This window comes from Natator depressus, chromosome 8 (genome assembly GCF_965152275.1).
Source record: "Natator depressus isolate rNatDep1 chromosome 8, rNatDep2.hap1, whole genome shotgun sequence".
Classification (NCBI taxonomy): domain Eukaryota; kingdom Metazoa; phylum Chordata; order Testudines; family Cheloniidae; genus Natator; species Natator depressus.
Window position 1 is genome coordinate 82,842,353 of NC_134241.1, and position 565,282 is coordinate 83,407,634.

The following is a 565,282-nucleotide window of genomic DNA, read 5'->3' on the forward strand; positions in this document are numbered from 1 at the left end:
TCAGTTACAGCGTTCTGAGCAAGGATACATGCTAATGTCACAATATTATCTTCATTTTGACTTTGGAGGGGGACTAGTTAAGGATGCCCCCTTTCAGTGCTATTTGTGTAATTGTATGCAAGCCAATTCTTAAAAGAATAAGTGGGGGAGGCTACAGCAATATGTGTTAGAGCTGAGAGCTCATGTTCTCACAGTTGTCCTTACACAGTGTGAAATAATATTTTATTATATATTATTAATCCTTTGGAGTGTCTAAACCAAATCCTGGGGATAAGGGTTGCTTTGAGGCAATTCTCTAGATTTAAGATGAATTACTGCTCAAAGATCTTTGAGTGGGAAAGAAGAGACTGATGGAGCTATTCTGAGGCTTTCACTGACTCCTGCACAGTATAGCTCATGATTCTCAGCACCTCCAGCCTCCCCAACACACAATCTTGTTATTGTAACCCTTTTCTTTCTCACCCCATCCCTACCTATTTGTTGTTACTTGCCCAGACTGGGTAGGCAGGCTATGTTCTGGAGAGCTCCCTGGGGCTATGGGCAGGGATCCTTCTGTCCCGAGGTCACCCTCAGCAGCAAAGTACTCTGTGACTTCCGGCAGCTTCCATATTGAAATAGCCTCTCCAGGATTGGAAAGTTGGGAGTAGTCCCACCAGAAACAGATTAGAGGGCAGAGCACAGATAGAATGGTGAAGGGTTTATGATTAAATATAACCAGACCACCGAGTCCACAGTTTGTCACATGGGTCGACAATTTAGCATATTCATATCACCACAACATATACGGGAGATTGTCTATGTCATATGGCATTTTCACCACCACTGAAACACAGCCACTTTTGGGGTGAAACACAACAGCTCTTTAACAGTTACAATGCATACAATGCTATATGTCATTATTCTCTTTAATACATTGCAACTGAGTAGTGGTTTCCAAGACAAAAAGCCTCAACATTGGAATTTGGAGAGAAATTCAAGGGGAGATTTCCAAAGCCCAAAGGGCAGTTATATACCTCTCTTCTATTGAAAGTCAATGGGCTCCTAACGCCATTTGTGCCTTTAGAAACCTTACCCCTAATTAAACATTTCAGTGATATGATAAACTAAGGTGGGCATGGAGGAAAAACAAACATGCTAAAAAACAGCCCTTTTAAAGACCTGGGGTGGGATCCACAAAGGGACTTAGGCGTTGCAACACTGCACATCACAGCACCTAACTTGTCGATGGCTAGAAAAATCACAGGAACAAAACTGTGATCCACAAATCCAAGTTAGGCACCTAAACTCCACGTACAGTGAATGGGTAGAGAAAAGCTCCTAAGAATGCAAGCCACAAAAGCCAGCACACTAGGTGCGAAGCCACCTAAGTTAGCCAATGGGAGATGTCAACAAAAGGGGTGTGACCTAAGCCCTATCTCTCTCTCAGAGATAGATGCCTAAGTCCAGAATGTAGGAAGGCACCTATCTCTGCTAGAGATCCATGAATGCAAACCAGCCACTTGGAGACAGGTGGCTCAGGCACCTAAAGTGTTTCTTGAGACAATGAGATAGGCACCTGGTTCGCTCCACACAAAACCTCATTGACATCACTGGTAGTCCCCACCTTTATAACGTTTAGCCTAGTGGTTAGAGCACTCACCTGGGATGTGCGAGACTCAGGTTCAATTCCCCCCTCTCTGCCGGAGGGGGGGAAGGATTTCCATAGGGGGTCTCCCACCGCTGATGTGGGTTCCCTCCATCTCTCCTGTTGAAACTGGTCTACTGTAGATAGAGAAAATGTAATTGAAAAAGGGGGACAGGTCCTAGGGTTGTCCACCTCCCAGGTAGGTGCCCTAACCACTGAACTACATGGTCATTCCCATTCTCTCTCTCTCTGGCCCAATGACTATTCCACTATGGGTAAATATTAAAAATGGTCACTCCTGTTAATGTGTTGGCATTCATGGTCTCATAACAGGTTCTAGCTCTATTTTGATGTAATTTAAATGTATATTATTTGAAATGTTTGGAAATAAAGCCCTCTAGTTAGGAAAATCATGTTTTCACTAAGTGCTTGGACGTTCAATACAAAACCACTAAATAAAGTTTAACAAGGGTAAACTGAAAAGGCAAGATGAACTTACTCTGATGTGTTAATGTAATTCCCTTATGTAATGCTAGTTTCCTTGCAATAATTAATTTTAAACACTAAGTCAGTATGTCTGTTTTTTGATAATTATAAAAATGTATTCATCCATGTCACTGCAAATTATTAATATTTATTATAAGGAATATTCTGTAGACATTAAGAATCAAGGGAGATAGAGTTTGGAGTCATTTCAATCACAGGCTTACTAAAATAGTACTCAGGGTTTTTTATCTGAGTTTCTCTGACTCCAAATCAAATATAAATATTGGGCCAAATACTCATGCCCTTTCTTGGTTCTTCCTCACCTCCGTTCAAGCAAAACGCTCACTGACTTCAAAATCAAGTAAAGATTTGAGGATTGCAACAGTCTGTGATATTGCCAAGAATCCTGTGTGCTCACTCCATTACTGTTCCATTCCTGGAAGCCAAGAGTTCTGAGTGTTATAAAGTGATGATGCTATAATGATGTTATAAAAAGATTATGAGGGCCCCTGTAGTTCTGTGCCACTTCAGGGGTAACGCTAGTGATAAGGAGGCTGCATCGAGACACGTTTGAGTTACTTCTTTGACATTTCTCCAACGCTGATAATCAGCAGTTCTGTTCAAAGATATTTTTAAGCCTCTCAGCATTCTTGGACATAAAGATTCACACTTGTAGGAGCTGAAACTCATCATCCTATGCAGGAAAGCTTCCATTAAGTCGGTTGAAGCCAATGGGGGCGTTTGCTTGCATAGGGATTGTAGGCTCAGATGCATAGACTGTAGTTATACATACACTTTCTGGTTGTGATAAAATAAGAACCTGTGTGGAAAATTGGAGCCAAACCTGAAGCAAAGCATTTTTCTGGTTCAAAAAAAGTTTGGTTCCCTCTTGAAAACGTTTTAATTTTCATGCACCTCGGTGCTTGCCACACTAGAATTCGGCATGAAATAGTGTGACAGTGTTTTCAAAGTATTTCTGGCGCAATCAGAAGCAGGAAGCAGTAGCAATCGCATGGCAAAGCTGCTTCTTGCACACTATTGCTGCCTCAATGAGTTCAGATCCCATCTTTTGGGATGCTTATCTTCAGTGAGCAATGTAGACTCAGGTACAGTGGCAGGGGGAAATGCAACGGCCGTGCCCAACAGCAATCCAGCCACCCCCACCAAAATTATAGACATCAATTAATTTATGTTTTGGGGAGCTGGCAAAAAGTCAGTTCCAGTTTCCTAATTCTGAGCCCAGATGGGGAGATATGGGGTCTTTTCAGTGAACTGAAGAAAGCTTCAGGCATCCAGGAGAATAACTGACCAGAGTGTTTATTTTATTTCATTTTGCTGGTGCAGAGAAGGGACGTTCAGACGGAGACAGGTATGAGAAAAGAGCAAAGCAGCAGCAGAGACAGGTGAGGTAGGTAAAAAGGGGAGGAAGAGAGTGCACCACCTTCTACCCCAAATTAGTAGTAGACTTCTCTGAAACTACAGGGAGGCAGAGCCACAGTATGAGCAGATGCTCCATTATTTCCTCTATCCAGCGATGCAAGCAGCCACCTGAGGTCATACACCAGTTAAGGGCTTGACTCTGGGTGTGTCCTTAGGGTTTACCATTGTTCCATATAATGATCCAAGGATCTCAACCCTTCAGTTTACATCAAATGCTAAACATTGCTACAGACTGGGAAAACAATGACATACTGTAGGTATTTAAGATAACAGAGATTTGGTTCAAAAGAGAGAGCTGCTAGCAGGGACTTCAGGCCAAAGGGTCACTAACTCTGGAACCCACTTTCTCCTCTTGATCTGATAGAGTCTAGATCTGTTGACCTTTAGGGCATGCTGTTGATAAATGCAAAGTAATGCACATTGGAAAACATAATCCCAACTATAGATATAAAACGATGGGGTCTAAATTAGCTGTTACCACTCAAGAAAGAGATCTTGGAGTCATGGTGGATAGTTCTCTGAAAACATCCACTCAATGTGCAGCGGCAGTCAAAAAAGCAAACAGAATGTTGGGAGCCATTTAGAAAGGGATAGATAATAAGACCGAAGATATCATATTGCCTCTATATAAATCCATGGTACTCCCATCTTGAATACTGCGTGCAGATGTGGTTGCCCCATCTCAAAAAAGATATACTGGAATTGGAAAAGGTTCAGAAAAGGGCAACAAAAATTATTAAGGGTATGGAATGGCCGCCATAGTGGGGAGGGATTAATAAAACAGGGACTTTTCAGCTTGGAAAAAAGATGACTAAGGAGGGATATGATAGAGGTCTATAAAATCATTACTGGTGTGGAGAAAATAAATAAGGAAGTGTATTTTCATACACAAGAACTAGGGGGCACCAAATGAAATTAATAGGCAGCAGGTTTAAAACAAACAAAAGGAGTATTCTTCACACAATGCACAGTCAACCTGTGGAACTCTTTGCCAGGCGATGTTGTGAAGGCCAAGACTACAACAGGGTTCAAAAAAGAACAAGATAAATTCATGGAGGATAGGTCCATCAATGTTTGCTAGGAGCTGGGAATGAGCAACAGGGAATGGATCACTTGATGATTACCGGTTCATTCCCTCTGGGGCACCTGGCATTAGCCACTGTCGGAAGACAGGATACTGGACCTTTGGTCTGACCCAGTATGGCCATTCTTATGTTATCATGAATTTGTTCTGGGAGAGGAGGAGTGAAGGGTTTTGGAGTGAATGATTGAGAGTCACTATTTTTATGGGTTTCAGAGTAACAGCCGTGTTAGTCTGTATTCGCAAAAAGAAAAGGAGTACTTGTGGCACCTTAGAGACAACCAATTTATTTGAGCATAAGCTTTCGTGAGCTACAGCTCACTTCATTGGAGCTTCATCCGATGAAGTGAGCTGTAGCTCACGAAAGCTTATGCTCAAATAAATTGGTTAGTCTCTAAGGTGCCACAAGTACTCCTTTTCTTTTTACTATTTTTATGTCAACTTGTTTTTTTATGCTGCTGATGGTTTATGTTGTGAAGCAGATTAGGGTGGTAAAATCTGTTCTGCTAAGGGTATTATCTATCCTTTGTTGTACTTTTGATAATTTTACAGGCACTTGAGAACTTGGAAAGGTGCCTATGATAACCCAAAATAAAATAAACTCCAGTCGGGACTGCAGGGCTCATGCTGCTGTTGCAGAAGGACAGAGTGGGCTAATTAATAGTTATTGCATCAAGTTGAGGCTGCAGTTGCAGTAATGACACTGATGATATTGATGGCTTTGGAGACTGGGTTTAGTTTAGAATGGAAATGAGCAGAAGATTCATCTATCAACGGCATATTGCTGTAGGCAGTGGAAGACAGCACAGCTTTTTGTTCTGCTGTTCTCTTGTTCAGTTGGTTTGTTTCAGTGGTTCAGTTCTAAAAGATTAATACATCCATTTACACAAGACAAACCATGGTCATTTCAAAGGAGCTCCATGGCTGACACCGGACCATATCTCTGGAACAATCTATTATTTGTTTTTTCCCCTGCTGTTTGACTTTCAGTAACAGCGGCATGTGGGTGGGTGCATGGGTTGAACCCCCTTGGCAGACATCATCCTCTTATCGAGGGATAGCCGAAGAAGAAGAGAAGACTTTTTATAAAACGGTGTGTGTGTTGGCAGCAGGGGATGTCAACTCCTGGATCCTGAGATAAGATTTTGTTCCCATCAGTATCTGGTTTCAATTCAGCCATCTCTTTTGACATCTCTCTCCTCTCTTTTGTTCTATTAATATATTTATTTGGCTTATGTCATAGATATCAAATGAGCTCATCACAAAATCTTGCAATCACAAAGACGTCTCATATATGCTGGTGATGTCACCATCAAACTCCAGTATCAGGCAATCTACCAACTAACCACATTGTCCGTTCAGTGCCAGAATCACAGGGTTCATTGTCACACAAGTTCCACTTACTGTGAACTGACAGCACCTAGGATTGGAACAGAAGCAGTTGAACAGGATCCAAGACCAACGGGGGGTGGGGGGGGGAGAGGGTGTATAGCCTGGAATACAGGGGAGGGAAGGCAATAATGTAATTGCTACCGAGAATGTTGCTCCTTTGGACATGTCACTTCACTTCTGAAAGCATCATGTGATATAACTAAGATCATAAAAATGACTGAGAGGTAGAAGAAGACACCAGTGGGGGCTGTGGCTCACCCTTCTATACAATGGGTGAAATCCTGACCCCACTGAAGTCAATGACTTCAGCCGACGCATGACCTGTACTGTGTCCAAATGTGTTCTGGTTTGTGCTGTTCCTGTAGTACAAAGCAGCTGTAAAGCCGGCTTAGCAGGTTCCCTGCAGGTTCCTCCTATGTAACGGCAATCCTCAGGTGGCAGAGTCTAAGACCTGACATAACAGCACTGCACTACCCTCTCCAAACCCCCAGAAGACGGGGTATTTTCCAGAAAAAGGGGATGTGACCAGAACATTCCTGTCTGCAACAATGACCTTTGGGGCTGTGGATAGCAGGCTGTAACTTTGAAGACCCTGGCTTCTGCAAGTTATACCGGGAGCAGGCTAGTCCCTCTCCTACCACAGGAGCAGCAGAATGCTAATGCTGTTTATAGCTCATTTCCTTGCCGCCGACCCCCCCCCCCCCCGCAAGCTGCCCTGACCTATCTAATTATTGCTTCGGGGTGGGGACTTTGCTGTTTGCCTTCCTTCTGCTTTACTTTCCCGAAGTATCAACACAGTAAGCCAGTAATGAATGCTCTCTACGCTCCCATATTCCCCCATCTAAACACCTGCTCATCCACTTATAAAAATTGACTGTGTGTGTTTGAAGGTGGAAATACATACCTCCAGTTTTTGCTATTAATTTGCATTGTTCCCATTTACAAAATGACTGCAGGTGTCACTAATTCCTGTCCAACTCATGAAATCCAGTTATCCAAAGCTCTTATTATACATCTTCATTTTGCTTAATGCTACTCATCACACAACCTTCACAACCTTTTAGTCCAGAGCTCTCAATAACACAGCTAACTGCTCCATTTCACCAGGTGTACATGCAATAGACCCTGTAAATTCATATTTGCTAGGAAATTCCTCTGGATTTTATCATGAAGGATTTTTCATGGAATGCCCAATCGTTTATACAGGAGAGAAAAGCAGATAAGACTGCTGCAGAAAACACATCAAAGCAGTTAGAAGCAGAGACACTGATAAACCTATTGTGTTTTCTGTCATTTCCAAACCACCATGATTTCCATGGTCTCTTGGCTTGTAACCTTCAGCAAGCCTTCCAAATTACTGACTACAGAAGAACCTTTTGGCCAGACTCTCAGATGGCATAGCTTCACTGATTTCAGTAGGGCTACACTGATTTACACCAGCTGACAATCTCACTCTCCGGCTTCCAAGAAACAAAGAACACTTATTTTTTTTGTTAACTTTCCCTCTCAGCTCTTCACTGTAGTGCATAGTTTGTCATAAATTCGTACATCAGTCTGAGGTAGTTTGTAAACTCATTGGGTTAGGAATGACGGGCCAGGCTCAGGTCTGAATTCCATCAGTGCCAATCCTGAAATACTCACTGACTTTATTGTAGTTACCTTGGATTTGTACAGTTGCAGCTGAAAGCAGAAACTGGTTGCAGGTATGTTAATCATCTCTGTAAAGGGCCATAAACTAATTAATAGCAATGATAATAATATACCGTTGACACACTTTGGGCCCAATTTTCAAACACGGGCACCTAAACCAAGCTGGGAAGAAGGATAATTTAATGGAGAGGGAGCTGAACCGGGATTTGAGAAACTTTGGTTCAATTCCTAGCTCAGCTATAGACTTGCTGTATGATCTTGGGAAAGACACTTAATCTACCCTGTGTAAACCAGGGACAATACTTCCATTCGTCCCAGGGACCTTGGTGAGGATAAAATCCATTAATGACAGGGATGTTGGTAACAAGGGCCATATAAGTACCTAGGACAGATAAAGCTAGATCTTTTAGAGTCTTGTCCTACAGTGGACTGTGGCGCCTTTGCACACTCAGCTGCTCTCTGCATGGAGAAAATCCATTGAGATCTGGACTTGTTCTGTACAGAGGCACAAATCTTAGACCTCTGCGCTCCCATGAAGTGATGTGAGGGACTCTCATGAGTGCTCCTGCCCAGAACTGTCTCTTGTGGGTTCCTCTGCAGGAGGGTGACGTTCCCCCCCTCTTTTCACTATACAGCCCCACCATGCATCCAAACCCATTCTTTTAGTTGATTACCAACTGCTTTACCTTAAACCTTTATATAAAGTGCCTCTCTGCCCTCGCCTACAGCTATTTCTAATGTTTTATTCAGTATTTGCTTCCTATTACTATTCTTTTAAAGTACCTGTACCAACTCAGGCTATCTTGCTTTCTATTTAAATGGCCCTGCTTCACTGATTTTTTTTAACCTCTCCATGGACGATAGTATGTTTGTATTTAGAGAAAGCTTCATGGGTGAATTGTGGCCTTTAACAACATTTTTTTCTGTCTTGAGCTCTCCCATGGACGGTGGTTATCTTGGCCAGGCGAATTAAAGAGCCAAGATTGCCAGTTAGCAATGTGTGTTTCATTTGGCATCACTGCAAATGGTGAGATGGCAGGCAGTGTGTGTGTTAACTGGCCACGTTAAGAAGATCGAAAGGTTGCCTTTGAAAAGTGAGGAAGAGAAAGAATACCCCAAAGTCAAATGCTTCATAAACCGTATCAGCATTAATAAGAAATGGCAGCTCCAGGCTCCACACACATCTCTTTATGCTACTGTCAAGCACAAAAGCAGAGAAATGTGTAGTCTACGATTAGCAAGGGGGCAAACCAGATCTGCCAAGATATTTGAGCACCCTGCCAAACAAGTGCCAATCAGACAAGGGAGGCTACATAGACATTGACTTTGGCCTTGCAATCTTTGACAGTAGAGATCTACCTTGGTAACTATATGGCAAAGGACAACTATAATTTGCTTTAGCAAGGTCTAGTAAGGAGCATCCAATTCTTGTCAACGCTTGAAATCAAAGCTCTCTCTTCTTTCATCCACCCCCCTGCTCTCAGATTTTCAAAAAGTGATTTTGTGTTCTCCTTCCTACCAAACGAGTAGCACACTCCTCTGTTACCAGTCATCAGCAATATTCTGTGCACTGGAGTGCATGACCTGCTTTAATGAGCTTTGGCAGAACATCAGATTCATTTCGAACCCCCCCGCCCCCTTGTCTAATTATAGTGTGCTATTTGTGCCACTGTGGTTCAGGGCCTATCAGCAGCTCCATTAGAAACACCTATTTCTAGGGATTTATAACTAAGCATTAACAACATGCTTAAAAATGATTGAAGATGGCCCCGCAGATGCAGAATTTTTGTCAGTTTTTAATCTGTTGCCCAGTTTGTTTCAGATGCTCTTTGAGCTCCTACAGCTCTGTTTAAAACAGAAAAGTTTCCTGCAATTAGCAGATGCTGTGAGTTAATTGCTCTTGGTACTTAAAGGTGGATTGCAAAGTTCTTGTAAAACAATTACATAATAAATAAAACTCCTGATGCTCCAAAATTATTAATAGAATGTATGGGCAGACTTAGGACCTGCTCCTCTGCCTTGGACCTGGTGTAGCCATTTACACCTGTGTTCAGAGAGGAAAATGTTACCATTCTGATTGTCTAGTATTTTATCGGGTGACTGCATAAAGTGCAGGGGAGAGGGGATTCTTGTCTTTACAAAGCAAACATTAAAAAAAAAACCCTAGAAAACTGTGAACCTAATGTTGTATGCCCACACTTTTGCACATACAATTTTAGCAGCCAAGAACTTGGATGCCCAGAAGTTGTTTTGTGAAAATGTGCATGTACAACATCTTCAAAGTCATCTTCAAAATTTCATCCCTGGTTTGCAAGGTCAGGGACTTAAAGACTAATGTACACGCTTAACTTTACACATGTGACTAGTCCCATTTACATCAATGGAGCCACTTGTCTTTATAAAGTTACACACATGTAAGACTTTATAGGACTGGAATACTAGTGAATAGGTTGAATCCCCTTTTAATAATTTGGCCTAGAAATATAAATACATTTATAATAAATCAAAATATTTGAAAAATAAGTTTTTCTTTATTTCTTTGCCAAACCTTGAATTCTCAGGACACAAGTCTTGGCAAAGAAATAAAGGATAAATAATGGGTTTTGAACCTATTCTAGTTAAGGACATCATAAATAACTAACAATGCAGGCTGTATTATTTTAGGAGATTTAAGACAAAATCCTACTATCCTGACACAGTCAAGAAAACTGGATTTTTGTCAGAGTAAAATCTTTGTAAGGGCTGCAGATGTTAGCCCCTTAAAGACTTGACTTTGAACTTTCTTCAATTTTGTGAGTAAGGGTATGTCTACACTAGAACGACTACAGCAGCATGTGATGAGGCGTGACTTACCACAATAGTGCCTTCTGCTGGCTGTATTGGAGATTAGGTCCGCAGGACAGTATGCCCTCTGCCGATGGTGCCTTGCTCACAGTCACGTCTGCTCTCGGACACACATCACTCCAAGGACCATGGTGTCCTCTTCGTGACACAGCCCTCCGGCCATATCACCGTCAGTGCTCCCCCCTTCGAGGTGATAGTACTGCAGTCCAACTATCCAGCCACTTTCCCAATGGCGAGTGGGTGGGTGGGTGTGGGGGAACCCAGGCCCACCCAATGCTTGGGGTCCCGGCCCATGGACCCTCTGAACTGTAGTCACCTGCTGCGTTCCTTTACCTCGACTATCACCGCATTTCCCTGGGCCACTTCCCTGCAGTCTCAGCAGCCTGTCTGGAGTGTCTTCTCTACTCCCCAGGCCTCTGCCTGCACTACTTTGTCCAAGGTGCTAAAGGGTTGCAGCCTACTCAAGACACAGTCTTCTCTCCTCAAGCTTCCAGCAGCGACTGACTGACTCTGGCCCTGCAGCCCCGTCTATGTGTGCCCACTGGGCCCTGATTGGCTGCTCCTTGCAGCCACTCTCCTGTTGGCTGCTTCCTGTGCAGCCTCCCTAGGGCTCTATTAACCCCTTCCCTGTCAGGATGGTGTGAACGCCCCATCACACAACACAGCTATGACAGAGGAGCTGTGCTGCTCTAGTGTAGACCAATGGAAGGGGTTTTTTTCTGTCAATGTAGTTAATCCACCTCTCTGAGAGCTGGTAGCTAGGTTGATGGAAGAATTCTTCCGTTGACCTAGCTGCATCTACACCAGGGATTAGGTTGACCTAACGATTGTGCTTAGGGCTTGACCAATAGGGTGTGCGTGCCAATAAGTCATGATCGGAATGGAGCCAGAGGGATAAGAGACTAGGAGGCAGTGTGAAAGCACAGGGTCTCCGCATACTCATACTCATTTCCACGAGGATCTGCAGGTTTTAGCAGCCAAACCCCCGACACTTCCCCAGAGGTGGCAAACCACACACCAGGAGGAGGAGGGAGGAATTCCATGCAAACTCACTGAGTTTCCCAGCTCCTGGACTGAAGTAACCTGCATAGGGCCCTATGGCATCATTCATAAACTACATTCAGTGTTTGGAACTGGGTCACCTCATGTCTCTACATCCCACCACCATTCAAATGTGAAATGGAGTGCGCCCTTCAAGCAGGGACCCTGTATTACCATACAAAGTTAATATAACAAATACCATTACAATTATGAAATAACCTAACTAATATGCTTCAAGTTCAACCTTAACAACAATTCTGAATATACAATATACAAAGAATCACTTCCCATCTCCAGGCACATAATATGTCTGTGACTGAAAAGACATAACATGAGGTAGTGAAAAGCTGCTTCCTTATTGTACTATTATCAGTCTAGTATCAGAGGGGTAGCCATGTTAGTCTGGATCTGTAAAAGCGACAAAGAGTCCTGTGGCACCTTATAGACTAACAGATGTATTGGAGCATAAGCTTTCGTGGGTGAATATCCACTTCGTCGGATGCATGAGAAGTGGGTATTCACCCACGAAAGCTTATGCTTCAATATGTCTGTTAGTCTATAAGGTGCCACAGGACTCTTCGTGCTATTATCAGTCTACTTTCTAATGCCTAGCACAATGACATTCCAATCAATGACAGGGACTTCTACGTGCTACTGTAATACTAATAATAAATAAATTAATTTAATTAAATAATGTCAGAGCCTATTCTTTCCTTGCTGTGCCACCAAAAATATATAATACAGATATTTCTCTCTCTCTCTCTCTCTCTCTCTCTCACACACACACACACGGTTATCAGTTGCCTGCTAAAGTAACACAATGTGGGGAAGGAGGAGGTGATTTTATGGGATCACAAAGTCTCAGCACTATTCACTGTTGCAAATACACCTCCCCTCTCTGTCTAGTTCTTTAACGTGCTCTTTCCCTTTGTTGTCTTCCCCAGCTGTCTGATTGTATTTTCCATCCTCAGCTTTGTTCTCTGAACACTGGATGTCATGGCTTATGAACCGAATTTGTCAGCTTTTGCTCACTATCTTCCCATCTACATAGCCTCTCTGGCTGAATTATCTGCAACATGTTTCTCAAGAGGCTGGTTTAAAAAGGGGATGACAGGAGTACTACAATATCTGTTTCCCTCCCACATCCCAACCACATAGAGCACTATAAATCCTCCTTGGTATTTGTTCAGTCTTTCTTTCTTACATTTAAAAATCTTCAGCGTTCCCCCCACCCCTTATTTACATTTTTATCGCTTAGTGTGAAACTTTCATAAATCAAAGGGCGGAAGGGACATTTTCAAGGCTGACAGGCTCAAAAATTGGCTCCTCTCTTAAAAAGGACATTTCTGTTTGAAAACATTCCTTTGATAATAAAAACATTGCGACGCGAGGGCTGTGTCAGTGCTAAAATCCCAGCTCCAAGCAGCATTAGGTTTGCTGGGCCTGCAGACACACACCTGTGCATTTCACTTCTTTCTCTGCCCTCTGTCTTCTTCTGAGTCTCCAGGGCACTAAAACAAACAAGAACTTTGCTCTCTGAAGGGCTCAGTTGCGCACCCACGTGGCTACAGTCCCAAGAGACTCCCGAGATTAGCAGCTGGGATTGCTACACTGCTATAGCCCTTCTCGTGCAGAGCTGATAAATGTTCCTTTAGAGGGGCCATAAGGGAGGAATTTTTACAATAAAAGTGGGCAGAGGAGATGCACATTGAGCCTGTCAATTTGACAGTTGTCTTTCAATTTTCAGTTTGTTTGGACAGTTATAAGAAGAAGTGGGGGAGAAGCACGGGCTAGACCTGACACGCTCACTTCACAAGTGAGTCTGCCGTACACAATGGTAACAAATCCGATTCTGTCTCCATGGAGTTGGGACTCTCAGCAGTTTGAAAGTAAAGTCAGATGTGTTCATAAAAACGACAGTTGGAGAGGAAGGACAGTGGCTTAGGTGCTAGCCTAGGACTCAGAAGCCCCAGGTTCGATTCCCTATTCTGCCGTAGACTTCCTGTGTGACTTTGGGCGAGTCACTTAGTCTCTCTGTGCTCAATTCCCCATCTGTAAAATGCAGATAATAGCACTTCCCTACCTCACTGGGATAAATCCACTAAAGGTTGTGAGGAACTCAGATACTACACCACATAAATATGTAAGAAAGATAGGTAGAATTCACAACACCAGATGGACACCACATAAATATGTAAGAAAGATAGGTAGAATTCACAACACTGACGCAAGCTACAGTGACCAAAAGCATATGACACAATAGGAACTGTACATACAAGAGCTCTAACTAGCCCAAAATTTTGGGGAGTGACAGATACAAATATAAACATGAACCCCCAGTTCTCCATTCAAACCAAGTGCTGCTCATTGCAGAAACAGAGTGGGAGGTGTGACGGTGACTTTGCAGTTCCCCTACTCTAGGGCCAGCCAGAGACTATTTCCTCAGGTTGCTCTAACTTGAACCCAATTACCTATGTCCCAATAGGGCTGGGCAGCCAGGAATACCTGCAGTGCATTTAGGCACCTGTCACTGAGGGATTCCCTCTATGTAGAGGGGAATTCCCTTAGGGCTGGTTCCCCAGGGATTATGGGGCCTTCGTACTGGCACCATGGCACAAATGAGGAATTGAGCTCATGGAGCTTAACTCTGAATCAAAAAATTAAATTCTGTAGAGGAAAATTTAGTGAGCTAGGAAGTACGGATTTCAGTCAAAGAAAGGTCATCCCAGAGCTAATTTTCGTTACTTGTGAACAACTGATTAAGAATAATAGGGGTGCTCTCTGGTAGCAGCCTGGAGTTCTTTGAAGAATGCTACACCATGAGCTCATAAAACACCAGTATTAGAGTTCAACGATGCTAATCTGAGGGATTATGAAACTCAGATAGTTGGGTTCAATGGCAGGAAGTATTAAAATCCATGAGTTACGGAAGGTTGGAGAATTTTGAAAGACACCAGAATTAAGGTACAATCAACTGTAATTTTGCTGAAAATGAAAAAAAAGTGCCAAGGAAAGGAAGCAAACTATTTAGCTTCCCAAGTGATTGCTGAAAGACTGAAAGCAAAAATAATATGTTCTGGAAATGGAGAAGAGAGTACCAAATAGAAATGTGCAGAGTGCAGAAAAGATAAGGGCCACCAAAAAGTGAAATGCATTAATTCTAGTCAAAGAAATTAGGGGATAATAAGATTGATCACAAATATATTAAGAGAAAGAGATATACTAATGAGAAACTAGGCCTGCTAATAAATGAGAAAGGATATTAACTTACTAATGACTCGAAAATGGCTGAGTTACCTGCATTTTTAAAAATCTGGTTGTAACAAGAGAAATAAAGACAAGCGATATGGACAGTTAAATAGTAATGAAGACTGTCAAATATGTCTGCTGATAAAATAAAGAGAAGGGAAGTCTTTAAAACCTTATTAAATACCAATCAGTCAGTCCAGATGATATTCTTTTTAGGATCTTCTGGGAGAAAGCTGATGAACTGACTGAACCCTGACAATTATTTTTGAAAAGATACAGAGAACTGGAGAGCCTCCAGATGACAAAGAGCAAACAAATCTGACCAGTCATTTGTGTTTTGTTTTTGTTTTAAAACAGGAAAAGTCTTCGCAAATACCATCCAACTTCAGTCCCTCATGAAATATTGGGACAAATTTTAAGAAAAAAAATCTATGAACATATCAGGGATAAAAGAACTCTGAGTAACTAACATACACTTTGGATTTAAGAGAGGAAGGATGGGCTATGGATTAAAGCAACAGACTGGCACTTTGGATTAAGCTGGGTTCAATTCCCAGCTCTGAATTAAGTTGCTTGTGTGACCGTGGGCAAACCACTTCATCTAGCCCAGACCCGTGGAGATATTTAGGCATTTCACTCCCACATAAATCAGTGGGAGGTAGGCATATAAATACCTTTGAGAATCTGGGCCTCTGTGCTTCAGTTCTCCATCTGTGAAATGGAGGGGGTAATGATACTATCCTATGTAGGTTGTTAGCTCTTTAGGGTACATGTTTGTACAGCATAATGGGGCTCTGATGTCAGTGGGGGGGGTTCTAGGCATTAGTTTAATAGAGATAAAATAATAAGAGAGAAGGGTTAACATGTCAGACAAATTTAAGTTTTTATTGATTCAGTTCCAAAATTAGTGGCTGATGGGAATGCAGTACATCATAGATAAGCTACCTGGGCTTTAGCAAAGCATCTCTTCCAAGCAAGCCAAAAAAATCTTACTTGAAAAATTAATACAAATTAGCTTGCATACGAGCACGTCCACTGAAACTGGAAACTGGCTGAAGGACAACAAACAATAAATGGCAATGTATCATGTTGGGGGAGTTGTCCAGGCCCAGTTCTATCTAAAATTTTAATGATCTGAAAGAAGAACTAAACAGCACAACAACTGGTACTTATTTGGGAGGCGTTGCAAAAACCAGGGATGGACAGAGAAATCATACAAAGGACTCTACATTGAGGTTCAAAATAAAAGCAAACAGTAACAAAATGTGATTCTTCCTTGAAAATCAAATTAATAGGAATTTAGAGTCATAGAAATGTAGGGCTAGAAGGCAACTTGGGAGGTCATCTAGTCCAGCCCCTTATGCTGAGGCAGGATAAACTCTCCCTGACAGGTGTTTTTCTTATCTGTTCTAAAAACCTCCAATGTCAGGGATTCTACAACCTCCCTTGGAAGCCTATTCCAATGCATAACTTTCCTCATAGTTAGAAAGATATTCCCATTATCTGGTCTAAATCTCCCTTGCTACAGATTAAGCCCATTGTCTTTTTGTCCTACCTTCAGTGGACATGCAGAGCAGTTAATCACTGTCCTTTTTATAACAGCCCTTAACATATTTGAAAACTTGTCAGATCCCCCCTCAATCTTCTTCTCTCAAAGATTTGTCTCCTGTCCTCTTTGAATCTAGTGTAAAGCCCTCCTTATCGGATTGGCAAATTGGAGTCCAAAGATGCTCTTCCACGTCTTGGTCAGGTAGACCCCGTCTCTCCCCAGCATTCCTCCTTCCCAGAACAGCATCCCATTGTTGAGGAAGCCAAAGCCCTCCCATTAATACCATCTACATAGCCACGCATTCATCTCCATGTCCCCTTTCCTGGGCTCTTATCCTCAACAGGGAGAATGGATGAGAACACCACTTGTGCCCTGACTCCTTCATCCTCACTCCCAAAGCAGCTGATGATCTCTCTGCTCAGGGTCATATTTGGCAATATCATTAGTGTCCAGGAGGGTAACCAGCATGGGGTAATGGTCAGAGAGATGGAAGAGCCTCAGAAACCTTTCCGTGACTTTGGGATGTCTGCTCTGGCAGTCAGCACACCTCCTGGGATGTCACATCAAGTTGGCAGATGGATGCTTCCATCCCCCTCAAAAGGGAGGCCCTGACCACCACCACCCTCCATCTGTTTCTCTTGGGTGTGGTGGGCCTCATTTGCAGCATGTCAAGACAAGGACCTGAATAGATGAGTTCAGGGTCAGGATGCCTGTTGGGCCAGGGCTCCCACAGATGATTAGAGTTTACAGTAAAGAGCTATTGCAGTCAAAATAGCTTGTGTGATTTGGGGTTTCATACATGGAGACACTGACCACAGAGGTGTTAGCCCTTCTCCATTTGGCTCTGGTGATACTGCACCTAAAATACTGCATTCAGCTTTGGCCATTGAAATACCAGAAAGATATCGACAAACCAGAAGTAAATCAGAGAAAAGCATAAAAATAACAAATGGATTAGAGGGGTGATTTATGAGGAAGGATTAAAATAGCTAAACATGCCTAGATTGAGTAAGGAGGGATTTTATAACCATCTACAAATATTTGATTCATGGAAGAATCAAAATTGGTTAGAATTGTACAATGGTTTATAACTAGTGGTAATAGAACGAAAGTAAGAAAGAAAAGGAGTACTCGTGGCACCTTAGAGACTAACCAATTTATTTGAGCATAAGCTTTCGTGAGCTACAGCTCACTTGCATCCGATGAAGTGAGCTGTAGCTCACGAAAGCTTATGCTCAAATAAATTGGTTAGTCTCTAAGGTGCCACGAGTACTCCTTTTCTTTTTGCGAATACAGACTAACACGGCTGTTACTCTGAAACAGGATATCAGGGGAAGTTTCCTAGCTTTGCGGTCAAGGTTAGACTTTAGAAAATGTGTCTTGGGAACTAATGAAAGCCCTATTGTCAGCATCAGCTCTAGATACAAAATTGCTTGGGTACCCCTGTGGGAGCCAGGATGTGGAAGTGTTTCATGAACTTTTGGAAGGTGTCAGAAGTTTCTATATGGCTTTCAGCTAGTCCTGCCAATTGCTTATCGTATTTAAAACTAGGCACAGGACCGCAACTAGTGTCTGGTAGAATGGGGTCTCCCAGTAGATCTAAAGGAAGTCCAGGGAGGCAGTGAGAGGTGGCTATGTGTGACTTTAAGAGCACCCCGATGCCAGAGGGCAAGGGGCTCCCTGGTATGCTGCTGAGAGTCTCAGCAGGCCTGATCAACTCAGTGCCCCACCCCCATGCTGTTGTCATGATATTTATTTAAAAGGTGTCTTGCAAAGTAACATTGGAAAGTCATCGTGGAGAAACTAAATGAATTCTTTGCTTCAGTCTTCACGGATGACGATGTTAGGGAGATTCCCAAACCTGAGCTGTCTTTTGTAGGTGACAAATCTGAGGAATTGTCACAGATTGAAGTGACACTAGAGGAGGTTTTGGAATTAATTGAGAAACTTAACAGTAACAAGTCACCGGGACCAGATGGCATTCACCCAAGAGTTCTGAAAGAACTCAAATGTGAAATTGTGGAACTATTAACTATGGTTTGTAACCTGTCCTTTAAATCAGCTACTGTACCCAGTGACTGGAAGATAGCTAATGTAATGCCAATATTTAAGAAGGGCTCTAGAGGTGATCCTGGCAATTACAGACTGGTAAGTTTAACATCAGTACCGGGCAAATTAGTTGAAACAATAGTAAAGAATAAAATTGTCAGACACATAGAAGAACTTAAATTGTTGCACAAAGGTCAACATAGTTTCTGTAAAGGGAGATCATGTCTTACTAATCTATTAGAGTTCTTTGAGGGGGTCAACAAACATGTGGACAAGGGGGATCCAGTGGACATAGTGTACTTAGATTTCCAGAAAGCCTTTGACAAGGTCCCTCACCAGAGGCTCTTATGTAAATTAAGTTGTCATGGGATAAGAGGGAAGATCCTTTCATGGACTGAGAACTGGTTCAAAGATACGGAACAAAGGGTAGGAATAAATGGTAAACTTTCCGAATGGAGAGGGGTAACTAGTGGTATTCCCCAAGGGTCAGTCCTAGGACCAATCCTATTCAACCTATTCATAAATGATCTGGAGAAAGGGATAAACAGCAAGGTGGCAAAGTTTGCAGATGATACTAACCTGCTCAAGATAGTTAAGACCAAAGCAGACTGTGAAGAACTTCAAAAAGATCTCACAAAACTAAGCGTTTGGGCAACAAAATGGCAAATGAAATTTAATGTGGAAAAATGTAAAGTAATGCACATTGGAAAAAATAACCCCAATTATACATACAATATGATTAGGGCTAATTTAGCTACAACTAATCAGGAGAAAGATCTTGGAGTCATCGTGGATAGTTCTCTGAAGACATCCATGCAGCGTGCAGTGGCAGTCAAAAAGCAAACAGGATGTTAGGACTCATTAAAAAAGGGATAAAGAATAAAGAGGGAGAATATCTTATTGCCCTTATATAAATCCATAGTACGCCCATGTCAAGGTTCCTTCCCCACTCTGAACTCTAGGGTACAGATGTGGGGAGCTGCATGAAAAACCCCCTAAGCTTATTTTTACCAGCTTAGGTTAAAACTTCCCCAAAGTACAAACTATTTTACCTTTTGTCCCTGGACCTTGTTGCTGCCACCACCAAGCGTCTAACAAATATAACCGGGAAAGAACCCACTTGGAAACGTCTTTCCCTCCAAAATCCCCGCAAACCCTACACCCCCTTTCCTGGGGAAGGCTTGATAAAAATCCTCACCAATTTGCATAGGTGAACACAGACCCAAACCCTTGGATCTTAAGAACGAGGAAAAAGCAATCAGGTTCTTAAAAGAAGAATTTTAATTGAAGAAAAAGTAAAAGAATCCCCTCTGTAAAATCACGGTGGTAAATACCTTACAGGGTAATCAGATTCAAAACATAGAGAATCCCTCTAGGCAAAACCTTAAGTTACAAATAGACACAAAAACCGGAATATACATTCCATTCAGCACAAGTTATTTTATCAGCCATTTAAACAAAACAGAATCTAACGCATATCTAACTAGATTGCTTATTAACTCTTTACAGGAGTTCTGACCTGCATTCCTGCTCTGGTACCAGCAAAAAACAACACAGACAGAGAGAACCTTTTGTTCCCCCCACCCCCTCCAGCTTTGAAAGTATCTTGTCTTCTCATTGGTCATTTTGGTCAGGTGCCAGCGAGGTTGTCTTAGCTTCTTAACCCTTTACAGGTGAAAGGGTTTTTCCCCTGGCCAGGAAGGATTTAAAGGTGTTTACCTTCCCTTTATATTTATGACAGCCCACATCTTGATTACTGCCTACAGATGTGGTCCCCTCATCTCAAAAAAGATATACTGGCATTATAAAAGGTTCAGAAAAGGGCAACTAAAATGATTAGGGGTTTGGAACGGGTCCCATAGGAGGAGAGATTAAAGAGGCTAGGACTTTTCAGCTTGGAAAAGAGGAGACTAAGGGGGGATCTGATAAAGGTATATAACATCATGAGCGGTGTGGAGAAAGTGAATAAGGAAAAGTTATTTACTTGTTCCCATAATATAAGAACTAGGGGCCACCAAATGCAATTAATGGGTAGCAGGTTTAAAACAAATAAAAGGAAGTTCTTCTTCACTCGGCACACAGTCAGCCTGTGGAACTCCTTGCCTGAGGAGGTTGTGAAGGCTAGGACTATAACAGGGTTTAAAAGAGAACTGGATAAATTCATGGAGGTTAAGTCCATTAATGGCTATTAGCCAGGATGGGTAAGGAATGCGTCCCTAGCCTCTGTTTGTCAGAGGGTGGAGATGGATGGCAGGAGAGAGATCACTAGATCATTACCTGTTAGGTTCACTGCCTCTGGGGCACCTGGCATTGGCCACTGTTGGCAGACAGGATACTGGGCTGGATGGACCTTTGATCTGACCCAGTATGGCCATTCTTATGTTCTTATAAAAACTAGTAACTCTCTGATGATTAATAGCCCTGCGTGATGTATAAAAAGTTAACATGCAAAAAACAATACAGATGTGCTGAAAATACGGGACTAAAATGTGTTTAAGACAGGGAGGTCAGAAAAAGTTGATAAACAGGGTTTTTTTAGAAAAAATTTGTCTTGAGAGCCATGGACAATGGGGAATTTCTATCAGCAGTAAACAAAGCAATTAGCTCACAGGCAGGGGGGAAAGACTTCATTTGCATTGTAAAATTGCAGCAAGAAACATCACATGGGAACTCAGCAGGACGGGACACTTTGCTCAAGATAGAATCACCCCTCTTGAGGAGACAGGAAACTGAATCCCCCAGGCCCCAGGGGACCTTCCTGGCTCTTGACACAAAGACAATGAACTTGGGGAAATGTATGGAACTGGAAAAGTTTTTTGGGTTGTCCTTTATCCTTCACCTGAGGAGTCAAAGAAACCAAGCATTTTGGGCTCCATGTTGGATTCTCACTAAAGACTGGCCAGGCATGCTGCAAGAGTGACAGTGGTGAGAAAAGACACTAGCTGTGACATTAGATTTTAGTATTAGAAGTGCACATTTACTTTTTTCTGTAACCATTCCTATCCCTATTCCCTCTCTGTGATGTAACTTAAATCTAGGTTCTGTTAATAAACTTGTTTTACTTTACAAAACCATCTCAGGGCTGTCTATTAAACTAAAGGGGTAAAATCCTCAGCTAATCTTGCAGGCTGGTGTGTACCTGGTCTCTTTGGAGGCAGCAAACTTCACTCCTGTGAAAGAGGAACTAGACACTGCAGGGGAAGTGGTTTGGGGGAAACTCAGAACTGTAAGGGCTGTTGGTGTCACCTGGCAAGAAGTAAGCAGGCTGGTGGAAGCCAGGATGAGGTCATCATGCCAGAGAGCATGCTGCTAGTGTCAGGGCTCTGAGCCAAAGCTGCACAGCACAGAAGCACTCAGGGTTACAGGGCAGGTGGGAACAAAACCCCCTTACTGGTCTGGGTGAAATCCCAAAGTGTCACACTAGGGCTTTTGTAAAGGTGACTTCAGAGCTAAACAGGAGCAAGGAATTATAATACGGTAAGCAATAAATGAGACATTACTTTCACTCTTGGATGAACAGCTGATTGGCAAGGGAAGGAGCTACTAAGACACAGATGCATGGCTAGTGTCCTGAGCAGAAAGTAGGTAGGTAGATTAGACATATAATAGACTAGAGAACTGGGAATTCTGGGGACACCAATCTCCTTCACCTGATAGGTGCTACCTCAGGCTGGGTCCTGAGTATTGCTTAGTTCTCACTGACAGCAGTCCTGTTAGAGTGAACATATTACTAAAAAATAGACTGTAGAAAGCAACTCTGCACTGTCTGGAAGATCCCACAGAAGTTAGTGATGAAAAAGGTCAATCAGTCCATGGATCTACAATTTGTACCTCACTAAACAGCACCCCGTGTTAATAGAAATTAAAACCACAGGGACTTTCACATATAATATTATACAGTTTGCACATGAAACATTCACTTGAACTGAAAGCTGTGATTGGTACCTTTCAACTGAAGCAAAATAAACGAGAGGGTTCTCATTCCAGACAATCCCAGTGTGACTGTTGGCCATCCCAGGGCCATGCTGGTACCAAGGAAGTTTGCTACTGCTACAGCTTGAAATAAATAAAATGAAAACCTCACATAAATAAGCAAGCCAGTTTTGAGGCTGTGCCCTGCTTCCTTTCCCCAGCCTTAAAATGATTCTCTCTTATTATTACTGGGCTAGATCCTCAGCTGGAGGGTAAGGCTGCGCTGCTCCACTGATGTCCAGTATGCTTTAAATTATTTTCAGCATATAGTGCCCAAAGTGTGTTAAGGGCTTTACAAACAAGTAAGGAGACAAGCCCTGAAGAACTGACAATCCAAATAAGTTACAAGTGTTAACAAGATCCCTGGTGAAGCAGCCTGTGGTGCTAACACTAAGTTAATGGGAAGAGAAGTGATGCATCCAATGTAATACAGCAGAGCCAATTCAGCCCAGTTCCTGCTTCAATAACAGTGCAGGCAGGAGGAGATATGTTGTAAATGAACGTATTTGGCATTAGCATGTTTTTGCTAATGGTGGCACTGGTACAATTTCTACTCAGCAGGATCAGTCATAAAGCCAAATCCTAATGGACTGAGCATTTGTAGTTCCCACTGATATCATGGGACTTGCAGATGTTCAGCACCTCTGAAGATCTGGCCCATAACTAATGAATGAACCAATCACTGAAAAAACTGAGGGAGCACTCAGAAACTTAAGTTCAGAGAGCGTATCTGCAATGGAACACAAAGCATAAGACAAATTAGCAATGGAAGAAGGTCATCTAGCTCAACATCCCTGCCGGGTTTCAAATGCATCTTAACCCCACTTTCCTACTTTTTCCCGGTGCACCTGAATTCTCCCTTCTACAAAAATTCTAATAATTTTCTGTGGAAATTTTTCCATATCTTCTTTACCATGTTCCCTTTTTACTGTGCCATTTAGAGAAGGTAATTCTGCCTGAATCCACTTTTAGCCTCCACTTAGGAAAAGTACTAAACGGAGGCTATATTTAGTACTTTTTAGAAGAGATTCCCTAGATTTTTTTAAGCACCTTGTCCAACTCTAGTTCTATGGAAGTTGATATACGTGGTGATGGACAACTGTATAAAAACCTAGATAGAGAGAAAAAATAAATATATTTTAGTTCATGGACTTAGTCAATCACTGCAAAGATATAAAAGAGCTGAGAAGACCAGAGATACAGAATAGGAATTGTATATTTGGCAGACAGATTAGCTTTGCCTTGTATACTTATTACTATTATTTATATAGTGCCATTGGGATAGTCATAGAGAGCATCAAGAAATCTTTAAAAGATGTAATTTAAAAGACATTTAATCTGTTTTAAGAGATTTCATTCAGTTATACTACATCGGCAATGTCAAAAGCCAGACAATGCTACCTAGCTCTGACTACGCTATCAAAATCAGATGAAAGAATGGTGTGTAAACACTTGCTAGGCAGGAAACCTGGCCAGGTTTTCTGCCATACTTGCTGATATAGCTGGTAGAGAACAATGAATATTTTCCTGTGTTATGCCAATAATAGCTTTCCCTGTAGAGACGCGTCTATTGCTTCCAGCAAGCAGCAAAGCTAGATACTCAAAATCTGACAAATGGACTGTGCTCAAAGTTGGCTAATTGGAATCTCAGTTGTGTAGAGGTGACTGGTGTAGCTCAAACATGTGACAGTTCATCTGTTCTCAGCAGTAACTTAAATAGAAACCAGAGACTATTGTTTTGTCATCCACATACTAGACACACTATATTATCAATACTTTGGAAATTCAGTTATTGTGGACATAAGTTCTATTCTTTCCCAAAGACTGGAATTGTATTTAAAATGGTCCCTCAAACATATGCATTTATTACCTTACTGCAGACTTATAATAGGGTTCTTGAATCTTTAAAGAAAGTTTGGGCTGACTCCACTTCTTGAGGTTTCAAGGATATACTTCACTAGGGGGGCTTATCAGAAGTGTGCAATAATTGAAACCTATCTTGCACTCTTAAAATAAATATCAGCATGTGAACTTGAATACAGAGTCAGATCTAGAGGACCCCACAGTTAACTATTGAATTCAATAATATATTTCCCTCTAAAATACTCAACCAACTCTTGTCAGTAACTGATTAATAATTTATTTCAGGCACTAGTTTTAGAGATTGGATGTCCTTTCACTCCCTTATCTGGTCTCACATATAAACATTTAGAATTGGTAAGTGACTTAGCAGGCAAACATGCTGCTCACATATCTAGTGATAGCAATTACAAAATGACAAAGGACATTATTTAGCTTTTGGCAAACATATGCCCCCATTTTCTTCTGGAGCAAGACTCATGAACCCCGAAGAACCAGTGGGCTTTACATTCAGCAAGATACTTAAGCAGTGCCTATTTTAAGCATGTGAGTAATTCCATTGAAGTGAATGGGACTATTCAAGTGCTTTTGAATCTGGGTCTTACAGCAGTGTTTGGCCCCCATCCTCCAAACGCTTAGGCACACACTTAACTTTAAGCATGCAGGTAGCCCTAGTGACTTTAAGCACTTTACTGAACATCAGTGAACTGCTGGATTAGGGCCTATGTGCGTAAGTGATTTCAGTATCAGGATTAGCTCCATTGAGTTAAACCAATGTACCTGAAAATATAATCAGTTATTTTTGATCTGTAACTGACAAGTGATTTTTCTAACAAGACCTGGATACCAAGAGGAGCCATTAAAACTAGAGCTGATCAGAAAAGGGGGGGGGGGGGAATGTCTACACTTCATTTAACCTAAGTTTTCCAATGAGCTTTAGTTCATATTCTGATGATAAAGTTGTGATAAATGAAGGGTGGGGGTAGTTCCCTTTTATGGACTCCCAGCCAGTCAGTTAGCTATAAAATTCCTCTTAGTAGCTGTTCTCCACTTGCTTTACCTGTAAAGGGTTAAAAAAGTCCACGTAAAAGGAAGGGAGTGGGCACCTGACCAAAAGAGCCAATGGGGAGGCTAAAACTTTTTAAAATTGGGAAAAAAGCTTTCCCTTTGTGTGCTGTTGTTCTTCTCCAGGAAAGGGGGGAACAGGGAGCAGTTATGCTGTGAGAAGTTGAAGGCCAGATATGAAAACACTCAGATCATATCTAGAACTACTTATTTAACAACCCAGATATGTAAGTAGATCAGGAATGTTTAGAAAGACGCGATTAGGTTTATTTCTGTTTATGTCTTATTGGCTTGTGGACTCCTCTATGCTAACCCCAAATGCTTTTTTGTTTTCCTTGTAACCTTTAAGCTGGACCTCAAGAAGGTTATTCTTGATGTTTAATGTATGTAAGTGGGTTTTTTAAATCTAGCAAAATCCTAAATTCCAGATGTATTTTCTTTTTTGTTTTTAATAAAATTTACCTTTTTTAAGAACAGGATTGGATTTTTAGTGTCCTAAGCAGTTTGTGCATATGTTGTTTAATTAGGTGTGGGCAACAGCTAATTTCCTTTGTTTTCTTTCTCAGCTCTTCCCCGGAGGGAGAGTGAAAGGGCTTGAGGGTACCCCATAGGAAGGAATTCCCAAGTGGGCCTTCCTGGGTCTCAACATTTTTTGGGATTTTTTTTTGCACTTGGTGGCAGCATCTACCCATCTAAGGTCAGAGAGAAACTGTGACCTTGGGAGTTTAATACCAGCCTGGAGTGGCCAGGATTGATTTTTAGAATCTTTGCGGGCCCCCACCTTCTGCACTCAAAGTGCCAGAGTGGGGAATCAGCCCTGACAAAAGTCTAGCAATTTTACCAAACTTTTGGAAGAAAAATTAATGTAATCATGGCAAGAGACTTCCCTGTCTACCCGAATTGAATACCCACAGAACAGCAGTCCTTACAAAACCTCTCCATCAGTGACAAATCTAACCAACACTATGCAAGTCATTGCTGAGTGTAATTAACAATTCCAGCAACTACTTATGCACAGAAGTGCTTTTTCAAATGAGTCATCACCATCAAAACATCTTTAAAATGAAAGAGAATAAAAGACTGAGTCAACTTGTAATTCACAACATTCAGCTGGAAGTTTTAAAAAAGTGATCTACATGGTGAAATGGGTGAATTTGCCATCATCTCAAACAAAAACCCATCAGCAACTTCTACAAAGGGCTGCTCCAAAATGAAAAGAGGGAAAAAAAACCTGTCTAGGGAAGATGCTATTATTCTTATAACAGCTTTAAATGCTGTAAGATAACTTTTTGAAACAAAGACAAAAGTGAATGAGTTCCACTGAAACACTCCAACTAGCCACCCATTAGAGTTCTCATGTTCTCTGTAGTAAAGCAGATTAGAAATAAACTAATATTTACTTTACTTAGGTAAAATCTAAAAGTATTTTGACAAACAGATCACATTTTGTATTTCGTATAGTATTTATGAGTATTTTGGCAAACAGTGATTGGACAAAATAGCTCTATTCTATTCAATCTTTCCTGATTGATAGACAGCGCCCTCACCTATGCGGGGCATGGATCAGCGTTCATATTGCACTCCCCTTCAGTACCTGGCCCAAGCCGGGGAAGCAAGTGATCCAACCAGCGGCCCAAATTCAGTGATGAATCCTGATCATGTGCCACCTGAGGCACGTTGCGCATACGCTAAGAAGAAGACGACTTCAACTATATCATCAGCCATTTCTTATGTAGAAATAGTTAAAATAAATAAAACAGGTGGGATCACACCAATATTTTCTTGCTGTTTTCCTGGCTTGTAGTAGTCTGAAAATCCTAGCACAAGGCAAGGCAGATAAACATTGCCTGTGCAGGGCTCATTTCTTGATTAGTAAACCAAATGTTTGCTACACCTCCAGCTTAGACAATACCACAGTAAATTAAAACTAAGGGCTTGATCCAGCCCTAGGACAGGTTAGCTTCTATCAGCATCTCTCAGGGTACCTTCCTGGGGGATGGAAAGTCTACCTGGAGCGTGCTCTCCATCTAATGCTCTGGTGTGTGTGTGGGGGCAGAGGGGTGGTGGAGGGAGGAGCAAGAGTCAACCAGCATCACTCCAAAAGTAGTGCGTGGTGCTAGTTGTTGAATGGATCTGGCAAAGGTGGATATGCATCTGCTGTGCAGTCCCATAACCAGGATTCCTATAGAACCATGGCTATGGATTAAAGCTGCCCCCTTCATCGACCCATGGAAGGCAGTGTGTGGGGTATGCATATCATTCAAGTCCTTAGACCTATGTCCATAGAAAGTACAAGTTTTATATATATTCTCCACTGCCTTGCTGATCATGTAGTCATTTATACCCGCAGTGCTGCCAGCTCATGCTATTTAAGACCTAAAACTTCATATAACTTAGGAAGAAATGGGCCTGGTTCTCATTTACACTAAACCACTTTACACTGCTCTGACAGTGGGAATAAGTGGGTGTAAATTATATTTATACCCAGTTTAAAGTCTCTCTACCCTGCTAGACTGCTGTCAAGGGGCCTCAGTATAGATGAGAATCGGGCCCAATAATAATAATGGATGGAGATTTATATCAGATAATTTTAATTCAGAAACAGAATGCCACCACACATTTTGATGTAAGAATTCTGGTGTTTTGAATGCATGCAAACATGGGGGTTGGACTAGATGACCTTCTGAGGTCTCTTCCAACCCTGATATTCTATGATACAAAGAGGATACGTGTTTATAAAACAATGAAAACAGCCCAGAAACCCTTTAAAAATGCAAATGTTATAATATAGTTGCCATTTGGTACCACAGAAAGCCAAATCTGTAGGCTATTTTTGTAGTCTGATAGAAAACATTAAATGCAAAGATTTTGTTTTGCTATTCAAGAAGTACCTAGACAGGCAGATTTCTTATGAAATGAGGAAAATAACAGAAGAATAAAGGCTATTTATTATGACTTGAACGTGCAAACACTCACAAGTAGTTCTTACTTAGACAAGTTTCAGAGTAGCAGCCGTGTTAGTCTGTATCTGCAAAAAGAAAAGGAGGACTTGTGGCACCTTAGAGGCTAACAAATTTGTTTGAGCATAAGCTTTCATGAGCTACAGGGCTGTAGCTCACGAAAGCTTATGCTCAAATAAATTTATTGGTCTCTAAGGTGCCACAAGTACTCCTTTTCTTCTTAGTTACTTACTTAGTTCAATTGACCTCAGTGATAATATTCACATGCTCAGGACCATTCCATAATAGTGGCTCAAGCACTTAGTTAACATACTATCAACAAAAACTATTTATTTTCCTTAAGGAGAACACTGTGTAGCTTGAAAGCTTGTCTCTTTTACCAACAGAACATGGTCCAATAAAAGATACTACCTCACCTACCTTGTCTCTCTGTTGTCCTTCAGTCAGTGAAATTGTACTATGGTTGAATCTGGCAACTGGTTAATAAGCTATAAATATAATATAAATTAAAAGGAGCTAATTCTCCTTTCCGACTAGTTTTACATTGGAGTAACTCCTTGACTGCAAGGGATCTTCTCTTAATTTACACAGGGAGATGAAAATATAATGTTTTCATTAAATTAAAAACTGGTAATATGCAAAAACAATAAGAACTAGTAATGTTCATGTAACATGTAACTATAGTGATTTTATGAATCAGGTGAAAAACAAATGCTTGTATTGGGAAAGATAGGGGTGCTGCCAGTTTGTATTTAAAATTTTCCCATTCTTATTGGGAAGTTCACGATGCAAACAATTATTTCTTTTCTAAGGTCTTGTTTCCTAAAGTTGCATCTTTCCCTCAGAAGCACCATTGAAAAACACAGACCTATGTGCATAACTCACAGCACTTTGGTTGTTTTTTTGTTAACTAATATTAACAAAGAAACTTTTTAGCTTTCAGTGAAGAATCACATTTCAGTGCCTTCACCAAATGTCAAGATCTGTTAGGTTAACATGACTGATTTTTAGTTGCCTGCTTTTATTCTCCTATGTGTAGCTCTCACCACCCGTTTTCTTTCACTTGATCATAACACCAGTAATAAAACTTCATTTCACCTTAATAAAACAGAGTCAAGGCAGCTCATTCCATATTTTCCTCTATTGCTTTAAACAGACACTGATAACTGATCTGAAAACATGCCATCCTTTACTACTGTACTTTTCCGCTTCATTTTTTCATCTTTCGTTTACATCCATTGTTGATTGTGATGGAATTATACTAGCAAAACAATAAGATCCTAGCCTTGAAAAGAAATCTCTTCTGGGTCAAGCAATCTGCCGTAATGAAAATTGCAAAAAGAAAATAAGTGCACTCAGCAAACGTCAGCAACACTGGCCTTTCTCCTCTGTGCCTCACACTAACAGATTGGCCTTGCCAACTTCCATCACAAAAACATTTTCCTCTCTAGAAGATCTTATAATTCTTGTTTTGAATGATTGCTCTTAGATGACATGTAGCAATAAACATGAACTTGATTTTATTTAGTGACCACTGCTTCTGAAAGAGTGCATGCGAAGTAGAGCAGCTGAATATTGAATACATAAAACTGCTATTAAAGAAGGTTAAGGCTGTGTCATAAACCATCTAAAACCTTATTTCAAGCTTAAGCTGATACGTTGGTGCACTGTGGGGAGAAAAAAGATACAATAGCAGCAGAGAAAGCACATTCACAGTCAGAAAAGTCACTGCAGTGACAGAGGTGTGACTTCACTATGAACAGGCGCACACCCACAGTGGGGTTATATATTCTACTCCAATGATACCAGATCAAAGTCATTCGGTTTACAAGTCACAAGAGGATTTTTTTCCAGCTGGCAGACTTGAGAACACAGGGACCAATCTTGCTCCCACTGAACACAGTGGAAACAGGATCCATAAATAGTTAAGCTGTGTTCTTTCCATCTCTTCCATCATCCTCATCTCCACCACCACTAATGAAGATTTTCAACTGGAATGTAGTAGAGAGTGTTGCTGCATTTTCAGGACCGAATCTACCCTATTGTTCCATTGCTGGATTGGCTCTGCAGTGTTGACAAGCCAAAATGTATTTCTGACAGTGAACAAATAACTAACACTTACACAGGGAATGGAATATGTGTTGGAGGAAGTGAATGCAGGGAGAGCAAACCAGCTGCTACACCCTTCATCTTTCACACCTGGTCTTTCCTCATCCCTTTTAGATGGGCTATTGCATTAGCCAGGAACAGTCCATGCTCTCAGGAAAGCATAAAGATTGTCAGCCTCTCTGTAGGGGGCATGAAGGAAAAAGGCTTGTTGTATACACAGAAGTCCCCAGCCACCTACACAGAGACCAGCCACAATAAAACCCTTACATAGTCACTTTCCTAGCACACGTCAAGGGTACTGATATGTCAACCCATGTATTTAGGGCTTGATCCTGCAACATGCTGAGCACACTGACCCTGATCCAGCAAAGTGCTTAAGCTTGTGCTTAACTTTAAGCTTAGGAGTGGTGCCATTCCCTTCAGCAGAATGTGCTTAAGTGCTTTGCTGGATCAGGGTTAGAATGGTCAACACTCTACAGGAGTGAACCCTTCATTACGAACAGCACGTTAAAAAACACTGTAAAAGCCCATCTATGCTTTCTAGATTATGCTGGAAGTAAAAAATTAAAATAAAAAAAAATTGCCTTTTACCCAGAGCATCTTACAGTCTCTAGTAAAAGCATATAATTTAACATATTGCATAGAGATTTTTAATTAGGGACAACAAGTGTTAACCCCTTCAGGACTAGACAGTTTCTTGGAACTAGAGGAGGTCTGTAATAAGCACTATGCCAGGGAGGATGTTCAGCTAGAGGAAAGAGGGGCCAAGCTGTGACTTTTATGTAGAGAGACAAGGTGGGTGTGGTAATATCTTGTACTGGACCAACTTCTGTTAGTGAGAGAGACAAGCTTTCAAGACATGAAGACAACATCTTTTAAACTCATCTCTCTCACCAACAGAAGCTGGTCCAATACAACATATTTCCTCACCCACCTTGTCTCTCTAATATTCTGGGACCAATACAGCTACATTATTGCATACTTTAGAGACAGTTCTAGCTAGATCCACTTTCTTAATCAGGAACTGCCGTACCCTCACCTTTATTGTTTCCTGCTTTGTCCCAGCTTCTCCTGATTTCTGACCCATCCCTCACCTCTTGCAGGAAAGCAACCAGGGGTGGCTTAGAAAACTATTCTGTGGCTGGGACACGGTGGAACAAGCCTGTGGAAACAGTCTTCATGCTCAGAGGCCTGCTGTCAAGGTGGATGAAGAACAGGCTCTCTAACCACTTGATGACAGTTGCTTTTCAAGAGCTGTAAATCTTTGTAAGGATCTGGAGCTAATGATCATGTACTAGTGCTGAGTCCTACGCAGGTGAGGAGCACAGCATGGAAATCCTAATGTGGTGGGTGTTGGGAACAGGGGCACAAAAATGTGCTGTAGGCTTCAATCCTAAAGTAGGTACCTATATAAATAATGCAGGACACAGCTGGGTAGTGCCTTATGGCCAGGTGTTTGGGTTTCGACTGGAAAATCTGGTCAAAAAGGGGACCTGACAGTGTCCAGTCAGATCTCCTGACTGGACTCCCAAAGTCCAGTTACTACAATCAGGGGGCACCGGGCCGTCACTTGCACCAGTGCCTACTGAGCTGAGGCTGCCTCCTACCTGTGTCAGGTGGTTGCAGCTCCCAGCCTTGGCTCTGCAGGTGAGTCCCTCCTGACCTGGGCACAGGGGAATGGGGAGAGGGGAAAAGCACTGAGCGATGGGGGAAGGGGGAAAGAGGAGCAAACGGGGGAGCGGGGCCTCGGCGGAAGGGCAGAGTAGGAGCAGGGCCTCGAGGGGAACAGGCAAGGCAGGGACGGGGCCTTGGGGGGAAGGGGTGGGGCAGGGGAGGTTCCAGAACTCCTGCTGGAGCATCAGGTTTTTACACATTACAAAGTTGGCAACCCTAGTGAACAGCAAGATATTGTTTATGGGGAAATCAATGAAGCTCCCTCAAAACAGGATTGAGTCAAATAAGCAACTAGGGCAGGGGTTCTCATTCTTTTATGGCCCATCTTACAACATAAAAAAATTTTTGGGACCTCCTCTTCTTATCCCCTCCCATCTCGCCATAAAGGAAGACAGCATGGTTGCAACTCTCCCTGGACCTTCTTGTGACCCAGGTCTCATAAAAGACAGGGAGAACATGGAGAAAGCTGAAAACCTCTGTGTAAACTGCAGGAAAATCAGAGGGAGGTAACTCCAGTAATACAAATGAGAGGTAATGAACACAAGTGTGTGACAGAGCATAGGATGCAATCAAAGACACTTTTACAAGAGGAAAAAAGAAAAGGAGTACTTGTGGCACCTTAGAGACTAACAAATTTGCTAATAAACAATCTAGTTAGATATGCGTTAGATTCTGTTTTGTTTAAATGGCTGATAAAATAAGTTGTGCTGAATGGAATGTATAGTCCTGTTTTTGTGTCTTTTTGTAACTTAAGGTTTTGCCTAGAGGGATTCTCTATGTTTTGAATCTGATTACCCTGTAAGGTATTTACCACCGTGATTTTACAGAGGGGATTCTTTTACTTTTTCTTCAATTAAAATTCTTCTTTTAAGAACCTGATTGCTTTTTCCTTGTTCTTAAGATCCAAGGGTTTGGGTCTGTGTTCACCTATGCAAATTGGTGAGGATTTTTATCAAGCCTTCCCCAGGAAAGGGGGTGTAGGGTTTGGGAGGATTTTGGAGGGAAAGACTTTTCCAAGTGGGCTCTTTCCCGGTTATAATTGTTAGACGCTTGGTGGTGGCAGCAAAAGGTCCAGGGACAAAAGGTAAAATAGTTTGTACCTTGGGGAAGTTTTAACCTAAGCTGGTAAAAATAAGCTTAGGGGGGTTTTCATGCAGCTCCTCACATCTGTACCCTAGAGTTCAGAATGGGGAAGGAACCAAAGTGCCACAAGTACTCCTTTTCTTTTTGCGAATACAGACTAACACGGCTGCTACTCTAAAACCTTTTACAAGAGGAGTTTCACATACCAGGGGCTGGATAATAACATGAAAGGACTCCAGGGTTATAAAACTAACCTGGCTTTTTATCAAGAGAACTATTTACAGAGGGGCTGTAATTGTATTTGGCAGTCTTGCCATATGCATACACTACAGACTGACTTCCAGGTGCCACCTTCAAACTCTTCCCCCTGCTGCAACAAATGTGCTCTCCCCTCCAAGTTCCATGCTGGGTGCTACAATTGCAATGCAGTTAAACCTGCACTCCGGGCCACCTCCAGTATGCAGCCTCCAATTTTCAATGACAACTTGAGAGCGACACTAAGATTTCCAGAACAATTCTGTTTGACCTATAAAGACAGTCTTTTCTTGGCGAACAATATTTGTAGTCCTTTGGGTGGTCACTTATGAATATTTTATAATATATTGAAATCTATTTTATGTATTTTAGAAGAAAGAACTGGATCAAATACAAGTCTGCAGTTGTAAGTCCTAAGTACAAGTGGGACAGGAAGGGGACTGTTCCTAGCCACAACCGAGAAAGAAAATCTGAGTTATCTGAATTTCATACATTTCATTATTTGAAATTCATACATGTCCCCTGGATCTGACATGTATAAAAACAAATTTCATTTGTTCAAACCAACGTCACTTATCCAAATCCTGCCCTAAATGGTAAGATAATCAATGCATTTATTACTGCTGCATTCCCCTTGGAAAGAGACAGACATTTAATGTCTATACCTTGAAATGCTCTTACTTATGACAGCTTAATGGATAACTTGTCATCTGAATTAAGTGCCTGACCCTGAAGCCCTCATTCACATGGGCTACTTATCTGAGTAAAGGCTGCAAGATGAATACCCAAAATAAATAAAAGGCTGAAAACATGATATTCCCTGTACTTTAATTTTGCCTGATCTTTCTTTCTTCTGTTAATCCTTATTTGGCAAATTTTGTGTTAAAAAGGCAGAAGCATAAAATTTCACACCTGTTTACCACCTGGTTGAGCACCACTTAACCACTTGAAACTAACAAGATGTGTCCCCACTGCATGGAATTGGTGGTAATCGCCCCAGTTAAGCAGCAGTCACAACTCACTATCATTAGGTTAAACAGGTTCTGAGGGAGACTGCCCAATAAAACAAACATCTCAATTTAGTGGCATAAGCTATATTTGTATTTATGGGTATTGATGTGCCTTTTAAAATAACTCAGATACTTCATGTCCAGTCATTGGACATTTGTATATAGAAGGGTTTTTTTACATATAAAACAGCACAGAAAATTAGTAAAGTTATCTAAAGGATTACTGCCCCAGTGTGCAATTCTGTGATCTACCAAGTCAGCTATCCCACGTAGCTTACGGTACAGGTTTCCTACTGAATCTAATACTTGGCATTCTGCAGAGAAACAAACTTGTATAATTATCTTTGGAGAGGCTGCTTTTTGCAAGAAAACATTTGTTTCTGGAGCAGTTCAGAGCACTTCTGCTGTATCTCATCCAAAACCAGAGGAAGCTGATGGAAGATGAAAAGGCTTGCAAGTGGGTTAGACCTTCCTCTTTCTTTACAATCCAGATATAACCACCAAAAGTTAAACCATGAGTTTAATCTATAGGGTCAAAGTAAAATGTCTCTATCATGGGGGGGGGAGAGAAGGAATAAAGCACATTGTGATTGTGTGTGATTTGAATGTCTTCAGAGCAGTTACAAGATAGGTTTGACCTCCTAGAAACACTTCTTTCTTGGCTTTCAGCTGAGACAGTATGTTAACACCTGGATCTCCTTTCTTTTCTCCCCACTCAGCAGAGTCCTCCTTATATAAAGTTCTAAGATTTTCTTAATGTCTAAGCTCTTCTATATTTTATAGCACTTAGCAGTGCTGCGATTGGAGTCTAATAAAAATATTGCAGTAAGGAAGTAGGGGGAGCTTTAAGTAACACACCCTTTACTGAGGAGCAAAGGAAGGACATACTCTGTCCTCTAGGAAATCTTTCAGTAAGTAATGACATTCAAGAAGCTTGGTTTAAACAGCTTCCCAGAATGCATGTTACTGTAGCCAAAAATCAGGGATTTGACAAGGGCTTGCTGTCTTTTGTACGTATTAAATACATTATGGTGATGAATCTTGGACTATATATTTTTTATGTGGGCATGCCCTCACTTTCCTTCTCATTGGAACAGGAGCTGATTAGAAATGGAACTGCAAATGTATTGTTTCCATTAACTCATTCATTAAACTCTATCTCGAAGGCATACAACAGTGTTAGGCTCATGTTTATCATTCTTTCACTAAGTCCAAATAATAATAATCAGGGCTGAGTGAATGGGGAGGATGCGGAAGGAGAAATCATAGAATATTAGGGTTGGAAGGGACCTCAGGAGGTCATCTAGTCCAACCCCCTGCTCAAAGCAGGACCAACCCCAACTAAATCATCCCAGCTAGGGCTTTGTCAAGCTGGGCCTTAAAAACCTCTAAGGATGGAGATTCCACCACCTCCCTAGGTAACCAATTCCAGTGCTTCACCACCCTCCTAGTGAAAAAGTTTTTCCTAACATCCAACCTAAACCTCCCCCAGGTTCCATAAAAACTTGTTCCATATATACTTACATAAATAAAACTTAAATACATAAATAAATGTTCCATATATACTTGCTTGAATGGGGAAACAAATATTTTCTTTTAAAAACACGTTTTCCTTATTTTAAATTATTTATTAACAGTAATTCCCCCATTCCCCTTTACATATAACTCTATGTTAATATTATATAGGCAATGGTATTAATCAGGTAAGCAAAATACAATATGGTTCTGTTGAGGAATGTACAGCACAACTCAGGAGGGGGTTAGGTACAAAAGTGGCTTTAAACCAGCTTTGTGCTCCCCCAATCCTGAGCTGGCTTTGTGCCAGGCCAGTACCCTAGCATAACTTAGAGCAGCTTTATGACTGCTCTAAATAACACTTTTCAGTAATAGCCCCAAGGTAGGAGGAACTAACCTGACTTTATGCCACCAGAATATTCCCCCCAGACTAGGCTTACTATACTTGTTCAGGACTACTATAAAGCAGCAGGGTAGTGCAAAGCAGCTGGAATGCAGCCAAGGGTTGGGGCCACTATCTCTGAAGCATGTTGCATAAAGTCTTTGAATCTTAATATATGGGGCCTGGTAGGAATTTTATCACTGATTTCACTGAGCTTTGAATCAAGCATGGAACCACCTTCTCTCTTTTTTCTATACCGCTACATGAAACACATTTTCAGTCTTGTTCACCTAGCGCTGCAGGTGTCATCCTTGTAATTAACTTTATCCAAATATTATTTACACATTTAAATAATTTTAAAAAATTGTGCAAGTGCTTTGGTTTTGCTTCAGCAAAGTGTTTTCTCTATTATATACCCAAATTGAAACTACATCTAATATTGGTTTATCTTCTGTTGTCCTAGTCCCTTTATTTGGAAAGTCTTTTTTCCCATGACTACGCTCTCCCAGGTCTTCTTGTACCAAGCTGTTTTCCTATGAAGAGAAGTTTTTTTAGTTTAGCTTTGATTTTTAATGCCAATAGCAGACTAACAAAATTTTGGCCACCACGAGAAAGAAATTAATTACTGATGCTGAATTTTGATTCAGTCATGCTTGCCACAGAGCTGTGCAAATAACTGATTTTTTGTTTCACTGATAAGTTTTCAGTTGATCCAAAAATGAATTTTTTTTTTTCAATTTTCTGTGAATCAAAAATTATTTTGGGTCAAATGAAACAGTTTGTTCAACCCACAACTAAATTTTTGTTTCCTTTTAGAGCACTTTAATGTTTTTAATTTTTTTATAATAAATTTAAAGGATCTTTCAAAACAAAGTAATTTTGAATGAAAACTCAGAATGTTTCATTTGGAAAATGTCAAAACAAAAAGTTCCAATTTTTTCAGAGTATTTGGGTTTTGCTTTGTTTGTTTGGGTTTTTTTAAACAAAAATTTGGCAAAACCCACATGAATTCACAAAATATTTCACCGAATCTGCATTTTTTGATTTAAATAGTTTCAGCAGAAACATTTTGCTCAGTTCTAGTGTGCAAACATTTCCTGCTCACTTTCTGCAAATGTTCAGGTGCTCAATTTTTACTGGTGCAAATACTCCCCAAAATGAGACTTTTAGCTAAAACTAACAAATATTTGCTAAGGGTTTGATCCAAAGCCCAGTAGACGGGAAGACTTCCATTGACTGCAGTAAATTTAGACTGAAACCCTAAAGCATCTTTTGTTTTTTAAAAATTGTAAAATTAACAACTCTCCGTTAATGCTATATTGATTAATCACATAACTAGACTGGATGATTTCTGTAACCATGCACTGTGAAGTCCAAATGGCAGATATTACTACTGAGCTTCAAATCTGAGCTCTGTTTGTAGTTAAGTTAATTATTTGACTAATAGAATGACTCATGCATTGTATGTGAATAGTATATTTTATTGTGATATTTGCAATGCACAACTGGATTGATCTGCAGACTGACAATTATTTAGTGAAAAAATTTGGGACAGTTTTTGAATAAAGAATAATTCTGAGCATTTTGCAGTCTGTTCATGGCAAAACTTAAAAGAAGGTGAAATTCACTGTATGCGTTATTGCTAATTATTTTCTCGATACTAATAATAATCACTTTGTAAATGGGCAAGTCCTCTTCCAACTATATATTTACTGTGGGGGTTTTTTTCCCCCTCTGCATTTGTGTGTGTATGAATTTAGTAAATATGAAAGGTGCTGGATTAACAGAACTGCAAAACGTAAACCAGGCACTGGAAGTCTGCCCACACCATCCTATTTACATGTCTCTGTCTTGAACTGAAGGGACCACCTCTAGCAGGCAGTGGAACATGTAGTCCTTGAAATTATTCCTGAAACTACCATCAGGATACCAATTGAAGCCAAATGTTGCAGCCATTTCTGAGAGATAGACACCTGTGCTCTGGAAATGGAACTGAGACCAGCAAATTCAGTTTATACAGTTAACCAAAGGAAAAACAGTAATAACCGTCTGCTCTCTACTGACCAGTAATTGAACTTGTGACCTAGTGATGAAAAGCTACCTTGACACCTCTTGTCTTCTATAGAAAGACAATCAGCACAGCTAGACAACTAGGAAACCAATTTTTCCATACCTGAGCCTTCCTCTTTCCAGTTCTGTCTTTTCTTTGTGTTTTATATGTGAAGCAACTTGGACCTCAGAAAATAAATTCATTATAATTTCTTTAAAACATATTTTAACAAAAAAAGATTTATTTTCTGCAAATCAAATTGCGTCCGTACCACTAGATCATATACATTGTTGTCCCATTTTATTGTCTTTGTCATTATGCATGATGTAGAAAATATTAAATGCTGATTCATTATTTTTAAAGTGTGATCTACAAGGCTAGTTTAACTACTCAAATATTTATAGCGTAATGAGGACATGAATTTAACTGTTGCATATAAAATCTTAAGTGATATACATTTCAAATGTAATTTTAATCTAACATTTATAGTAAATTGGGGAACCTAAGTAATAGGAATTAAATCCTGTAAATCAGAATTTTAAACTGACAAGAACCTACATCCAAACTTATAAAAGGGTTAGATGACCTCCCAAGGAATGTTATTGAGCCTGAGGTTCCATCTACATTAGCAAAGAGCTCTGTGTTGACAATGCTTGATAGCAATGATTCTCTAGCGCTTTACCACAATCTCTTATCTGGTACTGAAACTGGTTTTAAGTGCTAGTGTAGATAGGCCAAACCCATTTTTAGTGTCATTACAACAAAAATAATTGAGACCAGGTAGTACAAGCAGACTGTAGATCTGGAGTCTCTTATGAAACAAGAAGATATGCTGACTGCAAACAGAGTGATAATCTTAAGGGCCTCTATATATTTTAATAAAAATATTTACATTATATTTATGTTCAAATATACCATTTTAAAATCTACAATCTTCAGTAGCACCAGAAGAGGTAAATCCTGGCATAGTTATTTAACTTTTCTAGAAATGTCAAATAGCAAGGTTAAGGGCATTAAATGGACAATTTTATTACCATCACTGTAACTAACACCTAGGGTAGGCTTCTTTTACAACAAGGAAAAAGCCCAACAAATTTAACACGACAAAAGATAAATCACAGTCCTCGAAAAGCCATTAAGCCATAAGTGTTAATTTCTGTAGTTAAATCTTTGCTCTATCACCTTGTTATTTATGAATCATTACATAAAAGTGAGAAAGTGGTGCTCTAGAAATATTAAAGTTATAGCTTTATGTCTTCCTGAATAAGTCAGGTTCTTAAACTTTCAGCAAAAGCTACCTAAATGCAGCAGCTATCTTTGGAGGGCTAAAAAAAGGAGACACATGCAGGGGGCTGGAGAGATTTTGTGGAAATCAAGAATACAGACATTTTTCAAATGAATCTCATTGACGTTTAGAAACACTTTGAACAACAGCCATGGCCACTGGGGTGCCATAATGATCTACCCCATTATATAGTGTAACACTAAGTAAATGTAGGAGTGGAAATATCACAATTGGACATTTAATGGCTGCAATTATGGCAAAAGAATAATGAACCTATTAGACAGGAGAACTGGCAATTACTCTAAGGCTTATTGCAATACAGCTGTGAGAAAGTAATACAGAAGCATACTTAAAAATGGTTATTAAAGGGGGATAATGCATTCTGTTTATCCTGACAGAAGTGATTTTTCTTCTGAAATAAAATGGGGCTTTCTGGTTATCAGACATGGGAGCTCAGATGTGATGGATCCTACTATTTAAAGGTAATGTATTTCAGATATGCCTTTCTAAGTATAAATGATGCCTACACTAAGACTATAAGAACTAGATTTACAAGCATACACACAGACAGCCAAAGATAATGTCTAAGCAGAGACATAAATGCAAAACAAATAGCATGAAGAAATTTAAGGTAACTTCCAAATGGTCCAAGTGGCTGCTCGTTGCAAATGGAAATAAGTGTTAGTTGTCTCAGATCAGGAAAGATTAGCTTCCATAACCATTACACAGCCTACAAAATCTCCTCAGTAGGAATCCAAATATGATTTATTTGGCCTACTAAATTTTTAAGATGTACAAATCCAAATGAGGTTTTAAGAGACTGGATGAAATGAAACACAAGACATCTACAGCAAGGACAGCTAGAAAAGAAAGCCACAGTGTACTCTAAAGAAAGTATCATACATGGCTACACTATTTCCCATGGATAAACAGTCAGTCCACCAGGGTGCAAAGTCTAGGAAGAAGTTAGTACATGATGAACAATGTGTTCATTGTCCACAGGGATGTACAGAATACAATTAGCAAATAAAGGGAATATGAAGAAAATCCATAGGTCTCAACCATGTTCAGCTCTAGGACCTGAATCTTTGCCTAGGTTAAACACCATGCCACAATATAATTGCAGTGTTTCTAAAATGTATTTCATTAGCCTTACCATGCTGTCTGGAGTGGCTCACGATCTTAGGGCAGACTGTCAAAAACAGGGGGGACACCCCAAACTGGTGGTAGGCTCTATAATTAGATTTCACCAACCCAGTCACAAATGTGAACTCCTGGATCACTGTAACAGTCTTACCATGGACAGTTCCCATAGGCTCTCCAGTCTATATTGCCACCTAGGCAAGCTGGACATAGTGATAATTGGTCACCTATAGCAAAGATCACAAAATACTCAGGATACTTCCAGTCCCAAGGGACCAGTCACCTACCTCAGATCAATTTATATCTCAGCTCTCACACCAAAGACAACATTTGTAGCCAATCCTGTAATAAACTACATAAAGGTTTATTAACTAGAAAAAAGAAACAAGAGAGAGTTATTTACAGGTTAAAGCAAGAAAGCATATACACAAAAATAAGTTACCATCTCTTGTTCTTAAAGATGTTAGAGATGTAGTGTCAATTCAAAATGTCTTTCAGGATGGACCCAGGGACAACCCCTGGGGATCTCTGCCTTAGTTTAGTGTGTCTGCCCTGTGAGAGTTCAAACAGAAAAACAGATGAAAAAGCTTTCTTGTGACCCCGTTTTATCTTTTACATTTAGCCTTCCAGTCCATGAGATGAACTCCCTTGCACACAGCATTTCCAAGGTGTGATAGGGCCATCCACCAACCCTTGGTATCATGATGTTCCTTAGTGGCCCTGAGTGGGTCAGGGGTGGGGGCAATGAATCCCATGCCTGGGTTCACAAGTTCAGAGCAAAAATTTTCAAAGTTATGAAGCAAAACTTACATATTTCCTTACAGCGTGGAATACAGACAGTACAAGTGAAATTAATGCATGTAGCAACTTATGGGCATTTCAAGGAGTCTAAACACTAAACACATTCTTATAAGACTAATACCTATTTTGAAAAAAACAACATGCATGTGAGCTGGTTTAGTTTCCAGCTATGAAGCTTGTCAGTCTTAGCTAATGCCTACGGCCTTGGCCAGCGCTGGCACCTGGTTTACCAGCATCACAAGGCTCACTAATAATCAACTTGCCTAGGCCTTACAGTTCAGTTACTGTTTCATAAGGGACATATTAAACATGTTGCAACTCATTTGTGCAAGAAAAAGAGGATTCAACCATTAACCCTGATCTCAATGTGGATGGCAGAGCAGCCAGTGGAGAGGGCCCTCAGACTGCATACCTCATTGATGCAATTCATCCTGGGGCAGATTCCCAGGAGGAACTGGATCCTTCCCCTAAAAAGAGAAAATCTCAGGGGTCACGGGAGATACCAAACAGAGCCAAGATTTACAGAGGCTAGGAACCAGAGTAATCAAGGGGTTGTTATGCAGCAGCAAACTCCTTAACCATCAAGGCCTGACTCTGATCTTACCTACACAGTAAAACCAATATGTCCTTCAATGGAGTCACTCCTGATTTACTTTGGCCTAAATAAGAGCAATATCGGGTGCATTAGGATCAGTCCTTGGCCTCAGTTTCAACTTTAGCTTCACAAAGCAGTCAGAAAACTGCAGTCAATGATTCCCCCTAACAGAGGAGACAGGTTGTAGGTTGCTCTAAGTTACCCTGTTGGCCAATTTGGCACTTGGCCCAGGAACAGGGGTGCAGAAAGGCTTACGGCTGCATTCTGCTCTCCTTAGCTGTGCTGAGTACACATTTTCTCCTGCTGAGGATTTGGCTCACTAACTTAGTTATTCCTGTTTCACACCAACATTAGATAAGAATCAGGCCCTCCATAATATTTAAGAGAGTGCCACTACACTTAAGTGTTTATTGCCACGTATCTACTTTGTTTGTGCTGTGTAAATACAATTGTAATAATTATGCCACAGAAAATGATAGACTTTTTTTCCCACTCACTACTTAATTTGGACACTGAGGTTATACCACCATTGCTTGAGTGTGACTGCCAGAAGGGGTGGACACAATACTTACTACAAAAGCTGCCTCTTTCTTTGCCTGTACTCCACCCCTCTGCCCTGACTACAGGGATCAGCTGTGGGGATTTAGACTATAGTTACACGAATGAAAAATTACACCAGCATGCAAATTGCACTTACAACTCACTTGCACTATTTTGCCTGCACCTAGATCATTATACCATTCTTTTCACTGCCAATGAATCAAGCTCCGTTGGTTTTTCTGGCTGGATACAGGACCTTTTTATACATTCAGCCCAGAGAGGACTGTTTAAAAATGTAGCCCTACGTGTTCTTTAGAGACATAACCTGTTTGATTAGTAATGATGCGTGCAATAGAAACTAGTAACAAACAGAAAATCCAAGAAGGTGAATAATAAGGCAATTTGAAAAGAAACTATGCCATGAAAAATTGCAGTTAAGGCAAGATGTTATCCTCAGTTGTCATCGTCTGGGAATATATTTGTTCTCAAAGCAGTAAATAAACATACCCTCAGGTTCTCTGCTTTGAAATGATATCGACGAAAAAGTGCATCACTACTATAATCAGATTTAGGCTATCTTCTGGTTTATGGCTAATAGAAGGTATTAGTTAAATATCACTTGAAGGAAGGATTCATAGCATTAGGGAGAAAGACACTATTTTGAAGACTTCCCTTCAAGCTCCCCGGCTTCTCTGAGTTGAAGCACATTACCTGAGACTGGAAAAGAATAGGCTGCATCTTTGAAGCAGAATTAGCATGCAGCACCATCTTTTAAATGTTTTAATTGCTGGGATTCAGCTTTTGTATGAGTAAAACACTCTGTTTATATCTAAATCTCCCTTCCTTGTTAACTTCCTTGTTCTTTAGCAATCTCTGAGGGGTCTGTAACTTTCTTTCTATAAACTGTGCAATATCATCAGGGTCTCTATGTTCTGGCTCTTTCAAATACACTGACAGAAATCACTTATGCTCTCCCTATGCTGGTAGAACATGTGTGCTTTGTACAGTGTTGGCATCTTTCACTGTTTGCTGAAAACTAATTTATAAGTACTTGTGTGGAATTAGTTACGGGGATGAGTGAAGCTGTCTTGGGTAATTCTGAACCTCCTTGATCACTATGATGTAATGGTAGATTTCCTGAACCCATGAATTTGCCAGTCAGGCAGAAAGTAGCTTAGTGTCACACTCCCAATTCAACTATCATCCAGTAAGAAAGGTTCCTTCTTTTGTTCAAGATTTTGTTTCAGGCCTATTTTTCATCAAACCTTTTCCAATGACCTCTAGGTTGTCATTTAACTGCATGTGCCTGCTTCAAATAAGGTTTTATGGCTTGTTAGGTTGCTTACAAAGTGTCTTCCCTCTACAGTAACCTGTTAAACTAAATATTTTAGCAGCACTTGCTAAGCAAGGATTTACTCTGGTTTCCTTTACAGTTTCCATTCAGGAGGAAAATATTCTCTTCCCCTTGACAAAAAAGTTCTGCTTTCCTCCTTTACAAAACCCCTGGGGGTGAAATCTAGGCCCCAATTAAGTCAACAGCAAAATTCCTATTAACTTCAATGAGGCCAGGATTGCTCCCTTAGCCAAGAACATATGAACCTACATCCAAAATATAGTTTTTCCCCCTATGACAGCAAAGAAACTATCTGCTTTCCAAAGCTCGCTGTGAATATGCTTCTTCAACTACAGTCCCTTCAGAATTTGCACTCAGGTCCTCACTCTTCCTCAGCCAATAACCAATAAGGGTACAGCTTATTATTAAGTTAATCAGTCAAATGATGATACCCTTGTGACATGACTTTTCTGAGAGGACATAAACTGAGTCTGGAAAGCCAGGGTACTCAATGCTTCCCCCTACTTAAATCCTAAACTCAAATGTAAACCATTATGGAAATTAACTTTGATCTCTAGTACATTCAAAAGTTTGACACAAGTTCCACTTAGGAAAGACTGAAATAAGGCGGATATAAGAAAAAAATACCATAACAAAATTAAGTGGAAAATGGAGGAGAGGGAAATAAAAAATCCTAATAAAATACAAATATATATACCAGCCTTGTTCAAAGCTGCTTGCCCAGTGTGAGTCTTTTGTTTTACATGCTGCTGGATGGGTGAGAAAAATATAATTCGTTTACTGCAAATGGCCAGTGGGTAGCCTGTGTCTGGGCTGGAAGATTTTCATTACAATGCTACAAGGCTGCTATATATTGCTATGTAACATCCATCTGTGCGAGCCTAGCTTTTCAGGAATGTTCTTCTATCCCCAGTAGCCAACACGGGCTTTCCTTGAGCTAGAAAAATCACGTTTTTAACAACCCCTCCCAAATAATTATTGGGGGAAACTAATCCCCCAAAGATTAATGAACTTGAACTAAATTTGCAAGTTTGCGTAGAAAGAGTTCAAGTTTGTATAAGATCAAATGTCATGAGATCTCTATTAGAAGGCATGAGTCACTCAATTGCTACTGAATGGTGAAAAATGGAGGCAGGTGTTGCAGACTTTATGTTCAGTTAAGAGTGGAGGGTCCGTCCCTGTTACAGGGTGTGACCGAGAATTGTTTTAGTGTAACAAGCTTGGAGAATACACTATGCTGATAGGTATAGTATGTATCTTCCCTTCCTTTACCTCAGTTTATTTCTCTGCTGTGGTGCAGACCAGTCTGTTCAGGATGTTGTGTACACACACACACACTTTATATTATATATACATACATATATATTACAGTTAAATCTCTGATAGGAGAGTGATACAAAATCTCTAAAGGAAAAACATTTACTCAATATCTGTGTATATATGAATATATTAGAGAGACAAGGTGGGTGAGGTAATATCTTTTATTGGAGCAACTTCTGCTGGTGAGAGAGACAAGCTTTTGAGCCACACAGAAGAAGTTGGTCCAGTAAAAGATATCACCTCATCCATCTTCTCTCTATATATTATCTGGGGACTGACATATCTACATCTCTACTGTATATGCATATAGTTTGCTTATAAACTTCTGAAACAATTGTGAATATTGTCAACAACTCTTATTTAAAGATGATACTTGTTACAGTTATAAATCCAGATACATACATTCCCCTATGGCTCTTCTCTGGGAGGAGTGACACTTCTCAGCCTCTGTGAAATGGCATCCAAACGCTCTATAGGGCATGTCAGATCCTTAAAGTGTGGGAAACAAGTGATAGTCCCACAATCTCAGACTCCCCTGAGGTCTTTGCAAAGACAGTCTGCAATGTGCATAGCCTGCAACAATTTCAGTCCTCTTCTTCTTCTACAGTGCCTTCTAATCCAACAAAACTGGCAAAGTCCCTGGAACACAATCCTTATAGCAGACCTTTCTGGTCCTTGCACTGCTGCTCTGCAGCTGAATTCTCCGCTGTCTGCCTCCCACTCCTATTTATAAACTCCTCCCCCTCCCCTGGAGTTTCCATTGGTTCCAATCTCAGAGAGTGACTTGGGATGAGTACTGCCAAGCTGCTTGCCTACAGCTGAAATCACCCAAGGAGCTTCAAATAGCTAATAAGCCTGGCTAGTGCCACTGCACCGAGTTTCTGGATGATTCTGGCCCATCCAACAGTCACCTCTTCAGGCTATGGCAAATATGCAGGTACACAGAGTCTCCCAAAACAAACACAAAAACTATATATCCTTCCACTGTTTCTTCCCTTATTTAGAAAACAAAATAGGGGGTCATGGATCAGCATTCACCTTACACTCCCTGTCAGTACTTGGCCCAGGCCGGGGAAGCTACATGATCCCACCAGTTGACCACATTCAGTGATGAATCCTGGTCGTGTGTCACCTGAGGCACGTTGCGCATACACTAAGACCACCACAAAACAGTACACTGCAAGCATGTGGGTTGCAGTAGCTTCTCCTGTTTGGGCAAGTGTGGATCTGAAACTGGAGTCTCTAGTGGTCAGGAGGGGAAATGCGTTAGCTGTGTTAGGCAGTACATTATGAGGGGAGAAGAAAGATGGTTTCTGGGATATAAAAAGTGAGCCAGCGCAAATAGCTGCTGCAAGCAGGAAGAATATGGGAAGATCAGAGAGAAAGTTTGCAGTGAGGAAGAAAAAATCACAGTTTTTTTTCATGCTGCCTGATGTCCTCATTTTAAGGATTCAACATGATCCTTGAAGTGATCTCCACTGTCATTATGTTCTTCCATCCTAGTGCAGGCTGTCATAATGCCTGACAGTTGCATATTTCTATCTAGTTTATACAGCTTGCAAATACCCTTTTAAGCACCGCTATGGTATAAAAAATTAATGCACTAAGTATCCAGCATTGCACCATCCCCTGAGTTAAAAGTAGAATTTTTAAAAATTTCTGTCTCCTTTAAATGGTCATTCTAGGAGGACTTTTTTATTGTATATCTTCAAGGTAATTAATTAATGTAATTAGAAATATAACTGGATATATTACTTCTTAACCATCATTTCCTATATTGTACACTTGCAGTTGCTAAAAGAGAGGATTGAAAAATCCACATCAGCCAACATATTTCCCAAACCCAGGTAAGAATTCAGCTCCATGCTTCTCTATCTCAATTCAGCTCAAGAGCAACTAAGAAATAAATAGCATGATGGTAGGCAGAGGTTTATACACACAATGTAGTTACAAGACATGTACTAAAAGTGTACTATATTTATTGTGTGTGGTTCTCCATCTATCGCCATATAAATGACCTGGTACCAATGGTCTTGCTGGCAGCTAGGCCAGGTTTTCACATTACAGCTTTCTGATAATGTGGCATCACTAATGAGAAAGTAATGTGGGAGAAGAGCTGTGAATTATAGAAAACAACATGACAATGCCTTGTACATTTGGAAGTGGCATGATATGAAGATACCTGTCTAGCTCAGACATTTCTGATGTACCCATTATGACAGATTGGCGGATATGTCTGTATTGGATGGTGAATTCCATTTTGTTTTGTCAACGTCATGTTGTACTGCAGCCTCCATTTTGGGATTAGAACACCCCTTTTGTGCTGGGAGTGGACAACTACGTAAATGACTGTAAATGAGAGAGCCATCAAGGCCCTCAACTCTGAATGGCTCTTCCCTACTGGAACAATGGGTTTGCTGCCCGTAGAGGCCATTGACTTTGAATGAACTCTCTATACAAAAACCCTTCTGGGAGGAGAGGGCTGGAATCCCCCAGCCTACACACACGGTTGGGAGAGTGGCAGTTTCTCCAACTGACCACCTGACTAAAGAGGAGAGACTTTATTTAAGGCGGTGACTGTCTGCGAGGGAGGGGCCATTCATTGTGACTGGCAAGCAGAACTTGTTGGGGAAAGTGATGGTAGCAGAGCCTCTACATCACAAGGATGCTGACCAGAGCCAGTACTCACAGGTGGGGTGAGATCTGGCAGATTCATTCAGGAGTTTGTTGTTTTCCTAAGTAATGCAACTCTCTAGTTCTTTCAAGAATAAAAGTATCTGTAGTTAAGAAATTCATTTACTAAGCCTGTGTTCCTGGCTTTACTGACACATTGCCTCTGAAGGATTTAACTAGACCAGAGCTCCCACAGCCAAGTGGTTTATGGGGGTACATATCTAAGCAACTGAGGCTCGGGGGGACTAAGGCTCTGGTTCTGAATCTAGGTGGCTGGACCGTGAGGCCAAGAAGGGGGTCTATACTTGGGAATGTGTCCGAGAGACCCAGAGCAAGGAGCAGTGACTGGTCACTGAGAAGCATGGAGGATTCAGCAGTTGGATCCACTCATAACAGACTGGAGTCTGTCCACAGAGCAGGACCAGGCCTGGCTGTAACACCCATCACCATAGTATCTCAATGTATTGTCTCTTCCCCATGTGGCTTCCATACCCTCCTGCACTTGGGGAATGTAATCATACTAATACTTATTGCAATCTGCTACATATTAAAACACAATCCACTGGATTATAATCATACTAAGATTTATTATATTTGTTACCAATCCTTAATAATTCATGCTGTGTTCAAAAACACAAGCAGTACCTCACAACAACCTGTTTTACAGATGGGGAAATGGAGGCAGATAGCCCAATTCTCTTCCCCCTTACACCATAGTTACACTGATGTAACTTCATTGACATAGATGGATTTGCTCCTTACATCAGTGGGAGACAAGAACAGCCCTTAAATGATGGTGGCCAAAACTGCAGATGGGGTTGCTGTCTGTACTATGTTTATGACTCAGAAGTCTGTGGCCCCCAGTCCTGGGCTCAGATCACTAAACAATGGACCAGATTCTCAGATGTGCTGAAGGAATGTTGCATGTAGCTGAGAAGAGGGGTGCAAAAGAACCCATTGTGACCCACTGATCCTGGAGCCATTTCTGCTGTGAAATAGTCTCTGGTGTAGTATAGACTTACTTCAGGGCTGCTCTAAGCTACACCAGCTGCCTATGGTTTCAAGAGCCATTTTATGCAGCTGGGGATTACCTTGATGTCATGCATCCTAGATGTCATACATTACCTGGATTTTGTACATCTTAGGTGTGACGTGTCATTCCAAATATTCTTTATGAAAATATGCTTATGATATGAATATGACATAATTGAGATATACTTTATGCAAGATGGCTCATGTGAGATATCATTGGAAAGGTTATGATTTACTGAATGCGATTATCCAATTTGTATGCCTGTATCTGGAGTTAGAAATATTGACTATGTATCTGTATTTCAACTGTGCTACTTTGGGTGATGCCCACTGCGAACATTTCAGGTACAACAATGGAAAAGCCAGAGAGGGCAGATGGCCCATCAGCAAGGACAATAGACTGTGAAAAGCTTGGCCTTCCTGTGGATACTCCATACTGCCACTGACTCATGGACGCTTTGATACTACAGGATCAGGTGGTCTTGTCACCTGATACTAAAACATTACCTGGGACTTCTTATAATTTTCCACTGTAAGGGAAGGAGGGTCAAGTTTGGGAAACAAAGGATCCTGCCTTATGTAATCCTATTTAAGGGTGGGGAAGAAGGCAAACAGGACTCCTCCTCTCCAGGCCTGTCTGCCCAAGGAGAAAGACTGCAAAAGGGAAGGCAAGGGGGGAGTCCAGACTGAGAGAGGGGTCCAGTCTGAAAAGGAATATAACTGAAACTCTGAACCACAGAAACTTTGCGAACTGCCTGCAACAAAATCTAGGGTGAGAAATACTATTTGTAACCAATTTCTTTAGTGAAACTAGTATAGTTTGCATGTTTGATTTCATTTGCTTAGTAATCTGATTTGTTCTGTTTGTTACCCCTTTTACCACTTAAAATCTGTCTTTTATAATTAATAAAATTTGTTTTGTTTATTATTAAACCCAGTTTCTGTCATTTGTAACTGTGTGTAAGAAGTGTGCACACATCTGTCCACACTGAGGGAGGGGGCGGATTTCATAATATATCTTTGGGTCTGCACTCCAAGGGAGGTGGACATCTGAGTGCTGGAGCAATCCCTTAAACTGAGTCTTCCCAGAGCTGAGCTGCAGCTGGGTGCGGCCCTGCCTATGTGTGTGTTAAAGGAGGTTTTAAGACCCTGGCTCAGCAAGACAGGTTAAAGGGGGCCCATGATGGGAGAACAGGTAGACTCAGTGGTATTTCAGCACATCAGGTGGCTTCCCAACGGGTCCAACCCATCACATCCAACCTCCTCCCTCTCTTATATACGCTTTCACCTCCTTTTTCAGCAACAAACTGGAAAAAGGACAAAAGGGAGGAGAAGAAAACTGAACCCCCTGCCCCAACTAAGAAAACCAAACATTTGAAAACGAATGAAAAAAAACCCCACATTCCTTTTCAAAACCCGCAGAAGGAAAATTACTTGAACATTTTCCATTTTTTCCCATCTAGCTCTGTGATGTAGGATTCTCCTACTCAGGGGGATCTACCACCAGCTGGATCTGCCAGGTTTAAATCTGCTTTCCACTGGGAGACTAGCACAAAATAGACTTAACAGGCCCATATGCCTCCTTGTACAGGCTCTTCTTGCTTCTCACAGTTTTCCAGTAGTAGTTAACATGCTAACAAAAGAAATTCAGCACCATTTAAGAGTAGCCTAGCAAATTACAGGAGACTACATGTGAAATAGCAGATAAGCTGTTGTGATCATGAAATCCAGAGCACGTGTCTAGACCCTGTGATGTTTTCCCAGTCCTGGAATGTGTTAAGTGGCATTGAAGCAGTTTCTCTGACCCATGCCAGTCTTTCAGACAAGCATGTGAGTGGCACTCCCCAAAGTTCACCAGTGGCACATTTGCCAAAGTAAATGGCAGCTGCTGCAGCAGCAGCATTGTTTGCAAAACAAACATCGCCGCAAATTAAGATCAGCCTACAAAATAATATGGATGGAATGAGAATTCGTATCAGACACCAAGTCCTATCCATCAGCATTCAGCTTGTCTGCTCCTTTTCTTTATTTTGAATTTTAATAATGGTCTCACCATGGCAAACACAGATAAGTGGAAGTTATTACACCCATCTCTAGAGGATCAGTGGCACTTAAGAAATAAACCACATAAGGAGACTTGACCTCAGGTCTCCAGTTGTGTGCTGTGCCACCTATCTGCTGTACAGGAATAGTTACTCCAGCCACAGTTGAACAGATTAATTCCACAACAAGAATCAATCCTGACACTTGTTGCTGGCTGATATAATATTTTGAAGGTTTCTAGTTTCGTGCTACTGAGATGCAGACTTCTTTACCTTGAATACGTTAAGCTAATGCACTACTACATGAATGTAATCGACTGGTTATAGCACTTCCCACTGTCTATAATTTGCTTTAACAATAATCATTGCAGAGACCATTGTTTTCCAGTTATGTTGTCCAGCATAATCACAAGCTTCTTGCCATGTAACTTCACATACATTCACTATTGCATTGCAATCACACTTTCCACAGCAAAAGAGAGTGGCTCTGAGAAAATTCTAACTTGCTGAGTCCAAAATAAATGTCAGTTTTGACAGAAAACGTTGTAAATGCCTCACATTCGTGTAGCACTTTACACCCCAAAAGATCCTATAGTGATTTAACCCTTTATGTACAGGGGTTGTTTCACCCACCATTGAACCTTAATGTATTCTAGGGTGGAAACGTGGATGTTTTCAATGCCAGATCCACTACACCAATGTCTGTATAAGGGGAAGTGAAGAATAATTTAACTTGTTAAAACTAGAGGAGGAGATTTAGGTTACTTACCCAGATCAGAATTTGACCAGGATATTAGGGTTAACATCCCTATATGTATTCTTCCAAAACTAGCCAAGGGATCACTTATGAACTTGGAGGTCAAGACCCCCATTTTGATATCTCACCTAGAAGACAGAATAACTACAACCGAGCTATTATCGTGGGTCATTGGTTCAATACTGCCACATGGGCAAGAGTGCCACCAACAGTATTTGGCCACCATCAGCACTTCTTCAAGCATTTGGACTTTGTTGGGACATCGCCTGTCCAGTAGATGCTACTACAATACAAATGGTAAATAAATAAATAGTCTGCTTAAATTCTGAAATCTGATGATCTTACCTTACAAGATGGTACTCTTGAGATCCCTCCCAGTCTTATGATTCTATGATACATTGGTATTTAAAAAATGATATGTATAAACTCATATCAGCCTCTGTCCTGTATTTTATGAAATTATACTATAGGGAAGGGAGAAGCTAATGAAACATTTCAATAGCTGATTTGCGTAGCCGAGAAACAACTACAAAGCCCTGGTGAATAATTAATATCATGGAAGAAAGGCACCTCCCAGCACTGAGGATACCACAGAACAAACTACTGCCTCCATCATCAATGGTTTTTTTCTTAAATAAAATAGTGTGACTGAAAAAGTTATTTGCAAATATCATGCTGTAAACAAATTTGAATATAAAAGCCACATAGAGTTTGTTATTCTTCAAATTTGTATAAAGAATTTGTCATTGTCTGAAATGACAATCCATTCAAAGTACAAAGGAAAATGTGCTGAATACACCAGTGCAATGTAGCTAATACTGGGAAATGGGGCCATACGGCTGAGTTTCATTTTTATAGACTCTTTCATACTCAAGGTATCCCAAAGTGCTTTATCACTAAGGAGTAAAATGGCAGTGCTACCACTGCATAGACATATGGAACAACCATTGTGCACTCATTAGTAGACAAAACACAGCACTAGACAGCAGACTTTTTTATGGAGAGAGGATTATTACCTCTCTTTTATATAAAAAGTGCAACTAGATATCTAACTTCTACTTGAATAGGCAGAGTGAGGAAGAAGGAATCTGGATTTATCATCTCCTGTACCTCTAACAATGCAGCACTAACAGTGAACATGAGCTTAACTTCAGGTCACGGTCTTGAATCCAGGCTCTGGTGTCCATTGGTTATAACACCATACCTGTATATACATAGTGCTTTTCAGTACATAAATGCCAAACAAAATATACCATCTTTGTCTTATAGAATTTAGGCTCCACAGTATAACCATAAAAGGGAACCAGCTACAACTTGGTAAAAAGCAGACAAGACTTATACCTGTCCTAGTGTCTGGCCTAACGCCTTGGACAATCCCGAATCAAGCCCACTTACAGAACTAAATCTCATTTACACGATAACTTTTAACCGAGTTGTAACTTAGTCTTTTGTCTCAGTTATAGTGTGGACTGCTCCAAAGGCACACCAATGGATCCAGGGAATTACAATGCCATATACAACAGATACAACACAAACACAGAGTGGCATGTAGTCCTAATAACAAGAAGTCTTCATGGAACAGGTAGGCTGACTTGAGCTTATGAGAATAGGAGAGTGAGGGAACTGGGTGTATGTTCATCTGGAGGCTGTTCCAGGCATAAGAAATGGAACAAAACTGGGAGTGAGCAAAGGGGACAATGGGAGAAATCAGTAGAGAGGTTCAAAGTAGCTGGACGATGAGTAGGATGCAGAGTGCTACTGAGTGAACTATACTGACACTAATTTAAATGTAGAAATGCTGCCTACATTTCTAAGAGGAGTACAAAATGTTTTAAGAGAGCTCAGGATTAATCAGAGGCATATTTATGCAATGCAGGGTTGTACATAGGATCTGGTATTTGTATTTGTGTGTCGTGTGTCTGTTTTTCACTGGCTTTTTTAATGCCTCAGAAAACCAATTAAAGAGCCAAAATAATGAGCAATCTGGACATGACCACCAGACTGTATGATTTTGGCCCACAAATGGCTCCCGGAGACATTCAAAAAGCTAGTGAAAACAAAAACACCAACTCCGAGAGCTTCAGTTTTATTTGAAATTACCTAAAGAAGAAAAGGATGGTTTAGAGATAATAAAACCTTCTCCTGTTAGGAGGTGGGGGAGGGACTACAAATCCTTGAAGGATTATTTTTAACTAGATGTAGTGAACAGTGGAAACATTTTTTCTGAGCCTGCCATTGAATTGGGTTCAGCTGTGTTCTTGCACGACTATTGGTTTTCTGCAAGCATGTGCAAGTGAGGTTTCATTCACACAGATGTTCAGGGAGGGAGCACTCCTGTTGGTAAGGATACATGTAAGTGCATCCATGCACTTGTGTCAGAAGGGCTCTCATATCTATCTGAGCTACTCTCTGTGGGTTTGGGAGTGAGGGAGTAGGAGGCTGTGCGAGGCTGAGAAGAGAAAGCGAGTGGTTATCTAAAAATTTTTAAATACAATGGTGCGATGCCATGCAGCAATGAGGGGGAGAGGATCTAGACCGGGTGCTCCAAATATTTTTATTTTATTTATTTTTATTTTATTTTCTAACATCTAGGCATGCATGGGCAGAATATAATGATCTTGTGGGAGCAAGGAAAGAAAGAGGTTTTACATTTCCTAACGTTCTTTAGGCCTGCACATCTCCTGCTACCACTCCCATAAGATGCCCTCACTCTCTCCTTGAGACAATCAAAGCCTTAGCAACTTAGTCAGGCACTTCTCCTGTTTATAAATATTATGGACATCCAGTCTATTAACAGAAACAATACCATGAGCCTTAGGCACCCACCCACTCACACAGCTCGAGTATGAAAGAGTCACAGCAAACAGTTCATGAGCAAACCACAGTCAAATTTGTTACATTAGTGATATATTTGTAGCTGATGTGTGAACCACCACCACCACCACCACCACCACCACCAAAAGGGTTAAATTCAACAAATCATTGTTCCCTATAAAGTATTTTCCCAGTTTCATGTCCCACCTAAATGACTTGATAAAATGATCAGTTCAAAACCCCGGCCCAGCAGAAGGTCAGCACAGACTTCGATGTGAACTATTAGCCGCTCAAAGCTGAGTTTACTGAAATCAAGAGAGAAAAACACACTGCCTGAAAATCCTGCCACTAACAGAGTCTCACAAATTAAAGCCCACAAGAAAACTATCAAACATAATAATCATAATAAAAGGATTCTAATCTTTTGTTCTTTCTCCCTCAGTTGCCGCCTAGCCTCCAGGCAGCTAACTAGAGCCAACTGACAGAGACATATTACTCATATACCACTCTTCTCCTGAAGTCCCCATCACCATATATGAACAAAAATGCTCCCCTTCTTTTATCAGTTTAATGATTTATGAAAGCGCCTTTTAAAATGGTTTGGAGTTTTCTGTCTAATATCATAGAGGCAGTGTCTATAGCCTCATAGACCCTTAGTCAAAGACAAAAGTTACAAAATGCTGGGAGTTCATGGAGAGCATAAGTAGCAGCTTCTATAATGAGATAACTTATTAAAGGTTCAATCCTGTTCCTACTGAAGGCAGTGGTCAGTAAGCATAGAAGGACCTGATTCTGATTTAAACTAAGGTCACATTTGAACCACTTTGTGTAAACGGGCCTTAGTTAAATGAGACTCAGGCCCCAGTGCCTACTAGGGTGACCAGATAGCAAGTATGAATAATTGGGACACTTTTTTTCCAGCAGTGGTGGGGGAGTGGGAGAGGGGCATATAGTTGCATATATAACACAAAGTCCCTAATATTGGGACAGTCCCGATAACCTCAGGACATCTGGTCACCCTAGTGCCTAAGGTGAAAGATCTCCTTATGACAAATCCACACCAAGCACTTTTGAAGCAGTTGGCCTCCCTAAAATGTACACTGGGATTCCCACTTCAGTTGGGAACATTTTAAAAATGTTTCTGGGGAGGGTTAAATAAGCCGAGTCTAGTAGGGCATTGCTGTTGGAGAGTAAATATAAGACTGACTCCTAGTACTAATGTCAATGACCAGAGCCTCATAAATGTTTATTTGAACCTAAGAAGGTGCCATGTCACAAGGCTCCATGATGCTCTGTCTCTAAACAACCCTTCTTCCTTGATAGGCTCCCTAGACCTGCAATTGTCTTGAAGATAGTCCCAGTGCCCACTGACCCTCTCCAGTATCTTCAGGAGAAGATGGCAGGTCTGTTTTGCCTTCCAGTGTCTTCAGGGAGATCAGGAGTAGGGGAAGTGGGGCTGCTTCTCTTTGTAACAGTGAGGTCTCGGAGCTTCTCCTATGGGCTTGCTCTGCAAGAAGAGATACCATAGTTCTAACTATAATCTTTTTGTTTCTCTCTCCCCACTACCGCCACCCAAAAAACCCTCTCATTCTGCAGTCCCTTCCAAAAAATACCTTTGTCTATCTAAGTCATGAAGCAAAATAGCATGGGATGCTCTTTCCCTGGGTATTTTCAGTATATTCATAACTATATGGGCTCATACTGTAGTTCTGTTGAATCCTATCTAGATATTACTTGTATTCAGACCCCAACATGACAATAGCCTATAATTATTTTCCATGAATATTTGTTGAAAAAAGGAGCCAGATTTGAGGTGATAATATTTAGACTCTAATGAGGGACAGAGGCCTAACAAGCAACCAACCAGCCTGTAGGCAGCAAGAAGGTTTAAGTCTGGGTAAGAAATTAGCCAGCATCCCTGCAGGACTTTGAACATTTTTGGCTAGATCCTCAGCTTCTACTTGACTGCAATGGAGCAATGGTGATTTACACCCACACAGCATCTGTCCTTCTGCTGTGCTGTGGAGCTACACCCAAATCTTTCTTTAATAGGTCTGTCTCCTCTCTAATTTAAAGTTCCTTTATATTTAAGCAAAGTTTTTCACTTGACAAATGTGTGTTTAAAAGCCATATAATTCAACACAATGGGCTCTGCCTCAGCCTCCAGGCTTAACAGTTTTTGTTTTAGTCTCCACAGACCATTGGAGTGTTCAAATTCGAGAACCTTCCCTACCCACTGCTTTTCCAGCGTGTCTCCCACACACAAATATTCCCTGGGTTCCCCTGTAGAGATGAAGATGCTGAAATTTCACAGGGTAAGGGAGCAATATCATACTCTATATTACTGAGTTTCAGTTTCATTGCAGAGCTTTTCCCCTAGAGATATAACTAGCACCCAAAAATGCAATTTCCTAACTTTTTTCTTCAGGTGTCAAGTATTTAATTGCTAGATAAATGCTCTGTCATTTGGATCTCTGTGGAGCACTGGTGATATTTTGTAGATGATTAGACAAATCGCAGAACTATATCCCTCTTGGATTTTCCTTGGGCATTATCCCAAGCTAGCCCTCTCCTCCCTAATGGCTGTAGTTCAAAATAAGAACAAGTATTTATATGCTACTTTCTCTTTTCACAACATCGCCATGTTCCCTCTGGTTTATTGTCTGATGTTTTGAAGTCATAGATACGAGTGGCAATAGAAAAATAGAAAAAATAGAATTCAGTACCGTATTTTAGTGTGTGTGTCTATAGGGAGCCTTCATTTACTTTAAAGAAGTATCTCTATTGGGACTTCTAGACGTGTTATGGCACTCCTTCTACCCCATTACTTATGGTATTTTATTAGCATCTACACTGAGCTGTTACATACATAATGCATAATAAGATTTTGACAGCAAAAGTATGTGTGAGAGGATTGCCTTTCATTAGAATCCACTTTCAGATCATATATTCTTCATTAACTTTTAAACATTTTAGTAATTACATTTAACTTTGTAAAATGGACACTAACTAGAATGACTTTTATCCTGGCTCCAACTCAATAACAAATTATTGGATTGTGGGGCAGCAAATTTTAATTGAATATTCTGCAGCAGCAGAATCCTGGTGGTCCCTTTTCTTCTGTAGCCTTTTCCAAGAGCAGGGAATACCATTATTGCCTCACTCCTCATGCCTACTGCCAGCAGGATGGGCAGCAAGGGAAGATTAGGCCACAGTCTTCTCACCTTCTCCAGGCCTTTGGCCTGTGTTATGCAGGAGGTCAGACAAGCTGATCACAATGTTCCCTTTGGCCTTGGAATCTATGATGGTCCAGCCTCGGCAGTCCAGTTCCAGCCCCTCCAATTTTCTCTGGTTGGCGTTTGTAACCGGGGTTCACTCACCACTCTGGTGCCTCCTGCTGGCTGTCTTGGGAATTAGCTCTGTGTATTAGTGCGCCCTCTTTGGGTGGTACCTTGCTGCCATCACTCCTGCTCTAGGACCCACATTTCTCCAGTGACCGCGACATCCTCTTCAGTGACACAGCCCTCCGGCCATACCACACACTGTGCCTGCCCCAACATTCCAGGCGACCTGCAGTCTGCTGTTCAGCCACTTCTCTTAGTGGCTACTGCAGCAAATTGTCTGGCTACTTCCTCCTGGCACCTGCATCCTCTTTGTCCTTGCCTCAGGGCCTCAGCCTGCAAAACCCAGCAGCCAGCCAGGAGCTCTCTCTCACTCCCCCGGTCCCTGCTAGCAGCACTACTCTGTCAAGAGTGCTGGCAGTTCTCTCAGCCCTCCAGAAACACAGTCCATCCTCCCTGGGCTTCTAGCAGAGAACTACCTGCCTCTGCCTTGCAGCTCCATTTTTATATGGGCCTGCTTGGCCTTGATTGGCTGCTCCCTTCAGCCCTTCTCTGATTGGCTGCCTCCTGTGCAGCCTCCCTAGGGCTCTATTAACCCTTTAGAGCCCACTATGGGGCATGTGCCCCATCCCAGCATTCCATCATTGATCTTCTTTTTGCTCCCATTCACACCTATTATTTATTTATGTTTCTGCTACTCTGCAGTAAAAGAGCTCCAGCCCAGACTGTGGGCACCCTAGTTAATCTGTTAAAGAAGACACTATTAAAATAAGATGACTCTGCCTGCTACTCCCAGATCAGATACCAAGACACCAACACCACAGAACAAAATTTAATGTAAGCCCCCAACAGACTCTCCCACAACTCTCCCTCACACTGCTTTCCAGCCCATCTTCTTACGGGCTCGGGAAAAAGAAAAGGTTAACAAACATGCGGTATTATGGAACGAGGGTAAGGTTGCCAACATTCTACTTCAAAAATAAGGAACTATTTTCTTAGAACCCCCAACCCACTTCCCCTCCCAATACTATTATCATTATCATTAATAATAAAAGAATAAAAATAAAATAATAACACTAAGCAGTACTCACCTACATTCACCAGGGGTATTTCTTGCTCCTTTTTGCAACACTCCCGATCTTATTATACAGAGATGAAAAAATAAGGAATGTTCCTTGTAATAAGGGACTGTTGGTAACCTTAGCCCAGGGGGAAGTGAATTCCAAAGGCACTGGGCCTAATGGTGAACACTCTGATAATAACCTTGCCCTTCCCACCATTTTTTCTTCAATACCAATGGAGCTCTAGCTCAGTTGCCTTCACAGCACAAGCCTGTGGCAGACTTATAGGGGGAAAAGAGAAAAGGGCTCTCTTAGGTAGGTAGGTCCCTGTGAGGCTTTGGGGTTCAACCCAGACCAGTAGGGGGTTGTGTCATCATCTGACCTGCAACTCTGGGTACCTTAAATGCTATGCTGCTGTGGCTCATAGACTTGACACCAACAGCCATCAGACAATCATGCAGGTCACACCCTGGCTTCCACCACACAGTTACTTTTTGCAGAGTGACTGCAACACCTCCCAGTGCCAATGTTTCCCCAAACTGTCTGCCTCTGCAGGGTTCAGCCCTCTCCTGGAACACTCACAGAAGTTATTAAGTTCATTGCTTCTTTAAAGAGTCAATACACTTCAGCTCATTTGTTTAACCGGTGTTTAGCAACCACCCATTTCAATCACAGCACTGTACTGGTTTATAGTGAAAGCAAACCAAGTTTATTAAACAAAAACTCATACATTTAAGTGACAACACTTAAATTATTTTCTATATAAAACACCACTTCATCCTGGGGTTCAGATGTGAACAGATCCATCTGTAACATAAGCTATAACAGTGTGGGTGCATTGCCATTATGTAATTTACTGTATGTATGCCAGGGCTTTGGGAAAACAAACTAAATGTCAAACTTATTCCGTGCTTGTTTGAATGAGGTTTGTGCACTTCAATTTCATGGAGACAGGAAGGAGTGTGATAAATGCAGGGAAAGATTTGGGATGCTCACATGTTAATCTACCTGTTGGAATGCATCTTTCTCCACGTTTTCAAAGAACAAGGATCAAAGGTGTGCAGGTACACTTTGGAGCATCAAAGTGACTAGTCAGTAAGACAAGCTTAATCTTTCTTGAAACTTCCCTTTGTGTTCCCACAAGATTAAGCCTTTAATGTCTTAAAAGAATGTATATTCAGCAAAATGCACAAGGGGGCTGCATGCCGTGTATTCAGTTGTCTTTTGAGCCTGTGCTGGTAATACTTTTATAAAACATGACTCTAGCCGGACATAGAGGTGTAGCACTGGATGGATTAAATGGTTACTTTCATGTCTTCATAGCTTTAGATAAAAGATATTAGCTATGGTACCCAGAATGAGAAAGTTTTATTATTGGGTGAGTTGTCACTCTGGAGCCTTCAACTGTTTGGAATAGGAATAGGCTATTTTTAGAGAGTTGCTGCTGTTTAATTATGGATTTTTGTTTTGTGATGCATATAATCAGTCACCATATTCACAAATTCAAGATTTCCCCATGGCAAAAGTCTTAAGATTGGACTTTTATTGCTTTCATCCCTTATCAAAATGGAAGCAAGCAGCACATGGAGTCAGCAACAAATATCCTGGGAAACATACATAGGGCCTGATCCTACTGGTTTCTTAAATCTTTGGATTTACTGTTGCATGTAGGAAATATTTCAAGCACTCTGTTTAGCCCAAGACTATTGTGCATCTTAGACAGGATGGAGGAGAGCTGTGGGGCTGCTCTAAATGTGCAGTCCTCCCAGGGGTGAAAGTAAGGTAAAATACTTACCAGTACAGGGTCCTGGCTCCGGGTCCCTGGAAGGGGTGAGGCCTCAGGCAGAAGGGGCGGGACTAGGGGTCAGCCTCCCCCAGCCAGCCTTTCCATGCTGCCTGACCTGTGCCACCCAGGGCTCCGGTGGCGATTTAAAGGGCCTGGAGCTCCGGCCGCTGCTGCAGGAGCAGCAGCTGGGAGCCCCAGACCCTTTTAAATTTACGGCCCCCAGGGAAGCTGCCCCTTCCCCACCCCATGTAGGTGGCCCTGGGGTGGGGGCAAAAGGAGCAGCGATGTTAAACGCTTTAATGTGGGCTGTGTACGGGCCGGTACCACCAGCCACTTCTTACCGGTACACACCGGCCTACTTTCATCTCTGAGTCCTACATATGGGATACTACAATCCCAAGGCTGAGCTAGTACCAAGGGTGTAGCACACGTGCAAAAGGTTTTACCCCAAAATCTGAGAGTTTTAGTTTATTTGGTTTAACTGATATAGTCAGGACATTTTCCTTAATATTTGATAAATAATTTTTACCAAATGCAGGAAAAGTGATCAGTAACCAGTGTGACAAAAACAGACCTCACAGCTATAAGAGAATAGTGGAACACAGGTATATCAGCCCTGGAATTGTGAAGGCCCTTTTCCCTCTAAACTGAAAAGAGGTTACCTCAAGTTAATTAGAGACACCTGAGCCCAATTAAGGACTGCTGATAACCTTTAAAAACCCCCTTTGCCGGTGAGAGTGAGTGAGGCGGGATGAGAAACAATTTGCAGCAGGGTTAGGGACAATAGGGAGAAAAGACTTCTCCTATATGGAAGGTTGCTCTCCTTGCTATAGGGGAAACATTCAAGTTCACTTCTGTTTGGGGAAGGGCTGGCAACCATATGCCAACATAAGTCAATGGCCCAGTGAGGGGACACTAAAATTTATTTCTTTTGTGTTGTGAGTTTGTTTTTGCTTAAGAGAACCACCAGGCCTACCTTGTAAATATTGAAAAAAATAAACCAAAGCAAAGAATTAAAAACCTCTGGAGTGGGACTGATTTTCTCCAGGCCTCCCACTGTCAGAGGGAGAAAGGCTGAGGCTGCTGAGGAGAAGGAGGTACCTTGCCACACCACTAGAACCAAAGAAAACTTTTTTCCAGTTGGCAGGTGCCTTCAGTTTTGCAGCTTGGCTTGTATCTGCATATACAATGTCTGTGTGTTTGTATTTGAAATCTGGATCCAAATCCTGTCTGGCCCCTGTGTAACAATGGCAAAACCAAACCTGAAATCCTTAAACTCACAAATTTGAGGGTGTATAGTTTCAAAATACAGATCCAGATTTGCAGCTTGTGTACATCTCCAATTAAAAATATATGAGGCATGCAAGATAAATCAGTTTTGTTTACGCACCAAATCAAAACTCAGGGTGTGGGTATGCGTGTGAAGTGACCATGTTAGATTTTGTTTAGTATTGACATTGTTATTTACCTGTATTCTAGTACTTCCCAGTCAAGATTAAACCTCATCATTCCAGGTGCTGAATGAACCCATAGCGAGGCCTGCTCCTGGCCTGAGGATTTGACAATGCTATCCAAGTTCGACAGAACTAACTTAGATTTCATGCAAGTCTTTTGAATCAGAACTGTATTCAGAAACCAGTCTATTAAAACTGAATGAAAGGTCAAGTCTCCATTTCGGCAATTATGTTGTTTTCAATCATGACCAGAGTAGCACTATGGTAACAGCTATTGTGGATTTCTATCTGCCACCATATGGTACTTCATATTAACAAATAGAAATTATATGTTAAAGAAGCAATTTGTAGATAAGCAATTCTAAAGACTCTTTTATGAGAAGTGTTTTCCTCAGTAGTTAGCATGGGAATCCTATGAGATGTTTTTGTTTATTTGCCCGCTACGTCTTTAAAATTGATATTTGTGAATGTAAAGAGTGCAAGGTCACCAGCTCCTGGAGACTGAACTCTTCCTTTTGCCTCTTATTATTGAAGCTCTTTATATCCATATTTGTCTGCAAAGTGCCTAGTACATTGTTGGCACTAAGGCCAAAATTGTCAAAATTGAATTGGCATAATTTAGACTTCCAAACCTATATTTATGCACCTAAATATAAGGGGTGAAATCCTGGCCTCATTGAAATCAAAAGCTAAACTCTCATTGACTTCAATCAGGATTTCACACCAGCAGTATTATCTCCCCTAAACATTTGGAAGTGATGAGTCAGGCTCCAAAAATCCATGAGATTGTCTTAAAAACATTTTGGAGCCTTTTTTTCTTCGCCTTCTGGCTTTTGAGTCTCTAGAGTACACTGAGATTACTTTATATAGTTTTTCTCTATAACCATAAGAGCTAGAAATGAACTTTTTAAAAAAAATGCAAGTTGTGATTGGCATATAATAATAGGAATCTAGGAACTGGGGCTTTGAGAAAGACACCAAGTATTACAAGACTTGCTCTGATATAATGAGAATTGGGAATGCTGCACAAGTAGCCTGTTTTCAAAGGTGCTGAGCACCCACAAGACCCATTGAAGCTTTGGAGATGTCATTCTTCAGCACCTTTGAAAATATGGATTTAAAATCTTAATTTAGGCCAGGGGTGGCCAACCTGAGCCTGCGAAGGAGCCAGAATTTACCAATGTACATTGCCAAAGAGCCATAGTAATACGTCAGCAGTCCCCCATCACATCCCGCACTACCAGCGCCTCGCACCCACCGGCCGCCCCACTGCCTCCTTCCCTCCCCGCACCTCCTGATCAGCTGTTTTGTGGTGTGCAGGAGGCTCAGGGGGAGGGAGGGGGAGGAGTGAGGATACTGCAGGCTCAGGGGAGGGGACGGGAAGGGGTGGAGTGGGGGCAGCGTCTGTGGAAGAGCCAAGGGTTGATTAGTGAGCACTCCCTGGCCCATTGGAAAGTTGGCGCCTGTAGCTCCAGCCCCGGAGTCGGTGCCTATCCAAGGAGCCGCATATTAACTTCTGAAGAGCTGCATGTGGCTCCGGAGCCACAGGTCAGCCACCCCTGATTAAGGCACTCAAGTTTGAAAATTGTGGCCTACAAACAGCAACATTTACAGAAGAGGTGTAGTGCCGGCTTCCCCACACAGTTCTTTTCAGGTCTGCCCAAAACTCTAATATGAAGAAAAACTGTCTCCAAGAGTAAAAATATTTTTTTGTTATGCCTGTTCAGACCGTGGCACGTCTCTTGAAACAGTCAACTAGGATGCCAGTGAGTGGCACTTGTGAGCGGGCATTCTCTTGGTTGTTGTTCAGAGGGGAACTCGGTGTCCTAAAACATAACACTTGATTCTTTAAATTGCATTAGATATTCTTGCCTCTGAGATACTTGTTTTAAAATAAGAACCAAGGTGAAACGGTTGAGAGAGATGGAAAGTTATAAAAATAAAACAAATACAGATGTTTAAAAGACAAAACTCTAAGAATAATTACAGTAAATAATGCTATATCTATCTCACCTTATCATTCCAATTACATTCTACTGAGCTACAAAATTGAAAGGTAATGAGCAGTATTTCCTTAAAACACATTAAACTGACAAAATGCAAATGTATTCATTAAGTATAAATGAATATGTTAAATATTCATGAATTGTTGCTCACATGTATAATTAATCCCATGGTCTGTGTGTCCAAAAGCATTTAGAAAATAAAGAGTAGAGAAAATGCTGCTGTAGAGTGATAACATTCTAAAACATGTTTTTAAAAGCAAAGGTCTTGAGCCCGTTGGATCCTAAACTATTACAAATGTTTATAATTTCATTATAACACTTCTTCGGTATAGACACACATTTTCAAGATCCAAGGTTGGCATCCTCAGTCCTTGCTGTCTAATAATCTGTTCAGGGAAAGAAACACTTCAGAGTGGAAAGAGCTATTAAAGCATCCTATTTGCTAGCTATAGACTCAAATTAAAGCTTTAGTATCCACATTTTTAAACTCCCAAGGATGTCTCTGATGCAGTTTGACATTCTTGCCCTCCTTCTTTTCTTAGAAGTGAAGGCTTACACTCACGTGGCCTGCTGGTGGGATAGTTTACCATTTCAAGCACCCTGAGAGGTAAAAAAAAATTCCCCTACATAGTCAATTGGGGGTCAGCACCATAGACAGTGGTTCGATTTTGTTTCTTGCTTCTTTTTGTGCTCCACTGCCATTAGCTCATATGAAGTTGCAAAACCCCATGTTCTATATTAAGCCACAAGTAGACAGCCCCACTGATTTCAGTGAGAAGTTCAACTTCTAACAGATGGCATGATATGGCCCAAAGTCCTTAACTTAAATATTTACTCTCTTTGCATTTCTCCAATTCCCATATCTCCCTCAGAATAAGTCAGACTTTGCTTTCAATATTTCTTATCTCAGTAGTGCTCACTGGTTTATGGTTGTTGGAATTAATCTTGGGGACAATTTATTCCTAGTAGCGAAAAAATACTGATTAAGATAAAAATAGGAATTACACATTAACCCCAAAAAACTCCCTGTAGTGCTCACTGTAATTCCCTCCAGTGTATTTTGATTGTCTAGTTTACTTACTGTATCTACTTCAACCTGTCATTAACTATGCACGTGTTAACTATACAATCTTATCCTCACCTCATAGTCCTCTATCAGAACGAAATGACAGCCAAGTGCTCTGATTATGGGACACACACTCACTAACAGAGAGTGGAATGTAGGGTTTGCCATATGGCCCTCATGAGTGTGCTGGTTTTGTGTGTATATTAATCTTCCAGACAACAGAACACACAAAATCATGATTCGCAATCCCAGATTTCTCCAGACCTATTGTCCTCAGTAGCTGCAGACCCTTAGAAATTAGAAACTTAAAAGATCTATCAATACTATATCATCTATTCTCTCCACCTGCCATTAAAGGGCTGTTCCATACCAATTATTTTCTAGAGTTTTGTCTAGTTTCAGTTTGAATACCACCAGGGATGCACTTTCCTCTTTTCCCTTGGAGACTACTAAAAAACACTGACTTAATCACAGCCCTATTTGCATCCAAAAATGCAATGTGTATGCACAAATCTGTTTTTTAATGCACAAAAGGGAGGCAAGCAAAATTGCATCTGCAGTTTTAGAAATGGGACTAGGCTTATTTATAACTTCTAAGATTCTCTGCTAAAGAGAAAGTGCTCAGTATCACCAGGCCTGGATAGGCAGCTGAGTGAAACTTATACGACTAGTCCATTCATTCAAGAAAACTTTTCATTGATTCATAGATTCCAAGGCCAGAAAGTATCACTGTGATCATTTAGCCTGACCTCCTGAATAGCACGGGCCCATACAACTTTCCCAAAATAATACTAACTAAAGTGTAGCTGTTAGAAAAACATCCAATCTTCATTTTAAAATGGTCATTGATAGAGACTCCACCACAATCCCAGGTAAATTGCTTCAATGGTTAATTACCCTCACTGTTAAAAAACTACACCTTATTTCCAGTCTGAATTTATCTAGTTTCAACATTCGGCCAGTCGACGGGGTTATACCTTTGTCTGCCAGATTGAAGAGCCCATCATTAAATAGTTGTTCCCCATGTAGATACTGTCAGGAGTTCAGATGCCTCTGGGCTGGGTTGCCTAGCAACTCAGTGAGCTTGTGGACCCAATAAACGCTCACTAAGTGACTGTGCTCCCTGGTCAGAAGAGCCAACAGATCACAATTTAAGCCCTGTAGCAATAGCAGCATAGTATCTGCTCAGTGCGTTCCAGGCCTGTAACTGTGTCAGACTTGCTTCCTGTCCAGTCCTTGCTTCATCCCTTGCCTGCTCTGCTCCAGCCCTAGTACCTGCCTACCTCTGAACTCCTGATTCCTAATTCTTGGCTCCAACCATTGACTTGTCTCCTGAGCATGACTCTGGTTTTTCCCTCTGCTTCTACTCCGACCACCAGGCCCCAGTCACCTACACCTCGGTGCATGACAGATACTCGTAGACTATAATCAAGTCCCTCCTTAACCTTTCCTTTGTTAAGCTAAATAGACTGAGCTACTGGAGGCTACCATAAGGCGTGTTTTCTAATCCTTTCATCATTCTCATGGCTCTTCTCTGAAACCTCTTCAATTTATCAACATCCTTCTTGAGCTGTGGACACCTGAACTAGACACAGTATTTCAGCAGGGATCGCACCAGTGCCAAATATAGAGGTCTACTCCTATTCAAAATTCCAGTTTATGCATCCAAGGATCGCATTAGCTCTGTTGACCACAGCATCACACTGGGAGTTCATGTGCAGCTGGTTATCTACCATGACCACAAATCTTTTTCAAAGTCACTGCTTCCCAGAATTGTTTGATCCTAGGTGCACACATTTACATTTTGCTCTTTTAAAATGCATATTATTTGCTTGCACCCAACTTGCTAAGAAATTCAGATCTCTCTGTTATTAGTTACTTTGGCCTCTTCATCATTTACTACTCCCTCAATTTTTGTTTCATCTGCAAACTTTATCAGCGTTGATTTTGTGTTTTCTTCCAGGTCATTGATAAAAATGTTAAATAGTGTAAGCCCAAAAATCTGTCCCTGTGAGACCCCACTAGAAACACACCCGCTCAATGCTGATTCCCTGTTTACAATTACATTTTGATATCTGCCAATTAGCCAGTTTTTAAATCTATTTAATGTTAATTTTATATTGTTCTAGTTTTTAATCAAAATATTGTCTGGTACCAAGTCAAAAGCTTTACAGCAGTCTAAATATCAGTGCTTAATTTCTGTCAGGTCTTGCCAGGCCGAAGCCTCTTCTCCGCTGGCTTGGCAATTCATAAACCCAGCACCTCTGGTCTTGCTGCATCAGTTATGAAAGAAAAAAAATTGTCTGAGTCCCGGCACCTCTTTCACTACAAATTAAACACTGCTAAGTATGTTACATCAACACTATTACCTTTATCAAGCAAATTTGTAATCTCATTAAAAAATCAAGTTAGTTTGGCAGAATCTATTTTTCATAATCCCATGTTGATATTACCTTCCTTTAATTCTTTATTCATTTTTTTTTACATCATAAGGTATGGCCCTAGCTATGGCTGGACACCATCAGGGTGGAGATTCCTTTTTAAGGCCTTTGGTAGTTTTTCATGCTAGGAAAGGAAAATATATCTGTCTAGGTACTTACAAGGCTCTCATCAGCAGACAATCTGAGCACCTCACTACCATTAATGGATTTTAGCTTCAACACCCCTGTGAGGTAGGGCAGTACTATCATCCCCATTTTACAGATGGGGATATAAGGCACAGGGTAGATTTAGTGACTTTCCCAATAACACAGTGGAAGTTTATTGCTGAGCTCAAATTTTTCAGGTCTCTAGAGTCCCAGGCAACTAGACTGCACTTTCTACACTAGGAAGAAATGGAATCAGAGAGATTTTTTTTTTTCAGTCTGGAAACCTAGGTTTTGCCATTGTTAATACCACAAATGCTACCACTGGCATACCACCTATTTTCATTTTCTGCAGGAGATGGGGATACATATTAACATAGTTCTGTTCCCAACTAAGCAGAGCTATGGTCAGGCAAGGAAACCACCAGGTTTCAGGACAGATGACACCACCATACATTACGTGCCTTTCACCAGTCAAAAATCACTGAGAAGATGGAGAAGTGCAACTTGTAGAGCATTGGAATAAGGCAGTGTCAACAATCGGGCATCTGTCTCTCAGTGTGATGATATATATAGAAAACAGTTGGGGGCCAAATGGATGCCTTAGCTGAAAGAAATAAACCTGAAGGGCCTGGGCTGATGAAATACAGACATTCAAGAGCAGACTGGCTAAATTTCAGTCACGGTCACTATGTCTACACAGCAGCTGGGAGGTGTGTTTCCCAGCTTGTGTAGACATACACATGCTATCTCTGCTCCAGGTAGCACACTGAAAGTATGAGGCTTCTGCCATATAGTGTAGTACACTACAGACCAAGCAGTAGTGATGGTGCTAATGGGTTCACAATGATGGCTTAAGACCTTTTCATTGTAACTAAAAAACTGGGGAAACCTACTATGATGTGTCATAAACAGATCCTTACTTCCTGTGCACTGAGGTGCACAGAACTCTCCTGGCAAGAGCCCTGGAGGTTAATAAAACTGGAGTGATTTTTTTCCAGAGGTGTGTGAGGGAGAATGTTGTTTCTCACAAGCCATACTATTAATGGGTTGGTAGGACTTTACAGCGGTCCTTTGTCTTTGACGTTCACTAGGGTTACTTTAAGGCATCCTCTTCCTCACCTTTATCCTTAGAGGTCACCTTGGCTTATGGAGGATCTGTGACAACTGATGTAGGAGATCAATGACTAGAGCCAAAGGGGTAGAAGTCTTGTACTGAAGACGATCAATCACTTTGTAGGCATTTCAACAACAGCTTGTTGGAGGATGTGGGCTTTGTGACATCCTTCTGGGAGTTCTGGCTGGCCTGGCGAGGGCAGCGGCATGCCTTTCCCTCGGCACGGCGGTGGTGGGACCTGGGGAAGGTGCGCGCCCAGCTCTTATGCCGTGACTACACCCGGGGCTCCAACAGAGAGATGCGGCGATAGAGCAGTTGGAACAGGAGGTCTTAGAGCTGGAGAGGCGTCTGGCCACCAACCCTGAGGATCCGCCCCTCTGTGGAGCATGCCGTGAGAAGCAGGAGGAGCTCCGGGCCCTCGAGGACCATCAGGCCCGGGGTGCCTTTGTTCGATCCCGCATCCGCCTCCTTTGGGAGATGGATCGCGGCTCTCGCTTCTTCTACGCCCTGGAGAAAAGGAGGGGGGCCAAGAAACACATCACCTGCCTTCTGGCAGAAGATGGCACCCCCCTTACGGATCCGGTGGAGATGTACGGGAGGGCGAGAGCCTTCTAGGCAAGCCTTTTCTCCCCGGATCCGACCGATCCTAACGCAGAGTGCTCTGGGAGGAGCGCCCTACGGTCAGCGTGGGCGACCGAGACCGGCTAGAGCTGCCTCTCACTCTGGCCGAGTTCTCGGAAGCCCTCCGTCGCATGCCCACCAATAGATCTCCGGGCATGGACGGGCTGACCGTGGAGTTCTACCGCCTGTTCTGGGACGTCCTCGGACCAGACCTAGTCACCATCCGGGCCGAGTCTTTGCAGAGTGGGGTCCTCCCTCTTTCGTGCAGGCAAGCTGTGCTCGCCTTATTGCCGAAGAAGGGGGACCTCTGCGATTTACGAAATTGGCGTCCTGTCTCGCTCCTCGGCACGGACTATAAAGTCGCGGCAAAAGCAATATCGCTGCGGCTAGGGTCTGTGCTGGCGGACGTGGTCCACCCAGACCAGACCTACACCGTCCTGGGCCGCAGCATCTTTGACAACCTATATCTGGTCCGGGACCTTTTGGAACTCGGGTGTAGGGATGGTCTGTCATTCACCCTCCTGTCCTTGGATCAGGAGAAGGCTTTCGACAGGGTGGACCACGGGTATCTCCTAAGCACTCTGCAAGCGTTTGGCTTCGGACCCCAGTTTGTGGGTTTTCTCCGGGCGCTGTACGCCTCTGCAGAGTGTCTGGTCAGGCTCAACTGGACCCTGACCGAACCAGTCAGCTTCGGGCGAGGAGTATGGCAGGGGTGCCCCCTCTCAGGCCAGCTGTACGCTCTGGCGATTGAGCCCTTCCTCTGTCTCCTCCGCAGGAGGTTGACGGGGTTGGTGCTGCGGGAGCCGGAGCTGTGGCTGGTCCTGTTTGCATACGCCGATGACGTGCTCCTAGTGGTCCAGGACCCAGGTGACTTGGCAAGGGTGGAGGCTTGCCAGGCCATCTATTTGGCAGCCTCCTCTGCCCGGGTCAACTGGGTCAAGAGCTCTGGCCTGGTGGTCGGGGACAGCTGGCAGGTGAGCTCCCTCCCACCCGCGCTTCAGGCCATCCAGTGGAGAGCGGGTCCGCTGCTCTAGCTCAGCATTTACTTTTCTGCCACGTATCCCTCTCCGCTGAAGAACTGGCACAGTTTAGAGGGCGGGGTGACAGAGCGGCTCTGGAAATGGACAGGACTACTCTGGTGCCTCTCCCTTCGAGGGAGAGCGCTGGTGCTTAATCAACTAGTCCTGTCCATGCTCTGGTACTGGCTCAACATCCTGGTCCCGGCCCTGGGTTTCCTGGCCAACCTCCGGACATCGATTCTGGAGTTCTTTTGGTCAGGACTGCACTGGGTCCCTTCAGGGATTCTCCATCTACCCCTGGAGGAGGAAGGGCAGGGCCTGAAGTGTCTGCACACTCAGGTCCATGTCTTCCGCCTCCAGGCCCTGCAGAGGCTCCTTTACAGTGCAGGTAGTCCGGCATGGAACATACTGGTGCACGCCTTCCTGCACCGCTTCCGAGGGCTCCGATACGACCGGCAGCTCCTTTATCTCCATCCGAGAGGTCTTCCGCGAGACCTCTCCGGGCTGCCGGTCTTCTACCAGGACCTCCTCCGGACCTGGAAACTGCTTTCAATGACCAGGTCTGTGGCGGCCATCGAGGGGGCAGATCTCCTCGTGGAGCCCCTGCTACACAACCCCCAGCTTCGCGTGCAGGTGGCGGAGTCCCCCTTGGTGCGCCAGAGGTTGGTCCTGACAGAAGTCACAAAAGTTGGAGACCTCCTAGACTACGACTGGGGAGACTGGCTGGATCCCCTGATGCTCACTCAGTGCATGGGGCTTTCCAGACCTCGTACTCCCCGGCGCGTACTTCAGGAGGTGAAGGCCGCTTTGCCACCCGCTGCTCGGGTTTACCTTGACCGGGTCCTGCACGAGGGTGCGCCCCGCCCACCCGCTACCCCAGGCCCATCGGACCTTTTAATTGGGCCTGCCCTGTGGACTCAACCGACCCCCCTCACCACTTCACCGTGAGATGGCTGCACGAGATGCAGCCGGTCTGCTTCCAAATTGCGCCAAGGAAACATCTATACACGCTTGTGCTCCACACCCTTCACGCCCTCACCCTCGTGTCCCGCCCTGATACCAAATGGAGGGACCTCCTGCCACCTTTGGAGGGTGAGGAGCCCCGGTGGGCCAGCCTATATTCCACCTTGGTCCCGAGGCCCACCGGTGATATCAGTTGGCGGCTCCTTCACGGAGCCGTGAGCACGGGCTTGTTCTTGGCACGGTTCACCTCTATCCCAGACACCTGCCCCTTTTGCGGCGTGAGGGATACCTTGGCACAGATATATCTGGAGTGTGCCAGGCTGCAGCCCCTATTCCGGCTCCTCACAAATATTTTATTACGTTTTTGGTTGCACTTTTCCCCTCACCTTCTTATTTATTCACTCCCTATCCATGGCCCCACAAAGTCATGGGATCTCCTGGTCAACCTCCTCCTGGCCCTAACTAAAATGGCCATCTATAAAACCAGGGTGAGGAGGTTGGCCGATGGAGTCTCCCGTGACTGTGGGGCCTATTTCCGATCCTCAGTCTGTTCACATATCTGGGCAGAGTTCCTCTGGGCGCCATCCACTGACTCCCTTGACGCCTTTGAGGAGCAGTGGACACTGTCCGGGGTTCTCTGCTCGGTGTCCCCGTCCAGCTCCTTTCATTTGACCCCTTGACCACACTCCTGTCCCTGTTATTTCATTAGTTGTCCCCCAGATTTATTTGGTGTCCAGGTCCTGTGGATCCCCCTCTTAGGCTGGGGGGGGATCCTTTAGCAGTGGACAGGCTTCGCCCGCCCACTTCCCGGATCCCAATAGGATCACTCTCCTGTAGCCCTCTGGCCTGGAGGGAGAAGGAAGAAAGCGGGCTGCTGCTCCCACTGCTGCTGTTAGGCCCTGGGCTCTCCCTGCTGCTCCAGCTGCTCCCCTGGCTGGGCCAGGGACCACCCACCTTCTCTGTTACCTGGTTGCTGGCTGGCTGCTGGACCCCCCACCCTTAGGTGCCGCTACTGCTCCAACTGCAGCCCCTTGTGGGGGGGCCTGCTGGCCCGCTCCCAAGAAGGGGGGAGTGAGGGACCCCAGCCCCAGCCGTTGCTACCACCACCACCACCACCTGAGTGGGGTCCTTTCAGCCTGCCTGAACCACCACCTGGAGTTCCTGGAGCTGCTGCTGCAGAGTTTGCTGCCTGCAGCTGCTGAAGCCCCAAGGAGGAGAAGGAGAAGGAGAGGACCATCTACCAGTGGGGGAGCACCTAGAGACTTTGCAGACCACCAGGGAGGAGTGGTCAACCTGCTTCCCTTTTCCCCTCCTCCTTTTGGTGTCTCCCCTTCCCTCCCTGTTCACGATGGTGGGAGACGAGATGGGTGGGGCTCCTCCAGAAAACCCCACTGCCCCTCCCCCACCTGCCGCCCCGTTGCCCCCCCGCCGCCCGAGCCTCTACCTCCGCTGCCGCAGCTGAACCACCTGCTACTGCCTCCGCTGGGGCACCGGCAGCGGTGGATACTGGAACGACCTCTGCTGCTGCCACGTCCCTCGCCCCCTCCGACCCTGGGGAAGCCCCCCAGCTGGCAGGAAGGGCCAGGGTAAAAAGAAGGGTAAGGGCCCTGCAAAAAAGACCAAGCCCTCCATGGCAGGGGCTGCCCCCACTGCTGCGGCCCCACCACCGGCCACGGTGTCCCTCCCCTCTGTTCCCTGCACCAGCTCCACAGGTGTCCCTCCCCCGGCCCCCAGGGCGTATACTCAGGTGGCGGCAGCCCCCCCGCCTCAGCTACATCATCTCTCCCGCCCACCGCCTCTGCTACCATATATAGTGGCCGGGGCCCCTTCCTGACCTTGACCAGGAAGCACAGCATCCGTGGAGATCTACGTGCGGGCATTGGTGAGACTGGTGGGGCCCATAGCCATTGTGGCTGCCTCCAAAATGTACGGGAAGGTTGTCATCATCTTAGCATCGGAGGCCGCCGCCCAGGAGGTGGTGGAGAAGGGCCTGGTAGTGGGGGGCGTGTTCGTCCCCGTGGAGCTGCTAGAGGACCTGGGCGTCCGTCTGGTCCTGATCTCTGTCCCTCACTTTCTTCCCAATGATGCCCTATTACCTGCCCTCTCTACCCTGGGGAAACCCGTCTCCGTGATCAGCCCTCTCCCACTGGGCTGCAAAGACCCCACCCTCCGTCACGTCCTCTCGTTCCGCCGGCAGGTGCAGCTTCAACTGCCGCTGGCGGCACGTGGTGGAGAGGCGCTTGAGGGGTCCTTCCTGGTCCCCTACCAGGGGGCCCATTACCGGGTGCACTACTCCACGGGGGAGGCCCGGTGCTACCTCTGCTGGGCGATGGGGCATGTCCGGAGGGACTGCCCCTTGGCCCGGCAAGGAGAGGCATCCGGGACCCCCAAGCCCTGGCAAGGCGCCAGCCCCGTCATCACCAGCGCCCCTAGCTGCCCGGCCCCCGAAGCCACCCCTCCTCCTTCCCAGCCCACCACTGCTCCCACTCCGGCCCAAGGGGCACCTCCCTCACTATGTCCAGATGAGCGGGAGAGCCCCGCCTCCGCTGCATGCAATCTGGCGGGACCTGTGGAGGAGGGTGTGGCAGGGACACCGCCGGGCATGGGAGAGGGCCCGCCTCAGGGGGAATCTTCCCTCCCTCGTGCTGCCCCACCATTACCCCCCCTCCGAATCCCTGAGCCATCGCCTCCGCCCCCTGACCTGACCCCTGCTAGCCAGCCTCCAGATGATGCCATGGAGGGCTGGGCCCTAATATAGGGGAAGCAGGGCAAGCGGAAGGCTCGAGCTCCGCTCCTCCCATCCAATGTGGAGGCCCCCCGGAAAACCAGAAAGGGGGCCACCAATGCCGAGCCTTCTGCCTTGCCCATGGGTGCTTTCCATCCACCAGTGCCGGCTGGGGAAGACGTGGCAGCACCGGAAGGTAGTATCTCCCCTCCACAGGAGTCCCTCCCCTCTGAGGCCCCCAAGGAAGCCCCTCCTACCCTGTTACCATCTGAAGCCCCTATGAGCCCCGAGGCGACCGTCGCTTCAGGTGCCGGCGGGGAGAACCCCGGGATGGCGGAAAGCGATCGCCCCTCCATTTACGAGGAAATTGAGGCCCTGGGTCTGACCCCGGTCACCCAGGTGGAGGACGACCCTTTGCCAGCGGGCCTCGATCTGGGCGACCTCACTCCGTCCCCCCTTTCCCCATGCTCCCGCCCCCTAACCATTGCTTCCGCTCCCACTTCTGAGGAGCCCCTGGACTCCTCAATGAACCTGGCCGCAGAAGGCACCCCGCTGACGGCCGCTGGGACCCGAGCTAGGTGCACCCCTCATTGGTTGGAGCAATCAACCTCCTTCCTGGGTGGGTCCCTACAGAAGACAGTCCACCTCCTGATGCCGTGGCTGCCAAACCCACCATAGAGCTTGTGCCCAGCATCGCTGAGAGCCCCCTTCTCACTCCCCCAACCCTTGAGCCTGACCGGGAGCTGCCACCACCCAGCTGCTTGGCTTCTGAAGCCCAGAATCTTGCCTCTGCCCCTACTCCTGATGCTGACCCTGTCCCTATTCCGTCCACCTCCCGCGATGTTATTGCCGCCCCTGGGGCTGTCTCCTTCCCATTTCTGGCAAATGGCCCCCCAGGGAGTGGCCTTTGTGTTTCCCTGTCCCGACCCACTAGGGGCTGCTATCTTCCTTCCGCCGCACCCTATTGCCCCAGGGTTCGAGGTGGGCCACGTGGCGCCAGCCCATCAAGCGCTACGTCGGAGGTCCGCACCTTGCCTGCCCGTCTTGGTGGGCCATGGGGCTGTACCAAGGGCCCCATCGGGGATGACCAGGAGACAGTAATCCCACCCCCATCCCATGCGCTGCGAGAGCAGCTGCGGGAGTTTTTAGAAGACGTCCGTGGCTCCCGCAACAAGGTACAGCTTGCTCTCCAACAATGGGGGGACTTTCATCAGATCCTCCGGGCCGCAAGGGCCCTTATGGGGGAGGGTAAAAGGACTGGGAAGCGGGCTGACCCTGTCACAGTATATAAACTGAGCTTTTCAAAGGAGCTGTAGGGAGTTGGGTGCCCAAATCTGACTGAGTGGAAATTGAGTATGTCACTTGACTCAGCTCCTCTGAAACTCTCAGAACGCAGTTTGAAGTTGGGAACTTTTATTCTCTTTTTAAAATGGAAGGTTAGATTGTGGAGCACTGAGAGAAGTATAGAGTCATACTCTGGATTGGCATTTGCAAGGTTTAGATGTTTTCAGATACCAGACACTTGTTGGTACTTCTGTAACTTAACACAAGATTAAAAAATCATACAGAAATCACAGAAATGTGGGATTGGGGGGAACCTCAAGAAGTGACCTCACTAAACTGAAGCAGGATTAAATATATCTAGACTGGCTCTGACAAGTGTTTGTCCAACCTATTCTTAAAAACCTCCAATGATGAGGATTCTACAACCAGCCTGGGTCACCTGAGCTGTTTAACTATCCTTTACAGTTAGAAATATTTTCATAACATCTACCATAAATCTCCCTTGCTGCAAACTAAGCCAAAATGACTAACTTGAACTAAATTAATCAGCATAAAAATAAAACATATAGATTTTTTTCTTCATCAAAGTACCTTCAAATATTAACAAGGTGGTCTAATGAGAGATTTGATTTTTTTAAAAAAATAGACCTTATTTCAGATAAATCAATATTTAAATCTCTTTGGCTTCAGTGCTTCAAAGCTGCAGGCACACTCCTGTCAATGGGGCTGTGTCAGAGTACAAGGGTCTGCTCGCATAAAGCTGCTTGTGGGATCAGGGCCTTAGGTCATAATATGATTGTGGGCTCAGATGTGCTCAAAAATGTAGAGCTCAGATGTGCTCAAAAATGGCCCAAAGTGTCTGTTTTAATATGTGAACCACTGTGCATGTATCAAGGCTCTTGTCTTTATCATTACATTAAAATATTTCAGTAATTAGATTTTATTACATAACCACACGCGGATCCACAATGTATAATTGAAAGAATTTGCATTCATACGCTATGCCACAGCAGTTGAGTGTGAACGCAGATCAAAAATAATCTACAAAACTAACAGAGCTGTATGGACAAAGGAGATTAAATGAATCCATATTTCATCATGTTATTAGTATGCATGTGCATCTCACGCTCTAATGGCTCTGAAGGGAACATTAATGTGTATCCAGTAAGTATGTTTGAAAAATAACACACAAATTCTTAACAAGTCCCTTGGCAGGATACACCAGTATCCAATTTGAAAGACCCTCAGAGCTCAGCCTGGGAATGCCATTTCTTTCCTTTATTTAATAGTCATTTTACCACAGAAATCCCACTCTTCCTTCTTCTTCTTGACACCACAGTCAGCATGCCACAGCAAGGGACAGGAAGCAAGTCCTTTTATCCAGCACTCCTGTTTTCCACAGGTCAGATCAGGTACCAGAATCTGGCCCTAAATTAGCTGATACAGAGGCTGTATTATTTATCACAGCCTTGACCTACACACCTGAAATCTGGAATCTTCTCACAAGCCCAGTTGGTCTATATGTGCTTAGCTAATAGACATGTCATGTCAAGTTAAATTGTGTATCCGGAAGCATGCTGGACATCGATGACTCTACTAGCTGGGCAATAAAAGAAGCAAATACTCACCCGTTATCATAAGACATGAGCTTTCAAACAACCCTCTGTGTTTGGAGTGCGCTCTCTCTTTCTAAATGCTGAACACACTCTCTTACCTCCTTCATATCCATTCACTTCCTAAGTGACTTCACGCTCTGGGAGAGTGGATGGGAGCTATGAACTCGTTACTGGAGAGAACTAATGTACTTATTTAGGCCGCAATACTGCAAACACTTACACAGCTGCTTAACTTTACTCCCAAAAGTAGACCCATTGAAGTGAATAGTACTGCCCACATACTTAAAGTTAAGCTCATGTGAGTGTTTGCAGGATCAGGGCCATATTTATGTAATGTCATCAGATACCAATGTCTTCTAATATCAATAAGAGTAACAATTCAAGCACAATTCATGTATCATTTCTCCGAAGCAGGTAGTAAACATTCTGTGGGGCAGGGACTCTGGGTTTTTTGTGTGTGTTTTGTGAGCTATCATGTACATTTGAAGCTGTGTATAAATAAATAATATTTGTCAGGCACAAAGATGTGCACAAATGATGTAACATAAAAATATTCTCTAACAGAGACTGGAAATGGTACACATTTATTGTTCAGACTTTAAAATAGGCCAGGCACAATTTTGCAAATACAGAGAAAGCACATAAAAATAATCCGAATGGGAGTGAAACGTAAGCAGCGCACAGTAGGAAACCTGACAAAACACAAAATATCTCAAATACATTTTAACAGTACAAAAGACTCTTAAATCTAGCACTGAAAAAAGCAAATAAAGAAATGTAATAATATTTGAAACTTCTAATTAACTTCATTTTAGTAATATGTAATAGCAACTTCATAAAAACAGGAGGACGCTTGTATATCATGTATACACACACACACACACACACAGATATATATAGGAACCTACTGGTATGCAAGGAGAAGAACAAAAATTGTTCCTGTAAAAAGATGAATGGGAAGATGTGTATTATATACTATATAAAAACAATGGATGCTTTAGCAGAGCAATATTAGTAACAAGTATGTACACAATAAAAATGCCTATTTTGAGTAAATGGAATGAAAATTAATCTGATCAAAACAGACACTTTCCATATTGTGCACATGTTGGATTATATTCTACTGCATCACATTTCTGACCTGTGGAGCAAATTTAGGGCACGGTCCGGTTAGGTGCTGAGACCCCCCCCCCAGCCCATATGAGCTGAGATGAAAGGGTTCAGATCTGAAAAGGGCAGAGCTATGAAAGGAATGAGCCGAGGCCAAGAAGTAGGGAGGAAAGACCCAACACTGGAGCTTCTGTTTAGCCAAAAGATTGTGTTGCTAAACGGGGTGAACAGAAGTTACTCTTCCTGGTATTGTAGAACATTCTAATAGGTCACTTTGAGAATGTACCAGGACTTTAGTGAACATAAAGCAACAAATAGTTCTGCACTTACTAGTTCCCTCTATAAGAAATATTGGTTTTCCTCATTCTTATTTGGTAATATCTGGAAAAATGCTTCTTGTGCTATCAACTGCATGTGCACATGCTGAGGAAGAGAGAGATGGGAGGCCCTGACAGCAGTCACCATAGGACATTTTTCCCCCAGCCTCAGAAATGTTAGTGTCAGGAATTTCAACATGAACAAACTGTGCAGCTACCACATTCATCCTGTCACATACAGAAATCATGCAAAAAATAAGGTACTTGCACAGGAGTCAAACATTTGTAAAATGCTGCCCTAACAACATAATGTATTTGACACCGCCTGTGTCAAGAAAGTCATTCCTGAGGTTATACCCAAATGAGGGCTTTCCTTATAGCAGGGCACAGAAATGATAGCTGAGCCCCAGGGTAGGTTCACAAAAACATGTTTATCTATGTCTGATATTCAAGTGAAAAATGTCAAGTTTAGTAAACGTTTCCTGACTGGCTTCACTAGTTTATATGCCACAGTCCGCTAATGGCACTGCTATAGATTTGAAGCAAACCACTACAACTCAACGTCATACAATATTAAAGAGAAAGAGCTACTATTGTTTACAACATGCACATAACTTCCATTATCTATTACAGTATGAGAATAAAATAATACATAACATGCTATCATGCATACTACATGGTAAGAACATGCATTAGTTCAAGTTACAATTTTTTTTAGGGCTGGTAAATCAGAATGGTACTAGATCATATTAACATACTAACACCCTCATTTCTACAGGACTTATTATAGTAGCAGCCAGTGATACATTCAAAATCAAATGTTGGAAGGGTCCATGAACTCATTGCCCTTTGCAAGTGAGTTAAGCTTAAAACATACTGACAGTACCATAGCTCAATGGCATTTCAGCTGAACTGCCCCGTCCTCTAAGACCTGGACACTCACACCACTCATACCTGGGGCTAGATTATGACACTATATCTCCGAGTGCTAAAGGGGATGAGGATTCCTCTTCCCAAGAGTCCTCAAATGATGCTCTGTGGGAACAGGTTGTGTGGGGGAGGGGAAGGGGAGAGAATTGGGCAGGCTACAAGCAGGTCATGAACAGCCCTGTGTGGGGTGGAGGATGCATATAATCTAATGGAGCTGTGGGACTAGGGCAGGTTTCGGGGCCAAAGTTGGAAGTGAAGCACTGGGACGCCAAACAGATGGCTCTGGCCTCCTGGGAATCCCTATTTTGGACAGATCTTATGGAGGAGGATTTCATTCCTCCCCCATTAGTCTCCTCTTGCAGATTTCACCATGGGAGCACCAATCCAGTCCATGGATATGAATATTCTGTGGGTTATGTAACATGGCGTAAACAAACAACATGTTGTTTCCTGAAGCTCTGAACAGAAACACATCAGTACTCAAGAAGGTACATTTGGATTTTGGCTATTTATTCACCAAGGCATCCTTCACCTCTGCATGTTTAAGTCACATTTCTCTGTATCCTCCAAAGAATAAAGGAACAGAAAGAGGCACATCTGCTGGAAATGAAACACTTTCTGCTCAAAAGAGCTAACCATGCCAAGCCAGGAAACAACAACAACAAAAAACACAAGAGTATTTGTTGTACTCGGTATGTACCATTGCCCAAGGACACCTCTAAGTTGATGCTTTGGAAACTGATATGGAATTTTACTCTTGTGGTTACTCTGGTTCATCAAAAACAAGTACTAGACTAGTTCCAGCACCACTAGAGGCATATGCTACTTCTGAAATACAGTCAGAGATGATTTGCAACCAAACACAAGCATGAATGTGTAAAGTGCCTCTGTTTTTCCATTGTCTCAGGGCAATAAACATTTATAATTCAAGGATCAATGTTCTTTGCTTTAATTGACATGTTTTCTGGGTGAGCATCTGTGCTCTGACCTCAGCTGTCCTGAGAAGGGTTCCAGCATTGTACATCTGGTGATAGAGCATTGGTTGGGACAGCCCCAACAGTGCTGAACTTGCTCTCCCTTGACATTACTATTACTATTTATACAATGCAATAGTGCACCTGGTGCTTGCTACACAAGACTGCTTACCTCAGTTAATGTGACTGCCAAGATTTTATAGTGTTGGGTGTTCTGTGCCTGATTCAAAGCCCATTGAAGTCATTGGAGATACCTCCACTGACTTCAATGGGCTTTGGATTGGGCCCTCAGTGACTACCCAGGGCCTATACCATAGCAATGAGCACTCTATGTATATTGAAGTGATAGCTAGATTGACCTCTCCTGAACACAGTCTGCTCCTGCTCAAACTCCTTCAGTCTGTTATGACCTTTCAGAGTTTCATAAGTTTCAAAGAGTTGAAGGCCAGAAGGGACTATTAGATCATCTAGTCTGACCTCCTGTATAACACAGACCATTACATTTCATGCAAATACCCTATGCTGAGTCCAATGGCTTCAGTTAAATTAAAGCATTTTAGTCCTCAGGAGAGTAAACTGTTTTGTGTCTCAGACAGGGAACATGAGAGACTGAGGTGTCACCGGTGCCCAAGGCCCCTGCAATGGCCGTGAACTCACTAGGTGAGACATGCCCAGATAATCCTAGTAGGTGATCTACATCGCACCTTGGGGAAAATTCCTTCCCAACCCCAAATCTAGAAATCAGTTAGATCCTGAACATGTGAACAAGACACACAAGCCAGGCATCTAAGACAAAGAACCTGGACCACCCCCTTTGGATCTGTCTGCATATGGAGCCCTCTGTGTGCATATCTCCTCATCCTGCATGGGAGAGGGGCTCAGCTGCCTTTACGGAACCATCTCCTCTCTCCTCTGTACCTTGCGCACTCCTCTGCAAGCAGCGGAGTTGGAGCCTTGGCAGGTGGGAGGGGAGGAGTGGGCAGGGCAGGGCCAATTTCCAGAGATTGACTGGAAAACATAATTCAGCTTGACATACAACTTCACATGCAATTGCAACATCATCTAAATGTATCACAGTTACATACCTGTAGCTATGTAACATGCAAAATGGAAAACATTTTGTGAAAATTTTTGCCCCAATTCTTTCCAAGACAACGTCAACATTTTTGAAAATGGTTAACCAGCTCTACAGGCCACATACAAAGTATGCAAAATAAATGTGTCCTATATTTTAACCTTTTATCTAGGTCAGGACTATACCTGGTCAGACAATGAATGCAAGTTTACCTATTTGACATGAATAAAAAATATTCACAAATAATACATTTGACAAATATTTAACTATCTAAGAGCTGACTGAATTAAGATACAAATATTTGTGTTTCACTTATTTGATGACAGATGGCAAAAACATTGCCAAATTATTTGTGAATATCAGTCTACCAAATATAACGAGGAGAACTATTTGAAGTCTACAGGTCAACTGCTTGCTTTCTTTACTCACACGAGCAGTTGATTAAAATAGGGGTCCTCAAATAAAGTAAGCAAATAGCATCTAATTGAGGTCAGTTAATTTGTAGTAGCCCTTATTTAAAAGAATAAATGTTTCTGAACTGCCCTCCTAACTGCTCTCAGAAGGTAACTGATCAAGGTCTCTTAACACAGTCACACAACAAAATTCTTTCTTCCATACTGCAGTGCTGATTTCTAACATAGTCATCTTTAACGCAGTGGTCACAGTTCCTTACCCATATAATAAAAATAATGGAAAATTGCATTTAGTTTATGCTAAAGATGGCTAATTTAAATAAAGGAAGTGATGTTCATTTACTCTGGTGTGCATGAAGCTTGATGCAATGTTTCTAATGTGGTTTCAATGTGGTTTTTCTCAACCTGCAAATGCAAGGATCCTACTACAAGCAGGTAGCAACACTTCCAAGTTTGCTTTGTGACAACTGCAGTCTAATGAGGTTTGCAATTCTGCTACACATTTAGCTGCTGCTAGAGATGTATTTATCTAACTGGGCATTGCACATGATGAAGTCTGATGAGCCATTCCATACAGCATGTAAGTATTCCATAAAGAGCTACAATAGATTGCATTAACTTTAAAATAATTTCCTATTTAGAAAAGTTTTTTTAAAAATACAGATTAAAAACATTTGTGGTGTATTTTCCAGTGATAGCAGAGAAAGTAGTAATAATTTTTAGGGAGAAACTGATTGGTAGCCTTAGGCTCTCCAAACTCCCCCATTTAGGCTCCAATTCAGCAGTTGATTCCTAATGAGCAAAGCACATGCATGACTTCAGTGGGACATAAGCCTGTTCTTAACTCCATCCCTATTCAGCAAGAACACACTGAAATGCTTTGCCTTAGTTCCCATTCGTACAGGGATAGGGGAATATCAGTGAACATTTACGTAGAAACTCTATAGTCCTTAAAGAAATAATAATACCACCTAGTTCTTACGTAGCACTTGTCATCAGTAGATCTCAAAGTGCTGTATAAAGGTCAGTATCTTGATCCTTCTTTTCCAGATGGGGAAACTGAGGCATAGAGTGGTGACTAGCCTAAGGTCACACATCCAGCCAATAGCACCGCAGTGATTAGACTCTCCTCTCCTGTGTCCCAATCCAGTGCCATATCCACTAAGCCATGCTGTACTTTTCCCCCATATAATATACTCTAAATGCTGAACAGAATGCAAAGTCAGAACTGAATACATACAAAAGATTGGCCTTCTTTAGCAGAATGTGTATTAACCACTATCTGTAAACACACATTGCAAATTTTAAACCAGTTTAGGTCTCCTGTTTTTTATATTAATGTAAAACACCATTTGTGGATTTGTGAGTGGGATGTCCTGATTACTCTTGGAGGATGTTGTATAATTGTATTAAATATTTGCATTGGCTCTGTTTATTTTTCAGAATAAGGCTTCACACACTTTACATCAGATCTATGTTGATCTGAACAAGTTCCAATTATCTTGAAACTATCTTGTCTTTATGCTGCAATGATATTGAAATATTGTCCTTTCAACATGTGGATAAAGGATCACCCAAGGTCTTTATTCTGTCCTTATTGTGGGAAAAAAATTGCTATTTTTGAGAGAGGGGATGGAGAGCATTTTGCCAAAGTGTATATTGTAGAATTGTAGGCTATAGATTTGAGGAATCATGCAAGATTTTCTCTCACATGAAGGCTCCTCTCACCCACATACACAATTTCTGCCCATATCTCATCACTAGTCACCCCTTCTTCCCCATTAACCCCTTTAATTCTGCCACCTTGTCTCTCCTGATGTTCACCCTTTGGGTTCCTTTCCCCACAATGACTTCATACAATTCCCCATGTTGCCCTTCACAGTATGCAGAGAACATCCCCCGTAGCGCAGTGTGCCCTACATCCTTTGTTCTTCCTTTAAATCCCTCATTGCAGCTCCTTTTATTAACTTTCTATCTATCCAATCAAATTGACAAGATATGTATGCACATAGCAAATTAGCTCATGGGCTCACAGCTGCAACCTTCATCCTTCCATTACCCTTTCCCCATCCTTGCTTTATTTCAGTCCTTGCTGATTTTAAACTCTTGGGGGAGGAGGCATTTTAAGAGTTATTTTTATTATTTGTATATTATGTAAGTGCCTACAGGCCCGAATTGAGATTGGGGCCCCATTGTGCAAGGCGCTGTACAGACACATTGTGCATGACAGTATCTGGCTTGACAAGCTTGCAGTCAAAGAAAAAGACAAAGGATGGGGTAAGGAAATGTGATAATTCTCATTCTGCAAATGGGGAACTAAGGCAGAGAGAGATCAAGTGACCTGCGACAGAACCAGGCATTGAACCTAAATCACCCACGGCTTAGTCCAGTGCCTTAACCCAAGCCCATCAGGGTTGTGCCTACTACGAACCAGGCACATCTATGGCACACAATAGGTAATAAGAGGAGAAAGCTCATGTATTTTAAAAACCATCAGGAAGATGCTTCAATGGAAAAAGCCAGTGGCATAGTCCAAGGGAAATGGAGAAGAAACACGGACATCACTCTCAACAACAAAGGGGAATGGTGTTTCCTCTTCATTATAGAAGAGTGGCACTTAATGATGATGAAAAAGAATATATATGCTCTGGACATATCAAATATAGATTTACATATACAAATATACATTAGGCAATTCAGTCAGTATACAAATATTTACATGTAAAAATAGAGAGACAAGAAAGGTGAGGTAATTGTCTCTCTCATATCCTGGGACCAGCACGGCTATAACAACACTGCAAACATGTAAAAATAGGTTTTTCCTTTCCCCTTTTCATGATTTACAAAAGCATACAAAGTTTCCTGTTTAATAGTGTGAGTGCACCTGTGTGCAACGTTCCACACACACTTCTTTCAAGTTTCACAGTATTGGCTTTTACAGTGTTGAAGCTGACATTCCAGGTGCTAAAACGTTCTTAGGAAATGTTTCGAACTGAAAGAGACTTAAACATTAATTTAAATACAGTAAAAAAGGTCACATGTTTAGCTGAATTATTTTCAAATCAAAAATGGTTCTGCTGCAGTTGAAATAAATGATGGTTTACTTTGAACAGTGTATTTGAATTAGAGATGGGCAAGTATTAAAACTCAAGAGCTGCCCCATTGATGCGATAATCCTGTGAGGCACTGAGAACCCTCAACTCCAACTGCAAGTGGAGGGAGCTCAGCATTAGGAAGAACACACAGTATAAAAGGAGGGGCACAGCATCATGCAGGATCAGACCCTGACATGGCTGCCACTTTCCTCAAACAGCCAACATACAAGAATGTATGCCAAGTGCCATAGGTGTTGCCATAATAATAAATGCTTATATACCATTTTTCACCTTCAAAACACTGGATGGACATTAATTAATCCTCACAAGACCTTTGTGAGGTAGATAAATATTATCCCCATTTTTAAAGGTGGAAAAACTGAGGCGGAAAGGTGAAACAAATTGTCCAAGGTTGCAAGGGATTCAGTGTTAAAACTGGGATCAGAACTCAGGAGTTTTGTGCTCCAAGTCCTGTCTTTGTATCCCTAAGCCTCCCCCACCAACATGTTTTTACACCATTTGTAGAGCTATTGTTTCAAAAAGCAGGTACAATTTAGGGTGATGTCATAAAAAAGTGAACTAATGTTGGTGGATGCTGGAATGTCATCCTCCAAAAATACTGCAATTTGAGACAGTGTCCAGATGAATTACATCATTCAAGATGATGGAGGCCAACCGATATGGAAGTAAGTAGGTAACCGGAGCTTCTGAGTTACCTAAGGGCCTTTGAGCTCTGAATATCTTTGCACAGGGGAGTTACCTTCAGTTCAGGAATCATTATTTACCCCATCTCTAATTTTAGCACACCCAGTGTGGATGCATGTGAAAGTATATACATACTGCCACATTGGTGGTCCTTAACATTTATCCAGTTGTATGTAAGATAAATAGATATAGTTACCTCAGAATCTACTATCTTTGTATTTGCCTGTAGGAAGTTACCTTTAGTACGGCAAATCTTGAGGTTAACTAACTGCAAATAGAAAAGGAGTACTTGTGGCACCTTAGAGACTAACAAATTTATTTGAGCATAAGCTTTCGTTTGCTACACGGATGCATGTAGCTCACGAAAGCTTATGCTCAAATAAATTAGTTAGTCTCTAAGGTGCCACAAGTACTCCTTTTCTTTTTGCGAATACCGACTAACATGGCTGCTACTCTGAAACCTGTCATAACTGCAAATAGTCATTTTAATTACCTAAGCAACTGGAAAGTTTCTAAGGGCCACCACTCTGTGGGCATGCTTGTATATAACATGAAATCACTACTATCTGGAAATGACTGTTGTCTTGAATTAAAATGCAGTCAAAATGTAAAGTGCATTATGTGGTATATAACCCTTAGTGATAAAATAAGCAACTCATCTGCCTTCCACAAACTGGTAAGTTTTGCTTAACAGCTGAACCATCAACTTCTCTATCATCGAGTTTTAGTTTAGTTTATCTAGTGTGTGAGAACGTCCATCAGATGTAAGCAAGATCATTGTAAACTGAGGCATTTTTGTAATAGTATGCTACTAAAGAACCAACATCAAGACAGTGTCCAGTTGGGGTGTGTAAATATTATTGTGTGCTTCTTGGCCCATTTAGCAAATACTTTCTTTTCTGTGATAAATCTATGACCTCCATAGGGAGCATTTTCATGCAGAAAGTACTCATCACATTCATCTCTTCCTGGCTCATAATAATGGTAAGGGACCTTTCGAAAGGCTTCTGACCTGGGAAAGAAAACAAAACACAGATACACGTTAATACATTTTCCAGGAAATCCATTATATACACTGACAGGTTTCAGAGTAGCAGCCGTGTTAGTCTGTATCCGCAAAAAGAAAAGGAGTACTTGTGGCACCTTAGAGACTAACAAATTTATTTGAGCATAAGCTTTCGTATGCATCTGATAAAGTGAGCTGTAGCTCACGAAAGCTTATGCTCAAATAAATTTGTTAGTCTCTAAGGTGCCACAAGTACTCCTTTTCTTTTTATTATATACACTGTAATTGTATTCATTGGAATCCCATCCATGTGTCTATCGTGTAAGAAATCTTTCCATTATAGTATATGCACAGTATGGTTTGTGTGCATTTTAATAGATCAAATAAATAAATACAGGTCCTTAAGCTTCACTGGCCTTACTAATTAGCATAGGATTATGGTCAGGGCCTAGAGGGCACTCCCCCTGGGTTGTCCTACTGCAAAAGTTAGCCAATGTGTCAGTATCTCTAAATGGAAGGCTCTCATTGGGTAGTCCTAGTCCCCGCAACAGGCCCTTGGTTGGCTGACTAGGGCACAGGGCAGTTATATTAGCAAGCAAAAGAGGAGGGGGATCTTTCTTGCTCTGTTGTTCCTAGCAAGTGATTAAGCTAAAACAAACAAAATATCTTCTAATCAGGCAATGCAGCCAGAACTGCACCTATCAGGGACACGGTGAAATGTTATTGTGTTGTTTACTGATTCTATGGCAGGGCTGTGTAGCGAGGAACACTGCCTGAGCTCTATGGGGACAACTTTATTTAGACAGGAAGTGAAGGCAGCTGTAAGAAATAATAAAAACATAATATACAACAAATAGAAGAAAGGGGAAGTTGATAGTAATGAATATAAATCAGAAGTTAGGATGTCTAGAAAATTGATAAGGGAAGTAAAGGGATACAAGGAGAACTCTATGGCCAGCAGAGTTAAAGACAATAAGAAGATTTTAAAATACATTAGGAACAAAAAGAATCCTGACAATAGTATTGGTTCATTACTAGATGGAAATGGTAGAATTACCAATAATAATGTAGAAAAGGCAGATGTGTTCAGTAAATATTTCTGTTCTCTATTTGGGGAAAAACAGATGATACAGTCTCACCATATGGTGATAACAACACTTTTTACATTCCACTAGTACCTTTGGAGGATATTAAACAGAAGCTACTAAAGTCAGATATTTTTAAATCAGCAGGTTCAGATAACTTGCATCCAAGAGTTTTAAAAGAGCTTGCTGAGGAGTTCACTGGACCATTAATGCTGATTTTCAATAAGTCTTGGAGCACTAGGGAAATTCCACAAGACTGGAAGAAAACTAATGTTGGGCCAATTTTTATAAAGGGCAAACAGGATGACCCTGGCAATTATAGGCCTGACATTGATCCAGTCACCCTGACATTGATCCCAGACAAGATAATAGAGTGGCTGATATGGGAATCGATTAATAAAGAATTAAAGGATTGTAGTGTAATTAATGCCAATCAACAGGGTTTAAGGAAAACTAATCCTGTCGAACTAACTTGATATCTTTCTTTAATGAGATTACAAGTTTGGTTGATAAAGAACATAAGAAGAACATAAGAACGGCCATACTGGGTTAGACCAAAGGTCCATCTAGCTCACTATCCTGTCCTCCAACAGTGGCCAATGCCAGGTGCCTCAGAGGGAATGAACAGAACAGGCAATCATCAAGTGATCCATTCTATCGCCCATTCCCAGCTTCTGGCTAACAGAGGCTAGGGACACCATCCCTGCCCACCCTGGCTAATAGCCATTGATGGACCTATCCTCCGTGGATTTATCTAGCTCTTTTTTGAACACTGTTATTGTCTTGGCCTACACAACATCCTCTGGCAAAGAGTTCCACAGGTTGACTGGCGTTGTATGAAGAAATACTTCCTTTTGTTTGTTTTAAACCTGCTGCCTATTAAAGGTAATAGTATTGATATAATATACGTCAGTATGTTGGCATTTGACATGGTACCACACAACATTCTGATTAAAAACTAGAACGATATAAAATTAACATGGCACACATTAAATGGACTAAAAACTGGCTAACATATGGGTCTCAAAATGTAACAGTAAATGGGGAATTGTTACTGAGTGGGTCTTTGTTCAATGGGGTGCTGCAGTGATCAGTTCTTGGCCTAATGCTCAAACATTTTTATCAATGAATCAATGACCTAGAAGAAAACAAAATCATCACTGATAAAGTTTTCAGATGATACAAAAATTGGTGGAGTGGTAAATAATGAGGAGGACAGGTCACAGATACAGGGCGATCTGGATCTCTTGGTAAACTGGGTGCAAACAAATAATATGCATTTTGTATGGCTAAATGTAAATGTATACAACTAGGAACAAAGAATGTAGGCCATACTTACAGAATGGGGGACTCTATCCTAGGAATCAATACTCTGAAAAAGATTTGGGGGTCCTGGTGAATATTTAGCTGAACATGAGCTCCCAATGTGACGCTGTGGCCAAAAGACCTAATGTGATCCTCAGATGCGTGAACAGGGGAGTCTTCAATAGGAGTACAGAGGTTATTTGACCTCTGTATTTGACACAGGTTTGACCACACTGGAATACTTTGTCCAGTTCTGGTGTCCACAATTGAAGAAGGATGTTGATAAACTGAAGAGGGTTCAGAGAAGAGCCACAAGAATGATTAAAGAATTAGAAAACATGGCTTATATTGCTAGACTCAAAGAGCTCAATCTATTTAGCTTAACAAAGAGAAGGTTAATAGGGTGACTTGATTACAGTCTATAAGTATCTACATGGGGAACAAATATTTAATAATGGGCTTTCTAATCTAGCAAAGAAAGGTATAACATGATCCAATGGCTGGAAGTTGAAGCTAGACAAATTCAGACTGGAACTAAGGTGGAAATGTGAGAGTAATGAACCATTGGAACAATTTACAAAGAGTTATGGTGGATTCCCCATCACTGACCATTTTAAAATCAAGACTGTAAGTTTTTCTAAATGATCTGCTCTCGGAATTATTTTGAGGAAGTCTATGGCCTGTGCTATACAGTAAGTCCAACTAGATGATCACAACGGTGCCTTCTGGCCTTGGAATCTATGAAAAACTTGAGCTATGTCTCTCCTTTTCTCATGGCCTTTGTAATGTTTTCCAAATAACAACACATCTCCTTTCAGTCTGGACGACCCTGTGATGGGGTGTCTACTACACAGCTGAATCAAAGGTTAACAGGAATCCGACAGCCAATTAGCCCACTTTGCTGCATCTGCATGGTGTGTCAGACTTGATTTGTTATTAGCTCCAGCTGGGAAGGAGCTGGGTCTTCTTCATAAAAGGAGGAAGTGAGGTCTTGTTGAGGGACCCAGGACAGAGAAACCCAGGAGAGAGGAGATAAGGAGTTTCCTATCTCTGGGAAGGGCCTGAGGCAGGCAGACAGAAGAAGGGCTTGGAGACAGCATCAATTGCTGTGGTGAGCCCTGGAAAGGGGGAAAGGTACAGAGAGGGAGTCCTGAGGGGTCAGTGTTCCAGTAGAAGAAAAAAGAAGCTGGAAGGACTTAGAGAGAAGCCAGAGGCCTGAGAGACTGCTTTAAGCACAGGCTACATGGAAGCAGCACAAGGGGCTCAGAGGTAGGAAGTGGTCCAGGAAAACGGCAGTATGTCTAAAGGAGCAGACCTAGTTGCTTAATACAGGGTCCTAGGGCTAGAACCCAGAGCAGAGGGTGAGCCTGCATTCCCCGCCAGCCCTGAGTAAGGGGTGTACAAGCCCAATGTAAGGACGACTAAGTCCAAGGTTGCTCTGAGGGCAAGACAGCTTCAAGGATGGACTGAGTAATAGCCCAAGAGGGGGCAGAAGTATTTGTGTTGGGATGTTTCTGGACTTTTAGTTGTACCTTCTGTTACTCTGGAAGGGGACAGACTTTAGAGTGATCTGGCCAGAGGGCTGAGTTGCAAGAAGCGGTGAACCACCGCAGGACCAGATCAACCTTTGGCAGGGGATGCTAGACAGGAAAGAGCTGCTAAGCTATGCCCAGTCCAGAGGGGGCTTGCTGGCTAAGAGTCCAACCTTCCACAAGGTTGTTTAGGTCATTTACCAGGAGCTGAGTTCTGAAAATCATCCTCTTATGTAGGTGCCTAACTTTAAAGAGCCAAGTTTGGAGCATTAACTCCTTTCTCCATGTCCTGGTGGCAATGAGCATTGAGCTGTCCAGTATGGAGGAGAGAGAATGGCAAGGGTGTGGGCAGAGGTAGAAGTTCTACACTTTACCCTGGGAGCTGAGGCGCGCAATCAAATGGTTACAGAGGCTCCAGATTTGCTTGAACTAGCCCTGCTAACATAAAATGTGGCTTGCTTTATTATTTTACATCACTTGACTAAATTTCCTGCTTTTGTGAATAAGCAACGTGTCTACTATATATTCCATTATCTTTATGCTATAGAGTAAAAATATCTGATTTGGATTTTTAAGATGGTGGTTGCACTTATGATAATAGGATATGATGTATGACAATGCTAGATCACCAACAGTTGTTGGTAGGAATTTATGTCACACTATGCTGATAAAGCTCAGAGGACTTGTTTTGTTTTCCAATGAGAAACCCCCCAGCTACTCGAAGCCGACCAAATATATATCTAGAAATAAAGTTCAGACAGGTTGCTCATTTAGTGATGAAATATAGTTTCGGATAACCATCCTGAGATAATCAGTTCCGCATTTCCAAGAGCATTTGGCATTCTGTGAGCTAATAGATTAATATTTCTTGTATAGACATTTTTGAGCGGTGAAAACAAGTACACTTTGTCAAAAGAGCAAAAATGTTCTCCGTTTCCCAGCGAACTCCAAGACTGCTGAAAGTCTTTGATTAAAAAAGTTCCTTATGACATTTGACATTCAAGTTTTATAAATGTTTTTTATTTTATCAACAAATACCATATCAGAACTAAATACACTGACAATATAGTATCACATCAATGCAAAACACTGGGAAAAGGATTCCTCAGATTTATTATATTAAAATGAATTGTGAATTTTTGGACAAGGTATCAGAATTGCAGATGCATGAAAATAATTTCCTGTTATCTTACTTGCAGTAGGTGTCATTTATCATCCCATAGACATGAATTCCATAGCAGGCGTCCATAGCCAGAATTAAGGTAAACCACCCAGTGCTGAGATATGAACCTGACTGGACTCTGTAAAAATACAGCATCAAACACAACAAATTGCAATGAGAAATTACTAACACTTTATCAAAGAAATATCACTGTTACCTGGGCAAAAAGGCATTAAGCAACTTGACAATCTGTCAAAAATATACAATTATTTTGAATTGTTATGGGTGTTCTCTCATTCTTTCCAGGTTGGGGCCTCAGGCTACAGCCCACAGAAGAAAAACCATATGCTAAATAAATATCTGAAGTCAAATAACTCATGTCCCGTAAGGTGGGGAATCATTTATTTGTACATTTGAAAGCCAAATTAATGTAGCATAATAGATGAAAGATAACAATCACTGCCAGAAGTCAAATTAAAAGGGATGTGTGTACCCACCTATATATACACACATCTTCATGTACACAAGAATTATTACTACAATGTCATGTATGTTACATGAATATTGTAAGTTTACACACAAAATGCAACTTTTAAGGTTGTGTTGACAATCACCTGGTAGAATTGAAGGCTGCTTTGAAAAATAAAACTCTGTGTCATTCACTGAGATGACATACTTGTATCAGGGAGGGAGGTGTAAGGGAATATGGTCTGGTTTGGGAACCTTTACTCATGCAACTAGTTCCATTGAAAGCAATAGGACCACTTGCATGAATGAGAACTAATCACATAAATAAGGATCTGGCCCACAGTTTCCAAATGGCTCCTATTTGAGAAAACATATATTCTTTAATAAAGGTCAAATCCTGATCATATTATTCACACAAGCAGCACTACTGGGAGTCAACAGAACTTCCCACGTGAACAGAGCAAGCAAGAGATGTTGCTTTAATATCTCTAATAAAAAGGAATATGCTAGGCACTAAAGGTGGGATTCACAAACATACTTAGGTGCCTAACTCCCATTTAAATACCTTTGTGAATCTTACCCTGCCTACAAACTGGTTAATGTCCAGCTTTTCTTAGAGAAAGTATGTGCCTTTCCATTCTAGTGAGATTAACTAAATATTAATAATAAAAATCCATGTGGTAAATGTTTACATCAAGTCACAAAGCTAGCTAAATGTAGCCCTAAGACTGAGCTCAGTTCAGGAAGATGTGGGGTGAGGGGAAGGAGAGGGGGCAAGATGGCTGTATGCCACCTTTGTAGCCCCCAGATTCTGGGCACAGCCAGCGACCTGTCTGTTCTCCATCACAAGCTAAAGCAGCCTAAGGGTTGCTCTAAATTAAGTTTGGGTGCAAAGGCCCTCCCAAAGGGACTTGCTGTGGCAAGAGGTGCTTTGGCTACACCGCCTCTTCTCCTGGAACTCCCCAAAATATCTGTGGGTTGGGGGCAGTGTAGAGCCATTCAGCTTTACACCACATAGAAAATTCTCTTTTACCAGGAGAAATGCCAGATATCTGATTCAGCTGCCTTTGTGCACCAAAGAGACCACCAGGGAAACCAGAATCAGTGTCATAATATTATAAATTAGTGCTGAAGAAAGTATCCATGTGCAAATAAGGGAGGGTGACAAGTGAAAGCTATCAATCTTTCACCAGACTGGCTCTGAATAGTGTTGTACTTTGGTAACTGATGTACTTATAATCAGAAACTGCTTAATTTTACTTGCTCTTCTCTCAGAGGAACGGTGCTATCAGTGCTGTGACGTTAAATAGGCATACAGACATATAATTTAAAATATGACCTTTCAGTCAGTTTATTAACAATGAAATGTAAGCTACGAGCCACTTATATGCCTTTTCAAAGCATATTATTCCTTCTGGTTTTCTACACTCCTATTTCTTTTTACACTTTGAAATGCTGCTACATGCTGCAACTGCCACAGGTAAATTGCTTCTAGTAGATTGTGCATTTTCTTAGTGCTCTTTATTACCTGCTTTGGATGTTGGCTCACTTTTTCCACTCTCTCTAAATCTCTTTATCTGTCTTCTCCTCCCCCCCCCCCCCAAGTTTCTCCAGTTATTCTAGGCAGAAGTTTTTCCTATTGCCTACTATAGAGAAATATGCAGGCTTTCCACAATTCCCAATCAAATCATGGGGAACTGAAGTGGGTATTCAAAAGCAGTTGATTCAGAGTACTGCACCGCTTCTAACAAGCTTCCTGCTCTAGCAGCAGAAGCACACTAACCTTGGGCTAACCATTTAAGATCATAAGAACCATTTATCAGAGCACTATGAAGATCAGGACCTTTCTGATAACATAGGCTTATTGGACAGTCCTATATTGACAGTAGCATCTGAAATCTGCTATGCTCAGGAGTAAAAAGGAATCTTAAAAAGAATTAATCAATATTTCATGTCTTGTTTTAACACCACTGGACTTTAGTCCTCTCATCAATATACTACACTGACAGGATAAATAAAAATAGCAGAGTAAGTTTCCAGATACCTTCCCTGGGAGATGGAGTACGTGACAGAATACAGAGTATGTTCTTTAAAACAAAACATTTCTTTTCTTTCTTCTTCCTGAAGATATGTGGCTAATGAAGGAAAACAATTAAAAATAAAGGGAGTTCTGGATGAAATGTAACACCTATTGATACTATAAACATAATTTTTGACATATTAATGAAAGCAATACAGAAAATGTGAAAACAAGGCAATGGTCAGCAAAAGTTATTTGGTCTATTTATCTTGTAAATTAAAAGCTTATTTTGCCTAAGCGCCTAGGATTAGGGCTTCAGAGAAATGTTAGTTATTGGGATTTAATTCACGTTCCTAACTAAGGCCCTGATTCAGCAAGGTATTTAAGTATGTGCTTAACTTTAAGCACAAGTAGTTCAAATGGAGCCAATAGGACTAACATGCTTAAAGCTGGGCACGTACTTAAGTATCTTGCTGAACTGGGGCCTTGGATGTGACTGTGTCTGTTTAAAATATCACTCACTTCAATTTTTTAAAAAATGAATGCGTTTAAAAGTTATTTGCAAATCTCAAGTTTCAAAACACTGCAGTTTTATATTTATGGGATTTTTCTATAACTGAGCTAGAAAAGATTGATGATAGTTCCGTACAAAATGTAGAGAACTAATAATTTGTTAAGAATTTGCACATCAAATGGCAAATTAGGTATCTGGGAAAAAGCTTAGATAACATATAAACAGAAATCTGGGTTGGCATTCAAGTAACACTAGAGAAAATACACATGTTCTTAACCACTGATTTCCATCTGGTTCCTTTTGCTCAAAGGGCTTTTTTCCTTTATTAAAAAATACTCTTTGCCTCAAAACCTTAACAAGAAACACTAATCTGAATGTTTAGCTCAAACTGAGCACAGATTCAAGTGGTATGCAATAATGGCTCAGCTTCCATAGACATCGATAGAGTAGCATCAGGTCTAGAGAGTGCTTTTCATGTGTAGATCTTAACATGCTTTTTACACAGGTGGGTAAATATTAGACGTGGTCAACACACAGAAAAACAATTTTGGAAAAAAATTAAAAATGTCTAAGTTTGTGTTTCTCAGGGTTCAAAATAGAACAATTTTTCATTTAAAAAGTTTTTGCAAATTACTTTTTTGGAAAACATCACATTTTCATTTTTCTCCCCTGGCCCTCTTTTTGCCACTGAGTCCGATAAAATGAAAAACAACCAGGGTTTCCCAAGCCCCCCTCACTCCCACTTTTTCCCTTTTCCCCAGTGTATCTTCTCCTACTTTGGGAAGCTTTGAAAAGTTACAGAATCCCAAAAGAAAAACCAGAAACTCTGCCCGTATGTAACTTTTCTAAAGTGAAGAAAAACTTTAAAGAGTTAATGGGAAAGGGAAAAGAAAAAAACCCTTTACATCATCTGTTTCATTGTATTCTGTGTCACAAAGAAAAAAGGAGATGGGGGAGAACTTTAAATTTAAAATTAAATTAAAACAAAATTAAAATTTCAATTTGAAATTAAACTTTTTTTTACTTTCCCGATCAATCTTTGAAAAGTTGAAAATGATATTTCCCATGGAAAATGTCACTTTTGATGAAACTCCATTTTTCAGTGGAAAAACTGTTCTGTCAAATATTTTGACCAGTTTTTGTAAATACCACTATATCCATTTTATGGAAAAACTGAGGCACAAAAAGATGAAATGACTTGGCCCAGGTCACACAAGTGTTAAAGGTATGAAAACAACCCAGCTATCTTGCTGACCAGCCCAGTGTTCTACCCACTGGATCATGCCAAATCCCATCTTTGCAGATTTTTTTTCTTTTAACATGTTCATATTTTAGCGCGCACACAGACACAAAAACACCTTACATTGTGCATGCTTTTACATATCCGTGAGCAAAATGAACCAGCACTTTAAGGCCTAATCCTGATGTGCTTAATAGTCTCCACTTCCACTGAAAATGGAATGAGTGGAAGGTGCCCAGAACCTCTCAGCATACAGACTTTAAATATTTTAGATTTGAAAATTAAAACCCTTGAAGTGATTTCATTCAGAAAACCAACTGTCTGCATGCTCAGTGTCTACTCCAAACAATACTCATATTTAGTTTGTAATCCACTATCCCAGATACTTTTCTGCAGTTCTCCTTTCTAGTCAGTCATTTCCCATTTTGTATTTGTACAATTGATTATTCCTTCCTTTGTATTTGTTCTTATTTAATTTCATCCTTTTTAATTCAAACCATTTCTCCAGTTTGTCAAGATCATTTCGAGTTTTAGTGCTGTCTGCCAAAGTTCTTGCCGCCCCTCCCAGCTTAGTATTGTCTACAACCTTTATAAGTGTACTCTCATGCCATTATCTAAATCATTTATGATAATATTTAATAGAACTGGACACAGGAGAGAACCCTGAGGGACTCCACTTGATATGCCCTTCCAGCTCGATTGTGAACCATTGAGAACTGTTCTGTGAGTACGGTTTCCCAGCCAGTTGTACACCCACTTTATAGTCGGTTCATCTAGGCCAGAGGTGGGCCAACTCCGGCAAACACATCGGGATCGTCCTGCCCAGTTCTTGAGCTCCCGGCCGGGGAGGTTAGCCCCGGTCCCTCCCCCATTGTCCCCCCTCACCTGCAGCCTCAGCTCGTTGCGCGGGCAACACTCCGGCGCTTCCAGTCCTGCCGCTCTGAGCAGCATGGTAAGGGGGCAGGGAGCAGGGGGAGGTTGGATAAGGGGCAGGCAGTCCCGGGGGGCAGTCAGGGGACAGGGAGCGGTTGGATGGGGTGGAGGTTTTTGGGGAGGCGGTCAGGGGACTGGGAACAGTGGGGGTTGGATTGGCGTGGGAGTCCCAGGGAGGCTGTCAGGGGGCGGGGGTGTGGACAGGGGATGGAGTAGTCAGGGGACAGGGAGCAGGGGGCGTTGGATAGGGGGTGGAGTCCCAGGGGGGCGGTTAGGAGTGGGGGAGTCCTGGGAGGGGGCAGTCAGGGGACAAGAAGCAGGGGGGGTTGGATGGGTCAGGAGTTCTGCGGGGTGGGGTGAGGGCAGCCTGTTTGGGGAGGCACAGCCTTCCCTACCCGGCCCTCTATACAGTTTGGCAACCAGATGTGGCCCTCAGGCCAAAAAGTTTGCCCACCCCTGATCTAGGCTATATTTCTCCAGTTTGATTATAAGAAGGTCACGTGAGACAGTATGAAAAGCCTTAGTAAAGTTGAGATATATCATATCTACTGCTTTCCCCCTATCCATGAGGCTTGTTACCTGTGATAGCATGCTACTGCAGCTTTGGGGAGGTGCTCTTTCTTTACAAAGCTGCCTTTTTAAAAAAATCACTCTCCAGTTCTTAAGAGTATGAAGTCATGGACTCCACTGCTGGGGCAGGTGTGGGATTTGGTTGCTTTGCAAGCAGTACATATCCCCCACTGAGGGGACAGTGTCTTGTTCAGGATCTGCTTAAGCCTGCGCAGACAGGGACAAGAGTTAGCCCTTAGACTTTCACTTTCCGGCAGTTTTATGAGCTGTTAAATATACCTTACCATATTTGGCTTTGTCCAATAATGGCATGTCTCTGCTACTACTGCAATATGTGATACGTAAAACCTTATATTTGATTATCTTAAAATATAAGACAATCAGACAGATGTCTTTTCCTCGAGCTTCATAGTATGCTACAAAGCTGTTTAAAAGGTGGGAAAACTTATGAAACTTGGTAAAGAAAAGAGTAGTATGTTTCATGCTGGGCTAGAAAACAAAAACCAATCTTTGACACCTATTAATATGTTCTGGTATAGGCTAAACAAAGAAAAAACTGGATTTCTCCCTAATCAGGGGAAAACAGACGGCATCAAATCTTTTTTTAAAGATTAAGGCTGCGTGCGTTCAAATTAGGTAAAAGTTCGAGCGTCATCAAAGTTCTGCTTCTAATAGAAAAATCCCAGGAAGCTCTTTTCTTTGTTCAAGCACAAATTCAATTGTTTCATAATTTTACAGGCACTTTTAAACCTAGCTTTTCAATTTTTAAATAAGTGGATAATCCCATGGTTGGGTGGATGATCCTTTCCAATGGGCAGTTCTGCAGTGAATATTTAACTTTTTTTTAAAACAGCCTTTGATGTGCCAGTTTCTGATTCCTGGATGAGATAACGAGCATGACAAATTAGGCTATCAATCTCAGTCAGGACGGCAATTTTTTCTCCCCTTGTTTTAATTCCTGATTTGGAGAAATCAATGGGTGGGGCATAGGTGCTGGAAGTAGGGGTGCTGCTGCACCCCCTGGCTTGAAGTGGATTCCATTATATGCAGGGTTTACAGTTTCGTTCAATAGCTCTCAGCACCCCCACTATACAAATTGTTCCAGCATTTAGGCTTGCACTGCATATTAGTACAGAGAGTATTTGGCCAGTATAACTAGCCATTTTTTGCTTCATTTAAAAATATATATTTTTAAAACAATTGAACAAACTCAACATTGACAGTTTAAAATACTAGACCTTCCTGGGGCCCAAGCAGGAGGGGCAGATGAAAAACGTAATACACTTGTTTTTGAAGGTGCTCTCTCTCATTTCATCCTGACACTGCAGCACTGAAATCAGCAGGCATTTTCCCATTGACTCCTGCTGGATCAGGATTGATCCCTTGATAAATTAAGTAGATGTACTTAAGTCTATTGGCTTAAATGAATTCCCAGCTATGATCCGTGAAGCAGGAGGTTTCATATCGTCTAGGGTCCTTCCAACATGATCAGAGTTTTCTGTGAGCTGTTCAATATCTGAGACCAAACTGTGCTTTTAAAGCTTGGGTCTGTGTTACAGCTAGCATGGAGCACACACGCCCTCCATGAGCTCTGAGAGGTATTTTGTCTTAAAGAGGCACAGTGCCCCTGGAACACCTCAGAACTCAGTGTCTGTGTCTATACTGCATCTTCTCCCAGGGAGGGTGCCACATGTTCTCATCAGGTGTTGGGCCAACTCTCCTGGACAGTGGGGAGGCCCTGCTTCTTCTCTTCCTCTCCCTCTTTGGGGTGACTTTTGCCCCAGCAGAAGAACTCTTGAGCTCCACTATCTTGCCCCCGAGCGGGACATGGAACCAGGGAAGAATCCTTGCGTCTTCCCCAAATACGTTTGCATAAGGACCAGGAAAATCTGGCCTGTAGAGCCTTGTTGAGCCTGCTGCTCAGCCCAGGCACGGAGAAGTCTTGGCTGCTGCAAAAAGACTTTCAAAGGCCAGATTTGCCCACATATGAAAAGCATATTTCATAAATTATATCCAGTTATTCTCATAAGGTATGTGAACGTTCCCTGGTTTGAGATAATGGATTTTTTTTTGTCCCAGACAAACCAGGCTTTGGTTTATTGTTAAATATCCATACGTTTCGTTTCTGTATCCTACCAAAAATACTTGCCACTTTCTCAAAACTCAGTTGCTCAGACAGATGTCCCAGTGGTTGTTTCTGCGCTCACCAGATTGTCCAGACAACCTGAGAATTATTGCATTAAAGAGCTCTCCCTTGCTGAGGTAGCATCTTCCAGTGATAGGTACATCAACTACACATCACCTTTGTCTTCCAGAGTAAACAACAAGGTTTGCTGCCAGGCAGCTATGGGCCAAATCCTTCTCTTCTTGTGGTAGGTAGAACCCCACCCTTTTGGACAGTGGAAAAATCCACTTTGTGTGCCTGTCTCATGGGAGGGGAGCATTTGGGTCTGAACTCAGCAAGTCGTTGGCTTGGCCGGAATTAGAGAAGGCTGTCTGGCTCAGGAGAAAGACTTCAAAGAGCTAAAGAGCATTAAGACTAGTTCAGGTTTGATTTTGTTCTCTGTAAATCAAAGGCAACTGTTGTTATTCATTATACTTCTAAGGTTTGTTGCTAATAGTTTTTATATTACTGCATGCTTTCTGCAGAGAAAGAAGTGGCATAAGAAGGGCCGTGAACAAGGCACAAACACAGAGAATTGATTTTGCTTGGTAAAAAAGATTTATATTTTTCTTTTGTACCGGGATACCTGTTAGGTAGTTGTTTACCATAATTATTCACTCATTTGTGTGTGCATGCATGTGCAGGCCCACTGTATGCTCTGTAACAATATAGGACATCTAATAATAACCAGCCCTTGCCCCTCAAGCAGCAAGCAGACTGTTTCCCACATTCAAAACCCCACATGGTGCTGCAGGTCATTCTGTAAAGTGAAACATTTATGTATTGACAGATGTTTTATTATCCATTGTGTATGGTTTCATGAAAAGATTAAGCAAGTGGAATGTGTTACGAGCAATGTGGACCAAATTCTGCATTCAGGCTGTGAGTATGCCTGAATAGATGTATCCAAGAGGGGAACAGTAAGGCATATTTTGTGCTCAAATGATGGATCCCCCCAAAACCACTGAGTTTTCATTAAACAGATTCGCCAAACACTGAACCATAAAGCCACATTCAAAACAACAGTGACATTGCACAAATCTACACATTTTTGCATATACCACCCAGTCTACCTGCAGAGCACCTGGGCATCCATTCTTATTATGACTCACTGTCCTGTTATAATATTTTTATTATTTACCATTTGTATGACAGTAGCACCTATAGGCCAGAATCAGGATTGGGCCTCATTTGTGTTGGGTGCTGTCCTAAAGACCACCTCATTGAAGACAAGAAGCAACAACTCTAAGGGGCTCTGAATAATGTGTGTGTGAGCAGCCTAGAGGAGACAGCGAGGATGCTCCTTGGCTGACCAAAAGAAAGGAGCAAAGAATGTTGATGTTGCATTAATTTGTGACTTTCTGCAGTTTCTTTACAATAAACACAAAGATCTGACCTAATATCTGTAATTTTTGGCAACAAATTTAAAAATAAAATTTAAAATAACTATGAACAAGTTATTGCATTTACTGGAATCGATAGCATGTCTTTGCATATATAATTCCAGGGCTTACATTTGTACAATCTTTTCTTCATGTGCTGTTACACATGGGAACCTGGAGGAGAGCGAGAGAGGGAAAAAAGGCATCTTAAAAGAACCAACTTCTGCTATCCATGGTTTTGTGGTTTCCTCATTTCTGGTTCCTTGATCTGACTTTGATGCATTCCTGCTCAGCTGTGAACTCAAGTGACAAGAGAAGGAAGTTATTTCATCCAAGCACAGTGGGCTGCTTTGAAGGACTGTGCTGCTGGGCTCAGAGAAGAAAAAGAGCAATCTTGCTTACCGAGAGTGATCATGCAGGCCTGGCTCACTGCAAAGCACAAGCAGGAGAACCAAACTAAAGGGATAATTACAATCGTAAACAGTGCCACAGACAATATTGTTTTAAGGTTGACTTTTGTATAGGAAAATTCATGGTACTTAATCTTTTCATGTCAGAGGGTAACCCCTTTAGAGATAGGGAGTTTCCAGCTTGACTTCTATAGCTTCTTACAGCTGCACGGCCTTTGCAGTTTACACTGCCTGTTCAGATATTAACAGTATCTCAGATATGCTCAGTATGGAAGATTATATTCCAAGATACAAAAGCATATTAGATTTTGGGCGAGAAAAAGAAAAGTTCCACATGGTTTATCTTGACTCCAATCCCATTTTTCCATTATTCATTGTAATTTTACCCTCCCCAGAAATACACATATTCTTTTGAATCCCTTGCTATCACTTCTGTGTCCCAGGTGCAAATGCTGGTCCCAGAGGACCCTGAGAACAATGTTTACGCAGTTCATACATACAACGATATTTTTTCCAAGCTCCCATCTTGCAAATTTCACCTGGGATCTAAAAGTCATGCTGCTTATGATTACCAATAACCCTGACCCAATGGAGATGTATTATACAGTAGATGAAATTGACATCTGCAGTTCTTTAGTGTATATACATTAGTAAAGATTTGGCATTTGGAACTTGCTTAACATTTCTGTGGATGCACTAATCAATAAAAAATCTCCCACAGCTGTCTTGACTCTGCAGTGCTAAGAGCGGTAAAAAAATTATAGATTGGGAACATTTTTTTCCTATTCTTTCTAGGTTGTTATACTACATCCGTGACAATCGCTACTGTCTCAGAACAGTTGAGGCAGAAGGGCCCCTAAATGCACACAGGGAATAGATTTGAGGGATAAGGCGGCACCATTTTTCGTGTAATTTTTTTCTGATCATAAAGCACCTGTGTGAGAGTCACTTCACGCACATAAAGGACCCTATTTTCAGCTGGTGGAACTCTGCTGATTTACACCAGTTTAGGATCCGGCCCAAAACATGAATAATTGGGCTCTAAGTAGTTGAAGTGAACAAAAGGTGGTGTCTGGTTTCAGAGTGTTAGCTGTGTTAGCCTGTACCAGCAAAAAGAACAAGGAGTACTTGTGGCACCTTAGAGACTAACAAATTTATTTGGGCATACGTTTTGTGGGCTAAAACCCACTTCATCGGATGCATGCAGTGGAAAATACAGTAGGAAGATATATATATATATATATATATATACACAGAGAACATGAAAAAATGGGTGTTGCAATACCAACTCTAACGAGACTAATCAGTTAGGATGGGCTGTTATCAGCAGGAGAAAAAAAACTTTTGTAGTGATAATCAGGATGGCCCATTTCAAACAGTTGACAAGAAGGTGCGAGTAACAGTAGGGGAAAAATTAGCATGGGGAAATAGTTTTTAGTTTGTGTAATGACTCATCCACTCCCAGTCTTTATTCAAGCCTAATTTAACGGTGTCTAGTTTGCAAATTAATTCCAATTCAGCAGTTTCTCACTGGAGTCTGTTTTTGAAGTTTTTTTTGTTGTAATATTGCGACTTTTAGATCTGTAATGGAGTGTCCAGGGAGGTTGTGTTCTATGCCTGGTTTTTTAATGTTATAATTCTTGATGTCTGATTTGTGTCCATTTATTCTTTTGCGTAGAGACTGCCCAGTTTGGCCAATGAGGGGCATTGCTGGCACATGACAGCATATATCACATTGGTAGATGTACAGGTGAATGAGCTCTTGATGGTGTGGCTGATGTGATTAGGTCCTATGATGGTCTCCCTTGAATAGATATGTGGACAGAGTTGGCAACGGGCTTTGTTGCAAGGATAGGTTCCTCAGTTAGTGGTTTTCTTGTGTGGTGTGTGGTTGCTGGTGAGTATTTGCTTCAGGTTGGGGGGCTGTCTGTAAGTGAGGACTGGCCTGTTTCCCAAGATTTGTGAGAGTGAGGGATCGTCCTTCAGGATAGGTTGTAGATCCTTGATGATGAGCTGGAGAGGTTTTAGTTGGGGGCTGAAAGTGACAGTTAGTGGCGTTCTGTTACTTTCTTTGTTGGGCCTGTCCTCTAGTAGGTGACTTCTGGGTACTCTTCTGGCTCTGTCAGTCTGTTTCTTCACTTCAGTAGGTGGGTACTGTAGTTTTAAGAACACTTGATAGAGATCTTGTAGGTGTTTGTCTCTGTCTGAGGGATTGGAGCAATTCGGTTGTATCTTAGAGCTTGGCTGTAGACAATGGATCAGGTGATGTAGTTTGGATGAAAACTGGAGGCATGTAGGTAAGTATAGTGGTCAGCAGGTTTCCGATATAGGGTGGTGTTTATGTGACCATCACTTATTAGCACTGTAGTGTCCAGGAAGTGGATCTGTTCTGTGGACTGGTCCAGGCTGAGATTGATGGTGGAATGGAAATTGTTGAAATCATGGTGGAATTCCTCAAGGTCTTCTTTTCCATGGGTCTAGATGATGAAGATGTCATCAATGTAGTGCAAGTAAAGTAGGGGCATTAGGGGATGAGAACTGAGGAAGCGTTGTGAAATTTGTGAAAGGTGGTGTGAAATTTGCTCCATCCCTCCCAGGATACTGCTCAAGCCTGAGAGTTGGCTGAAGCCCCATGTGTTAGGCCCACTCTGTGTTGGCTGGGTCAATGACCCACTCCAGGAGAACAAAGAACACACAACCCTGTTTCCCTGGTAGCACCTGCAGCTGTGTAGCAAGGCCTTCCACACTAGGGGCAAATCGCACCATTTAATAGATGCCACGTATTAATGTGATCTAAGAAAGAATATATCATTTATATCTTGAACAAATCCTATCAGTTTACGGACACCACTAACTATAAATGCTAATTTACGCTGTTGCATGTATAGCAACTTTCATTCAAGGATCTCACATCTGTCTATGTGCTTGTACCACACATTATCATACACTCTGAGTGCAGATCACTTATAAATTCTGCATGTGAGGCTCACTCATTATTTCAAAGTGCTTCACAAAGCTTCCCCGTTAAGTTGGTAAGTATTGTTTCCCCCATTTTACAGGGAGTAATTTGAAGCATCAGGAAGCTGTGACCCAGTTTACTCTAAAATAAGTGATTTAAGTGACTCAAATATATAGCAGCTGCAAATGGCCCCCAGGGTTGGAAGCCACCAATTTGGGGGTGTGAGGTGGTCACAAAAGGCCATGCCCTCTGTTTTGGCTATGTCCACTTTTCCCTGCTTTGCCAGCAGTGGGGAGGGAGAGTAATGTAAGAGGCTCTGCGCCAGCAAAGGATCCCCTTGCACATGGATTAACCTGGCTTTGCAGCTGCAGCACTGACTGTCTGGCTCAAAGCAGCTGCACTGAACGTGGCCTAAAGTTCACAACATAATGCTGGAGGGAATGGCATGTTCTAGGGAATCACCTTCACATCTTCTAGGATTGTTTCAAACTGAAAAGCTTCTGACCTGATGCAGGGAAAAACTAATAGAAGTTATTTCAGGGACAGATTTTGCCCTCCCTCTCATCACCTCCCCCCATGCCCAAAAAGAGAAAAAATTCTGGTAACAGCGGTAAAGGAAGGATCCTGATTTAGTGACATTAACAAAGAACTTGTTTAGAAATCTTGTGACTGGCTAAAGTGGTGTAAAATGATTGGAAAACCCCCACGGATTAATATTGGTATAATAAGAATAACCTCTACTGTCTCAACTCTGTACCATTCCCTTTTCTCGAATGTCTGACACCACCTCCTTTTACACTGTTGCAAGAAAATTACAGTTGTTGTACCCTCAACAACTGTTGTCATCACTGAAGATTTAGTTTGAAATTCTGTGCTGCATCTCTAAGACGTGCAGCCCTCGGGGGTGGTGGTGATAAGGTGACTTTAACTCACATTTGCACCCTCCCAATCCTGGGCTACTCAGGATGTTGAAGAGGTCCCTGGCATAACTTAGACAGTGTTTGTCATGTTCTTCTGTGCCAGATGTGGACTGGCTGCAGAGCTTGCTTATGCATACCAGATGTGTTCATCATGAGACCCTTTAATGCTCTGCCAGGTATGGCTGAGGTTTGTGTAAATATGGTGTTTTGTCCACAGTGCCAGATAGCGACTGAACAGTATAATACAATTTAGCTTTCCATTCCATCTCCCCCTTTAAGTTCTACATTCCTAACCTTTACAATACTTACACTATCATGCTGTCTTGAGGTTCAATACATATCAGTCTGTTAAGCATCTCTGAATCATACTGGTTTTCTAATTATACAACCTGAATGCATAGCAACTTGGTCATCAGGCTGTCCTTTAGTTGTAACAACTGGCTATGGCCAGTTTGGAATCCTTGAGTCTTCTTCTTGTTCTGCATCTGCCAAGTTTGCTCTGTTGATTGTTCTTTCTGAGGAACAAGTTGTAGATGTCGATGGTTTCTATTGAAATGTTTATTGTTGGTCGTGATCACATTCATATTCAGATCATTCTGGTTGCTGATTTTTTTTTCTTTACCACAATTTCTTTACCTGGCAGTTCTCTGAGTGACATCTGTTCACAAGCTCTTTTAGCCCTTTTACCTGATTTGACTAATCGCTTCAAGTCCGGCCTCTTTGGAAATAGGTTATTTTCCAAAGCTGGAACAGTAGGTCTGAGTTGTCTTCTCATAAGGAGTTGTGCTGAACTATACCCAGATGCTGCTATTGGTGTTGATCTGTAACTCAGAAGAGCAAGGAATGAATCTTTCTGCTGTAGGATTTTCTTGGCTATCTGAACAGCTCTCTCAGCCTCTCCATTTGCTTGTGGATAATGTGGACTGTTAGTAATATGATCAAAATCACATTTCATTCAGAATGATTTAAAGTCTGTGGCAGTGTTGTTCTGGAATACTGAAGTGAGCAAAAGTACATTTCAGTTTCTGAATAACACTGCAATATGTTATGTATTTTCAAGTACAATTTCTATATACATGGAAAAATAGTCCAGGACGATCAGGTAATGATGTCCTGTGAATCTGCATAAATCTGCAGCTAGTCTCTTCCAAGGTCCCTCTGGTTGGGATATTTGTACACTATATGGTTAGTGTTGTCTCTTAAGTTGATTCGTATTAAATCTCCTTTCTAAAGTCCAGTATCATCAAATCCTCCATTGAGTTCTTCCTCCCTTCTCACTACCCCCATCGTGGCTGCCAAACTGCAGCTGAGAGGGTTGTTGGTCTTTAATCCTTTGGTCACATACCTCCAGGGCTAGTCAGAGATGTGGCAGGTGACTTGAGCTCTGGAAGTGGTTGAATGTGATTGTAAATTCCTTTTGAGATGACTGTGACATCAGCTTCTGAGTCAATTTTAAAGTCAATAATAGTCTTGTCATGAATATTCAGTTTCACTCTCCAGGCAGGGTCTATTTCACCACAAGTGATAGATCCCAGAAACAATGGCTCTTGATTTTCTGTAATATGAGTCAACTCCTTGACTTTTTTTGGTATGGCATACAGCCGCAAAATGTCCATATTCCATGCATGTATTACACTATCTGCCTCTGACTGGACATGCATCGTCTCTTAGGATATGACTTTTTCCACACCTTGTGGATGATGTAGGCTGGAATTTGTCCCTCTTAGCCCCCTGGAAGTTCTCTCTCCTTGCATCAGGGGTTTTATGATAATGACTTTTAACACTCAAGTGTCTGTTCATCATTTCTCCACTTGTTTCAGGTTTTTCAAGCTTGTCAAGTTGTTATAGGTTTTGCTATCTCATCAGCTCAGATTGCTTTGCTCTCTGTGTAGCTGTGGCTAGGGTCAAATCCCTCTTCAATTTTAGCTGCTGTGAAAGGTTTTTATCTGTTAACCCAATAACCAGCTTGTCTCTAATATTTTCATATTTTGCATTCCCCAAATCAATTTCAGCCAATGTATGCAGAGCTCTTATAAGACATTCAGCATTTTCTCCTGGCTCTAGAATTCGCTGGTGAAAACATGCTTTTTAATAAATCACACTTCTCTGAGGTACAAAGTATGCAACAAGCATAACCAGAACCCTTTCATGATAATCTCTGTGATGGTCTTCAGTAAAATCAAAGGAGCTCTGCCTGCTTCCCCATAGCATAAATTAAAGAAGATACTTGTATATCAACAGTTTCCTTGTGGAGCTTGGCAACAATCTTGAAAAATACTGCTTGCAAAATATTGTTTCCTCTCTGTCCATTCCAAAGGTTTTGGCAAAGCTGAAGTTCTCTGAGGCATTGAAGAGTGGCATGTTGAGATCCTGCAATCCTTGGTGCTTTGTTTCTTCTGTTTCTTTTTGTAGTTTACTCCTGACACCACATCATGGTCCTGTACCAGATATGGACTAGCTACAGAGGTTTATACGCACGAGATGTGTTCATCATAAGATCCTTTAAAACTCTGGCAGGTATGGCTGAGGTTCGTTTCAATACCATATTTTATGCATAATATTCACCTAGTGGTTGAACAGACATTCGTGGCCTGTCTAAGGGTACGTCTACACGACAATCAGGTGTCACTGCAGCACATATAGACATACCTGACTCGCTTTGATCCAGCTAGCTAGAATACAGATAGGTGTTAAGTTGCGGTAGCACAGACTAGCCACTTGAGTACATCCCCAGGGTCCCATGTGAGGTTGTACCACCACTGCTGTGATGGCATTCACTGCTATTATTTGAGTTAGCTAGATCCAAGCTGGCTGAATGTATAGTTGCCAGGGTGGCTCGTTTTTAGCCAGCCTGACCAGTTTTTGTACTGCCTTGCCCGTTGCTGGCAAATATGTGCTGAACGCTGTTTTTTCCCCACTGGATAGTAAAGCGCAGTTAAGCTCCCTGCTTTGGAAGGAGTGATGGAGGCTCAGTAACCAGAAGTGGAAGAGGTAGAGGACTCGGGGAGGGGTCTTCTTGAGTTCAGGTTGGCTGACAGGCATTGGGCAACCTTGCTTGGGGAGGCACCAGTGCTTGATGCACCAGACAGGGGCACCATATTTGGAGGCATGGGATTGTCAGGAAGCAGCAGCGCAGAGAAGTCTCCTGGCTGCAAACAGTCTTCCATTGGGCTCAGCAGGAAAGAGGCAGAGGTGGCTGGCTGGTACCCTCTCCTGGTGTGCTTGGGGAAGGGGTGAGAGTTGCAGATGCCCCTGCCTTCCCACCACCTGCAGGCACCCAACACTTATTCCCTGCATTTCCCAGACACCCAGCACCCCCTGCCTTCTGCACAATCCACCTGCCTCTCATAGGCACACACTATCCTCGAACCCCACACACCCAGCACCCATCAGCTCTCCTCAGGCATTGATCACCCACAGCCCTTTACAGAGCTCCTGGCACCGCCCCCTTAGCACCCATAATTCCCTGGCTGGGCCTCTTGCATTAGATGCCTCAGCCTTTGCATTAGATGCAACCTCAAGTACTCATTGCTGGAATTCTGTGACATCGCCACTAAAAATAAGAATTTGCTGGCACCAGCAAAATCAAATACAAATTCAAAAAGACTTAAGAGGTGGTATGATGTGCAAAGTTTGCAAACATTTACCTTAGGACAAGGTAAGAAAAGTGACAAAATAATATAAAAATATACAGTTTCTTTCTTATTTTTGTGTAAAACGGATCTCTAAAACATATTAGTAATAATTAGCTATAGTCGATGCTGGGATTCTTTCAGTTGGTGGGGAGTGGTGGGAGTGGCCAGTGGCTAGTTTTTCTGACTCTTGAAGGTGGTAATCCTAAACTGCTCAGGTATGTCTATTTGTGTTGCAGACACATCTCTGATTGCAGTGTAGACATACCCTAAGTTATGGCAGCCTCCTTAGTCTGACCTATGGGCTGCAGCCTTGCCTGCAATCTCTTGCACTGCTCTGTCCTGTACCCTGTACTTACAATCACCCCCTACCATGCTTCTCTTGCCCCCAGCCCTGCCCCTGACATGTCCCCTTCACCAGGGCTTGTGCAAGCATCCTTGGAAGGCGCCTTATGGCTGTCATTTGCAGTTTCTGCCCCAGTGGATATGTGGGTTTCTTTACTTTGCTGGGGTCCTTTTACATGGCAGAAAGGGGCTGGAACAGGGTTGAGGCTCTCCCTTTTCATAACTAAAAAAGAACCTAAGCTCAAAAATGTGCAAAGTTGAAAAAGAATAGTGTATTGACACAAATAAAATACTTCTCTTAAAATACACTGAAACCACACACCTGACGTTTTTATGCTGCACATTCTTTCTCCAAGGAGGATGTAAAACAAACAGAGCTCCAGTTAATCCAGAGTCCCCAGAGTGAATTCATTTGATAGGTTTTCCCACCCTTTTCTTTCAGTATTACAATACTTAGTACTCCTAGCTGCGTGCTTTAGAGAAATCTACTGTTGGTGAACACAAGAGAAATTCCCCGGATTAGCTCTTACCTTGTCAAGACAAGATACTGAACAGCATTTATCTACCCTTGGCTGAAAGTAACGTGTATTTTTAATAATTCCCCACAAACCATTTTAATTAAAAACAAAACAAAAACAGAAAAAGTGAATAGGAGACAAATTCCAAAAGGGACGCAGCATGTGTCTGCGGCTTGGCAATGGAGACTACTAAAAATGTATTTTGTAATTTTCTACATTGAATATGGGAGAAAGGCCAGAGTGAAACTGTACTCCGATCTTGGTCGATCAAGTTAGGGGAAGGGAGACTAAAGCCTTTGGGTCAGATCCTCAGCTGATGGAGCTACACTGATTTACACCAGCTGAGGACATAGCTCTCTGTTTACTTTTTAGCTTTGTGGGTTCTGTATCAATTTAATTACTCCGCTCTGTATTGTCGGATGGGGATGGAAGGGCATTGTGTTTTTCTCTCCTTGTATAGTATTTAATTAAGCATGCTGCCTTTTCCAATGAGTGAAGTTCAGGCTCTCAAATCCAGAGCGGTGGGATGGGCTCGAAAGTCTGTCCACCTGGGCTGGGAGGCTCATTCCTAGCTGCAGCATAGATATAGCCTGAGATGCCCCAAGTTTGGGGCCCCTTTGGACTGTGCACTGTACATTCACAAAGAGCTTACAATCTAAATCATTGAGACAGACAAAGGGTTAGGAGAAAAGAAATAATAGCAGGATATTATTTCCTATACTTAGACTAGGAAGTAATGGAGTTGTGTGAGGGGCTATACAAATCCCACACTGACCACGAAAGGGTTAACAAGCTGCTATGGGCTCTGTTATGGCCAACCCTCTACCCCTGTAGTAGGTGTCAGGCTTGGAGGAAAAGGTTAAAAGGGGAAGAGCTCAGCTCGGTTGGGGCTGACTCCAGCTGCATCCTTCACTTCGTGAGAGAAGGCTGGCTAGCTAGGCCCTGACCAGAGACTCCTGCCTGCCAGAGCCTCCCTGAGGGAAGAGAGGCTTAACCCAGGACTGTGGTTTGACTTGCCTATTGTTGCTTAGTCAGACTACAGGCTGCTGCCCTGCCTGAAGGGGGAGACAGCCAAGAAAACCCCTTTGTCCATTTAGCACCTGACTGGGAACATAGGAGTGGGTTGTTGCGAGCCCAGGAGTGCCTGTCACATGATCTCAGATACATGGTATGGTAAGTATTAGTAAATAGGATTATTCTATACATAACATATATATATATATGCTCATGCAGAGATCCTATCAGAGAAGACATAATGGGGTGATATGCAGGAGTGAAAGTGGGCCGGTACGGGCTGGTATGGCGAACCAGTAAGAAGCCGGTACCAGCCCGTATGCAGCTGATGTTAAAGTGCTGCCCCTTTTTCCCCCCCATCGGCGGGGACCCTACCGGCAGGGGGGAGCAAAAGGGGCAACTTCCCCAGGGCTGGCAACTTAAAAGGGCCCAGGGCTCCCAGCCACTGGAGCCCCGGGCCCTTTGAAATCGCTGCCGGAGCCTGAGTGATGCGGGCAAGGCCAAGTGCGGATGGTTTGGCTGGGGGAGGCTGACCACCAGCCCCACCCCTTTCACCCAAGGCCCTGCCCCTTTCACCTAAGGCCCCGCCCCTTCCGGCAAGAATTTAATATTATTTTCACCCCTGGTGATATGGTATGAAGATTTTATTAGCATGCGTTGGGATGATGACACTACTCACAAATAGCAAGGCCATGAACAATGCAGGTCAACCTAAATGCGGGCCAATAAATCCTTCATACCTCCGCATACCATGATCTATTGCATCTATACTTACATATTCTCTATAGAGAGTTAAATATACATTGTAATGTGTCTGTATCGAAAAGGAGTATGCTTATATACTGACTAATGTCTGTGTTGAGTGTTTTTAATTTTCTGTACGAGGTAGTGCCTGTTTCTTCTTAACACTGTAACTCCTTATCACACACCTGCAGTCGTGCCACCTTGAATTATTATCTCATCAGCTCTTGCAAGCTAAGAAGTGTCAGTTCTGGTCAATACTTGGATAAGAGACCTTTAAGGAAAATCCAGGTTGCTTTAGGAAATGGTTCAGTAGGAGAATTCTCCTCTGTATGTTGGCACTGAATCAATGTCACCAAATGACGTTGGAGGTGCTCAACTAAGTACACTATTCTTCACTTCCCCTATGCTGCCGCACCTTGTTATTGTGCTGCCAAACAGCTTCCACATTCCCCCCTGAAGTGGCCACATCTCCATAGCATGTGAAAGGATTCATGCACCCGTGTAGTTTGTAAAGCAATTTGATGAAAGGTGCTACATAAACCAAGACATCTGGCCATGCTAATGCTGGGATTTACTGGATCTGCAACCTGCAACTCAGTGGGGTGTGGGCAAACGTGGTCTAAATTAGTGGCTCTCAACCTTTCCAGACTACTGTGCCCCTTTCAGGAGTCTGATTGTCTTGTGTAGCCCAAGTTTCATCTCACTTAACAACTACTTGCTTACAAAATCAGACATAAAAATACAGAAGTATCACAGCACACTGAAAAATTGCTTACTTTCTCATTTTTAACATGTAATTATAAAATAAATCAATTGGAATATAAATACTGTACTTACATTTCAGCGTAAAGTATATACAGCAGTATAAACAAGTCATTGTCTGTATGAAATTTTAGTTTGTACTGACTTTGCTAGTGTTTATGTAGCCTGTTGTAAAATTCAGCAAATATCTAGATGAACTGATGAACCCCTTGGAAGACCTCTCTGTACCCCGATTGAAAAACACCGGTCTAAATCACCTTTATGCATTCCTGATCCTGGCCTTTCTCAGCTTGGTGACTAGGTCAGTCACCAAGCACAATTTAGGGTAGCTTTTCTGGCAGCTGGGGACAGGGAGAATCCAGTCTAGCCACACTCTCTTTTCTTTGGCTACAGCCCTTCTTCCAGGGGCAGGAGAAGGGCCATCATAGAGCCACCAGGCTTGCTGTATACCACCCAAAGATCCTCTTACTCCAGGGGAATATTGATGGGGCCAGTTAAGCCAGTTTTCCAGCTGCTGAGTGCTGTGAGAACATAGGAAAGACCATAGCCATTTTGATTTTGTCTTAGGGTCTTAGCCAATCACAGTATTGCTATGACTTTAGTGAGGCATTTTATGGCTTCAGTTTATTAATTTGTCTGCTCAGAGTCAACTGGTGTAACATCTACTGTTCTGCACAAATAAGCAAAATGGCAAAATCCTATCACACTATGTGGACAGCTGCGTCTATTGTATTCCCTATGGCAACTGTGATACGTTTCTATTGGGAAAACCAGAAACCCACCACCTACCAGGACACAACGGCATTAGATAGGAATCAAAGGAGGGGCGGCAAGCTCCCAGATAAGCATAAATGTTACCACATAACATTAGTACGAAATGAACCCAGAGGCTGTCAAACCCACAGCCAAAGAAAAATAGGAAATTCAAAAGTCAAATGAAAGAGATGCTTTATACTTGCATGAAAATAGAAGGCTCACCAAATGAATAACTTTCACTCCTGTATAATGTCTCACTGCAATGAAAAAAATTGAGCTGGTCTACGAGGGAAAAATTACACTGAATAAATGAAAAAGAAGTGAAACACTTTCCCCAGCTGAATTGACAGAAATGAGTCTTAAGGCGACAGACAAAACCATATCTATTAGTGGGAATACAATATCTAATCACAATTAATTTTCCTCCCCTTGCTCAGTGAGAATCCTTTGCTATACTGAAAAGACAACCACACAATAGCCCCACACTTTGGATCAAAACACAATGTGGGAGAATTCTAGAGTAATATACACATATACTAGAAATGGGCATGAGCCACAAAATTTGGATGCAGATTTGAACGTGCCACAAATCTGGGGTTGCTTGTATGTGGGGTTTTGGATTAGGCCCATGTCTAATACATACATGAATGTATATATTCACCCATTTTTTTTTTGTTTTTTCTTTCTGTTCAAACCAATTGCGAAGTAGGTCCATTCACTATCAGTTTTGAGATTTGCTACATATGCTATGTCAAAATATGGATGTAAGTGTTTAGAAGTACTTCACATTAATACATTTCTTTGCAGCAAACAGTAACTTTACAGTTTCAGGTATCATGTTCATTCATAAATCTTTTGTCTTTATATATAAAGCTGGGTAGGCAGTCTGATTACTGATCAACATCTACACTTCTGTAATAAGGGAATGAAATTTCCCTTTATTACTGTTTTATCTTTCTGTTTAGAAAGGAAATTGTTTTCCTAAACATTCTGAACATTTTGCAATATGCAGTATCTCACTATGCCTATATAATTCCTCACCCTGGCAATAAATGAGGATGTTCGTTGCCAGAACCTCTAAAGCCTTGACAAGTTAGCAGTGTTTAATTTGTAATGAAAGAGGTGCCGGGGCTCAAGCAATATTTTTACATTCATAACAGATGCGACAAGCTCAGACATGCCCAGGCTATGAACTGCCAAGCCTGGAGTTGCCAGGGCTTAGCTTTGCAAGCCCTGGCAGAGATTAAGCACCACAAGTTAGCCTATGACTTTAAATTCAGGTTTACGTAAGGAATTCAGAATTATACAAGCTTGGAGTGGTTTTTATTAATACTAAACATATCTGAATTTCTCTGTCTTTGCACCCGAGCAGGATTTCACTTTTTCTTATATAACATTAGTCACAGTTTTAATTTTTCCTCAAAATGGATCTCTTTAATGTCTGCTATTTACTATCCTTGTCAGAGACATTGAGCACAAGATACACCGTATCTACAAGATGCAGAAACTACTTTCTTTTTGGACTCATGCAATAGGTAACCAGATGGTTTTAAGAAAGAATCTATATTCTGTGCTTTACCTATTCATGTGTAGGATTTTGATTTCATTTGAAAGGAAAGGCATAAACCCCAGGTCTGAAAACTAATGGAATTTCTGCATTTACCTGCTGATCCATAGCCTTTAGGTTAGATTGTATGTCAGCCAGCAGCCAGCTTGTTGAATGAAGCAATACTTTAAAACTAAAATGAAAAGATTTCTGTTATATGCAGACCAACACTAGATATGGAAGCAGATTTCTGGTGGATTATTATTAGAAATATTTTCCACTATGTCTGATAAGTGAGACTGAACAAGCCACAGGAAGTAGACCTAATTAGATAATGCTGACTTTGATAATTCCAAAAAGGAATACGGAAATGTGGTTTGCCTAAGTGCTGTGCCCCCTCTTGGAAAGACTGAAGATTATTTAAAAGCCAAGTGGTTAGCATAGTGGTAAATGGTATTATATAGATACACCAACTCAGTCTTGTAGATTCAGAAAGTTTATGCTGTGTCTAAACTGGCAGCTGCCATTGTTTGTCTGCATTACACGGATTTTCAGAAGGGTTGATATTCTGCACTGATGTTATGCTCAAAGGCAGTGGAGCTCCAGAGACTGGGGATATAACAAGGCCTGAGAGGGCACCACACAGTCGCTGCACCAGATAAGCTGTTTGTGCCTAACTACATCTAAATATTTCTTGGTGTCTTCCATGGGAACTTGAGCTGTGTAAGGACTTCAGGACTAGCCCATGTTGCTAGGAGCTTGGGACCCAATCTTGTACGGTACTGTGGGTTTCTGTAAAGTACTGGGTGCTGAATTCTGTTCCCTCAAGTTCCCTTAAGTTCTCATACCCATCACTGCTGACATCTATCTGAGCACCTATGGCACTCACAGGAGTTGAGGATGTTCAGTACCCTACAGGAGGCACTCGTCGCTGTGCACAATTGGGTGGTCCTCGGGGGAGGAGGGTATAAGAGAGGTGATTAGAATTAATTCAAAAGTAGCCAAACCAGGAAGATCCCTGAGTCATTTCTATCAGAGCTTAGATAATGTTATAAAATGAATCACTACACTGAATTGCTATGTGTGTCAAATGTTTAACTTATTGCTTTTCATTATTTCATCTCTTCAGAATGGATGTAGACTGTAGATTAGATAAAATGAGGACATGGTAAAGAGAACCTTAATACTGCAAGAAAAATAGCTATATGCAGACTTCTATTATAGTCTAGGTATATTTTATGAATTACTACTGGAAAAACCTCTTGGCTGCAAGACCTTATTGGGGAGAAGATCAGATCTTAGCTTTGGACCTCAGAAATGTCTGCTTGGGGGCAAATGAACTGAGTTGTACAAAAATATCTGTAATGGAACACACTTGCTCTGTATTTATTTTCCCAGAAAACCACTGTAATGTCTGTAGTTTAATTTGGATTTCTTGTGAATATATACACACAAATCTGGACTAAGCCTATAGTCTAGGTCTTCCACTTCTTTAGCTATATATTTGGGGCACAAAATGAAGGATTTTTTTTAAGGGGAAATCAATAGAACATTACAGTTGTCCAATGCTTTGTATAACTCATTGTAATTCATATAATGTCTTTGTTGGCAAGTGGTTATCAGACAAATAGCATTAAGAGGCAAAGAAAAAGCTTCATAAAGGATGGTGCCGTTTTATAAAGCTAATTGTGATGCTATCTCCAATATTCCATGCAATTGAATTGTTAATTTTTAATCTGGTATCCCTTATAGCAGTGTAGCTATTCATGCTTACCTGGGGTTCTCTGCAGCAAGAGGATAAATTTTTGGCACAGTTAGCACTTTTGAATTCTACAGTTTGCCTGAAAAGATATTTAAAAGATATTTCATAGTCTTGAGTGGTCTGCCTTATAACAAAGTGCCCACAAACAATTTTTTTAAATGCCTAAGTTTGTTAATATGCATAAAGGAATTTAAAACAAATCAAATAGAAATGAGTTATTGTAACTTTGATGTCCAGAAACAGCTCCGCATCCTTTGACAAGTGTACAATTGTGTATCAGGTATATGGGTCATGCCTTCTAAAGAGCTACTTACATAAGGACTTTCATGACAACAAATCCAAACCGTGTCTAGCTTAGTTTGAGAATTACTGAAGAGATAATGTCAGTGAAAGGAATATAACATGTAGAGGGGAAACTGGGGCATTTATTTTTGAAGTGAAAGACCATTCTCCTGTTAGAACAGAGTAATGTAATCACTTTGTTTCATTTGAAATGTCAAACCATTTAAACTAAATGAATCCATCACTATATTGGCTTACACTGACAGTGTACAGTCTAGATGATTAGACTGATAATTCTTGAATTTACTATTATCAAAAACACGGATTCTAACTGCCTCAGAAAATGCACTGATTCTGTACTTCAATCAATGGCAGTCACGCCATAAAAACTTACACTTATAGAAAACTTTACTACTGTTCTAATCAGCTGTTAAGAACTGTATCAAGATTTTCTCCAAGGTCCCAGTTGTAAGAGATTCTCCCCTGGGTTCCATACACCTCATACGAACAGGAAATAGCTCGATGTTGGCTATAATGGGAGGTATAGTTCTGTGCTCCTGTAGAGAAGCCATCAGTTCCTCCCTGGGATCACTATGTGCCTCTTGGTTGTTCGCTGCAGCACACCTTCCCTCAGTGTCTGCTCAATGAATTTTTGAAAGAAAAAGCTGTGTTTCCTTGCCATGTCCTTCTTAGTACCTCTTTCTGTCAAATAAGCAATAGGGTATGTCTACACTACGGAATTAGGTTGAATTTATAGAAGTCGGTTTTTTAGAAATCGGTTTTATATATTCGAGTGTGTGTGTCCCCACAGAAAATGCTCTAAGTGCATTAACTCAGCGGAGTGCTTCCACAGTACCGAGGCTAGAGTCGACTTCCAGAGCGTTGCACTGGCGGTGACTATCCCACAGTTCCCGCAGTCTCCGCTGCCCACTGGAATTCTGGGTTGAGATCCCAATGCCTGATGGGGCTAAAACATTGTCACGGGTGGTTCTGGGTACATATCGTCAGGCCCCCGTTCCCTCCCTCCCTCCATGAAAGCAAGGGCAGACAATCGTTTCGTGCCTTTTTTCCTGAGTTACCTGTGCAGACGCCATACCACGGCAAGCATGGAGCCCGCTCAGGTAACCGTCACCCTATGTCTCCTGGGTGCTGGCAGACGTGGTACTGCATTGCTACACAGCAGCATCAACCCCTTGCCTTGTGGCAGCAGATGGTACAGTACGACTGGTAGCCGTCATCGTCATGTCCGAGGTGCTCCTGGCCACGTCGGCCAGGAGCGCCTGGGCAGACATGGGCGCAGGGACTAAATTTGGAGTGACTTGACCAGGTCATTCTCTTTAGTCCTGCAGTCAGTCCTATTGAACCGTCTTATGGTGAGCAGGCAGGCGATACGGATTGCTAGCAGTCCTATTGCATCATCTTCTGCCGGGCAGCCATGAGATGTGGATGGCATGCAGTCCTTCTGCACCGTCTGCTGCCAGCCAAAGATGTAAAAGATAGATGGAGTGGATCAAAACAAGAAATAGACCAGATTTGTTTTGTACTCATTTGCTTCCCCTCCCTCCCCCGTCTAGGGGACTCATTCCTCTAGGTCACACTGCAGTCACTCACAGAGAAGGTGCAGCGAGGTAAATCTAGCCATGTATCAATCAGAGGCCAAACTAACCTCCTTGTTCCAATAAGAACAATAATTGAGGTGCAACATTTCTTATTGGAACCCTCCGTGACGTCCTGCCTGAAATACTCCTTGATGTAAAGCCACCCCCTTTGTTGATTTTAGCTCCCTGAAGCCAACTTGTAAGCCGTGTCGTCAGTTGCCCCTCCGTCTGTCAGAGCAACGGCAGACAATCGTTCCGCGCCTTTTTTCTGTGCGGACGCCATACCAAGGCAAGCATGGAGGCCGCTCAGCTCACTTTGGCAATTAGGAGCACATTAAACACCACACGCATTATCCAGCAGTATATGCAGCACCAGAGCCTGGCAGAGCGATACCGGGCGAGGAGGCGACGTCAGCGCGGTCAGGTGAGTGATCAGGACATGGACACAGATTTCTCTCAAAGCATGGGCCCTGCCAATGCATGCATCATGGTGCTAATGGGGCAGGTTCATGCTGTGGAACGCTGATTCTGGGCTTGGGAAACAAGCACAGACTGGTGGGACCGCATAGTGTTGCAGGTCTGGGACGATTCCCAGTGGCTGCGAAACTTTCGGATGCGTAAGGGCACTTTCATGGAACTTCGTGACTTGCTTTCCCCTGCCCTGAAGCGCATGAATACCAAGATGAGAGCAGCCCTCACAGTTGAGAAGCGAGTGGCGATAGCCCTGTGGAAGCTTGCAACGCCAGACAGCTACCGGTCAGTCGGGAATCAATTTGGAGTGGGCAAATCTACTGTGGGGGCTGCTGTGATGCAAGTAGCCCACGCAATCAAAGATCTGCTGATATCAAGGGTAGTGACCCTGGGAAATGTGCAGGTCATAGTGGATGGCTTTGCTGCAATGGGATTCCCTAACTGTGGTGGGGCCATAGACGGAACCCATATCCCTATCTTGGCACCGGAGCACCAAGCCGGCGAGTGCATAAACCGCAAGGGGTACTTTTCAATAGTGCTGCAAGCTCTGGTGGATCACAAGGGACGTTTCACCAACATCAAAGTGGGATGGCCGGGAAAGGTACATGACGCCCACATCTTCAGGAGCTCTGGTCTGTTTCAAAAGCTGCAGGAAGGGACTTTATTCCCAGACCAGAAAATAACTGTTGGGGACGTTGAAATGCCTATATGTATCCTTGGGGACCCAGCCTACCCCTTAATGCCATGTCTCATGAAGCCATACACAGGCAGCCTGGACAATAGTCAGGAGCTGTTCAACTACAGGCTGAGCAAGTGCAGAATGGTGGTAGAATGTGCATTTGGACGTTTAAAGGCGCGCTGGCGCAGTTTACTGACTCGCTTAGACCTCAGTGAAACCAATATTCCCACTGTTATTACTGCTTGCTGTGTGCTCCACAATATCTGTGAGAGTAAGGGGGAGACGTTTATGGCAGGGTGGGAGGTTGAGGCAAATCGCCTGGCTGCTGGTTACGCGCAGCCAGACACCAGGGCGGTTAGAAGAGCACAGGAGGGCATGGCACGCATCAGAGAAGCTTTGAAAACCAGTTTCATGACTGGCCAGGCTACGGTGTGAAAGTTCTGTTTGTTTCTCCTTGATGAAACCCCCCGTCCCTTGGTTCACTCTACTTCCCTGTAAGCTAACCACCCTCCCCTCCTCCCTTTGATCATTGCTTGCAGAGGCAATAAAGTCATTGTTGCTTCACATTCATGCATTCTTTATTCATTCATCACACAAACAGGGGGATGACTACCAAGGTAGCCCAGGAGGGGTGGTGGAGGAGGGAAGGAAAATGCCACACAGCACTTTAGAAGTTTACAACTTTAAAATTTATTGAATGCCAGCCTTCTTTTTTTTTGGGCAATCCTCTGTGGTGGAGTGGCTGGTTGGCCGGTGGCCCACGCACTGCGTTCTTGGGCGTCTGGGTGTGGAGGCTATGGAACTTGGGGAGGAGGGCGGTTGGTTACACAGGGGCTGTAGTGGCAGTCTGTGCTCCAGCTGCCTTTGCTGCAGCTCAACCATACACTGGAGCATACTGGTTTGGTCCTCCAGCAGCCTCAGCATTGAATCCTGCCTCCTCTCATCACGCTGCCGCTACATTTGAGCTTCAGCCCTGTCTTCAGCCCGCCACTTACTCTCTTCAGCCTGCCACTTACTCTCTTCAGCCCGCCACCTCTCCTCCCAGTCATTTTGTGCTTTCCTGCACTCTGACATTATTTGCCTCCACGCATTCGTCTGTGCTCTGTCAGTGTGGGAGGACAGCATGAGCTCAGAGAACATTTCATCACGAGTGCGTTTTTTTTCTTTCTAATCTTCACTAGCCTCTGGGAAGGAGAAGATCCTGTGATCATTGAAACACATGCAGCTGGTGGAGAAAAAAAAAGGGACAGCGGTATTTAAAAAGACACCTTTTATAAAACAGTGGCTACACTCTTTCAGGGTAAACCTTGCTGTTAACATTACATACATAGCACATGTGCTTTCGTTACAAGGTCGCATTTTGCCTCCCCGCACCGCGTGGCTACCCTCTCAACCCTCCCCCCTCCCCGTGGCTAACAGCGGGGAACATTTCTGTTCAGCCACAGGCAAACAGCCCAGCAGGAACGGGCTCCTCTGAGTGTCCCCTGAAGAAAAGCACCCTATTTAAACCAGGTGACCATGAATGATATCTCAATCTCCTGAGGATAACACAGAGAGATAAAGAACGGATGTTGTTTGAACGCCAGCAAACATACACTGCAATGCTTTGTTGTACAACGATTCCCGAGTACGTATTACTGGCCTGGAGTGGTAAAGTGTCCTACCATGAAGGACGCAATAAGGCTGCCCTCCCCAGAAACCTTTTGCAAAGGCTTTGGGAGTACATCCAGGAGAGCCGCGAATGCCAGGGCAAAGTAATCCTTTCACATGCTTGCTTTTAAACCATGTATAGTATTTTAAAAAGGTACACTCACCAGAGGTTCCTTCTCCGCCTGCCGGGTCCAGGAGGCAGCCTTGGGTGTGTTCGGGGGGTACTGGCTCCAGGTCCAGGGTGAGAAACAGTTCCTGGCTGTCGGGAAAACCGGTTTCTCCGCTTGCTTGCTGTGAGCTATCTACAACCTCATCATCATCATCATCTTCTTCGTCCCCAAAACCTGCTTCCGTGTTGCCTCCATCTCCGTTGAAGGAGTAAAACAACACGGCTGGGGTAGTGGTGGCTGAACCCCTTAAAATGGCATGCAGCTCATCATAGAAGCGGCAGGTTTGGGGCTCTGACCCGGAGCGGCCATTCGCCTCTCTGGTTTTCTGGTAGGCTTGCCTCAGCTCCTTAAGTTTCACGCGGCACTGCTTCGGGTCCCTGTTATGGCCTCTGTCCTTCATGCCCTGGGAGATTTTGACAAAGGTTTTGGCATTTCGAAAACTGGAACGGAGTTCTGATAGCACGGATTCCTCTCCCCATACAGCGATCAGATCCCGTACCTCCCGTTCAGTCCATGCTGGAGCTCTTTTGCGATTCTGGGACTCCATCATGGTCACCTCTGCTGATGAGCTCTGCATGGTCACCTGCAGCTTGCCACGCTGGCCAAACAGGAAATGAGATTCAAAAGTTCACAGTTCTTTTCCTGTCTACCTGGCCAGTGCATCTGAGTTGAGAGTGCTGTCCAGAGCGGTCACAATGGAGCATTCTGGGATAGCTCCCGAAGGCCAATACCGTCGAATTGGGTCCACAGTACCCCAAATTCGACCCGGCAAGGCCGATTTAAGCGCTAATCCACTTGTCAGGGGTGGAGTAAGGAAATCGATTTTAAGAGCCCTTTAAGTCGAAATAAAGGGCTTCATCGTGTGGACGGGTGTAGGTTTACATCGATTTAACGCTGCTAAATTCGACCTAAAGTCCTAGTGTAGACCAGGGCATAGAGTAGCCACCTCCAGGATAGATGCTTGCACACATGGCTGTAAGCACCTGGCATTCATCAGGAAACAGAAACTTAAGGCCCTGCTGTGTAACTGTGGCTGAAGATGAAAGCTAATGCCACCGGCCCCAACACTCTGAAAGACACCACTTATTCCAGAAATCCTTTAATGCAGAGCTCTACATCTTTCTTCCACAAAGAAAGACACCAACCAAAAGGCCAGTGTATCCCTCTAGGCCAGCTCATAACAGACAGGATTTGAGCATTCAGCTCCCTTTCCTGAAAGCAGAGGGTCCTATTTGGGAGCACTGTGCACAAACAGAAAAACCTCTGGGGCTTTAAAAGGTTACAAAGATATAGCCAGTAGTCAGCTTCTGCCCACCTTGGTTGGAGGATCTCTCTGTGGAAAGGAGACCAGCGCCCTTTTACCAGTGTTGACCCTGGTCACTTCAGAGGGTTATGGAATTCTGGTTTAGAGAAATGTCATGTTGCCCTCTTCCAGATGCTGTTGGACACTTGCACATTACTGAAGAGACACTACAGCAAATCCAATCTCTCCTGGATGCCAAAGAACACCATTGAACCTGCACTATCCGGTAAAAGGAGAAAGGATTTTTATTCTGGGTACAGCCCGAATCTTCAAAAGACAGGTGAGTTAAACTACCTTTTAAACTAATCTCCCCCATCTGTTGCTTCCTGTTGGTGAGAGTGGGCAGTCAATGAAAGGGGAGCAGGAGCTAAGTCAATGACTGGTAGGGCTATCCTCCCAAAAAGATGGAGTTGGGGGAGGCAAGGAGAAGTGGAACTAGTTCAGATGCTAAGGGTGTTTGCCTCCTATGTACAGAAAATCTGAGGGGAGCTGATATAGGGAGTAGTGGTGGTGTGGAGCTATTTGAGTGGAATGTGTCCTACTCAGTATTGCATAAGAGACCCACTGATGGTAACACTGAGAGCTAGCTTTGTGATCCCAGCAACGATCGTAAGTGTGGCTGGCTCATTAAAAATTATAAAGGTAGGCAGCAGAAATATTTTGTTTTTTATTTGATGGAGAAAGTTAATCTAGGGAAGTTACAATAGCAGGAAAGAAGGTGACTTCTAAGTTAATTGCATCAGACGTTCCTCCTGGAAGAGTGAATGATGGATTGCTTTACAGCCCTTTGTTTTCAAATAAAAATGCAGACTCACACAAACTGTAATTTAATCTCCTTTTTCATATCAGAATACTTTGTCCTGATTTAAGACTTCACTTTCCCTAAAAATATTGATGTTCCATGTGGTGGGGCGATGCCCCACCCCCTGTTCCCTCTAAGCTGTGTGCGTGTGCGCACGCACACAGATCTTAAACCCCGCGCACATGGCGAAACACTGGATGCACTCCGGCTTTGGCGGTGGCTTTTATTTATTTATTTTTTTGCTTTGGCGGCGGCACAGAAGAAATTTTTGCGCACATGGCCTGTTAAAAATTAGAGGGAACATTGGCCCAACCCCCAGGCCAGATTGGGCTACAGCAGGCCAGAGCGGCTGCGCAAACAGGCAACCAATCAGAGAGGGCCTGCAGGGAGCCAATCAGGGCTGAGCAAGAGGCAGCCAATCAGGGCCAGGCTAGGCCCTATATAAAGGCTGCCCAGGCAAGAGGCAGGCAGTTGCTCCCAGACTTTCAAAGGGGGAAGGTCTGTCTCCTGAGTGAGGAGACCAGCACCTGTGACAGTGCAGCAGAGGGGAGAAGAAGGGAACTCCAGTCTGGTACCTGCCAGGCTGCAGGCCCTGATAGAAGGGCCCACAAGATGCAAAGGGGCTGAAGGGGAAGTGGCCCAGAGAGGAGAGGCCGACAAGGGGAGTGAAGGAGGGTAGGGAAACTGCCACCAGAGGGTCCCTCTGCTGGGACCCAGAATAGAGGGCCGGCCTGAGTCTCCCCTTTCCCCCTTCCATTATACCTGGCCATTAGAAGTGGCCATAGCGGACTGCACCTGACCCCTGACAGAAGGGGTTAGACTTTGGGGGTGTGGTTGGCCATGGTGGCTGGGGTAAAGCAGAAGGACTGCTGTTAATCCCTGCCCCCTGCAAGGGGGTGAGTGTGGACTAGGGGGGCACTGCCGGAGGGCAGTGTCCTGAAGAGGATGCTGCGAGAAGGGAGCAACTCGGGTTCAAATGGCAACAGAGGGTGAGAGATGGATGGGACACCACCAGCGGAGGGCGCTCCACATGGACTGAGCTAATTCCCGGGAGGTACCAACAGGAGGTGCTGCGGTGGTGAGCCTCAACCCTGTCACATTCCATAATACCAAATGCACTTTGCAGCTTGTGTGTATAGGCAGTGTTGGGGAGGACACTAGTCAATCTCCTTAGGCCAGTGTTCGATTTCACTGAACATGTTTAAACCTGTGGGTTTATAACACAATAGGGTAGTTAGTGTGTATGTGTGTGGTGGGTGCACATGCGCACGTGGGCAAGGGTGGGAAAAGGTTAGGAAATAGTATTAAAATGGTTTCATATTGCTTTTCCACTGTAAATACTACCAATGCACTGCTTTGAAGAGCTATTAAATTAAAGCTTAAATACCAGGTTTTTAAAAAAAGGGAAAAATCTGTGCCTCAATTCCCCACCTGTTAAATGGAGCTAACAACTGATACTGGGATGTCACTTTGGGAAATGCTGAATTTTTAAATGGCAACATTGTAGTATTGTCTTGCTTCAGTTTGGTAGCTAAACAGATTTAAGAAATTTACCAAGGAGAAGATGAGATGCAAATGGAGCAATTTTAAGAGAATCATTGTTTAAAACGATAACTCAACAAATTCCAGCAATTGTTGGGAGCCTCAAAAGTAACTGATACCAGGTAAATTTAGAGGTGGCTTTTTCAATCAAGATAGTAAGACTGATGGTAAGATTCATCATCGACTTTTAATGTGAACAGCCAGATAGCTGCACTCTCCTCTAGGCCTTGCAATGAGGTTGTGAAAAAATAGCATACACAAAGGAATAATTTGAAATGTCACTTATTTTCACTCACTTGGGAATGACTTGCAGTTGTTGCAATGCACAAACTACTTATTCAAAGCCAATGGAGTTTTAAGTGGCTGCTGGAAGCTGGAGTAAAAGCATTTGGTACAGACCACTGGCTGAGACGATGCCAGAGGTCAACTCACTAGGTCCCCAACCACTGTGGAGAAGGATCAGGTAAGAGTCAGAAGATGTGTGTGAAGCTCTCCCCTTCTTCCCAAGAAACATTTTTACTTACCTTCCTAGGAAAAGACATCATAAATACAAAATGTTTCCACTTTCCTGTTAAACAGCTTATTTCACTAGTAAAAGCATCAGTTTGTGTTTGTGAAAATTCACAAAGTTAAAATGGGATCTTGCTCAGCATTCTATGGGCCAAAGTTGGGACATCCTTTGCTGAAATACTTCCTTCTCAGCAGCTTACAGACACTGACTTGAACAACCCTCCTAAGGCCACATAAAGATCTAAGGATGATTATTGCCAGTTAACGTATGGGTTACTATTTAACCTTCTCTGTCTGTTTTCCTAAGGCCGCACACGGAAATCAGTTGCAAAGCCGGGCTTACAGCTAATAAGCACTGGTTTCGGTTCCATTCTATCCCTGGCTCAGTGGGATAGGTGAATATAGTGCAGCTCAGATAGGATGCCTTTTAAGGCATCCTTTCTTCAAATGGCGGAAAACTCTTTTCAAGTGGCTGCTTCCTGCAATTTTCTTTCTATGAGTGAGTCTCGGAAAGGAAAGCGGAAAGTTGGCTATTTTAATTATTCTTGGGCAAATGGTTTCAAAAACAATCTGAGCCTGTCCTAATTGGTCCTCTCTGGTCCTTTTTGCAAATTTGGGTTCAGCACACTTGCTACCATGGTGCAATGTCACTGTAATCCACTTTACAATACCAGCATACTAGAAGTCTATCCCAGAAGCACGAGTAGCAGGTAGGGCATGATCAGCTGCATAAGGATGTTATACCATTCACCCATCCATAGTTTATATGGGTAACTGTATTCATCTTAAAAAGAACTGTCTCTATGATATCCCACGAGGCAAATACAATGGAACATAATAGCCAACGGAACATAATAGCCAATAGCCAACAACACAATGGAACATAATAGCCAACACGAGAGAGCTGCTAATAAGGAATCATTCCTCCCTAAGAAAATAATGGCGATAGCTTTTCAGTACTTTCCCTGAGACTTTTAACCTGGCTCAAAGTCAATAGTGGGATGAGGGAGGAAAGATAGCCGGCACAGCAGTTAATAGCTGGAGGTTAATATTACCATGGATGTCTACTCTGCTGCAAGAGGCTGATAATAGATGCACTCCTGGAGATGGTCTTTTAGAAAGTGAACCATTGTTTTCATTGAGTTCTACATTTTCCAAAATGCCAGACAAAATTAATGTCTGAGAAGATTTATTTTATATATCCTCCCAAGCAACCCAATTTGGGCTGGTATTAAATTAGTACCATTATATATACACGACTGTATGACCGCATGAATAGATGCCCACAGCCTCCGAAGTTTCAAGTGCTGTCTACTGTGAGTCAGGCTGAATTGTTTTAAGTTACTTTCATATTGTTTTGCAATACTCTAAAATGAGTAGTAATCTTTACATTTCTGTCACACTTTCCATCCAAACTTCTCAAAGTGCTTTCCGAACTCAAATGAATACACAACACAGGAGTGGTGGACGGTCCCTAAAAGTTTGTGGGAGGGGGGCCTGCTGGTACCCAAACTGTGGTCCACCCTCCGTGCCGCACCTTCCCTCAGGCCCAACCCTGCATCACCCCTTCCCCTGAGGCCCCACCCTTGTGCCGCCCCTTCTTCCTGAAGCCCTGCCCCCACACACCTCTTCCGCCCCCCCCCCCCCCAAGAATCCCCCCATTGCTGGCCCTTATGGCTGGTAAAAAGTGGAAGGGCATAGCCCCTTGGTTTCCCCCCCCCCCCCGTTCCAGAGCCCCTGACACAACACATCTGTCACTAATTAGGTATTGTTACCCAATTCACAGATGAGAAAACTGAAGCAAAGAGAAGCTTATCCATAAATCCTGTCCTGCTGCTGTTGAAATCAACAGCAATACTCTTATTGACTTTTGTGGTATAGAATCAGACCTAAAGTGGTTGGCAAAGCAGAAGTTATGTCTCCTGACTCAGGAGATCCATTGTATTAACAACAAGACAATCCATTTGCCAATGTACATCATATTAAAGTAGTTTGTCTGAAGTGTAAAATATAATAGCTACAGTATGAGAGTGAAATGCAGTTTGCAAATGCACTTTATCAAGTTCCACAGTTCAATAGGCAACACAGAGACCCCTGAAACATCAAAGTTGATATATGTGATGGTTCTCTAACGGGAAAAATATAGTTCATGGTTTGTCACAGATTTGCAGATTAACAGTTAAAATGGATATTAATCTTGCAAATTATTTACAGAATTTAAACAATGGTTAACACATTGTCTGAAGAGGAACAACTATGTTCAAACATATGAGATATGGATTGTTAATTCTTTGGGTGCAGTGAAAAACCTTCACCTTCTCCTGAATGTACTGTGAAGCTTTCAAAGTCAAGAATCAAACAAGATTAAATAAAAGTACATCCTCTTTCATTGTGCTTCACTGTGATCTATCCAGCTGGTTTCCCAAAGAGACCCAGCTCTCAGCTTCAACTGAATGAGGGTTTGAAACATGGGGGAAATGATCACTCAGAATAGTAAGCTTCATTGACACAATTCTATAGAGGTCTATTTTCTCAGCCAGGCACGTGTCTAGCTCTCACTGATGTCATGTGTGTGTCTATTAAAAAAACACATTTCAAAAGCCAGGGTTGTCAGATATCACAGAATCCTAGAACTAAGACATGGAAAAGACCTATTAGATCTTCCACTCCCTCCTCCAAGCCAATGAAACATTTACTACAATAAATCTATAGCACATTCCCCAGCGTGTTGTCCAGTCACAACTTCACGTCCTCTAACTTTTCTGAAATTTCACTTTCAATGAAGAATGAAATTCAGAGCTAGTCAAAGCAACTGCTGTAAGAAGGTAAAGTGATCACATTTCAAGGTCCAAAGGAAAATGAACATTTTTCACTATATGATTTATACATGGGATTATATCTATGAAATGTTAACCTTACAATTTTGGCCAACATGACTTGAATTAATGAGCCACGATTACCTCAAGCTTAGCTGTCATACATGAAGTTCCATTGAAAGAACTAGGTTCATATTCCGGCTCCACTAAAACATAAGACTGAGTGAGTGAAGAACTGGTTAATCTAACATTGCTAATATTACTTTGGCATCAAGCAGAAATTCTTTTACAGCTTCACTGTTAATACTTCTGAGAAAAAATTTTTTTAAACTAGAGCTATTTGTATAGGGCAGCACCACCCGGAGTGCTAGAACAGGCATGTCTGCTTCAGTTTTCCTCCTTCAGAGCCCCCCAGTAACACCATATCAGGTTCTCCTGCCTTGAGGCCAGTTTATTACAAAACATAGTGCAAAGCAGTCCATAACAAAAGTCCCCAAATATAGTCCATTTATCATGCTTGGTACATGTAACCCTCTAAAACTGCACAATGTCTAGTCCCCCTCAATGCCCCTGTGTTTAAATGTGGGAATATTGTTAATATTTTTAGGATTCATATGTGTGCCTCAATTTCCCTCTGGGCTTTGTGTTGCTAGGCACTGAGTGTAAAGGGAAGGGATGAGGTGTTTGACTCACGTAGCAGCCTGGATGGAGACTGGAGTCATTAACCAACTGAATAAAGTCTACTTATGAGAATGGAGGAGCTAGAAGAGACTATGGAAATCCCAATGGCTGGGATATTCATACCTAGCTACCAACAGGAAGGAGATTTCCCCCACTGCTCTGCAGGATGCACAGCATAGGCCCCAAGCTGGAGAACCAATGGGAGAGGTGTCTGGTGGCTGTCTTTAGCACTGAGCTCTCAGAGACATAAGGCTCTGAACTGGGACTAAGATAAAGGAAGAGAGACAGAGAAAGAGAGCCAAGATGGAATCTACAGCAGGTTGGCTGGGTGAAGCCCTGGCATTGGCTAGTCTGAATTCTGTCTTAAGCCTTGATTCTTTCTCTGCGCTAACTTAAGGATTTTTAGGTTCTGTATGCCAGGTGGCTAATAAAAGGTTACCTTGTTTTGGAAAGGCTGCTTGGTGTTGCTGCAATTACTTGGAGCACTGCACCCAGAAGGAGGAACAAGTTTCCTGAAGGAATCTGGCTTGGCTGGGCTGGCTGCAGAGAGACCTGGAGAGAGACAGGAATCTCTGGTGCCTGAAGGCCCAGTTTTTGGAGTCAAGGAGGCCACAGGCCTGCCCCTGTGGAACCCTGAGGATCCTTATGGACCGGCCTACTAATGGGGTCACTCCCAAAGGACTGGTTCCAGGCTGGGGCATAGCCCAGACCCTGTGAATCTACGACATCCCCACATACCACATTCTAGCATCTTCCATCCACCTGAGCTCTTCTTGAGTCCTCTCCTATCCTTTTACCAGGACAGCCCCAGCCATTCCAGCTGGAGTTGCAAGCTTACTCTTCCCAGCAGAAATCCCCACAGCCACTCTTCGGGGAGATTATTCTCACCAGTGGAGCATCGTTCAGTCCCCTGGCTGTCTCATTGTTTCTCTGTCTCCAGCTCTCCAGTGTGGAGATGCCCCTCTGCTATTCTCTGGCCGACAGCCCTGGCTCTCTAGCTTGGGGAAGTGACTCGGCAAACCCCTCTACTGATTTCCTGCCTTCAACCTTCCCCCAGGAACCACCCAGAGCTTCTCTCTGGGACTTTCTGGTTTCTGGCAGCCATCACCTGCTGATCGCTCATTCGCAGGCAGTGCTCACCTACCCTTCCGTGACTGACTCTCCCTTTTGTCGGGATCTTCCATGTCTGTAGCTCAGATGCTCTCTCTTAAAACCCAACTGAGAAGTCAGAGTCACAGCTGCACTGGCCTCCTTATCTCTTAACAGGCCAGTGGTACCACCCTGTGATACCATTACCCTATAGATGGGACAGAGGCAAACTGTACTAGGGCAAGCATTAAAAAAGAAAGCTAGGAAAAGTTTTTAAACATTGATATACTACAATATTACTCAATTGTTTATTGTTGGAATAGATTATACCAGAGTTACTGAGAGAAGAGAATGAAAAAAGGAATTAGTAGAGAAGAAGGAATGTAACAGCTAGATCTATCTCTGTGGAATTTGCTGAGTCATTTTACATCTTTTGTGACATCTGCCAAAAAAAGGTCAGTTGAACTAATCCTTGCATACACCTTGGCATCTCCCTTGTAACATATGATCTGCACGCTGGAGTTATTACCAGCTGCCTATGACTAAGTCTAAGAAATCAGCTGGAGGTGATTCTGAGTGGAGGCATGACTGATGTCTCTTTTATAAGCCAAAGAAATCTGTACATTGGGAGTCTCGGGAGACTAATATTTCAGTTTCTATTGGTGAATTCTCCATTTATGTCTGGCTCTCAGAGCCTTATGCTGTCAGATACTGTAACTGCAGAAAGGAAAGTAAACCATCAATTAGAGACTTGCATAAAAAATTAACTTTGCAGCACATAATTCAAAAGAAACTTAAACTTCCCTATCTCTAGTCAGTTGCCTGAGAACACAGGGTTCATGAGATGACAGCTATGACTTTATCCCCTTCTCTATGGTGTCTCACCAGGGTTTCAGTGATTGGTATGATGGACACCTCCCACAACTAATGCCAGGCTACCACTATGTGAATTGGGGATGCTAAAGTCTTACACTGAATGTCTGAAAGCAAAACCAAACCAAACGGACGCAACAAAATAAACCAACCGGCACGGATGTTTTTTTTCCAAAGCACATATGGAGACCGGTTGCCAAAAGCTGATAACTCCATTCTCTCTGTCCATGCTCGAAATACCTCAGAAAAGAATGTTCCATTTATCATTATTTACTGGTCCCGCTACCTCAGGTCTCCATGCTTGGCCTAACTAGCCACCCACTCCATATTTACTGAATCTATCCTTTTCTCATACCTTCTGTTCCTTGTCCCAGGCTAATGATGATGTATAGGCTGATAAGATTGTTTTGAATGCTGCTTCTAATATTTTACTCTCAATTTCATCAGAATTGAAGCTGTAAGGTTATGTATATTGCTTCTTGACAAATGCAGCAAGGAGCCAGCAGGAAGTTTTAGGCAGAAGCTCCACAGTGAAGCGGAGAGAGATAAACTTTAGGGACAATATTGCTTCCTGTTCTACTAAAATACCTTGTATAATGTTAGCAAAGAGTCACCTGACAAGCAACGCTCTTGTTGGGTGGGTGAAGTTCTGTGGCCTGCAATGTTCAAGAGGTCAGACTAGGTCAAATCATGATGGTCCCTTCAGGATTTGAAGTCTGAGTCTATTTGTTGAGAGCTTTTCCTGGTATTTCAGTCAGATATTAAAGGAAAATTTTTCTTCTGTATCTCACCCTCTTTTTATATGGGGGTAGGAGTAGGCTGATAACGTATACACTACAAGCTAGGAAAGATGAAAGTGAAAACTTATTTTTAAAAAACATTTTCCTGTTTTACTTCAGCTGAAACATGCAGATAATATGTTAAAGGCTGCTAACGGGAAAGTTTAGCAGTAGCATATTCTATATCATATGTAAGACGGCATCAGAAGAGAGCTGGTTACATAAAATATTAAAATCTGGGACAAACTTCAGACTTTGTAAAAAAAAGTTAACTATGAATCCCCCAAAAAGTGACCACAGTTTTTCAGCAATTGATGATATACCTGAGGAAACTCTGACTTACTGTCTGCCCAGCATGCAGAAAGGTAAGTAACTTTGGCAAATTATATGTAGCAAACTACATGAGACTTTCTACTTGCAAACAAAGTTTGACAGCATTTTTGCTCTCAGGAAAAAGCTGCTTGGTTTGCATTTATATGGTAAATAAATGTTTCCAGCCCTCCGCTGGTTTGGAATACAGGTTAATAGAGGTGAAGCATTCAAACCAGATGTCTAACAAAACACACTTTTGTTTCAGAGTTCTCTGGTTATTATCCTTAGTTCATGATTTTATCAGCATAGATGTAAGATCTGTACATTGCAAAAAAGAGCTGCCATATTTAAAACTGACTTTCAGAGCAAAACAGAATTGCACATTTATGATTTTGGTTAGAGAAAAAGGTGAATACAAACGTTTAATTGAATAGACAAAAACAAGTGTCATAACCTCTCTTTATTAGGGTCAAATTAGGCTTTGTAGGCCTCATCCACTGAGAGTTGGTATTTCAGACCTATCCAGGTTGGTAAGATTGAATCCAACCAATGATAACATTTAAGTGGCTTCTATTTCTGTTCTGTTTGAATTTGTGTAAAACACTCATGACTTATATTGTTCAAAGCTCTGAACAAATCTGTATTAACTTTGGTGGCTCATTTTTATAGAGCGGATGAAGTTTGTCTACAGTTTTTAACCAGAACGTTCAGTGATTTGAGCTGTTTTGATATGCATGGGACATTGATACTTGAAGAGAAAAGTAAGTGTTTTGAACCTGATTTCTCCAATTTTCCATACATCAAATCCAAGCATATATTCTTGTGGCTTAAAAATCGCTGATGCTAATAGTATGAGTGATAAAATGTGGGTCTAATCAAACAACTCAGTATTGAACATTAAATTCTGCAGTACTCAATTACTCAATGCTGTTTCTGGTGAGAAATGTGATATTCAAAGGTATAACCTAAACTGCAATAATTTTTATATAGTAAAAAGAACAGATTGATGGCAAGGCTCCTAAATGCTGTCCTTTTATTGTGATCTCAGGTCCAGATCCATCTAAAGAGTAGTTACTCGGTATAGTTTTATTTAAAAGTAATCAGGTCTGCAGACTCAGACAGCAGTATTCATAAAGTGGTTGTGCTTGTCAGAAGCAACATTAACGAAACTGGATTTGGTAAAGGGAAGGCATTTTTTTTTTAATTTTATTTTATTTTATTTTTTTACAAAAAAAGAAAGTTAACATGTTTTTGTTCTGAACTTGTCATTTTGATTTGCCTGGGAGCCTTCTCAATTTATCTTGAATAGTTTACGAGAGACAAACAGACTTTTTGGTATGTTTTGTCACATAAGAAGGTTTTATCTTACTGTCCACCCCGTTTGCTAAATAAGCGACCTGTCATATTTCTGTTAATTCACTCATACCAAGGTTGAAATTCTTTTTGAAATGCATATTTCAGCATTTTTCTCCTTGAATTTATTGAGCTTGTTGTGTACAAACACAACACAGTCCCTCATGGAAGAGGGAAACAACTCGAAAAATAAAGAGAAGAAAAACCGTCTCACACTTTGGGTTGTCATGTGCCCCCCCTCAGTTCAAACCAGTGTCTATTTTGTGCAGCAGAGATTAGTACCGCGCCTTATCCATTTCAAAAGACAGACTGCTTTATAAACTCATGGAAAACTTATTTTATACAGCAACTTGTAGATATGATCCTCTGACACGCAGTACTCATTAAAAGAGCATCAGTGGGCTCAAGCAGTAGTCTTGGTTGCTATTGAAGTCAGCCAGCCCCTTGGGGGGTTTTAACACCATTTGTTCTACAAACACTGTCTTGCTCTGTCCAGCTGTAAAACAAAATCCAATTTAAAAATAAATCTTTTGTAATGGGCTCAAGGAAATATTTGGTACAGGAGGATTGAGCAGTTATCTATTATACAGGCATTCTATTCACATCCAGGATGATTCTGCCTTGATAAACGAACAGTGACACAATTGGCAAACCTGGGATTTGAAGTAATGGTTCATTAATGCAACTGCACACTAAGTAATGTACTTCTGTGTCAGTGTTCTGCTGGGTTTCCTAACCTCATTGTAATGCTTTTTTCCCTCCTGTATATGTTTAAAAAATCCCAGCGCTCTTATTAATACATTATGTTGAAAAATCTCAGTGTGGGCCAGAACAGCTGCATGCATGTGTAGCTGTGCATTGATACATGCGTAGACATGATGCACTCTGGTGACGTGAGTTCGGTCTCCTGCAGAGATTCCAAATTATGATGCGATTGCAGTGAGTTTATGGACAACTCTCATGCTGGGATGGAGATAGTCTGAGGAACTAAATACACAAAATAGAGCAACAAACTTATACTACATGGTCTGAATAACTCTTCCAACTGCACACCATGCTCATCTTACTTTCCTTTAGAGGAAGGTGGAGAATTGCTTTGGCTGGGGTGAAGGAGTGGGTTATTCAGCCATCCCTCCTCCCCTCATTCTATCACGGGTCCTTGAGCTCCCATAAAAGCTCCCACCACTCTTACCACTTCCATCCTCCTCTTATTTTTTGGGAGGGGAAAAAAGGATTGTATTGTCACCATTCCCAGCACCTTATCTGCCAAGGACAAGAGGGTGTCACATTTAACTGTGTGTGTCATACAACCCTAGGACCAGTCTTGACTGTACATGCTTATAGGGATATGAACATATTTTAATGTCATTTAAATGGGTTTTAAAATCTTTTTTAAAAGTCCATTAAAAGAGTATACTGTAGTGGCTGTTAATCTGCGTGCACTTTACAACTTTGTCTTAAGAGGATATATATATACTATCTAAAGAAATTCTCTCCTAAAGAGAGAGCCTCAGTAATTCCTTTCCATCCACCCGTAGACAGCAAAAGGCACCAGGAGGACTTAATTTTGTTTGCTCAACATGGCTGATTAAGCAGTCTTTGTGGTATCAAAGGGGGGAAAATAGGTTTTCATGTAATTATGTAGCATCATATTTAAATTTTATCACGTGTCAGCAAGAATTGCTGCTAGGTGGACAGATTATATAAACTTATTGTGTAAAGACCTCAAAAATGTGTGTAATTGTTCCCAATGTGTGTTGTTAGATTTTAATTTGTAGGATAATGTGGCTGGTACAGTATAAGGTGATCTCTCACTTCCCGGCTCAGGACGTCTTTGGAAGTGAGATGTTTCATCTTGCTGGGACTCACACTAAAATATTTTTATTTTCTAAGGACTGGTTCTTCCCTCTGCTTTTGTCCATCTATCTTTGACCTCTCCTTAAATACATGTCAACAAACAGCATGCATGGATCCTTTATCTATGTAGTTTACTGTATCTTACCTGGAAAAATCACAAAGGCAATATGTTTGGGTTAAAAGCTGTAAAGAGTTGTCAGATGCATTCTGTCTAGAGCTGCATGAAATGTTTGCAGTAGAACTTGAAGTTATGTGAAAACTCACCACATTTGGGGTTTAGCTACAAACACAAACTTCAGTCAGATTCATTTAATACTTTGCAGAGGTTCCCACTCCTCCTCTCCCACCTATAGACATTCCCAGCATTCAGCAAAGCTACTGTGTGTGCTTCAGATTGGATTTCTCCCTGACACCTAGATAGCATGGTCAAGAAATATCTACTGCAGTCAATGGGCCAACTTCTCCCCTCAGTTATACCCAGACAGCTCCAAGCAATTCCCAATGGATGTAATGATTGTAACTAAGGCCAAAATTTGGTCCCATCCCTAATCTATCTCAATTGCTTAAGTATTTATAGGGCACGAATTACCATAGCATCTATGCATGAAAAGGAAAAGGAATGCTTTGAACCAGTGAATGCAGCATTCATGTAGCCATGATGGTTCCTAGATATTACAGAGACAAGGGAGGTGAGGTAATATATTTAATTTGATCAACTTTTGTTGAGAGACACGTTTTTCAAGTGCTTCTCTCTCACCAACAGAAGTTGGGACAATAAAACACAACACCTCACCCATCTTGTCTCTTGAACCAGTGAAGAATGGCTACTACCATAAAGCTTGTAAAAATCATTGGGTTAAAGTCTATATTTGACAATAAGCATAGCCTTCCCAGCCTACCCTGAAGAGCCTCTGCTACAGCAGGTTGGCTTTTTGATGTGCAATACTTACGGATTCAAAGTATTTACTGATTTGCAAACATGATGTGGAAGCTTGAGAACCTCTTGTTCCAAGCCCAGAGTTCTGTTATTGAACTTGCCTGTTGGCACATTCCAAGCAAGAGCAATTTAGAAACAAAACTGAACATACTATTATTGATCTGATTTTTATCTATTGTTCAAGGTGCAGTTTGTTCCCCCTTATATACACAGCTCACATGCCTGGCTTTAGATTGAAGGCTGCTGAACTAGAGAACAAATTGATTGATTTCCTCTTCATAGCCAACAGCACTGTTGGTCACAGTATATTATTTAGTGGCATTTGTTAAATATTTAATGAAATTCTCAAAAAAGCCTGTCTATAATGTAAACACACTGTGTGGTTGCATGGGAGGGTCACATCTTGATTAAGCAGAATGTCAGGAGTATTGACAGCATCTCCCCAGAATACTGAGAAGAAATTATCAATAAACCCCTAACACACACACACACAGGCAACCACTCTTTTTATTAATCTTGAAAATGTATTTGTTAGAACTGATGTGCATCACACAGAAGCATCAGCCCTTTCTTTTCACAACCGAGATACAGTCTCCTTTCATTTTGTAGGATTTGAAGTCTAAAATGGCAGTCAGTTCACATGAATCTTCCTGTTCGAAACAGTTATTGCTACCAGAAATCTTCAAGGAAAATCAAAACCAAGCTCCCAGGCAAATCAAACTGACAAGTTCAAAACAAAAGCACATTAATGCTTAAGGGGGGGGGGAGCTTTATTTCCTCTGCCAAATCCAACTTTATTAAGTTGCTTCTGACAAGCACAACCATGTTATGAATACTGCTGTCTGAATCCACATTCCTGATGGTTTTTTATTAAATTGTGCCACGTAGCTACCCATCAGATGGATCTAAATGGGAAACCTCTCCAATTTATTTCTGTTTTTAAAATCAAATGCAGAAAGGCAACACATTGGCTTATCCTCACTGAAGGCAAAATTCTCCTCTGATCTGCATTAGAGGTCATTGGTACATATTGTACTTGCAGACACTGAAGAATATGGAAGAGAGATGCTCTGTGGACAAAGTCTAGTTCTGCAGGGCAGGTCAGAGGGAACAAGTTTTCTCCTTGCAGCTCAGTATTCTGCCGTGCAGGTCAGATAGGAGGGTTTTGCCTGTAAAATTCTTCATCAAGACCTTTGAGATGCATAGACACAACACGAAGAAGAATACTTTCCCCCTCTATTAGGAGGAATGTTTTGACACTTCATCCCAGTCACAGGACTTGTTGACTATTCTATGAGTTGTTTTTCTGATCCCATAAGGTGCTGAGCCCGTGACATGTTGAGGGGCAGCCTCAACGCCCACTGACAGCACTCAGCTCCTCTTGGAAGACGTTCAGCACGTCTCAGAATCAGGACCTTACTGTCTGGAGGCAAAAGATGACCCAGAATATGAGACGGTCCTGTGCATAAAAGCAGGAAGAGTGCTCTGTAAAGAGTGAGCAACTAGTGAAAAACAAAGTCCCTCTCTAATGATGAAAAGAGTCACACAAACTCCCCTCTTTCCAACTCTGTTACCTGTGTAAATCCCAGGGCAAATATTTTTGCTTGCTTAATCCTCACACTTAATTAGCTTTTCTTTTTTTTGCAAGCAGAAGTCATAGGAAAATGCACATCTTTAAATCTGGTTTCATACCTTGGTGCTAACCAAAGAAGCTTAACGTTCAAAGAGGCACTTTATCTGGCAAATATGGAGACAGTTGGTAAATGTAGGCCACAAAGGTGGAGATTAATTACCAGCTATATGAACTGTTGCTGTTTTTGTGTGTTGGTTAGGTCCTGCTTAATCAGGAAGAGAACCCCGGAGAGGTTTCTTGTACCTTTTATCTCCGTGTTTTGCATGAAGAAAGAAACTAAAGGTGACTCTAAGCATTCTTTATCCACTTGCAGAATTAGGTTCTCAATTCATTACATGCCATTGAAAGAACAGAAGTTTTAATGTTAATTATTTTTTTTATTATATGATTTCAATCCAACAGACCAAGACATGTTGTTAATTATTAATGCCAATATTTATGCACAGGTACTTTTTGAAGTAATTTCTTGGTGCTTTATGTTTATATCCTTGCAAATCTTGCCTCAGATTTATTAAGACGGCTGCACAGTACCTGTCAAAAATGGGCTGTTTCAATAATATCAAGAATAAGTAATTTTTTTTATATTGTAGACTTCTCTTCCTGGCTACTATTACTGTGCAGAGTATTTGCCACTGTGTGTCTGTGTTGTACTTCATCTCCATCAAAAAGTATATAGGGCTGTGGGTGTATACATAAAGGCAGAATATCACAGAAAAGACAGAAAAATGGCTGCTATAAAACAGCACTATATCAGCCAGTGCTCTACAACCAGCAGCGTCTCACTACTACCGTTAGCACTGTAGGAATGACAAGATTTCCAGTTTGCTCCACCACATTTTGAAAACATTTGTCATTACAACTGAGCTCATTAAATAAACCCAGGTATTGTTGTTAGCCAACATCTGCATAGAATTTTCCACAGGAGACCAGATGAAGAAAAAATATGATGAATTCATGACTAAAAATTGCCATCAGGGTGCACAGATATATGAGAGAATGAAACATGGGTGTGGCGGAAATATTGACATAGCAAAGGGACAGATGGCAAGGTTACAGCTGTTTGTTTTGCACTCTAAGGAAGGCCTGATCCAAATCCCACTTACAGTCAAGGGGAGTTTTTCTACTGACATCAATGGGCACTGGATCAAGCCCTTAATAAGGACACAGACAAGGCAACTATCACCTGATACACATTAGAACTACACACTGAGCCAAGCAGCCGTCAGCTCTTTCTCCCTCTACAGACGTGCATGTTCACATTTCCTTTATGCTAAAAAATAAATACAAATAATTACCACAGATTTCATCAACAGCCCTGAAAGCACCTTGCAAAGGTGAGCCAGCTTTTTCATCCCCATTTTACAGATGTGGAAACTGAGTGCAGAGAGTTTAAGTGACTTGCCCAAGATTGTATAGTGAGGCAGCTAGCAGAGCCGGGAAGAGAACCAGTTTGATGTAGTATCCTAACTACTGCACCATACGTTTAAATATTTATTGATCATGTATGTTTATTATGGTAAGGCCTGAAGTACAAACAAAAGTGAATCCACACTGTGCTAGGTGCTGTGCGAACACAGTAGTTGATGGTCCCTGCCTGAAGAATTACAGTATCACTAGACAAGACTAAGTGAGGGTAAGGAAAGGGATCTAACAGACAGCATGAACCATGTGATGATGGAAGATGGCATGCTACTTCTGTGATTTTTTTTTTGTTTGGGTGGGTTTAGTTAAGAAGGGACAGGGGCCTACACAAGGGGGGGGGTAAGCAGGGGCACAGGTCCCCCTCCCCCCCCCAATAATCAGCAGGGGCACTGAACTCCTCTGGCCTGGGGCTGCAGCAGGGAGCACGAGTTGGGACATTCATAATTGTGATGTTACAATAAACTTAATGGAAGTGAAGCATAAAGCCACAAACACTGCACCTTGGTATCAGTCAAGGCCAGGTTTTCACTTAGGCATATGCAATTATTTTCATGCAAATACCAAATGTATGTGTGTAAGTCAGGTATTTCAGCACATACGTGGACAATAACATACCTGCCTGGCACGTGTATGTGCACATGCTGTTAAGGTATTTACACATTGGGTATTTTGGTATCTAGGCCAGCACAGTTATTTGAAAACCTGTGTCAGAAATGAGAAGGCAGATTCTTATGGCAAGAGGCTTCTATTTCTTGAACATATTTTGATCAGCAAAAAAAAAGTGACAATTTTATTGGGACTGCAATTTGAAAAGTTTGCTGAATTGTAACAGTGGGTTCCTGAAAGCTGTTAAGTGGGTCACTTTCTAGCTTTCCTTAGTACTACATTAATTAGCCAGCTGTGACTCCTGAGTATCTATTTTGAAATAATGACTTGCATAAACCTCCAAAGACAAGAATTTGCCACTGGTGTACCACACATTACTGCAGCTGCAAAGTTACTATTCCCAATGGAAATTAAAGTTGGCAGGAAAATCATGCAAGATCTTTTGAAAAACAGGACGCTAACCCTTGCCACAACACTGTATTTCTTGTAGTGCTCAGCCCCACGTCTGATATAAAGCTTCAAGAAATTACATCTCTGTGGTCTTGATACTTTAGCAGAATTAGTAACATTTAAAGTTCCAGTGAGCTGGCTATGCTGTAGCTAGAGCTACCACTCATGTATAGGCAAAAAGCTTTGGAAATACTGCTGTGAGCAATGGTTTGTAAATTTGTCCCAAGGCCCATAAAAATACATTACACACATCCATACATGGATACTTATAACTCAGTGAAGGTAAGCAGGACTGTTTTGTCATTTTTAGATTGTTTTTGTATTCTCATGCTTATATTACCATTGAGCTTGCAGCTCTCTCTCATTTTAAGCAAATGCACTGAAGTAGGTTTTACTACCTGCAGGTTTCAGATAAGAGTTTTTTCCTTTTTCCAGCTCAGGTTTGGATTCCCTGAATTCATGTAAAATTTCCATCTGCAGTCATGGTAAAGACAAAATGCAGGATGAAAGCAATAACTGCCCGCAATATAGTGCTAGATAACTGCATTCCAAAAGATATTCTGACTGGCTGGGACAGCATTTGGTATTCAGCTGTCATTCGTAAATGTGTATTTTAACAAAGTGGCAATGGATACAACTGCTATACCTCTAAGGGGGAGACATGCTGCAGTCCAGGGCTGACTTGTACTGCAATGGTAGCTGAATTACCGACGCTGTGCAGTGGGTTTGTTGCTAGGAATACAATTATTTATGAGCTTTAAAACATGCCAATAGTTATTTGATAGGCTCAAAGATCAACAGATAATTATGGTGGGCAATTATTTTGCAAGGGCAGTTAATGCATTTGTGGTTATTATTTATGATATTTTTAATTATTGCAGAGATCCTAGCATAAAAATAACTGGATTTATTACAATAGATAACTTATGCATTCAAGTAGCATGCACTTTAGGGATATTTGTAAGTTACTGTATATCTAGAGTAGAATAACGCCGTTCTATTTATTATATAAAATGCTATTGGACGGCCCCTGATCATTGTGCTATTGCAGCTGGCAAATGAACATTTATATTCCACGTTGTGCATATAATACCTGTACCAGAATCTGAAGAAACAGTCTAGTACTTTAGTTTAAATAGGTGACATCAAATGCTATCGTTTTAGCATTATTCTAGCCTCCTGTTAATGGATTCTCACATTATTGTAAGTGGGTCCATCTTCTCAATTATGCAGACTTCATTCTTTGATATAGAGGTCATTATGTGACACAAGAAAATGTGAATAACTTCATTATAATCCAATTTTTGTATGGTGCATAAGAATTGAAAACCAGAAGTTAAATTACCTTTTCAGTGGCCTTATTTGTTTTCATAGATTAGGCTAAAAAACACAGTTGTTTGGTTTGAATTAGAAATAGGATTGCTTTTGCCATACAGCATCCCTACTGATAGCATGTGAGCAAACATAGTAAGGAGGATTGCATTAGCACCTTGCCACTGAGCTCTGTGGATGAATTTCAGTGTGGTGTTCACCAACTCATTACAATGCCCTGGGTAGCTACTGGCTCAGAAAACAGCAACAACTAAAATGTCACACATATTTGCATTCAGGAGGTCACAGTGTATCATTTCACACTTGTCATGCTGTACTGTATAAACAAAAGACTGTTTTCTGCTGTCAGTCTAATGGCTCAGCTACTCATGCTAACCCAGTCAGGCTGTACAAGCTGTGTTTGGGAGGTATAATAGGACAATAGATAGTGGGAGTTTGGAGCATGAAGAAGCAGCATTTAGTCCCCAGCACAGGGATAAAAGGTGCTCAATGGGCTCAGTCTGTATCTCACAAGATCCCCTGCTAGAAGTTGTAGGATATGCATAACTGTGTAACTCTCTAAGCAAGGGGAGAAGACAAAGAGAAACAGGACTACAAGGCTGGAATTTGTGTGGATAAAGAGTGGGTTTGAACTGATGAAAGCAGAAATGATGATAAATCAGGGATCTGCTAGAGCTCAAACTCATCCAATATGTCTACAAAGATGGAAGATCATCTCTGGCTTGGACTGGAGAATAAAAACATTCCCGTTAGGAACTCACCCTGAAAAGAATGTTTCGTCCTGCTGCTTTGTTAATTACATTCAGTGTGGAAAGATTCGTACTACAACAGCTGCTATGTAGTGGAAAACCTGAGAGATCTATGAATTAAAATGAAAGCTGATTTTTTGCTATTTTAAATAACATGTAGATGTATTCAAAATTTGTGGAAACCTTCATAGCAAAACAAAGACCCTAACTCCATCCTAGAGTTACAGCCACAATTTGAACAGAACACACAAGACAGAAGTCTGATTTTCTAGGATATGGTCTATGCTATGTATCAAAAAAATAACACCTTGGCCACTAGAATGCTATAGCCAAGATTTTCAAAAGTAGGGGTCTCAAGTTCAGGCTCCTAAATACTTATCTAGGTGCCTATATAAGGGTATGTCTACACTGCATTAAAAACCCACAGCTGGCCTATGCCAGCTGTGTCGGGCTCATGGGACTTGGGCTAAGGAGAAGTTTAAGTGCAGTGTAGACTTACGAGTGCAAGCTGGCTCAAGCTCTAGGACCATGGAAGGTGGGAAAGTCCCAGAGCTCTGACTGCAGCCCAAGCCCAAATGTCTACCCAATTAAACAGCCCCGCAGCCCCAGCTCCGCCAGCCAGAGCCAGCTGGCAAGGGCCAGCTGTGGGTTTTTAATGGCAGTGTAGACATACCCTAAATGGCCTAATTTTCCATAAGTGATGAATACCCATTATCGTCCAATAGAAGCTCTTGGATCTTAGCACTTTTGAAAATCAGGCCATTTATTAAGGGGGAGCTTTTCAAAGGCACAATTAGCAGTTTGTCACCTAATTTGCCGAAATCCCATTGGAAGTGGCTGCATCTGTTAGTTGAACCTTTAAAAGTCTTCGTTTAAATGCCTAAATATGGCTTTAGGCGCTTAATTTTAGATACCCGTGTTTGTAAATCTTGGCCTACATTTCTAGTGAATAAGCTACACTGTTTATTTAGTAATATTTAATTTATGATGACATTTGGCAAAACTGTTGGGTAATATTTGAATCCAGAGCTTCTAATCCAAGATTTAGTATGTCTTCAATGTAGATGAGATCTCTGTGCCTTCCTATACGCGTTTGGTAGCCCTTCCTGAGGGTGTCACAGCCCATGACAAAATCTTTTAATAAAACGGACCTTTTTTAAAATAAAAACCCAATAAATTCATCTAAAATAATCTCTTTTGTGACTTCTCTGTAGAGCCATGTGTGGAAGAATACCATCATGTCTTAATGCACCCCGCTGAATTCCTCAGCTATTGGGAGATAACAGATGTTCTTAGAATTCTTTGTGTGAAATGCCAACATATTTATGTTGAAATGCAGGGTCTGAGGTTGAAGCATTACAATAGCAACAAAGTAACAAGTTTTAAATGCAATTGTCTGTGAAACAGAAATACATTCTGTTCCATGTTCATATCCAATGATCTTTATATGCTGAATGCAACGCCATTATCACATCTATTTGAATTCTTTCTCTGCCAAGGCACAAAAGAAACAGTTCTTAATCACAAGGCCAACTTAGACTTGCCAGCCACCAGGAGACCAACGTTTCCTTCCAAGCTGAAAGGGCTGCATTGTGAGAGATGAGGAGGTGAGCACCATTGGCGGAAGTATTGTTTAGGACAGATACTGTAGTCTGCACATTGCAGGTTGGCACATTGCCCAGTACTGGGCTGGTTTGCTTACACTATCAGTTCAATACAGCTTTAACCTGGGAGAATAATTCTCAGTTTCCAAAGAAACTCCTCATTAAGACTGCAGTCATTATTTAGCACATTGCCAACTGCATTATATATGTTAGTACAGCGTGGGTTCGGTTTGTGGCTATATCGAATGAATGACTGCATGACATTAAATGACTCACTTTATCAAATCCTTCAGACAAGTGAGGAGAAAGATTCCATCTGGTTTCAGTGGGGGCAGAACAAACCTTGTACAGGCATGTACTGCCAGCAAGAAATGGAGGCTCACATCACCACATCTGTTTATGCAAGTGGAGGTGCACATGTGAAAAACCACTCGGGAGTGCAGAAGAGGGAGAATGCAACCTGTTCATTGCTGTTCCCTTAACTTTGGGATCTGTAGAGGCTTCTCCATGGGGCTTAAAGGTGGGAAGGAGCACATAAGACAACCCTCTGCTCTCAGTGCTCTCCTCCTTGAAGATGTGTCTGGAAATCCAAGAGGGAGTTAGACTTTGTGTAGGTTTTGTCAACACATAGTGGAGCTGCACCAGGGCAAACTCCTGGTATAGATGGGGTGCACTGCTGTAAAAAGTGACTTGTGCCAGTGCAGCTTACTCCAATGTGAAACAAACACACAGCTGCAGCTAAGTTGTTTCAAAAAGCCCCAGGGTAGACAAGGTCTCAATGCCACTTGAAGCAGTATTAACCCTGGAGGGTTTGAGGCTCTTCTTTGAGGCTGTTGCTGGACTCGGGAGTGGGAGGGAGGGACAGCTGTCCATGCAGGATGGTTCTAGCCTCTGTAGATCTAGGAGCTCCTTTCTTCAAGATCCATGGGATTGGAAGGTGTCAATTTCTATTCAGGCTATCGTTCACCTTCAGCTCCTTAGAATCTGTGCTAAATGCTGCTCATTCTTTGGTCCTCTGCGGTGCTTTCTGTCCTCACCCCAGGAGTTACTCCATGGGAGGAGGTACTGTAGCCCAGTGTTTGCCTGAATCTTTTTTACTCTGTGGAATGGGCAATAAGTTTGGTAGTCTCTCAGTCTCTGGTGCAATGGTTCGCATCTGTGATTAAAACCTCTTTGATCAATCAATTCTTTGTTTTTGCTTTACACAAAGTTGTCTTCTGCAAACACTAGGATGGTGTTTCTAAAGTTAGCCTTACTGTTCATTACAAGTCAGGAAAGTTTTACTTCAGTTCAGCACTCCAGAGCACAAGGTTCTTTTGACTAATGGTGTTTCTTTCCAAACCTGCACCTGTTTTTCCAGATTATGAGTGAGGGGCAAATTCACTGCAGGAATCTAGGAGAGCAACCCCACAGTCTGTGGAAATGTACCCTCTTATATTAATGGTGAGTTCTGCCCCAAGGCTGGAATTAACATGCAGAGTTTCTGCTAGAACATACATTTTTTATCACTGCTATTAATGAAATGCATCATCATAAACAATACACTTTAATTAGTAACTAAAGTGTCTATAGCAATTAAATATGAAGGAAGTGTTCTGGAACACAGCAGGAGGGATTATACTTATGAGAAATTTAAATCGCAAATGAATTTTTAAGATGTTATTGATGGAACTTTGGGGGAAAGCAGCTTATTTTGAAAAGTAGGGATGCTTTTAAAAATGAAGTGGTGACTCTATGATACTTCCAGCCAAATGAATGGCTTGTAGAAACCTGAAACCGGTAACTGCTTCTGCTTGTAGAATCACAGATGGAACTAATGGGAGCTGCTACTAATTTCTACTGTGCTGAGCCAATGTAAGAAAATTCAACTTAAAAGAATCTAGAGTAATGACACGACTCATTAGCATTAGGCCAATATACCACTTCAAATTAGAGACTTCATCTTCAATTATATGTCAAGGAAAAAGTTATTAATGTATTTCATGCCTGAGTATTTGGAACTGAACACAGCTGCTCACTATCATGTTGCAACACTACCTGACATTGTAAGCACCTAAGATTCAGAGCCCAAGTCTTATTTCAAGACAATTCGTGCATAACTTAAGTGGACAAGTCCTGGAACATTGTCCACATGTTTCAGTTAATTGTTCATTCACCTGAATTATTCATCATAGAACAGGAAATGTGGATGGTCTACAAGAAGAGACTAGGCAAGACTGAAACAAAAAGAGAAAGAAAAATGCTTGGAGGATATGGCCTGAGGCCAAATGCTTCCCTTGGTAGGGAAAGGTGAAGAAAGTACTCAGATCCCCAAATGTTTATTACAGAATTGAGCTTTGTAAGTGAATGCATATCCTGCCAGTGAGTCACAAGAAATTGTTTTTGCAGTTGCCAGCAGAAGGTGTGGCTAGAGACAGAGTGTGAGGGCTGATGGGGAAAATGCATATTATTACAATAAATATGTATTAGGGGTCCTGGTGTACAGAAATGTGCAATGATCCTTTCAAAGGCCCACTCCATCCCTTCCTATGGTAAAGCCTATGGGAGACAGTTCTGAGGAGGGAATCTCAGCAAGGAGCCCCTTGTGGAGTTTGTTTCCCAACTTATTCAACAGGGAAGCAGGCTTTGTCTCTCTGTGAACAGGCTGTAGGGTCTGCCCCCAAAGCTGGTGACTCCAAGAATTTGAAGGCGGCTAGGGTCAGCTTCACAGAGACCTGTATCTATGCATCAATTTTAGACCCAGGTGCCTCAGGGACCTGCATGGTGGGGCTACTGAGGCTGCAGAAAGGTTTCTGAATAAGTTCCCCATGACTTGGGGGGGAGGGGAGGGAGGAGGGTGATATGCATCTCCTCCCCTAGATTGTCCACTCTTCCCCACCCCACCCCCACTTGCCCATCTCCTCCTCCTTCCATTAGCCCCCCTGCCCCCCAGGCTATAAACCCATAGAGTCTCCAAAACAGGATCTGGAGGAAGAATTGGAAAAGTGCTGCAGAGAAGAAGAATCTGCTTGTGACAGGTTTCCCCTCATGCAAAGATCTAGAAGGGACAATACAGGTTCATGCTGATTGCCTAAATACTTGGAGATGAAACCTGTATATGCCCTTCATTTGTCCTGGTCAAAGTACCACAGTCTCCAAAAGCAATGTAAAACCTTTTCCTTCTGCCAGACCTTCCTTCCCCAAATGTCAGAAATAGTGTATTGTTTGCTTATATAAAGGACAAGTTACTGCTCCATTTTTAATGTGTCTTTGAGATATTTCTCACATTTCCAGACCATCCATCTGTGCTATGGTGCATATACCAACAAACCAGAATAGCAGCATTGTACGTCCTCTTTGCACAGAGGTTTGTGACAACACAAGGCGCAAGGCAGCGGAGAAACAAACCCATTAGATTTCTTTTCATTCAGAGTCCTGCCTTCCATTGACTGGAAGACAGTGAAATTGCTATGGTATGCACTTTTTAACTTGGCAAGAAAAAGCTTTCTTATTTTCCACCCCATTTGGTCTTTCAGCATCTTCAGTTGATTTCTGTATTCTGTCTCATTTTAGGTCTGTTAGCCTCCAATAGAAATTACAATCCTCCCAAGACCCATATCACTTAACAGTGGAAAACTTAGCATGAGAGTGGACAGTTTCTGCCTACAGAATTTTTGTCTATAGACCTGTTTATATATCACTGAACTTACTATTTTATTCAATCTTTAAGAATTTTGCAGTTTCTCTGTTTCTCTTTCTTCTCATGAAAGATGTCTTCATAACCCTAAGAAAGGGAGCTGAGTATTGTAAATTCCTCTATCTTCTAGACCATTTGCTTAATCTTTGTGGTTCTCCTTAATTGACTATTGACCTTTTTGCTCCAGAGTCATTCATTAAATCTGTATGTTACTGTGACAGGATGACTTACTCGAAGACCCTATATAGCAGGGGTAGGCAACCTATGGCACGCATGCTGATTTTCTGTGGCACTCACACTGCCCGGGTCCTGGTCACCGGTCCGGGGAGCTCTGCATTTTAATTTAATTTTAAATGAAGCTTCTTAAACATTTTAAAAACCTTATTTACTTTACTTACAACAATAGTTTAGTTATATATTAAAGACTTATAGAAAGAGACCTTCTAAAAACGTTAAAATGTATTACCGGCATGCAAAACCATGAATTAGAGTGAATAAATGAAGACTCGGCACACCACTTCTGAAAGGTTGCCAACCCCTGCTACGTAGGAATACATGGCTCTTTTGTTCAGTCAACCAACCCCCGCAGAAAATTCAAGATAATTACTGCTGGGTCATGCTCACAGGTAGGTCCAATTAGCTTTGACTAAAGGCGGTGAGGAAGAGTCTCTTTGGGCCCAAAGACAGCATTGGTTCTAGAACCCTAGGAACAGCCAGGCTCAATTATTGTTTTTGAGTTACCAATAAGGGCAAACCTAGGAAGGATGAGGTAGGAAATTAAATTTTTTGTAATGCTCTCCTTTAGATAATACTAAACTTTTAAAATCCCTTGTAAAATATTGGTTTTTTAGTCTTTGGATTCTCATCTGAAAGACTTTCCACGAACTTAAGGTGTTCTACTTTTCATACATATCTAATCTTCCAGCACAACTGTTCTCAGTTAAAATTGTGCTCCATACTCAAGTTTTTTCCCCTGCTCATTCTGTCAACCTAAGTGAAATTTAACAGGCCAAATTCTGTTGGACACTACGTTAGAATTTTGCCTGGTTTGTTAGAAACTCTACAGTTGAGACAACTTGTCCCTTGATGTCACTGAAAGAGCTGGGCAAATACAGAAAAATACATTGCTGATTCCCTTCACTGCTATTCCCCTCCCTTTCTGTTTGCATAGTCAAACACATTCTGCTGACAAAGGATGAGATTTCCAGAAGCATTCTGTGTTGGCGTACTCTGCTCCCATCGTAGTTAATGGTAAAACTCCCTCTGACATCAGTAGGAGCAGATCTAGGCCTTTTGAAAATCCCAGCTTGAGTTTTCTTCACAAGAATGTTTTCAGAATGTTAAAGCATCACAAGAAGTCCTTATTTTAGCCATGGGATGATGTCTGCTGTGCAGGAATGGCATCTCCCTCAAGAAACTGCTACTGCCTGTGGAACCAGAGAACAGAGATTTCATCTCTACTGCACAACCTTCATTTCCGAGTTATTCAGAAAGGTACCGAATCATGGCCTTCCTTGCCCCTTGATCTTTGAAGAAAATGTTACCACTACTTAACTTCTGTTCTCAGGTACAGTAGGTAGAGTGAATACCCACATAGACTTCAGATAATGCATCTGGCTCTCTACGGCCTTGCACACTACTCATCTGCACCTGTTGCAATGTGAACAAGAGCAAACAAAAATCAAAAGCCATTATTCAAAGACTTGAGTTCTTTGTTTTATACTCTCCTATTGTCTCTGAAAAGACATGACAGTAGATCTTTTTAACTGTGTATGTACAGTCTGAGCTTGCAACGTGCTGAGTTCCTCCCTGCTGGGTGCTGAGAACCCCCGACTCCTATTGTTTTTGGATATGAGTGCATTTGGCAGCTCAGAGGAGGCACTCAGCTTGTTGCAGGATTGAACTCAATTTATACATATATTTATATATTTATTTTACTATCATTCCCTGAAGGAAAAGATAGTGGCTCACGATGAGATGAGAACAGACATTGAGACTGTATTGCTAACCTCTACAGTGGCCACAGAGTTGAGTTATGCAGCACTGCTAACCAAATTATATTGCATATGCAAATGTCTGCATGCTAAATGGCTGAGAGTTCAGTTTTATCTGAACTCAAGCGGCAGCCAAATCACATGTCATATGGAAATCGCTGCTTCTGGATTGGCTCATGGGAGGTCAATAATAGTTTCTCCTGGAGCTCTGACTTCATCTACCATTTTAAATGTGAGGGTTTTAAAAAGTTTAAGATGTTATATGATAAAAATTCATGGCCATAATAGACAGACTGTTCATTGTTACAGATATTCAGAATGCTTTCATTAGAAATAACTGACAATGTCATTATTTTTCTGTGAACATGAAAATGTAGTAGATACGGTGGTGGATTTTGATGATCACCATACCAGAAGTCAGTATGTGCTTATTTATTTTAGAGGTATAAATAATTTGAACCAGGAAACAGACTGAAACTTTTCAAAGAGCCCTTATCTTTAAAATGGACCAAATGTAAATCCGGGCTCTGAAAATCCTCAAATTTTGAGGTGTTTTGTTAAAACCTGGAATCAACTCAGAGTTTTGCTTCTTGAACCATACAGCTGGTTTTAATACTCCTGTTCTACTGTCCCTGTGGCAGCAATATGACCAGTCCACACAAGCGGTCCACTTCCTGGACACTACTGTGCTAATAAGCGATGGTCACATAAACACCACCCTATACCGGAAACCTGTTGACCGCTATACTTACCTCCATGGCTCCAGCTTTCATCCAGGACACACCACGCAATCCATTGTCTATAGCCAAGCTCTACGATATAACCGCATTTGCTCCAATCCCTCAGACAGAGACAAACCCCTACAAGATCTCTATCAAGCATTCTTACAACTACAATACCCACCTGCTGAAGAGGAAAAAACAGACTGACAGAGCCCGAAGAGTACCCAGAAATCACCTACTACAGGGCAGGCCCAACAAAGAAAGTAACAGAACGCCACTAGCTGTCACCTTCAGCCCCCAACTAAAACCTCTCCAGCGTATCATCAAAGATTTACAACCTATCCTGTAAATCTGGGGAGACTGACCAGTTCTCGCTTAGACAACCTGAAGCAAATACTCTCCAGCAACCACGCACCACACAACAAAAACACTAACCCAGGAACCTATCCTTGCAACAAAGCCCGATGCCAACTTTATCCACATTTATTCAAGTGACACCATCATAGGACCTAATCACATTAACCACATCAGGGGCTCATTCACCTGCACATCTACCAATGTGATATATGCCATCATGTGCCAGCAATTCCCCTCTGCCATGTACATTGGCCAAACCGGACAGTCTCTATGCAAAAGAATAAATGGACACAAATCAGACATCAGGAATAATAACATTCAAAAACCGGTCAGAGAACACTACAACCTCTCTGACCACTCAGTAAAAGATTTAAGGGTGGCAATTCTGCAACAGAAAAGCTTCAAAAACAGACTCCAACAAGAAACTGCTGAGCTTGAATTAATATGCAAACTAGATACCATTAACTTGGGTTTGAATAGAGACTGGGAGTGGCTGGGTCATTACATGTATTGAATCTATTTCCCTAAATTAAGTATCCTCACACCCTCTTGTCAACTGTCTAAGTGGGCCATCTTGATTATCACTACAAAAGTTTTTTTTCTCCTGCTGATAATAGCTCATCTTAACTAATTAGCCTACAATCACAGTTTGTATGGCAACTTCCAACTTATCTGTATGTATATATCTCTCTCCTTACTATATGTTCCATTCTATGCACCCGACGAAGTGGGCTGTAGCCCACGAAAGCTGATCCTCTAATAAAATTGTTAGTCTCTAAGATGCCACAAGTACTCCTGTTCTTTTAGCATTATGACAGTACAGCTAATAGGGAGGAAAGGTTGCCTTATAGTTAAACCACCAGATGCAGTGAGGAGACGGGTTCTGTTTCTCACTGTCATCAACTTTGTGTGAACTTGGACAAGTCAATGTCAGTGTCTCCATTCCTTCATCTACAAAGTGGGATAATACACCTCACAGGGGAATTGTGAGGCTAAAGGCATGAATGTTTATAAAGCACTGCAGCTGTCATTGAAGACACTACACAGTGCAATGTAAGAGGGGTGGGGATGGTTTATCATCACAAATGGTACCACTTTGCAAAAGACCCTATCCTGCTTCCAGTGAAGTCAATGGCAACATTCTCACAGTTAAGCTAAATAAAGGGAATGGTAAACTGCCATTCCTCAGCTGCTGTTTGTTGCATCACAGAATACGAAGAGAGGTGCTGACATCTGTGCTATGCATGATACTAAAAGGCAGCTTTCCACACAGTAATACTATCCTGTATGTAGCATACATAGTTTAAAATGTGTTTTATTATTTTTAAAGCATCATAAAGGTGAAAGTTTAATAACTGTAGCACATAATTCCCTCTACCTTCCAGCGTTATTAACTTTTCCACAGTCTAGACATAATATGCACTGCAGCAGTTTGAGCAGTGCTCTGCCAAGCTGACAGGATCAGCTTCTCAAGGGATGTAAGGGTAATTCTGCCTCCAAGTTGTATTGAATCCTCTCTAGAGCAAAACCTGCTAGTTGAGCCTAAGCTGCCACAATATATTGTGCTCTACAGTATATACAAGATTTGATGTCAAGGTTAACACTTATAATTTCATCTGCCTCGTTAGGGGCAAAAGGAGGCTATATTTCTGAAAATGAATGGGATAATTCCACACCATGTAAATAAATAACAGACTTAACTAATGTTACAATATTTGTAAAATTAAAGGGCCTAGTTCCTTCCTTGTGTTCTCTGAAGGCACTGGGAGTTTTGCCAGCATATTCAATGGGAGCAGGAGCAGACCCTTAATTGCTTGGTTGGGTATAGACCCCGACTGCTCAGGGAAGTAGAGCCTGCTCTCAAATCCCTTGTGCCCAGGAATGCACATCCTCAAAATAAACCATGCCATAGGGCGTGCCTGCCGTGCAGTACCCTCTGCTGGCCAAGCGTGACACTGCAGGCACTCCCTGTCTCAATTTCCCCTCCTCTCTTGCCCAGGGGTTCATGTGGCTCAGCTCTCTAGCTGGGTCACTCTCAGAGTTCAATCCCCTTCTGGGGTAACAAAAGCCCCAAACGAACAAAAATGTTCTTCTGCCCTGCTTGGGCGCCTCTGCAGCCCAGGCTTGGTTCCCAGTCCCTTTTGGGACAGAGCCCCGATTCCTGGGCTCCTTCCCTGCAGTCCCTCACAGTCTCAGCCTTTCTGGCTTACCTTTCAGTCTTCCCTGCTCTGGGATAGAGCACTGACACTCCTGGAACATCTACACAGCAGCTGGGAGTGTGCTTCCCAGTGCCTGTAGACAGACATCTGCTAACTCCGCTCAAGCTAGCATGCTAAAAATAGCAGCGTGGCCACAGCACCATGGAGGTGGCTCGGGCTAGCCACCGAACTGCGTATCCAAGGGGTTGGGCAAGTGAGGCGGAGCAGCTGCCCATGCTGCTGCAGCCACTCTGCTATTTTTAGCTTGCTAGTTCAAGCACAGCTAGTGCAGGTCTGTCTACCCAGGCTGGGAAGCACGCTTCGATCTGCAGGCAGACATATCGGCCTGACGACGAGGAACTCAATACCTTGCAAGCTCAGACTGTATACAAGCAGTTAAAAAGATCTACTGCTGAGTCTTTTCAGAGACAATAGGAGAGCATAAAACAAAGAGCTCAAGTCTTTGAATATCTTCAGGCTGCTTTCCCTGGAGTCCTTCCATTCTCTGCTTCAGGGTCCACCACAGGAGCCTAGCTCGCTTCCTGCAGTTCCTCTCCCAAACTGGGCTTTCTCAGTCCTTTTATGAAGTCCAGGTGTTTCAGGCTGTCACCTGACCCCACCTACCCCAATTAGTCCAGCCCCCTTAGGTGGTGAAGCAGGTTTTTATGGCTTAGGCAGGGCTGACTGAACAGGGATGGCTAACCCAGGTCTCCTGACTCTTAAATAGGCGGGCCACCATGTCACACACATTACAATTCACCTAGAAATTCACAATAAATAATTTATTCAAAAAATTTAGCCTTTTGTCTGCTTGTGGATTACCTCAAATATCTTTATTAGAGGCCTAATCCAACCCCCACTACAGTTAATGGAAAGAACTCTGACTTCTATGGTCTTTAGATAAGGTCATATTGGAGTTTATTGGATGAATAGCTTTCCTAGTTTTTCTGTTCTGTGGTCTGATCAGGGGTACTTGATCACCAAAATTTCAACTGTGCTGCTAGCTGTGATTAATCACATGGAATTGTGCATGTTCCACAACTGGATGAGCATTTCCACCATGACTACTTGCAGATTCAAATTTAAAACTCCGTTCCTGAGAATACTCATGCATCCAACTTTGACATTCACTTTTTGCAGATATTTGTACCCGATTTGATTGCCCAAATCTTTGCAGAGAATGGACACGGGATTCTGAAGCAAATTCATTTTAAATTGAAAAGTTATTATTAACGGGAGTATTTATTTTGCAAAGAATGAATGTGCATGGAGATGCCCCTCTAAAGATGGTCCCCTTAAATTAGTGTTGAGGCCCATTGTCCGGTTACCATGAGGAGCCTGCCCCACTGCTGCATATGATGTACCTGGTTCGTAGAAGAGTTACCTTTCCTGTGCCGACTGTTTTGCAACTTTCAATGATAGGAACATTTTAAAAAGAAACAAACAATATCGATTTCATTTTGCTCCTCCTAGGGTCGCAGTGTGGAAAGCAACATGGCACAGGCCGGATAGGAAAAAAAAAATGTAGGGTGGATAATCTCTCTTCTTTTGCTAGAGTCTGTCATCAGTATTAGCATTAATGCAGTGACACCATGAAACAGACATATGGAAGTGTTATTTGTTTCTCGTTTACCAACCAGATAAGAATATGGAAATAGTTTTCAGTCCATTTGTTTGATGAGCTTCCTAAGCCAGTAATAAACAAATCAATACAATTAGTTTTGGCTCATCATCATTTAGAAACCTTCATTACTGGGACACAATTTAATTATACCTCTTGTTCCACAGCAACAGAAAACCTTTGGAAATGGGCTACTTTGCCAACTATTGAACCAGAGGGGAGGAACAGAAGGAGGGATCAAAAATGGGTTATCGTCTAACCAAGATGTGCAAAATATAAAGCATATTGTGAGACACAATTTCCCTGATTGCAATTCTAAAATATTTCTGCCATTAAGTCCTTATGAGCAACCCAACGTGAGACTCAGCTGTACGACTGTGTATATGACATGCTTCATGTGACTGTTGCAATTAATATGGCATGAATCAATCACTCTTGGAATTGATTACAAAGTGCACTAATCTTAACTGATTAATTAAGCTGGGAAGTGACGTATTTTACTATAGGTAAAAAACCTCCTCACCATTTGTGTGCTAATGCCCTCTCCAAACACTCTTCATTCTCCGTTGTGCTAGCTTCTAACAAGTGGGGCTGCACAGAAGGTGGGTACCTCCAAAATTACAGGCTCTTTATCATGCACACAGTCAAGGTTCCTCCCCCACTCTGAACTCTAGGGTACAGATGTGGGGACCTGCATGAAAAACCTCCTAAGCTTATCTTTACCAGCTTAGGTCAAAACTTCCCCAAGGTACAAAATATCCCACCCTTTGTCCTTGGATTGGCCGCTACCACCACCAAACAAATACTGGTTACTGGGGAAGAGCTGTTTGGACACATCTTTCCCCCCAAAATACTTCCCAAAACCTTGCACCCCACTTTCTGGACAAGGTTTGGTAAAAAGCCTCACCAATTTGCCTAGGTGACTACAGACCCAGACCCTTGGATCCTAAGAACAATGAACAATCCTCCCAACACTTGCACCCCCCCTTTCCTGGGAAATGTTGGATAAAAAGCCTCACCAATTTGCATAGGTGACCACAGACCCAAACCCTTGGATCTGAGAACAATGAAAAAGCATTCAGTTTTCTTACAAGAAGACTTTTAATAAAAATAGAAGTAAATAGAGATAAAGAAATCCCCCCTGTAAAATCAGGATGGTAGATACCTTACAGGGTAATTAGATTCAAAACATAGAGAACCCCTCTAGGCAAAACCTTAAGTTACAAAAAAGATACACAGACAGAAATAGTTATTCTATTCAGCACAATTCTTTTCTCAGCCATTTAAAGAAATCATAATCTAACACGTACCTAGCTAGATTACTTACTAAAAGTTCTAAGACTCCATTCCTGGTCTATCCCCGGCAAAGACAGAATATAGACAGACACACAGACCCTTTGTTTCTCTCCCTCCTCCCAGCTTTTGAAAGTATCTTGTCTCCTCATTGGTCATTTTGGTCAGGTGCCAGCGAGGTTACCTTTAGCTTCTTAACCCTTTACAGGTGAGAGGAGATTTCCTCTGGCCAGGAGGGATTTTAAAGGGGTTTACCCTTCCCTTTATATTTATGACACACACAATAGAACAACTAATTGCAACAATTAAAGATAAGGCAGAACTCCAGATCCAAGCACTCCAGACATATTTTGGGGGAAGAGGAGAGTGAAATCTGACCCTGAATGTAGCACAATTCACTTTCAGTTGCAACTGTGTAAATTCCAGAGCAATCCCATTATCAGATTCACACCAGAGTAGCAGAAAATAGAATTTTGAACCTAAACTGGAGATGTAAACACACTCAAGTTTGGAAGTGTTCAAAATGCAGGTCTGATTTTAGGAGATGGGACATTGTGCTCATGCATGTCCAAAGAGAAACATGATTCTTGAAAGCTTGCAAACCTATTAAACTTTAAGAAAGTTAAGGGGCCAGATCTTTGAGGGCAGCCACTTTGTGCCACAAGCCCCAGTCCAGTTTAGTTATAAACCCTAACTGAGGGGGGATCACCCCAAGGCAAGAGTGAACTTGCCAAGGAGCAGAGTAAGTATATAGAAGGTACACCTAGCTAGCACTGGCAGGAAGAAGTCCCAGCACTGGTAGGGGAGAGGGAGTGCGGCTGTGCTTGACCCCTGCACAGAAGGTGGGAGAAGGCTATTAGTGCCTTCCACCCTTTCCACCTCACCCACCCATGTGAGAGCCAGGCACCTCAGATTTTTAGGTTTAAAATCGCAGACTTGCCATGGATTTACTCCTTGAGGCTAGCGCCTTTGAGATACTTGAAGTCATTTGATTTAGAAATAACAAACCTGTGAGTATCTGAAAAATCACATACTCTGCATATGCAGTGCAGGAGACTATTACATTTAAAACAATGTACCTAGTCCTGGCATTCAAATCAGTTTGCAGGAAGGTTCTGCACAAACAAAATGAGTTCTCAAAATTAATTGCCTTGATATTTTAAAGCGCATTTCTTTTAATTGTCTAGTGGGGAACTGGTGATCAGTATTTTCTATTGTATCATTAGCTTCATCATAGTTTAATTTTTGAATGGCATAAAAAGAAAAAAAATAGTGGCCAAGTTTAACAAGAACAAGGAGCTTCTAGTCTGGAAAAATCAGGCCACGTATTTAAGACCCTATATATGGATTTAGGAACCTAACTTAACAGGCATCCATTTTTATACCTTGGCCTTGATGTACAATGATACAAACACAAAGGTATTAATAGCATTACAGGTAGATGGCATGATTGGGGGGTTGGATTGCAGACATGGCAGGACCAGGTATGTTTGCTCCCTCTAAGAAGTTTGCTTTCAAATTATCTAAAGGTGGAGGCAGGCTGAGGATTAGACACCAATGTCACCGGTAAGGATTTTGAAATGCCCGTTTACATTGGCATCAGTGAGCAAGAGTTCCCTCAAGCTACGTTACTAATGCCAAAGTGACACTGCCAACTGAGTATCTCAGCAAGACCATCAGAAAGGGACCATCGGAAGATTGTCAGGAAATAATAGGATTTTTTAAAAGCCTCTTATACAGGCCTTTACATTTCACTCAGCAGAGTCTGTGAAAAATAATGAGGTGTGTTTCATGTTTGTTTATGGTTATTTTCCCTGGCAGGGTGTCAGTGCCATGTAGTGCAGTTTTGAATGTGTACACCTGCATATATATGGTGCTCTAAGGTTTAACACTCTTGTTTCTCTGTTGTCAGTTGTCGGGATGATAATCCAACAGAGACAGTCTAACAGCACTTAAATCATCATCATGAGGACAAAGCCATTAAATATGGCAGAATTGATAAAAGCAATAGGCTACTAGTGGTGAAATGTACTGTTGGCTGAACTCTGTTAATAAATTCATCAATTGCTATTGTCCCTGGTAACTGGTGTGGGCAGGGGAGAGAGAATGGTTCTGCTAGGGTTATTAAAAGAACATTTACGGAGGACATTCACACTGTTCAGACTGAAGTGCTTTGCTTTTCTATATTGCCTTTGAAACCCCTTCCTCAGACACACAGGAAGTGATGCTGGCTGCGTGCCACAAGAAAACAGTCCAAGAGGCTACCGTTGAAATGTGAGGAATGCCAGCTTTGGAGCATGAGGAGTTTTGTAGGAATCACAAGTTTATTAGCAAAATCACATCTAGAGGCTGAGGGGAGCTGAACATTTAACTGATCCCTGAATGACCAAACCCCTGACCTATTTCAGCTTCTCTGTTGGATATTCCTAGGACGGGCAAAAAGAAAACCTAACTCATCTGCCTCCTTTGACTTCCAACCCAAAATAGCATGAAAGCCAGATCAATACTGGGAGTTTGATGTGAAAAAACTGAGGTACATTTTCCAGGCTTTTCAATGCTGTATGGTATAGGAAAGCCCTCTATAATTCTACCGCAAAATGGTATGTGACAAAGTTCCTCCTCTACCTTGGTGGGTCTTGCACTTATTGGTGGATTTGCTCGCCTCGGAGAGTCACGGCAGCCCTCAATTTGGCCGCTTTCATGAACCCACAGTCCAGGTCAACTTCTCCTGTGTCTGACCAGAAGTTGGGAGGTTTGGGAGGAACCCGGGCCTGCCCTCTACTCCGAGTTCCAGCCCAGGGTCCTGTGGAATGCAGCGGTCTAGAGTGCTTCCTGGAACAGCTGTGCAACAGCTACAACTCCCTGGGCTACTTCCCCATGGCCTCCTCCCAACACCTTCTTTATCCTCACCATAGGACCTTCCTCCTGGTGTCTGATAATGCTTGTACTCCTCAGACCTCCAACAGTATGCATTCTCACTCTCAGCTCCTAGCGCCTCTTGCTCCCAGCTCCTTACACGCAGACCACAAACTGAAGTGAGCTTTTTAAACCCAGGTGTCCTGATTAGCCTGCCTTAATTGATTCTAGCAACTTCTTGATTGGCTGCAGGTGTTCTAATCAGCCTGCCTGTCTTGTTTCCAGAAGGTTCCTGATTGTTCTGGAACCTTCCCTGTTACCTTACCCAGGGAAAAGGGACCCACTTAACCTGGGGCTAATATATCTGCCTTCTATCACTCTCCTGTAGCCATCTGGCCCGACCCTGACACAGGTATGATAGCTCTACCTCCACAAAAACTCTATCTTTACTGCAGCATGACTTCACTTACTGCTTGATGGCCTCATCCAAAGTCCTTTGACGGCAACGGCAAGACTCCAGTGTTGTCAATGCTCATAATTTTATTGTGAGTCTTGCAATGTTTGGTGTTATTCTTAAAGCCCCAGCTCCTGGCGTCATCTGATTACCTTAGGATCTCAGCTTTCATTAAAACAAAAGGAATTTTCTGGCCCTCATGCTTTCACAGAAAAAGTGGAAAATATCAACCCTAAAGGCTCAAAAACCAGAAGGCAAATTAAAAGACCCCCAAATGTATTTTTTTAAATCTCATATTTAGTCCTATCTTATGAATTTGGGGTGGTGGTGCTGACTTGGTTTTTGAATGCTTGGGGTTGGCAATACCAACACCTTCCATTGACAGTTCAAAGGATTTTTGCATCAGGCCCGGAATGCATGTTTGGATTCTGAGTAACCACTCCCTGGTACGTATCAATGGAGACTTGATGATGAGGGCATGTGCCAGTTCTGAGTAGAGACTCTCCTGTAACATCTGATTTTGCTGACTGTACTATATCAAAAAGCCCACATCCAATCACCACCACCACACTTTGGGACTAGGTGAATTCATCTGGAGAATGGTGGGAGGAAGTAGAAGGCCTTTGGTTTTGGAACAAATTCTCCCACTTTAATGTAACAGGGGGTGAGTGTGCTATGTTCAGAGCACACTGCAAAGCCCATCTATTTATATAGGATTTTTTCCCAAGGGAATCGGTTGAGTGGGAGTGGGAGAGAGTGAGTGAGTGAGAGTGTGAGTGTGTGTGTGGAGGATGTGGCAGACATGAGTTCAGAAGTTGCAAGTTTCTGGATTCAGAGGGTTTTTTTGGTGACATGGGGTAAGATTGTATTTTTGTAAGTAAGTAACTGTGTATATGCCTAGTGCATTGGATTAGTGTACTTTTATAAACTGAAATAAATAATACTTGGAAATGAGCCATCTTTGGCATATGTACACTTGCTGTATGAGCTACAACTTTATAAGCAATTGAAGCCTCAACCATAATATTGCATCAACAGTTTCTTGCATTTAACAAAGGATTAATTCAGTTTGTCATTTGAAAATAATTTTAGATGATAAATTTAGATAAATTAAGCAATATGTAAGAATCCCACCTAATCTAAAAACCCAGTAAGAAGGGATAACACTGGCATTATAGTCTTGCTTCACAGAAGAAAGTCTTTCATATAATCACTCCAAAATCTAATTTCTCTGTATATAATAAAATTCCAAATGGTTAGCGAGAGAACTAACTCTTATGCAAACCTCTTTCAGTTCAGTTGCTGAGCATTAATTCATACAATAATGAAAAGCAAATCTTCAAAGTCTCTTGCTCCTTTGGGATTTAATACAAATTGATGACACAACATGACCGTATCACATCATCTTTCTTCACAGATTATTTTCTTAGTTAGTTTCACACATTTAATCAACGATATGAAGATACTGCTGCCTTTTTCAATTTCCGAAAACCGACAGTCTCCCCCTTATGTTTCAGTCAGTATATATGTTAGTACTGATTGAATGTGTATCGATTTTGTAACAATAGTTTATGTGAATTGACATATAATATTTAAGTTTAGTACCCTAACTCAAGCAAAGGGGGTTTTATGTGCGCATATCTCAGTGGGCACTATAATGAATGTGTCTACTGCTATCACTGATAAACCACTTGCTGAGCTTGATAGAACATTTCCTATTTTGTATACACTGTCTCCTAATTGTGTGGTTGACATTTGTAATAGAGCAGCTATCCCTTGGATATTTTTATTTTTTATTTTGGCAAAGTGATCTTTGCAATATTCCTCTCTCTCTCTCTCGATATATAAAAGGTTTAACTGGAGCTTTCAACTAATCTCCACACAGACAGAGCATTCATCAACGGCCAGCCAGCCTCTTTCTTACTTTTCCATTCCCAGAACTTACAAGAAATGGTGCTGATAATATTTCAGTAGGTGGCACTCTACCATCTGGGTCAGAATCCCAGCACTGGCACACTGTGCTATTAGACAGGTTTCAGAGTGGTAGCTGTGTTAGTCTGTATCAGCAGAAAGAACAAGGAGTACTTGTGGCACCTTAGAGATGAACAAATTTATTTGAGCATGAGCTTTTTTGGGCTAAAACCCACTTCACTGGATGCATGCAGTAGAAAATACAGTAGGAACATATATACACACACACACACAGAACATGAAAATATGCGTGTTGCCATACCCACTATAACGAGAATGATCAGTTAAGGTGGGCGATTATCAGCAGGAGGAAAAAAAACTTTTTTAGTGATAATCAGGATGGCCCATTTCCAACAGTTGACAAGAAGGTGTGAGTAACAGTAGGGGGAAAAATAAGCATGGGAAATAGTTTTACTTTGTGTAATGACTCATCCACTCCCAGTCTTTATTCAAGCCTAGTTTAATGGTGTCCAGTTTGCAGATTAATTCCAATTCAGCAGTTTCTCGTTGGAGTCTGTTTTTGAAGTTTTTTTGTTGTAGTATTGCCACTTTTAGGTCTGTAATTGAGTGACCAGGGAGATTGAAGTGTTCTCCAACTGGTTTTTGAATGTTATAATTCTTAACGTCTGATTTGTGTCCATTTATTCTTTTATGTAGAGACTGTCCAGTTTGGCCAATGTACATGGCAGAAGGGCACTGCTGGCACAGGATGGCATACATCACACAAAGATGGACTACAAGCCATCAGGAACAGTATCCCCGATTAATGTCACAGCAAACCTGGTGGCTTAACTTTGTGACTTTGTCATCACCCATAACTATTTCACATTTGGGGACAAGTAAGCGGCACTGCTGTGGGTACCCGCATGGCTCCACAGTATGTCAACATTTTTATGGCTGACTTAGAACAACGCTTCCTCAGCTCTTGTCCCCTAATCCCCCTACTCTACTTGTGCTACATTGATGACATCTTCATCATCTGGACCCATGAAAAAGAAGCCCTTAAGGAATTCCACCATGATTTCAACAATTTCCATCCCACCATCAACCTCAGCCTGGTCCAGTCCACACAAGAGATCCACTTCCTGGATACTACAGTGCTAATAAGCGATGGTCACATAAACACCAACCTATACCGGAAACCTACTGACTGCTACTCTTACTTACATACCTCCAGCTTTCATCCAGGACACACCACACCATCCATTGTCTACAGCCAAGCTCTTAGATACAACCGCATTTGCTCCAACCCCTCAGACAGAGACAAACACCTACAAGATCTCTATCAAGCATTCTTACAACTACAATACCCACATGCTGAAGTGAAGAAACAGATTGACAGAGCCAGAAGAGTACCCAGAAGTCACCTACTACAAGACAGACCCAACAAAGAAAGTAACAGAACGCCACTAGCCATCACCTTCAGCCCCCAACTAAAACCTCTCCAGTGCATCATCAAGGATCTACAACCTATCCTGAAGGACGATCCCTCACTCTCACAGAACTTGGGAGACAGGCCAGTCCTCACTTACAGACAGCCCCCCAACCTGAAGCAAATACTCACCAGCAACCACACACCACACAACAAAAACACTAATCCAGGAACCAATCCTTGCAACAAACCCGGTTGCCAACTCTGTCCACATATCTATTCAAGGGACACGATCATAGGACCTAATCACATCAGCCACACTATCAGAGGCTCGTTCACCTGCACATCTACCAATGTGATATATGCCATCATGTGCAAGCAATGCCCCTCTGCCATGTACATTGGCCAAACCGGACAGTCTCTATGTAAAAGAATAAATGGACACAAATCAGACATCAAGAGTTATAACGTTCAAAAACCAGACGGAGAACACTTCAATCTCCCTGGTCACTCAATTACAGACCTAAAAGTGGCAGTACTACAACAAAAAAACTTCAAAAACAGACTCCAACGAGAGACTGCTGAATTGGAATTAATTTGCAAACTGGACACCATTAAATTAGGCCTGAATAAAGACTGAGAGTGGATGGGTCATTACACAAAGTAAAACTATTTCCCCATGCTTATTTTTCCCCCTCGTTACTTGCACGTTTTTGTCAACGGTTGGAAACGGGCCAACGAGTATCGCTACAAAAGGTTTTTTTTCTCCTGTTGATAATAGCTCACCTTAACTGATCACTCTCGTTATAGTGGGTATGGCAACACCCATTTTTTCATATTCTCTGTGTGTGTATATATATCTTCCTACTGTATTTTCCACTGCATCCATCCGATGAAGAGGGTTTTAGCCCACGAAAGCTTATGCTCAAATAAATTTGTTAGTCTCTAAGGTGCCACAAGTACTCCTCATTCTTTGTGCTATTAGAGGTTCTGTGGCTGAGTCTACTCTCTCTTCATTAACCTGGTATAAGTCAGCAGTAACTCCAATGAAGTCAATCAGGTTACATCAGCATAACACTGGTGTAAGTTAAAGAAGAATTAGGCCTGCTGTCTTTTGGAGATATCTCCCATAAAATCAAGATTTTGCCATTCTGTGCCATTTGCACATTCTGGGGTGCAGTCCAGACCAGATAGTGGTTGTGTCACTGCCTGCCCCGCAACCTTGTGTGCCTCAAAATGCTTTGCTGTTTTAGTTCCCAACCAGAGCCATGTGCAAACAGCCTAACAGCATGTAGGTTAAACCCTGAGTGTCTCTGTATAGCTATAGCTCTGGTCCAGCAACTCTACCCCAGCAGCCTGTCAACAATACTCCAGTCGCACTCTGCCTTCCAGCAGCCTTGGTTACTACCTGAAGGGTGACCCCAATACACTCCCAGTCCCGAATTTTCCCCAAATGTCTGTTCTGCACTGTCCAGCCCTCTCCTGTTCAGTTCACATATTAAAAGGTCTGTTGCCCCTATAAAGGCTCAATATTCAACAGTCTTCTATTTTAACAGACGTTACCAAACAGTTCAGTTTAAATTCAACACTGGATCCATTTAGATTAAAAATAAAACAAATTTATTTAACTACAAGAGAGAGGTTTTAAATGAGTACAAGTTTAAGGTACTAAAGTCAGAAATAGCTACAAGAAAAATAAAGAAGGATAAAATGCTTCCTAGCAGCTAAAACTTTAAAAGCTAGTCTTGGTTTAAGGTTAAATCCTTACCACATGTTCCAAGCAACAGGGATGACCAAATTATCAGCTCAGAAACCCTCCCAAAGTCAAAAGCCTGGTTCCTTTGTCACCTTAAGTGAACGAGAGAGAGAGACAACCTGGGGTGTTTTTGTCCTTCAGTTTCATAGCAGTCATCCTTTGAAATGCATTTTCCTGAAGATTACCCCTATATAAAGTTCATTCCAGTGGTGAGGTTGGAGACATGAAATCTCATGGTGAAAGAAGTTCCATGTTGTTATTTGCTAAAATGCAGATCAACCTGCTTCTGCCTCCACTTTGTTGCCAAAGCATGGCCACTTGACAGATGATTGCTAAGGCTGCGAGTCTGTCATGGACGTCATGGATTCCGTGACTCGTGCAGCTGACCTGAAGACCATTCGAGCAGCTTGGACAGCCCCATGGCCAGCTGTACCGGCCGCTGCTGGGGCAGTCTCAGGCCACTATGTCACCCACAGCAGCAGCGGGGATCCCAGGCCATGCATGCTGCCCGGCCTCCCTCCACCCCAGAGCACCCCTTGGCGACCCTGGGCCACCCTCTGTCCCAGAGCACCAAAGATTTAGTCAGGGGTATACAGTACAAGTCATGGACAGGTGAATTTTTGTTTACTGCCCGTGACCTGTCCATGCCTTTTATTAAAAATACCCATGACATAAACGTAGCCTTAGTGATTGTGCATCATCTTTGATGACACCTGGCTAGAAGTGTCAGCTTGTCCTTTGTCTTTGGGAAACCTGTGTACCCCCTCCCCGGACTTGTCTGGTAAACACATATTGGTCATAATTTCAGCTTATGTTCATAATGCTTAATACTCATTTTGTACATACATTACACAAGAATATTAATGATCAGTGTGTTAGATATCTCGCAAGGTATATTTTGCACAGGGATTATAGCAATAGTGCATAGGGTGTGAATACAGGGGTGCTTTCCATCACACACCTACAATAAATACAGACATAAAAGTGACTTGGAGATGACAACATGTTATTCTGGGCCTGTTCAAAAGACATCTGGTGTCCCAGATCAATGAGAGCAATGCGGAAACATATTCCCTTCTCTCTGCTGTGTAAAAATGCATTCCCCATAGAATCAGGTTTACTGATAAAAGAAAAAAAGGACAGATGGACACAACTTTCTGGGTATCCTATATCAGCAGTTCTGGCCATGCATATAGTGTGCGTCTTTAAACAAAATAAAGTTGGACTTAATTTCTTTAGACAGCAGCCAGATCTATGAGACCATGACAGTCTCTGTGGAAAAGACCAATGAACACACAATTCCAAATCTCTGCATTTAGAATCTGCCTCTGACTGCAGCTATTCTACCATAAAGCAGCTTGGCAAGAAGGATATAATGTTTCAGAGAAATAAGAGAGAGACCCCATGCCTCATCCTCAAAGCCAGCTGGAACTAATTAATTATTATAAAGGTTAACTTAAAACAATGTTTCCTCCACTCAGAGAAGAACTAGCAAAATGTTCTGACCCAGATCCTGAGCTGCCACTGAGGAATGCTCAGTGCTGTGCAGGCGAGAAGGTGTACCTTTGTGCTCCTCAAATCCGGGGTGGATCTGAGCTCAGAGTCGCTCTGGCTTCCTGTGGACTCGAGGCCATTCTGGCAGCCTGAGAATGCCAAGGTGACCTAGCCACGTCCCCATTCTCTTGCACTCGCACCCTACACAGTCTTCACGCACCACGCCATAGTGGCTGTGGCACCCATGAATATCCATATGTTGGGATGATCCTCCAGGTGCCAGGTAAATCATCTTTAGAGCAGCTCTACAGAGCTGTAGCAGCACAAAGCTGCCTTATTGGATCGGAGTGTGTGATCCTATGGGTTCAGTGGTGGCACAATGCCACTGTGAGCTTCCACAAGTACAGGGGAAGTGCCCGTGAAGCTACGCTGTTGGCTGGTATGGAGGGGAGAGCAGGACCATGATTCAAGCACCCACTACACTTCTGAGGTACCTAGCACCCTCAAGGGTGCTAACAGAATGCCTCTACTTGGGGGACTGCAGGGTCTGTGCTCAGCTGCTGCATAAGGAGCCATTTAGTGAGCAGTTATTTCACCCTTTCCAGTGTTAGCTGCATTTAAACTACAGTCTGAATGTAAGACTAACACATCTCCAGCCAGACTCTTAACCTCAGGGGCATAATTTGCTATGGCATAAGGGGGCAGCTGACCTCCTAGACTTCAGTTTATGCCCCAACTATATGCTCCACTCCCCCCACACCACCAACTTTGAAGGATATCATATTATCACATATAATGCTCTATATAATGACACAACTTTGCTCACCCACCCACATTTTTCTGTATACTGATACTCTTACTTAACCTGCTGGGGTTCTGTAGGTTCAGTAGACAACATTTCCAAGAACAGAACCAACAGCACCGAGGGAAAGGTTCAGCCCAGTCTAGCTCCCCTCAGTTGCTGAACAGCTGATCTAATAGCATAACAAGAGTGAACATTAGTTTGATTTTTCAAGTGAGCAACACACATACCTGAGGGCACAGGAACATTAGTCAACACCACTAGCTGAAAAGAAAAAGACATTCCCGGAAGCAAACACACAGCACCACCACACCTCCAAGTAGCCCCGCCACTACCACAAGTGAGAGCTTAGTGAAAGAGCTGGGCCTTGCATCTGGTCCTAAGAAGCTGACCAAGTCAGGTGCTCTCAGACCAGCGTGGGAAAGTCAATTCTAGAGCTGAGAGTTGAATGCTCAGCCAGCAGTGGTTACATGTTTAAAAATCAGGGGTGTTAGCTAGAATGCCAGATGACCTCAGCTGCCACATAATTAGTGAAATGCAGTTTCATCCATTTCTCAACAAATTTCTTATACCATATCTGTCCCAACGTGCCCTCATATACAACAATAATCTCACTATTCCATGTCAAAAGCTTTTTCTAGATCCTGGTAACCAATTACTGAACTTTAGTAACCTTAGATACCACATTTGTGGGAATTTTGTATAAACATTAAAAAAAACCCTCTTGATATTACTCACTGTGATTAATTCCAGGGAGATTCACATGTAATCATCATCATAATGGGAACAAATTATCTAGCCATTTGGGCAAACTTCTACGGGATGATATTCCTATTTTGTACAGCACTTTCTTTGCAAAACTGATACATTATTTTCTCCCCTGGTGTAGTGTGCCATTCAGTTGAAAATCCAGGTTTATATCATGGCAATTCACCAAAAATTATTAATCCGCAAAAATCAATGGTTGACCAGACAAGGGCTAACATGGCATAATAGAAGAACGTACTCATGTTCTAATAGTGTGAAAAATAATGTCTCTCCGATACACCATTGGCAAAGAAACTTGGGTTATATACAAAAATATGCTAAACAATGACACACACACTTGTTAGAAACTATGTTTTGCAGTGACTAGCCAGTAGGTACTAAGTGGCCAATTTAAGTTGCTATGGCAGCCTAAATTGAGAATGGATTTGCACTGGTGGTTTTGTGTCTCAACCTTGATGTTATTTTAATGTAGTTTTCTCTTAGTGTATCTATATTTTATATTTTAAATAAGTACACTACCCTAGTCTCTTAACCACATTTAATACAAGCCCTGGGTACTCAGTGGGTTTGGAGCTCTTGCTTTCAAGAGCTAATGCATTTTGCATTAGTGCTCTGTGTCAAGAAACGTATGACATCAAGGGGCTAATATTTTTATGCCTGTAGCACTAATATCAAAGCAACTACACCAGTGCTACAGATAGGGTGACCAGAGGGCAAGTGTGAAAAATTGGGACAGGGGGTGGGGGGTAATAGGTGCCTATATAACAAAAAGCCCCCAAAATTGGGACTGTCCCTATAAAATTGGGACATCTGGTCACCCTAGCTACAGATCATACAATGTATCATTCAGAGTTGCTCACCATTAAAACCAGTCTTATGGTCTTATGGTCTATGTTGCATTTATACACTTTATCAGTGGTTTAAACATTGATGGCTATGAGTATGTAGTCATGGTAATAGCAATGGCCGTTCATTGAGACATTCCTGCCCAAATGTCTCTCCTGAGTAAAAGACGGTTTATAACAGTGAATCTAACAAAGCAGTTGTTATAGAACCAGCCAGTTCTTTAGTTTTAGCAGAAGTCTTACGTAGAGCTGAAACTTAATGTTCTGGACACTAAAAATGGGAAAAAGTTATTTCTCTGAGGCCAGTATTTTTATAATTCACAACCAGAAAAATATTTGATTGGTTACAATTTTTATATATCATCCTTTATACAAAGGATCATAAAAATGCTTTGCACTGATATATAAGCTAATGGTCCCTGTAGAATTCAGATTTTTTCAATGTTTACTTAAATGGCAATGAAAAAATAGGTTGTTCTATTTCCCATCAGATAACCGCTGATTTTCCATCAATCACATTAGAGAGCACAAACTTAGACTGCTCCAACAGATTTGTACCATTATGATTTGCCCTCTTCTGCTGTTTCAGAAACAAGTCAGGGAAATGGGACCATTTTATTCATTGCATGGAATACCTTAAGAAAGTCTACTGGCCAGGCAATTTTGTATGTATTCAGTGAGAAAGATGTTACTGAAAAAAGCCTAAACATTCGCTCTAAACCTGCAACCTCTCAGACCTGTTCAGTGCTAGACTGATATGACATTTTAAATTGTGAAGCTGTAAGACAATTTGAAGTTAAATTGTATTGAAAACAGCAAATGCTGCCCCAGGAATTAGAAGAAATCAATGACTGCATATTAAACACTTCAGATATTACTTTCATGTAAACCTTAAATTTGAAACCAATAGTACTGGCTCATTGGCTTCCCTCCCTGCTCTCTTCACTGCTTTTGCACATCACATTTTGTGGGTTATGTTTTGCAGTCTTTGCTTTTTAAAATATTTAGTGACTTGTACACATTGCTACTGTATGTTTTATCTGAAATGTTTAAATGTAGAAGCACTTAAGCTAGCCCTTTACCTGGGGAGACTTTCAGTCAAATCTAGACTAAATGAAATGCTGTAATTTGACAGTTTCAGCAATCCCTAGTGATGGTTCAGTCACATAATAAAAGTACTCTTTAATTTATTCTGCTCAGCAGTCTTTGCTCAGGAGAGAAGCCAAAGACCAGAACAGCAGCGTTATAGTAGATCAGGTCTAAAGGGTAGCTCACCCAACTCCTTTCCCAGAATATACCGGGAAAGGTATATACCTTAGTCAGTGCTATTAGGCCATCACTTTCATGACCACTAAAATGAATCAAGCTACTTTAAAATAAGATGTTTAAAGAGAGAGAAAGACATAGCTCTTCAAAGTTGATCAGGAATCTAACACAAAAGTCTACACTGACAGAAAGTTACCACCACTGGATGTCAGTTCTATAGTCCACGTGAGATAAATGGGTGGTTTATAGCAGACGGTGTGCCCTTATCACAAAACTATCATCCCACAGATAATACCCTTTTTGGTAGCCTAATCAGAGAAACCAAGGAAAGAATGGGCATGGAGATTGAGGACAGGATTCACAAAGGGACTTAGGAGCCTAACTGCCACTTTAGGCACCCAAGTCCAACAATTAGGTGCCACTGATATTCACAAAACCCCTGCACAGCTGCCACCGCAAATCCCGCAGTTAAAATCCCCGAGGTCCTTAGACATGTGCACAGCTGCGTAAGCCCTGAGACTGGCTTGAAGCCTAACTCCTGCATAAGCCTCCCCCATTCTGAACGAGTGCTCTAATTACGGGGCTAGTGATGGGCAGGGGAGAGGAGACGGATGCACCACCTCCACTGTTTTTCTTGCAAAAGGAATGACCTGCTTTAGGTGCCTAACTCCAGGAGAGTGTTCACAGCTGTGTAAGCAGAGTCAGGATGGGCTCCACCCTGACATCTGGTGGTGAGGTGTGGCAAGTAGTGGAAAAGAACTTCAGGGGCTGATCTCAATTTGCATAGGCACACCCACCCCGCCTAGAATGAGGCCATAACTGCCCAAATGGTCACTTTGGCTGTTGTGGGATCCCCAGTGTCTTTGTTATTGGGGCGGGAAGAGTAAATTGTTATTACCCTGATTATGGGAACTGTGCTTGGAACTGTACTTGGCCTTTGTTATGATGGAGGGACTCACCATCAACTGAGTAGCACTCGCTAGGCAGGGGACATGGGTTCCAAAACTCTGTGAAGAGAGAGAGACTTGAGACAGGTATTAGTACCTGGTGGTGTGGGCCCTTTTGTGAGGGCCTGAAGCACCAATTGCACCTCTGTCTCTCTCCACTGTGGAATGTCAGAGCTAATTTTGGGTCTATTAAGAGTCTTGCTACAGGTACTGTGCTGCATTCACTTTGGCCTTATGGTGCACCAGCACTAAGGCCCCCACTACTATGAGCTGAAATCACTAAGAGCTGAAATCACTGAGTACTATGTCAAGTAGTGGGGAGCCGGAAGATCTAGAGTGCAGTGGTGCTGTTCGTGGATAGGCTGGCAGAGCGGAGCAGAGCCGTTCGTGAGATGGCGAGCTGTGCAGAGCAGAGCCGGTTGTGGTGGAGCGGAGCCGTTCGTGAGACAGCGGTGTGTTCGTGAGACGGCGAGCTGAGCAGAGCTGTTCGTGAGACGGCGAGCTGTGCAGAGCGGAGCCGGTCGTGGTGGAGCAGAGCCCTGTGGGGCAGCCAGCTTCAGGACACGTAAGGTGCCCCTTACCCCTTTCCCCCACACACAGGCACATTTTAGCCAGACTGGGGAGTAACACTATGCAGATGAACTTTTGAACTCTGGGGCTGGACTTTTTGGACTTTGGGTGATTTGTGGATTGCTGGACTCAAGAGACGCTTGGGTGCTGGGACTCAAGAACCCGAGGGAAAGGGGCATGCCCCAATTTGCTTGGGGTGGGTTTTTTTTGCTCATGGGTTGTGTTATGAATCCTGTTGGTGGTGTCTCCCCAACATAATGCCACATTGTTTCTCTCTGTTATTAAAAGGCTTTTGCTACACTCAGACTATGTGCTTGCGAGAGGGGAAGTATTGCCTCTTGAAGGCGCCCAGCGGGGGTGGTATATATTTGTCCCAGGTCACTGGGTGGGGGCTCGAGCCGGTTTGCATTGTGTTATTGGAATGGATCCCCTAGATATGGAACCCGGCCCTTGTTGCTGCCAACTCTGATGGGCAGAAGGGTTACAGCTGTGAATTCCGAGTGGGGAAAGGCAGATCCCTTGGTCCCAGACTTAGGTTATGTCTTCACTATGGGCTCTACAACAGCATAGCTGCAGCTATGCCTCCACCGTGCTGCCACGTAGATGGTTCCCACACTGATAGAAGTGTTTTTTCCACTGCCGTAGATAATCTACCTCTCCAAGTGATGGCAGCTAAGTCAACAGAAGAAAATTCCACACTGCGAATTAGGTCAGCTTAACTGTGGTACTCGGGGGTATGAATTTTTCACACCTCTGAGAGATGTAGTCAGATTGATATAAATTTTAAGTGTAGACCAGGGCTGAAGCGCCTAATTCCCCTTGCGGGGTGGGGCTTAAGCCACACCTTTCTGCTCAGCATTTCTTATTGGTTAGGTTAGGCAGCTCCTTGCTTAGCACTCTGGCTTTGGAGTCCCATTCTTAGGCACCTAACTTTCTCCATGCATTGTATAGGGAGCTGAGGTGCCTAACTCAGGCTGTGAGTTCCTCTAGGCAGCAAGGTTAGTCACAGCAAAAGTCCCCCTTGTGAATCCCACCATGAGCTTCTTGAGGCAATGCCTTCTATGTTATGTATAGGATCTAGGTAATTTAGTACACCCATTACCATGATATGAGAATGCAACACTTCCAGCTGTGGTCAAGGGAAGGCACATTAGCAGGGCTTGCATTATCACTGTGTCCATGCTATATCCGTTTTATGTTTACCCACTGGAGTTTTACAAAACTGTCTTACCTGCAATATAGAGTGATACCATAATCACATTTATTAAAAACATTAGCAACAGTGTCAGGCAGACCCAATTGCTTTTGGTGGAAGTTCTCTGTACTTCCAAGCAAAGAAGCCATCGGAGATCAGCCTTATAATTACTACTAGCTAAATACACCATGGGGAAAAATTTCAGAAGTGCCTAAGCTTAAAGTCACTTAAGTCTCATTTTCAGAAATGACTTAAGCACTTCTGAAAATGTTACCCCTTATGTTTGTGCCTTTTCTACTGTCTATACTGTACTGCTGATAAACACAATGAAAAATAAAGAATTGGTAAAACCGAGAGACTACATTCAGTACCACACACAAACAACTGAATACCAACAATATATGGTGGTGCGGGGGGGAAGGAACTGGTCTAAATCCAAAAGTCCATCTAGCAACTCTATATAAATCGATGAATTTGGTGTGGTTGAGAACCAGTTCTAATAACCCCATTTTGCTACGGTTAGAATGCTGATTTAACAGAATAGATAGATGTTTGTTTTCATTGAGATCATTGTACATTGTGCCACAACAGAATAGCAACACAATTGTGAACCATCTTCATCAGGCTTTTTTTCAGCTACTTTCACTCATCTCATGCTATAGGATCACTTACAACAGCTTGTATTTTCTTGCCTCATCCATCAAAAATGCCTAATGAAAAGAGAAATATGGTATCTGATTCCAGTCATGTTATTCTAAAGGAATTAATCTGAATCATCATCACCTTAAATGCTTCCATTCAGAATGATTTTTATGATGAGCTCAAGAAAAGTAAGTGCAGTTTCACGTAGGTACTGCTGTATATTAAATCACATACCTGCATGATAAAATGCTTCCACTTTTTGGAGATAAATTTGTTATTGCTTAGAGCAATTTCTAATGCAAATGAGGAATGATGTAGCAGAGCTATTTAGCAATTTTCTTGGATAGGCAACACTGATGACTGGAAACTTGCAGAAATGCAACACCTGGGATACAGCCATGCTACTTTGACTTTTCTTTGTGAGTTTTCTCTGCAAATCCTAAGGTATACTTCTTCCCTGAAAAGCATGAGCCTGAAACAAGTAAATAGGCAAAAGGTGGAAATGATTATAAAAAGTCTATTTTGGCATTGAAATAGAGAAGCAAGAGCTGTTTAGAGTCACCAATTATTTAGAATATGTGCGATCTCCAACGAACTGGAAGAGAATTCCGCTGTTCACTGTTTATAAAAATGTACTTTTAATCGGTCTGATCCTCCATCCTTTGCCCTCCCAAAACTCCCGCTAAGTTCAATGTGAATTTGGGTGGGCAAGGAATGCAGTATTGGGCTTACTACATATTATGGAGTCTATAGAATATATTTCAGATTTTACAAATGTCGTCAATTTGGTATATTTAACAGGGGTTGTTGAATGTTCAGTACTTTTAAAATCTGTATACAGATGTCTAACTTTAAGCTCCTATATTTGCAAATCTTAGTTCTGGGATGCATTGCTGGCTCTGCCATTTGACTTGCTGTGTGACCTTGGATAACTTGGTTAATATCTCTGTGCTTAAGTTTTAATACCGGTAGGATGCGGAGGATAACTATGATCCACCTTTGCACGTGCTTTGAAGTCCATGGACGAAAAGCCTGGCAAAAGTCCTAAACAGTGTTAGAATCTAATTCGAGGAAGAATACTATGAAAGGAAAGACAGGACCTGGAAAGCGATCAACCTATTTTCCTGACTTCTTGCCCAAGTTAAACAAATGAACACACAGTAAGGCAATCTATTTCTGAAGATCTGGTATAGAGGAAAGCATTGCATAACAGCCAGCAGAGATTTGTCACCTTTTTGACATAACAATTGAGCCTGAAGACAAGGGGAATACAGTAGATGATAAATTTACTCTGTATTACAGGATAGCAAACTCCAGGAGAGACTGACGACATTGTTGGATAATACAAGAGATAAACATCTGAATTACAAATGGGAATTGATAATAAAAATAATATTGGGCCTCTTCAGGGGAGAAACCCCCCTGGAAATTCCAACATTCAATTGGCCAGGCCCATTGCTTTTTCAAGACAGGATGGAGAGGCTTTTAACCTTATACTGGGGAGGAAGGGTGTGGTCTGGAAAGTCCAGGGCAAGCTAGTCTCTTCAAGGCAATTAGGTTGCTTGCAACCCTACTGATTGCAAAGCTGAGCACAGCCTTCAATAGCAGATCACAGGAGCTGTTAGACGTCCTGTGGTGCAAATTATACCCAAGTGGGGCAGGGAGAAAGAGGGTCCATGACGGCACACCCAGCACTGCCCAGAATGGAGGACATGCTGCACTGTAGGAGTATGGTGAAGCAGGTATGCGCCCCTGTGCACCATGTGGCTCCAGGAGACATTGTACTTCAGGGAGATTCAACACCAGCTTGTGCTCTCATTGGGGTAGTATAGTGCTCGGCGACACCGCCCAAATGCAGGGCAAAACTTGACTACCTCTATGTGGCCCTTATGGTACATTATTAAATGCTTACAGGGTAAAACAGCTATTTGCACTAGATGGCAATAGTAAAAAGTGAGGCACAGTGGGTTTAAGTTAATAAGCGCATCAATAAGGTCATTATGAGTACCTGAGGAGATGCAGCCAAATTAAGGCTAGAGAATTTTAAGCAACTTACACAGTAGAGTCTTTTCTGGAGCTGGGTGAGATCATTGTCATAAAAAGAGTCCCTCAATCAAACTGGCTTGCTTTTGAGTTTCCTGAACTCCAACATTTTGGCAAAAATACTTCAACACATTTTTGCACAAACTATTTTCCACTATAGGGATGACTTTAAATGGAGACACCGGAGTGCTGAGATTCGTGGAGTGAGTGGGACAAGGGGGATGGAACACCTAGCTTTTTCCACAAGGATGTGCAGAGCAATCTGTCTTCCAAGGAAGAATTTAGAGGAAATTACATGATTTTAAATTTGCAGGTTCCACTTTCCTGTGCAGGGTGGATGAAGCTGTATGACTGTTATCTTGAGGTTTCCTGCTGTTTTCAATACATTGCACTTTAAACTGCCTTATAACTTAAGTTGGGTCTCTTTAAAGTAGTCTTACTTATTTAACTTGCAGCACTTTGAAGATGTAAAGCATGACAGATTTACTAATTTCTTAATGATCATTTGGATAAATGGATCCAGAAAATTGCATATTGATGGAAAGAGTTTATGGTCTTTGCAGTCAAATATTTTCCCATTGGCTTCATGCAAACTTGCTTGGCCAAACAGATTTTCCCGAGGCTCTTTCAGTAATGAATGCAGCTTTCTTTTGTTTCTGGCTCCTCTCCGAATGCATCAGAAAAGGGTAAAGCATAAGGATAAAGGTCCGTTCTGGGACTGTGTTCTGTAATATGATTGTTAGAATATCAGCAGTTTTCTGCCAGGAAGTAAAACAAACCATTTTCCCCCAAGTACCAGTGAAATATATGAATACTACAGAGCCCACTCACTCATGCTACATTAATTTTTAAAAGTATCAATTTTGTAATCTTTCAGTTATGGTGTATTATAATGATAATAATCACAAGGAAATCCTTTTCCCCCCATTGCTAGAGGCTGTGCCATCAGATCACTTTCACCTATGCCGAAGACACCTGATTAATAAAGCAGTCATCAATTATTTAGACTTTACTTAAACATTAATTCTCTTAGCAGTCGTGCGGTGTTGCAAAAATTAAAACCAAATAAATTATATCTATAGTTACATGAAGGGTAGCCTAAAAGCCACTGCCACAAACTGTTTGTCCTCAGAATGTCATAATTTAGAAGCATTAAAAAAAAGCCAAACAAACCCAATTTGACTTGCATCATGCCCTGAAGTGAAGACTCACTGCCAACATCAGGCTCTATGGAACACAAGAGAGTGCCCTCTACCGGAACTAGAAACTGACAGCAAAAGTGTTCCAGCTGAATGCCAACAACAGGTTCCCAGACGGTTCAGGTTTTAAGACTGGAACCAAAACTTGATCCGGCATCCAGTGTATCTGAGCAAAGGTGTGATGTACCCATGATAGCTCACCTCACTCAGATAGGGGTGATGTGCTTTGGATTGGCTGACGCATCTAGAATGCTTTGCAGTAAAGTACCCTGGGGGAGACAAACACATTGGAGGCAAAAATCATTGGATCAAACAGATGTTCATAGTCACACACACTAAACCATTTCAGTGACAGGAGATTATTTAATCTTAATTTTGGAGCTTTTCCTATTAGGCTTTATAATCTTTGACAGTCTGGAGTACTGCTCTTCCCAATCTGAAATTTAGGAATCATACAATCATAGGACTGGAAGGGACCTCAAGAAGTCATCTAGTCCAGTCCCCTGCATGCATGGCAGGACTAAGTATTATCTAGACCATCCCTGACAGGTGTTTGGAGATTTTTAAGAGCAAGTGAGTCAATGATGAGATTCCAAAATCTCCCTAGGCAATTTATTCCAGTTCTTAACCACCCTGACAGGAAGTTTTTCCTTATGTCCAACCTAAACCTCCCTTGCTGCAATTTAAGCCCATTGCTTCTTGTCCTATCCTGAGGTTAAAAAGAACAATTTTTCTCCCTCCTCCTTGTAACAACCTTTTATGTACTTGAAAACTGTTATCATGTCCCCTTTCAGTCTTCTCTTTTCCAGACTAAACAAACCCATTTTTTTCAATCTTCCCTCATAGGTCATGTTTTTTCTAGACCTTTAATCATTTTTTGTTGCTTTTCTCTGGACTTTCTCCAATTTGTCCACATCTTTCCTGAAACTTGCCCAAAACTGGACATAATACAGTTGAGGCCTAATCAGCACGGAGTAGAGCAGAAGAATTATTTCTTGTGTCTTGCTTACAACACTCCTGCTAATACATCCCAGAAGGATGGTTGCTTTTTTTGCAACAGTGTTACACTGTTGACTCATATGTAGCTTGTGGTCCACTATGACCTCCAGATCCTTTTCCGCACTACTCCTTCCTAGGCAGTCATTTCCCATTTTGTATGTGTACAACTGACTGTTCCTTCCTAAGTGGAGTATTTTGCATTTGTCCTTATTGAATTTCTTCCTATTTACTTCAGACCATTTCTCCAGTTTGTCCAGATCATTTTGAATTTTAATCCTATCCTCCAAAAGCACATGCAACCCCTCTCAGCTTGGTATTGTCCGTAAACTTGATAAGCGTACTCTCTGTGCCATTATCTAAATCATTGATGAAGATATTGAACAGAACCAGACCCAGAACTGATCCCTTCGGGACCCCACTCATTATGCCCTTCCAGCATGACTGTGAACCACTGATACCTACTCTCTGGGAACAGTTTTCCAACCAGTTATGCATCCACCTTATAGTGGCTCCCTCTAGGTTGTATTTCCCTTCCTGCCTTCTACATCTACCTTAGAACCTGCATGTTTGAGTTTAGGCTGTAAACGGTACACACAGCTTGCTGGGCAACGGGAATGAATAATGGGTCTCAGAGCCTTTGGTCCAGCCCAAGTGGGAATGTCTACACTGCTATTTTTAGCCCCATAGCGTAAGCCCTGTGAGCCTGAGTCATTTGACCCAGGCTCAGAGACCTGCTGCTGTGGGTTTTTGCTTTTGTATATGCTTTGCAGTTTAGACATACCCAAGTCTCAAATTGTATTTCAGTGACTGCATTTACAGTGCTACACACCAAAGACACAGAGTGTGAGAGGGCAATATTAGGTATACACATTTAGTACTTGAAATGCCTTGAAATGGCAGAGCTTAGGGCTTTGTAGCATGACCAAAATGAACTTAAATTTTGCTCAACTTTCATTTTTTTTTATTATAAAAATGAGCATGGACATACAGTTGCCTTCTGATCAACATTCAAGCTCCCTGCTCCTTTAATTCATCCTATCAACAACCACGATTAAATAATTTTAAATAATGTAAGTTGATCCACAGTGTCACAGCTTCCACATCCCACTACAAAATTCTCTCTCTTCCTCGCTTGTTCTCCACCCTGGCTCAAGTAACTATAGATGTCCAGTTCTAGATCAGGGCTCTCATGCCTGCTCTCTCTGACCAACCTGTGTAAGCCACTGAGAGGAATCCAGTTCCCTATGATTCAAGTGAAAAAGCTTGGATTGCACAGAGCAAGGCAGCTCCATCCCAATCACTCAGTCACTGTTATGTTCCTCATCAGCTGCCATGCAGCTCCACTCAGTGAGCCACTTTAGAGAGTGTGTGCTGAGAACTGTCAGTGAACCAGAGGCAACATGTATCAAAGAGAAAGGGGAGTGAGCAGACGTCAAGAAAGACATAAAGCAGGGCTAAAAACAAACAACGGCGAAGGAAATCAAAGGAAAAAATGTAGAAAATATCAATAAAGCAAAGGACTCCAAAAGGAAATAAAGATTAAAGAAAATCCCAAGAAACATGGCAAACCAAACAAGCACAATGGGCCCATGAAAATAGAAATATAAACAAGGAAGAGGCCATTACCAGGCAAAGAACACAGACAACATTACACACTGTGACTAGAGTCAACCAGCCCAAAAGGAACAGACAAGGTACAAAGAGGGAGAGGCACAAGAGTGGAAAAACTGTAGGCATTGCTGGAAGCCAGACCTCAAGGGTTCCTGGCAAACATGTCTTAGCTAGCTATTGAGCTCTCCAGACTCCCAAACAGCAACAAAAGACTCAGAGACAAAATAACTATGTTTTGATCTGGGATGTGCAACCCTGCATGGTTTGACTCACAAACCCTACGCTGTCGTTTGGTTCACAGTGCCACAACCATGCTTGGGTGGCCAGGCCTAGTGTTCAGAGCAGTCATGGTCAGAGGCCAGGAACAGTGTTGAAGGTCAGAGCCGGGCAAAGAACCAGGAGCCAGAGCTTGGGTCAGGAGTCCAAGAGCAAACCGTGCAGCACATCCATCACTATAACTGGCAGGGCAGTCCCACCTTGTTGCATCCAACGTTTCCTGGAACTCCTCCTGGGTTTAAATAGCCCGTGATTGGTCCAGGCAGACTCTGAGGGAAGCTGTAAGCCTACCTTCCACGGTGGAACTTCCTGTGGTGTTTGTCTCCACTGGGCTTATGTCTTCTTACCAGATGCGGAGCTTGTCAAGCCAATTTATGGCTGCCTCATCAGCAAAGTGCAGAGCCCTCAGACCATTATCAAACCTGGCCAGAGGGCAGTTGTCAGTGATGTGAGAAATTGTCTGTCTTTAGCCACAGCCACATGTGGGGTCATCTCGTTGGCCCCAGGTGTGAAGATTGGCTGTACATTGACTCTGGCCCATTCAAAATCTGTTCAGAAGGGCCCATGAACAGTGTCGCAAATCAAAGCCAGGTACACATGTGGTTGGGTCAGCTGTGTTCCCTGTAAGCTGCGAGCTTGGGTGGCTGCACAGGAGAGATTTAAGTGCCGCCCAGCTCATTAGCAGAGCACCCACAGCCGGCAGCATGTGTTCAGGTGCCCCTCCCACCACATTGGTCCATCCTGCAGCTGCTCCTGAGAGCTGGAACCCTCCAGCTGGCTGTGCAGGGGTGTGTACTAATGTCAGGGTGTCCCCCTCTCCCCACTCCTGTACCCCATCTCTGCAGGGCAGAGGGGACAGCCTGGCTGAGGAGGACTTGGAGCTGCTGCGGTCTGGTGTCTGAATGGTGAGTGGCTGAGTGCCTTTCTTAAAGAGACAGTGAATGCACTGTTTCTGAGATTTCCCCAACAGCCAGCTCACACAGTCTCTCTCTATTTCCCCTTCCCCCTGTACCCCATCTCCACAGAGCAGGGGAGGGGAGACAACAGGGCTCAGGACAGAGCAGGAGAGCTTTCAGTGAGTGTCTTAAAAGAGACAGTGCATGGCTTTCCCCAGCAGCCAGCACACACACAGTCTCTCTCTCTCTCTCTCACACCCACACACACCCACACAGAGTGTCTGTCCCTTTCACACACTTCCCAACACATACCTGTATTATTATTGTTATTATTTCTTGGTACTTCCTGCAATGCACATATAGTCTCTGTAATTTTATTCTTTCAAAGTGTCTTATTTTAGTGTTTTGACTGGTCTATGCATTTCTTAATTTTTATTTCTCTTACACTTAAATTTAATTCTTTGAGTAGTGAGTTCTAAAATGCCTAACCTGTCCTGGCTGAAGTAATTATCTCTGTGGTAACTTTTAAAAAATATATATTATATCTAGGTGTTTGTTTCTACTGGTCGTGCACATAGGCACATACCTTGGTACACATAACAAAATTTATTCCACACACGGATGGAAAAAATTAGAGGGAACATCGCGGGTCAGTTATAAGAAACTGGTTACTGACATCAGCTGCAGACCACTCTTCATGCCACAAACATCACAGAGAAATCTGGGCAAGGCAAATGTGCCCACAATGGGTGCTTAACCACAAGTGCGCTCCTGGATGGTCGAAGAGGAATGTGTATAGTGGTAGGCTCGGGCTTGCTCTGTTCTTCTCAACCATTTTGGCTGTAGCATCCTCATGACAGATATGTGGAGGAGTGATGTTGTTTAACGTGGGGAGCCACAGTACTGGTGTGGGTCAAATCATCCCACTTACAGGAGGCATGGTTGAATACAGTTGTGCTTCAACCAACTTGATGTGAGATGAACGGAGCCAGACTGGAGCACAATATTCTGCTGAAGAGTAACAGATGGCTAAACCAGATGACTGGAGAGTTTGCATGTTTGCTCGCCATGAAGTGCTGGCCAATTTGATTAGAAGGTTGTTATGCAATTGAGCCTTAGCTGCAGTTTTCCTTGGATGATAAAGATATGAGAGATCTATCTTGGGTTGCTCCGAAGTAGACTGGGTAGGATTTGTGTTTCAAGACAGGTCCATTGAGAAAGATATTCAGTTCTTGGTCTGCTCTGGCATTGTAAAGATGGAACACATTCAAATCTGATTTGGTCATATTTGGTTGCAAATGCCGCTGACTACAGGATTTGGCCATCTTAATCAAGTTGGCATTTAGGGCATCTTCAAGTTCTTGCAGTGACTATGTTTGCATGCCTAAGTAAATATCATTTGTGTGTGTGAACTTGCAGGACTGGATAAGCAGAAGGTCATTTGTGTGTAGGCTGAAAAGTGTCGGTGCCAGCACAGAACCTTGGGGTAGATTGATTTGTTGCCTTTTCCATGCGCTAACTTTGTCTCCCATGTGTACTTGGAAACATCTGTTGTGGAGGAGAAAGTCAGTGACATTGACTACCCACGATGGGAGTGCTCTTGAACGAGAGCCAGACCATGTGCCAGACTTAGTCATGCGTGGCTGCCAGGTCCAGAAATACTGCTCTTGTCTTTGGGTTTTTCAGAAAGCCATTTTTGATTAATGTTGTCAAAGCTAGCACTTCATCACAGATGCTCCATCCTCTCCGAAAGCCCGCTTGCTTGACTCTGTCTATTGACTCCATTTCTGGGGAGATGCATAGAAGAATGAGATGCGTCAGCACTTTGAATGACACAGACAACAGAGATATCAGTCGATAGCTTGCATCACTATGTGGGTCTTTCTGTGGTTTCAGGAGAGCAATGACTTTTGACATTCACCAGGTCTTCAAAAGTTGCTCTTCATTGACCAATCATGTCCAGAGCTGTGCCAGCTGCTTAAGAGCACAAGTCCTGAGATGTGTTAAGAACACAAACAATATATTGTCATAGCCAGCAGCAGTGCTGCTCCTAATATCACTCAGAATTTTGTCTAAGTCTGTGGCTGGGAACAGCTCCGTGAGTTGCCGAGTGTCATTTCTCCGATGGAGCTGACACCAATCATCATGGACTTGTCATCTGACATGTTCTCATTTGGGGTCTTTGACACATTCAGCAGATGGGTGGCAGGTTGGTTTGGTGTAACAGGTGGTTGGCTTAGGCCGATGGTTGCTGAGCTGTGCTGAGACAACGAATTAAATTCCAGCATTTCTGACTTGAGTGAGTGACATCTAGATTCCAAGTCGTCTCTTCCAATTGTGCCTTCTAGCAGCATCCAGTGACTCAGTCAGAGGATCAGCAAATCTGCATCATCAGAGAATTCATACTGACTGAGAAGTTTAGCACATTCAGCATCAAGGCATGGTGTGTAGACTGGACAGCGGTTGTGTGGTACAGATATGCAAACGGCTTTGAAGATGGCTCTTTGGAATTGAATGAAAGCTTGACTGGGATGATGTGCGGTAGTATGCAGATGACACTTTTTTCTAGAGCATCTGTGAACTTCTTCCTGAAGTTCCATCTTGGTTTGTTAAAGGTTCTAATGATGGGGAGTTATCAGCAGATGTGGGTAATAGAAGATTTGTGTTGGCTGTGTGGAAAGTCTTCCAAGACTTGATGTGATACAGGAGAGACACCAAGCACAAACCAGGAGAGTATTCACGAGACCACCTTGTGGAGTGGAAGGAGCACTCCTGCTTTGCATCATGGATGAGGGCAAGATCATTGTTAGATGATCCCAGTCAGGATAGTGGCTGTTGAAGTCACCTATGTATATAGCTGGATGACCTCGTCTCAGCAGAACTTGGTGGACCAGAACTTGCTTCAGGGTTTACATGATAATGCACATAGACCTATCATGGCTGCTGGGTAGGAGCATGAAGGTGTCAGCCATCCCGCACCTCACTGACTCAGATTCTATTTCTCACAGAACCACACCTACAGGAACTTAAAGTGGAAAACAACCCCTGCAAGTAAGCACGGCAATTTGAAACAAAGAACCCAAACCTCCATGGGGAACATCCCAGGAGCAGCCCCAAGCAGAAGCTGCTCTCCTCTGTCTCTATTTCCTTCCCAATCACCCTCAAGACTTCCTGCCAGTCTTATCTTTTGGAATGTCGTGAGATGTGATGTGGAGTGAAGCTGGTGGTTCTTGGTCCCCTTCCTCATTTTTCTTCTGGGTTGGAGAGGCTCCTCTATCTCTTTCTTTGGCCTTTGGAGGGGATGCCAGGTTGCTCTATAACTGCAGCAGAGAAGAGGCTACTTGGTTGGTAGTTTCCCCCAATTCTAAAGACTCTCCTGGGTGTGTATGTGCATTGGGGAGAGAAGGAGGCAGAAAGAATGACAAAAGATCACTAGTAAGAGGCTAAAATGAAAGAAAGAAAGGAAAGAAAGAAAGAAAGAACATCTGCCTCTCAAAGATGACAATAAGAGCGAATGGAATTTCCAGTGTTACACTGAAGACATTTTCCATTAGTATCAGTGGGGGAAAAACTACAAAAATCAGTAAAATAAAATGTTTAAACTCCTAGCTCAAATAGCTTCAATAATATGGACAAATTCTTCTTTTTTGAGAGGGAATAGATTAGGTGACCTAATATGCCATTTCCATCTCTAATTTATTCTGGAGGTGCCAGTCGCTGGTCCATAGTTAAGGCTGAGTTGAGCTTTGCACTTATAACAAGGTTTCAACCTCTTTGTTATGTATGAAACACAATATGTCACCTGTAGTGACACACGGGGAAGGGGAAGAGAAAAGGGAAGGGGAAATCTAATGCATCTAATAATCATTTTCTTCTAATTGGGATCACAAACCCAAAAATGTCTTATTCATAACCAGTGATTATTGCATGGGCACTATGGGGCAGAGTTAAGGTTGTTTGGGTGCCCAAACTGTGCATTTCCGTATTTTAACATGTTCAAATTTCTTTTAAATTTAACCTTAACTCTGAATTTCCTGAGTTATAATATTGGGGATAATTTAATATCCTTTTAATGATCTGACCCTAAATTACTGATATGTACTCTCTATCCTAACACAGCAGTTTTGTCTAGGAATATGATTCTGTGAATATAGAAGAAAAAATAAATTTCAAGTGCAGAACTTTTTTACAGATTTAGGGGTTTACAACTGAATAATAACTAGTTGTACCAATACTAAAACAAAGTCACTATAGTTCTGCAAATACGTGCATGTAACCCTTAAAATTTAATTCAATTAATTTTTCTCTCACCAACAGAAAGAGACCACAAATCCCACGAACTCACACATTGCTAGGCTATTTTCTCTATTCCTCTTGCATATCAGTGGTAATCTTCTAGACTAAGAAAAATTACTTGAATTTGTTTTGTTCACTGATTGATTCAGTACAATTGATTCTACAGGATTCTTGTTCTCCTTTATTCAGAACTTCACATCAATGTAATTTCAAGGACCCTTAATAAATTAAGGTTCATGAAGGTTACACATTTCCAGTTCATTTAACAGAAATAAAATCAGTTACAGTTTTGATTATAAAGTGGTCACATTTCTGAATATCTGAAAATGGACTTGAGATTCACTAGTATATATGAATCCACTGTTTCTGTGAAAGATCATCTCTTTGCAACTATTGCAGTAGATACTGCTAAATTTAATTAGATATAATCTTCACAGTTTTCATTAGCTATTAACATTATGTAAAGATAAACTAAAGCATAATGAGTCCTTTCATTATCACATAATTGTTATTTTAATGATTACATTATGAGTAATATAATACTGAATGTATTTCCACTTTTCACATTAGTGGGCAATTATTTATAATGCCTTTTATTATAATCCACCCATAGAGATCAAATTATTAATGCCTCCATTTTACTATAATGACGGCCACAGTTTCAAAATCAATATTACAGCCACAGGGAGAATTGTAAAATAACAATGAAGAAAACATATAAGCAATTGGCCAAACTCAGTCCTAATATGTGCAAGCGAGGAGCAACTCAGCTGAGATCTTTCGATCTACTGCTGCTCATACCACTCTGAATTTAGTCTAACATGGGTCAAGCCTATTGATGAAATGTCAAAAATGGAGACTAAAGACACACTCAAGTCTTAACTTTTGGAATTGGATCCAAACTTTCTCTTTGAGGATGTCTGGATCAAAGGGAAATGAACATTCCAATAGTTTGATGTATAATCCCAGTCCTGTCCACTCATTACACTCAATACATTAACAGTTAGTAAAAATAATAAGCAGCCTTACACTCTGCATTCTGTCCATCAGAAGTATAAGGGGGTGTGGGAAGTTCCTAACTCTTAAAATTATTCCTTTAACAAAAATGTTACCTAGTGATCAGAGTAAAGGGGGATTAGGAGCGAGACCTCCTGGGGATGTATTTCTTAATCTGCCATTAAGTAACTGAGTGATTTTGAACAAATCATTTGAACTCTTTGTGCGCCTAACACACCGACTATAATGTCTCACCTCTCAAATAACAGCACATAAATAATGCTTTCTTTCATCTCTGGTTGACTAGGACACTCTGTCCCACCCTGTGAACAATTATGTGTCCTCAGTTATACATGCCTTTGTCATCTCTTGTCTGGACTACAGCAATGCAATATATCTGGGCATGAAGCCATCAGCCCTTAGAACAGAAAGCTGTAGTGCCTCTCCTCACCAGCCCAGGACACTGCACACACATCAAACCTGTCCTCCGGTCTCTCCACTGTCTTTCCATAGAATATTAAATCAAGTTGAGAGTCTCAGTCCTTAACTTCAAGGTGCTGAATGGTCTGGACCCAGCAGGCCTACAATATCGCCTAAAGTACTGAGATGAAGACAGTGATCAACAACTCTGTTCCTCCGGCACAGTGGAACGATCCACCAAAAGGGTGGAGCTCATGTGGGCAGGAGACAAAGCTCTGTCAGTACCTCGTCTGAGACTATGGAATGAACTCCCCCAGGAACTAAGAACCCTCACATATGTCATCACCTTCTGCTCCAAATTCAAGGTGCACTTTCTCATCCCTGCCTTCTCTAATATATTCATAGAGTGTGTGGACAAAAACCAAAAAACCCAACCCCCAAAAACCCAAACAACCTCCCCAAAAACCCAGAACACACAATTGTCCCCCTGCAGAGAGGATGAGGGAATAAATCACACATGACAGATGTTAGTTATATTGCTTAATGCACTCCTGTTAGGTGCACAAAAGCTACAGTGATCAACACAGTACAGAAATCTACATAGAACAGAATAATAGAAGTGAACAAATTTGGTGACTATCCTTTATTGAACAAGAAAACCATTTTGCCAGTACTTTTCAGGTGATTTTGTTCCCCTGAAATTTTGATTGTTCATGAAATAGCAGAAGACTGAGAAGTTGTCATGGTGACACACGCAAAATTCAAAAAGGCTTTTTTGCATGAATTTCTAAGCAGTAGTAGCCACTGTTTTCCTGGAGTCCCTTTTCTCAGGGAAAATTGATTAATCTTTCTAAGCCTCAGTTTCTTTCTCTGTAAAAAGGGGATAAATACTTCCCTGACACACAGGGATGTTTTGAGGTTTAAATAACTAATGTCTGTAAAGTGCTTGGAAATACTCAAATGGAAGATTTGTGGAATACCTTTAGGAGACAGAAGCTTCAGAATATGTTGTGAATGTAAACTGCAGCCAATACCTCATGGAAACTCGTTGCCTGTGGAACCTGTTGCCAGGGGATGTTGTGAAGGCCAAAAGTAGAACTGGGTTCAAAAAAAAAATTAGATAATTTTATGGAGGATACGTCCATCAATGGCTATTACCCAAGACGGTCAGGGACACAGTCCCATGCTCTGGGTGTCCCTAAGCCTCTGACTGCCAGAAGCTGGGACTGGATAACTCAATAATTGCCCTGTTCTGTTCATTCCCTCTGATGTGTCTGGTACCGGTCACTGTTGGAAGACAGGATATTAAGCTATATGGACCATTAGGCTGACTCAGAGTAGCCATTTTTATGTTCTTATGAAAACTGTGAAACAATTTATGAAGAAACACTTCAGTACTTAGCATCTATTTTTGAAATTTATTTTTCCTTATTTTTTAAAGCTAAGAAGATTTCTGTAATTAGAGATAGACTCGTTGTTTCTAATGCATTCATCTACTCTTGCCGCTTATTTTCATCCTGATCTGATAATCCTCTAGTTGTGGCATCATGGTCATTTCTACAGCTATCTATGACTGTTTTGCATCAAGCATCACTTGATTATTTTTTATTTAAATGAATCATTTAGAGAAGGTTATTGGACAGGTAAATCATGTCTCTCTCTCTCTTTAACCTATGTATCAGTAGCATAAAGGAGATGTTTATAGGATGACTCTTCCATAACATAAAAATAAAGAAAAAGGAGTCTCCAAGGATCAGGCAGGATAACCAGAGTAACCTTACAAAAATAAAAAAATATGGGCATTTAGGAACATTTTCCTTGATTGCAGTTGTATTTTTACTTGATATTAATGCACCGTGTGGGGTTGTGTGTACTCTCTACAGTGCGGGGTGTGAATCATACTGAATGGTATTATAAACAAGAACTGCTTGGGATGAGTCCATGATATTTCACGTTCACATGCACTGTTACCCAGATCACCTGATATACTGATCAATATCTGAGACAGCACGCCAACAGTTTGTGGACATTTCTGAAGACTCATACTAGTGGCTTGTCTACATTCAAAAGGCTCCAGCAGTGCAGTTCACACTGATGCAACTGCACTGATACAGCTGTGCCACTGCAGCACTTCAGTGAAGACACTACCTATGCTGATGGGAAAGAGTTAGGTCAGTATAACTGCGTGGCTCAGGAGTGTAGATTTTCCACACCCCTGAGCAACATAGTTGTACTAACAGAAATTGCTAGTGCAGACCAAGTCCCTGCAGAAGAAGTCATATTTCTCAAACTGTTGCAACTTCCAAAATCTCCTGAAGACATTAATACCTGAGTAACTCTACACCTGGTACCTCTTGTGCACACTATCCATAACTATGCCCACCTTTACAAGCTTAGACAATTTCATTATCTAACCAGAAGAAACACTACTGTAATTCAGTTAAATTTGTCTCACTTCAAGTTGTATTATATCCCAAAAGAACATCAAGGGGAGAAGTGTAGTTGTATATCCCGGAAAGTTACTTTCTACCGTCTGCAGCATAAACATATGCACACATTAGTGTCACTGTTCTGAAACTGTATCATATATTCTTTGTATGGAATAGATATTTAACCCATGAAAGACTAATCTTTTTGCCTATATTAAGACAGAAATACATCACAGAGGTATACTGATAGCAGCTTCACAGTTAGGGCTGCATTCTAAAATGGAGCATAAATTCTTGTTTTTCTCCAGAAATAGGTGGACAATAAGTGTGAAGTTTCACACAGGATTAGTTTTTATGCCCATTGATTTTTCAGTGTAGTTTTGTTTAGTTTCTCTTCAGACATTTTTAAATTGAAAGTCTGAATTTAAAAGAAAGTCTGAATTGGGCTCTGGCTAACCTATTTCCTTGGCAGTTCTAGCTTTCGTTGTTGAACAATCTTTCTTCTCAACCATTGCCTGTCTACACAAAGATTGGTAGAGAGGTGGATCCTCTGTAGATTTGGTACAACAGGTACATCCCCCAAAAATGTTGGAGTTAGGTCACTTTTAGCCCTTATTCACATCATCACTGAAAGTTTCTGTGGTGTACACACAAGCCTGACTGGTTGTTGGGGGAATGAACCTGATTGATTAATGAGTGGTCAGATCAAACACAACCTTTTCCATCTAGAGCCTCACTTTTGTGTCAGTTTTTCCTGCTCCCAGGATGGGCTGCCTTCAAGGCCTGAATGGCATTTCTGTAACAAATATTCCCTCTGTGAGTCTCAGCAGTTTGTTTGATTGCAGTGAGTTTTCTTTTAACAAATCCTGCAGATGAATGAAGTTGTTGCTATAGAAGCATAAATGCTACATGTGACTCAGTGCACTTCAGGTGACTGCCATTAAGAAGCCCACAATAACCAACAGTTATCACACCAAGGTAATTGTGACACTGCATTTAACTTCTAGTCTAAGTAGTGTATCTCAGCTATTGTATTATGGTGTATTATGTATTACGATAAGCGAAGACTTTCAACAATGACTACGGTTTTAGGACACTTGCATTTCACCTGGCAACAAAGTTATGTTCTTGAGAAAGATCTGAATTTATCCCTTTTTTTTTAAACAACTCCTATGGCTCTAATTCAGGCACCTTAAAAAGGAAAATCATTTTAGCCATGGTGAGCTGCAAAGTCATGAAACATTATAGGAGTCGGTCCAGCGAAGTTTCAACAAATTATATCAAAAATTCCATATAAGCTGTGCCTATACTAATCTTTTTCCTCCCAAATTTCCTACAATTACTACTATCACTTAGCTCCACCAGTAGTAGCAATGGTGGGAAAGCTAGAGTACACACGGCTACTAGGGCTGCTGGCATATTTACCACTATATTGTCTAACCTTTCTCAGAGTCGGCAAAACTGCAGGCAGGACCTTCTCCATGCTAGCACTCCCAATGTTGCTATGACCAGCAGAGCTGAATTTATGGTATCAGTGATAGAAAATTTGGGTGCTGTGGGAGGAAGGCACATGTAGATAAGAGAATGAACCATACTGCAATAAGGATTTAATATTTGGCTTGCCAAAACCAAGACAGCAACCAGAAAAGTAGATTAAGTGGTATTTTGTTCTTCAGAAATCAACAGATACATTCAAAGGAAAGGGGAAAATGCACAGAGGAAGATCAAGTATCCACTTAAGATATAATGCTTGGCTTACATCATCAGGTAACAACAAATAATTTTATGGCTTGAGTCAACAATAATTACAAAATCAGTACGTTCCCTCACACACACACAAATCCGTTCCCTCACAGTTTTATCACAAAAATATTAGCTAATTCTGATCAACTTTTTGTTAGAAAATTTACCTTTACTACATAATTGGTATATGCAGTGATTGCTGTGTTTCTTAATGCAATTGCTATTGCTTTATGTAGTATTTACAGATTTACTGGCATGTTCATAAAAAATGAGCTCCTTCAATTGTGTTCCATCTGCCTAATAGAGAAAAATGTTCATCTTAATTAGGAAAATCTTCATAAAGAAACATAAATGCAGCTATTAATGGGCTACAGGGAATAAATCTAGCATATTCAGAAGCAAATGGCATCTTATCAGTTCATGGTGGAGTAAATACAGAGAGCATAAAACTCCTGAACAGTTGTTACCAGGCCTGTGATTGACCACAACCAGTGATATGGGTTGAGATTTAAGTGTTTTATAATGAACAATCCATTTATTTCATTAAGATTTCATGCTTTATAACCTTGCTTTTTTCAGGTAATAAAGGAGTCTTAACTGACAATGAAACTGTTAGTCACTATATGAATTAAGATGGACAAAGCCATTAATCTTTTTTGAAGAAATTCCTTTATAAAACAAAAGGATGGAGGGGCCAAGGAATGGTTCAGGACAGGCCCAGAGACATGTACCTGGAACATTGACACGGTAGTAAGGAACATGGTTAGAGGCTTGATTCTATGTTCATTGAAGTCAATGGCAAAGTTCCCATTGGCTTTAATGATACAGGCTCAGGGCCTAGGTCTGGAGGATATGAATATACTTGAACAAAAGCCACAAAAACTCCTCCCCCCCCCAAAAATGTTTACTCAAACATTTATATATTTTCTATTTAGTTATGAACTGTAGGCATCTTCCACTATCTAATAAAACGTCTACCTGGTTCTGTAAAAAAATAACATTCTCTTAAAACAATCCCCTCACATTCAAAACAGAAGAAGGAGGTCACTTAATTTTTCACCTTCCTTACAGTTTTTGTTATGAGGAGATGCACACAGAACACAAAAAAACCTTCTTTTAAAATCCATCTAGAATATTACTTCATACACATAGGTCACGAGTTATTGTTTGTACTCCCTGAGTCACAGACTCCAGCTCTTAGAACCAGGTTTCCAGTAGCAATATTCACAACTTTACATACAGAATATTCAGAAAGCGATTCTTGTAACTCTGGCCTAACATATTCTATTTCCACAAGTATTCCTGATGGTAAACTAGTGTATCTGTGGAAAGCAAATACAAAAGGGGCACAAACACGCTCCAAGCAATCCAGTATTTGATTCAAGCCAACATCCAGGGAAATTGTTTAAAGCACTGATATTTGCCCACTACTAGCTTAATTACTTTGGCGAGACTGTCATATGAAGTAAACAATATAAGTGGCAGCAACATGATGTACTTTTGTTGCTTAATTTCAGTGATATCCTCACTAGCTCAGGCTTTGTATAGATTAATCAGACACATGGAGAACCACATATTAGTTGAGGTGAGCTGTGATGACTGCAGTTATCTAACAGTGTCAATCTGAACAGTAAATGAATATAATTTGAGAGAGCTAAATGACAGCGTTATAATAAAAGGCTCATATATTGCCAAGGTGATAAATAATTAACGAGTAACTGCACAAAATAGCAGGTTGAACACCCCACCCAAATTCTGAATCTTGATTCAGAAGTAAGTGAGCAGAATGATCCGTCTCTCTGCCTCAAATGATAAAACAGCTTTCTCACAACCTAATATGCAGCACCATCTGGCACAAGCACAGAGGAGGCTGAGAACTTCTGAAAGTGAAGCACAAAAGCCATTTAGTTGCTTTAGGGGTTATCCAAGATATTTAAAAAAAACAAACGAACAACCAAACAATAAAACAACCCTTCAAACTAAGGAGCAGAGGGTTTGTTGGTTTTTTTGGCGGGGGTGGGGGGGGTGGAGTTGTTTTATTTGCATTCCCTGGCTGAAAACATGGACCATTGGATCTTTTTCAGGGACACTTGCATAGCTAATCATGCCAATAGAGTGTCACTGAACTAAATTGTGTGGGTATGAGTGTAATAGAGAGTTCAGGTGGTGTGTATGGGAAGTCAGTCGCATACAAAACAGGCCAGGTTTTAGAGTCCTCTTATTTTGTGACTTTTAATGAGAATTTCAGGACACTGGAATACATTTTCTATCTGAGATCATGGAACTTTTTATGTTGTTACATGTATAAACCATGAATAAAACCACCAGGTTAAGCTGTGATTAGTTTAGGTTTCTCTCTTAAAAAATTTCATACCAGTAGTAACCAATATCGCCACTGGTGTGCATCATTGACTGTGCAGCAGCTCCATTTGATGGTCCCATGGTTGTGTGTGTAATTGAACAGGAACTCTATTGCAGCATTGCTGGCCCCAGATTGCGGAACTCATCTTGCTGAAGGCACTATACAATACGCACCACACTGAGTTGTTAATCTGAGCTGTTTGCAGTATAGATAGAAATGGAGTTCACATTAGACTGATCTAGGTGATATTAGCAAACTCAGGATTCATTATATTATTGCTTTCTGAAAGTGACTTTCAGTGCAGACTGTTTTCTAAATGATCCTTAAAAGACACTCCCTTCCTCCTCATCACCTTCACCTAAGGCAATAACATCTGGTAACATTGATCTATTTGCTGCTAGTTTTCATTAATTGTACCCATCCCTGAGGGTGGTGCAGCTTTGGCAGCAGCTAATTAAAACCTATTTAGAGCTGCTCAGTGCACTTTATCAGACCAGAATTGGCTCTGTTGCTTTAATGGAGACTACAGTTTTCTCTATTATTACCAATTAAGTGAAGTTTATAAGGTTTTCCCTTACATTTCTAAAGTACAGGGAAAGTTATAACTGCCCTTATAACTACTCACCTGGATTCAAATGAATATAATGATGTAAAATTTAGTTATTGGCTGGCATTTCTTCAAACGTGCTTCAAATTCTCCTTTCATCTGACTCTATGTACATAATATAGGAAAGTGCAGTAAAGTATTGCGAGAAACTGTCAGATTTACAGCACTACAGAGGGCAGTGCCACTAAAATGCATTAATACAAAACTGTGAATGTCTGCCAATGTATATTATTTATATACAACAATTACTCAGAGTGGATGAACTCTCACACCACCCTGAATGACCAAGCCTCTGCCCAAATTCACAATACTGTGTGTCAAGACCAATCCCCAGATCCAGGAAGCCAATTTCAAGAAGATATTATGCTGTCCCTGTAGAACAAAAATTACTTCATTTTGAAAATAGGAAGGTTGTTTGCTATTAATCCATAATGGGTCTGGCCCCATTTCTTCCATTGACCAATAATTGAATTGTAAACAGACAAATTATGGGCTTGATCCCATGCCTATTGAAATCAATGGCAAAGCTCCACAGGAGCAGAGTCTATTTGCCTATAAGTGGCTACACCATGCCTGTTTGATACTTTTCATAACTCTGAGAATAGAATGCGAGCACTATTTTGGTGAGAAAATTTAAAGTCCCATTAATTTCCTAAAGAGACGTTACATCAACAGAATATAGAAACAGAAAGCTCATTAAAAGATTAACAAACTAGAAATCTGTTGTAATCTTACTATGCACTGGGAATGTACACCATACGTAAAGGCAGTACTTTAGGATTAAACCCAAAATAAATCCAGTTACAACTCACACTGTATATTTTTAAAGTTGAGCAGAACTTGGTTTCCCTCCAAATTTCTTGTTTGGAACATGGTAAAAACTGAGCACTGTTTAAACTAATATTGGAAGCAAGCGCTGATGTTTCTCCTAGGAACTGAAGGAATATTTGGCTGAGGTACCTGAAAGAGTCTGTATCATCATCATAATAGTTTGACATGATACATGAAGCCATTTTTTTCTCATCCAGGGAGCTCTGTTGCTCTTTGCTGCTTCAGTAAGCAGAACAGATCCCAAATAGCCTTCATTATCATACCCAGACCCCTGAATGAAGCAGCACAACAAAACACGTATTGAGGATTTAACTGATGATGCATGTCAGTAGTTCCCAAACTGTGGACCGCAGACCACCAGTGGTTTGTAGAGTGTTGTCTTGGGGTACAAGGAGTCCCAGCTGGTGACATGATGCTTGCTTTCCTTGTTTTCCCCCCGGCAAATCACATTAAATGAAGCTAACGATACATTTAATTAATAGTTTTACGTGGAAAAGTAATAATAGGAAACAATTTTTGTGGTGACATAGGATGTTACTTGATTGCTAATGTGTGTGTGGTTGGGGGATGCAGGAAGTGCAGGGTGAAGGACTAAAGAAGCCTTTCTCCCAGCACACAGTTCCATGGATGGGATAAGGATAGATCCTGGCAGATCCTCCAGCCCCAATCTTACCTCAGCCCTCTCTAGCCCTAGCCCCACATGCTGCTGTGCAGATGGCCTCTGTAGAGCTCACTCTCTACTGTGCACGGGGAATTCACTGACCTTCCATCATGCACACAGCACCCTCTTGAAGCAGCATAATCACACACATGGTTCTCCACAAGCCAGTGGTATATAACTTTGGTATAATTTTACTAGAAACACTAGCCATTTGGTGATATGCCTGATCATCTATTTTAACTGAAACAGAATTATTTGGATTTGAGGTAAAGCTTGACAGGGTATCTTGACAAGAAAGGTAAATATACGACCTCTTCTTCCCTTTGTCCTGAGGTTGTATGTGTAGGAATGATGTGTAGGCCTCCCCTCTTTGAATAACATGTCAATTTAATCAATATTAAATTGAGCTGAAAACAACACACACATCTCTGAAAAGGCTTTAGGAAGGTATCCAATATTTTTTGGGATCCAGGCCAACAAAAATGGAAATAACAGAAGGTAGCAAAGGTGGGATAAATGGGGCCTGTCTGCTGCCTCATCAAGTGCCCGGAACAGTCAAAAACATATATGAATCCATTAAAAACATATCTGGGGGCTCACTGAAGAGCTGGCATGCAAGATGGCCTTCTCTTGTCTATCTTTTGTCATTAACATCAGAGTACCTCTTCACAGGCAGGACTTACCGATCTTTTCCGGTCTCCTCCTTAAATACCCCATCACAGTAACTCATGCGCTTTTCTGTTGTCACATAGATTTTGGCATTGGGGTAGCTGTCAACAGCTTTCTTCAGCATGTTGTACACAATGCCATTGCCATCTTTCCTCATGTTTCGAAAAGGCCCCCAGATGACATAGACCGTGCTATTGGCTTCCTTGAAAAAGTACTCGGGATTCTTGAGCAGTAGGGGAACACTGGTGTGTGAGACCACTCGTATGGTCGTCTTCTTCCCAACATCCTCCTCATAACCCTTGGTGGGAGCATTGTTCATTCTCCATATACAGGAAGACTGGTCAATCTCAATTCCCACTTTCTGACCAGCCATCTGACCTGAGTTCGAAACAATGGCACAGACATCACAGTCTAGCTGGAGAGGCTGAAAGAGAGAGAGAACAAAACAGATGACAGGTCTTACACATTGAGATTGAAAATTTAGTTAAAAGAAGTAAATAGTCCAACAAACTGGGTGCAAGATTTCTCTCAAAGCACATCAATTCCTGTGTAGAGGAGCGGGCAGTAAAGTCTATAGCTACTTAGCCCTGAATGAGATCCTTTTCTACCAAACGAATTAGCACACACTAATCTTCTGCTTCTATTCTCCTCATTTCAAAATCAACTGGAAAGTAATCACGTGTCTTCCACTATATATTTTTTTCTTTCAATTAAAAAGAATTTGAAATAAGAAACATGTAAATAATAGTTAGATGGATGTTTTGTTCCCTTGTAAGAGATTGTTGTCAGTAGTAGATTTAAAAACAGAAAAAAGAATGCAGGAAATGTAGTTGTGCACGGATTGCATATTTCATCGATAGGTTTGGATGAATGGATATTTAATCTGTGATAAAAGTCAGCTCTGAAGTGGCTCTCCAGCAGGCATTCTACTGTAGCTTGAGCCTATGAATATATGGGAAAATGTGCCTGTGCCCTTATAAAACAGCTCCTTATGTCTGGAGCACATTATTATATGTATACAGGTTCTCTTCCGAGGACACTTATGTCCCATGAAAGAGCCAATGAGATACAAATGGACCATGGACCTGTGAGCTAGAGGGTTGATCTATGCCTACTGAAGTCAATGGCAAAATTTCCATTGAATTCAATAGTGCAGGTTCAGATCCCAAACCAACACCACCCGAGTCCTTCTAATGCTGGCTCTCACAGACTCTCTTTGTGGACCTGAGCACATTCTCTGACTCTGCTTCTCTGCATGAAATGGGAATAGCAATAGGTTCCTACCTCACAGGAGTATTGGGGGAATTAGCCTGTTTCACATACTGTTTGCCTGACTCATGTGAGACAACCCCCCGATGCCCAAGAAGAGTAGAATTGAGCCCTAAATATTTATAAACAGCTAGAAGACAAAAAGCACTATATGGAATTCAAGCATGTGACATGTGAATCTAGAATCTTAAATCCACCTGAATGCAGACCAGTTCTACAAGAATTGGCCAGGTCTACAGATGCTTAGTGAACCTGGGCTGATGTTGGTCCTTCATCCATCCCATAGCCCAGGTTATGGATCCTCTCCAACTTTATCTTTGATCAGTGACCTGATCTCTTCTTTTCCTCTCTGCTGGCAGTCAATGTCTCCATTGCCTTCTTACACCAGTGAGTGTTGAGCCATCAGCCTTATGGCATGCTACCTGCCCCTCTAAAGGACGGCTAGCAGCAGAGTGGGAGCCTTTCACTTCAGTGATGTGAATCCGTGTCCCAGCCACATTTGACAATTGCAGACTTGGAAAGAAACCAACTAAGACATCACAATCTGTTCTGTGACAACAAACTGTAATGCCATAGATGTGAAAATGGTGAGGTCAGAAGTTGACAAACAGGTTAGGAGAGGGCCAAATGATAACAATAACAGTGCCTCCTATTTGTAACAAATATGTAACTTAACAAAGGTTCTACCCCCCCCCCCCGGGCCCCTGAAGTAATCTTAAACACAGATGTAAAGGCTTGTGCTGGAGTGATTGGTGTGCTCTGGCTGTTTTTTAAAATGTCTTTTCTTCATTTCACTAGAAGCGAAGGATGCTTGACTGCACAGAAAAGTATCAACAATATTTTCTTTAGAGAATGCTGTACATTTTGTAGTCTTTGGGAGCTGTCCTGAATAGCTCTCTGGCAGCATGAATGAAATCCCAGGAGATGCAGCTGAACACAACCACCTTTCTGTTTACCACTTAGTTACAGAAATCGTCCCTAAAATGCTTTGAGAGTACATGGATGGATGAACTAAAGAAATCTATAAGCATAACCCATATACGAGCATGAAATGACTGTTGCAGTCTCGGTAGATTAATTTATATTTTTTAGGATGAAAGTTCAAACTAACAACTAATGAACAAGGAATTGCTGGAGGGGAAAAGATCACTTGGCTCAAGAATCTAGTCCCGTTTAAAACTGTCTCAGCCTCATGCTATTGCTTTCTCGCTGTGTCCTTCCTTCTTCATTAAAATGTATAGCTCTCTCAAACTCATTTAAATTGTTTGATTTGATGGTCTCACTTGGAAATTTATTCTATGTTTTCTATTCACTGTTCTGCCTCAATAAAAGTCATACACTTACACTTGCAATGGTGTCCCTCAGTTTTCTAACCTTTTTGTTGTGATCCATTTATCGTGTTCCATTTTATCAAATCCTTTCATAATTCGGAGTGCTTATCTAGTAGGTTACCTTGCAATCTGCTTTCTTTCAACAGGAAGAGGCTTAGTCTCTTTAGCCTTTCTCAGAATGAATATTTTTAAAAGATGGAATTGCCTGAGCTGTTCTAATTTGCATCTTTTCTAAAAGCAATCAGCTCCACGGAAAGCCAATGAAAACTTAACTCAGCACTCCATGTGGACCTGATCCAAATCAATGGACATCTTTCAATCAACTTCAATAGCTTGGAATCAGACCCTCTGTGGTCTAACTGCAGAATATGCATCAGTTTTCACTCATTGTATATTGTAGCCCTCTGTGGAAGTATCCCAGTAGCCTGTTGTCCTGATTTATAATGGTCACCTTTTAGAATGATGGTTTCAACAATTCTTGTACAGCTGCTCTATAACTCTTTTTCTGGTTCAATATGCTATATTACCATTCCTGTGTTTTACTAACCCTCCAAGTGCTATATGAAACCAATCCTCTTTCCATTAAACCCAGTAGCAAAACTCCAGGGTGTCATATGCACAAAGAGAAGAAAGAAGCAGGGACAGCATTTCTAGTTACAGGTGCATGAAAATGGGGAGGGAGAGTAGGGGGAGATGGAGATGAGAGAATTACAAAAACCTACCCCATTGATGACCTTTCTGCACTTAGCAGTGACTATGTATAGGTGTCTACATCCCAAAAAATAGTATCATGATTAAACACTAGCTTGTCGGCAACCTTAGCAGAGAAGATAAGAACTGAACTGAATGGAGAACAAAATGCCCTCTTCACCTTTAGAGCTGGTCATCCCATGTCAGGGCTGAGGTACATTGGCAGGACAGTGTGTAGAAGCCTGCACCGATACTGTATATATTCTTTAGTTAAAAGACTTAAATCAAAGGTATAATCTGGCAACTTCCACAAACCCTAAATACATTTACAGAATATCTAGATACTATATTACTTAAAGAAAACAAATGACCATAGACAACCACTCACCTTTTCTTCTCTCCCTCTCTATTTAGATACTTCTGTAGCCCCTAAACACTGTTGTCTCTCTGTCTTTCTGAGCTATTATCTTCAATAATTTGCTTTGCCTCTGTAAAAATGATTCATTGTGCTGTTTCCCAGAACTATATAAAACTCCTCAGCAATGTTAGCTGGGCATGATTCTGACAAATTGTCCCATCTTTTTTGAATGATACATTGTAACAGTTGAGGAGCACTTGCATTTTAATCAGTAAGGAAAATGAAATGTTTGACCTTTCAATTTTCTGTGCAAGCTTACAGACAATAGAAAAGATAATTAAAACTGTGAATTAAAACTTGCAAAACAGTGTTGTTTCTCTAGCAAAGAGAAATGTCTGTGTAATAAAGGTCACTTATCAGCCAGTTCTAGTTATTAAATCTTTGTACTTAGCACTGAAGTGGCTCCACAGAATCAAAGGTCAAGTCATTAAATAATGAAACAAGGAGAATTAGAAAAAAGGTCATGAGCAATCTTAACTACAGCTGACCAGATGCAGCCAAATTTACTCACGGATGGGACCAAATGTAGCCCTGGAGCTAAGCAGATGTAGTTCCCACTGGCATGAAGCTGAATTTGGCCCAAGATATGCAGAAACATTCCTGACTCTGAGTGTACCACAGTGCACTACTCTACCTCTCCTCTGTGCTTTACTCTGTCAGCCTCCTGACTCAATTACTAATGATGTTAAGGAAATGCAGATTTATTTTTTCCATTGTTATTTTAATAATGAGAAAGTAATTTTGTAATTTGGAGACAATACACATGTAAAATATAAAGGGGCAATTATTAGCAGTTCACCACATATTAATTTACTCCCCCAATGCTGAAACAAATGAGATCTTTTCTTGTAATCGTCCAATTTGAGTGAATTCTAACAAAGCCGGTTGAACAAAGCTCCAGAGATACATTTCTCATTTCAGAGCCATTTATTCCTCTACTCTTCATGGATGTCTTTAGAGTTTTAGTTTTAAAGGATACAACATGTATAATGATGCCAACAGGGAATAGATTTTGCCTTTATTCATCTTGATGTTCTTTTGAGGTCTTTCAAATGAAAGGTACAAAAGAGGCATTAACCGTCTGGCATTGTTTTTATTGCTTTTCTGTGCTTTACAAGCAAAAAATGTATTTTAATTTTTCCCATATTTCAATAATGATTAACCAAGCTGTTTTTAATCTACGCTGAGTCACTTTCTGCAGACTTCTGGGAGCAAAGAATTTCCAGGGTTCTCCTAGAGAATACTCAGCACATTTAAAGGAAAGAAAGAGAGGCAATGCTCAATTTGCTTGCGTGTTCACAAACCAGAATTTTCAATTTGATAGCTCTCAGGAGCACCATATAAAAATAATAATCTATAACTAACATCAAAAAATAATAAGCAGCCCCAGATCTGATTATATTGTGGTTGCGTGGTTGTTCCCCTTTTCCTCCTGCTTTTTTTTTTTTTTTTAAACTCCAGCAGTTGGTTTGGCTCCTAGCTCAGGGCATTGCTGTGTCTGTGTCTTCATAAAATATAATATTAAAATTCATAAACATTTTAACATTTGGACAGTATTTCGAAATAAGCCATGTGTCAACATGTGTCTCAGTTTCTAAATGATATAGAACATAATGTTCCCTTCGTTATAATGCTGTTCCTGAGACACAAGTGACTAGGGTGTTTTATTTAGGTGTGTGTCTCTGTCAATTGTACTTGCATAGTTACTACATGAGCGAGAGGAAGTTTTTATTTGAACTGTATGAGTTGGAGGCCAGAGTAAAACAGTTTCCTAATAGGAATAGTCTTTCAACAAAGGGCTGAATAAAGAAGGATCACAAGGTTCTTGTTCCAGACATGGATCTAGCTGCCACAGGACTATTATTCATGGATAACAGTTCTTTAAGGGTATGTCTACACTGCAATTAGACACCTGCAGCTGGCCCATGTCAGCTGCCTCGGGCTTGTGGGGCTCAGGCTAAGGGGCTGTTTAATTGCAGTGCAGATATTCGGGCTCAGGCAACCCTCCAACCTTGCAGGGTCCTAGAGCCCAGGCTCCAGCTCGAGCCTGAATGTCCACACAATGATTAAAAAGCCCCTGAGCCTGAGCCAGCTGGCAAGGGCCAACTGCAGGTTTTTAATTGCCGTGTAGACATACCCTAAAAGGGCCACATCATCCCCTTTACTTTGGCTAGAAGAGGGCACTGTTATTTTATGGATTGTTGCTGTGTTTTGTGGGCAAACCTGGCAGCATGACTTCATTACAGCTACGCTGCCATTGTATAGGGCAGGCAGCCTGAGCACTCGGAACACACTTGATGCTTTCCCCATGAATGCCATTATCTTCTGTAGAATATAAGACTTTTATTTGAAAAAATTACCATTTTTACCCTTGTGATTATGAAGAAAACCTTTCAAATGAAAACCACAGTGTAAACAGTAGCATCTTTCTGAGTCTGCACACAGACGGCTCCAGTTCCTCTGCGGCTGCTTACAGCTTTCCTAACAGCAGCTGACAGGAATGTCATCAGTGTCTGCCACTGCTGTTGGGAACAGCATGGATGGCTTTGAAACTGATAAGAATCAGGTAAATTTCACTCTGTTAGAGCTTGAGAAAGCTCTGAGCAGCAGCTGGGGTAGGCACTGGAACTATTAACTGGTTTTTTTCCCTGGTCAGTAGGATCATCTTCTTAGCTTGGTCCCCTGGTTGTTAGGTAGCTGATAACCCTTTCTAGCCCTATATCTGAGGGCAAGGTGGTGTTGGAATGACTATAGGTAAGTGTGTTGGTGGATGACTGATGGAAACAGGGTATATGTGAGAGAGAGAGAGAGAGAGAGTGACTTTTAGGCAAGAACTGGGAGAAAATATATAAAGGAGAATGTAGAGTATACAGTACAATGTAGGGCTAGAAAGACAAAGAGATATAAAGGGATGGAATATAAGGGAAGGGGAAAAATAGAGGGAGCAGAGACTTAAAATGAAACAGGCAAAGAAATAAATGTTCTATAGGAAAGTCAGAAAAAGTGGAGTGGAGCCAGGAAAAGGTAAAAGGGCCAACAAAAACCAGAGACACTTAGTAAGTTACAGCATTAAAATGACTATTGCATAGAAAGCTGAACTTTTCATCCAGCAAAATCCAACAAAGTACTTTTCTAGAACATGCCTAATTTCATTCAAATGTTCTAGCTTATGGCTGTAAATAACCAAAATGCTTGTCCAACTCCATCTATCACTCATTTGCAAATATACAACCTTTGGAATATCATAGGGCTGTGATATCAAAAGCCAGGAATTGTTCCAGACAAATGCTTGCTTGGTGCATGCTGAAGCCAATAACTCATTCATGTTAACACCCACTATGTTGCTTATTTGCCCTCTTTAGCATTGCAGGACTGGTTGGGTCTTGTGCTGAATAAAGGTAACAATACTACACAATTTAAGTAAGAAGTTGTTACAACAAATTGCATTAACAACTCTAAACATAAAATAATCAATTTTCAACATGAAATGGCATCTGTCAAAAAAGTGCTTAAAGCTCTTTTGCAACATTCTACAGTGTTTGCAACAATACTGTCCAAAGAATACATGGTACTGGTGAAACAGGTTGGAGCTAGAGCCGCCTTTCAATTAATGCCACAATTTTAGTTGTCTTATAAAGTTATCCTTTGCACTGTAACTCTTTGATTTTTTCATGAGATACTAGTGATAAAATTAAATATGTTTTACTTATCAGGCAGATATGAACATTTCTTTCTTCTTTATACAGGGATATTTGCTAGAAAAACAGTACAAAGCACCAGGAGGTAAAATGTCAGTTACAGCTCAAGGATACAGAGTGTGAAGGAACATACTGTTAGTGCATGGACTGAATTGTGAATGAATCACAATATCAGAGGACCAAAAATAATTTCTCACATCTGATATCTCACATTGTAGCCCAGTACAATTTAAAGTAACACATAGCACATAATCCTCCCTTACAGAGTGTACTATAGAATGAGGTTTTTGAAGACAACCAAGGCCAAGATGACTCTCCATAACGGCTCTTTGATTCCTCTGAAGACCAACCTCCTAGCAATAAATATCTGCACAAAGAATTCACTGTCACTCCGTGGAACGAAGTCAATTATCGGGGAGAAAAACCCGGAAATTTTATTTGACTATGTCTCAGAAAGACATTGACCCATATTTAAAATACTGGTGGAGAGTAGGGGAGATTATTTTGCAACTACTGGTTTTAATTTGTATTTACAGTAAATGCCCACAGATAGCACTAAAATATATAATATATGCAGAAGATCTGTTCTGATTTCGCTTTCCTCTAATAACTTCCTATTAGCAGTACTTGTCATTAATAATGGGCCATTATCTAGGAATTTAGTTTGCCAAATTACAGATGCAGGAGGGTGACTGGCTGTTATGTCTCCCATCTGAATAGGTCTGAAAATTTTCCACCAGCAAATTATACGACTCCTAAAATGAAGTTTTCACTTTATTTCAGGTCAATTTATTTGTGCCTTGAGCTGAGAAAGTGATATTAGACTGAGCAACAAAAACTCACGAAAGAACTAGATTGTATTCCCATTATTTTCAACAAGTGGAAATCCAGCTAACAGGCTAGAAGCCTCATCTCTAATTTATTTCAGTACCATGCTGTCTAGATCCATTATTTAATTTAGTCACTCTTGGTGGTCCATCTATCAAATTATTTGTATGCATGGAGAGAAAGTGATAAGCTAAAATGCTAATTATCCATTTTTCTGAAATTAAAAAAATCTATGCTAAGAATAACAATAAGGTTTATTACAACAGTTGTTAAACCAATACCATTTTTCATTTGACAAAATAAACCTTAACAAGCTTTCTGAGTCCAGAGTTTTAATTGCTGGACACCTTATCTAACAAGGAAATACATGCTTGCTGCTGGCCATAAACTTTTCTCTTACCCTCAATATTATACCGGGAATATTTGCAGTCCTATGTTGTGGCTGAGTCAGTTGTAAGAATCCTCCTTTTACATATCTGTTCTAAAATGTAGGCTACATTGTGGTTTACAAGGTCCAAGCCACAAAATCATTATTTTTTTTAAAGTTTTAACCGTGAAGCATTAAAAACTATGTTTAGTTACAGAAAGCAAGAAACTCAGCTTTAAGTTTCAATATGAAACACAAGCACTTAAACGCTATGGTTTGGATGCTATAGGAAAAATTTAAGACAGATTTGGGTTTTTTGCTCAGATCATTAGAAAGATGCCTTTTAAAACCTTTTAAGTTATTAATGGGAACTACCAGAGGTTAGCTGCATTTTTAAAAACCTTGAAACTAAAGGGATGTTTTAATTGAATGATTTACTGTGCACAGGCATTGCTGTAGTTTATTTGATTATGGTTCCTTTTACAAGGCTGATTCAGTGCATATGTTAATTAGCAACATTTTAATCAGCGCTATATACTTCATTGTGTGCTCTCCCTCCCCCTCTGAATTGAATATGGCACCCCAGAGAGCCTTATTCACCACTCCTTGACCCAGCCAAAGTTTTCCCAAAGGAAGGCCTCGATCCTGCAATGAGTGCCGCAGATGGACCCCTTAATCTGTGTGGAGCCCCGCTGATGTCAATGGGGCTCTATGCAGGTCTAAGGGTTCGCTCATGAGGACATCATGGGAGAATAAATAACTAAAGGAGTGTTGAATAGGACACAGGTATGAGACACTTACCTGGGAGGTTAAAAATGTTATACAGCAACGGGGAAATAGAATTTTATTTTTAAAAAGGGGTTTTATTAAAAAACAAACAAACAAACCACTTTTCTCCAGGTTCCACTATAAAGTCCCAATTGACTTGTCTGATATCAATAAGATTTCCATAGTATAAACAACCCCCCTTCAAAATCAGAAAGCTAGAACTTTATAGCCAGTTAAGCTATAGTTTATAATATTTTTGAGAGAGAAAATAATTTCCAGTGTGGTGTGTATTATGAGGGCAAGACACCCACTTGCTACCAGTGCATGTCCCCACACTCAAACTTTCAAGAAGAAATCTTTCCTAACAAGATCTGCTGGCCAGTCTGTGGGAGGGCAAGGGGATATCAGGTGAAATCCTGGCCCCACTGAAGTCAGTAGCAAAACTCCCACTGACTTCACTGGAGGCAGGATTTCCCCCATACTCTCAATTCCATCCTTGCTTTCAGACATTGGATTCTAAAGCACTGTAATTATGCCCAGCCCCTGAGATGGAGGAGGGCACCCATCAGCCTCCCACCATGGAGCGAGAACCCGCACAGAGCTCATCTCAAACAATCTAGACCTCAACAAGTAACGTACTCATACATGGGTCCATATTGAAATGTGTTACAGAACAGCTGTTCAGTGCCTGGACATTACAAATATTAATACCGTTGCCCCTTTGGCTTGACACTAGCTAAAATCAGAAGTCTTGCTGAGTGGTTTCCACATGGATGAAAAAATCAGTGACAGTCAGGATATTTTCTTAGTGTAACCTGTTTGTCAGTCCTCTTACCTTGCACACTAGCATCCCTCTTCTTCCAGAAGCCTTGGGTTGGAACCTCTGCCCTGAACCAAGAAATAATCCTATTCCTTTGTTTCTTTCCAATGCCCCACACAGACTCACTGCACACAACAGCCTCTCTCCACTGACTGTACATAGAAAATTTTGTCCCAGCACCCACCCCTATATTTGAAACCTAGGAGACTGTTCGCTCCTTACTTCTCTGAGCGTGGCCACCAGCATGATTTGGCTAGACGGTTCCATGTGTCAGCCTCCTCCTTTGTGTGTATTTGTTTTTAAACATCCATTTGCTTGAATAAGGTCTGGGCTCTTCTTTGCTTCCAGGGGAAGGTTATCAAGCTCTCTCTCATAACAATAGCATGACGAGAGAGAGAGAGAAAGCTTTTTTTACTGGACAGAATCTGGACATAGTACACATTTGTGTTATAGGTTCTGTAATTCTGTAATTGAATGGTGGAGACCTGTCCTTTTGGAGCAGGAAAAAGTGAGTTCTGACCCTCTGCCTTGGTGAAGTTCTGAGTGACATAATGTGTAGCTGAGTGCCAACCACAAAGTCCTGCATGGCCACAGATTAGTTATCAAATAATGAACCAAAAGAATACCCATACAGATTTCAGTCTGTATCCAGACAAAATTCCAGCTGAAATCAACGGGAGCTTGAATGGCATGGAAATTGGAAGAACAGACCCATAATTTCCACAATAGGTGATTGTTTCATGTTCTCTGTGTATATAAATCTCCCCACTGTATTTTCCACTGAATGCATCCCGATGAAGTGAGCTGTAGCTCACGAAAGCTTATGCTCAAATAAATTTGTTAGTCTCTAAGGCGCTACAAGTCCTCCTTTTCTTTTTGTGGATACAGACTTACATGGCTGCTACTCTGAAACATGAAAAGGAGTACTTGTGGCACCTTAGAGACTAACCAGTTTATTTGAGCATGAGCTTTCGTGAGCTACAGCTCACTTCATCGGATGCATAGCATATTGTGGAAACTGCAGAAGACATTATATACACACAGAGACCATGAAACAAAACTTCCTCCCACCCCACTGTCCTGCTTGTAACAGCTTATCTAAAGTGATCATCAAGGGAGGGCCATTTCCAGCACAAATCCAGGTTTTCTCACCCTTCCCCCCGCCCCCCCCACAGACACACATACAAACTCACTCTCCTGCTGGTAATAGCCCATCCCTCTTTGAAACCTCTCTTTATAATGTGCATGATAATCAAGGTGGGTCATTTCCAGCACTAATCCAGGTTTTCTCACCACCGCCACCCCCCCCACACACACACACACCCCCCTCCAAAAACCACACACACAAACTCACTCTCCTGCTGGCAATAGCTCATCTTACAATGTGCACAGCAATAATCCAAGTTTAACCAGAACGTCTTGGGGGGGGGGGGTTGTAGGAAAAAAACAAGGGGAGATAGGCTACCTTGCATAATGACTTAGCCACTCCCAGTCTCTATTCAAGCCCAAATTAATAGTATCCAATTTGCAAATGAATTCCAATTCAGCAGTTTCTCGCTGGAGTCTGGATTTGAAGTTTTTTTGCTTTAAGATAGCGACCCTCATGTCTGTGATTGCGTGACCAGAGAGATTGAAGTGTTCTCCGACTGGTTTATGAATGTTATAATTCTTAACATCTGATTTGTGTCCATTTATTCTTTTACGTAGAGACTGTCCAGTTTGACCAATGTACATGGCAGAGGGGCATTGCTGGCACATGATGGCATATATCACATTGGTGGATGTGCAGGTGAACGAGCCTCTGATAGTGTGGCTGATGTTGTTAGGCCCTGTGATGGTGTTCCCTGAATAGATATGTGGGCACAGTTGGCAACGGGCTTTGTTGCAAGGATAGGTTCCTGGGTTAGTGGTTCTGTTGTGTGGTATGTGGTTGTTGGTGAGTATTCGCTTCAGGTTGGGGGGCTGTCTGTAGGCAAGGACTGGCCTTTCTCCCAAGATTTGTGAGAGTGTTGGGTCATCCTTCAGGATAGGTTGTAGATCCTTAATAATGCGTTGGAGGGGTTTTAGTTGGGGGCTGAAGGTGACGGCTAGTGGCGTTCTGTTATTTTCTTTGTTAGGCCTGTCCTGTAGTAGGTGACTTCTGGGAACTCTTCTGGCTCTATCAATCTGTTTCTTCACTTCCGCAGGTGGGTATTGTAGTTGTAAGAATGCTTGATAGAGATCTTGTAGGTGTTTGTCTCTGTCTGAGGGGTTGGAGCAAATGCGGTTGTATCGCAGAGCTTGGCTGTAGACGATGGATCGTGTGGTGTGGTCAGGGTGAAAGCTGGAGGCATGTAGGTAGGAATAGCGGTCAGTAGGTTTCCGGTATAGGGTGGTGTTGATGTGACCATCGTTTATTAGCACTGTAGTGTCCAGGAAGTGGATCTCTTGTGTGGACTGGACCAGGCTGAGGTTGATGGTGGGATGGAAATTGTTGAAATCATGGTGGAATTCCTCAAGGGCTTCTTTTCCATGGGTCCAGATGATGAAGATGTCATCAATATAGCGCAAGTAAAGTAGGGGCGTTAGGGGACGAGAGCTGAGGAAGCGTTGTTCTAAATCAGCCATAAAAATGTTGGCATACTGTGGGGCCATGCGGGTACCCATAGCAGTGCCGCTGATCTGAAGGTATACATTGTCCCCAAATGTAAAATAGTTATGGGTAAGGACAAAGTCACAAAGTTCAGCCACCAGGTTAGCCGTGACATTATCGGGGATAGTGTTCTTGATGGCTTGTAGTCCATCTTTGTGTGGAATGTTGGTGTAGAGGGCTTCTACATCCATAGTGGCCAGGATGGTGTTATCAGGAAGATCACCAATGGATTGTAGTTTCCTCAGGAAGTCAGTGGTGTCTCGAAGGTAGCTGGGAGTGCTGGTAGCGTAGGGCCTGAGGAGTGAGTCTACATAGCCGGACAATCCTGCTGATTATTAAGGATCTACAACCTATCCTGAAGGATGACCCAACACTCTCACAAATCTTGGGAGAAAGGCCAGTCCTTGCCTACAGACAGCCCCCCAACCTGAAGCGAATACTCACCAACAACCACATACCACACAACAGAACCACTAACCCAGGAACCTATCCTTGCAACAAAGCCCGTTGCCAACTGTGCCCACATATCTATTCAGGGAACACCATCACAGGGCCTAACAACATCAGCCACACTATCAGAGGCTCGTTCACCTGCACATCCACCAATGTGATATATGCCATCATGTGCCAGCAATGCCCCTCTGCCATGTACATTGGTCAAACTGGACAGTCTCTACGTAAAAGAATAAATGGACACAAATCAGATGTTAAGAATTATAACATTCATAAACCAGTCGGAGAACACTTCAATCTCTCTGGTCACGCAATCACAGACATGAGGGTCGCTATCTTAAAGCAAAAAAACTTCAAATCCAGACTCCAGCGAGAAACTGCTGAATTGGAATTCATTTGCAAATTGGATACTATTAATTTGGGCTTGAATAGAGACTGGGAGTGGCTAAGTCATTATGCAAGGTAGCCTATCTCCCCTTGTTTTTTTCCTACAACCCCCCCCCCCCCCCAAGACGTTCTGGTTAAACTTGGATTATTGCTGTGCACATTGTAAGATGAGCTATTGCCAGCAGGAGAGTGAGTTTGTGTGTGTGGTTTTTGGAGGGGGGTGGCGGTGGTGAGAAAACCTGGATTAGTGCTGGAAATGACCCGCCTTGATTATCATGTGCATTATAAAGAGAGGTTTCAAAGAGGGATGGGCTATTACCAGCAGGAGAGTGAGTTTGTATGTGTGTCTGTGGGGGGGGCGGGGGGAAGGGTGAGAAAACCTGGATTTGTGCTGGAAATGGCCCTCCCTTGATGATCACTTTAGATAAGCTGTTACGAGCAGGACAGTGGGGTGGGAGGAAGTTTTGTTTCATGGTCTCTGTGTGTATATAATGTCTTCTGCAGTTTCCACAATATGCTATGCATCCGATGAAGTGAGCTGTAGCTCACGAAAGCTCATGCTCAAATAAACTGGTTAGTCTCTAAGGTGCCACAAGTACTCCTTTTCTTTTTTCTTTTTACGAATACAGACTAACACGGCTGTTACTCTGAAACATGTTCCTTACTGTTTCTCCTCATGCTTCTTCAGACCCAACAAGGCTGCATTGTTTGAGAGGTCTGGGTTTTTTGTAGGGTTTTTTTTTTTTGATGGTTGTCATCATCTCCTTCATCTGAGGCATGGCCCTGGCTGGAGACAGGACAGTGGACGGAGAGTTAGGTACCTGAGGTGGCTCCAAGAATACTCTCTCAGGAACTTGGCTGGCTGGTTCTTGCCTGCATGCTCAGGGTTTAACTGATCACCATATGTGTGGTTGGGAAGAAATTTTCCCCTAGTCAGGCTGGCAGTGACCTGGGGAGGCTATCGCCTTCTGTCAAGGTTCCTTCCCCACTCTGAACTCTAGGGTACAGATGTGGGGACCTGCATGAAAGACCCCCTAAGCTTATTCTTACCAGCTTGGGTTAAAAACTTCCCCAAGGTACAAACTTTTATCTTTTGTCCTTGGACCTTATGCTGCCACCACCACCAAAGTGTTAAACAAAGAACAGGGAAAGAGCCCACTTGGAGACGTCTTCCCCCCAAAATATCCTCCCAAGCCCTACACCCCCTTTCCTGGGGAAGGCTTGATAAAAATCCTCACCAATTTGCATAGGTGAACATAGACCCAAACCCTTGGATCTTAAGAACAAGGAAAAAGCAATCAGGTCCTTAAAAGAAGAATTTTAATTAAAGAAAAAGTAAAAGCATCCCCTCTCTAAAATCAGGATGGAAAATACCTTACAGGGTACTCAGATTCAAAACATAGAGAATCCCTCTAGGCAAAACCTTAAGTTACAAAAAGACAGAAAAACAGGAATATACATTCCATTCAGCACAGCTATTTTACCAGCCATTTAAACAAAACAGAAATCTAACACATATCTAGCTAGATTACTTACTAAGTTCTAAGACTCCCTTCCTTTTCCGTTCCTGACAAAAGCATCACACAGACAGACAGACCCTTTGTTCCCCTCCCTCCAGCTTTGAAAGTAACTTGTCTCCTCATTGGTCATTGTAGTCAGGTGCCAGCGAGGTTATCCTAGCTTCTTAACCCTTTACAGGTGAAAGGATTTTGCCTCTGGCCAGGAGGGATTTTATAGTTCTGCATACAGAAAAGTGGTTACCCTTTCCCTTTATATTTATGACACCTTCCTCTGCAGTGCATGGTGCAGGTTACTTGGCAGGATTACCTGGGTATATCTCACATAATCATTTCCCTGCCATGGCAGGGGCCTCAGGCACTGGTGCACCTCAGTACTGCCTGTTCTCTTTGGGTGGCACATAATAGTCTAGTCTCCTGTGGGCTGTAATACTTTTCTCTAATTTTGATGGTTAGGTTTAATGTGCAGGTGCCGTGTGGTGTTAGTGGCCAGATATACACAGTAGGTCAGATGAGATGATCAAGTGGTTCCTTCTGGCCTTTAACTCTGACTAAGCATGTGCTAGGGGTGAGGGAGGGGGCTGAGACAGACAGCGGGTTCTGACATGGGGAAAAGGAAGTTCCTGATCCTGGTAGTCGTAGAGGGAGTTGATGATGGGTGGTAGGTAGAAGAAGGAAGTGTTCTGCAGCTGGGTGTTGTGAGGGGGAGCGTGGAGAAGGTGTTCTGGGTTGGTGGGGGGGTGTCTCAGGTGGAAGAGGCTTAGAGCTGAAAACTGTGGTTCTGAGACATGGAGAGGTGAGGTAGAAAGAGTAGGGGTGCACAGCTGGGGAGAAAATACTGACTACCAAATGGCTATTTACTCTAGAGGGAAAGGCATAACAAGAGCCAATGGCAGGAAGCCGAAGCCAGACACAATTAAATTAGAAATATGGTACAATTTTTTTTAAACAGTGAGGGGGGATTAACCACTGGAACAAACTACCAAGAGAATTTGTGGATTCTCCATCTCTTGATGTCTTCATATCAAGACTGGATGTCATTCTGGAAGATGTGCTTTACTCAAATAAAGGGGTAACTGGATCACATGAAATGGGCTGTGACATCCAGGAGGTCAGACTAGATGCTCTAATCATCCCTTCTGGCCTTAAAATTGATGAATCTAGGAACTGGGACTGGAATGTGTGCACGCATGCGTGATCAGGAGCAGATGGAAGGTGGAGCTGGAGGAGCAGAAGCTGTTAGGAATATTCTGAGCCAGGAAATGGATGGGTTAGGCAGAGTTCAGTGTACAGGGATTGAGTCAATTAATGGTGTGTGGGTATGTGTGTAGCTATGTGTAGAAAGCCCACACACAGGAGAGAACAGAAGATTGGAGACGGAGATGTTGCAACTAGGAAAGTACAGTGAAGAGGTTACAGAGAGAAAACTGTTTTCTTCCACCCTGCCCTTTACTGCAAAGTGTCACTGTTTTTTATTTGAAAGGGGAGGGCGGGAGGGAGAGGGCATCCCTTTTTATTTCCACTTCCCCATAAGGATCCCTTATCCCCCAGTAAAATGCTTACCTGTAATACCCATGAACACAGTGCCCTAGTTTTTTCACTTTGAAAATATGAAGAGTGTGTGTGTGTGTGTTTGTGTGTGGAGAAAGGGATCTTTCTACCTTTAGCCTCACCAGCAACATTTCTGGAATCCAGCTGCAACTGTGAGCATGAGTGTGTACATAAACACACACACACTGCTTGAGTCTGGGAGAGGCATATTTTCATAAAGATATAAATCAAAATAAATATATAAACATATTACCCCAGATCAACATAAAAAAATATTACACCAAAGTAAGTCACAAAGACAACAATTTCTTAAAGGGGTTAACAAAACAAAAAACAAAACCACAAAAAAAATAAAGGAACGCTGAATTTTTAAAAAAAAACAAACAAACACTGAAAGTTTGGAAATGTTAAGTGATGACAAAAATTTAAAAACAACAAAATATTGGAAAATATGAAGTCATGATAACTTAAATAACCTTAACTCTGCCCAGCAATCACTAATCTGACTAATATAATGTTTAATTTTATACATTACTGATTAGAAGTGCTAAAATATAAACCTCTTTATCATCTTCAATATATTTCCAAGTCATTTAGCTGGCTTTAATACTTTTAAAATGTTCCCTTTCTTACTCAGAGTCCATTTTGAAATTGTGAATGAGAGTTGAATAGTTAATGAAACCTAAAGTGTGTCTTTCTCCTTGTGTGCTCCTTTTTACTTTTTCTGCCTGCCACAATCACACACACACAGGAGAGCATTACAGAGGAAAGTCAGTTAAACAAAAAGCACACCAGTGGATGATAAAATTTGGTAGCAAAGAAAAATATTGAGGGCCCCCGGTGGACATGAAAAATATGCCAGGGAACTCCATGAAGCAAATGAATCTCTACTTCAGATATCTGAAACCTTGCCAGACAGGCAAATAGTTTGCGCCTGTCCTAAACATTCTGAAAGTTGCTTGTTTAGACTGAACATCAGACTTCCAATCTTCCAAAGGGCCTACATTAAATAAATCATACTGTTAACTGAAACTCTGTTCTGTCCAGTCACAATGCTGGGTTCTACAGCTGGGGTTCAGTACCTGCCACAAAGTGTGCTCCACGCAGTAGTGTAGCATAGGGCCATATGGGAACTCTGGATGGGACTCATTCTTGTGATCCTTATTTCTAAGGCTGTTTCATACTGACTGCAGTGTGAAAATGAAGCGTTTATGTGATGGCCACCATCTCAGCCAACTCATCGGGGATTGATCCAGGGGCCTCCAGCACTGAAAGCAACCCATGTAGTGCCTGGGGAAAGAGGGCATGACTGTGCTGCTATTACATGCCATTTGGTAACCGCTGTGCTTGCACCAGTGTTGGCTGATGCATTTGTGGTTGCACACGTCAAGTCAATGGACATTGAATTTACGGTAGATGAGATAAAAAGCAGTTTGAAAAGAACTAGTCCAGCGTGATGAATTCTTTTCTAACTTATAACCCAAAGGCACTGCAACAAGCCAGGGGTCATTTAGCATAAACTGTAGCTCATTAGCTGGGGAGAACATAAAGTCATATCTATAGGGATGTGTAATAAGAAATCAGAATATAACATTCATTAAATTCTGGAAAAATAGGGGGACATCCTATGCAATCAGATCAGCAAATCTGGACCTATAACACAGTAGAAAGTTATGGAAGCTGCTAAATGGGGGATGAGAAAAATTGATTCTGAAAAGATATCTAGCAACTAAGTACTGTACTTATCCCCTGCCCTAGTAACAACTGCACTTTAGCAGCAGACACATTGCTAATTCTGTCACAAGATCCTTACAGAAATGCTGCATACCCCATTTTTTCATTATTGCTGTTTTGAAAAACAAAGTCCTGTGGTGCTCTTTCCTCGATCAACCCTGCTTATGAATTCTTAGCACAGCATGAAGGTTATTAAAATCCCATATGTGAGAACCACACATAGCACACAGAGATATGAATTGGCATTCTATGGAGATAATGCTATCTAATGGGCACAACAAGAAGTATGGTTTCATTCTCATTTGGAGTACATTTGAAAAGGGCATAGCATCTGGCTGCTGTTCATGGATAGCTGACCGTTTCTCCTTCTTACATATGGATTAATAAGTAAAAAGGAAATAGCATGGTAGTTATCTTGCCAAGACTGGATATTCCCATGACACCTTTTACTGGCAACCATTTGACATGAGGTGGATTAAATGCGGCTTGGGCTTCCTAGATATAGTGACAAACTATTAAACACATCATGGTTTACTCCCACTCATGTATTTTAAATCAAAATATAATTAAATGCCGAGATAGCCAATATACCTCACAAATTAATTCCAGACGCCCGCATGTCTGATAATTTCTTTATTTTTACACTTATTCATTTAGCACCAGTTTCACTGCTGAAACACAACAGTTTAATGCTTTGTTTTATTTCATTGCCAAAACAAATTTAGTTTCAAGCAGCAGCCAGTGCCATGGCGAATGCTCTCAGCAGCTGGGAGAGCTTCAAAAAAACCTGTCTGGGAGAGAAAGTTTGCTTGAGAACAAACAAACCATAAAAAGTTTTCCAAGCTCTCAGGATCCTAGGAAAGCTTCATTAAAGCTGACGATACTTCACAGCGAGGGAGAACCTCTCCACCCCAAGAGAATTAAGAAATAGTAACAGCACAGTTAAATTTGATGTCTGAAACATCCTCTATTTAAGGACTATGCCCTTCATGGGGACAAGCTCAAGGAATTATTAGGCCATTTCTCTAACTTGGCTGATCAAGCAGCAGTCTAGGTGAAACCACATGTGTCTGATGCTAGTCATCACTAATGGTAGGCATAAAATATCAAAGGCAAGGTCTGAAAACTGCAGTGAAGCAGCATGGGACCCAACCACCTTCTAGCAAAAGAATCTCTTTGGTCAATTGTTTGATATTACTGCTACACTATTCAAAATGCTTTCCTTTGTTTGCTGAGTCTTTCTCATGGTGCCCAGCTGTGTAGCATCCCCCTCTTATGCAACCATTGCTGAAATTTTGAGATGGGCATAGGCTGTGAGGTTTGTATCTGAAAGTGAACTTTCTCCAGGTGCAGGAGTGTTCAGATTCAAAGTTCTCATTTTCTGCCAAATTGTTCTGTCATTCAGTTGCACCCGACAACCTTGACCAAGTGTGAAAGTTCTCATCCCATGATTGTAACTCATTTTTTATTTGCTGGATACTACTTGAATGCCACAGCTGACATCAGTATCCGAATCTAGATGACTATCTCGAGGAGGAGAGAAGACATGGAAAAGAAAATAGTTTCATAATTGCCTTGAAAACTTTTGATTCTGACTCCCTGCCCTAAGTAAAGCCATTGGCACACAGCGTTTTCTGTTGATGGAGAGAGAGAGAGAGAATAACATGTAGCTATATGACTGATGAGAGCTCAATTTCAGACTAATACTGCTCCTCCAGAGCATGAGTCACTACTCAGACTAGAGATACCACCATCCCAGTGCCCCTCCACTAAAAGCTAATATCAGATTTTCTAATATTCTGCCTTTGGCTAGTATTCAACATGTACAAAGCTTTTGTTGGCTCTATAGCAGCAGATAGTCTTTTCAAAGTTTTTCTGTGGCAGAGAGGAATAGTTCATAGGGACAGGAGATCATTGTTTTTTCTGAATGCCAGAAATGTCTATATAGATACCTCTATGACACCATCATCAAAGTGCCTGAGCACCTACAAGTATTAACGAATTTAGCCTAATACACTTCTGTGTGGCAGGTAAGGGTCATTATCCCCATTTTACAGATGGGGGATTAAGGCACAAAGAGAAAGTGACACAGGAAGTCTGTGATAGAGATTTCTAGTCCAGCACTTTCACCACAAGAGCAATGTTACCCTCTTCCTTCACCAGTCACCTTTGTGTTTAGGTCAATATCCCAATCAGTACTGCTGATATTCAGGGCCAGGAAGCATAAACATAAGAACAGCGTGATAAGAGCACTTGGTTTATGAGTTCCTCCAGGTCTTGCAAGAGCATTCTAGCTCTGCAGGGGATTTCTTGCCATACCTTGTACCTGACCTGAGCAATCTATTTTGTAGTTGTCGTCAAAGAGAGAAACATACCCCTTGACATTAATGTGCCAGCTTGGATTTCAAGCTTAGCGCTGTCCTTTTTAAACTTTTTAAATGCAAAGTCACCACATCAGCCTTTCACCCCTACTAGGTATAAATGGTCTTTCCCTGGGAGACCAACACCAGTAAGATGCTTCTCCTTATTTCCTTCCCCACTCTTCCTCTTCTGTAGAAGCACATTTGTTTTCCTTTCCCAGTAACTGTCCTGTGATTACTCTAGCTCAGACTGATTGACTGCAATACAAAGGGATTCAGAGTCCCTGTGTTGAGACTTTGCAGCTTGGCAAACATATACTGCAGGGCAGTGGTTTTCAGTCTGTGGTCTGCAGACTAATGTCTAAGAGGTCCACAAAAAGTTGTCATTACCATAGAACAGTGGTTTTCAACCTGGGGGTCCACAGACTAGGCCTAAGATTTCCAAAGGGGTTAGCACCTCCATTCAAAAATGTTTAGGGGTCCGCAAATGAAAAAAGGTTGAAAACCACTGCTGTAGGAACAGAAGGCTTAATCTTCAACTCAGCTGGAGTGGAGGAGGCAAAGGTGATTCTAGGCTAGCTTTACACCTCCCCTAATTCTGGGCACAGCCAGAGGCAGGACTAGTGCCTGGCGAGCAGTCCAAGAGCAGCTTTCATTTACATTGCTTTGTAATAGGGCAATTACCTCAGTGAGGATTGACTGGGGTGCCCCTCTCCTCCTGCCCCTGGAGTGTAAATTCAATGCATTTTTAATGTACTGGGATTCAAAGACTGGGATGGGGGTGGGGGAAAGATTAGGTCTTCTTCTAGTATCATGTCCAAGTAGCATTACTGAGGAGGTAGACGAGGAAATGAGTTTGAGTGGTGGGTTATTGTCTGAGCACGACTGTTGTCAAGCTGGAATTCAGCACTGACTGAGGATGCTCTGTCACTGAACAGTTTCTTGTGGTAATGGTCTTAGCAGCAGCAGTGACTGTATGATGCTCTTCAGCTCACATTCAGTTCCAGGTCCTGCAGAGAGACTATAGTCCTCTCTTCTTTCGGAATTTTATTGGATTCCTTTTATTTCATTCACAGTTCACAGAGATTTGGTCTACATTGAAAATGAAAGTCTTTTCTCCCCTTTTTCTCTTCCCGATATAAATATATTATAAAACATGAGGAAATACCACTTAAAAGTTCTATTTTACTTTCCCAAAAGTAAGTTTGCTGTAGCTCTGTCAAATCAGATGAAAACCAAAGGAGGGGAAAGAAACATGACTTTTGTTCTCTTGACCTTGGGAAATCAGGACATTCTCCAGAGCATCCCTTCATGTCCCAATTTAGTTTCTGTCAAATCACATAAGAAAATAAATACCCAAGGGAGGGGTGGGGAAGTTCTCTCTTGGTCTTTTGAATACTTTTGGGACAAAAAACACTTAGAAGTGATCTGTTGGGGCACCTTGCTTGTCTCCTGCTCTTCCTTTCTAAGTCTCTGACATGTTATTTGTAAAAGCAAAAGCACTTGCAAGTGCTGGTTGGGGCATAAAATCCCCTGCCAGCCATCTCTTACTACAACAGTATTATTTGGGGGGCGAGGGGAGGAGGGAAATGCATTTAGAAATCTTGTCCTGTCTCTATCTGCATTTCTACTTTTCTCTTCCCTTTCTGTCTCAGAGACATTTTGAAATAAAAATAATTGCCATTTTCACTTTCCTGGTATTCCAGCCAAGTGTGCCTTCCCTACTTTCTTCCTCTAGCATTCTCTCCATAGCAAACATCACTTTGGCTTTCAGTTCATTCCACTACTCTCTACACTCAGCCCCCAAAGGCAGGGGAGGGGAAATCACATTCCCAAAATGAGATCATTATGCTGGAATCTAGTTCTCAGCGTGACCTTTGGCTTCTACAAATGATTGCTATAGCTGCAAAAGTTTATATATCCTGATGGCCATGTGACATATATGAACATTTAGTGAAATGAATAGATGCAGTCAACTACCTAAAGAGAATACCTGCCTGGACAATAGCAGTCTTCACCTGTGCTAGACTTTGAGAGTACCCAATAGCACCTATGCTCACTACCCAGGCTAATATTTCATTTCAGATTTAATTTTGAGCCGTGCAGTGTGTCACTCAACAGCCAAGATACATGTTCAGCATGACTAGGGATGGAAAAGCAGAATCCAGTGAAATAACAACCAACCCAACCTTCCATCCAGACAAAACCAAATCAAACTTAAACAAGCTTCAAACTTTTTAGGAAGTCAAGGATGTTTTGGTAATTTTTGGTTTATTTTTAAATGTTTTCATATGCCTCTCGCTTTCAGGTTTTACCCAGAATCAGAAGTGGACTGATGCACAAGAAGAGTGTTCATTTGTTAGCCTGTCACCTCTGAAGACCTCTGCTCAAATCTTGTTTAGGTGAAGATGACAGAAGACCCCGGGCCAAAATATCAGATCTAAAAGCCCCTCAAACTTTGATCTGAAGTGTATCTAGCAAAATAAATAAATGGGGGGGGCCCTTCCTCCTGGGTACGCCATACCACACAGTTACCACATAGGTTGATGCAGCAGTACCTAAGAAGCCTCATAACTTAGAACAGAAGATGTATAGCAGTCTTTCAATGACTGAGGTGCACTTATATTGTCTGTCAGTTTACAATGGGTGAGATTCTATCACCCTTACACTGAACAGTATCAACTCCATCAGTAATCCCACTGAAGTTAGCAAGACTACTTGTGGAATAAGGTGCCATTCATGAATAAGGATCTCAGATTCTGGCCCTCTGTTAGGCTCTGGCCAATTAAAAGCAATTAGACCCAGGCTTTCCGGTGTGCTTAACTCAGCCTCAAGTTATTTATTTTTAAAAGAAGAGTACCCAGTATATCTGACTGTGCTGCAGCCTTAGAGTGGTGATTAGCTAGTGCTGAATGCAGATTTCAAGATGTAAGGGTTCCTGTCTGTGCACACAAGTGGGTTTTGAACCCAAAAATATGGGTACATGTGTTTGCACATTTCCGTTAGACTCTTCTCCGCTTTGCTTCCAAAATCTGGGCCATATTCTCAGCGTCCTCTTCATATAAAACTATTTTTAATCCCTCTGCAGCAACAAAAAAACTCATGGAAATGGAACCACTGTGGTTCTGCTACATAAGGGGAGTAAGGATTTGGGAGAGCCACAAAGAGGACCTGTAGCACTAATGGGCTGAAGCAACCTCTTTGGAGCAACTCCTCAGCCTGGTGGAGAGGAATCTTCCACTTCCCTGTAATAATATTGGCAACCACCACATGGCACTATTACACACAGATTTTACAAGTTGTGTGTAAATTAATGCATAGGCAATTAGACCTTGCAGAAATGCTGTTTGCTAGTGGAGGTATAATGTTTTGCAGATGCTGAAATACCACTGGTGAAATCAGTTCTTTTTGCCTGTATCTCTCTCTGACAAAATCATATAATTCAAAATATTAAGTACCACGGCAGCCTACAGGTTATGCCCACACAGCAAGAGGGAAAAAATTATGTAGGCCAATATTTCAAACTTGGGAGTCTAAACGTAGGCACCTTATCCAATTTTTAGGCATTTTAGGTAGGTGATGTGGTTTTCAGAGGGGCTGAACACTACAATCTCTTTTATTTCAATTGATGTTTTAAAAAAAATGTAAATATGACTATTCTAAGTTTGCTAACCCTCCAGGATTGGCCTGGAGTCTCCAGGAATTAAAGATCAATCTTTAATTAAAGATCATGTCATGCGAAGAAACCTCCAGGAATATGTCCAACCAAAAATTGGCAACCCGAGTCTATTTCAGCAGCAAATACCTAGCAAACATGAAGTAGAGCTTGTTGTCTGTTGGGTCTCGGAGGGCCAGAGTCTCATATCCTTATGCATGTTAACAGTACCTTACTCTGGGAACAGACCCACTGGAATCTATGGGACTATTCCTGGAGTAAGCTACAACTTGACTGGAGTAAGGATATTAGAATCCTACAGTTCAAGACTGCACTAGTTCACCCCCCCCCACACACACACACAGTGTAACGTTCATCCTCCTTTATGGGGAGTTTCCAGGAGTAGCTCCAGGAAGGGAGAACCTGGCAGCACTGCTTGATTGTAGCCATGCTGCCTGGGAGCCAGAGAGAGGGCAGGGACTCCAGAGCTCCTGTAGGAGCAGAAGGTCTCCATAGGGAAGACCATGTGGCTTCTGTGGGTCTTGAGGGATCCATGGGTTCTAGGGGAAGCTCCATAAGTGCAACCTCACAGAGTTTTCCTCTCACAAGGTTTTCTAAAGCAAGTGGCAATTGCTCCTGCCAACTGCCAGAATGACAAAACATTATCAAATCTGTGTACAGTAGGGAGGGGGTCATGGGTCAGTCAGGAGAGGTTCTTCCAAGGAAGATCCCATGCAACAAAGCGGCTTGAAATCACTGCACTAGTAGAAAAAACTGAAAGAGTAGACAATGAATCTGGATTTCAGAAGGTGATCTGATTCTGTTCCATCCAACGGATTGATTTCTAAAGAAAGCAAGCATGGCACTCAGGAAGAAAGCAATCGGAATGGATTATAAATAATTTTTCAAGCATTTCTGTAAAAGGAACAGTTCAAAGTCTAAATGTGGAAAACCTGTAGTACCAAATATTCTCTATTAGAATCACATTAGCTTAATTTACATAATATGTAACCATTACCAAAACCAAAAACCACTGCACCTCACAAAAGTATGAAAATAATAAGGGGTACAACATGTCTGTGACATTTTCATAAGTGAAACAAATGATCTTCAACCTGTTATCATGACAACTGGGCATTGCCTCGAGCCCTAGAATGTGACATAGCTTCCTGCGATCTCTAACAGGTAGTTAAATGAATGATCTTCCGTATATTTCATATCTGAAAGCTTTTTGCATGTCTAAGAAATGTCTTTTTATTAAATATTATAGTTTCTGCTAAATGTATTATAATGGCTGTTTATTATTTGCCTAGAATGCTAGGCACTTTACAAAGAGTTACAGAAAAGGTCCCGGCCAAGAAAGGCTTACGATCACAACACAACATGTAAATAAATGATTGTGGATGGAATGAAACAAAACTAGTGTGATTGAATAGTACCACCACTTAGGACTTCTCCAGTGATTGTATAATAGTGGTAGTTTACACCTACTCTGAACTCACTTAGGACAGGTATAACTGTATACCCAGAAAATGGAGAATCAAGACATGAGTGTATATAGCAGGGGTGGCCAACCTGAGCCTGAGAAGGAGCCAGACTTTACCAATGTACGTTGCCAAAGAGCCACAGTAATATGTCAGCAGCCCCCCATCAGCTCCCCACACCTCCCACCCACCAGCAGCCCCGCTGATCAGCGCCTCCCCTCCCTCCCGATCAGCTGTTTCATGGCGTGCAGGAGGCTTGGGGGGGGGGGGAGGAGTGAGAGCATGGCAGGCTCAGAGGAGGGGGTGGGAAGGGGTTGAGTGGGGGCAGGGCCTGTGGCAGAGCCAGGGTTGAGCAGTGAGCAGTCCCTGGCACACTGGAAAGCTGGCACCTGTAGCTCCAGCCTCGGAGTTGGTGCCTATCCAAGGAGCCACATATTAACTTCTGAAGAGTTGCATGTGGCTCCGGAGCCACAGGTCAGCCACCGCTGGTATGTAGGTTGACCTCTATTGCTTTCTGTCTTTGAATGTAGACATATGGGTACTTATCTCATGCTCTGGGCACCTCTCCCATACATATAAATATAAAAACCCACAACATTCACAATTGCTTTGGTAGATTAAACTCATAGCTTTAATAGCTCACGTAGAACAGTAGGGAGAAGTGTAAGCTACCAAGATGCAGGGCAATAATAATGTTATAGACTAAACCATGAAAGGAAAGTCTGACCATTGGACAATACAGTGTCCTGAGCAAGGGAAGGACTCCAGGATGATCATGTATTATATATTTAAATCACCTGTGCATCATCTGTTCTGGATATTTTCAATAGATCTTATTTTCTGACACTGTAAGGCAATATCAGGACCACATTAAGGAAACTGTAGTGTGCTTTGTCTCCCTGATTATAGGAGATTAAGGAAAATGAAAAAATACTGCAGGAAATCAACCACACTAAGAGGGCTTTAGGGCGGAACTAAGTTGTGAAAGAAGATGTAACAAAACGGGGGTGGGGGGAGCGGGCGGGAAGATCCTCAGCTGGTGTAAATGAAGCTATCTGCTCCTAAACTTTTCCCTCTAGGAATGGAAGTGTCAGTTTAGTGAGACGCTTAAGCACAATCTTAATTTTATGTACATGCTTAAAATTCCAAAGGACTTCAGCATATGTATAGTAAGCCAAAGGCCACTGAGGTCAATGGTAATTTTTCCATGGATTACCAGATCAGGCCCTTGCGGAATACACTTAAGCAGCTGCTTAAGTGCTTTGCTCAGTGGGTGTCTGAGACATCAAGTAAGATCCCACAGAGCTAAATTATTGTAGATAAGATCCTTAGAAAAATAAAAAGGATTGATGCCACTTAGAAATTTGAGATATTAACATTCTAAACAGAAACAACACAGGCAAACAGAAGTTTTAAAAGCAGGGCTGGTTAGACTACAAAGCCCTCAATGTCCTTTAGTTTGACTTGCTATCCAGCATGTTACCATCTGAACTTCTGCGTGAAGTTCAAACACGTTTCTAATTCCAATTCATGTGAATGGGGTGTTACAGGAGTATGTGATTCCACAAATCCTTAATAACTATAAAAGTAAAAAATGTATCAGCAAATTGAGATATAAGCTCAAAATAGTACTTCTGTGTATCAAAATAATAATGCTTTTGTAGCGTACATATTACTCCAAGACTGTCAGATCCTTTAACAATGCAAGTCTTTTAAAAAAAGACTGTACGGCACAAATATTTCTCACTTCATGTGAGATAAAACAGTAATTGTAGGCTATGCCATAATGTAATTCATTGTCAAATGATTTTATTCCATTGTCATAGCTTTTCTAAAGTAGAAAGCGTATCTTTTTAAAAAGTCTGATAGAACAGATATAAACAGTGATAAAAGAGTCAATATATAACTTCAGAGTTAGTCATTTATTTTCATTACCTCTCTGGATATTTTCTAAAGAGTTGTTAATGCAACTTGGAGATTTTTAAATGCATGATTTCAGTATGTTAAAGCAATTAACACTGAGCACAATTAGAGCAGATCCAAACCGAAATTAAAATGATTTGTAAATTAATTACATTAAAAGGACATTTGCAGATTATTGCTTGTAATTTTAAAGTTATTTAACCCTTCACTGGGTCCAATACTCTATTGAAATGGAATTCACTTTTCTTTTAGAATAAAAATAATGTTTTCCTTCATTCTGCGCAACAGCGCTTTGCTAGGTCTTATCTACACGACCACTTAGTTTGCAGCAAGTGTGGGTGTAAATCTACTCTGCACCAAGCTGCCACACACTAAAAGTTCCATAGTGCACTTTGATCTAACTTCTTTTGAGTGGGAGTAAATTAAAGCACACTTTTAGTGCACAGCAGCAGGAGCACACAGACACTTATGCATGGCAGGGCTAGTGTACGGTAGATTTACACTCCAGTTTGCCAGGTACTAAGTGTTTAAGTAGACAGAGGTTGATTGTAACAGCAGGAAATATTGATATATTGCATAATGTTTGAAGCAAGATATAGGGATCCCTTACCCCACTATTCCTTGTGCTCATTCTTGCAGTCTTTGACTTCAGTTGGAAGTTGAGTTGTGCAAGAAAACAGGATTGGCTTACGGGGGGTGGGGAAAGATACAGAAGGTTAAATTAAGGACACTGACCATGTCATTTAGGCCCAGACTCTGATTCTATCACTAATGCTGAGTATCACCTTACTTCATGAGTAGCCCCATGAATTTCAAGGTACAACTTAATGAGGGTAAGAGTGTCAAAATCAAGCTTTTGAACACTATGGCCTTGATCTTGTAAACATTTAGGGGTAGATTGTGACATTAGGTATTGTGACGGAGTCAGACCAGAAGGGTATAAGAGAGTGGTGGAAAGCAGGTATATCAGCCGCAGGATGAGCAGGTTCCTGTTCCCTGGATAGCCAAACAAAGGTCACGCCAGGTCAATCAAGACACCTGATGCCAATTAACCAATTGAGGTCATTAGGCTAATGGAGACAGGTGGAACCAATCAAGGTCTCACTCAGGCTGCTTAAAAGCTCTCCTTTCCAGTTCTCCTCAGGAGAGTCCAGGTGAAAGGAGCTGGAGGAGGAAGCAGTATTGCTGTATCTTGAGGTAAGGGTGAAGCTAGGAAGAGGGGACCATGGGGGAAGTGGCCCAGGGAATCAAAGCAGCATTTAGTGGTGGAGGGAAAGCCACCAACAGCTGCTATCCTTAGGGTCCGTGGGCTGGAACCTGGAGTAGAGGGTGAGCCTGGGTTCCCCTCCCCCCATAGTCTACAGAGATCCCCTGGAGAGGGGAAGCAAGACTCAGTCCATTCAGGAGGGTGAACTGTGCCTACTGAGCTCTATGGTGCAACAGACTGTGGGGTATTTCCCCTTTCCATCTCCCATACTGGCCTGTGATGAAAGTAACTCAATAAGCTGTGACTCTGGCCACTACACTATGAAAGGAAGGGCCTTAGTGAGTTTCTGAGGCCCCTGGATCTGCCAGGAAGCATGGGACCCACAATTACAGGCTTGGAACTTTGTCACAGTATATTCCTGAGCAAGGGGTGGTGTTTAAGCTGCAGAACAGAGAGGTCATCCAAGGAATTACCTGACTCAGAGAGAGACCTGAGTTACAATACCTGCTTCCTCTGTGCTCTTGGAAGCTGGGGAATGGAACCTAGCCTATACCAGTAACAGTGAAGACACCCACCCATTTTGGTTCAACTATACTGAGCAGCGAGTGGTGGGGAGCCAAATCTCTGCATATTGCCACCTACACCCATTGAGGATGGTGAGGCATACCCACTTATTTCTACATGCTCAGCTCCAAGGTCTACATACTCCTCACAGAGGCAAAAGGGAGGCTCGTACTCCTTCACATGGGCATGTAGTCCAAGTCACAGACTAATTCTACAGTCAGTGTGTAGCTTTGTTCATGTGAATAGTTCCACTAAAGTCAGATTGGGGCCTACGTTTGAAAGCTCTGGAGTGATTTAGTTCATAGGTTCAGTACAGTCAGCCTAAATTAATCTTGTGCTTCACTCCCCTGGCTTTCCTCTTCCCCAATTTCCCCTTATTCTTCTTATTTCACCTTTATTGTTCTTTGCTAACACTCTGAATCATTTTTAAAGATCACACAAGAAGGCAATGCCTTTCTTCCAAGGCTGCTTCCTGGAAACAAAAATCATGATTCCAAACAGTGTTTTGCTGTAAACTAAATTAAATAATCATCTAAAACAAGGGTCAGTGCCAGATCCTACTTGGGCTGAAGTCATACAAGTCTCATGAATGTAGCTCTCAACTGTAGAGAGAGAGATTTTATTCACCACCATTAACAATAAGTTATGAAGAATGAATGCAGAAACAAAATTAGGAATGCTGGAATAGGATGATCAAGAACAATGACCGAAAAGATTACACTACAAAAATTACTAACCTCTTAGAAATAATAAGCAAATAAAATGTATTACTCTCCAAAGATGCATGGCCTTCAATACTGTCAGAGCCTCAGGTTTGCTAATCTCCATTTAGCTATCTGAGGGCCATTGTGATACCTCTGTTTGTCCAGCTAACTACACTGCTCATCTAATTGGCAGCATGGCATGGAAGGCAGGTGGAGAATTGTTTTACAATATATATTACGCACAGAAAAGAACTATGTTAAAAATATTGTAAAGTCAAGCACTGAAAAATTAGGAAACGTCAGAATTAAGGTTGCTTGTGCAGTCTTTGTTTGGCCCCTTGAGCAAATGCATTATGATACTGTCTTTAATTACATGACCACATGCTAGTGTTCACTCAGTGCACAGGATAGATAGTGCACAATTAATGAGCAGCTATTCAATATTTTGTTTTATCCTCATTGTTCCATGCATGGTCCCAAGCCTCATTTACTGCACACTAGTCAAACCCAGCTCTGAAGACAGAATTATTTATTTCCTCCTGGGCTTTTCTATGATGCTCATCACTGTCATTTCAGAGTGCTTCACAAACATGAATTCATTTATATTCACAATGCCCCATGAGGTGTGCACGTGTGTGTGTGTGGGGGGTAATTATCGCCAGTTTACAGAGGAGGAGCCGAGGAACAGTGAGCTACAAGGCAGCAGGTTTAAAACAAACAAAAGCATAGGTTCTGGAACTAAAGGTGTGTGGGGTGCGGACTTGAAGTGGTTTCCATTATATACAGCATTTACAGTTTTGGAAATTTTAGCTGCTAAACTCTAAAAATGACTTTACTGAGCAGGTGCAAACAGATCTTTTTTTCCCAAACTTGGCAAAGTTTAGACCAGATTTTCACAGCAAAAGGAACATCCCAGACAAAGGTCACTCTGCTGTCAAATTTCAAGTCCCTGCTCCAAAAAACGGGGGCGCTAGAGCCTCTCCAAGGTAGGGTTACCAGAATTATTTAAACATTGTGAAATGTATATTTACCTAACTCCATTCTCAGAAATGGCTGGACCATTTTGGCTGAAACTTTCCCAAAACATTCAGCCTGAAACAGGGTCTTTTAATGGGAAGTGTCAGGCATCCTTAATAAAAGGTGGGTCTTCCAAGCTCACCTATGATTTGGGTGACTATAAGTCTCATGAAATTAAGGTGATGCAGTGGACAAATTTAGACATGCTCTAGGCAAAGACAATGTAAGTTTTCCAAATGTTTTGCAAAGACATCTCAGTCCTAATTTGCTATGCCAGTTGTGATCATTTCCTGTTTTACTGAACCCTTGAGACTAACATTAGACCGAACTAATTTTCACTGATGAAATGATCAGATTTGAAGGCAGGTCTCTGGAGATGAAAGGCTAATGGGTTGGGCTTATTGGACATTGTCCATTGAAACCATTTTCTGACAGAAAATTGGGTTTTCTATATAATAAATTTTTCATGGAAAAATGTCTGCTTTTTGATTTTTTTTTTTGTATGGAAAAACTGTGTCTGAAAATGGAAACATTTCTATTAAAGTGCCACCATGGTGTCTCATAGGAATTGTAATGTGGGTGCCTCGTGCTCCCATTCTCCCTTTGTGGGCCAGGCTCCCCAGCCAGACATCATCTCCTAGAATGCACCACAGCCATGTGACCAACACGATGCACCACCTTCCCTCTCCAAGAGGAGAAAATGTGCTCTGACCAGCAAGCCAGGCCTTTAAAGAAGAATGGAAACATGAGGCACCCAAACGACAACTCCCATGGAGTGGCAATATTTCAGAAGCACAATATTTGGGTTTTGACTTTTCACTAAAATAGCTCACTAGCTCACTCAAACATGGAGCCTACTCCCCAGCAGCCGACCCCCCTTGTAGAAGTGTGGAATGCGGCTGAGGGAGTAGGCTCCATGTCTGAGCACAGGGCAGGTAGCGCCTGTCCATTACAGTGAAAAATCAAAACCCAAAATATTTCAGAACCCCATAAATGAGCAGCCCCCACCCCAGATCCTGGCACACACACAGGGGGTGGGGCGCAAGGCTCAGACACCCCCCAGAAAAGCAAGCCCTCCTATAACCCAGCTCGTGTGACTGGGGTTGGGGTGGGGGGGAAGCACACACACCCCGCCCCTGGAAGAGGAGAGTCCCCATATCCCAGCACAAACAGAGAAGGGGAGAAAGTGGAGCTGACAGGCACCCAGCCACTCACCCCCATGTCCCCTTCCCAGTGTCATTCCCCATCACCTGAGCCTCCAAACCTCCCCCCTCCCCTACCAGCCACCCCCCCCATTTATCTCACTCCCCATAATCCCTCTTCCCCATGATGATGCAACCCCAAATCCCTCTATTCCCCCACTCCGCCGCCTCCTAAAATGCTCCTCCCTTGCCAGGAAGCATTTGCATGTCTATTTTTTTTAAAACAAAAATATTTCAAATACATTCCCCCAAAATAATTCCCTTCCCCAAATCAGATTTTAGCAATATATTTCTGACCTTTTCCAGATTTCTGCCTGAGGTGGAACTTAAACTGTCACTGGCTGGATGGGTTGAGGATCAATGGCTTACTGCTTACCCCTTGAGACTTCCCGATGCAGTGAAAGCTTTACACCTACAAATCTCAACCTCTCTCTCTGCACATGCTCAATGTAATCTGGTGCTTGAGCCTTATTTAAGAATCTAACTGGCGAGCCAAACTCTTTTGCTGCTAATGTTCTGAATGTTGATCCCCCAAAGGGCTAGCAGGAGCCATGCATTCTCGGGGGGTGGGGGGTGCAGGGAGGTAACCCTCTAGAGAGTGAAACCCTTGTGCCAGAATCAGAGCCCTGGTTTGATCTCTAGGTCTGGGCAAAAAAACCCTGCCAGAATATGCCAACCATTAGAAAAGCTGTTTACTGGGGGAGAGGGGAGGCTGTATCTCAGGAACCCCAGGGTCAAGTGACCCCACATATGGATCATCAACCATACCCCATGAAGCACACCACATTTCAATGCAACCTGAATAACCCCGAGGATTTTGGAGCATTTAGAAGAGTCAACCTTTAAACAGAAAGGGTTTATCAACTTTAAGGAAGATTTCAGAGTAGCAGCCGTGTTAGTCTGTATCCGCAAAAAGAACAGGAGTACTTGTGGCACCTTAGAGACTAACCAATTTATTTGAGCATAAGCTTTCGTGGGCTACAGCCCACCTCATCGGATGCATCTCTAAGGTCTCTAAGGTGCCACAAGTACTCCTGTTCCTTTGAAAGAAGATGGAGCTCCCCTCTAATACAAGGGACCCCACTTAAGCGTAACGAGGTAGCAGGTCTGCTCTTCAGGGCACAGGACTAGGAGTCAGGAAGTTCTGCACTCTAATCCAGACTGCTACTGATTTGTTGTATGGTTCTGGATAAGTCACAACCTCTGTCTCATTTTCCTCCATCTGGCAAATGGAGAGGATGCTACTTATCCTCCAGGGAGCACTGGGAGAACTCAGTTATTGTTTGTAAAGAATTTGAAGATGTAAAGCTACATATAATGGCCAAGTATTACTATTATGGAGTCCCCTTTTGATGTCACTGTAAAAACCCCAGTTGCTCCCTATAAATGGAAGTAAGTGGAGTTATGACTCTGACCATTTATGAGCAAAGTAAAAGAAAAGAACCTAGACAGACTGAAAGATACATCTCTAATGAACGGTAAGCACCAAGATTAGGAGCCCCCTGAAAATGTGTTAAAGTAAAACACAAAATATTTCTATCACTCTCTCTATATATAGATGTTCTAGACTAATAGATTAATTTGGTTATGAAAAAGTATAAAGTGGTCACCTGTACTGCTAGCAAAATATAATTAGCAAAACGACAATAGTTTCCTATACTAATTTTATTTGTTATAGATCAACATTATAGGAACAGCAGCAAAAAAAAAAAAAAAAACAACAAACCTATAATGAGCAAAAAACCTCCTCTGTTGAAAGGTTATTTTTCCCATTAGCTCTGCAAAACATATTAATCCTAGAAGAGTGATATTTCCTTTCAGCTTTGCATAGCAGTGTGTACAAATAAAAATGTTAACTGCCAGAACATAATTTTCTGTATGCTTGTCTTACTTCGGATGTGTGTTCTCTGTTTGCAGCACAGCTGTTCATATTTCCGAACATGAGCTTCAGAGCAGTAAATATCTTCACTATGTTCCCGAAGTACTGCATGGAGAGTTACATGTACCTATCGTTTTAGTGCTAATCTGACTTGTGCACATGCAAATCTACATATGCTGCTTTGAAAATGCAGCTCACAAGCACTGACCCCCACAACATTGCAGAATTCCTTACCAGCATTGCTATAGTTAATGTTGTGGCAGCGTTTCTAGGATGTAAACTGTATTTTAAAGGTTTTATTAACCAGCCAAAAGAACTGGCTCTGGTATAAAATTTGGTTTAGAGCATACTGTAAAATTGCATTAATGAAGTAAATTATTCCTACCAAACTGTAAAACAAGATTTGATTACTAAAGGACTAGGATTTGGTTTTATTTGTTTTTAAGAGCAGAAGCTGCTGTGTTTAGATCCATTTCTGTGCTCCTATATTCCAAACCCAACTCCCACGATTATCAAAATAGCAGAGCTGGCAGCACCGTTGCCTCTGCACTGGAAGCCCAGAGGTGCACCTCTCATGCCAAGATATGGGCTCATATCCAATGCTGACCTTGCAATGGAGTGCCTGGGGAATGCTGTTGCACTGTTAGAGTTGCCTGCCTTCACAGAAGACATTAAATCAAGGTCATTTGTGTCCATCAGTGGGGACCACCCACACAAAAGGTAATGATCTTATAGCAATTTTCAAAAGAGTAGGGCATAACTGTGATGTCCTTACCACGTTTGATCCTAACGAATAACTCTGGCTCAGTGGGAGCTATTGCTGAGCACATAATAGATACCCATGGGAACGAAAGGCTGACAAAGGAAAGAATAGGTCGGAATATGAACAAGAGGCTGCTAGGCAGCTCTCCAACACCACTTTCTACAAGCCATTACCCTCTGATCCCACTGAGGGTTACCAAAAGAAACTACACCATCTGCTCAAGAAACTCCCTGAAAAAGCACAAGAATAAATCTTCACAGACACACCCCTAGAAACCCAACCAGGGGTATTCTATCTGCTACCCAAGATCCATAAACATAGAAATCCTGGATGCCCCATCATCTCAGGCATTGGCACCCTGACAGCAGGATTGTCTGGCTATGTAGACTCCCTCCTCAGGCCCTATGCTACCAGCACTCCTAGCTATCTTCGAGACACCACTGACTTCCTGAGGAAACTACAATCCATTGGTGATCTTCCAGAAAACACCATCCTGGCCACTATGGACGTAGAAGCCCTCTACACCAACTTTCCACATAAAGATGGACTACAGGCTATCAGGAACAGTATCCCCGATAATGTCACGGCAAACCTGGTGCCTGAACTTTGTGACTTTGTCCTCACCCATAACTATTTCACAATTGGGGACAATATATACCTTCAAGGCAGCGGCACTGCTATGGGCACCCGCATGGCCCCACAGTATGCCAACATTTTTATGGCTGACTTAGAACAGCGCTTTCTCAGCTCTTGTTCCCTAATGCCCCTACTCTACTTGCCCTACATTGATGACATCTTCATCATCTGGACCCATGGAAAAGAATTCCACCATGATTTCAACAATTTCCATCCCACCAACAACCTCAGCCTGGACCAGTCCACACAAGAGATCCACTTCCTGGACACTACAGTGCTAATAAGCGATGGTCACATAAACACCACTCTATACCGGAAACCTACTGACCGCTATTCCTACCTACATGCCTCCAGCTTTCATCCAGACCACACCACACGATCCATTGTGTACAGCCAAGCTCTACGATACAACCGCATTTGCTCCAACCTCTCAGACAAAGACAAACACCTACAAGATCTCTATCAAGCGTTCTTACAACTACAATACCCACCGGCTGAAGTGAAGAAACAGACTGACAGAGCCAGAAGAGTACCCAGAAGTCACCTACTACAAGACAGACCCAACAAAGAAAGTAACAGAACACCACTAGCTGTCACCTTCAGCCCCCCAACTAAAACCTCTCCAGCGCATCATCAAGGATCTACAACCTATCCTGAAGGACAATCCCTCACGCTCACAGATCTTGGGAGACAGGCCAGTCCTTGCTTACAGACAGCCCCCCAACCTGAAGCAAATACTCACCAGCAACCACACACCACACAACAAAAACCCTAACCCAGGAACCTATCCTTGCAACAAAGCCCGTTGCCAACTGTGTCCACATATCTATTCAAGGGACACCATCGTAGGACCTAATCACATCAGTCAGACTATCAGAGGCTCGTTCACTTGCACATCTACCAATGTGATATGTGCCAGCAATGCCCCTCTGCCATGTACAATGGACAAACCGCACAGTCTTTATGTAAAAGTATAAATGGACACAAATCAGACGTCAAGAATTATAACATTCCTCAACCACTCGGAGAACACTTCAATCTCCATGGTCACTCAATTACAGACCTAAAAGTCGTAATATTACAACAAAAAAAAACTTCAAAAACACACTCCAATGAGAGACTGCTCAATTGGAATTAATTTGCAAGCTGGACACCATTAAATGAGTCTTGAATAAAGACTGGGAGTGGATGGGTCATTACACAAAGTAAAACTATTTCCCCATGCTGCTTTTCCCCCCACACTTTACTCTCACCTTCTTGTCAACTGTTGGAAATGGACCATCCTGATTACCGCTACAAAAGTTTTTTTGCTGCTGCTGCTAATAGCTCACCTTAATTGATCACTCTCATTATAGTGTGTATGGCAACACCCATTTTTACATGGGGTGTGTGTGTGTATATCTTCCTACTGTATTTTCCACTGCATGCATCCAGTGAAGTGGGTTGTAGCCCACGAAAGCTTATGCTCACATAAATTTGTTAGTCTCTAAGATGCCACAAGTCCTCCTCATTCTTTTTGTTGATGCAGACTAATATGGCTGCAACTCTGAAACCTTTCCAAATTATGTCACTGATATTGGTCTCCTTACTTTGCAAACCACTCTCACTTAGCAAAAAGTATACAGTAATTCTAGGCATAATTAGAGTTACAGGCATAAGCACAAGAGGAAACCATTAATATGTAATGCCTGTGTAGAGAATATTGAGCATGTTCAGAAACACACTGCCTTTGCAAAGTACTATTACTCTGAAGTGGAATTTACAAAAAAAACAAAACCCCAAAACTATCCAAGAAAATTAACTTAGCCTCTTTCTCTTCTGCAAATACACTTCACCTTGTTGCCTGGGGGAGAGGCACAGTGCAAAAACTAAAAAGTTGGGGCGGAGAGAAGAAAAATATTACAATCTTATCATTATTTACTTGTATTACTGTATCACCTAGGAGTAGGTCTTGGACCCCATTGTTATTGGGACTGCACAAACACAGACTTAAAAAAAGAGTCCCGGCACCCAAAGAGCTCATAATTTAAGTATATGACAGAAGACAACAGATGGATACAGACAGGAGAGTACAAGAAAACAACAAGACACTACTGGTCAACATAATAGGCAGTGATCTCAGCTCACCAGAAGCCTAACCATTATCAATTTTTTTTTATTGGCATTATGGTGAAAGAGCCTGATCGCAGTGGTGGAGTTTACAGCTTTGTAATGATACAAAGAATAAGAGGAGGACCATCTACTCTGTTTATATCTTAGCATTCTAATTAGAAAAAGGAGATCCAGTTAACAGCCATGTTCAGTCTCTACAGCATGAACCTATAAATGGCAAGATTTCAAATGGAGAGAGAGAAGGGAGCAATTATACACAGTTGCCATGCAGGGTTTTTTAAAATGTCTCAAAATGTAATGATTTTTTAAAGAACAATGGAGGGATTATATCATGGGTTGACATAAAAGAATGATACAGTGCATGGAACAGGTAAGTGCAGTTTGGGGGGTTTCCAGGAAGTGCTCCATTTTGAGCAGGGACGACACTGACTTTCTCCCACCCTCACCTCAATTAAACCAGTATTTTTTTTTCTATTTTTGAACCAAAGAAGGAGTGGGAGGGGGCAGAAATCACCAGCCTCTAAAGAAACCTTCATGCAGGAAATCTGATTTTAAAAAAAAATCAGAAGAGCTTTCCAGGTAAGGAAAGAATTCCAGCTTTGTGGGTTTTTTTCCATTGGATTCCTCAAGAGAAACTCCCTTATGACTTCCATGAGAATATGCATTATTTCAGGTATTGATAAAATAGGGTTTCCACTGTAGCCGGTCTCAAAGGAGGAGCTACTTTATTTATTTACAGCTGTGATAGATAAAACAGGAATGGAAGAATCCAAATAAAATATGAAGTATACGGTTATCTTTGACTAATCTATACATAGGACTGAAAATGGGAGAGTGCATATGCATAGGAGATAGTGGTATATAATGAGGTATACAAATAAAGGGCCACATTCTATAAAGATTTATGGATATGTTTAACTTTAAGCATGGGACTAGTTCCAGTGAAATCACTTATTTTTTATAGTGATTTCTATGGTACCCTATTTCATTTCTGTAGAATCATATTGGTTTTATCACTGTTAACCTCTACAAAATATTTCCATAAAGGAAGATTTAAGAGTGAAACTTTTAAATAGCATCCAGATTTGTTTGGTTCACCTGCATCTTAGCAAAATAGGATGCATTTGTGGATAGCTGTAAATGCACTGATTTCCTAGGTAAACATTTTGCTGAAAGTAACATTAAGACGTCAGGAAGATATTACATAGGGACCAAAGCTCATGTCAGATTCATTTTCTGATACAAAGTGAAACTAGCCATCATATCACTGGAAGAGCTTAACTATAGACATGAACATTACTGATAATCTTGAACAGTTTAGCTATTGGCAAACAAATATGAGATTTAAAATACCACCAAGCACAGGACTGAGTGTAACAGCAGTTTAAATGAATTTTCCTTCACCTTGTTTGAGTGAGCTTTGTTCCTAGGCTAGAAAGACAGTAACCAGAAATTCAAAGGACTGTGACCAAGCATTCTATCAATATCAATGGGATTTCAGGTTTACAATTGATAAAGCATCACATCTATTTAAAAGAAACAGAGCCTTTCCAAGATACTTTTCCCCATAGACTAGGAAGAAGCTGTATGTCATTTGCAGAAATTATTGGATGCAGATGAAACTAAGGAGTCTAGAAACTCATGTACGCTAGTGCTGCTGACTATATATCATCTATGTACATAGATGACAACTATTATTTCAGACAAAGATATCCAAGGATTATCAGACCCTGCATAAGCACAAAATTCAGGAAGCTAAGGAGCTCACCCAGGGATGCAAATACTTCATAGTATTTAGAGGTAAATAATGGCAATGGAATGAGATATTCATACTAGAAGGAAACACAAATGCTGTGTTCTTAAATCCTTTAGCAATTTCCTAATTTGAATGAATACCAAAATGCATCACAGAAAATTAGCTAATTACTAGCATTCACATGTACAAACACTTGTCAGTGATAGGCATTGTTGACATTACAAATATATATATGATTATAAAGACCTTGTGAGACAAATTTGATTTTTAGTAGAATGACAATTAGTGGATGAAGGGAAAACAATAGATGAAATATTTGGAATTTAGTAATTTGGAATTTTCATACAAGGGACTGATTTTCAAGAAGTCAGGATACAACTGCATGTATACAAGTCTATAAACATTGGTGTAGACAATGGGGAAGGAGTAGGAATATTTAATATATTTAAAAGGGTGTAGCTAGACGCAATAGGACAAAACTGAGAGGAAAATTTTACAACATCAGGAAAAGCTGAAAAAGTGATTTACTAGCATGTGGAATAATCTTCCAAGAGATGCGGCAGAATCTCCATTGCTTGTTACATTTAAAATTAGACTGCATAAAATACTCAAAATGTGCAAAATGGCTCAATCACGCATTAGCAGGGAGATGACCTAGAAGATCTATTCAGTCTTTATCTCTAGATTCTTTACATATGTATGTATTAAAACTATTTAGCACAAACTGTCAAAGGTGTATATACATTCCTCATGTCATTTATATTGGGGACACAATGTAATTTCAGAGAAGGGGTTGGGACTAAAATCAGGAAAAACAGAGGCCTTAAGATATATACTAATCCAGGAAATGTGCAAATCATTTTTTAGGATTCTGTTATCATGGTTATTTTTTCAGAAAATGGTATTTGTACAATTCAGATAATGACCTCATACCAGGACTTTCCTTCCTCAGGAAATGAAAAGCAGACTGGCTAACACCTGCTGGAATGAGTGTAAGCTATTTAATGAAAAGTGGAAGGAGAACCGTGATGTTAGTTCCTAGGTGATAATCAACAAACAAAACACTGCAAATGTTTTAGCTTTAGCTGGCACAAAATTTACCTTGCATTCTGTCAAAGTGGAGACTCCTCATTCTGAGCACAGTACAATATCACTTTTACCCATAGCTGGAAATGACTTCTAATATACTTTTGTTTTGTCAGTTTTGCCTACTCATTTTCAGTTATCACCAACCTCCATAGCTATGGAAGTCTGTTTTCTCCTCTTATGTGGTTTTGTTCTTATCTCTGACGGAGAGCCCATGGGACTGCCCTTCTACCTCAAAGGTGCTCTCATTTGGGATTATGCAAGGCTCCATCTTGTCTCCACTCTAAGGCAATGTATATATGATGCCATTAGGACGATTAGTAAGGAAGCATGGTCTGTTAAGTCTTTTAGAAGCTTTTTGTTTCTCTCTTTGGATCCAGATTGTTGAGTGCCTTTCCCAGTGTCTGAGGGTACACTGGCTGAGTCTCAAACCAGTTAAAATAGAGGTGATGTTTATCGAAAACAACCAAAAGACACTGCAAAGAAATGTGTACTACCAACTGAGGGTATGTTTCTGCCATTGGTCACTGAGATTTGACTCTGAGATTGTCCAGCAGTAATTAGGAATTTAACTGGCAATCATCTTTCAGCAAAAGCCAAGATAGCTTATCATCACTTACATCTGGTTGCAAACTTTTCTTTCCTATTCCGCTCTTACTGCAATTGTTCATGCCTTTGTCACTGGCAGACCGGATTACTGTAATTAATTGTACTTGGGACTATACTTGGAATCACTCAGAAACTAAAGTTGGTGCAGAAGCTCATTTGTTAAGCACAACTTCTTACCACCAGAATATCAGTGCAGTGTTTCAGAATCTGTCCTAATGATTGTGTAATTCTACATGGTATTTTTAGGGGAAGTCATAATAAGCCTTGGTGAGAACAGTTTCAGTGAAGTTAGAGGGGGGGAAGCCAGACAGCAGGGGAGCCAAGATGGAAACTGATGAAAGAATCAAGGCAATCGTTGTAAACAGTGCATGAAATTGGTTTGGAAGTGAAGGGAAATGGGACAGAAATTGGAGACCTTACACAAAGCTTTATCAGAAGCCAGGTGAAATTTGTTACGTGAAGATGATGCTATGTCCCAAACTGAAAAATACAACCAAATTTATAAATTAAGTGTGCTTTTGATCAACTACATAATTTCTTGTTTGTCACCAAATTCTGGGTTATTGTTATACTATGGGTCAAGTTCTCTCTTCCAATCCATGTGTATAGTTTCCACTAAAGTAGATTTGCATGTGCAGTTCTAAAATTTAAGTGCATTTCATTGGAAGAGTTATAAAACTGTGCAGTCAAAGGGAGTATTCAGAGGAATCTGAGGGTATTCTGGGCTCGGAACGTTTGAAATAAATGATCATTGGTTCAACATGGTGAGCTCCAAAGACCAAAAAAACCTCCCTGCTCTCTAGCAATATTTCTCTGAATCTTAGGAATAAGTCACATCTGAAAGGAATGGTTTAACATTACCAGAGAAGGGGGTCAGCTCCAGAACCAGGAAAATCAAACCAAGCCACTTTAAGTGGTGGAATTTTAATAAAGGACCTGTGACAGTCCATTCCAGCACATCACAGCAGCAGGCTAATGTTCAACTTCTTTCCCCTGGAGAAGTACTGATCCAAGACCTGCCCCCTGAGGCATTTAATCACTTTGAAATCCAAAACCCAAGGTCTTTACAGGCAGGTCTGCAAATCTACACATTCAAAAACAACATTCTTGATTGGCGTACAGAAGGCTGGTGTGAACAAGGTTAAGTCTGGGGCACCGCTGTGGTGAGAGAATGAAGGATGAATTGTTGATATTAAGTGACTAGCCAATGCCAAAATGATTGGAGTAATTTCAATATTCTGGATTTGGGAATTTTAATTAATAGCGTTACCTCCCCCCGACACTGATCTCAGGAGGTAATCCAGGAACTGGCTATTTTTTGGGGCCTAGGCACACTTTCTAGAGTTCACCCTCTACCCTGCTGTTTGTCTCTTACTCAGTAGGGTGTAAGTGGCTCGAGCCAGGACTCATGCTATATATATATATATAATGCATCTCTGTCATACATACTGTGATCTGTTATACAAGCCTTAGCCTATAACAGAAACTTTTTGCTGGTATAGTAATGTCAGTTAGGGGTGGAGGTTTTGTGACTTTTATACCCTCAAAAGCCCTAGTGTAGTCACAGTTATACTGACATGTAAGTGCTTTTGCTGGAATAGCTTATTTTGCTAGAGGAACTGGTATAAACCCTCCTGGGAAAAGCACTTTTTTGCTAGTATGATCTGTGTCTGCACGAGGAGGCTTTGCTGGGATAGCTAGACCAGCACACTCTTCCTCGTGCAGACCTGGCCTAAGAGTATCGAGGTGCAGTTCAGCAGTTATAAGCACACAGAACTCTAAAGGGCCATCTTTCAAACAATCAAAACACCAAATAAAACCATAAAAACCTTGCCTGGGTGAAAACATCCAATCGCTAAAAATGGAGAGAACAGTAAGTAAACCAAAGCAAAATGTTAAACCAAAGCATGACTAAAGAAGAGAGAGCCTGGCAGCAGAATCTCAAGCTACCAAGCTTCGGCTGTGACAGATGGCCACCGACAGCAAATTCCAAAGGGAAGGGCCTTCAAGTAAGAAAACAGCAGCTTTGAAACTGGACAATAATTGGCAAGATTTTCAGTATCAAGAGATTGCCTCTTGAGCAGTTTTCTAACCACGGCATGTGTGAGAAAGTGGCTGGCACTCTGCCTACCTGAAAGGAAGCATTAATAGCTTTGGTCAATAAAAAAATCCAATATCACACCCTACTGTTTTTTGGGTTTGTTTTTTTTTAAACTAGCCAAGATGGGCAGGAGTCCAGCTCGCAAATGATGGGACATTGTTGTTTCAGCTGACCTGTGAGTCCCACTGAGCAACACTGGATGAAACTCCAAGAAGGCTGTTTATTTGCCACCAGTGCCAGCCAGATCATCCTTAAATTACCAAGTTGTGTCTATGAACAGGTGTATTATTCTTCATAATAAGAAAAAGAGGACTTGTGGCACCTTAGAGACTAACACATTTATTTGAGCATAAGCTTTCGTGAGCTACAGCTCACCTCATTGGATGCAATAAGAAAAATTCTGTTTTGATGCAGAGTGAAAGCATTTTGAGTTTAGAGGCAGCTTCTCCTGCCTCCCACTGACCTGACCAGTTTACCTAGGCCTCATCTTCTTCTGCTAATTGGTCTAGAAGACCCATCTTTATTTTCCACTGTTTTGTACTCATTCGTGAAGTTATTATACCAAATCCATTTGCTCCTCTTTTGACTATAGTTAACTCACCTTGCTTCCTCTGGACCTTACATAACCTTATAACTTCCCCTAAAAAAGGGAAGATCCTGGGAACTACAGGCCAGTCAGCCTCACCTCAGTCCCTGGAAAAATCATGGAGCAGGTCCTCAAGGAATCAATTCTGAAGCACTTAGAGGAGAGGAAAGTGATCAGGAACAGTCAGCATGGATTCACCCAGGGCAAGTCATGCCTGACTAATCTAATTGCCTTCTATGATGAGATAACTGGCTCTGTGGATGAGGGGAAAGTGGTGGACGTGGTGTTCCTTGACTTTAGCAAAGCTTTTTACATGGTCTCCCACAGTATTCTTGCCAGCAAGTTAAAGAAGTATGGGCTGGATAAATGGACTATAAGGTGGATAGAAAGTTGGCTAGATTGTCGGGCTCAATGGGTAGTGATCAATGGCTCCATGTCTAGTTGGCAGCCGGTATCAAGTGGAGTGCCCCAAGGGTTGGTCCTGGGGCCGGTTTTGTTCAATATCTTCATAAAGGATCTGGAGGATGGTGTGGATTCCACCCTCAACAAGTTTGCAGATGACACTAAATTGAGAGGAGAGGTAGATATGCTGGAGGGGAGGGATAGGATACAGAGGGGCCTAGAAAAATTAGAGGATTGGGCCAAAAGAAATCTGATGAGGTTCAACAAGGACAAGTGCAGAGTCCTGCACTTAGGATGGAAGAATCCCATGCACCGCTACAGACTAGGGACCGAATGGCTCACTAGCAGTTCTGCAGAAAAGGACCTAGGGGTGACAGTGGACGAGAAGCTGGATATGAGTCAACAGTGTGCCCTTGTTGCCAAGAAGGCCAATGGCATTTTGGGATGTATATGGAGGGGCATTGCCAGCAGATCGAGGGACGTGATCATTCCCCTCTATTCGACATTGAGGCCTCATCTGGAGTACTGTGTCCAGTTTTGGGCCCCACACTACAAGAAGAATGTGGAAAAATTGGAAAGAGTCCGGCAAAGGGCAACAAAAATGATTAGGGGACTGGAACATATGACTTAGGAGGAGAGGCTGAGGGAACTGGGATTGTTTAGTCTGCGGAAGAGAAGAATGAGGGAGGATTTGATAGCTGCTTTCAACTATCTGAAAGGGGGTTCCAAAGAGGATGGATCTAGACTGTTCTCAGTGGTAGCTGATGACAGAACGAGGAGTAATGGTCTCAAGTTGCAGTGGGGGAGGTTTAGGTTGGATATTAGGAAAAACTTTTTCACTAGGAGGGTGGTGAAACACTGGAATGCGTTACCTAGGGAGGTGGTGGAATCTCCTTCCTTAGATATTTTTAAGGTCAGGCTTGACAAAGCCCTGGCTGGGATGATTTAGTTGGGGATTGGCCCTGCTTTGAGCAGGGGGTTGGACTAGATGACCTCCTGAGGTCCCTTCCAACCCTGATATTCTATGATAACATCTGCCATTTTGCTAGAAACATACTCTCTGCTGATGGTTGTAACATAAGCCTTTTGTCTCCCCGCTTCAGTTCTCTCTTCTGAGCTGACCAGTTGCCCCAGGCCTTCTTTGTTTTTCTAGACATTTCCAAATGCTCTCAAGCCAATTCTCACATTCTCTCTCATTTGGCGATCTGTCCAACATACTTCTCACGTGGAGAACGCAACTGGCCACACTACTTTTAGGGGTCAAGCTCTGACATACATGAATCTTCCATTGGCTAACTGTATAACATCTCAAAAAGGTGACCAAACCCTGTGGAAACTCTCAATATATGCAACCTAGTCAGAACAGCAAAAACATATTCCACCGTAATTGGGCATCAACTGCAAAGGCTCAATCAAAACACTTATCTAGTCCATCAGTCTGTGGTTATTAAGGAGGCAAGTCTTATTTCCATCCCCCCAGATTCTTTATGGGAAAGATGAATTAACACCTGACAACACAGATCTGACTGGGGGTAGTGTCTACTCTTTAAAAAAACCAAAAAACCTGTCCGCCACCTGACACACACAATTCAGACTTGATGTAAAGCAAATTTAACTCTCTTGAATTTGTTGATTTGACATTTGGCCTGTACCCTATCTTTCTCCTCATGAAACTCTGTCATAGTTGTGGTCAGCACAGATTCCGTCACTATAAATGAAAAAGGGTCTGCCCGCAAGATGCCTTCTGTTGAGGACACGTCTTTGGAACTCACTTGCTTCCATTGGTTCATAACAGCCTGTGTTTTTGGTGGTCCTTGCAGCATGCTCTCAAGATTATCCTTTTGCCCTTACAAGGAGGGACTGTTGGGGAAAAAATTATACTGATTCCTTCAGGCAGGCAGAGTGCCAGCCATTTTCTCACAAATACCTTGGTTAGAAAACTGCTCAGGAGACAATCTTCAGTGACTCTGAAAAAGATTTGGGGCTTGAGTGGATAATCAGCTGAACATGAGCTCTCAGTGTGATGCTGTTGCCCAAAAAGCTGAAGTGGCCCTGGGATGCATGAACAGGGGAATCTTGAGTAGGAGTAGAGAGGTTATTTTACCTCTGTTTTGGCACTGGTGTGACTGCTGCTGGAATACCGTGTCCAGTTCTGGTGCCCATAAGTCAAGAAGGGTGTTGATAAACTGGAGAGCGATCAGAATGATTGAAGGATTAGAAAATATGTGATAGGCTCAAAGAGCTCAATCTATTTAGCTTAAAAGAGAGATGGTTAAGGGGGTGATTTTATTACAGTCTATAAGTATCTACATAGGGAACAAATATTTTATATTGGTCTCTTTAATGTAACAGACAAAGGTATAACATTATCAAATGGCTGGAAGCGGATGTTAGACAAATTCAAACTGGAAATGTGTACATTTTTGGTGATGAAAGTAATTAGTGGTCGATTCACTGTCCATCACTGACAATTTTTAAATCAAGATTAGAAGCTTTTCTAAAAGTGATGCTGTAGGGATTATTTTGGGGACATTCTATGACCTGTGTTATACAGGAAGTCAGACGAGATGATCACATTGGGCCCTTCTGGCCTTGGAATCTATGATTCTCTGAATGTGAGTTTTATATGAATACAAATACTGCAGTTGCGCTCTCAGAGGTGACTGTTTGAGTCCTACATATAAATTTTATTTTTAAGAGTGTACCAAGGACTCCCAGGGCTTGGGTTGGTACGCTCATGTAGTTAGTACAAATGAAGTTTATCCACCCCTGAAAGGAAATGTCTCTGGGCATGATCTTCATTAAATCAGTCTATACAGTGGATTGTACATTGAATCCATCTATAGATCCTTAAATTATTTTTGAAACTTTGTAAGATATTCAGAAGAACATTGTACAGTATATAGTTTTGTCTCCATTATTGCAATAAGGAAATTACTGAGTCTGAAGAGATGTGAGATGAGAATAAACAAAACAGAAGAGCATTTGCAGGGAAGGAAGAGACAATAAATTAAAATGTTTTTAAAAATCACTTCAATTCTTAAGGCATTACAAAAGACAAGATCCTGAAAGAAATGACTGAATGGGTGCCATTCATGTGTGAAATATTAACGGTCAAGCAATTTTCTATGATAGTCAGTTGTGTTTATGTGGGGTTTTATGATGCAAGGTCACGAAGACCTGATTCTTCTCACTTACGCCAGCACACATGAGAAACAACTCCACTGAAGTCATGTGAGCTACACTGCAGTAAAACTGGTGTTTTCATTTAACCCAAGTCTGATCTAGTCTCCAGGGTTCTTTCCATAGCTACTGCCTTCTGCATCGTGTAGCAGCTGCCTGATGTGTGCTTTATCTTCCTCAAAGGCTCCTCAGTGTTTCCACTGTTCCTTCGGTATTTCATGTCTTTAGCCCCTTTTGTAATTTGTGGTGATATTTGTATCTAGTGAGCTGTAGCTCACGAAAGCTTATGCTCAAATAAATTGGTTAGTCTCTAAGGTGCCACAAGTACTCCTTTTCTTTTTGCAAATACAGACTAACACGGCTGCTACTCTGAAACCTGTCATTAAAAAGAAACAAAAACTTTTAAGCTTCCAGAGCTTGCTTACTTTGTGAAATTTCTTCGTTTAGTTATGGAATTTTTATAGGAATGCAGCCTATTGTGACTGGACCAATTACCTCCTCATTATTTAGAAATATGTTTGATAACTATGCACTTTCTGGTACTGAAATGATAGAATCTCCATAGGTGGTAGGCAAATACACAATATAGCCTGCGTTCCAACCTCTTAAGTCAATTTTCCTATTGCCTTGGATAGTTTTGCATTTAAAATGCAATGCAACACATTCCACCCCCCCACTGCCCACCACCCCCCACGCTGCCCCACTACAACTTTCTAGCACCCTGGCCCCCAGACTCACTGGGCACTCCCACTGCCCAGCACCCCCAACAACTCTTCCTCCGACAGACCCACTCTTCCAAGCCCTGCCCCCCAGCCACACTCACTGGCCCCACTGGTAGATGATTCTGTGTGCTGGGCTGAGCGAAGAGTGCTCCAACAGGGCTGCAGGGGCAGTCTCTGACTTCGGCCCTGTCCCCTGCCAGATGGACAGCAGCAAAATTTGAATGATTAGGTGCCCCTAGAATGCCGGTACTCTTAGGCATGTGCCTAGTGGGAAATCCGGACTGGCCTCCTAGTGTTATTTATTATTGGGATATCCATCTGGACAGTAAATATTGGGCCAAATGCACCCTTGTTGTGCCTCCACTGATGTCAATAAAATTACACCATGGATGAATGTGGTCAACAGACTTCTATCATTTTAAAAAAAAGTCTACATTTGGTTTGCGTTCACATAATTCTTTCCCCATTTACTTGGAAAATCTCGTATGAGAATGTTCTTCTTCTTAAGGCAGATCTGCAGCAATTTACACCAGCTGAGAATCAGCCCCTTTATTTTCAGAGTCAGATAAGTATATTATCAGATGTTTTGCAATTCTTTTGCAGCACGCCCAGTCTCTAGAGAATCCCACCACCTACTGACTGCTAATGTTCTTATTTTAATATAATCTCGTTCCCTTGAGTGACCTTTTTTATAAAAAGATAGGTTTCAGAGTAACAGCCGTGTTAGTCTGTATTCGCAAAAAGAAAAGGAGTACTTGTGGCACCTTAGAGACTAACAAATTTATTTGAGCATAAGCTTTCGTGAGCTACAGCTCACTTCATCGGATGCATACTGTGGAAAGTATAGAAGATCTTTTTATACACACAAAGCATGAAAAAATGGGTGTTTACCACTACAAAAGGTTTTCTCTCCCCCCACCCCACTCTCCTGCTGGTAATAGCTTATCTAAAGTGATCACTCTCCTTACAATGTGTATGATAATCAAGGTGGGCCATTTCCAGCACAAATCCAGGATTTAACAAGAACGTCTGGGGGGGGGGGTAGGAAAAAACAAGGGGAAATAGGTTACCTTGCATAATGACTTAGCCACTCCCAGTCTCTATTCAAGCCTAAGTTAATTGTATCCAATTTGCAAATGAATTCCAATTCAACAGTCTCTCGCTGGAGTCTGGTTTTGAAGTTTTTTTGTTGTAATATCACAACTTTCATGTCTGTAATCGCGTGACCAGAGAGATTGAAGTGTTCTCCGACTGGTTATTACCAACAGGAGAGTGGAGTTGTGTTGGGGTTGGGGGAGAAAACCTGGATTTGTGCTGAAATGGCCCAACTTGATTATCATACACATTGTAAGGAGAGTGATCACTTTAGATAAGTTATTACCAGCAGGAGAGTGGGGTGGGGGAAGAGAAAACCTTTTGTAGTGGTAAACACCCATTTTTTCATGCTTTGTGTGTATAAAAAGATCTTCTATACTTTCCACAGTATGCATCCAATGAAGTGAGCTGTAGCTCACGAAAGCTTATGCTCAAATAAATTGGTTAGTCTCTAAGGTGCCACAAGTACTCCTTTTCTTTTTATAAAACGATAGTGTAACCTCTTTACAGAAAGGAAAAAAAGCTAATTGATATACAGAATAATATTGCCTCTTCTGAGCCAGTGAGTGCTTCTTCAGCTGCTTTAGGGATGAACTCCCCTAAATACTTTCTCAAGAGAGCCAGAATGACATTGTAACATGAAAGTTGAATTTACTCTGCTGACTTCTACATAATACTTAAAACAAATATAACATAAGCTCATCTAACCACTCCATGCACTGCTTTCATCTTTACCCAGAAAGTGAAACTCCAGATTATTATTTATCAATCATTCCAGCATTACATTACTCATTCGGCTGGGACAGTTACATGTCAGAAAACAGTTCTGTATGGATCTAGCTCTAGAAAATGGAGACAAAGTGGTGGAATAAGATAAACAAGAAACACTGAAAGAAGTAAAAGTAAAACATTTGATCAGAACTGGTGCTCTAGGGTACATGCCTGCAAAGCAAGCATTTCTTTTGGAATCTAAGAATCTTTCTACTCACTGGGAGTCGGGATTCCTGCACTACATGCCTGGTTCCAACACTTCCCCATTGTGTAGCTTTGGGCAAACTCAGGGATTAATTTATTCCAGGGCTGAGCCCCAGCACCTCAAGGCTTGGCAGTTCAGAGCGCCAGCACCCCCTTGGGGTTTGCTGCACCAGTTAGGAATGTAAAATATAGGCTTGAGCACCTCTTTCATTACAAATTAAGCACTGGGCAAACTATGACGTCACTGGGCTTCAGTTAGGGTGACCACACAGCAAGTGTGAAAAATCGGGAAAGGGGGTGGGGGGTAATAGGTGCCTATATAAAAGACAAAGCCCCAACTATCGGGACTGTCCCTATAAAAAACAGGACATCTGGTCACCCTAGCTTCAGTTTGCCTGAGTGTAAAATGGCTTGCTTAATGTTCCAAAATTTCTCTGAGATCCTTGGACAAAAGGCACTAGGGAACTGCACATCATTCCAGATTTATTCACTAGACATCACTGCATTATAAAAAAGGATTATTTTAGTTGTTTGAGGATTTTTTTAAAGAAGAGCATGACTATTACAGTCTATCCTGTTCTACACAGGTTTTCTATACTTTCAATTTCCAGTTCATGAAAGCACTTTGAAAGCAAAGGAGTCACTCTCTTCCTTTCTGAGTTATGACTGTAGTTGTATGGACAACAACATTAATCTTTCACAGTCTTTGTTTACAGTAGGAGTTTGTAGACCATCTGAGAATGTACCTTTCCAACCCCACTGTGTAGCCTGTGTATAGTATTTGGATGTATTTATTATAATGAGTTTAAAGTGTTATTGTGGCTATATTCTAGATTTGCTATCCATAAGAAAATGGTAAACTCCATGAATACTGATCGTGGAATAAAATAAACTATTCAAAATTCTCTTTTCAGGGTTTACAATCGTATGACTTTACATACTTTTAGACTTGCTTAGCATCAGGCTTCACACTGTTAATGTGTTTAAATCTGAGGTTATAAAGCTGCTATTTAAATACCTGGTGTTCACTAATTTGGCAGGATCTCTTTGTTGCAATTTTTGAGAGAGGTTTCTCTTGTACCTGGTTATGATACACTGCAAGTAAGATCACATGAGCTTTTGGGGGTAGGGGAGGAAGCTATCAGAATGACAACAGCCCTCAATTAAGTAAGTGTTGCAGCACTATATCTTAAAGTTATACTTGCTGTATTTAAAATAAAAATGCAAAGAGAAAAGGTTATTTTCACAAACAGGCAGAAGATGGTTCTCAAAAAGTAGATTTCAACACAAGTGTCACAAAAAAGCTTGAGATATAGAATCAAAGAAATTAGAGATGGAAAGTCCTATAAGGTCATCCAACCCATCCATCTCCTTGTCACTGGAAGACCATTCCCGATAGAATACTCATATGCTTTGTCCAGTCTAGTTTTAAAATACCCAGTCAATTGTAATGGAACTAGATTGCTCAAGGGATTGGAATGAATACAGTTAGCATCATCACTGGTTGCCAACTGAGAGCTGCTTGTTGGCCGTTGTAAACAGTAGGTGGTCTTCACGCAGGTCACAGTCGACAGATGATCACATCACTGAAACCATTATTATAACGAATACCAATTCTCTTGGCAGGAAGATGGGGCTCAAAATGAGCATGAGACTGAATTTGTCCTTTGATCTGTATAAGTAAACGCTCCAGGTCAGGTTTTAGGCAGAGTGGCAGATCAGTTTGGAGGAACTGGCAGTGCTGTTGCCCGTGCAGCACTGGTTCTGTGGAGAGTGCATTTTCCTCTCTGGGCTAATCATAGAGCTTTTTTCCAGTAGTAAATTCAATTTTAAATTAAATGTGTGTTTTCTGTAAATGCTCTGTGGGGAAAGGATAAACACGAAGTGTTTGGGCCTCCAAAGGAAGCAGGCCTAGCGGCTCCAAAGCACAGTCTTCATCCACTCCTTGCATCCCCCAGAGGCCTCTCTTCAGGGACTCGGGTGTAGGTGGGGTGAACAGGAAGATACTGGCTGGAATGGATGGATGCAAATTGTTCCTTTGGCTTAGCAGAAGTTAGTCAAAAAAAAGATAACATGATCATATTAACATTTCTGCCGAGTCTCATGCAGGGAATCGGAGACAGCTGCATCTGGAGTCATCATCAGGAACTGGGGGCCGGGTCCAGAGCCAGTGTGGAAGCAGCTAGCTCTAGCCTCCCACAGGTGGTCCTGCCAGTGTGGGGACATATCCCTGGGTGGATCTTCTCAGATTGTTTCTTAGGGCAGCATTCCATTCCATTCCATTTTGAATTAAAGTGGGCAAGGATTGGATGCTGCTGCAGCAAATTCTCTGAAATCCATGAGCCCCTGAATGCAAACTTGGGACCTTATATTTTAGAAATATTGCATTAGTCAGAAAAACTAAAGTGTGTCTTAGCGTAACAGGTCAGGACAATAACACTTAATATCCGATTTACATTTAAATATAGTATGTTTACCGAACACAAAACCAAATTTTTATAGCTGTTGCTATAGCTACAATTCAAGGAAACCATAGCAACAATATTGTATTATGTACAGCCTTAATTAAGGATAGTTAAATCACATCTCTCACCACAATCGAAGTACTCCCATGTAATCTAGTTATATTTCATCTTAAAATGTTTGTTATTTTTTGCAAAAAATATTTCATGTCATTATGTTACTAATTCCCACACACAATGAACTAGAAATATCCCTTTTGCTGCCACATTCTGCTGGATGTTCACATTTCAAAGTGATATACATGCATCACCCTTTAAAATGTACCTATTTTGTGATAGATATGTTTATGTCACCACTTACTGATTGCATAAACTTTCCTATTAGGCATCAGAGATAGCTTTAACTTTAATTACTGAGTGACTACTTTCTCATAACATGCCCAATTTTCCAAGTCCTATCACATTCAGTTATCCCCCAAAAGAAACCAACTGCCTGAAATTTCACAGCTATAGCTCATCCTACGGTTGAGCTTTTTTTTTTTTTTTTGGGGGGGGGGGGAGGGAATATGGTAAACATCAGGAAAAATATCTTCAAGTGTATGTGTAGTTCATCTTTAAACATTTTTCTCGCCTTTTTGTCTTGACAGATGGCTGAAATGGCATGGCATAATGTGTTCTGTTTTGTTGCTTTACTTAGGAAGAGTGCCTTTCAGTAACTCAGGGGCGGCAGGGTACTAGAGGATGTATGCAAAGAAGTATGTAGCATGCTCCCTTGCCTCAGAATGGGAGGCTGTGGGGGAGAGAGGGGGAAGGGAAATGGAGTGGGGGGTATGAAAGAAGTGCAAGGAGCTATCAGAAAGGCGGAGCACAGAAGAGAATACAGAATGGCAGCAGACAAGACCGATGGGGTACAAGGAGACAGGGAAGTATACAGGGTGCATGCACTAGGGATGTGGGAGGGCAGAGACAGATAGAATGCTTGAAGTTGTACATTAGCAGCACAGAACACCACAAGAACATCTGAACTCTGAAGTTAGAGGGAATTGAACTCAGCATCTTGTTGGATGAGACAACGTCTGTTTTAGGATTTCACCAATAAGGCAGAAGGGTATCTAATCATTGTAATATATAGGGTACAGCATATACATACATATTCATTTCTACTTCTAATGCATTCACTCTAAAATAAAAACTATTAGTCTAAAAAGGCCGTGAGAGAATTACAAAGACGAGCGGCATGAAAGCTTTTCACACAGCCGACACAAAAATCTCCCTCACACAGGGAATAATTAATTCGAGAACAGAGTATTCACAATTAGCAAGGCATGTTCAGTATCCTCCTCATCACTGTTAATTAGCAAATATTAATGTAATCTGCATGTTTGAGGGGGAAAACAATTAAAGTTACTAATTAAAAAAATCCTCCGCGGCCTCAGCTACACTGCGAATAATGTCTTGCTAATCGATTAATCAGTCACCGATTATCAGACCACTCAGTTCCATCTCCGACGTATGGGCTCATCTACACGGGATTCCCAGCACAGACACGCAGGCTAGCAAGCTAAAACTAGCAGCGTAGCCATAGTGGCAGCTCAGGCTAGCTGCCCAGGCACAATCCTGCCCGCCCCCCAGGGTAAATACTTGGGTGTCTAGCCTGAGCAGCTGCCTGTGCCAGGCGGTTACATTCAGCACACTAGCTCAAGCAGAGGTCGCACATGTCTCTCCACCCTCACTGGGAAGGACACCTCACAGCGGCAGTGTAAATGTATCTTTGAAATACATTAAGGAAACAATCAGTAAGCGTGGAGCTACCAGTGCTTCTACATCCAACACCTAACCTCTTGGAGAACGAGCTGGTTCAGGGCAACGGCAATAGGATATTAAGCCCTTCTCCTCCAAGGCTGCCGGTTTGAATCCAGCTCAGATTGGCAGCGACCAAATGATTTTGGTGGCTTAATTTACACAAGTTGGTGGCCTCCATCCAGTTCACATAGTGTCCTCATCTCAAACCCACCACCAGAGTTGGCAGTCGGCAACGTCAGGAGACAGGCCCGCCTTATTAGCTGGCATGGAGAATTAACTGCCCTTTCGCCCTCAATGAGTTCCTCAATCAGTTTTAGGTTTAAGGCACACTGGATGAAATCCTGGCCCCAGTTAAGTCAATGGCATAGCTCCCATTGACTTCAATGAGGCCAGGATTTCACTCACTGACTCAGGAAGACTTCTTTCCTGCTGCTTGTCCTGTGCGTTTCTGTAGGCAAATGCACTCTAGGGCTCTCAATTCTGCATCTTTCATGAATGCTACATTCATTACAAACGTTAAAAGCTTTTAAAAAGTAACTCCCTACAAAACTACAATTTCTTGCTCTGGTTTTCACCTTTGACACTGTAATGGTGAAACAATTAACCTATCCCGTGCAGTTAGAAAACTAAATGAAAAACAGCTGCACTCACGAAGTGGGGGAAAAAATACCTTCATTCTCAAAGAAGACATATTCAACGTACTCCGTACATGAATCTAATAATTATTACTTCCTTAAGCAAAATAAACCAAACAAAGAATATAAGACTGTAAAAGCATTTTATTGCTTGCCAGTGTAAAAAAGGAATAACTATCAGGAAGAGCTTTTAAAACAGATTCATGTTTTAATGTTATTGAATTTATTTCAATGATTTGCACTTATGCACAAATAGCAAACAAATTCTGAAGACATAGTGGAGAAGATTTCAGTAAAATAAAAACAAATAATAAATATAACAACAACAATAATAATAATAATAATACAGGAATACCTCCAAGAGTGCCAATAGCATCAGAGTCCTTAAAGTACTGGAGTTGACGTAAACTGGAATCTTTGCAAGATGGCTTATCAACAAGACCCAAACCAAACATTTTGCAAATGATGAAATAACACAAATTAAAACACTATATGATACACAAGTGGAAATGAAAATCCAACAATCGTCAAAATAAGCTGACATGCTGTATACTAAGTATTAATGCAATATTTAAATTAAACCGCACAAAACACTAATCTGATGCTGGCTTTCTTATTCATACACTTTTGCTGAATGGTGCCCTTCTTTCCAGCCATCTCCCGAAAAGAACTACCCAGAATTTTGAGTTCAGGTCACTGTTCTTTTAAAGCTCTGGTTATGGAGATTACAGAGTTTAAACTATCTGAATTTTTAGAAGGTTCCTTTGGTTTTGAAAAACATTACCTACTTAGATTTTTCAGTGGGACATTTTCTGTCAGGACAGTTAAAACTCTTATCTGCGGCTAGTGAGATGGGGGTTTGTTGAACACATGGTTTGCTCTGTTGTTTTTTAAATGCTTCACTTAGTTACCAAATTTATTGATTGCATACTTTCTAGCCATTGCTCTAGTAGAAGTTCTTACCTCTTGTGTTTTTATATTTATATATCCATAGTGAGTTCTGAGAGGCCGCTTTTGTTTGTCGGAAAACGGCATCCATTTCACATCAGTTTGTCCAAAGCAGTTTAAAATCAAAGGGAAGTTTACTTCATTGGTAAGGCGAAAAATGATGACGAAGAGGAATGCTGCTACGGAACTTACTGCAATAACGGACTTTCTCTAAAATCGGAAAAAAAGAGCGTTTTACTAAAAATATAATGATCAGTTTCAAACAACAACAAATCTATATATGCAATATCCATGGTAAGTAGTCTTTCCCTTTTTCAAAGCTTTATCTGCTTGTGCCTAGTGCAGGGAGCTGTAACTGCTAAGGCTGCTAGATCCCAGTAAGGTAGGCAACTGAATAATTTTGCATCTTAAAACTTGAATTTCCGTCACTTTAAGAGTTTTGTCTAGAGCTGGTTGAAAAAATAAAAACATTTCCTGTGAAAAAATTCATCCCATTTTTAATCAAAATGGCAAAAATATTAACCAGCTATATAGCTGGCTGAACAATGGAAAAATCCATCTTGGAATGTCACTTTAAAATCAAAATTTGAACAGTTTCAATCTGTAGTTCCCCTGCATGGCATACATGACTGGTCCTCCCACTTTTGCACAAAGCTGATGCACTGAAACAAAATACACGATATCTGTATAGGCTAAAGTGATATATGATTGTCCCTTTCTCGTAACAGATTCTGATCTCATTTATTACGTTAATTCTAAATCATTCCAATAAAGTCAGTGGAGTTACCCTGGATTTACATACTCTAACTGAAATCAGAATCTGACCCGTCCATTCCTTAGAATAAGTGGACCAGACTTTCTGCTTCTTTCCAGGCTCACAAATTGACAAAGTGAGCCCTTATTACCAAGGACAAGTTGACCGCAATTGTTAATAATTTAAAAGGTCTCTTGAGTGGCCACTTAAACCCTGATTTTCACCTCTAATCCACCTAAACCTGAACCCACCTAGTCTTCTAACCAGGAAAAAGTATTAATTACAACTGCAGGATGGTGACACATTTCAACATAATGACTTAACATATAATTTGATGAGTCCTGCACTTTTAACGAGAGCAGAGAAATTGCTTCCAAACTACTTCGGGAAAAAGCATGCCCAGCTAGTGCAAGTGGCTAAGGACTTTAGACACAACAGAACTATACAGTTTACAGAAAACATTGTTTAAAGGTTTTGTTGGAGGAATATGCCATTTATAGGCTTGAGGTATTTATATATTACTCCCACTGGATCATTGCTTTACCTCGTTTGCTTCTATTTAATCACTCTATTGAAAGTGATCCCATCATTGTAAACAGCCATATAAATGGAGCTTCAGTAAGAAGAAATAAATCAAGCCCCTTGAGAAGGTACAGTCTTTAAAGTACATTTATCTCTTAATGATGGATATCAAAATCTGACTGCTAATGTCTGCATTTAATTGCAGTCCAGAATAGTTGCAACTAGCCCAAGTCGCAGATCTGCAGTGGCTATTATGTGTGGATGCTAGCTGTTGTACAGGGGTAGCTGGAGAGATGGAAGAATGAGAGGACACAAGATATAATCTTTTCCTCACCTGGAGTTTCATTTGACTACATACTGATTCAACAGACTGGAGAAATTAAAATTCAGTTCTGGGTTATGTTGGTCATGTTGGTGTTGTGTGTTTTTCTCCTTACACAGAAAACATCATATAAAAGAACAACACGAGCTTGGCAGGGTCCAAATAACCATGTTTACTGAATATATACAACATGCAAGGACTAGCTTAATATATACACTACTGCTCTGGTAGGGTTCTGGTGGCTTCTGAACACAGAATACAGTGAGCACCACTAAAGGGCTCACAGATTATATAAAGAGCTACTATCCTATTCCCATATACACCGCAGTTGGCAGTATAGTTATGGTGGGTTAGTTAGATGATTTGTCTGTTTTGACATCTTGGAACACAGTAGTTTGATGAATAATGGGAGGCAAGACAGGTCGAGATGGGAAATCAGAGAGAATGGGGTTATTGAGGGGAGAATGGAAACCAGGAGAGGTGCTCCCTCCAGTGATGAGTTTTAGTGAATAAAATAAGAGGCAAGTTATTCATAAACTGTTAAAAAAAAAAAGTTAAAGCAAGCAAGTCTGAAGTGCAGAATAGGCATATGATAGAATAGCTGATCTAACTTCCAGAACCCTAAGAGCCTCTGAACTTCTCACCAAGTGCATTACAAAAGATTTACATTATATTGCAACAAGCTGGCTAGTGTGGGCACATGTGCCATTCCACTGTTCCAGATGGAATAGGATCTGTTAGGTTACATATGAAAGCTTTTAACAGTTCTGAGTGGCCAGGCTGTGCAGCACAGTGATACCCAGGAAGCAATGAGAGGGGTATAAATTTGTTGCATTATTTACTCCATTTAAGACTTTCCCCCCACTAAATAATGCAACAATTTAAAGGGGATTGCCAGAATTTATTTGAATACATGTTTTCACTACATCTGTAAGCCTTGTTTGAAAAAAAAACCACAGCTACAAGACATGGCATTGTATTCTATTCCACCACCAACAGATGTCACCAATAGATAGCTGTCTACCTTCCAGCTTTACTGAAGACCTTTAATCATAGACGCTGACTCTGTGGGTGCTCTGGGACTCAAGCACCAACCGAAAAAAACAGTGGTGCTCAGCACACGCAGGGCTGGATTAATCTTTTGTTGACCCTGGTGCCAGACTGTGGCCCCACCCCCCATTCCACCTGCACTCCACCCAAGGCCCTGCCCCCACTCAGCCTCTTCCACCAAAGCCCCACCCAATGCTCCATCCCGAGGCCCCGCCTGCGCTCTGCCCTTTCCGCCCAAGGCCCCACTCATGCTCCACCTCAAGGCCCCACCCCGCTCCATCCAAGGTCCCACCCACACTCTGCTCCAAGGCCCTGCCCCTGCTTGGCCTCTTTACTCTGAGATCCTGCCCATGCTCCACCCCAAGGCCCTGCCCCAGCTTGGCCTCTTCCCCTGAGGCCCTGCCCACCGCTCACACAGGGGTTGAGGGGGCAGAGAGGAGCACCCACCAGCAAAAACAAAAGTCAGAGACTACCTTTAATAACTCCTTGGAGGGGGTGTGGAAGGTTCAACCAAGTCGTGAGAATCAAGTTATCACCATTTGCAATCACCCCCAGCTGGCTTTCCTACAAAGACTAAAAGGTTTCTTTAAAAAAAAGTCAGAGGGAGGAATTTTTCTGCATTAGAAATGCAGAGCATGTCTTTACATAGAAGATTCTACAATGTCTGGAGAAAGAGTGCCATGACGACCTCACAAGAGAGCTGAAGGGATTTTTAATCAAACTATTAAATTTGGGTATTTATTTTATTTTTCATAACACACATTTATATTTATTTAGCTTTTTGAAGAAAGGAACTTTTTTGCTAAAGATTCAGCATATTCATTTGTTTCATTAGGGTGTGAGAACCACAAGCACCCATTCTCCAAGACACACCCTCCTACAACAAGTCTGCTAGCGAAACCAAGGAAGACCAGAACTGACAGCCCTCAGAATGGCTCTGGTTAAAACCCAAGCAGAAAAAGACCCTACTGACCTAACTTTCAAGCTTTCTTAAGAAGCAAAACAAAAACGGGCACATGATTAATGCCTAAAAAATGCTCTGCCTGTCATTTTAAACAGAAGTATACCCCTCTAAAGAGGCTTTTTTCCAGCCACTCAGGAAAATTTTTCCATAGGTATTCCTCCTGTAGTGTTCCTTGTGAACTCCCCCTGCTAAAAAAGAGACATTGTCACTTCTCCTTTCCTGAAATTTACGATTTAAAATTGGATTAAAAGGCTTTTTAAGTCACATTGGGTCATTAAAAATATGGATGGAGCCATACTTATAGCTTACTGCACAATTGCTAATCTCAAAGCTTTTGCACATCAAAATTTTAAGCAGCTGCAAAACCAATCATTTGAAATTTTGCCGCACCAACACAGAATTAAATTAGCAAATTACAAGGGAGAAATCTTGTTCCTGCTTTATTTTTCGTTTCAGGTAGTTGCAAACAGCCCTTTAACAATGGAAACTTTTAGAATCTATTTCCTCTGACAGGAACGTTACCTGTATGAAAATCCCAGTCAATCTATAAACTTTTCTCACTAATTTAATATAGGCATTTTGATTCACTTGGCATTTTAATTAAAAAATATCTAGTTTTAAACATGTTTCCGTAGCAAGGTATGGCAGATAATAGATTTTTAACAGATTCATAGCTGAATGACTTTCAAGCTATATTAATTTTCAGATGCTTTTATTCCTTTTACAACAGTGCTAGACTTTAATCTAGCAGGGAGTTGCTAGAAGAAAATTACCATATTCGTTTACAGTGGCCAACAGGCTTTTGTTTGTTAACTTCACTCAGTAACCAAAGTGGATGCTCACTGAGGGAAAAATTTATGTGTATGGCTACTCTGACAAAATTGGATGAACTGAAGGGATTTGAATATATGCAATGCAATGCTTGTGGTTACTTCAGACAGGGAAGCTGCTGAGGCACTAGCCATTTTTCTTTCTCGTTTTCTTTTTTTTTCATTCAATATCCATAATATAATCCCAATTTTTGTTTGTTATTTCTTGGCAATCAGAATCATTCTGTCTAGGATGTATATCAAAATCAATAAGCATCATGCAGTAGACATGATGAATCATTCCTTCTAGGCTTGAATTTATATATGTTGCTATATAATCACAGGACTGTCATACTATTTTGCTGGTTAGGATTCTGAGGAAAGCTCTGTGGAAATAAAACATTAATGATGAAACGTGTGTGTTGTGTGTGTCTATATTTGACCGTATGGTTTCTAATGTGGTTTAACATATATAACCATTGCATTACCCACATTTTGGGGACTTACCAGTTACCGGTGTGACTCCTTAGTTTTATTTTAGCAAGAATTTGACAGTTTTCTGAGTGAGGTGGAATTGTTTTTCTTTTATGATCTGCTAAGGAATATCGATGTGACAACAACATTTTACAGTTTCATCATTTCTGATGGATTGGTAACACATTTAAATGGATCTGTAGTATTTTGTGCTGTATACAGTTGTCTAACAGGGCTAGTAGTGATTTACAGATTTAACAAAAAAGAAAGCATTTTCACTATGACAAAGCAGTGTCACAACTTGTAGTAAATTCTACAAAGGTCTGTAGTATCTGCTTTTCTGTGTTCCCCACACTAACTCCTAGATCCAGAACCAACACTAAACCAGCAAAATTTGTCACTTGCAGAACAATATATGGCAAAGTCTCTCAAAACACTTTACAAGTAATAATAAGTCCCACAGTATTCCTGTGAGGTACAAAGCTAAATGCTATTCTATCCATTTTACAGATATATAAACCAAGGCTTAAGTGATTTGCCCAAGGCCACACAGCAAATCAGCAACAAAATTCACTCCCAGTCCCCTAATCTAAGCACTAGACCAGTGCTTTCTGACAAGACGGCTATTAGTATTATTTTATCATCTGTAAAATGCCAACAGTGAGCTTGGTGCAGTATAAGACACTAACAAAGACAATTCCAAGCTCCAAAAAGCAGTTTAAAATAATACATTTTGTAGAGAAATTGATTTTTATAGACCTTTTTCTATCCGCTATATTCATGAATACATGGTAAAAGTGAGCCTGGAAGGACAAGTGAGAGGTAAAGATTAACATATATGTTTACAGCCTCTTAAAGGACATGATACGGTGTAATATTGTACTGGTTTCACAATACTTACTTTTATGACTATAAAGAAGAGCTTGATTTTTTTTTAAATACTCCTGCACATTTTACTACTTTTATTGTAGTGCTGCAGGTTTTCAAGCTTCATTTGATTTTTACTCAAGTATATCTCCAATTGAAAACAATAACGGCTACATTTACCGAATTTGTTTCATTTTGTGAACTACTGTATGTAAAACCAGATTTATTTTATTTTGTCTTTTATAGTCTTGAGCACCTTGTTCAAGTGTCACTTTCTGTCACAAAAGACCACCGAGTGAAATTCCTTCAGAAAAATATTTCATCACACCTTGCTGATTTCTGTTCTTGAAAACAGACCTGCTTTCCAGTCCTTTCTTCCAGCATCCATCTCTCCTTGGCATTGTGAAAACAGCTGCCTAGAGCTGCTAATGGTCATTCAGGGACTACTCTTCTTGAACTCTCCAAAGATATAATCTCAACTGTAACTACTAAAAAGTATAACAGGAGTAACACTGGAAAGTGGCAAATGCCATAACTACAAAAAATGCTTACCTAGTAAAGAGATTTTTTTTTAAATATACTTGCATGTCAAAAGCCACTTGCAACAAATCTATAGCTGGAGATTTAGTTGCATTGCATCTAGATGTGAAAGTTCATCTGAAAACACTCAAAGAGCAACATGAGACAGCTAGTGGATTTTTGATTCCACTCCCTGGGAAGAAAAAAGAATGGGGTGAGATTGGCAGACAGCTCTGTTTTTAAGAATAGAAATTAGCAAGACAAGATGAAAGGGTATTTTTGGACCAGGATATATCTGCCATGCTTTATTCCTGGAACATGACCAGCAGGGAAGCACTGGAGCAAGGAGCAGAAATACCCTAATAATACCTATGCAGAAATAGAAACTGTGTGATAAAAACAAATATGGGCCAGACCTTCGTGATGGCCTGGAGAACCTTTCTACCAAAAGTGCCATCATCAACTATAGACCCTGGGTAAAGCTTATAATACTTTGAGAAAGTGTCAGAGCCACCAGGTGGCCACCTGAGGCAGGAGAAGATGCAGGCTGGAGCAGGGGCTGGCTAGCATGAAGACAGGCCTGGAAAAGAGCAGGAGCAGGAACAAGGGCTGATATTATCATCTTGCTAATATCGGACCTCGAATAACTGAAGACAAAAGCAGCATGAGGGTTTTTTTGCTTATAGTTTTGATCTATGACTCGCCTTACACCAGTTGTAACAAACAACACTTCCTTCAAATGAGGAGGATTTGGGCAACAAGATGGCAAAACAATCTCTTGGGAACAGTGGAATGATGAATTGCTCCGTTGACAAGTTCCCCATTTCCAAACGTTCTTTATACATAAGAGATCTCTATAATGAATGCTATATGGATTGACAAAATGACAGAATACTGAACTCTCTGGCTGAAAAAAGATTGCCAGGGCACTAAGTACTTCTTTACTCTTTCATTTCCTTGGGGATGCGATCTTGCAACAAAGATGTCTTGGAGTCAGACCCTGCCTCGTGACTGTGGATGACTATCTGGAAAGGAAGGAGGAAGCTCTCTAGCCCTTACTGGTTTAGGATATTTGCTTGGGGTTTTTAAGCTGTTACGTCAGGTCAGATGCTTGCCTGAAGACTGACTACTTGTACATTAGTGAGGGTGCACTGTGACCAGTTTTATACATTCCATGGCAGCAAGGACCCCTTTGGAGCTACTAGAGTCAGTAGCCTCTTGACATTCAAAGAAGAAAGCTTTGCCCAGCAGGCTCTGCCTTCTGTCTTGCCAAATGTTTTATCTTTTGTCAGTTCAGCTGCGTTCATGAAACAGGGTTCTACCTCTCTCACTTTGAGAGTGACCAGTGACCTCAGAATACTCTTCTAACTCTGAACTAAATAAAGTCCCTTGAAGTATCAAGTAACTGGGACAGAAATGGTATTGGTCTCCTTTACAAAGTAAGACATTTTCTTGCTGAAGCTAGAGCACCTCACATCTTTGCATTATCTATGAGACCAACATGACCGAGCCATCTCGCAGCAGGTGACCTGGCCAGCAGAGGCTGAGGGAAAAAAAGATCAATGTGTTTAAATCCAAAAAATGGACCCACGCAAAGCAAAGAAGTAGGAATCATAGAAACATGACAGCTGGCACAGCTGAAAAACAAAATAAAGAGCATTGACCTCTGCAGAGGGCATTGAAAAATCAGTAAAACTGTCACTGCTGAGCTTCTACACAATTCTAAAGACATGATTTTTGATCTCATCTGCCTCAACTGTGCACAACTGAGGGACCCAGAAGTGAGAACTGACATACTTGTCATTGTCCAAGGAACTGAAGATGTACAGTGATCAATCTTAAAAGCCTTGACTGTTATGTGTAGGATAATTGCTGGTATTTAAATTTAACCCCAAATAACTAAACAACATTTAGATAACTAGATAATTGTGTTACATGCAGTATTCCTATAGGAAATACCATACATGCTTAAGTAATATTATAAAGTTATTTAATGGAAAACTGGGAAATTTTAAAGCAGAACTGTAGATAGAAGAGAGATGTCTGGAAAATACAACTGAAGTATAAAATGGAATGTAGTAAGCGGAGGCCCTGAAACATGAATTCTTGTATCAGAGGCCCAGCCTGAGGCCTGAAGCCTGAACTAAAGTAAAGCCTGAACCAAAGTACCTCCAGGCAGTGATAAGCAAAGCTGGGCTGTGAGCCAGAGGCAGGTCCCACGCACAGAAGTTGGCAAGAAAAGGTTGTTAGAGGCACGCGCACACACACTCATAAGGGCTAATGAGAGAAACTTGTGCCAAGACGGTGGCAAGACACTCTGTAGACATAACAAGGAACAGGCAGGTGCCTCTTAAAGACAGGGTCAAAAGTACAACATGATGGATAGATTCGTTTGAACTATGATGAGTAATCGGTCCTGCAACAGTATAAAAGTAGGTCCTGGAGCGCATATCTTTGACCAGCCTAGGGGGCAGTGGAGTGTCCATTGCCAGGGAGTGTCCATTGCCACCACTGACTGAGCTGTGTCCATTGCCAGGGAGCACAAATTCGTAGTATGCCCTGTAGAGTGTATAAGGAACGATTACTGTGCTTTGTTTGACAATAAACCTGGCTCGGATTCCTTCGTACCTTACTAGAGTCTGTGGTTTTTGAGGGTTCTCTCAGGGTCTGCTGTGTTAGCTATCTGCGCAGAGCAGGGGCAGCACACAGAGGGAACACGCACGCAGCCGACTGTTAACATCATCGAACAAGAATGGAGCACCACACTGGTAGCTACCGACAACATGGAAGATCTCCTGTATTTGAAAGGTCCTATGAAGGTTCTGAGCAGACTCAATTCTGCAATATCTTCTTAAGAATTAATCTGCATTACTATTTTTTCCTTATTAACCCACTGTTGTAATATGATTCAAAACCTTTTTATCAACACACTCCTGTCTTATTATGAATAGCTCCTTCGAGGACTTAAAAACCATTCCAGCTCTCCAACAACCATCTTTGTTTTTGCTCACTGCCATATTCTAGGGTCATTGGTTATTTCCATACACAGAACCTTAGCTTCAGCTGGTAGGCATTTGCAATCTTTTGAGTAGTCAATCAATACTCCTGACCCATGAAAATACAACACGAAGAGTCTCCTCCCAAACATAATATGAATATGTAGTCTTCACAACTGAATCTGCATGACAAAAAAAAAAAAACCTGCACTGCCAGAAGGGCAACCTGAACTTTTAAGCAAGACAGTCTTTCTATCGGTCTAGTATTTCATTTTAGATGATCTGTAACTGGAATCTGTCCAGTAACTTAAAAAATATTCGTTTACCACTTAGCATCTAACTTATTAAAATGGCAAAGAGAGATACATTTTCAAAGTTGGGCTCTGGAAATACATGCACAAGATCTGGTTTTCCATAAAATAAGGTTGATATCAGATCATTCCCTTCATTAAGGGTGATTTCTCTGAATTTGCTATTGTTGATTAATTGATGTGCTGCTGCAGAACTGTGCTGAAGCTTGATCAGTAGCTACAAATGCACTTTGCGCAGATATTAACATGAATTCTACGTGATGCTGCAGTAAGCAAGATGTTGTGGTACTATTTAAAAAAAATAGCTTCTGCAGCACAGCTGCCTTTTGCTCTGGATTAGTGCCCACTTATCAACAGTCTGACAAGCTTTCAGACACACATACAAGTTGAAGAACATTCCCTGTAAATAGAAGTGCTGGTACAAGAATTTGTGGCTCTTTCAACCTGGCAAATAGTTGCTACTACTTACTGAAGACCCACCTGATTGTAGCTATTTTTCACCAGCTGAGAAACAGTTTATAGGAAAAAAGCCTCCCTCTTAGCTTTAACACTTAGCTTTCCAGAAATCCCTTATTTTTGTGAGCCACATGATTCCTGGATAGAAACGTGTAAGCGTTTGTGGCAGTTTGTGTTAAGAGCAAACTAACTACAGTAATTGACATCCGTTCTATATGCTCTGTCAGACGCTTGATTCGCAATTTTGTTTCTGCTGAAACTTCCATTAAGGTTCCCTTTCAGAAAAGTTGAACTCTGCTACCAGAAATGGGCCTGACAGTATGTAAACCAGGGAAACAAAATGCTTTTCACTTCCAAGCATAGCCACTAACATTAGCAGGTACATTGTCTAAGAAGATTTCCTTTGCATGACTGTATTGGTAGGGTCTGAATTTTAGGCGTCTGACAAGAAAAATACACAGACAAAATAGATCAGACAGAAAGGTAAGAGCTGGATGTAGCAAAAAAGAGAGCGATCATGCAGTTATTAAAAGCTTAATGTGCTTCTGCACAACTATGCTGTGCTGGATAGAATATCAGACATGCTCAGTTGGGTACTTATATGAACCCCAGTGCTGCTACAGCTAAAGGACCACCTTTTGCTCACCTGGTAGGAGGTCAGTGCTCTAGGAACAAGAGAATGAGAGGTCTATCTCCATTTGTGACTGAAGTCCTAGCTGGCTTCCGTGTGTACAGCAATAGCAATGAAGTCTTACAAGGTCATGGATGCTGACCACTTATCTGAAGCTCTGCCAAACACTGCACCGAGACGCAACCCCCAGATATACTAGCTTCTGCACAGACATGCACCACCTCAGAAGAATAAAGTAAATATGGGACAAATAGACCTATAGACAGACAAAAAGGGCGGGGCGGAATGCTCCCATAGCCCCATGTTTATAGGCTGTAGATCCGTGAGAAAATGCCTTTTGCTGGGAAGCCTCATTTGACAGCAGCTTACTTCTACTTGCTGGGGAAAGTTTATAGCAAAAATAAAAGGAAACAGTAAAGCCAGAAATCTGGACAAGTGAAATCTACCGCGTACTGCCAGCTGGAAAACTTGCACTTTCTGCATTGAAATATTCTATGTTGGTTTATTCTCTGACCGCCATGTAGGAATTGAAGCTAACAATGAAAATTGGCCTCCGTTTCTTTTTAAAAGCCACTCAGCAGTGGAAGAAATGGGAGGATCTGCCCTGCCTGTTATTTGGCAAGAATCCTGTTCTGGCTCTTCAAACTAGTTATGCACCACGCTGCACTTTGGGAAGTCGGCACTTTTGAAAGCTAATTCTGGACACACTCTCTGCAGCAATACAACATGGAGGGTACACCTGCTATTTGAAAAAGGAAACAAGTGGTCAGTTTTCATGTTTGGCCTCAAGGAGGCCATGTCCACTCAGTCAGTGTCCCCAGGAATTTCAAGTGCAGATCAGATTAGCAGCTTGTTCTCGAGCAGGGGTTCTCGGACTTCATTGCACCGCAACCCCCTTCTGACAACAAAAATTACTACATGACCCAAGGAGGGGGACCCGAAGCCTGAGTCCACCCAAGTCCCACTGCTCCAGGTGGGGGAGCCAAAGCCTGAGCCTTACCGCCCCGGGTGGGGAAGGGATCAAAACCCAAGCCCAAGGACTTCAGACCCAGCCAGGGGGCCTGTAACGTGAACCCTGCCACCCAGAGCTGTGGGGCTTGGGCTTCAGCCCCAAGCCCCAGCAAGTCTAAGCCAGCCCTGGTGACCCCATTAAAATGGGGTCACGACCCACAGTTTGAGAACCGCTGTTTTAGAAGAGGAGACATACAATCCGATTTTAGTCACAGATCTCACTTGGGAAAAAAAAGAAAGATAAAAAAAATTATTCAAAAAGAATTGACAGCCATTTTTTCCTCATCAGACAATCAAATTTAATTATCCTTGAACAAGTCATCTTTGGATAAAAACTATTCTAGCGTAACTCATGCTTAAACAGTCCCTGCTGGCATATTTCATTAGAAATGGGGAGGTACTATTTAAAAAACAAATCTACACCAACATTACACCAGGCAAAAAAATCTGGTGGATGTTTTGTTACTCATTGCCTAAAAGCACGTCTCACTTCTGGCATATCTGCCTGAAATATCAATGGACAAAAGTAATAATTTACAGCCTCTAAAAACGTGAGACCTAATTATAGTGAAATTGAAGCGGAGATTGGTACTTGTGTAGTTTGAAGTTGCAATTTTTGTGCCAATCATGTATATCCTGCCGTCTATATTATTGAAGAGAATACTGTCTCGTATAGATCATTCTAAAATTTTAGTGTCTTTCATCTTGAAGGAGCCTAAAATTTCTTCTTGCTGTTTTAAACAAAACTTAAGCTGACAAAAAAAACGAGACATCAAGATCACTTCATCCATCACTTTTGAGAAGTGTGTGACAGTTCTAACTATTGCACAAAAGCAATGCACAGTAGTTTATACAAAAGAAGTGTAGAATTTCAAATTGCAGGGGAAATCAAGGTAGCAAGAACGTAATCACCAGAGCTTAAATTTGACAAAGGCAGCAGAGCTAAGAACCATGGTCGAGATTTCCAAAGCTAGGATTTAGATGCACAAATCACATTACTTCAGTGTCATGGGATTTTAAACTTGACATATGCATTGATTTGGAGATGAATACAACAATCAGTATCATTAGCAGTTGCCTTAGACACATTAACATCTAATTTATATGTGTTGGCTCACGTACTGCCCCCAAAAGTTTGATGAGATGTCATCATCCTTAAAACTGCACGGAGGGCTATGACGGATGAAAATAACCTATGGCACACAAGACTGACAGTAGTTCCAGTAGGTGCTAATAAGCAATGCCTACTTCTGACAAGACGATCTGCTGCCTCCACAACAAAACCACATACACTGCAATTCTTGCTGACTTGCCACAGCTGACTTCACATCATCTTTTTGCGCTGTCATTCATGCATTTATATCCAGTGCTGCCGGTTCCAGTGCCAATCTCAGATGAAAAATGGCATATGAGGGCCAGCAGCTATGTCCTTACAGGGTGGCAGCAACTCTGGGATAGAGAGACGAACTTCAGAAGCCTTAAGTTACATCAACCTCTTTGCAACCTGCGATGCAAATCCTGGACTAGGCTTAACAGACTGCCCACTGGAACAGCCAGAGTGGCTGCCACAATGCAGAAATTTGGCTTAGCCCTATGTTCACAGTGTGACTGCGGGGCAGTGATGCAGATGGTCAAGCATGTGGTGGAGGAGCCCACAATGACAAGATTGGAAGGTTGATTGCAACCCTCAATGATGCAGCAGTTAGAGGGCTGAACAATTTAGATATCGACATGTGACGCACACAAAAGACGAAGATAGGATTTTTAACTATGCCAAGCTTGTGGGAAAATGGAGCAAAAGAAGGGCTGATGTTTGTAGGGATGGAGATATTGTTTGGGCTTGATTTTATTTTGGTAGGTTATTTTCCCATTCAGAGGTTATGTAGTAGCTGTTAGCCTGACATTTGATTTGATTATATTTTCACTTTTGGACACAGGCATCTAGAACTGAGGATTGACACTTTGTTTCTCTTGTACACATCAACAATCAACAAATAAATATTATTTATGCTTCCGTAGAGCCTGGAGGCCCCAATCAAGGACTGGAGATCCATTGTGCTAGGTACTATATACACGTGCACATGCAGCATCTCTGCCCCTATAGAGCTTACAATCTAAGTAAATAATAAATAAAATGAAGTAGTCAGGACCTAAGTTTAAATTTTACCTGAAAGAGAGCCCATCCACAAGCACACTGTACCCCCAGCACTTTGTTCAGTACTGACAAATAAGGGAGATCTACCTCCTGAATCACTTGTACCATTTCCTATAGCACCTCCATGTTCTTTAGAGGTTTCACTTTTTGCATACAGACATGGCCTCACCCTGCTTAACTTGTCCTTGCTGATATGATTGCAAAAGAAGTTGGCATAGAGGCAGGAATGTAAAATGCAAAATGTCTGGTCTGTTGAGCACAATTTTGTTCCTTTTACTTGTTCATTTTTCTCCGACGATATGAGCTAAAGGTTATCACAAGTCACCACAAGGGAGACTCTAGATAGCTAAGAATATACAGTATTGTAGTTACAGAACATAGTAACTGCTCAGATATTATTTCGGAAGTTGATGGCTTATATTCCAGTTTACTAGGGAGCTCCTTAAATCAAGGTTCTGAGACTCAATGAAAGCATTAATCCAGGCAATGAGGCTCAATTAAATTATGAGTAAGGCCATACTTAATTCGTGATATTGCAGAGATTGTGGATCCCACAATATTGGGCTTCCACAGCAATTTTGACAGCTGGTTTCCCCGCTCTCAGCCCAGTGGGGCCAACAGTGGAAAATCACAGAAAAGTAATAATGGGACTTATTACCGCCAATAATAAGGTCCATTATTACTTTTCTGAAATTTTCCATGACTTGTCTGAAACTCAGTTGTAATTTTTGGACAACCATCCCATGATTCAAGTAGGGCCTTAATTATGAGCTTTATTGATCAAATCTGCTTTTTGTAAGCATTCACATAGCACTGACAATGCTCCCAAGTCCTACCCTAGCATGCATTAGGCTCAGGGTGAACCTAATATGGATGTTCTGAAGCAGTCGGTTCCAAATCCTTGTCCCCAATCTAGAGGTGGATGTTCCTAGGCCATTACCCTGATCCACATATACTCAAAGCTGATTCATAGGGAAACTATATCCTTCCACTCCACAGAATGTGTATGGATTACCTTATTTATCTATTCAAAAGGTCAATTTAAAGTTAGAATGATTGAGACAAAAAGGAAAATGAAAAATATCTCCACAAGAGAACATGGAGGCAGGATACAGTTACGTAAAACACTGCAAAACGCTGAGCCACCAATCCCATGACACTCAAGCTTTGGGCCTCTTTCAGAGAAAATGCTTCAGTGAAACCTTCCTGAAATAGTCTAAATTACTGGTTTGTTTATAAGTGGTCTTATTTATGCACTGCCAGTTACTGCCCAGAATGACAGGCTGGAGCATTTCCCAGTAAGTAATATAAAAATTCAGCAGTGGTGAACTGGTTATCATCATCCTGAAGCAAAACAAAGTTTCAATTGTACAGCAGAATGTACATTCAGATTTTTTTAAATATAGATAATTTGGGCATGTTTTCCTTATTATTATTATTTGTAACATAGCAGCACAGAAAAGCCATGATCAGGGTCAGAGCTTCACTGTGCTAAGTACTGTACAAACATGATTTTGTTATTTCTGATACATCATTTCAGCAGATCATCTCAATAGGAGAAAAGGAAATCATAAATATTAACAGAATTTTCCAAGGAAAATTCCTCCATGTAGTAAAGTATACTCCATCACTGAGGTGTTATTTCAATAGAATGGTATAGGGATAGTAACATGTATATCCTACCTAAACACTCTATCATCATATCACACTATTCTGACTCTGGGTAAGCTAACGGAATTCAACTCGACCTTCAAAGCCCTTGGAATGCAACAAAATATCTCTGGGTTCTGACATTTATGGGTGGCTTCTCTGCGTGGCTGCTTTTATTGCCTTGAAAATAATGGTGAAAGCTGTGTGTACAAACCTGCTATAAACACTGACAAATCACATGAAAGGAAGACAGATTTATTCGGTGTAGGTTACTCCAGGGCTAATCTAATCAAACCTAAGATTTTCATTTTTTAAGCAGACCATAGCATGCAGGGAGGTTTTTTGGACGTGACAGACTTCTGCTGGAATTTTATTTTAATGTGAAAACAATTTAACTGATTTGGATTTTCGTTGTAAGTATTTTCAGTTTAGAAAAGGTATGTATATTTCTTTTGTAAGTGTATCTTTGCATATATTAATGCAGAAGTGAAATCCTGTGGAAAATCTATATACTGGACAACTAATCTGTCTAATAAGGTTTTGATTCAAAATCAGTTTGGACTGTTATCCATTCTAGAACCTAAGAAGTGCTAGATACAAAGAAAATGCATCTCATTTATGGACTGCTCAAACTTTGAAGGAAATCACACTTGGTGAGTGTGTCACTCTGTACCTCAAAGTAGCACCCTAGAACCCCCATATTCACCACTGTCATATTATGATGATATGTTTTGTACAAAGTATATCTTGTGAGATATCATTTTAAAAGTGTTGATCTGTTGAACATTAATAACCTGTTGGATTGTATGTGCTATCATTATATGTGAAGTTATGAAGTATTGCTATATGTGTTACTGAAATATGTTGTGAGGGTGTGAACACCCACAACCAGCCTTTCAGTTACAATAAAGGAGTAACCATCAACAGGCAGACAGTCATAAATGGGGACTGCCTGATCCCCATGTCACAGCAAAGGTCTTTCCAGCAAGCTCAAAGAAAATATAGAGGAGAGACAGCGACTTCATAACTTGGCCTCTTCTCTTCTTCCCTTCCTCCCCCCCGCCCCCAATTTCAACACCTGGACGAACCTCTGGAGGACAAAGACTTTGAAGTGGGGAACTTAGGTCCCAGGCTGGACAGTTGTCCCAGCCTGTGTATTGAGGAACTGTAACCAGCTTGTAACATCTGTCAGGGTGAGAAAAAGCTGTTTGCTTCAACACTTGCTTAGACTAAAAGTTTAGGATTTAGAATGCTTGTTTCTATTTTTATTTCTTAAAACTATCTCTGTCCTTTATGCCAACCACTTATAATCACTTCAAATCTATTTTTCTGTAGTAAATAAACTTATTTTAATGTTTTATCTTTACCAGTGAGTTTGTCTAAAGTGCTCAGGAAATCTGCTCAGGTTACAAAGGCTGGTGCGTGCCCACTTTCCTATGAAGAAGTGGCAAACTGAGTAATGAACTTACACTGGCCAGGCTTCTGACCAGTGCAAGCTGTTACAGTTCTGGGGTGTAGGGCAGGACCTGGGTGAGAACTGGCTGGAGCTTCTCTATTGTTGATTCACGAGTGGCTGGGAGATCATTCATGTAACTCAGTTGGGTGTGTCCCTGCCTGGGGATGTTTTGGAAGTGCAATGCCTATCAGAAGCTTGCTCGTGGTTTTGGAAGGCTCAGTGGTCCCACAGTCCAGGTTGCACCCCCGGAACCCCATCACAGCTAGATTTCTACAACAGGGCCCAAAGCTGTTCTCAGTCTATAGGAGGTTTTACCATTTACTACAATAGAAGCAGGGTGGTGGGAGACTCATAACTGGTATTTCAACCAACAAGCAGCTCTAACAAATCTTTTTCACCAGTTTTTAGTCAATCAAAGATATAAGATACTCTTTGAATACAATACCACGCCAGCAAGTCTAGCTACTGTAAAATTAGCTGAAACAGAGAGCCCAATTGTGCTCCCACTGAATTTAAAGGTATTTGTGCTATTGACTTTGATGAAAGTAGGATGGGGCTCAAAGTGCACTTAAATTCAGAAAAGGACACTGGGAAAATGTCCTGCTGGGGATTCCACATTTATTCACTCCCACAGACTTTTAACGTCAGTTTAAAAATCAAGCTTCCTTCCGTTCCCATTGAAGTTAATGGGCCTAATCCTACCAGGTTCTGACCATCCTCAATCCCTGTTGAGTTCAATAGGAGTTAAAGGAACTCAATATCTTGTAGGATTGAGCTACAAGAGGCTTTTTCTAACTGCCAGCTGTGCAAATTCATTCTAGGATATGAGAGGCAAGCTGCATCTTTTCTGCCCCTTACTTTCTCACTAGTAATAAAGCTTCATCAGGTTTCAGAGTAGCAGCCGTGTTAGTCTGTATTCGCAAAAAGAAAAGGAGTACTTGTGGCACCTTAGAGACTAACCAATTTATTTGAGCATAAGCTTTCGTGAGCTACAGCTCACTTCATTGGATGCATTCAGTGGAAAATTCAATGGGGAGATTTATATACATAGAGAACATGAAACAAATGGGTGTTACCATACATGCTGTAAGGAGAGTGATCACTTAAGGTGAGCTACTACCAGCAGGAAAGCGTGGGGGGGGAGGGGGGGGAACCTTTTGTAGTGATAATCAAGGTGGGCCATTTCCAGCAGTTGACAAGAACATCTGAGGAACAGTGCGGGATGGGAATAAACATGGGGAAATAGTTTAACTTTGTGTAATGACCCATCCACTCCCAGTCTTTATTCAAGCCTAAGTTAATTGTATCCAATTTGCAAATTAATTCCAATTCAGCAGTCTCTCGTTGGAGTCTGTTTCTGAAGTTTTTTTGTTGAAGAATTGCCACTTTTAGGTCTGTAATCGAGTGACCAAAGAGATTGAAGTGTTCTCCAACTGGTTTTTGGATGTTATAATTCTTGACATCTGATTTGTGTCCATTTATTCTTTTAGGTAGAGACTGTCCAGTTTGACCAATGTACATGGCAGAGGGGCATTGCTGGCACATGATGGCATAGATCACGTTGGTAGATGTGCAGGTGAATGAGCCTCTGATAGTGTGGCTGATGTGATTAGGCCCTATGATGGTGTCCCTTGAATAGATATGTGGACACAGTTGGCAACGGGCTTTGTTGCAAGGATAGGTTCCTGGGTTAGTGGTTCTGTTGTGTGGTGTGTGGTTGCTGGTGAGTATTTGCTTCAGGTTAGGGGGCTGTCTGTAAGCAAGGACTGGCCTGTCTCCCAAGATCTGTGAGAGTGATGGGTCGTCCTTCAGGATAGGTTGTAGATCCTTGATGATGTGTTGGAGAGGTTTTAGTTGGAGGCTGAAGGTGATGGCTAGTGGCGTTCTGTTATTTTCTTTTTTGGGCCTGTCCTGTAGTAGGTGACTTCTGAGTACTCTTCTGGCTCTGTCAATGTGTTTTTTCACTTCAGCAGGTGGGTATTGTAGTTGTAAGTATGCTTGATAGAGATCTTGTAGGTGTTTGTCTTTGTCTGAGGGGTTGGAGCAAATGCGGTTGTATCGTAGAGTTTGGCTGTAGACAATGGATCATGTGGTGTGGTCTGGATGAAAGCTGGAGGCATGTAGGTAAGAATAGTGGTCAGTAGGTTTCCGGTATAGGGTGGTGTTTATGTGACCATTGCTTATTACCACCGTAGTGTCCAGGAAGTGGATCTCTTGTGTGGACTGATCCAGGCTGAGGCTGATGGTGGGATGGAAATTGTTGAAATCATGGTGGAATTCCTCAAGGTCTTCCTTTCCATGGGTCCAGATGATGAAGATGTCATCAATGTAGCGCAAGTAGAGTAGGAGTATTAGGGGACGAGAGCTGAGGAAGCGTTGTTCTAAGTCAGCCATAAAAATGTTGGCATACTGTGGGGCCATGCAGGTACCCATAGCAGTGCCGCTGATTTGAAGGTATACATTGTCCCCAAATGTGAAATAGTTATGGGTGAGGACAAAGTCACAAAGTTCAGGCACCAGGTTTGCCGTGACATTATCGGGGATACTGATCCTGACGGTTTGTAGTCCATCTTTGTGTGGAAAGTTGGTGTAGCGGCCTTCTACATCCATAGTGGCCAGGATGGTGTTGTCAGGAAGATCACCGATGGATTGTAGTTCCCTCAGGAAGTCAGTGGTGTCTCGAAGGTAGCTGGGAGTGCTGGTAGTGTAGACAATCCTGATGTCAGCGTGCCAATGCCTGAGATGATGAGGCGTACAGGATTTCCAGGTTTATGGATCTTGGGTAGCTTCATCATTAATTCTATACTTTTGTTAAAGATTCAGGAGGCAGATTCTATCTACTTACATGGTCTCTGTAATATTAGTATGCCTCACAAATAGTAATGGACCCCAGGTCTCATTTACATTCAGGCCCCTTTTCACCACTCTTGACTAAAGTAGTAGTATAAGTGACAATGAATTTACCCTCAGAATGCCTCCTTCTGGTAAGGGAGTTTTATTCTTGTTTCACAGATGGGGGAGTGAGGCACAGGCAGATGAAATATTTGGCCAAGGTTCCACAGAAAGTCTGAAACAGAGCCAGAATTTGAACCCACATCCCGAGGCCCAATCCAGTGCTCTAACCACAAGAACATCTTCCCTTCAAAGCCAGCTCACACTTTGCAGTTGTAGAAGCACTACAGTACTATGAACAGAACACGTTTTGTCAGTAACATTAGTACATCTGAATGGACGGTACTCATGGAGCAAGTACATCAGATGGGGAAATGCCATTTCTGGCCACTTTAAGAAGCAGAACTTTTTTTTAATTATTTTTTCCAAGCATCTTCATTTGTATTTGTGTATCTGTGGCTTAGTCACAGTGCTGCTGCAACAGCAACTCTTGATAATGAATCTAAAAATGGCAGAGTGCTCTTTAAGATACTGTGAGGGTGGCCATCAACCATTTACCATTTTCAATTTTGCTGTCAGAATATTAAATTTTTTGAACTAGTTTGTGCACTCATTACAAGTTACAAGAGTATTTTATGGTCAGCTGCTAGTACCACAAATCATAAAAATTATCCCCCAGCACTCTGAAAATAGTAGTGCAAGATTTCCTTCATGTGCCTGCAAGTCTTTTAGCCATAAATCTCAACAAATAATGCTGTTTGTTTAATCTAAGTCTGCTATACTGAGAGAGATTAATGAGACAAGGTGTCTGCTAGTCAAAGGAGGAACACAAGATCTATCCTATCTCATTTCATCTCCAGGTTTAATCATTGTAAACATTATGTAATGTGACATTCACACATTATTGGAGGAGTTAAAGGAACAAATTGCATATCACTGATCAGCTGATCATTTTTCATTTGCTTTCAAACTCCAAAATTAATGATGCCCTTCCTTTTTCATTAGATCTTTTTTTTTTACCTTGTTTCACTAAATAAGAAATGGAATATGCTGGCAATCAGAATATCTGTTTGCAATTTCTTTGGTTTTACATGTGTAACAACCCCTTCTCCCCCCCGAGTCACAAAATAGGCCTAAGCAGCTTCAGCTCTAGCTTTGTTAGGCTGCTGCCAAGCTTTTTTGGCTAAAAGTTGCAATTTCAGACTTGTATGTTGAAAGAGACAACTCCATTACTTTCTATTTTGCATTATCTTGTTTCTTCAAGTAGCTCTTTTTTTTGACACCGATGTTACCACTTGTGATTCAGTTGATTTTGCTCCCTCTCTGTTGGCTCAAAGCATAAAGACAGATTTTTTTTCTCCCCCGCCATTCCACAGCTCCCCCAATCATTCCAAAACCATGTGGCACTTCTCAATTTTGCTTTGCCACGGTATTCACATGTCTCCCCAATGGCTACTTACTCATCTGTACTATTGCTTTAAAACATTCACTATTTCATTTAACCCACACTGCTTCTGTCCCTCTTTCTTTTCCAGTTACTCCCCACCTTCCTGTTTGGTCCCTTCATCTACTCACTACAATTCATTCTTCCATTATTACTATTTCTAAACTTCATTTCCTCTTCGCTCTCTCTCTCTGTTTATCTTACCCACTCTGTTTTAAGTCCCCTTTCGAAAGGATTCCCTTTCCTTCAATTTAACCCAATTTCTTTGAATTATTTAACCTCTTCTTGTAAACCCAATCATTCTTTCCCACTCGAGACAACCAGTTCACTGATTTGTTCTAGTTGTTGACTTTTGACTATGTGTTATTTCTGTGTTCTGTTATTATCTGTACACTTGATGCCTGTACAGTGCAGCCCTATTAATACATTTAACCTTGTGTTACCCAAACCCAGTTGTTTGGATTAAAGATGCTATATAAAGAAAATGTAACACATTGTTGTAATCAGGTCTGATGGAGTGTCCTCTACAGACAGCAGGAAGTATGTTGATCATTAATTTATTTTGCATCTCTGAAGCGCCTCACTCTAATTAAGAACAGTAATTTGCTTCAGAAGGTTATTTTGTTGTTGTTTTTAATGTCCCAAAACACCTGTGAAGCCTTCAGCAACTGAGTAGATTTGATACTAATAATAAGGGTAAGATAGTGACTGTGAAGCCTACACAAAACTTTCTGGGGAAGATTTTCAGAAGAGCTCAGCACCCAACAGTTTCCACGTAGGAACTTGTCACAAGGTTCACTTAATTCTGGGGTTCCCCCTTATGGTTGGGTCTGGAGATCTGCTCTCCTCCAGTCCAGTGCCTCCTTCCATTACCCACTCACCCCGTGGCCCCGCTTGCTCTCCAGGACTCAGAATGCTCTCTGTGACTCAACCCTCTGCTAGGTCACTATATGGTCTCCCCTTCTGGGATATCAAAGTCTCGTTGGATAAGCTGTCCGGTGGCACCTCCAACACTCCTGTGCCATTTCCAAGTGACTGGTAGAGGAACCCAGACCCTCCGTCTACACTGGGTTCCAACCCACGGACATAAAAAACAACAAACAACAACAAAAGAACTCTCTAACCACCAGCCAAAGTAGACTTAAGACCATTTCTGACAGGCATTTGTCCAACCTGTTCTTAAAAACCTCCATTGACAGGAATTCCACTACCTCTCTTGGAAGCTCATGCTAGTGCTTAACTACTCTTATAATTCAAGGTTTTCTTGATGTCTAACCTAAATCTCCCTTGCTGCAGATTAAGCCTGTTACTTCTTGTCTTACCTTCAAGGACATGAAGAACAATTGATCACAGTCCTCCTTATAACAGCCCTTAACATATTTTCTAACGATTTAAAATATTGTAAGACACTATTTTTCAAGATGCTTTTTTGTAACTAACTTAAGGGAAGAATATTTTGGAAAACCTGCCCTCACACCCAGCAGCTCCCATTGTTCTAGCTGGTGGGCCTAAGCACTTTTGAAAATCTGCCATTTTATTTAGGTGCAGTGGTATGTTCACCCCCTACCAGCCCTGAAAGGATTAAGGTGGCTCAGATAAGGCCAACTAACCATATAGGCCACACATGTAGGAGACTCAGGCTAGATTTATAAATTACTAACTGCTGATGTCCAAGTGACGGAGAAGCTAGATAAGGTACCAAGCCTGGAAGTTTGCAGCAGAAAAAATCTGTTACCTACCTTTTTGTAACTGTTGTTCTTTGAGATATGTTGCTCATGTCCTTTCCATTCTAGGTGTGTGCATTCCCACATACGCAGCTGTCAGTGATTTTCTGCCTTCGCGGTATCCACAGGGTCGGTTGTGGCAGCCCTTAAGTGCCACACTCACGTGCTAGTATATTAGGCGCCGCCAGCCCTATGCCCTCTCAGTTCCTTCTTGCCGGCAACTGTAGCCGGAAGAGATTATGTTGAGCACCCAACAATCTGAGGTCAGCTGCAACCAGGCTGACTGGAAGGGGCACAGGGGGTTGAGGAAAGAGCAGGAGGATGGATCCTGGGAAGTGACTCAGGCACACCCTTAAAATATCTTCTGATGGCTTCCTAGGCCTCTGGAAGGGCCAGGCTGGGCAGAGGAATGGGAAGATGAAGGGTGTCACTGCTTAAACCCCTTGTCTCTGTCCTTTTTCCTGTAGGTTCTTGGCCGGGAAGTCCCCCAGGACCTAGACGGAACGGCTTCCTCGCCTCCTGAGGAGTATGAAGGCCTAAGCAGCAGCAGGTGGCACAAGAGTCTTTAAGGCTGTGGAGACTTGAATCAGTGAGCTCGGAGAAGAGCTCTGCCCCCTCAAATGGGAGGTCCTGAATAGCGGTCTGCATCTCCTGGGACAACCCAGAGCACTGTAACCAGAAGCTGCACATCATCACCACTGCAGAAGCGACCACCCTGGCCGCTGAGTGCATAACGTCCCAGGCCATTTGGAGGGCACCTTTCGCTATTGCTCTGCCTTCCTCCAGTAAAGTGGCGAACTCCTGGGCTCCGTCCTGTGAGAGGGCCTCATTGAACTTGGAGTCCCACAGGTTAATGGAATCCCACAGATTAAAACTGTACCTGCCTAACAGGGCCTGGTGGTTAGACACCCAAAATTGCAGGCTGGCCACTGAATAAATTTTTCTGCCAAACAAGTCCAGTCTCTTGGCGTCTTTGTTTTTCCATGTGCCACTCATCTGACCCTGCCTGTCCCTCTCATTGACAGCAGACATGACCAAAGACCCTGCTGGAGGGTGCATGTACAGATATTCAAATCCCTTTGCAGGGATGTAGTACTTCTTTTCCACCTTCTTAGAAGTAGGCGGAATGGAAGAAGGGGTCTACCATAGCAATTTTAAGGATCCCTGGGTGGATGGGCAGCGCGACTCAGGCCAGGGGGGTAGAGGAAATAACATTAAAGAGGTCATTGGACTCCTCGCTAACTCCTCAATCTCCAAGTTCCAGTTGGTAGCCACCCTTCTAAGGAGGGCCTGGTGCTCCTTGATGTCATTGGGGGGACTGCCTGTTTGGGAGGGACCCATCACCACTTTGTCCGGAGATGACAACTGCACCGCAGGGCGAGGGACAGCTTCCCCTTCCTTCTCTGGGGATGGCTACTTAGGTGTTGGAGTCAGAGCCTGCTGTGCAGCCCCCACACCAGATTCGGCACCGTGCTCTGATTCTGGTGCCAGTGGTGCCGGGGGCGGCTTGTCTGAGGCGGGCAGGGAGAAATGGTGGGAATATGGAACCAGCATGACGGATATGCCCCACAGATTCCAGTATGGCCATTGAGAGGGGCACTGTCCCTGATGCCACTCTGCCGCCGTGGACGCTGTGCCAGTCTCGTGGGTCAGCGGTGATTCACCCTTCCTTGGCAAGGGGCTGAACTCCTGCTCCGACTTGTAACATTGTCCCTCCGGTGATCAGGACGGAGCCGTGGAGGCCTGAGTCTGCTGACTGACCCTTGTCGGCAACTGGCAGGAACAGGGCGAGGATTGGTGCCTGCCCGATGAGTGGTACTGAGGAGGTGGAGACCGGTGCCACGACCAGGAGCAATCCCGCACAAGTGGGATCGACCCCAGGGAGACCATCGAGGCAACGTGACCTGCGCTGTGGCGATCTCTGGCTGGAGGCTCACTGGTACTGAGGGTACAAGGACTGACGCCTTGACTCCGGTGTCCCATGCCTAATAGGGGGAGAGCACGGTATCAGGATCTTCTGACCAGAGATGGAGGTTGCGGTGCCAGGGTCCTAGGCCATGGTGATGGGGATCGATGCCTGTGATCTGGGGACCGAGGATGTTCCACAGCCTTGTGGAGCAGTCCCATGACCGGCTTGCCCTTGGATGTTGGCGCCATAGCTGAGTCCGGCACCTGGCGTGATGTCTGCAGTGCCGGCCAGCCTACTTGTCCTTTAATTGGTGGGGCCTCTTAGGGCAGCAAAGGCCCTAGAAGAAGCAGGGGTCCCCTACTGCTCCTAAAAGTCAGAGGTAGATCCCTGTCTGGGATAAGGGGTCCGACCGCAGTGGTACTCCCTTGAAGCTCCGGGGCGGGCACGTGTCCTGACATAGGTCCTTTGCCCGAAGCCCCCTTCCCCTCTGGTGCCAAGAAGCCCTTCTTCCTTGCCTCTTATTACGCACCAGTGAGGGGGGAACAGTGCCAGGCAGGGTCCGGTGCCAGCGGCGCACTACGCACCAATGCCATGATGCTAGGGATGGAGTCCAATTGGCAAAAAGAAAAGGAGTACTTGTGGCACCTTAGAGACTAACCAATTTATTTGAGCATAAGCTTTCGTGAGCTACAGCTCACTTCATCGGATGCATACTGTGGAAAATACAGAAGATGTTCTTATACATACAAACCATGAAAAAATGGGTGTTTACCACTACAAAAGGTTTTCTCTCCCCCCACCCCACTCTCCTGCTGGTAACAGCTTATCTGAAGTGATCACCCTCCTTACAATGTGTCTGATAATCAAGTTGGGCCATTTCCAGCAAAAATCCAGGTTTTCTCCCCCCCCCCCCCCAGTCCAACTGGGAGGGCTCTGACGCAGGACGAAGCACAGTCTCCATGGGGAGGGCGCTCAAGCAGATATCCTGCTCCTTCTGGGTTCTAGGGTGAAAGTTTTTGCAGATCCTGCACATGTCCTTTATATGGGACTCCCCCAAGCACTTCAAACAGCTTCATGGGGGTCACTGGTAGGCATCGGTCTGCTGCATGATGAGCATGGTTTGAAGCTGGGGGAGCAAAGTCCCAGCCAGGACTCTAACTACTAAACTAACTTAACACTTAAGTTAATGGTCTAACTAAGTACCTACGAACTATATACAAAGGAGACAGAACAATGGGTTGTAAAGAATTGCTAATGCTCTTGCAAAACAAGAGGAGGTGCTCTGTCCAACTGTCATGGGCAGTAAGAAGAAACTGAGAGGACATAGGGCTGGCAGCGCCGAATATACCAGTGCATGAGTGCAGCACTCAAGGGGGCGCCACAACCGACCCTATGGATACCACTAAGGCAAAAAAATCTCCGATGACTGTGCATGTGGATGCGCACACATCTAAAATGGAATCGACATGAGCAAGCACTCGAAGAAGAAGAGGGCTGCAGGGACAGAGTCTGCAGCCACTCTCTGGGAGCAGAGAGGTAGGGAGGAGGAAACCTAGGGGAGAGAATAAGCCCTGGGATCCTTGCCCTGGAACAAGAGTCAACCCCAGAGGAGCTGTAGAGAAAGAAAGCCTCTGAAGGCAGGGTAGGAAGAAGCCCAGGTCTATAGTTATGTCACATTACATAACCCACTTCAAAAATATACTATTAAAAGAGGAATATTCATGCTAAATAATTTATCCTGTACACTATCTGTCAGATTGTGCCAGGGATTATCCCAGGTGAAACTGTACAAAGCATTACTGGGGAAGATACACTACTGGTATTATACACCTTTTTTCCCCATTTCTCACCAAACTTTTAGTGAACACAACCGCAGTCATCTCCCAAAAGCAAGACAAAGACAAAAAAAAGATAGTGTCTGATGCATTGCTTTAAAGTAAAAGAAAAAGAATTTGTGACATAAAAAGAAACAAAAATCAATTTAAACATTGATAATCACTCATGGGAAAATGTGCCGCCTTTCTTCCCCTTGTGTCTCTGGTTCTGGTTCTCAGACGCCAGCAGAAACACAAGGGAACTAACTTTTCTCATGAACCAAAATTTCCACACTGTGAGCCAGATCCAATGCCATAGAAATCAATGGAGAAGTCCCCCACTGACTAGTGGAATTTGGATCGGGACCAATACCAGCAACAGTACCACAATCCCCCTGCATCTGTTGTAGTGGAGAGAGAGAAACAGCACTCCATGGATTCACTAATATTTTGCATCTGAGTGAAAGACAAAATGGAAGCTCACTTTACATAGGCAAGAAATCATCTCCTGGGTATTCAAAATGTACACTCGCACACAAAGAATGTAGCCAGCACCTTTCGGTACATAGCTACCTACCCTACAAAGAGGGAATCATTTTGGTCAAAATACAAATTAATCCAGCCTTTCCACAGTTCTTCACATTGAACCCAACTCAAGCAATGAGAGGGTCGCATATCACTTCCTCCTGCTAGAGCTACAGCATGCCATTCACCAAAGAATGAAACTCTACACAAATGTTGCACTTTGATTTATGGGCCACACTTAGACTCATAGACTTTAAGGTCAGAAGGGATCATTATGACACTCTAGTCTGACCTCCTGCACGTTGCAGGCCACAGAACCTCACCCACCCACTCCAGTAACTCAATCAGAGGTTAGGGGTCTATTACAGAAGTCCTAAAATCATAATTTAAAGACTAAGTTTCAGAGAATCCACCATTTACCCTAGTTTAAACCTGCAAGTGACCCGATCCCCATGTTTCAGAGGAAGGTGAAAAACCCCCCATGGTCTCTGGCAATCTGATGCAGGGAAAATTCTTTCCTGGCCCCAAATATGGTGATCAGTTAGACCCTGAGCATGTGGGCAAGAGTACCAGCCAGACACCTGGGAAATAATTCTCTATAGCAACTTAGAGCCAACCCCTCACCCCCGCCCCGCATCTAATGTCCCATCACCACTCCCAGCTATTTCTTGAAAATAAGGGTGCATTGGTCAAACTTATGCTATTGCCTTGTAATGAATAGCAGGGGAGAAATTAATTTCAAAACTTTTTTTCCTAAATATGAGCCTTCCAACTTCACTGGAATGAGATTAAAAATAAATGACTGTTCCACCAAAGAAGTTTTTAATATTCATCCAAGATTTAATTTGATCACACCATTCTATGCAGAATGATACTATGGACAGACATGGTCACTGAGCTTTCCATCATCTTTTTTCAAATGTACAACAGTAAAATTGCCTCGTGATTAGATTATTTTTAGGCAGCGTAAATCATCTCCCCATATAGATGCCAACAGATCTTGTGTGAAAGGGTCATTAACAGATAATCTTTTAAACATGACAAGGAACACTATTTTGACCAGATGCGAACCTTGATCTTCCAGCTGCTAGGTGTGACTGAATTAGGAATCCATCAGTTTTCTAGTACACCTATGAGCATTTCAAAGGAGCAGCAGCAAACTAAATAAGTGTGATGTGGTGGATAGATCTAAGTCAAATGGTTGTTTTAATTAAACAAATAAAAAATGGATGTATAAACAAACTACATGCATTCATTGAGCTCTGGAACAAAAAGGTGAAGATAATTAAAATATGGAGGAATGTATTGTGTAACTCAAAGAATGCACCGGTTTTCAAAGGAAGTGTTCCTAATCGTTAGAGCAGGGAATTAAATGTCAGCTCTCCTGGATGCTATTGCCATTTCTAAGAAACTGCTAGCAAATCATGTGGCCTTGGGCAAGTCATTTAACTTCTAACAATCTCTGGATTTAAGTATATGCAATAGAGAAAGATTAATAAGAACACTGTGGTGTAACTTTGCTATTTCTTCATTACTTCACGTGCCCTTGTTTTTATATCCTTTTCCCAAGCAGTAGTTTGGGTTGGTTTTCTGAAAAGTTTGTAGTTTTTTCTTGGAAAAGCTGTAATTACCAAGGCTAGCAAATAATACTTTTGCTATCTCTGTGGGAAATCTACCCAAGTGAAATTGGTTTTCTTCTTTATTAGCAAAGCTATTAAAAGTGTGAGGCACTGTAGTGACAAATAGGAAGCTGGCCACACAGAGGGACAAAACCATTTTAAAATACCCTTTCTTTGTTGCTCAAGTGCTTTTTGAGCATTAACATCTGTGTGTGGGAGATGAAATGTGTATATGCTACCTGTGCAAGTTCTAGTGTCCAAGTAGCACGTGCACAGTGTTGCGGGTGCATTGACAGAGGCACCTTTGGAAGTCAGCTCCTAATATTGGTCAATGAACAAAAATGCATTTCCTGTAAAGTGTGAAAAATAGCATAAACCTGCCTGTCTCAAGCAAATCATGTCTTTCTGTTGGTCCCATTGTAATAGGAAACACACTATGCTCAAGCTCAGTGGTACTTGATCAATATAAACAATTCTCAAAAGTTAGGGGTTTGCAATCCAGGGAAAGACTTTCCACCCCCCACTCCATTCCCCATTTCTTTGGACTTGTGCCCAGACTACTCCTTTTCAATGCACTTTGGTGCTTTGACCAGCCGGGGCCGCCCAGACACATGTATAAATATAAATGATTGCCACAAAAGGCACGACCCCCCCACACACATTTCTGAAGTTGCAGGACAAACAACCACCCCCCAAAACTAAAAGGTCTCTACTGCGAGAGCTGCACATTACTTCTACAAAGCAATCAACCCTTATTCTGATCTGCTGGCCTTTTGGAAAAATTGTGCTGCTTTTCTGGTTGTTCTTTTAGGCGGTTTGGTAGATACATATGGAGTCCAATGGGCTAGTACACACTGACAAAAAGAATAAAAGGGGGGGAGGAATCAGGAATTTCATATACAGTAATGGTCCCACGAAATGAGCCGTGAATTCCTAGAAGCATAAGTAACAAGGTACCTTATTTTTTAACCCCTGAAGAAGATATGACTTAGAGTGAACAGAAATTCATACCCAGACCAAAGTGTCTTCCCTTCAGACAGTTACAAAGCACAGTATTTAAATAGGGAAGTCTCAGAGGAAAAATAACCACGCTCGGTATCACCTACACACAGCATTGAAATAACGGAAGTTAAATGCCATCTTGATTTCCAGGTGGATCACAAATTAGAGAAACAAGTGCCAGAGCTAAAATGCATGCATGCACATGGGCTCAGACTCTCCACCTACCCCTTTGCAACTATTTATATAAGATCAGAAGCATCCCTAACGAGTCAAGGTCAGAGTTTACATGGGTGATAACCGTTCATTCTGACCTGGCCCCACACTTCATGGATTTGGATCACTGGACCTAGACCATGGCATGAAGCAGTGTTATAGCCATCATCCTGGAGTTTTTCCAGTTCTGTGGTCAGAGATGAGTTTTCTTTTGCACATTGCTTGTATCTCATTTCCTATTAAAACTGGACATTGATCAGGTCACCACAAGTAATTCCATCTTGGGCCCTTGAACACTATGATTGGTATCTGAATCGTTAGTGAGGACAGCCTGAAGAGTTTTTTAAGGAACAGATTTTCCTCATTTATTCTTCAGTAAACTTTGGGTCAGGAAAGTAAAATTAAGCTGCAATGTTCTTAGCAACTGTTTATAAGTATTCCTAGGCTGCCTTCATTTCTCTATAAAGCCATTGGAACAATACGATAATACGAACCAACTTGTTAACCACTGAACCAAATGTATTTTCTTGGGGTAGTTAGTTAGTGCCATGTAACATATACATGGTATTTGAGACACATGTGATACAATGTATTTGACATATATTGAGTAAAATATGCTGTAATGCTCTAATTCTGGCCTTGTGTTGGCTTTGCTAAATACTGTAAGAAATCCAGGGCCACAGAGGAATGGAGAGTTTTAACTGTACCGCACAGCACAGGCACAAATCACTTCACAACAACAAGGATAGAACTTCTGAGCCAAAGGAGATTTTCCTTGGATTACTGCCCATAGAGAGTCCATGATATACAGTTCTAATTCCATCTACTAACAGGCAATGGTACACAATCATTACTAGTTCATTACAATACTGTACATGGAGACAATAACTACAGGAAACAATGTTTTAAACAGAAAAGCTTAATGCTGAAATCATATTTTGATTTTCATGTGACAAATAATTATCATATACATACAGATCATCTTAAAGTATGTATCTTTAGCTCAAGAACCCAAAATGTGCGATTCATTTGATAAGTGTACTGCAAATTTAGAGTAAAAAGTTGTAATGTAATGTACATGAACAATGCACATGTTTATTAACTGTGTGGCATTGGCTAGCAAATAGCACAAAAATTGCACGAGAGTTTATTCTACGTGAAATTCTAAGATAGAGCCTATCCTCCCTTCATAAATATTAGCTTTACATAATGTAATACCACTGATTTCCATGGAGCCTCTCCTATTTACACCAGTGTGAAAGAGGAAAAGTCAGCTCAAAAGGAACTTACAGGGAGGGGATGAAAAATTTTCAAAAATATCTAATTTTTAAAATCTCCCAGACCAAACAGTGAAAAGTTAAATATATCAAGTCCCAGCAATTTGTAAGACACTCAACTGTGTGAAACCCACTGGACTGTATCCTCTTCTGGATCCATGGTCAGATTGCAAACTGATCTATAATGGATATTAGCTAAGCACAAATATGGATTATTCAATTATGTAAGCACCAAGAGGGAGCTGCCGTGCTCTATCACACCACGAACGCAGGGGACACTTGCAGAGCAGCTGCCAATTTTCACGTGGTAAATAAGCACCCCGACTTTCACAATAAGCCAAAAATCAAGCTAATCCCATTTCAAAACAAGGCCAAAACAAGCCAACCCCTAAGAACCCCCATACTCTATGTGACTAGATCCCCCCAGCATGCAGTCTGGGACTGTGGTGGGCTCGCAGTGCACCCCTGACTCTCTCCCCCTTGGGACTGTCACCTGATGTGCTGACACTACCTCTGAGCCTGTTTTCCCTATCAACTTGGGACTCCAGAACCCTGTCTTGTTGAGCCAGACATGCAAGCCTGCTGCAACACAGACCCAGGGTCTGAACCACGTCCCCAGAGCTGCAGGCTTTAACTGAAAACCACTTAGCAGGAACTCCTGTCTCCAGCACCCAGACACCCAGCTTCCAATAGGATTCAAACCCTAAATAAATTTGTTTTACTCTGTATAAAGCTTATAAAGGGTAAACTCATAAATTGTTCGCCCTCTATAACACTTAGAGAGAGATATGCACAGTTCGCCCTCTATAACACTTATAGAGAGATATGCACAGGGGAGTGATTTGCTCCCCCAGGTATTAATCACTTAGTCTGGGTTTAATAATAAACAAAAGTGATTTTATTAAGAATAAAAAGTAGGATTTAAGTGGTTTCAAGTAATAACAGACAGAACAAAGTAAGTTACTAAGTAAAATAAATCAAAATACGCAAGGCTAGCCAGTCGGAGAACACTTCAATCTCTTTGGTCACTCGATTACAGACCTAAAAGAGGCAATTCTTCAACAAAAAAACTTCAAAAACAGACTCCAACGAGAGACTGCTGAATTGGAATTAATTTGCAGACTGGATACAATTAACTTAGGCTTGAATAAAGACTGGGAGTGGATGTGTCATTACACAAAGTAAAACTATTTCCCCATGTTTACTTCCCCCCCTACTGTTCCTCACACATTCTTGTCAACTGCTGGAAATGGCCCAACTTGATTATCACTACAAAAGGTTCCCCTCCCCCCACCCCACCACTCTCCTGCTGGTAATAGCTCACCTTACCTGATCACTCGTTACAGTGTGTATGGTAACACCAATTGTTTCATGTTCTCTGTGTATATAAAATCTCCCCACTGTATTTTCCACTACATGCATCTGATGAAGTGAGCTGTAGCTCACAAAAGCTTATGCTCAAATAAATTTGTTAGTCTCTAAGGTGCCACAAGTACTCCTTTTCTTTTTGTTAATACACTAAGTATCTAGTTACAAATACTAACTTCTCACCCTAGATATTCTCAGGTACAATCCTTTTTAGCCCAACGTTGTAGTTTATGGCCTGGGTCCAGCAATCACTCACATGCCCGTAGTTACAGTCCTTTGTTCCAGTTTCTTTCAGGCCTCTCTTTGGGGTGGAGAGGTCATCTCTTGAGCCAGCTGAAGGCAAAATGGAGAGGTTTCCAGGGCCTTTTATAGTCTCTCTCTTGTGGGCAGAAACCCCTTTGTTCTTCTGTGCAAAATCACAGCAACAAGATGGAGTTTGTAGCCACCTGGGCAAGTCACATGTCCATGAATGATTCAGCTTCTTGCAAGCCGACGCCATTGTTTACATGTTAGTTTGAACGTTCCCAGGAAAGCTCAGATCTGGATTGGAGTCTCCCAAAATCCACTGTTAGTTAAGTACTCCAATTATTTGAATAGTTCCTTCACAATATGTTGGCCAAACCTTCCTTATGTGTTTCCTACAGCAAACACTTCAGATACAAGCATAGAGCCAACGCTCATAACTTCCGATATAAAAATGATATATGCATACAGATAGGATGAATATATTCAGTAGGTCATAACCTTTGCAAAGATATGTTACAAGGTATATCTAGCATAAAGCATATTTCAGTTATGTTATATTTACACTTAAGCATATTTTCATAAACATATAGAGTGCTACATCACAAAGCTATAAGCCAAAAACTAACCAACAAGCAGCTCACAAGCCAATTAATCCAAAAACAAGCCCAATTTCTGCATTTTTTCGTGGGTTTGGCATGCCTGTTACAGAGGGTTATTTTTAAAAAAGCTCTTTGAAGAAAAAAATCCTAAATTTGAGGACATACAGCACATGTTGAAAGGGCTACATATGTTCCTTATACCATGAATGTGCTTAATATATCCTCAAGGAAGCTATGTGATTAAAACTGGTGAATTGAAATGTTTTTTGAACGGAAGCTGATCCTGTTCAAATACGTGAGAAATGAGGATGCTACAATGTTCAACATTTAATCAATCAAGAAAACAGCAAATTCACTGGAGACAACCATTCCCACACTTTGATAGTTAACTTAAAAATGATCCTATTGTTAAACCTAATCTAAAGAGGAAAAAAATATATACATGCAAGAGCCTGACATTGTTCAAGTCATATTTTAGTAGAAGAATGTAACAATAGCATCTTGAACAAGCAGGCTTTAATGTGCAGGGATATGCAAGCTCCCGATTGGTTTGGCGAATTCTGGAAATGCTTTCTGATTATACCTTAGCCCACAATATTGAGAAGGCTGTCTTAAAGGATTACAACCTACAGACTTACATTTCTGATTTCTACAGCTGCTGGAGGGCATTGTTGAGTGAAAGTGTTTTGTGAGGATGCAGTATATGCATTTCAAGTGCTCTGCAGACATGAATATAGCATGCCTGCCTACCTGTATGGCAAAGCAAGAACCCAAGCATTTCAGAATTTTTTTTTCTTTTCTGTACCTCCCATGAAAGCATTCCTCTGATACCATGGAGGCCTGTTTGATAAAGCAATTTGATCGATAACAACTGTGCTGTGCTTCCGAAGAGTCCACACACGAGTATCACAGATGCCAAGATAACCTGCTGTAATTTTCTCACCCAAGAACACTGGATCAGGCATTTGGCCCACATAGGAGCCAACAATTTTCAAATTCACTAATGGGGATTTTTGAGAAAATTTCATTCTCTCTCTCTCTCTCTCTCTTCCTCACACACACACACACACTTTCTTCTCTGCTGCATGCTGGGGTGGATTTCTACAGTGAGCACACTGGACTTTTCTGCCCTGGTGATTCTGAAGTACATATGTAGGCTTGTGTCAGATTTTGATAGTGATGATAAAATCACAACACGGGGGAAAAAATAGTCACAAGTGATACTGAATTACAAGTGACTTAGTTGTAATGCCTGGAAGACTATGGAATTGAGCATCCATTCTAGTGATCATACTGTAATATACTGTACTAGCCTGGTAATGCAGTATCATTATGTTCTGCCATTCACTAACTAGAATAGCTGAATTCGATTACATTTTATAGTGGATTTGTGGAGTGAGGCACCCAACTCTACAAATAAAGTAACATGTATTCGACTGTACTGAATGATTAGATAAATTGGAAAAATAAAGTACAGCATCATTTCTATCATTCAAGCTACTCAGTGCAGCTGTCCCTTAAAGTTGTAAAGGGACTGCCAAATATACTGATCACAGAGCAGACGTGTACCGAAGAGATGGCCAGTTCACTGGCTACAGTGAAATCAAAGGACTAAGCTGGGAATGTTTCTGAATGTCTGACATGTTTATAAGTCACCAGGGGTTTTAGGAGTAGCATTCTGTAAACTAGCAAAAAAAATTCTATAACCTGTTTGTATATTTAAAAGAGCTATTTATGCGCTCTTCTTTGGCCATATAGCTGAAACTCTCATCCATGCTCTTATCTTCCTCTTCTCTGGCCTCCCTAACACCCACCTATCCTTTCCAGTCCAAAACCACATCTTCTACAATCACCTTCCTTGCCTACCAACCTGATCACATCAACCCTGTCTTTGAATGCCTCCATTGCCTCCTACTTGTCTAGCTCATTTACATTCTTGCCCTTGCACAGCTCTGTCCCTGCCTAAATGCAAGACGTAGGGTAACATTTCAAGAGTGTCTACATCCCACAGAAAGTCGAATGCATCCGATGAAGTGAGCTGTAGCTCACAAAAGCTTATGCTCAAATAAATTTGTTAGTCTCTAAGATGCCACAAGTCCTCCTTTTCTTTTTGTGTATACAGACTAACACGGCTGCTAGTCTGAAAGAAAGTCAGTAGTACTTCTTGAAAATTTTACCCTTATATTACCACAATGCCCTTTGCTCCATCAATAATACCAGAGACAACGCTCAGTTTGTCTGCCTCCCCCACAGTTGCTTCAGTGACTTATTTAAAAATGTGATCTATACGTATTGAAGGCCCCCTCTAAACTGGCTAGTCAAGCCATTAACCTGCTCTCATTTCAAACCTCTTTCAGACCCACTTCTCCACAATGCCCATAAGATGTGGGCCAACAATTCTCTCTCAACGAAAAGCATTGCTCCATCATGAGGTGCAGGCACCCTACTTAGTAACCATGTGATTTTATTGCTGTCACCCCTCTTCTTCCTCCCCTTCATCTACTCGTCATGTTTAAACTGGAGCAAAGGCTATGGGCCTGATTCTCATTCATTCTAAAATCACTTCACACCATTCTGGCAGTGTAAAGGGGCTTAAAGTGGGGAGTAAACATAAATGTGAATTACACCCACTGTAAGGCTGATTTACACTGCCAGAGCAGTCAGTGTAAAGCAGCACTAATGTAAATGAGAATCAGACCCTCTGTATTTTCATCTGTGTTGTGAGATGCCACACACACACACATTTGACTATTGTAAAAACTCCTCCTCCATACAGGTAGCAGTTCAAGTATACAACTTTAACTCTCTCATCCCCAAATGTGTGTACGCATTAGGATGTAGTCGTCTATTGCACAATTACATTTTTTATTCTTAGGACCCCTGCCTCAGTCAGGTTTGTACATTGGATAAAGAATGAGGCAGGCTGATGTAGCCAGTTGATCTGGGATCCTGAACAACCTGCAGAAATTGAATGGTGTAAAGCAAATGAGGCAGGGGCCTACTGGGAAAGCAAGACTGCTCTCATGATTAAGGCACTGGACTTGGAGAGATCTGTGTTCCAATCCTACCTCGGAAACATACTTAAGAACTAACAGCCATAGTGGGTCAGACGAAAGGTCCATCTAACCAGTATCTTGTATTCCAACAGTGGCCACTGCCATATGCTTCAGACGGAATGAACAGAACAGGGCAAGTATCGAGGGATCTATCCTCTGTTGTCCAGTCCCAGCTTCTGGCAGTTAGAGGCTTAGGGACACCCAGAGCATGGGGTTATGTCCCTGACCATCTTGGCTAACAGCCATTGATGAATCTATTCTCCATGAACTTATTTAATTCTTTTTTGAACTCAGTTACACTTTTGAGCTTTACAACATCCCCTGGCAACGAGTTCCATGGCCTGACAGTGTTGTATGAAGTACTTCCATTTGATTGTTTTAAACCTGTTGCCTATTAATTTCATCGAGTGACCCCGTGGTTCCTGTGTTCTGTGAAAGGGTAAATAACACTTCCTTATTCACTGTCTCCACCACATTCATGATCTTATAGACCTCTATCATATCCCCTCTTAGTCGCCTCATTTCCAAGCTGAACAGTCCCAGTCTTTTAAATCTTCCTGCATGACCAGGGTAAATCACTTCATCTCTTCATGCCTCGGTTTTGCCTCTGTAAAACGGGGCTGATAATAATAATGTCTGACCTCACAGGGGTATTTCAAGGATGAACTTGTTCTTTGTGAAGTGGTCAGATACTATGGTGATGAGAGTTCTATAAGGGAAGAAAAATGTAATTCTTAAGTGCAGGGGTTGGCTAGTGTACTGTAATAAGGCATGGGGCCACACACTGGACAATCAGGATGAAAGTAGACATTGAACAGTCGCCTTCTTTAATAAGCATCATCCATCCTGTGTGCTGAACGAGACAACTGTTCAGCAGAAAAATCAGTTTGTCATTACAGAATAATAGGCTGCATTTGAAAGCCAACACACAAGGAGGCGGAGTTAAAGTTGCACAGGCCACCTTAATTTTGTCACTCTTTGACTTCTGAGTGCTTCTCTTTGCAGTATTGCCTTAATACAGTATTTTTGTATAGACTATATTTCTAAACAGTGGAATTATTTGTCGAATAAGATGCAGCATAACAGTCACCTTCTACGAAAAAAACAAACCCAACAATCACAAACATGCAGTACCACTCTTGCCTTATTGATTTCAACTCCACGGGGATTTTAGATACGGTATTGTCATTTACATGATAACTCCAGGTGAAAATTCTTCAGTGAAATGCTCTAGTGCTCACCTTGGGACTTGACCCTGCCAGTTCCGTATCTCTTGCGTTTTTCACTTAGCCATGAAGTGGAGTGTTTGCTTTTAACTGCACCAAAGTGTACGTATGGCTCCTCGATAAAATTCTCTAGAGGAGGCTCCACTAGTTTTATGAATAACAGCGGAAAGAATGTGAATGGAAAGAACAATGTGAAAAGGAGTCTCAGCAAGGCTCTGCTGACTGAAGTCTCTTTTGCACTCAGCATTTGAATTATGTATATTATTTATTGCCACCATCAAAAGTTTCATCCTTAAGGCATCTTTCTGCCGGCAGTTTCCTTCAACTCTTTGTAAGCACACAGCACCCTGGGTGGCTTAATTCCAATACAGTCACATACATTTTTAACTTTGTCATCTCCAGATACGATGTGCATTTCATCAGGGTGCTGCCTTGCGTCCAGATCTTTGAGCTCCTCAATAATTTTATTTCAGCTTCTTTTTATGTATGTTGCTAAGGGATCTTTCATTTGAAGAGCACACAATAGGTAGAGAGAGACTTTGTAAATTGGAAGCAAAACTACAAAAAGCAGATATTTATCTGAAGGAAACATATTTCTGACCTTGCTGTAAGGTTACATTTCAGAATTCTCTTTTCTCCTGCTGATCACTCATTCATTCATTCAAAGACTCAAAGGTTTTTATAGATTACCTTACAAGTATCTAATTGTAAGGTGCCTTGAGAAAATTTACATACTTTAATGACAGATTTCAGAGTAACAGCCGTGTTAGTCTGTATTCGCAAAAAAAAAAGATGCATCCGATGAAGTGAGCTGTAGCTCATGAAAGCTTGTGCTCAAATATATTTGTTAGTCTCTAAGGTGCCACAAGTACTCCTTTTCTTTTTACATACTTTAAGTGCATCATACCTGATGACTAGGGTTATGATAAATCCCTCAGAGGAAAGTCTCACTTCTATTATTCATTCTTCACTGTGACTCTGAGTGTCCTCTGAAGAGCTCTCCAAATGTCACATTACCAGTAATTTTCACATAGCCAGGGACATGTGGTTACTGGTCATATTCCCATTTAAGTTTCAAGAAAGAGAAAAGGCATTAGTTTCTCTTGTAAAAATAGATGATTGATCCTTCCATAGATATAGTTCACCCTTCTCCATTATCCTCACAGAGCTGGGTGTAGTGAGGGAAAGGTTATTTGCCAACACATTTACCAAATCTAAAATGTGATTCAATCCAAAACACATGGACACTTATGCAATGGGTTTTTTCACAAGAGTCAGTCATGTGACTATAAATAAGCCTGCATGAAAGGGAGCATTTGCATCAGACACGCTTACCTGGCCATCCTCTGGCTGTGTGTGTGTATGGGAGTGAGGGTGTTAGGAGAAAGGGAGAGGTTGCTGGGGCTAGGCGGGGAGGGAGCATGGATGCAAGGGATTAAAACAAAACAAATTCAACTGAGCAATCAATATGAGCAGCACTGAGAAAGAGATAGGACACAAGGGATGTTCAAGAAGAAGAAAGACACTGACCATGTTTCAGACCTGGAGCAAGAAGTCTGTGGTGTGGCCACATATTGGAGGTAGAGGGCACCAGCATCCGAACAACTATCCTTTGGAACCACCTCTGCCCTTGGCACAAGGCTCCACATATGTTCTGGCAGCCACATCTGGCACAACTTCAAAAGGTTGCTGACAGCCACACTGCTGTTGCCAAAGAGCAATGGGGGCGCAGCAAATGGGAGCATCAATGAGGAAGAAGGGGAGCCACAGGAACAGTTGCGAGATCATAGCAACAGCTTCAAGGTGGTGTTGCAGAGAGATTGTTGCTTTTGCAGTCAGCTGACTTGTGGCTTCAATCAGGGATGGCTTGCAGCTGGGAAGGTGTTTTGGCTGAGCAGAAGTATGCTCAAAGTAAAAGGGGAAGAGTTTGCAGAAGTCAAGAGTTCCTGCAGAAGGACTTGGTGCTGCTGGCAGGGGGCTTTAGGCAACTTCTTGTGTAGCAGAAGACTAAACACAGTCTGCATCCTTTGGCATCAGACTCATTTCCAGCCTATCCAAAAAATACCAGGGAAGCTGGGAAGAGGTAGATATTACTGCTCCTGTTCAGCTAGGTGCCTCTGGTGCTAATGGCACTGGGAAGTGTATACTGGTGCTCATCAGGATCCACACATACAGGTGCTCATCAGCAGTGGACACCACGGCTTCTCCTGATGGCTGTCAGCAGGAGGACATGCCTCCTTCCGCATGGGTTGGGGGAGCTGACAAGACGCAGAAGCAGAACAAATCAGCAGCGATTCTTCCTCTACTGCTGGGGCTACTAGGGAGTACAGTTATACCCCATCACAGGGCTGGACTATACAATTAAAATTTAACAACATTGTATCAGGTATAAAACCAGTCTTTTTTAAAAAACAAATTTGGGGAGAGGGAATTTTAGAACTGTATTTTAATTTACATACACCTGGAACATATGGGTTAGAAGTAGAGATATATGGAGCCTGATTCAAAGCCCACTGAAGACAACAGAAGGACTCACATAGAATTCAGACCCCAGAAAAAATGCTCATGAACATGGATTCAGAGTCTGAATGGCTGCTTAGTTAGCCTGAGTCTGAGCCTCTTGTAGTTTGTGGGAATGTTCAGAAATAAACAGAATTTCGTTCACATGCATGTCCTTTGTACAAAGGCCACAGAACCCACGATTTTCGTATGCAAACAGGTGTGTTCAACTCATTGTCGGTGTTTGTTCTCCCTGATTGGATAGCTGAAACTTCTCCAAAGGGAGGAAAACATTCAATCAACCATGCACCACAACTAATCAAATATGCCAGGCAACTATTTTGTACCTCACCAAAACCTGACATCTTTGTCCAAACTATTTGGAAAATACCTACAAACACATTATCAAAAATCAGAATAACTTAATGAATGAGTCGCCAAACAAAACAAAAAGGCAAAATTTAACTGGGTAATTTTGCAACACATAAAACATTGATTGACAATACATGACTTGAAGCCATTAAAATTATTAAACCAGATTAAAGAAAATATAGGGTTTTAAAATATTGCTAATTCCTGAGTTTGATCAAGGGAACTGCTGTTTTATGTCTGATCCAAAGCTCAGTGAAGTAATAGAAAGACACCAGTAGACATCAATGGGTTTTAATCAGGCCTTAAGTTAGAATAGTTTTTGTTTTGATGTATAAACAGCACCAATAATAGTCTCTTCAGTTTAGAAGGGATCATCATGATGATTGCTTTTTACATTAAACTAGAGCGTGTTTGGTAGTGAAGCGAGCAGTATGTACCCAGTACTATTGGAAGTATCTGCATGTAATTTTTTGTTGCATGGGCCTTTAAAGAACACAGATTTTTTAGAATCCCAACATTACGAAGAATTATTGGGTTTTCTGGTTTTGTTTCATTTTAAGTTGTAGAAATCTGAGCAGTAGGGCCTTTTCTGGATTTCTTCAGCTAATCCACTGAAATACCTTGTGGTCTCTTTCTTTCAAATCCCAAATAATTTGGAGCTAAGGGAACTCCTTGTGAGCAAAGTGAGCAGCACGTGGCCCAGTTTCACACCGATATTCTTTTTATCTTGATCTTTGAAGAGAAGCTCAGAGATTTCCTCTATAATTTTCAGTGCCAGTTACACTATTCAGTACACTTAATACTTAGGATATACTTTCCACAGTCAAAGGCTTTACTACAGTTTTCTAATTCTTCCTCAAACCAGCTCAGTGGGGTAGGTATTATAATCCCTTTTTTGCAAATGGAGCATCTAAGGCAGAGAAAGGTTAAGTAATCTGCCCAAGACTTTGGAGGACTCAGTGTCAGAGCTTTGATATTTCCAGTCTGGTGCTCAAACCTTTAGACCACGTTCCCCCTGTGTTCATCAGACTCAGTTTCATTGCTTGCATTCACCCTATTGTTTTTAGCTGCCTTTTTCTGCAGGTGACATGAGTTCCATCAATTTCTTTTGCACGCTTTTTAAATTTTTCAAAAATACCTGCTTGTTTTACAAAGGTCTTTCTTAGAATGTGATAGGTCATTAGAAATCAGGGGAAGTATCAACTTTTCTTCAAACTGCCTTTGGAGGCAGCATCTCGTTAGTTTAATCCTTCAAAGATCCCCTTGCTCTTACTCTTCCTGGCTCTCTCTGTCATATGTTGGCTCATTTGATGTCTGACAGTTTTTTTATTACCAGATTTCATTTGGAGCCTTATTTTCCCCATCTCATTACTTTCTCTCTTGCACTCTCATGTTTGTTCTCTTTTTCTTTTTTTGTCTGACAATTCTCATAAGTTATTAGTAGCTGTGGTTCTGCTTTTGTTTCATGTTTTCTGGTCTTATTCTCTCATGTCTTATTTTTGTTCTTTTGCTTATTTCTTCTACCAGTCAGTATCTCTTTTTCATCCTGCCTCTCCTCTGAAAATACGTGGTTTTGCGTTTTGTTGCAGATTACCAGATTTTAGTATGTCACTCAGTGAGTCTGTGGTTAGATAACGTCCATGCAGGAGACCCTGGGTTTGATTCCCACTCACTACAGCTTACTGGTCTCAGAGTCCAGCAAACGCTGGTACAACGGTCTTCTTGTCAGCATTGCAGCATCTTTAGATCAATGGTAGTGAGCAATTGCTGACTTGATTTACATAGCTATTAATTTCACCCCAGCTGTCTCATGCAGGACACCAGGGTTCAATTCCCAGTCCCAGTCTATGTTCACTGGGCTGAGAGTGATGCCGTTGTGTGGATTTTTGTTATTTATTCTGGTGGTAGTGTCCATAATCTCCTAGGTGCTTTCAACATTTAAAAAAAAAAGAGAGAGAGAGAGAAGGCCCAGGCCCTGCCTTGGCTTAGTTCTATTCTATACAGGTTCTTATACCAGCCTCATCACCGCATTTTTTAACGGTAACAGTAAAATAACCATTAAATAATTTACCCAGGGTCATGTGGATTCTCCATCACTGACCACTTTTAAAACTCTAAAAGATATACTGTAGGGCAGGACTTATTTAGGGGAAGTTCTATGGCCTGTGCTATACAAGAGGTCAGAGCAAATAATCACAATGGTCCCTTCTGGCCTTAGAAACTATTTATGAACCATAGTATCCTACCACCTTCCAGTAGTGCATTCACGGACATGGCAAAAGTTCATTATGTGTGGGTTGTTTTCTCTCTCACTTGTCTTCTCCCCAGACAACTGTGTGTCCAGTGCAGTGTAAGCCCTATGGCGAGAAGATCTAGTGGGAAAGAGCTCTCTACTACCCCCATTGGTGTAAAGGAAAAAATGCTGCCATGGAGAACTTCATTTGCATATTCTACCTACCCACAATTCCTCTACCGGGGAAAGAGTTCTTACTTTGGGGGCAAAGAGCTCATTTTCAAGCGGCCAGGGCTCTGTTCAGAGGTCCTACATGCCTTTGGCTCCTCTCCCATAGGGACTGCTGCGAAAGACAAGACGGGCTTGCTGCAAAGGATGGCGCAGAGGACAGCAGCACACCTGAGAGAATTCTGGTGAGGTCTCACCTACCAACACTTTATAAAGGTGAGTTGCTAAACTGAGTTAGGTGGTGGCATCTCCAGAGAAGCAGCTCCCTTGAGACTGACCCAATAACAGAGCTTTGGATACGGCACGTGCTGATCCCAAACGTGAGTAGGATTTGGTGGGGAGATGAGGTGGTGCTGCCAAAGGACTATGTTATTATCATCCATGGGCCATTATTAGCAGCGGGCATGAAGGGAGCTAGAGGACTGCTGCCGAAATTACTGTGGGGCAGGAGAGGTATTTTAATCTTTATGTGCATATATAGTCTGTTGCTGGGTTTTCTATTTTATGATAATGTCCCTTTCCCTTAATAAATATGTCCTCGTTTGTACACTGTCTCAGAATGCTTGTGAGTGGGGAAGCTCAGCTTGTCCAGGCATTTCATTTCTCCCGGTTTCTGGGTGGCAGCTTGAGACAGTATAATTATTCGTCAAGAGGGACCCTAGATGTATTGAACCAAGCCTTTTTACTTCCATTAAGCTCCTGGCGGAAGAGTCACATTAGTGTTAAGTTCTGGTAGGGTTTTTTGTTTTACTGTGCCTGCTCTGTTTGTAATACAGAAGGCACAGTCAAAGTGCTCTTTGCACATGGAGTGGAAGGTGGGAAGATTGTGATGGATCTTAGTTCCTGTGGGAGTTCATCCCACAGTCTGGAACCAATTCCAGAGAAAGGTCTGTCTCCTGCATAAACAGCTTTACCTTGTGGCAGACAGCATAGTGTAGATTACAAGAAACAGGAGAGTATTTGAGCTAAAATAAAAATGTGGAAATTCAAATAAAGATGAAGTGCAATGTCATTTCCACAGCCTGAAGAGAGTTATTTCAGCAGAATGACCCAGCACTGCACAGAAGGCCACTACTGCCCAGGACTGAGGAATATATTTCCATTCAATGACTTAGCCTCCATTCAGTTTTTCTCATTGCTAAAATACTGGAAATCTTCTCTGAGCTTCTGATCCCATTGGATTAAAAAAAAACAGTAGTAGTACTCAGTGCAGAGTGTGTATCTGTGTGTGTGTGTGTGCACGTGCATAAAATAAGCAAATCTGTGCATATACACACTTTTACATTGCACCAGAGGTGAATACCAGTACAATTTTTGCACTGATTACATCTAGCCCTCAAAAGCTTCCTTTCATAGAGTTTAGATTTTGATTAAAAATATTATGCATTATGGATTCTGCATGTGAACACTGCCAGTACATATGAAATAGTATGTCAGGGCTCTGTATGCCTGTTATACACTGGCACACCATTCCATCCTCTTAGTTTACAAACTCTGGCAATCAAAGAGGTATGCGGCATGTAATGATATATATGGCATAATACAACATCAAATGGTGCATGGCTGCATGCCTTGTGACACTATCTGCCAGATTTAAATCAAGGACATATGTTGAGATTGTGAACTGCAGCCCAGTGTGCCAGATGCCAGATTTTCCTTCCTATTTGCAAATTTCTTACACTGTACAGTACAGGTCCAACGCTAAACACTGCCACAGGGAAGATGGAGGGAGAGAGAGAAAGTCACAAGGAAACATACCTTTGAATTGCTTTTATGGTGTGGCAAAGGAGTTTATATAAAATGAAGTGATTGACTGAACCAAATCCTCAAAGTGCTGCTCGGCGGTAACCCTGTGACCATTTCATGTTCTACCAGAGTGACTGATGCATCCGATGAAGTGAGCTGTAGCTCACGAAAGCTTATGCTCAAATAAATTTGTTAGTCTCTAAGGTGCCACAAGTACTCCCTTTCTTTTTTCTGTAGATACAAGGGCTCTCTTGCTCTGTGACTTTAAGGTGCCCTCTTTCCACACCACTCAGTTTTGTTTTGTTATCTAATTTAAGTACTTTTAGGGCCAGACTGTGAACCCTATACTTATAAAATAGCCCCACTCACCATTGTGAGTAAGTGCTCACCAGTATCAATGAAGGGTTCCACAATCTGGCCCTGAAAATGAGACATAGCTCTAAGCAGTCAGGCAAAGTGTCTTCAATGGGAGTTAGCCCCTAACCTGCTCAGGTGCTTTTCAAAAATCTCACTAAGTGCCAGACAGCATCTTTAGGCACCTATATGTTTTTGGCCCCAAGTCCTTAACCACAATGATGAGGTGTACATTAGAAAACCATAGACAGAGGGAAAGATTCTGGGCAAACTATTAGACCCAACCTCTGCAAATGGACCTCACTTCCAACCTGTAACTAGAGCCATGCAAATCTCTCACACCAGGTAAAATCTGCCTCGTTACAAACCGAAACCTCAGAGTTTCGCATCAGGCCAGAAACCAGAAGAGATTCAGGTTTTGTTTTTGTGAGAGGCCCAGCGCACACAGACTGACTTCCTGGAATCTTCTCCAGGACCGGCTCTAGGTTTTCTGCCACCCCAAGCTCCAAGAGTGCAACTGCCAAAGCAAAAAAAAGAAGAATGTCCGGAATGCCACCCCTGGAATTGTGCCACCCCAAGCACGTGCTTGCCTTGCTTGTGCCTAGAGCCGGTCCTGCTCTTCTCTAAACTCTTCCCTCCTGAAACCTGGGCTCTTCCCGCTAAGATCCATGCAGGTTGCTACAGATTCTGGGTCTGTTCTACAATAATGGGTAGACTCAAACCCTCGCTATCAGGGCTGAATTTGGCCCTGAGTCTGTAGTTACTTTATTCAGATAATTGCATCTTGCTAGGAACTATCCCCCAGGTGTTTTTTGGCAGGAAAACAAATTTGTAAGAGTTTACATTTTTCCAGGCCAAGAACTGCTGGCTTTATAGTAATACCATTGACTTGTGAATAAACAGTATAAAAAGGAATGGTAATATTCCTCTCAAATATTGAGGTTATATCCATCTAGTGAATAGGGAGCAACCAAGGGTTTTGAAGCACTTAGGACATGAGCAATTCAGAAAAAACATTGGATAGTATTGCCAGATAAGAGACTACAAGTTGTGAAATGCATGTCTCTTCAGTGGGTGTATCCCATCTCAAATACATAGACACAGCGCCATTGAGAGACCAGCAGGGAAATGCTCCCAACCTAAACTTTGTACTGTCTTACCGATGTACTTCAGACTCTAGCATTTTCACTTTAAGTTCACCCCACCCGCCAAATTTTCTCATGTAGTTGCACATCTGCTCAAGTGCCAATATTCAGTTTAATGCAACCCACTTTCAAAGAAAGCTATAATATGGCATAGAAGGTAAGTGCTAACGTGGAAAAGAGATAGCGCCAAACTCCAAAATCTGGCTCTAGATTTTTATTTTTTTTTAAACTAGCTCTGAACTTTTCCAAAGTTTGGAAGTGTTTAGATGTAGGTTTCAGCTTCAGGCTCATCTACAGAAAAACCCAGACAAGAAGGAGAACATCTTGGGCTGAAACTGCATCTTGTGTAGCAACCCATATATCCCACGTATTTCATTCAGTACTGCAAATACAAGACTAAGATATAAAAACATCAGGGTTGCATACAGTAGTAAATTATCCACTTTCCCAAGGTATTTCACATCAGAGAATGTTATAGATCGTATAACTCATAAGAGCCTGATCATATCAGCAGAAAGGATATGTTGCTGCAGAAGTCAGTAACGGAATAAACATTATTCACTCAGAAGCCAAAGACTGCACAGTCAGACATGTCAACTTAGTGCCAATAAAAGAGAGAGTTGTCCTAATGTTGTAGTGCCCAACACAAAAGTCTCATGACTAAATTCCTCTCCTGACTTCCAACGAAGACTTACTTCTGTACGAAGTGGGAGTAACTCACCTGTATAACTAGGAGTCAGGAAATTGAGGCAATGTGCAAATTGTCTGTGATTCCCTAGATAGAAATTACCTAGTTGGGGTGCTAAGGGGGATGTCCCACAATAATGACCAGTTTTGTTTTGCCGGTCTTAGTTTCTTTGTTTTAAGTCTCTCTGGACCCTTCATGGACACTACAGCTCTTCCATGGCAAACAAACTCTCCCTCCAAGGTCAGTCACAGCAATTTTCCTCTTCCTCCTTGTAAGCCCCAGGGCAGTCCAAACAACAGTCATACCTTCGAGTCACATTCCCCATCCCTTTGCTGAGGGTGAGTTTTCTGAGCACCAGAACATACAAAAGGCTCAAGATAACTGACTTGGAGACCAGGAGCTTTCCAGCTGGGAAGGGGAAGCACACATCTTCCTGGCTACTGTTTAGTACAGTGGTTCTCAACCAGCAGTCCACGGCCCCCTGGGCAGGCCATGAGCAGGTGTCAGGGGGTCTGCCAAGCAGGGCCAGCGTTAGACTTGCTGAGGCCCAGGGCAGAAAGCTGGAGTCCTGCCGTGGCAGCGCTGAAGCCTGAGCCCAAGCCCCATCAGGCAGGACTGAAACCTGAGCCTGAGCAACTTAGCTTTGTGGGGTCCACTGTGGCATAGGACCCCGGATAGTTGCCCTGCTTACCATTCCCCTAATGCCAGCCCCGGCTTTTATATGCAGAAAACCAGTTGTTGTGGCACAGGTGGGCTGTGGAATTTTTATAGCATGTTGAGGGGAGGGGAGGACTCAGCAAGAAAAAGTCTGAGAACCCATGGTTTGGAGCCTTCCCCATCCTTCCTTGACGCTGGTCTCCCCCTACCAAGGGTAGGCCGTTTGCAGTGTGCAGTCAGACGGCCCTTGTCACGTGCTCCCTGAACTCCATCACCTTGGTCTTGGAACAGTATGCAGGGACCTGTGCATGCACAACCTGCTACAATACAAGTACTTGGAGAAGACTGACAACTGCGGATAGCACCCAGTTTCAGGTCCGTTTGGGTTTGGGGTAAAGGTTCAGAAGGATTTTTATTTTTGTCTGAAACAGTTTGTTCATCCTAAATAAACTCCCAGGCAAACATATTAGTGCTATTCCACCACTACAATTTCCTTGGCTTTAAATGTCTATTATATACAGAAACTCTAAAGAAAGCAGAAGAGCCTCTATTCATTGTTGTAAAGTAAAACAGACAGAATGGGGAAAAATTCTATTTAATCTAATTTTTATATACTTACTCTCTTCATCTGGAAACTCATGGTCTGTTATGGAAAATAATGTCTGATCATCATTTCAAAACAATGATTGAATTTTTCACGAACTACCATAAGGTAGACTTTATTGGCAATCTTCCCCCACCCCAAGATTGCTTCATGAGCCACTGCATTCTGAAAATCTCATCTAAAACTGAACTCTGCCTCTGAACTATTTACCAAAATTAGATCAAGAGTTTTTAGTGTAGTATCACTATAATTCAAGTGAGAAAAGACATTTCTAACCGGAATAAGACTTCAGAACTCTGCTGTATTTACACACCAAATATATCTTGTTTAAAATACCCTTAAGACTAGTTCCAGCAAAACTTTCAATTGCTGCAAAAACTTAATGGGCCTCAACATTTCAAGCTGCCACAAAGCCTAATCATGATACAGGAACTATGTCTCTTCTACTTCACTCCTTAGAATATCATCGGACACAAACAGCCCCTAAGGGCGAAAAGCCCTATACTTCTGATGATCTTTGCCGGAGCTGACAGTAATGACACCTATCCACAGGGAGGATTCCCAGGGCTAAGTGAGTATACAAATGAAATAGACTGTCTTCTGCAGGGGAGACAGAAGTCTGCTGATAACATTTCTTCAGGCATTTTAAACATGCATGCAAACAAAAAGGTAAAGAGCAAAGCAGGCTGAAAAATATTGTGAAGAATAAAGAAGCTAAGGTAGTAATCCTGGCCTCCCCAGTAAACAAACACAAAGACTGGCACACATGGGCAGTGGGTATCCTAGGCAGGGATAGGCTGTGCCTCACCAAACAACCTAGCGCGGCCCCGCCCACGTTCCACACCCAGGCCAGGCCCCCTCCTGCAGTTCCCAACACTCTGCCCTAGCTGGCCAGCCTGCCTCCCGCAGGGAGCCAGGGCGGCTGGTACTGGTGCTGCGGCTGCGCTGCCCGGCGCACCAGGGCTGGAGGCCGCAGTGGGGGTGCTCTGGGCTCCTGGGGAGCGGGGCAGAAGGGAAGTGTTGGGGCCTTGGGCACAAAGGGAGGGCTGGGGGATAGCCTCCCCCAATGGCTGGGTCACCAGCCGCCCATGCTGGCACACCAAGAGGAGAGTTAGGAACACCACTGTGAAGACACTACAGACAGCAACAGTCATTACATGATCATTTAGCTAATGGGTCATTATCTTCACCCATCCAGATCACCTGTTTGTCTGACTTTAAGGGAATTCCACTAAGTCCTATCCATCCCTGCTGTGCCAACAAAGAGCTAAGCCATAGGGTCTGCCAGTAGTTTGATTTAGTATAGAAGTTGTTTCTTACCTGCCACAAAGCAAAGAAGAGCAGATGTCAGAACCAAGAGTTCATTCCGCACCATGACATGAGGTCTGTGGGTTCAGTAGATGGCAGCCTCTCAAGAGATGACTTGTTTCCCACCATTTCCCTTGTCTCTTTCCTCTTGAGTGTGTTATAGTGTGTGGGTCTCCTGTTTGCTTGTTTCCAGGAGACAGATTTCTTTATAGAGTTAGTAATTTAACAAGCAGAATGACAAGTTTGTGTGTGTTAGTAATGTTTGATTACGGTCAACAAGGTTGACATCACAAACATCTGTCAGCCATACAATCACTAATCCACACACACCTCCAAAAGAGATTTCGTTATTTGATTGTGTGTGCAATACTATATCTCTGTTCTTCAGGTCACACTACAAACCATAAGAGAGTATAAGGCATCGACTATTTTTCGGCTTCTCCATACTATGAGGAAATAGTGCAAACACATTACACAACATACCAGGAAATCAAATGTTTCCATGGAGAATGTTAAGATACTGCTAGAGGTGGTCATGAGAAATGAAAGCAAACCACCTTTCAAGCTAAGTGGTTCGCCAAAATTCAGATTTCTATGGTTAGAAGGAAAATTTATGTTAGGTAGGGAGGTTTGTGTTAGGTTAGGTTGTTTTGATTAGAAGGAGAAATTTATGAGGGAACCAGGTATTTCTTTGATGCAATCCTGTTTATTCACAAAGAATGTCCAGAGTCCTGTTTCCCTGAACGTAGCAGGAGACAGTTTCTTTACTCTCAGCTCCAAGCACTTTTCTAGCCAGCACTCGGCCCAAAAGTTCTCTTTCTTAGCTTTCCCTCAGGGCTACACTATGAGGGCTTCTGTGGCTGTGTCTGGTGCTCTCTCAGTTTCTTGGGGCTTTCTGCCTCTCCCTCACAGGTTATATCTATACAGCAAAGAAAAATCTATGGCTGGCCCATGCCAGCCAAGTTGGGCTCAGGCTGTGAGGCGGTTTCATTGCTCTGTGGGCTTATAGGCTCTGGCTGGAGCCCAGGCTCTGGGACACACTGCAGGATGGGAGGGTTCCACTCTACCTCACAAGTCTGTGCAACATTGAAACAGCCCCTCAGCTGAGCCCTGTGAGCCTGAATCTGCTGGCATGGGCCAGCCATGGGCTTTTCTTTGCTGTGTAGATATACCCACAGAAGCACAAACCTCCACAAAACATTTGCCTTTGTTTTGAGTGGAAGCTGTTATTCTTTCAGTTATCTGCTTCTGTAAAGGCGCTGTTTCCAACATTTATCCTAAATGAAGGGCAGCCCTTACACCCATGAGCTTCAACAAGGTTTAATCCAACCCATAACAATGTTTAATAGAATGGTTTCAAAAAGCAAAAGTACTGTAATTTTCATAAAACAGTGGTTTAAATAAAATAGCCCGGAAAACAACTAAACAGACCCTGAAGAAATTAAGAAGATACAGTGGGAGTTATATAGGAACGGGGGCTAGACCCAAGTTCTTCCTACAAAGAAAAGGAAAGTCTTTTTGGTCTAAGAAGAGGAGTTTGACTATTTGTAGAAAGCCAACTCAAAGGAAAGTCCTTTCATAAAGGCCATCCAGGTTCTTGGACTGGTTATTTATTCCAGCAAGACTCACAACACAGAGATAAGCAAACAAAGTACCTACAAGGAGTGGAAATTAGAAGTATTCTAGAAGCAGCATCCTTCCTAGGAAACATCTTGAAATGTGCTTTTGAAAATTAGGGACAGTTGTCTCGCATCTTTCTCTTGAGCTACTAAAGGAATGTTCCTGCGTCCCAGCTTCCAACCATCCAAATAGATATCAACTATCTTCACTATCAAAGTTGTTACATAGAATCATAGAAATGTAGGGCTGGAAGGGATGTATAGAGGTCATCTAGTCCAGCTCCCAGCACTGAGGAAGAACTAAGTATGCCTAGACCAGCCCTGAAAGATGTTTGTCTAACCTGTTCTTTAAAACCTTCAATGACAGGGACTCTACAACCTCTTTTGGAAGCCTATTCCAGTGCTTAACTTTCCTCATCATTAGAAAGTTTTTCCTAATATCTAAGCTAAATCTCCCTTGCTGCAGATTAAGACCATTACTTACTTTCCCGGCATTCAGTGGGCATGGAGAACAATTGTTCATTGTCCTCTTTATAACAGCCCTTAACATATTTGTGGACTATTATCCGGTCCATCTTTTTTCAAGACTAAACATGCCCAGTTTAAAAAAAGAGAACATTTTCTTATAGGTCTTAAAGGTTTACTAACCCTTTATCATTTTTGTTGCTCTCCTCTGGACTCTCTCCAGTTTGTCCACATCTTTCCTAAAGTGTGGCACCCAGAAATGGACACTGTACTCCAACTGAGGCCTGACCAGTGCCACACGATTACAGCCCATGTCTTACATTTGACATTCCTGTTAACACGCCGCAGAATATTAGCCTTTTTTGCAGCTGCATCACATTGTTGACTCACATTCAATTTGTGACTAATCATAACCCACAGATCCTTTTCAGCAGTACTACCACTTAGCCAGTTACTCCCTATTTTGTAGTTGAGCATTTGATTCTCCCCCCCCAAGTATAATACTTTGCACTTGTCTTTATTGAATTTCATCTTGTTGATTTCACACCAATTCTCCAATTTATCAAGGTCATTTTGAATTCTAATCCTGTCCTCCAAAGTGCTTGCAACCTCTCCCATCTTGGGGTCATCTGCAAATTTTACGAGTATTTTTTCCTCCCCATTATCCAAGTCATTAATGAAAATATTTAATAGTACTGGACCCAGGGCAGACCCCAGTAGGAGCCCACTAATATCAAACAGCAAACCATTGATAACTACTCTGAGTATGGTCTTTCAGCCAATTTTGTACCCACCTGTGATGAGGGGGGGACGGACGCTCACCTCTTGTGAGTGCCTCCTTTGGCTGGGTGTAATGCTGCAATCTCTTTTTCCCCACTCCTGACACCCCTTGTAGGTTGCTGACCTCACTAGGTGGGTCTTCAGTGATTCAGACTTCCGGCTAAGTCATACAGTTAATAGATGAGTGGATGAACCCTTTCTGGAGTAATAAAGTTCAACAAATGGCTGGCCCTCACCAGGGTCTTCAGGCCCATCTCTGGGCCTGTTTAAATTCCAGGCCCTTTCTCGGGCTTTTAGTAAAGAGTCTTGTCCCCTTTTTGGGACTTCGGTCACATCCCCACTGGCCAGTGGGGAGCCCTAGGCCCACGCCACCACTCTGAGTCCCAGGGACCCCCGTATACAGCAGCCATGCACTGCTTCCCTTAATAGTTGCTGCTGCATTCCCTGGGTTGCTTCCCAGTTGGTCCCATAACCTTCACCCATTGCCTTAGAGTTACAGTCCTTGGGCTCCCTCTGTCTTATCCCTGCTTATCTTCCAGGCCTCTTTACCAGGAGAGTTTTAGTCTTCAAGCCTCTCCTCACCCTTCAGGTCCCAGCCAGCAACTGACCTGCTCAGGCACTGCAGCTCCTTTTAACTGAGACTGCTGGACTCTTATTGGCGGTTTCCCTGCAGCCTTTCCTGGAGGGCCCACCTTCACTGCTCCTGTCCTGGGGCAGGGTGTTGTGGAACCCCAAGGCCTCTGGCAGGAGGCCTCAAAGGGCCTGGTACACTCCATCACACCACCTTATAGTAATTTCCCCTTGGTCAAATTTCCCTAGTTTGCTTATAAGAATGTCACGTGGGACTTGGTCAAAAGCCTTACTAAAATAAAGATAAATCACATCTACTGCTTCCCGCCATCCACTAGGCCATAACCCTCTCAAAGAAGGAAATGGTTTGGCATGATTTGTTCTTGACAAATCCATGTTGGCTATTCCTTATAACCCTATTATGCTGTAGGTGCTTACAAATTGATTAATAATATGCATCTTTCCAGGTACTAAAGTTCAGCTGACTGGTCTGTAACAGCATAGTGCCATGACCATGATGGCCCCATATTCGCTCCCAAACCACCACCATCTCCAAAGAGTCCTTGTCCTCAGCATCTTCTGTTTTCTATTCCTCTTTGCCTTAGTTACTTATACTTTAAAAACAAATATATGCAGCATGGCTGAGTTAATCAGAGAGCAAGTTTAACTTTGGAAAGTTCTTCAATTCTGAGCCTCTGATCCCACAATCTCAGCATTACATCTAACAATATGTTAAATTATCTTTGTTTGCTTCCACTATTGACAGTTAATGACAGTATTCTGGCACTCCACCACCAGGCTGTGGTACATCCTGCTTTTATGACCATTTTGTGCTACCTTGTTCAGGGTGAAGTCACCCATTTAGCCTCAGAGTATCTTCTCTCTCTCTCTCTTCAAAGCTATGAAGGCATATCATAAACTGCACGGATTGTGCATTTGTACTTCTTGCTTCTTAGCTACAGAATGCAATTTCTCTATTTTTAACTTTGTGATTCGCTGACCATTTTTAAGGTTAAGCTTGAAAAAAAATTTGTTTGATTTAGCTTGTTAAATATTCCATTGTATTTGTGTTTTTATAGCTGGATACAGCCCTCTGGGGTGCTCTTATGAAAGATGCTTTAGACCTGTAAATGTGATTGATTACATATTATGGATTATATTATTCTACTTGCATGGGGCCTTTGAGACCAAGAGAATGGAAATCTTTGTTGATGAATAGGTCCTGTGGTAGGTAACTCTCTCTCTCTCACTTACACACACACACATACACGCACGCATACTTTAATCTTTCAAAAGAAATAAGAAATGATTCTTTTGCACGATTGTGTGTTTCCTTGAAAGAGAGACCTGAAGCGGAAATTTGCTCAAATTTTAGTACACAGCCCTCATGAACCACAGATGTTTCAGCTGACTCAGTAAACAATGCAACAATTTTGAGACTCCAGTTAACTGGACAAGTGGATATTCATGCATCATGGAGATAGATCCATTTGGGTTCTTCAGTAGAAAGAGAAGTGCAAGCCATGCCATGCTTAGAGTATTCTCTACTGGAGTTTACGGAGCAGCACAACAGCAGCCTCATAGTAGTCTAGGGATGTGATACTGTACTTGCTACTACAAAAGGAGATGGGCAAAAGGGTATAAAAACATACACAACTATACAATTGCTTATTCATGTTGCATACATCTTTCAATTGCCTTCAACGTATTTGTTTCCAAATGTATAAACGACCATGGAAATACCATTATTTAACAATGCATCTTTTAAGAAGAATATACCCCTGAACTGAGGAGAAGGATCCAGAATTGAAGATACAGGACACTCCCAACTGAAACAAGCTTGTTAATAAAATACAGAGAATTTATATTGTGGCTGTGCCTTGAAGTCTCCAGTTGATTTCAGATTAGACAGATTTCTGAGGTAGGTACAGTAATATGAATCCTGACAATTCCATGAGAATATTTTTGACGATAAAGAATAGGGGAAACTATTTCAAAAGTGAGTTGTGTATTATACATGGAGATATTAAAAGTAAAGCAAGTAATTGAGAAGCTATCTGTATTTCACATGCACAGAATTAAAACTCAACAATGCATCCACAAGAACAACAGAAATGTGTGTAAAACGTAAGCAATAGTAAGAATGCAATTCTCCCAGTGAACTGGTACAGCCCAGAAGTTGTAACTAATTAGAACAGAAGGCTTCAAAAGATAACTATTCTCTCCAAAATAGTCGAAGGTACATTGCCATGTGGCTCTGAAAGCTCATTTAATACATTCCAAATAGTTAGAAGAATATGTGCATGCTCTCTTGTGAGTTGCCCAAACACTAATACTGCCTCTTAACTCAGCCGTTTATCACAAGCACTATTGCTGCTGTATTGCATGAGTTAAGATAGCGATGGTAGAAGGGAAATGGACTAGGGACAAATTGACAAAAAGCACTGTTCAAACTCCACATTTAATTCTCACTGTGCGATCTACATAATTAAAATATATGGTATTCTCCACACAACTGTAATAGCTACAGATGTAAAGCCAAATGTTTTAGTGCTTTAGGCCAGGGACTGCATCTTTTTTTTTTTTCATTTGGACAGTCCCTAGCACAATGTGGCCCCATTCTGGGTTAGGGCTTCTGGGTGCATATGAAAAAAATACCTGTGTTAAAAGAACATTAAGTTGCAAAGTCAAGCACTCAAAAATTAGGAAATGTTAACCTTAAGGTTGCCTCTGAAACCTTAATTCAGACCCCTTATGAGTATGTTTCATGATATATTCTGTAATTACATTATCACATGTACAATAAACAATAAAGAACTTATCCTCACAATATTTAAACTTGGCAGCCTATAATTAGGGCTGCAAATCAGGGGGTCGATTTTCAAAAGATACTGAGCACCCATTGCTCCTTTTGAGGTAGCACTTTGAAAATTAGGCAACTTACTTAAGACCCTAAACAGGGGTTATGTACCTAACAGTTAACACATTTAAAAAATATGGCCCTAACTTTTGTTTTTGGCAAGATGTTTATTTAAACTATCTCCTGCTAATGACAGTATCAGTAGTTAGCCTTATCTTGAACAAAGATCAAAACCAAAAACTGTTAAAAGATAAGTAAAACCACGACGTATATTAAGACTGCATATTGAAGGACTGATCGCCACTAGAGAACATCCCAAAACCAGAACTTTGGATCTCTACTCCGTCAAAGCTTTGGGAAAGTTTGGATCTAGATTTAAACTTTCAGATTCAGCTCCACTAACCCAAAATAAACTTACTGGCCTATATGACATCCAGAAACAACTGCGAGATAGGTATCAGAGGGATAGCCGCGTTAGTCTGTATCCACAAAAACAACGAGGAGTCCAGTGGCACATTAAAGACTAACAGATTTATTTGGGCATAAGCTTTCGTGGGTAAAAAACCCACTTCTTCAGATGCATGGAGTGAAAATTACAGATGTAGGCATAGATATACTGGCACATGAAGAGAAGGGAGTTACCTTACAAGTGGAGAACCAGTGTTGACAAGGCCAATTCAGTCAGGGTGGATGTGGTCCACTCCCAATAACTGATGAGGAGGTGTCAATACCAAGAGAGGGAAATTTGCTTTTGTAGTGAGCCAGTTCCTATTCAAGCCCAAATTAATGGTGTTAAGTATGCAAATGAACTGTAACTCTACCGTTTCTCTTTGAAGTCTGTTTTTGAAGGTTTTTTGTTGAAGAATGGCTACTTTTAAACTGTGAGATAGAAGGCTATTTTCTGTCATTACTCCATACACAGAACTACCTTTGGTGTCAGTGGATGCTCTCCTCGGTGACTAGGAAATAGTGTATAACCCAGTTGAAGGCTTCAGTAAGAATGGACTCAAGACCTAATTCTGCAACGGACAGCTATAGGCAGAGGGCTGCACCCACACATAGCTGCCACTGAAGACAACAGGGCTCTGCCTGGGCATAACTGTCTGCCCACACATTATCAATTGCAGGATAGGGTTCTATATTTTCACTTGCACTCATTCCTGTAGCTTTATGACAGGAAGGGAGGGGGAACCAAAACCCATCAGTTGTGTGTGTTTTTTCAAACACTCAGTGCAAAACTAATTATTAACTCTCCCTCTCCTCCAACAGAAGATTTAAAAGGTTTTTAGACTCACACATTTAAAAAAAAGTTTTCCCCATTGATCTTTGTCTCAGCAACAGATTCATGTGCCGCGTTCTGTTCTTTTCCAATCTTTGTCATGAAAACGAGAGACATTTTCTGAATGCTAATGCTGAAATGTAGTCATTGACATTTAGTAATGTGCTTTACTACTGTGGCCTTTGCGCATTGTGTATTGCAATTGCCTGGTCATCTCTCTCCCCACCATTCCCGCCCCTTCCCCACAGGTCAACGAGGGTACTGTTGAGAGGAGCAAAACATTACCCAAACCGATGGCATAACTTTTTTATTTTCTTACTGCAAAGCCTTTGAAATAAAGGTTATGAATGGTGGCAACAACAAAAGGCAGCTCATGGCTTTTGAGCCAGTTTCCTTCAGAAGCTACTTCAGTGTTACTAAACAGTCCAGACTCATGGCAACAGCATGCAGAAGAAATCTACACTGCCAACCCTTTTGAATACAGAAGCTGATTTGGTAGAAAGTGAGGTCCAAGTCTTTTTCAGGACCTAACATAAGATTCTATTTTAAAGCCAGCTCCAGGTATTTTGATCAAGTCAATCTGAGAGAGACACTTGAAATTTGCAAAGAGCATTAACTGAATAGTAGGTCTTTCATGTCACTTCTCTGATAACATTTAGCTACTGTGAAAAATAGCTATTGAAAAACCTGTACTTAAATGTGAAAGAGATATTCAGATACGTTCATAATCCTAAACACGGCTACAGATAGAATTTTAGACTGTGGAATAGTCTTCCAAGAGAGAAATAAAATAAATATTATCCATGCACCTATTATTTTTCAAGCTAAAGTGCTTCACATGCATGTTTTATTTTTCAATGCAAAGTGCTCACAGATCATATCTGTGGAGCAAAACTGAACTGCAGACATCTCGATAATGGAGGCTGCAGCCATACCGAGCAAGGACACAGAACAATGTATTTGGAGAAGGTGGATGGAATTATGACCCAGGATACCAGAACAAAGTTTTATGCTTATGGAAAGGTGACATAGGAGCCTTAGGTCTATGCAGAAAAGACAGACAATATTTTAATGGCCTCATCTGAAAGCCTCTTCTCTTGAAGAAATCTTTAAAAGTAAATTGGAATATGTGGTAGAAAATATACTATTAGTAGCACCCATGTGATAACATAGAGTTGGAACAGATGACCTAATACCAATAAGCCTTTTTCTTAGCTAGGGTAAAATACCCCACTCCATTGACATAAATGGGAGTTTTGCCATTGACTTCAATGGAGCCAAGATTTCACCCCACATATTTACATCGGCAGAGGAAACCCTTAGGGAAGTGAGTTTCAAACCTTTCTAGACTTCTCATGGGAAGGTAATTTCTTAGAAATAACCAAGAAGATTTTTTTCCCTCCTGGAAAAACAGGCTATTTTCCCCCCTCTCTGATGTCACTAGCCTGTCCACCTATTGCTAGGTAGCATTGTTGGCTACTGTGGCATCCACGTCTCATAGAGAAACCATTCCTGTCATTTTATTCAGGCAAATCTCCCAGTCACTTCACCGGAGTTTTCCCTGAAGTAGAGAATGCAGCATGAGGTCCATACTAGTACCAATTATAAATTAACCAAATTGTTCTGGGGTAGAGGACAACGAGTCCAATATGTGAAATTTAGTGTATGTAATTTAATTCCAGGGTAGTTCTCCAGAATTACCCAGAGACCCTATAGGTTACAAATTTATTTTGAAATGCTGTGTATCTTATACATTTACTGCAACTTAGATTTACAGATTTGCTGCTACTATTTTATAATAGTAGGTGACTAGACTAGTATTTTTATGTTGTTTCACAGTTGGGAAAGATAAGAGAATCATCTGGGAATCTACAGGGGGTTAGTGAAACCAAATAAATGTTTTGCTATTCAAATCTAGATAGTGTGTAACCAGAATTCATTATCAGGTGTGCTTGTATAGATTTTGCAGAAAAAAAATCTTTAAATGCCTTTCCTATTAACATTGTCATATACATGCCAATATGTTTTTCATACCTTCTAAAACATGGCATTAATAATCAAGTAAGGATTTCTGAGAATTCATTTTGTAACACTTAGCACATAACATTTATATGCCTGATTTGTCTTTCTATTTTATACTCTAGGGAAGATTAAAAATAACATATTGCTTAGAAAAATTATTATATATTAATGATTGATGAATACTTTTCTTCCAGTCAGAGTACATTATACCTATCTGTAGTCATTTGCATTAAATCTGAAATATAATAAAGTTTGTACTGGTAGTACGGTGCTCAATATCCTGAGTTAGATACAGTAAATTGGTTGAAGAAAACTGGGGCAGTTAGAAAACAAGGGAAAGAAAATGACTGGGAGAGAACGTGCTAGCAGGGTGTCTGAATTCCCCTACTAAGGGATAGGCATTACAGTTCTTGAAAGTTTGTTCTTACGTTTACACTAAATACCAAGCTTGCCATTTGCCATGACCATACTTCTTTTTCTGTCCTAAACTATATTTTTTTAGAAGAAAAAAATCTGTTAATCAAATTTCAAACTCTGTTTTGCTAGACTGGGTGGAAAACCCTACAGTGGTGCTTTAAACCAATAGTCTCGGTGCATTTGATTTACTTTCAAGGAAACCATTCTTCTATCTTCTATATTGAGTCCTGCCATGAGTGCAGGGGACTGGACTAGACTAGATGACCTCTCACAGTCCCTTTCAGTCCTATGAGTCTCTCTGGGCAGAAAACATACATATCAATGCAACTGTAACATATTGGCACCAATAAAGTCATCTGCTATGTTTTTATACCAACAAATAGAAAAGGAATGTTATTAACCTTCACAAGGATTAAACATGGATTTTCAAAACTGAAAATTGGGTGGCTTCTATTCTAGACTTATCACGGAGAGAAGAATGATCTAAGCACTAGAGTAGGTGTCAAACTAACGTTTGAGTTCCTATCTTGACGTTTTTCACTTTCTCCCTTTCTGGCCTTGGCAAATATCAGTTAACCTTTTCTGCCTGTTTCCTGATCAGTAGTAGCAATAGTAATGATAATTCGCAACGAGTAATGTCATGAAGATGCATATTTGTACAGCTCTTTGGTGACAAAGCATTTTCAATCTATTTATAACAATTTTCACACTTAAAGTTATGGAAGAAGGGATATTTTGGAGGAGTATTACCACAAACAAACCCCAAGAAGCTTGAAAATAAACACTTCTTTTCAATTTGCCTGTTTTTCCCAACCTCTTTTGATTCTCTTCAGTTTGTATGCTGCCTTTGGGTTTTGATTCATTTTTGTACTTTTGCTATTTATTTGATTACATTTTTGAATATTACTAAAAGAAAAAAAGTCTCCCATCAAGTTTTTTAAATAATACAATTAAAAGAAAACTTCCCCAAAAGCAAGTGAAACAGGATAACAAAAGAGTGGTATCCATCAAAGGGTTCTCTTTTTTAGACATAACAGGCAAAAATATGCAATTTTATCCCTTTTCAGTATAAAAATGTTAGAGATAATATTGTATTAGGAGCACTGGAACATGACAAAGTTTGTACACATTTACTTACAGTCGAAGGACCCAACGCTGTTCTGATGTATCCACAGCTCCTGACTGACATCAGTGGGAACTACACACTGGCAGCCAAGGGCTCCATTTGAATATGACCTATACTGTGCAAGTCTAGTTCTGATAATAATATGGTACTTCCAAGCTCTTTGCTAAATGTGATGCCTTATGGTCAGTTTATAAACCTCTCTTGGGGAGAATCACATCACTAATATGTGACTAGTGTTTGTACGTATGAGAAGCCAATTACATCAAGTTACAATGCAGCAGAGAATAGCAGCTTATCAGTTACACCAGAAGAGCATGACTTTAGCAAGGGACTTTCAAGTACATTCTGTATCACTAAAAGTTTTAGCAGAAGCCACATGTACTAGAATAGGAAATTTGGAAGGGATGAAAATTATGGGATTTGGCCATTTCTGAAAACAAAATGACAACATACCCTGATGACAAGGGAACTGGTACCTATGAGGGCCCCAATCCTGCTTGTGAGTAAATTTGTGCTTGTGAGTAAATTTGCATACATGAAATAATCCCACGGAAGCCTGACCTGAAAATTTAGAGTGCTACACAGGCCTTTCCTAGTGCTTGATATAGTCACATTGAGTTCAGTGGAGCTATTCACATGAGTATATTTTTCAGGATCAAGACCTAGTAGTTCTGTCCACTCAACCATCAGCCACAGCCCAAACAAGGGTGAAACACAGGGCAGCAATTAAAACACAGGAAAAAGCAATAAAATATTGTGAAAGATGCAATACAAAATTTGTATCTTTTGCACATATTGCCTATAATTTGTGTTTTTGGAGTCTTTTTTGTCTATTTGTTATGTCAGTTTAAAATAAAAAAACTTAAGATATCAGGACTGTGCAGGACAAAGCAAAAGATGTCCAACATGAGGACACATGGGAGGTTTTATTCTAAAGCTACTGCAGCTGGTAGAATACACTTCTGAAACTGTTTTACCAAATACCTCAAAGTTTATACAGGGCCAATCCTGTTCCCTTTAAAGTCAACGAAGTTTTGCTATCAACTTCAGCAGGAGCAGGTTGAGGCCCAGTGTCTGTTTTCGGAATGCTATCCATCATTCTTGACATGCAGCATCAGGAAAGTTCTCTTGTTTCATGGAAGACCACACAAAGTTGATTTAGACGTTACAATTGATGTGTTCAGAAGAGAGGTAGATGGGGGGACAGGGACAGAGAGAGAGAGAATATTTCCAATATAGAAATTATTTCCAAAAAATTCTGATCCAAAAATAAAAGGAGTACTTGTGGCACCTTAGAGACTAACAAATTTATTTGAGCACAAGCTTTTGTGAGCTGATCCAAAAATAGTGGCTAGGGTACAGCCATTTAAACAAAATGGAATGACCTTCATGGATTAAAATGTTGGCAAGAGGTTTCTTTCTTAGCTGGCTCAAGCTAAATCCAGAACAAACAGCGGGCATGTTAGTCGGAATAACCATGGCTGTGAACTTCTTTACCACCAAAGAGAAGAATGAGCCCATGTCTTATTATATCTAGGGCTCACTGCAAGATTAATCTCTCTAAACAGGTTTCTCTTCTCCCCACCTCTCTAATGAAGCAAACTAAGGAACCAGCAAAGTCCTCCTGGATAACAAAACAAATGGAGGCGGAAGGGTGAAAAAATATAGATTCCATTACAGACAGAAATCAAAGTGAATCTGAGATTTGTATCTGGCGCCTAGACATCATGGTTTTCAGATGCATTAAAAATGCATAGATACATCTTAAAAGAGCTTTAAGAATCACAGTACAAACATCTGCTAACCAAATGGAATGTATCTAAAAAATTAAAGAGGTTGCTGAAAAGTATTTGTTTTATTCAGTTGCATTGTGCTCAGTCATTATGTTCTTTTGTTCTAACTCAGTCCTTTAAACTATAAGTTTAAATAAACAGATGTGTCCAGCCATAATGTCTGTTTATATCAGTCTTTGATCAAGCCTAAATGCAGCAAATTAGGAAGAGCCTTCAAGTAGTAACTACCTATATTATTACAAAACAACAAAATGTTTGCATAGCCCACATCCTTATCTCAGACCAAACCTACTAGAGACATTAGATGAGCCATTATGAAATCACATAAATCTAAAAAACCCTCAGTAAATCAGAGAGGAGAAAAGAAGAACTGGGCACGAGCCAATCAGGGAAGGGAAAGGAATGGGGTGGGAAGGCAGGCTGCAGGGTATAGTACATTCTACTCTAAGGAAGATGAAAAGGGGAGATCCTAAGGGTTTAACCCAGTCTCATCTTATGATACTGAAGTTATGCCGATAACTTCCATTAAACACTGGTGGAAGTTGCACACAACTCCCTAAAAACCCAGGAACAGAATATATTACCATTCTCATTTCAGTATATGTGTAGACTCCATTTTAAGATTACCATGCACATCGACCTCAGGATTTATTAAAAGAAGAAAGAAATCGATTAATATGTTATTATAAACTAACTGGGGAGGTACTTTCCCTCTAAATCTCTTTCATATTTAACAAGAATTGATTAACCACAAGTGCTATCCGGGTAGGGTTACAGCCGCCGATGAAGTGAGCTGTAGCTCACAAAAGCTTATGCTCAGATAAATTTGTTAGTCTCTAAGGTGCCACAAGTACACCTTTTCTTTTTGCGGATACAGACTAACACGGCTGCTACTCTGAAGCCTCTGAGAGTGCACCCAGGATAGTCTCCATTTGTCCATAATCCCAAAATGCTCATCTTTGGTAAGCAGAAAACATCCTCCTGCCACCAAGAGAAATGGAGGAACCAAAGTGATGCAATATTATTACAAATAATAAGAAAACCAACTGGTTACGCCCCACCCTTTCATATCAGGAAGCCTGAGACTGGCTGCTATGTAAAAGGGCAGGGGGGAAAAAGCATGGAACTAAATGTGAGGGAGTCATATCGAAAACCCTCTGATCACTTCTTTTCCTTTTTACCAGCCTATGGTGGGTCAGGTCCCTTCCCCAGTCAGGAAGGAGTTAAAGAGCTCCTTTGGGCACAGTCAGCTTCAACCCAATACACCTCTCAGGCCTTTCAAACCTGGATCAGGTAACTCCTTAGAAGGGCAGCTTACTGAGAGAACCGCTGAAGAGCCTCTCCTATCTGGACACACTGGAGTAGAGCAGTGGTTCTCAACCCGGGGAGCAGGTTTCAGGGAGTCCGCCAAGCAGGGCCAGCATTACACTTGCTGTGGCCCAGGGCAGAAAGCTGAAGGCCCACTGCATGAGGCTGAAGCCTGGGGTTACAAGACCTGCCACCCAGGGCTAAAGCCGAAGCTTGAGCAACTTAGCTTCACAGGGTCCCCTGTGGCGTGGGGCCCCGGGCAATTGCCCTGCTTGCTACCCCTAATGCTGGCCCTGGGTTTTATATACAGAAACACAGCTGTTGTGGCACACGTGGACCATAGAGTTTTTATAGCATTTTGGGAGGAGGGCGGGGGGGACTCAGAAGGAAAAAGGTTGAGAACCTCCGAAGCAGAGGGACCTTCTTTACTTTGTTTCCTCTCTTTGTTTATAAACCAGGGTACTCAGCCTGGGTCCTTCGGACACAAATTAGGGGCCCAGACCCTCTTCATCTGACCTCTTACCTTGTGAGGAACTGCTGAGTGAGCCCATACGGTTCTGTAGACTGCAGTGTTATTTGGTTTGCCCTTACCATTTTGGCACGGCTTTATGCCTAGAAAGGGGTTACCACCTCCCTAAGACTTACAACCAAAGAACCACAATCCACTCTGAACTGGCTCTACAGCACTGACTACAGCCAGAGAAGGTCATCTGTGATGACAAAGGTGTCCACCCTCACCCCATGGGAGTGCCCTACAGGTACAACCTATGATACAGCCACAGTCAAAAGGTGACATTCATTTTGATTACAGAGGAGCTTTTCCAGTCAAATATATATCAGCAAAAGCTGATCCACGAATCAATGAAAAATTAACAAGCACTTCTATGGCATATGAGCCTTTGTTTCCTCAGTTCTCGCTATCAATCACACCACCACTTCATGCTGCTGCATATAATTAATTCTGCTAGTTCCAGAAATGCTTCGTTTCCTTAAAAGAAAATGACTGTTACTTCAGCAAGACTATTAACATATGTCTACAGCCAATCCTTATCCAGAGCTGAAGGCAGTTTTTTTTTAAATTACCAGTGATGGTGTTATTTTCTTCTCTAACAAGATTTGTGGTTTATGTAGCAGAAACAGTTTACTATATTTATGATTTGTCCTCCTGCTGCTAATTGATGTTAAAGCATTGATTTTTGGTACTTTAAAGAAAAAATAAACATTGTTTTCCAGTGCATTAATGACCTTTACCATACACAAAATGGCTCAGAAGAAATAAATCTTATGTTAATCTGCAATACATTTTGCAATACCTTTAACTTTCACACCCTGGATTTTTCTGTTACATGTCTGTGATCATTTAATAAACTCTCTTTTTTGTATGTACATATTTATATGAGCAAATAGTAAAATAATGTTTTATGTGGCTGGAATAACTTGTTTCTAAACAAATATTCAAACTATGAGTATTTAATGCTTTGCTGAAAGGTGTTTTTCTAATATAGATAATTTAAGAAAACACTTCTGCAGAAATATGAAACCACAAATACAAAACAATCAACTTTAAAAAAATTATGAATGTCTTCCCTTACATTGAAACTTAAATATTGCTGGTCTTATCCCCCCCCCCCCCAAGAATGTGTACCAGCATTATAGCTACAAATGGTAAGAACTGGTATGAAGGTAACCAGTATTTGTCTCCTGACATTTCAGCTGAATTGGAGAAGAAAAACAAGGATTTGCCTGTCTCTCTGTGAATCTGCTGTACATGTGAGAGATAATTGATAAAGCTGGGCTAATACTGTGAAATATTTCTGAGAATAGTCTCTTGAATTTTTATACTGAGACGTAACCTGCGTGTCATCTTTGACTTCTCTATAGACCCACACATTTAGGCCATGTTTAAATGCATCCGTTCCTCTTTGTCCACACACATGAAACTCATTCAAGTCCGCATCATTTTGATCAACCTCCTCCTATCTGGCCTGGGCTATCACAGTCTTACTCAACTCAAGTCCATTCAAAATACTGCTGCTAAGTTAATCGTCCTTGCTTATTGCTCTAACTACATCAGCCCCTCTGTGATTCCCTCCAATGGATTCCCTTTCATGTCCAAATCAAATCACAAGTTTACCTTTAAGGCCCTTCATGACTCAGCTTCACCTTTCCTAGCTGATCTAGTAGTTTATCACAATGTTGATTCCTGCTTTCCTTCCAGAAACCTTTCCAGCCTTTACTACCCACCTGTCAGCTTTTCCCATTACCACTTCCATGTTTCTCTTGCACAGATCCTCATGTGTGAGGGAAAAGTCACTGATATAATCCACACAGCCATTACCTTGTCCTCCTTCAGATCCTCCTCAAGACTCACCTCTTTGGTGCCTGAAAGCCCTGCCTGCAGACAATGAAATAGGTTGGTGATGAACTGTGACTGTTCTTCCCTTCTTTCCCCTAGTAATACCGCCCTCTTTGCCATTCCTCTCCCTACCTCTACCCCCCCACTTAAAAAAAACCCCAAAATGCATCACCATTACCAGCACTACCTGGAACTATGTTGGCCATATCTTCACCATTTGAGTTGTTTGTATTTTAGATCCCCAAACCATTCCCTTTCTCTGTCTGTTTTATGTCTTGAATTGTAAGACTCCAGGACAGCAATTGTCACTTATCTATGTTTGTACAACTCCCTGTACAATGAAAAGGAGTACTTGTGGCACCTTAGAGACTAACAAATTTATCTGAATATAAGCTTTCGTGAGCTACAGCTCACTTCATCGGATGCATTGGATGCACACAGCTATGCACAGCCTGGCCTCTTCTTCCTTAGACAGGCCTGGCTAGAGCAGCTGTTCTGCTCTCTCGGGGAATGCTACAAGTCACTGTAGAGCCCCGCACTCTTCGTAACCCCCCTGCCTCTCCCAGGAGTGACCCACTGCTTAGCCTCATCCGAATGCAAGGGGACAGTCTGCCCAGCACAGACTGAGTTGCAGTGAACGATGATGGGGGGCAGGGTGCGAGACAGGCAGGACAATGCTACAGTAATCAGGACTGCACTCTGCTCTGCACTCCCTGTACAATGGAGCCCCCGTCCCAATTGGAGCCTTTGGGCACTACCATAATAAAAACATTTAGTAATAATCACTACCATAATGAATTCACTTTGGCCATGCACATGCTTCTTTTGTGCATTTGCTTTCTGCATGTATTTGAGAGATGTAGTTTTACTGATACCAAATTTTAATGAAAAACAGGTTTCAAAGTTGTGCACAAGCCTATTTGTGGAAACGCAATTTTATCTTTGAATGCATGAACACCTATGCTGGAAGTGCTTCAATGCTCACCCAACCAGAGAACCGAAACTATGACTTATAACTTATCTGGCCAATGGCAACTAAGTCACAGAGCTCACATACTGAATATCAAATACTTGCAGAGAACAGATCGTGATCAATCTATAGAAAAAAAAAGTTCAGCTCAGCTGCAATAATGAATACATTTGAAGAAATCAAGATCTGTTTACACCATTCTGAAAGAAAAAAGAGTAGGCTAGTTAGAGAAATTAGTCATGAATAATTTGCTCACTTCAGCTGATCATGAAAAATATTGTGTACAAATAAAAAAATCCATGGTATTTATATTAGTGTGTAAAACAAACCACGATTTCATAATTTACTTTGAGACATCACATTTTATTTCCTAGGGTTCCTAGGCTCTATCACAGAGAGCGGCATCACCATAATTTATAAAAATAAATATCAGGCAAAAAATAAGGCCTAGAACACACATAGAAAAAACAACACTATAACTATATTATATAATAGAAAAGCCAAATTTGCAAAGGAGCCTCAGATTATACTTGTGCCAATGTGAATGGCAGCAAGGCCAGCAAATTGTTAACCAAAGTTGGTACATGAGCGCAATCACCTGCTTTCTTGGTGCTAATTTTGTGGGCACAATTTAGGAACCTTCTCGAACAATATGCCTCCTAGAAATACTACCCGGAGTGTAATAAAATAAGTGAGCGATTACATCAAAATTTTTCATCCAGTAAAGAGGGTGTCACCTAATTTACCACCTAATACTGCAAGCACCATAAACAATTTAGAGGCTGCAAATTGAGGCGGGCAATACACTTTTACAACCAAGCACAAGATGACACTAAGACAAGTGCTTGTCTACACATGCAGCGCTGCAGCTGCACCAGTGCACTAGTAAAGATGTTACCCACACCGATAGGAGAACTTCTCCTGTTGCCGTAGTTAATCCACCTCCGCAAGAGGCGGTAGCTATGTTGACGGGAGAAGCCCTCCCGTCAAAATAGTGCTGTCTACACCAGGAGTTCAGTTGGCATAACTGTGTTGTGGAAAATCCAAACCCCAAGTGACACAGTTATACCAACAAAGTCTGTAGCATAGACCAAGCCCAAGAGAAGCTACCGAAGAGATGTTTATATATTAACTCAGGTAAAGAGGGCCCCTAGAATTAGTGAAAAGCCTTACACAAACAAGGACTTAGACATATGCATCAGGAAATCAGAGAACTCAGATCAGCTTGCACCACCAGAAAATACTCTATCACAAGGTCAGAGATAGGAACAGTGAACCTGAACTTGCTCGATTAAAGCGAACATGATCTAGTTCCAAAAGGAAAGACCCTGGCTCTGAATGGATGAGATTCTTTGAGGATACTGCAAACATAATACTACCACATTCATTTTCAGAGAGAGATTGAGAGAGCAAGAGAGTCAGGAAGCACCTCACTAAGTTTTAAGTGGGAGGTTAATTAGAAAGATGAGGAATTATGTTTAGGCAAAAGACTGACATAAGAACTTGAAAACAGACCAAAAGGCAAGAACCAAAGGTTAATTGTTAAGTAAAAAGGTGTCCTCTATGCTTTCAGCACATATCTATAGAAGAGAGCCTATGCAAACAGCGTCCTACTGGAAGGTCCAAAGGAGGGAGTGCTGCTACTGTGACATGCTCTTTCTGTCCCTTCAAAAACCCCTTCCTCCCCTGGGGCTCTGGAAAAGAAAGCCAAGTAGGAGCAGGATGGGAAACTGGCAGTTTTTCACTGATTCATCTACCCCAAACCAGCAGGGCGCAACTGTAGAAGTACAGCGCATTGAGAGAATCTGCAATAACTTGTAATGCTTCTCTCTACCATGGCTTGGAGCCTTCCTTCCAAGGGCATTCCAGCTATGGTCGGAGAAGACATTGAACAGTGCAAGAGAAGACACATACTGTTCAGGAACCAATGACTGCAGAGAAAGAACCTCCATGCAGAAACCCCTCACCTGCAGGGATCCCTAGGGACCTGCAGATCCAGTGGGATGTAACCCTCGCTTTTCCATGCAACAAATCCATGGCCTCTTTCAGAAGAATTACAAGGAAACTCTGAACTGAAATTTGGAGTCCCTACTTACCTGCAGGAGATTAATCCAAGTACAACATGGCCCAACATTTCTGAGGAGCTCAGATCAACCTTGTCAGAGAATGGATGTCAGTGTTAGGAATCAGGACAGCATGTAGTTAACAAATATAAGCATAAAAAGATTTGACTTTTAAAACACTGAATGGTCATAAATAAGTAAGTGAGGATAGCCAATGGGGTTGAATACAGAAGGAATCACACCATTTCAGTACAGGTGCCTGGACTAATAGTAAATGCAGTTCAATACTGGTAAGGTTCAAGCAATATCCTATAGCAAAGAATTGGTGAAATGGATAGGTGTTGATGCTGTTGCACACTGACCAAAAGAAAGATCCCATATTTTTCTGGGGGGGCGGGAGGGAGAGAAATCAGCTCAAAGTTCAGCTGCAATAATACAATAAATTTTTAATAATAATACTAGTGATTTAAGGTTCTCCAAGCATTTTACAGACATTAGTTAGTGAAGCCCAAATACAATCCTTTTACAGATGGGCTAATTAAGAGGGAAAATATTTCAGCACTTTTTGGAAGGCCACTGTGTTATGATAGCTTCCCAATAGGGGGTTTATAGTATGGTAACATGCCTATGTGAAAGGCAATGTCTAAGAACTTAAGACAACTTTCTATGTTCAAAAAGTGCCTGTTGAAGAGAGGATAATATATGGAGGAAAGAATAAAGCCTGAATGTTACACTGTCTTGGCTTTCTCTCTTTTTAAGCCTGAACACTCTCAGAAGTGAGTTGGATCCTGTGAAATCAGAAACTATAAATATTGCAACACACACACACACACACACAAAACAATCACGGCAGCATAACAGATTCCTCTCCCCAAGCAGATGGACCTGAAAGGGGAAGTATTAAACAACCAGATATTCTTTAGATCACAGCGGGAAAGGTACAAATTGCAACGGGGCTAAATAAAATGGAAAATGAAAAAAGAGCAGCCACACTAATAGCTGCAATGGGCAAATGCCACATGTTCCAACAGCATCTGGCTATGTCAGCAGCAGACTGGGAGGACAATGTGGAGTCCTAGAAGCACTGCAAAAAAAGCATTTTCAGCCCACAAAAACTGTCAAATAAGAAAGGCATCTGTCAAGGTTCCTTCCCCACTCTGAACTCTAGGGTACAGATGTGGGGACCTACATGAAAGACCCCCTAAGCTTATTCTTACCAGCTTAGGTTAAAAACTTCCCCAAGTACAAACTTTGCCTTGTCCTTGAACCGTATTCTGCCACCACCAAGCGTTTTAAACAAAGAACAGGGAAAAAGCCCACTTGGAGACGTCTTCCCCCAAAATATCCCCCCAAGCCCTATACCCCCTTTCTTGGGGAAGGCTTGATAAGAATCCTCACCAATTTGTACAGGTGAACACAGACCCAAACCCTTGGATCTTAAGAACAAGGAAAAATCAATCAGGTTCTTAAAAGAAGAATTTTAATTTAAGAAAAGGTAAAAGAATCACCTCTGTAAAATCAGGATGGTAAATACCTTACAGGGTAATCAGATTCAAAACATAAGAGAATCCCCCTAGGCAAAACCTTAAGTTACAAAAAAGACACAAAAACAGGAAGATACATTCCATCCAGCACAGCATATTTTACCAGCCATTAAACAAAAGGAAATCTAACACATTTCTAGCTAGATTACTTACTAACTTTACAGGAGTTGTAAGGCTGCATTCCTGATCTGTTCCCGGCAAAAGCATCACACAGACAGACAGACCCTTTGTCCCCCCCGCTCCAGATTTGAAAGTATCTTGTCCTCTCATTGGTCATTTGGGTCAGGTGCCAGCTAGGTTACCTTAGCTTCTTAACCCTTTACATGTGAAAGGGTTTTGCCTCTGGCCAGGAGGGATTTTATAGCACTGTATACAGAAAGGTGATTACCCTTCCCTTTATATTTATGACAGCATCTTTTCAACAATTTGGATCAAGTATTTGGAGAAGCAATAGATCAGTATATTGTCAAACTGTGCAAAATGGCTGGCGCATGCAATTATCAAATCTTAAAAGATGAACTAATTCATAATAGAGTAGTGACAGGGACAAAAGATGCAGGAGCTTGAACGAGAATACTCAGAGAGCCCACATAAACTCTACCAAGAGCTACAGCCATGTGTAAAGCTCGTAAACAAGCTCAGAACCAAAGCTTAAGCGGCATAGACACCGAGATAATTCAAGTAACACGGGGAAAGCATGAAAATACAAGGAAAAAATGCTAGGCACAAGCAAATGCTCAGATACAAAGCAGAGGAGATAAATGAAATGCAAAGGAAGAACTGTGAGTACTGTGGAGAAAAATTTAATAGTGGTAATGCCTTGCACCTGGGAGTTGTATGCAATAATTGTAGCAAGAGAAATTATTATGCCAAAGCTGGCAGACCAGAAAACCAAAGGAAAAATATCCAGCATATCAAGGAAGCAAGCCGAGATGCGGAGGATGAGATTTTGCACTTAGGACATCCATGCAGTGCAAAACATAAGGGGAAAAAATGGGTTGCAAAGCTCAGACTAGCCCCAGATGCAAAGACAAGGCGGAAGCTCACAAACACACACACAAAATGGCCAACCAGACAGAGGGAAATTCGTGCATGTGTGAGGCCACCAAGAGTTCCTCAGCATTATGCAAGAGAAGAAAGTGAAATTGCAACCAAGTCAAGTCTAATTAAAGTGATGATAGCACCATCACAGCAGTCACAGAGAAGGCCTTAAAGCAGCTTGGTACAATGTTTGATGTCAAGACTCACGTGTAGCTGAGTGTCTATAGTCCCAGCCTTACAACAAGAGACAAAAACAGCAAGAGAAATGCAAAAATCAAAACCTGCTATGCCCAAAAAGCCTGTGAGGACCAACAATTTCCTCAGGACAGATCATACACTTGGAAGCAAGCTATGTGTATTGAACAGATAAATCCTTGTTCATATAACGTAGTAGTGGATGGAGATTTACTTCACTGAAACAACACATTCATGCACTACAAACATAAGACAAATAACACAGATGTTATTTGTGAGGACAGTGAGATACATACTTCACTTAGATTTGATCAGCAAGACCCGGAAGGTACACTGGCTGACAAGCAACCAGCAGATAACAGAACAGATTCTCAACACACTACACCACCAGAAGAACCAAGCACCAGGCAGCCTCCTTTCATCACAAGAAAGACTTACACTCGCTCCCACATCAAACCATTTACAAGGTATACATAAGACTTTGTACAATATTAAGGCATGAAAAAAAACCAACCCTTCACAAATCCAGAGGAAAATATCTTAGTTCCCAAGCATGTTAAGAGTTAGTAAAAAAAAAAAAAAAACACACACACACACACAAAAAGTTGGGATTAAGTTATATATCCGAAGACAGATTTTAAGGAAGTGTTAGAGCATGTTAAATATGTTTTGTTATTCATGTTTAATTTTGCTCTCTGAAATGTGACAAAAGGGATATTATGTTATGTTTACATACGCTGCGGAGTAGGTTTTCAATCCCTTATTCTAGCACACCTCTTTCTGGTGCATGTCTCTGTCATGTGATTCTGTCTCCTGCTGGTGGTTTGGACCCAGAGTTAACAGCTTGCTACTTATCCCTTTTAGTTAAGGGAGCTCTTCTTTAGTCAAATTACATTGTGCATTTGGTGCTGATGGTCTCAAGTTCATTCCCTGCTGACACACATGGTGACTGTATTTCTGCAGCCATGGTTCATTATACTCTCACCTGTGGGGTTCTCCTGTCCCAGTCTCCTACATTAGCTATTAGAGCATATTAGGAAGGACAAGAAACTGGATAGCCTTGGACAAAAACAGTACTATCCTATGAGTATTTGCACATGGCGTGGGAAAACTGAGAAGTTCGGCTAAGTGTGTGCTCATAACATTAACATTTATCCAGTTTAAACTCATTTTCTGAGCACTAAATTAATCCATACTTCATCTCACAAGAGTAATAATTTGTTGTATGTTTCCAATCTTATTTTAAAATACAAGTTTAAGGTCCAGTGCCAGGGATTTCAATGGGCAAACTCAATGAAAGGCTGTGCTATCCAAATGCAGACCAGAAGAGGCGTACGTGTATCCCTGATGTACATGTATCTGGTATAAATTTGCATGTGTCTGCTACCCAGAATGCTTTGCCTCTGGCTTGTGTGGGCTTCACACCCTGCAAAGGAACACTGAAGCACTGAGTATCACATCCGAGTGTGGTGAAAACTAAGTGTCGTGGTTAAGTGTCGTGATTACCTCTCATTTAGAATTACTCAGGGTGTTACAGGGACATCAGCCTTCTTTGGGAGATTTGGCTCTTTGCCAATCGAAGTTCCTACTGGAATGCCAGGAAAAGTTTGTCTTTTCAAGCAAAGCTGAAGCCTCATTAGGAGAGGGACAAGGTCCCCTGCTCTGAAAAAGTTTATAAATGCCTCTCTGTGCTTGGGTTATTATTAACCAGTTTCTACCTTAATATTTTTGTCTAAGACCTTGGAGGAATGAAGCAACTGCAAGAACACTTAGGCAACACTGATTTATATGGCACATTTCAATCTGGTTTCAGGGACAGACCAAGTACCAAGTCTGCATTTATCAGAGTTGTAATCTGGGTGCGACACACAGGAATACTGGGGAGAAACGGATATTTATTTCCTCGTCTCAAAATGCCAACGGCCAGGGTTACAAAAGGTCAGAGTTAAATCTTTGCTGCACAGCCCTGACTGCAGTGGATACTGTTACAAGTCACTAATGGTCTGCTTGGCACGAAGGATAGGCCTGGCCTTGATGGCACTAGATTTATTAGCAACATTTGATACTGTTCAACAGATCCTGCTGCATTGCTTAGTGATCAGTTATGTATGCATGGCTATATTTTGAATAGGCTGTGGCCATACCTTGGAGTGATCTCAGCTGGTGTAAATTAGTTCATTCTGATCAGACCTTGCTGGGTACGTGCAGAGCTCCCCCAGGCATTGGTGATGGCTCAGACATTCGGCAGCTTTTGTGCTGCTTACCATCCTCTTCTTGGATAACTTTGAGCTACGCTATTTTAGCGTGAATGGTACCGTGGGGTGTCCCAGAATCTGAGGGGATTCTTGGCTGTCTTGACAGGTACATCCCTGAAATACAGAACTGGGGGCTTGAAACTGGCTGAGCTTGAACCCCACCAAAACTGAAGTGTGCTGATTGGATCAGAAAGAAATGCAGAGTGCCAGCCTCTGTTGCTCAATCACAGAGAAGGAGTGCGGGGCTAGGCACAGGTCTTGATCTGAGCTGCTGTTAGGAGATCTCACAGTGCCCATTGTCAGAGGGGTTTCTTTTAATACCATTGTAAGAATGTTGCAAGACTGTAGCTGGTTCCCTCCTATGTGGATCGGATGACTATGATGCATGCCTTTGTGATACCGAGGTTAGACTACTCCAATACCTCTACTGTGGGTTACCTAATCTATTGCTTCCAACCAGTGCAGCAGCTGGAGTAGTGAGCAGAGGGGGTGCTGCCTACCAGCTGGAGCATTCCCCATTCAACTGAGTGCATGGGAATAAGCAAAGTTTGAAAATTTGGTTTTAACTTTTACAGTTCTTAGTGGACTGAATCCCATATGCTTTATTCAGCTCCTGGTCCCCTATATCCCACCTTGTGAAACCCCAGGACACATGGAGTGAAATCTTGGCTCCACTGAAATTAATGCAAGTTTTGCTGGTGGAACTTACGGTTCATAAAAGCAGGAATAATACTGTGTGCAGGTGAGACAGTCACCCCCATTCCATTCCCTTTACACTGAATAAAAGGTCCAGCTGGCATAATGGAACCCTAAAAGGCCCAGATCTAGCCACTGGAGGATTCCCCTGGTGCAAGCACTGTGGAAGATCTGAGGGCCCCCTCACAAGACCTGGCATAGAGGATACGCTGGTTACAAGAGGGGCATAGGATGGGCTGTGCTGCAGAAATTCTGGAAAGTGATATAGCCTGCCCTGTAGCCTGGGACTGCTCTAACCAAGACTTGTCTCCAGGGATAAGTTATGCCAGAGCCTCTTCAGTCCCTAGAGCAGCCAAGGATCAGGAGTGCACAAAAGATAGCAGAAAGCCATGTTAGCAGCACGCTCCCCCCATCGCTTCGGCTGCAAGTTCAGTGCTGCCCAGCACAGAATCTCTCCCCACATGGCCTGGGGCTGTGGTGGCAGATATCCTCTCAAACTAGGCCTTGTCTACACTGGCAAATTTCCGTGCAGTAAAGCAGCTTCCTATGTTGTAACTCCCAAGGTGTACACACTGCGAAGCCACTTAGTGCCAAGCCAAGCCACTTAGTGCGCTGTAAAAAAACCACCCCGAGGAGAAGCGTAGAGCTTTCTGCGCCAGGGGCTACAGCGCTGTGGTGCCAGTGTAGACACTCTGGTTGATTACAGCGCTGTGATTGGCCTCCGGAAGGTGTCCCACAATGCCTGTTCTCTCCTCTCTGGTCATCAGTTTGAACTCTACTGACCAACCGTCATCCCCACCCTGTACATTCCTTGGGAATTTTGAAAGTCCCCCTGTTTGCTCGGTGACGCGTGCAGTGGTCTCAGCGCATCTTTCCAGGTGACCATGCCTGGTCCACGCACCAGGTGATCCTGCGCTTGGAGCAATGCTGAGCTGCTGGATCTCATCAGCATTTGGGGAGAGGAGGCTGTCCAGTCCCAGCTGCGCTCCAGCCAGGGCCGGCTCTAGGCACCAGCAAAACAAGCAGGTGCTTGGGGCGACACATTTCTAGGGGCAGCATTCCGGCGCCAGCCATGCTGCCCCTAGAAATATGCCCCCGCTGCCCCAGCTCGCCTCCACTCCGCCTCCTCCCCTGAGCGCGCCGCTGCTCCGCTTCTCCCCCCTCCCTCCCAGGCTTGCCGTGTGCGGAACAGCTGTTTCGCATGGCAAGCCTGGGAGGGAGGGAGGGAGGAAGGAGAAACCGAGCAGCGGCGCGCTTGGGGGAGGCGGCGGTGGTGGAGCGGAGGTGAGCTGGGGCGGGGAGCGGTTCCTCCCCCCCCCGTTACTTCCTGTGCTCCCCTCACCCTCGCTCACCTCCACTCCGCCTGCTCCCCTGAACGCGCTGCCTCTCCCTCGCCTGAGAGGGAGGGGGAGAAGCGGAGCAGCGGCGTGTTCAGGGGAGCACGCGGAGTAGAGGGGAGCTAGGGTGGGGAGCCGCCGGAAGCAATGGGAAGGAGGCGGGTCCAGGGATTTGGGGAAGGGATTGGGAAGGGGTGGAGTTGCTGCAGATCTGGGGGGGACATGGAAAAAAAAGCAGGGGCGGCCAAAAAGTTTTTTGCTTGGGGCGGCAAAAATCCTAGAGCAGGCCCTGGCTCCAGCGGTAGGAATTATGATACCTACAGACAGATTTCACGATGCATGACAGAAAGGGGCCATCACCGGGACACATTGCGGTGCAGGGTCAAAGTGAAAGAGCTGCGGAATGCCTACCACAAAGCACGGGAGGCAAACCGCCCCTCCGGTGCTGCGCCCATGAGCGGCCAGTTCTACAAAGAGCTGGACGTGATACTTGGCGGCAACCCCACCTCCACTGTGAATACTTTGGTGGCTCATGTGCCAGATGGGAGTGGACCGAGCCAGGAGGAGGAAATCTTGGATGAGGAGGGGGAGGGGACCCAGAGGCAGAGGACAATTCAGAGTCAGAGATAAAACATAAGGCAACTTCATTCAACACCAGGATATAAACTAATACTGTACTGACATCTGAAGTTTTAGAAAGTGGTCTAATCTTCTCCGGAATCCCTAGTGTTTAATCTGTCAGTTACCACACATAGATTTTGTATTTCCTGCCAAGTATTAATTCTCTACTCTTTCAAGCATAAAAATCATCAGGATCGGACAATATAGTTGTAGAAATATACTTTTTATGAGCTCTTGTTTTCACAAAGAATTCCTGCCCTGTTTTAGTCTATAAAGAAGCAGCCCAGCCCCATTGACTGAAACCTTACACATAGCATATTATCTGTGTGTCACAGAAAAAGTACCTTGGACATGAAAAATACATCTGCTCTGGATTTAAACTCTATAGTTTGGGGCTGTTTGGATCCAAACCTCTCATAGAAGCAGAGTAAGTGCTACCGTTCAGAACCAGCTGAAAGTTGCTATAAATGGCAGAGCGCTACTGACAGAGTATTTTCTGTGAATGCATTTTAACTCTGAAACTTGCTCCCCACCAGAGCTTAGATTTCTTAGTCTCCCAGGCACACTGCCTGTCTCTTCAGGCCCTGGGGGACGGGAGTGGAATTTATATTTATTATTGGGAGCACTGGGGGAAAAGTTACTTGGTTGCCTTTGCTGGAATTAATACTCTTATTGTTCATTATGGTGGATAAGGTTCATTTAATTATTGCTAGGGCACTCAGAGAACACAGGATGGGCACCTGTTAATTGAAATGACATCTATCAACGTATAAGAGAGATAAGGTCCTACTTCATTCGCAATATTGTGGAAATTGCAGATCCCACAATAATAGGCTTCCACCGCAATTTTGATTTTAATTAGCTTATTTTGCACAGTCCACAATTTTGCATACATTTTGAGTATGCAATTAGAACTGCACTGACATTCAATAACTGTAAAATGTAAAAGGCTAAAGTGATTGGACTCGATTTGTACAGCAGTTGTGTTAAGACTTTTAGTCTTCTGAATTTTATATTGTACCAGTCCCCCCCCTTTTTTTTTAAATGAATGTAATATAATTGCAACAAAATCTCTGGTAATTGAAATTAGCAGGCAATACTTGAGTGTTTATATCATTCCAGCAAATTTTCCTTAAACAAATAGGTCTGCTCTGTTTTTCCCAAATTACCACTATTAATAAAGGTCCATTATTACTTTTCCACAATTTTCCATGTCTTGTGTGCAACTCAGGTGCAATTATTTGACAATCATGCCACGATTCAAGTAAGGCCTTATTGATAGAATAATGAAAACAGATACCTCCCTGTCACATTCTGGAGTGCAATCCGAATCAGTGAGGGGTTGTCTCACCTCCTGCCCTGTAACCCTGAGTGCCCCAAAGTAACCTCTGCTGCTTATGCTTATGCTCAAATAAATTGGTTAGTCTCTAAGGTGCCACAAGTACTCCTTTTCTCTCTGCTGCTGTGGTTCTCTGTCTGGACACTTCCAGCCCACATACAAGCATGCAGTATCCTGAGTCTGTTCTATGCAGCCTTGGTTCGCCACTCTGACCCCAGCATTCAGCCTACAACCTAACAGCCCTCTCCAGTCTATCATCCAGTTACCTTATGCAGGGGTGACCCCAACACACTCCCTGTCCCAAATTTTCCCAAAACAGTGTGCTCTGCAATGTCCAGCGCTCTCCTGGACCATTCAGAGAGATAGTAAGGTTCCTTTGTTTCTTTAAAGGAACAATAGGCAGCAGCTTGTCATGTTAACCAGAATTAACATTCACTTTAAATAAACACAGCATTGTGTTGGCTTCAGGGCGCCAGGACTGAGCCCCAGCACCATTGGGCTTGCCACATCACTTATGAATGTAAAAAAATTACTTGAGCCCTGGCACCTAATTGCTTGAGCCCTGACACCTCTTTCATTACAAATTAAGCACTGGCTGGTTTACATTAAAAGTAAAACAAATTTATTAACAAAAGGAGATAGGATTTTAAGTAAATTCAGGGGTAAAAGAGTTAGAAATGGTTACAAGCAAACCATTCCTCTGGTCAGGAACTTCCACAAAGTCCAGAGTGCTTGGTTCCTTTGTCTCCTTGGTGAAAGATAGCTTGGGATTCTTTCCCCTCTCCTTATAGTTCAGTAAACCTTCTAAATGGATTCTTCTGATGCTTATCTCCCCAAAGTAAAGTTCATTCAAGCTGTGAGGAAGGCCACATGGAGCCTCCTGGTGAAGGAAGTTTCATTCTGTCTTCTTCCCCTGCTGGTGTTTGCTAAAATGCAAGTTGATCTGTTTCGTGCAATCGCCTCCTTCTGCTGTCTTCATGGTTTTGACTACCTTCTATGTATTTGCACTCCAATTGTCTCTTAATCTACGTTGGAAATACCTTCCAGGTGGCCACATTCCTTTGTCTAGGGAGGCCTAACTTTAGCCCTGCCTGGCAGACGCACTTTGATAACAATTTCCAACATGTTTGGAATTTTGAAATTTGCCCTCCATACATACACCACACAATCATATTAAGGCTCACTATGTTACTAGCATTCTACTGATATTTTACTTAACACCACTAGGTTCAGGTTACGACATTAGTGAGTTTGGGGTACATTCAACTGGTTGGGCCAGCTGAAACTCACTACCAGATACCAATGAGCCCCTTGCCCTCTTGCACTGGGATACTGTTGGGTCCCACTCCCTGCTTCACTTTCTGTTATAGAGCTATTAAATCGATTACATCCTCCAGGAGGGGTGGCACAGTAACACAGCTGCTCTGACAGTCATCAGTAAATAAGCTCCCACAAGCTCCAATTCCAACAAACAATAGTTATAGAGTGATCAGGATTTTATTTTTGCATCTTTGCCATGTGCAGGGATGTGCCAGAGGTAATCAGCAGGAGCCCCTTGGTAGGATCCTGTCCCCAAACTGAAAGCAGGATCAGGAAAGTCACACTGATTATAGTGGGTTAAATCCCTCTCTGGTACTGCTGAAGCATCTCTGCCAGAGAGGATTTTTAATCCTAGTTCTTCAGCAGAGAAAAACCATTTGAAATCCATCAAATGCCAGCTATTTTGAAGACATTTTTGCAGGGAAGGATCCTCCCAGAACCCCATTCTCTCATATTATAGGAAACAAATTATATACATCAATGAACTCAAAATAGATTTCAGAAACAAAAGCAGAAACACTGCCAGCAAAGTGCATTTAAATACACTTGTTTGCCAAGTGCTGTTGCCTCCCTCCTGATTATGAAAAAGCATCCTGTTTAAATGGGAAAACAAATGAATAGATTCTCCAGTTTCTCACTCCTCCTCTCTGCGGCACATGGGGTTTAAATCACAGGGCAAAGCAGAACACTTTTGTAGGAGCCCCTTGTTGAACTATTGGCAGTACATCACTGACCACCTGACAAAGTAGCTACAAAACTGGAATAATCCCCATTTCCATCCATATACATCTTACAAGGCAATTTCCTCAGGTGTTCCACGGGGTTGTCCACCATTTAGTTCTAATATATTTGGTGGATTTATGCATATTTTAGTTTTTATAGCTTTATCTTTTATAGTCCATATAAACTTGTATGATTTCATCATACCTTTATGCCCCATGTTCTGAGAAACCCCAAATTTTTCTCCAGCTTCTATTTTCAGGGAAAGGGCAAGTGTCAAACTTGGATTCCTCCTTCATCTAAACAGATTTGTCCAGACCGTTTTTGACCCAACTGCTCTCAAGTGATGGTTGATTGCTAGGCCTACCAAGACATTAAGCCCAGCTACCAAATATTTTCTTCTGAATAAGAATGTCTTAGCAGTGTAGTCAATTCTTAAATTTAATAGATAATTATAATTATTATTAATGTCAGCGGTTGTGTAGTGCTCTTCATCAGTAGATCTCTTTTACAAAGATAGGATCATTAATCCCATTTTACAGACAGGGAAACTGAGGCACAAAGTGGTGACGTGATTTGTCCAAGGTCACCCGGCAGCCTAGCAGCAGAGCCACAAACAGAACCCAGATCTTCTGAGTCCCATCTAATACTCTCTCCATTATACCACACTGCCTATAAGGCCAACTGACTATCATCGCTGGCAGAGTGTTCGTGTTAATCAAACCAAGGGTGATACATTTATAAAACAGTTCCGTTCCAATAAGAAGAGAGCCTCAAAGCTAGGTGTTTGTTTAAGGGCCTGTCTGATGGAAGGCCAAAATAAACTCCTTGACATGAAGGTCACACAATCATATACTTAACTCAGTACTTGGGGTTTAACTCACTACATGAAGGTTACTTGCTAAAGGAAACCATTGGATACGGCTTTGCACAATGTTACTAACACTGGAAGATTCATGTCATGTTGCACCAGTGAATGATTTTTATACTGTAGCTGAAATATTTAGAATGTTAGTATGGCAATAATTTAACTGTTCAGTGTTCATCCAATTATAAATAGCAATCTTGAACAGGACAGCTTGCTAACTGGGGGTTAGTTCAGAACTTCAGTATCACGTCCAGACATCCCTTTTAGTATAACAATTGTCATGTACGAAGTGCTGTATTAATATGAAAAAGCACTAAACCTGCTGGGCAGTGGGTGTTGAGACTTAAAAACGAATGCAATTTAAATGAAGTATGATTGTAAAATAATTTCATTAGGGCTGCAATCCTTATTAAAGTTATGAGCATGGCAAAAGCTTTATTGAAATGGTGTAAAACAGGCTAATTTGAATGCGCTGCATTTTTCTAATCAAGTTAAAGAAAGAAAAAAGCTATTCTTTAACTCTGCTCTGAAAATATTCTAAGATTATCTGTATATACGTCTACTAGACTTGCACAAACTCAAGTAAGTGTTGTATATAACCAGTGCATCTTAGTCTGGACTAGCAAAGATAAATAACAATGCAGCATTTTAAAGCTGTCCCAGGAGTTAGTTACAAAACTTCAAGGAGAAGTCAAGTAGCTAGTATTCCTTGAAGTGCACAATCTAGCTACAGCCTGACTGAGGACAGACACGTGCAGTGTTATTGTTATTGACAAAACTTCCACAACACAGACACAAACTAATAAACCAAACGAATCAATTATCTTTCTCTGTGGCATATTTTACCTTCCTTGTCCTCTGCTTCCCCAAGCACAGGCCCTTTAAGTAAGTTCTTCAGAGGAAGTGCCAGGCACTGGCAGACCATCCACAGAAGGGAGAATTCCTGTGTAATCAGCCTCCTGAAGTCTTCTAGAGCCCAAGACTGACTCAGTCTGACAGCCTTACCTTATGGTCTGTACATAAAGTTTACAACGATTTCTGAATTGGACCTATCTGTGTACCCAAGTTTCTGCTGTCAACCATTCTTCTGCTATAAAGCCTCTAACTTGGATAGGGTGTGTTTATTGCTGCATTCTACACTGTCTGTGTGTAATAATGTCTCCATGGCTCCAGCAAGAAAGACTTTTACTTACTCCTTTTCTGCAAGTGGTAGGGCTTGTGCTTTGGGAATACAGGTCCTATGTTCAGCTGCAGACCAATACCATCGTGCCTGCATCCATATGCGGCTACAGTGCATTATACCAAGTTACTGGAGCACCTTAAAAATCGAAGCACTGAGACAACAGCCGTAATATAGTTATGATATTCAGTTGTCATAGCTGCTCTGCATACATAGTCACACAGCAATGACCATGTTCCCAAACTCTTGTCCCAGCATGCACTGGCCTCAGTGTAAAGCCTCAGGTTTCCTGGGATATTCTCTTCAGTTATTCCAAAGTCCTGGTAAAATTCCAAGAGAGATCCTCAGAAAATGCCACTTACAAATCTCATCCTATCCCATCTCTCCATATCAGCAAGTTTTATCTCAGTGCTGGGCCACAAGGTTCTTCTCACTATTTCTATCAATATGCTCGAACTATATAAATGAACTGCTTGTTCCAGTGAAATATGGAGATATTTCAGATCTCATTCCCATCTCTCAGAGAATAAAACAAACTAGGTAAACAAACAAACTCACCTTCTTCATTGGCAATTGATCGGACAAATTAATGTGAAACTGGACAATATAAAACAGAAAGCAAAGTCCCTCAGATGGACTTCAGATTTGATCACAACCATTCAGCCAGCCATATGCAGTAAAATAGTGGTTAACTAACATTTAAAGCGGAAATCAAGTTGAGCAAAACACACCATAATTTCTAGCATAGACAGGCCTGGGTGAGGTGCCGAGTATGACAGTATTTCCATTTTTTTTTGCTCAGACTCAGTAATGCTGGACAACCAAGCAGCAGTGTTTGATCTGAGCCTTTATGGTGCACTAACAGGTTTACTCTTACTGGAAAATTACCTTTTGGGAAAATTACAAAGTGAGCTTTACAGGAAAAACCTGAAAAGAAAGGATCAGTAAACAGAGGTCCCAAGTTCTTGAGTCACCTGGCTAATGTAATGATTAAGAGGTACGTTAGTGATGTAAGCACCCGGTTTGAAATACCTAGACTTCCTGGAATCTTGGGTTCAAATCTCATTAGGATTGGTTTCCTAGGTAGATAAATTGAACTTCATGCAATTTACTAATAAGAACCTTAAAACCAAATGAAAGAAACCTTTAAAAAAATACAAAAATAAATAAAAACACAAACAAAAATAAAGGTGCCAAACCATAACTGCCAAGTTTCACACAGCTCTATGCCAGTCCTATTCAAAGGATTAACTGAACAATTGATCATCTGCCTGACGATAGCTAAGTATTGTTATTGTGCTTTTTAAAGAACAAGAGCAAAAAAGTCAGTGTTAGCTTTATTCCAAAGCCATATAGTGGAATACAGAGAGAACAATTACAGAACTACTGGATGGAAGGCAATCATGGTGCTTTAGTTAAAGAAGCTGACATGAAGTAGTATAATGTACTAAACTGTTGTCAGTCATAATGAAGGTAGTAATTTATTCCAATACCATTTAAATAACTCAAATCATTTAGCGTGCACAGTAAGCTTCACAAGGACACACAAAACATTTAAAAAGCTATAATTTGTTAGAAATCAGAGGACAGGGATAAAATGGCAATAATAGGGTAAGGTTAAAGTGATACAATTTTACTTTTAGGATTTCTATGAGCAGTTTACGGGGGAAAGGAGAGAATGCCGCTCTCTTGGAAATGAGTCTACTTGGATTACTGCAAAATGTAATAAGCATTAAGAATTATTCTTGATATGGAGCAAATACAGTTTTTCTACTTGAAACTGGATGAAGGTTATTTAGAACCTAAAAGCCAGTGATCTCTAGAAAATTCTTTTGAGAATGGTAAAGGCTGCTCTAGAGTGGAGATGGAGGCTGAGAGCCCATTAAAGCAAACTGAGCACCAAAGAGGTGTCATTATGGGATTACATGAGCTAAGGTTACAATAATAATGAGCTATGTACGCTATTTCTTCTGACAAACGCGAGTCAAGCACAGATCAACCTTTGGCAGGGTTTGGTTCTCCATATGGTCTTTATCATGAGAACAAGTTTCACTTACCACGTGTTCTGGAAGTAGGCCACATTTTCTTCAGCTTTCAAATATTTTATGCCTTTTTGGTACTGTAAAACACATTTAAATGAATTCCCCTTTAACAAATATTCCTTTCATAAAGAACATATGGTGCATTCACGAGAGGGAGAGGGAGAGATTCCCGTTTAATGAGAGACGTGGATTCTGAAGCAAATTTAGGGGCAGCACTTCCTGATCCACTGCAGATCCAATGGACCAAAACCCTTGCAAAGGGGATGCAGGAGGGCAGCTGCTGATTTTCTGCCTGGAAGTTAGACACAGCCATCACCATACTAGGGCCCTGATACTGCAAACACTTATGTACATGCTTAACTTTACGACTGTGAGGAGTCTAATTGAATTCAATGGGACTACCTGTGGTAGTAAAATGACAGGTTTCAGAGTAACAGCCATGTTAGTCTGTATTCGCAAAAAGAAAAGGAGTACTTGTGGCACCTTAGAGACTAACCAATTTATCTGAGCATGAGCTTTCGTGAGCTACAGCTCACTTCATCCGATGAAGTGAGCTGTAGCTCACGAAAGCTCACGCTCAAATAAATTGGTTAGTCTCTAAGGTGCCACAAGTACTCCTTTTCTTTTTGTGGTAGTAAAGTTTCCATCTTCTCAAACGCTGCAGGATTCCCCACACATGACCCAAATGGAGATCAATCTAATCTGTGACATAAAGACCCGTCCTGCTTTCACTGGAGTCAACGGTAAGATTCCCATATGATTTTCAGGATTATATTCCAATGCAGAATTGCATGATCCAACAGGAAGGGAAGATGAGATAAGGAGCAAGACATTATTTAAAACAGTAAATATTTTAATGTATATATTATATGCAGCTAAATTTTATATTCGATGAAAAAACAAAGAGAAAGGTAAACCTTTTTTGGGTTTTAAGTCACAGATGTTTGAAAGTTTCCCAGTATGAAAAGTCCCTCTTTAAATCAACCCTAATAAAGAAACATATTTCCAGATACAATAGATAAAAATCCAATAGAAAACTGATCTACCAAAATGGATCTGTTAAATAAATATCTTTTCTGTTTACTAAACACCTAAATCTCTCACAATGCTTCTAAACAAATATATATGTTCAAGGTGTACAACTTATTCGGAAAATGAAACACTGGTGACAAGTTTATCCATTTCATAAGTTACTGAGCGACCTACCATTCCACTGACTTTTCTTATGACACTCTCTTACTCAATAAAATGAGTAGAGTGGAGTAAATATTGCAAAAAAAATTGCTAGTGAATAATTATGCACATTCAAAAGTGAATTTCCATTTCACTGTATTCACAACCCTTTTGGTGTTTGCCTTCCATGAGCATTAGCAAGCTAGAGCCATAGTAATGCTAGTAGCAGCAAAAAACTGAATTGTGTATTAAACTGCAAAATACACAACTCATAGTATTGTTATGTAAGTCTTCCAATCTGGGGAAAGAAATAATACCACATCACTTGAGAATATTCATAATGGTCAGTTAATGAACAAACTACAATGTTTTTTTACTGGAGAAATTTGTAAAATTTCAAATCAAATACATTTATGAATTTTGCAATCTGTTTGCAATACAAAACAGGTGAAGTTAGTCAAATAAAACGATTCCTTCCAAATTATCTTGTCATCGCTATTAGTAAGATACTTCACTTAAAATTCATAATTTTAAAATATTGCTAGAGTTCAAACGAATTAAAAACTAATAAAAGCTAGATGTGACCAATACCAATGAACCCCACAAAAGAAATTGCAAACTTAACTCATTCTTAAGAAAATCTTTGTTATCACATACAATAGTTCTCTTCAAATACCAACAAATGGAGTATGGTAAATCAGTACAAGAGCTATATTTTATCAAAATGTGTTAAGGAGAACATGAGTCAATGTCTAGCTTATTTATTGTGTGAGATATATGGTGACCCAGCAATCACCTTAAGCGAGCGGTTCCCAAAACTTGTTCTACCGCTTGTCCAGGGAAAGCCCCGGCGGGCCAAGCCGGTTTGTTTACCTGCCGCGTCCACAGGTTCAGCCGATCGCGGCTCCCACTGGCCATGGTTCGCTGCTCTAGGCCAATGGGAGCTGCTGGAGGCAGTGGCCAGTACATCCGTCGGCCCGCACCACTTCCCGCAGCCCCCATTGGCCTGGAGCAGTGAACTGTGGCCACTGGGAGCTGCGATCGGCTGAACCTGCGAATGTGGCAGGTAAACAAACCGGCCCGGCCCACCGGGGCTTTCCCTACACAAGCGGCGGAACAAGTTTGGGAACCACTGCCTTAAGCATACTGGAGTTGCATCACCACCGTAGTAAGAGACTGCAATTTACAGCACCACATATTTCTCCTTGTTAAGAATGTTCTGGGACACGGTATCTAGCAGAATAAAACCCTTAAAACGTACAGTATTGTAGATTTTTTAAATGTCCAATATAAAGTCCTTAATAGACAGAGGTGAGTAAAGAGAATCCTAAAAATCAGTGGAACACTCAGATTGTCTATCCATTTCTGCGTCAAGATTTACCATCATCATATGGCATCTTTTTACAATCAAATAGCCTAACTCTAATGTTCATGCTATGAAGATACCATTGAGTTGTAGAGGTCATGAACTAATCCAAAGTATCTTCCTATTTGTTGCCATTTAAGTGTTTTCCCTCCTCCATTTATGCTAATCCTCCCCATGCAGAGTCACAACTTCTAACACCTCCCGAGACTGGATAGGGTGGAGCAAAGCTTTTAAATGATGATGCACCTCTAAAAATCCTACTCGTTGCTATGTTAGTAACCAAGAGTGATTAAATTCCACCTCCAGTGTAAGAATGACTTGCATTTGAACTGTGATAATAGCACTTACGTGGCACTTTAGATGTTCAAAGTGCTGTATGAAATTCAATTAATCCTCAGCTGCAACGTGAAATATATTACGCATTTTTAAATACACACACACACAGAAATTAAGGATAAAGAAGTGACTTGCAGAAGTCTATGCGGTAAATTAGTGCTGAGTCAGTATTGCTGTTCAGTAACCAGGATGATTTCTTTGAAGTGCTTTATAGTTTAACATGGTGACTGTAGCCTTATATCTGTCCCGCACCTCTTCTAAAATATTTGCATTTTATGCAAAGTAAGCGGGAAGGGGGAACAGAAGTTATCTAGGAACCAAAACCTGTATACAAAGACTCCTACATGCTATTACAAACAGAAGTCCATTATCTTAGGAATTTACGATATCTAGCTGTAACTAGGGCATTTTAGCACCTGGGGCGAGCAACCATATTTGTGCCCTCTGCTGTTTTTTCCCCTTCATTTTTCCACACCATTTTTCCACCCCTGCGGTTTTGCACCATGGGCAGTGGCCCCACTTGCCCTGCCCTGGTTGCAGCCCTGCTTATATGGCCCCCATCGGTGTAATATCAGTATTTATCCTCTACACTCTGGTGAGGTAGGGCCGTGCTATTGCCCCAATTTTACAGATGGGAAACCGAGGCATGGAGAGGCTAAATGACACTGGGAGTCTGTGGCAGAGCAGGCAATTAAATCTGGGTCTCCTAAGTTCCAGGCTAATGTCACAAACACTAGGCCATCCTTCTTCCCTAGATATTCATCATATCTAAATTTCTAACATTCATAATAATTATATAGGTCTGAAAACAAAAAGTAAATCCTATCAAAAATCTTGTGTCTTCTCTTTCAAAACTTCATTACATACCATTCTGCTGTATTCAGTCCTTTTGCAAATTTCTAGTCATATTTGTAGTCCAACACAATTGCTACTTCTACACCCTTTATTAAGTTAAAATATTTTTTCCAATAAAGCTCACAATGCCAGTATTTGTAAGAGTCCATTGAATACAAAGTAAATTTTAATATCGGTAAAGAGAAATCAACTAAAAGCCAATAGTCATCAGTTTGCCCTGTGAACTTTGCTTTTGGTACTGCCAGAAGTGCTTATGAGTTCATGAAACCAAACCAAAACACCGACTTATACAACCCATACCTCAAAATAAAATCAAACACTGACCAGGAACTCTTCACCGTCAGAGTTCACAACACACTAATAATTAGTGAATTTGAGAAAATCATAAGCTGCTATGGTTATTCCATTAACAGGAGAGGAAAAAGGGCTAAAATTCATCCAGTAAAGATATTTTATTACAAAATTTTTTGCTCAGCTCCAGTCAAAAACTTCTCACTGGGAGTAAGGGGAGCAGGGTGTCTGTGACAGAACGGATCTTAAGGGAGCCGCAACAGCATGGGTTTGAGAGAGGGCAGACTAGAGTGTCCCCAACTCTCTTTCCATCCTCCCCCCCACAGTCTCCACAAGTCTGCTGATGGTTCCAAGGCACACAAAACGCTTCCCCCTATGATTCCTGAAGTAGTTTTCTGAGGTTGTGCCTCTGTCCTTGTTCCCCGCTGTTCTTCCACCAGCAGACCTCCCATTGGAGTCAACTAGAATTTTGCATGAGTGAGCACTGCAGGGTCTGGCCTATTGGCATTAAACAACTCATCATTTTTAATTGGCACTTTAAGTTCCATCAGACTACAGAACACATCTCATGCTGCCTTAGTAAATGTTTGCACAGGGTAACAATTTGGTTTATTCATGTTAATAGTCAGAAGTGATCCAAATATATACTGGTTAAATACATGGGCTGGGCGAACTGTCTGAAGACAAAGACATCTAGATTTTTTTAAATCAGTACCTATTTTTAAAGTTAACCTTGTTGTTGTGATCCCATCCAGACCACTATATCTAATTATTCTGGCCCAGACTCACTTTCTCTAGATAGTTTGGTCCATCCCAGGTAAATAGAGTGTGTTCTGGGAAGTTTATAAAACCATTTTCCATCACCAAATTCATCTTTAAGGAACCGTTTCTAATGTCATTATTTACCTCTTAAAGACTGTAATAGCAGGATAATTTGTCAATACTCTATTCTAAATAGCCTATGCATGGCTATACTTATGGGTTATCTGAAAAAGGAAATCTGCTATTAGGATTAGGGTTTTTTTTTTGTTTGTTTTTCATAATACCACTGCACCTAGCACATCTCCCCCAGAAAAGGAACATGAAGAACAAGCATTTGATTTCATGTTTCAGAGATTTCATGCACTCAGGAAGTTTATTCTTTGGACTCAGATATGCTGAAATATCAGAATTTACATAGACGTCAACGGACGGTGAGCTATGTAGGGTCAGATTTTCCTAAGACTCTAAACCAGTTAACACAAAAGACTTTGCTTTGTTGGCTTACCCCTAGGGTGGGGAATATGTTATTTTTATAAATGTCATATGCACCTGATATTATCTGTTTGATATTAACTCGGCTGAATGCCGGGAGTTAACTCAAAGGAGGCTTTAAAAGGGGAAGCCACAGGAAACAAAGACAATGGCAAAGATAAGGCTCCTTGAGGAAACAATGGCTCGACCAACAATGGTAAAGAAACTACCTGTCTGTCTCCATCCAGGCTAGAATGGTTTACTCTTCCTAAGGCCTTGGCTACACTTGCACGTTATAGCACAATAAAGCCGCCAAGAGCGCTCTACCTTACTACCAGTCTACACTGGCAAGGCATGTAGAGCGCTCTGACTCCGTGGCTGCAGCGCTTCTGGTACTCCACCTCCCCGAGAGGAATAACGTTTGTTGCGCTCTCTCTGGAGCGCAACGGCACCAGTCTGGACACCTTATGCGCTCTGATTGGCCTCTGGAAGTGTCCCACAATGCCTGTTCTAGCCACTCTGGTCATCACTTTTGAACTCTGCTGCCCTGTCCTCAGGTGACCAACTGTCAGACTCAGCCTTTAAATTCCCTGGGAATTTTGAAAATCCCCCTCCTATTTGCTCAGTCAGACATGGAGTGCTCTCAGTGCATCTTTCCATGTGACCGTGCCTCCACACGCCCGGCGATCCCCAGTATGGAGCAATGGTGAGGTGCTGGACCTCATCAGCATTTGGGGGGTGGAAGCTGTGCAGTCCCAGCTGCGCTCCAGCTGTAAGAATTATGATACCTTCAGGCACATATCAAGGGCCATGATGGAAAGGGGCCATGACTGGGACACCGTGCAGTGCAGGATTAAAGTGAAGAAGCTGCGGAATGCCTACCGCAAAGCCCGCGAGGCAAACGGCTGCTCCGGTGCTGCCCCCGCGACCTGCCGTTTCTACAAAGATCTGGATGCGATACTTGGGGGCGACCCCACCTCCACTCCAATGATCACCATGGACACTTCCGAGCCCAGCATAACAAGAGGGGAGGAGGAGGAAGAAAACACGAGCCAGGGTGCTGAGGCCGGGAGGAGACACCCCGGAATCCCGAGGTGCATGCAGCCAGTCATGGCATCCGGTGCTTGGGGAAGGACAAACACCAGAGGAGGTTCCCGGTACGCGGCTTTTTTTTTTTCGGGAAGGAAGTTCTTTGGTGTGGGCTCTTTGGGCGAGGAGGGTAATCGACATCGGTGATCTCTTCAAAAGTCTCAGACAGAACGTGGGCAATGCGCCTGCACAGGTTTATTGGGAGAGCCAGCGTGGTTCTTGTCCCAGTCCGGCTAACGTGTCCACTCCACTGTGCCGCAAGGGGCGGGGGGGACCATTGCTGCACACAGGCAAGCTGCGTATGGGCCAGGGCGGAAGCCGCATTGTAGTAGAAGACCCTCTCTTGCTTCCCTGGTCACCCTCAGCAGCAAGATATCTTCCAGGATGATCTCCTGTGGAAAATGTTTTGACAGTGTTCAGTGTAGCTTTCCCCTACAGCTGTTGGCTCTCCCCAAGGCACAGAAACCCAGAGGACAGTACATCCATGAAACAATCAGTCCCCCTGGACCCTGTGCTTACTCACCATTTCTGGGGCTCCCGTGGGTTATGTGCGCTCGCTTTGAGACAGGCAAAGTATGGTTTTGGATGGACTGTGATTGCCCTCCTAAAATGCAGGGGAATCATTGCTCTGTCTGGTGTGTACAATGCTTCCTCTGTTAAGTGTTGCATTTTGCCTGTATAGGTGCAGCCTTGAGATCTCAGCCACCAGTGTTATCACCGGCCGACAGACTGAGAGCACTCAGGAAGAGGCCCCATAAAAGCAAAGAAGACATGCTGCAGGAAGTGATGCGTCAGTCTGTGGAAGAGAATCGAAAGGCACAGAAGTGGAGGGAAAGTGAAAGGAGGATCCACCAGAAGAATGAGGATCGCCGGCAGCAAAATATGGTTCTCCGGCAGCAAAGCACGGATCGGCTGATTAGCATAATGGAGTGCCAAGTGGACTCTATCCAGGCACTCGTCGCCATGCACGCAGAGCGCTACCGCGCTCGCGCCCTCCCCCCCCCCCGCTGCCCTTGTCCCAAAACTCTTTCCTTTGTGCCCCCATGTGCCTTCCAACCCACTTTCCCCAACATCCGGGTTCTTACCACCCCCAGCTGCCTCCTACACCATTAGCTTCACCATCCACCCACGAAAACTACGACCCTTACCCACTGCACTCAACCCCCATGGCCATGCAGTGTAGCCATCCTGAAGTACAGCACTCAGTGCACAGCACTCCAGACAGGATTCCAGAGTATGAAATCAGGACATACTCAAGTCTGAGTCAACCAGTCCCCTCCCCACCCCCTTGCCATTGTGGTATTGCTGTGTTACTTTGTTTTTATTTCAATAAATGAATTTTCTTTTCAATAAATGGAGTTTTTCACTTTGAAAACATACTTTATTAGTGCATAAAGCAAAATATACCTTAGCCCAGGAAAGCAACAAGCACTACAATTCAGTGCACCAAACACAGCCACTGAATTTAACTCCCGTGCAGAGCAACAGACATTCCTGGTGGCTTTCAGCCTCACATTGCTCCCTCAAGGCATCCCTAATCCTTGCAGCCCCACGCTGGGCCCCTCTAATAGCCCTGCTCTCTGACTATGTAAATTCAGCCTCCAGGTTTTGAACCTCTGAGGCCCATGCCTGAGTGAAGCTTTCACCCTTCCCTTCACAAATATTATGGAGGGTAGAGCACGGGGATATAACCGCAGGGATGCTGGCTTCGGCCAAGTCCATCTTCCCATAAAGAGAGTGCCAACAGCCCTTCAAATGGCCAAAAGCACACTCCACAGTCATTCGGCACCGGCTCAGCCTGTAGTTGAACCAGACTTGCAGAACAATGTGATCCCACCACTCAGTGCTTGTTTCCCGAGCCCAAAAGCGGTGTTCCACGGTGAAGAGCATGTCCGTGAATGAGACAAGCAATTTCGTGTCATATGCATTACGCGACTCAAAATCCTCATCAGACTCCTCACTGTCACTTTGGATCTTAAGGAGTAGCTCGAATGCTAAACGTGACGTGCTGGCGAGACTCATCAGCATCCTCCTCAGCAGTTCGGGCTCCATTCCCGCAGACCGAAAGGGAAGACAAAGTGCGCCGCACAGAAACCATTGAAAGATGGCGCCAAATGCAGATGGAAGCACAGGGATTGCTGGGATGCGAAGCCAAGCCATAAGACTAAAACCTGGGGTCAAAGGGGTTCTAAAATCCTCAAAGACCCTAGAAAATGCAGGGCCTTGGGGAGCTAGGAGAGGTCACCTAGGGTATGTCATGTGAGTTAGCCCATTAAGTCCCTTGAATTGCAAAGTCCTTGAGACAGGGACTAAGTCTCATTTTTATGTATTATTATTGTTATTTGTGGTGCCTAATGTAACAGGCCTCTGGGCACTACCACAATACAAGTAATAAAATGAATTTATTGTACTAAAATTAAATCATGCTTGGAGTCAGGATGGGCAGTGACCCAAAGGAGTACAAAAGAACATGCAGCATTATACTAAATGTATTTGTGTAAAGACAGAACAACAAGTGAAAATGCTTCAGTAGCAAGTCAGATGAATATTTTCTTTGGTGTCCTAGAGTTAAAAGGAAAATTACAATCAGTCCCTCAGTAAAATTGAATTTGACACCTCTTTTCTATTGAGATTAGGAATTATCTTGCAAACCTGCACTTTGGAGCATCAGTGTCAACCTGTCTGGAATATAATTTAGATTTTTCAGCAATACACGGTGCCTTCTCTTCTGTAGTCATTAGTGGCTGGCATAGATACACGGACAGAATTATAAATGAAGGCCCAGACAGTTTGCACCACTCATCCAATGTTTTGCCAGTCGCTCTAAACCTCTCTGTGAAAGGGAAAAATGCACCTCTCTAACCCGGGTCTATATATTTTGGAGGGTTCTTGAAATCAATGTCTACATTTCTTTTCACAGAACCAAATTATTTCAATGGAATGGCTGGAAAAGACATAGTATAGTTATAAAATTAGGAGCACTCCTACACACATTTAATTCTCTCATCATATAAAAGATGAGCTAATATATATTAGCAGGTATTTCTTGGAGAGGAATCTGAAACCAATGAGGAAAAAACATTTCTTTTGAAATGGAAACAGACTGGGAACTCTCATTCCTTCTAGAACCACTGGAGCTTAGACAACGGACTCAAGTGTGTGAACTGCATCCTTTTGCTTGATTTATGGAACAACACTGGGTCATGCTGTGCTGTCACATTTTAAGCAGACCTTCTGTAAATGAAATAAATGGGGAGTTCCGCTTCAAACTGGTGGCACAGTAAGGCCCATAGTTATCTAGGGAAGTTTCCTCCCAAGTGAGGACAGAAATGAAGGTCATCCTCTAGGAAGAGGGAGCATGGGTGTAGGACTAACTTTAACGTGACATAACATTTTGATTGTTTCTCATGTATTGTGGCAGTCAAGGCCACAGATCAGAAAATATAAAAGGGGCTTAGTCTGCAGAAACCTCAGGAATTGGAGCCATTGATGGTGAAAACTGATCCAATATAGGGCATGGATGAAAAAGGCAAAATACTTTTAAAGTAAGATCACATCGGACGCAGCAGGTATTCAAGAAAGATGGGATATTCTATATGAGCTTCAAGAAAGGGATTCACTGCACTGGGTTAATTACAATTTTTGCTGAGGAACACATGTTTAACCAGTAATGAGGGAAGAAAGAACATCTGGGGACAACACAAAATTATTTAGGAGTACTTGTGGCACCTTAGAGACTAACAAATTTATGTGAGCATAAGCTTTCTTGAGCTACAGCTCACTTCATTGGATGCATTCAGTGGAAAATACAGTGGGGAGATTTATATACATAGAGAACATAAAACAATGGGTGTTACCATACACACTGTAACGAGAGTGATCACTTAAGGTGAGCTATTACCAGCAGGAGAGCGGGGGGGGAGGGGGAGGAAAACTTTTGTAGTGATAATCAAGGTGGGCCATTTCCAGCAGTTGACAAGAACATCTGAGGAACAGTGCGGGGTGGGAATAAACATGGGGAAATAGTTTTACTTTGTGTAATGACCCATCCACTCCCAGTCTCTATTCAAGCCTAGAGTTAATTGACAGGCCAGTCCTTGCTTACAGACAGCCCCCCAATCTGAAGCAAATACTCACCAGCAACCACACACCACACAACAGAACCACTAACTCTGGAACCTATCCTTGCAACAAAGCCCGTTGCCAACTGTGTCCACTTATCTATTCAGGGGACACCATCATAGGGCCTAATCACATCGGCCACACTATCAGAGGCTCGTTCACCTGCACATCTACCAGTGCTATACATGCCATCATGTGCCAGCAATGCCCCTCTGCCATGTACATTGGTCAAACTGGACAGACTCTACGTAAAAGAATAAATGGACACAAATCAGATGTCAAGAATTATAACATTCAAAAACCAGTTGGAGAACACTTCAATCTCTTTGGTCACTCGATTACAGACCTAAAAGTGGCAATTCTTCAACAAAAAAACTTCAAAAACAGACTCCAACGAGAGACCGCTGAATTGGAATTAATTTGCAAACTGGATACAATTAACTTAGGCTTGAATAGAGACTGGGAGCGGATGGGTCATTACACAAAGTAAAACTATTTCCCCATGTTTATTCCCCCCCAGACACACTCCCCACTGTTCCTCAGATGTTCTTGTCAACTGCTGGAAATGGCCCACCTTGATTATCACTATAAAATGGTTCCCTCTCCCTTCCCCCCAGCTCTCCTGCTGGTAATAGCTCACCTTAAGTGATCGCTCTCATTACAGTGTGTATGGTAACACCCATTGTTTCATGTGCTCTGTGTATATAAATCTCCCCACTGTATTTTCCACTGAATGCATCCGATGAAGTGAGCTGTAGCTCACGAAAGCTTATGCTCAAATAAATTTGTTAGTCTCTAAGGTGCCACAAGTACTCCTTTTCTTTTTGCGAATACAGACTAACACGGCTGCTACTCTGAAACCTAAAATTATTTAGATGAGTCAAGACCAGAGAAGATGGTGAGAAATTTCAAAGATACCTATCCAAACTAAGTGAATGCACAACATGATGGCAAAGGAAGCTGAGGGTATGTCTACATTTTGTAGCTGAGGGTGCAAGCTGCGCTGAGTATGTACCCATCCAAGATACTATGTATGTAGTCAGGGTGGCTAGCCCTTCTCACCACAACAACTACACCCTATTTTTAGGGCACTAGCTGGATCAGACCTAGCATGAACATGACTCCTTGAGCTGGGAATTACGTTCCCAACTCAAAGTGTTGACATACCCTGAATGTTGAGGTGTGGAAGGTGTCTACGGAAGGAATAATTTGCACCCTCAGACACATTGCTGGGCTCCAAATTAACTGTTAACTAGCCAAAAGAACTGAGTATCAGAGTGGCCAGCTCAAAATGGAGCAGTGATTAAAACAAACAAACAAAATGTTAGGGAGTATAAAGAATGGGCTGAGAGAAATAATACTGAGAGTATTGTACAGCCATTATAGATATCAATGGCACACTCTTACTTTGAATATTGCATTCGGTTCTGGTCAGCCCCTTTCAAAATAGCTAGAGAAGTAATAGAAGGGGTCCAGAGATGGGTAACAAAAGTGACTGGAGTCATTAAAAGACTTCCATGTGAAGAGAGATTGAAAAGGTTAGACAAGTTGGTTTATAGAGGAGACACAAGAGGAGTCACAATAGAGGTATACAACACAATGAATGGTATCAAGAAGCTAAACTGGACACTTCTACTTACCTTCTCATTTTCTAAAGCAAGGGTAATTAAAAAAGAATAGAATTGAAAGACAAGAAATTTAAAACTAATAAGCAAACACCCTTTTACACAGCACAGCCAGCCAGTGGAACTCATTGCCACAGGATATCAGAGACCAGAAGCTAAATTTAAAAAATTGATTATTCAGTTATATTAATACTGAGAATGTCCTATATTTTATGTGTTGCCAGATCTTGCAAATTATCACAGGTAAGGCGATTTTGGCCCCTGCTGCAGGCAGTTTCACAAAATGAAAAGCCCAGGCAGAGACAGGGTGGGGTGAAATGGGGGGAGGAGGTAGAGACAGAAAGATCAACAGGGACTCCCTCCACCATATTCTGTAGCCTAGGGAAAGGGGCAGTAAACTACACACCCACAAACTATGAGTTCTAGTCCTAGCTCTTCTTTAATAGAAAGCCCACCCCCGAAGTGATTGTTAGATACTATACTGCAAAACATTGTCTTTAGAAATGACTTTGGATATTGTATTAATATTTGTTTTACTGTTGCATTTTTAGGGTTTGTATTTTGGCTAATAGGAGCTGTCCCTTTAAGCACAGAATATGGCAGACTCAGCACATTTGAGACGGATAGCAACCTGTGGGAGATTTTGCCTGTTTCCAGGGAGTAGAAGAAACTGCTTGTTTGAGCTCCAAAAGGTCAGAACTTGATTTAATAAGTGCACCTTTCCAGAAAGCAAGCTTCATTCTCAAAAGGGTACCATTAGCACTTATGGGGGACTAGATACCTCAGGGAGACATTAATGAGCTGTAGAGCCTCTCCCCTGTAGGTTATCAATTTGAATCCCACCCAGATCAGCACAGATTAAAATCTGATCTAATGGAAATTTAGTAGCCTCTACAGGAGATGGGTTTGGAGAGTCCTAGTTCCACCATGTCACAAACTCACCACTATGCAGACTAAGCTATCAGGGCTCAGACTGTCTCTTACTATGTGTTTGTACGGAGAGAACTCTACAGTGAAGCCAAAATGGCCTTGCTATAAAATTTGAGAGCGTTAGCAACACTAAGTCACACACAGATCAGGGACTGGGCAGGGGAGGGTCTCAAAAAAAAATCACAACAGACCAAAGGACAGGAAATATTCTTACAATCTTATTATCTTTGAGGTCTGATTTAAGAATTTGAACTTTGGGCTTGTCAACGCTATATGTGACATGATTCTAAGGACATCAGGAACCACTAACTGACAGGGCTAGAAAGACATTTCCCTTATGGTGGGCAAGTTATTCCATTATTTATAAAAGAGATTCTTTGTTATACTCTCCTCCTAAGTATTTGGTACTGGCCACTATTTCAGACAAGAGGTTGGCTGGACTAGATGTCCCACTTGTCAAATCCTACTGTGTGTTTCTATTTACATCCTATAAAGATCAGGCTTCATACATGATGGAATTAAAAGAGAACATGTCTAAACACAGTGTAGTTTGGGTAGCTCAGCCATATTCCACTAACATAAAATTAGGCCATACTTATGATCAATATTCAAAATTTATATATATATATATACTTGTATATGCAGATGATTACCGTCATTTACACAGTTCTTATCCAAGTATGTTCAGCCTTCTAGATCAAAACTGTTGGCAATCAACCATTCTTATTAAAAAGGTAGAGTGGTTAAAAGTTGCAACCTTAAAATGTACTCATATTACACAATCTGAAACAAATACAGTATGAATGGAAGCACTAGATTCTCCATCACAGCTTTGAAGATGTGCTAGAGACTCTGCACACTTATTTTATTAAATAAAAAAGAGGCCCAGCTAATTTCTTCTTAATATTTCTTTTAAAATTCCAAGAGCGCCCTCTTGTGTGAAAAAACGCTCCATAGAATATTGTATGCAATAATGAAGCATGCAGAGGTGCTGTGTGTCAGTGTATAAAGTTTATAACAACATAGCTGCATTCTTCCATATGACCTCTGATGCCACAACTTTGTCTGCTTCTGACATTTTATTCTTTCCCTCCTGTTCCATTTCACTGGATTTTTATCAGCACAGAGATGTGTGAATGAACACTGGGAAAGTCCTAGTCAAGTTAACATAGAGAATCTACTCTGGTGAAGAATTGTATAGTCATAAGAAAAATAAGAAACAATGTTCCCTATCCCTGTAGAGCTCTGTGGGAATCATCCTCCTTGCAGGCTGAAGTACTGACATATACCCAACTCTAATAAAAAAAAACAACCAACACTTTTAAGCTACTAGAAAATATTTTGAAGTCCAGAACTAAACTGAAAAGCGTCCTGACTCTTTGCTATCCACCTTCAAATCAGTTTGTAGTGGGAAATTTCCGGACGATAATGGCCTACTTACTCTGAAATGTCAGGAGAGCATCATTTGGCAGAGAGGAAAATGAAAAGTGAAAGACATCAGAGATGCTCACCCCAAGGTAACGAACTGAGTAGTGCCACAAATTTCAGATCTGCAGGTGCTCATTAAAAGCCACAAATGTTACCAGTCAGAGTGAAGCCAGATTTATGGGGGGAAATGCACGTTACTTGTTAAAACGGCCATAATTATCAGAATAAGTAAAGCAGAGTCAGCTATCAGGGGAGGGGAAATAATAATAAAAAAAGACTAACAGAGCAAGAACTTATCTGAGGTTGGAAGATGAAAAAAAAAAGAGGGGGGAAATTTGCTGGTTGAATCCAGACAGGACATTAAACCCCCACCAATAAACAGAGTGTTATTTATTGTTTTAATTGTGTGCCTGCCTGGAGCTTTACTTCCCCTAGCAATTAAACTGAATGCCCTTGACAGTTTGTCTTCTGCAGTGGCACACACTGAAACTATCATTGGCTTCAGTCCTTTGTGGTCCCCATAGTATTTTAATTTTCTAAATCCAAGATTTATGGAAATGGTGACATTCATCGCTATCTGCTAAAATGATAGCACATTGCTGGTTATGAATACAGTCTCACAATTTTTTATATTTTTAGCTAACAGGTTCACAGAGAGGGCTTAGCCTTCTTCTCATCATTATGCTGCACAGGATGGGTTGTGAATTTTATGAGTATTATCTCACTGTGTACATCTTTAAAAGCTGCCTGGCCACAGACATGCTTTCCCTCCCATTTCTTAAACAACAGGGGTAGTAATTAGCAACTGTGAACGGCCTGACTCTCAAATGTGAAGGGAGAAAGGGCTTTACATTGAAAAGACAATAGAACTAGAAACCCAGTTAAACTTTTAAATCCTCAAAATCACAGAGCCCTGAGTAAAAAATGCCACGTGAGAGGAGATTTTCCTACAATGGTTCAATTATTCTACAGCTTTCACTCCGCTTTCTTGAGCTTAAATATATATAAATTTTGTCAGAGCCCACCCAAAAATATATGCAAGTGAGTATTTAATTTCTGAAAGAATCTTTTTAAATAAAAAGAGACGAAAAGTGGCCTGGTGGAAACACGTCAAGCTGAAATGTAGGATCCCTGAACAGAGTGGATCATAAGAAAAAGTCTCCAACACTATCCAGTCTCGTCACCCAAAGCAAAGGTCCTGTCATAATGATCTAGAACCTAAGGTTTTAAATATAGTTATTGCCCCAGAAAAGCGAGGAAGAGGAAAATATCCAACATATCTTGTCTTCTAGCTAAAGCAAGTTAATTTTCATCTAGTATACCAAGCAGTTTCAAAGCATGCCATTTGGCTGTATTTCTACCTAGTGTTCCAAGCACCCTCAGGATTGAAGTAAAAAGGGCAGAATTATATATTAACCCAAACCAAACATCTTTACAGAGGAAGATGGCATGTCAGGCACTGGAAAGTTAACTAAGATTAGAATAAATTGTAAATCTGTGCTCATTCTAATATAACAATATTTGTAAAAAGAGAATTAAGTCAAATCAAGGAACAAAATTACTGAGTCAACACAGACATGGACTCAGAGAAGAGGGCAGCCACAAAAACGAGAGAGAAAACAAGTGAAACTGAACATAAAGGACCTTCCTCACAAGAACAAATGTGCAGAATAATTACAAGGTTGGATGCTGAAGCAAAAAACAAAAATATAAAACCTAGTGGGGGGAGTTTTTTTGAAGTATATGTGATTTCCCAAGAACATTATGTGAGACTAACATGTAGGTTATATATCACCAAAGTGGTTTCCATGTACGATATGTACACACAATATTTCTAATCTTCTGGTTACATTGCTATTTGTAATAGAAGATGTGTGCATAACAGTAACAGTCTAATCTACTTTGTAAGTATTTTTGCATGCCAGAGACGTTGTGCCTTTCAAGCTATATGATGGGATTCTCTCTTACTGACGGAAATTTCCAAGCAGAACATAAGAACTAGTGTTCAATATTGTCTATAAAGTCCTTTCATAAATTCTGGCAAGAGCTAGGATATCAAGATTATATCATTTTTCTTTTAATGCTGAAAAGAACAAATCCTAATGGAGTTATCATAGAGAGACCACCACCACCCTCATCTCTAAATCTTGCTTCATCCTCACTGCTCTTGGCCAACTAGAGACAACTTGAGGTCTAAGGCCATGTCTACATTACAGAATTAAGTTGACTTAAGTTAAGTCAACGTACAGCCACCATAGTAATTTTAAATGGTGTTTCATATCCACGCTGTGCTCCTTCTGTCGGCGGTGCATGTCCCCACCAGGAGCGCTTCCACCGGTTTAACTGTGTGGGGTATTGTGGCTCAGAGCCCAAGCTGTCAGTCCTGCCACTCTGGAGCTCACGTCTGGAGCCCCCTTCCCCTCTTCCTTCCCCCACACCTCACCTAGCTTGAGCTGTCAGCCCGAGGGCAGGAGAGTTCCAGCTGACAGCCCCACGTGGAGCTGACAGCCAACAGGCAATGTAAATAACACAGCGTCTACACAGACACAGCATCACCCTACTTACATCCACCTAAGCACTACACCTCTCACGGAGGTGGTGTTAAGTTGCTGTAGTGGGCAACTTACATTGGTGGGAGCAACATTTTAATCTAGACACAGCATTAGGTCAACGTCAGCTGCCTTACATCGACCTAACTCTGTAATGTAGACCAGTCCTTAGTATTTCTCTATGCTGTTCCCCCATCCATACTTCATACTGATTGTCATCACCCCATCATCATATCCCCTAAAATCCTTATTACTCTCTTTCTCTTGTAGATGGCCATGGTTATATAAATCGTAAAGATTCCATGGATGAATATTCTGATGTAAAGGGTAGTATATTTAAGATATTAAAGTATCTGATCCCAACTGAAATTTCATTTTTTTCACTCCACCCCTAGTCAGTAAGAAATTCCACTCTTCTGCAAATTGTTAATTTGCATCCAGCAGAAATTGCCCACATTATTTACAGAGAAATTTAGCCACCGAAGTTAGTGATGTTTTATTTTGCCTTTGAGAATGGCTTCTTGTTTGTGTTTAAACTTTGAGGAAAGGAAAAAAAGAAATGTAACTTTTTCTATAAATGGTAGCTAGTGACTTTTTCCCTACAGCTCCAAAAATGGAGGTACAGTGGGAATCATTCTCCAACCAAGGCCACCCATGGAGCATCTCCAAGAGTCATATGAGTACCGCTCCAGGGATCAGGGATTGACACAGTGTCCACCAAACCGCACCCATCACGTTCTAAGCATCCAGTATCACCACTGCCACACATTACCACCAGCAGCCTTAAAATCTTTTCCCAAAGCCTCAGGTCTCTTGGAGCACAATACACAATGTTGTCACAGCTCATTGGCTATCAAAGAAAATTCAGTTTACACCTTTATTTATTTATGTTTTTAGCTGAGATCAAAGTTGGGTCACCTCCCAGGGAAGTAAGATTAATAATGAAGTCACCGGAATCTGTCTTTTCTGACAACACTGTAAACAAGGAGTTAAGAAAGAAATAATTTTCCCTTCATGAAAGGAGAGAATTTAAGGCTTTAATAGACTTAGATCATCCCAGCAATCAGTCCCAGCTGGCAAAATCTAGGTCAGTGAAACCAAATGGAATCCAGAGAATGAAACACTCAGTTGTTAAGGATTAAGGAAGAGCTTAAGATCAGGGTCAGAAACAAAGGTCACCAAGCTACCAAATGGAACCACGCAGCATAAACAGCTGAAAAAACCCACAAAACCCCCCAAACCCTACATTCTGTGTTTGCCTTTAAAACAACAAAAGCAAGACATTTCAGACAGAACACCTACGTTTATAGGTGTAGTTCCAAGCTGTATAATGTACTACAGAGATCCAAATGTTGCCAACTCTCATGATTTTGTCCTGAGTCTCATGATAATGATTTTTTCCTTAAAGCCCCTGCTCCAATAGTCAAGTGGCTATGTGATGATTTGAGGTTCATTCTTAAAGAAAAAGGTCAGTTTCTAGCCCTCATGGGTATGGAAAAAGCATCCAAATGTGACTCCCGTGCACCCTAAAGGCTCAAAGAGCAGAAAGCAAATAAAAAGAACATCACATCTATTATTTTTACATAAACTCATGATTTTAAAGCCAATCTCATGATTTTTGAAAATTTGGGGTTGGCCATACCGGATCACAGAGCCTTCATTAACCTTTAATGTTAATGGAGTTAGGTACAGTATATTTAAAAATACTATGAAATACTTATTACTAAGACAGGAAATCAGCTCTTATCATGGACAGTTCTTCCCATCTAGCTTTAATAATGGCCAAAATGTTATACATGACATGTATAGCCTAATCCACATTACACAGGTGGTTATGGTCTGCAACACTATTTTCCTTTTGGAGTTACAGGGATGCAAAATAGCATGGATCTCCTGTATGTAAAAGGCAGATGCTGTATGACTCTATGAAGCATTCTCTTTCAGGCTTTAACCTAAGCCTACATTCCACCCCAGATACTGCATATTTTAACAACCAACTGGTAAAACTTTGGAAAATGGAGCTTCTGACAGGAATGCTGACAGAACCCCAACTATAGAAGATTTGGTGAATGTTACTGGAGTCTATGCAGGGATTTCCTGCCCAGGATGGAATGAGGTAATTAAACTAAATGTCAAAGTTAAGGCATTTCCAATAAAAACATCCTAATTGGAACCTATAATGTTTCATCAGTTTCATCGTGCTGCATTTAAACAGAATGATAGAAGAAAAGCCAACCTTAGTGTGAGTTGCCTATTAATGAACTTTTGAGACACCCAGTTATTTTACTAGCTTCCTTCCAGTTTCTCATTTTTTTCTACCAGAATTTCAAAAAAAAATATCAAAGAACAATCCTGCTGCTTTCAGATTTAATATACAGTAAATTACAAACTGATCCAAACTTTCACTGGCAACCCTTTGGCCATAAAAAGGGTGCAACAATTTATTTAAAAAGGTCTAGACAAGAGTGAAGATATACAAAGACTCTTGGATTGTGAGCACGGTCTATATTATCAAGATCTTTATCCTTCATGACACCTATAAACAAACAGAGAAGACGTTGTACTCCCTGTGCTACTATAAGAGTATAAAGCAATACCCTGCTCACCACTTCTAATGCAGTGGACCACAGCACCTACAGAGATATTTAAAAAGAGATGGGGGTGGGGGCTTTACTTCATAACCTCATTTTCAGCCACATTCAGAAAAGCTTTGGAGTAGGTGAGAAGGAGAACTGTAGGTCATTCCTTGCAAGAAAGATTAGAGATTCTTACATGATAGAAAACATTTGGGATCTATTTGTTGTTGTGTCCCCACCCCCTCTAATCTACAACCAGATGTACAGTAATTTTTGTTTCTCTGTGCATTCAAATGGAAAGAATCTGCACATTATATATCAGCATAAATGGAAGTATATATTACTTCACGCTTATCAAGCGCCTTCTAAAACAGACTCAAAATTTCTAAGACTAATGAATTAAGCTGACACAGATAAGGCAATTTCCTGAAATATTCTCGGAAGACCTCACTGTAATAAATGTATGTATTACTGTGGGCTGGGATTGTATATAACCTTTCTGGGGGGAGATGTGACAGATATCAGACCTGGGAGTTCAAAAGACTACATTTAAAACATGCCAGACTTTGGGGATAAGCAGCATTTAGTGGAATTCCTAGGGAGAGGTTAATGCGTATTCCCCAACTCCAATAATGCAAAAACCCAGCCTTTCAAAGCTGAGGCTCTCCCTGAGGAGAGGGTCATTGCTGATTACCTGTTGCAGAAGGGCAAAGTCAAAGACCCTGTATTCCCCCCAACACGCTGTTACAATAATCTTTGAACAAAATATGTCTTGTTAGATATCATTTGAAAAATAATAACTCATTGGTCAATAATGATGATGAAATGTGTGTAGCAACATTATATGTAAAGTTATAAATATAAGCTGAAATTAGGTCTCACATGCGTTCCCAAACAAGTCTGGATAAACCAGTTTCTCAAAGCTAAGGAACAAACTGATGCCTGTAGCCAGGTGTCATCAAAGTTTAAGGGCAATCACCTATCAAATGGCCATTCTTTGGTAGGGTAGGGCAGCAGGAACAAAAGCAGATCTGCATCTTAGCAAACAGTATGAAACCTCTTTCACCATGAGACTCCATGACTCCAGCCTCACAGCGAGAATGACCTTTATCTAGGGGTAATCCTTAGATAAACTGATTTCAAAAGGGGGACTGAACTATAAAGTGAGGGTTGAAAACACCACAAGGTGCATCTTTCTCTTTCACCTAAAAAGACAAAAGAAACAGCCTATTGACTTAGGGAGCAGATCCTGACCTGAAACTTGGTCAGCCCTGTTGCTGGGTAATATGGTAAGAACTTTATCTTGAACCAAGTCTAGTTTTTTAAGTTTTAGCACTACAAAGCATTTTATCTTTATTTTTCTTGTAACCATTTCTAACTTTAATGCCTTATACTTGTACTCACTTAAAACTTATCTCCTTGTCGTTAAATAAACTTGTTTTTAGTCTTTAATCAAAACTAATCCATTGTTGTGAACTGTGTGGGTAGCAAACTGTTGTAACACTGATCCCCTTAGAGGCAAAAGACCTAATATATCTGGACTGTCCAAGAGAGGACTGGACAGTACAGAACACACATTTTGTGGGAAAATCTGGGTCTGGGAGTGTGTTGGGATCACCCTGCAAGTGATAAGTAAGGCTGGTGGAAGCCAGAATGTGACTGATGTGTGGCTGGAAGGCTGCAGCTATACACGGACACCCAGGGTGCGACCAGCAGGCTAGAAGGCTGTTTGTGAGCGGCCCAGGTAGGAGCAACATCAGCAAAGCATTGTGAGGCACCCCAAGGTGGCAGGGCAGGTGTGACACAGCCCCTCACTGGTCAGGGTTGCACCCCGGAATGTCAGAGGTTAATGCAAATTCCCCAACTCCAGTTATGCAAAAACCCAGCCTTTTGGAGGCACATGCTGAGGAGAGGGTCATTGTCTGCTGATTACCTGGTACAGAGCAGCAAGATCAAAGGCCCAAACTGTATAAAGAAATGACTGATCAGCCCAATCTCCAAATTCTGGATCTAAGATGACCTGGTAACCACAGATAAAACCCAATCATGGGTTTTAAAGGACTGAAACCTACAAGAGCCCTATGCCAGAGTTGGGGGTGACCTCTGATAAGCTTATTTGCATGTATGCAATTTCTTTTACTGTTTTAATGTTTTCTCTCTAATGCTTTTACCTTAAGAATAAGTGTGCTTGTTTGGAAGAAGCTGTGTGAAAACTTATACCTGTGGGCAATACGTTGGTCATAACCCTTGGAGAGAAAGCAAAAATGGGCAGTCTGGCTTGCTGGGGATAACACAGTGTAAGGCAGGGAACTGAGCAGCCTTAAAATCCCCAGTCAGGGGGCAGTGAGAGGCAGGACTCTGTCCAAAAGACGTGACCGCTGGGAGCCAGAAGCCTAAAGTAGGTGCTCTGGGTGAACCACAGAGGGGGGAATATAGGTACGGCTGCCCTGAAACTGACATAAGCCTTACAACAGGTCTGTGAACAAGGGAAGGAAGATGGGAATATTGAGGCCCAGAGAGGACATATCACTCGTCCAAGATCACAAAAGGTACTATCACCTGTGGTAGGAACATGAATAGAAGTCACATCTCCCACTTCTCATTGTATCGTCTAACAAGATGGCCATGGTCTTCCTGTGGTCTTGCAATTAAATATGTTCCCATATCCAACCAGCATGTTCGATAGGGGCACATATTTAATTATCTGGGCATAAACTGTGTACTTCAATGCACAATTCAAAAAATGAGCCAAGGAAAACATACTGGTTAACTGAAGTCCTCACTTGTTATTTCTATTACGCATTTCTAAGATCCATCCTCATAGTGTCTGTTCCTCAACAACAAACCACCCCTGCCAAGCCATAATGGATAGAGTACAGCAAGTTGATTTCACAGCAGAACAGTTTCCTTTTCCTGATACACTCAGTACTGTCTCGCCTATTGTCTGGAAAACCTCAGTCACTGGAACACTTAGAAAAGGGGTCAAAAGGACACACTGAAAGTTGAATAAAATCCATTTATATTTCCCAAAGTACAGGTGGCTATGAGTTGCTACTCAGGAACACTAGATATTGATGCTTAGGTCTGCAGTTATTATGCCCAGTATGGAGATATCTAGCTAGATTAGATACTCTCATAACTTTCATCCTTCCAGACAAGGAGAACTTGGTGGGATTGTCTGAAGTTTGTGAACACTGCTTCAACTAAAGAGCGCACAGCTGTTGAGCAATGCAAAGTATTCTCTGATATTTAAGCTGAATACACTGCCGCTGCAGTGCTCATAGCATCTACTGAAGGTCTCCTAACACACACACACACACACACGTACGTGTGTTAAAAATCCAAAAGTAAACAAAAATACTTCCAGTGAAAGCAAAATGATTAGCTCTTACATAATCTTTTTCATTTTATAAACATTGTCTAGTAAATCCCCTTTTGTGTAGTATAGAGATACTGTCCACACATTACAAATGAGGAAACTGAGGCAGTGCAGAGAAGACTTGCTGAATGTTAAAAAGCCACTGTCAGAGTCAGGATTAGAAAGCAGGAATTGCATATTCCCAGTCTGGTACCCGACCCATTAGCTCAGATACCACAGTGACAAGTCTCTCTAATGGCCAGATTTCTAGCTTGAGAGAGACGTGGCCCCTCATCAATATCAAACTGTTATGTTAGCCACATAGGATACTGAGTAATTGGGTATTGTTTTTTCATGATCAGGGAAAGTTTAGCTAATTGTATTTACACACTATTATACATTATATATAATAAAACTGTATCTAGCTCTGGCAAGAGCTGTTGGACTGATATCCATCAAGAATGACCCATTTATTTAGCCAGATAAGATGTACACCGTGGGCAAGCTTCTCCACACTTCCCAACCAGTGTGGCTCAGTCCAGACCTGAAGGGACCACCAGAATAACTGAGGGCAGCTTCAGAACTGTTTGTTTATTTGTATTACAGTAACACCACAGACACACCCCACTGCATTACGATTGGGATCCCACTGTACTGGGTACTGTATACACATAAAACAGTCCCTGCCCTAAGAAGCTTAACAATATGATCAAGGACAAGCCACGGCAGACAGACACAGAACACACACATATGAAGATTTTGTGAGGGTGCATAAGGTTTGGGTGCGTAACAGGATGATCTTCAGACCAGCTGCTGAAAATTGCCTCATAACATGTTCAAGAGTCCGTTTCAAATATAACCAATCTCTACTGCAGGTAAAATTTTCAAAAGCACCTGAGTCATTTTCAAAAGTGACTTCGGTGCTTTTAAAAATCCCACTAGACGCCTAAGTGCCCGGCCCTACTTGAAATTAGTGGGAGTCAGGCATTCGGCACCTACGCATTTTGGAAAATCTCACCAGGCACCTTTTTGCATTCTTAGGCACCTAAATACATTTAAAAATCTGGACCTATGTGCCTAACTCACTTCTGCAAATGAGACGTAGGCATTGCAATGTTGAGTGGAGCAATGCCTAAAAACTTTTAAAAATCGGAGCCACAGATGCTTCTGAAAGTGGTACCTTTAGGCCATCAGGATGCCATCTCCTCTATATAGTCATTGACCCTGTAAATCCTGGCTGTGGCCCTGCTTCACAGCTTATAACTTTGTATGGAGAGAAACATCTGGTGGCAAGCAGGCTTGTGGCTCCTCTTCAGCTGCCTGAACAACAGCTCATGCTGGGATTGGAAAGCCACAGCAGGAGGACATCTGCCTCTAACACTCTGCCTGGAGGGATAGAAACAAACTGCAAAGCCTGTCTGTCCAGCAGTCTCTGGAATAGATTAGGCTTCTGAAGCAATGCTCTTCATTTACGAGATAAAGGCCCTGGATCCAGATTCTACTGACAGCAATGGAAGTGTTGCCATTGACTTCAATAGGAGCAGGAAGATGGAAAGAGAAAAAAAAGAGAGTTCTCCCCTTCCCATTAAATAATCCAGTCTCTCACTGAAAAAAGGGTCGCTGAAAGACAGACAGCTGTTAGAGGTCAAGTCCTACACAGCCCAGTGAGAGCAGCACTAAGGCCAGCCCACTTCCAGCCCCATCAGTCCTATTAGGACGGTGGTTTTAATGATACTGATACTTGTCTAGAAGAGCCTGGACTGAAGCCATTGACTCATTTTCTACAGTTGTACATTCTGATTACAACAGTGAAAAGGCCTTTGGAGCTACCCAGGTTTTTCAACCACAACCATCATCGTGGTCTCTGAGTGCATTTTCTCAGCACAAGGGAAATTCTGAATTTATCAGGTTAAACGCCACACTCGATAAACTTCCAAGGGCAAGCCTACACTACAAAATTAAGTCGACCTAAGTTACGTTGACATACAGCCACCGCAGTAATTGAATCGTTTTACATCCACACTATGCTTCTTGTGTTGGCCCTCAACAGAAGCGCTTGCACCGATTTAACTGATAGCATGGGGCATTGTGGGACAGTTTCTGAAAGGCAGAAACAGCCCATGTAAGCAATGTAGTGTCTACGCTGACACCACGTCAACCTAACTACATTGACTTAAGCGCAATGCCTCTTGTAGAGGTGGAGTTATTACGTCAGTATAATGGGCGAATTACATTGGTGGAAGCTACATTTTAGTATAGACACTTACAGAGCTAGGTCAGCGTAAGGTGCCTTATGTCGGCCTAACTCTGTCATGTAGACCAGGCCTCAGTTTCTCAAGGTTTTGTTTCTTGGCATGGGTCAAGATATACAAGGTCCAGAGCAGGGGAGGAAAGAAACCTAACGGAAAATCAAGTAAGAATAAGAGAGAGGTAGAACTGTTGTAAAGGGAGCCGAGTCCTTATGGCAGCCACACAAGGCCTCAAGGGAGGGAGAGGGTTGGTACTGAGCAGAACTCATGGTTCAGAGGCTTCTGAAATGGGATGCAATGGAACAAAACAAGGGACTAAGACAAATGCAAATAAGCAAGCATTCCAAATCGGGGTAATGCATGGAAAGAATGGGTGCACATGTGAGCAGTATTGACAGAGCTGATAACACAAGCTGACAAATCTGCTCATGCATTAGGCACAGACATACTTTCATTTAGCAGCAGATATGCCTGACTTCTTATGCTATTGATATTTTTCTTTCTACAAGTTAGGGGTTTGATCCAAGACCTATTGCAGTCAATGGGGATCTTTCCACTGAATATAGTGAGCTTTGGATCAGGCCATATTTATTATGGCTGATGTACAGTTGGCACCGTATTATTTTTTCCACACAGAGGAAAATATTTTAGTGTTTTGGGGGTTCTTTTTGTTGTTTCAGGAGAAAAAAAAGTCCACACAGGTTTTGCAAACAAATAGCTATAGAAGGGGAAAGGGAATTTTGAGCAACTGAATCTTAGGGCTTGTCTACTCAGTGCCTTAGTCTGCACTAGAAAGGTATACATTATAGTGCACAGACACTAGTGTGTCATGCACTAACTGACCCACATGGACCCTGCTCTCTCACACACACAACAAATTGCTGTTTGCACAACTACATTAACATGCACTACAGAACTTTTAGTGCACGCCAGCACGGTCCACACAGGCCAGTTAGTGCATGATACTCTAGGGTGCACTAGAATTTACACACTTCTAGTGTGGTCTAACATCGGGTAGACAAGCCCTTAGATTCAAATTCTGAAGCCAAAGTGACGGCCCTAGAAGGCTCTGTAATGTAAAAGAACAGGCTCTGGTCTGCTGTTTGGAGCAGGGCAGTAGGCAAAGAGTCCAAAGAACTGCAGAGTGCAGCTTTGTGGCAGTCTCCACTGCAAACCCAAGGAGGGTTCTTTCTGAAGTGGGCCAGGAGAGGGGAGGAAATGTTGCAAGAGGATTACAATATTACATCTGACAACTGGCCCAACCCCTCCCCACATACCTGTAGAGGCATGAACAGAACACGCCATGGAGCAGCTTAACTACTGCTCAGTGGTCTATGGGAGACAGAATGTCTCTCCTCTGCCCCAGACACAACCCATTTACTCCAGGAGAGGATTCGGGTCAAAGTTATTGAGACTATTCTTGTAACAAATCATTTTTGTTGGTCCACTTCAGTATTTTATGGTCGGGGGGACGCTCTCCCACTAACACAGCTACCACCGCTCATTGGGGGTGGTTTAATTATGCCGACGGGAGCGCTCTCTCTCATCGCCATAGAGCGGCTACACGAAGACCGTACAGTGTCACAGCTGCATCGGTACAGCTGTGCCACTGTCAGGTCTCTAGTGTAACCATAGCTTAACATCACATTATTATTCAGCTTAAATATTCACATTGTAAAACTGTTTTGATCATCAAATTGTGACTAGGAATTTGTTTTACTTCCCACTTGCATTTTGTATTCCACCCTAACGTCACTGTGCCTGTGTAGACATCTTATCTGTGCCTGTGTGGAACAGTGATTAACCTCCTGCTCTTTGATACCCTCTCTCTCAGTGATAAGTATTGTATAAGTGACACATGATGCTTTGGCAACTACCATCTCCTGCTGACTTATCTCTTGAGGAGACATTGTAAGAAGATGAAAGATTTTGAATATTTACTGCATATTTCTTCTCCTACATACTCTGTGCAGTATCTTACATTTACAAACCTGAGAGAGGCTACCTGTTCTTTAAGATGCATATGCCTTTCCTGTACACAATCTGAAAGAAAATAAATTTCAAAATATTTCCCTATGTCCATTTACCATAAATTAATCTTGTAGTTATGACTTTCATCGTATCTTTTTAGCTATAAAAATTGAGGGACAAGAAGTTACACCAAGCTGTACAATGTAAGGTTTCTAGTCCAATATCACATATCATTACCATCTGTATGAGCATCACACTCTGAGCTGAAAAAGCTTATATTTTATAAGGCCTATTAAGATCATAGTACATGTACCTACAACCCTCTACTCTCCCCTCAATCAAAGCTCTTCTTGAGCTCACGTTCTTCAACAAAAATTCAACACCCACTAGAATTTTAAATAGCTCTCTCAGACCCCAATCCTATAAATGGATCCATACGCAGGTCCTTACTACCAAGGTGTAGAATTCCATTGGCTTCAGTAGGTGTTGGTGGTGAGGTACGGGCATACAAATGGGGATTTATCAGAGACCAGCCAGCTGTAGCCGCTTCTAAAGAAAAGGGGTTTCCAGGTACAGCCAGGGAAAGTGAAAACAGAATGTTAGTTCACCCCACTGGGAGGAAAGGCATGAAAAAAAATAAAAACCCAACCACAAGGAAAGTTACTACAAATAAAGATATAAGGCTCTTGGCCCAGAATGATCACTGAACAAGAGCTTACCTAGCTAAGCAGTTCTTGAGGGTCCTGAATTTTTTGGTTTTGTTTTCTTTAAAAATGCTGTTTCTGTGCCTCAGGTTCTCATTTGCTTTTCTGCTGCACTTGTGCCTCCAGCTGGGCTTGATTAATTTGGCTCTGGGTAGTCAATTATTTTTTGTCAACGTCCAGATTTCTTGGTCAAGGTGTAGTCAAGGTCCAGATTCCAGAGAAAATAATAATGAAAAAGATGATGAAAGATGAAGAAAATAAAAAGATTCCAGGGTTCATTCAAAAGCATCTGGCGGTGCAGATTTGGCCCATGGTCCGCCTATTGACTATGTATCCAGTCATAGCCCTCTTTCTCTGCACCTCAACCCACCCCCAACGCCACTTCTAGCAATGTTTATAACATTTTAAATACAAGCCTTAGAACAGTTACTTTTTAAACCCACCTACAGTCAGTCAGTCAATAATCCACCTACAACACAATCCCTTGAGCCATTCTCACTAATGTGTGAGAATCACAAAAAACAGGTTTTATTACGCCATTTGAGAAAGACTGTATTACTGTATTATTTTAAAGATCACTTACAATGAGTTCTAAAGGGCTGTGCATAAATAAGTACTTTTAGATGATGCACAGTAATTTACAAACTGTTCAAATAATTTACCAAGTGTTTAAAGATATCAAATCACCACTTGAAATTAATCATTTCTAAGCTAGCACCTCTCACTGAAATGGTTTATATACATGTTCAATAAGTCATTTATAATAAAGTATGCAACCGTTAGGATAAAATAAATGCAGTGAGTTCATTTTTAAAGCAGTTATTGACCAGCTGTTTAATAAAGCATTCATAACAGACTGCATGAAGATGCTATCTACAGTACCATACTTACTAAACTATTTGCCATGGCAAAATGCAATCTTTAAGGTAAAACACTGTGTTTATAGTTCTAAAGATTGTTGACCTGCCCTACTAGTTAAATAAAATCATACTACAATATCTAATGAAACATTTATTCTGAGTGTGTAGCCCTTAAAATAAATGCATTTTTAGGGTTGTCAAAGTGGCAAATGTCATTCTATGCTGTAAATATTTTGTAGGCTATTTGTAAATCTATTGGCTCTGTGTAACCCACGAATCACTAACACAAGAAACATTGCAGTGTGTGTGCTAGGAGATAAAGTAGAACTGAACATTTAAGACAGGGAACAAGAACAGGAGCAACCAGCAACTGCGGAGGCTCCCCTCTATAAGCTACAAGCTTTTGGCCCTGAAGGATACTTCTAGAATCGCTGTCTGGGTATTGGTTCTCCTTACAAGTCGATAGGCACACATCTGAAACTGCCTAAAACTTGTTGGCTTCATTTTGCAGGGGTTCAAATGTTGCTTTCTGTATTGATGTGGATTCAGGCCCTACATGTTTGTTCTGAGTTCTGGGTTCAAAGTGGGAGAGGGATGCAGTGTGGTTCAGTGGATAGGACACAGGATTGAGACCTACATTCTATCCCTGCTCTTCCACTGACTTGCTGCATGACCATGGGCAAGTCACTCCATCTCTTTGTTCATGCTTCCCCATCTGTAATATGGAAGTAACAGCACTTACAATCCTGTTTTGTAAATAGTTTCGAGCTCTACAGATGAAAACTATCATAAATCAAAATTATGTAATGGTTAAAATCTACAAATCAAAAAACAGATAAAACCACCAGTGTCACCTTGTTTGGCACTGACAATGTGAAAGCAAAATCTGTACATAATATCAAGGTAAAATCATAAGTCTTCCCATGTTCATGAAATTCACTGAATCCTTCAACAGAGATGGTCTGGATTTGAGGTTGTAATTAAACCTGATGCCAGGACAGATTTTGCATTTCTTTGCAAATATTTTGTGCAGTCCTATACACATCACTTTGCTACTTTAGTAGCCTACAGAAGCTCTGCGGAGCCCAATTCTGCTCTCACTTACCCTGGTGGAACCACCCAGGTGTTAATAAAGTTGCACCAGTCCAGTCAGGAGTTTGACCCTCACACTCCAGATACAAAAGAATGAATTTAAAGCAAAGAGTTAGTTATCTGTTGGATTCTAAAGGCTCTGTTTGTTGCATTATTTATACCGTTGAAATGTGTTCCAGTTTATATAAATCTCCCAGTCTATTTGTAAAGCCTCAGCAGAGTTGGGTTGACTGCGTTGAATACCAAAACACTCAACTACATTTTGTGCATATCCCCAGCACCACTCTCTTTTGTTCCTATTCCAACAAGCTTTTTCACGCTCTTCTCTTGAGAACAAGTTTTACTTTTAAAAAGCAGCATCAGGACATTAAATAGCTTCAAACTCTTTTTACAGCTAATAAAATGCTCAAAGCAAAGTGACTCCTCTAACTGGGTCCTCAGTGATCTGGTTACTGACGGGAAAGTAGCCCTTTGTATGCTTGCTCTGGAAAGCAATTATGAACTCATGAGGTAAGACAATCCCCATGACTTGACAATTTTGTATTGGACTTCCCAGTCAGAGTGGAGACATTCTTCTCTATGCAGGATACCTCATATTTTTTGGTAAAAGAAAAAAAATCCCCTCCATTAGGTACGCTCACGAAAAGGAGTGCTTATTCTACAAGAAATGCAATTCTCCCTTTCGGGAAACACAGACCGAGCCTCACGGAAGGCAGGCTAATTAATTCCATCTGAGCAGAGCCATAGTTAACCTTGGAACACACAGACACACACACACAGAAAGGAATAATAATTGAGAGATGAGGGGGGTTTTAAACCATTTAGGAGAAAAAAAATTATTTTATTCAGTCAGAAAAAAAATGCAAGAAAATACTTAGAGAATTTCCCAGACAACAAAATAAGACATTACACTATTTGCACACACTACATTTATCTAGGTGGTTGGATCCAATGAACTATTCAAATAGAGCCATCATCAAATTTGCCACTGATAACCTCACTGAGGAGGCTTACCCTTAGTACGTCTGCTCCGTAAATTATACCACTTTGGCTCCATCTAAAAACCAATGAACTAAGGACACTAACAAATAAACTGGGATTCAGATCAGTTCGGCTGGTGTCAATTTCTTTGCTTATGGTGTTGGCAGTTTCTATAGCAGTTAACATTTAGCAGAGCACAGGTTGATAAAAGAAGGGAAGAACGCTAGTCTGTTTGGGGCCAGTTCTCAGTTAGTGCAAACTGGCATAGCTTTATTAAAGTTAGTGTAAATCAGTGTAGCACCATTATCTGAAGATCTGGCCCTTTATGATAAAGGGATTTAAAAAATGTTCTTCAGAGAGAAAAAAGAAGACATCAAAATCTCTGAATGTTGCGTCACAGGATAGGGTGACAGACACTTGTGCCTTGAGTGCTGTGAACCAGAAGAGGGGAAAACAAATTCTGGTTCGCCCTGTACGTTACAGCAACTAAACGAATAAAGTAAAAGCAGTGCTGTTTATTTACAGCTTTTGCCAGATGGGCCACAGATCCTTTCATTTGGAAAGCCAGAACATTTTGTTGCTTTTGAATATGGAGCTCCAAACTGCAGTAAATGAAATCGTATTCTAGTCACATGCAGTACTCTGTTTATTGCCTGGAGTCTGTCTCAGACCAACCCCAAAGATATTAAAAAGTATTGCGTAAGTAGCAGATGATGTTCGAGAGAGAAAATTAGGAACGGACAAAGAGGCAGGAAAGAAAGTGTACATGAAAAAAGAGGATTCAAGGTAGAGTATAAAATCAATAGATAAATACACACATTAGATAGGCCATTTATAATACTGACAAAACCCTGGGTAAAATAGTGTATACGTGTAAATTATAGTGCATCTGGAATAAATAATACCACAGCCACCAGGAGGCATCTACACTGGAGCTGAAAGCTGTACAAATGAATACAACAAACCCCAGAAACCACACGAGACTTGCCTGAGTTCAATCTTTGTAACAAAGAAGTAATTCTGCCCATTCTCATTTGAGGATTCACAGAGCTGTGTGCACTTATCAAGTGAACAGGGTCGATAATCTCACTTTGGATCAAAAGCACACGAAATCCATTGTTTCCGCACAGTTTGACTGAGAATCTGGATTAACTGAGGTTTTGACTGATTTTTGCCTTAAATCTCCAGATACTGAAAGCAAAAGGTCATGGGGTGGATAGGAGAAAGGAGGTCAGATGAACCTTCTTGGAGGACAACTGGAGAAAAGTACCTGTATTTCCATAAAGTAGAGCTGGGGGAGTACCGAAAATTCGACGACAAAATTCTGTGATTTCAATGTTAGAATGAATTCCCTTTGCCAGTGTCAGTGCGCCTCATCTTCATTTTCTGTGACTCTTTTAGACTGATTTATAAGCAGGCATTTTAGGAGAAACAGTTTATTGTAAACTACTGTTAATGAATATAAATTAGAAATACATTTTTAGAAATCAAAGACAAATGTTTACCTCACCATCCTGATGTAATTTTTTCAAAGGCATTCAATTTAATATTTGTTGCCACAGGTGTCTAATCAAAACATTCAAACATTTGCCTTTAGCCCTACCCAAGCTAGGCTTGTTGCATGTTGAACAAGGTATTACTTGTAGGTCTCTGGATTATGTTGTATGCAATCTCATTCCAACGAAATTAGTGTTGTCACACAGAAGCAGCATTATGTGCAGACCTCAAGGGGTTAAGGTGTATACCAGAAAGGACAATACTGGAGTGTAGCCCTTTAAGGAACAAGAATAGCTATGGATTCCAACAGAGGCAGACAGCTGGAACTAATCATCCCTGTTCATCACAATCCGCTCTAATAAAGGCCTTATGCATCAAGCATTCCCTCATCCATCTCTTAACATTTAACAAACACCATGGAATTTGTGCAACAGTAATGAGCCACATACCCCACTCATGCAAAGTCCCTATTGTATAATTTCATAGAACCTTATTCTCTTGGTGAGAAAGTTAATCATCCTGAATATGGACTTTAAATAGGGCCCTTGGGAAAGTCAGGGCGGTGCTATGACTCAGTGAGCTGACTCCAAGAGGTATTCTCTGTGCTCACTGGTTATGCTCCAAAAAGGAAAAACTAAGAAAAGATAGCTGGACCTTATATTTAGTTTGCAACAGAACATCACATTATTTCAGATACATAAACAAGCTATAAGAGTTTTCTGGCTGAAAATAAATACACACACTTGGAAATGTACAGAAGGTGAAGAGCTGCGCTTCACAGTGAAAGACAACTGTTAAACTGCTTCATGCGCTGTAAAAATAAGATGGTGCTAGATGATAAAAACCAGCTGCTACTGACAGTTTTCAGCGGAACACATTTCTGAGACTTTTTCCAGCAATCACAAGCTGTAACTCTTTTCAACAGTTAGCCAATATTGCCTCACATTTTATTGTGGAAACCTTGGTAAAATATCAATTATTCCAGAGTCAAGAACTGAACTACACAGAAGGCTATTCGTCTCCTTAACTTCAGGGGTCCCCATCAAGTTACTCTTCAGGAGTAGGGCAACCCAGTTTCAATGGTTAAAGGGTACCCCCCCATCCATATTTAAACAGCACATAATCCTCCAATGCCATCATCTGCTGGGCCTAACACTCAGTGTTCCATTTTAGCAAGTTTAGAAAAAGACACGAGAAGTTTGACCTGCTGTGACACTTCCCAGGGTATTCTGGGTTGTAAGGCACCTTATCCCTGGAGTGCCCAGTCTCTGTTCCACTGGACACTCTCAGCATTTACAGATTCACCATTCCCAAAGAAAAACAGTACACCTCAGCTTACCTGTTTCACTTCAGGATCATTGTGCCACTTATCTCACAGCACTTACATTTGTTTATAGTGAAACCAAATATAGATTTATTTAACAAAGATCAAAGATTCAAGTAGACCGGACTTAACTAACAAGACACTCTCCTAACATTAGATTACTCAAAGTCTTTCCCCCAGTGTTTAACAATCAGGCTGGCTGTGAGCCTCCATTCCTAAAACAAGCATGTGGGCAGCTTGTTCCCTAAGGTGAAGGATATTATGGTTTGTCTCCTTGCATTCTCCTGATAAACCAGACTAGTTAATTGATCTTAGTCAAACAGGACACTCTCCTGCTGTATGCCCCTTCCAGTAGATTTTGTCATCTCCTGTCACTTTTGCAATCTTGATTAGCTGGCAGCTCCATGTGCAAATAGACTTACTTTGTATGGTGTCTTACAACAGTCAGCCAGGGAAATAGGTATCTATTCCCCCCTGCCTAACCAGAACCTGTTCATCACCCTCTAGTGACCTGCCTTAACTTAGGTATCTTAAGAACATAGCTTTCAGTACAGATACTTAACTTCTTAAATAATAGCCTTACACACATTTCAACTATGGTGACCAGCATGTTACTGGCTGTTGGTAGAGACCTCACACGCCACTCTTTGGTGCACTATTATGTTGACACCAGACTCAGGGGATCCCCATAAATCCCTAGGCACCCCTTAAGCCCTCTGCCAGTTGGCATCAAGGGATCCTGGGGTGTCAGACAACAGGGAAGTTGGAGCAGGTGCTGGGAACAGAGGACAAGGTCAGAGCCAGAGTCAGCAGTCAGAAGCAAAAGCCACGGGTCAAGCTGCAGGTCAGGAACCGGAGTGAGCAGGGCAGCAGGCAAGGAAGGGTTCAGGGCAGGAGCAGCAGGAACAAGGTAACAAAGGAACAGTCACAGTCGTGGACATGAGCACTGAGCAGGCCAGCTGTACTGATGAGACTGCCTGGCGATTAGCTCTGTTTGGGCTCTGATTCCTGACACTGGGTCACACCTGCATATTGGTAAGAGTGATTCTACCTTAACACAGATGTTTGCTACCTCAGGAAGTACACAGTGTGTGTCAGACTGCAGTGACCATTTTAGTTATCATCATCACACCACCACCACTTCACTAACCACCTTTTGTTTCTTGGAACTAGAACATGTGTTGTAGTGGGATTAGCACTCAATAATTCTGTACTGTACAAGAGAGGCATCACCAGGACTCCCCCCTTCCCCTCCCCAGCTCACTTGTGATTTGGTTTTAAGCTTTAGTTTCATTTTTTTTAAAGCACATAAAACCCCACACGAGACACAAAGTCACACTCTACTCTTGGAAGAGTATGAGCCTTGGTTGTTTCCAATGGACCATCTGATCTTGCACAGTTCATGAGAGATTACCATTTTTTTTCAACCCCTCTGTAGTAGGAGATAGTAGAATGGTGGATCCCAAACCCACTGGGGAGGTCAAGACCTTGGTGCCTACACAAATTTCCCTTTCCCAGAGCATTTATTCAGGAAGAGAGCAAGCTTAAAAAAATACCATAACTAAAGAACTCCTGTTTTCAAGATGGTCCTTAATTAAGCCAAATGACAAGCTGTCATTGTGAGAAGCGCCACAGGGCCAGTCACTTGTATGTTCAACCCAGGTGCAATCCATTATTGGTATTTAGAGAGACAGTAATACCCACGCAGAGCTGGCTACCATAGCAAATCAACTCCTGCTGTGCACAGTCTTGGGCTCGTCCTGTTAGTGTTCAGGCAAAGTTTGGCGCAATCACATGTCACAGAACTGAGCCTCCCGTGGCCTCATTGCATGGAACAACGTTTTCTTCAACTGAACAAAGAGTGAAATTGCATGAGTCAGTCTTGTCAACCAACATTTATAAACAGAAAAGCAAAGGTTACACTCTAGACAGCGTGGGGGATGATTTTGTTTTTCTACAATCACAACAAAACTATTTAAGATTCATTAACCAGTGTTGATTCAAACTGCATAAACAAGTCTGGGCTATACACATATTGTCTCAAAAAACGCTTGCCTGGAGGGTGAGATACAGAGATTTTAATATTTAAGTGAGCCCCAAGCACATATTCAGAGAGGGGTCTCACTAACACAAATTTGCAGGGACCCACATCCAAAATAGCCACCCTAACTCTGGTGCTCTCCCCCGCCCCCCAGCAGAGGTAGGTGCTGTAAACACCCTGAACAAAACAGAAGAGAACCCATGCCATCCTCTGGTGCCTCTGTCCATCCCTTGTAGTGGCAGACAAGACAGGCTGCTACTACCATATGTTGTTCCCATCCAAACACCCTACTAGTAATACGTAATTCTTACTCCCAGGGCTGCAGGAGTGGGGTGGAGGAGAAGCAGACAGGCATGATAGTGGCTTCAGAATCTGCCACCTGCTTTTCCCATTTCCATGTAGTGGAGTCAGGAAACTGGCAGCTTTCATACCAGACCACCCACCTCTTTCTCATTCACTGGTTCCTCGCAGGCCAAATCAGAGAGGGGCAATCATTTGATCTGTGCTCTTTCCTCTGTGTAAAGATTCTTAAGCCCCCATCTTTCATTCAGCGAGGCTTTGCAAGAAAAGAATATGCCAAATGCTAGACTGCTAGCTCTTTCCGGGCAGTGTTCTTTGGTGGCATAGCCAGAAACAATTAGTTGAGACACTTGACAACTCTTATACTTAACACTGCTGTGCAGGCAGAAATGAATTAGTCATTGGCATTCTGCAGCATTGGGAGGCACTTAGAGCAGGTAAACAGCTTTCAGATTTATGCTGAAAGTATTCCTGTTTGAATCAGTTTTGCAGAGAAATATGGTATGAGTGAGCTGTGAAAACTCATAAGATGATGCTAAAGTTAATGTGAATTTCATATTCAGTCTTTCACAAAAGAAATCCATACATTATCCTGTTTATTGCAGAAGCAGAACTAATTTAATAGTCCTTGATATAAAACTGATATGAACCTCTCAAATCTCTGATATTCTTGTACACACAAAAAAGCCTCTTTACACCTGTCAAGTAGCATTTGCTAAATATAAAGCAATTTGATTTCCTGACTTCATACTAATTAGTGCAGATTTTGCTACCATTTACATGTGAAGATTTATCAGTGCAGATAATGAACTTGCTACCATATGATACGTGATTCTTCTAGAAGAGCTGGAAGAATGTCTGCCTGAGCAGTCTGATCTAATTCCTGCCTCTGAAACAGATGTTTGGGATAAACTAAAGAAGGGAAGTGCACTTCTTTTTCATTTCTGGCTACAACATGTAATAAATCAGGAAATGCAAGTGACATCCATTATAAACATAGAGACCCAGGGAACCAGAGATGCATTTGGGTAGGTTAAAAACGCATAAAACAAACAGATGTATTGAGGTATTTATTGTCACAGGAACTCAGGAATCAGAGGAAAGTTTCAACAAGCCATTTTTAAAAACATGGTGTTAATTATGTATTTGTAAACTAGCATCACAAAATCTGTTTTGCTGCAGCACTATGAATCTGCTATTATACTTCAAAGACAAACCTTCCATTAAGCTTAATTACTTCCTTCTGTGGCTTTGGACAAAGAGCAGCTCCTATTATATTTCACTGCCTTCCCTTGTGGGTTGCATGGCAAAGACACATAGTAAAGGTATAGAAGACAGAGGTACTACTACTAAACAAATAAGATATATATACATGCTAATACTGAATCTGTTTTCTAATGATATGGGGGACATATCTTACTCCCTACAAACACATGAGCCATCCTTTGAATGTTAGTGGGACTGTTTCCATGAGTAAGATGAGCAGAATTTGGCCCTTTGGGTCCTAGTTTATAAATAATGTTTTAAATTCCTGTGTGAAAACAAAACCACTGAACACCAGGATAATTTCTATTTTATATTCAAGAATAGTGTGCTAAGTGACAGCATCTGGACAATGAGCCTGTTGCCAGTTGTTCTATTACTCTATCCGTTACTTATAGAAACATACTGAGCTGCTTTATGTTTAGTTTGTTTCTAGTTAATGGTCAGATTGCCGCACCCGTGACTTAGTACAAAGAATCAATGAAGCCTGCAATCCTTGAGCTACTCCTCCTGCCTAGAATTTGGAAAAGGGAAGATGAGGAACGAGCAAGGACAGAGCTACCTAAGCAGAACAGTTCTCCCCATTCCTTTTGGATCAGGAGGACTGCAGTCTCCCCTGGAAGCATAAAGTGTAACTCCCACTCATGTTAAAATGCTAATAACCATTGTGGAGACAAGGTGGGTGAGGAAATCTCTTTTATTGGACCAACTTCTGTTGGTGAGCGAGACAAGTTTTCGAGCTACGCAGAGCTCTTCTTCAAGTCTGGGAAAGGTTCTTAGTGTCCCAGCTAAATAAAAGATCCACAGATAGTTTAGCATAAGTACTTAGCACACATTCTAAGGGATCACTCAATGTGTGAATATTGCTAACTACGTAATTTGGAACATGTGCTAAGTTAATTACGTTAGTTAGCAATATTCACAAATTGAATGGTCCCTTAGAACGTGTGCTAACTACTTATGCTAAACTATCTGGGAATCTTTTATTTAGCTGGGACACTAAGTCCCTTTCCCAGACCTGAGGCGTGGTCTACACTACAGAGTTAGGTCGACATAAGGTAGCTTACATCGACCTAATTATGGCAGAGTCTACACTACAGTGCTGCTTCTACCGTAGTAAATGGCCCACGACACAGACATAACAACTCCACCTCCATGAGAGGCGTAGGGCTTATGTCAGTGTAGTTCAGGCGACGCACTGTCCATGTAGACACTGCATTACTTACATTGGCTGGTGGCTGTCAGCCCTGAGTGGGACTGAAAGTTATAGCCCCCACCCTCCCCTGGCACTGACCGGCCGAGCTGTCAGCTAGGTGCCGGGCTCACAGCTGGGTCCCCCCTTCCGCAGCTCTGACAGCCCCATGGTGGCAGGTCTCCGGCTGTCAGTGTCCCACAATGCCCCACATCCACCAGTGGAAGCACTCCTGGTGAGAACGCTCACCGCCACTGACAGAAGCAGCATAGCATTTACGTGAACCACCGCTTTAATTAATGAGGTGGCTGTACATTGCCTTTACTTACGTCAGCTTAATTTTGTTAAGTAGCCAAGCCCTGAAGAAGAGTCCTGTGTAGCTCAAAAACCTGGTGTCTCTCACCAACAAAAGTTGGTCCAATAAAAGATATTACCTCACCCATCTTGTCTTTCTAGTATCCTGGGACCCACACAGCTACAACACTGCATACATATTTATAAGGCTCTTGGAACCACAAAGACCCTTAGAAACTGCTGTTCAGTTTTACAAACTGGAAAATTCATTTTCTTCTGGCATCAGAAAACAAACGGTTTCCTCACAATATATAATTTTTTACAGCAATTGGATAACTCCATGTTCAGATTTATTTTATTTTTAAGACCTCCCCTGGTTACACCTAAATTGCTGATGAGTTTTCTATTTTCCTCACTGCAGAGATATTTACGGGAAAGTTTAAACCATTTATGAAAATAAACTGTTTTAGAGCATCTTTCATGCAATGCTTCACAAGGCAATTTATAGAGGAAGCTACAGTGGCCGTAAGTGTTAATGTTGCCATTAGCAGGAGATGGCTAGTCATGGTAACTTGTATTTGGATGCATCAGTAGTTGTATCTATAGAATTTATTCATGCAGGGCATGACTTTGCTTTTGAGAGTAAACCTTGACAAAGAGAGACAGGGAAACCAGAAGGGGAGCCTCTCTGTCAAGCTCCTTTTCTTTTCACTTTTACTGAAAACATTTTCCTGCAGATTTTGAAGACAGCATAGCAGCTGCACTCCATTTCCTCACATCCATAACCTGCTGGGCATACAGGCTTGAGGGAAGAAAAGGAGTACTTGTGGCACCTTACAGACTAACAAATTTATTTGAGCATAAGCTTTCCTGAGCTACAGCTCACTTCATCGGATGCAAATAAATTCGTTAGTCTCTAAAGGTGCCATAGGTACTCCTTTTCTTTTTGCAGATACAGACTAACATGGCTGCTACTCTGAGGCTTGAGGGAGTCACTCTTCACCACAGGATTTTTCCTCAGTGTCAATTAATATCTAGGTACTAAACATACTTTCAAAATTGAAGATCAGCGGTACAAAGTGAAACACTAAGAGTATGTGACTCTTCAAGCACTTGCAATTTGCATTCAAAATAGTTACTCTGAAACCAGTCACTCCCACTGGAAGTAGTGAATGGCTCATGGTAATAAGGCCCACCACCAGATTTCAAGGGGAAAAAACACACTAAATCTGCTATTAATTCACAAGCATCACAGTATATAACACTGGTTCTAGAAGACACTCAAAGCTAAATTTTTAGAGGTCTCTTTTTCATGAGCATCACATATACGGCAGACACAAGATACACCAAGCAGCAAAATAATTAGCTGCACAAGCAAAGCCTTAAAAAAAAAAAAAAAGCAGCTCACTTTCCTGTAGTGTCTCAGGTAAGAGCCTTCTGCAGGGAATGGCATATCAGTTCACCAGCTCCCACTCTCATGCTCATGGTCAAACTTTCAAATGTTCTAGAGATTTACTTCAATATTTTTCAATAAAGTAGCCAGGCACTAAATATCTTCAGATGTCAGTAAAATATGACAGGTAAGAGCAGTTTTAAAATTCTTACTGCATTTGACAGGGATCAATATCAGTCTCTCTGTACTATATAATCCCATTTTTCCTTTTTTGTTAGGAACCTAGCAGCAAAAATTCCTTCAAGCCTCATTTGGCCGGATCATCTAATAAATTAAAGTCGCATGGATTTACGACGACCATTTCAAGATCGGAGTGAATTATAAACGCCACTAATCAATATTTCTTATGTATTGAAAAGAGATCCAACCACAAAGCTTCAATTTCACAAGAGAGAGTATGGGATCTATTACAAAGGCAAGAAACAGTTAGCTGCCTGTTTCTTGAGGGCAAATATCCAGAAAAAGAGTTTAGATATACAGAAATATATTGATGTTCCCAGAACAAAGAAAGTTTGAACTACATGGACCAACATCCAAGACCAAAAATCCAGCAGACATCATCAGTAGCACTGTACACTAAATTTAAAATGTTCAATTAGAATCTGGTTCTTTATAGTTGTAACATAGTGTACGGGGACATTTTGACAAACCAGTAAAGTACCTGAAACCACTACTGCTTATTGCTAAAAGCAGCCATGTCAGCAGGCTGCAAAGTGACCATGCAGCAGCCTTAGCTTAACCAAGGCAGGAGGGAAGGGGGCTTTGGGTGCCACAGAAAGGGCAGCTTGAGTCTGCATCCTTCCTGATAAGAATTGTGTTGAAATTGCTGATACATGCATTTTAGGAGCCTCAAGGTGTGCAAACTCTGAAAAAACCACACCTGGTTAATCAATGACCAGAAGGAAACCTCTTGCTCGACCTTTGAACCTGCTTGCTTAACAAGTTTTCTTTAAGTGACATGTCATTGTATTACTAATGTATAAATAAGGGGGAAAAGTTTGAGGTAGTGGGGACTCTCCATCTGGATGCATCTTGTGTTCCCCTCCAGGAGACGGGCTGCCGCTGTGCCACTCGAAAGCCACACTCAGCTTCGGTAATTATCGAGCGTGGGGGGTGTTTTACTCACCTGTTGCGCACATGTGTAAGTGCTTGAGACTAAGTAAAGCTTAGCTTTAAGTGAAAGCACTCTTGTGTTGTCCTGTTTGTGCCAGCCATCTATCAGTCGGACGGCCGTGTCTCCCCTGGTTTATTTCCTGACACCACCTCACACAGAATAAAAGTTACCAAGAGCTTTGGGTTGAAAGAACCCTGGGTAACAGTAGCATTGTTGCTTCATACATTCTTCAGATGTTCCCTTGCCTACAATAAAGCATGCAAATGAGCTGTACAAATATTTTATATACATGTTGTCAGGGCAGGACAGGAGAGTAAGGAATGGACCTTTTTGGAGCACGAGCATGCGGAGATGTGCCCTGGACAGGCTAGCTGGATAGCATGCAACTAACTCAAGTGGAGGGTGGGATGGCTAGGAAGTGGGGGGCCTTTACAGGGCAAAGGTCCAACATGAAGCTTCAGAGGACCAGGGGAATACTCTCTCCAAAGGAATGCAAGAGAGGTAGAGGACTTCCTGAAACACAGCGAGAGACATGGGCAGCCCCATGCACTTAGCAAGCATGCCTAGATCCATCCAGTCTCACTTCTCATAGTCCAGGTGACAAAAGCCAGGACCAGATTCCGAAGCACAATACATTCAGTCACGAGGAACCGTATTGACTGTCCACATGGATGATCAGCAAGGCTGGAAAAGAGGAGCTTTCGATCTACAGCCCTGACCTCTATCACTTCAGCTAAGGAGCAAATGGCAGCAGAATGAGCTATTATCCCTTATATGGACCAGCTCCTAGAGGGGGACATGACATACTTTGCCAGTGGGTAACTATTTGTGAGATGGATTATATTTCTGGCTCTGGGCACAGAGTATGGTTAGAGCAGTACTTACAGGCAGGATAGCAGAGTCCACAGATTTAGCACAGTCGGAAAAATAGCGTGGCTAAGTGGGTGAGACCTTGGCTCGGTCGTGTTAAAAATCTGGGTTCTCCACTGCCTGACGTGACCCTGTACAACCTCTAAGGGCAGCATCCACACAGCTGCACCAATGCAGCTGCGCTGCTGTAATGCTTTAATGATGCTCTATGCTGATGGGAGAGACCTCTCCCTGTTGGCATGGTTAATCCAGCTCCCTTGTAGTGACATCACTCAGGGGTGTGGATGTTGAGAACCACTGCTCGAGACTAGAGAAGTTACACTAGTACAGCTATATTGGCTAGGCAGATGATTTTTAAATAATATAATTATAGTGGTAAGCTCCAGCTTGGATGCAGTTACACTGGCATAAAGGTGCCTTTTTCTAGTATAGCTTATTTCATTTCCTGAACCAGAATGAACTAGATCACTGAGCACTTTTATAATAGTATAACTATGACCACAGTAAAAGGGTTTTGACACTAACTAAACCAGAGTAGTTGAAACAGCAAAACTTCCTCGCGTAGACAAGCCCTCAGAACAAGCCCTGCAGAGAGGCAAAGTTCTTAGGAGTTTAAAGGTGCAGTACATAGGAAGCAAAGGCACCCATTTGCACAGTAACACACATCACAAAAATGTAATAGTTATTATTAAAATACTCCCAGGTGTGAGTTTTAATGGTCCATTAATACATGCCTTGAGTGGCTTCACAGTGCTACTAACGTGTGTATTAATGAGCCAATAAAACACGCCCTCTCATTTCTTGATGCAATATTATCCCATCATTTTGGTAATGAAATGCTCTTAAATCTGAATACACTATAGAGATGGAAGGAGATAAAACCACGGGTAAGGAAAAGGTTGAGAAATGGCAAGAAACTAACATGAAGTTTGGTTTCTGATTTTTCACAGTAAGACTTCAACACCAATCACTGGGGAATAAATTCTCATCTTAGACCGGCTCAGCAGGACATTCCTTTGCTATAAACCTGCCAGGCTTTCCATAGCATAGGTGTAAGGTATCAAAGAGAATTTTAAAGGGGAAGAGATCCAAGACCGCTGTTCCCATACTATATCAACATGCAAGGAATGTGTCATTAAAAGAAGAAAGCGGGAGTATAAATATTTCACTCTGCATCCCTTCTTCACTAATTGCTGTGCCCATGAAGTAAACAACTTTTTCTAGTTACTTCCAACTGCTTTTTGAGGAAAGTCTCCTAGTCTACACCTTGATTCTTGTTGACTGCGCTAGGGTTCAGCCATCCATTGTTAATGCAATGAAAATGTGTCTGTCATAAGGAGCTACCTGCTTTATTTTACTTAGTGAGGGCAGGGCTACATTTAAAAACATTGCATCAGCACAGCTGCAGTGCAGCTGTAGCACATAAGTGAAGAAGCTCCTATGCAGACAGGAGAGCTTCTGCCATCAAAGTAGTTAATCCACCTCTGCAAGAGACAGGGTAGCAATGTCAACAGGAGAAGCTCTCAGGCTGAGATAGCACTGTCTAGACTGGGATTTAGGTTTATGTCGCTCAGGGATGTGGATTTTTCACCCCCCTGAGTGATGTAGTTATACTGATATAAATCTGTAGTGTAGACTTGGCCTAAGATTCTCTTCATGGTTGTCCCCATGGCACACTCAGCAGCACATCACATGCATTGAGTAAGTATGCAAAACTTACCCCCCTTTTAATGGGGATTGCTTTTAACGGTGGTTAAAAAAAAAAAAAAGCCCTGCAACTCAGCCAAAACTTTCTCCTGAACTTTGCTTGTTCTTGGATTCTCTCTCTGTCTCTGCCCCTGCTTCCCTCTTTCTCCTCAAAGAGGGGCTCTGGGGATGGATGAAATGACTCAATAGATCATTTTCATTTTCAGGGTTATACAACTACCCTGAATAAGCATGTTTGCCAAATTATTTTGCTAAAGTGATCTCTAGCAGAATAGTTATCAATATTTTAAATATAATTATGCCTGGTCTCCATGTAAAGTTTGTGAGGGTGTAACTATTTTGGTTAGGGCTATAATTATTTAATCAAAACAGTTCTATCATTACAACTCCTAGGGTGGATACAGGTTTATTGCTGTAAAAGTAGCTTATTCAAGAAAGGTTGCAGAGGTTCATCCATCCTTCTGACCGCTACCCCATGCTGCTCATCCACATGGGCACTAATGACCCTAAGCAGATCAGCAGTGACTACAGTGTTCTGGGAGAGAGGGTGAACGGGTTGGGGGTGCAAGTTGTGTTCCCGTCCATCCTCTCGGTTGAGGGTAAGGGATCCTGGAGACGAATGCATGGCTGCACAGATGGTGTCAACAGGAGGGCTTTGGCTTCCTTGACCATGGAAAAGGAGGTCTGCAGGGAAGAGATGGGATCTACCTGACAAAGAAGGGGGAAGAACATCTTCACACACCAACTTGCCATCCTAGTGAGAAGGGCTTTAAACTAGGTTCAAAGTGGACAGGTCAGAAAAGCCCACAGATAAACTCACCTTTTTTATGCTTAATAGAAGGGTAGATGTTTGTAGGAGGATGAGGGCATGGAAAACTACAACAGGGTCATAGGAGCAACAAGAGTGAAATCAGTAGCAGAATCTGCTCAAAAACCTATATGTCCATAAACAAATGCAAGGAGTATGGGGAATAAACAGGAAGAACTGAAAGGGATTCATACATAGTTAAATTATTATTTAATTGGCAGAAGACTTGGTGGGATAAATCTCATGACTGAAATATTGGTAGAGAGGGATGTAGTTTATTCAGGAAGGACAAATGGGAGCGGGGAGGAAGGGGGTGTTGTATTATACATCAAGAATACACTTCTAATGTCCAGAAGGAGGTAAGAGGCAGACCAGCTGAAAGCCTCTGGGAAAACTCTCTAGATCCCTTCCAGCACTACATTTCTTTGATAACTCTCCTGAAAGGTACAAATTCTTCCTATATTTTCCTCACATGATAATTTCTTCCACTCCTTATGCATTCCATTACAAAAAAGTATAAATTAAAAGGAGTCTTACTGATCCCATCAAGTGTGGAAAAATGGCAGCTATAACAACTCAAAACTCAGAAGACTGATCCTGTACATTTGTGTAGCACATTTCATCCCTGAAGATGTAACCATATACTCAAGGGAATGGCTTCATCCACCACTCAAGTACAGCAGCCTGCCAACCTGCACATGATTTTAGGACAGACAGCTGGGAAGAATCACACACTAAATTAAACTGCAGGGACCACAGAGCTTGCTGAGAATCCTCTGTACAGAGGGATCCTCTCATATGGAAGGGAGCCACCAGCCCTGCTATGTTCCCTTCCCTCTGGACACTGCACAGTGCTCTCCATGGGTTGAAGCACCACATGGAGGAGGAAGCAGGCAGTGGGTGGGCCAGGATGGGCTGTAAGGCCTTTCCCACAGAACCCTCTCCATTATGGGAAGTCCCCATTCACTCCCTTTACAAACACAGATCCCAGCAGGATGCCAGGGACCCAGGATCAACATGGATTCACAGGTCCTCTACATAAATGGCCCAACGTCCTGCAGATCCTCAGCAGCTGACAAGTGCATGGGCCAAACCTATGGCCTATTCTGCAAGGGGCGTGGGGGGGGGGCAAACACCACACCTCAGACAATGCAGAAGTTTGGGAGGAAATATCTATGAGCCTTCCCTTGCAGAGTTTCTCTCATGGAAGGGACAAGTTAGAGGGGCAATATGCTATCATCCAAATGGCAAAGACATCAGGACTTACTCCCTTTGACGACCTTCAGCTTTCTTGCCCCCTTTAAACAAGCTTCTACCAAGTTGGGCAGTTCAGTAGATTGAGCTCGGCTTTGTTATTTTAGTCCCAGGTATAGATTTAGCATTTGCCTGCAGATATTAGCACTATTTATATTGCAACAGGGTCTAGAGGCCCTAAACAGGTCCAGGCCCCATTGTGCTGGGCACTGAACACACATGGTAAGACGACAGTTCTGGCTCAAAGAGCTGACAGTCCAGGTTAAGAGGAGATTCAGCCTGGGGGGTTAACCAAATAGACTGATGGAGCCATGGCAATAGAAGAACTTGGTTGCAGAGCCTAGCTATGGCCCCGACCAAGCAAAGCACTTGAACATGCTAGGCACATACTTAAGAGCTTGTCTACACTTACTGCACTGCAGCAGCACCTCTGGAGGGGACTTCGTGAAGACTCTACTTACACCAATGGGAGAGCTTCTCCCACCGGCATAGGTACTCCACTCATAGCTATGTCAGCCCTCCCATCAACAGCACTGTTTATACCAGAAATTCAGTCGGTTTAACTGTGTCAGCTCAGGGGTGCCGGTTTTCCACACCTCCGAGAAACATGGTTACACTGACATAAATCCGTAGTGTAGACCAGGGCTAAATGTGCAAAATTTGACTTTTTAAAGGAAGTTTTAAACAAAAGCTAAGGATATCAGTAATCCCAGCTGGCCACCTGCTTAGCCTGCCTGCATGCCTTGTGAGGGGAAATGTACTCTCACATTTTGCCTTTGCACCATGTAGAAGTGATGTCCTCAGAAAACACAAATAAATACAGGATTTTACTCGGGACAGGTTTCATTCTCAATTTCACATACGATCACTGGGGCAGAACCGCCTTACAGCAATCAAAAGGCATGCATGAAATAACCTCTATTCACTGTATTGTAAATATGCATCATATATCAGTAGGGAGGACACCTCTTTCTAGATTCTGTATTTGCTCTTTGCTGCATAGTTGTCCAGGACCAGAGCAGGTCCTAGGCCCACACCATGTCTGGGAGAGAGCTTTGTGACAAATTCTACTATATCAGCCCTGCCCACTAAAAATAATAATTGTGCCATGAAGACAAAACACATACTCCCATGAAAAGAGAGAGTTTGGGGAGAGGAATGGAATAATCCAAAAAAAAAAAATACCCCCTGATTTCCCCCCTTCAACCAATCTGCCTACTGTTAGGCATGTAAAAGGCTAATGTTCATGTTAAGTTATTTCTTAACTTGCTTTAAAATATTACAACTCGACATCCTCCGCAGGTGATGTCAATACAGAATATAAATAGACGTCAGTAAACATTTGTATAGTCATTCTTGTAGCACTTTCCAGTGCAAGGCAAGCACATATGATGACCATTCTCAAAGTGAGCAAAAATTGGGGCTTGTCTGAAGTCATTTCCTTTATTTGTTTACAGGGCTGACCATTAAAAAGTCAACATTTACCAACAGTTGACACAGCAGAAGCTGTGGTCTCTCAGACCTCACAAGGATAAAGAGGACTTTTTAAATGGCAACCATTAAACCTATCCAGTGTTCATTGCCACGGCATGTGGGAGCCACTGTAACAATTAACCACAAGATAAACTGGTTGTGTCCAAGACATACTAGGTGAGTGAACGGTAGGTCTGCCATGGATTTTATTTAGAGCCCTGCAAAAAAAACAAACATCCCTTGTGCTGTGCCCTACAACTCAGTAATTATGGACTCTGGCAGATCACTAGGAGGAGCGAGCGTTGCTGTGTCCACTGAGATAGAATGCCCCACCGCTGATCTGAAGATAAAGTTTCAGAAACCCTCAGCAGAGACAACCCACCAGATCTTAACTGATGTTACAGGACAGACAAAGACGTAACAAAACGCCTCAGATTACTCACTCAGTAAGTATTTACACTTTAATTACCTCAATATTTGTAGCATTCAAGGTATTTCCTATAGCATGGATAGTAAAAAGGGAGGACTCGGTATCTTTTTAATGTATATGAAACTAGCCAGTTTCTAATAGTCACCATTGTCCTTTGTGCTTATACAGTAATTTGGATCAGAGGATCCCAGTGTGCTCTATAGACATTAACCAAACCTCCGCACCCCTCTGAGGCAGGTGTTACTCCAGCCTTCCTACAAACTGAGGCAGACAGTTACATGAGTTAGTTGCAGAAAGTCACAATCTGTAGCATAGCTAACATTAGAACACAGGCATCCTGACTCTCAGTCCACTGCTCTGCCTGTATACAGCTCTCTTTGAAAATCCACCTCCACAGGACAAGCAATCCTCCACCTACCCCACCCCCCCAGACATCAGGGTACTGACTACAATGGACCAAAAAAGCTATAGAACATAAAAACCAAAAAGGCAGGGTACAAATGGGGGCAGGACAGGTGTAGTTTCAGGAAAACGGTGTAGCTAAGTGCAACTCATAAGTTTGGTACATATTCTGAGTTCATCATCATGTTAAAACAATTTGTGAAGTCCCTTTATGGTGTCTACTACTTTCCTTTTGTGCTAGGTCTGAAAAATCCTACCCATGTGATAAAGCAAGTGTTTATGGTTTGGAGGTTGAATGAAAAACTTGTATGTTGAAGTGAATAATGAATTATTTCTCTCTCTAGGCAATTAGATTATTCATTTGGCTTGTCTGGCTGGAAGAGTCACGTCTGGTTTACTGCAATCCTAATCGCCACATATCTCTTTCACTTTTTATACTCACACCTGCCTCTTTTAACAAGATTAAGAATTAGACCAGTTGTCTTTAGAGAGCACTAGCCGTTCTGTGGTACCCATTGATTTAAATTTAAAGGATCAGACCCCGGTGGAACTCAAGGGGTTTGGAAAAGCAGGATTATATGATAAACAGTCTATAAAGGAAGGCTCTGCAGAGATCAGATGTGTGCAGATTTAGTCCTGCAGAAGGGGAAGAATGCTGCCACCCAGGGTAAAAGACCTTTGATTCTTCCTGCAAAGGGGCCTGCTTATTCACGTTTCAGGCCAGAGGGCAGAAGAACTTTCCTAGTAGTAAGAAAAAGTAGTGAAGCTAGTGATCTAAAATATACACCTATATCATATTCTGGATGGGTGGCAGATATGACTACCGGTGACATTTAAGAGCAAAATACGTATTTTTATCTTAGTGAATCCAGGCCCAATTGCGAGAGCTTATAAGTCAAGTCCCATGTCTTAATTTATCAAATCACTTCTTTCAACATTGCCTGTTCCTGGGAGTTAGTTACTGAGACACTTCAAGAAGAGATTTCTGCACCTGAGGCAGCTTTCAACATATTTATTAATAAAAACTGCAACAAGCTACACGTGCATGAAAGCAAACTAAGACACAGGCACATACTGTTTTACAGAGGCGCTGGGGCAGGGAAAAGAAGAACAATAAGGGGGTTGTTTGTTCCTTTAAGAAAAAAGTTCATATGAAAAACAAAAATCATCATATGAATGTCGTTCTTGGAGAAACAAGGATTGTTAGTATTTGAAGAATATTGTAAGTTCAATATTTTCAGTTTAGCAACTTTGCAGATATTTTGGAGAAAGCTGCTATCTCAGGCTGTCCCAAAGCTTGATCAGTCCTTTGTTAGAGGACTAATCAAATTGAAAATAAGGGATCATTTGCAGATGGGTCAGCATGCCATGCTTTATTTACTTGGTTGAACGTGCCATGCATGTGTTTAAAATGTAGGTGTGGAAAAAGGTGGCAGACTGCAGGTCAATGAGACCCATCAGCTTCTTTATCTTTAAACCATGGAATAAAAAACACAAGTGTTCTGATAGTGACTCCCCGCTGGTGAAAATAACCTAATGAAACAAAGATTCATGGTTTTTATCAGCTTGCACTTCCACCTCCTCCCATCTGATTCAGTTCTTCTGTAGTGCTATAGAGATGCTCCCATCTACAAAATATATTGTTTGTGAATACTTTTCTCTTAGTAAAGAAAGCACCTGGAAGAAAGTATCTGACAGGAAGATGTTAGTGCAAGAGAAGTTTCTGTTCATATTTGTTGGCATTTGTTGGGAAAAATCCTTAAAATAGTGACCCTAATTAGTGCAATTTGGCTCTAAAATGTAGTAGCATATGGCTCCTACGTAAATTCAGAAGGGGAGTGTGCTTAAGGAGCAACTTGGTGCAGCTTTTGTAAGCTTTTCTTTAAAGCAGTTAAGTGCTGCACGTTGTGGAAAGAAAACAGCTTCCCCGATTTTGTCTTTTGTATTGTAAGTCTGTTTCCCTCATGCTATAGCTCCTGAAGGATTTCAGCTCAAAGTCAACTAAGACAAGACAGAGCCCTGCACCCCCTTCCTATTATTCTGCACACAGTCCCTTTCCCACTAGCTGTTAGCCTGCAGTTCTGACAATGCAGGGAACAAGGAAAAGAATGGCAGAACAGGGAAGCAGAACACAGCTGTGCGTTTCAGAATCTCTCCATATTCATTTGCCAAACAAAACCAATACTCAAAGAGACAGCTAAGATTAAGATGCAATAGGACCACATTGAATCCGTGCCTCAGAGCAGCAAGGGGCTCCTTTTAACAATGCATTCAAGCAACAGATAGAGATTTACCTTCAAAATGCAGGCCATGTTCTTTTTCTATCCTTCCTACCACAAAGCAGCAGGATTCTACTGTGTCAGAAACAGTTCCAGTGTGAGGCAAAAGGCTGGTAGAGCTGCAAAACTGCTATAGCCTACATTCCTGAAGATCCAAATAAGGGTACCACAATTCTAAGATCCGTTAGTCCTATTAGTCTTTTCATGCCCTGTTTGTTCCACCCATCAGCTTCTGCCACTGGCTAGAAGCCAGCTCAGTACCTCCCCTTAGTCACATGACTGAATTTGACTCATGATTCTAGCATGTATGTTTTTTTAAGCTCTTGGATGCTTTCTATCATATGATATATACCAAATGGCAATTTTATAGTGTGCAGATCTCTGTGGCATTTGAAAAGCAAGCTGCTCATTTACAGGGAATCCGGATTAGTCTCTCTAAACGGATCAACAGCAAATATTTCTCTCAGTCATGTCAGAAGAGTCCAGAGTGTGTCTCTGTTATTAGGACTGTAAAAATCTTTAGGTCGGTATGTAATGTTTGTTTGCATTCTCCACCCTCTTTATATTACTGGAGTTTGCCTTTTTCTGAAACACTGAAACTACATGTAAAAATGAGCCACTCACCGGGAGTAACCACCATAAATATCCCATGAGAAATCCTTCTATTGTGCTGTAAAAAGAAAAGGAGGACTTGTGGCACCTTAGAGACTAACAAATTTATTTGAGCATAAGCTTTCATGAGCTACAGGTCACTTCATCGGATATAAAGTGAGCTGTAGCTCACGAAAGCTTATGCTCAAATAAATTTGTTAGTCTCTAAGGTGCCACAAGTCCTCCTTTTCTTTTTGCGAATACAGACTAACACGGCTGCTACTCTGAAACTTATTGTGCTGTGTGTATCACTTTGTATTATAGACTCATGTATTACTGAAAAGAATAGGAAATGATTTTCATTTGGGTAAGTCTGATGACAGCTCTTTGAACTGTCTCTGGCATTTGTTTGAGCTTACCTGGACTGCAGAGAAAAAAAAAATGAAAGATGTTGTTGAAGTCATCTTCCTCCATCTGGACACAGGCTGTTTTGCTACCCCTACTCCATCAGGTTCAGGCTTCTCTCTCAAATGCAAGGCTCTACATAATATTGTCCCCACCTTCACCTTTGCTATTTCTGCCCCCAATACTCCCCCCACTATTTATATTCTTCCCAGGACTTTTGCCTTACTTCTCCCTCTCTTCATTTTGCACCTTTCCATCTGGATTCCTCTACAGGTGGAACAGTCTCCATGTTCTCGTCACCCAAGCAGCCCCATTCCCATTCTAATCCCTTGTTAAACCCACCCCTTTGAGAAATCCCTCTGACTGGCTTCCTCGTCAATCAGTAAATCCTAGGTCTTCCATCACCTGAGCTTTTGTCCAATCTTATCTCGCGTTTGTCTAACACTGTAACAAGCTGCCATGTTTACCTGAAATAAGCCCTTCTAGGCGTTGATTCTGCTGGGGAACAGTAAGTGCAGACACAGGCAGGTAGCTCTTTATTGCACCTGGATGAAAGGGAGATGGGAATGGCTATCTGGAGAGAAGATCTAGTGTGTGGACTGAGCAATCTGGAAGGATGAATCTTAGGAGCAGCCAAGCCTGGGAGAAGATTCGAGCTAAACTTTGTTGACATGTTGGTTATAAAAACCCAAATCCCAACAAGGGAGCAAGTTTGGACTCTACACAGTGTGTGGACTGTGTCTGAGAACAGGTTGGAAAAGCACCTGCTCATATGTAACACCGACAGACCCCGGTTGTCGGCAGGCAGACTCAAACCTGGGACCTCCTGAGGTAAATACATGAGCCCAGGGCTGGATTACCCAATAGGCAGACTAAGCATGTGTTTCGGGCACTAGCAAAGCAGGGGGCACCAAAAAAAGGAGATTTTTTTTGGAAAAAATTTGATAGTTGATATTTCAAAAAAAAGCATCAAAGTAGTCATCATGGGAAAAAATCAGAACTTTGTTAGAGTTCCTTACACTCCACTACGCACTCTTCCCCTGTTTTTCTGTTCTCTTTTTATTACTTATCCCCACCTAAACGAGGGGGGCATCCTACTAATGAAGATGGAAATAATGCGAGGAAATCCGATCCTGTTTATATATTGCAATAAATTTATGTTTTATTATTGATATATTCTTCTGAGTTATACGTACTTGATTCGGTTTTTTTCTTTCTTATATTATATATTGTGATAGACCCAGGCCAGTTGGGTACAGCAGAGTAGCCCCTTATTGGGATCCAGGAAGTGAGTGAGCGAAGCCCACCAACTGCTAAAGGATTCCCCCCCCCCAGCCTAAGAGGGGGGTCCACAGGACCTGGAAACCAAATAATTACAGGGGACAACTAATGAAATAACAGGAACAGGAGTGCGGTCAAAGGGTCAAACGAAGGGAACCAGATGGGGACATGGAGCAGAGAACCCCGGACAGCGCCCACTGCTCCTCGAAGGCATCAAGGGAGTCAGTGGACGCCGCCCAGAGGAACTCTGCCCAGATATGTGAACGGATGGAGGATCAGAAATAGGCCCCACAGTCACAGGAGACTCCAACCTCCTCACCCTGGTTTTATAGATGGCCACTTTAGCCAGGGCCAGGAGGAGGCTGACCAGGAGGTCCCGTGACTTAGTGGGGCCACGGATAGGGAGTACATAAATAAGGAGGTGAGGGGAAAAAGTGCAGCCAAAATCTTAACAAAATATTCATGAGGAGCTGGAATAGGGGCTGCAGCCAGGCGCACTCCAAGTATATGTGTGCCAGGGTTTCCCTCACACCGCAAAAGGGGCAGGTGACTGGGATAGGGGTGAACAGTGCCAAGTACATATCCGTACTCACGGCCCAGTGAAGGAGCCACCAACTGATATTCCCAGCAGGCCTCAGGACTAGGGTGGAGTATAAGCTGGCCCACCGGGGCTTCTCACCCTCTAGAGGTGGCAGGAGGTCCCACCACTTTGTGTCGGGGCAGGATGCAAGAGTGAGGACATGAAGGGTGTGGAGCACGAGCGTGTATAGATGTTTCCTTGGTCTGGAAGCGGACCGACTGCAGATCGTGCAGCCAGCTCACAGTGAAGGGACGGGGGTGGAGGGATGTCGGTCGGGTTCACGGGGCAGGGCCCCAATGAAAAGGTCCAGAGGACCTGGGGTGGAGGGTGGGTGGGGCGCACCCTCTCTTAGGACCCGGTCGAGGTAAACCTGAGCAGCGGGTAGCAAAGCAGCCCTCACCTCCTAAAGTACACGCCGGGGAGTACAAGGCCTGGAGAGACCCATGCACTGAGCGAGCGTCAGGGGATCCAGCCAGTCTCCTCGGTCATAGTCCAGGGGGTCTCTGACTCTGGTGACTTCTGCCAGGACCAACCTCTGGTGCACCGAGGGGGACTCCGCCAGCTGCACACAGAGCTGGGGGTTGTGTAGCAGGGGCTCTGCGAGGAGATCTGCCCCCATGGTGGCCGCCACGGACTTGGTCGCTGAGAACAGATTCCAGGTCCGGAGGAGGTCCTGGTAGAAGATCGGCAGCCTGGAGAGGTCTCGCAGAAGACCTCTCGGATGGAGATAAAGGAGCTGCCGGTCATATCGGAGCCCTTGGAAGCGGTGCACAAAGGCTTGTGCCAGTACACTCCACGCCGGACTACCTGCACCATAAAGGAGCCGCTGCAGGGCCTGGAAGCGGAAGACATGGACCTGAGTGTGTAGACACTTCAGGCCCTGCCCTCTCTCCTCCAGGGGTAGATGGAGAACCCCTGCAGAGACCCAATGCAGTCCTAACCAGAAGAACTCCAGAATCGATGTCCGGAGGTTGGCCAGGAAACCCGGGGCTGGGACCAGGGCGTTGAGCCGGTACCAGAGCATGGACAGGACTAGTTGATTAAGCACCAGCACTCTCCCTTCAAGGGAGAGGCACCGGAGTAGTTCTGTCCATTTCCGGAGCCACTCTATCACCCTGCCTTCTAAACTGTGCCAGTTCTCTGGTGGAGACGGATACATGGCAGAAAGATAAACGCTGAGATAGAGCAGCTGACCTGTGCTCCACCGGATGGCCTGAAGCGCGGGTGGGAGGGAGCTTGCCTTCCACCTGTCCCCTACCACCAAGCCAGAGCTCTTGACCCAGTTGACTTGGGTGGAGGAGGCTGCCAAGTAGATGGCTTGGCAAGCCTCCACCCGCACCAAGTCACCCGGGTCTTGGACCACAAGGAGCACATGACGTGATGGAGGGGCAGGCAGGGGAGAGACAGCTGGGTCTGTGGGAGGGGCCGCCATGTCCCCCGGTATAATGAGCAGGGAGGGAGGGGAAAACACCAGAGAGAGGAGGGGAAAAGAGGGGCAGGTCGACCACTCCTCCCCGCTAGGCTGCAGGCAGGGGAGGAGGGCGCCAAAAGATGTGGGCTTATGATGAAAAGGGCTCAGTAGACTGTATCCCTGGGCCTAGAGAGAGAAGGGCTACGTGGAGGGTTGCAGTGAATCTCTGAAGCTAGCGTAAGCTACTTGGAAACGCGGGACCCATGGGGACAAGGTCGGAGCTCTGCCACAATATATACATAAAAATAGTGTATGTTGTGTAATTTGTTTTTTTTTTAAGTTCAGATAACTGAGATAAGGGGCAGGATGAAACGTAACCAACTGAGTGGAGCACAGAAACGTAAACTGGCAGAAGAAAAGAAACACAAAACTAGTAACCTTTTCCAAAATCTTCCAAAGCTGACATTTTTCAAAGCGAATCCATCAGAAGCAACATCTTCTCTCAGTAGCACAGACATCGTTCCAAAACCTGTAGTTGTTTCAGAGACTGACTCTTCTTCTGTTGGTGAAACAAACACCATTCCAGAACATGTGGATGTGCCAGAGACTGTAACTGATCATCCTACTCCTGGTGGTAAAACTGACATTGTTCTAGAAGGTGTGGATGTGTCAGACTGCACCTGCTCATGCTGTAAATAATAGAAGAAAAAATCCCAGTATGTGGGTTGATTTCAGTACCAATGATGTAGTTTACTGGATAGATCATGGACCAAATGACTGTCAACACCACACTGGGCCATTTGAGAAGTCATGTCGGACTTTTACCAATGGCAAACAAACAAGATATTGTCCACAAAAAATATTTTTTCGGCATGAAAGCGAATGGTGAGAAATACACTACTGTATTCACCATCAACAGAGTCTGTGTACTGTTTAGTTTGCAAACTTTTTGCATATAAACCTTCAACATCCTGGTTTGCTGCAGATGGATTTAATGACTGGCGGAATACTGTTTTAATTGAACAACATGAAAATAGCACTACTCATAGAGATTCAGCGTTGACATATTTAAATCAAAGATAGGGCTTTGGATTGACACAAAAATTGGAAGAACAAAATAAAGGGGAGCATGAATACTGGCGACATGTTTTGCAGTGTGTTATAGCTGTTATTCAAACATTAGCTGAATGTAGTCTGCCTTTCCGAGGATCAAATGACACATTTGGATCAGTGCGGAATGGAAATTTCTTGGGATTGATGGCCGCAGTGCTCAATCTTGTTGGCCGCAGTGCTGTTGGTTGATGTCCAGAGGCAGTAAGTTTTTTCTCAATCGTCCAGTTACTTTATACATTTTTCTCTGCCTCAACACACCGATGGGCAGTTCTTTAAAACATATTTGGGCAATGATCGTGTGTTGAAATCTCTTTCTAATACTCGCTGGGAGGCATATGCAGTGGCAACAAGTGCTATTCTGGGAGTCCTACTCAAAGATTGTGGATGTTTTAGAAAGTGTCATAAATATAAAGGGAAGGGTAAACCCCTTTAAAATCCCTCCTGGCCAGAGGAAATCTCCTCTCACCTGTAAAGGGTTAAGAAGCTAAAGGTAACCTCGCTGGCACCTGACCAAAATGACCAATGAGGAGACAAGATACTTTCAAAAGCTGGGAGGAGGGAGAGAAACAAAAGGTCTGTGTGTCTGTCTATATTCTGTCTTTGCCGGGGATAGACCAGGAATGGAGTCTTAGAACTTTTAGTAAGTAATCTAGCTAGGTACGTGTTAGATTATGATTTCTTTAAATGGCTGAGAAAAGAATTGTGCTGAATAGAATAACTATTTCTGTCTGTGTATCTTTTTTGTAACTTAAGGTTTTGCCTAGAGGGGTTCTCTATGTTTTGAACCTAATTACCCTGTAAGGTATCTACCATCCTGATTTTACAGGGGGGATTTCTTTATCTCTATTTACTTCTATTTTTATTAAAAGTCTTCTTGTAAGAAAACTGAATGCTTTTTCATTGTTCTCAGATCCAAGGGTTTGGGTCTGTGGTCACCTATGCAAATTGGTGAGGCTTTTTATCCAACATTTCCCAGGAAAGGGGGGGTGCAAGTGTTGGGAGGATTGTTCATTGTTCTTAGGATCCAAGGGTCTGGGTCTGTAGTCACCTAGGCAAATTAGTGAGGCTTTTTACCAAACCTTGTCCAGAAAGTGGGGTGCAAGGTTTTGGGAAGTATTTTGGGGGGAAAGATGTGTCCAAACAGCTCTTCCCCAGTAACCAGTATTTGTTTGGTGGTGGTAGCGGCCAATCCAAGGACAAAGGGTGGGATATTTTGTACCTTGGGGAAGTTTTGACCTAAGCTGGTAAAGATAAGCTTAGGAGGTTTTTCATGCAGGTCCCCACATCTGTACCCTAGAGTTCAGAGTGGGGGAGGAACCTTGACAGAAAGTATAGCTGAAGACCAATCACAAAAAGGGAGAAACCATACAAGAGGCAGAAAACACTGCAAACAAGATGCAAGAACTAGAGTTTGTATTCATGTTGACCATGTGGAATGAAATTTTATAACACTTTTACCACACAAAAGTCAAGCTCTCCAAGAAAAAGAATTGGATTTGAAAACGTGCAGACTTCTGTCAATCATTAGCAGACTACTTACACACTTTGAGGAATGATTTCGAAAGATCTGAAGACATATCAAAGGATGTCTTGCCTGATACTAACTACAAAAAGAAAACGAGTACTTGTGGCACCTTAGAGACTAACAAATTTATTTGAGCATAAGCTTTCGTGAGCTACAGCTCACTTCATCAGCGTCACAGCCGTGTTAGTCTGTATTTGCAAAAAGAAAAGGAGTACTTGTGGCACCTTAGAGACTGTCATAAATATAAAGGGAAGGGTAAACACCTTTAAAATCCCTCCGGGCCAGAGGAAAAATCCTTTCACCTGTAAAGGGTTAAGAAGCTAGGATAACCTCACTGGCACCTGACCAAAATGACCAATGAGGAGACAAGATACTTTCAAAAGCTGGGGGGAGGGAAAAACAAAAGCGCTCTCTCTGTCTGTGTGATGGTTTTGCCAGGGACAGAACAGGAACGGAGTCTTAGAACTTAGTAAGTAATCTAGCTAGATATGCATTAGATTCTGTTTGTTTAAATGGCTGAGAAAATAAGCTGCGCTGAATAGAATGGATATTCCTGTCTTTGTATCTTTTTGTAACTTAAGGTTTTACCTAGAGGGATTCTCTATATTTTGAATCTAATTAGCCTGTAAGGTATTTACCATCCTGATTTTACAGAGGTGATTCTTTTTACTTCTATTAAAATTCTTCTTTTAAGAAACTGAATGTTTTTTCATTGTTCTTAAGATCCAAGGGTTTGGGTCTGTGGTCACCTATGCAAGTTGGTGAGGATTTTTATCAAACCTTCCCCAGGAAGTGGGGTGCAAGATTTTGGGGAGGATTTTGGGGGGAAAGACATTTCCAAATGGCTCTTTCCCAATAATAAACCCGGTTAGACGTTTGGTGGTGGCAGTGAAAGTCCAAGGGCAACAGGTAAAATAGTTTGTACCTTGGGGAAGTTTTAACCTAAACCTGGTAAAAGTAAGCTTAGGAAGTTTTCATGCAGGTCCCCACATCTGTACCCTAGAGTTCAGAGTGGGGAAGGAACCTTGACAGAGACTAACAAATTTATTTTCGAAAGCTTATGCTCAAATAAATTTGTTAGTCTCTAAGGTGCCACAAGTACTCTTTTTCTTTTTGCGAATACAGACTAACACGGCTGCTACTCTGAAACTAACTACAAAGAAGCCCAGTCCCGCAAGCAAATCAGGAAAAAACAAGCAAACAGAAACAGCATTGAATCCTAGAGACAAATTTCGCATATCTACTTCTACGCTATAATTGATACATTTGAAGCTCATATGAAGAGGAGAGGTGAAGTGTACAAAAGTATCAAATAGATTTTCTTTTCTAATGATATGGACTTATCTGACTAACAATATTCACAAGGTTCCCAAAAGCTAGTTGATTCATACCCTGTTGACTTGAACATGAATCTCTGTGGAGAAGTACAGCAGTTCCACTGTTATATGCACGCAAAGTTTAATGAAACAGGAAAAATGAAATTCAGTCACATTGATCTTCATGACACAATATTGAAAGATGGAATACAATGTGTATTTCCAAATGTAGAGATCGCACTATGTATTTTTCTAACATGGATGATTACTAACTGCTCCGCAGAATGCTCTTTTTCTCAGCTGAAAAGAATAAAAAACCCTCAGAGAACAACAATGTGTCAGGACAGACTTGATTCACTTTCCCTATTGTGTATGGAAGCGGACATGCTTCGGCGAGTCAGCTTTGATGGACTTATCCAGAATTTTGCAATCAGAAAATCTAGAAAGAAGCTATTTTAATTTCAGCATACATGTAAGTTTTTTTGTGTCATTTTGAAAAATAAAATTTTATTTTATGGTATAGTATTGTTTTTATTTTGAATTACACATGGGGGGGGGGCACCATAATCTTTTCAGTGCTTAGGGCCTCTAAAGGTCTTAATCTGGCCCTGCATGAGCCTCTACTGCATGAGCTAAAAGCCATATGGCCCTTAATTAAGGCTGTAGAGCAGACTCATTAATCTCTAAGTGGTCTTGGTGCCACTAGATGGAATAGAGCACCATACCCAGGAGGTCTGTGGGTTACATATGCACAGAGAATAAGCTGTCTAGAGCAGAGAATATATCAATCAAGTTTAGAAAGTGCCATGTAAATGTATTACTGGGAGGGTCTGACAATAACAGTTAATCATTGAAATTCAAGGACTGAGTTTCCAAGGGAAGGGTGGTCAGGACATTAATCCCACAACGCTGCATTTCAGCCCACTAAAGCTACAGTAAAAAGTCAGTCAGTCAGTCGACAATGACAGTCTTCTGGCACATCCCGTTTGCTTTTAAAATCAACAAAGTGCTTGTTTGGTGTGGAAGGGAGAACTTCCAGCAGCTGCAAGTACAGGAAGTAGAAGAACGTTTAAGGGGATTCTGAGCCCAATAAAACAGGTTAGTTTTTCCAGTTCGCCCTTTTGGGAATCACTGTTTATATAAAAAAAGACAGTGAAAAAGCCAGTCAACCCTGAACTATTTACATATAACACAGCGTTAACAGGCTGCTGCATTATTCAGCTTTCACCTAAGTTCACAGGGCTCTGGTTTATAGCTTAGAATATTAGTATGGTGGGAGGGTCCTGGGCCAGTTCCTGGTCACATTCTGCTTCTTTGCTGTTATAACACCTTCTCTTCTCCAGCTCACAGTCCCTCATTCACCATGGGGCTGCCTTTCTGTGTCTCCCCCAAGAGCAGACCAATCTGCATTGACCTTCAAGCCCCTTATCCAGACTGCTAAGGTTCGATATGGGCCCTGCAGCTTCTCCCTCTTGCAAACTCCCCAGCCCTTTTGTACCCTCACTAGCAACCCGACCCCCCCCTCGCACACTTGTCTTTTTCTGACCACAATATAAGCATCTTTTGGCTGTAACCCTGTAAAGAAGCTTTGATTCATAGAATCATAGAATCATAGAATATCAGGGTTGGAAGGGACCCCAGAAGGTCATCTAGTCCAACCCCCTGCTCGAAGCAGGACCAATTCCCAGTTAAATCATCCCAGCCAGGGCTTTGTCAAGCCTGACCTTAAAAACCTCTAAGGAAGGAGATTCTACCACCTCCCTAGGTAACGCATTCCAGTGTTTCACCACCCTCTTAGTGAAAAAGTTTTTCCTAATATCCAATCTAAACCTCCCCCATTGCAACTTGAGACCATTACTCCTCGTTCTGTCATCTGCTACCATTGAGAACAGTCTAGAGCCATCCTCTTTGGAACCCCCTTTCAGGTAGTTGAAAGCAGCTATCAAATCCCCCCTCATTCTTCTCTTCTGCAGACTAAACAATCCCAGCTCCCTCAGCCTCTCCTCATAAGTCATGTGCTCTAGACCCCTAATCATTTTTGTTGCCCTTTGCTGGACTCTCTCCAATTTATCCACATCCTTCTTGTAGTGTGGGGCCCAAAACTGGACACAGTACTCCAGATGAGGCCTCACCAGTGTCGAATAGAGGGGAACGATCACATCCCTCGATCTGCTGGCTATGCCCCTACTTATACATCCCAAAATGCCATTGGCCTTCTTGGCAACAAGGGCACACTGTTGACTCATATCCAGCTTCTCGTCCACTGTCACCCCTAGGTCCTTTTCCGCAGAACTGCTGCCTAGCCATTCGGTCCCTAGTCTGTAGCGGTGCATTGGATTCTTCCGTCCTAAGTGCAGGACCCTGCACTTATCCTTATTGAACCTCATCAGATTTCTTTTGGCCCAATCCTCCAATTTGTCTAGGTCCTTCTGTATCCTATCCCTCCCCTCCAGCGTATCTACCACTCCTCCCAGTTTAGTATCATCTGCAAATTTGCTGAGAGTGCAATCCACACCATCCTCCAGATCATTTATGAAGATATTGAACAAAACCGGCCCCAGGACCGACCCCTGGGGCACTCCACTTGACACCGGCTGCCAACTAGACATGGAGCCATTGATCACTACCCGTTGACACCACAAGCGTTTCATTCATTCTTTTAACATTTAATTGCCCATTTCCCTCTCCATCCTTCAAGCATCCACTGGCTTCTGGAATAGAATAATTCTTTTGTTAGGCTTGGCTGAGGAAAGTCATAACTCCCAGAACCCCCTTGTGTGGGTTGGACCCGCTTGTGTGTGTCTGGGCAAGAGGAGGAGTGGCGAGACCCATGTGGAGACCTCCTCCATCATTTCATTCATTATTCCTGACACTCTGGAGAGAACAAGACATTGCAGAACATGAGACCTTTACAATTTACCTTTGATATAAAAACGGCACTAAGGATCTATGCATTAGATATGGGGATCTCCTCGCCCACACCATGGCTGGAGCTGGTTTGGTTCAATGCTCCAAACAAGACAGCTCCACAAATAAAGACTATTGACTTGCCAAAAAAGCATGATTTTTCAGAAGACAGATACTATGTGGTACAAAGCATCAAAAACAATAATAATAATATAGGTTTTAGAGCAAATTCTGTCAGAGGATCTTCTAATGTACCTATGAAGTGGAGACAGTGCATGCCCTTAAAAAGTTGCATTTTTTTACAATTAAGGATGGCGATTACAGTACTGGAGGAGTCTTGTGTACTCCATGAGGACCATCACTAAGGCTAAGTTTTAGTCATGGATATTTTTAGTAAAAGTCATGGACAGGTCAGGGGCACTAAACAAAGATTCACGGCCCGTGACCTGTCCATGACTTTTACTATATACCCTGACTAAATCTTGGGTGCTCTGGAGCGGGGACTCCAGGGACGCCATGGGTGGTGTGAAGCAGGGGCTGGCCCAGGGGCAACGCTGATGCTGGGAGGGGGGCAGCCATGCGTGGCCCGGGACTGCTGCTGGTGCTGGGAGAGGAGGCAGGTCGGGACTGCCACTGGTGCTGTGGGGTGGGGTACAGCCCAAGATCACCGCTGGTGCTCAGGATGGGGGTGGGGCTGAGACAACCCCAGTAGTGGCCAGTGTGGTTGCTGCAGAAGTCCTGGCGGTCCCAGAAAGTCACGGAATCAGTGACTTCCGGGACAAACTCGCAGCCTTAACCATGACACAATAAGACTAAATTCTACAGCAATATTAATTTATTCTATTGCCATGATACACCCTTAATCCTTCCCCTACCTCCCTCATCCCATCCACATGGCTATGGCTCATAGTTGAAGATACTTAATGATAAACTTCATTGATTAATTTTTAAGGCTGGGTTGTCTCGTTAAACTCTTGAGGAAGCCAGGCTCCATTCTCCAGGCCTCAGCTCCAATGGCATTCTTAAAGAACTTCATTCCTCCCCCTTCCCCCAGGTATGTCAGAGAAGTTGGGAGTTTATAGCCAGTTTCGGGAGTTTATAGCCAGTTTCAGCAATTCATCTCCCCAGACCTCCCAGCCTTGGCTCCAGGGCGGTTCTCCAGGCTGTACTTTTGATGACTCCTGCTCTCCACCTACAAGATGGTCTTCTGCTCTCTCTGAAGTATGTACTATAATCCAGTTATTTCCCCTACTGTGAAAATCTGGAGAGCAAGATGCAGCTGCAGGCAGGTCTCAGCTAGAACTGGCAAAAAAGGGGGAACCCCCTTTCTACAATTTTTTTTTCAAGTTTATGAACAATTTTTTGCCCTGAAGTTGGACAAAACTTCAAACACATCCAAAGGCAAGATTTTTTTTTTTCAACTAATGAAAATTCAGATTCTGGAGCACAATTTTGCACCAAGGTGCACGTTCTTTGGCCATAGAACTGGGCCCACTATTATAAGTGGAATGCTATATATCAAACCTTACCCAATAGCGAGCAGGAAAATGGTAACTCAAAGGGTGCCTGTGGTGGAGATGGAGCAGCTATTTATAATAATTTTATGTATGTGACCTGATCACATGAGGTAGAGTGGCTATCAGACTTTCCTGTCTGGATGTGTTGGTCTAGTTTAATAGGGGGGCTGTTAGAGGAACAAGGAAGTAGGCAACATACTGGTTATAGATAAGCAATTTCCCTGTACAAAAAGGTCGGGGCCGGGGGAGGCAATTGCAAGACAATGGCCAAGCTATTAGCAATGAAGATGACTTCCAGGCTCTGGCCCAAAGCAGCACAGCTGCTTTGCCAAGGCTGTGACAGAGATAGAAATCACAGGGATGCTCAGTGGTTAGGAAGACTCTCAGGAGAGAGAGGGAGGGGAGCTGTGAGGGAGCTGTTCCTGGGGAGAACAGACTGACATGGATCACAGACACTGGTCCTGTGGGAGTCTCCAGATCGGTTGGGGCCTTTCCCACCTTCCAGGGAATGATGAACCTCAGGGAAAGACAGGAATGTACATAGTCTGTTTATTGTTTTAAGATTGATCTTCTCTGCAGTGCTTTGGTTCTATAAATAATACTTTGCTTTAACAGGCTGTCTGGTCACTGTATTAACTAGTCATTGGTTCCAGAGGGAACAGAACTGCAGGCAACGAACAGTCCTTGGCCTGCTGAGGTAACCATGATTAGGACCTGGGGACTGCAGCCCAGAGCCCTGTTTGAGAGTGGAAGAATCACATGACTCCTCCCTGAGAGATGTGAAAGCTTCAAGGCCTGAGAGCTGAGTGGGGCTGCACACAAAAAAGACCAGGAGGGGTCAGAGGCAGAGCTAGCCTGGTAACAGCAACCGCACCATTGTGGTTACTATTATCCCCATTCTAAGAGACATACAGTAGTTAAAGTGATTTGCCCAAAGGTCACACAGCAGATCTACAGCAGAACTGAGAATGGATCCTGGAGCTCCTGACTCTGCATCCATTAACCAGAGGAAACTTACCCACCAAGTCCCATTAAAAGAGGCAGAACATTTTAAACTCACTTTTTCCAGAAGACGTTGCCTAGAAAATCATGAAGCACTTAATATAAGCTTCAGATGCCCTTGAAATCTGCCTTGGTTTGAATTCAGCCTGCATTTGCAAGCCAACAGTGTTTACTCAAATTTCACTCAGGTCTTCAAGCTTTCCCTCAAAAGGGATACAGACATTTTTGCCCTGTCTGGATGTCAGGGATATTTTGGGGCTGACCTCAGAGTCTGAGCCACTGGGAAAGACTGCACAGCTAAAGTCACTATTTCCAGTTCTGATGACAGAGCTCCTGCACATGTATCGGTCTAGATCAAACCCTGCCTTTGGGTTCACAAGGAGATAAACGTAGGGAAACTGGGGTTGTTTGAACTGAAACCATTTCCGAATTTAGGCCTTGAAAAATGGTTCTGTCCAAAACATACAAACCAATCAGCCATAAGCCTGGGAAGAACTGAATGTGGAAGGATTTGCTCTGATGTTACCTCTTCAAGCTGCACAATGCCAATATTCAAATTAGAGTCCCTCTGTAGTTCTCATCTCTTGTACACTGATCTCTATATGCAGTGCTGAACCCTGCCAGCCCGGCTGATTCATTTGTGATTGTTGATGAGTGTCATGGCTGGGTTTGCTATTTTAACTATTCTATGATTGTGTGACAGAATATACCCGTTTCCACTATTGTAATAATCTTTGTACACCATCTGCCTTGCACGTTATCATTTGAAAACTCAAGCTGCTGATCACTATTGTCCTGGTAAAATATGTGTGGCAACACTGAGTTATAAGATTCCACTATACGGTGTTATTAAAACATGTTCCAAGCCTGGGGAGTGGCCAAACTAGTTCCTCAGAGACAAAGTGCAAGATGATGCCTCAGCCAGGTGTAAACAAGGCGAATGGGCCATTATCTGCTAAGTGGTTATTCTTTGGCAGGAAAGGGACAGGGGCAAAACATCTACATCTTGGCAAAAAACCCAGCATAAGTTCCCATCCACTCAGTCAGTCTGTTGCCCTGCTCCCAGCTGGAAATGCTTCTCAAAAGGGAAGAAAGGACTATAAAAAGAAGAGATAGACACCCCAATATGCCCCCTCCTCTTCACTCTCTCTGTCCATAGAGCAAAGGAAGCAGCCATTAAACAGAAGAAGGGATCCTGGCCTAAGAGATTTGGCTGGTAAGACTGTTCAGATCATGTGGTAAGAAAAACTTATCTTCAAATTTAATGGTTTGTTAAGTTAGGCATTAATTGCAATTTATCTTTATTTTTCTTGTAACCATTTCTGACTTTTATGCCTCATCACTTGTGTTCACTCAAAAGTCTCTCTCTTTGTACTTAATAAATTTATTTTATTGTTTTATCTAATCCAGTGTGTTGAACTGAAGTGTTTGGGAAACTCCATTTGGGGTAATAAGGTTTGTGCATACCATTTCTATTCATGAAATGACAGACTTTATATAAACTTGTATTGTCCAGGAGAAGGCTGGGCAGTACTAGATGTACATTTCTGGGCGGTAATGTCTGGGACTGGGAGTGTGTTGGGGTCACCCTGCAGTATAATTCAGGCTGGTAAGACTCTAGGTGTGACTAGCAGGCTGCAGGTGCACACAGACACAGCTGAGAATGATTTGCATGCTGGAGGCTCTGAGCAGTCCTGACTGGAAGCTACAGTAGCAAAACAGTGTAAAGGGTACCCCAGGTTAGAAGTCAGGGGTAACACAGCTACTCACTGGTCTGGATTGTACCCTGGGTATGTCACAAATTGTTAATTTTAAGAGAAAATGTTAAATCACAGAACTTCACCTCTAATATAAATCTAAATAAATACTTTTGATCTCTCACTTTAATTCATCTTATTTTTTAAATAAGAGCATAGTCTACAAAGTTGGTTTGATTAAATCTGCTCACTGTTGAAAATGACAAAAGGAAATGGATCCCTAAAACAGCCCAACTCACCTAGTAAAACTATTTGTGCCAAGCCACCAAGTATGGGATAGTTTATTTTTCAAGTTTAGTTTTTTTTGTTTGTTTGTTTTTTTAAAGCTCACCATACAGCAAAAGATACAGAAAGATGGAATTTCTCACAGTGCAGGTACAAGGTGAATGGTTGGTGAAGCAGCAGAAATCCCTTTAATACACACCCAGATCTCAGTTTTTTCCCCAGTTTACATAATTACTATTAAGTGCAAATGATACAAACTACTCAATAGTCCACCAATGTGGCAGAGGCACAGGACAAGATGGCATGAAGGAAGAGGCAGGGGACACTATCATCTGGGTAGAAGGGTGCCCCAGTTATGGAAACATACTCACTGACATTAGAACAAAAACAGCCCAGAAGAGAGATGGTTCCTTAAGCCAAGCCAACAGGGTGCATTCCAACGAGGAACTCCTGCTGACACTGGTGTTTCAATGAGGGAGCTGAGTGACCTAAGGAGGAGTCCACATAAAGGCTAGGGCTCTGATCCTTGTTTGGGATCTACTAATGCAGCCCTCTGTTTAAATTATAACCAGAATAGAATTTAAAGAAAATTCTTACAATTTTAAAGCAGAGGGAAGTATGGGTGTTGGTGAATAAGCCAAAGATGGGTATAGCCTTATCTCACTTATTTCTCTTTAGTGAAACACTTTTTCCAATATTTAAACCTCAGTTGGCAAACTACAGCAATACTCTGCTTCCTTCCCCACACCTGAAGAAAAGCTCTGCGTAGTTCGAAAACTTGTACCTTCCATCAACTGAAGTTGAGTCAATAAAAGATATTACCTTACCTACTTTGTCTCAGAACAACAACATAGCAGACAGCGGTTGTGCTGCAAAGAACCTCCTGGTAATAAAATTACAGAAAAAGACAAGATGGCTTGAGACTGCTATTGACATTAGAAATGTAGCTCTCTGTCCCATTGTTATTCAGTTTCAGGGTAGCAATGTAGGTTGATCATACAGCATTTCAGGCCTGACATGCTCTGGTTTAATTATGCTAGAATGCTTTGTGAACAGAGCAAATTTAGAGATTTCTTTTATTTTTAAAATGATAAATGGAAGGAAGTGATGCAACATGTCTGTCTTGCAAGTATTCATCCAGGAAGCAAAGGAGCAGAGAAAACACCCTTGGAAGAAAAATAATGTATACTTTTAACTTTCACAGTACTTATCCTCCAAAGTTTCCAAATGCTTTATGAACACCGCGTGAAGCAGATTTATTGATATGTTTTATATTTATATATGGGTCACCCCACCCACAGCCGAAGCATACCCACTCCTAGGGGGGAGTGTTGGCTGGATTCAAGATCTATTGACGTCAATAGACACACTTTTATTGATTGGATCAGGCCTGTGCAGAACACAGGAATACTATATAATAGCAACCCTCAGACGGATGTTATCACACTGACTCTGCAGGAAGAATTAGGTAGACAATATAATCAGAGAAACTCAGATATTCTGAACACCTGGATAAATAGGAGAAAAATCTGAAGGAGAGCAATAAAAATTATAAAAGATTTAGAAAACCTGACTTATGAGGAAAGGTTGAAAAAACTGGGCATGTTTAAAATCCTGAGAAAAGACGACTGAGGGAGGACCTAATAACAGTCTTCAAATATGTTAAGGGCTGTTATAGAGGATGGTGAGCACTACATATTTCTCCTGCTAAACTGGGGTATTGTGCGGTAATCACTTTACATTTTGCTACAGATTTGGCTGTTGTAGAGTAATAAGAAATCCTGTTTCACATCTCAGCTATTTGTAAATATACTGTATTAAGACCATTGTAATTTGAAAATGTAAGAAAGAAGCCATGTTGCTCAAACAAAGAAAACATTGTCCATCTTCCCCAACGGCTTTTCTCCGATTAAAAACAGACCGTGCAGCTCTTCAGAGTGCTGTGCTGTGTATGCCACCAGCTGTTTTGCTCTGCAGAAACACTAAGGAAAACCAAATTTGTAGCTTACTGTGGCCTCTTTCCTAGAAGGAAATGTAATAAGATTCCTAAAGGGATTAAAAAAGTCAAATTCTCTCATTACCATTTAAAAAAATCACAGTTGTCTATATGATTTGGTTAGTAAATAGGTACCTCTTAGAAGCTCCTTGAGCTAGAAATACGCAAGTGTTACTTTGGTTTTTCCTTTAATAACTTTTCACTTATTTCATCCTTAGAAACAGCTTTGCCTATTCATTCCGTTTAGATTTTATCTCAGAGAATATAACACTCCACACAAACTGGAGCTAAAAAAAGGAACTGGTGACTATTGCAACCAAGCTATTTTCAGTCCTAACTAAGAGGACAAAATTTAATCTTGCATTTCACGCCAATTAATGAGAACTCCATCTATCTCCTGATTGGCCACAAGGCACATGGGCATGACCCTATAGCTCTGTAGTTAGGGCACTCACCTGAAATCGTGGGAGACCCCAAGTTCAAGGCCCTGTTCCAATGACGATTTAATTATGTAGACAGAGTAGACCTATCTTCAGAGTAGACCCAGGCTTCAATGGGAGAGACAGAGGGAGACCTATCACAGAACATTCCATATCCCTATGGTTAGGGCATTCATCCAGCAGGTGGAAGACCTAGGTCCAAATCAAGCAGAGTGGGGACTTGAACCTGAGTCTGCCACATGCTGTAACCCAGGGGTTCTCAAACTTCATTGCACCATGACCCCCTTCTAACAACAAAAATTACTACACTACCCCAGTACAGGAGACCAAAGCCTGAGCCTGCCCAAGCCCCACCACCCTGGCAGGGGGCCTGTAACCTGAGCCCCACCACCCAGGTGTGAAGCCCTCAGGCTTCGGCTTTACCCTGGGCCCCAGCAAGTCTAACACCAGCCATTAAAACGAGGTTGCAACCCCCTTTGGGATCCTGACCCATGGTTTGAGAACCGCTGTGTCTAACCACTGAGCTAAAGGTTACAAGTGCAGCACAGGCACCACCTCCTCCTCCCATTTTTGGGAGAAAGAACGTAGTGCCTAACTCCAGGAGAGGGTTAATGGCTGTGAATCCTGAGGGGAGATAGGTGCCTCCCTCCCACCTCGACTTTGGCATCCAACTCCCTTTGAGGGGTGGGCCTTTGGACCCCGGCCTCTCCTCAGCATTTACTAAGGGCTAGCTCTGGCCACTCAGTTTGCTGGTTTCTATGTATCCCATTCTCGGGCACCCAGCTTCCCCTTGCATTGTGTAAGGGGCCTGGACACCTAACTAAGGGCTGCTGATTCCATTAGGCATCAGGGTGCCTGAAGTTAGACATAGCAATGTTGAGCCCAGTCCTCTTTGTGGATCAAGCCCTGTGTTTCTGTGCCATGCTCTGTCAATATCCAATGGCTGGTGTTAATTATTTGATCCTACTGAACCAAAGCAATGCCTTTATTTTGCATTTGGGTGACGACTGCACAAAAGAAAACCCTTGCAAACTTCATGCAATGTTCTCCTTCCAGGGAGACCTTAAAGCAAGCAGTAAAGATAGATTAATCAAAAACTGCAACTGGCAAAACAAAAGCAATTCTAGAATTCCTCCCTTCCTAGTCTGTAAATTTAACTCAGATTTTTCAGTTCTCTATAGTTGGAGTGAGCCTCTTTCAACCTAGACCAGTCATTCTCAAAAACTTTTGTACTGGTAACCCCTTTTATATAGCAAGCCTCCGAGTGTGACCCCCCCCCTTATAAATTAAAAATACTTTTTTATATATTTAACACCATTATAAATGCTGGATGCAAAGCGGGGTTTCAGGTGGAGGCTGACAGCTCGTTGACCTCCATGTAATAACCTCGTGACCCCCTGAGAGGTCCTGACTCCAAGTTTGAGAACCCCTGACCTAGACAATAAGTAGGAAAATTTTGACAAGGGGGGGGGGGGGGAGAGTGATAATTTAGACCTGCACAAATCCAGTAAAAGTTAATGGGATGTGCATTGGGTGCAAGTTACCACTGAATTTATACCATGCTCTTATTTCATTGAGCGTTATGATTTAACATTATTTCAGCATGTTATAAAAGGATCTGTAACACGATTATCACGACCAGTGTGTTTCACAAATTTATTGATGTTTTTCTATTTTGGATATATTTTTAATTTGCTCACTTTCCATATATGCACAATTTTGAGGGAGTAAAAACCCCTTAGCTATTTGAATAGAAAAACTAAAATTATTTCTTAAATAAAAGAGCCAGATGATGCTATGCTTAGACATACATCCAAGGTCAGAGTCTTCATAGAGTATACGTCTTCTGAATTTATAACCATGTACCGTGCTTGATTCCAGGGCTTTGGAGCAGAGCCCATGGAGCAGCTCCAGAACAGCGGAGCTGCAGCTTTTTGCCTGGACCTAGAGCGGAGCTGGAGCACAGCTCCAAAGTCCTGCTTGATTGCTGATCTGAGCAATATAGACACAGATATTGACAACTATACACAAATTTGTTTACATTGAACTCAACTCTACCTCCATTAAAAGAAACAAAATACAACCAAGATAACAGCATGTAGATACTTCACTGATGGGCATATTTTAAAACTCTGAACAGGCATGCTTAAAGTTGCTCCTCTCCACAGCTTAAAGAACACTTGCAATAAAAATAATAAATTCTAACCCATGCACTCAGTGTAAACATTGATACCTTTACTCCTTTCTGAGTCCTTCCACTTGGCCTGGGATAGATAATCCCCTTGAATGTGTCCTAAGGGTCAATAGACTTTGGCTTCATTGGACCAAGACAGGCGGAAAGAAGCAATACCTTGTTATTAACACTGCCTTGCAAGTGTGACAATTGCTAATTGCAAACAGTGCCAAACCTGAAAAGCCCAGCTCATAAAAGAGAATATGAATTCTCAAGGCAGAGGATTGCTTTATATCTTCTGAAACATCTACCTTATACTGATCAATTTTGAACAAAATGTGCTTCACATAATTCTTTTAATTAACAGAAACAAAATGTTAAATTTATGACTGACAGCATCTTCTGAATACTTTTTTTACACCTCGGTATACTGCTAGAAGATAACTACTGCCCTACTCATGCCTGCTTAAAACACCTACAAGTTAAGGGTTTCCTATGGGATCATCATAAGACACCACTTTAAGGGAAGAACAAATCTGGACATTTAAAAATGATACTACACACACACACACAGACACACAAAACACCTGTGTTAGAATACCATCATTAAGATTCCAAAGTCAACCACGCAAAAGATAAGGAATGCCAGAATTAAGGTTGCCCCAACAACCTTAACTGGGCTCTCTTGTGCATATCCACTATGATACAGTCTTTAATTACATGATCACATTTTTCCATCATGCTCCTGCCTTGGGCAGTGCATAGAATGCACAGAGATCAATTAATCTGTTATTCAGTCAACATGGATTCACCAAGGGCATGTCATGCCTGACCAACCTGACTGGCTTCTATGATGAGATAACTGGCTCTGTGGATATGGTGGACATGATAGATCTTGACTTTAGCAAACCTTTTGATATGGTCTCCCACAGTATTCTTGCCAGCAAGTTAAAAAAGTATGGATTGGATGAATGGACTATAAGGTAGATAAAAACCTGGTTAGATCGTCGGGCTCAATGGGTAGTGATCAATGGCTCAATGGCTCGTTGGCAGCTGGTAACAAGCAGAGTGCCCCAGGGGTTGGTCCTGGGGCTGGTTGTGTTCAACATCTTCATTAATGATCTGGATCACTGTTCCCTCTAAGCTGTGCACATGTGCGCACGCACACAGATCCTAAACCCCGCGCACATGGCGAAACACCACATTCACAAAAATTTGCTCGGAAGCAGCGTGATGAGAGGAGGCAGGATTCAATGCTGAGGCTGCTGGAGGATCAAACTAATATGCTCCAGCATATGGTTGAGCTGCAGGAAAGGCAGCAGGAGCACAGACCGCAGCTACAGCCCCTCTGTAACCAACCGCTCTCCTCCCTAAGTTCCATAGCCTCCTCACCCAGACTCCCAAGAACGTGGTGGAGGGGCCTCCGGCCACCCAGCCACCCACCCCAGAGGATTGCCCAAGCAACAGAAGGCTGGCATTCAATAAGTTTTAAAGTTTTAAACTTTTAAAGTGCTGTGTGGTCTTGTCCTTCCCTCCTCCACCACCCCTCCTGGGCTACCTTGGTAGTTATCCCCCTATTTGTGTGATGAATTAATAAAGAATTCATGAATGTGAAGCAACAATGACTTTATTGCCTCTGCAAGTGGTGATCGAAGGAAGGAGGGGAGGGTGGTTAGATTACAAGGAAGTAGAGATAACCAAGGGGCGGGAGGTTTCATCAAGGAGAAGCAAACAGAACTTTCACATCGTAGCCTGGCCAGTCATGAAACTGGTTTTCAAAGCTTCTCTGATAGGCACCGCGCCCTCCTGTGCTCTAACTGCCCTGGTGTCTGGCTGTGCGTAACCAGCAGCCAGGCGATTTGCCTCAACCTCCCACCCCGCCATAAACGTCTCCCCCTTACTCTCACAGATATTGTGGAGCACACAGCAAGCAGTAATAACAGTGGGAATATTGGTTTCGCTGAGGTCTAACCCAGTCAGTAATCTGCACCAGCACACTTTTAAACATCCAAATGCACATTCTACCACCATTCTGCACTTGCTCAGCCTGTAGTTGAACAGCTCCTGACTACTGTCCAGGCTGCCTGAGTATGACTTCATGAGCCATGGCATTAAGGGGTAGGCTGGGTCCCCAAGGATAACTATAGGCATTTCAACATCCCCAACGGTTATTTTCTGGTCTGGGAATAAAGTCCCTTCTTGCAGTTTTTGAAACAGACCAGAGTTCTTGAAGATGCGAGCGTCATGTACCTTTCCCGGCCATCCCACATTGATGATGGTGAAACGTCCCTTGTGATCCACCAGTGCTTGCAACACTAGTGAAAAGTACCCCTTGCAGTTTATGTACTCACCAGCTTGGTGCTCCGGTGCCAAGATAGGGATATGGGTTCCGTCTATGGCCCCACCACAGTTAGGGAATCCCATTGCAGCAAAGCCATCCACTATGACCTGCACATTTTCCAGGGTCACTACCCTTGATATCAGCAGATCTTTAATTGCGTGGGCTACTTGCATCACAGCAGCCCCCACAGTAGATTTGCCCACTCCAAATTGATTCCCAACTGACCGGTAGCTGTCTGGCGTTGCAAGCTTCCACAGGGCTATTGCCACTCGCTTCTCAACCTTGAGGGCTGCTCTCATCTTGGTATTCTTGCGCCTCAGGGCAGGGGAAAGCAAGTCCCAAAGTTCCATGAAAGTGCCCTTACGCTTGCGAAAGTTTCGCAGCCACTGGGAATCGTCCAAGACCTGCAACACTATGCGGTCCCACCATTCTGTGCTCATTTCCCGAGCCCAGAATCGGCGTTCCACCACATGAACCTGCCCCATTAGCACCATGATGCCCATATTGCCAGAGCCCGTGCTTTGAGAGAAGTCTGTGTCCATGTCCTCATCACTCTTGTCACTGCGCTGACGTCGCCTACTCGCCCGGTTTCGCTTTGCCAGGTTCTGGTGCTGCATATACTGCTGGATAATGCACGTGGTGTTTAATGCGCTCCTAATTGCCAAAGTGATCTGAGCGGGCTCCATGATTGCCGTGGTATGGCATCTGCACAGAAAAAAGGCGCGGAACGATTGTCTGCCGTTGCTCTGACGGAGGGAGGGGCGACTGATGACATGGCTTACAGGGGTGGCTTACAGGGAATTAAAATCAACAAAGGGGATGGCTTTGTGAGAAATAGAATGGCCCCCTCAAGGATAGAGCTCAAAACCTCAAGGATAGAACTCAAAACTGGGTTTAACAGGCCGCTGATTTCACAGAGGGAGGGAGGAGAAAATGAATACAAAACAAATCTGGTCTATTTCCTGTTTTGAGCCACTTTATCTATCTTTATACATCTTGCTGGCAGCAGACTGTGCAGTATGACTGCTAGCCATCGTCATCTCCTGGGTGCTCGGCAGAAGACAGTGCAGTATGACTGCTGGCCATCATCTTCTGCTGGCTGCAGATTAAAAGACAGTGCACTGCCGGTAGGACTCAATCACCATGAGATGAAACTTAAAAGGGAAATGACCTGTCTGAGTCACTCTCATGTTTGCCCAGGTGCCCCTGACCTAATCGAGGTCGGTTAAAAGAGCACCCAGGACTACGTTGACGATGGCTACCAGTCATACTGCACTGTCTGCTGCCAAAAGGCAATAAACTGCTGCTGTGTAGCAATGCAGTACTGCGTCTGCCAGCACCCAGGAGACATACGGTGATGGTGAGCTGAGCAGGCTCCATGCTTGCCGTGGTATGGCGTCTGCACAGGTAACTCAAGAAAAAAGGTGCAAAATGATTGTCTGCTCTTGCTTTCACGGAAGGAGGGAGGGAAGGGGGGCCTGACGATATGTACCCAGAACCACCTGCGACAATGTTTTAGCCCCATCGGGCACTGGGATTTTTAACCAGAATTCAAATGGGCGGCGGAGACTGTGGGAACTGTCGGATAGCTACCCACAGTGCAACACTCCGGAAGTCGACGGTTGCCTCGGTACTGTGGACACACTCCGCCGACTACATGAACTTAGAGTATTTGTGTGGGGACACACACAATCGACTGTATAAAAACGCTTTCTACAAAACCGACTTCTACAAATTCGACCTAATTTCGTAGTGTAGACATACCCTCAGTTTTGTCCCATCTCCTGATCTGATCTCAATGTCCCCTCCTCCTGGCCCCTTCCCCCTGGCTCCCAGCTCCCACCCTTCAGTTCCCTCACTGGCTACCAGCTCCCAGTCTCCTTGCCCAACCTGTCACAGTCTATCCCTGCCCCAGCTTCCTGTCACAGTTTCTCTCCACCCCACTCCAGTCCCCAACTACTCTTTCCCCCCTTCCCTCCACCCCATCTGACTTTTTCCCCTCTCCATTCAAGTCAGGCAGCTTTCTCCTCCACGCTGCCTAGGTGACATCAGGGAGGACACGGAGAGCACAGGAAGGACAGGCTCCCTCCTCTCAGTTCCAATGCATGGCCCCTCCCCAGTGTTAGCCGATGGCCAAGGATGTTTGGTGAGGTGCCAGCTATGCCCGTTTTATATCATCCGTGACTTTAACCACTAGGACGCACTGTCCCTTCGCGGCGGGCAGCCCGGGCTAGGCTGACGGATGCCCCAAGGTCCTAACCACCCGTGACTTTAACTGCTAGAGCTCAGAGCTCCTTCGCAGTGGGCAGTCAGGATTGACTGACAGGGGCCCCAAGAGTTTGCCCCGTGGAGGCGGCACAACTCAACGCTAGGCTCTTAGTACTCTCACCTAATGGCCAGGCTTTATAGCCAAAACGGCTGAGGTTCTTTAATTGTGTTGGCTGCTCTACAGTAAACCAGAGAAACAAGTCAGGCTTATGCACAAATGGTTACCAAAATTTATTAAACTAGATTCTAATCATGTGGTTACAAAATTGCTAGTGCCTACTTATTTAAATGTAGAGATGTTACACACACAAACAAGTTACAAAACTGAAGCCACAATCCCAAAGAAAGAAAACAAAGTATAGAGCTCTATTTCAAAATATGTGTACACTAAAGATAGGAGATCAGGTGTGGGTGCTTCTTACCCTCCTTGCATCTCTCGATTCCAGCGGTGCCAAGCCAGGATCGGTCACTCAATTCCGCGGAAAGACGAATAAGGGACAAGGCTTAGGGACCCTCTTAGCTGCAGAAGCCTTGGGAGGCTGTCACTTATCTGACCAGCAGATAGATAGTGAAAAGCACTCAAAAATCATGGTGCTGTAGGTCCCATACTTATACCTCTGTACTCTTTTATTCTCTTTCTCCTTTCTTATGCCAAATTGGGGCTGGTCCGTCTGGGCGACGCCAGCTCTCACAAGAGTAGTTTACACTTGCAAGGGAGAGAAACAATAAGTTTCGACTACTGGACATTCCTTTTATTAGGGTAAATATTTTCCCACCTAGGATGTTGGGGTGTGTGCATCACGCTATTTAGTAGGGGCTAAGAGCCATGTCTGTCACAGCTTCTCTGTCTGCTGTGAGCCTAATCGTTGTATATGTTCCCAGAGGCACATTGTAGCAGCACACCTGTGCTTCTCACAGCTTCAAAGGCTGGGCTGGAATTTATGTTAAGTGCCCTGTTTTGGCTCCCTTGTGTTCCCAGCAATGCTGGTCTGGGGGGGGAGCTGGCTGTCTGGCTACACCCAGGCAAGAGCTGCAATTACAAGTAAAGTCTAACTTTGCATCTATAGCCCTGGGAGGGAGCATGGTCAGCTGCTCTGTGGGGATGGCACATCCATAGTCCTGTCACATGTGGCCGCTGTGAAGCATGCTCAGCAAAGATGAGCTTTTCAGAGATTTTAGCTGCTAAAATTATGAATCGCTACTGAGCATGTGCAAACTGAGGGTTATTTCCTCTTCGAAGACTGATAATTTGGCCAAATTTTCACAGGAGCAGCAAAAATTGCATTGCTGACACTATGGCCACTTCACAGCTAAAATGTCAAGACCCTGCACTAGAGCTTCTCAAAGAAAAAAAAAGTCACCGGAGTTATTTTAACATTGCAAAACAATGTTTTTGCTCCAGCCTCATTTTCAGAAATGGCTCAGATAATTTTGGCTGAAACTTTCAAAAATAATTCAGCCTATCGGAGACATCCAGCATGGAAAATTTCAGCCCAAAAGTTAAAACAATTGAAAATAGGGTGTTACAATACAAAGTATTGCACAACCGTCATAATAAACAGTGCTATCAGGTCTGTATATAATCAGACTGCAACTCATGTTGTTTGCATGAATTGATCCTTTTCCACCAAGAAATTATTGAAATAATTTATGACATTTATAAATAGCAGCATGGGCAGAACATTTTTGTTTCAGACATGGTTCTAACCATCTCTAAAAGTTTGTTTAAAAATAAGAGCACATAAGAATTTCAGAGTTTGTAATACATCTTCAGCATCACCATCATCAGAAACGGAGATTTTTCAAATTAAAGTAGAGCCTTTCTGAAGTGTGATGATTTGTGAAGGTCGGTAAGGAATTTTTCACTGGCTGTGAAATACTTGTTTGGTATTGAGAGTTGACATGAGGACAACTAGACAGAACATACATGCCTAGATAATTAGCTACAGGACAGGAGTATGGCTGATTGAGTTTTTGATTATTTTTAAAGGCCCAATTTTGTAAGCAATTTGGGCTTGTTCCAAATCCCTCTGACGTCTATAGGAGTCTTTCTGTTGACTTCAGTGATTATGGATCAGACCCTTTTATGTGGGCTAGAGCAGTGGTTTTCAAACTTTTTTTCTGGGGACCCAGTTGAAGAAAATTGTTGATCCAATGGAGCTGGGGATGAGGGGTTTGGAATGTGGGCTGCGAGGTGGGCCAGGAATGAGAGGTTCAGGGTATGGGAGGGGGCTCTGGGCTGGGGATGAGGGGTTTACGGTACATGAAGGGGTTCCAGGTTTCGGGGGGCTCAGGGCTAGGGCAGGGGATTGGGGTGTGGACTTACCTCTGACGGCTCCCGGTCAGTGGAACAGCTGGGGTGCGTCACAGACCGCGCTGTGCCCCAGAAGCGGCCAGCAGCAGATCTGACTCTAGGAGGAGGCGCGCAAGCGGCTTTGCGCAACTCTCACCCGCAGGCACCGCCCCCCCCGCCAGTTCCCATTGGCTGGTTGCCGGCCAATGGGGGTGCGGAGCCAGTGCTTGGGGCGGGAGTAGTGCATGGAGCCCTGTGGCCCCCCTGCCTGGAAGCTGAACCCCCTGGCGGCCACTTCCAGGGCACAGCGCAGTTCGGAAAAGGTAGGCACTAGCCTGCCTTAGCTGGGCAGCACTGATGAAGGGACTTCTAACGTCCTGGTCGGTGGTGCTGACCAGAGCGATCCAGTGCCTTCCATACCACAACCCAGTAGTGGGTCGTGACCCATGGTTTGAAAAACACTGGGCTAGAGACTTTAGCATTTTGGAGACCAGGAAGAATTTAGCTTGCAACGTTTTATTTGAAGACAACTGCATTTGCATAGGAGATTTCTTCTGTGTTCACATCACTTTACCACTTACATCACAAACTTCAATATACATCCAGGGAGACAGACACTTTATTTCCCCAAAGTTCTGGTGCGTAATATCGTACAAGAGAACAGCCTCAATACGACTTCAAGATCCCTGTGAAGGTGCTATTATAGAAGTGATTTCTTACATGCCTATTAAAATTCCTCTGTAAATTCCCAACCTAAACTACACTATTATTCAACAACAAATGAAATAAAACAGCTTTTCAGTCTGATATAAAAATTCTCAATGTTGAGAGTTTAAATGACACATATTATGGCATCAAAAATGCCCAAATGTATGGGTCTGTTGGTTAGAAAAGAAATATATTAATTGTCATGTAGTGAGTTAAGTTCCCTGTTTAATTCTTCCCCCCTCCCACCCAGAGTTATTAGGATAATTAAATGTCATAATCACTGTTAAGCTACAGTAAATCTTTCAGCTCACCAGAAAGTATCAAAGTTAAAAACAGCCTGTAATTTGCTGTAGGTACTGAAGCACACTTTTGTAAACTATTTTTAATTATTTTCAAGCCTTCCAAATACTTTTCTTATCAAGACCTGAGAGCAGCGTATTGGTGCATATAACAAAATTCATGTGGCAGGGTGGGGCCAAGGGGTTTGGAGTGTGGGAGAGGCTCAGGGCTGGGGCAGAGGGTTGCGGGGGGGTGCTGGCTCTGAAGTGGGGCCAAGGATGAGAGGTTTGGGGTGTGGGAGGGGGCTCAGAGCTAGGGCAGAGGGTTGGAGAGTATAGGCTCTGGCTGCAGGCCCTGGGGTGGGGCTGGGGATGAGGGGTTTGAGGTGTGGGAGGGGGCTCAGGGCTAGGGCAGAGGGTTGGGGAGTATAGGCTCTGGCTACAGGCTCTGGGGTGGGACCGGGGATGAGGGGTTTGGGATGCAGGCTGCCCTGGAGCTACGGCAGGGAGAGAGAGGACTCCACCCAGCAGCACCTCGGCCGGGGGGGAGGGGAACCCCCCCTGCTGCGGCAGCTCCGGCAGGGCTGGGCTGGGCTGCAGGAAGGGCTCCTCTCCCCAACCATGGCAGCTCTGCTGGGCCTGCGCCGGCCCAGACTGCGGGAGGGGCTCCTCTCCCTGGCCGCTCCGGTGGGGCTAGCCTGGACCAGGGGAGGGACTCCTCTCTCCTGCCCCCGGAAGCCTCAGCGGGGCGCCTCTCCCTAGCTGCGGCAGTTCCGGAAGGCCTGGGCCTGGCCAGGGAGGGGCTTCTCTCCCCAGCAGCTCGGGAGGGGCTGGGCCGGGGGACCTGCGCAGCCCTAAAGAGCCTGCTGCATGGCTGTGCAGCTTACAGGGAACCTAGCTAAGGTGACTAGGTGTCTGGTTTTGGACCAGAACACCCGGTCAAAAAGGGATCCCAGCAGCTCTGGTCAGCACCACTGACCAGGCTATTGACTATCCGGTTGGCCGCACTGCACAGCGGGCCTGGCAGACGCCCTGCTAGCCGCCACGCTGCGCGACTCCCAAGTCAGGAAGCACCCGGCACGTCCAGCTCCTAGCTTTAGGGGCAGCCTGGGGGACCCGTGTGCTGCCCCGCCCGCAGGTGCGGCTCCCATTGACTGAGTTAAGGCGGGGAGGAACTAGCGCGACTCACACTCCCATCCCCCCCATCACTGCATCTCTCCCCCATCCCATCCCCCACACCTACCCATCTCAGCCTTGTACCCCTTACAGCACTCTCCCACCCATCCCCTCCACCTTCCAGAGCCACCATGTCCTTCACCTCCCACAGCTCTGCACCCCATTCACCTCCATACACTGCTGCACTCCCATTATGTCCCTGTATACCCGTGCCCCTCACATCCTCACGCACATGTAGACTTCTGCCTCCCGCTGCATCCCCATATACCCCCCAAACTCCCCCCTCTCTCTATCACTGCCCCTCTCATCCCCCACCCTGCTCTTGTCCTCTTTCCCTCCCCATCCTCTCTCCTCCACCCTGCCCATCTTTTCCCCTCTAACCCACCCTCCTCCCTTCCCAGCTGGGTGAATTAGGCAGCCCCTGGAAAAGTGTATCAAAAAGTGTTTGTGTAGGCAAGTGTGCGCATTCATGCACTGCATGTGTGTAGAGACTGTGTCTTTGTGTAGGGAGGTGTGTATATTGCCCCATGTGTGTATACCTGTGTGAATAAAATTTACAGCCTAACTCTTTGACTTTTATTCCTTTTGCTGGCTTGCACACACAAAAATTGATAACATAAAATGTGTGTGTATTCATTTCATAACAAGTTTTTAAAAGAGAGAAGGAACTCAAAGAAATGTCTTATCTCTTAAAAAGTGAATGTTAACTAGTAATTGCAGAAGAGCCAATGTATCATACATTTCTCCCCACCTTTGTCTAGCTACATTATAAATTTTGTTGCAGACTCTTTCTTTTTGTGTGTATGTCCAGCACCTACCACCTGGAGCCCTGACTTTAGTTGGGGGCTCTCGGCACTAAACAACAAATTGTAATAATAAACAATGTGGAAGTATATGTGTTAGTACATGCTAGATGTGTACATATGAATACATGTGTGTATCTGCATGTAGGAGTGGGAGTCAGGTTCTCTAGATTTATTTATATAGGTACCTGGACAGGTGTGCATTTCTATGGTTGTGCTCTATGGATTTGTATTTGGGCTTCAGGAGTGGGCCTTTAATGGACCCATTGCACCTGTGATAATGTGTGGTCCTAATTCCACACATAAAATTACAATAACTTTAGTGAACAAAAACCATGGAGCTGGTTACGAAAAATGGGAAGAGGAGAGGGAAAGAATCATGAAAACCTTTGTGAAATTTCATTTTTTTAAGTTACGCTTTTTGATTATTTTGCTGCCAGCTTTCGGCTCCTGTAACAAATAAAACCTGAACTTCGCATAATACATCTGTCAAAACAATAAATATGCCTGTTTGGGCCTTGCAGTGAAAATAAGCATTGCGGGGGCCGAGAGCAAGGTAGGGGGATGGAGTGAGTGGGGGTGGGAGGCCTCAGGGAAGGGGCGGGACAGCGGGCAGGGCAAGGATGTTTGGTTTTCTGGAATTAGAAAGTTGGCAACCCTAAACCTAGTCCAGGTGTTCCATTCACAGGCTAAAAATCCCTTTAGCCTGGGTCCAGCACTTCCCCCAGTTCAGTCTTTGTTCCTCAGGTGTTTTCAGGAGTCTCTTTGGGTGGGGAGTCAGTGAAGAACCACGATGACACCACTCCCCTGCCTTATCTAGGTTTTGCATATGACGGGAACACTTTGTTTCAAAGCTTGGTTCCCACACTAGTCAGTGGAAAAACACTGATATTCCAAGATGGAAATATAGAAATGTCTTTTCATGTGTTTTACAATTTTGGTGTGTGCCTAGCATGATTTTGTTATTTGCTTTGCATAAACTGAAAGATGTTACAACTCATTCCATCAGTGGTTTTACATTGTTCCTTCCCATGTACAGGAACTCCTCGCTTAACGTTGTAGTGATGTTCCTGAAAAATGCGACTAAGCGAAGCAATGTTAAGCGAATCCAATTTCCCCATCAGAATTTATGTATATGGGGCAGGTTAGGTTCCAGGGACCCTTTTTTCCACCAGACAATCCTTGAGGGGGCCATTTAGGGATCTGGGGCAAAAATTGGGGATTGGCCCTGCTTTGAGCAGGGGGTTGGACTAGATGACCTCCTGAGGTCCCCTCCAACCCTGATATTCTATGATTCAAAATACTGCTTTGAAGGGTCCATTGTTACTATTCTCATAATATTGGCACAGTAATTTCTTACAGCAATTGTGAACTTCTGCCCGTGATAAACCCCAAGGATGCCCCATAAAACTGTGCTGTGGTTTAGGGTTCCCCCACTTATTTTTTATTTTGAATGGGCTTTATATTGTATATACTATTGGTTTCCTTTTTTCTATTTGTTCATAATATTAATTGTTTATAAACATTTTTATCCCTTTTCCTTCCTTAGTTTATAAGTTTAAAATTGTTAAAATTCTACCATATCCTGTTAACCCAAAAATAAAAGCTGATGGACTTGTATGCCTATACCCAGGCTATATTTGAGTCATAATCCCCTGCAGATGCTCTCTTTTGTATCTATGTTCTACCTCTGAACAAAGTTATAAAAAAAACAAAGATGGAAGACAGGTGAGATTCCTAATGAATTACAGGCATGTTTTGGTTACAAAAGGGAAGAGAAAGCAAGCATCGTGTGTGTGCGCGTTAAGACAAACTTTATATTGGGAACTCTGCTTTTATGGTTCTAAACCCAAGAAACCCCTTTCACATGAAACACATTAAGAATGAGTGTAGGAACTTACAGAAGAGCAGTAGCAGCAACCAAAAGAGAACAAGCTAAATCTACTGTTTGAAATCCCCATCTTAATAAAAACAAACAATGCTTAAAGAATTCACTTTAAAAAGGAAACTAGAGGCTTGACTTTTAAAGATGGGCATAAACAATTGTGAGGCCATAGTTTAAAAAGACTAAGCACAGAATAAGGGGTCAGGACTTTCAAGTTTTAACTACAGTTCTGCTACAGACTCTGTCTGGGTGGCCTTCGACAATTCACTTCATCTTTGGGAACAGTAACACTTTCCTATCTACTGCTAAGGGGAGTAATGAGGATTAGGGAACATTTGCACAGTTCTTTGAACATGTGACGTACCAAGCCTTATTGTTGTGTAAGCATAAGCGATTAGTTCTCAAATGGGCATGGAAGGTGCAAACGACCAGTTAGTCATGTACTGTCATGGTGTTTGCACAAATGAATTAAATGCACACAATTACAAGGGCCCACCATCGAAAAAGCAAGCCTTGAAACTTGAAAAGTCTAAAATTTAGCTTGAATAAGAGCAGGCATTTAGTCATACTTCCTCCTTTTTGTCCTAGAAAAAGCCATAGTACTCCAAACCAAAGAAGGCTGCAATACAGGTAAGGTTCCAGCTACTTAGATCTAGAACAAGAAGCCTAAGGCATCATATCTCTGTGGCTGTAGACCCATCCAGATCTCATTCTATCATGCCGATCTGCTGTGTTCTTACAAATTTTAGTAGTCTGGTCACCAATGACAAAGCAAAGCAAAGATATAGTGAGATCACTGACCAAACCTGCAAAGGAAGAGAGGAAGGAGGAACCCATGGTTACAGCGTTCACCTGGAACACTGAAGATCAGGGTTCAATTCCCTGCTCCACCACAGACTTCTGGTGTGACCTTTGGCAAGTCGCTTAGCCTCTATGCCTCAGTTCCTCATCTATAAGATGGAGATAATGGCACTTCCCTAATTCACAGAAGTGTTGTGAGGATAAATACATTAAAGATTAAAAAGCACTGAGACATAATAATAATACCCAGCCCTCATCAGTAATGAGCCAGAATGCAGCTATGTTGGTTTTAGCCCTACCAGACTTGTCAGAGTCACTTTTACTATCTCAAAGAAAATGCAGAATGATTAGTGCATCACTGAATGAGAGGAAGTGACGACAGTCCAGGAAAGTTTGTTTTAAACTACAACTTTTAACACATTGTGGTTGTTTACTGTATTACTACTTCTGCTTATTTTTAAATCTCACAGTACATTGTGTGAGCAATATCAACAGTTTCTCCAAGATGATGCTGACTTCCTGGTGGAAATGTAAACAGCACAAGATTGACATATCACTTAAACAGAATGGCATCGGGATTGGGTCTGTGGCTGAGAAGCTGACAGATGTGTGTCCAATCCCATTGGCAAACAGAGTTGGAAATGGCAAGCATTTTCTTAAGGTGAAATTTTGTATTTTTAACGGGGCCCCCTGAGAATATGCCCTCGGTAGGCAAGTACAACTGCAAATCTTCAAAGCGGACTCTCAAACCCAGTAGAGATTTCAGTGACATTTACATTTCTATAGCATGCATGTTTTGTTTCTGTTTGATTTTCAGAGCCAGCCCTTCATTTGCATTGCTTGAAGCATTTTATCTGCACAGTACAAACACTGTTTAAAAAGCCAAGTTTAATGCAGGTATATGAGAATTTAGCTTTGAACATTTCATACACTAACTGTATTGAGAAGTTTCATTTCGAACCAAGCTTTTGTGAGTAGGATGCTGTAGCATGTGTCTCTTCTAGAATTGCTCTGAAGACAAGAAGTGGGATTGCTGCCCAGTTCCTTTCTCTCTGAACCAGCCCAAAGCAGAGGGAAGTGGTAAATTACAGGGTCAGGGTGAATGGCTCAGGTCTAGAAGTACTGTGGAAGTTCCATAGGTAAGCTATGGTAGTGCAGGGTATATATTCATGTTAATGTACTTACGTAAGGTGGCATGCTGATAAATAAAAATAAGTGACTGAAATGCTTGGAGATACCAAAAACCTTGGCAGAAAGAGGCCCAGAAAGAGAGGAGACCTGAGGAGAAAATGACTAAGGCACCCAGAGCAAGTGGTCTGAAAAGCAGACATGCTAGCCGTAGCAGTCCACAGGCACACAGAAAAAAAGGCTGTAAGAGAATGAGACTATGGGATCAGAACATTAAGATCCTGAAAGAAGGATCTTTGAGAGAAGAGAGACCAAAAGAAGGGAGAGCAAACTGCTGGGTTCATACCCACGAGACATGCCCAGATAACAGGAGTGAGAATCTAAAGCATCTCTTTTCATTGACTTTTTCTTCTCTCTGTAAAGTTTTATTTATTTCACAGAGCAGCAGTGACTCTTTGTAAGCATTCCTCAGCCACTGGTAGAGAGCAAGCAGCTCACCGCAAGAGCTTTCTGGAAAGACTTGCTTAAAATTTTAGATGCATTTACTGCATTATTTTATGTATTTATTTTTTGGAACGCAAACAGTGGAGTTTCACCAATACAAACATTTGCGAAAACGAGTTTCAAAAGTGCACATGCAGTTATTCATGGGAAATATTCTGACTTCATACATGCAAACATGTATGTTCAAAGTGCCAATTGTTTCCAATCAGGAAACAAACATTACCATATGGTTTATCACACCAAACCTAACTACAAGTTTGAATATAGAATACTCAAGAACTGTTCATTTGGGGGAGGGAGGGAAATAGGAGGGAAAGAACATCATCTTACAATATTTTAGCAATTTTGAATTGTGACATTTGAATAAATTGAGATCTGCTCACAGATATCTAGGAGAAGAAATAAAAAGGCTAATTTGGTGGTTAATTTTGTTGGAAACAATTCAGTCAGCTAGGGTCTTTTGGAACTCACTTCTAGGTTGGCTCTTCCATTTCTAGCTCTGTGCTCCAATTTCTACATTGTAGTAGGACTGTCGATTAATCTCAGTTAAATTATGCAATTAACTCAAAAAATTTATCACAATTAAAAAATTGTGATTAATGACACTATTAAACAATAGAACAACTGAAATTTATTAAATTTTTTTGATGTTTTTCTACATTTTCAAATACTGATTTCTATTACAACAGAATATAAAGTGTACAGTGCTCACTTTATTATTTTTATCACAAATATTTGCACTGTAAAAACGATTAACAAAAAATAGTATTTTTTAATTCACCTCATACAAGTGCAATTTCTTTATCATGAAAGTGTAACTTACAAATAGAGAATGGCGGTTGAAGCATGAAGGGACATATGAATCTTTAGTGCATTTGGCATGTAAATATCTTGCGACGCTGGCTATAACAGCGCTATGTGAACGTCTGTTCTCACTTTCAGGTGATAATGTAAGCAAGAAGCAGGCAGTAGCGTCTCCTGCAAATTGTAACCAAACTTGTTTGAGCAATTGGCTGAAGTAGGACTGAGTGGACTTGGAGGCTCTAAAGATTAGAATTGTTTTATTTTTGAATGCAGGGTTTTTTTGTACCTAATTCAACATTTGTAATTTCAACTTTCATGATACAGAGATTGCACTACAGTACTAGTATGAGGTGAATTGAAAAATACTATTTCTTTTGTTTTTTACAGTGCAAATATTTGTAATCAAAAATAAATATACAGTGAGCACTGTACACTTTGTATTCGGTGTTGTAATGAAATTAATATACTCAAAAATGTAGAAAACATCCAAAAATATTTAAATAAATGGTATTCTATTATTGTTTAACAGTGCGATTCATCGCGATTAATATTTTGTAATCACTTGACAGCCCTACATTGTAGCGGTAACTTTTTAGATCAGACATTCCAAAACAATACATCTAGGTTAAGGAAACAATCATCATCACTAGTCATGCCGCTGAATTTTTTCTTAAGAGTTTGTGTTGATCAAGTTGCATGCAGGACACTCGGACATATCGTTGATATTTGTGAAAAGGTTCAACAGGAGTAAATGCATAATAAAAATAGTGACATAGCAGCTTCACTCCCTAAGCTGTTATTTTCTACAAAAGCTAGTAAGTGCATCAGCCATCCCTGAATTGCAGTTCCTCTTGGTGTAAAATGAAGCAACTGTTAAATAATGCAATGCTATAGAACGCTTTGACAGAAAGTGAAGATTACGTTTCAGTAAAAGTAGAGTGGACTTTGTGCCTGGAACACAAAAATTACAAAGTAAATATGCTGGCTGGAATAGCACTTATTCATGGATTCCAAGACCAGAAATGACCACTGTGATCATCTCGTCTGATCTCCTGTTTAACACAGGCCATAGAACTTGCTCAAAATAATTCCTAGAGCAGATCTTTTAGAAAACATCCAGTCTTGACTTAAAAATGGTCAGTAATGGAGAATCCACCGTGACCTTTGGTAAATTGTTCCAATGGCTAATTACTCACTGTTAAAAACGTATGCCTTATTTCCAGTCTGAATTTGTCTAGCTTCCACATCCAGCCATTGTATCATGTTACAGCTTTCTTGAAGAGCCCATTTTCATATATTTGCTCCACACACAGAGTGCATATAGACCTTAATCAGGTCATCTCTTAATTTTTTGTTAAAATACATTGAGCTCCTTGAGTCTATCACTATAAGGCATATTGTCTAATCCTTTAATTATTCTCTTGGCTCTTCTCTGAACCCTCTCCAATTTATCAACATCCTTCCTGAACTGTTGACACCAAAACTGGACACAGCATTCTAGCAGCAGTCACACACCAGTGCCAAATACAGAGGTAAAATAAGCTTTCTACTCCTACTGAAGATTCCTCTGTTTACGCACCCAAGGACTGCATTAGCCCTTTTGGCCACAGCATTGCACTGGAAGGTCACAATCAGTGGATTATCCACCATGGTCCCCAAATCTTTTTCAGAGTTGCTGCTTCCCAGGATAGAGTCCCCCATCTTGTAAGTATGGCCTACATTCTTTGATTCTAGATTTTCATTCCACCATATTAAAACACATATTGTTTGTCCGAGCCCATCTTACTAAGCTATTCAGATGACTCTCTGTCAGTGACCTGTCCTCTTTGTTATTTACCACTCTCCCAGTTTGTCTCATCTGGAAATTTTAATCAGTGATAATTTTGTTCGTCTTCATTAATAAAAACATTAAATAGCATAGGGCCAAAATCTGATCCCTGCAGGACCCCTCTAGAAACACAGTGATGAATCCCCATTTACAATTACATTTTGAGATCTATCACTTAGCCAGCTTTTCTTTCATCTAATGAGTGTAGTGTTAATTTTATATCAGTCGGGTTTATGTTGTTGAATCCTCTTAGACTCTCTTTGTGGACAACATTTTGTCCTAAGAAGCGAATACCCCAGTTAAGAAAAGATGCTATTTTGTATCCAAAATGATTCCGAGATTCACATTGTCCCTTCCTTCATCCTCCAGGGGACACTGCTGGTTCCTAAGGGTGGCAGAGCTCCTTATTCCTCTCTCCTCAGGACAGTGGGCCCTGTGTTCTTTGTACTTGGTACTGCCACCTACTAGCCAGGTAAAGAAATGTTTTATTCAAGGAAAAGATAAGGGTAAATTAGAAGAAAGGAAGTGGAACAGGCAAGGGAATCAAGGATATCAAATAAATGAGACCCATCCTGCAGCAACACCATATATTGCCTCCTTCAACAGTACAAAAGCCCACAACCTAGTAAAGCCAAATTATACAATGGCATGACTGTAATACCACTGGGACAATGTAATTTGCAAGCAAAATACCAAGGAAAAGTACAGACACAAGACCCACTAAAACGAGTTATTTTGTGAACCACAGCTGGGGTTAAAAAAAAAAAATCCTACAATAGACGAGCAAAACAAAAGACATATCCAGAATAGACAACACACTGTGGAACCCTGCAGCAAAGCTGTTAAAGATTACCAAGATGTTTCTTATGGACTGATGTCTTCCAGGCCTATGGCCCCTGAAAACAGATAAGATGACTCGGCCAATACAGCACCTACCTAAAAGACTATCCATTGCATTAAGAGAAAAAATAATGGGCACAAGAAAATAAATGGAAAAAGGCATCATAAATGGTAAAGTCACGATGCCCACAAGATAGATAAGCAGCATGGTAGCCATTGAAAAACCCATCAAGCTGTGTATTTGCATAGACCCAAGGAACTTAGACAAAGCACTAAATGCTCCCTACCAAACGCCTACAATTGAAGAAATATTACCTGACTTAGCAAAATCAAAAAAAGAAAAGGAGTACTTGTGGCACCTTAGAGACTAACCAATTTATTTGAGCATAAGCTTTCGTGAGCTACAGCTCACTTCATCGGATGCATACTGTGGAAAGTGTAGAAGATCTTTTTATACACACAAAGCATGAAAAAATACCTCCCCCCACCCCACTCTCCTGCTGGTAATAGCTTATCTAAAGTGATCACTCTCCTTACAATGTGTATGATAATCAAGTTGGGCCATTTCCAGCACAAATCCAGGTTTTCTCACACACCCCCTCCACACACAAAGAGAGTGGGTTTGAGTGTGGGGGGGGAGTGAGAAAACCTGGATTTGTGCTGGAAATGGCCCAACTTGATTATCATATACATTGTAAGGAGAGTGATCACTTTAGATAAGCTATTACCAGCAGGAGAGTGGGGTGGGGGGAGGTATTTTTTCATGCTTTGTGTGTATAAAAAGATCTTCTACACTTTCCACAGTATGCATCCGATGAAGTGAGCTGTAGCTCACGAAAGCTTATGCTCAAATAAATTGGTTAGTCTCTAAGGTGCCACAAGTACTCCTTTTCTTTTTGCGAATACAGACTAACATGGCTGCTACTCTGAAACAAAATCAAAAAAGGGTTCTCAGTACTCAATGCTGGAGATAGATTTTGGCAAGTGCTGCTGCTACTTTACCACATTTTGGACACCAGTGGTTAGAGAGAGAAGATTGAGAATGTCATTTGGGACAATATCAGTCCCAAATGTGGAAGACTATGAATACTGCCAACAAGACATAGTAACAGGACTCACAGGGATCTGTATCGTAGCTGATGGCATTCTGGTGTCTGGATGTGGAGACAGCATGGTGGAAGCTGTGACAGATTGGGACCACTGCCACATCTGTCTGCTAGAAAGAGCCTCTGTGTTAATAAATACCTGCCCACTAGGGGTCTCTACAGCATGATTGCATCTAGTAACTTGGAGAACTCTGCTTCCAGGAAATGCTTGATGAGCGAGAACAGCATACACAGAGGAAAAAATAAAACCTGAATGTTGCACTGTCTTGGCTCACTCCCCTTTAATGCTTGAACACTAGGCTCTGCAGCAGAGAGCACTGAGGAGTTGTGCCTTCTCCTGCTGCTAGAAGCTGGCTGCAGGGAGTTGGGTTCTCTCCCATGCACTGTCTCCTTCTGTTCACCTATCAGGGCAGTCCCAGCCACATGCAGGCTACCTAGGGCCTGCTGTTGGTTGCCCTGCTTACAAGTTAGGTTCCTGGTCTGGCCCCACAGTCTTTTTGCATTCTCAAGCACAGGCTAGACAGGAAGCCTCAGTTTTAGTAGCGGTGTCTGTGAGCTGCTTCTTTCAAGCCCCTGCCTGGCAAGAAGGCTACAATTATACATGATGGCTCAAAAAACCCCCAACAAAAACAAAAGATGCCAATCAGCTTTCTGAGAAATCTTATAATCCTCCCATCCTGAAGAGAACTGACATCAAATAGTGTTTGAAAGGGTCTGTTGGCAGCATCAATGCCCAGTTCCTCTATTGGCCTGGCAGATGACCTGGGGCCAGTCACTTCACCTCTGTGACGGAGAGACTGCCGAGACTCATCAAGCCCTCGGATCGCTACCCCTTCCTGCTTCTCCACGTGGGCACCAATGATACTGCCAAGAATGACCTTGAGCGGATCACTGCGGACTACGTGGCTCTGGGGAGAAGGATAAAGGAGTTTGAGGCGCAAGTGGGGTTTTTGTCCATCCTCCCTGTAGAAGGAAAAGGCCTGGGTAGAGACCGTCGAATTGTGGAAGTCAACGAATGGCTATGCAGATGGTGTCGGAGAGAAGTCTTTGGATTCTTTGACCATGGGATGGTGTTCCAAGAAGGAGGAGTGCTAGGCAGAGATGACTCCACCTAACGGAGAGAGGGAAGAGCATCTTCGCAAGCAGGCTGGCTAACCTTGAGGAGGGCTTTAAACTAGGTTCACCGGGGGAAGGAGACCAAAGCCCTGAGGTAAGTGGGGATACCGGGAGGAAGCACGAGCAGGAGAATGTGAAAGGGGAAGGCTCCTGCCTCATACTAAGAAAGCAGAACAAACAGCAAGTTATCTCAAGTGCCTATACACAAATGCAAAAAGCCTGGGAAACAAGCAGGGAGAACTGGAAGTCCTGGCACAGTCAAGGAATTATGATGTGATTGGAATAACAGAGACTTGGTGGGATAACTCACATGACTGGAGTACTGTCATGGATGGATATAAACTGTTCGGGAAGGACAGGCAGGGCAGAAAAGGGTGGGGGAGTTGCATTGTATGTAAGAGAGCAGTATGTCTGCTCAGAGCTCCGGTATGAAACTGCAGAAAAACCTGAGTGTCTCTGGATTAAGTTTAGAAGCCTGAGCAACAAGGGTGATGTCGTGGTGGGAGTCTGCTATAGACCACCGGATCAGGGGGATGAGGTGGACGAGGCTTTCTTCCGGCAACTAACGGAAGTTACTAGATCACAGGCTCTGGTTCTTATTGGAGACTTCAATCACCCTGATATCTGCTGGGAGAGCAATACAGCGGGGCACAGACAATCCAGGAAGATTTTGGAAAGTGTAGCGGACAATTTCCTGATGCAAGTGCTGGAGGAACCAACTAGGGGCAGAGCTCTTCTTGACCTGCTGCTCACAAACTGGGAAGAATAAGTAAGGGAAGCAAAAGTGGATGGGAACCTGGGAGGCAGTGACCATGCGATGGTCGAGTTCCCTGACACAGGGAAGAAAGGAGAGCAGCAGAATATGGATCCTGGACTTCAGAAAAGCAGACTTTGACAACCTCAGGGAACTAATGGGCAGGGAATAACAGGAGGGGGAAAGGAGTTCAGGAGAGCTGGCTGTATTTTAAAGAATCTTTATTGAGGTTACAGGGACAAACCATCCCGATGTGTAGATAGAATAGTAAATATGGCAGGCGACCAGCTTGGCTTAACAGTGAGATCCTTGCTGATCTTAAACACAAAAAAGAAGCTTACAAGAAGTGGAAGATTGGACAAATGACCAGGGAAGAGTATAAAAATATTGCTCGAGCATGCAGGAGTGAAATCAGGAAGGCCAAATCACACCTGGAGTTGCAGCTAGCAAGAGACGTTAAGAGTAACAAGAAGGGTTTCTTCAGGTATGTTGGCAACAAGAAGAAAGTGAAGGAAAGTGTGGGCCCCTTACTGAATGAGGGAGGCAACCTAGTGTCAGAGGATGTGGAAAAAGCTAATGTACTCAATGCTTTTTTTGCCTCTGTCTTCACGAACAAGGTCAGCTCCCAGACTACTGCACTGGGCAGCACAGCATGGGGAGGAGGTGACCAGCCCTCTGTGGAGAAAGAAGTGGTTCGGGACTATTTAGAAAAGCTGGATGAGCACAAGTCCATGGGGCCAGATGCGCTGCATCCGAGAGTGCTAAAGGAGTTGGTGGATGTGATTGCAGAGCCATTGGCCATTATCTTTGAAAACTCATGGCGATCGGGGGAGGTCCCGGACGACTGGAAAAAGGCTAATGTAGTGCCCATCTTTAAAAAATGGAAGGAGGAGGATCCTGGGAACTACAGGCCAGTCAGCCTCACCTCAGTCCCTGGAAAAATCATGGAGCAGGTCCTCAAGGAATCAATTCTGAAGCACTTAGAGGAGAGGAAAGTGATCAGGAACAGTCAGCATGGATTCACCAAGGGCAAGCGATGCCTGACTAATCTAATTGCCTTCTATGATGAGATAACTGGCTCTGTGGATGAGGGGAAAGTGGTGGATGTGGTGTTCCTTGACTTTAGCAAAGCTTTTGACACGGTCTCCCACAGTATTCTTGCCAGTAAGTTAAAGAAGTATGGGCTGGATGAATGGACGATAAGGTGGATAGAAAGCTGGCTAGATTGTCGGGCTCAACAGGTAGTGATCAATGGCTCCATGTCTAGTTGGCAGCCGGTATCAAGTGGAGTGCCCCAACGGTCGGTCCTGGGGCCGGTTTTGTTCAATAACTTCATTAATGATCTGGAATATGGTGTGGATTGCACCCTCAGCAAGTTTGCAGATGACACTAAACAGGGAGGACAGGTAGATACGTTGGAGGGTAGGGATAGGATACAGAGGGCCCTAGACAAATTAGAGGATGGGCCAAAAGAAATCTGATGAGGTTCAACAAGGACAAGTGCAGAGTCCTGCACTTAGGACGGAAGAATCCCATGCACCGCTACAGACTAGGGACCGAATGGCTCAGCAGCAGATCTGCAGAAAAGTACCTAGGGGTTACAGTGGATGAGAAGCTGGATATGAGTCAACAGTGTGCCCTTGTTGCCAACAAGGCCAATGGTATTTTGGGATGTATAAGTAGGGGCATTGCCAGCAGATCGAGGGACGTGATCGTTCCCCCTGTATTTGACATTGGTGAGGCCTCATCTGGAGTACTGTGTCCAGTTTTGGGCCCCACACTACAAGAAGGATGTGGAAAAATTGGAAAATGTCCAGCAGAGGGCAACAAAAATGATTAGGGGACTGGAACACATGACTTATGAGAAGAGGCTGAGGGAACTGGGATTGTTTAGTCTGCGGAAGAGAAGAATGAGGCGGGATTTGATATCTGCTTTCAACTACCTGAAAGGGGGTTCCAAAGAGGATGGATCTAGACTGTTCTCAGTGGTAGCAGCTGACAGAATGAGGAGTAATGGTCTCAAGTTGCAGTGGGGGAGGTTTAGGTTGGATATTAGGAAAAACTTTTTCACTAGGAGGGTGGTGAAACACTGGAATGCTTTACCTTGGGAGGTGGTGGAATCTCCTTCCTTAGAAGTTTTTAAGGTCAGGCTTGACAAAGCCCTGGCTGGGATGATTTAGTTGGGGATTGGTCCTGCTTTGAGCAGGGGGTTGGACTAGATGACCTCCTGAGATCCCTTCCAACACTGATATTCTATGATTCTATGCCTCCGTTTTCCCATTTGCTCTTTCAGTCCCAACTGACAAGATAAAGTTCTTAAGAGCAGGGGCTGTCTCTCACTATGTGTCTGCACCGTATGGTGCACAGTGGGGTTCTAATCTCAGCTGTGGCCTGTTACGTGGGTATTACCATGTTACAAATACTAGTCCTAAAGCATTTTGCTTTGCTGAGGCGCTGTTGACAGAAGGGTTTTGATGGAAGGTAAAGAATCAGCAGCGTCCAAGCACCACTAAGAGTGGCTATCCCAAGCTGAAATCATTTACCATCTGCAAGCATCCCAGTTACTATTCCACTAAAACATCCATCTGGGCTCTTCAGTATTATTAGGGTTCATTGGCTTCCTGAGGTGACATCCCAATTTCAGACTTCCCAATTAAGTAAGTACTGATTAAATGGATTGTTTTGCCTTCTTTCTGTAAATAGTTTAAAATGAAGCAGTCATTTGAAGGTTTCTCAGAGTACCTTATTTTTATTGAGAATGCACCATTCAGTAAAGTGTTGCCTTAGTAAGGCTTCACAGCATGACTAGCCAGCAACGGGAGCCCCTGAGACAGTAGCAAGAGGCCTCATTTGCATCAACAACAAATAAGAACAATGCTGGAACCCAAAAATTAACGTATTCCATGTGAGCTGTAACAATGTGGGGTGGCTCACAGAGAGTGCAGTCCAACTGGAAATGGTTAGGGCCCAATCCTGCTCCTAAAGAAGTCAAAGGCAACGCCACCCGCTGGTTTGGTAGAGGTCGTAGGCGCAGCATTCAGAGAAGCTGGATGTGCATGCAAGAGGGTGAGTAAGCATACCCAGGTACTCCTGGAGAATCAGGTTACTATTATCAGACCTTCCAAGTGTGCACAAAGTCAGCTCAGACACAGCAAAGAGTGCATGACCATGCTCAAACAGAGCTGCACCCAGGCACACCTCCCTTCACAGCCAACATACACTGAATAGCTAACTTGGTAGAACAGTAAACAGACCACTGTACTTCTTAAACATCCGTCCCACCTCCACCAATGCATTCACTGCTTGTACTTTACAGTGACTCTCCCTGTGAGAGGATAGGGTGACCACTGAGTCAGCAGAATTGTTTTTACCTACCCCTTCCCCATAGATCAGTGGTGGCCAAACCGTGGCTCACAAGCCACATGAAGCTCTTTTACCATTAAAGTGTGGCTCACAAGCTCCTTCTGACCCCTCATTCTCTGCCTATCAGATGGGGGGAGGGGAGGGGACATGAGCTAGGGACCTCTGCCTTGCAGTAGGGTGGTGGGGTAGGAACTTCTGTCCAGTGGGGAGGAGGGTTTCAGGGCTTCAGCCGTGTAGGGCGTACATGCCAGGGCTCGGGGCTTCAGCAGGAATGAGACTGAAGCCCCAAGCCCCGGCTCCTGGCAGGTGTACCCCAGCTCTCGAACTTCTGAAGATTGTTGTATGCAGTTTGGAGGGCCAGTAAGTTTGGTCACCCCTGCCATATAGTCCTACTACTCTCCTTTCCAGCTTGCCCTCAGGCCCTTTTTCATTCTGACAGAAATGAAACAGCACATGCACTAGAAGGGGAGGGAAGGGCAGAGAAATGCTGTGCTGTTTCTGACTCAGCTGTACAGCAGTTTTCAGTTCCTATTGTGAATAGTTCATCCACTGCTAGCAAAAGTTCACCCCTCAGCTTACTGTTCCGTGCCAACTCACCGCAATGTGCTGAGTGAAAGATGAGTCAGCGTTCTAACTTGGGAGTACTTTGTATTACCTTTTAATAAGGGAATAACAGTGTCCTGGGCTAAGAACCTCAGGCTTGGGTTTGGTCAGCACAGGACAGTTATTACTCCATAAACTGAAATCATCATCAAGTTGAGGATAGCACAATTTGACAGTAAGGAGTTGGACAAATGCTGTGGAGGTGATACTCTACCCCTATCCCCCATGCAAACGTTGGCATCACTGGAAAGAATTGGTCTGTTTTTGTAACAAAACAAGCTCACTGTTTGCTGGACGTGGGCCGTGTGTTGCACTTCCCAGGATCAGGTCTGACCAATAAAAGAGCAGACTTTACAGGCCCACCAGAGAGGCCTAGAAGAAAACATCATGCTCTCCAGGTTCGCAGCAAGAGGAAGGGCCTGGATAGGTCCAGGTGAGAAGTCTCTGGTTTCTACAAACACGGGGTAGGGGGCAGCGAGATGAAGGGGAGGATGCATGCAGATAATGCCGAGTTATAGATAGGCTATAATTATCAGCTCACAGGAACTAAAAGAGCCTGTCTCCCACCTTTTAATTAAGGCTATGATTTTATCACGGAGGTCTCTGGAAGTCATGGAACCCATGACTTCCAAAGACCTCCGTGACTTCAGCCCCTGTAGCTGGGAGCTGCAGGGTCCCGCTGCCTCCTGCAGTGGTGGGGAGCTGTGAGGTACCCCCGTTGGCACTCCACAGCTCCCAGCCACCATGGGCAGCGGGGGCACACCGCAGCTCCCCTCTGCCAGCAGGGGCAAGGGGACCCTGGAGCTCTGAGCCTCCACAGGTGGTGGGGGCCCTGGAGCTCCCTGCCACCCCGCAGTTGCCCAGTCCCTTCCCATTTTTCATGGACATTTTTAGTAAGTCAGGGACAGGTCACGGGCTTCCGTGAATTTCTCTTTATTGCCTGTGACCTGTCTGTGACTTTTTAGTAAAAAATATCCATGACAAATCTTAGCCTTAGCTATGATTAAAGAAGAAAACACACACACCACAAATCAGAGTGGGTTGGAAGCCCTGCTCAGAGCTGCATCCTTTAAAACATCCCAGTTCTTTTCCCTTTGCAGATTTCTGCACCCAAACTAAATTTCTCACTCAAGGAAACAAATCCATTTAATCCTTTGTCACCTTTATATCCTTTTCAACACACTTAAAATTGCTCTCTTGGTTTTTCGAGGCTCTATGGAGTTGCTCTACTCTGCCCCTCAGACATCATATTTACTCACTCACTCAGACTTTATGCCTCAGCTGCCTCAGCACCCTAAAATAAATCTCTGTGGTGTAGTCATTCTTCCTTGTATCTTATACGAGCTGATGCCAGTTCCTCTTCTTGACTCTTGCCTTAACACCTTCTTTCTTAGCTTTGGACTGTCTATCATTAAAACAGTTTGCAACACTGTGTATAAAGCACTCTTAAGAAAATTAGATTGCACTGTATTTCACATGGGTATACATCAGTGGCTTGTCGGCTGTGTTCTTCATTGCACTGAAGTCTCTCTTAATTTCAGAACTGACCAAGACTGGGCTCCTGGCTGTCACTATGAATAAGTTCCCTTTTCCCTGGACAGCTAGAAAGAGAGGAAGATTTATTATGAATCCCCTGCCTCAATCTCCCCATTAAACTACCTCTCTTCATATACATTTAATTCACACAGGTCTTCACAATACAAATTTCAAATGATTGTTTTTCTGACATGTACCATAATACAAATATATGTGCAAGTCAATCTAAATATCTGATATGGCTGTATTCTGAGCCAGGTAATTCAATATTAACGGAATACTTATTAATGTAAACACAGATAGCTAAAACTCATGTTTAGTAATTTAATGGTACAGTGGCTGCGAATTGGACATCCGCTGACAGTGCTGGGAAGCAATTGAATAATAGCCTGGCACTGTAATAAGTAAATGAATGGAAGTAGTATAAATTCATATCCTAGTCAAATCTACTGAGCCTTCCTGCATAAATTACAGTGGTTGGATGTAGCTATCTTCATATTTCTTCTGTGAATGATGTATGGTACCTACTTACCAAAGGGTTTGTTTGTGAGCCCTGCCTGCTTCTCCCAGGAAAGCCAGGGGAGGACTCACGTCAGGATAACCCCATGTGTAGGGCCCTACCAAATTCACGGTTCATTCTAGTCAGTTTCATGGCTATTAAATTGTAAATTTAAATCTGAAATTTAACGGTGTTGTAATTGTTGGGATCCTGACCCAAAAAGGAGTTGTGTGCGGGTGGGGGGGTTGCAAGGTTATTGTAGGGGGGTTGCGGTACTGCTACCCTTATTTCTGCACTGCTGCTGGTCGGCGCGGCCTTCAGAGCTGGGCTCCCGGCGAGCGGTGACTGCTGGCCGGGAGCCCAGCTCTGAAGGCAGAGCTGCCCCCAGCAGCAGCGCAGAAGTCAGGATGGCATAGCATGGTCTTGCCACCCTTACTTCTGCACTGCTGCCTGCAGCACTGGGCCCTCAGTCAGCAGCCGCCACTCTTTGGCCACCCAGCTGCGAAGGCAGCAGCACAGAAGTAAGGGTTACGTGGTATGGTGTTGCCACCCTTACTTCTGCGCTGCTGCTGGCAGGGTGTTGCCAACAGCCGCCGCTGTCCAGCCACCCAGCTCTGAAGGCAGCGCAGAAGTAAGGGTGGCAATACCAGGAACCCCTAAAATAACTTTGCAACCTCCTCTGCAACTCCCTTTTGGGTCAGGACCCCCAATTTGAGAAACGGTGGTCTCGCCTGTGAAATCAGTATAGTATAGGGCAAAAGCACACAAAAGACCAGATTTCACAGGGGGAGACCAGATTTCATGGTCCGTGATGCATTTTTCATGGCCACGAATTTGGTCGCGCCCTACCCATGTGCGCGTCAGAAACTGCCACCCCCAAACCCGTGCAATTGGAGCTTTGGTTTCGTGCTCCTGTTGGCAAAACAAGGAGAGCCCGCCGATGAGAAAGTACCCTGTGGAGGCTGTAGACACGTTACATGTTTTGTAAGGCACTCCGGCTATGTCTACATAGCAGCTGGGAGCAAGCGTCCCAGGCTGAGCAGGCTGACTTGCAATAGCTCTGCTTGAGTGCACATGCTAAAAATAGCAGTCTGGACACTGTGGTATGTGCAGCAGCTTCAGCTCGCTGCCCACGTCCAAGCCTGCCCAGCCCCCTGGGTTTGCGTGCGAGCGGCTAGCCCAACTGCCACCCATCCCACAATGTCTATACTGCTATTTTCAGCACACTAGCTAGAGCGGAACTAGCATGCATCTGTCTGCCTGGACTGAGAGGCACATACCAAGCTGCAGTGTCGACATACCTACAACTATCACGACAGTGGGCACCATACAGAAACCTGGAGAGACAGAATTGTAATTTTATCCATTTGGTACATTCAAAGCATGCCAAATTACTTGGCTTAAGAAAATCTATCCTCAGAAAACATCCTCAAAGACTGAACAGTTACAGTGTGAGTAAAACTATACTTGAAAGGTAATACAAGGATACCTTCAAAACAGCAGCACTGCTATGGGTACCCGCATGGCCCCACAGTATGCCAACATTTTTATGGCTGATTTAGAACAACGCTTCCTCAGCTCTCGTCCCCTAATGCCCCTACTCTACTTGCGCTACACTGATGACATCTTCATCATCTGGACCCATGGAAAAGAAGCCCTTGAGGAATTCCACCATGATTTCAACAATTTCCATCCCACCATCAACCTCAGCGTGGACCAGTCCACACAAGAGATCCACTTCCTGGACACTAGGGTGCTAATAAGTGATAGTCACATAAACACCACCCTATACCAGAAACCTACTGACCGCTCTTCCTACCTACATGACTCCAGTTTTCGTCCAGACCACACCACACGATCCATTGTCTACAGCCAAGCTCTACGATACAACTGCATTTGCTCCAACCCCTCAGACAGAGACAAACACCTATAAGATCTCTATCAAGCATTCTTACAACTACAATACCCACCTACTGAAGTGAAGAAACAGACTGACAGAGCCAGAAGAGTACCCAGAAGTCACCTACTACAGGACAGGCCCAACAAAGAAAATAACAGAACGCCACTAGCCATCACCTTCAGCCCCCAACTAAAACCTCTCCAGCACATCATCAAGGATCTACAACCTATCCTGAAGGACGACCCATCACTCTCACAGATCTTGGGAGACAGGCTAGTCGTTGCTTACAGACAGCCCCCCAACCTGAAGCAAATACTCACCAGCAACCACACACCACACAACAGAACCACTAACCCAGGAACCTATCCTTGCAACAAAGCCCCTTGTCAACTGTGTCCACATATCTATTTAGGGGACACCATCATAGGGCCGAATCACATCAGCCACACTATCAGAGACTCGTTCACCTGCACATCTACCAATGTGATCTATGCCATCATGTGCCAGCAATGCCCCTCTGCCACGTACATTGGTCAAACCGGACAGTCTCTACGTAAAAGAATGAATGGACACAAATCAGACGTTAAGAATTATAACATTCAAAAACCAGTTGGAGAACACTTCAATCTCTCTGGTCACTCGACTACAGACCTAAAAGTTGCAATTCTTCAACAAAAAACTTCAAAAACAGACTCCAACGAGAGACTGCTGAATTGGAATTAATTTGCAAACTGGATACAATTAACTTAGGCTTGAATAGAGACTGGTGGATGGGTCATTACAGAAAGTAAAACTATTTCCCCATGTTTATCTCCCCCTCCCCCCCCCACACACCCCCCACTGTTCCTCAGGGGTTCTTATCAACTGCTGGAAATGGCCCATCTTGATTATCACTACAAAAGGTCCCCCCCCCCAGCTCTCCTGCTGGTAATAGCTCACCTTAAGTGATCACTCTTGTTACAGTGTGTATGGTAACACCCATTGTTTCATGTTCTGTGTGTATATAAAATCTCCCCCCTGTATTTTCCACTGAATGCATCTGATGAAGTGAGCTGTAGCTCACGAAAGCTTATGCTCAAATAAATTTGTTAGTCTCTAAGGTGCCACAAGTACTCCTTTTCTTTTTGCAAATACCGACTAACACGGCTGCTACTCTGAAACCTGAACTCAATCGCTTCCCTTTATACTCAGTTTCATTTTGAAAATCCAAAAATATTAATATTTCCTTAAATAAAAGTTAGCTCATTGTGGATTGCGAGCCATTGAAATTCCCACCCTGGTCTCAACAGAATATGCAGTCTAAACTTACCCCTTTTGAAGTTTGGCTTTTTTGGTAAACCTAGCAGAACATAAAGCTCTCCTATGCTTTATCCTCAAGTTTGGCCATTCCTAGATTTTCCATGCAGGATCTTCCCCATTCCAGCCACTAGTTACCTCTCCCGTCCAGCCCATGTCCTAGTTGGAACTAACATGATCTACATGCTACTATGACAGAGTGAAAATAATGCTTAAGTGGTATATAAGCCTGTGCTAAGCCTCCACAAAGCCTCTTTCCAACAGTGAAGATTTCGTCCCTAGTTTGGAGTTTTCACTTTATTTCAGAGTTTAAACAAACCTCTTACATAGAAAATACATGACCATTATTGACTGCTTCTCCACAAATCAATTAGAAGTCTGGTAAGTAGCAAGCATTTTAGGTTTCATGCTGGTGAAAATTACTGCATTTTCACTATATTTTAACCAGAATTTGTACAAAACCCTTATCTTCAATCTCTCTCCAAAAATGTTGGCTTTGTAAGCAAGTTTTTGGTTTCTTTTACAATCTTTTTAGGACATTCCAGTCTCAGAATTTATTACAGGGATTATGCTAAATCAGTTCAATTGTGGTAAAATATTGTTATGGGAAACAAGAAAAGTTTCACTGCAACAGAGCCAAAATATTTTTTCCAACCTCATAGTTAACCACAGAATCAGAGAGGTATAAGATATCACATTTATGCTGTCTAATAATGTGTAACATGTTAGAGAAGCAGAAACAGTGTCTGATGGTATCCATTTAGACCCATATTAAGATCCTTTAGCCTTTGTTAAAATATTACTGGTGGTAAACCAATCGTTGTCAAACAAGATCTACAGTAGAAAATATTCAGAAACAAACCAAAAAAATAAAATAAAATCACATTTACCATTTTGCAGTCATGAAGCTTTCCATCATATTTTCATTATGTATTATACTTGAATAGAAAACACAGCAAAATCAATGGCAAAGAAAAAAAACGCAAAGATATTTTTAAGTGATGATCACTGTATATAAAATGATAAATGCTCGGCCCCAAAAAGACATTTCAAAATTAACATGTCATGTTTTGTGATAACTCAGTGACATGTGATCACTACAGTAGGATATTCTTTCTGTAGAAATTTTAAGTCATACGATATAACCCTGCTATAGAATTCTACCAAATTATAGGGAAAGGTTATAATTCTCTGTTGAACTCTGTAGGACTTTTCCATAAGGATATGTTGCTCTGTGCTGCCTGGTCTTCTGTGTTCCAATGTAAAGAAATCTTATTCTACTACACATAGTTCAATAACAAAAAAGGATATGTAAAATATGCTTGAGGTTGCATCAATGGTATCAGAAGCAGCCATCTCAGCCAGGAGTCAAATTAGCGGCTGGTTTACGGTGATCAAACAAGTCCCGGGCTGCGACTGCTGCTTCTATCACAAACCCCAAGGTTTAAAAAACTTCTAAAGGAAGTATTTCATTCTGTATTGAGTTCTACAGGTTTTTAGAGTAGAGTAATGTCTATGAAACAACAGTTTCTGCATATTAAATTCTACAGGGTGTGTTAAGAAGTTTTCCACACAGTTTACTGTTAACATTTTGGGAAAGTTGAGTGTGACTTTCATTTTACCTTTGAACAACAGACTTAACATTATCTAACGTGTTGTTTCTAAAAATTCAATAAGTTGAATTTCCTTTGCAGTCTATCTTTGAATCTTGACATTTGCACAGCATTTTATATCTCCAAAGCACTGTTTAAACACTTAGCTAATCCCCAAACACTCTCAAGGCCCACAATTGTTCAGTAATTTGCAGCAAAGGGAAAGATATTTCTACCAGCAGGGCCAACCTTACGGGTAGGCGACGTGGGTGACTGCCTAGGGTGCCATGGTCAGAGGGGTGCTGTCTGAGTGCTGCAAGCTGGCAGGCCAGGGCTGATGGCAACAGGAGTGGGCAATGCCTCCTGGAGCTGCCAGCCTGGTGGGGAGGTGCAGACAGTAGGACTCGCCCCTGCAGAGGTAGTTAGCTGGAGCCGTTTTCCCAAAGGCCGGCCCTTTCTATTGGATACAGAAAGCAAAACAGTTCTTGACAAAGGGAAAAAAAAACAAACCAGTATGTAGCACATTCACTAGGTTGAGGATCTCAGTCAATTTTATTACAACAGTGGCAAGAGTGCTGTCTGAGGATGTGACTTCACAGCAGTTAGCTTGAGTTAGAACAAGTGGTGCCCCTACCTCATCCCAGGTCCACACACACAAGTCTCTAGTTTGAGGTGAGTGGTGCCTTCAACTCAAGCTACGTAGCCTGTGGGGGTTGAAGCTCCAGTGAGCTAGTAGTGCAGTGGGGATGTGACAGTTCAAGTTACAGCTCAGCAGCAGCTAATCCAACCACTCTGTGCCACTAATCAAATCACTCTGTGTAATTCCAGTGTTGTTCTGAAGTGTGGTTGCTCTCCCTAGAGCTGGGCTGGCTCAAGTGCAGTAATTTGAACATACTAACTCGAGCTAAGTGTTGCAGGGAAGACAAGCCCTTACTTCAGTGATCACAAGTTAATGGGGTTTGCGCTCTGGGCTTTCACTGGATCTCGCTCTTATGATTGTGAAGATTAACTTTAAAATAGGAACTGAGTGTAAACAGGGTTTTCTGTCCGAATCTGCTGGCAGCCTGAAACAGTAGCATTGAGAGATGGGACCTTCCCTTGTGAACTTCAGTGGGGATGTTGGCATGGAAGCCGAACAATACTAATTTAAAATATCCAGAGTTAACTATTTCACAGCTGATCAAAATATATAGAAAGGAGAGGGACAATGATGCTATGAAGAGCTGCATCATATAATAGGAGTCTTCTCAAGAGAAGCACAAAATCTATTGGAGCCCTGAAACACATCTGAGGCCCACTGAGCAGGATCTAAGCCTTAGAAGCCCAGCACAGCAAATTCAACACTGCAGTTCTCAAAATATTGTAAGTGGTGACGTGTTCTGGTCTCTCCAGGGGGCAGAGTTTGGTTTGTGGCCAGAAGTGGAACAGCACATACTGCTACTCCACTCTAGGGTTTGTCTACACTTACAGAGCTGCACTGCTGTAATGCTTAGCGAAGAGGCTACCTATGCCGACAGGAGAGCTTCTCCCATTGGCACAGATACTTCACCTTCCTGAAAGGCGGTAGCTATGCTGATAGGAAAAGCCTCTCATGGACATTGCACTGTCTACACCGGGGTGGGCAAACTACGGCGCACAGGTCACATCCGGCCCGTGGGACCATCCTGCCCGGCCCTTGAGCTCCTGGCCGGGGAGGCTAGCCCCTGGCCCCTCCCTGCTGCCCCTCCTCCCCCGCAGCCTCAGCTCGCTGGGTCACCAGCGCTCTGGGCGGCGGGGCTGCAAGCTCCTCCGGTCAGCACAGCGGGCTCCAGCCGGGTGGCGAGGCTGCCAGTCCTGCCACTCTGAGCGGCATGGTAAGGGGGTGGGGGGGGAGTTGGATTAAGGGGCAGGGAGCCCTGGGGGGCAGTCAGGGAACAGGTGGTGGTCGGATGGCGCAGAGGTTCTGGGGGGCGGGGCGGTCAGGGGACAGGGAACCGGGGGGGGGGGGGGAGGTTGGATAGGGGGTGGGGTCCCAGGAGGCCTGTCAGGGGACAGGGGTGTAGATAGGGGTCAGGGCACTCAGGGGATGGGGGCGGGGTTGGATAGGGGGTTGCATCCCAGGAGGGGGTAGTCAGGGGACAAGGAGCAGGGGGGGTTGGATGGGTCAGGGGTTCTGAGGTGGGCAGTCATGGGGCGGGAAGTGGGAGGAGGCAGATAGGGGGCAGGGGCCAGGCTGTTTGGGGAGGCACAGCCTTCCCTACCCAGCCCTCCATACAGTTTCGCAACACCGATGTGGCCCTCGGGCCAAATAGTTTGCCCACCACTGGTCTACACTGGGGTTAGGTCAGTATAGCTACATCGCTCAAGGGTATGGATTTGCCAGCCAAGCCTCATATCCCCCCAGGATACAGAATCAAGAGGTTGTCTGTCCCTCCTCTAGTAAAGTGCTTCAGGGGAATGAAATGCTAATCTGAAAAGTACAACGCTCATGTCTAAGTGTGGAGTAACATTAGAGATAATGCTTATAAAGTAATTAGTAATAAAGAAACTGCAAAACCCTTTTTGGGATGAGAGGAGACAGCTCTTTTGCCAAATTTTGCTGTTCTGTGGCTGATTTGCCAAACCTGGAGCTTTGGGCAGGACTAATTTATCTCATTCTGCAGTAATAACTATACGAGATTCCCAAATCCTGCAGTTGGTGCAAACACTTGAGTACTTAAACGTGTTTGTGCTGGGAATCATTTCCCAGTTCCTGCCAGATTTCTTCTGGGGATTTGGGGCACAGATTTCACTTTCTCATGTCAAGTCCTCAAATCAAACTCCTCTTTCCCCTCCCTGATTCTATCTGCACATTTTTACTTCCTCCTGCACTCACATAAAACTTGAAAATTCATCTCCAGTTCATCCTGGTAACTACAGGAAGCACCTTTAATATTTCCATTGTTGAACATCACTTTAAACCAGAAGCTAGAAAACTCATCTGGACAGTAGGGATCTGGTCCAGCCCTACAAACACTCTATAGATCATAAAGTAACCAGACCTTGTGGGTAATGTTGTTAGCTCTCTGTTACTTCCAGAAATATTGTGAGAGCCTCACACTTCTAATTCACAAATATATGTTTAACCTTAGAACCTGCTAGACTACAGCAATGACAACTTTACTACATATAGCAGGGCTGATTCTGGCCCCCGACTCTAGCAGGGTATAGGAACCACATAGGTGCCACAATGGGCCAGGAAGATCATTCTTCCAATACAGGAGCAGGGTAGGACAGATGTAAGCTGGTCTACACGACCGCCTTCACAGACCCTAGCATAAAGGGAGAAGACGGGGCTGGGGCAAAAGGGGGTTGTAATGAGCATTACAGGAATGGACCACGGTACAGCCCAGAGGCTGCCATAAATTAGAAAAGCAGGGGGGCTGCTCTAACTTACCCCAAAGGCAGTTTTGATACCTTCATCAGCCCAGAATGTGGGTGGTACAAACTAATTTAAGCCACTTTTGCCCAATGGCCAGGCTGTACCTTCTGTGCTGCATCAAGAGGTGAAAGGAAGCCAGTCCAGTCAGAAAGTGATGAGCGGGGTAAGAAAGTGGCTGCCGGTATACAGCCAACCAAACCGGCAGGGATGCTGATGGGGGAGGGCAAAAGAGACAGCTGTACTGGGGCCCAGCAATTTAAAAGGGCCCAGGGCTCCCGGCAGTGGCCATAGCCCCATGCCCTTTAAATCACCGCCACTGCTGCTACCATGGCTAGAGCCCTGGCCCTTTAAATTGCTGCTGGAGCCCGGGGTGGCATGGGCCAGGCAGCACTGAAGGGCTGGCTGGGGGAGTCTGGCCCCAGCCCCACCCCTTCCAGGGGCCCAGAGCCACCCCCCTCAGCCAGGACCCTGGCCGCCCTGCGTACCAGTAAGTCCTTTAAGTTACTTTCACCCCTGGCTGAATCTCTCAGGAATTGCAGCTCAGCCTGTGTCTTTTATACAAGCTATATCCCCAAATTTGCAGAACTGAAAAAATAAAGGCACAGGGTGAAAATGTAAGGGTCAGAAGCCAAAGATATGTTTCTTAAAGTGGTGATGGAAGGGTTAAATAATTGCTTTTACAGCACTCTGAAGATGTGAAATGTTAAGCTAGTGCCAAGTTGTATTATCATCACCACAAATAAGAGTCATGCTAGCCAGGCAACCAGGAAATAGCCAGACCACTCTGCCTGCTGTATTGACTTCAGCTTATTGTGGCTTGAATGTTCTGTAGATTTTTCTATCAGTCGATAGTCACAGACCACACTCACTACTGCTAATACTACATTAGAAAGCCCTTCTGATGCACATAAAAAAAAAAAAGACGCAGGAGAGAACAAAACATTTCTTCTCAAGACATTGCTACACCCTGGAAACCTCAGTCCACCTTTTATGTATTCAGCTGAATCAGGGCTGCTTTTATTCCCGTCTGAAATTGTCTCGGTTCAGTTAGAAGACACATTGCTCCCAACCAAAACCAATAAGCACAGAGGATGAGACAGTAATTAAAGTTTTTGGAGCCTGTATGCACATAGTACATCCTTGCTGACGTTCAATCAGAGCACTCTAGTGCCCTCTCTCTAGCTCAGTCATGCTTGCAGACAGGTTAAGTGAAGTTATCACTGTGAAAAGTTGGTGCAAGGAGGAATTATATTTGTATATACAAAGCAGGCATTCATTACTGCTAGTATGCACCTCACCATCTCTTTTATACAACTCTTAACAGTTAGACAAGTCTCATTCTGCTGTGGTCTTCTGATTTCAGTAATATCTTAGCTACAGAATGTCATACACCCTTAGGGTAGCTTCTCCATACTATGTGAATCACTCCTAATGATTTCAATGGGAGCGTGGACACTATTTAACTGGTTTCTTACTATTGTATCAGCCTCCTCCTTACACAATGGTCCCAGATCCAAGAATCCTGCCTTAATCTACCCCTGCCCAGTTTCAGAGGCAGAATAAAGTAGCATAGCTAAAAAAACAGCAACTTACCGGGTTGGGATGGCATGTCCTCCACAACATCCTCATTGACCTCTCTCTCCTGGAGAGGATAGGCCAGCAGGTCTCCAAACAGATCCTGAGACTGAGGAAGAAGTTCTATAGTCCAAGGCAGTAACTTGAGTCTAGCTGATCTCAGAGGTCATCTCCTCCCTGGACACAGCAACAGTAGAGGCCAAGGCCATATCCATTATGTATTCCCCACCTTGCACTGGGGATGTCTTTCATAATATGGTTCCTTTCTTTATAAAATGGACAATAAATGATGCCTTCCCAGGCGTGCAGTCAACATCCTTGGACTTCCTGTAAACCGCTTTCAGCCCCTTGTGGGGTTTTTTCTTGGCACTGGTTGTCACTCTACTGAATTTGCAGATTGGTGAGAGGTGCTGAAATTCTGCCATAAGCCTTGATGGCTGCTGCTGGTCAGCTGGAAATCTCTGCTAACTCTTGCCACCACTCTAGATATTGATAGCTAAATAGTAGATAGATGCTCAGTTTTCAGATGGATCAGAGAGTGGTTTGTCAAACAAAGTTAGTCACCAGAGAAGCAGCTTACAACTGGAGCTCCCAGAGTTGCACCACGAAACTTCAACTGGTAGGTGGCTTCCAACAGGGTTAAGCCTATTACAGACTATTCTCTCTCTCTCTCAACTACATTGCCAGAGAGGCCATTCTTGCAATGTACGGGGTTTGTATGATGGAGCATGATACTAATCTTTGTCCCAATGAGTAGTTACAGAGCTGAGCCAACATGATTCTGACTCAGTTATGGCCAACCCTAGGGCACAGGACCCAACCTGTAGCATGATTTCTTTTGTGTTTGGACAGAGGGCACATTAGAGTTATGCTAAAAGGTACACAGAATGTTAAACATAAGCAAGAAAATATCTCTGAAGAGAGACTAGTAGCCTGCAGCCCACCAGATTTAGGTGAATAGCGCTCTTTTTATTATTATTAGTTTATTTGTTACCTTTCTTTTTCTACAGGTTAGCTTCCCTTTGTCCTCAGCACCCTGGTTTGTGGGGGAGAGGGAAGGGCTGTTAAAAGCAATTTAAATATTGCCCTTTCACTTCCCTAAGTCAGGCCCCTTCCTATACAACACAAATCTCAATAGACAATCATTCCTGCTGTACTAGTCTAGGACAGCCTGAGTGCATGGCTATTAAAGCAGCAAATCAGCACAGGTGGGCTGGAGCCAGTGCTAACAAAGAGCATGTGTTACCAGTTAAATTCTTGGCAGCTGAGTTTCAGAAGTGCTGAGTATTCACAACTCCAGCTGAAGCCAATTGGAGTTGTGGGTACTCAGCACTTCTGAAAATCTTTGATTTAAAGGCTTTCCTGAGTTATTGAAGGCATAGGAATGGGGGGAAACATTGGAAAAGGATGATTTTTCATTGAGAGCCAGGAGTTCTGGGGAAGTCAGCTGAAGGCAATAAAAATAATCCCTGTGTGCCCCTGCTCAGAAAAGCAAAACTCAGCTCTCTACAACTAGTGAGAAAAGATAAACTTGTGGAGAGAGAAAGGTGATAAAAGTGGTGTGATCCAATAACGTTTTAGAGCGGGCATTTAAGGGTGAATTCTAAGCAGATGTCTGATTGCAGTATCTAAGGGGAAGGTTGTTATATGAGCCAACTGGTCAGGCCTATCTCTGAGAATAAGAAGTGTAGTAATAACACTAAAAGGAAATAAAAAGTATAGCCAAATACACATGCACACAACACTTTAGCTTGCCTGCCCTACTCTTTAGCAATATTCAAATGTGCATAAATATATTTTACTATGAAAGATTTTCTGTTTACGGGTCATAAATATGAGAGTTTATTATAGTCTTGATTAGATAGGACTCCAAGTCCCAGTATATGACTTGAATCAATAATTTTCTCACCCACTGATGACTACAATGCTGTTGAGAGGACCCTGGAGGTATCTATTATAGAAAGTGTACAAAACTGCAGTAGACTCTTTTAAACTAACTCCTAAAACCAAATAAACTCTCCTACCTTACTTGACTGGTAGCTGAAAAGTAAATCTGAACGCAAACATGCAGCTCTTGCTGCCCAGTGCAGGAACTGGGAGTTGCATAAGATGTCATTACATTTGCACAGCGCAAATATTCTCATTTTTAAAATTCAAAGGGCTCTTTTTTCTTGCTACATTCCCAATTGTTTGTTGATGGGGGCACAACCAAAGTCTGTCTTAGGCTCATGCAGTCACTCACAATGTCCGTACATTAATGTCAAAAATGAAATTCCTTAACTTGCTGCTGTGCTGAGTAACTGGAGAGACACGACACTCAACCTATTTCTCTCCCATTCAGAAACCCTCCCACAACCTTAGAAGTGTTACCAAAACTAGCTCTGGCCCAGATAGCCATAGCCAATGCCCTTGCTGCAACCTTCTGCAATTACTCCGAGTATCATTACACTTCCTATGTCCCATTTCTCTGGTTCATGCTAAAAAAGATATTGAACACACAAAAGAATAGTATAGAATAGTTCTGAGTCTGAGAGCTTAACTGGACTGTAACAGGGGAGCAGCAGTATCCAAGGGCCTAATTCTCCCCCATGCAGTATAATTTGTAGAGGGAAAAGGAAATTTCAATTTGTAACTCGCAGAATTTCCTATGAGTTCTTCCTTTTTCGGTTTGAAAGACTAAGGCCCGGATCCTTAGTGTGCAGGGGGAGAGATAGCTCGGTGGTTTGAGCATTGGCCTGCTAACCAAGGTTGTGAGTTCAATCCTTGAGGAGGCCATTTAGGGATCTGGGGCAAAAATTGGGGATTGGTCCTGCTTTGAGCAGGGGGTTGGTCTAGCTGACCTGCTGAGGTCCCTTCCAACTCTGAGATTCTATGATCTTCAATGGGAGTTAGGTGCCTAAATACCTTTGAGGATCAGGACCTAAGACCCACACTCTGCTCCCATCACTTGGTAGAAATAAGTAGAAGTTCTCCTGCCAGAAACCTGTGGATGTCAGAGAGCCCAGGGGCATCCACCTGGAGACCCCTTGCTTCTGCTCTGCAGCCCCACACCCACTAGCTCTCCCAAACCTCTAGAAAGCATGGCTCTTGCAAGATCCATGGTTTCAGATGCTTCCCTGACTGCAGCTGTTGTTTCCAAAACCAGCCTAAAGGCAGGCTATACATTATAGAGGGAGAAGCAGTACAAACTAATACAGGATCAGTCCCCCTTGAGGTCAGTAAAGCCAAAATCCTGCATACTGACTTCCTGGGGGCCAAGGGAAGAGGGGGACATATGCCACTGGGGCAGAACATCCATTTTTCCTCAGGCTAAGCTCCCCCTCTGTGCATGTATACTGAGGGAAACCCTGGGGCCCTAAAAGAGTAAACAGAGTACTCAGAGCAAGAGACTTAAGGAAAACAAGTGGTGGAATTTGTCATTTTCAATCAGTTCTCTGCAGAAGTTAATCTGTAGAGGGAGAGATGGTTCCCTGACCACTGAATCCCTTGTACCAAGTTAAATGAGTTGCTGCCAGATTAAATTCCCAATCTAGCAGTTTGTCCACATTCAGCAAATCACTTTAGCACATGCTCAAGTCCCATTGACTTCAGTGGAATATGCTAAAAGTTAAGCATATGCTGATGTTCTTTGCTGAACAGGGATGGAGTTAAGCACAGGCTTAAATGCTTTGCTAAAGCAGGGTCTTAATGCTGGCTGTTAACACTTGTTACATGAACGCAGCATGTATTTATCTTAAGATGTAGTAGTAATGCATCTCACATGTACCATGGTACAAACCTTTCTAAGGAGGCGATGTGCACCCCATACAGTCGCCTCAAATTCTGCTCACCTTTGTGCAACAAAACCACACTGCTTCTACTGCTAGGGAGCTTTCCATGCAAACAGCAGGAAGGGGGTTGGCTAAGAGAAACAAAGAGAGAATTTCTTATTTATCTGAACAAATGACACAGCATTTTTCACTGCCCTCTCTCAGATAAATCCCATTAAACTGCCTCACAAAATGCTTTTGGAAAGAAAAATGCGGGAAGCGTCTGGCTTGTCACATTCTGGCTGACTGGCGCACTGAACAAGGGTTGGGATAGCTGGTCAAACTACCTTACAAGCTGATTCAAATCAAACCCAAGCCTGCCACCATTTGGATGTCTGTAAATGCCTGGCTAACAGTTCGTTGGCACTATCGGATCTGGAATTGGGAGCCATGAAATAGGTTCAGAGGAATGGCCACACTCGATCAGTCCTACTGTCTACTCCAGAAGTTTGCTGCAAGAGTGGCCAGTATCAACTGCATCAGAAGAAAGTATAAGAAAGCCTAAAGTGAGGAATTATGGTTGAACCTGCCCAGAGGAGGATCTTATTTTGGAGGCTGGCTTATGCTCTGCAACATGAGCATTCAGATGCTGTATTTGCAGCCTGACCAACTCTGGGAAATACCAGTAATCTCACAGGTAGCCAGTTATGAGATTTCTAGGAATGGAGAAGTTTCACAACAGCAGCTTCATTTCAGCCTGGTTATCCAGACTGAACCTCCAGATCTATTGAGTCCATCCCTAAACTGAACACCTTAGACAGTATTCGTAAATACCGACTATCTGGCCATAATTTAGTTGAATTTTCAGCAGGCTTCCAGCAATGCCCTCACATATTGTGCTCACTCAAGATCTCATTGCATGGTCCACTAGATCATAAGCTCGTCAGGGCAGGGACTGTCCTTTGGGGTATGTCTACAGGTCAAGCTGGGGGTCTCAGAGCCCAGGCTACAGACTGAGCAGGAACATCTACAGTGCTATTTTTAGCCCCGTAGTGCAAGCCCCACAAGCCTGAATCAGTTGACCTTGGCACTGAGACACACTGCTGCAGGGGGGGTTTTTTGTTGTGTTTTTTGGGGGGGGTTGTTTTTTTTGTTTTTTGTTTTTTTTTTTGCAGTGTAGATGTGCCCTGAGAAACAGCCGTTCTTTCCACGTGCTCTTGACGTCAGCTGAAGTGCTTTTTCTTACATATGTGAAAGTCTGAGGCTGGAGGCAGGGTGTTCTTAGCAGAGCATCTTCAGTGTTGAAACTTCTTCCCTTGGAGCTCACTGAATTGATTCACTTTAAGGCTTAGTGTAAAGTGCATCTCATCTAAATGATACAGAGAGGTGCTTGTGCTTTTGTGGCAGCTGCCCAGGTAGGAAGCAAGTCAACAAAGCAATGAGACTGTTTGCTGGTGTGGCTGGAAACCAAACACTAAGGCATGTGATCACAGCCCCCCCAAATTCTTTTGTCCAGTTTGTGTGCACTTATCAGCTGATGGAGCGGGTAAATTCAACCAGGATACTGTGACCAGAGTCAAGAAATTGTGTGGCATACAGATGTCACACATCTGTGCTGGTAGTCCTGGCAGCAGTGGTGTCAGAACCCCTTTTCATCAGGGTAGTTATTGTGGAGGGGGGAGTTCTCAAAGCTGTAAGGGAGGTTTTCAGAGAAGCTCTTTTCCCTGTAAATCCTAGGAAAAAAAGGATTGGATTCCTAGGAAAGTACGAGCCATTTACAAGGCGTGGTGGTTTCCCAGACTGTAGGCCAGTTGTTCTGAATCCGTGGGCCACTTGCTGCCCAATCAGCACACAGCTGTGGCCCATGTGATACCCTCAGGGGCACACAAGTTATATATAGTGTGTGGATGTGGCCCACATAACACACAGAGCTGCATATACGGCCCACAAAGGTAAATAGGTTGAGAACCACTGCTGTAGGCTATTCTAGATTGCTGGCCAGGATAAGCTTTGGGTAATGTAGGCTCTCATAAGGCTTTAGTGGGCAGTTTGAGCCCTGGGAATAGGATGTTCTGGATTTGAGCACTGAAAAGTGTGATGGGGGTTGTCCATGTCCTTCCCTCTTTTCCTTTGCTGCCATACAAAGTTGCCCTGAGAAGTAATCCTGTTGTGGATTTAATACAAGTTGTGATCACTTGGCTAAAAATTCCAGACATCTGTGTTCACCCTCATTGGCCCTTGCAAATCCAAATAACTATTGGATTCCACCCAAGAGAGAATTATATTTGGGTGAGGGTGGCACAGTTCTTGTATATATAGCTTCTAAAGTGCTTTCGGATCAAGTGGGATGGAAGGCATGGCACATAATTTGTTTTAATGTCTCTTGTAAGAGATTAAAGAGTATTTAATAATCATGAGATAGCAGGTACTGTCCTGGGTTAATCAGGAGTCATAAAGAACAGCTTTTCCTCAGAGTTCTGAGCGTGGAGAGAAGTAAATAGTGGTACCACCAAAACTGGTGCAGGAGCACTGTTGTTCATTATGATCCATAAAGCTATGCTCAAATACATGTGTACGGCTTCACTGAAATCTGTGAGATTCTTGTATATTGTTTAACCAGAATGTGGCCCTATATTTGTTCAGTCTTCAGAGGAGCTGAGTAGCAGGTTGTTGAACTTTCTGGTAAAACTGTGTTGCGTTAGTTAGTTAGTTTAGTTAAAAAAAAAAAAAAAAGTGAATTTTGAGAGACTCCAGCTGGGTCTCGGCAAAATGAAAAATAGCACAGAATATATTGTACATACACTGCTGCCAGCAGTAGCTAGTACAACTGTGATCACCTTATCCCAGGTCTGGCAGCTAGAACTGCAACTAGAAATCCAAGAGAAGGCCAGCCAACCTCAAAAGAGTGCTTATGATGGAAACTAATTTTATTTAAACAAGCGAGAGGAAGGAATTTGACTGAGAAGTATAAATTATGGAATGAGAAAACTAGACACTTTCTCTCTCTCTCTCTAAAAATGGCATTGTCACCAAATACAAGAAGCTGATGAAATTGAAGGACAGTATATTTAGACCAGACCAATGGAAATTTTCCTTCACCCAGCAGATAGAGAATTTGGGGGATTCATTGCAGCCAAAGGTAGAAGACAAATCATTTGGATGGATTTTTAAGAGTGAGAGTTTTATGACTATTAAAAGTTGTAGCTGTACAAGCTGGGACAATGTTACAAGGACAATCTAACATCATGCTTCAGGGCACCAGGTGGCTGCCTGAAGGGATCAGGAAGGAATACATTCCTCTTCTCATAACAACCTCCCCTCTTCCCTCAATGTGTATTACCGGGGGTAGTTCTTGATTGTTAGGAGTTAGGCATTGCCAGGGGCAAGATATCAAACTTGCTGGTCTGATGCAGTACAAAGCCCTTCAAAAGCTAGACAACAATTCCAGATGCCCTAAAATTGCTCGGTCAGAAGAATTTGCATTGCATACAACATTTATTATGTCCTCCAGGCATATCCACTTTACTTGTTTCATCTTTCACTAGCATCTGTAAAGTTCCAGATGCATGTCACACTCCCTGGAAGGGTACGAAGGAGCCCTGTGACAGAGGATTTGTAAGAAGCAACTGAGGACCTAATTAATGAAAAATGTCTGGTGTAGTGGGTCTCTACTGAGGGTATAGGATGTTATGAGTTACCTGTGTGCAAATTCCAGGTTCAGTGCAAAAACAAAACAAAGCCGTAATATTGTATTCAGAAGCATTCTGGTGCATTGCTAGCTAATTGATTGTTAATGTTTAGTAGATTTATAGCATGAAGCCAAATATTGTATCCATATGGAAACACCATTTCAGTCCCTCATATGGGCTGTGGGATTAATCGCCCAATAGTGGAAATCTGCCATATCTCATTTGGTAGACAGCAGAAGGGGCTTCCACCATGACATCACAGCTCATGCAGCTGAAATGAACTAGGTGGTACAATTCCCTGAGCACAGTGTTTGCCAGTTGCTTGGTATTTAAGATGAAAATACTCCGAATATATTGTCTTTAAGGAGACCACTTCCGGAGTCCTTATTCCAATTTAGAGCACTTTGGAAAGCTTTGGAGATAACAGATATTTCAGTTCTTTCAAAAAGTGAACAAGCAGTGGCCTTTTCTTTAAACAGTTCAGTAATGTGGCCAGATCAATTCCTATGCCCCTCTGATGCAGCAGCTTGAGGACTCTAGATTTTACCTTCTGAACAGGTTTTTCTACTAAAAGCCTTATCTTCTAGCTTTTTTCCCTTAGAGCTGGTTGGAAAATGGGATTGGGGGTGGGGGGCAGATTGTGAAAAAAAATTGTCCCTTTTTTTTCCCCACAGGGAAATTTCTAAATTAGAATTTTTTTGACAAGCTCTGTTTTTCCCTGTAACATCAGAAGCACCTCTGATTCACCTAGAAAAATAGAGTGACACTCTGGCTACACACAAGAGAAGGGACACAAGCTGAAATGACTGGTAGAGGTCTGCTCGGTTAAGGAAAGAATTCACAGTTGATTTTTAGACCTGATTTCAATGGGCCAAAGATCAGGCCCATATGAAATTGGGCTGGGAAGAAGGACTCTGGCCTATAACTATGTGGAAATGGCAGGGGTTGCCTCATCCCTAGCTTGCTCCCATAGAGCAGGTCTACACTTAAAATGTTGCATTGGTCTTCACTGAACAGCTTGTCCCATTGGTGTAGTTAATCCACCTCCCTTAGGTTAGGTCGGTATAACTATGTCACTCAGGGGTGTGGATTTTTCACACCTGCGAGCGACATAGTTATACCAATATCGGTGGTAGTGTAGACCCAGCCACATGCTCCTCACACCAGGTCTTAGCAAATACAGGAATTCCTCACTTAACATTGTAGTGATGTTCCTGAAAAATGCAACTTTAAGCAAAACAATGTTAAGCGAATCCAATTTCCCCATGAGAATTAATGTAAATAGGGGGGGTTAGGTTCCAGGGAAATTTTTTTCACCAGACAAAAGACTATATACATACACAGTATAAGTTTTAAACAAACAGTTTAATACCGGTACACAGCAATGATGATTGTGAAGCTTGGTTGAGGTGGTGAAGTTAGTGGGTGGGATATTTCCCAGGGAATGCCTTACTGCTAAATGATGAACCAGCAATTGGCTGAGCCCTCAAGGGTTAACTCATTGTTGTTAATGTAGCCTCACACTCTACAAGGCAGCATAAATGGAGGGAGGGGAGACAGCATGGCAGACAGAGACACACATCCTGTGTGTGTGAGAGAGAGATGCACATTGCCCCTTTAAGTATGCTGAGCCCACTCTAAGTACATTGCCCTTTTAAGTCGATCAGCAAGCTGAGATGGCAGCTGCTGCCAGGAAGCTCTCTCTGTCCTGAGCCCCATCGTGTGTCCCCCTGCTCTATGGAAGATGGGGTAAGCGGGGTGCAGGAGCAGGGAGGAGGGGGACACCTTGACATTAGCCTCCCTCTCTCTCCCCCACCCCACAGCAAGCAGGAGGCTCTGGGGAACAGCTACAAGGCAGAGGGCAGGAGCAGCACATGGCAGTGGGGGGAGGGACAGCTGAACTGCTGGCAACTGATAGCCTGTTGGGCAGCTGCCGCACAGGGAATGAAACAACTTTAAGGGACGACTTTAAGTGCAGAGTTTCTGTAGTTGTTCCTCAAACCCTGTGCAGACTGTTTCCTGCCAGCAGAGGGAGCAGGGCTGCTGCCTTCTTTCTACAGCCACCAGCAAATTATACTCTCTGGCCTCTGCTCCTGCTGGCCGCCCTGCTTCTGTCTGACCACCTCTCTGCAGAAAGCTGGGTGTGAGGAGAGCATGCATAAAGGAGTAACAATTACAGGAAACAAGTAGTGTGGGAGGGGTTAGAAAAATCACAGGATCAGCAGCAGAGAGAGGGAAGAGAATGGGGTAGGGTTGCCAGGTGCCTGGTTTTCAACCAGAATGCCCAGTTGAAAAGGGACCCTAGTGGCTCCAGTCAGCACTGCTGATCAGGCTGCTAAAAGTCTGGTTGGCAGTGCAGCGGGGCTAAGGCAGGCTCCCTGTCTGCCCTGGCTCTATGCTGCTCCTGGAAGCCACCAGCATGTCTGGCTCCTAGTGCAGGGGAGGCCATGGGATCTCTGTGCACTGCCCCCGCCCTGAGCGCCAGCATGGCTCCCATTGGCTGGGAACCCCAGCAAATTGGAGCTGCAGGGGTGGCACCTGCAGGCACAGGCAGAGCCCCCTGGTCCCTCCACCTAGGGGCAGTAGGGACATGCCAGCCGCTTCCAGGAGCCGCCTGAGGTAAGTGCTACCCAGCCGGAGCCTGCACCCTGAACCCCCTTCTGGACTCCAACCCCCTGCCGCAGCCCTGAGCCCCCTCCTGCACCCAAACTCCCTCCCAGAGCCGGCACCGCTCACCCCCACCGCTCACCCCAAGCCCCATCCTGCAACCCAAAACCGTCATTCCTGGCCTCACCTGAGCCCACACTCCAGCTGGCACCCTCACCCACTCCTGCACCCCAACCCCCTGCCCCAGCTCTGAGCCTGCTCTTGCACCCCAAATCCCTCATCTCTGGCCCCACCCCCGAGCCCACACCCCCAGCCAAAGACTGCAACAACCCCCTGTCCCAGCCCAGAGCCCCCTCCCACACCCTGAATCCCTCATTTCTGGCCCAATCCCAGAGTCTGCACCCCCAGCCGGGGCCCTCACCCCTCCCATACCCAACCCCCTGCCCCAGCCTGGTGAAAAGTGAGTGAGGGTGTGTTAGGGGGCTTACTCCTTCACCCACTTACTTCCCTGGTCCTTCTCGCATGAACAGAGAGCAACAATACCTGAAGTCCAAAGGTGCAAACAATTCAATGTTTATTGGGGTGAACTTCCAGCAAGCATGATTCCAGTTTCCTTCCTTTGTGTCCCCCTTCCCAGCTCTGACACCACAGAGCCTTACACCTGTGTCCCTGTTCCCATTCCTGCCCTTAGCCAAACATGATTCCAATTTCCCCACCCCATTCCCATTTCCCCCTTTAGCAAAACATGATTCCAATTTCCCCACCCCCATTCTCTGTTCCCATTCCCCCCCCTTCCTGATTGACTGCAGACTATACAGTAAAACTTGAGTTCTGCTTAGCTATACCTTAACCAATCATTTTCCTGAAATTTAACTAACCAATCCTAACATATTGTAACATGATTATGTAACCAATTATATCCCACCACCTTAATTAGTTTCCACCCAGCAAAATTAACTATACATCAGACAGAAACAAGCACAGAACCAGACAGAGATTATACAGACAAACAATGGGGAAATGGGGACTACAGTCATAGAAGTCATAGAATATCAGAGTTGGAAGGGACCTCAGGAGATCATCTAGTCCAACCCCCTGCTCAAAGCAGGGCCAATCCCCAGTTTTTGCCCCAGATCCCTAAATGGGCCCCTCAAGGATTGAACTCACAACCCTGGGTTTAGCAGGCCAATGCTCAAACTAAGTGATAGAACAAACACGGAAATGAGGATTTCGCATCCCAGCTATTGATAAGTGAGTTCTTGCCAGACAGGATGCTATCAAACTAAGTTTCCTTTTACATTTTCTAGGCACTTCCCTTTCTCTGGAGGTGATAGGCATTATCAGGAGAGGATTGTATTCCTAACAGCCCAATAGCACCTTATTTCAATGTGACTAGGTTGGAATGTGAGGATGTGACCAGTCGCTTCCCAGCTTATGACTGCCTCTGTTGCTTAGCCAAAGGCCTTAGCCTAAGAACAGAGCCTCAGACTGTCACAGTAAGAGAAGGACCTTACACTGGCAGACAGTGATTTTGATTCTTTCTTTTATATCTCTATAACTAGCCAAGTGATAAGAATACAGCTAAATTCTTAGAGTATAGGCCTTTACAGACAACCCTGCATATCTATATCCTAACAGGGTGTGGGAGAGAGAGCGGTGGAGGAGAGGGGTTAGGACCTCGGAGAAGGGGTGGGGAAGGAGCAGGGCCTTGTGGAAGGGGGGGGGCAGGGCAAAGGTGTTTGGTTTTGTGCAATTCAAAAGTTGGCAACCCTAGAATGGGGTTGTGATGTCAGAGAGATGGGAAACAATAAAAAGAGGGAAGACAAAGGCAGAGCTAGAAGGAAGGAAAGATGAGTGTCAGAGGAGATGGTAAACTACCAGCAAGGCAGACAAATGTTGTCCTATGCAAATATAGGGGTTAATGCCTTTGTGAACAATGATCCATTGTTCCTCTGAATTATACAGCACTAGCCCCCACGAGGTTCCTGGCCTTGGGAAGTGGAATGTGCTGCTTGTATTTTGCTTTGCTTTTGCTGTTTTTACAAGGCTGATTTTGGCATTTAATTTTATATGCACAAAATTTTCCAGTGCATCTGAGGGGAGATGCAGCCCACGCTTGGGAAGCATTGAAGGTCGCCGTTTCCTGTGCATTTCATTTCCTGGGATTCTAACAGGGCCTCACATGCCACAGGCAGGTTAGTATTATGTGCTTGGGTGTTTGGCAGGAATGTCTGGTTTTAAAGTTTTCTAAAATGCAGGGAGTTCCTGGCACCTCCCCACATGGATGTGGTTTGCTCCAGGTCTACTTTTTAGTCTGTCTGGGGATCGGAGAAGACGACAATTTCTAATGTTCTGTATTAGTAATTTCAAGGAAATTATGTTAATAGAGCAAGTACTTTGTTATAGGACTACATGTATGATTTAGTACACAACTATCAGGAAACTCAGTAGGAAGAGAGTAACATCACTTTTTTTTTTTTTTTTTAAACACTGGTTTGACTCCCTTTGTTGATTAAATGGTTTTTCAGCTATAAAGAGGTTGAGCATGCTAATCTAGATCTTCAGATAGGGCCAGGTCCTGCTACAGAAACAGACCTGTAATGCCTGAGACAGATCATGCCACAACACACAAAATAACCTATGAGAAACAGGACAAGAAAAGCTTTCTGAACTAACTTTTAAAAACAGTCATAAGAAACTACATTTCTTTCAGGCTGGCTGCTGCTTCCTTTTTGATGATGTTTTGATAGGTACCATAAAACCAATTGATCAGCATCTTATAAAAACATTAGAAAAAGGCTGTGTTTGTGATTCCCCTTTCCTGAACGCTTCTGATCTCGTATTACATTTGAAGGTAGCCCCCAAAGATACTTCAAGGACAACAATGTTAAAATTTGATTATCATTTCTTTTGACAATACTGTTATTAAAACACACAACAAGAGGCAGTCAATTTTTCATTGTTTGTTGACCTTGCAATTTTTTTGATGACCTCTGCAGGCCCAAAGTATATTAAATGATTCTCTGTCACAAGTAATACCCTGTTTGTAACAGGATACGATGTTGGAATTGTTTGTTCACTGGATAATTTTTATCTTTGTAATCATAAAACAACAAAGGAAGGGCATGTACAGCATTTGTCAAATCAGTTTTCTTTTAATTGACAGCCATCATTCTGGCTAATAAAAACAAGGGGATAAAAGTTTATGAAGTCTGCTATTATGACTTGTTTGGGTCATACAAAATGTTCCATTTTCTCTAGGGTTGTATATTAAAATATTCAGGGCTTGTCATCCACACAAGTAAAATGCATAAAACTATTTTTCTTGGCCACTATCTTTTTGGGAGGAGACATCATGAGGAACAGCTTATTTCAAAATCTACTCTCTAATTAAATTAGGGCTGTCGGTCCTGCTTACTGCAGGCATACACTGAAATTCTAGCAATTGCTATGTGCTAACTGATGGTGGTAATCAAGACTCAAGTTACATTTCCACCAATATTTTTCTGGGTTTTTGGGTGGCAAAGTAACAGTGAAAATTATTTTTGTATTATTAAATTATTAAAAATTTTAATACAATATTCCCCAGAGGCCCTAATTAGGATCAGGGCCCCCCTTCTTAGCATATGTACAACGTACCTCAGGTGGCATGTGATCAGGATTCACCACCAAATTTGATCTGCTGATTGGATCATTAGCTTCCCCTGCTTGGGCCAGGTACTGACAGGTAGTGTGAGGTGAACTCTGACCCAAGGCACTAATCCTGCACAAACTCATATGGAGATATTGTCCTTGCGTCAAGGGATCTTACATGGCATTTTGATGGATTCGTGGAGCTTAAGGCCGGAAGGGACTATTAAATCACCTTGATTAACGTCCTCTCTAATCACAGGCCATTAAATTTCACCCCATTACCTCTGTATTAAACCCAATGACTTGTGTTTGGCTAAAGCATATCTTCCAGAATGGCATAAAGTTTTGAGGACATCAAGAGAATAAGAATCCACCACTTGGTAGTTTGTTCCAAAGGTTGATCACCTTTGCTGTTTAAAAATTGCACCTAATTTCTAATTTGAATTTTTCTGGCTTCAGCTTCCAACCACTGATTCTTGTTATACCATTCTCCACTAGATGAAAGAGCCCGTTACTATCCAATAATTTCTCCCCATGAGGGTATTCATACACTGTAATCAAGTCACCTCTCAATTTCTTTTTGATAAAATAAACAGAGTGAGCTGTAAGTTTCTCACTATAAGGTATTTTCTTCAGCTCTTGAATAATTTTTGTGGCTCTTTCCTGCACCCCTCTAATTTTGCAACATACTTTTTCAAATGTGGACACCAAAACTACACAGTATTCCTGTATCCATATCACTAAGATTTACTTCCTATTTTCAAATGTCCCTTCCAAAATAGAGAAGAAACCCTTCTTTCATAAAAATCTTTCTTCACGCTGATCCTGCTCCTGCAAAACGTTTAAGTGCATGCTTAACTTTAAGCATGTAGGGAGTCTCAGTGAACTCAGTGGGACTACTCATATGCTTAAAATTAAAAGTTCAGTATGTTTTCTGGATTTTATTTTAATTTGTATAAAATAGGAAGTGATATGGAGTCATTTTTTCCAATAGCAATGTGAGTTCCAGAACCATTTAGGATCTGGGGTAGATGCCAGGTGCTCAGATTAACAGCTGGCAAAATCCTCTGTGATAAGTCTATGGTTCTCCCAGTGGTGACCATATATATACTTAAAACTAATAGCCACATCAAACTTATGAATGGTCAGGTAAGCAGATGGAAGATGTGATTATTTCACTGAGCTGTATATGTAGTAAACCTATATATTTCGAATTTATAAACAAAAAACCCATTCATATGGGTAAAAATCTAATCAAGTTTCAACCAGAAGCAATTTTCATTATGGGTCTGCAGCCTTAAAAACAAGCCTATATAATAAAGTGTACCACATATTAAGTATAGTAAAGGTTAAATTTGGAGCATTAAAGTCAACACTATACTAACTGTAATTTGAATTTGTTGAGCTATCTACAGTAAACAAAAGCCAACTTTAAGATGCCTATTTACCATTAGTCTTGCTACCAGGCAAATTAATTTATGGATTTTTTGTTATGCAGGCAAAATAAATATTGGTCAATAATTTAGCTAAAAAATTATATCCAGGATCCTTGCAATTTGTAATAGGAGCAAGCATGAAATAATCGCAGATAATGAGCAGATAGAGATCTTATAGTCCCTAAACAGAATCTCGTAATTTACATCTTTTCTAATGCTAATAATACAATCACTTTATTTTAGCAGTACAAGACAACCGCATTTCACACAGTAGCTTAATACAAAATGAGAAACTTTTAATGTCTGTATGAGAGACGGTGGTATTAGCATTTATAGCTGTAAGCCTGTAATGTACCATTGCTTAAGATTGGTATTTGTTTAATCTGTTCAGTGTAATTGTGTTAGGGAGGGTCTGATCCATAAACACAACTACATGAACAAATTCAAGACCAACAGAGAGATTGTTCCCTTTCTCCATTCACCGCAGTACATCTGGGATGGTACAAATGCTATGAACACATTGCTATTTAATTATTATAAGAATGTCATCTAAAAACTAGAAATGAGTTAAATGCTGCACAGAGGAGTTAAGCTGGGAAGGTTTTAATAGCATTCGAAAATGTGAATTTATATTTCCATTAACATAAAATTGTATTATGCAACTTTACCTGTTAGGAAACACTTTCTGGTAGTTTATCATATTTGAAAAGAGCACTACTGCATTTTGTGTTAACAGAAATACCAAGTATGAATCAAACTTGTGGGCTTAATTGATTTAAATTACTCCTGAAGTTGCTAAATTAATAGCAAAAATCATGTTAAAATACCTTCCTCTCCTGTTTGTGAAAGCAGAGGGACAATAGTGATTACCTAATTTTTTCCTGAGCAAAATAATGAAATTACAACCATTCATTGTTGGAGGTGGTTCCCCTTGCACCACAAAATCCTCAGGCTTCCCTTTCTCTCTCTTCTATCCCCTCTCCCCACCCCACCCCTACATTTCAAGGCCCCATATCTCTCCTCCTCTCCTAACCTACCTCTTCATCATGAGGCTCCATAACCTCCCTCCCAACTTCATTCCCTGCACCAGGACTCCAAGAGACCCTCCCTCTCTCCACCACACACACAATGAGAACCCTCAGAGCCCATCCCCTCTTATTACATCACCGGGCAGGCAGAAACGCTGGGCGGAGCATTTTTCTGGGGCCCCCAACTGGCTGGGGGCCCTGGGCACGGGCCCCACTGGCCCAGTGGCTAATCCACCACTGCTAATACCAAAGACATTTACCCTATGTTTCAAAATCTTGCATTTCATACTTTATCCCCGCATTAAGGTTTCCAGATCCATCTTCAATTCTAAATTATAAGAAGTTGAAAAGAGAAATAACAGGTCAAATCATGGCTGGAATTTACACAGCACATACAGAAGAGCTATGGTTAGTAGGAAATTGGAAAATGAATATAATCTTGATAAATTTCACCCACTGCTCAAAACCCAGAGGAGTCATTAAAGGACAACTTACTTGTCATTTCACATCAGGCCAAACTTTTTTTTTTCCTCCTGTGTTTTTGTACTCAAATACATAAGAATGGCCATACTGGGTCAGCCTAAAGGTCCATCCAGCCCAGTACCCTGTCTACCGACAGTGGCCAATGCCAGGTGCCCTAAAGGGAGTGAACCTAACAGGTAATGATCAAGTGATCTCTCTCCTGCCATCCATCTCCACCCTCTGACAAACAAGAGGCTAGGGACACCATTTCTTACCCATCCTGGTTAATAGCCATTAATGGACTTAACCTCCATGAATTTATCTAGTTCTCTTTTAAACCAAGTTATAGTCAGAGACTTCACAACCTCCTCAGGCAAGGAGTTCCACAGGTTGACTGTGCGCTGTGTGAACAACTTCCTTTTTCCTGCTGTTAATTATGTGAATTAATCTGTATGTGCACAACACCATGCGCCAGACTTTCACCAGCATCAGTGCAGCTCCATCAGCGCAAAGCTGTCCTAATGCTGCCTTACTGGGCTGCAGGAGGATCCTGCCAGCATCAGGGAAATACACTACATCGGCTTTTCGAGTGCAAGGGGATTGGCTAAGGAATTCTGAACCCTGGCAATTCTGGGCTGCCATAGTGGCCCTTTGGAGCAACAGGGAGCCAAAGCAATTAGAATAGGCTCTTCTTACATGTACCATGGGACTAGCCTGGCATAAAGCAGCCCTAGGACTGGGAGAGCACAGACTCAGAGCTACCTTTGTCCCTCTCCTGCAGCGGTGCTCAACACTCCTCAGAGTTTCCTATTTGTATATTTGATTTGAAAGTGTAAGGTCAGGGGTAGGGAGAGACTTACCATAGCACTTACCTACTGTACTGCCCGGGCTACAGCCAGAGAGGGAACAAAAACACCATTTCTCTCCACCCTACCCACCTTGAACTGAGTTGCATGGAAATGGAGCAAAATGGCCAGAGATGAACACCAGGAAATTATGGGATTGTAATTCTACATGTCTACACATAAAACATGCACAAAGAAAGTGTTTTGATACTTGGAGTGAGGGAGGAAGAAGGAAAAGGCTTAAATCATTCTTCTAAAAGTATGTCTGCACTTTGAGCTGGGGTGTAATGTCGAGGAGACATACTTGTGTCAGCTCTAATTAAGCTAGCATGCTAAGAACAGAGTGTAGTCATAGCAGTCGGAGGGGCTAGCTTCTTTGACTGGGTATGTTTCTGTCTAAGACACTAGGCACATTCTCAGCGCAGCTAGCTCCTCCGGCTGCCCATGCCACCATGGCTACATCTATTGTTGGTATGGTAGCTCAGTGCACTAAGGCTCATCATCTACGCATTTTTACCAATCAGATTTAAATGTGAGGTCTGGAAAGTCTTCTCCTGCGAATACTGTGTGTCTAATGGGAAAACAATGTTTTAGAAACAAATTCAAAACAGTCCATACATGGAAAAATCATGAGCATAAAAGGGATGCTCTATTGGGAAAGCTGTGAGAACAAACCTCCCCTTTTGAAAGAAACCTCTTTTAGGAGACTTTCTTTCCAGAAACAAAACACATGTATTTTGGTGATTCAAATCATAGTGTGCAGCACAACATAGTTTTAAAGTACAAAATCTGTTTTAAAGCAGTGGTCTCTCCATATGTATGAAGCATATGTAACTATTCAATCCTCCCACCCAGGGTTTGAACTTCCTGATCTTCAGATTCCTATCTTAAACCCTTACTATTGAGCTACAGGAGTAACAGCCCGTTTGTAGAACACCCAGTGGAGGAGGACTTAACATGTATTTTCCCAGTGGTTATGCAACTATTTCCTAGTTAGCAGTAGAATACTGGTGATCAGGAATCCTGGAGTCTATCTCTGGTTCTGGAAAAGGAGCGTGGCTTATAGGGTTAGAGACAGGATTGACTAAAACCAGTTTAAATCATTCTGAAAGGCCATGGAGATAAGACTGGGTTTGTCATGTTAGAGACCTTGACTCTGTGTCTGCAGTGACCTTTGCATAAACTGTCTGCAACCTTATAAGAAAAAAAAAAAAAAAACAGACGCGGAGGTCACTAGCTCTTCCCTAACTGCCTTTTCCCTTCACTCTCTCCTCCCTCAGGAACTGCGTAATTTTCCCTCAAATTCTGTGTGTTCAGCTTGGAATAAAAACGTTCAGTTATGGCTAAAAAGTTATACTTTATAGACTAACACTACCCGTGAAACTGATATTCTACGACAGGAGCACATGAGGAAGCAATAATGCAGGAAGATTGTGAGTACAGGTGAGAGAGTTTCCCTGGGTTTCCATTCCTGTGTCTGATGCCACAATGGACCCTGGCAGCCATGAGGCGCAATTACAGAAAGGTTCTTCTCAGCCCCTGCAACCCGAGGCTGCAGCATACTCGACACAGATGGACTCTTTAGAGAATTTAGTTGCCAAAGTCTAACAATTCTCTACTGAGCATGTGTGAATTGTGGTTTTTCTGAGACCTGTAATTATACCAAATTTGAGCATATTTTTATGGGTACAGAAAAATGCACTTCCCTGACATGCGGGCAACACTTCCCCCTTCAGCAAATTTCATGTCCCTGCTCTAAACCATGGAGGTAGCGAAGCTTCACAATGAAACAGTTGTAAGAATGTTTTTAATGAGGGTAAAACAACCTATATGTCCCTAACCTTGTTCTGAGAAACAGCTGAACTATTTTTGCTGTAAAGATCCAAAAAGAATCAACCCGAGACAGACATCCAGTATGAGAAATTTCAGCCTAAAGTTTGGCAAAGTTATGAGCAACTGAAAAAAGGTCTTATAATAGAAAGTGTTAGGCAACCTTGCCTTGAAGCATTCCTTCAATCTCCACCTATAATAAGCGATTAAAAACTGATCAGACAGATAACAGTTCAGTCAGAATATTGTTGTGACAAGTGGACAAGAATTACATTTCTTTTGTTACTTCCTTACTCACATTTTTTGTCTCCATCTTCAGTTTCAATTGTAAACTCTTTGAAGCAGAGACCAGTCACATCTATGTAAAGTAACTATCACATTTTGGGTGCTCTGTGAATAATAATAATCCAAAAAAGGGAGGAAAAACATTGGAGAAAAAATGTATTGGTGGTGTTTTCAACTGATTTAAAAATCAATGTAAAATCATTGGAAGCCCCTGGGGAATTGAGGATTGTGAAGTCTTTGCTGCAAACTGCCTTCAGCCAAAATGCTGTGTCTTTCATTTCTCTTTGTAATCGACACAGCTATGGCAGGAGACACTCTTGAAAAGGAAACCTTGGAGACTGAGTTTAAAAAGTTTGTTTTTTTTCCCCTTGATATTTTTGAAATATGTGAAAATAAAATATGCCCAAGAAAAAAGTAAACTACTGTAATTTAGAAAAGGCTGGGGGACGGTGGGGGTTGGATGGGGCAGGAGTCCTGGGGGAGCCGTCAGGGGGTGGGGGGGTTCGGATAAGAGGTGGGGACAGGGCCATACCTGGCTGTTTGGGGAGACACAGCCTCCCCTAACTGGCCCTCCATACAATTTTGAAAACCCAATGTGGCCCTCAGGCCAAAAGGTTTGCCCGCTCCTGGGCTAGACTGTGCCCCCACATGGTTACTTAAAGAGAAGATGGGCACAAGATTAAAGGGAATCCCTCCTGGAGCTCCCACTGAGGTGGAGGGAGATCCTCACTGGCCCCAACTCAGAGACGTGACTGGACCTTCAATTTGGCCACCTTAAGCCAAAATTATTTCCAGAGGTGTGGTAAATGCCCTGCCTCTGGCTAGTAGGTGATGTGTATATATATATCACTGCATGAGACTAGACAGAGAAACTAGCCATCTACATATGAGTGAAACGACTGAAGTGTTCTCAAGTGCGCAAAAAAAACAAACCGAAAAGACAGAGCTGAAATAATACTTTCTCCAGTCTTTGTCATAATTATAAAGAAGTAATCTTAGACGTCACCTGTAGCTGTGGTACATGAAAAGCATGTTCAGTCAAATGTAGTTTTAATGTTCATGACATTCCTTTAATGTTCAGGCATCAGTCATGCTAAAGGCTTAACCATGTCAATGTATGTGCAATTTTCTGTAAAAAAGGCCAAGGATGCTGGCTTTGCAGTCTGTTGACTGACCTATTCCACAGACAGGTGTCATTTGGTGGAAGGCCAAAACAACACCTTCTTATTTGCCAGGGATTTATATCCAGGAAGAGCAAATAAGTTGTCTGCCTACCACAACTCCCTTTCTTTGGTTTGGTCCATTCCTTCTCTCCATACTGGGGCCATGCATTTTAAAAGGATTTAATCCAGCTCCAGGGGGGTGGAAAGATGTACTGACAGTCTCTGTAAAAGGGTTAATTTTCTATTTTGAAATAAACCTACTCACCACTCTCTGTTGCTAGAGAAGGTTTGGAGTAGTGTCTCCACCAGTCTCTAGCAAAATGGAGTGGGGCCTCCTGCCCTCAATCTCTTCAGAAAAAGCACATATCAAGAGTCTTATGGAAAAAAAATTCTTTCATAGTTATACTATTTATACAAAATAAATGCTTGTTTAAAATTTGCTCCAAAAAAATTCTTCAGAGGAATAACTATTTATACCCACATATAGTAAATGTGGTGCTTCAGAAGTGAATATAATTTATGATGAGAATCAACTATTTTAAAAAATAAAAAAAATTACATGTCAGTGATACAGAAAATTAATATTCAGGCCCTCACCAAATAAATTAGTCCATCAATGTAAGCTATAAATTACTGTCCATCTTCAGTTTGTGCTTGTCCAGACACAGGACAATCAGCTTCATACTTTTTTTTCAGGCCTTTCAAGAATATTCGCAAACTGTCTGCATTCAATCGAGAGTTCCTTGCAGTCTGAACCAGCCTTGTTGCTAGATGGTATACAGCCCTCTGTCTTAATGTCTCAGGAGTGGTTCTTTGCTTTTGCTGTTCTTAAAAACAAACACATACATTAAAATGTGAACACAGATACTCATTTATTGAAGTAGTAATGTTGGCTGTTTTCTGCCTGTCCCAGTTCTGTGTCTGCTGATGTACCATTTGCAGATTCTATCTAGGATTATATCTAGTACTTCTTGATGGTAATGACAGAGCTCTGTGTTGTCATTTGACAGTGATCTTCAATAAACCCCATTAAAACAACTCCCAAAAACATAATGTCTAGTTTCTTGACCTAACACCAGAATGAACTGAGGAAATCCGTTTGAAATCTATCCTACGAACAGCTTCTTAGTCTGTAAAATTCTGGTGAAATGTTACAAAGGTTATATAAATAAATTAAAGATTTTTTTTTTTTTGCAACTGTTCATGGAATAAAGAAGCTTTTTGAAAAGAATAAAATAAAACCTTTCTCACAGTAATTTTATTAGCAAATTTGTTAAAAGTAAAACTGATTTTCTTTAAAAATTCCCAATAATCCCTGTATAATTAGATCTAATTTTTATGTGCCATACTTCTATATCTCTGTAATATATCGAGCTACTTACATTTTATAAAACAATAGACAATACGTGAGAATATATTGGAGGTTTGTGTTTTATAAGACTATAAATTAACTACTGCAAATTACTACTACATACCAAAATTTGTCTAGCAATATGAGTTGTGATCTCCTTTGCATCCAAAATTACTGATGGTGGTAGAGAAGAAACTTCTGCAGCTTTTAATCCTAAACATAAAAAATATAAAGTAGTCCTTTACTCTCTGTGCCAGAATGAATGCTTACCTTAATCAAAATGTCACTCTAAAATGATTTTTTTTCAAAAAGAATTTTTATTTCATTCCCCTATAAGTTTCCTCTCCTCTGTATCTGAACTCAGTAATTTTCCTAGCAGTCTGACTTATAAGGGCAAGGATTAAATCAAGTTACTCAGGATCTGTGGTGATGCCTGCTCTAAAACATATATATTCTATGTATTCAAAATAGCTATTCTGACACAAGCTGACTGCTTATGCTAAGATGCAACAGCTATAATACTAGGGCTGAGAATAGGCAGCTCTTTTTCCATTACTGAAGGAGGGGCAAAGTCTACAAAATAGGAAGAAGAATCCCTCACTAAGAGGATTGGAGAACAAAAGTTGGGAAGTGGGTTTAGCAGCCTTCACTTAAGTCTGATCCAATAGGGAAGAGAGAAGAGCTCGGTGTGGAACAAAAGTAGGTTTGCCACCTGTCCAGATTTTCTCAGGTTTATCCTTCCTGAGATAATGTCCCAGGAAATCTGTAAGGGTGATCAATACACACTCTCAGCCATACATTTGTATGGGCTCAGGACATCATCTTGGACATCCTGGTTTTAACCCTAAACAGAAGGAGCCTTACTGCAGTGAGGAAAACGAGGTGGAGATCAGAGTCTGGGTGGTCGGTTTCCAGGGTCAATGAAAATGATTGAGACTGTTTTTTCCAGTGTCTCACCTGATGAGCCATTTATCTTTGGGAAGAAGGACAGAGTATCACTGGTGCCTGTCCTGCTCCCAAGACTGATGTTTGATTCTTCCTCCATCCCTTAACTGGTCTAGGAGAACTTGGGGCCTAACCCAATCCAACAGCTGCTGAAAAGCTTCTCTTTTCAATAGCTGGGCTGCATGCTTCTTCCTCCTCTGAAAGCTGAGAGGAAAAAGCAAGGCTCCTAGAAGTCCTTAAATTCCCCTGTGATGCTGGCAGACCAGGTGCCTCAACTGAACACTACTCCTGAGGGCATTCTGCACTAAAAAATTAAAAATTCTGCACACATTTTAAAATTCTCCAAAAATTCTGCAAGTTTTATTTGTCAATAAATAAATCCAGACGCTATAGCATGACAGTGGGGAGCACAGGCCACTGGCTGTACAAAGGTGGGAGATCACCCTGCAGCCTCCCCACCCCTGGGACATGGACTCAGTGGAGAGGCTGCACCTGACCCTCTGTGCCAGGCATACCAGGTGTGGGGCAGGCAGGCTCAACCAGGCAGGATCCAAGTGTGGAGGGGCTCACTGTGGGGGGATCCAGCTGTGGAGTGAGAGGATTCTGTGTGGGACTATCTGGGTACAGGCAGCTCAGTTGGGGGTCTAGGTGTGAGGGGATCTGGATGAAAAGGCTCACTGGGGGGCTTCCAGGTGCAGGGGCAATGGGAATGGTTGGGGATTAGCAGGGGGGTCTGGGTTCTGGGGGAGTGGGGCTTGGTGGGTTGGAGGTCTGGGTGCAGCTAGTTGGGGGTCAGTGGCATGGGGGTCTGGATGTAGGGACTCAGGTTCATCAGGATGGAGGCTTGAGTGCAGGGAGCTCACTGGGGGTGGTCTGGGTGCAGGGGTGGGGGTCCAGAGGCAGGGGTTCTGGGTGCAGGGGGCCTCCAGATGCAGGGGTTGAGCTTCAACGGGATGGGGTTCAGGTTATGAAAGGCCAGGGGTGGTTCTGAGTGAGAGTCAAGCTTGGCAGGGGTATCTGGGTATGGGAGGTCCAGATGCATGGGGTTTGGGTGGATGGGGGAGCAGCTCCCCATACAGTGACCCTTCCCCCCCCCCGCAGCTGAGGAGCAATGGGAGCAGGAAGCAGGGGAGGATGCTGAGTTTCCTGCAGCTGGGGGAGGTTGCTGGGGGTGGGTCTGACACAGCCCCACCCACTCCTTTCAGGGGAAGAGGAAGTCCCATCCTCTCCTGCTTCCAGCCCAGCCAGGACTAGCAGCTGATCCTGGCTCAGGGTAGAAGCCACTGGCTGGGGTGTCCCCAGGCCTGTGGTGATTTACCTCTCTGCCGGCTGCTCTGAGTTCCTGAAACAATGTACATGCACAGCTAGGGAGTGGTGTGTGACTGCTCTTCCCTGTCAGAAAGTCATTTTTCTGCAGGGAAGCAAAGAAATCTGCAGGGGACATGCATGAATTCTTCCAGGCCTATAAATCTATGTATAATTCTTCAGAATTCATCTTGTGAAAAATCCCCAAAACTAGCCTTGTGTTACCAATGTGAGGCAAATTAGCAGTGAAATTTTGATAAAGGCCTAGAAGGAACATTTTATATTTAATTAATTCTAACTTTAACTCGAATAATTTATAGTCTTCAGCTATCTCAGACTTGTACAAATTGTGTGTTGTGAGACAACTCCCTATTGATTAGATCAGCTAAATCAGGGATCCAACTACAAAATCTAGCATTTATAGCTAGTCTCCACTAGATGCAGCTGCTCCACTGCAGCACGTCTGGTGAAGACACACTATGTCAACAGGAGAGAGCTCTCCTGTTAGCATAATTACTCCACCTCCGCGAGAGGTGGTAACTATGTTGGCAGAAGAGCGTCTCCTGCTGATGTACGGCTGCCCACACACCAGCACTTAGGTCAGTGTAACTTGCATCGCTCAGGATGGTGTCTTTTTTTACATCCCTGAGTGACATAAGTTATATCAACATAAGGGGTAGTGTAGACCGGCCCTCAGAAACATTATGTGGATTCTTTTCACTCCCCAAAGGATTATGGGTCTATAAAGAAATGAATGGATGACAATGAGACATAAATAAAATGTTTTAATCTGTTACACAGTCTGCTTCACTACAGTTTATATTAAATTTAAAGGACAAATGAACCCACTTTCCCAAGAACACTGTTTTGATATTTCAAAGGATAAAAAGTGCCTCTCTGAATGAATAAATGGAGGCACACATCTATGAACATTTGTCATTTTTAATACAGCCTTCATTCATTTAGGATGAGCTAAATGGGTACAGCTTTTAGTTAACTTTTTTATTTCATCCTATATGAGCAAAGACAAAAGAGGCAGCTCTCAGATAAGTCTTGAATGTGCAGGCATCCATTTAAGACTATCACACAGCACCTTGAATTGCTCCCATAATCAAACAGGAAATCAATGCAGAGCACTCAGTACAGCTATTATGTGCTCAGAGTGACTCATCTCAGGTCACCGTGTTCTCAACTAGTTGAAGATTCCAGGTGAAGTCTGAGAGCGGAAAGATCATTTTATTAGACAATCAAGTTTTTCATACTGTGGACACAAAATACTACCTTATTACACAACTATTTAAAATACAAAACTAACTGGAGCAGTATTTTAACCTGTTTATTTATTTAGCGGTGCATAGTCATCTAGCCATGCAATGGTATCTTCAATGGTGTGATGAAGTTCTTCTAGGCCACTGCTGAACCTGTCTGTAACAGTTACTATGTAAAAAATGATTCACAATATGGAGTGATCTGTCAGTGGACAGTAGGAATGTTAGACCCTAATAGTTTGATATATCTTATGTACTTTTTAATAAGTTATTAATATTAATACTGAAGTCCATTACCATAGTTTTTTTCCTCTGTGTGTCCTTTCGAAAGTATGTAAGTATAAGTAATTTTTTCCTTATTTCCAGCACTATTTCTCACATGTTGTACTTCAAAATGGTTGTTTTCCACATTGGGATATAAAGCATCTATATGACACAGTTCCAGGAAATGTGTAGCAAACAGAGTAAATGCCTAAATTAGGCAACAGAAATGGAAATATTATAACATATTAAGTAATCCTTCATAATTCATTATAATTAAGCAAAATAAGGTTAAAATATATATTTTCAAAGTGGGTACAGGAATTTAGCAATATGACTTTCACTGATGGCTAAATCTACATGCATAGCTTTGAAAAAATGTCCTGAAATTACTAAAAAATGTTAAATTTAATGAAGAGATCTATTTCTTTGGTACTGTAAACATGGGCAAGATTATAGCAAAATAGTAAAGAAAGCTCCAGTTACAGGCAGTTTTAAAGCAGTTTCAAAAATATATTAAATTACCATGTTTCAGAGTAACAGCCGTGTTAGTCTGTATTCGCAAAAAGAAAAGGAGTACTTGTGGCACCTTAGAGACTAACCAATTTATTTGAGCATAAGCTTTCGTGAGCTACAGCTCACTTCATCGGATGCATACTGTGGAAAGTGTAGAAGATCTTATTATATACACACAAAGCATGAAAAAATACCTCCTCCCACCCCACTCTCCTGCTGGTAATAGCTTATCTAAAGTGATCACTCTCCTTACAATGTGTATGATAATCAAGTTGGGCCATTTCCAGCACAAATCCAGGTTTTCCAACATACCTCTGAACAACATACTAATCCACAGAGACTTCCCTACCAACACTACAAAAAGAAGGATTCTAGGTGGACTCCTCCTGAAGGTCGAAACAGCAGACTGGACTTCTACATAGAGTGCTTCCGCCGACGTGCACGGGCTGAAATTGTGGAAAAGCAGCATCACTTGCCCCATAACCTCAGCTGTGCAGAACACAATGCCATCCACAGCCTCAGAAACAACTCTGACATCATAATCAAAAAGGCTGACAAAGGAGGTGCTGTTGTCATCATGAATAGGTTGGAATATGAACAAGAGGCTGCTCTGCAGCTCTCCAACACCACTTTCTACAAGCCATTACCCTTTGATCCCACTGAGAGTTACCAAAAGCAACTACAGCATTTGCTCAAGAAACTCCCTGAAAAAGCACAAGATCAAATCCGCACAGACACACCCCTGGAACCCCGACCTGGGATATTCTATCTACTACCCAAGATCCATAAACCTGGAAATCCTGGGCGCCCCATCATCTCAGGCATTGGCACCCTGACAGCAGGATTGTCTGGCTATGTAGACTCCCTCCTCAGGCCCTACGCTACCAGCACTCCCAGCTACCTTCGAGACACCACTGACTTCCTGAGGAAACTACAATCCATCGGTGATCTTCCTGATAACACCATCCTGGCCACTATGGATGTAGAAGCCCTCTACACCAGCATTCCACACAAAGATGGACTACAAGCCGTCAAGAACGCTAACCTGGTGGCTGAACTTTGTGACTTTGTCCTTACCCATAACTATTTTACATTTGGGGACAATGTATACCTTCAGATCAGCGGCACAGCTATGGGTACCCGCATGGCCCCACAGTATGCCAACATTTTTATGGCTGATTTAGAACAACGCTCCCTCAACTCTCGTCCCCTAATGCCCCTACTCTACTTGCACTATATTGATGACATCTTCATCATCTGGACCCATGGAAAAGAAGCCCTTGAGGAATTCCACCATGATTTCAACAATTTCCATCCCACCATCAACCTCAGCCTGGTCCAGTCCACACAAGAGATCCACTTCCTGGACACTACAGTGCTAATAAACGATGGTCACATAACCACCACCCTATACCGGAAACCTACTGACCGCTATTCCTACCTACATGCCTCCAGCTTTCACCCTGACCACACCACACGATCCATCGTCTACAGCCAAGCTCTGCGATACAACCGCATTTGCTCCAACCCCTCAGACAGAGACAAACACCTACAAGATCTCTATCAAGCATTCTTACAACTACAATACCCACCTGCGGAAGTGAAGAAACAGATTGATAGAGCCAGAAGAGTTCCCAGAAGTCACCTACTACAGGACAGGCCCAACAAAGAAAATAACAGAACGCCACTAGCCGTCACCTTCAGCCCCCAACTAAAACCTCTCCAGCACATCATCAAAGATCTACAACCTATCCTGAAGGATGACCCATCACTCTCACAGATCTTGGGAGACAGGCTAGTCGTTGCTTACAGACAGCCCCCCAACCTGAAGCAAATACTCACCAGCACCACATACCACACAACAGAACCACTAACCCAGGAACATATCCTTGCAACAAAGCCCGTTGCCAACTGTGCCCACATATCTATTCAGGGGACACCATCACAGGGCCTAATAACATCAGCCACACTATCAGAGGCTCGTTCACCTGCACATCCACCAATGTGATCTATGCCATCATGTGCCAGCAATGCCCCTCTGCCATGTACATTGGTCAAACTGGACAGTCTCTACGTAAAAGAGTAAATGGACACAAATCAGATGTCAAGAATTATAACATTCATAAACCAGTCAGAGAACACTTCAATCTCTCTGGTCACGCGATTACAGACATGAAAGTCGCTATTTTACAACAAAAAAACTTCAAATCCAGACTCCAGCGAGAAACTGCTGAATTGGAATTCATTTGCAAATTGGATACAATTAACTTAGGCTTGAATAGAGACTGGGAGTGGCTTAGTCATTATGCAAGGTAGCCTATTTCCCCTTGTTTTTTCCTACCCCCCACCCCCAGACGTTCTTGTTAAACCCTGGATTTGTGCTGGAAATGGCCCACCTTGATTATCATACACATTGTACGGAGAGTGATCACTTTAGATAAGCTATTACCAGCAGAAGAGTGGGGTGGGAGGAGGTATTTTTTCATGCTTTGTGTGTATATAATAAGATCTTCTACACTTTCCACAGTATGCATCCGATGAAGTGAGCTGTAGCTCACGAAAGCTTATGCTCAAATAAATTGGTTAGTCTTTAAGGTACCACAAGTACTCCTTAAATTACCATACAACTGCTTTAGGGATATTGTTGTTAGTCTCATTCTTGGTATAGTCACTGCAAAGCTGTAAAAGCCAAGGCAAAGTCTTGGCCAACGGAAAGAACAGGAATGAACATGAATGGAGCCAAGGGTTAGAAGGAGTGTGTTGAAGGGATAATCCTGTGGTTGGAATGGGATGGGGTAAGGATAGGACAAGGACTAGAAGGGCAGGAAGTATGGCATCCTTGTCCTTATTCTTATCTATTGATCAATCTCTTATCTATCCATATATCCCAGTAAGTGTATCCATATTATTTAGATCAGAATTGTCCATAAAATGAAAACTGGAGCATGAGAAAATGTTTTTATTTAGTACGATTTTAAGGCTGCATGAGAAAACAATTACAAATTGTAGAGACTAATGATTAAAAAATATAAAATACCTTCATACTCAGTAGATATTCACACACTGAATAACAAATGCCAATACCTTCTTCAGTACTGGTACCTCTGCCAAGTTCATCAATTATGATGAGTGATTTGTCATTAGCATTTTGTATGATATACGTTATCTAAGAAAAAAAATACTTTGTTATCTCTAGCAGTAAATTTTTAAATACCCCCTCCCTCCCTGTCCCAAAAAACCAAACAAACCAACAAAAAGTCCACTGAAGACAAAGAACAACACAACAAAGAACAAAATCCTGTCAGAAGATCCATGGCTTTCACCTCTGAGCAGCTTCCAAACAGCTGACATTTTAAAACAAACTAAACATCCTGCCACAAAACTGTTTGCCTCTTTATCTCTAAATATGTAATTTTTCCTCAAAATCAGATCTCAGGGGTGGAGTACTGGCAACAGTCAGATATGGCCCAACAATAATTTAAGGTACAATACCTAATGAAACATCAAGAGTAATGTCCAATGGAACAGTGATTTCTACTCCTGTTGGAATGGTTTCAGAGATATTGGACTTAAAACTGTGACATGATTTATAGAAAAGCTATTATGAATAATTCTTAGAACTTCCTGCTCATCTCCAGCTTGCTGGTTCGGGAGCAGGTCTTAAAGACCATAACTCACATTGAAAATCTTGAAGAAAAAAACAGAAGATGGCAGGCAAGATAGAAAATTTTAAGGGAGTTGTAGAAAGGAGCAACAGGTAGAGAAAAGGATGGTTGTGGGTTTTTCTACCTTATTTTATTGAAGGCCTATTTTAGAAAAGTTTTAAAAAACAACTTACTGGTATTATTTTTCTGCCCTGCTGCCTGAGAAGTCCAGTTGTGCTAGTTACTAATACCTGTTTGCAATATGGAGGTCTGATTAAACTCTTCTTCTTTCATATGGCTTAAAAACAGCATCGTTAGATGTCCAGATCTAAGTTGGCAATCCAATTGATTGCTTCAGGTGACACAGAGTAGATGGAAGAAATACCACTGATATATGATCATTTGGGACACTGGTTGATAAGGTGTTTCATAGTCTGAAATCTGTTTCTGCATTCACAAATAGGATTGTGTATCAGTTCCCATTCATGGAGGACAGAGGCAAATCTGCCATGTGATGTGCATATTCAGTTCAAAGTGGAGCATATTTTCCATGTGAGTGAAAAGCCAGTGGGTGGTTCAGTTGAGTCCTTGATAACGTGTTTGTATGGAGCCCTTTCACCTTGCTCACCATTGATCTTTGTGGGAGAACCCCAAGTCTTCGAACTCCTGCGCTGCAAGCCAAAAAAGATTTCTGGATTTGAGTTGGAATCTTGATATATTATTTAGGTATTCATATATTGGAAAATCCTTATTCCCTCATGCAGCAACAAATTTGGAGTGGGTTGATATGTGCCAGTATGGGAAGCCATGGTTGTGGCATTGATTTTACTATGCCTGTGATGACCTGCATGATGGTGTTTAATTGAGAATTGACAAATGATGTGTCTAGATGGGTCAGCAGTATTCTGTGGCAGAGTAGACAAAGGCTAGTGAAGAGGTTTGTAGAGTTTTTGCATCGACTCCCCAGGTTGCTGCTGACAGCTTATGGATAGGGTTTACACACATCTTTATTTTGTCATAGATATTTTTCAGGTGCTAGTGGAATGTGAGGCTTTGGTCTAACATCACATCAAGACATTTTGTAGTCTTATCTACTAGTCACAGAAGTCCATGTGCAGCTCTGCCCTAGCTTTTCGATTGTTTAGATGATAGCCTAAAACTGTGGTGTCAGCACATGTCTACACTGCACACCACATGTATGGTAGGTGTAGCTCCCTGGTGCTGGAGTCTGACATGGGGGCAAAGGCTCCAGCAGCTCCTGTGGCAGGGCAACACTCCAGCAGTGGAGCCTTTTCCCGCTACTGGAATCTTTCCCTGCAACTGGGAAAAACTCCAGCAGTGGGGAGGCAGTTGCAGGACACGACACTGCTAAAAATAGCAGTGTAGATGGGGGAGTCACTGCTTGGGTGAGAAGAGAGCCATGTAGGGTACATACTCACAAGCTTCAGGCATGTCCTTACTATATTCACCTAAACAGTACCTCACCCTTTACACTGCTATTTAAACCTGTGCTGGCGGGAGAGGGGCAGGTAGTATATGTATGCTATACACCGTTCAAAGGAATATGCAATGTAGACATACCTTTAGTGGACTTTCGTTTGGCTGCCAATACAAGAAATATTCTTCCAAGGTTATTCACCTCTTCCTTGGTGAAGGGAAATGATAGGGAGATTGGGGATAGGTAGTGAGCTGACTATGTGTCAGAGCTCTCTGCACACTTTATGCTTAGTTGATTTGTCCCCCAGTACTTTTGAGTTCATAATAAGTGTTTCTGCAATTGTATTTATTTGGTTCATCCGTAATAGCCTTTTTGTTTCTGGTTTCCAGTATGGGGTATATCGATTCTGATTGCTGTGAGAGATGTTTTTTCTTGCAGGTATTTGGATAAGCTTGCTGAAACAACTGAAATTTCCAGGCTTCAGTGGAACTGCGTCAATGGTGGCCTCAATTGCTGCAGTGAATCCTGGTCAATTTCCCTTTGAAACTTCTATTGCCACTTGGGTAACGACATGACTACTGGAGTTCAAACCCAATGTGGATTATCACCAGTCGATGCTAGCTGTGTGGGAAGTAGCAAGAGTAGTGCTAGACATATTCAACTGGTCTTCGGTGATGAAACAGCGATCTGGATTGCAGTCTCTGTTCTAGGGAGCAGAATGAAAAGTGCCTCTGTCTTTCGCATAGAAAAGAAGGTATGTGTCTTCATTTGATGATAATTCCACAAGTGCCTCACCTGCAGTATCGTTACTAGCATAGCCCCACATTGTGTGGTGGCTACTGAAATCAATGACATATATATAAGACAGGCGATGGAGTGTGGGTAATGAGGGAGAAGACAGTCTGTATTCAGTGGTTTATACACGTTAAACCAGAGGTGGGCAAACTACGGCCCCCCAGGACCATCCTCCCTGGCCCCTGAGCTCCTGACCGGGGAGGCTAGCCCCCAGCCCCTCCCCTGCTGTTCCCCCTCCCCCACAGCCTCAGCTCATTGCGCCACCGGCGCAATGCTCTTGGCAGCGGGGTTGTGAGCTCTTGCTGGGCAGCACAGCTGCAGAGCTGCGGCCTGACCCAGTGCTCTGTGCTGTGCGGTGGTGTGGCTGGCTCCAGCCGGGCGGCACGGCTGCCTGTCCTGGTGCTCTGGGCGGTGTGGCTGTAGCGCTGCCAGCCACAGGTGCTTCAGGCAGCGCAGTAAGGGGGCAGGGAGCAGGGGGGGGGTTAGATAGAGGGCAGGGGTCCTGGGGGGGGCAGTCAGGAAGGGGGGGGCTGGATACGGCGGTGGGGAGCAGTCAGGGGCAGGGGTTCCAGAGGTGGTCAGAGGACAGGGGTCCCGGGGGGGGGTGGAAATCAGGAATGAGAGGAGGTGTTGGATGGGGCAGTCAGGGCAGGGTGGTCCGGGGGCAGTAAGGGGACAGGGAGAGGTAGATGGGGCAGGGGTCCTGGGGGGCCATCAGGGAACAGGGGGAGTTGGATGGGGCAGGAGTCCAGGGGCAGGGGGCGAGAAGCAGGGGGTGTCAGATAGGGGGTGGGGGCCGGGCCACCCCTCGCTGTTTGGGGAGGCACAGCCTCCCCTAACCAGCCCTCCATACAATTTTGGAAACCCGATATGGCCCTCAGACCAAAAAGTTTGCCCTTCCCTGCGTTAAAACACTCTTATCTTGCTGATTCTTACTGAGATGGTGAAGGTTCCAGAGTTGCTCCTAGCAACTATTATGTCATAATCCTCAATGCTGTGCTTGATGCACGTAGCAAGGCTGTGTTTTGGGTGATGGAGGTGGGTGATGAGATTGTAGCCAGCAATATGGCAGCATGGTTCTTGAGTTTCTTGCAGGGTACTGACGTTAATCATGTCTCAAGTAACATGAGCTAGCTGGGCACTTGTAGGCTGGGAAATACCTTCAAACATTCAATTGGCAAATTTATAGAGCTGGGTCTATGATTCTCTTAAGTGGCTCTGGATGGAGTCAGTTTTTGCAGAGTAACTATTTCCATTGCTGTTCAATCTGGGACTTCACTGGGTGATGTTCGGATGCCGATTTGACAATATTGGTTGTGCTTTAGCAGTGGACACTACATGGTAAAGGTTGTCATCACCTGCCTCTGGTTACTCTCTGAGCAGCAACTAGTGGATCATACAGCAGCAACATCCAGACAGTTTTCTTTCACTCTACAAACAGCCATCTGGTAGTTAACATTTCTTTCAGATGCATCACCTCAAGACTGGACTACTGTAGTGAACTCTATATGGGGATGCATCTGAAATTCATGTGGAAACTGAAGCTGATGCAAAATTCACTTGTTAAGTAAAGGTTTGTTTTCCCCATAATCACATTAAGACTGTGATTCACATAACATGTAAGACTGTATTAAGTTCTGTGCTTGATAGTGACAGCTTATTAGTTCCTGAGTTGATTTTCTAATGCTGGATTTGACCTGTAAATCCCTACATGGCCTGGGACCTACATTTCTAAAAGATGCTATTCTCATAGAATCACAGAATATCAGGGTTGGAAGGGACCTCAGGAGGTCATCTAGTCCAACCCCCTGCTCAAAGCAGGACCAATCCCCAATTAAATCATCCCAGCCAGGGCTTTGTCAAGCCTGACCTTAAAAACTTCCAAGGAAGGAGATTCTACCACCTCCCTAGGTAACGCATTCCAGTGTTTCACCATCCTCCTAGTGAAAAAGTTTTTCCTAATATCCAACCTAAACCTCCCCCACTGCAACTTGAGACCATTACTCCTTGTCCTGTCCTCTTCTACCACTGAGAATAGTCTAGAACCATCCTCTCTGGAACCACCTCTCAGGTAGTTGAAAGCAGCTATCAAATCCCCCCTCATTCTTCTCTTCTGCAGACTAAACAATCCCAGTTCCCTCAGCCTCTCCTCATAAGTCATGTGTTCCAGACCCCTAATCATTTTTGTTGCCCTTCGCTGGACTGTCTCCAATTTATCCACATCCTTCTTGTAGTGTGGGGCCCAAAACTGGACACAGTACTCTAGATGAGGCCTCACCAATGTCGAATAGAGGGGAACAATCACGTCCCTCGATCTGCTCGCTATGCCCCTACTTATACATCCCAAAATGCCATTGGCCTTCTTGGCAACAAGGGCACACTGCTGACTCATATCCAGCTTCTCGTCCACTGTCACCCCTAGGTCCTTTTCCGCAGAACTGCTGCCTAGCCATTCGGTCCCTAGTCTGTAGCTGTGCATTGGGTTCTTCCGTCCTAAGTGCAGGACCCTGCACTTATCCTTATTGAACCTCATCAGATTTCTTTTGGCCCAATCCTCCAATTTGTCTAGGTCCCTCTGTATCCTATCCCTGCCCTCCAGCGTATCTACCACTCCTCCCAGTTTAGTATCATCCGCAAATTTGCTGAGAGTGCAATCCACACCATCCTCCAGATCATTTATGAAGATATTGAACAAATATCTTTCCTCACGATATACAATATGGAAGAGAGATAAAGAAGCCAAGTTGTCTTTGACTACTTTGTTTGTACACAGAATCATAGAAATGTAGGGCTGGAAGGGACCTTGAGAGGTCACCTAGTCCAGCCGCTGTGCTGAGGCAGGACCAAGTACTCCTACACTACCCCTGACATGTGCTCATCTAAAATAGCAGTGCTTCAATGCCAATGAAATATAGATCCATAAACCAATGTAAACTGTACCAGCTTAATGTTAATTAGGGCCCTTGATATTAAAATATTTAAACCTGTACCTCTTTCATTTCCTTCATGAATGTTGATGAATTTGTTTCTATATCATCATCCATACCAATTCTAGTGAAAATTTGCTCAGCAATTCTAAAAGAAGAATATTCTGCTGGGACATAAGAACCTGCAAAATAAAATAAAAGTACAAGTTATCTTATGTTATCACTGGTAGTAACACTATAGCTAAAAACTGGCCTTGTTTAATACACAGATAAAATCTCATCTTATTTTTAGAAACACATTTTTCCACTTAGTAAATAATGACATTTTCAGTAGAAAACAATACGAGCAGTTCAAAAGAATACTTATAAGGTAAACTGTTGCTTACCAATCTGTGCCATAATTTGACAGAGAGCAATCTGTTTCAGGTAAGTTGATTTTCCACTCATATTTGGTCCTGTAATAATGATAAAATTGCTGCCTTCTGTGATGTAAGTGTTATTAGAAACAGGTTTTTCCACAGATATTTTTTCAAGAATGGGATGCCACCCCTGCTTGATTGCTAAGGTATCAGTAAATTCTGGACGAACTAAACCAAGAAAAAATTATAAGAAATGTTAAGCACTAAATACAAGAAACCTATGGCAATTATTAAAAAGTTAGATATTTAAATAAAATAAGAATCACTCATGCAGAGCTCTGAGTCTGTTACTCTTGTTGAATAATGTCTTGCTACTTGAGTTGGGGGTTTCACTCCTCTGCCAGGCATAGCACTACAAGGCGCTGCCTCAGTTTCCTCCAACCTGTATCTACAAAATAAGTCAAAACAAGCTTGCCTTAAAGCATTTCCCTTTAATTAACAGAAATAAATATCCCAAACAGAGAAAGACCTTCCACTTGAGCCCTTAATCCTACTCCTAGCTCCAGATTTGGGGGACCCCTCTAGTTCTGTATCTTGCCAGCATCATGAGGCTCCTAGTCCTCCTCCCTGGAGCTAGAGTACTGTTCAGAACAGTCTTTCTGCTGTTTACATAAAATAACCCTCGGTATTCCTCCCCAGAGCTGGAGGTACCATCTTCAGCTTCTCAGTTCTCACGGAGCTTGGGTAGAACTCTTGCCAGTGCTTTAGCTAACATAGCATAAAAATATGATCCAGTTCTTCTCCCTGGAACTAAGGTTCAGGTACCATTTGTCTATCCCATCACAGAGTGGTCACACTCCCCATTTTTTATTGCCTGCTGTCTCCTGTCATCAGGAGTCTTTTTTCCCCAGCACTGCTCCTTGCTGACCTCCTCTCCATACTGAGTTCTGGTAATTTTATTAAAGTCAGGTGCTCCCCTAATTGAGCAGTAATCAGCCACCTGGGCAATCGATTAGCTCCCAGTCCACCAATTAGCCACCAAGGCTGGCTTACCAGCCTTAATTAAGGACAGTCTACCCATGACTCTCTCTAAAAGGCCAGTCACCCCATGACAAGGACTATTCACAAAGAAGGGATTATTCAACATGAGCAAGAGTGGAAGAATCAGAAAGGATATTCCATGTAGCTATCAAATCAGCAAAGACAGTATACTTGGAGGAATTAATGGGCTGTTTTCAGGTAGAGATTACATCTTTTATACGAGTCCTCATGATCTGTTACAAAAAAAATAACATCTTAGCCCTCCATCCTCAAATTAACATGTCAAGATTGTATTCAGAAGCAAGTGGGGGAATACATGAATAAAAAGGGAAAGAAAAGTAGGAAAATTGAAGCTATAAAAGTAATTCATACATTGAACTGAAATCCAATTTTAGTTCTATAGATGACTAATATATGAAGAGATAAATACAAGAGCCACAAACTAGACCTGGTGGTATTATTATATAAACATTGGGGGACAGGGGAATAGCTTTACCCACATTTTTATTAATATTTACCATCTGTTAGAAAGAAACTTACTGTAGTCAGAAAGAGTGCAGGCATGGGCAAATGACAGCAACATATCCAACATTGACACAGTGTCAGAGAGTTTGTATAGACAATGGATATGTTCATAAATTTCACTCAGTAGTTTACATACTATCCTGCAAGCAGACAGCTCTGAATTAGTTACTGTACACTACTACATTTTATTGCTTTACACAATTTACAGCAATAAAGCAATTATTAAGCTCATAATCATAGAATCATAGAATATCAGGGTTGGAAGGGACCTCAGGAGGTCATCTAGTCCAACCCCCTGCTCAAAGCAGGACTAATCCCCAACTAAATCATCCCAGCCAGGGCTTTGTCAAGCCTGACCTTAAAAACCTCTAAGGAAGGAGATTCCATCACCTCCCTAGGTAACGCATTCCAGTGCTTCACCACCCTCCTAGTGAAAAAGTTGTTCCTAATATCCATTAAAAAATAATGTCAATATGATACTTAGATACTAGGAAGACAGACATTTCATAAATGCCATAGAGATTTGTAAACATGGGCAATTCTGTGAATTTCTAAAGTGTAGTAAGTTATCTGGGAACAAATTCTGCCATCAGATGTGCAGATACAACTCCCACTGGCTTGAAAGGGAGCTGCATGTGCAAAATTGATTCTAAAAATACAGCTTTGGAACCAATGGCGTTCTACTGTCCTCCAAAAAGTGTGACTCTTCAGTTTCTTGAGTTGTTCATATTTAAAATGGGTTCACATGATCGCCAAAAATAGCCTATGTTAGCTTTTGTAATCTAGAAGAAAAGAGAACAATGTATGCCCTTTGGTCCCTTTATAAGCATAATTTATGGAAAAACTGAAGGTAATTCTACTTAAAATGAAAGGCATACTTAATATAAATAATGGCTACACATTGCCAAAGTGCTATACTCATGTCATTTTGTGTTGATAATACTCTACAAAAAGTTTACTAAATGTGATGGATACTCTTCTTTTTTATGAATAAATCCCTATACATTTTAATCATAATTCAGGATAATGTAGATTTATCCTTTTAATGTGCTCTCTCATGAAGAAGACTCTCTCTCTCTACAATCTGGAGTGCTTTTATAAAGACACAATTTAACAATGAAAATATATGAGAAAACCTCACAACTAGTTGTTAATATGGCAAATAAATCAAGTTAACACAAATATTAAAGAGTTTGAAATGTTCTTACAAGTAGGTCATGTGATAAATTTCTCTCAAAGACTCCTGGCACCTTTCATTCATTTTAATTAAGTCTGCTGAAGTAAAGCTATATGCATTTTTCATTTTAGTGATCTGTAGAGAAATTCAACCTTAAAGTAATACATCTTAAATAAATGCACATAAAGAAAGATTTCCAGAAAACAAAGTAGGAACAATCTGGAAAGCAAGTGACAAAACTGTTACCTTATTTCACTTTTCCTAAATAAAATAGCATGAAAAGACAAGAAAACAAAATGCAAATATTAGAATGATAGCAACCTTGTAACATTTCATATTATCTGACAAATAAGATAGCACATATAGACGTCTAATACATTGTATAAAAGAATATGGGTTAAATAAATTCTATCAGGTTTCAGAGTAACAGCCGTGTTAGTCTGTATTCGCAAAAAGAAAAGGAGGACTTGTGGCACCTTAGAGACTAACCAATTTAGAGTGGTCAGTTTGGATGAGCTATTGCCAGCAGGAGAGTGAGTTTGTGTGTGTATGGGGGTGGGGGAGTGAGAAAACCTGGATTTGTGCTGGAAATGGCCCACTTTGATTTTCATGCAGGTTGTGGGGAGAGTGGTCACTTTGGATAGGCTATTACCAGCAGGAGAGTGAGTTTGTGTGTGTGGTTTTTGGAGGGGGGTGAGGGGGTGAGAGAACCTGGATTTCTGCAGGAAATGGCCCACCTTGATTATCATACACATTGTGAAGACAGTGGTCACTTTTGATGGGCTATTACCAGCAAGAGAGTGAGTTTGTCTGTGGGGGGGCGGAGGGTGAGAAAACCTGGATTTGTGCTGGAAATGGCCCAACTTGATGATCACTTTAGATAAGCTATTACCAGCAGGAGAGTGGGGTGGGAGGAGGTATTGTTTCATGGTGTCTGTGTATATAATGTCTTCTGCAATTTCCACAGTATGCATCCGATGAAGTGAGCTGTAGCTCACGAAAGCTCATGCTCAAATAAATTGGTTAGTCTCTAAGGTGCCACAAGTCCTCCTTTTCTTTTTATAAATTCTATCCTCATTTATTATGTAATATCACTGAAGTAATTAATTTCATGACAAAACATGTCCAGAACACATACCTTTGTAAATTCTGAAGGTAGCTGACCATTAGGTAATGCTGCACACTCTGCATTCATTTGGATAAAAAATCCACGAGCAGAGCTGAAACTCATCTTCAAAGGTAGGTTGTATTTTTCTGCAAGCTGTGTTATCATTCCTAAGTAATATGGGGAAAAATCAGCCATAATTGAAATATTTTCTAACATACTATAAAACTCACTGTGTTATCTGAGTAGTAAAGGCATCATGCAGATATCTAGATACTAATTCCAGTAAATTAGACAGCCTTGTTAGGACCTTGAAAGGGGGCTGGTGTGGAGGTGAAAGAGTTCAGTAAACCATTCAAGTAAGAGCACTAGCTTTATAAAACTAGTGGACAAAAAGTGCCAGGTGAGAATATGAGAATTCATAGCCTCTTTTTAAAGATATTCATATGTTGTCATGGGGATCTCAGGGGTGGGTTGTCCTTCCGCTGGAAAGGAAGATTTCTCAGAGGAGTAAGCTTCAGGTGAATCCACTTTCATGCCAGTGGTGTTTTACCCTGCTTTCTCAACAGGTAACTGTAACGCTTAGATCTGGGGCTCTCAGTCTTTTCCCACTCACTCCATAGTTCACAATCTTTTGCAATTCTAAACCATAACCCCAACCCACCCACCTGGAGCAAAGTGGGAGGGTGATAGATGCAGGGGACTATTAGGGGGCAGGAGAAAAGGTGCTGCTAAGTGGTGGGAATTCTGAATTTTATTGGGTGGGGTACAGGCATGTGCGGGTGTCTGGGTAGATGACGAAAAATACTGATGATGTACTACTGTGTGGGGAGAAAAGAAGGATGCTGTTGAATGGGGTTTCCCTGGCATTCACACACCTCACTGAGCTGGCTCCACCTCTCACTGTTGCTACTACCAGAGACTCAGGCCAGCAAAAGGTTGGGTAGAGAAGATGGGCTGTGTTGGACACCTGGGTCCTGGAGTCACTCAGTGCTCCAGTGTCAGCATTTGCTTCCTCAGGACTTAGCATGGTAACAGGGAAAGGAGAAAAGGAGCTCTTCTGCTGTAAACCTGTGGGCTGCAGTGAAACTGGATTGCAGTAACCATCAGGAGGGAGAGAGAGCTCCTCCCTGCCTACATTTCTCTGGGTCTTAGCAGCCATGTAAGGAAAATTTTGGAAAGCAAGAGAACAATTAAACTCGTGATGTTCACTCTGTGTGATGTCGACTGTAAGCTACAAAACTAACAGGAACTTCAAGACAATCTATAGTATACTATTGGTGTTAAAAATTCTACTATTCACATGGGCTATTTGTCATTCTTGCTTGTTAAAGGGTGAACTAAAAGAACAATCTTGTCTGCTCAGAAATGTGATAGGAGCCATTCAGAAAAAGACAATCTTTTTCATCAACTTTAGACACTTTATCTAAAACGGTTATACTTAAAGAATAGAGGCATTCTTCCAAAATTGATTTTATTCATTTTGGCTTTAAAATAATATCAAGAAAGTGGTTTTACACAATTCTTAATAGCACAGTTAAATCATAGCCCACAGATTCAAACTAGTTAAAATATTAAAAACAAAGTATTTGTGTTTGTAAAGTGTCAGCAGATGATAAAACTAAATTTCTGTACCAGAAAATTTTATTTGAAATAATATTGTTTCAACACTTCGAACTGAATTTAGATGCACTGCATTGTAGGTGCAAACCATAGGTTTTAAATGGAAAGATTACAATATCTTTGATTCATATACAGCTTGTTTTTTTGGTGGCACAATAAATGAAGCAATCTTTTTACTTTTTAAAATCACAAAATAATTATTCATCATTTTATTTAATTACAGTTTTTATCTACAAATGGAAAATCTCAAAGTACATTTCAAATAGGGTTACCATATTTCAAGTTCCCAAATAGAGGACACTGCCAGGGGGAAGGGAGAAGTTTTTCTACTTTGAATATCTAACATTTATAAATAACAAGTGTAATGTTCTCAAAATGTCTTGAAAAAGGACAAGCAAGGAAAAATCATGGACATTTGTTCATATTTCAAAAATCTGCCAGGACAGAGACTGGAGGACCAAAAAGAGGTTGTGTCTGGGAAAACTGAAATGTATGGCAACACTAATTTCAAATGTACCTCAACTCTTTTTTATCAATGACAAAATCAAATTACAATAAAAATACTTGCCTTCTCTTCATTAGAAAGTTAGCACTATATATTCTTGTACAATTTTATGGTTCTATACAACAGGTGCAATATATTCCTATTAATCATCAATCATGAAATACCTGCTATGTCATCTACAATCTCTGTGTATGTTCTACGAGCTATATCAAGGAATTCATTGATGTTTGGTCTGACTGCATAGCACTTCTGGGTCCTCATATTCAGGCATCCTTTTGTGTATCTTGTATCATCATTAATGACAGTTTTTATCTTTTCAAGTATGATTCCAAACCTACAAACAGTAGTTATATCAGTAATGGAATTGGCTAGGTAATATTTTTCAACTTCATCATCAACATTATCTTCAATTATAAATAAAAATTACCGAAGCCAATACACTTCAATAGTTCAAAGTAAACACTAAAAACTTACCACGCGATTTTTTTTAATCTCAAACAACATATGAACACAACTAACTTTAACCTAAATATTTTAATACCTTAAAGAATGGCAGACATTGCACACTGCTCAAATATAGGAAACAGCTACTTGTCCTCAGTCATTTTGGGTGATTCTAAGAAATCAAAGTATTCTCACATTCTTTTTGTCTTTTCAATAATATCTACTGGAATATTTAATTTTTGTAAGAATTTAAATTATGTTTGTCATTCATAACCAATCAACTATTGTTAAAACCAATTTTCTGTTTATCTTTTTTTAAAATTTCTCCTGCAATAGTTGAAAAACTGAATTTCTAGAAACTTCGTAAAGAATAAGTAAAATTAAGAGTTTCTAATGATAACACAAAAAACAGGAGCTATAACTATAAATAATTCAAGAAGCAACATCTTAAAATCCTACAGACATCCTCCGAAAAAAGGAGACAACCAGACATTCTAGCTATGAAAATATCACAGTACCTTTTGTCTTCCAGAGAACTGTAATATGCCTTTAACAGATGTGTCTTGCAGCTTTTCAAAGCAGCCTATTGAAAATTAAAATATAATTACTTAATCATAAAAACATTATTAAATTTTAATCATTTTAACAGTCTGTAAGGCTTTTAGATTCACGTAGGCTTATTTGAAGTTGGGGTGATATAAAGAGCTTACCGGTTGGGTGGCATCTATTTAAGTTAAATAATCGTTATAAAATTAAGCTTTTAACTAGCATTCAGAATCCAGTTCCAAAAGTAATAGGGACTCAAATATGTTTTTTTAAATCAACATCAAACTTAGCATAGATTTAGAGGCCCTTGTCTTATTTTTAGAGGATGTTATTACAGTGACAATGTACGGTTCCATGAGATAAAAAGTAAATATAATGAACTGCACTGTGTGACAACGAAGATTAACTAACTAGTTTGGATTTTATATAGAAAAAGTAACAGAATACATTTCACCTTTAGAGGATCCACAAGTTCCAGAGTATGTTTCAGATAGATTAAATTAGTTATCTTTGATTCAGCAGCTTTAACCTGTTGAAAAAAAAATATTACAAATGCAGTATGTATAGATTTTTAAAATACATTTCAAAACAAGCATGCATTTTACACACACATTCTGAATGTATTTTTCATGTACTATTAAGTGATTTATGAAAATTCATGACTAATGACCAGCTTGACAATTTGTAAATTTGCTGTTTTGTAAAAAAAAATATTTGACTATGTATGGCTTGAGAAAACTCAAATTACAATACAATATTTTCAAAAGAGTTCTTCAACTGACAAGAAGTCTAAAATATATTTGTGTTTTCTTGCAGAGAACAGAACATCTGCTATGTCCTGCTGCCTTATAAAGAAAGAATAGGTAGCAGTTCCATAAGAAAAAAAAACATTAATTTTTGTGTGGAGAGTTGAAATCAATGTTGGAAAATCAAAGGCTTCTGAAAATGAAACTGAAGAAAACTTTAGAGTTGAAAAATGGAAAAATCTTATGTAGAAGCTAAGGCAGATTTTCAAAAGCACAAATGAAAATCTTTCCTGTTATCTATTTTAAAGTCAAATTAATAGAAAATATAAATAAAAGTGAAGGCTCCTGTGTGGGAAATATTAAACGGTATTTTTCTTTCAATTTTATGAAAAATTCAGTTACACATAAAAATCTACTAAAAAGTCTTAGTTTATTTTAAAAATAATTATGCTACAAATTGTTGGAACAGAAACACCCTCACTCACCCAATTTCTAATGTTCTCACATTCCAAGAATTTTTCTTCAACCATTTTTTTCTAAAAATTCTGAAGTTTCTTAAAGAAAAATGTGCTCACAGAACTCAGCTAAGTCCCTTTATATGTTGCTGAATTTTCTTCTCAGAATGAAGCTTGGCAATCAGCCCAGATGGTGTCTTAGTGCAAAGGAAGTATCAGGGTGGACATTTACAGACATATTCCTTAAGATGGAGCAATTTGATTGCTTTGGGTCACCTTAGCAAGGAGAAAGCAAGCAAGGGTAGCTGTTCCAATAACCATAGCAAGTTTCTGCCAAAATCCCCCCCCATATACACACATTACCAATTACAACTCCAGGAACTTCAGTGTGTCTTGCTTTTAAGGGAAAAAAAAGCATCATTCAAAAGTTTGTTATTCTATACCTGTTGGTAACATTATAACATGGTGTTTTAATTTATTTTTTAACATTTTAAAATAGGCACATGGATGAGAGTACAAAGAAAGATTTCTTTCCTTTCTAATTTCTTTTTTGTCTAAACTAGCATCCAGAAACACGAAGAAAAATTGTGATGAACTGGCTGTATTTTAAGTATACTGAATCAGAATAGTTTTTGTTAACAATGAAGTCTAGGCAGCTGTATTGTTACTAAAGCACTTTCCTGACATACTTTTTTGCACTAGCTGGATGCACTTAGTCATTGGTTAGTAATGTTTTGCAGTTTGCAAATAACTGAAGTGATAACAGCCTGTTCTGAGATGAGCTAGTTGAAGCTGTCGAGGTCGCTGCTGAAGTCCAGGGTTCAAATCTTGCTGTTGATGCATTGGGGCTGGGGGCAAGGAACAGATTTTTTTTAATTACATTTAAAACAAATTGGGGTGGCAGAATCTGGCCCTAAAAATTATCTTTATTTGAGATGTTGACTTGTATTTAAATATTCTCTGTATCCCTCTATTTCTAAAACAGCTTGCTACATATGGCAGGTTCAAATTTTCAATATATTTTAATCCCCTTGAAAATTTGTGCATGTACTATATTTGAAGAAAATGAGTTGTAATAAAACAAACGTTAATAATTGCTGCATCTAATTGTACTCTCTCTGTTATGTGTATTAATAATTTGTACTCTGATCGCTGCTGAGAGAGAACTTATTTCATAGTTGTAAGAGACTGTCTCTTGGCTTAACCATGAAGGCCTGTGTTTTGAAGCTAAAACGAATAAGATTCTAAGTTCTAGCTTGACAGGTTTTGAAGGTTTATTTAGTAACTGAAACTAAACGAAAGAGGTTTGTTTTTTAGTAAAATTTTTGGGGTCCATTTATAAGGGATAATCTCCACTGCTTTACATTGCATAAGAAGCTCCTGAGGCTAAATAATAGACAAAGCAAAGTTAAGTGGGCAATCAATCTAAAAACTGTGAGTATATTACAAAAAGGAGATTATTTCTATTATACAACTTTTTAACATTAAAAGGTATATTTTCCCTTTCATGCTCATATGAAAATGCTTCTCTCTCCTACTCTCCAGTGATGTTAAGAAGAAGGTGTGATTAGGATGAATAAGTAAGAGGATGCAGATTTAAAAGTACAGTGGATTTGTGAAGGAACAACAGTCATGTTTTTTGGTCATTCTCTACAAGGGTCACAGGGCTAGCGTCCTCCCTAAGTCCATAACAGGTTGAGCTTGTTAGCCTTGCTGCTTTGCCCACCTTTTCTCCCTCACTTGTGAAGAAATGAGTGTTGGATTAGACTAGGTGTGGGAAATTGTGGATTGTGTGAGATCAATTCACATCAGTCATGCATTTTGTTGCTGTGTATTTGAGCTGATCTGGGGAACCAACAGGCCTGTTTCAGTGTATTTTTAAAATATTGTCAAGGATGCCTAGAGCATTAGATGGGTGCTCTTTTATTACTCTCTGCATAAGTCTAAATAAAAAAATGAAAACACTTTATGATTGGCTGAAATTCTTCTCCTGTTACGAAGTAAAAATATGCCTTAGTTTAAGGGGTCCATACTTTCATCTTTCTGGGTGAGAAGCAACATATATAAATCATTGTATATCTTTAAAACTATGTTTCCATCCCTTTCTAATATACAATCTTTTTTTTACAAATAATACAATTGTACAGCTGCTATATGAAGTTTACATGTTGCATACTCTATTGAGATAACTGACAATTATTCATTATTTATGAGATAGGTGCATTTATAAACCTACTGTATCTTGCTTTGGAATTTGTACTAAAATTGAAAGAAGTTGTTCAGTATCCAGGAATCTTGAAATCACTGTAAAACAACATTAAACACAAATTAGAAACTGAGCTGAAACTTGCGATAAATTTAATAATAAATATTTAACAAATAAGTGATTTAATTTTCCAAAAGAAAACAGGCACAGAAAACTATTTAGTACCTCTGTTTGTGAAGCCATTTTCTTCCCTCATCCTATCACAGCAAAATCTTGACAAAGAACTGTAGCTTCAATTACCAGAAAGAAAACAGACAAAAGAACTACCAATCTAACAAGATTCTTATGTCACATCCATAACCATGGTATCTGAGCACTTTTGGTCATTGTATCATGATGGATATAATGACATCAGCTCTCCCGTATTCTCTTCAATAAAGAAACTCTCAGAGCTTAAACAACCTAAAAGATATTGAACAATAAGAACATTAGGATCCCACAACAGGGTAGGAGGGCTGAAATATGAATGAGGGAAGAGTGGGAGACTATAACAAATGGTATTTTCAGTAGACTATTGTCCCTTGTCAAATGTCTCTACTTCCTATCTTATAACAGAAAATATGTCAGACTGCAGATGTAGCAAGCAGTCCTCAAGAGCAAACGGGCTATCTTAAAAATCACAGCAACATTCTCTGTTTGAAAATTCCCATCCAATTATGACAGTGAAAAGATGACTATGTATCTGCCCTGCAATTTCACAAGTAGTAACCTGAGCCTGTGGTGGAATGACCTTATCAGAAGGAAGCCCGACAGAATATAGCACTAACTCTGCAACTACAATAGCTCAAGAAAGATGCTGACTGGTGGGTACTACTGAACTATTGAAGAGGCAGCAGACCCCCATGCATCCTGCAAAGGAAAGATCCCCAAATCTAATAAAAGCCCTGGTGTGTGGCAGTGCCTTAGTGGTGCTATAGCACTGATTGCTGAAGAGCTACACATATGGTCAACCCTCCTGTATGGATGTGAGAGCTGGACATTTAAAAGCAGACTGAGACACGACTCACAGCGTTCAAGTTGTGGTGTTACAGAAGGTTAAAATTAGCTGGATAACCAAAATTATGAATGATCAGGGGATGAAAAGGAACAATTTAAAAACAGCAAAATTACTTGATATCATAGGTAAGAAAATAAAATCTTTCTGCGGACAAATTGCTCACCGATCACCAGAGCAACTTGATTCCAACTCTTATACTATCAGGCAAGAGGAAGAAAGAGAGCCAGCTATGTTGGAAACATCACCGGATGGACTGGTATCCAAAGGAAACTAGAAGTTTTACAACTCTGTTGTGACTGTGAAAGATGGAAGGTGAAGATTGAGAATTTCCATATTAGAAATGTCATGGAAGAATACAACTGAGGAATTAGCCTCTGCTTTCAAGGAGATAATGTACTTGACCTCTCTCAGGTAGTACCCTAGCTCCTGCTCTAGTTCACACCTGGTCTTGAGGGCAAAGAATGAGAGATCACAATGGGAGATCTACATTTCTGGCAAGGATCAGAGTGAAAATTTTTACAAATCATAAGGACCATCACCCACATCAGAACTGTTCCAACAGTCACAAAGAAAATAATGTCAAATATCAGAGGGGTGTTAGCCGTGTTCGTCTGGATCTGTAAAAGCAGCAAAGAGTCCTGTGGCACCTTATAGACTAACAGATGTACTGGAGCATAAGTTTTTGTGGTGAATACCCACTTCGTTGGATGCATCTGGTGAAGTGGGTATTCACCCACGAAAGCTTATGCTCCAATAAGTCTGTTAGTCTATAAGGTGTCACAGGACTCTTTGCCGCTTTTAAAGAAAATAATGAGAGTTGTATGGTTCATACATTTTAAGACCAGAAGGAACCACTATAATCTAACTTCCTACACAACACAGGTTATAGAACCTCATCCAGTAATTTCTGCATCAAACCTATAACTTCTGTTTGTGCAACAGCATACCTTTTAGAAAGATATCAAATCTTAAGACTCCAATTGATGGAGAATCCACTATATCCCTAGATAAGTTGTTCCAATAGTTAATTACCCTTACTGTTAAAACTTTTCTATGCCTTTTTTCTGCTATATTAAAGAGCTATCTACCGTCATGTACATATTGGAAACTGTAATGTGCCTTTCCCATGTACATATTGGAAACTGTAATGAAATCACCTCTTAAACTTCCCTTAGATAAACTAAATAGATTGAGCTTCTTCAGTCTCTCACTAGAAGGCTTGTTTTCCAGTCTGAAATCTTTCTTGTTGTCCTCTTCTCTGAACCCTTTCCAATTTTTCCAAAATCCTTTTTGAAGTGGAGACACAAGAACTCTATGCAGTATTCCAGTAATGGTCTCACTAATGCTGTACACAGACATAATACCAACTCCCTACTCCTACTCAATATTCCCCTGGTTATGTATCCAAGGATCATGTTCACCCTCTTAACTACAGCATTACAGAGGAAGCTCATGGTCAAATGGTTATCTGCATTCAAGTCCTTTTCAGGATTGCTGCATTCCAGAATAGTGTGACCTACATTCTTTGTTCATAGATGTATGATCTTACTTTTGGCTGTATTAAAATGCATATTGTTCACCTTATTAAATGATCCACGATTGTCTGTATAATTTACCTGTCCCCATCATTATTTATCACTCCACCAATTTGAGTGTCATCTGTAAATATTAATCCATTTAACATGGGCTACATATAGTGCAAATTCTTAAAGATCAGAATGCATGCTAGAGTCTAAGTATATTATGCCAACACAGAAAAATTTATCAAACTTGTGATCTCTTCAAAAAAATAAGAAATTTGTTTGTCAAGACCTATTTTCCATAAAACCATGCTGACTGGCATTAATTACGCTAACATCCTTTAATTCCTCACTGATTGCATTCCATATCAGCCTTTCCATGATTTTGCCAGGATAGAGGCCCATAGTTATCTGGGTCATCCCATTTACCCTCTTTAAATACTGAAATATTTGTAAATGGTGGCTTTTTTCCAATCCTCTGGAACTTCCCCATGTTCTCAGATTTGTTAAAAATCAACATTAATGATTCTGAGAGTTCCTTGTCCTATTCTTTTAATAGAAAGAAAGCAGCTGCTCCTCACAAGTTAGAGAGCTGATCACTAACAAGACCAAGAGACAATGTTTGACAAGTAGTCTTGTGGGGAAGCATATATTATAGTCCACCTCTCCTACCTACCGCACTACCTTTGAGCTACAAGTGCCAAAACACAGTCTCCTCTGCTGCATCTTCACGGGCATTTTCTGATCTATTGAAATGGGGTGGGTGGGTGTGGATGAAGTTAAAACTGGAGAAATACAGTCCATGTTTCCAGGGGAAAGGAAGCAAAAATACTAAGGACAAAGTGGGTGGGCCGGTGTTTTTATACCAACTGTGACTGACATACACCTTTTGCCTCCTTACTTCTTGACAGGTGGGATATAAATGTCAAAATATTTTCTATGATGGGATGGAGATAGAGAAAGAATGAGAAATGCCAAGTCCCTGTTTTAGGTAGTTGTGATGCAGTAACTATTTCCAAACATTTTATTTTAAAAATGTGTATTTAAAATATTTAAGGTGTAAAAATAAAGGATAAACATACTATCGGAGCCACTCTGATGATCTGCAAAATATGGTAGTATTTATATATTCACATCTGCTCCGCTAGTATAATATCAAGCTAAAAGAGGGTAGCTCAACAGACTACATGTCATCCATTTTTGTGTTGTGAAAGCCTTGGAAAGAGTTCCTGATCTGACCAAAAGTGATTACTCATTTACCCAAAAAACACAATAAGCCGTCCAAAACCAGGAAATAAAGATTTAGTGAATTTAATGTCAAGCTTAGCTGGACTAACTAACTTGTACTCTTTAGCAGTGTGTGTATATTCATCTGCCTCGTTACCTGTATCTTAGCAATCAAAAATGAGAAGCTGCATATTCATAACAGTATGCAAATTACATTACAGATGTTAGTAGTGTATATCTGGAAAGCCTGGCTCAAACACAAAATGCAGTTGGTTAAAGAGCTAGTGAGACCAATTCAAAATTCCTCTAAAGCACCATTCGCTGGTCCGCCTCATTTACTAAAAATTTTAGCAAAATGATCAAAAAAGAGGTAAAAACTCAAATTAAATAATGACAGATTATGAACTATTGCTAGAAATCATAACATTTTTAAATCCACTATGAAATGTAACTTCACAAGTCAAAACATGTTTTATATCTATTTTATTAATACATGCTATGAGTTTTCAGCTATTATAAAAACAAAAATATTTAAATGGGTATTTTTAAGTGTTTTAAAAATAAAGCAAGCTATTACCTGCCTGAAGACTAAAAAAGAGCTCCTCATCCTGTAGTAGTTCCTGAATACAATCCAATCTTGTGTTAATTGTTTCAGCATCAACCAGAGGCTCCAGGATATTAGACCTAAGTCTTCGGCTTCCACCTGGAGTTTTAGTATAATTTAGAACGCCAAAAAGAGTGTGACCATTCCTTTGAAAATAACACAAATTTAAAAAAACAAAAACTCAAAAAAATCAAGCTGATACAAATCAAATGAAATTTTCAGATTAAATTAGCCTACAATTGACAGCTTGATTATCAGAAGCACACACAAATTCCCTTGAACTCCATGTGAGCTTTAGGACCTCAGACCGAAAATGAGGCTATGAGTAAGGCTACGTTTTAGTCACGGGTATTTTTAATAAAAGTCACGGACAGGTCATGGGCAGTAAACAAAAATTCACGACCCAAGACCTGTCCATGACTTTTACTAAAATTACCAGTCAATAAAACTTGGGTGGGGGGGTTGCCTGGGACCACTAGTGGTGCAGGGGGGGGGGGCACAGGTGGCGGTGTGCTGTCCAGGACCTCCATTGGTGCTCGGGTGGGCGGGGCTGGCAGGCTCCCTACCTGGCTCAACACCTCCCCCGCCCCCGAGCAGCAGCAGAGTTTGGGTGTGGGAGGGGGCAGGAGGTTGGGGCACGGGATGGGTTGAGGCGGGCTCTGGGCGGCACTTACCCACTTCTGGACTCCCCAGAACAACATCCCCCTTGCTCAGCTGCTAGGTGGGGCATGGCCACACATAACTTGTGTGTCAGTTATATAGGTCAAACCTGCTGACAGCAGGTTCATTTGTGACAGACACAGTATACACCTTTACACAATTCTTATCTTTTCGCTCTTTCTTTCTAATCCCTTTCATTACTAGGGGTATCCTGATGCACATAAAAAAATTCCAGGCTACAAATTTTGTGCTAAGTTAAAGTTCATTTCTCTTTTCAAATTATTTAAAAATCAGCTTTACATATGCTATAATTGCTTTCAGGATAGAGCCAAATTAACTCTTTGTTTTTGACTAGACAGATTAGATACATGTGCCATAGAACTTGGTGCATTACAAATTTATAAGAATGCAAAAAAACTGAATTTGTAAAAACAAAATAATCTTACCGAGAATCTCTATTGTTAGTTAACAATTCAAGATTTTGGGCTGATGATGAATCTATCATAGCAGTTTGCTCACTTCCCTGGAAACAAACCTTGAGTGACTTAGGAGCATAAACTGAATTTTGAATAAATTCAACATATTTTAGCAAAGCTGCAACAGCTGCTAGACAGTAATACCTGTAAAGTAGAATCATTTATTGAACATTAAATATTTCTCCTCATCAAGCGCAAAAACATTTACTTTACCTAGGGAGAAGGTTTTTCTTAGCAATCTTATGCCAAGCTGTAGAGTCATGTTCGCACATATTAGGGATTGGGAGCAACCCTTCCCATTATGCAGAAGCCAGAGGCAATGCTTGGTGGAGCACATGGAGTCACATGCGCCCCCAGATTTTTCCCAGGGTTTGCTGACCCTGCTCGGTCACATCGTGCCACTGGGCTCCTGCCCTGCACAGCAGCTGTTGGAGCAGACAAGCTGGGAACTTCAGCCATGGGGAGAGGCAGCAGCAAACAGCTGGGAGCTGCAGGGAGGGGTCACTGATGGTAAGAGGAGGGGCGTGACAAACTGTTGGTGGGGGGTGAACCTTTAAATTGTGCCCTCCCACTCTCAACAGGTACCAGTTGTCTTGGGCAGAAACCTCTAGCCCCACCACCCTACCGCAAGGCAGAAGCCCCATGCTCTGGTAGGCAGAGAACAGGGTGGGGTGGGGGGCTCCACAAGCCACACTTTAACTGTAAAAGAGTCACATGTGTCTCACGAGCCAGGGTTTGGCCACCCCTAGTATAAACAGTGTGATCAGGGCCCAGATTTTCAGTAGTGCAGGTCCACTTTTGTATGGGCCAATCAAGTGTTCAAACATGCATGTGTCTGTGCATGCATATGATCTTGCCTTGCACATATTGGATATTGTGCATGTGTAAGTCTGGCAGTGCAATTTCAGAAATACATTACTGAAGTATGGGTCCAGGTGACCAAGTTTTTAGTGTTGCTCTCTAGTGACTTCCTCTAGCAAATACAAGCTGACAAGCTCTTAAAGAAAGGTTGATGCCAGGGTCTGTAAATGGTGTGTCATCAGGGCTCCAAGAGGCATTTGACAATTGATGTATCATTGGTAATGGATGTATCAGAAATGTTTGAGTGAAAAATAAAAAGGCAACTACATTTACAGATTTTAAATTTTAGGGATGTGTGTACCAATTAATGAGAAGCCACTGACCAGTGTATTAAATCTGTACCAACTGTTAAAATCTTTTATCTGGAGACACTACTTCTTTTTCTTACTTAGGTTAAACATACTTCGACTGAACCTCCATTAGGACAGTGCTGAATTCAGATGTACACAACTGTTCTATATATTCCAAGCCCTTTGTTTCATTGAAGTATTTTCTTTGGACAGTAGTAAAAGTCACGTTCTAATAAAAACAAAACCAAAAACAGCAAAGGTTTCAAAATCTCATGGAAAGAAACTGGAGTGTTGTGATGATTTGGGGAATCTCTCTATGTAAAAATGTAACACAGAGGCCCTTTGGCAGCTCACAACTCTGGGTCAGCAACTCGTCGGGCCTGACATACTCAGTGTACCCCCACTCATCACTATCATGATCTGTATCTGGAAGGTGTCATGTAGGATATCATGAGCAAATTGGTGACACACTGGTCCTGAAGCTCATTGCGTGGTGTATGTACGGAGTGTGTACAAACAGTTATAGACGTGTGCTGGAATTCTGTTCTTAAAATGTGTTTGGCAACCAGTGCATGGACCCAGTCTGCCTTGGACAGGGGAGTGTATGTTTGCTTTTCTGACTGGTCTGGTCATCAGGCAGGGATGATGAAGCTGCACTTACACAGAAGGTAAACAAAACCATCAAATGGGTGAGTGCAAGAGATAGCCTCTTAACTATCATGACGGGAGAACACGAAACTGCAAAAATTAACATGGTGTCAGCTCCCTGCTAGATACAGCAGGCTGAGCCCCCAAGAGGGCTTCCTGCTTACTGAGTGAGGTCATTGAACTTTAGAAGATATAAGCAAAGACAAGAAGCTATTTTTGCATCCATCACTTAAGGGACGAAAGGGGCCAGAGCTCTTGAAATCACAGAACGTTGGATCCTTGAACTCAGGGGACTGATATTTCTGGGAACTCTCCAGAATGGTGAGGAACCTGAGGCAAGGAAATGTGTATACATATGTTTATTATTTTATCTAGATTGATGTATTTCTCATTCTATTAAGTAAAGAGCAATACTACTTTAGAATCCTGTGAAAGTCTGTCTATGTGTCTGTTGGCTTTCACTATTGCGTGTCCCTGAAGAGGCAAACTGTAAGCCAGAAGGCTCACACCTTTGGAAATGTGCAAGAGCTTCTGGGGAGGCTTGCAGGAGATGACGTTACTTTCAGGGCATAGGCAGTTGGACTGTGGGGTCACCACTGCCAAAAGAGGTGTCAGACACAAAGTTACACCTGGAGTGTGCGCGTAGAGGCCAAAAGCCAGGAACACTGCCTAAACTCTGCCCAGCCCCAGCAAGCTAAGGGATTCAGCGATTGGATCCCCTCGTAAAGACGGTCACAAATCTGTAACCATATAAAACCAATCAAATAGGAGCCCTATAAAAACTAAATCTAAAGTCTAAAAAAAGATTACCTTGAAATTTTCTGTTATCAAACTGAACAATTTTGTTGTATTCCCTGTATCACAAGCAGTATTTGACATTATTATTTCTAATGGTGTTAAAATCTTGAGTTTTGTGATAACCTAAAAACAAATTTAAAACATAATTTCATTAAAAATCATTTTGCCATCTCAAAGTACATTTTCACAAATAAATAAAATAGTCCAGAAATAACTGACAAATTCTATAATCTTTGTAAACACTTTTAAATCAATTAAAAATTCCACTTAAAGGGATGTGCACGCACAACAACCAGGCAGACATCATTTATTCCCAGTCAGGGCCAAAAACAGTAAGGTTTTTAATGGCTTTTTTACTTCCTGAGCTTTGAGCACTGGTAACAGGTGAGACTAAATGATCAGGAACTTTCTGGTGGCCAGATAATGAGGTAAGTGTAGTACAGAAAGCAATAAGGTAAATATAGTACAAAAAGAGAGGATTTAATTACACCCATTGCATCAGGCTCCAAAGATGGCAGATGAACATATTATATTATCTATTATTTGTAGCATGTAGAAATCTGTTACGTTTCTTTCCACCCTCTCCTTCCCTTTTATGCACTCTTGTCTCTCCAACTGCTGCATACAAAAGGTAAAAAAGAAATAGCCTGCAGTAATAATTTTCAAAACAGAAGAATGAACTGTCTACAGATATCACTCACTAGTATACAACAGAAAAAATAGTTACAAAAATACCTAAAATTAAAGTAAAAGATTTGGAGAATAATTTATCTCATGTCATAAATATATGAAAAACAGATATGATGAAAAACCCCTGCAAAAAAGAATGTTATACCTAACATGGCATTCCATGACTGTGAGTGAGAAAGTACCTTTTCAATCAGAAATAACTTTCTGGGTTTGCAGCTGCAGAAGTTCATGGTGCTCCTGAAGGTCATGAGCTGCAGACTCACTTGGACTGGATAAGGCTCTTTGGAGTAGGTCATATTTTAGACCTTGTTGTAACTTCTTATGGATACATGTGCATGCTACAGTCTAACCTGCATTGTTTCTCTGTTTTGGTGGCTCAAAAGATACACATTTAAACCAGCTTTTCCTTTTCACATGAGATACTCATTGTGACAGGGTGTACCCCGTGTTTGATGCCCTTCCACCTTGGCTAATCCTGCCCCAACCAGGTTTCCTTCTGGTGGAAAAGAGCAGTGAGTTTAGATACTCCACTAGCTGCCAAGAGAGTCCACCAGGTTCAGCAGCTGGCAGAACCAACAAGAATTGGTCCTCCAGCAGCTAAAAGGATCAGGAGCAGAAAGTCAAACAGCACAACAGACAAGGTAAAAAGGACTTTATGCTTCCTCTGGGGAAAGGGGCCAGTTCTCAAGCTGAAAGAGGAGAGGAAGGATGTCCCCTGTCTTGACCCAGGAGCCTAACTTTGATTTAAAGTACAACTGAATTTTGCTACTAGTTTCTCATCTAGGAAAGGATTAACAGCTACACATACCTAACAAGATCAATTATTATGTATTGTTTCTATTTGTATTATTTGCAGTAGTGCTCAAAGGCCCCAAATTAGGATTTGGGCCCCAGTATACAGGTGATAAGGTGCTGTACAAACAAATAGAAAGACATAATCCCTGTCTAAAATCTCTTACAATCTAAGACAAAATGCAACTAGTATCACAAACAACTGAAGTGGTAGGGCTGTGAGACACACAATGGGAGTAACTATAATAAATTCATGAGCTACATAGACTTAATAGTTTTGAACCATCTAAAATATTTTTGTTTGGGCTGTGGCTATCTAACCTATCCATCATTAGCGTCTTAGTTTTTTGGTGGCATTACAGCAGATATAAGCCCTAAGGAGGGATTTGTAGGAGGAGAAGATAGTGGCCTTAACACATTAATTCAGGGATGGTGTTCCATGCGTAAGGGGTGGCATGTAAGAAAGTGCAACAATGATTGAAGCCAGTATCATTGGCAAAGAAGAGGTCACAACACAATAAGAGACAAGTATGGATAACAGAGGGGCATTGTAGTGCAGGGCATTGAAGACAATGGGGCCAGAAAATGGGAAGTAGATGGAGGGGTAAAGTCAGAGTGAGAGGTAAAGGGAGGTGATCTTAGTAGATGTATTCTGTAGGGACTGAAGGGTGAATGTACTTTCAGAGAAGCCGGCAAAAAGGTTTTGCAGTGTGTACAGTATGAAAAAGGGCAGATTTTAGAAACATTAGAGCAAAATGCAGCAGGAGTTGCACACAGCTTGATGTGGGAGCATGAGAGAGGAAAGAATCAAAGACAATTCAGATTATGTTTGAGTGACAGGGAAGATAGTGATGTCAACAGTCAAGGAAAATTCAAGAAGGACTTGAAAGGAAAGGAGTTCCGTTTTTATCATGTTAATTCTAAAATGAAGGGAGACAATTAAGAGGGGATGTCAGATTGATAGAGAGACTGAAATACAGGATTGCATGGATGGAGACAAATCAAAATTAGAAAGGTAACTTTGAGGATCAAGGCCAAGGACAGGGTCACAGTGGAACCCCAAAGGACAGTGGGAAAAGGGAGGAGAAAAAATCTAGACACAAATAAATACACTATTAACTGAAGAGAAAACTCACTTGCTATCATGAGTCGATAGAATCTTTTAAGAGGAACAGCTTCAAAAATGAGTATCCAATGTCCACAAAAGCCAGCATAAAGGATGTTACTGTTTGCATCAGGGGTCTCAAACTCAAATGACCACGAGGGCCACATGAGGACTAGTACATTGGCCCGAGGGCCGCACCACTGACCAGCCCCCCCGCTGCCATTCCCCCGCCCCGCTCCAGAAAGCGGCTGGGACCTGGGGGAGGGAGGGCACAGGAGTCTGTGTGTTGCCCTGGCCGCACCTCCAGGTACCTCCCCCTAAGCTCCCATTGGCCGGGAACGGAGCCACTCTAGGTAAATGCTGGGGGGATGGGAGGGGCTGCGGGGAGCTGGCGGGCCACAGAAAATAACCCCACGGGCCATGTGTTTGAGACCCCTGGTTTACATTAACAATGCTACTTTAGTTTTTTTATTACTCTTGGTATGAACAAACTGCAGTTGTCAATCAGGAATTTCCTGCTATTATTTATAAAAACTTCAAACAAAAAAGGACATCTATAATAATCTTCCTCATTATGTAAAATACAACCATATACAGCAACCAAAAGTATTAAAATTACCTTAGCATAGGTTGTATTGTCCGCAAATTGGGATAATACCACTTCGGGGTTTTTTAAGTCAATACTAGCCATTCCTACTTCACCTCTGGCAAGTCCTCTCCCTTCTACTACAGCTACAATAACGGATGCAACTAAATGAGCAGAAACAGCAGATGAGGATGTAACTGTAAAACAGTAGTATGCATTTATAGTTATGACCCAGTTCATGATAGAGAGTGAACAATGTATGTACTTATATCCCCCACTCACAAAGAAGCAAAAGTCTAGCAATTGTCCAAATTTACTTAAAAATTCTAAGTACAAGTTGCTGAATTCTACATTTGATGTACTATGCAGAGAATGAGCCATATTTTCAATTATTTGAACACCATGTAATATGTGAAAAAATAAGAACAGAGCACATGTACACAAATAGGGAGTGAACACAAGGAATGACATTGTTAAAGGTGCAAATATGTGTAGAAAATACAGCACATGAGCACTATTTCTGTATTATGAAAAACAGGTGAAGAATAGAAGGGCTATTACGATCATTAAGCATATGTAATTTTAAATACAAAACTGAGGGCAGCTATTATTGCTGGACAAATTTAGACAAATTAAAATATAGAGAGACATTGAAATTGAAGGTAGTTTTCTATTAAAAGCGTACTTCTGATGAGGTGTCCCTAATTTTGTCAAATACCAAACCAACCTTTCTGAAATTTCATAGCTGATCTTATGCTAAGAGAGAAATTTTCTGATGTTTGTGAAAATCAAACAATGCATTTGAGACAAATGATGTAGGTTTCACTTTTGCCTAAGCAATCTGGCTTAGAAAGTCCATGTTTTAATCTCTTGGAGTTGGTGAGGAATCAATTAGTGAATGTGGTTAATATGTACATTAGGAACTGTACAGAGCTCCATATATATGCGCAGCACATATAAGTGTTTACAAACTCCAACAGGAGCAAACATCCAAAAGCACGTAGAAGTTTTGAGGAAGTAGGAGTGGTGTTCTGGATGACACATTGTCTAGAGAGACAAACACAGGGCTAAAAAGTCAGAAAAGCCTATCCTGTTCCTACATCTGCTGAGGACTTACTCTTCTTTCCACTTATATAGAACTTCACAAACATGATTTGACTATGTGACAGATTTATGTTACCAATCTGCCTGCGGTGTCAGGTGATGAGGCTGAGGCCGCAGGATCTTTAGGGGAGGAGATGAAGAGCACACCAAATGTCTGAATTTTAAAGCTTTATTAATAAAATAACAGCAGAGAGTGTTGGGGGTGAGGTGGCTCCCCACGTCACTCAAAGGAAGAAAGAAAGCATTAGTGTCCCAAGCCCAAGCCCTAACCCACTTTCATACTCACACCCGCACTACCCCAGGCTGTCCGAGCCTGGGAGTAACGTAAGAAGAAGAGGGGGAAGGGTGGACAGGAGTTCTTGTCCTGTGCACAGGTCGTCCAGGGTCCGCTGTTGATCTCTGATTTGCCTCAGCTCTCAGGAGGGTTTTTAAGTCCCTGGGGTCTCTTGGGGGAGTCTCCTTCCAGGACCTTTGTTCCCCAAGCTCTGTGTACCAGTCCAAGCCGACCTTCTGTGGCTTCTTCAGCTTTCCCAAAACACACCGGTTTCAGGGCTGTGAGACCGTTATGTTTTTCCCTTGTTGGCCTTCGCCATCTCGCTCCTTTTCGCGGCCCCTGTGATTTCGTTCAACAACTCTCCTTTCTCATGGCTGGTCAGGGGGGTGGGGGGTGGACTCTCCCCCTTCTATCTTGGCAGGTAGCAGAGTGGCCTTCAGCTGGAGTCAGCTCCTTATCTTCTGGTTTAGCTGGGACATCAAGTTAACCCGTACTTTTCTTCTTTCCTCCCACTTTGGCCTCTCGCAGTCTGCAAAGAAATCTTCCACTCCACACTCACACCTTTGACCCTCCCCAAAATGCTTTGCAATGTTTGCCACAGCGTTAGCAACATGCAGTGCTGATCTGCCTTCCCAGCCGACCCCCTGAGAGGGGGGGCCGTGTGGTTGTGACAACTATACCCCAAAACATCACAGGAGATGATGAACATCATTATCTCCATCTTCCCACTAAGGAAACTGGGGCTTAAAGATGTGATTTGCCCAGTATCAGACTGCAAATCAGTGTCAGGGCTTGGTTTAGAATACAGGTCTCCTGACTTCTCCTGAAGCCTAATCCTATAGACCAGAGGTTCTCAACCTATTTCCACTCAGAACCCCTATAGCCACCTGACCAAAAGCATCCCATGTATTCACACTCTACACGCTATTGTAATAATCTTTGTACAAAATATGCCTTGTAACATATCATTTGAAAACAAATAACTCACTGGTAAATAATATCACGGTGATATGGATATAGCAACGTTATATGAAAGTTATTATTCCCCCATATGATGTCAATAGCACATGTTCAAAACCAAACAGCCCTGCCTAGGCAAAAATTGTTACCCAGGAATTTGCCTCAATTTCCATATAAGTAGTAGACAGAATCTTTAAGTCAGCAGGGGGAAGAGATGGCAAGAAACAGAACAATTTGAATTTTAACAAACACAAGTAGGGGCATGGAGCCCCTTCACCACCAGACTCCATTTTTCTTTTTTTACTGCTTGAATAAACTTTACTCTGACGGGTAACCCTCAGAAGAATCCACTTCAAAGGTCCACTGGTCTATAAAAAAGGGGGTAGAGAATAGGGTGACCAGATGCCCCGGTTTTATAGGAACAGTCCCAATATTTGGCGCTTTGTCTTATATAGGCACCAATTACCCCCCACTCCTTGTCCCAGTTTTTCACACTTGCTGTCTGGTCACCCTAGTAGAGAACCTCACATTCTTTTTCACTTAAGACAAAGGCACCAGAAGCTTTGGGCCTTTGGGAGAGATCCTGATGAAGTAAAGGGTAATTCATAATCTTGCTGGAAAACCGTGGGTGAGAAAGGCCATCTTAAACAAAACCTTGAACCAACCAATTAAGTTTTAGACTTTTAGATGCGTGTTTTCACTTTTATTTGCTTGTAACCATTTCTAACTCTCTCTCTTATACCTGAATTCACTTAAAATCCTATCTTCTTTTGTTCACTAAACTTGTTTTATTTCTAATCTAAACCAATCCAGTGCCAAAAACTGAACTGTTTGGTAACTCCAGCTAAAGTAAACTATTGAATATTGACTTCTTACAGGGGCAATGTACCTTAATATCTGAACTACCCAGGAGAGGGCTGGTCATTGCAGAACACAAATTTTTGTGAAAATCCGGGACTGAGAGTGTGTTGGAGTCACCTTGCAAGTAGTAAACAAGGCTTGCAGAAGCCAATGTGTGACTGGTGCATTGCTGGCAAGCTGCTGTGGTCAAAGCTTCAGCTATACACAGACACTCAGCACATGACCTTTATGCTGGTAGCCCGGTTGTGCATGGCCCAGGTTGGAAGCTACACCCGTAAAGCATTGTGAGGCACCCAGGATGACAGAGCAGGCAATGACACGACCCCTCACTAGTCTGGACTGCACCAGAGAATGTGACACCACCCCATCAGGTTTTTTTAAGTGGTCCACCCAAAAGGACTGTGGGATTGGGGTCATGGCAAAAATTCTCAAGGATTTTTGGGGATTCTAGTGAGCTGTTGTTGGATAGGCAGAGCTGGAAATAGTAAGGGGGATTTGGTCTCTAGCTGTTGGTGCTTGGAGGGCTGGGTTTGGGAGTGGGGCTGATGCTGGCTGATGAGAGTGCTTCCCTTTTCTCTCAACCTTTCCATGCCCCCTCACACAGCTCTCAGACAGCACTACTTCAAGAGGCTACCAACCCAGTTCCACAGCTTCTAGATGTCCTGTATTATCCTGCCCCAGAACTGAATACTGGGAAGGGGGAGAATCTCCATTGTGATTGGGTTTAGGGATGGAGCAGCAGTAGCAAAAAGGGGGAGGATTATTTGGGGGAACAAGCGGCTACTTTCTTGCTCTCTTTTTGCTCCTGCTGGATCTTCACAGCCATAGGATTCTGCTATGTGGCAAGGGGTGGGTTATTCTCAGCTATGGAGTGCTAACCAGCAGGCAACCCCTAGCAACACACCTGAAGGCATGGCTCCATCATCTGAGAAATATTGCTGTAGACTACAAGGGCTCCATAGACAAGACACTTAACTAAACTGAGACACAGAGAAGTTTAGTTTGTCAAATTCTTTGTCAAATTTGATTCTAGGAATATTACATTTAGACAGTATTCTTTATTAAAAGGTACAAATGGCAAACCATAAGCACATTTAAATAGCTTTGTTTAGTGTCTGTGATGGTTTGTTTCAAATTTAATGTTATGTATTTCCAAAGAACAAGCTAATGGAGAATTTACTAATGACTTTCTTTTCAAGAAAATTGTGGGTGAGGTAATATATTTTACCCACCTTGTCTCTCTAATATCCTGGGATCAACACAGCTACAACACTGCAAACAAGAAAACTGTGACCACTAACCAGAGTTCTTGACAGACCCTAATCCTGTTTGAAGCCACTATAAAACAACTGTCCAGAAAATATTTAATTAATTTCATTAATTAAAAGGTGATTATTTCATTATTTCATTAATTAGAAGGTGATTCTGAAATTTAAAAGACCTCCAAATTAGGCTAAGAAAAATCCTTGCATATGGTAGATACATCACATTCAAGCTTTACTTACAACAATTCAGCAGTATGTAGCTTTTATGGCACAGAGAGATTTACTGAGATATCAAACAATTTGAAACTGAAAGTGAATTACTGCTAAATCCCAGAACTGTCAAAAAATCAATACGTTAGATTCTTTGCTAGAAAGAAAGTTCTTTTCTCTGCCTTTTTGGTACCAGACAGTGTTCTCATCAATCTTTTTCATTTTTTTAATCAAATACTCTTATAGAAGGCAACATCTTCATCAATCTTTTTTCTTTTATCAGTCAAACTCACTATCACAGTAGTCAACCTCTTTATCAACCTGTCAGTTCTCCCTTTTGTCCACTTCGCTATTAACCTTTTATCAATTTATCGCCAGATTTGGGTACACTATAATAGTTTAAATCAAAGCTAATTCAAAATAAAAGCTAAATAAAAGCTACAGTAATATTACTACTTATTTTACAGATATAGTATATTTTATTCTGAAGGATTCCAAAGCACTTCACATACTAAACCCTTACACCAGCTCTGAACTGAAGTCATCACTGAGATGAAGGGTGTTAGCCAACTAATACACATCAATATGATACAAAAGAGTATGTGCAAGGGCACATTTTGGTCCAGATACTAGAGCAAACTTTTTTAAAAAAAATACTCCCCCCATTTAGGTATTTATAACATGACCAAGTAGTATCTGAATGCAACCCAAAATTCAAAAACCTAGCAGTCTGAAAGTCTAATATCCATCACTTGCTTTGTGATGTGAATGTATGCAGATGTTCATGTCAATGTTTACTTTTTCCTCTCCTCCATCATCTTCATTTATTCTTCAATTTCAAGGAAGTTGTTGTGGGAAAGCTCATGTAAATAAATGGGTTTTATTTTGTTCTGAAGCTGGTAAGATTTATGCTCATTCTCAGAAGGGAGTTCCACAGCAGTGGATCTACTGGAAAGAAGCCACAATCCCCTACATTTGTGAGTTTCATTCGGGATGCGACCACAACTCCATTGTCCCTGAGAAGCACAGCTCAGCCCACAAACAGCCTCAAAGATCAAGATCAGAAATTTACATCAGTTATTGAACCAGATGCCATTGTAGTGTCTGAAGCATCATGGTGTTTTTGATGAGCAATGTTGATTAGAAGGTGGATTGCTTCATGTTGTGCTATCTGGAAAGTCTTAGTAAGCAAAGGTATGAGGCACTGCTGTAATAGAGAGGAAGCAAATTCAGATCATGAAGACATGGGAAAGCTGTGTTTTACACGAGGGAAATGCGGAGCTGGGACTCATTGGGAGACTACTGAAGCTGGAGTCTGTGGCAGTTCACAACCTATCCTAGAGATTTAACATGTGTCAAATGGGATGTGAGAAAGGAACTGAGCCTCCTGGAACTATACAAGTCCTTGTGAATGAGAAGCTGATGCCCATCACAACCCCCTCTTCTGCCTGAGAGGAAGATTTGGAGCCAACATAGTGCAAAGTTTGTCCATCCTGCTAGATGTCTCAGGCAACGCAGCACACCTCATAGTCAAGCGTGTCAAATGCTGTGGACTTATCTAGATATATGAGCACTGATGTTTGCTGTCCACTGCTAAAAAAAAAAGATCCAAATCTATGACCAGCCTTGTCCCAGAGCCGTGTCCTGGGCCAAAATCCAATTGTGCGCGTCAAAGTTGCGGGTTGATTTGAGGTGCTGCTAGAAATAGCTGTTCTCAAACTTCTTAACAACCTTGCTCAGAACTAGCAGATTTGATACTATACAGGACAGGAACAGGCAAAATCACGTCAAGAGATTTTTTTGAGCACTAGTTGGAAAACAGCCTTTTTCAGGGTGGCTATTACATTGCAATCTCCAAAGATGATGTTGAGAATCTCTGTCAACAGGGGGCTCAGGGTCTCATGACTGCTTTCACCAGCCATGAAAGACAGATAGAGTCACAGGCTGATATCCTGCAGTAACTTTGAAAACTTCTGTCTGCATGAACAATCTGAATTCTACAAAGGATACATGTATTTGCACTCCTTTTTGCATAAACCCCAATTCTTGGGGCCCAGAGACTTTGTCCCAGATCCCAGCAATCTTATCTGCAAGGCAACATTGTCATTTTTAGAGAACCATACAATATTATCCTGGTATCTAAGGACCATCACTGTGGTACTTAGGTAGAAAGCTAATCTCAGGAAGAAGTGCTGGTTCTGTGGATGACTGAAGACAGTACAGCTTGACAAACTGGTTAACAAGAATAGCTGTAACTATAGAAAAGAGATTATCTTTTTGTGCTGGAGCTAATTGCTTTCCAATCTCATTTTGTGCCACTTATGTTCTGTAGTGAGTAGTATCCATAGACTTGAAGAAGTCTGTCTTACTGAGAGACTCTCCACTTCATCTAAGGCGTGAATAACCTTGTTGTGCCACCTCTCACCTAGCACAGTCAAGGTCTACAGAGCACTTGTTGGTTACATATTGATCACATAAAGCTACTATTTGTCATTTCCAGTCACTAAATCACATTAAAAGTAACTAAAAATATTTCCAAACATTGTTTTTCCAGGTAATCATGTGCTGTACTTACCACGGGGATATTATTTGATTACCAGTAAGAGATGAAGTGGTCCACACATTCACAATCTAAATAGGAGAGAAAGTGGTCTATGAAATACTCTGTTCAGATGTGATCCACACGACGAAAAAGTTTGAGAGCTGGTACACAGACTAGCCTGAGTGCGTGTGGTGTGTGTGTGGTGTAAACTGGACCATATAGGAGTGTAACTTTGACCCATATAGCGCTGTGTGTGTGTCATTAAACCAGGTCTCAACTATGCAAGCCAGGTCAGAATTCTCATCAGAACAGATCATGTTGAAAAGTTTATTGACCACTGATCTTGAACTGATTAGAATGAATCTGAAATCTAGTTTCTTTCTTTAGTTTTTGTGATCTTCTGTAGTCTCCACTGTCCACATTGAGCCTAGTTGTAGATATATAGACTTGGGTCCTTGTATTTGAACTGATTTTTCTTTGTCTACCTGTACCTGTAATGAGTGGGAATGAGGATGTTTAGGTGAACACTTGCTACCAGACATTTTTAGTTCAATAAATTCCAAGGTGCTGGCAAGTCTCCTCAACCCTAGCATGGGTTCTGAAGCCAAGAATGGCTAAATTCTCTATGTCATCCTTCAGACTTGAGGTTCATGGGAGTCTAGTAATTCCTAATCATGTGCTGAGACCACTGAGACACCTAATTTAAGTAAAATTGCCAAAATAGGTCTTTAAAAAGAAATGCACACATGCATGTTTAAAAGACACACTTCAGTGATGGTTCATAAATTATACAATGTCAAGCATCATCTTCTGGCTTTGTTCACCCTCATATTTCACTATTGTCATCTTACATAAAGGTAAAATGTCTTACTTTTCTCCCCCCTTTGAATTATTCCATACCAGTCTAGATGCTGTACAGTGCCTCTCTTACCAGAAGACAGAGAATGAACATTCAATTTCTTTTAGTACTGCCATCTCACTGTATATACCTGTCCTGCCAACTCAGCACCTCAGATGAAACTCAGAATGTAGCAATTTCTTCAAATATGCTAATTTATCAGAAAATAAGGCACAAAACTCTTTAATTTACCAGAGCCAACTTGAAAAGGAGGTGGTCTAGATTGATATGAAGCACTTGAAGAAACTTTAAAGGTGTGAAACCCACCCTTTAACTTGCACATATGTCCAGATATTTACAACCTCCTAGTACAATTTATATTTAAAAAAAAAGGAATTAGTGTCATACAGATACCAGAAGAATCCAATGAGAGAGGAAGTGGCCCACACAAATTGAAGGCTACTGCACTTATTGAAAACTTAAGATATCCAACCTATACTGTTCTGTAAATTCTGGGGTCAAGGACTGCAACACCACCTTGCATATTTTAAGAAAGGACACCGCCACTCTCTTGGCCCAAGAAAGAGACAATGATCTTGTGCAATGAGCTTTGAAAGAGACTGCTATTTCCTTGCTTCTCCTGATGCATATCTCTATCATAAATTCCTTAATCCAGACTGCTAAAGTAGACTTCAAAGCTATTTGTCCCTCTTGTGACATCCATGTGTCACAAAAAGCATTTCCAATTTCCTTAAGGTAGCTGCTCTATTTTAAGGAATCCTGAGACGCAATCCTTTTAAAGATTAAAAAATAAATTGAAAAAGTAAGGGAATTTGAAGTTTAGAGCTTCTAGTCATAATTATGCATATACAATTTGGATGGAGAAAATGCAAACTATAAATCTGAAAAAGAATAGAATATTTTAGGTTACTGTCAGGAGAGCATGGAGCCAGCAGGACAGAAGCTGCAAAGCTATAAGAAAACAATGCAACATGCAAAAAGGGCAAGGGATGAAGCTGCCCCATGCAGAGACCTCTACTCTTAATGAGCTGATACCCAAATTTCTTACACAGAGACGCTCCTGAATTTCTTCTGTTGTGAAATAATCACTGCACACACAACAAAAGGTTTCCAACATATGATGGAGAGGCGGTTCCTTTCTTGGAGGACATTATAGTACTAGTAGTATAGTAGTAGTTTCAGCCAGTCCAAGTAACCATTTTCTTCTTGAGTATGGGGAGCTCAATAGCTAAACAGCAAGTCTGAAGCACAAAGCATTTTTACTGAGTATCAGACTTACCAGATTTTCTGACACTGGTAGTTTGAATTAATGGAAGAATAAATAAGTGTAATTAGAAGAAATTAACAATGGAGCTAGGAGGACAGGAAGAAAAAGAAAAGTAAGAGATGGAGAGAAAAAAAGAAAATGCTTTAGATTAGGAAATTTTATGTATTCATGGTCTTAGATTTTAAAGTATTTCTTTCACAGGAATCCCACAGATCCATAAAACTGCAGAACAGTGTTACTGTGCAAGGCAGAGGAGAGAACAGAATTGTTTTTTCTTTGTTTTAAATAACATGACACAGATCAAGTTCTAATTTGGAAAAAGGGAAAGAGTTCAAATAATTAAAATGAAATTAAGGGGATGCAGGGCCCAAATGTGCAGGGTGTCCAGTGCCCTCACTTCCTTTGGACTACAGTGGGTATTTAGAGCACTCCCTGTTACACAGGATCAATCATTCAGAGACGGAAACCAAGCAGTTATTGTTGAATGCATACATACACATACCATGTATGGGATCATTAGTTCCTTGCTCAGAAAACTTCCTTAGGTGATCAACAGACCCAGTACATTTTTTTCTTATCTTGGGAAATAAATTATAAATAATGTATTTTGTGTCAGGATAGTCAAAATCAGCTGACACGCTACTGCTATCAGTTTCTGACCAAACTTTAGGAATAGTTTTAGGCATAGAGAGTGGCGGGCCTTTGCCCATGAAATTAATTTCCTCTGTTTGCTAGTATTTGACAAATTTCAGGGTACAGCATAAGATATCTCTCTGAAGACAGGAGGGTTTTTTTAATCAAATGCCAGTGAAGCAAATATAGCCATTCTATGCAGGCAATTTTTTGTATTTTAACTGTATGTTTTTAATTCTGAGTTGCCCATGTGCTATAGCTATTATGTCATTTTTCCACATTTCAGAAGTAATCTCTCTTTGTCAAGTGCTTTGTTTTCCCAATTAATTTGTGCAAAATTTAGTTCTAAAATTTACCATTTAACAATGTTTCTGGGGAGACTTAACCTTGTTTTGACAGATGTTATGCATTTTTTGAGCATGAGGGCATTCAAACCCAGCACCTCCCTGCGGCCAATTGCTGGCTACTTTTCAAATTATTTCCTTAAACTAATATCAAGTAGAGGTAATTTTTATTTTGATAGAATACATTCTCTTTATATTTTATTCCATTTTGGGTTCACTTGATGACAAAAAGGTAAACTATTCTATTTCTGTCATTAAATGTGAAGACAATAAAAAAGGACTTAAAGCAATTTTCCTGGTAAACTAAAGCTGTTCATATGTTCTATATTTCTCGGAACCATAACATAACTTTGCAGTGCCCTCTACTGTACATCTCAGCAACTCCTTCTGATACCATGAACCAGAGAAAAACATATTCACGAACACAAAGGAAGCCACAGCAGGTCAGAAGCAAGCAGCAAATTTGAAAATGCTGTGGAAATAAATAAATACACAAATTTGTGCACCTGCTGTCAGACAATTTGTGCTTGGGATCAAGTTTTCTTTCATTTCTTAGTGTGTCCTCTGCTCCAATGAGCCAAGAACTGTTAGCCAAAACTGGAGAAACCACCCACCCAGGGACTGTTGCCGGGGCCTCCCAAGCAGCATTTGGTGTGGCTGCCTTCGGGTCACTCCAGCAGCAGCTGGTATGGCTGTTCTAGGGCCAGCTGCTTGGGCGCTCCTAGGTCAGCCACACTGGCTGCCTGCAGAAGTCATGGAGGTCACAGAATCAGTGACTTCCACGACCTCCATGACAGACAGAGAGCCCTAATCATACAGCACAAAAATGGTGTCTTGCTCATAAAAGCAAAGCCATCCACCAGTATTTTCACTTACAATGCAACACCTATAAACTCCACATACACCCCAAAACAACCTAAGCATATTATTTCTAAAAATAAAAGATATTTAACTCCAAAAAATTTAATTCCACTATTTCTCTTGAGTTTAACTCTATATATAAAAAAGAAAAATACTGTCTCTAACTCTTCTGCTTGTTAAAGAAATCTATCTTTCCTGAGCAGTTAGCTGACTCCTCCTTTCTGACAGTGCTTTTTCTTTATTTCTCACAAACTAATTTCCCCCCAAACAGCTTATCCTGTTTCCTCACATTATGAAACAGGCTACATTTTTGTGGAACTTACAATGTCTACCACAATGCATCAGCAAGACTGAATTGCTAAAGAATTACTTTTAAAATGTTACTCCGGAGGGAATTCTCGGCCAAAAAAGTAAAAATTCTGCGCACAATATTTTAAAATTCTGCAAAATTCCACATATTTTGTCAATAAATAAATGTGGGGGTTCCAGCATGGCAGTGGGGAGCACGGCCACTGGCTGCAAGGAGGTGGGAGATCACCCTGCAGCCCCTCTTTGGGACATGGACTTGACGGTGAGGCTGCACCCAAACCTGACACAGCACAAGGGCCAGGCTTGCCCTAAAACACCCCAGGGCCCTGCCCCTCCATGCCAGGTGCACCAAGATAGCAAGCGAGAGGGACAAAGCTGTCCCCCAATCTAGGTATGGGGCAAGCAAGCTCAGCCCGGCAGGATCCAAGTGTGGACGGGCTTAGTGTGGAGGGATCCAGGAGGGTCTGAGAGGGTTCTGTGTGGTGCAATTTAGGTGTGGGCAGCTCTGCAGAGGGGCTTGTTGCAGGGTTTCAGATGTAGAGGGAATGGGACTCTGCAGGGGGATCCAGGTCAAATGGTTGGGGCTCACCAAGGAGGAGGTCTGGGTGTGGAGGAATGGGGCTCAGCAGGGGTGTGTGGGTGTGGGGGGATTAGTGGGGTGAGAGTCCGGGTGTAGCTGGTTGGGGCTCAGTGGGGTGGGGGTCCGAGTGCGGGGAGCTTGACGGGATCGTCCAGGTGCTGGGGGGGGGGGAGGGGAGGCCTCATCAGAGTGGAAGTTCAGGTGTGGGGGTCTCAGCCAGGGTGTGGTCTGGGTGGAGGGGTGGGGGTCCGGATCCAGGGGGGAGATTCTCAGGAGGGAGTCTGGGTGCAGGGGGCTCAGTGGGGGGATTCTGGGGGAGGAGGGAGTGAGGCTCAGTGGGGGGCCTGGGTATGGGGAGAGTCTGGATGCATGGGGTTTGGGCAGATTGATGCATGAGGGAGCAGCTCTCCGTACAGTGACCCCTTCCCTGCAGCTGAGGAGTGATGGGGGTGGGGAGGCCACAGAGCTTCCTGCAGCTGGGTGGGTTTCTGGGAGTAGGTCTGGCCTGCTTATTGCAGGGGAAGAGGAAGTCATGTCCTCCCCTGCTTCAGCCCAGCTGGGACTAGTAGCTGAGCCTGGCAAAGGGTAAGAGCCACAGGCCAGGGCATCCTCAGACCTGCCCCCAACCCTGCAGTGATTTACCTCTCCACTGGCTGCTCCGGATGCCCGAAAAAACACACCCAGGCTGCTGGGGAGGGGTACATGATCACTCTTGCAGCTTCCCTTTGCTTCCCCGTCAGAAGTCATTTTTCTGAGGGGAAGCCAAGAAATCTGCAGGGACATGAATTCTGCATGCGTGCAGTGGCACAGAATTCCCCCAAGAGTAATTTTAGTATCAGAAGACCCAACACCTAATATTAATGGAAACTCTGTCCAAGGGGTTGTCATGTTCTGGGGTGCAATCTAGGGCAATGAGGGGTTGTGTCATTGCTTCCCTGTAACTCTGAGTGACTCAAAATGCTCTGCTGCTGGAGCTCCCTCATCTGGAGGCGTCCAACCAGCATACAAGCATGCACCGAGTTTGTGTGTGTTAAGCAGCCTTGGTTCAGCGCACTGATTCCAGCAGCCTGCTTGTTATACCACTGCCACACTCTTTGTTGTGAAAGAACTCATTGAGACGGAGTTAGCAGCAGAATTCTTCTAGTTCTTCACGTTAGTATGGAATCAGGTTCTATGGTGGGGCAGAAGTTCAACCCCTGGAATAGTACATACTTCAGTTCCAGTTACGGGTAGTCTTGACAAGCTGATGATGTTGAGGTGTTGTGTAGTGTCCATGTTGTAAGTCCTGGTGGCATGGTTTCTTCGAGAGGTGGTGTTTTAGTGGCTGTATAATTGTTGTAGTTGGTTCCACCTTTATTTTTGTGTTGGATGGCTATCTGGTTTTTTTTATAGTTGTTTTAGGTTTCCTGCATGATGTCCAGATAGGTTTCCTGATTTTTTTTCTTCCAATATTTAGGAGCATGTGATGATTTCCTGCTTGAGGTGGTCCCATTTGGAGTATGTAAGGTACAGGAGATGGTTCCCTCAGTATTCTAAGGTGCTTCTGAAGAGCTGTTCAGTATATTTGGGGTTGTATGCAGTGGTCAGAGCATTACAGATGGTGAGTTCTCTGGAGATGATGTTTTGTTTCTTGCATCTGCTCAGAGAGTAGATGTTGCTGTTCAGTCTGGCTTTCTTCTTCATGTTATGAAGTTTCCATTTCTAAAAAAAAGTGCTTCTCTAAACAACTCTTTTTTTCCAAGACTGAAGGAGCTCACAACATAAGCTGCACAAAACTGACACCAAAAACTTTTAAAGTGGTCACTTTCACAACATGATATCAGAATACCTGATAATACATATGCTGGGACTGATTAGAGCCGGGATGAGAGCTTTGCATTAGCACAAGTAAAAATTACTCTTCCTAAAAGTAATGGGGACAAAGCTGATTTTGCTGTTGTCTGACAAGATAAAAAAATATGGAGGACAAATTTAGGTAAAGTTACCTTAGTAAAGTTACCACAGAATCACCAACATGTCTATATACTTACACCGAAACTGAATAATTTGAGAGAATATTTGAGTTCCAATTATATCAATTATTTTGAAGAAGAATGCAAGGAAGAAAATTTAGCTAAGCGGTAACTAAAATAATAGTTTTCTTACGTACATATCCATCAGTACTAGATATCCTATATAACATAATACCCCCCAAAATACATGAACAAAAAAGTATGTTACTATATAACATTCAATTGTTAAAATATGCTTAAAAAATAAGGCTACGGATTTAAAGAGAGCTAGTCCTATAAAAATATCAACTCTACCTGAATATCCCATGAGAGGGGTCCTGCTTCTACAACCTGATCTACTAGAAGAGAGGGGTGTTTTTCCTATCCAGGCACTATTAAGACCTCTTGCAGAAGAAGAGCTTGTAAAATTCATTGTGCTAACATTTTCTGCATACGAACTCCTGTCCCCAAAGTATGAATCTATGAAAAAAATAAAGAGCATCTCTTGGAAAGATAATGCATAGATCACTTTGCTGTTTAAGTCACACAAACGCCATAAAATAAAATTAACACAATCAGACATGAAGTGTTTTGTTTGAAAAGCAATACAAATAAGGAAAAATAGTTAAAAGATTGTTAAGAGCTCTTAATGGAGAAAGATTAATATATCCAGTCACAGAACCAAATGGAACTTTGCTGTATTGATATTAATATTTATATAATCCAAGTATAAAAAGAGGAAAAAGTGAACTTCAGTAAGATGCTATTTTGAAAACCAACTCATATTGATATGATAATTTCTCCTTAATGTCATTACTTTATACTGACAGCAAATTCCCTGCTTAGGTTGTTACACTAATATTATGTGATAAAAGCCAGATACAATGCATAATTTCATATAAGAGGGATTTCTAGGCCTATAAAAGGGGCTGCTCTATTTGTCAGATTTTTTACCTTCAGTTTCCTGTCAATTTCAATAATAATTATCTGAAGTTGCACAAAGTGCTTGTGAAAATTCCCAAGTCTAAAAAGTGTCATAAACAGAATGTATTTGCCTAATACTGAACACACATTTTAAAGGGCAAAAAAAACAAAGAGAAAGAACCATATTCAAAAACTCATTCAGTGAAATTATCTTCTTCTGCCTATATGGTTCAACTCAAAGTCATACAATTCAAAATTTAAGAACTGGCGTGTTTCCTGGAATTTCTTTTACTGATGCATTTTAAGATTGATCTGCACTGTAAATTCTATGATGGTGCATTTACCTCAAAATCTGCTCTCATTTTAGTACACTAGAAACACTACAGCAGCACAGATGCAGTGTAGACGCTTACTATCACAAGAAAGGGGTTCTTTGGTTGCTATAGTAAATCCACCACTCCAAGATAATTCTTTCATCAACCTAGCAAAGTCAACACAAGGGCTTAGGTCAGTTTAACCACATCACACAGGGCATAAAATTTTTCACAGCCCAAAGTGATGTGGTCAGACCAACCTAACTTTGTAACAAAGAGCAGGCCATCTGTGTTTATTTAAGATCTTTAACTGATTTTAAATCTGTTCTCTTGAGATAAATGCACCAACATACAGGAAAACAAAGAACCATCTGAAATTAGATTTACAATTTTTGATCCATCTTGTGTTAAATAAAGCAAGAATATGTTTTCTCATATCTGAAGTCTGCATTAAATGCAAAAAAAAAAGCATTAACATAACAAGGTCTGTAAAAGAAAACATCGTTGTATCATATAATATTTTATGAAAATATGGTACACTGGTCTCTAATACATTGCACTTAGAAACAGCTAAATGCCTAATGGATTTCTTGAAATTATCTCCAGATGGTTGGCACAAAAATACAGTTTACAGCACCACATTTATGTAATAGAAATCTTGATCACAAAATACTATGACTGAAATACCATTAAAGTACTTGACATTCACTAGTCCTTAATCCTTGGAGTAACCATAATATTTCCTATAAACAGTTGTTCCTGCAGTATACCAATTGCTGTACAGTATCAGTTGATTTTTTAAATGGCACCCACAGTATTACTCATATAGGCTTGAAGTACCTCTGTATGATCTTCAATAGTTTCCATTAAATAATCTTTGACCCTAGTGTCCTAATCTATTAACATAATCCTGCACATTGAGGCAAGGGGAAGTTAGACAACACTACAGCAAATCGTGTCATGGGCTCCTACACCTCCACACAAGCCAGCACAACATTCCCATTCCACATACAAGAAAATAGGTGAGGTATCTCAAAAAGATATTAGGTAAACCGTAAATGTTGACTTTTTAACGATACTCAATGTATATATATCAGCACTAGTGCTTTGAACTTTGGCCACTGGTACTTGGCTGGCCATGCACCTCCCATTTAATGGTATACACCATAACCCTCCTCCCCACCTGTGCTGAAACCGGGGCTCTGCCTCTGCTGAGCACCTGCAAGCTGCCACATATTCAGCTGTCAGTACTCTAATCCACAATACAGCTTGGGTAGCTCTGAGTCCAAACACATTTTGTGTGTTCTCATATGCTCCAGAATATGGAGTACTCCAAGCTTTACTATGGGCTAGAGGGCATACTAAATGAAAGTAATCAGCTGTGGTGGGTGGGGGCTCAGCACACATGCTGGGCTCCAAGTTGTTCAGCCTCAAGGACCAAAACCGGTACCATTGAAGCCAATAGGAGTTTTATCATGGCTTTTATGGCCCTGTCTTGATGGCCAAAAAGAGTATGGCTTTCAATCGCATTAGCGGGAAGTAGCTTAACACAACTGCAAAATTATTAGGGCGGTCAATTAATCGCAGTTAACTCATGCGATTAACTAAAAAAAATTAATTACCATTAAAAAAATTAATTGCAATTAAATCACAGTTTGAATTGCACTGTCAAACAATACCCATTGAAATTTATACAATATTTTGGACATTTTCATATATATTGTATTCTGTGTTCTAACTGAAATCAAAGTGTATACTTTTGATTATAAATATTTGCACTGTAAAAATGATAAACAAAAGAAATAGTATTTTTCAGTTCACCCCCTACAAGTATTGTAGTGCAATCTCTGTTGTGAAAATGCAATTTACAAATGTAGATTTTTTTTTTGTTCCATAACTGCATTCAAAAAGAAAACAAGTAAAACATCAGAACCTACTGGTCCACTCGGTCCTACTTCTTTTTCAGCCTATCACTAAGAGACAAAGAAGTTTGTTTACATTTACAGGAGATAATGGTGCCCTCTTCTTATTTACAATGTCACCAGAAAGTGAGAACAGGCACTTTTGTAGCCGGCATTGCAAGGTATTTACGTGCACGATATGCTAAACAGAAGTCTTAAAAGAGCAGCACACTGATGCAGAAACTACAGAACCCAAACCACCAAAAAAGAAAAACAGCCTTCTGCTGGTGACATTTGACTCAGATAACAGAAATGAACATGCATTGGTCCATACTGCTTTGGATTGTTATCGAGCAGAACCTGTCATCAGCATGGACCCATGTCCCTTGGAAAGGTGGTTGAAGCATGAAGGGACATTGAGTCTTTAGTGCACCTGGCATGTAAATATCTTGTGATGCCGGCTACAACAGTGCCATGGAACGCCTGTTCTCACTTTTAGGTGACATTGTAACAAGAAGCAGGCAGCATTATCTCCTGCAAATGTAAACGTGTCTGTCTGAGCAATTGGCTGAACAAGAAGTAGGACCTGCAGCCTCTACAGTTTTAAATTGTTTTAATTTTGAATGCAGGGTTTTTGTACATAATTCTACATCTGTACGTTCAACTTTCATGATAAAGCGATTGCACTACAGTACTTGTATTAGGTGAATTGAAAAATACTTTTTCTTTTGTTTTTTTACAGTGCAAATACTTGTAATCAAAAATAAATATAAAGTGAGCACTGTACACTTTGTATTTGGTGTTGTAATTGAAATCATTTGAAAATGTAGAAAACATTCAAAAATATTTAAACGGTATTCTATCAATGTTTAACAGTGCGATTAATTGCATGATTAATCACAATTAATTTTTTTAATCGCTTGACAGCCCTAAAAATTGTTAGACTACATTTTTAAAAACATTAAAAGGGCTTTTCAGTCATGTTAGATTTACTGAGCTAATACAACTGAAAATGACACCTTTCTGACCCATCAAGATAGGGCTTGTGGGAACAGGCTATAAGGGCTTATCTACATGAAACTGCATCATTTTAACCATACTAGCATTGTTAAAATAGTACTACCATCTCACAGATACACTGGTATAAAATGTGCTTCCCTAAGGGAACAGGACTAAGCTCTACTGAGATAACAGTATACTTTATACTGGCATAACAGTGTCCACAACCTAGAGGTTGTGCCAGTGTAACTATTTTGATTAAAAAATTACACCTCTAACTAAAATAGTTATACCAGTACAAAAACCATGCACAGACCAGACCCTTTAAATGATGAGGCTACTTCCTGCAAGGAAAGAGGTTTTATTGAATCAGCTGAGGACTTTACCTGATACTGTTAATTCTTCCTTACCCCAACCATTTTAGGTAATTAAAAGTAAACTGTGAAGCAAATTTTGAAAATGTGGAGGAATTTTTGATGGGTTTAGAAAGCAAACTGTTTTTCTTATTTATATGTTTATTTTAACATTAGCAATATCACATCTCCCCACTTTCTTCTCATTATGGGAGATCTGAGTATTGCTGTCACAGGAGACTTTAATTGGAGCTGCAGTTCCAACTCCATCAAAAGGAGAAGAGCATCTTCCTTACACAGGCAGCCCGTCTAACTGTTCAGGGCCGATGGGACAGAGATGTTTCAGGGACGGGATACACGTGGATGCAGGAAGCTGCGTAACACTGATGCCCTGGGGTTACAGATTCCCGTTTCCCCTTCCCAGGGGCAACGGTTGGCCTGGGTGGGTTGGTGGCCCAAGGAGGGCACCGCGGGAGGGGGACCGATCTCCATCTAGGGCTCTAGGCTGCTCAGACAACCCCGTACAGAGGGCCCGGCAGCTCGCGCAGGGCGTGTCGGGGTTCGTCCAACCCCCACTGCTCCCCACCTCCTGCTGCCGCAGAGAACGGCTGCGGCCCCGGGGTGAGGCGCCTGCCGAGGGAGTCTGCCTGTCGCAGGGGGCCGGCCGGCTCCGCTCCACCGCCCGAGCGGCCGCCGGCGCTGCCCGCCGTGCTCAGCGGGGTTTGCAGCAGCCCGAAATGGTAGCGGGGCCAGTGCTCCGTCCCGGACGAGGACGAACAGCGGCCCGAATAGGAGGCGGAGGCAGAGGCCTCCTCCCGCGCTGGCGGCCTCCTCTCGTCGCTTCCCCGCAGCATCCCACTCAGCGCCGGCCGGCCCCAGACGCCACACACAAAATGGCGGCACCGACGACGACATGAAACCCGCGCATGCGCAAACAGGAAAGGGCGCCCGCCGTCGCAATCCAGTGTGCTGTAGCCGCCTGGAAGCCATTTTGTTTTGGGAATCGTAAGAGTGCTGGGACCTGTTATGGGGCTGGACCTTTAAATCCCCGACATCGGAGTGGGCATACAAAGCAGCTGCTGCTGCTGCACTGTGGGAGCAGCAAAGATGCAAAAGCCCCTTCGGGAAGAGCACTGGAGCTTCCCTTTGTCCCACAAGCTGCTCCTAGCCCAGCCCCCCTGTGATCCAGTCAATGTTCACAAGCCCCTTGGTCTGCTACAGTACCCATATACCGTACGCCGCCAGCCCGCCTTCCACTTCCGCTGCAGCGATATTTTCTCCAGGGGCTCCCCCCCCCCACCCCATCGTCCTGAACATTTCTTCTACTCCAGGTGTTCCTGCCCTTCCCCTTCCTTTAGCAAAGATAAGGTTGAGGGTGAGGTGATCACAGTCTATACCTATATACATGGAGAACAGCTATTTAATAAGGGGCTTTTCAGGCTCAGGTTCAATGGGGTTATAGTGAAGATACCCAAGAAAGGAACTCTCAGTGATTGTAATAATTGGTGTGGGATCACACTTTCATCTGTACCAAGCAAGGTATCGTGTAAGATCATAGCCCAGCGTGTATCAGAGGTAGCTGGTAGCATTCTCAAAAAGAGCAAGCCGGTTTTCAGAAAGGGCGTGAATCTCCGCTCTGTGAAACATAATAGAACAAAGCTTAGAATAGCAAGGCAGCTCTACATTCATAGACTTTGAGAAGGCCTATGGCGCATTCTGTGGGCATATGGAATCCCTCTCTATAATCAACTTCGTCAAAAGCTTCTACTCCAACTTTACATGCAGTGTTGATTACAGTGAGCTCAGTTTTGAAGTTAAAACAGGAATACGTCAGGGGGTGTCATGTCTGCAATCCTCCTCAACATTGCCATCGACTGGGTAATGCGGCTGTCATAAATATAAAGTGAAGGGTAATCACCTTTCTGTTTACAGTGCTATAAAATCCCTCCTGATCAGAGGCAACATCCTGTTACCTGTAAAGGATTAAGAAGCTCAGCTAACCTTGCTGGCACCTGACCCAAAGGACCAATAAGGGGACGAGATACTTTCAAATCTTGGGGGGAAGGCTTTTGTTTGTGCTCTTTGTTTACGTGGTTGTTCTCTCTTGGGCCTGAGAGAGACCAGACAGAAATCCATCTTCTCCAACCCATCCTAATCCAAGTCTCCAATATTGCAACCAGTATGCGTAAGCCAGGCAAGGCGGATTAGTTTATCTTTTGTTTTATGTGAATTTTCCCTGTGTTAAGAGGGAGGTTTATTCCTGTTTCTGTAACTTTAAGGTTTTTCCCAGAGGGGGATCCTCTGTGTTTTGAATCTGAATACCCTGTAAAGTATTTTCCATCCTGATTTTACAGAGATGATTTTTACCTTTCTTTTTTTTTTAGTAAAATCCTTCTTTTAAGAACCTGACTGATTTTTCCATTGTTCCAAGATCCAGGGGTCTGCGTCTTTGATGATTTTGTAACCAATTGGTTAGGATATTATTCTCAAGCCTCCCCAGGAAAGGGGGTGTGGAGGTCTTGGGGGGATATTTGGAGGGGGGGGGAAGACGTCTCCAAGTGGTCTCTTTCCCTGTTCTTTGTTTAAAACGCTTGGTGGTGGCAGCATACGGTTCAAGGACAAGGCAAAGGTTCTACCTTGGGGAAGTTTTTAACCTAAGCTGGTAAGAATAAGCTTAGGGGGTCTTTCATGCGGTTCCCCACATCTGTACCCTAGAGTTCAGAGTGGGGAAGGAACCCTGACAGCGGCATACAACAGAAGACATGCCAAGAGGTATTAAATGGACACCCTTCTCATCCCTCGAAGACCTGGACTTCTCAAATGATGTGAAGACCTGGACTTCTCAAACGATGTCGTTCTCCTATCACATACACAACACCATATACAAGAAAAAAAAACATGACTCAACACATTCAGCCAGCAAATTGGACTGAAAATCAACCACCATAAGACAGATATGATGACCTTTAATATTGCCTCAGCATCACCAGTATGGATAGAGGATCATGGTCTCACCAATGTAGAAACATTCACATACTTGGGCAGCTCCATCAGCCAGGACGGTGGAACAAGCCAGGACATACGGAACAGAATCAATAAAGCCAGGAACACCTTAAGGAGCTTAAATACAGCCTGGAAATTATCAAAACACAACACTAAAACCAAAGTCAAGATTTATCAGAGCTGCATAGTTTCAACACTATAGTGCAGAATACTGGGGAACGAGAAAGTATGACATGTTCAAACTGTCTTCATTCCATACAGCCTGCCTCAGAAAAATCCTCTGTATCTTTTGGCCCAGAACAATCTCAAACCAAGATCTATTCACGCGGCCAAAAAGATATGAGCACCATCATTGCCAGGAGATGGATTGGCCATGTGCTTTGGATGGAAACTGATTCCATCACCAGATGGACACCTGAGGGCAAGTGAAAACGAGGCAGCCCAAAAACAACATGGTGAAGAGCTGTGGAAGCTGAGGTGGAAAACCTGGAGCACAGTTGGGAACCCATTGAAAGACTTGCCAGAAACAGACAGGAGTGGAGAAGCTTCGTCGCTGCCTTAAATGCCAGAGGTGTAATGGGAAGATGATGACAATCTAGCTGACAAAGATATAACACCATCCAATGGCTGGAAGTTAGACAAAATTGGACTGGACATAAGGTGTAAATTATTGACAGTGAGAGTAATTAACCGTTGTAACAATTTACCAAGGGTCAGGTGGAGTATCCATCAATGACAATTTTTAAATCAAGACTAGATGTTTTTGTGAAAGATACTCTAGGAGTTATTTTGGGGAAGTTCTATGGCCTGTGCTGGTGGTTACACTAGACTATCACAATGACCCCTTCTGGCCTTGGATTCTGTGAATCCTTGGCCATCACAGATCAGGTCTCCTTTATTCCTCCCCTGCTGCCACAGCCCCCTTCTTCCATGCCCTCAATGCCCCCAGGCTTCACTGTTGGTCTTCAAGGAGGCAAATGGCCTTTTCCCTCAGCCTTCCCTCTGAAGGCTTCTGGGGTCAACCAGCTGGTCAGCTCCCCATCTGCTTTCTACAGGGGTCCCTTAGGAGAGGCTACTGCTGCCCCAGTGAGACTAGCCCATCTGGTCTCACAGTGAGTTAGGGACTCACTTCAGACAGGCAGCACCTCCTCCAGGAGAGCCCTCAGCTCCTCCTCCTTATTCCTGAGGGAATTATGTGCCAAAAAATTAAAAATTTCTGCCCACAATATTTTAAAATTCTGCAACATTTATTTGTCAGTAAATGTGGAAACTCAAGCATGGCAGTGGGGAGCACAGGCCACTGGCTGCAAGCAGGTGAGAGATCACCCTGCAGCCTCCTCACGCCCAGGACAGGGACTCATCAGTAAGGCTGCACCCAACCCTGACACAGCACAAGGGGCTGGGCCTACCCCAGAAACACCCTGGCGCCCCGCCTCTCTATGCCAGGCACACCAGGTGTGGACAAGTTGGCCCAGCCCAGCAGGATCCAAGTGTGGAAGGACTTAGTGTGGGGGGATTCAGGTCTGAGGTGAGAGGGTTCTGTGTGGGACAGTCTGGGTGTGGGCGGCTCAGTGGGGGATCTGGATGGACAGGGGCTCCTTGGGGCGGGGGATTCTGGGGCAATGGGACTCTGCAAGGGGATCCAGGTGAAGGTGTTTGGGGTTCAGCAGGGGAGGTTTGGTGTGGGGGGCTCAGTGGTGAGTCTAGGTGCATCTGGTTGGGGCTCAGTGGGGTAGGCGTCTGGGCAGGGGGGGCTCATCAGCGTGGTCCAGGTGCAGGGTGGGTGGAGTTTGTCGGGGTGAGGGTTTGATGGGCCTACTTAATGGAGGAGCCCCTACTGCTGTTGAGGGGACATATGCTGGTTCCCGCTTCTCCCACTATTTCTTACCCTTCTTTGCCACCATCCCACTGCCCCATCCCCTTCCTCTCCTCTCCATCCCCTGTCCCATCCCTCTCCCCTCACTCCAACATCCCCCTCCCCTTGCCCAATCCCCTCCTGCTTCCTCTTCCCACCAGCCCGCTGTACCTTGCCCTGCCTCACCACGGGCACTCACCCTTGTACAGAAAACAGGATGGCTCCCAGCACACATAGAAGGGGAGCATGACCAGCATTAGGACCCAAGAGGCAGCATCCAGCTGCAGAGTCAGCTAGCCCGAGCAGTGCCCTCTCTCATCTGGGCAGCTTGATATTTGCAGAAAAGGCGGGGGGCATTGGTATGTGACCCTGCATGACTCCCCCTCCCCATGCCTCACCTCTGTTTGGGGGGCAGTAGCACCCATAAAACTGTGCCCATGGGTGTCCCCAGCCCTGCCCCTCCCCAGTAGTTTACCTCTCCACCAGCTGCTCAGAGTGCCAGAAACCATGCACCTGTGCTGCTAGGGAGGAGCATATGACTGCTCTTGTAGCTTCCTTTTGTTTCCCTGTCATTTTCTGCAGGGAAGCAGGACATGAATTCTGCGTGCATGCAGTGGTGCAGAAGTCCCCCAGGAGTATCCTCACTGCTGGGGAGGGGGAAGAAAGAGAATCCCGCCCAGCTGTCATGAGCTGAGCTCTTCCACATAGCTTCTTCCCATTGCCCCTGGGAGGAAGGAACAAAGTCCCTTCTCCTCCACTATGATGGAAGGGATGGAGGAAGAGGTATAGAGCTTACACACACACACACACACTCTAACCTTTGAGAGAGAGAGGGACTGAGTCCACTTCCCATCTTCCTCCAGCCCCTCAGAACTGAGACCCTCCTCTCCACTCCCACCCAGACCTCTACTATGGGGGGAAAGAGAGCTGAACCCCCCTGCTCTTTTCCCTCTCCCAATATGAGGCAGACTCATAGCTAACAAGTGGTGTGTAGAGGCACCCTCTCTCCAATAATGGTTATCATCCTATCAGCTAGTGATGTATCAGCTGCTTAAAGCTGAGCTGCCCCATAAACTCAGCCAACCTCCTGTACCATGTCACCCTCCCCTCTGTCTGCAACTTTGCCATTACTCAGGGTTCCCCCTTTTCTCATGGCCACTGCTGCAACAGGGAGAAGGGGAATGTTTGGCATCACCTCTCCCTAACACTTGGGGATGAGTAAAGAGCCCATCATCTCATCCCATGCCCCCAACATTGGCCAAGGGTTTCCTAATATACCAAGTTAGGGGGACCACTAATTAACTTCAGGTGGAAGGGAAATGTTGTGCAGCCCCATTTGTGACCTTTCTTGCTTGTGAGAAAAAAATCACTAATTTCCCAATTTCCCCCACGGGGTCTCCCCCAGCAGCAGAAATAGGCGTGGCCCACTGTGAGCAGAGCTGGTGCTAGGCATAAGCAGGCTAAGCAATTGCCCTGCCAGCTCAAGGGGGCCCCCTATTAATTATTAGTGTGTGTTGGGGGACACAAAATATCCCTGCTTAGTGCACCCAATGGGGTAGCACTGGCAAGATTTGGGGAGAAAGCTCAGCTGTGGCCTTTGCGCATTGCTCAGGGGTCATGTGGGAGACATTAGTGACTACCACTGGTAAGAAATGTTACACTTAGAGTCACACAAATCTTGGCAGCTATGACAGGAACACAGGAACTGTGCTATATTAGATCAGACCTATACTGCATCTAGTGCAGCAGTTTTCAAACTTTTTGAGCTGAGTCCTCCCTTTGAGTTACAATTTTTGGTTGTGGCCCTCTCCAACGCAGACAAAAAGAAGTGAGGTGGGGTGGAAGAGGCGCTCACTCTGTGAGCCCTGCCACATCTATGATTCTATGGGGCTGAAGCCCAAGTCACCTGGGATTGCCACTTGAACCTCCTGGATGTTCCTCTGCACCACTGTTCCCTCTAAGCTGTGCGCATGTCTGTGCACACACAGATCCTAAACCCTGCGCACACAGCGAAACACTGCATGCACAAAAATTTGCACAGAAGAAATTTTTTGCGCACACGGCCTGTCAAAAATTAGAGCGAACATTGATCTGCACCCCACAGTCTGAAAACCTCTGATCTAGTTCAATATCCTGTCTCTGACAGTAGCCAGCAACACGTCTGAGGGAGGTGCAACAAACCTCCTAATCCCTAACAGAGCCAGGCTTAAGCCCTGAAGCATGAGATTTAATATCTCTTCCTATATTTTTGCTAGCATTAACTCTTCTAACTAGGTATTTTTGCTATCCAGATAAATGTCCGATTCCTCTTTGAATCTTGCTAAGTGTTTGGCTTCTGATGCCTGTGGCAATGCATTCTACAGTCTAGGTACAAGTCATGAAAAAAAATGTCCTTTTTTCAGTTTTGAATTTTCCACTTCTTAATTTCCTTGACTGTACCCTTCTTGATTGGGACCCTGTTTGCTGCTGGGCAGTACAGAGTTTACTTTTTGTATTAGCCTCAAGCCCTAGGTCAGGGAAACCTAGCCCCTGTCTATGACACCCTGCGTCCATCTCAGTTACTATGGCCCACACTGGTACCGATGTTGGGGTGGCCTTTTGTTTGCACTGGTGCATGGCCTTTTTTAATACTTTCTCTGTTTCTATCTTGAGATCAAATAGCTGGCCTGGCACTGCTACACTGTAGGCACTTTGTTCATTTAAACTGCAAATCTGCTGCTCGCTGCTGGGGTCAGGGGCAAGTAGTGCAAAAGTATTCTACACATTTGTCATTACCTATTGCCACAAGCTAGGGTGGGTACTTACTGGAATCAAACTAGCTCAAGTGAGTCAGAGGCCCTACAGTGCTACCAGCTATGGAAAAGTCGCCTCTAGCTCACATAGTAGGCTCTGTGCTTTCAGAATAGAAGGATCTGATTCTATTCATGCCATTACTGTGTGGGTCTGAGTAGCCACAGTATACAGCATAGTGCCAACTGGACAGTTTCTTTCAGGTGACCATGGTTATAGTTAATCATTAACTGTGTACTGTTTTCTTGTGCCATATGCCATGATGCAACCGTTCCTTCTATGTTAAAAGTTATGATTTATCCCGCTGCTGAATGCTTCTTCTTTTTTGTTCATTAAAGCAGATGTGAGCTGATCTGAAAAGGTATTGTATTTCCAAGATTCCTCCCTCTGTTCTTGAGACTACATACAGTAGTAGCAGCAGCTGGACCCAACCACAGCTGTGCTGTGCCGATTTTGAAGGCCCAGCACTCAAAATCTCAGCACCCTGCAAAATTGACATTTGAATCCATCGTTTCAGATGTTTATTTTTTGCACTTCAGTCATATTATTCAATAAAACCAAACTGGTCAGTGTCACATTCTGGAAACCATGCTCCAGCACAATGCTTCTGTGTTTGGGTTTCTTCAGCATTCAAAACATGCTGAAATTCTTTTAAAATAACTTTTTGTTTACATTTTTAAAAACCAAAATTTATGAAAAAATTCTGTTCTTTGCAAACCTGTTAAAATATAATCTAAATTACTTAACAAGTAAAGTAATTGGTAGTGTTAAAAGTACAATATTGCATCATTCCTGTTAAAATGTTTTATCTTGTCTTTTTAAGGTTCACCTCCAATATAAAGTGCAGTAACAGTGAACAATATCAAGATTAAACTAGCCTTAAAAAGATTGTAATCTGAGGGGCAAGGTTCTCTGAATTCTGATTATGTATTACCTAGTGTTCATTACTTTTCTGAGGAATTAAAACCACTATTTTTACATGACTTTAAAAATGTTGTGAGCTCCCCCTACTATCTTTACGGCAACAAGTAACTTAAAACACTTCTCAGAGCTGTGCTGACATCATGAATGCTCCTAATACACAAACAAGTAAATCTATGCTAATATCAGATCAGTTAGAAATACAAAGGGGAGGGGGAATCAATGCCTGCCAACTGGGGAAAGAAAGTCAGTTTGAAAGGATGCTATTCGTAAGCTTGTAAATGAATATTATACAGTGGAAAAATAGGTTTCAGAGTAGCATTCGATGAAGTGAGCTGTAGCTCATGAAAGCTTATGCTCTAATAAATTTGTTAGTCTCTAAGGTGCCACAAGTACTCCTTTTCTTTTTAGTGGAGAAACAGTTCACTGCTAGACACCATCAGCTGTTGTAGGATGAGAAATGGAAACAAACGAATGCCTGGTTTTGCCTCTTCTCAGCCATCAATACAGCAGTGTCTCTGCACTCGGGTAAGACACTGTTGATGTCTTTGAAACAAGATGCACTGCTCCAGACCTGATCACAACCATGCAAGATTATGGTGCTTCTACACTGCCTCCAAAAGTAGGTATGTTTTGCTAGTACCTGAATTTCAAACACAAGGAATTACAGCCTGCCTATATTTCTACTGCAATTTTATACGAGTGGAATATTTGTATTAACATAAGAATGGCCATACTGGGTCAGAGCAATGGTCTATCTGACCCAGTATTCTTCTTCTGACAGTGGCCAATGCCAGGTGCTTCAGAGGGAATGAACGGAACAAGGAGTCATCCATCCCATCATCCACTCCCAGCTTTTGGCAGTCAGAGACTATGGACACCCAGAACATAGGGTTGCATCCCCATCCATCTTGGGCAATAGCCATCAATAGACCTATCCTACATGAACTTATCTATCCATTTTTTGATCCCCATTATGGTTTCAGCCTTCAGAACATCCCCTGGTAGGGATGTCCAGATAGCACGTATGAAAAATTGGTCCAGAGGGTAATAGGTTACCTATATAAGGCAAAGCCCCTAATAGCGCGGCATCTGATCATCCTTTCCCTGGATGATGAGTTCCACAGGTTGATTGCATGAAGTTTTCTTCCTTTTGTTTTAAACCTGCTGCCTATTAATTTCATTTGTGACTCTTAGTTCTTGCATCATAAACACTTCCTTATTTACTTTCTCCACACCAGTCATCATTTTATAGACCTCTATCTTATCCCCCCTCAGTAATATTTTCCAAGATGAACAGCCCATCTTTTTAATCTCTCCTCATAATGCTGTTCCATACCCTTAATCATTTTTGTTGCCCTTCTCTGTACCTTTTCCAATTCTAATGCATCTTTTTTGAGATGAGGCAACCAGTACTGCACCGTATTCAAGGTGTGGGCATACCATGGATTTATATAGAGCAGAGGTGGGCAAACTACAGCCTGCAGGTCACATCCAGCCCGCAAGACCATCCTGCCCGGCCCCTGAGCTCCCGACGGGGGAGACTAGCCCTCAACACCCACACCCTCATCGCGCCTTGCCACCAGTGCTCTGACCCGCCGCTCCTGCCAGGCGGCGTGGCTGGCTCTGGTGGCTGGTAAGGGGGCAGGGAGGGGTTGGATAAGGGGCAGAGGGTCCGGAGGGGCAGTCAGGGGACAAGTAGCATGGGGTAGTTGGATGGGGTGGAGTTTTGGGGGGGGGGAGAAGGCGGTCAGGGAGTTGGATAGGAGTGGGAGTCCCAGGGGAACTGTCAGATAGCAGGGGTGTGGTTAGAGGGTCAGGGCAGTCAGGGGTCAAGGAACAGGGGGGGTTGGATGGGTCAGCGGTTCTGAAGGGGGCAGTCAGGGGGTAGGAAGTGGATAGGGAGCAGGGGCCATGCTGGCTGGGGAGGTACAAACCTTCCCTACCCAGCCCTCCATACAGTTGCACAACCCAGATGTGGCCCTTGGGCCAAAAAGTTTGCCCACCCCTGATACAGTGTCATATTTCCCTCTTATTTATCCATTTCCTAACGGTGCCTAACATTTTTGACTGCTGCTGCAGATGTTTTCAGAGAACTATTCACAATGACTCCAAGATCTCGAGTAGGAACAAGAACAGGAGTACTTGTGGCACCTTAGAGACTAATGCTGAAGTGAGCTGTAGCTCACGAAAGCTTATGCTTAAATAAATTTGTTAGTCTCTAAGGTGCCACACGTACTCCTTTTCTTTTTGCGAATACAGACTAACATGGCTGCTACTCTGAAATTTATTAGAGCATAAGCTCTCTTGAACTACAGCTCACTTCATCGGATGCATAGAAGGGAACACACACACACACACACACACACACACACACACCCAGAGTTAAGTGGGAAGTTACTATACAAACTGTAAGAGGCTAATTAGTTGAGATGAGCTATTTTCAGCAGGAGAAATAAAACTTTTGTAGTGATAATCAAGATGGCCCATTTAGACAGATGACAAGAAGGTGTGAGAATACTTAATTTAGGGAAATAGATTCACTATTCTCACACCTTGTCTTACAGTTTGTATAGTTCCCACTTATCTCTGTGTGTGTGTGTGTGTGTTCCCTTCCATGCATCCGATGAAGTGAGCTGTGGCTCACGAAAGCTTATGCTCTAATAAATTTGTTAGTCTCTAAGGTGCCACAAGTACTCCTGTTCTGTTTGCGGATACAGACTAACACGGCTGCTACCCTGAAACCTGAGTAGGAACAAATAATTTAGACACCGTCATTTTGTATGTATAGCACCTATCAACACTGAATTCCATCTGCCTTTTTTTTGCTCCATCACCTAGGTTTGTGAGATCTCCTTTTAACTCTTCATTGTCAGCTTTGGACTTCACTATCTTGAGCAATTTTGTATTGTTTGCAAATTTTGCCACCTCACAGTTCCTATATCATTAATCGAGATGTTGATCACCACTGGTCCCAGTATAGATCCCTGGAGGATACCACTATTTACCTTTCTAGATTTTGAAAATGACCATTTAGTCCTACCCTTGGTTTCCCATGTTGACTAGTTATTGATCCATGAGAGGATCTTCCTTCTTACCACAATATTGTTACTGCAGTTCCAGGACATTAGTAGCTATGCTGCAATGAATGATTGTTTTTTCAATATATACATTGAAGGATACTTCAGTATGAAGTTGTGTAAAAATATCAATAATTATAGAAACAAGTGTGTGAAAACATTTAATAAAGGATCTCTACATGCAAAGTCAAGCTGTCAAAGACAGTACTAATATCTTACTGTAATTCCACACAGGGAGCTGAAAATCTTAACATTTAACATGATAAAATGAGGTAGTTAGTGATACCAATGCTGAGACTAAATACTTTAAACTTCCACATGTTATAAAGGACAACTAATTTTCTTCATTGGATGCTTTATTGATGGAAGATTGAACAAGATATAATTTATAGATAAATTCATATGTGTAGTGATAGATATTGCTGGATTGACTACAATATACAGTACCAGAATCTTTCAAAAAAATCTATATAATATAGTAATTAAAGCGGAAGACAAGAATATATTTAAGCAGTGACTAATTAGAACACTAGTTTGCTTTGTACACCTTTTCTTATCAGTGGTCTTCTTTAAAAGAACAACCAGTTAATTTAGAAAAAACATAGTTTGACTAGCAAAAAGGCTTTTAAAGAAAAATAACCTTAAAACAGGCCAGTTGAAATAAGGACTAGTGCTCTGTATTGACCATTCTATTAAAAAAAATGGAGAACTATTTTGAAAAATCTTTTAGGACATCTGTAACTATAAATAAGCTGGGGACTGTTAAAGGCTATTTTTTCCTTCACAATTACCTTTAATATGGTCCAACTGAAATTTCATTTAGTCTTTTTCAGTCAGAACATGGTGACCAGATGCAAACACAATGCTATGAGATGTAAAATGGAGGCACTTTAAGCGCTCCAATGAAGACAAAAACGATTTCAGAAAATATTTTTCATAGCTACTTTTATTCTTGATATTTCTTTCGCAACTATTTTCTCAAGTGCTAATGAAGTAGTAGTTCAAACCAATGACAAATTTTCAATTAGCAGCACATTTGGCAAATCATAAAACTGTAGAGTGGCAATCTGTAGAATGCTTATTACCAGCAAGTCTCAATCTACACTCAACACAAATTATACTGGATTCCCAGTAGTAAAAATATTTTCTTTAATAAAGGACTTTACTGGTAGGTAACAACTGTATTTGCGGAGAACAAAAACCTTTACACTTAATTGCTAAGAGAAGAAAACTTGTGTGTTTCAGTATTGGAAAAATGATAGTATTTCCTAAACAGGATGTTTTAAATGCACAAGTGTCCACTAACATCAAAGTGTTCTAACTATAAGTACCTTTTCTCTGCTTCTCTTAAATACAGTGCTCAGGGCAATTCACTGTCAATACATGCTTATATTATCAAGAAAAATGTTTTATGATTGATGTTGTAGGAAATACAAAAAAATTAAGTCATTCAAGTACTCTACTACTGGTACTAATACACTGCTGTTCTAAGTTAGTGTACAGAGCTCACAGGTCCACATATTTAGATGCAGATAAAAATGTTTCTTCATCTGTTACAGACCTGCAATACATGCAACATCCACATAATTTATTTAAACAAGCCATTTTGACACAATCCACAGACAAAGTGACAAGGTTTACTGTACAGTGATAATTTCTTACTGTACTGATGTAAACACATTAACATGAAAAAATATATGCAAGTATGTTTGAGATGAGTTTCAACCAACAAAATCAAAGCAGCTGAGCATTGCAACCTTTTGCTTCTGTAAGGTCTAGCTCACAAGTTCAGGCTGTACATTTATTCTTTGAAGGATGTCTTCAGGCATACAAAAAACAGGACTGACAGGCTTAATTTGTTCGTCTCCTAACAATGATAGTCCAGCAATTCCAAATAAGGTGTGAAAAGGATCCACCTGGAAAAAAATTAACTAATTTATAACACACTGACAACTAAAACCCTTTGGATGAGTTTACAGTGAGACAATAAGACAACTGAGTTGCTAGAAAAGACTGAGAAAGCTCAATGGTGGTTGAAGATTTAATTTCAGAGAACAATGCAAATGCACAACTTCCTGGTTTTTAGTATGCAATTACTTTAAAAACAACAGAAATATTCACACACATTAAAAGAAATCAATAGCCAGCTTCAAACTGTATACATTTAGGATACAACTTTGAGATGTTTGAATTGATGTTTGTTGCCACCAGAAAATTTTTTAAACCTGAACTCAACAGTACGCATAAAGATAATGGAAAACAAGTCTGACAGCTCTTTCCACCAATTCCTCTATTGCATTGTTACAACATGGTAAATCTAGCACCTCATGATTCTACTATACATAATGTAAAAGTTATAGGCTAACCTGGTGATCTAAAACCAGATCTGCCATAAACTTCACATTTTTCACTGAACATTATATTGCTCTTTGGCAGTCTCTCTGAACATAGAGCTGTGCTCACAGGTCTTATAGCAGGGGTTCTCAAACTGGGGGTCGGGACCCCTCAGGGGGTCATGAGGTTATTACATGGGGGGGGGGGGGTGTCACGAGCGGTCAACCTCCACCCCAAACCCTGCTCTGCCTCCAGCATTTATAAATGGTGTTAAATACATCAAAAGTGATTTTAATTTATATGGGGGGGGGACGGGGGACGCATGCACTCAGAGGCTTGCTATGTGAAAGGAGTCACCAGTAAAAAAGAGTTTGAGTGTCTCTGTCTTAGAGGGAGCCAAAGGGACCTGCATACACAACTGGAGGGAAAACAGGAAAAGAAAAACGGGGCATAGAAGAAACGAAAATATAGGTAGGAGGTAATTCTCTGAGATTTAGAGATTCCTTCATGAGATTAGGAACAGATTTTCCAGAAGGCTGCTATGCAGTTTGCATATCCCTACACAGACAACATAGAAGGCTACTTACTTAAACCCTTAGGCTGAGAGTATGCCTTCAGTGATTTACCCTGCATCTTCACTGCAAAGTGGGCATTGCCAGCACTAGTGAAAATAGAAACCAGGGCTATAACCCACACCCCCCAACTGTGCTGGCTAGCACCAAACTGAGAGCACTACTTAGCTCAGATGACAGGATTGTGTGTGTGAACAATACCCAAGTAAGAGCCTGAGCTAACTGCACTAAAGAAACCCTTAGGACTTAGTTCACAGCTTACTAAAGCTCCTTACATTGCTCTGCTGTGTAAAGAAGCAATAAACTAGGTGGAAACAGCCCCCTGAGTATACCATCTGTACAGAAGGCCTCACTGGCCAGTTTACAGCTGGCTTAAGGGCTCTACACTGACCCAGTTACCAGCCTCCCACATCTTAGTATTATGATATCGCCTAAGAGGCCCAGCCTCATACCAGGGCCCTAACATACTAAGCACTGAACAAAACACAATTAAAAGACTGTCCCTTCCTCAAAGAGTTGGCATAGCAGGCAGATCATGGGCATGTCCAGAATGCATAGCACCGGCTATTCTCTGCTTCCTAAGGCCCATAGATGGGCCATTAAAAGCCAAATGTAAGCTAAAAGGAGCTATGAGGCTGCTCTAAATTTACACAGGAGACTGGACAGGCCCCTGTATGGCCCCAAAGTTAATGTTACTTTCTAATTCTCCTTAGAGACATTAAAAAAAGCTTCCTGCTACAAGCGTTGGGCTAACTTAGCACACATGGGCAGGCCCAAGTTACGACAAGCCAAGCCTGAACAAGTAACTATTGTGAATATATTTATAGTAAATAAGGGAGGGAGAAACTAACTAAACTCACGATTGTGGGTATTAGACAGACAAAGTGCATGAGGTAATATCTTTTACTGGACAAACTTCTGGTGAGAGAGAGACACGCTTTCAAACTACAGAGCTCTTCCTCAAGTCTGGGAAAGGTATTCAGTTTCTCAGGTAAATACAAGTTGAACAGAAAATTTAGCTTTAGTAGCAGCAAATATTTCAATTCTCACAATAACTGCCACAACACTGTTTTACTGATGACCAGACTGTAATTTGACCTTAAATATACTGCCACAATTTTTAATGGGAAATCTTAAATATTATTTTCACCTTCCATTTTCATGTAGCTCACTTTCATCTTTAGTTTACCCAATGTTTTTTGTTTAAATTAACACATTTGTCTTTGCTAAATTCTAAGCCAGCAGTGGGTCGGGACCCCAAAGTGGGTCAAGACCCCATTTTAATGGGTTTGCCAGGACTGGTGTTAGACTTGCTGGGGCCTGAAGCCCAAGCCCCACTGCCTGGGGCCAAAGCCCAAAGGCTTCAGCCATGGGTGACGGGACTCAGGCTTCAACTTCATCCCTCATTGGTCGGGCTCAGGTTACAGGCCCCCTGCTGGGGTGGCAGGTCTCAGGCGGGCTCAGGCTTCAGTCCCCCCTCCTGGGGTCATGTAGTAATCTGTTGTCAGTAGGGGGCTGTGGTGAAGTTTGAGAACCCCTGTTCTAAGCTATAAATATCCAGAGCATATATTCTTAATGTTTTCCAACACCGCTTTTAACTGAAAAGAAAAAAAAAAAAATCAAATGTAACCGGACAAGTCTATTTAAACAACTTTAATTTTTACTTCTCTTTTTACTGTAGCATTTTAAAATGTACACAGTCACAACTGCAATACAGCCTACAATCTTATTAGCCTGTTGCTTTTCAACAAAATGTTTTTTCAGCCATCTGCTGGGCCTTTAAACAGGAAAAGGCTCCTGAATTCTCAGCATGGGATAATCTGCAGATATCAAAGACTGTCACATGCTCCCTCAAGGAAACAGATATGCTAAGTAGCATTACCCTGTTCATACTCATGTACTACCTGCATTGGTTTAATTTTTATTATATAGAACATAAAGCCTTTTGCAAACCTGTAAACCTTGAATTTCAACCTAAAATGTAAATTTAAATGAACTTGCCATATCTCCTGGTCTGTCTGCAAATCCTCCAGTCTCCTCATCCTGGCAAGCCAAGATAAAGCAGCGCAATTTCTCTCTGTCAATCCAATGTAGTCTACCAATTATCTTCAGGGATGCTAACACCCACCATGAATAACATACATCTGGTAACTGGCAAATAAATATACGAGTATTACTTTTTTTAAATACATGGGTTGCAGTAGTAACACTAGGTTTCGTGAAACCACTAGCCACATCATCAAAACATCACTGAGTGGAGTACAACTCTGGAGCACTGTTTCTTCGGCAGAGAACAGAGTTCCAACACCCAGCTTATTCACAGATGGCCCTTCCTCCTCCTCCTGTCCCCCACCAGCAGAATCACAAGTGTTCTGCTGCTTTTGAAACCTTGAGAGTCTCTTTGGCAGGATTTTGGCTCTGAAGAAGACAGCCATGAAAATACCATGTAAATGAGGAAGAGGGACAAGAGACTTTGAGGACAGTATCAACTAATAATTTAAACAACAACAACAAAAAAAAATCTTAAGTTTGAAAGCATTTGTCTGCTGCATCCATTAAGAAAACTAGTGCTAAGAAGTCTCCACTTGCAAGTCAGTCATTCCAGATTACATTATTCAATTGTTGGACACACACAATAGAGTCCCACAAAAATTATAAATCCAACAAAGTATTTTTCTCGTTACTTTATGAATGAACATTTATAAATCCCGTAGTACACAGCATTCCTAAAACATCACAATATATCCAGGCCCTGATTCAGCAAGGTATTTTGAGGCCTTAAACTATGCTGAGCACATTGCATCTTCTTAAACAGGGGCCCATAATGGATGATACAGCAAAGGAATCAAGATTAAGAGTAAAAACATTTGAAAAGTTTTGCAACAGCATTTGAGAGGAAGTCCATGATATTTTCCAGAAATTAGAAAAATATTTCTGCTTCTACACTAAGAGTTTTTTTTTTTTTTTTAAAAAGTGAACCAAATACCTTCTCTGGCCTTCCATTGAGACCTCCAGAGGGTAACTGACGTTCACAAAGCCACCAGCCCAGCAAGTCAGCATTTATTTGGTGCAACTGGCCTGTTATAGCCAGAAATCCTGTGCAACAATATATCTAAAATTACAGACATAAAGTTCATGTGTATTTAAGAACTAAAAGCAGCATGTAATAAGACTAAATGTAGGAAGATCACAAAGCAGGATTCCATTATTTCACATCATGCTAATAGTTAAAATAAGCAAGTTAGAAAATTAAGTGTTCAGTTTACAAAGTGAACATACTACTCCACTGTTATGATTTTTTAAATCTTATCAGAAGATAACATTTTTACTAATGTACTCTAGTTGTCATTAAAAGCAAAATGTAATTTGAAGAGTCCTAAAAGATCAGACTGAACCTTAAGGTATTTTCTTAATGTATGCAGGACCTTACAGGAGACTCAGAATAAAAAAACCTATTTTGAGGCGGACTGTATAACGTTCAGTTGCATGTTTCATAAATAAGTTTCTCTATATTAAGTAGTTTTTATATTTTCATTTAAACAAATAAATCCTTCCAGATTATGATGCTCAGAACAATTATGGAAAATGAACAGCTGATTATTGTGATTAAATCTATACTGAAATAGTACTAAAATGTGTTAAAGTTAATTTCTATCAACTGGAGGTTCGGAGTAAGTGTTGGTATCAACTTAATCCAAAGTTAAGTTACATGTAAAGTTTCTAGAGGAAGTCATACGGGTCATCTTCCTTGGCATTTATCCATTCTTAATGAGCTCTAGTTGTACCCCTTCACCTTACCTCGAGCGAGCCTGTCACCTTAAAAGACATTCCACCAGCACCATCAAGAAGTTAAGTTACCTCTGCAACATATCAGACTTTACCGTAGATTCCACTCTTACCTTTTATTCTAAATTCCACCTAAACTAAAATTATAATTAGGCCAAACAAGTATTTTTGCTACCAGAAAGTAAGACATTTGAACAATATGCAAGCCAGTAAATTACAAAAGTTCTGATATGCTTATTCTAACAGAGAAAAAGTAGATGATTTCAAAACTGTGCTCTAATCATATTAGAACATTTGAGATATTTCCTCCCTAACAAATCTGAATGTTAACTCCTTTTTGAACAGCTGCATACTGGTCTTTCTTTTGGAAATTTTTTAGTTACATTTTTAATTCATCCCTGTGAAGTTTGAAACAAAAATTCACACCACTATACAAAACTGTGGTTCTGATATGGATTTTTACAGACAAAATTCAGCTTCTAGGCCTCTTAACAGATGAATTCTGTACTTGTGTCATTTAATGGAATAGTTCTTTACATACATTTAGGAACTGAAAAATGCTTCAGTCTGCATTGCTGACAGGTTTTAGAAACAATGATAAAAAGTAGATATTTGATACTTAAGAATTTCTTGCTAATTTAAAATATTTCAGTGTGAAAGCAACAACACTTACCTGCCCTGCATGTGATTCAGAACCTGGTCTGCAACCAAATCCTCCATCAAAGTTCATACAGGACAAAACAAATTCAACTGCTTTTTCCACATCAACAACATCTAGCTTCCCCTGCAAGTCAGAAAAGTCCCTTTAACATTTTATACTACCACCAAGTAAATTAAGTACACCTACTGTAGCATCATTTGTCTGCCATCCACAGAAAACTGTTACATATTTGTATCTAACAACCACCCTATTGCAGAACTTACCAAAAGAGCTAGTGTTGCTGCAGCACAGAAAGAGAACCTTGTATCTATTTCTCCTACAAAGGGGGAGAAAAAAATAGTTAACTACAGAGAACTATATATATATTTTTTTTTTTTTACAGGCACACAGAGAATGCATGCTATTAAAAAGAGTACAGTAAGTCACTAAACATGGGTGTTTCCCTGATTAAATAGAAAACACTCCAATATTTTACACCAATATTTTCCTCCACCAGCCAATACATTCACATTATTTCCCAATAGGATAACACTAAACAAATATAAAGTGACCGGTATGTAACCATGAATTAATAATCCTTTGATCACTTCGTGGTTGCCAGATAAATATCCAGGTTTACCTCAGTTAAAAGTAATTTGTAAATATGCTATTTATTTTTCAGTTTCTAAAAAGCACCCACTGCACAGTCTGTGCACTGAATGGAAAGAGAACTGGTTAAACAATGTCAACACAGAGACTCATTCACCAGTAAATTACCCACATTACCCACTCTCAGCTCTTCAACATCATAATCTGAAGGCCACAAATACTCAGAACTTTGGACAAAGCAAGTTAAAGAGCAGTGTACCCTCAAGAATACACCAACACCAGGCTCCACAATGCTCAAGGTCCTCAGCTGGTGTGAAGACACAGATCAAGAAAGGTTTCTTAGGCAAGGTCTACACTAGAAACTTGCAAGTACAGTTTCATCAGTTAGAGGAATGATTTTTATGACATTTCTATAGTGGCAAAAAAGCCCTAGTGTAAATAGTTATATCAGCAATGGGCAAACTTTTTGGCCCAAGGGCCACATCTGGATATGGAAATTGTATGGCGGGCCATGAATGCTCATGAAATTGGGGGTTGGGGTCCAGGAGCGGGTGAGGGCTCTGGGGTGGGGCCAGAAATGAGTAGTTCAGAGTGTGGGAGGGGTCTTCCAACTGGAGCAGAAGGTAGGGGTGTGGGGGTGAGGGCTTCAGCTGGGGATGCGGGCAATGGGCTGGGGATGAGGGGTTCGGAGTGCAGAAGGGTGCTCTGGGCTGGGACCTAGGGGCTCAGAGGGCCGAAGGGGGATCAGGACTAGGGCAGAGGGTTAGGGTGCAGGCGAGGGTCAAGGTGCAGACTCCGGTCGGCGCTTACCTCAAGCAGCTCCCGGAAGCAGCAGCACGTCCCCCCTTCCAGCTCCTACGCAGCGGTGCGGCCAGACAGCTCTGCACTCTGCCCCATCTGCAGGCACCGCCCCTGCAGCTCCCATTGGCCACTGTTCCTGGCCAATGGAAGCTGCAGAGGTGGCGCTTGGGGCGGGGGGCAGCATGTGGAGCTCTCTGCCTGCCCCTACAAGAGCTGGAGGGGGGACATGCTGCTGTTTCCAGGAGCCGTGCGGAGTGGGGCAAGCCCCAGACCCCGCTCCCCAGCAGGAGTTCAAGGGCTGGATTAAAACGTCTGAAGGGCCGGATGTGGCCCCCGGGCCATAGTTTGCTCACTCCTGAGTTATATTGTTTTAAAAAAAAAAAAAAAAAAAAGTGTGTGTTATTTTGCTAAGGGAACCAACCGTTATACCAGCAAAAGCTGTGCATACATTAGGAGGGGTTGCTGTATCAGTTATCCTTTTCCCAGCATAGATTAGACCTCAGTAATTAGAACTCAAGTCAACACTTTAAACTGTACCCCAGATACAAATAGAGAATGAGTGCAGTTTTTCAGAACTGGTATAATATCCTCGTTGTAGCTCCTATCACCAATTAGCATTAGCTCCTGAATTTTCCTCAACGGTAGCCTCATTTATAATGCATTTCAGTAATCCAATCTGATAAATACTAACAAGAATGTAAATTGTCATATCCTTGCCTGTGTATTTTATTACTATATTATGACAAACTGGCTCAATGTAAAAGTTGGTCATCCATATTCAGCACCATTTTAATACCAACACATAGCCTGTCAACCACAAATTGATGCTTATGGATTTACATATGTTGAAATACCTTGATCGGTTCATTTTATTAACTGAAAAATGAAACAATGGTTTTGTTGTAACTGATATTCAACAGGATACAACATTGAAATATTAAAATATATTTTATATAAAATAAAGAATACTTTAAAATGTCAACAGAAGAAAAAGTGAACAAACATACCCTTTAAAAAAATCAAAATCAAAGCAGATCAATATTTTTAGAAGCTGTGACTGCAGACGCAGATTTGTGTCATTGCTATGCAGAGATAGTTCCTTTTACAAGCAACAGACGTACCACAACTTAGAATCACTAGATAGTAAACTCAAAGATTAATATCTGATACAAATTACACTGAAATGAGAAGGCACCCTCCATCACAAGCTCTAACAAGTTTTGAGCTTTCAGAAACTTCTATGAAGGCTGTTCAGTTTTTGTTATTTAATTCCATTTTTCTATAAGTTTAGAGTCATCTAGAAAAGCAATGACATGTGACTGGCTCCTTTTTACACACGGAGGGAAATAAATGCAGTTCATGCATAATACACAGTGAAAAACATGCAGAGCAACTTAATCTTAACTGCTTCATTATATGAAATATGTAACTCATCGATGAGATTTTGAAGATGTAAGTTACCCCATTTGTCTCCAGCAAACGATCCATCTTCTTTTTGCAGGCTCTTTACGTAGTCAACAATTTTATTTACATCAACAACATGGAGACTATCATATAAGGTAAGAATCTGCAAAACGAAAGTAACTCAAATCAATTACTAGAAGGATAAAGTTTCCCAGAATTTACCAGAGAACCAGAGCCCTAGTTTTCTTAAAACAAAACACAGAATTTAATTTTATCGATGAACATAAATCACTAAAACTTTTCACTACCACGAAAGCTTCAGCTAACTACAACCTACCCAACATTACAAGCTTGATTCCATAAAATTTTAAAATTCCCAAATTAAGATGACGATTTCCATGCATGGTCTCAACACAATCTCTTTCTCCACTTTAAAGTTTTAAAACAGTCATTTAAGTTAGGCTAGCATCATGGAACATGGTATTGATTTATTACAGTCTGATTATGGTTGAATTTTGTTAGGAGATAAGGATGTTTTGGGCTTGTAGTAGTATGTATACCTAAGTAATGGAAAGGTGCAGAAAGCTTTTGGATGGGCGCATTTTTACAAATATAGATTAAAAAAAGAAATCACAACTTGAGTTTAAAAGTATAGACTAGTCCTCAATAAGCAGCACATGCCTGGTAATAGTGAGAAGAATTTTAAGTTATGAACAATTTAGTTAAATCATATTATAGGAAGTAATTCAGATGATTCACTCCATAGAGGTTTTTCCAAGAGCTTTTTTGAGCAGAATTATAAGGGGGTGGTGGAGAGGAGGAGAATTTCAACAAAATTTTGAAAAATTTCACCCAGGTCTAAGTTCTCTTTATCTGTTGATTGCAATTTAAGTCCTATGGAGTTGCAGAAAACAAATTGAGCAATTCCCTAATTCCAGCTACAGTGTTTGGAGTAATCTATATTTTGCAGTTTACAGAGTGTAGCATAATACTCCAGTGTTGCAATATGCTTTTTTAAATTGAAAAACAAACATATTAACATTGCCATATTGTGTTCTAATAAAGTTGCAGGACAGGAAAAGCAGAAATTAAGATTCTGGTGGCAACTTGCACTTATTATTTTGGATTAGCAGTTTAGAATTCTTAATGTACAATATAAATGAATACAGTATGTGCAAGGTGGGTTAGTTTAGCATTGCTAAAAGAACCTTAGATTCGCATTTCCTGACTTTATTTTAAATTTTTAACTTAAATTTTCAGTTTAGATTTTTATATTTAGGCTGCAATCTATTGTGGTTTTATTACCTTATAGTAACATCAATATTAAGCATAAGGAGTTTAAGAAAATCAGAAGGACCTCAAGACTTATTCCCTCTCTATACTGGGCTGGGAACCCTATGTACATATCTTTTGGCTGGCCAGCCTGGATAGACCCAAACTTGGTCCAGAATGTGTGGTAACTGATTAAGACACTGAGAATAATTTATGACGAGCAGAAGTGTGGCTCTATACCCACAATAGCTGGGACTCACTCAACCTAAAAAGAGTGGGCACAGCAATTTCCTCAGGTCTCAGAGTAATTCTAGAGCTAAAGTGTGATAATCATCAACTTTAGATTCAGGTAATACATGCCAAGACTCATCATTGACCTGCGATACTCCTGGGCCCCATCTCTCAGTACCAGACACATCTACTCTATTTCATCCTATTCAAGGATTACAACCCACAACACCTCTTCCCTAGAAAATGATTTATGATACAAGAGTTTTTAAAATGCCATTTAGATACATGTGGTCCCAGCTTGTCTATAAATCTATAAGTTGAACAATTTTTCTAATGAACAAATCCGGCTCAGATAAAACATTTCAATGTGACAGCAGAAAAATGAAATACCTTGGTGGTATCTAGAAAAGTCAAATTAATTATTAAATCAAGCAGCTGTTTTCACTTACTTCCAATATTTTCTTTTCTATATATTTACCTGGACAGCACTTAGGGTATATAAAAGGTGAGGATCGTGACCTATACTGGCACTTATTCCACCGCACTCATGTTGACATGATTTGATGAATGCTAGAATTTCTTCTTTGGTCATTCGTTGCAGCTGTCCCATGAGATCCATTACTGTCAGTCCCCAGTAGACACCGCTCATCCTCAAATATTCTGACATACAGTACTCCTAAGTAGTACAGAATTTTAGTTCGTAAGCAGACGAAGACATATAAACAAGCAGAGCCCTGCTCGGATACAAAAATTTGGATCCGCATCCGATCTGCAAAGATGGTAAACAATACAACTGCATCCGCAGATGCATATATCCGCAGATAGAAAGCGGGTATCTGCAGTTTTGCAGGGCTCTGTAAACAAGTGGAGATTGTATTTTTTTGTATAATGCTGCAATTTTGTAAGTTAGACTAAGTTCTCTGAACTAGAGATCTAGCCATTACCAAATCCTCTCCATCCAAACAACAAGCCAAGTTGTACTTTATTCTAAGTTGTTTACTTATGAAAGACAAGCTTTCTAAGCTGGCTAAGATGCTGCAACTGATTCAGTGAATTTCTGCCTTTTACTTAATTTTTCCATCTTAGATGGCTGAGGCATAAGGTCAAGTTACTTGCCCATATTTATGCAGCAAGACAGTAGCTCAGACCAGATCGTAAGTTACAATCTTCTTGGTTCTGGTCCTTTGCTCAAATGGTCCCCTCAAAATAACAGCCTAACATTCAGTTAATTACCTAATTGCTATTTGCCAAAATTGAAGCAAAGCAATTTAGAGCAGTAACAGGAAGAAAAAAAACTTAATTTATTGTAACTTAATATATTGTTATAAATCTTTCTTGATCAGCATTACCTATGATTTTTCATACTGTACTGTAATATTCCATAGTAATTTATGTATTTTCTTGCTACAGGTGAGCAGGAGAGCGAGACCATACACATGGCATAAGAGAAGGAAGGTTTCAGTCAGAGGCGCCACACTTTAAAACGTAATTGAGGCCATCTTGTTGGGAGACTTGTCGTATTTAAACATCTAATTTTATTTTTCTGTATGTTTTCTCTGTGTAGCCTTATGAATATCAAATAATATATACAGATATTTATAACTGGTTTAAAAACCCCCAAGCACGACTGCTACAGACTACTCTGGAAAAAGGTACTAACTGACTAGAATGTCCAATTCGCTTAGTTTGTAATTCTATTAAAACGTAGCTAAACAGTACCATGAGCAGAATATAAGATTAATTTAATAAAGAATTATACATTCTATGTCCAGTTGAAGTCATAAACCTGCCCAATATTGTAATACACATCACATGGCTAAACTAACGATGTGTCATTTTTTATTAAAATGCTGCTCCCAGAACTGACCCTGTAACATGTCAAGTTATGCCTCCAGCATACTGAGGATTGTCAAAGGCTATCAGTATTTGAAAGGATTTGTAAGTACTCATTCCCAAGACAGGTTTCAGAGTAGCAGCCGTGTTAGTCTGTATTCGCAAAAAGAAAAGGAGTACTTGTGGCACTTTAGAGACTAACAAAAGCTTATGGTCAAATAAATTTGTTAGTCTCTAAGGTGCCACAAGTACTCCTTTTCTCATTCCCAAGAGAAATTCCTCATGTTTTGGTATTTCTGGCACAAAGGCTAAGGCCAGACCATTGGTGGACTTGAAAGGGGAACACTAAAAATCAAGCCAGACTGAAATGGGGAAACATATGAGGTTCAATAATTAGAGCTGATCAGGAATTTTCTACCAAAACAGTTCTGTCAAAAAAGCCGATTAATTGAACCAGATGTGTTTCAAAGCAACGGTCTCCTTTGACAAACTTGTATCAGACTTCCGGGTGGACTGCCGTGGAGCCTAGGCTTCCAGGATCTAAGGATCTGGGATAGGTAAGATATGTGGACTACTTGAGTGCTGGGAACCTGGTTCACAGCTCAAGGGCAGTCTTATTATGCAAGTCTTCCAGGCTCCTTGCCATGGAGTCAGGACCCAGAAAGCTCCATTTGTCACAAGGGCTCAACTCCTGTATCTGCAGCAGGGAACCAGGGTTCTCAGGGCTTTCAGGCTCCCTGCTGTGGAAACATGGAAAACCCACTGTAGCCTGGCCTCTCAGAGTATATCTACCCTGCAAACAAACAAACAAACCAATCTATAGCTATAAGTAAGGCCCTACCAAATTCACAGACCATTCTCGTCAATTTCCTGGCCAGAGGGTTTTAAAATCCGTCAATTTAATGATTTTAGATGACTATATCTGAAATTTCAGGGTGTTGTAATTGTGGGGGTCCTGACCCAAAATGGGATGGGGGGGGGGTTTGCAAAGTTGTTGTAGTGGGGTCCCGAGATTGCCACCCTCACTTCTGAGCTCTGAAGGCAGCACCCTTCCAACTTCCTGCTGTTAGAGGAAGTTCCCAGAGGTGGAGGTGGGTAGGATCTCCCCCCATGTTGCTGGGAGTGCCCCAGCCGGGGGTTCCTAATTGCTAGTCCACACCACGGACAGATTAAGACAGGGGCGTGGCCAATTTGGGGACCCACCCAGGAAAAACACATGTCCCAGCCCCGGAAGAAGCCCCAGGTCAGAAGCCCCTACAAGGTCACCCTGAGCCCTGGCAGGAGCTGCAGGGGAAGAAGCCCTGATCCTGGGATGCCCCCAGGCCCGGCTGGAGCAGCAGCAGGGGGGAAGCCCCAAGCCTGAGCTGCCACAGGCCAAGGTGGCAGGAATGTAAGCCCGCACCCCCGGGAGAGGAAGTCCCGAGCTCATTGCAGAAGCCACGAGGGGTGTGTGTGCGCATGTGTCACGGAATCCCCGACCCCCAGCTGGAGTGGCATGGGGCAGAAGCCCCGAGTCCAGGCAGTCTGTCCCACCCTCCCGCATCCGCCCTGGCCGCAGCCGTCAGGAGCAGAAGCCCCCAGAGGAGGAAGCCCTGGGCTCGGCGCTGGAGCAGGAGCCATGTGCTGGGGCAAGCCCAGAAGCTGCAGCTGGGGCAGCCACCGGGAGCAAAAGCCCCCAGCCCGGCAGGAGACACTGCGGGAAGAAGCCCCGAGCTCGGTGCCTGGACCCAGAGCTGCGGCTGGGGGGGGGGGGGGGGAAGGAAGAGAGTCCGGAGCCCAGTTCCTGGGCTTCTGCAGCAAAGAAGTGAGGGTATACCACCCTCATTTCTGCACTGCCCCTGGAAGTGGATCTGATTGCCCCACCAAGAGTGGTCCTGCAGCAAAAGGAAAACTCCTGTCCCTCCCCAGCACGGACGGACTAGCAGCCCCAGGCTCTCAGCAGCAGGGGAGATCAGATTTTACCATGACCCATTTTTCACAGCCGTGAAATTGGTAGAGCCCTAGCTATATGTCTCACAGCCCAGGCCTGCAGACTCAAGCTTGCGTTATGGTGCTAAAAACATCTGTGTAGACATGCCCACTCAGGCTGTGAAACCCAGAGATGGGGGTGGGTCTCAAAGCCCAGGAGGGAACATGCATTATTTTAGCACTGTAGGCAAGCCTGAGCTTGTAGACCCAGGCTCTGAGATTCGCTGCCACAGATTTGTTTTTCTATAGTGTAGACATATCCTCCGGGTCTAGGCTCCCCAGGTCTACAAAAGGAGGCTTAGAAGCCCCAAGAGCCCTAGCTTGAGCCCAGACTCCCAGGGTTTCCAGACCCCCCTGCCATGGAGTCAACTGTCTCAGGAGTCTAGGAAACTGGGGTCCCCAATCCCTGTGAAACTGACAAGAATCACATTAATTTAAGTCAGCAGCTGCTGGGGTCCAGGGAGCATATTTCATTTTAGAAATGAAAGATTTTCCAAAAGATTTTTCAGAATTTCTGGCTCAACTGAAATTTCAAAACATTAAAACTTCCAGTCACTGGAAATCCTCAGGTTTGGCCAGCTCTATTGGTACTCATGTGGAAGATACTCAAATGGCAGAGTTAGAGATATTATCTGTCCCCATGTGGAAGAATTCTATTTCATTATTGTGTTAATTCAGCACCAGGCTAGTGATGCTTTCCACAATATTTGTATAGCTATATTTTTTAACCTGCCTCTTTCTTTGTTTTTTTAAGATAGTTACATGGAATTATATTTGGAAATGTAGAGTGAAAGCTTGGCCCTAGTGCCAAAGCTCCCAGTGATTTCACTGAGACCAGAATGTAACTCCTTAACTGGGGATCTTGCTGGATGATCCACTCAAATAGAAACAAGTAGTTTGGCCTCTCATGAGACAGTGAGAAAACAGTGATCTAGGTTCCATGTCAGCGACAGATGTGGTCATCTTCTCCTACAAAATACTATAGGAGGGATGAATGACCAACCAACAATATAAATGTCTCTCTTTCATAAAACCAGATAGGGTTGGTTGGCTAAGGTTCACTATTAACAAGACAGAGGTATACGTCTGGTTGGCTAGGAAAAATATATGGAAGAGAGAGGTGCACCTGCCTTGTGTTACCTGAATTCCAACATAAGGGTCCTGTGGGAATTTCAGATGCTTTTGAATATACAAACAGCAGCGGCAGACAAGAGTGCTTCTTTTTGTCTATGTTTGGCAATGCTAGCTGAAGCTTTGCCTCTCAGATGAACACCTCTGCAATTATCTGTATCCCTTTCACCCTCAGACTAGATTACTGTAATACACTGAATTTAGGGCTACACCTAAAATAATATAGAAGTCTCAAAATAACACATTTTCTAGTAGAATCCAGATTAAATCCAGTGATGCTGAGGCTCATTATATCAGATAGAAATGCAACTACGGGACATACGTGATATTAGGGAAGATGTTGTATCACAATAGCACAAATTCATCCTAATAAGCAAAAAAAAAAAAAAAAATTTCCTAGGTCTCAGAGTAATTCTAGAGCTAAAGCAGTGATCTTCAACTTTACAGTCAGATAATACATGCCAAGTCTCATCATTGACCAAGGAAAACCACCATCTCCACCTGTCAGAACAGTCTTTTCTTTTAACCCTTCCCTTTGCATTCAGAGACAAAAAAGATATGCAACTTCCTAACTCATCACCTGCCAACCTACTCCTACCAGTGCAGGAAATGGCAAGATATATCACTGTTGTCAGAGTATTATCAATAGTGAAATAAGGAAATACCTACATAATCGTCTTTCTTTGCACCATAAGAAGCTATGTAATCTGCATGTTTCTCCAAAAACAATGTGCTTGGTGCATCAGGTTTTATAACAACATCCTTTTGTGGTGTTCCCTTTAAAAAAAAAAAAGGTAAGTTGTATTATCAATCTAAAGAGGCCTCAGTATCTGATTTTTAAGAAATGTATTATTGTTACAAATAACACATAAATTGATAGTAACATATCAGAGTGAGAAATTACTTCATTTTATGTGTACCAGTCAAAGCTGAATATTTGTCAGCACTTCATTTCTTTTAAACAGACGTCTAAGTCTGCTTTATTCTTTCCCGATAAAATTTCCAACTTATTTTACAGAGCAAAGTCTATAAATAAGAACTTCGATAAGTTTACATTTTCACTAACCCAGATAAATATTAACCAAACTAGGTTTCAGCGTAGCAGCCATGTTAGTCTGTATTCGCAAGAAGAAAAGGAGTACTAGTGGCACCTTAGAGACTAACCAATTTATTTGAGCATAAGCTTTCATGAGCTACAGCTCACTTCATCCGATGAAGTGAGCTGTAGCTCACGAAAGCTTACACTCAAATAAATTGGGTGAAGTGAGCTGTAGCTCACGAAAGCTTACACTCAAATAAACTGGTTAGTCTCTAAGGTGCCACTAGTACTCTTTTTCTTTTTATTAACCAAACTAGAAATTTTTACACCCCCCGCCCCCCATCCATTACACTCAAGGTGACGCTCTGCAGCGAATCCGTGCAGGCGGGTAAATAGCGACCCGCCTACGGTTCACGTGGCGGGGACGAGGCCCCGATTTCAGGTCAAGATTGCTCAGCCCACAGAGTTCAGATTCCACCTCCCAGCCTGCCCCCAAATCCCTGCCAGCTCCGCAACGTCAGCCTGGGATCGCCCGGCCCCTCCTCATCACACATCCCGAGGCCCTCACAGGCCGGGGCCCCGCCCGCCCCGCTGCCTGAGGACAATTCCCCCCACCCCCGGCTCCATCTCCGGCCCAGGCCCCATCGCACCCCTCCCCCTTAGCCACGTTACCCCAACGGCCGCCACCCCGCTATCCGGGCGCTTGGGCCCCGCTAGGCTGGCAGCGGGCGCCGGGCTCTACAGCTGTCAGCGCGGGGGGACGCCTCCCGCGCTCTGCAGCGAGCCAACGGGCCCAGGAGCGTCTGGATCGAGCCGAGCTCTCCAGGCGCAGGCCGGTGCCCCCCGCCGGCCGATGAGACGCGACCTAGCGGGAGCCGGCAGTAAAAGGACGGGGCGGGCCAGCAGCGTGGGGAAGGAGAAGGAGACCGCCCGGAGAAGTCCGCGCCACGCGGCAGGAGCGAGCGACGCTACCCACCATGTTAGCAGCCTCCGCCGCACGCGCCACCAACCGTCAGTCCTACGGGCGACTCGTTGAGGGGGAGGAGGCGGTGCCCTCGCCGGCCTTTCAAGACCCCGCCATAGCTGTCCTTGGCGCTGCCTGGTGACTCTGCAACAGAGCCCTACCTACCTCTCGCTGCTCCAGGGCGGAGCCCGCGCACAAGGCGCGCGCCCTGACTGGCGGTGACCCGGTTCCGCTTAGGTGCCCTGCGCTCGGCCTGCCCCAGGAGGACCCCGGCTGACAGGCGCCGCCTGCACAATAGAGAGCGACCACGTGGGGCTCATAGGGGCTAACAGGGGGGCAGCGCACGGAGAGGCCCCGAGTAGTGGCGCGGGTGCCGAGGGCGGGACCAGCGAGACCAGAAGGGGGAGGCTGCGCCCAGCTGCAGCCAAGTCAGGCGAGGGCCTGAGCCGCGCGCCCGACTTGGGCCGTGGTCACGCGACGCGGGCTCCACGCGCGGCCGTTTCCGCGCGGGGCCCAACGCAGAGAGGTCAGCGGGCCCGTGGCGGCATCAACGCACCGCCCCTAGCCGGCCCGCTGCTCCAACTCGCCGCCAGCCCCTTCTGCCCAGGGAGGGACGCTGCTTTTCACTCCCGCAGCGTGTTAGAGAGAGGGGGGCGTGTTGTGGTCTCCTAAGGAATACGAATACTTGCTTTAATCCCCCCCCCTTTTTTTTTTAAACGTTGGGCCCCTCCTGTGGGGTAACCTACCTGGGCCTCCCCCCAGCCCAAATAGCAGATTGAGATGTAGCTTCACAGGCTGGGGCAGCACAATGCCCTGCAGGGGGAAAAACCCCCAAGAGATTAACTGCAAGGGTGAGTTTAAAGCAGATTCAGGCTTGGAAGTTAATTGAGGTTAAGAGAGGGAACGGATGTAAAGCATAATAGCTCTGCTTGATAATTCTGCAGGTGGACATGTGTTCTGGAAGAGTGCTTTGGTCAGGGGCAGCTTAATCCACTTTAAGACGGAGTAAAACACTTTTAGGCCTGGTCTACGCAAGAAAACTTCTTAACTATTAGCTACTGGAGGAGTGTAAAAAATCCATACCCTTGCGCAGAACAGTTAAACCAACATACATAACCTCTGGTGTAGCACTAGGTCAATGGAAGAATTCCTCGTGACCTAACTAGCTTCCACCCCTAGGGGAGGCAGATTACGTACAGTAACGGGAGAATCCCTTGTGTTAGCATAGGTAGTGTCTACACTGAAGCATTACAGTGGAGCAGCTGTGCTGCTGTAGCATTTTAAGTGTAGACATCCCCTTAGGCCTGGTCTGCACTTCAAAATTAGATAAGCCTCAGTATATCACTCCGACCTATGAAAAATTTTGCATCCTGAGGACTGTAGTTAGTTCAACCTCACCAACGGTGTAGAGGCAGCTTGGTCAACAGACAGCTGCTTCCATAAACCTTAGCGACTTTACTATATGACTTGTAAATTGCATAATATGTATGTACTTCATCCTTCCTCAGCATGGGGCTCCTTTTCCAGCCCTATATTTCTATCATTCTGTTATGCAAACTATCTACATTTTCCAAGACAGCCTTTGTTTGTTAAAGTCAGAATTCTAGGAGTGCAGTTATTGTTCTTTCCAAGGTTGTTGGAGTTGCAGTTTTCTAACACATGGCTTGCTTCAAAGACATACTTTGAATGAAAAAATAAAGGGTAGCAACAGAGAATCTAAAATGCATAAAGTACATAAAAGAAAAAAAATTAAACTGTTTCCCAATCTATACTCCTTTCCAATATTACTACTTATAAAAAGATCTGGAGATAACTAAGTATTCTGCTTTTGCAAGCTTTGATTAAAAATGTGTTCTGGAGCCACACTATTACAGATAATAAAAACAGAACCCAAAGTACTATTCCCAATACTACATCATATCATACCCAACTAGTGGTCTACAATTATGCCAAACTATACTCTAGTCACTGAATGACTTTGGTATTCAGAGAATAGATTAAAGGATTTCCAAAGGCACACTGGGGTCTTCTGCAACCAAGCCCTAAGAGTGAAGTATCCTTCAAAATACAAGTTTCAGAGAAGCAGCCATGTTAGTCTGTATCTGCAAAAAGAAAAGGAGTACTTGTGGCACCTTAGAGACAAGTACTCCTTCAAAATACAAACATTCCAGGAATTGGGTTCATTGTTTTCTGAGGGAACACCTTTACCAGACTTTTAGAAACTTAGGTACCAACTAAAAGCCAAATACCACCCTGTAATTAGATCAAATAGATCACTTTCAGTCTCTGAAATATCTCTTTTCCATTATTTGTAACATCTACTACCACATGCAATAGATTTCCATTAGGGCCTCCGCAAAGGCAACAATTTCTTGACAATACAGTTCATTTGGGCTGCTGCACAACAATCAACCACCTGTGCAGAAATATAAAATTACAAATTTAATTCTGGATGCTTGGGGGAAGGGGAGCATAAAACAGCATGCCAGCTCAGATGACCCATGGGAATCACTTTTTATGTGTGTGGGAGGTAGGAGGGAGCACCGCAAGTCATTCCATTCCTCAGACAGAAATTCCATATAAGGTGATACGTAGTGTTGGAGCCGTGTTGGTCCCAGGATATTAGGGAGACAAAGTGAGTGAACTCATATCTTTTACTGGACCAACTTCTGTTAGTGAGAGAGTCAAGCTTTTGAGCTTACACAGAGCTCCTCTGCAGGTCTGGGAAATGTACTCAGAGCATCACAGCTAAATTACTCCTTGGGGAATTCTGTGCCACTCTGCATGCCAGAATTCAGGGCCCCTGCAGAATTTGTTTTCTCCACAGAAAATACATTCTGCTGGACAAGTGCAGCAGTTGTGCATTTTGTCCACCAGGGGCTGCTGTCGCACCAGAACAGAGCAGCCACTCCCAGGTGGGAGCAACCCCAGCGGAGATAGGAAAGAGAAGAGGCTGTGTTCCTCACAGTGCCCTGGCCATGGGTCCAGGTCAGGAGGCACAGGAATTGGAGCATAGGGCACATAGGCTGGGGAGTCATACACTTGGGTTCAGAAGGGCTACTGGGGCAGGGGGAAGAGAGTGGGGCAGGGGCTGAATGGGAGTGGGGGTGCAGAGACACATGGGGACGGGGGGAGGGTTGGTGGCTGATAAGGGCAGATGTGCCTCACTGAATGTGAGAGGCTTGGGGTCAGCGAGGCTTGACATGGCAGAGACCCCCTAACAATCCTTCCTCACCCCCCCAAAAAACCTGTTCCATACATCTCCCACCCACACTCAACAACTCACCAAATTCACACCCAGGCTCCTTCCCAGCAATTAATTCCCTCTCCCTCAGCTCCTCAATTACACTGACTCCCCCAAGCCTTTGCACTGCTTCTGAGGGGTGTGGGAAATATGTTTCTGTATTGTAGTTTAAATTAATTATTACTCAAAGTTCTATATTAATATGCCTACTAAGGAATGTATTTGTCCTGAATCTTTTTTTGTTGTCTGTATTGTTACAGACATACATGCTGACAGGTATTTTGAAATAAATTACCAAAATAATTGAAACTAGTGTGATTATATTGTGTTATTTTTACAAATAACACATGCAGAATTTTAACGTACTGTGCCCATAATTTTTTGGCACAGAATTCCTCAAGAAGTACTAAATACAAAGTGGAACTGATTGTTTAGCACAAGTAGTTAACACATATCTCAAGGGACCAATCAAGGGGAAGTGACCTGTTCCCCTCCCCATCGCTGCAGGGGTGTTGAGCAGGAGGGAAGAAGGGAATGCAGCTGGGGGGTGTGTCTATTCAGTCCATGATTTTTACTGTCTAGCTCAAAATCACCTTCCCCGAACACAGACCCCCCACCAGAGAAGTAGATCACACCATGGAACAGGCCACCCAAATACTCCAAGAGAACCTGCTTCAATAAATAAATAAAACCGTCTCTGATTGCATACCCCTAGTTGTCACCTACGACTCCACCCTGGAACCCATATGTGGGACCATCAAACAACTACAACCCATACTTAATGGGAACCCCATTCTGAAAGAAATCTTTCCTGAACCTACTCTTCTGGCCTTTAAATAACCCTCTACCTCTATCGGCTCATCATCAGAAACAGCTCCCCACTGGCTCACCAACTCAAAATGGCGTAAGACCTTGCCAGAATAGATGCAAAACCTGCAGACGTATCTCCATCTCTACAATAATTTACCCCCGCCCCCCAGCACACACACACACCTTTCAATACCCACAGGTCTACACATGCCTATCACAATATCTGGTGTACCTCATCAACTGCACTAAATGTCCCAATAATACCTATGTGAGTGAAACCAGACAAGTACCACACTCTCGAATGAACTCACCCAGGAAAATGATAAAAGACAAAAACACCACATCACCTGCAGGTGAACACTTTTCACAAAGTGATTACTCTACATTGGACCTACCAGTCCTCATCCGCAAAGGGAACCTGAACAACAGTTTCAAAAGACAAGCCTGGAAGCTTAAATTTATAACTTTACTAAGACACTAAAAAAACATGGACTGAATGGAGATACTAGATTTATGGCTTATTACAACAACGTATAACCCACTAACAACCTCCCACATCTTTCCTCCCCTATGACTGGGGGGGTGTTAATGGGCCACTTCACCTTAAATCATCCCTTGAAAGTGTTAACTACTTATGCTAAACCATCTGTTTCACATTGTATTTAGCTATGACTCTGGGTACATTTCCCAGACTAGAGAGCTCTGTGTAAGCTCAAAAGCTTGTTTCTCTGACCAAAAGAAGTTGGTCCAATAAAAGATATTACCTCACCCACCTTGTCTCCCTAATATAGGATAATGGCAGATTTTCTTGGGTTCCTGTTCATTGAGGAGCTACAGCCAGTGCTGTTTAGCAGGATGTATAACAGCACATTTAGATTGCTATTAATACAGGTATTAATTTTGCAAACAAGCTCTTAAATTACAGGCATCAAAAGGAGTAAGTCTTTCTCTTGGCTGTAGCTTCTTAAAAGGAACAGGAACTTAAGAAAATCTGCTGTCATATTATGTGGAATTTCTAGCTGAATCAAATGAGAGGTGAACATTTCTATGCAAAGTACTGAAAGCTTGAAGAGGATCTGCAGCTACAGTTTTTTCAAACTTGGTGTAGTCTGCTTGGAGATTGTTCTTCCCTAACAGAAAACACTCCACAGCAAACTCTACAACTTGACATATTTGTATTAGAATCTAGAACTCTAGATCAGAAAAGGCGCATACAGTAGGGACTTGGCTCAAAACAAAACAAGATTAACTATGTTCTCCTTGAAGTCTCAAATGGGAATGCTGTTCTGCCCTTCCTAACCGAAACTCTTGTGTAGTCTTTGTGCTACTCAACAGTCATTATTTTCTACATCTGAGGCAATTGTACTTCAGAACTGGGAGAAGTCAGTGATCCTGTGCATGTGATATTCCCCAGGATGCAACCTGAACTGGTGTGTCTCCTTAGGGATGCCTTTTACACTGCTTTGCTAGTGAACAGCAAGCCCCTGCAGGCTCTGCTCACTCACAGCTACCAGCATGCAAAATCATTTCCAGCTGAGTACACGAATGCTATGCCCAGCCATCCATGAATTCCATACAGAATGACACCCACATATCCCTCAGTCCCAGCCCGAAATGTGCATCTTGTACTGTTCAGTAGCCCCTGGATTGTACAGGCTCATATTTAGTCTGTCATTCCAACAATGGGTAATTAATATACACTAGTTCTGTTGACCTGAGTAAAGATTTTCCAAACACTTCAATCAAACACACTGGTTTAGATAAAAAGTTTATTAAATAGAAAAAGATAGATTTTAAGTGATTATAAGTGGTATGGCATGAAGTCAGAATTGGTTACAAAAGAAAAGAAAGATAAAACTGCAAGCTAATTCCTAAACTTTACCAAGCTAAATAAGATTTGAAGCAAACATAATTCTCACCACACTAGATACTGCAGGCAATTCTCACTTCACAGTTCTCAGGCTGGATTTCCTTTCAGCCTGGGACCATTCCCCTTAGTTTAGAGTTCTTTAGGTATTCATTGATGTTATGAACAGAGCAATACAAGGTGGAGAGGAGAGATGAGGGTCCTGTGGAGATCAATGTCCTTTATTTTTATACCCACCTCCTCTCTTTTAGGATTATCCCTCACCCCCACTGGGGGGTTGTCATAAATATAAAGGGAAGGGTAAACACCTTTAAATCCCTCCTGGCCAGAGGAAAAAACCTTTCACCTGTAAAGGGTTAAGAAGCTAAGATTGTGGTTGCTGGCACCTGACCAAAATGACCAATGAGGAGACAAGATACTTTCAAAGCTGGAGGGGGGGAAACAAAGAGTTCTCTCTGTCTGTGTGATGCTTTTACCAGGACCAGAGCAGGAATGCTGGTCAGAATGCCTGTAAAGAGTTAGTAAGCAATCTAGTTAGCTATGCATTAGATTCTGTTTTGTTTAAATGGCTGATAAAATAAGTTGTGCTGAATGGAATGTATATTCCTGTTTTTGTCTTTTTGTAACTTAAGGTTTTGCCTAGACGGATTCTCTATGTTTTGAATCTGATTACTCTGTAAGATATTTACCATCCTGATTTTACAAAGGGGATTCTTTTACTTTTTCTTTAATTAAAATTCTCTTTTAAGAACCTGATTGCTTTTTCATTGTTCTTAAGATCCAAAGGTTTGGGTCTGTGTTCACCTATGCAAATTGGTGAGGATTTTTTATCAAGCCTTCCCCAGGAAAGGAGGTGTAGTGATTGGGGGGATAATTTGGGGGAGAGACGTTTCCAAGTGGGCACTTCCTGTTCTTTGTGTAACACTTTGGCGGTGGCAGTGTTTAACCTAAGCTGGTAAGAATAAACTTAGGGGGTCTTTCATGCAGGTCCCCACATCTGTACCCTCGAGTTCAGAGTGGGGAAGGAACATTGACAGGGGTAGATAAACAGTCCCCTCTATACATGAGATTTGCACCATATCTAGGAGGAAATGTAAATTTCTTGTTTACACTTCCCCATTGCTGAAGAATGGCTGTTTAAATGATAGCCCACTTGACTTTATTGATCATGTCTGGGGTTGCTATGTGCCTTTGTCTCTGAACAACTAGTTTGTGGGTGTTACCCAGAACTACAACATATTTCAGTAACAGTCATATAGCAAAATCTCATCATTTTACGTCCAGTGATGTTACACACATCTTAATAGGACAATGCTGTTCAGCAGATTACGAGTTTCCAAATGATACCTCACAAGTCATCTTTGCACAAAACATATCATAATCATATACAAGTGGTGAATATGGGTTACAGGGTGTCACAGTGTATAATTTATATTTGTTGTTTTGATTTGTAAAATGTTTTGGGATCCTTAAGGATGAAATGCAGTGTATAACAATGTGATGTAATATGTAGAATCCCCCGCCCCCACAAAAGAGGATATTTGAATGTGAATTTTTAGTCTTATAGTTCTTTGTATGCATTACCTGAATATGTTGCAGGATGGACTGTCTCAGAGTTAGTAAACGGGCAATTTAAGATAACTAAAGATTAAAAAATGACATCAATCAATAAATGGCCTGCATGCCAGACTTTGCCTTCCATCAAATGCTCAGGTCAATAATAATAGTAGTAAAAAAAATAACCCAAGCCCTCTATAAGCACTAATCATGGGTTTGCATGTTAAATTTCAGATGGTGGCTTGCTACTGCAAGAGACTATAGTTAAACAAAACACCCAAAGAGGAATATGTCCAAGGAATGGTGCATGGATATTGAGTTCTATGAAATCTTTCTTGGTGACAAAATCTCACACAAAATTGCCCTTTTCAGCAGTTCCTGGAGCAAAGTTATTTCTAAGTATAGACTGATAGAAATGACAGAATTCACATGCTGAACACACAAGAATAAATGAGATCACATAAGTCACTCCAACAAGACAAGTAAGCACTCCATAATCTCACAGATTTTCCACTAGATTGCATGCTGTAAGAATATATGGTGTAGCCATGTGGGATGAAGCAATCCTAAAGCTTTTATTTATTTATTTTTAACATAAATGGATTTCAGACATGTTACAGCTAAATGCAGCTATTAACACCATTTTGATTGATGGGGTGGTTTGTCTAGACTTCTGAGAGGTAAATATAGTATGGTTAGGAAAGCTGGGATTGACAAGGAGAGCAAGACATAAAAGTGTTAAAGTGGGGAGAATGATCCTCTACAACCACCATCTAATTTTCCTGTTCTTTTGCCTGTTTTGCTACCTAAGTTGAATCAAGTCTCCATAGAAGAGAGTCTCCTAGAAATGATAATGGACATTTTTGGTTTTTGTTGTTTGGTGGGTGGCGGTGTTTTGTGTTACTTGTCTTGAAAAAAAAATTGTCCCTTTTTTCTTCTGCTCTTTTCCCTAGTAACATTTTTGACATTTCCCTTTTTGAGCATGTCCTGTCCCCCAAGGTGGTTTTATAAAACAGCTAATAGTCACCAGGTTCTGCATGTTTCTATTATCCTAAGCAAAGCCACACATAGGAGAGAGTGGTATTTAGCCAATAGTTCTCTATATTTTGCCTTCTTCTATTTATTTATTTGATTCTTATAATTTCTACAAACTGAGAACACTTTACAAAAATTCTAAGACTGCAGAAAAGGTAAAACACATATACACTCTGGAGCAGTCCAAACACTGTAATGTAGAGATGGAGCCCAACTCTGTTACACTAAGGCTCCTTTTATATTAATCTGATAGTGTAAAGGGGCCTTAAAGTGGGCAGAAACAGCTTTTTGAGAATACACCCTATGCAGAGGGTCTCCCCAACTGCTGTAGAGATAGCATAAGAGTTCTACACTGGCCTTGTTTCCAGCCACCACTGCAGGAATTAGACTGGGAGTGTGGCCAGAGCATGCTGCACTATGACTAGTCTCTGCTTCCCACGGGCTTACTGGAAGCCATGGGAAACAGCACAAATTAGAGCAGCCTTAGGGCAGGCAAGCCAAGCTCCTGCAGGTTGCCAGAATGCAGGGAGCACAACCCTCCCACAAATGCAATCAGAACTGCAAGTGCAATTGACTGAGAAGAGGCCCATCACCGGCTATGCTGAATTGGTGCATTTACTGATTACATCCTCTGAGGATGGGCTCTGAAGTTTCATTATTTCATATTGTCAAAGTTTGACTCAGACTCACAATTTATCAGACCCCTCTGTTTTATTAGCAAAGCTGCTCTGCTAATACATTTAGAAGTGAGCCCCCCGAGTGGGGCTTGTGTCTCTTAATTTATACAGCTTGCTGGAGAACAAGTTACAGAGAAGTTACAGACAAAAGAAGAAAAAGATTTTAGTCACCACCCTTTGAGATCCCTGAGACCAGTCACGTATCTTCAATTACCTGCCACCCTTAACAATCTCCTTTAACAGCTTCCAGTTAACTTAACTAATTGCCCTTCACACCTTCCATTCTGATGCCTGCTTCTTAGACGTGCTGGCTCTATCTTAATTGCTTCTCCATTCAAAAGCTAACTGTCCCTACGTGTGCTCCCTCAGATACTTTGTAACATGTTTTGGCATGCCCTCTCATATACAATGTATCCAGCATGTCCCCTTATACAACGTTATACTTATACAATGTTATACTTCCACAATCCCCCCTTTTGGTCAAGGCTACGCCCATGACCAATGACTTACTGGATTCCATATATCAATCGTTCTTTTTCATTACTTTCACTGGTGACATTTAACAACATTAGATTAGCACTCTGGTTAGGGGTAACCTGATGGATGGTGTGTCTTGTGCAGTTTTGGATACAACAAGAAATCAATTGAAAACACACAAAGATTATTAGAATTCCAAATAGGATAGTCAGGATTCCTTGAAACAACCAGTTTCCCAGACTAGAGAAATTGAATAAGTTACTTATCCATTTCCACAAGGAACTTGGTTCTTCGTGGGGAAGGTATGCAATTTGCTCCAGATGGCTAGCACAATTTATTACCTCATTAGTATTATCAGGTATGTATACACAGCATTCTGTTCCAATTAGAGCACAGGTCCCTCCTTTGGCTACCAGTATTATATCTAATGCCCGACGGTTTTGGAGGGCCACTTGTCGGACCGCTCCTGCTTCTTTGGCTAGAGCTTTTAAGCTCTCTCCTGTTTCATTGGCCATGATCTCAACCACCGCTTGTAACCTTAAAAGCCTTTTTGCATGGTGGATTACCCCCCCTACTGGAACTAAAGAAATGCCAACAGCTTCTTCCCAAGTTAGGGGGCTTATGTTATCCACATACCATTTAGCATCTGGCAAGTCCCTCCTTTTTCGCCTGAAATTACGGAGGCGATTTTGTGGGAGGGATTGAAGCACCCGGAATTGTGGGAAAAGCTGAGCAGGATAACAGATACCTGACCAATTTGCTGGTAACACAGTGTAAGCATTTTCCCCACAAACCCAATGATGTCCCATTAAAGCTGGGAAGGGTTGACTGCAACCCTTTGACATGTAAGAATTTACGAAGGAGGAATAGTATCCCCCAAAGGGCACAGGATGATTTTCACTGGGAGAAGAGGTAGCATTCACATGACATTTGTAGATGGTGCTGTTTTTCTCAGGGAGGCTGTAGGGGGAGCAAGAGATTGAATCTTTGGTTTGGTCCCAGGTTGAGAGGAAGTTTATCTTTCCATACCCGGTTCGCCATTCTCCAACCTTGTTTGAATAGTCCCATACACCATGGGACACGATGTATTGGAGACAGCTGCTCCTCCCTAGATTCAGCCCTGTCCCATTACACACCCAGCACCAGTGGCCCTTTCCTTTCACCACACTTATAAGTTTAGGAACATATGTTTTTCCCAGCCCCCAAGTGTCATTTTCCTTCCACGTCCTTTTAAGTGGATAGGGTTCTCCAGCAAGCTCTGAGGAATTCAAAGGGATTGCCATGGTGGGGATACTAGCTTGTGAGTGAGCTGGGATGTGGCTGCAGACCCAGCAATTAGAAATATTCAGGATCTGGGCTATCTGCACCTGTTGTTGGATGAAAGAATTGTCACTGTCACTCTGGATTCCCCAGACCCTCAGGACACAGTAGCTGAGGATTAAGCTTCTCAAAGGACACATGTTGGAAGCAGGACCCTTTCTGGTTCCAACAACCCCTTTCGAGGGAACTGCAGTCACGGTTTTACATCCACCAGGCAGGAGGCGCTAGGCTCACTACTGCTTCTTGTTTGTTGGGTCCTGCTGTCTGCTTACCCTCTGCTTCTGGCAACCCTTACGAGAGCGCAGATTGTAAGGTATTGCAGGCTGTTCCTCTTTGTCTTCTGGGGTTGAAGCTGGTTCTGCGTGGTCTTGCAGAGGTGCTTGGTCCCCTTGAGGTGGCGCTGGCTTACACTGTGAGGCGTGGATCCATGCAGCGATGCCGGATAATTTCACTGCTGTCTGGGTGGTGAGCAGTACCTGGTATGGACCCTTCCACCGGGGTTCCAAGGCGTGCTTCCGAAGGTGGTGCCGCAGGTAGACCCAATCACCAGGCTCAAGAGTGTGACAGGCAGCAGAGGTGGGTTCCGTCGGCCAAGCTGCTCGCACCTGCGAATGGAAGGAGCTCACAGCTTGCATTAACCCTTTGCAGTACTGGAGGAGCATGCTGTGAGTTAGGTTTAGGTCTGGGGCTGGGGTAATAGTAGCCATTGTTCACATAGGGCGTCCCATGATGATTTCAAATGGACTCAATTTGTGTCTCTGGGATGGGGATGACCGAATTTCCATAAGGGCCAGTGGTAAAGCAGCTGGCCAGTTTAACCCTGTGGAACTACAGATTTTTGCCAGCTTATTTTTAAGCACATCATTTCGCCTTTCAACTGCCCCTGCACTCTGTGGATGGTAAGGGCAGTGCAACAGGTGGGTGACATGTAACACCTGGTTTAGATGTTGAACAATTTTTCCAGTAAAATGTGTTCCCCGGTCACTAGACAAAGTGGCAGGAATTCCCTTGGTAGGGATAATGTGGTTTAACAGACATTTTGCAATGGACAATGAATCAGCTTTTTGACAGGGAAAGGCTTCAATCCAACCCGAAAACAGACATATTATAACTAAAATGAATTCATATTTCTGACACTTTGGCATTTGTACAAAATCAAGTTGCCAGTGTAGGAAAGGTGCTTGAGGCAAACCCCGGAACCCTTGTGTTACAGATTTTACAGATTTGCCTACATTGTGGCTTTGACAAGTAACACAAGCGGCACAGTGGCGGGTTGCAAAGGAGCTGAAATGGGGAGCCCACCACCCCGCCTTACTCATAGCAGAGACCATCCCCTCCTTGCCGACATGCGAAACACCATGTAGCAGGGCGGCTAGAGACGGGTAGAGTGAGAGGGGGGCTACAAAGGTACTGGTAGGCGATCGCCAAAGGGAATCAGAATGCAAAGAGCAACCCAAAGCACTCCAGGAGTCTCTCTCTGTTTCTGGGGCAGAATCCTGGAGCTGAGCGAGATGAGACAGGGATGGTGGCATTACAGAGACAGAGAGGGGACCAAGAAACGCTTCTGGTGAAGGTTTTATAGTGGCGGCATGTTTTGCAGCAGCATCAGCAAGTGCATTACCTTTTGCCACCTCGGTGTCTGCCGCTGAGTGGCCAGTACACTTAACAATTGCCAAGGCAGACGGTAGTAAAACTGCATACAGGAGGGCGGCAATGTAGGGGCCATTCTTGATAGGGGTACCAGTAGAGGTAAGAAAACCTCGAGCCTGCCAGAGGGTGCCAAAGTCATGCACAACCCCAAAGGCATACCGAGAATCAGTAAAAATAGTGGCAGAGAGCCCCTCGGCTAGAAAGCAGGCACGGGTTAGAGCAATCAGTTCAGCCACCTGGGCAGAGGTCACAGAGGGTAAGGGCGCAGCTTCTATGGTCTCAGAGAGAGAGACCACAGCATACCCTGCAAGAAGGTGGCCTTGGTCATTTCTATAACAGGACCCATCAGTGAATAATACCAGGTCAGAGTTAGGGAGAGGTACATCTGAAAGGTTGGGGCGCGGGACAGTGATAGCGGAGACAGTTGCAAGGCAGTCATGGGGTTCACCATCACTAGGTAAAGGAAGGAGGGTAGCAGGGTTTAACCGGGAGCAGCGCTTAATAGTGATACGTGAGGCTGAAAGCAGCAAAAGTTCATACCTAGTGAGGTGAGCAGAGGAGAGGTGAGCAGTGTTGCGTTGCAGAAGGAGAGTTTCCACAGAATGGGGAACCATGAGAGTGAGAGGAGAGCGGAGGACAAGGGACTCAGACATCTCGACCAGGCGCGCTGCAGCAGCTACAGCGCGTAGGCAAGGGGGTAAACCCTGGGCTACAGGGTCCAAGGTTGCAGAAAAATAAGCCACCGGGCGATTTCTGTCACCGTGCTCCTGAGTAAGAACCCCGAGGGCACAAGCAGATTGTTCGTGACAGAAAAGGGTAAAAGGCTTGTCATAGTTAGGTAACCCTAAGGCAGGGGCAGAGGCTAAATTCTGCTTAAGGGAGATGAAAGCAGCATTTGCTTCAAGTGGCCATGGCATGGGGTTAGGTACAGAGGATCGAGTGAGTTCTTGGAGTGGTTTAGCCAGAGAAGCATATTGGGGAATCCATTGCCTACAGAACCCTGTCATGCCTAAGAATTTTCTGACCTGGCGTGGAGAGCAAGGCTGGGGAAAGCTAAGGATGGCTTGTACCCGGGCTGGAGAGAGTGTATGGGAGCCCTGGGAGAGAAGGAAGCCTAGGTATGTGACAGAGGTTTGGCAGAGCTGCAATTTTGTGCGAGAAGCCTTATGACCCTTGTTCGCTAAAGCTGTGAGAAGTGTTAGTGAATCAGTTTCTGAGGCAGACAGAGAGGGGTAGCACAGGAGTAAGTCGTCCACATATTGGATCAGTGTGGATCCTGATGGGAAAACCAGATCAGCGAGATCCCTGGCTAGGGCTTGAGAAAAATAGGATGGACTCTCTGTATACCCCTGGGGAAGGGTAGTCCATGTATATTGCTGACCTTTGTAGGAGAAGGCAAAGAGATACTGGGATTCAGAGTGAACTGGGACAGAGAAGAAAGCGGAGCACAAATCTACAACAGTAAAGTGGGTTGCATTTGGAGGAATAGACGCTAGTATTGTAGCAGGGTTAGGAACCACTGGAAAAGAAGGTATGACAATACGGTTAATAGCTCGAAGGTCTTGAACAAATCGCCACGATTTGCCATCAGCCTTTTGAACTGGGAGGATAGGGGTGTTACAGGGGCTGGAACAAGGGACAATAATTCCTTGTTCTTTTAATGCAGATATAACTGGAGCAATCCCAGCCTCTGCCTCAGGATTCAAAGGATACTGAGACAGGCGAGGCAGAGGTTTGGAATTGTCTACAGTAATCTGAACTGGGTCAGTATTTAATCGGCCCACTTCAGATGGGTGAGATGGCCATAGGGAGGAAGGAAACTGAGAGATTAGGTGCTCTAGGGATGGAGTTAAGGGACAGCAAGGGACCGGAGTGGAGAGGGAAGTTTCAGACAGCAGGGAGGCTACAGAATCACATAAGGAAGACTGAGGGATTTGCAGATAGACACCATCTGGGGAGCAGTAAATAGAACAGCCAAGTTTGCATAGCAAGTCCAGTCCCAGAAGGTTTGCAGGGGTGGAATCAGAGAGGAGGAATGCATGCTCCTCAGAGAGGGGACCGACCTGAACAGACAAAGGTTTTGAGAGGGGAAAAGAGGTAGGGATCCCTGTAATGCCAACAGCAGACACAGTTTTTCCAGATCGGGGAACCTCAGGCAAGTCAGTGGTGCGGATTGTAGAAAGAGAAGCTCCAGTATCAACAAGGAAAGGGAGAGAGAGATCATTTACAGTCAGGACACATTCTCCAGTAGGGGACAGAGGTAATAAGGGAGCTAAAACTTTGTGAGGTTCCCCAGCATCCCGTCATTGTTGGGGTGAAAAATAGGGTTGGGGATCAGCTGGAGGAACCAGCGGGGGGTTCACTTGATTTCCCATACAATTATTAGGTCGTCTTGGACACTCTTTTTTCCAGTGTCCAGGCTGTTTAGAGTAGTTACAAACCCCAGTTAATCCAGCCCCCCACCCCCTTCTGCAACCCCGTCCCTGTCCCCGGTGTGGTCTGCTTAGTCCTGAATAATGCTGTATCTGCAGAGCCATTAACTTTTGGGAGGACTGTTCCTCCTTTCCTTTTAAAGTGCGGTGGCAATGCTCTGCTACTGCCAGCAATTTGTCCATGGTTTCAGTCTCCCATCCCACACTTATTCGTTTTAACATGCTGCCTGTGGCAGGGAGAAGACCATCAACAAATGCATGTGCCAAGGCCCCCTGCCCATTTACATCAGGCTCTTGTATTCCTGAATGTTGTAGGAAAATATCAGTTAGCTGGGACCTATAGTCGCCTGGGCTTTCTCCTTGCCCTTGCTTACAGCAATGTATTGCTGTCCAGTTTGTTTTAGGAGACCACACTTTGGGAATGGCTTGATGCAGGCGCTTCCAAAGAGCCATACACCGGTCTCTGTATGCCGAATCTGGGCCAGTGCTTTTTATGGTTGAGTGGCGTGCCTCAGCTGGCCAGTCTGCAGCAGCCAACCATTTTTCATAATAACTGGCAGGAGCTAAGAATTTACACAGTTGGAGGAGATCTGTCTCAGAGGGTTCATAGGTTTTACAGATTAACAGAAACTCCTCAGCAAATTTGACAGAGTTTTCCTGTGGTTTGGGAAAACTTTTAACTATAGATAAAAGTTCCGTACGAGTCCAGGGCTTATAATCCCATATGGACTCACTTTCTCCCATCTTAAGGACTCGTAAGGGTGCCACAACAGTTTGATCAGAGTCTCTCATTAACCTCCCATCAGGTTCTCTTTTCAAGAAGAGATGTCAAGAGAATCTTTGCAGTCTGCTTTGGATTTCTTCTTCATAATATTTTGCAGAGCTGCGAGGCCAATGAGGGTATCTTCTTCACTTTCATTATCTGTAGTCACTGAAGATTTTTCCTTTTCTGATTTCTTATTTGCGCAGGAGTATGGTGGGGGTCGGGTTTGATCCGGATCATTGCACAGGACTGGGCAAAGGGGAGCGCTTGGACTAGTGGTGGGAGAGACTGCATCCAATTGAATTGTTAGGTTTTTGATAGAATTTTTAAGAGAGGTGAGTTTTGACTCAGTCCATCTACGATTTGCCTCTTCCCACCACTGCATGAAGCAGTCTACTTCTCCTCTCTCGAATTTGGTTTTTGGGAGGACGAGTTTGCTTTTTAAAGCGTCCACTCGATC

General features: G+C 42.3%; 3 protein-coding genes and 2 non-coding genes across 9 annotated transcripts; all 5 read right to left on the reverse strand.

The window, feature by feature from the left end:
- Window positions 1-86,382: 86,382 nt before the first annotated feature.
- Window positions 86,383-386,520, reverse strand: ST6GALNAC3 (ST6 N-acetylgalactosaminide alpha-2,6-sialyltransferase 3). Of its 2 annotated transcripts, XM_074961504.1 has the most exons (5): window positions 386,363-386,519; window positions 251,393-251,587; window positions 195,060-195,469; window positions 92,081-92,188; window positions 86,383-86,971 (listed from the first exon to the last, which is right to left on the reverse strand). In XM_074961504.1, the coding sequence occupies exons 1-5, from the start codon at window positions 386,378-386,380 to the stop codon at window positions 86,785-86,787; spliced, it is 918 nt and encodes a 305-aa protein (XP_074817605.1). In that variant the 5' UTR covers window positions 386,381-386,519; the 3' UTR covers window positions 86,383-86,784. The 2 variants fall into 2 exon arrangements, with proteins under 2 accessions (XP_074817605.1, XP_074817606.1); XM_074961505.1 differs by lacking the exons at window positions 86,383-86,971; window positions 92,081-92,188 and adding an exon at window positions 120,442-120,963 and having other exon boundaries at window positions 386,363-386,520.
- A 77,492-nt stretch (window positions 386,521-464,012) lies between these two features.
- MSH4 (mutS homolog 4) lies at window positions 464,013-519,747 on the reverse strand. Its single transcript, XM_074962257.1, is given in 21 exon segments — window positions 464,013-464,532; window positions 465,186-465,274; window positions 468,877-469,051; window positions 472,394-472,522; window positions 478,224-478,342; window positions 478,547-478,747; window positions 480,101-480,225; window positions 481,294-481,397; window positions 482,401-482,537; window positions 484,660-484,829; window positions 485,458-485,522; window positions 485,940-486,014; window positions 488,923-488,990; window positions 493,274-493,446; window positions 494,407-494,580; window positions 495,701-495,816; window positions 497,046-497,156; window positions 500,240-500,403; window positions 514,582-514,746; window positions 519,344-519,629; window positions 519,631-519,747. Coding segments are annotated over 21 exon segments (2,955 nt in total). The 3' UTR covers window positions 464,013-464,340.
- Window positions 519,748-530,568: 10,821 nt separating this feature from the next.
- RABGGTB (Rab geranylgeranyltransferase subunit beta) lies at window positions 530,569-549,315 on the reverse strand. 4 transcript variants are annotated; one of them, XM_074961510.1, is made up of 9 exons: window positions 549,156-549,315; window positions 547,657-547,764; window positions 542,534-542,731; window positions 540,610-540,715; window positions 538,023-538,075; window positions 537,772-537,882; window positions 536,299-536,424; window positions 535,314-535,463; window positions 530,572-532,322 (listed from the first exon to the last, which is right to left on the reverse strand). In XM_074961510.1, the coding sequence occupies exons 3-9, from the start codon at window positions 542,720-542,722 to the stop codon at window positions 532,182-532,184; spliced, it is 876 nt and encodes a 291-aa protein (XP_074817611.1). In that variant the 5' UTR covers window positions 542,723-542,731; window positions 547,657-547,764; window positions 549,156-549,315; the 3' UTR covers window positions 530,572-532,181. The 4 variants fall into 4 exon arrangements, with proteins under 4 accessions (XP_074817609.1, XP_074817611.1, XP_074817607.1 ...); XM_074961506.1 differs by lacking the exon at window positions 549,156-549,315 and adding an exon at window positions 549,003-549,149; XM_074961507.1 differs by lacking the exon at window positions 549,156-549,315 and adding an exon at window positions 548,699-548,854.
- On the reverse strand, window positions 542,118-542,202 carry LOC141993082 (small nucleolar RNA SNORD45). The gene has a single exon (XR_012640777.1). It is a non-coding gene; the product is annotated as a small nucleolar RNA SNORD45 (small nucleolar RNA).
- Window positions 547,385-547,467, reverse strand: LOC141993084 (small nucleolar RNA SNORD45). The gene has a single exon (XR_012640779.1). It is a non-coding gene; the product is annotated as a small nucleolar RNA SNORD45 (small nucleolar RNA).
- Window positions 549,316-565,282: the final 15,967 nt, after the last annotated feature.

Excerpts from the sequence above, each read along its gene's own strand:
- ST6GALNAC3 (XM_074961504.1), bottom strand. Across the intron at positions 92,189-195,059 it reads GAGGAGACCGGAAAAGATCG|AGTCCAGTCAGGTTCATATC; the intron begins GTAAGTCCTGCC and ends GTATTTTTACAG. Across the intron at positions 86,972-92,080 it reads ATAAATGACACCTACTGCAA|GTCAGAAGCCTTTCGAAAGG; the intron begins GTAAGATAACAG and ends TTTCTTTCCCAG.
- RABGGTB (XM_074961506.1), bottom strand. Across the intron at positions 542,732-547,656 it reads GTGCAAAGAAAGACGATTAT|GAGTACTGTATGTCAGAATA; the intron begins GTAGGTATTTCC and ends TGTACTACTTAG. Across the intron at positions 532,323-535,313 it reads CAGACAGACCAGGAGATATG|GTGGATCCTTTTCACACCTT; the intron begins GCAAGTTCATTT and ends ATTTTTTTCCAG.